Source organism: Dendrobates tinctorius, unplaced genomic scaffold (genome assembly GCF_039654945.1).
Source record: "Dendrobates tinctorius isolate UK_male_01 unplaced genomic scaffold, ASM3965494v1 ptg000098l, whole genome shotgun sequence".
Classification (NCBI taxonomy): domain Eukaryota; kingdom Metazoa; phylum Chordata; class Amphibia; order Anura; family Dendrobatidae; genus Dendrobates; species Dendrobates tinctorius.
This window is the reverse complement of record NW_027361766.1, coordinates 3,162,344-3,655,748: the sequence shown is the minus strand read 5'-3', so window position 1 is coordinate 3,655,748 and position 493,405 is coordinate 3,162,344. Positions and strand designations below refer to the sequence as shown.

The window sequence follows — 493,405 nt, the reverse complement described above, 5'->3', positions numbered from 1 at the left end:
TTTATGTCTTTTTACATCAATTAAGGAATTTCCTTTTAAAACCGTGTGGGGGCATCACAACACAGAACTAGACCCCAATCAGAGGACCATAAAACATCCGGACTCCTTATCTATGAACTGGTCCAATGTTTGTATTTATGTTTCTCCCTCTCCCATATTGATAGTTCTGCTTCACGTCACTTGTCTTATCTATTGCATTTTTTCTAGGCTGTATTGTGCATAAATATGTGACTTCAGATTTTGTATTAGTCTAGCCTGATGAAGAGACCTGAATAGTCTCGAAAGCTTGCAATGTGTTACCATCTTTTCAGTTAGCCATTAAAAGGTATCAACTACTGAGGACTCTCAATCCTGAATATTTTTCTATCTACTGGCTAACATGGTACAAAGATATACATCTTTCCTGTATCAGGATCCATGGAAGCGTTCCAGAGTTATTACCTCATAAAGGAACAGTGGTCAGAATTGTAAAAATTGGCCCGGTCATGAACATGCAAACCACCCTTGGAGGTAAAGGGTTAAGGGACTCTGAAAGAGAATCAAAGGGATCCAATGGCTGGATATCCTTAAGGACCAAAATGTCCAGGAAGGATGGAAAATCTTGAAAAATGAGATTCTCAAAGCACAATCATTAACATTTCCAAAAGGAGGGAACAATACGAAGCATTTAAGGAAACCAGGATGGATGAACACAGATTTTAAGCACATGCTAAAAAGGAAGAAAAAAATGTTTATCAAATGGAAAGAAGGAGGCATATCTAAAGAAGAATATAATACTGTCTGCAGTCCTGCAGGGCACGAATCAGATTATCTAAAGCGGACAATGAATTAAGGCTTGCAAGAGACGTCAAAAGCAATAAAAAAGGATTTTGGGGATATGTCAAAAGTAAAATAAAAGTCAAAGATGCTATAGGATTTTTACAGGATGAAAAAATGATGAAATGGTAAGACAGGATGTTGAGAAGGCTGAACTTTTAAATTCCTAATTTGCATCTGTTTTCTCTCAGAAAGGAAATTTAACATCAACTCATCTTCACTGTCCTAATAAAGGAATAGAAGAATTCAGGATATCGATAAGCAGAAAGATAGTGAGGAAACACTTCGCTAACACAGATGAATTCAAGTCTCCAGGTCCAGATGAAGTACATCCCAGAGTACTTTAGGAGATAGCAGAAGATATTTTTGAACCACTCTCCATAATCTTTGAAAATTTTTGGAGAACAGGAGAAGTCCCAGAAGACTGGAGAAGAGCAAATGTTGTTCCTATCTTCAAAAAGGGAAGAAGGTGGACCCAGGGAACAATAGGCCGGTGAGTCTGACTTTTATATCAGGAAAGATCTTTGAACAAATTATTAAACATTCATGTACGTACCTGGATAAGAATGAAGTGATTAACCAGAGTCAGCTTGGGTTTCTAACTAATAAGTCATGTCAAACTAACTTAATTTCCTTCTATGACAGAATCACTGACTGGGTGGATCAGGGAAATGCTGTAGATATGGTATATCTTGACTTCAGCAAAGCATTTGACAAAGTATCTCACACCATCCTAATTGAAAAAATGACTAAGTATGGAATGGACAAGGCAACTGTTAGGTTAATTCATAACTGGCTTAGTGATCGGACCCAAAGAGTGGCCGTTAATCATCCATTTGGAAGAATGCCTCAAGTGGGGTGCCACAGGGTTCTGTCCTGGGCCTTGTATTGTTCATCATCTTTATCAATTATTTAGATGAAGGAATTGAGGGTACACTGATTAAATTTGCTGATGACACAAAGCTAGGAGGGATAGCTAATACTAGAGAAGAGAGAGGATTCAAAAAGATATAAATAAACTGGAGCAGTGAGCAGCATTTAGTAGAATGGCTTTTAACAGGGAAAAATGCCAAGTGCTACATCTGGACAATAAAATAAAAAAAGCATATACAGAATGGGAGGAATAGGGCTAAGCAACGGCACACATGAAAAAGACTTGGGTATACTAATATATCATAAACTGAACATGAGTCAACAGTGTGTTGCAGCAGCAAAAAAGGCAAATGCAATTCTGGGATGTATTAACAGAAGCATACAGTCTAGATCATGTCGAGTCATTATTGCCCTCTACTCCTCTTTGGTCAGACCTCATCTGAAATACTGTCCAGTTTTGGGCATCACATTTTAAATAAGACATCAACAAACTGGAGCAAGTTCAGAGAAGAGCGACCAGAAAGGTGACTGGTCTGCAAACCATGTCATATGAGGAACGGTTACAGGATTTGGGAATGTTTAGCTTGCAAAAAAGACGACTGAGAGGAGACTTAATAGCTGCCTACAAATATCTCAAGGGCTGTCACATTGTAGAAGGATCTTCTCATTTGCACAAGAAAAGACTAGAAGCAATGGGTAGAAACTGAATGGGAGGAGACACAGATCAATGAGTAGAACAGGCTGCCACGAGAGGTAGTGAGTTCTCCTTCCATGGAAGTCTTCAAACAGAGGCTGGACAGACATCTCTCTTGGATGATTTACTGATTCCTGCTTTGAGCAGGGGATTGGATTAGATGATCCAGGAGGTCCCTTCCAAATCTACCATTCTATGATTCTATTCATCTGGGGCTTGATTTTGCTTCTCCCGATGATGTAGCCTAATTGCCTGGCCTCTTTCTTCCCTATGTCACACTTCTTGGGATTTATGGTGAATCTCGCTTTCCTCAGTGCATCGAGGATGGCCTGTACCTTGGGCAGGTGTGAACTCGAGTCAGTGCTAAAGATGACAATGTTACCAAGTAGGCTGCGGCATATTTCTTATGTTGAGCCAAGATTCGATCCATCACCCTCTAGAAGATAGCTGGGGCCCCCTGTAGTCTGAAGGGCATCCTGTTGTACCTGTTGTACTGGGACAACCATCCAGGATCGAGAAGACAGTCTTCTCCTTGGCGCTCTGGGACATGGGGATCTGCCAGTACCCCTTCAACTTGTCGATTTGTATTGCGGGTCCCAGTCGCTCAATGAGTTCATTCATGCGGTACATAGGGTACGTGTCCAAATGGGACACCTCATTGAGCTTGCAGTAGTCATTACAAAACCGCCGATCGCCATTGGCTTCGGTACGAGGACGATGGGACTTGACCAGCCACTTCTTGATTCCTCTATCACCCCGAGGTCCAGCATTCTCTTCACCTCCTTTGAGATTATCTTCAGTTGTGCTTCAGGGATTCTGTATGATTTGAGGTTTACCCTTACATGCGGCTCCGTTAGCACATCATCTTCCATGACCTATGTGCGTCCTGGCAACTCCGAGAACAGGTCATGGTTCTGCTGCAGCAGTTCTTGACATTGTCGCTTCTGGGTCGGCATTAGAACCTCAATAATCATGACCTCCTCGATCTTGGCTTCAGGATGGGCCCCCAAGCAAGGAGCTTCCAGCGGGTAACAGTCCCACCAAGGTTTGAGTAGGTTCACATGGTATACCTTGTAATTCACGTTCCTGAGATTTTCCACTATCTCATATGGGCCTTGCCACTTCGCCAAGAATTTGCTCTCTACCGTAGGGATAAATACTAGCAAGCTGTCCCCGGGCTGGAATTGCCTTAGCCTCACTGAACAGTTGCATTCCCTCACTTGGGCCTCCTGTACCTGGAGAAGATGTTCCCATACGATGGATATTACTTGTGCCATCCTTTCTTGCAGCTGCGCGACCTGCTTAATGACACTCTGGTGCGGCATGACCTTGGCTTCCCAGGTTTTCTTGGCGATGTCCAGTAACCCTCGTGGAGGTCGGTTGTACAGGAGCTCAAATGGAGAGAAGCTGTGGAGGCCTGTGGGACTTATCTAACAGAAAAAAGCAAGAATGGGAGCAGATAGTCCCAGTCCCGACCATTCTTCTCATGACCCTCTTGAGCATGGCCTTCAAGGTCTTGTTGAAGCGCTCCACCAGCCCATCGGTCTACGGATGGTAAACGGAGGTTCGTAGCTGGGCGATCTGAAGGACTCTTCACAGCTCCCACATCACTTTGCTCATAAATGGGGTCCCTGATTTGTCAAAATCTCCTTGGGCAAACTGGTCCTGGCAAAGATTTGGACAAGCTCCTGTGCGATACACTTAGCTGAAGCGTTCCTCAGTGACACTGCTTCCGGGCACTGAGTCTCGTAACCAATAACCACTAAGATATACTGATTGCCGCATGCTAATTTAAAGAGGGGACCTACCAGGTCCATAGCAATCCTCTCAAAGGGAATTTCTATCTCAGGTAAGGGAACTAAGGGGCTTCGGAAGTGAGAAGTAGGAGCAGTTATCAGACAGGTAGGGCAAAACCTACAATAATTCAGGATTTCTCGGAAACAGCCTGGCCAATGGAACCTCTAACACTCTCTCCTGAGCTTTCTTCACCCCCAGATGTCCACTCATAATATGCGAATGGGCCATGTCTAAAACCCTCCACCAGTAGGGTCCTGTATCTAACAACTGCTCTACTATCTCTCCTTCCCTCGGTTTGGTCACCCGATATAATAACTCGCTATTGTAGGGGTTTTACTCACTAGGGTGCCACAGGAGGAAAACAGTAGGCTTTTTCCTTTAAAAGTTCACGTGGGACTATTGCTTCATAAACCCAGAAGCAATAACAGAAAACAAACAGCCTTTAGATCAGGCAAACACAATACATAATGTCCATAGCAGGGCTCTGCTCTGCCAGACCTGTGGGCACACAGGGTGGGGTAGTGTCCAGTATTCAGGATCGGTCTGGAGCCAAACACACACAGGAGGCCTTCTCCGTCCCAACATACAAACCATGTGCCAAACAGCCTCCATTATATAGGCTAATAACCACCCCCACTTGTGAGGCATGTGGGTAGCTAGACCCACCCATCTCTCCGAGCTACCCACAACCCAGTCACAGGTGCAGCCAACGAACCTTTTAGTGCTTTCATGCACTAGAGAAAATACTCCAGGTTACGTCACAGAGACAAGCCATCTCTGCGACACATGCCTCCCATCAACTATGTGACCATTAGCCACACTACACCATGTACTGCAAAATAAGGGAAGCTGGTGTCGGCCCCCCAGCTCTTGAGCAACCCCGTTATATACAGACACATTCTCAAACGCCCTCTTCAATGTAAGATTGTGAAGTTGAGCAGTCCCAAAGTTCTAAATTAGGGAAGTTGGCCTCCTTTGTGACCATCTCATCCTTCTCTCTAGTGAGGACGCAACAACAGCCTTAGGTGACCCTTCAGCAGGATTTAACACCCCCCGTTTGTGGGTCTAGCCACCCTCCTTGCTGAGCCCACCCCCTTTTGGGTATCCCAGTACAGGGAAGTCTGGTCTCCCGAGGGATTTCTCCACAACCTGGTATCTCTCAACCAGGCTGACCAAATCGTCTGAATTCTGGGGGACACCCTGGGCAACCTATGTCTGTATTGACCTTGGGAGGGAGTGAACGAACCTGTCCATTACCACATGCTCAACCATTTGGGCTGGAGTGGAAGTCTCTGGCTGTAACCACTTTTGAACCAGATGCAACAGATCAAACATCTGGGAGTGTGATGGTTGTTGCCAGCATATGCCCAGCAATGGACTTGCTAAGCCTTTACAGACATTCTCACTCCCAGGTGTGCCAGAATTTCCATTTTTAATTTGCCACACTCTTTGGCATCCTGGAGGGCTAGGTCATAATACGCCTTTTGGGGTTCACCAGTCTAATAGGGGGCCAGCACCTCTGTCCACTGCTCTGGCGGTAGCCTGTCATGCTCTGCCACCTGCTTTAACACAGTCAAAAAGGCTACAACATAATTCCCGGGGGTTATTTTCTGTGTGGCTCGTCTTACCATTTTTCGGACGTGTACATCATCACCTGGAGACGGAGAGGAGACCACCTGCCTTACACGCACCACCTATGCGAGGAGCTCCATTTGCAGCATTACCTCCTCCTGCTGCTGTCGCTGCTGCTGTTGTTGAACCTGCTGTGCTAACAGCTTATTCGTCTTCTGATGTGCCAAATTCTGTTGTTGACTGGCGGGCTGGTGTTGTTGCTGTGCCTGGACGAAACGCTTCACAAGCACCTCCATGCTGCCAGACGTCTCGCTCTGAATGGCGGATTTCACCCAGGACGTGCAGTTTATCCTCAGCCTCTATGCATGTTCCTGGATTTCTGCCCACACTCAAAACACCACGTTTGAGGGGTTGACAAACTCAGCTGCTTTCCCAGGTAGACACAGGAACTGTTCTGGCAGAAGATCACCTGCTGGTTTATTGTGGATAGCATAAACCTTGGCAGGGTTCAGCAAAATTAGCAGAGCCTTGCTGGTATAGCAGCTAAACAAACAAATCACAGTCCATAAATGAGTCCTTTTCTTGCAGGGTTCACCTGCAGTTAACCCGCATAGTCCTTAGCTCCTCCGGGAGCTATGTGAGAGTTCCTGCTCTCCCAAGACATGACACCCACTGATTCTCATGGCCAGGTATTTAACTCCCCATGTTATGATAACATGACCTTGTCATCACACAGGTCCTGTCAGGACTCTTCAGGTGGAGATACGGTGGACCTCCTCCCACCCGCTCTATGAAGGTCCACTAAAACCAACCCATAATAAACTTAGCCCTCTCAACACATAGCGGGCTGGAGGAATAATAATAATAATAATAATAATCTTTATTTTTATATAGCGCTAACATATTCCGCAGCGCTTTACAGTTTGCACACATTTTCATCACTGTCCCTGATGGGGCTCACAATCTAAATTCCCTATCAGTATGTCTTTGGAGTGTGGGAGGAAACCGGAGTACCCGGAGGAAACCCACGCAAACACGGGGAGAACATACAAACTCCTTGCAGATGTTGTCCTTGGTGGGATTCGAACCCAGGACCCCAGCGCTGCAAGGCTGCAGCGCTAACCACTGAGCCACCGTGCTGCCAGAATACTATTCTGGTTTTACATCACTGACGCTAATATGCGCAGTGACACATATCTCCCTTCATACACTGTGCCAGTGACCCGGTCACACTATTTAATGAGTTTAATGTGTTGAAGTGAAGCTGTTATGTAGGACATTCTGTCTGCTGTGGTTTAGGTTAACGCGACTGTATTGTCGGTCTGAGTGATGTTCGTGAAAAAACTGACATCACTTGGAGCAATATTATTCAATCATGCCATTCAGTTGACCGTTTTTTTCACAGACTGAATCTGCACTTGAAAGACATCGCAGCATGCACTAGCTTTTTCCATATATCAGATCAGACTCGCCTATGTCTATGGGTTTGCAAAAAAAAAAAATTGGATCCCATACGGATTTCTGATTTTTACAGATTGAACTGTAATTTTGTCTTGTAGATTCTGCTAATGTATAAAACGGATGCCTTACAGATGACAATTGAGATGAAAATGATCCATTTTTCAGGATGAAAAACTGACATACACTCGTGTGAATCAAGTCTAAGAGAGCTCCACAGATTGATATGGTATTGAGAAAAAATATTGAGTGGGAGATGTGAATATTTGACAATCAGTTGTGGATTAGGGCATGGTCAGAGATAGCTGTCAATCACTGATTTGCTCCGCACACTGGACTCAAAATGAGCAGGAATTCAAGTGAATAACACACTGGTAAGCCCCCATTTAGATGTCTGCTATTTTTCTTGCACAAATAAAAAAATGAGACTGATTCCTGTCAGTGTGCTGGATCCGGTTTTTATCCAGTTTTGGTCAGTGTGTCCATTTTATCCTTCAGTGTTTTTTTTTTTTTTAGATGAGAAAAATTTATAAAACAACAAAACTGCTACTAAAATCTTGAAAATTCTCAGTCAGTAAAAGACAGACAGAGCACGGATGTCACGCCTGTGATGTCAATTGAATGGGTGCGTTTTGTCTGCAAATTGGGCCTTAATATGACCTGTCTCCAATTTTTTTATGCGGACCATAGATTATAACTAGAGTTGAGCGAAACGGGTCGAACAATTTCAAAAGTCGCCGACTTTTGGCAAAGTCGGGTTTCATGAAACGAAACCCGACCCTAGGATGAGGTCGGCGACTTACGTGCCAAAGTCGCGTTTTAAAAGTTTGTTTAGCGCTCTTTTTCAGCCAATCAGGATCCACGGACACTGTGGGCAACGTGATGACATAGGCAGGGGTCACCACCATCTTTCAGAAGGGCATGCAAGTGATTGGCTTGCTTTGGTGGGCGTCACAGGGGTTATAAAAGGGCGTGCACGCCGACCGCCATCTTACTTCTGCCGATCTTAGCATAGGGAGAGGTTGCTGATTCTGTAGGGAGAGCGTTAGGCAGGGAAGAAGAAAAAAAACCTGCTTCTGCTGCTAGCGATTTTGCCTGTGCAACACACCAGTCACTGTGTGTGCAGTGCAAGGGGAGGCTATATTGTGGTGGATCAGCGGTGTTGGTTGTTAGGCTGCCTTCTAAGGCTTCCTGACAGCTGCATTGCTGTTTCCCCACTGCTCTGCAAACTGCTTTTTCAAAAGCAATCCCAGTTTTTTTTGTCCTGCTGAGGTACTGAGCGTGCATTTATTCACACCATACAGCGGTGTACGCTCCTCACACAGTACCGTGTAACTGCTGCTATCACAGCCACAGTGAAGCTATCTGTGTGTCACTGTGGAAGGATAAGTGGAGGACTTGTTCCGTTCTTACAGACCTACACTCTAGGGAGATTCCTATTCTGCCCAATTCTACAATTCACTTTTTTCACGCCTGTGACATAGCGCTCTGATATTCAGTGGGCCTCACACAAAAGGAAAGTGTCCAGTGTCCACAAGTGTCTGCAGAAATTCAAAATCTCCCTTATCCTGTAGTCACTTTTTTCACACCTGTGCCATCGAGCCTGTGACATAGCGCTCTGATATTCAGTGGGCCTCACACAATCCAAAAGTGTCCAGTGTCCACAAGTGTCTGCAGAAATTCAAAATCTCCCTTATCCTGTAGTCACTTTTTTCACACCTGCTGCATCGAGCCTGTGACATAGCGCTCTGATATTCAGTGGGCCTCACACAATCCAAGTGTCCAGTGTCCACAAGTGTCTGCAGAAATTCAAAATCTCCCTTATCCTGTAGTCACTTTTTTCACACCTGTGCCATCGAGCCTGTGACATAGCGCTCTGATATTCAGTGGGCCTCACACAATCCAAAAGTGTCCAGTGTCCACAAGTGTCTGCAGAAATTCAAAATCTCCCTTATCCAGTAGTCACTTTTTTCACACCTGCTGCATCGAGCCTGTGACATAGCGCTCTGATATTCAGTGGGCCTCACACAATCCAAGTGTCCAGTGTCCACAAGTGTCTGCAAAAATTCAAAATCTCCCTTATCCTGTAGTCACTTTTTTCACACCTGTGCCATCGAGCCTGTGACATAGCGCTCTGATATTCAGTGGGCCTCACACAATCCAAAAGTGTCCAGTGTCCACAAGTGTCTGCAGAAATTCAAAATCTCCCTTATCCTGTAGTCACTTTTTTCACACCTGCTGCATAGAGCCTGTGACATAGCGCTCTGATATTCAGTGGGCCTCACACAATCCAAGTGTCCAGTGTCCACAAGTGTCTGCAGAAATTCAAAATCTCCCTTATCCTGTAGTCACTTTTTTCACACCTGTGCCATCGAGCCTGTGACATAGCGCTCTGATATTCAGTGGGCCTCACACAATCCAAGTGTCCAGTGTCCACAAGTGTCTGCAGAAAATCTAAATCTCCCTTATCCTGTAGTCACTTTTTTCACACCTGTGCCATCGAGCCTGTGACATAGCGCTCTGAAATTCAGTGGGCCTCACACAATCCAAGTGTCCAGTGTCCACAAGTGTCTGCAGAAATTCAAAATCTCCCTTATCCTGTAGTCACTTTTTTCACACCTGTGCCATCGAGCCTGTGACATAGCGCTCTGATATTCAGTGGGCCTCACACAATCCAAGTGTCCAGTGTCCACAAGTGTCTGCACAAAATCTAAATCTCCCCTGTCCTATAGACACCTTGTACCTTGTGTTACATTACTATATAGTTTGTTGGATTTTGTCTACATTTCTACCAAAAATGAGGAAGGCTGGTGGAAGAGGCCATGGAATTGGGCGGGGGTTGGCAGCTGGTAATGATGGTGTTGGTGGTGGATCTGATGGTAGTGGCAAAAGCAAAATAGGACCGAATGCAGGAGGTGTTGAGCCTGCGTCATCGTCTGGCTCCATAAGGCTTCGAAGGCTTAGTTTTCTAGGAGTTGGCAAACCGCTTTTAACGCCAGAGCATCAGGAAAAAGTTTTGTCTTACATTGCTGACTCAGCCTCCAGCTCTATCGCCTCCTCTTCTGAAGTTGTAAAAAGTAAAAGCACTGAGTCGTCATTGGAGGCTCATGTTCATGAACCACACCTTTCCTTGTGTCCTTCACCCCAACCAAGATTGAAGGATTACGCAGGCCATACTACTGATTACTCCATGGAGCTGTTTTCACATACCATGCCTGGATTATCAAGTCAAATGGTGAATTACCCAGGCCAAGATGAATCTGACATGGAGTGCACTGATGCACAGCCGCTGATGGATGATTCTGCTGGTACATTCACTCAGAGCACTACATTGTCCTCGCAGTGTACAGAGCCAGATTCTGACCCTGATGAGACTCAGGTGCCCCTTCCCGCACACTATACCACCATACACGGTGACACAGAGGAAGGTGCACATGACATTGAAGAGGAGGTGATGGATGACCCAGTTGTTGACCCAGATTGGCATCCATTGGGGGAAGAGGGTGCTGCTTCCAATAGCTCAGATGAGGAGCATCCACAGCAGACATCGACATCGCAACAGCTGTTATCTAGCAGGCCCGGAGCACTCCAAAGACAGGTTCCAAAAATCAAAAGAGTTGCTGGACAACTTGTCCAGAGGGTCAAAACATCACAGCGTGCTAGGCCGCAAAATGTCTGCCAAAGTAGGAAGAGTGCAGTGTGGCACTTTTTTTAACAAAATCCTCATGATCAGGCCAAGGTTATCTGTAAGAAGTGCGCAAAGACCTTTAGCCGAGGGAAAAATCTGAAAAATTTGAATACCAGTTGCATGCTTAGACATTTAACCAGCATGCACTTGCAAGCGTGGACACAACACCAAACCTCAAGTGCCACATGTGCAACTGATCACAAAGAAGGTAGTCAGCAACGCTGCATTGTTTCCCCCACTGTAAGCCCACCGGTTAGCACAGCAGCAAATGTTGAGGTGTCGTTGCAAGGCCACAGCAGTCAGGGAATCCCACTGTTATATCAACGAAATACTGAATCTAGGCCATCAGAAAGAACACCAACTCCATCACCATCATCAACCCTCTCTCAGTCCGCCCTGTCCACCGCTACTTCCACCATATGCAGCTCTCAAGTCCAGCTCACCCTCCCAGACACTATGAGTAGGTCAAGAAAGTACTCAGTCTCTCATCCGCGTACACTGGGTTTGAACGCCCACATTGCCAAACTAATCTCATTTGAGATGATGCCCTATCGGTTGGTGGAAAGCGCAGCTTTCCGCGAACTCATGGCCTATGCAGTACCACGCTATGACCTACCCAGTCGCCACTTCTTCTCTCGCAAAGCCATCCCAGCCCTCCACCATCATGTGAAAGACCGCATTGTCCATGCACTCAAGCAGTCAGTGAGTGGAAAGGTGCACCTCACAACTGATGCATGGTCCAGTCGGCATGGCCAGGACCGTTACGTGTCCATCACTGCACACTGGGTTAATGTGGATGCAGGGTCCACAGGGGACAGCGGTGGTGGGACAGTGCTGCCTAGCCCACGGTATAGGAAACAGTTGGCTGTAGGAGTTCCACCCTCCTCCTCCTCCTCCAGAAGCGAAAGCTCGTCCACAGAGCGCAGTCGTACGAGCACTCCATCTGCAGCTGCCACTGTTGCACACGAGGTGTCCCCCTATCGAGCAGCTAGTGGAAAGCGTCAGCAGGCTGTGTTGCAGATGATGTGTTTGGGCGACAGACACACCGCCGAGGTGCTGGCTGAGTACTTGAAGCGACAAACTGAGTCATTGCTGGGCAGTGTACATCTTGAGGCAGGTAAGGTAGTTAGTGATAACGGCCGTAATTTTGTGGTAGCCATAGCCCTTTCAAAACTCAGCCACATACCTTGCTTGGCTCACACCTTGAACCTGGTGGTGCAGTGCTTCCTCAAAAATTATCCGGAGTTAACAGCCCTGCTCCAGAAGGTGCGAAGACTGTGCGCGCACATCCGCCGGTCGCCTGTACACTCCGTTCGTATGCAGAAGCTGCAGCGATTGCTCCACCTTCCCAACCACCGCCTCATTATCGACATTGCAACAAGGTGGAACTCCACCCTGCACATGGTGGAGCGGCTGTGCGAGCAGAGGCAGGCCATAATGCATTTGTGGGAGGATACACGGCCAGGCACTTTGAGAGCAGACATGGAGTTGACAGGTGTGCAGTGGTCGAAGCTGAAAGACCTCTGTAAAGTCCTTCAGTGTTTTGAGGAATGCACACGGCTGGTAAGAGCAGACGACGCCATCCTAAGCATGAGCATCCCACTTATGCGTCTGCTCATGCAAACTTTGATGCACCTTAAGGAGCAGGCGTCTGCAGCCAATGTTGACGAGGAGGAAGAGGTGGAGGGAATCGTTGATGACATTCAGCCATTGTCTGCTCAGGGACCTCTCCTGGACGAGTTGGAGGAAGAAGAGGAGGAGGAGGATGATGATGGGGATGATTACTTAGGGGAGGAGGATGCATCTCGTGGGGCAAGTGAAAATGTTGGCGTGGCAAGGTCTGGTACAGGGTTTGTGCGTGACTGGAGGGATGTGGATTTGCCAGAAAGTGCTCCTCCAACCAGCACTCGCAGTGCATCATTGACCCCGGGAACATTGGCCCACATGTCAGATTATGCCTTGCGGATCCTAAAAAGGGACCCCCGCATTGCCAAAATGATGATCGATGACGACTACTGGTTGGCCAGCATCCTGGATCCACGCTATAAAGGCAAATTACAAAACATCATTCCACAGGAGAACCTTGACCTAATATTGGCTAATAAACAAGCAACTCTGGTAAATCGATTGCTTGAGGCATTCCCAGCACACAGCAGCGGTGATGGTTCTCACACGAGCCGTACGGGCCGGGGGCAGCTTGGCAGAGGTGTTCATGGTGCACACAGCAGAAGTGGCGTTGGAGACAGGGGTTTCATGACAATGTTGTGGACTGATTTTTCAAGTACCGCTCACACAACTGGTAATACAGCATCGATGGAAAGTGACAGGAGACAGCAGTTGTCAACTATAGTTACAAACTACTTTTCCTCCCATATCGATGTTCTCCCACACAGGTCATTCCCCTTTGACTATTGGGCCGCTAAACTGGACACCTGGCCTGAATTGGCACAATATGCCTTACAGGAGCTCGCTTGCCCAGCTGCAAGTGTGCTATCGGAAAGAGTCTTCAGTGCAGCTGGATCAATTCTGACAGAAAAAAGGACCCGTCTGTCAACCCAAAATGTGGATGATCTAACCTTCATTAAAATGAACCATGCATGGGTTTCCAAGGATTTTGTCCCACCTTCCCCTGATGACACATATGGTGTCAGAAAAATGGCTTGCTTTGGTCCACCTTTTCCTGGGACTTGACCTATTTCGCCTTTTGCATCAGCTGAATGTCCAACATCAACATATGCCACTTTCTAAAACTCCCTAACTGTGCTGCCTCCCCCCCATGGCCGGAGTCACCACCTAGCGCACGACACCGTGCGAGTGCCGTTGGCCTGGACAGGTGGGTAGGCCGACTCTTGGGCGCGGGCACTGGCATAGGGTCCCTCATAGTGCAATCAAGTGTCTCTGACGGTGGTGGTGCACACCCGCCGTCAGACACACCGCTGTACTATGAGGGGCCCAGTGCCAGTACCGACGCCCACGAGTGGGCCCCCCTTGCTTGGGCAGGGCCCCAGCATTTGCAATCTTTACCTCTCCCTGCTCCTCCGCTGTGTAGTCTGGGCCGTCAAATCCATACTGTGCCTGACACCGTCTGAGCCTGCCTCCTGATGTATAGACATATCTTTTGAATGTGTACGCTATCCATACATGTTATCCGGGGATACGGTACCCTTTCTCACCTTTGTGCAATCACGTGCAAGCCATACTGGGCCTAACACCGTCTGAGCCTGCCTCCTGATGTATAGACATATCTTTTGAATGTGTACGCTATCCATACATGTTATCCGGGGATACGGTACCCTTTCTCACCTTTGTGCAATCACTTGCAAGCCATACGGGGCCTAACACAGTCTGAGCCTGCCTCCTGATGTATAGACATATCTTTTGAATGTGTACGCTATCCATACATGTTATCCGGGGATACGGTACCCTTTCTCACCTTTGTGCAATCACTTGCAAGCCATACTGGGCCTAACACCGTCTGAGCCTGCCTCCTGATGTATAGACATATCTTTTGAATGTGTACGCTATCCATACATGTTATCCGGGGATACGGTACCCTTTCTCACCTTTGTGCAATCACTTGCAAGCCATACTGGGCCTAACACCGTCTGAGCCTGCCTCCTGATGTATAGACATATCTTTTGAATGTGTACGCTATCCATACATGTTATCTGGGGATACGGTACCCTTTCTCACCTTTGTGCAATCACTTGCAAGCCATACTGGGCCTAACACCATCTGAGCCTGCCTCCTGATGTATAGACATATCTTTTGAATGTGTACGCTATCCATACATGTTATCCGGGGATACGGTACCCTTTCTCACCTTTGTGCAATCACGTGTAATCCATACTGGGCGTGAGAACGGCTGGCGAGCTGTTAAGCAAGCTACAGCACCTGTGGTTTGCACACGTAAGTTTTTCATTTTTTCAGGAATGACGGTTAGGCCTAATTCCGGAACTGAGGTTGACCTGCACTTACTGGGAAATCATCGTTCGCGAGTAATAATTGTAATCAGTGATCCCCATCACTAACGTTGTTCAGCGGGTTATCTGCACCTGTAAGCGACAAACGCTGGCCTTTTCAGTGTAGCGCACATGCAGCCACGGACATGTAAGGGCATGACACACCAGTTATTGGCCAATCTCATGTGCCAGAGCCTCACGTGTCCCTCTAGTAAGCCGGACTCGGACCGCGGGGCATGACGGAGTCTCGTTCGTTAACGGAATTAAGCTTGCAATGTGTGCATCTGTTCTGTAGCTGGCATGGTTGAGGTTGCCCGTGTTGAGTCAAATTACGCCGTAGGCTCCACTCCTGGTGGTGCCCTTCTGGACATTCCTTTAAAGTTCAGCTTTGCAACCATACTGCCCACGTAAAACAAACACTTTGCCTTCATGAACGCTGTTTGGAGGGTCATGACTCGTGGGAATAACGCCGCCCAATCAGTTAACCTGCTTGAGAGATCCTTCGTTGCTCCCAAGCATGACATCACACTCCCTAGGAGGAAGGCAATGCCACTGTGGCGACCGTACTCCTGGGGGCGACACAAGTGCACTGATGCCCAGCCACTGCTCGATGAATCTGCTGGAACATTGACCCAGACCACTACATTCCCCTCGCACGCTACACGGCCTGAATCTGACCCTGATGAAACTCAGGTTACCCTTCCCATATACAGTTCCATCTTACACGGTGACAAAGAGGAAGCTGCAGATGAAAGTGCAGGTTCGGCCCACCCGCCATCAGACACACCACCGTACTATCAGGGGCCCTGTGCCAGTGCCGTCGCCAACGAGTGGGCCCCCCCTGCTTGCTCAGGATCACAGCACTTGCAAGGTTGAAATACTGTGCAGTGAGATGGAAGATGGGGACGACGAGGAGTCCAGACTAGTACAGGGATTCCCTAGCGAGGAGACTTATTTGATTGTTTTCAATGTTGGGACAGCAATTTTTGGGGAGCACTATACTCTGGAGAATGATAGATGGGGCCCACCATACACTGGAACATTCCAAAGGTGGACATCAGACACTGGAGCAGCATTTACAGGGCCCATTATACACTAGAGCATTAGAAATGGGGCCCATTATGCAGAGGCGTATCTAGGCTTTCTGGCACCCGGGGCAAGAATTTGGTTCGGCGCCCCCCCCCCCCAAAAAAAAAAGTCCATATGTGACTTGCACACTTAGCCATGTACCCACGAGCTGCTCTCCCTAATGCTCTCAATGTTCAGTAAAAAACTGAAAGCAGGAAGAGAAGCTCGATGTCACAGGACCATAACTATGAAAATCGCATATGAGTGAAGTGTCCATGTGATGACTACGGCAACCTGCAGAGCTGAATCCTGACATTGCAGCTTCTGAATTCTCACAACTAATGCACTGCACACATTTAGGATTCTCCCTTGCCGGTATACAGTCATGTCAGCACAAGTATGTGATTTGTATACTTCTGGCCACATTCCGACTAGACGTGCCCGGCCTCGCTCTGTTCATTTTCATTGAGTGAGGCCACACATGTCTAGTCAGCATGTGACCGTATGTATGTAAATTACCGGCACGAGAGAATCCTGACAGTGTTCAGTGAGCACTGTGAGAATTCAGAAGTCTGCAGTCACATAGAATGTCTGCAGACTCAGCACAAACCTGGACAACCCCTGTAATGCTCCTAACAAATAAAAACATGAGAATTAGTCAGTATCACTAATAATATTTACATCCAGGTACCTTATAGATGACGTCGTCTCTGCAGTCATTCTCCTTTTCTTCTTCTTGTCCAGACCCCATGATGAGTTTTCTCATCCACATCTCGTCTCAGCAGACTTCCATCTTCTCCGGTCTTCTGCAGCAAATCTTCACACAATGCCCTTAAAGATAGAAGTGTCATTATAATGCTCCTAAATAAAAATGTCTGCAATATACTGTCTCCTCACACTATTCCCCTCCCTCCTCATACTGTCTCCTCTATCATCCTCCTGTTCACCATACTGTCCCCTCACTCTCTATACTGTCTGCTCACACATATCCTCGACTCCCCATACTGTGTCTGCACACATCCCATCACCCTCACTCCCCATACTGTGCCCACATAAATTCATCCATTCGCACCCCTTACTGTCTGCACCCATCCCCCATACTGCTTCCTCATATATGCCCTCATACATACTCTTCATTTTGTGTCCTCAAATCTCCCCACACACGTTAAATACCATCCCCACTCCAAATCCACCACACACATTAAGTACCCCCCATCCCCACTCCAAATCCCCCCACACATTAAGTACCCCCCATCCCCACTCCAAATCCCCCCACACATTAAGTATCCCCCATCCCCACTCAATAATCCCTTGTCCCTACTCCCAAATCCCCCCACACATTAAGTATCCCCCATCCCCACTCCCAAATCCCAATCCCCCCACACATTATGTACCCCCACTCATTAACCCCATCCCCACTAATTAACCCCATCTCCACTCATTAAACCCCATACATTAACCCCCCTACACATTAACCCCCCCACTTATTAACCCCCATCCCCACATTAACCCCCATCGCCACTCATTAACCCCCACACTCATTAACGCCCCACTCATTAACCCCCACACATTAACCCCCCACACACATTAACCCCATCCCCACATTAACCCCCACACTTTAACCCCCATCTCTACTCATTAACCCCCATCCCCACATTAACCCCCATCTCCACTCATTAACCCCCCACTCATTAACCCCCATCTTCACTCATTAACCCCCCCACTCATTAACCCCCATCTCCACATTAACCCCCATCCCCACATTAACCCCCATCTCCACTCAATAACCCCCCACTCATTAACCCCCATCCCCACATTAACCCCCATCTCCACTCATTAACCCCCCACTCATTAACCCCCATCTTCACTCATTAACCCCCCCACTCATTAACCCCCATCTCCACATTAACTCCCTCACTTTAACCCCATCCCCACATTAACCCCCATCTCCACTCAATAACCCCCCACACTTTAACCCCCACTCATTAACCACCCCGACTCATTAACCCCCATCCCCACTCAATAACCCCCCACTCATTAACACCCCCCCATCTCCCATCTTCGGTGGTTCTTCAGCTCCACAGAGGAGCACACTTACCACCAGCGTTTGCTCTGGGCGCCGGGGAGTGACGTCAGCAGCGTGATCACATGACATGATCACACTGCTGACGTCGCTCTGACCCGGCGGTCAGAGCTAATTGTACAGGCGTCTGTATAGACGCCAGTACAATTGCTGCCTGGGAGCCGGCGCGGCCTCCTTCTCTGCGCCGGCTGTCAGCTTGACAGCCGTCACAGAGAACAGCCGGCTCACAGGATGGGGGGCGGCAGAGCGCAGCCGCCGGGGGGGAGACACTGCGGACCGCTGCATTAGGTGGCCCAGACTGCGCCCCCCTGCTGGCTGCGCCCGGGGCAACTGCCCCGACTGCCCCCCCCTGGATACGCCACTGCCATTATGTTTGGAGCATTATTTGGGCCCATCACATAAGACAGTGGAGCTTCATCCATGGGGACCCAACATATACTGTAGCATTATGTGGAGCTCATCATATACTGTTTCAAACATTATATGGGACCAATGATTCTGTATGGAGAAATAGATGGGCCTCGTCATGAGATGTAAAAAGTGAAGTATTTTTCATTGTACTATACCACTATTTCTCTGCCGTATCGGAGCATGATGAGTTGTGGTATGTGTTAAAGGGGCGCTCTTTCGCCCAGGGCACATGAAAACCTGGAGCCAGCCCTACCCCCCCACAACTTTAGCCAAATAACCCCCATTTTTCAGTGCGTAACTTGTATTATGAAGTTAATTAAGGTTGACCAGCTTAAGTAAGAAGAATTGATGCTTTTGGCATTCAAATGAGCACTGTAGGTGTGTTTCCTGTCCTCCTCTCACTGCCGACTTTTATTCCCCATTGACTTACATTGGGTTTCGTGTTTCGGGACGACCCCAACTTTTCCCTATAATCGGCCGATCTTGCTCGACCCGACTTTTGGAAAAGTCGGGTTTCACGAAACGAAACTCGACCATAAAAAACCAAAAGTCGCTTAACTCTAATTATAACATTTCAATTTGCTGTTATTGGAAAAACTTGGTAAAAAGCATCGCACATGTGAATAAGCCTTAATACGGAATCATAGAACAGTTTGGTTTCCCTGCTTACCGCAGACTGCCTGCAGACAAGCAGCATGACAGCATGATCAAAGTGACAGGTACCCCAAGGTCCTTTTTAAATTGCACCCGAATGTGCCTGATCTAGACACTTGTCTTTAGTAAGAGATGAAGTATTACAAGAATATTTAATTCTTGGATTTCTATGATGATGGACAGGAATGGCTAACTGTATACATGCAAGCAGCTGGAAATGCGCACTTATATGTCGCGTTTATTTGCATTACTGGATCATCATTTTCTTAGAAACGACAGCGGAGAGGTCTGCCCTAAAACAGTAATGAGAATTTGTATGGCTGTTGCAAGCTCATTTACGCTCGCTCGCTGTAAGTGTGTGTTTAACATTGTTAAACAGGGAAATGAGATGCCGCTTGATATGGCTTTTTTAATTTGTGTAGTTTGATACACAGATATTGTGCATCATTATGTGACTCATTAATTTAATTAAGTCATAAAAAGCCAAGTGAATGGCTCTTCAATTGTAAAAAATTAAAAAAAAAAACCTGCAGGCGTTTTATGCTTCCACTACAACAAGCATCACAGAGCGTTTGGTGAATGCAGACGAGCCCTAACCCTTCCCTTGCCACAAAATATACAATTCATACAAGTCTATTGAGAGTAACAATTTGACCATGTCTGGCCGCCCAGTCCTTACAGTCTGTCAGGCGTCAGTGAAAATTAGACCAAAGTGTGCACATTGACCTATATTCACTTCAGAGGAGATATCACCTTACTCCGGCTGTGCTAATGGATTGAAGACTCCTCAGTGTTATAAAATTAAGGTTTTTATTCATCCAACGGGTTTCGATCCCGGACTGGTGCCTATTTCAAGGTAAAAAACCTAATGTCCTCAATTTTTGTTGGACCCTGAAAAAAAGCACCAGTCCAGAGTCAAAACTAGTGTTGAGCATTCCGATACCGCAAGTATCGGGTATCGGCCAATACTTGCTGTATCGGAATTCCGATACCGACTTCCGATATTTTTTCAATATCGGAATTCGGCATCGGAATCGGAAGTTCAAAGTTGATTGACAGCCTGACGTCATCATGATGCGCGGTGTGTGCGCATCATGATGCGCCGTCATTTGGGGCCTTCCGGGGGTCTCTGCCGGCCTGCCGGGGGGCTGTGTGGACTGCCCGGGGTCTGTACCGGCCTGCCGGGGGGCTGTGCCGGCCTGCCGGGGGGCTGTGCACCCTGTGGGGGTCTGTACCAGCCTGCCGGGGGCTGTGCCGGCCTGCCGGTGGTCTGTGCACCCTGTGGGGGTCTGTACCGGCCTGGCGGGGGGCTGTGCCGGCCTGCCGGGGGGCTGTGCTGATGTCCGGGGGTCTGTGCAAGCATCGTCCGATGGGACTACAAGTCCCATCTGGCGATGCCTGCTACCATGACAGTGATTGACACATTAGCCAATGATGGGACAGTAGTAGTCCCATCATCCGGCTAATGTGTTAAATGTTAAAAAAAAAAAAAAATACTACATACATACTACATGCATGCTACATACATACTACATGCTACATACATACTACATGCTACATACATACTACATATTTACTACATACATACTACATATATACTACATACATGCTACATACATACTGCATGCTACATACATACCACATACATACTACATACATACATACTACATGCTACATACATACTACATATATACTACATGCATGCTACATACATACTACATGCTACATACATACCACATACATACTACATACATGCTACATACATACTACATATATACTACATACATACTACATACATACTACATACATGCTACATACATACTACATACATACTACATGCTACATACATACTACATATATACTACATGCATGCTACATACACACTACATGCTACATACATACCACATACATACTACATACATGCTACATACATACTACATATATACTACATGCATGCTACATACATACTACATGCTACATACATACCACATACATACTACATACATACTACATACATACTACATGCTACATACATACTACATATATACTACATGCATGCTACATACATACTACATGCTACATACATACCACATACATACTACATACATGCTACATACATACTACATATATACTACATGCATGCTACATACATACTACATGCATGCTACATACATACTACATATATACTACATGCATGCTACATACATACTACATATATACTACATGCATGCTACATACATACTACATGCTACATACATACCACATATATACTACATACATACAATACATTCATACAATACATACATAGACATACAGTACATATAACATAGAGTAACATACTTACCAATACTTGTCACATTGTTCCCCGAAGCCATTGTCTTTTCCGGAATAAATATTAACATAACAAACCATAAAAATACTCACCCACGATCCGAAGCAGTCCACGAGTGTGTCCCACGACGATCTTGGGTAGAGAACTGCAGCATCAGATGATGCTGCCGTTCTCTACGGGCTGCAGGAATCCAATGACGGAAGGTAGGTATCCTTCCGCACTGTATTCCTCCGCCACTTAAAAAAAAAAAGTCCCTAGTCTCACTTTATGCCATTGCTGCGTGGGAATTTCCCACACAGCAATGGCATAAAGTGAGACTAGGGACTTTTTTTTTTTTTTTAAGTGGCGGAGGAATACAGTGCGGAAGGATACCTACCTTCCGTCATTGGATTCCTGCAGCCCGTAGAGAACGGCAGCATCAGCTGATGCTGCAGTTCTCTACCCAAGATCGTCGTGGGACACACTCGTGGACTGCATCGGATCGTGGGTGAGTATTTTTGTGGTTTGTTATGTTAATATTTATTCCGGAAAAGACAATGGCTTCGGGGAACAATGTGACAAGTATTGGTAAGTATGTTACTCTATGTTATATGTACTGTATGTCTATGTATGTATTGTATGAATGTATTGTATGTATGTAGTATATATGTGGTATGTATGTAGCATGTAGTATGTATGTAGTATGTATGTAGCATGCATGTAGCATGCAGTATGTATGTAGCATGCATGTAGTATATATGTAGTATGTATGTGGTATGTATGTAGCATGTAGTATGTATGTAGCATGCATGTAGTATGTATGTAGTATGTATGTAGCATGCATGTAGTATATATGTAGTATGTATGTAGCATGTAGTATGCATGTAGTATATATGTAGTATGTATGTAGTATGTAGCATGCATGTAGTATATATGTAGTATGTATGTAGCATGTAGTATGTATGTAGCATGCATGTAGTATATATGTAGTATGTATGTAGCATGTAGTATGTATGTAGCATGCATGTAGTATATATGTAGTATGTAGCATGTAGTATGTATGTAGCATGCATGTAGTATGTATGTAGCATGCATGTAGTATGTATGTGGTATGTATGTAGCATGTAGTATGTATGTAGCATGCATGTAGTATATATGTGTTATGTATGTAGCATGTAGCATGCATGTAGTATGTATGTAGTATGTATGTAGTATGTATGTGGTATGTATGTAGCATGTATGTAGTATATGTGGTATGTATGTAGCATGTAGTATGTATGTAGCATGCAGTATGTATGTAGCATGCATGTAGTATATATGTAGTATGTATGTAGTATATATGTAGTATGTATGTTGCATGTAGTATTTATGTAGTATGAATGTAGCATGTATGTAGTATGCATGTTGTATGTATGTAGCATGCATGTAGTATATATGTAGTATGTATGTAGTATTTATGTAGTATGAATGTAGCATGTATGTAGTATGAATGTAGCATGTATGTAGTATGCATGTTGTATGTATGTAGCATGTATGTAGCATGTAATTTTTTTTTTTATTTTTTTTTTTTTTACATTCAACACATTAGCCGGATGATGGGACTACTACTGTCCCATCATTGGCTAATGTGTCAATCACTGTCATGGTAGCAGGCATCGCCAGATGGGACTTGTAGTCCCATCGGACGATGCCTGCACAGACCCCCGAAGCCTGCACAGACCACCGGCAGGCCGGCACAGCCCCCCGGCAGACCGGCACAGCCCCCCGGAGCCTGCACAGACCACCGGCAGGCCGGCACAGCCCCCCGGAGCCTGCACAGACCACCGGCAGGCCGGCACAGCCCCCCGGCAGGCCGGCACAGCCCACCGGAGCCTGCACAGACCACCGGCAGGCCGGCACAGCCCCCCGGCAGGCCGGCGCAGACCACCGGAGCCTGCAGAGACCCCCTGGCAGGCCGGCACAGCCCCCCGAAAGGCCCGTACAGACCCCAGAGAGGCTGTACAAGGCAAAAACAGGGTTTTTCTTATTCCGATACCGGAAGTCCCATAGACTTGAATGGGACTTCCGGTATCGGAATCGGCGATACCGATACTTTTTTTAAAGATCGGCCGATCCATTCCGATCCGATACTTTGAAGTATCGGACGGTATCGCTCAACTCTAGTCAAAACGTGTTGGTTGAATAATAACCTTAATTTTATACCATCAAAGATTCTTCATTCCTGCAAGTGCAGCCCAGGTACCGTGATATAGTCACGCAAGTGGATTGCTTTCTGGAATATTTTCTCCTCCAGCCACGGGGCTGCAGCCGCGGATTCTAAGACTCCTATAAGTGTTATGTCCCTGTAAACAAGTTACTTGGATGCAACAGCGCCGACAATGAGACAGTGCTACCGAGGCATGCTTAGCATGTCATTCTCCGCAATTAGAAATGATACTTCTTGGATATCGGTCAGACGCCTCTCACACAGCCAAACCAGATCTCACACTTTGCACTGACGAGGGGCAGTACCCCGAAACACAGTGTCTGCAAATTGAGATTCTGGCTTGACTTTTATCCTAAGTCATGTAACATGGCTGGTTAAAGGATCGACATTGACTTTTAGGATCGCTACTTCCAATAGGTGGCACTAGAGTTCTAGTCCTCTTCCTCTCTGAAGAGACAATGTGCATAAAGTGCTACTTAACTAACACTATTTGAGTACACAGAAAGGAAATCTATCAGTGTATATATACAGGTAATCTATCAGTGTATATATACAGGTGCTTCTCGCAAAATTAGAATATCAAAAAGTTAATTTCAGTTCTTCAATACAAAAAGTGAAACTCATATTAGAGAGTCATCACAGACAGAGTGATCTATTTCAAGTGTTTATTTCTGTTAATGCTGATGATTATGGCTTACAGCCAATGAAAACCCAAAAGTCATTATCTCAGTAAATTAGAATACTTTATAACACCAGCTTTAAAAATGATTTTAACCCCTTTGAGGCGGAATCTGTTTTCATCTTCCTGACCAGGCCAATTTTTACAATTCTTTTCCAAAAATTTTATTTTTGACTTGAACAGGGAAAGAAGTTGGAAATGGAGGGGGAGGGGAGGGGAGGGTAGGACAAGGAAGGGGAAGGAAGGCGGAATATAGGATAAAAACATACAAAAACAGTAAACAGTGAGCAAACATGTGGTACCATTGAGCATAATGGTTTGTATAAAGCCAACAGAAAAATGTAAAACACAGCTAAGTTGTAACTTATTGGATAGACGATGGGAATGTGTGATCCCATCTTGACCATTTATTGTGGAATTTTTTAAATTGGTCATGTGCAAGAGCAAATTTGAGCTCATATGTTCTGTGTTGAACCAGTAGAGATATGATGTCTTCTATCTTTGGGAGGAAATGTCCCCTCCAGTGGTATGCTATCGAGTTCTTAATAATTAAACAAATGTGTAGGACTAAAGGTTTCAAGGAAGAGTCTATGCAATCTGAGTTTAACGAATGTAATGCTAAATGGGGGGAGAGTATAAAAGGTTTACCTAGTAGTTTCCCAATAATCTTGGATGCTTGATGCCAAAGCAATTTGGTTATTGGACAGTCCCAGAATATGTGGAAGAGGTCACCTCTGTTGCCACAGTTTCTCCAACACAATGGAGAGTTGGATGTCCCAAAGTGTGCCATTCTAACCGGGGTGTAATACCACCTAGATACCACCTTAAAATGGGTCTCCAGAAGTGGCATAGATAGTGTTGAGTTATATGATAATGGAAAGCTTCTTCCCATTCGTCCAGGGAGTAGACCTAGCATCCTTCTCCCATCTTAGCATAAAGGCGCTTTTTTGGGGGGTTGACGTTTGATTGAAACATTCATAGATAAATTTATGACTCCAGAAGATTTTGTGATCTATATTACTAAGGATTTTGACAGTCGTCTCAGTAAAAATTGGTTTAAGTTTGAGGAATGCCGACATGTTATCTTTTAAGATTTGATATTCAAGGAAAATTGTTGATGACCAATTGCGTTTATTTTTTACATTTGCAAATTTTAAGAATTTGTTTCCATCATAAATGTCCCCTAGAGTGTTGACTCCTAGTTCTTTCCAGATACAATTAAGGTGGTGACCCATGATAGCAGATATTAATACAAGAGATAATTTTTTGAGGATGTTTATTTTATAAGTCCCTCTTTTAGGGGTGGACAATTTTTTCCAGGCCAGGCCATCGCCTGGAAGATAGGATGGGTTGTCGAGCTTGGGAATTTGCGGGTGATAACTTTATACAGTGGGGAAAAAAAGTATTTAGTCAGTCAGCAATAGTGCAAGTTCCACCACTTAAAAAGATGAGAGGCGTCTGCAATTTACATCATAGGTAGACCTCAACTATGGGAGACAAACTGAGAAAAAAAAATCCAGAAAATCACATTGTCTGTTTTTTTTTTCATTTTATTTGCATATTATGGTGGAAAATAAGTATTTGGTCAGAAACAAGCAATCAAGATTTCTGGCTCTCACAGACCTGTAACTTCTTCTTTAAGAGTCTCCTCTTTCCTCCACTCATTACCTGTAGTAATGGCACCTGTTTAAACTTGTTATCAGTATAAAAAGACACCTGTGCACACCCTCAAACAGTCTGACTCCAAACTCCACTATGGTGAAGACCAAAGAGCTGTGAAATGACACCAGAAACAAAATTGTAGCCCTGCACCAGGCTGGGAAGACTGAATCTGCAATAGCCAACCAGCTTGGAGTGAAGAAATCAACTGTGGGAGCAATAATTAGAAAATGGAAGACATACAAGACCACTGATAATCTCCCTCGATCAGGTGCTCCACGCAAAATCCCACCCCGTGGGGTCAGAATGATCACAAGAACGGTGAACAAAAATCCCAGAACCACGCGGGGGGACCTAGTGAATGAACTGCAGAGAGCTGGGACCAATGTAACAAGGCCTACCATAAGTAACACACTACGCCACCATGGACTCAGATCCTGCAGTGCCAGACGTGTCCCACTGCTTAAGCCTGTACATGTCCGGGCCCGTCTGAAGTTTGCTAGAGAGCATTTGGATGATCCAGAGGAGTTTTGGGAGAATGTCCTTTGGTCTGATGAAACCAAACTGGAACTGTTTGGTAGAAACACAACTTGTCTTGTTTGGAGGAAAAAGAATACTGAGTTGCATCCATCAAACACCATACCTACTGTAAAGCATGGTGGTGGAAACATCATGCTTTGGGGCTGTTTTACTGCAAAGGGGCCAGGACGACTGATCCGGGTACATGAAAGAATGAATGGGGCCATGTATCGTGAGATTTTGAGTGCAAACCTCCTTCCATCAGCAAGGGCATTGAAGATGAAACGTGGCTGGGTCTTTCAACATGACAATAATCCAAAGCACACCGCCAGGGCAACGAAGGAGTGGCTTCGTAAGAAGCATTTCAAGGTCCTGGAGTGGCCTAGCCAGTCTCCAGATCTCAACCCTATAGAAAACCTTTGGAGGGAGTTGAAAGTCCGTGTTGCCAAGCGAAAAGCCAAAAACATCACTGCTCTAGAGGAGATCTGCATGGAGGAATGGGCCAACATACCAACAACAGTGTGTGGCAACCTTGTGAAGACTTACAGAAAACTTTTGACCTCTGTCATTGCCAACAAAGGATATATCACAAAGTATTGAGATGAAATTTTGTTTCTGACCAAATACTTATTTTCCACCATAATATGCAAATAAAATGAAAAAAAACCAGACAATGTGATTTTCTGGATTTTTTTTTCTCAGTTTGTCTCCCATAGTTGAGGTCTACCTATGATGTAAATTACAGACGCCTCTCATCTTTTTAAGTGGTGGAACTTGCACTATTGCTGACTGACTAAATACTTTTTTTCCCCACTGTATATAATGTTTTTTAGTTTAATGCCTTTATTTATTTTATTTTCCAGATCCAGCCAAGCTGGTGGGTCCGAAGTAGACAGCCAATAGAAACTGCTTTTTATTTATAAAGTGTGATAATGGGCAGAAAGATTTGGTATTCCCATACCACCATTATTCTTTTTATTATATAAATTTGAAGATGCTGACCTCGGTTTTTTACCACTCCATATAAATGAGTTTATCAAGGATTGCAGATTCGTGAGGTAGGAGGTCGAGATTGGTAGAGGAATACACCTTAAGACGTAGATTATTTTTGGTAGTATATAGGTTTTGACCGTGAAGTTCTTGCCCCACCAAGACAAGTCCTTGTCGCCATATATAATACAGTCCTTTTTAATTACTTCTGTTAAGTTTGTTAAATTAGCTTTGATTAAGTCTGGTATGTTATAATTTAATTTAATTCCCAAGTATGTAATATCATTTGTGGACCAGTTGAGGGATGACATGCTTTTTATAGAGTTTATCTGATGATTATTTAAATTAAAGGGTAAAATGCTCGACTTGTTTTCATTTATTTTGAAATTTGATAGAATGGAAAAAATATTCAGTTCCTTAAAAGCTTCGGGAGTGGATGACGTCGGATCCGTAAGGGTAAGTATAATGTCATCTGCAAATAGGTTTAATTTATGATGTCTATTGGGGGTGACTAGTCCTTTGATATTTTGATTCTGCCTAAAATGCTCTGCTAGTGGTTCGAGGGCCAAATTAAATAGTATGGGGGATAAGTGACAACCCTGTCTAGTCCCATTTGAAATTCTAAAGCCTTTGGATAAATGGTTATTGGAAAAGACTCTTGCAGTGGGGTTAGTGTAAAGGGCCAAGATAGTGTTTATTAAATTTTGATTTAGACCGAATTTATACAAGGTATGTTTTAGAAAGGACCAGTCAAGGCGGTCAAAAGCCTTTTCTGCGTCTATGGATATAAATACTGCCGGTGTTTTGGCTTGGTTGATTAGTTTGATAGAATTGATTATCCTTCTGGTTGCATCACACGTCTGACAGCCCTTTACAAAGCCCATTTGGTCATTTTTTATTAGTGAAGGTAAGATTATACTCAGCCTGTTGGCCAGAATTTTTGAGTACAACTTTGTGTCCGTGTTCATTAACGATATGGGTCTATAATTTGTAATATTGCTTGGATCGCCCTTCGGCTTAGGGATTAGGGAAATCGTTGCCTCTAGCATTTCAGGGGGGAAGCTTTCTTTTTTTGATACCCAGTTAAATAAGTCAGAGAGGTGTGGGGACAGTAGTTCTTGAAACGTTTTATAATATGAATTGCCAAATCCGTCAGGTCCTGGGGATTTAATCAAAGCCAACTTTCTGATGGTGTCTTGTACTTCTTGCGAAGTAAATGGGGATGTCATAAAGTCTAGGTCGTCTGGAGTCATGGTAGGTAATTTTATTGATGACAAGTAGTTTTCGACCTCTTTAGTAATTGTTGGTGGGGGTAGAGAGTTTTTTGCAATATTATATAATTTTGAATAGTGTTCAGCAAATTCTTCCACAATATCTTGTGGGTGGGAGAGGATAGTGCCGTTTGAGGTAATTATTTTATTTAATCCATTATGGATTCTTTTTTTCCTCAGTCTGTTTGTCATATATCTAGTGGGTCTGTTTAATGCTGCGTAATGTTTGTATTTTGATGCTTTGATCGCTTCTTCATACGGTGAGTATATTAAAGCTTTTAGATCTTTCCTTAATTTGAGCAGTTCCATTTGGACATGGATTAATGGTTTACTAGCATTTGTTTGTATTTTTTCTTTATTATTTATTTCTGTTTGAATCAGTTTTATTTTGGCATTGTTTTCCTTTTTTATTTTTGCTGCTATTTCGATGAGTATGCCCCGCAACACAGCCTTGTGGGCACACCATCTGATGGCTGGGTTGGTCGACACTGAATCATTCTCGTTGAAATAGTCTTTAATGGCTTTTTCGATTTTAATTTTGTTGGTTGGGTTAAATAGTATGTTAGTATTACATTTCCATAAGCGGATGTTCTTATGGGGAGGGCCTGTTAGAAAGTCTCCTATTACCGGAGAATGATCAGAGAGACTCCGGTTTCCAATACTTACTTTTTGAAACTTTGGGAGGGAGAAAACGTCTGTTACCAGAAGATCTATCCTCGACGCTGTTTGGTGAACATCTGAGTAATGGCTGTATTCCCTGGAAGTGGTGTTAAGGCACCTAAAAACATCAAACAACTCATTCCTAAATAACCATTGGTTCAGATTTTCAGTGCAATCTCTGGTCTTAGAAGAAGAATCTATGGAGCTGTCTGGGACAGAGTTGAAATCTCCCATCATCAGTAATTCTCCCTATCTGACTTTGTTGACTTTTCTTATTAGTTTATTTAGGAAGCTTGTTTTACGGTTTGGAGCATATATATTGGTTAGTGTATATATCTGTCCATTAATTTTACCGATTAGTATGTGAAACCTTCCATTTGTATCTGTGTGTTCTTCCAAAAACTCGAATGATACCATATCTTTGATAAGTGTGATCACCCCTGCCTTCTTCTTTACATTATTTGATTCAAAAGTGTGTGGAAATTTTGGGATGAGAGAAGTAGGGGTGATTACCCTGCAAAAATTTGGTTTCCTGAACACAGATTATGTCTAGGCGTAATTTCTCAATTTCTTTCCAGATAGAAAACCGTTTACCAGGGCTATTCCACGAACATTATAAGTTGATATTTTTATGCTCATTGTAAATATTAGCAGATGAATAACCAATATAACAGTATAACAACAAATCTAACTTTGCTAACTAAGCAACAAGTGTGTGTCTGCGTGAACTCAGGTATTAAAAGAACTCTCATATAGAGCTCACCACGTAGTATCTCGCTCAATAGCGAGTTACCAGAATGTAATGGAGGGAAAGAAATGTGGTTTGGGAAACCATGAATAGAATCCCTTTGCATTATTTTAAACCATCCTAACTACATTTAGAGTAGAAAAACTTAACCAGGTTATACTTTACTCTATGATTTATGTCCTTTTAAAGATTTAATGAACTCGGTCCCATCGTCCACAGAGAATAGCAGTATGGTTCTCCCTTTATGGCGAACTAGGAGTTTCAGGGGGAAACCCCAATTGTATGGGATACCTTCTTCTCTGAGGGTCGCAGTTATGTTGTTAAACGACCTCCTCGCATCAAGAGTATCCTTGGAGAGATCTGCGAACACTTTTAGACCTCTATATGGTTCCGGAAAAGTCTTTTCTTTTTTTAGGTACTGCAGTATCTTCTCCTTTGTGTTGTAAAAATGTATTCTTAAGATAGTGTCCCTTGGTAGGTCAGCAGAGACTCTTGTCGGTTTAGGGATCCTGTGGGCTCTATCAATGATTAATTCCGAGTCCGTAAGCGTAGGTATTGCCTTCCGAAATATATCTTTGATGTGAGTTGGGAGTGCTTCTTGGGTAATGTCCTCCGATATACCCCTGATCTTGATATTATTCCTGCGGCTTCTATTTTCCTGGTCCGCCAGTTTGATTTTGAGCTTTTGGATTTCAGATGATAGATATCTGATATCTTCGTTTGAGTTTTTTGCGCTGTTTTCTAATTTGTAAAGTCTTTCTTCATGTTCGTCTATTTTTTTATGAATTTCCCTTTTGAATTTATTGTAGTTTGCTTCCAAAGTGCTTTTTATTTCTTCCAGGTTTGCTTGTAAGTCCTTCCTGACTTCTGCAGAGATCCGTCTTATCATCGTCTCCATACAGGCTTCTGAAATTCCTGACGCTGAAATTGAGTCCGATTTTGTTGCCCCAAGTGGTGGGAAATTTTCTTCGTAGTTAGGTCCCATTTTCCCTTTCTTTGTTACAGTCTTTTCAGGGCTTAGATTGGGTGAGATGTCTGTATATTCCTCCTCTTCTTCCGAAGATTCGACTAATGTATTATATCTTTCACTCGTATCACCAGGGTTTCTCCTTTTGTCATTGCGGGAGGTATCCATTTCACCGGATGTTATTTCAACTTTTGAAGATCTGGTGTTAGCTTTGTCATAGTGGTCCGAAAGACGATTATCCATCCTATTCGGTGACCTAGACCTGGATTTCTCTGGAGTGGTGAATTTAACGTGTTCCGTTTTGAAGTAACTTTGAGAGCATGTTTTTCCAGTATCGTGAATGAAGGGTTTATTTAAGTCTTGAGGGAGTTTCCCTTTGGTCTTGATGATGCTCATTTTATATATGAGTAGGCTCTTTAACAATAATAAAAGTTTAATTCCCAGCGTCACAATTATAATGATGTTTCCAGGAATAAGACTGCAAATTTGGGGTCCTTATTTACTTGGCGTCGCGACTGCGACCCTGCAACAGTACAAATATGAGCTGCTCTTATTTATTTGGTTAAATGACGTGGAAGTGCAATAAGGACTGCGCTTGCTTCTGGTAGAGTAAAGGGTTCTTTATTCAGCCAACGCGTTTCCTGAGCCTGCTGGCTCACTTCATCAGGGCATGAAGTGAGCCAGCAGGCTCAGGAAACGCGTTGGCTGAATAAAGAACCCTTTACTCTACCAGAAGCAAGCGCAGTCCTTATTGCACTTCCACGTCATTTCTGCAATTCTGTCCTAGGACCCTGTGCAGACTTGCTGCTGCTTCTTAAGCGTTCATGGGTGTTGTGACTTTCTCACAACCCCAATAGGTGAGCACCTTCCTTACTGTTACACAATTTTAATTGTTTTATACGGATTTCACACAGTGGATGCGCCCTGTATCTCTCCTTTTATCTTATTTATTTGGTGTCGCAAATGTGATCACGTGTCACTCCGATTGGGGTTGCAGCCGCGATCTCGCGACAAAGTTCCCAACAGTGACGCCGTTTGGGGTCGCAGTTGTGATGTTGCGGCAAAGGTCCCAGTAGCGACTCCGTTTGGGGTCGCAAAAGATCCCAGTCGCGACTCCTTTAGGGTCGCAGTTGTGATCCCCGCGGGCGGAAGTTCGTGACAGTGTTATTAAGGTGTTTTTAATGGTCTGAAGCTGGCGGTTTTCACGGCGGGGACCAGGGGCAGCCGTCTCTAGTAAAATAAAATGTTAAGAAGGGGTCTACGGGTCGGGTCTCTGTGAAGCTTCAGGGGGAGAGAGTGCTGCAGCACTGCTTACCACTACTGATGACTGTAAAGTAGATGCTCCTCAGTATGATTTAGATAGTCCTGGGTCCTTGTCCTGATTTGGGAAGGTTGTGGGTTCCCGTCCTTGAGGCTATAAGGCTTGCTGTGTGGTAGAAGCAGGCCTCTGGAGATGATTGAAAATTGAGCAGGCAGGCTGCAGAGCCCCAGGTGCAGAGCAGGCCTCAAGGGCTATGTCCTCTTCAGATGGGCCGATTTTCTTTGTTCTGGTGTCAAAACGCTTCTTTCAATGTTAGGAAACGTATTCTGGTGGTTGTATATCCGGATGGTTTGAAGAAGTTGAGATAATAGTCGAATTGAAGGATTCCTCACAGGAGCTCCCACTTCCTGCTTCTCACATCAGAGAGCTCCAGGCCACGCCCTCCAATTTTTACAATTCTAACCACTAACTTTATGAGGTAATAACTGTGGAACGCTTCAATGGATACTGGTGATTCTGAGTTTGTTTTCTCATGACATATTGTACTTTATAACTCGAACTAACCCTAAAGGATTGGGGGAGAAAAGGGAAAACAAAAGCCGAGCACGATCTAAGTGTAGTGAAAGCTGTTTCTAGATTACACACTTATAGTTACACTCACCAGACATAGGCGAAACGAGGCATAAAAAGGGATCCCACAGAAATCCCAAGGAGGCGGACTGCAGCTCGACCGGCTGGGCTCACGGAAAGCTTCAGACGACTGTGGTAAAAGCAACCAGTAATCAAAGAAACATCCAGATAATTGTCGGCGCTTCCGTCACAAGATTCTCGTGAATACCAAATATAATCATTTATTTTGAAAATGCAGAATAAAACAACACGTTTCAACTCCCAAATCATGGCGTCTTCTTCAGATTATTAAAAAAGATAATATTTTGCATTTTGCTGCACTTGTTTGCGCGTGCAATGTTACAATGACAGAGCCCCTGAGGTGCCAGAACATCTGAACCCCCCATAAGTGACCCCCATTTTACCAATTAAACCTCTCAATGAATTTGTCTAACGGTGCAGTGATTATATTGACACCACAGGTGGGTCACAAACTTTTATACCATTGGGCAGTGAAGAAAAAATAATTTACATTTTTACCACCAAGATTGTGTGATAGACCAAAGTTTTACATTTTCACACTGGGAAATGGGTAAAAAATAGCATTTGCCAAAATATCAGCTAATACTCCACATTTTTTAATATGTTTTTTGCACTTTTTATTCAGGGTGCTGTTGGGGCCATTTGGTCTTGTAAACTGCGGTATCTGTTCACATGGCGTGCATTTTGATAGCGCTGGGCAGCCCGCCTGAGCTAATAGAAGGGTGTCACTTCTAGGCTGGCCTCGATGCTGTGCATGGTGTGGTGTGACAGGTGATCGCGTGGTTAATGGGAGATATGTCACATGGAGGGATGCTCCCTGCGATGCAACCCGCCGGAGTATTTTGCCTATAGTGTACATGAGCACTAAAGATTTAGTGCACTGGGTGCGGACTGTACTCCGTTTTGCCTGAAGATATGTGTATGTTCAGGACCTGTGGTGAAGTCCTGACCATGTGACCAGCTCATGTGATCCATACCTCACCTATGGGTGTGGTTACAGGGCTATGTAATTAAGGTGTTTTGCACATGTGAGGGAGACTGTGAGGGAGTCTGGCAGAGTGTGGACAGACTTCCATGTGTCCAGGTGGGACACTACAGAAAGTGATCTGGGTTCCAAGTAAGGAGAAGCCTTCCTGTGTCTGCGGCTGCAGATAGAGCGCTGCTCTGGACATTGCCCTGGCCTGTGTGCACAGGATCTGAGGGAACACAGCCCAGCTAAGGACTGTTTAAAATTTCACAGGGTTTATTACTCCATAAACCAGAGACAGCACATAAAGGAACGTGCCTCATGTTTGTCTCCCGCTGCACCTAAGCGAGTCGAATCCTTACAATGGCCATAGTGTGAACAGCGCTGCATACAAGTTTTCTTTATTGTGCATTAACATACCAGGCAACCGCCCCCTCCATGTATTGGTAGGCAGTGGCGGATTAATTGGACCATGGGCCCGGGGCTGTTCATAAAACCTGGGCCCCTGTACCCCCCTTCCCAGGAAAACATTTTCTGTCCAAATTTTGTGGCTCTTCTCACAAAAACACTGCATATGCTGATTTTTAGGTATACAAATTGTAACATTTATTAGACCATAAAAACAAAGAAAAATTACTTTATTCTCACAAGAAATTGTATTGTATGGTCAAACAATATAAATAATTGTTACGTGCACACGCTACGGATTAGGTGCGGATTCATCCGCGCGGATTTTGTAAAAATCCGCCCCCCTTCCGGATGTCAAAAACCACTGCGGAACCGCAGCAAAATCCGCAGTGTGTGCACACAGCCTTACACAGGCTGCCTGCCTGCGGCTGCCTGGCTGCTGTGTGTGTGAGTGTGACTTAAGTTGTGAGTGACACTGAGAGGAAGGAAGCTGCCCGCAGGGAGAGCTCAGCAGCTGACTGAGCATGGAGGCAGCCGCATAATGCATTGGAGGGAGCAGCCAGGGAGGCTGGGGAGAGGCAGAGCATGGAGGCAGCCGAATAATGCATTGGAGCCGGGAGCAGCCAGGGAGGCTGGGGAGAGGCAGAGCATGGAGGCAGCCGCAATTATGCGGCTGCCTCCATGCTCTGCCAGGTCTGCCTCTCCCCAGCCTCCCTGGTTGCTCCCGGCTCCAATGCATTATGCGGCTGCCAGCATGCTCTGCCTCTCTCCCCAGCCTCCCTGGCTGCTCCCTCCAATGCATTATGCGGCTGCCTCCATGCTCTGCCTCTCCCCAGCCTCCCTGGCTGCTCCCGGCTCCAATGCATTATGCGGCTGCCTCCATGCTCTGCCTCTCCCCAGCCTCCCTGGCTGCTCCCGGCTCCAATGCATTATGCGGCTGCCTCCATGCTCTGCCTCTCCCCAGCCTCCCTGGCTGCTCCCTCCAATGCATTATGCGGCATAATGCATTGGAGGGAGCAGCCAGGGAGGCTGGGGAGAGGCAGAGCATGGAGGCAGCCGCATAAATTGCATAATGCATTGGATTGGAGTGAGCAGCCAGGGAGGCTGGGGAGAGGCAGAGCATCCTCCTCCCAAATGGTGACGGTGAGTGACCCACCTGCGCTAGCCGCTGCCAAAATCTCCTGGGCTGAGCCTGATATACTCTCTCTCGCCAGCCGCCTCCACGCTTCTCTCCCGAGTCCCGGCCACAGCACAGAGAGAGGAGGAACTTCTGCTCCTGCCGTGCTGCGCCGCTCCCACACACGTGCGTGCCGCCTGGGACTGCCTGCCCCCCTTCCAAGTTCCTACGCCACTGGGCGGCGGCGGGCGGCTCACACAGATGCGATGCCGACCGACCGGATTGGCCCCTGCCCTGGGCCCCCAAAAAACCTTGGGCCCGGGGCGACCGCCCCATCCGCCCCTATTAAGATCCGCCATTGTTGGTAGGCTGTGAGCGGTTGTTTCATCGGTATTCTTGCACCTGTGTTCCCATCTTAATTATATGGGTCCACTGCATCCTGATAGTGCATGTGTCTGGAGGCCTGGACGGGTAAACCTTTCTGCTCTTTTGCTGTTTTCTATTATTGGAGGATTTTTAAGTCCTCTTTCTGTGCTATTTCAGTGTTAGGATTTATTGCTAGGTACCCGTAAATGTGGAGACCTTTGGCGCAGGTTACGGGCTCACGTATTTTGGCCAAAATATCAGGTAATACTCCACATTTTTTAATGTGTTTTTTGCACTTTTTATTCAGGGTGCAGTTGGGCCCATTTGGTCTTGTAAACTGTGGTGTCTGTTCACATGGCATGCATTTTGATAGCGCTGGGCAGCCCGCCTGAGTGTCACGTCGCAGCCAGACTCAGGGCCTGCTGTTCCGGCGTCGGCCACTAGGAGGCGCCGGACTGACACGTCACTGCCAGACTCAGGGCCTGCAGTTCCGGTCTCGGCCACTCGGGGGCGCCGGACCGTCACGTCGCCGTCGGACTCAGGGATGGCTGTTCCTGCCTCAGCCACTGGGAGGCGCCGTGGTTCGCTCCAGGGTGAGGGTGGTGGCAGAGAGGGGGCTCCTGCGCAGGCATCTGGTGGGCGCAGGCTCCGCCCCTCTGTCAGTCATGTAGGGCTTACTGCATGTCCATCTGGCCTGGTCCGGGGGGCGGTCCTGGTTACATCATCGGGCCGGGAACCTGTGAGGGAGAACCTGATCCCTCAAATACCTGGGGACTGGTCTTGCAAGCCGCCGGATATATTCTTGGTTCCCCTGCTTGTTACTGTGTGAATTGCTATAGTGTATACTCTGACCTCAGCCTGGATTCTTGACCATTCTATTGCCTGCCGTTTTTGTACCTCCGCCTCTCTTCCGACTTTTTGACGCTGACCTTTGCTTGGATTCCTGACTCTCCTTCTGCCTGCTGATTCTGTACCTCGCTGCCCTCCTGGTTTTACGGACCCTGGCCTGGACTTTTGACTCTCCTTCTGTCTGCTGATTTCGTGCCTCTGCTGCGCCCTGGTCTCAGACTCCTGCATCCTGACCTTGATTACGGGTTTTAGTTTTGACCCCTTGGTGGCTGTCCTGCTCTGGTCCACTGCTAATCTAGACAGCTACCTCCTGGGCCTTGCTACAATTCCAGATCCCTGTATAGGGGTTAAGGGTCTCGGGGTTACTCGGGGTGCTGTCCCCACTGCAGCCCAGATTCGCAGACGGCCGTCACATTATATCCGGCCCAAAAAACTGCTTTTTGTGTATATTTCCATCATATATAAAAGCAGTCTCCTGATTTTTTTTTTTCCCTGAGCTGATTACCTGGCCTACACCTGCTCCAGTGCACAGCCTGAAGGAATACTCCCATCTTCCTATACCATCAAGCTGCAGCCTGAAGGCTTCAAGGGAAATGCTGAGCGTCAGAAATCCACATTCCTGGGACGTCGGCCTCTGGGCAGCTCTGGTCGTGCTGTCCCAGAGGCTCAGGTATTGCCCGCAAATGCGGCTAAACTTTTGTTACCCGTTTCTCTCTTATTTTCAAAGAAATCTTTGTGCGTGAAGGCCTATGTGGATTGTGGTTCTGCAGGCAACTTCACAGATTTTTTGCTTGCAAGGAAACTTGGTGTACCTTTACTAAGACTTAAAGCCCCTATTCAAACCACGGCGATTAATGGTACATCCATTATCCAGGGTGGAGTGGAATTTGTTACTACAGAGATTGTTATGTCAGTGGGGGCATTACACACAGAACATATGTCATTTTTTGTTATTTCCAATTTATCACATGCAGTTGTTTTAGGTATGCCATGGTTGCGCCAGCATAATCCTATTATTGACTGGCACCAAGGGGATATCGTGCGCTGGAGTCCACAGTGTCAGAATCACTGTATGTCGCTGTCAGTGAACCAAATTAAAATTCAAACACCCTTTATACCATACGCATTCAGGGACTATGAGGACGTCTTTTCCATAGTGGAGTCTGAGAAATTACCGCCTCATAGAGAGCATGACTGTCCTATAGACTTGGTCCCAAGTGCTCGTCTCCCTAAGGGGAGAATATTCAACCTCTCTGGTCCTGAGCGTGTAGCCATGAAGGACTACATAGCGGACAGCTTGCAAAAAGGTTTTATTAGACCCTCCACTTCACCTGTAGGGGCTGGGTTTTTCTTTGTAGGAAAAAAAAGATGGTGGACTCAGACCGTGTATTGATTATCGTGAGCTGAACGCGATTACTGTAAAAAATCAGTATCCGCTTCCACTCATCCCTGATCTGTTTAATCAGCTACTAGGAGCCCGTTGGTTCACTAAGCTTGATCTCCGGGGAGCTTACAATCTGGTTCGCATAAGAAATGGGGATGAGTGGAAAACAGCCTTTAACACACCTCTTGGTCATTTTGAGTATCTTGTGATGCCGTTTGGGTTGAGTAACGCGCCCGCCGTGTTCCAACACTTTGTGAATGATATATTCAGGGATATTTGTGGGGTATATGTAGTGGTTTATTTGGATGACATCCTGATTTACTCCGCTGATGTTCTTACACACGTACAACATGTCCGTTCTGTACTCCAGAGACTTAGAGAACATTCTCTATACGCCAAGTTGGAGAAATGTGTTTTTATGGCTGAGGAGGTACAATTTTTGGGGTACATGATTTCTGCTAAGGGGTTTCGCATGGATCCTGCCAAAATCCGACCCATTAGAGAATGGGTACAACCTAAAACTCTAAAAGCGCTGCAGCGATTCTTGGGATTTACTAATTACTACCGTAAATTCATCAAAGGCTTCTCTGAGATCGCCAAACCGCTCACGGATCTGACCCGGAAGGGGGCTGACGTGGTTAATTGGAAGCCAGAGGCACTTCAGGCATTTTCTGTTTTAAAGGAGTGTTTTTCTGCCAACCCAATATTAATTCAGCCTGATCTAGATCGCCCCTTTGTGGTAGAGGTTGATGCCTCTGAGGTTGGGGTAGGTGCAGTGCTTTCCCAAGGCACTGCCTCTCTCACTCAACTCCGTCCATGTGCCTTCTTTTCCCGAAAATTCTCCCCTACTGAGAAAAATTATGATATAGGGAATCGGGAATTGTTGGCCATAAAGTGGGCCTTCGAAGAATGGCGCCACTTTCTCGAAGATGCTAAACACAAGGTTACCGTGATCACAGATCACAAGAACCTGACCTACTTGGAGTCAGCTAAAAGACTGAATCCTAGGCAGGCCAGGTGGGCCTTATTCTTCTCAAGGTTTAACTTTGTGATCACGTTTCGTTCAGGGACAAAAAATGTAAGGGCTGATGCCCTCTCTCGAAGTTTCTGCCCCTCACAGGCTGAGGACTCGGAACCAGTCCCAATACTGGCCAATGGGATCGTCGTGTCGGCCGTGTCTCTGGACCTTCTGGAGGAGATCCGTAGATCCTCAGAACCAGTCCCGGACACGTCGCCCCCCCCAGAAATTGTTCGTTCCGGCCCCGTTGCGTCTACAAGTTATGAAAGAGTCGCATGACTCTGTCCTGGCAGGCCATCCTGGTGTTAATAATACCGCCAGACTAGTGACCAGGAACTTTTGGTGGTCGACGGTGGTTAAGGACTGCAAGGATTACGTACTGGCTTGCGAAACTTGTGCTCGTGCTAAGTCCCCCCATAATCGGCCTACCGGCTGGCTCCAGTCCTTGCCTGCCCCAGAGAGTCCATGGACCCACATCTCCATGGACTTCATTACTGACCTGCCACCCTCAGAAGGGAAGACATGTATCTGGGTGGTGGTAGACAGGTTCAGTAAGCAGTGCCATTTTGTTCCCCTGTCTGGACTACCTAATGCAGAAACGCTGAGTAAATTGTTCGGCATTCATGTAATACGACTGCATGGCGCCCCGGTGAATATCGTGTCCGACCGAGGAACCCAGTTTGTTTCTAAATTCTGGAGGGCGTTCTGCAAACGGATTGGCGTTGAATTATCCTTCTCCTCCGCTTACCACCCTGAGGCCTCTTTCACACATCAGGTTTTCGCCGTCAGGCACGATCCGGCGCTTTTGACAGAAACCGGATCCGGCGAAATGCAATGCCGGATCCGGTTTCCCCCCCATTGACTTGCATTTGCGCCGGATCGCGCCGGATGGCCATGCGTTTCATCCGGTTTTCGCCGGATCCGGCAATGTGTCGCGATCCGGCGTCTGGAAAAAACGGCTACTGTAACGTTTTTTGTCTCCGGTGAAAAAGCCGGACACGCCGGATCCGGCGCGTCCGGCTTTTTCACACAATGAAAGCCTATGAGCGCCGCAATGCGCCGGATCCGGTTTTTTGGTCTGAGCATGCTCAGTAGCTCTGCCCACAAGACATATATAAAAGCAAGACAGTGGGACCCACAGCCACACCCAACATGCCACCCAAGAAAGCAACCAAGCGAAGCAGGAGAAGGCAGGAGACCACTGCAGCACCATCAGCACCACCACCACCCCAAATGGAGCAGCAAATGGAACATGCTGAGGAGGGGAGGCCAGCAGCAGATGAGAGACGGTAATTATCAAATCCCCCATTCCTCCAAACTAGGGCTATTGAATATCAAGATATTCATTGGCCCTTTGTTTCTCTTTATTCAACAGCCGCCCAATAGATGCAGCAGCAGCAGCAGCAATGGCAGCAGCTGGAACACCACCCACAGGCATGGAGTGTGGCCACCAGGAGGACAGCACATCATCTTCTGGGAGCCCTCCCTCGCATCGTCAGCGTTTGACGGTAAGTTTTTATTTCCAAAATCCATCTTCTCTGTAATATATGTCTATTCATTGCCTTTTATTTCAAAACAGGATTCACAAGATGAAGAGGAGCTCCCAGAAGAAGAAGGAAGGGGTGGACAGACACCTGGAGTGGGCTCACAATTGGTAAGTTTTTTGCATCAAACGCAGAAACACAACATCACACTACACACAACACATAGAAAACAATGTTCTGCAGACCACACACAGCAAACAAATGCCTACATCCAAAGACATAACATTTTTTGTTTTCTTCTCTAGTCTTCCCAATCTGGTGCTCGGCCAAGAGGTCCTCGCAGTGCCTCCCAGGGTCATCGGCGACAGCAACGCGGCGGTCACCAGCGTGTAAGTATAAATATTTTTGCTTTGTTTTTTTGCACTTTTTATTTCATTTCTTATGTGGAGGCTAATTATGTTATTTTTGTCTTTTTCTTTAACAGCCTTCACAGCGTGCTCCCGACTCTGACGGTGAGGATGGAGGACTCGATGTGGACCACCTCATCGATCTCGTCCGAGAAAGGGAGCCGCTCTGGAATATGGCTGACCGCCGCCACGCTGACCTTATCGTTACCCGACGACTCTGGGAGGAAATCTGTTCGCTCCTTGTGGGCCGCTGGGAGGACCTCGATGTTCGGGCCCAGATTACAGAGCGTAAGTATATACAGTACCGGTTGCTTGATGTAAACCAGTGTTTCCCGAACTCCAGTCCTCGTGGTCCCCACGGATCATGTGTTCAGGATTTCTATTTACTATGGAAATCCTGAAAACATGACCCCTGGGGACCATGAGGACTGGAGTTTGGGAAACACTGATGTTGTATACTAACCACTCCTTTCTCGTTTCAGGGAACAGAATTGTGAATCGGTGGCGGTCTGTGAGGGATCGTTTCAAGAAGGAGTTCAATAAAGAGATGCGGGCCCCGAGTGGATCTGGAGGACGCAGGAGCAAGTACAAGTACGCAGAAGCCCTGTCGTTCCTCCGGGAAACAATGGTCACCAGAAGGTAAATATTACACACCACATGTGAAAACAAATGTTAGATGTAAATTTTTTTTTCAGCCAGGGCCATACCATGTCAGTATTTTAATTGTTTTTTTTTCTCTTTATTCCACAGCACGGTGAGCAGCACTCGGGAGCCTGCACGATTGGACCCTTCTGAGGCGATCCCTGAGGAGACCGGCACCGAGGGACACTTCGACCGCCCCGGTACATCTGCACCTTCCCAGCCTTCCCACACATTCGACCCATCTGTCCCATCCACCAGCACAGGAGCATCGTGGCCGCCTACATTACATGAATCTGCTGGTGAGGAGATCGCTTTCCCTTTACCCCACCCTTCTGCCCCGCCACCTCTAGTACACCTGCGGGTACTGGGCGGCAGCGGCAGCGGCAGAGGGGTCAGGAAAAGACTTATGCGCCAGAGTTCTTGCATCTGAATGCATCTTTCCAGAACTGTCTAAAAGTCTTGTCAAATCTCCGCAGGCTATCAGCAGATCAACTCCAGCATTCTGGATGTGGGGACATCCATACATCATGTTAAAAGCATGCCAGAGAGTTTCAGATACAACTCTGCCTGGCTGAGATCATACAGCCATACATGCTGCCCATGGATTGGACAGCATGGGTCAAATGTCAGGTTCACATTCGTGAATCGGTCCAAATATGTACTTAGCCTTAACCCCACGCTTTTTTGTAAACTCTGCAGACCTTTCAGGGTATAAAAAGAGTTTAAATCTCATAATAAATTTGACGTGCACCCTGTGTTCTCCACATTTTTTTCACATTTTTTAAAGTTCAGTAATTTGCCAGTATGCTCATCACTCATTAGGATAAGCAATGGATGTGTAGCATTGCAGAAAAAGGTGGAACATTTCTATTGTGCAGTAAGAACATTATAATAGGAGTACAGATCGTGAATATTGCAGACACTTCAGAACATATCCTGTGTTAACACAAGAGGTCCTCTTATCACTGGCGAGCCTGCTGTGAAGGACAGTTCATCGAATCTAGCTTTTCTTCTCAATGAATGTTTATATCCACTAATGCTAAATGAATGTCACAGATCAAGTAAGCTGTTGAATTATGTAATGTAATTTTAGATACACTTCTCATGACCTACCTCTCCACAGGTGATTTTTAGCTGAAGTAAGAACATATTGTGCTCATTTGCATCCTTATTCCCATTAGCAGATAATACTTAGAGTATCCTTGTGTTTGCATTGCTATCGGATTGGCAGACATTTTTACATGATTAATAAGAAACATTCGAATGAACACACCTTTGGACAATTATCTTCTCATGTAAATTGGCTTTAGGTCCCCTTCACACGTCCGTATAAAAGCGGTACCGGAATAAGCAGTACCGGTGCCATCAGTGTTTTTCTGGTATGGCAAAAGAAAAAGAAATTACAAAACTTCTCCTATACTTTGCAATGGAAAACACGTACAGAACATGGATGGCACACCGATACCATCCATGTTCTGTACATGTTTTACACAGACTTGTATTGGCCCTATTCATCCGTGCTGACAGTAAAAATGGATATATGCCCAGCAGCATAGGTTATGATGGGTACATGTGTAACCTGTAAAAAAAAAAAAATATGCCGACACGAACATGTGAAATGGTGCCTTAAATCAGAGGTGTTCAGCCCAGCGGTGGGGGGGGGGGGGCAAAACATCAGAGCGGGCCCCTATCCAGATAACCCTGATAGTCGGCATAGGGGAACCTCGGGAGATGATAATGCTGTTACTGAAAATCACTATTCAAAAATTGACACTGATATCACCACTATATAATGACCATATACTGGTAGATACTGTATAAGTCCTGCAAAACGTACAAGTGGTTACAGAACCGTTAACGATAGTGACTTTTAGCTGACATCCTTTTTGATGGAGTCGTTCACTTTTCCCATTTTTTCCAAAACACTATAACATCTTCCAGCCACAATATATCTGCAGTTTACAACAAAGACACATTACTGCTCCTCTTAGTATCCCACATAGCAATGCCCACCACTGCGCCCCTTACAAAATATAATGCCTCCTTTGTACCATCTAATTGGTAAAATTGCACCCTAGAAAATATTAATGCCCTGTACAAATGCCCAAGGAAACTGTGGCCACATTTTGTTCCCTAGAAAGTAATAATGCCCCTAGTGTGCCCATCTGACAGTTATAATATCCTATAACATAAGTGCTCACGTAGCATTTAATAAGGTCTCCCGAGTCCGCCCATAAATAGTTCCCATTTAGACATTATGTTGACCCCCACAGCTCCATTTTACATATCATGTTTTCATGTGCTTGAGTCAAAGAATCCAATTTGGCTGCAGCTGCACACGAGTTCACACCCCTGTGCTAATTGGTGGGAACCAAGCTTCAAAGAGCTCGTCCCTGAATTTTTAATTACAGAAAAACATTGCATTGCCTTTTATGGCCTGGGGGAACACAAGGGTGGGGGCACATTCGAGGAATGGATGAAGATGTCCTGAAACTCTAATCCAAAATAGATTCTCCATCGTCCCTCACAAGTATGATGGGCCCACAGGTACCCCATACATCGCATGATGAGATGCAAGTAGTCCCACACTGTATGATGCACCCTGGTTGCCCTCAATACTGCTTGATGGTCCCAAGTAGCCCCATACTGTATGATAGACCCCCACAGTGCAAGATAACCCCAAGCAGCCCCCCACACTACATGATAGCCCCCCGCATCCCCCACAATGTTTGGTTGCTTGCAGTATCCCACATACACTATATGATGGACTCAAATAGCCCCTCAAAATGCATGATGGACCCTAGTAACACCCACACAATACATGATAGCCCTCCACACTGCATGATGACCCACAGTAGCCCACACGGTATTATGGCCCCCGGTAGCTCTACTCACACTTAATCATGGACCCCAGTAGCTCCTACGCACAATGGGCCCCATACTGTATGGTGGACCAATATCAAATAAAAAAAGGGGAGAAGCCAGTGCTGCTTATGGTCAGAACGCAATGCATAAAGTGCATATGCACATATTGATTTCTAACTGCATTTCAAAATGAAACATTTAGCAAAAAATTGATCAGTTATTTGAGCCACCCCGCCACGGCATTCTCATATGGGGCAGTCCTACTCTACGTTTTTTATATGCGCTGTGCCATTACAGACTCCTAAATGTATTAAAAGCAAGACCATATTAAATGCAAACTGTACCTGAAGCGTTTCAGTTTTATTGTGCACCTGTGTCTGGGCCTGTATCACCCTTCATCTGCGGTGAAGGTACACCACGCTTCAGGTACAGTTTGCATTTAATGTGGTCTTGCGTTTAATACAAGATGCACAATAAGGAGGCACTTGAAGAAAAATGGGTTCCATGGTCGAGTCATCAGAAGAAAGCCATTACTGCGCAAATGCCACAAAGTATCTCGCCTACAATACGCAAAACAGCACAGAGACAAGCCTCAAAACTTCTGGAACAAGGTAATTTGAAGTGATGAGACCAAAACTGAACTTTTTGGCCACAACCATAAATGTTACATTTGGAGAGAGGTCAACAAGGCATATGATGAAAGGAACACCATTTGTACTGTAAAGCATGGAAGTAGATCGCTGATGTTTTGGGGATGTGTGAGCTGCAAAGGCACAGGAAACTTGGTCAATGTTGAAGGAAAGATGAATGCAGCACATCAGCAAATACTGGTGGCAAATTTGCACTCATCAGCCCGGAAGCTGCGCATGGGACGTACTTGGACATTCCAACATGACAGTGATCCAAAACACAAGGCCAAGTCGACCTGTCATTGGCTACAGCAGAACAAAGTGAAGGTTCTGGAGTGGCCATCTAAGTCTCCTGACCTCAATATCATTTAGCTTTTCTGGGGAGATCTCAAGCACACTGTTCATGCTAGACAGCCAAGGAATTTACAGGAACTGGAGGCTTTTTGTCAAGAAGAGTGGACAGCTTTACCATCTAAAAAAAAGTCTTAGTTACTCACCGGTTAACGGTATTTTTCAGAGTCCATGACAGCACCACCTGAGAGAGGGGATCCGCCCTTTAGGAACAGGAAACCTACAGATACAAAAAGGGTGGCACCTCTCCCACGCATCAGTTGGATTACAGAGCACAAGAGGACTTCCAAGGTTAATGCATGATTTATGTACAGTATTCTTTACAATTATAACTTTTATCACCAGTGAGCATATACAAGAAAAAAGACGTGCACACCCCAATTAAACTATAAGGGAGGGAATATACGGGTGCTGTCATGGACTCCGAAAAATACCGTTAACCGGTGAGTAACTAAGACTTTATTCGGTCGTCCATGACAGCACCACCTGAGAGATTTACAGAGAGTAATATCAGCTTTAGGGAGGGACTACAGCCTGCAGCACCTTTATACCAAAAGAGAGGTCTGTGGAAGCACCCAGGTCTAGCCTATAATGACTATAAAAGGTGCTCGGAGAGGACCAAGTGGCCGCCTTACATATCTGGTCGATGGAGACTTCTGATCTTTCGGCCCATGAGGTTGCCATTGCCCTGGTGGAATGCGCCCTCAGCTTTCCGGGTGGCGACCTGCCCTTTGATGTGTATGCTATTGCAATCGCCTCTCTAATCCATCTGGCTAGTGTATTTTCTTTCTTCCAGGGATCGGTGACTGACAGATATTCTATGAGGCCTCTCCTGAGATCCAGGGTGTGTAGTTTCCTTTCTTTTTCGTTAGTTGGATTAGGGAGGAAGGATGGCAGAACTATCTCCTGTGTCCTATGGAAACTAGAAACTACCTTTGGCAAGTACGCTGGATCAGGTCTAAGTATTACCCTATCCTCTTTAAACTGTAAATAAGGAGGACACCTAGATAAGGCCTGAATATCGCTTATTCTGCGAGCTGATGTTAGAGCTACCAGGAAGGCTACCTTGAGGGACAGGTTTTTTAGGGAAGCCGACGAGATAGGTTCGAATGGAGTCTCTGTCATAGCAGTGAGGACTAGGTTCAAGTCCCACGGCATAAACCTATCCTTCATTATTGGCCTGGATCTACCTGCTGCCTTAATGAATCTGCTTATCCAATAATTACCAGCAATGTTACAGCTAAACAGAGCCCCCAAGGCTGACACTTGTACTTTAAGGGTACTGGTAGAGAGTCCCATGTCTAGACCTTTTTGTAGGAACTCTAATATCTGCATTATAGGTGCTGAATCCCCAGCGATTACTTCTGAGTTTTGAAGGAATTTTTTCCAAATTCTAACGTAAATTTTTGTGGTAATGATTTTCCTACTCTTAAGTAGGGTGTTAATTAGGTCTGCGGAGAAACCCTTCTCTTCTAATAATGACCGTTCAAACTCCACGCCGTCAGATGAAGGCCAGCCACCTGAGGATGGAAGACTGGGCCCTGGGACAGGAGATCCGGGATGTCCGGCAGAACCCAAGGATCGGACACCGACATGGTCCTGAGGCATGAGAACCATGCTCTCCTGGGCCAAAATGGAGCGATGACTATAACCCTCGCTCTGTCTTTCCTGATTTTCCTCATCACCAGGGGTAGAAGAGATAGGGGAGGGAAGGCGTAGGCTAGTTTGAAGTCCCAGTTTATCAGGAAGGCATCTACCGCCAGAGGATTTTCTCTGGGATTCAGGGAGCAGAATTGTTTCAATTGCGTGTTGTCTCTGGTGGCGAATAGGTCTACCTCTGGATATCCCCACTTTTGAACAATCAGATTGAATATGGAGGTGTTTAAAGACCATTCCCCTTGCTTTAGCCGATTGCGGCTTAAAAAGTCTGCCGTGATGTTGTCTTTTCCTTTTATATGCAATGCTGTTAAAGATAGGAAGTATTGTTCTGCTAGATGGAACAACCGCTCTGCTACAAACATCAGGGGTCTGGAACGGGTCCCGCCTTGGTGATTGATGTATGCCACGGTGACCCGATTGTCGGAGAACACTCGCACGTGATGGCCCTGTAGGTACACAAGGAGCTTTTTAGCCGCCTTTTCTACCGCTGTCAATTCTTTTAGGTTAGATGACATTCTTAACTGATGATGTTGCCATTGGTCCTGGACTAAAATTTCACCCATATGAGCTCCCCAACCGTAAGGACTAGCATCCGTGGTGACTATGCGGGTTACGTTATACTCCCAGGGCACCCCTTTTGATAAGTTATCTTTGTCTAACCACCGCTCTAGGGACTCCCTTGTGTTACGGGATAAGGTTAGCTGACCCTCCAAGTAACCTCCAAGGACTTTTTGATGTAATAAGACCTCGCTCTGTAGTTTCCTTGCATGAAACTGGGCCCACTGGACTGCCGGGATACAGGCTGAAAGAGAGCCTAGAAGGGACATGGCTTTTCTGAGGGACATGGTGGGGTTATTGGAGGCGTTCAGGATCTGATAATGGAGGCGAACAAGCTTGTCCGGAGGCAGACGGCATTCCTGTTTTTCAGAATCCAGGGTTAGGCCCAAAAATTGTTGGACTTTCATTGGCTGCAACCGGGACTTTTTGACGTTCAGCAACCATCCTAACCGTTCTGGGGCAGACATTGCCTTTTGTAGCTGTTGTAAACAATGGTTCGCCGTTTTACCTACAATAAGAAAATCGTCCAGGTAGGGAATCACCAGAATGTTCGATTCACGTAGATGGGCCATGACCTCCGCTATCACCTTAGTAAACACTCGGGGAGCGACTGCCACTCCAAAAGGGAGGGCCGCATATTGGAAATGTCGAATTGACCCATCCAACTGAACCGCCACTCTGAGGAACCGCTGATGGCCTGCATGGATGGGTATATGGTAGTATGCGTCTTTTAGATCTAACACCACCATGAAGCAGTTTTGGAACAGCAATTTTATTGCAGACTTAATCGTTTCCATTTTAAAGGGACGTATGACCAAAAACTTGTTGAGGGCCTTAAGGTTAATTATTGTCCTAAAGGAGCTGTCCGGTTTGCGGACCAGGAACAGAGGGGAGTAGAATCCCTTCCCCCATTCTTCCTCTGGAACCTCTATCAGGACTTTCTTAGCGCACAGGTTATGAACCTCGGCTTCCAGGGCAGCTTGTTCTGCAGCAGACGACCTGAGTGGGGTGATTTTAAATTGATCAAGGGGAACCCTAGAAAACTCTAGTCGTAGTCCCACGGCTATTATCCCCAATATCCAGCTGCTATTGGAGATCAGAGACCAGGATGGGTAGAAGGCAGCTAGTCATTGGGGCGGCTTTTTCGTATCCCGAGCTGGACCTTCCTGGCGCCCTCCCCCAAACATGAATCCTGTACCTTTCCTTTTTTTGTCATCCCATCTGCCCTGATCTCTGGACGGCCTTCTCCGGAAAAACCCTTTCCTGGCAAAGGGACGTCTGTAAGAGGGGTTCGGGAGACTGGGAAATTTCTTTTTGTCATCTCCAGCTTTCTCCAACAATTCGTCCAAGACGGGGCCGAATAGGTACTCCCCCTCGCAGGGAATGGAACAGAGACGGGACCGGGCTTGAATATCTCCTGGCCAGCATTTTAACCAGAGCGCTCTTCGCGCTGCATTAGACAGACCTGCGGCTTTAGCCGCCATTCTTGCAGAGTCTGCAGAAGCATCGGCTAAAAACGCCGCGGCATTTTGAATGATGGGCAAATTTTTCCGAATAGATGATCTTGAAGCTCCATCTCTTAGTTCGGAATCTAGCTGATCTAGCCAGACCATCATAGATCTGGCTGTACAGGTGGCAGCTACCGCTGGTCTTAACGCGCCTGCTGACATCTCCCATGTCCCTTTAAGGAAAGAATCCGCTTTTTTATCTAACGGATCTTTCAGGGAGGCCATATCGTCAAACGGTATGGCGGATTTTTTAGATGCTTTGGCTACTGCTGCATCTAGTTTTGGGGCTTTATCCCATCTGTTTACTACCGGGTTATCAAAGGGGTATCTCCGCTTAAAGGCTGGTGGCATGGAGCCCCTTTTCTCCGGTCTCTTCCATTCTCTATCAATTAGGCTCTGAACCTTTTCGTTCAATGGAAAAGCTTTACGTTTTTTGGGGTCCAACCCCCCGAACATTATGTCCTGTGCTGAGAATTCCCGTTTTTTTTCCGCTACCCCCATGGTGGACCGTATAGCTTTCACTAATCTGTCCATCTGGTCTAAGGGGAAGCAGAACCGGCTAGAGTCTTCATCCGAGGAAGACGACGAGGAGTCCGAGGAATTGTCCCCCTTCCCAGGGGCGACTGAGGCCTCCGAGCCTGAACCACTAGCCTCTCTTCTCCTAGAAGGTTCTCTTTGAGGTAAAGCTTTCATTTCTGCCCTGATCATGTCTCTCAGGTTTGAAGTGAAGTAAGGTGTCTCTTCCGCTACCTGCATAAACGGGGGAGAGTATAAGGGCCTGACAATCTACCCCTGGACTCCCTGTCCTTAATAACTCCTACCGTCTGCCGTATGCATGGCTGGCATAACTTTTTAGGGTGGCCATCTGGTAGGGGGGAACTACAGAGGGCACATTCCCTGTGTTTCTGTTTTCCCGTAACCTTCTTCCCCTGAAAAAGAACATAAGGGAACACTGCATCAGGGTACATTCACGGAGATCTCTTACCCATGCAGATGAGGCAGGTACCGGATCACGGAGGGAGGCAGGGGGGTCCTTTCTGGAGGAACTTTTGCGGCTCTGGTCGCTAGTTCGTCTCTGTTTCTTCTGCTGGCTACTCGTATTGGCCTGTTTCTGCGGCCGCTCCTGCGCCTCGTCCTGCTGGACTAAGGGGGCTTCCGACGTATCCATTGCTGGGGCCTTCAGAAGCACCCCAGCGGCGTCCCCATCTGCCTTATATGGCCTCCTGTCCGGGTCAGCAGGCAACCTGCCATAGCACCACCCACCCGGCTTTGCGTTCCCTCCCCCATGCTCCGGCCCCCCTTGCGCCGGGTCGCCGCGCGACCCCCGGACCGGCATGCACCCGCGGCGCGCGCCGGAGGTCGGCCGGCACCCGACTTCCGGTATCAGCGCTAACGCTCCGCCCCTTCCGCCGCGTCACTTCCGCCGCTCACAGAGCCCTGCGGGAGCGCGCGCGAAGGAGCCGCGCAGCCCTGCCCGGAGTGCCAGCCCCCCCCGCGCCCGCCGCCATGAGCCCGGCCAGGGGACAGCACCGACCGGAAGGACCGGGCCTGGGGAAGCGCACCGGGGCATACATACCAGGTGCTGGCTTTGGAGACGGCATCCACCGGACCCCTGCTCCACCTGCTTCGTCCACTGCCATGGTGACCTACCCGGCCCCACCGTGGCGCTTCCAGGGACCCCGCACTGACTGAGGTAGGAGACCCCCTCGCTACCTGGGTCGGTCAGCCGGCCTGGGTATTCAATGAAGATTCCATGACGGACGATCTGTAGAGAGTCCTGTCCTCTAGGAACAGGAAACCAACTGATGCGTGGGAGAGGTGCCACCCTTTTTGTATCTGTAGGTTTCCTGTTCCTAAAGGGCGGATCCCCTCTCTCAGGTGGTGCTGTCATGGACGACCGAATAAAAATAAAGAACCTCATCCAAAACTACCACAAAAGACTTCAAGCTGTCATTGATGTTAGAGGTGGCAATACACGGTATTAAGAAATGGAGTATGTACACTTTTGATCACGGTCATTTGGATGTTTTGGGTTGTTATTATGATTTTAAAAGAGAAAACACAGTAGTCTGACAATAAATGGCTTCACCCAACCACTAACCATGAGTGGAGAAAAAGTTTTGGTGTTATTCATATTCTCTGAAAAAAGGCCAAGAAAGCAAAAATTCTGCCGGGGTATGTAAACTTTTGAGCACAACTGTATGAGGTTTATTATACTGTGTGGAACATTATATGGGGTCCATTATACTGTATGGAGCATTATATGGGGCTTATTATTCTGTATGAAGCACTATGTGGTGCACATAATACTGTATGGAGAAATATATGGGGCTCAGTATTCTGTATGGAGCACTATGTGGTGCCCATAATACTGTATGGAGCAATATATGGGGCTCATTCTGTATGGAGCACTCTGTGGTTCTCATAATACTGTATGGAGGACTATACTGTCCGGTTTCTGAGCTATTGTAGAATTTACAATAGATATCACTCATATAGTGTAAGTATTAAGTGAAATCATTGGCATTGTACTATACCTATAGTTCTCTGCTGTATCTGTGCATTATGAATCAGGATGTGTGTTAAAGGGACCTACTGAGACTATTTCACCCGGGGACCATGAAAAACTGGAGTCGCCCCTGGAGAGAGGAATTTGCTGTCGGTGGGGATGAATTTGCTGTGTGTGGGAGTGTATTTACTGTGTGGGGGTGTATATTCTGCATGTGGGGGTGTACTTACTGTGTGTGTGGTGTTATGTGTGTGTTGAGGGGTATTTACTGTGCGTGTGTATTTATGGTGTGTGTGGGGGTGTATTTTCTAATTTTATGTGTGTGTGGGTGTATTTACTGTGTGTGGGAGTGGGGGAGATTTGAGGACACAAGTTTGGTGAGCAAACAAAGGGACAGGTGCAGACAATATGGGGAGTGGGAGAAGTTTGAAGACACAATATGAGGAGGAAGGGGTGAGATGGGGATGGGTGCAGATACAATATGATGAGTGGCATTATGGGTGCAGACATAGTATGAGGAACGAGGGGAAAATGTATGCAGACATAGTATGGGGAGTGAGGATGATGGGATGGGTGCGGATACAGTATGGCATGGGTCTCAAACTGCATTCCTCGAGGGTTGCAAACCATGCGTGCTTTTGAGATTTCCTTAGTATTGCAAAAGGTACTGTAATCATTATCTGTGCAGGTGATTAAATTATCACCTGTGCAATACAAGGAAATCTTGAAAACATGACCTGTTTGCAGCCCTTGAGGAATGCAGTTTGAGACCTCTGCAGTATGGGGAGTCGGAGGTATGCGTGAGGGGGCAGTATGGAAAGTGAGAGAGTAAATGTATGAGGAGAAAGGAGAAACACGTGAGGAGACTATTGAGGGGAATAGTGCAAGGAAAAAGTGTGAGTGGGCACAGAATAGAGACTGAGTAGTGTGGAAGGTAGCATGGGAGAGCAGCATAAGGGCACAGCCAAGAGAGGGCCGTATACCAAGGAGGCTAGTGTGGTGAGGGGGCATAGTAAAGAGACTGGGCCCTATAGGGGGGACCCAGTGTAAGAGGACAGTGTGAAGAGGGGGCCCAGTATGGAAAGGAGAAGAATGTGAAGAGCATGTACTATAAAAGGGACAGTGTGGGGGGCATATTTTGTGTGGGAAATATAGTGAGGGGGCAATTATTCAGGGGCTCAGCATAGGGTAGATTTTTTTTTTTTTATTTCAGAGCATTATAATGACACTTATCTTTAAGGGTATCGTGTTGGGATGTGTGCACAAGATCGGAGAAGATGGAAGTCTGCAGAGATGAGCTGTAGATGACAAAACTCATCATGGGGTCTGGACAAGATGAAGAAAAGAAAGAGTGACTCCAGAGACAATGTCATCTATCAGGTATGTGGATGTAAAGGTTTTTTTTTTTTTGTGATACTAACCAATTCTCATATTTGTATTTACAGGTGCTTCTCACAAAATTAACCCCTTAATGACAGCCAATACGTCCTTTAAATGACCTGAGATATATTAAGAGAATAGCCTCTCTATACAGGTGACAAACCAGCAGCTGTCGTCTGTGCACTATAGCTGACAACTTGCTGCATCAGCCACGATCAGTGTTGTCATTGTCCATATATCTTTAACCCCTTAGATGCTGCTGTTAATAATGACTATATCATATAAATGTTTAAAAGAGTGTGGCTTCTCCCTCTTTATCCCCATCGACACCCTGAGATCATGATTGTGTGGTCCTGATATGTCATGGCAATTCATGAGCAAATAATGGTAGAGTCTGCCGGCTCTAGCGGCCTGTTCAGAAGTCAGTGACATTTAGGCTGTGTGCACACGCTGCGGATTCCGCTGCGTTTCCGCAGCGGTTTTGGCCGCTGCGGACACGCAGCAGTTTTAGCTGCGGTGTACAGTACCATTCATTTGAATGGGAAAAAAAAAACGCTGTGCCGACGCTGCGGAAAAAACCGCGCGGATTTGCTGCGGTTTTGAATCCGCAGAAAGAATTGCATGTCAATTCTTTCTGCAGAAACCGCTGCGGGTTCCTATCTCCACCATTGTGGAGATAGTGAATCCGCAGGACCAAACCGCAGGCAAAACCGCAGATAATCCGCAGGTGTTTGGACCTGCGGATTATCTGCGGTTTTTGCAAAATCCGTGCGGATTAATCCGCAGCGGATTCCGCAGCGTGTGCACGTACCCTTAGGTGGTATAAACAAACTTTTTCATTCCTATCATGCCTCTTTGTATTAATTCCTGAACAGCACCTGAAGCTTCCTGACAGCAGTTTTCAATATTGCATCGCTTTTGTGGGTTTTCCAATATATAGGGCCCCTAAAGTCACTTCAAACCTGGATAGGTCCCTAAAAAAAAAAATCTTGTAAATTTCCATGAAAAAATGAAAAATTGCTGCTACATTTTTAAACCTCCTAAAATGCTAACAAAATAAAATAGCATTTTACAAATGGTGCTGATGTAAAGCAGACATGTGGGAAATGTTATTTGTTAATGTTTTTGTGTAGTATGACTATATGGATTAAATGGATAATCATTCAAAGTTTGAAAATTGCTAATTTTTTTACATTTTTGGCAAATTTCTGATATTTTTATAAATAAACACAAAACATATCAACCTAAATTTACCATTATCATAGAGTATAATGTGTCACGAAAAAACACTCAAAATAACTGGAATTTGTAGAAGTGTTCCAGAGTTATCACCACACAAAGGGACACTGGTCAGAATTTAAAAAATTGGCTCTGTCACTAAGGGGTTAAATAATAAAAAAGTTAATTTATTTCAGTTCTTCAATACAAAAAGTGAAACTCATTATATAGAGTCATTACAAACAGTGATCTATTTCAAGTGTTAATTTCTGTTAATGTCAAAAGTCATTATTTTAGTAAATTAGATTAACCCCTTAACCCCCAAGGGTGGTTTGCACGTTCATGACGGGACAATTTTTACAATTCTGACCACTGTCCCTTTATGAGGTAATAACTCTGAAACGCTTCCATGGATCCCGGTAATTCTGACATTGTTTTCTCGTGACATATTGTACTTCATGTTAGTGGTAAAATTTAATTCAAATAACTTGCGTTTATTTGTGAAAAAAACAGAAATTTGGTGAAAATTTTGAAAATTTTGCAATTTTCCAACTTTGAATTTTTATGCCCTTAAATCACAGTGAAATGGCACACAAAAAACTTAATAAGTAACATTTAACATATGTTTACTTTATATCAGCACAATTTTGGAACCAAAATTTGTTTTGTTAGGAAGTTATAAAGGCTAAAAGTTAACCAGCGATTTCTCATTTTTACAACATCATTTTATTTTTACAGACCACATCACATTTGAAGTCACTTTGAAGGGTCTAAATGATAGAAAATACCCAAAAGTGACACCATTCTAAAAACTGCACCCCTCAAGGTGCTCAAAACCACATTCAAGAAGTTTATTAACCCTTCAGGTGCTTCACAGGAATTTGTTGAATGTTTAAAAAAAAATGAACATTTAACTATTTTTCACAAAAAAATTACTTCAGGTCCAATTTTTTTTATTTTACCAAGGGTAACAGGAGTAATTGGACTGCAAAAGTTATTGGGCAATTTCTCCTGAGTACGCTGATACCTGTGTGTGGGGGGGGAACCACTGTTTCGGCGCATGACAGAGCTCAGAAGAGAAGGAGCGCCGTTTGACTTTTTCAATGCAAAATTGGCTGGAATTCAGATCGGACGCTATGTCACCTTTGGAGAGCCCCTAACGTGCCTAAACAGTGGAAACTCCTCACAAGTGACCCCATTTTGGAAACTAGACCCCCCAAGGAACTTATCTATATATGTGGTGAGAACTTTGAACTCACAAGGGCTTCACAGAAGTTTTTAACGTACAGCCATACAATTAAAAAATCATATTTTTTCCACAAAAATGATCTCTTCACCCCCAATTTTTATTCCTAAGTGTTTAAAAAGGTCCTTTAGTTTGTTTCAGTAGGCTCCACAATCAAGAGGAAGACTGCTGACTTGACAGATATCCAGAAACGGGGACCTAAAAGTTATTGTGCAATTTGTCCTGAGTACGCTGATACCCCATATGTGGGTGTAAACGACTATTTGTGCGCATGGCAGAGCTCGGAAGGGAAGCAGCACCATTTGACTTTTTTGGCTGGAATTGAGATCGGACATCATGTTGCGTTTGGAAAGCCCCTGATGTGCCAACACAGTAGAAACCCCCCACAAATGACACCATTTTGGAAACTAGACTCCCCAAGGAACTTATCTAGATGTGTGGTGAGAACTTTGAACCCGCAAGGGCTTCACAGAAGCTTATAATGTACAGCTGTACAATTAAAAAATCATATTTTTTCCACAAAAATGATCTTTTCACCCCCAATCTTTATTTTCCCAAGGGAAACAGGACCCTAAAAGTTATTGTACAATTTGTCCTGAGTACAGTGATACCTCACATGTGGGGGTTACCACTATTTGGGCGCATGGCCGAGCTCGGAAGGGAAGCAGCGCCATTGAATTTTTTGACTGGAATTGGGATTGGACGCCATGCCGCGTTTGGAAAGCCCCTGATGTGCATAAACAGTGGAAACCCCCCACAAATGACACCATTTTGGAAAGTACACCCCCCAAGGAACTTATCTAGATGTGTGGTGAGCATTTTGAACCCCCAAGGGCTTCACAGAAGTTTATAACGCCCGGGCGTGAAAATAAAAAAAACATTTTTTCCACAAACATGCTCTTTTAGTCCCCAATTTTTTTTTATTTTCCCAAGGGTAACAGGAGAAAATGGACCCCAAAAGTTGTTGTCCAATTTGTCCTGAGTACATTGATACCCCATATGTGGGAGAAAACTACTGTATGGGCACATGTCGGGGCTCGGAAGGGAAGTAGTGACGTTTTAGAATGCAAACTTTGATGGAATGGTCTGCGGGTGTCCTGTCGCATTTGGAGAGCCTCTGATGTGCCAAAACTGTTGAAACTCCCCACAAGTGACCCCATTTTGGAAACTAGACCCCCCCACGGAACTTATCTAGATGTGTGGTGAGCACTTTGAACCCCCAAGTGCTTAACAGAAGTTTATAACGCCCAGGCGTGAAAATAAAAATCATTTTTTTTCCACAAAAATGATGTTTTTGCCCTCAATTTTTTATTTTCCTAAGGGTAACAGGAGAAATTGGACCCCAAAAGTTGTTTTGCAATTTGTCCTGAGTAGGCTGATACCCTATATGTGGGGGTAAAACACTGTTTGGGCGCATAGCAGAGCTTGGAAGGGAAGGAACACCATTTGACTTTTTCATCGCAGAATTGTCTGGAATTAAGATCAGACGCCATGTTGCATTTGGAGAGCACCTGAAGTGCCCAAACAGAGGAACCCCCCCAATTATAACTCCAACCCTAACCCCAACACACCCTTAACCTTAATCTCAGCCCTAACCCTAGCAGGAAAATGGAAATAAATACATTTTTTAATTTTATTATTTTTCCCTAACTAAGGGGGTGATAACGGGGGGTTTGATTTACTATTTATAGCGGGTTTTTATTTTCGGCTGTCGCACGCTAAAAGACGCTTTTTATTGTAAAAATAGTTTTTGCATCACCACATTTTGAGAGCTATAATTTTTCCATGTTTTGACCCACCGAGTCATGTGAGGTCTTATTTTTTGAGAGACGAGTTGGCGTTTTTATTGGTACCATTTTCGGGCACGTGACTTTTTTGATCGCTTTTTATTCTGATTTTTGGGACGCAGAATGAACAAAGGAAAGACTAGAAGCAATGGAATGAAACTGAATGGGAGGAGACACAGATTAGATATTAGAAAAAACTTTTTGACAGTTAGAGTGATCAATGAGTGGAACAGGCTGCCACGAGAATTGGTGAGTTCTCCTTCAATGGAAATCTTCAAACAGAGGCTGGACAGACATCTGACTGGGATGATTTAGCGAATCCTGCTTTGAGCAGGGGGTTGGACCAGATGGCCCAGGAGGTCCCTTCCAACTCTACGATTCTATGATTCTATGAAAACCAGCATTTCAAGAATTTCTTTTGGGGGGTGCGTTTATACCGTTCCGCGTGCGGCAAAATTGATAAGGCGGTTTTATTCTTCGTGTCAGTAAAATTACAGCGATACCTCATTTATGTCTTTTTTTATGTTTGGCGTTTTTATGCAATAAAAACAGTTTTATATAAAAAATTATTTTTGCATCGCTTTATTCTGCGAACTATAACTTTTTTATTTTTTCCACTGATGATGCTGTGTGGCAGCTCGTTTTTTGCTGGACAAGATGACGTTTTCATCAATGCCATGGTTATTTATATCAGTCTTTTTGATCGCGCGTTATTGCACTTTTTGTTCGGCGGTATGATAATAAAGCATTATTTTTTGCTTTGTTTTTTAGTTTTATTTTTTAAGGGGTTCGCTAAAGGGGTTAACTAATGGGACAGTTTTATAGGGCGGGTCAATACGGAAGAGGCGATACTAAATATGTGTACTTTTATTATTTTGTTTTTATTTCCAAAAAATGAATTTATTAGGGAATTTTTTTTAATTTATTTAGCAATTTTTTTATAAATTATTTTTACACTTTTTTTTTTAAACTTTATTACAATGTCCCAGGGGGGACATAACTGTCACATCACAGATCGCTGTGACAGATCAGCTATCTTTCACACGGAGTGCTGCAGGCTTCCTCATGCCGGCGCTTTGCAGGCATGAGGAAGCCGCCTCCCTGCAGGCCCCCGAAGGTCCCCGCCGCCATTTTGGATCTAGGGACCTGTAGGGAAGGAGGCCCCCGCAGCAGCGCTGCACATTGCGCTGCTGCGGGGGTCTCAGGGAAGCACGGAGGGAGCCCCCTCCAGATGCTTCCCTAAACCCCTGGTACACTGCGATCATGTTTGATCGCAGTGTGCCAGGGGTTAATGTGTCGGGGGGCGGTCTGTGACCGCCCCTGACACAGTGCCGGGTGTCGGCTGTGATAATCAGCTGATATCCGGCCGCTGATCGCTATGACGTACTATCCCGTCCATGGGCATAGGGGCCCGGGTCCCATGGACGCGATAGTACGTCAGATCGCAGAAAGGGGTTAACAAAAAACACCTGCAAAGGCTTCCTAAGCGTTTAAAAATTTCCTTTAGTTTGTTTCAGTAGGCTCCACAATCATGAGGAAGACTGCTGACTTGAGAGATATCCAGAAAGCAGTCATTGACACACTCCACAAGGAGGGTAAGCCACAAAAGGTCATTGCTAAAGATACTGACTGTTCACAGACGGCTGTATATAAGCATATTAATGGAAAGTTGAGTGGAAGGAAAAAGTGTGGTAGAAAAAGGTGCACAAGCAACCGGGATAACCGCAGCCTTGAAAGCGTTGTTAAGAAAACGTGTTTCAAAAATTTGGGGGAGATTCACAAGGAGAGGATTACTGCTGGAGTCATTGCTTCATAAGCTACCACACATAGACGTATCCAGGACATGGGCTACAAGTGTCGCATTCCTTGTGTCAAGCCACTCATGACCAATAGACAACGCGAAAAAAAGAAGTGGACTGTTGCTCAGTAATCCAAGGTGTTGTTTTCAGATGAAAGTAAATTTTGCATTTCATTTGGAAATCAAGGTCCCAGAGTCTGGAGGAAGAGTGGAGAGGCACACAATCCAAGCTGCTTGAGGTCTAGTGTGAAGTGTCCACAATCAGTGATGGTTTGGGGAGCCATGTCATCTGCTGGTGTAGGTCCACTGTGTTTCATCAAGGCCAAAGTCAGCGCAGCCATTTACCAGGAAATTTTTAGAGCACTTCATGCTTAACTCTGCTGACAAGCTTTTTGGAGATGGACATTTCATTCTCCAGCAGGACTTGGCTGCTGTCCACATTGCCAAAAGTACCAATACCTGGATTAATAACAGTATCACCGTGCTTGATTGGCCAGCAAACCTGACCTTAATCCCATAGAGAAATTATGGGGTATTGTCAAGAGGAAGATGAGAGACACCAGACCCAACAATGCAGACGAGCTGAAGACTGCTAGCAAAGCAACCTGGGCTTCCATAACACCTCAGCAGTGCCACAGGCTGATCGCCTGCATGCCACACAATAATTGATGCAAAAGGAGCCCCGACCATGTATTGAGTGCATTTACTGAACAAACATTTCAGTAGGCCAACATTTCGGATTTTAAAATCATCATTTTTCAAGCTGGTGTTGTAAAGTATTCTAATTTACTGAGATCACAACTTTTGGTTTTCATTGGCTGTAAGCCATAATCATCAACATTATCGGAAATAGGCACTTGAAATAGATCACTCTGTTTATAATGACAATATAATATACGAGTTTCTTTTTGTATTGAAGAACTTTTTGCTAATATTCTAATTTTGTGAGAAGCATCTGTATGACAGTAGCATTAAAGGGGTTGTCTAAGTTTCTGATGAGTCTGCAGTATTTCTATGTGACTGCAGACTTGAATTCTCACAATATGTACTGCACGCTGTCAGCATGAACGGGGGCCCCTGCAGGACAGCTAATAATGAGGGCAATCTGGCTCTGGCCAAGGGGGGGGGCCCTGGCCAGATTGCCCTAATGTGCGGCAGGCAGGGAGAGATCCCTGCAGCTCCACTGCCTACAAGAGAAGATGGCAGCGGAGCTGCAGGGATCCATCCTGCTTCCTGCCCACGCTTCCTGTCTCTGACAGAGCACGGCTGGATGACATCATTATTCAGCGCGGCTGTGCCAGAGAGCGGAAGCTGCCAGGACAGTGATGCTTCAGCTGCGGGAGAACGTGCAGAGAGGTGAGAGATTCTGTGTGTGTTTTGTTGTATGTGTGTTGTGTGTAGAGATGATTGGTGGTGGTGTGGTGTATGTGCGTTCATGCGTCGCGCTGCAGGGGAATGTGCAGAGAGGTGAATGGTGCTGTGTGTGTGTGTAGGTGGAGGAGAGGGCAATGATGGGGTAATGGGGAGAAGGCAATGATGGCGTGATTGAGAGGGCAATGATGCGGATGGTGTGGGAGGAGGAAATGTTGGAAGTGGTGGAATAGGCAAGGATGGGAATGGTGTGGGAGGAGGAAATGATGCACTTGGTGGAATGGGCAATGATGGGGATGGGGGAGAAGGCAGTGATGATGTGGGGGAGAAGGCAATGAAGGTGGTAGTGGAAAAGACAATGATGGGAGCTGTGAGGAAGGCAAAGATGGAGGTGGTGGAGGAGAATGCAATGATGGAGGTGGTGGAATGGGCAATGATAGGGTGGTGGCGGATAAAGCAATGATGGTGTCAGGATCCTGTCAGCGCCGGCATGCAGCCTCCACTGAGCAGGGACTCACTCGCACTGTAGGGGGGACCGGGGTCAGGTACAGCCGGAAAGTACAGATACACAGGACCTGTGGATGCTGAAGTTTAGCAAGCAGTCACAGGACCTACGGTCATGTGACTGCAAGGGGGCGGGGCTTAGGGTCCTGCTTTCAGATATGGCAGGACACTATACAGAAATACTCAGAGTCAGGCAAAACAGAGGTCATACATAGAGATATCAGTAAAGCACCAGGGATGAGACAGAACGGATAGTCAGGGCCAAGCAGAAGTCAAAACCAAACAGACATAGAAGGTACCAAGCAGAATTCAAAGCAATATCCAGAGAACAGACCGAGTTGTGCACAGAGAATCAAGCATCCAGAACACAGCACAAGACAAACTCAGGGGTCACCACACAATGCCAAGGGCGAAAGTATAACTGACAGGGATGGGAGCGTCCTGAGGCTATAAGAAGCCTCTCCCAGAACCAGGAAGAGGCCACAATCATAGCCCCAGGTGTGCAGGTAAGCCTGCACCGGGATCACAACCTTTAACCCCAGAAATGCCAGACATCAGCACTGGTTCCAGACATTAACCCCACGTGTGCGAGTCAAACCCGCACTGAGATCATGACAGATGGAGGTGGTGGGGGAGGAGGAAATGATGGAATGGGCAATGATGGGGATGATAGGGATGAGGAAATGATTGAGGTGGTGGAAAGGGCAATGATGGAGGTGGGGAGAGGACAATAATGGGATGCGGGGGAGGAGGACAATGAGGGGTGTGGGGGATTGGGATGGGAGGAAGGGGGACTTATAATGGATTTAGGAACAGGTGGAGGAAGACATATTTATCACTTATGTCTAACACAGTCCCTTAGTATATAGTGTACGTACTTATTATGTCTAACAGTCCTTTAGTATATAGTGTATGTACTTATTATGTATAACACAGTCCCTTAGTATATAGTGTACTATACTTAGTATATAGTGTTATACTAATTCTGTATAACACCTTCCTTAGTTATATAGTTTCTTCTTTTATTATGTATAACACTGTCCCTTATTACGTACCATCCTCTAGTCATATACGGTGCCGTCCCTTATTATATAGCTTCCTCTGCTGTTATGTACAGTGCTGTCACTTACATAGTGTATTCTTGTTAATTTTGTTATTCAGAGCCCCCAAAAGAATACAAGTTGCATGCTTGTGCAAGGGAGAATCCTAAAAGTCTATGGAAGAAAAACAGTTTATTCAGCTCACCCTTAGGCTGGGTTCACATTGCGTTAAGGGGGTGCGTTTAACACATCTGTTACATAGCGGCATTAACCCCTTAATGACAGCCAATACGTCTTTGTACTGACCTGAGATATAAGAGAATATCATCCCCATACAGGTGACAATCCAGCAGCTGTCCACTATAGCTGACAACTTACTGTATGACAAACGATCAGTGTTGGCACCGTCCAGATGTGTTTAACCCCTTAGTTGCTGCTGTCAAAAGTGACTACATCGGAAAAATGGTTAAAAGATTGTGGGGGCTTCCCCTTTAATCTAATTGACACACTTAGATTATGATTGTGTGGTCCTGATGTTTGCCATAGCAGTTCATGGACAAATAGCGGCCTTAGAGTCTCACGGATATAGTAGTCAGTTCAGAAGTCAGCGACATTTAGGTGGTAAACAAACACTTTTTTATTCTTGCTATACCACGTTGCATTAATTCCTGAAAAATCACCTGAAGGGTTAATAAACTATCCGACAGAAGTTTTCAATATGTCAGGGGGTGCTGTTTTTAAAATGGTATCACTTTTTGGGGTTTTCCAATATATAGCACCCCTAAAGTCACTTCAAACCTGGATAGGTCCCTCAAAAAAATAAATTTTGTAACTTTCCTTGAAAAAATTACTGCTACATTTTTAAACCTCCTAAAAGCGTAACAAAATAAATTAGCGTTTTAAAAATGGTGCTGATGTAAGGCAGACATGTGGGAAATGTTACTTATTAATGTTTTTGTGTAGTATGACTATCTGGATTAAACGGATAATCATTCAAAGTATGAAAATTGCAATTTTTTTTTTACATTTTTTGTCACGTTTCTGATATTTTTTTATAAACACAAAACCTATCAACCTAAATTTACCATTATCATAAATTATAATGATGTGTTCGAAACGCGTTCAGTTCTCCCTCTTGTCAATTCTATATTACACAGGGAAAAATGGAGTACGAGTCCAATATCATAAAAATTGACAAAATTTATTAAACATGTAGTACTGACAATTACATAAATGACAAAAAATGTGAAGGATCAGATAATAACTGCTGCTTGTTAGTCCTAAGAATTAACAGAATAAAGTGCTTAGTGCTTGTAATGGATATGGGCCATATTTGAGGGATATAAAGTAAAGAGAGATCCTAACAGGTGCGCATCCTGAAAAAAAATCCCACTATCCCAAGCCACAGTGCTTACCCATATTAAACTCTGCCAAGGACAACAAGCAGCGCCCTCAAATATGGCCCATATCCATTACACGTACTAAGCACTTTATTCTGTTAATTCTTAGGACTAACAAGCAGCAGTTATTATCTGATCCTTCACATTTTTTGACATTTATGTAATTGTCAGTACTACATGTTTAATAAATTTTGTCAATTTTTATGATATTGGACTCGTACTCCATTTTTCCCTGTGTAATATGTTATGCTGGAGTGTCCATTCCTTATTGAGTCGGCACTACATAGTGGGCGACTCTATTGGGATATATACTTGGTTCCGTATGGTTTTGTTTTATACTCTTGTCAATTCTAGCAGAGTATGTCACAGCAGCTATGCTATATTTTAATGGATACAAATGAATTATTTTGATTTTACCTGTTGAAGCTGGATCTCTTCTTTCTCTACAAGCAATTCTAAAAGTGTGCAGTGCATGCGCTGTGAGAATTCAGAAGCCAGCAGCCACCTATGGTGACCGCAGAATTCCATCTCAAACCTGGACGCACCCATTAATTATACAATTAAGCCTTGTAGCCAATCCTAACAGTGTGTAATATTCTCACTGTCAGGATTCAGTTCTGCATGCAGGTTCCAGCCACTTCACTCATGTGATTTTCATATTTAGTCACGTGACAACAAGCTTTTCTTCCTGTTTCTTTGTTTTTCACTGAACATTGAATTAGGGCAAGCAGGTTGTTGGCACATGAGTAAATGTGCACACCGCATATGTGCTTGGGGGTTGGGCACCAAACTGAATTTTTGCTCCGAGTGCCAGAAAACTTTCACATAGTTTGCTGTCCCTGCAGCTCCCGCCCCACACACAGACACAGTATAATGCCTTCAGAAGACTGTTACAATGTCTGCTACGGTCGCTGCACACATAGGCAGAGATCTGTCAATCCAGGGTAGCGGGCAGGGACAAGCTGGGGACATGTCTATCTGACCAGTCTCCTGTGTGGTCTGGTCCCTGGTGGCTTTTAAAGTATTGCATGCTCATCTCAAACAACTGCAGTGTTTCAGAGTCAAACATACCTGGCTGACATCGAATAGCCCATGCTTGATACATGCTGCCCGTGGATTGGGCAGCATGTATCACCTGTCTTGTTCACTTTAACCTTTTATGAGCTCACAAATCATTCAGCTTATTTTAATATGTTTACCTTCCCCAAAATGGAAAGTTATTAAACACACATGCATAGTAAAACAACTTCTGAGTTCCTATGTGAACCATTAGTGGTCATCGTCATTCCTTGTCTGGCCTTTGAATCCTTTCTATCAGCTCCGTTACCTCATGTCCAAAGGTCAAAGAGCACTGCAGTACTTTGCTATGCACTCAAAAGGGCAGATAAGTACGCCTGCACAGGAGCGTGGTGCCGAGGGGACTGTGTGGATGATGCAGCGATGCGTCATCCACACAAAGCAAGCAGGAGGGTGGCGATCATAAGATGGGAGGTCCTGGACCAAGAAGAGCGACACCCCTCCGACTGTCCCGCCATGCAGGTGAGTATAATAAAAGTTATTTTTATTCTCTTATGGGTCGGGTTGAGGGCAGATAAACAGCATTAATAGAATGCTATATAGCAGCCCTGAAAGGTGGTGGCCGTATCTTATAGCAGCCAAAACTGGTGACAGGTTCCCGTTAAATCTCTGTGATATCGCCTTATAAGTTTTCTGTGGAGAAAAATGTGTATTTAGCTCACCCACTTGGAGGAAATGCAGGGAACATTATCCAAGAAATGTGAGAATTATTAAAATGTTCAGATCCATACAAACATTAAAAGGAACCACTGCATTCGGGCCTTTCTGGCATTTAGTCATAGCCTTCTTGATGATGCTACATAAGAACCGACTTTAAAAGTCCAAAATGTGTGTCCTAACTAATGGCTTTATTGATTTAACAAGCATGAACAGGTGCGGTAGGGGAGGAAACAAATGACCAGAGAAAATGGGCACACCACAAGGGGCAAGATAGAATAAAATGGTATATAAATAGCAGCAAAATTCAGATGTCATGTAATAAATAGCAAAAAAAAAAAAAAAAAGCCTATGTGCAAAGTAGCAATCATAAAGCCTGAAAGTCTCAGTATACTATGTAGGTAAGTGTTTGCTGAAAAACCATATAGAGCTACGTACAGGTAAATAATATACGTAAAGGGTAAGTTGATGAGGATGGAATAAAGTGCATATGCAGTAGAATCGCCGTGCAGAATCTACTAAGAGGTAAGCAGTAATGCTCGGTCTAAATTAGATCAGAGCACAAAGGCAATGAAGGTTATACAAAAGTCTTGCCTAGCAATTAATGGCTACAGTGGCATTCTATAAAAAGTGTTATTACAAGTATATTTCAATCCTCATAAACATGGTGTATTACCTGATATGCTGCATATTGTCCCTTGGATGCGCCCACCCTGATGGCGTCTGCCTTCGTCAGGGGCTGGCGTCATCCATAGGGGAAGAGGTATATAGAGGAACACCCAATGATAGCGGGAGTGGGTGTGGCGCGCATCTGCATTGAGGGTTGCCAGACGACGCACAACAGCCCCACGTAACCACCAATGCCGCGGTCAGCTGACGCGGCGCCCGTGGGATACCAGGAAAGAAGGCGGAGCCACCTGAAATGCAATGGAGGCGTGCATTCCACCATCCCACTGTACTTGTGGGCAATGACGTGTGGATCACATGGGTAAGGTCCTGGAAGGGAAAACGAGGGGGAAGAAGGTCCTGCAGCGCTCGTAATATGCGACGGTGATAGAAAGGAAATGTCCACATCCAAAGTGCAAAAAGATGCAAGGAACTCACCGTCCCATTATATGTCCTTTTATTGTGGATTACATGTACAAAGCAGGAGAGCTCTCAGTGGAGCCGCACTGGAAGACGGCTGTTTCGCGCAATACTGCGCTTCTACGGACCTGACACCAGCACAAAAGGTCACAAGCTACACTAAAATATTGAAAAATGTGCACCAAAAATGTAAGCCTGTATGCATGAAATCACTCTGGAACTTTTTAAAAAGTCAGCTTAAAACATCTGGGCATACCAAACTCCAACCGTGTTGATAAATGAACATAAAAAAAAATAAACAGGCAAACACATAAAAGGTACTTTTAAAAAACGCAAATTGAGAGAAATGAACAGGGTGAAAGACACTAAAAACTACACAGAAAAAAGCATAAATGCAGTAATGGAGTGCAAATTCTCAGGCAAATCCACAAAAAATATTAATGGAAAGTTCTGTATGTAACAGATGTGGATTTTGCTGCAGATAAATACTGAGAAGTTTGTACTTAGCCTAAGGGTGACCCGTCTCCTTTTCTGTTAGCGATCAGAAATGATTCCACCTGTGTCTGCTATATAAATATTCTGTAATTTGGCTAAACTTACATTTTATTTGTTTCATCACTCAGTGAGCCAGGATCCAGCTATGTAATGAGCTGCGTTCTATCCCTGCTGTCTTTTTCTGACAGATGTAACCCTATGTCAATCATCAGTGGGTGGACAGTCAGAGCTTCCATATACTAGAAATATAAGCATTGGGATACACCTTAATCACGGACGTTAGATTTTTCATTCTTTCGCTCCCATTGTATAAAATCTGGCACTTAGCAATGTAGTCGGCCTTTACTAACATTTGTGAAAGGAGTCGTCACCCCCAATTATAACATGCAATACATTTAACTTGTAACGTATGCTGTTCTATGTAGTTATGTGCAGATACCTTATATCATGTTCCATTTATAATGAACTTGTATGTCTATAATCTGGATTTAGAGAAGTTCACAAAATAAAATTAAAAATTTAAAGTGACATTTAAATTTTTTTTAATAATATATAAATAGAACTCATTAAAATACACAACTGTCACGGGTTTACTGTGACAGAGGAGCCAGAAAACCGCAGCGTCTAATTTTTCCAACTTCATATTAAATGGTGTAAATTTGTTTTAGCAGTTCAGGGGTTAATTTGCTCTGTTGCAAGCTCCTGGTAGCTTTCCTGTGTTGAGGCTGTCAGCTGAGCACTGTTAGCCACTCCCATCTCCTATATAATCTGGACCCTGGCTAGCACTCATTGTCAGAGCGAGCTTATGCTGCATGGCTGGAGGTTGTTGTTAGAGAGGGCGTTTGGTGGATTTATCTATGACTGTCGCTAGGTTTTGAGTGTGTGATAATTCTCCTTCTTCTACTTTGGTTTAACCCTATCCTTCACACCCCGGTGTTTAAGTGTGTTGGTGACTTGGTGTGGTTGTCCTCATGGAACATTAAGTTGAAGGTTCCCTCTTTGAAACTTGGTCCCTGGTTCGTCGATTCCTATAAGATTGTGACCGTCATCAATCCCATACCATTCTCCATAATGTCTTAAATCGATCTCTGCTCAAAAAATCCATTGCGTCCTCTGTACCATCACCACTACCACCATCTCCGGTCATCGTGGATGGGAATTTCAAATAACCAAGATCGTTGATTCTCACTTAGTTTGTTGGTCGCTTCAGTATCTGGTACACTGAAAGAGATACGGTCCTGAAGAGAGAATGTGGTTACCAGCATCTGACGTCCAATGCGGCTAGATTGATTTGGTATTATCATGTGGCACCCCCTGATAAACCCGGTTCTGAGGTTCCTCGCAGAAGGGGGGGGGGGGGACTGTCATGGGTTTACTGCGACAGAGAGGAGCCAGGAGACGTAACCTTTTCCTGCATTGATTAGAAGCACTTCATTTTCATATTAAATGGTGTAAATTTCTTTTAGCAGTGCTGGGGTTAATCTGCTCAGTGGAGAGCTGCTGGAAGTCTTCCTGCATTAAGACTCTCAGCTGTGCACTGTTAGCCACTCCCATATAAACAGGGCCCTGGCTGGCACTCATTGTCAGAGTTGCTTATGCTGCATGGCTGGTGGTTGTTTTTGGAGAAGGCGTTTGGTGGATTTATCTGTGACTGTTGCTAGGTTTTTGGGTGTGTGATAATTCCCTTTCTTTTCCTGCTTTGGTTCAACCTCATCCTCCACTCCCTGGTGTTTACCTTTGTTGTTTATATGTGTATATTTGTATGATTGGTATTTTCCTTTATCCCTGTTCATATTACTTTGTTAGTCTAGTTGGTGTATTACGGTACACTACTACTTCCCTCTTTTCTGGGTGGGGGAAGGGTACAGACTGAGGACGGCTTCAGGATCTAAGGCAAGATACGTGGCTCCAGCCTCTTCACCATCAGAAGTATTCCGGCGAACAGGGTGAGCTATGGCGACCCCAGCATTATGAACAGGGAAGAAGCCGCTGGTCCTGGGTCACCCAACAGAGTCGTGACAGCAACTTTGTAATATATCTTAGAGGAATCTGGTACTTTCTCCTGACACCTTCACTTCCAGTTTATGGGTAAAAGCTGTATTCAGTAAAGAAAGGTTTTCCATTACTGACAGGTGATGCTTTTAAAATTCTATTGAGAGGGAAGGGCAGAGGAGCTAGAGACAGATGTTTTGCTGCAAGTTCTACTGGAAGGACACTTAAAATTCTATGGAGAACTGTATGAGATCCAAATGCATTTCCTATCTCAGTAATGGTAAAATGTGTGTTTCACAGAAGACAGATTTTACCTGTGAATTGAGAATTTTGAGAATGACTGATCAATCCAGGAGGAGGAAGAAGCAGATTTCTCTGATAACATATATTACAAAGTTTCTTATTTGCATGTGCACTATGGTTAATGAACAAAAAAAAAGTGAATGACCTAAAAAAAAAAAAAGGATTAAATAGTAACAAAATCTCAGGTCCCAGCTGAACTGAGCTCAGGCACCACAAAAGTGCTCATCGACTTCCAGCCATCCCCCCTTCTCCTTTTTGCTTCAGTTCACACCAAGTTATAGACAAAGAGAAGCAGAATTTATCTGGAACATGATTTAGTTTCATAAGATATTCTAAATGGAAACAGAAGTGACCCTTGACCATAATGGGTCCATGTTGTTTCGTTCATGACCCTTATTCTTATTTCAGTAAAGATGAGCTGTAATGCTAAATACAGTCCAGAAATAGCATTAAAAATATAATTCTATCATCAGAGACCCAGTTGATCTGCAGCAGATAAACCAGTGATTTTTATAAAACCTACAGCAAGCAGCCCAGTAAGTGACACATCACTGGAATCGGGGTCTCTGCCCCTACATCATGCTGCTCTCCGCTGGAGAAGCGTAAACCGAAGCGTAAACCTGGTGACAGATTTCTGTGGAGCCTGATTGTCATCTTTAAAGGGAATGTAATTGAAAAACACTGGTGCAGCCATAATCTTTGTTTTCACTAAGGCAAGAAAAACAAAGGCTGTAATTAGTTTCTTCCTATATCTGGATACGTTCTGACTGAGCTGTTGCTTAAGACGAATTGCACAATTAATTCTTGTCTGAACTGTATATTATATCCCATTTATAAGAAATAGAAAGGCACAATGGGGGCTCAATATAATCTTTGGTTAACCTGCTTAAGTTTTTAATAACAAAAGACAAAGCAATTCAGTGTATTCAGTTTAATGCAAAATAGTTCTTAATTCTGGAGGATGCTGAACACATACAATATAGAATGCATTATTGGAAAATAAAACAAAATTATACAGCAATTTCGTTTTCTTATTTTACAGTGCAAGAACTGAAGGCCATTGTTCTCATATATATATCCATATAAAAAATAATAACTGCTTTACAGATCTATTCTATACTTTGGAAAGATAAATGTATATATATATATATTTATAGGTGCTGTACAGTATATAAACATTTACAACCAGTAAATCTATTCTTGATTCCCTTAATATTTCAAGGCAACTTTACTTATATATTTAAAAATACCAGTTCCTTCGAGAAAGATTTACCTTTTTGAAGAGTATCACAGTATGTTATTGAGGACAGAGCAAATCACAGTCATAAAACTGGGTGCAGTCAATCTGGACGATCCCTTTAATTGATGACGGAAAACCATTGCCAATGAAAGGATCACAATAGAGCAACAATCACCAGAACCCAGTTATGTAATGTCAACTGAAAGAAATACTATCCCAGAGCCGGTTTTTTATGAAGCCTACAACAAAATAGACTCTTGGCCAGAAATTAGAAACGCTTGTCACTCGGATAGGAGTATATAATGCTACATCATGATTTATTGTATAGGAACATGTGTGTATACTCTGCTTTACGAAACTATATTTGTAGCGTTTCTGTACCCCAACATTAATCTTTTTTTTTTTTTGAAGTGTCCCATTTATTGGAAATAAAGCTTAAAGAGTATCCATCGATTAAAAAAAATATTCATAGCAGATATGTCTGATCTTGTGGGTAAGAGTAGACGGGCATTTGATGGTGTGATGGAACCAACTGCACTTCATAATAAGAGTAACCGTTGTTTTCATTGTTATTGCTTAAATCAATAGTACATAACAAAAAGAAGCAGCTTTGTAATATATTAACTGGGAAATTGGCTTCTTTCTCCTTTTGGATTGATTTTTCACTCTCAATTCTGGGGTAAAATCTGTTAAGCCATTCATGACCGCCGACTTATATTTATGTCATTGACTGTGTCCCTGCGTTTGATGCGGGCTACGGCAGAGCAAGCATCCTTCTCCCGCACTTGATGGCTGGCTTGTGCACACATTGCAGATTTGGTGCGTTTTTGCCATACAGATTTGTTAGCAAAACCTGAAGCAATCCTGATGCTAGCAAGGTGAATGAGAAGCCTGAAGTGTAATGCACACAGTGAGTATTTGTGACTTGCAGATTTGGTGCAGAAAATATTCTGCAGCATGTCACTTCTCTGTGAGTTTTTCACCATTAACTTCACTCTAATTAGTCAAAAAAACGCAGGCAAAAACGCATCAAAAACGCACGTTTTTCCTGCCAAGATATGCCGAAAAGGTGCAGAAACTTCTGCATCTATTTACTCAATGTGTGCACATAGGCTAACAGCCAAGATCCACCGGCCGCTGTTATGTTAAATGCCACTGTTAGTTACTGACAGTGGCAGTCAAAATGCGCAAGCTGGAAGCATATCACAAGTCCTTACCATCTGCGCCCGTCACGGGACTGCAGGGCACCGATTGGTTGTTGTGACAGCTGGGGGTCTGCGAAAACCCCTGTGCCTGGCATTGTGATACTCCTGTGAACGTCGGCTCGTGGCCGGCGCTCATAGGGGATTGTGATTTTTTTCTATACATAACAAAGCCGAAGCCCTGCTATGTACAGCACTTGGGATCGTAGTTTCAAGTCTCATAAGGGGATTATAGTTATGGGTCTCGGAGAATAGGGACAAACGCAAAAACTTATTTTTCTTACAAATTTTGGGGTTTTTTTTTCCACCACAAATAAAAAATAAACTAGCCATGTTTGGTATCTGCACACTTGTAATGAACCGGGGAATCATATTGGCAGGTCTGTTTTACCACTGGTGAACATGGCAAATAAAAAAAAGAATTGTGGAATTGCACGTTTATTTGCAATTTCACCACATTTGGATTTCTTTTCCCATTTTCAGTAAATGATATGCTAATATCAATGGTGTCGTTCAAAAGTACATCTCATCCCACAAAAAACAAGCCCTCATACTACGACTATGTTGATGGAAATATAAAAAAACTATGACTCTTGGAAACGGGAAAGGAAAAAAAGAAAAACAAAAAATTGCTCGGGGGTGAAGATGATAAATCTGTATTTAGCGACATCAGAAATGCCCATAACTGAAACAGGACATGACAGTTGATGCTTTCAAAAGTCTATGGAGGGAGCTATCGGCCGACACTGACATTCTACTGCAAGTTCTCCTGAAATGATAGTTACAGTTCTCCACAGAAGTTTATAAGCACCAACTACCATCAACTATCTCAGTAATGGGAAAATGTGCATTCAATGAAGACTGATTTTAGCCACGAATTGAGAATTGTTAAATGAAAGATAAGTCTAGAAGAAAGAAGCGCATTTTGCTAATAATTGCTGTTAAATTACAAAGTTTCTTATTTTCATATATACTATTCACTTATAAGTTATATTAAGGCCCTTTCATACTGCAGTTGGTCTAATCAAAGCTTACATCTGGACCCTCCCCCACGCAAAACTGGAATTGGGCGTATGCACTTATGTCAACATGCGCTCTGTCGTGCATCATTTTTGGGCGTATACGCCCTACTAGGGGCGGACACTCAGACACAGTTTACTACATCTGGGTGTCCATTTCTAGAAGGCGTATACGCCTTCAACGACAGAGCGACATTATAGTCTATGGTTCCATCGGTGCACAGGCGCAAGTTCTGTTTTGCGGGGAGTCCATACGAAATCCATGACAGGACCAACGAACAAGTGACCTGTGAAAGAGTCCTTACAACGCTGCTTATTTTCACATCTCCCACTATGAAATATGATTGAAATATAGGTTATTCTAGGAATCCGTCAGATGTTTTCTCGCTTCTACTCTCCCTTCAACTCATGCTGTCTACTAAGGGAAAACCTGCAGTTGTACCATCCTCCCCGACTATTTCCTAATATTATAGTTTTACATTTAGAGGAATTTTTAGTAATAGAACAGTGTTAAAAACACAATGGAATAAACTGGTTTATGGTTAACACACTGGCGCCAGTCCACTTAAAGAGAGGAAAAAGGTCCAATATTCCCAGATGCAGCTGGTGGAAAACAGGCTCTGTGCCGATGCCTGTTAAAAGAAGCTAGAGCTGATAAATAAAGAGATACGCCGCGCTATACTGGGAAATGTAAAAAATCCGGTTACCGGTTACTCACTTGATAATATGTGAAGGATCTCGTGGTTAGAGATGTATAGCCGTATCCGAGATTATTCACACACACACACAGATGTATGTAACCCAGTTTGGATACAAAAGCTGCTTGATAGATAATATAGGGTTAAATAGGGATAAGCCTCTTTGTATAGTTATAGAAAGATGGGCTGGACTTATATTACTCACTTTAGTATGCCAAAACAATGTAAGATCCTGCTGTAAATACAGCCGTTGCTGAGGCGGCAGATTTGGAGTGCTTGCACTTTAAAATTCTAATGCAAGAGTATAGTGATTAAAATAAACTTGAAATGAAACAGAAAAAAAAAGAGGCGTATATAAACGCTTGGATGGCAGATGGATACTGAACTTACTGCAGACTAAATTAAAACAGGCAGGGTCAAAATGGTTGTCCCAAATGTAAAGCTGCTAGTATCACAGGCACTGCGAAACGCGCGTCGGGGCTGGCACATCCCGGGGACCTTAGCAGCACAAGAGGTACAGCACTTAGCGTTTATTTTGACACTTGTATTTTGCCTCTGGTATATATTTTTTTACACTCACAGCGTGGGAGCACAGCTTTTGTGTAGTTCTCCTATTGCACTGCACTTTATATGTTATTGCTGCATTATATTTTGAATTTGCACTTTATTGAATCTAGTCTGAGTATGTTTTACATATGTGATTATATATTTATGTAGTGTTTAAGCATGGTCACTTTATTTATTTTTGTACTCCTTGAATTATGCTAATATTTTCGGACAAATTATTAAATGATTTTGTCCGCGGTAGTGCCAATTCCATGGCATTGGCCTCTCCCCCCTTTTATTGTATTTATATTTTATTTATGATAATTATCAATAAATAAATTTACTGGACATCTTTTCGGTCTTTTTCGTTGTTCTATTTCCCAGTATAGCGCGGTGTATCTCTTTATTTATCAGCGTTAAAAACACATTAAGGCCGGTTTCACATTAGCGCTTTTTAAGCGCACGCACGGCCGGGGGTAGCTCCGCCCCCGAGCCGGCTCTCTGCCCGGCGTGCCCGCCCCTTGCTTGTAGCGCCGCCTACTAGCGGACAGCGGCGCCTGCGATCGGCGCACCCTATCTTTAGCATAGGGTGCGCAGATCGTGCGCAGGCCGTGCGCTAGTTGCGCTTTGACCTGCGCTGCGCACTTTTGACGGTGCGCCGTGCGCGCCAAAATCCGAAAAGTTTGATTTTGGCGCGCACGTCGCACCGTCAAAAGTGCGCAGCGCAGGTCAAAGCGCAACTAGCGCACGGCCTGCGCACGATCTGCGCACCCTATGCTGAAGATAGGGTGCGCCGATCGCAGGCGCCGCTGTCCGCTAGTAGGCAGCGCTACAAGCAAGGGGCGGGCACGCCGGGCAGAGAGCCGGCTCGGGGGCGGAGCTACCCCCGGCCGTGCGTGCGCTTAAAAAGCGCTAATGTGAAACCGGCCTTACAGAGATCGCAGGAAAAAGAAAGTATTGGCTGATGGAAGGTAATGAATATAATAAGAGCTCCTATAAAAGATATATTATATAATATAGTTTGGTATTGCTCATTTACATAAATATAATTTACCAGATACAAACTTTTCAATATACTTTTTGGTAATTACTGTTTGGAAGAGACCCACCAGAATGACACACTAATTTACCAGTAGTGATGGAATGAGTAGTAAATTTACCCTTTTCTATTTCCCGGACACCATTTTTGTCCCTTATCATGGCCACAGTCGTACTCAGAATCCCCAATGCAGACTGTACTTGGATAGTCTCAGACACTCCCACAGCTCTCAGATTGGCCAGGACCACTCACGTGATCAACGCTGCCCATCACAAGAACAGGGTGACTGCCTTGGACTACGAAGGCACAGTTTGCATCGAGGATTCTAGAACCACTGTGGCCACGTTGAAAGAAGAACATCTTGGGAATAAAAAGGAGAACATTGGCTAAAATTTACTAAGCACTCTCTCGATAATGCTGAATTTTAATGTTGGCCTACAGGGTGTCTTTAATGATTTTTGCACACCTGAAATAGGTTTTGAACCTGTGTTTAGATTACAGAGAATCGCTTTAGTACTTAACCAGGACAGGGTTTCAGCCTCCTCCAATGTATGTTCCCATTTACTGAGAGTAAGCCTGGATCAAAAACTAAAGAACGAGGCTGATAAGCCAGGTACATAGCTTTTCATCATGGTTTGGTTAAGCTTTATTTACATGAAACCGGACATCCCTTTGACATCTGGAAACTTCCAAATGTCCCCACAGAAATACAGTATGGAGGCCATTTAAGGCAATGCAATAGTACAGAGGACAATGGTGATTTTGCACAAAAAAAATTTGGAGAAAAGTTGCCATAACTCCTGTAACTGAAAGGATGATATATGAAATGGAGTTTTTTCTCACTTATAAATTATTTGAGGCTATCACTGACCTTGTAGGCAACATACAACTTTATACTTGTACAACATATCTGGTCTACACTACGGGGTCTACAAAATTGTTGCACACTAAAGAAAAACAGGGGCACAACTTGGGTTACCCTGTGGTGCAATAATCTAAAACCATAGCACCAAAGCTAACCTGAAACTATGGGGTGGAATGAAATAGTAATGTTACGTAAAACTGAACTCTTGTGAAAGTAATTCTGCTTTATTATACTGCAGGGGAAAATAAATGTCAGATCACAAACACACCATATGTACCGTATGTAGCTGCACTCACAACAGTCACAGCATTTCAGTGTTCGGTCACCTGTAGTGTCTAAGCTGCCACGTAAAAATACAATATGTCCGCCCCGTGTTTCTACAATGCTATAGTTCTTAGATTCGGCAGCATACAAAACATTTTAATTTCATCCCAATCACACTTTGCTTTTCATAAACTTATAACACACTTTCCTCTCGCCAACCAGAATCCATTTACACAAAAAAAAAATCATGATTTTGAAGACTGATAAAATCCATGCTGCTCTGTTACCTGCATATATTATTTGTCTTGCACCTTCCCTAAATCACACACATTATAGTAAGACTCTGTTAGGCAGATAGATGCAAAATGTAATCCTTCATCTTCCAAATCTGAAGACACACATATACATTTTAAGCGCTTTTTAAAAGTAAAAAATTAGTGGCCACAGATGCCACACTTGTTCTTTACATAAATTTCTTTTCCACGTTTTCATGACGGGTCTTCAAATGTGTGAAGTAGGATAAAGCAACTTATGAAACCTCTTGTAGATATTTCAAGTGTAACTATATGTCATGCTGACAAATGTTCTGCCTTTTTTGTCTGGAACTAACCTGTATGTTGTTCTGTTACTGTTTGGAAACATGCATCATGCTAATTGGGTATTTGAGCCGAGGTTTTTTTTTTTAACTTATGTAAGAAACGAGGAGTTAAGCTTAAGACTTCACACAGACGTATAAGAGGAGGAGATAAACTGAGCGGGTAGATACATTGGCACAAGTACTGGAGTTATGATCACACTGGCGCAAAGTTAAATACTCATTGTTCTAGATCTGTACAACACTGTTCTCAACTTTATATAGCAGCATAAAGTCTAAAAAGTGCATCAAGACACCTTCATAAAGTTGTGTGGATCTCAAGCTCCTGAAAGACCACTCATTGCAGACAAAACCCAAAATGCCTTCCATGCTGTTTATGTTCCTAAAACACATTTGCTGCTCTTGCTGGGGCATGGACTTGGTGTTCATATATTCAAGGTGTTGGCATCTGTGGCTTTATTTGCACTGGGCACTTTCCATGGTCCTGGAGCAATGTGCGTTTTTTTCCCTCCTGTCCTCGAAACTCCTTCATCTTTGGTTTTCTCTGAAGTACCAGCTGCAGGCTTTTTGGGTTGTGACTCATGAGGAGTGGAAAGCTCTCCATATTGGTTATCCTCTGTTTGTTTAGAAATGAAATTTGTGTCTTGTATTTCTTGTTTAACAGTGGAGGCACGTTTTTCCTTTTTAGTAAGTTCCATCTCCTGCTTTTTTTTCTCAGACTCTGTGATATTTCTAGGAGATCTTTCCTCGTTATTTTTACTTCTGTGTTCTGGAGACCTTTTGTCATTCACACCAAAACTTGTCCTTTCCTCTTGTCTGGACTTCTCTGGTTTGTCATCTGTCTTTTTGCTGTTTATTGATTGCACTGGTTTACTAAATTGATCATCTTTATGACCGTTTGATTTATCGTGCTTTTTGGGTTTTTCTTCTCTGTCCTCTTTTTGTTGCTTCTCCACCCCTCTATCCTCCCTCCGCTGCTTCTCCTCTCTATTCTCTTTCCTTTGCTTCTCTTCCCTATTCTCTTTCCTTTGCTTCTCCTCTCTATCCTCTTTCCGATGCTTCTCCTCCCTGTCCTGTTTTCTGTGCTTTTCATCTCTCTCACCTTTGATGATTTTGTCAACCCTCTCTCTTTCATCTCTGTCTTGTCTCAAGTGTTTTTCACCCATTTTTCTAGGTTGCTCATCCTTTCCCTCTTTCCTTGATTGCCCAAATCTTTCATGTGTCTTTAAAATTTCTTCTCTGTCTTCCCTAATTGATGCTTTTTCTCTCTTTTCTTTTGTCTGATCTACACCCTCAACCTTGGTATTATGTTTTGTAGGTCTATTCTCTTGTGTAGGCAACTTGTCTTCTCTTTCAATGCCAATTCTTTCTTGTTCCTCCTTTTTATAAGCCTTCTTAGGACTGGCAGATCTTCCCCTATGTTTTCTACTACTATCTTTTTTGTGTGTCACAGAGTCAATAGCACCTTCTAGGTTCTTAGAATAGGATTTTCTGGGGCTCAGTGACCGTTCTCTGATTTCTTTTTGTGTTCTTTTAGAATCAGTCTGTCTAGACCCCTGCAGTTTATCGGGTTGCTCCTTAGATATTTTGCCATCATTTTTTCTTGGACTCAAAGATCGTCCACTCTTTGTTCCAATATCTTTTTCAGCATCCAGCAGTTTCTTTTTAGTAGGGTTCTTAGGGCTCAAAGACCTCTCTCTAGACTCATTTTTCCCTTGAAAAGGAGATGACTGCTTTTCTTGCTTCAATGCCTTATTTTCTTGAAGTTCACCACCAGGCAACACCGAGCTGTCTTTAGGCTGCTGTATATCATTTGGCTCAACAATATTCTCCATTTCCTGAACTTCAAAACAATCCCCATCAAGTGCTGGTAAAGCAAAAACTCCAGGAATGGGATCCACGTTTGACGTTGATGAAATTGCAGAGAGGTCATCATATAGTACATTTGTAGATGGGGGATAAATGTTTTCCAAATCATCTGAAAAGAAAAAAAAAAAAAACAAGATGCCAATAATGTATTTAGAAATAAGATGGCTCTATGGGTATTCTATTGCTCCACTCAAGCGATGAAACAGGGACATGAAATGGCTTACATATTATGCAGGAAATTATTCATGAACATTCTGGTTACTAAACAAAAACATGCATTCATGTACGGAAAACCCCATGACAATGATCCAAAATGTGACACCAAGTGAAGCAAATGAAGTCTAATGTGATATCCAATACATGGCACGACTATACACTACTGAACAACAATTACCCATGCCACGCAGCCATATGTGCGGCACTTAAAACTGACTTAACAAATGTGGCGGAAATAATCAAGCATATCTTATGTTAGGCTCTAGTTCATGCAGTGTATGAGGATGTTATTACATAATAGCCAAATGTCTGGTCCCGTAATGCTACATATTACCTGCCGAGACCAGAGTGCATGTCACCCTAATGCATGCAAGTATGGAGCATTTATATTATTAACTAAGTGACTGAGATGCTAAAATGATGGGAGGTCATCAATATATGGTGCAACCATGACCTTAAATGTACTCTCATGGGTATTCAGTAGACATGCATGTGTTCTCAGATAAAGTATGCTTTCATAATATAAATGAAAATCCAATTTTTTCCTTTTCTAAAACCATTAAACAACAATACATTGTAATCCTGAATATCCATTTCTCACTGATATATGAAGAACAACATAATGCAAAGCTTGCTACAAGCAATTTATAACCTATTATTTCTTTCAAAGCCGCGTACCCCTGGGGAGTCCACTAAATGCGACTGGTTAATCAGTGCGTGCACATGCATTTCAATAAGCTGCATTTACCGCAGACAATAGATGCCGAGGAGACAGAGAAAGAGGAATATAACTGAATCACAAGACATGCACATTTACCAAGTCTTTAAGGGAAAGACCAAGAAAAGCACGAGAAAGCCTTATTGCTGATCAGGTTTCACGTAGGAGCAGAGGCTGGAAGGAGTCAAACCTGAGGAGAAGGAAAACAAGCCTGGAACTCAATACCGACATCACCAAAGCATAGCTGCCAAAGTGTACACCAGACCATCATTAGCAATGTGTGATAGGTACAAAGTGCTTGCACTCAGTTTAGATCATCATCTGTGGTCACATCCGCCAACACATTAATGGATGATCATTTTTGCTACTGCTTTGGTATTTAGAAGCTGCCATCAACAGCCAAAAAGGATAAAAAGGAAACAGGATTTATAGAATGTTAGTATAACAATAATCACCATATAAGAGCATTTCTTCTCATTTGTAGAAGGCTTCAAGATATAAAAGCAAATAAAAAAAAAAGAAAAGGCAAATACAGGAAGAGGACAACTGACAATGGACCTTAAAACAGCCAAAAGCCTTCTCAGGGCAAGTGGAATGACTTATACAGAGACTTATACCTACGAGAAATTAGCTGTTGGTCAGCCAATCTTTGTTCGTTTCTTGATTTATGGTGAATGCATCACTATTAAAAACTGAACACTGCCTGGTCCTAGCAGAATAGCAATGCTATGGATATTATACAACCCGCACTTGAATAGTACATTGAGGCTTAAGGGTCCCGTTACACATAGCGACGCTCCAGCGATCCTGACGATACGACCTGGTAAGGATCGCTGGTACGTCGCTACATGGTCGCTAGCAAGCTGCCAAACAGGCAGATCTACTCAACGACGCAGCAATGATACGGCGAACCGTATAACGACCTCGGTGGTTGTTGGGACCTTGTCACACAGCAGCTATTGTGACGACTCAGACCTCGATAGGCGTGCTTCAGCGTTACCTTTTCCACGCCCCTCTGCTCCAATTGGTGGCCACTACTGCGCTATCACTAAGCGGTTTGCTTCAGCGTCCCCTTCTGAGTCGCTAGTGCGCCATTTATTCGTGGATCCACAGTCACTGACACAGGGACACGCGATTATTATAACTGTACATGTTAAACGTTATGATTGCATATAATTGATGGCTGACCTATAAAAGGAAACGCTACAAAGATCCTAATTTGAGACCAACAATCGGAGCTGAGGGGGCATTGAAAAGACAAAGCAAAATCACGCCTGCGTCCCTGAGCTCTGAGTCGCCAACAAGGTCGCTCGTTGTTGTTATGGCGTCAAACACAGCGATGCATGCTGGCCAGCGGGACACCAACGATCAAAAAATGGCCTAGGACATTCGAGCACGATCAGCGATATCGCAGCGGGGGGACCAGTCGCCGCTATGTGTCACACGTAGCGAGATAGCTGGCGAGGTCGCTGTTGCGTCACAAAACCTGTGACATTTCAGCGATCTCGCTAACGATCTTGCTATGTGTGAAGTACCCCTTAGACTCCCCATACAAGTTAGATGTTTATTTATTTTACTTATTTTTTTTATTTTATTTGCAGTAGTCAAAGTGGGAGATGATGAGGGTTTTTGCAGATTTTTGGTTGAGGAATGTATAGATCCGGGAAATATTTTTGAGCTGAAGTTGGCAGGAAGTGAAAAGGGTTTGGATATGTGGTTTGAATGAGAGATCAGTGTCAAGAATTACCCAGAGGCAGCGAGCTTGTGGGACTGGGGAAAGTGGGCAGCCATTTACTTTAATGGATAGGTCTGTTGGGGGGAGTCGAGTGAGATAGGGGAAAGATGATGAATTCTGTTTTGTCCATGTTGAGTTTTAGAAACCTAGCGAAGAAGGAGGATTAAATAGCAGATAGACATTGTGGGATTTTGGCTAGTAGGAAGGTGATATCTGGTCCAGAGAGGTAGATCAGTGTGTCATCAGTATAGAGTTGATACTGGAAGCCGTGAGATGTTGGCTGAACCTGATGATTTTGGCGGCATGGACCGACCAGATGATAGGTATGGGAGTGTGATAAATAGCTTTATACAGATCTGAGGCTGGATGCACTGGATCACTGCCTGCAACCCCCGCTGTGTAACTGACTAGTTGCTGTCAATGATAGATACCCAGATGTGTCCTTGTATGCCTACATAGGTGTTAAATGCAAATTACATCAATGACTTCTCCTTGTGTAGCTGCTCCGTCTGTACTCCACAGGCAGCACACGGTAAAACTATATTTTAAGTTTTTTTGAATTATAATTCTAGTTTTACAAAATCCAAGGATATATCCATAATTGGGGAGCCTATTGGCATCTATGGGTAAAATTGCAAACGTTTTTTAGCTGGCAACCCACAGAAACGCAATATATCCCCGAATAATAGAGCTATCATAATCATGCGTGGTACGTATAAGAATGCTTGAAAGATGTTTGGTAAGCTGATGGAGGTATTGCTTCTCTAGTCGGTTTCTGGGGAAAAATATGACCCACAGCAGAAATGAGGGCTAAAAGTGGATTAGAATCAAATCTAATCAGTGGAGGGATGAGTGAGGGGTCTGATGAGACCCTTTACAACATGTTATCTAAGGAATATCCATGTCACACCCCAGGAGAAGTAACGGCTATTGCAGATCTGTCCACATTTCCAGCGGTGTTCTCCTCCTCTCATGGATCCAAGTCATAAGAAGTATCTGTATTTTATGCTATTTATCTTTTTAGTTTTTTGCCTTTATGTCCCTCTTTTTGTTATTTGACCATTAGTAACCTTTTTTTTAGCACTGTACTTTTCAAATATTAACTCTAAAATGTATGTTTGCCCCTCATTGCTCTAAAGTATCCATGATCTTGGAAAATGAGAAGAACTTGGTTGTGTTACATTGTAGCCAGAGCGCAAGTATTGAGCAGTTCTGGAGCCTGGAGAAAGCTGGATGTGCATGTGTACCAGTGTGGTGTGTTGCCTAATGCAGCTGTCCAGCTGACCTGGTAAAACATTAAGTGGTGGCGGCGTAAAGTGTGTCGTGGATGTGGGGACAGCCTGTGGGGAAAGCTTAGCTCATTGTTGGCCTATTATGATAGGTGAGTGGACAAGTGAATGGGAAGTGGACTCCTCATTTATAGTCATATCGGAGGCATGTACATTGTGAGCGAGTTGTGTTTGTGAGAAATTGGTTGCAAGTGGTGGGTTCATAAGAGGGAACCTCCTGACTGCCCAAAAATCATCTGTCAGAGGAGAGTCAGTAGGCTCCCACACATATTAGTTGAAATATTAACCCCCAATCCTTTGTTTTCAGGAGAGATATATCTCAGACGTGTCTAGCAGGGTCTTTCTCCTCCTCCATTAAGAACACATGGATACTCAAAGTAATGCCGAGTACACATGTTTATGGGAGAGTCTTGCGTGATATCTGCCATCTGAATGTACATTCTAGAGCATGGCAAGCTTTAACTTGGCCATAATTGTAATGATTATCATTAAAGGGATTGTCTAATGGAGGTAAATTCTGCCCTCATGCCTTAAGGCAGGGTTCCCCAACTCCAATCCTCAAGGCCCACCATCAGGTCACGTTTTCAGGATTTCCCTTGTATTGTACAGGTGATGCAATTATCTCCTGAGCAATGCAAGGGAAATCCTGAAAACGTGACCTGTTGGTGGGCCTTGAGGACTGGAGTTGGGGAACCCTGCCTTAAGGTATGTTCACATAAAGTTTTTTGAGGATCCTCTTCAAAAACTCGAAACTCCACCACCAGCCAGGAAATGCAAAGTTGGCAGCTTGCTCAGGAGGCTGAGAGTTGGATACATGGTCATCAGTTGATCTCTGTGCTTTTATTTTATGAGGATTAATGATTCCTACATGTTACTATAGAGAGGCTTCAAAATTATCCTTGGTCATTTATGGTTGCATGCACAATATCAAACTAGGTTAATAATATGACAAGGGGGTCGCAGAAATATTTTTTTGTGTATCAATCCTTTTCCTAATGAGTGGAAACATGAATCATTGATAAATCCTGACTAGTCTTTAAATCTGTATAGAGTGGGAGTTGGTCTTCTCAACTCCTAGCATTAGGAAGAGTTGAAAGCACTTTCGTGGAGCACAGGTAATTTGCCAACAAAACATGAATACACCAAAAGAATAATGGAATGGCTCAGGAAAATTGTGCTTGAAGTGATTACAGTGCATTGGTCACTTTGCTAGTGTAGAAAGTCAATACGATTGTGTTGAAAGTGACCTTAAACAAGCACTTCCATCAAAATGGTCTATCCTCTTAATATACTGCAATCACATCATATAGCACTGGGTACTTACAGTTGCAGATTGTGCCCCTCTACTCAGCTAATTCTTCTCTTTTTCATTAGGTCTAGGACATCACATGATTAAAAACTGACTAGCTGAATCCTTCTAAGCTCTATGTACAGTGGCTTGCAAAAGTATTAACACTCTTAACTTTTTACCTATTTTGTTACATTACAACCTGTGTTTAAATATTTTTGTAATCTGATTTGTGTGTGATGCATCAGCACTAAATAGTCTAAATTGGTGAAGTGAGAAAAATATTAGCATAAATTAAATTTATGGGATAAAAAAACAAAACAAAACATTGACCTTCATAAGTCACATGTGTAGAGGAAGGAAGTCCATCTGTGTGCAATCTAAGTGACACATGGTCTGTCAGTATATGCACACCTTATCTGAAAGACCACAGGGGCTGCAACACTTAAGCAAGAGGCACCACTAACCAATCACCACCATGAAGACCAAGGAAATCTCCAAACAAGTCAGGGACAAAGTTGTTGAGAAGTACATTTCCGGGTTGGGTTATAAAAAAATATCCCAATCTCTGGTGATAACCCCCAAGCTCCATCAAATCCATTATTATTAAATGGAAAGAACATAATGAGAGAGGGTCACCAACCAAAACTCTAAGCCCAGGCAAGGAGGGCATTAATCATAGAGGCAGAACAGAGAACCAGGGTAACCCTGAAGGAGCTGCAGAGTTCCCAAGCAGAGACTGGACTATCTGTACATATTACCACAATAAGCCGTACACTCCAGAGGTGGCCTTCATGAAAGACAGAGCCAAAAAAAAAGCCTTTACTTACATAGAAAAAATGTAAGGCTTTTAAGTTTGCTAAAAGACATGTGGGAGAGACTCCTCAAATGTATGGAGGTAGGTGCTGTGGTCAGATAAGAAATTGAACTTTTTTGGCCACCAAAGTTGAACGCTATGTCTGATGCCAAACCAACACAGCTCATCATCTCAAGAACACCATTCCCAAAGTGAAACATGGTCTTGGCAGCTTAGTGCTGTGGGGTGTTTTTTTGGCAGCAGGAACAGGGAAAATGGTCCAAGTCAAGCAGAAGAGAGATGGTGCGAAATACAGGGATATTCTTGAGAAAAGCCTGTTTCAGTCTGTCCTGTCAGAGATTTGAGACTGCGACAGAAGTGCACCTTCCAACAAGACAATGACCCAAAGCATACTGCTAAAGTAACACTCGGGTGGTTTAAGGGGAAACATGTAAATATTTTGGAGTGGCCTAGTCAAAGCCCAGACCTTAATCCAACTGAGAATCTGTGGTCAGACTTGAAAATTGGTGTTCACCAAAACATCTAACCTGAAGGAGCTAGAGCAGTTTTGCCTTGAGGAATGGGTTAACTTGTAGCTGTAATTGCCACAAAAGGAGGTTCTACCACAGTTCTGACTTTAATAGTTATGCACACTGAAGTTTTTAGTTATTTTGTCCTATTTGTTATTTGCTTCACAATGAAAAGAAAACCAAAATGTTCAGAGTTGTAGGCATGTTCTTTATGCGAACTGATGCAAACCCTTAAAAAAAAAAGTGAAATTCCAGACAGTGAAATAGCAAAAAACAAACAAAAATACCAAGGGGGTGAACTTTCGCAAGCCACTGTATAAAAGGAAGTGAATTTTCCCTGTATGAGTTATAAGTCACTGCAAAAGTCCCTGGCAGGTGGAGGAGGGAGCAGCTGGGTTAGGAGGTGAACGATAAATGCAAGGACAAGAGACTTCCTTTTTATACACAGAGCAGAGAAAATAGAAGAATTAGTTGGGCAGAAAGGCAAAATGAGAAATTGTAAGTACACAGTGATATATAATATGAATACAATATATTAAGAGGATAAAAACATTGATCGGAGTGATTATTTAAAGAGAATCTGTCATGAGGTTTTTTCCACCCAACCTGAGAGCAGCACAGTGAAGAGACAAAGACCCTGATTCCAACAATGTGCCACTTATTGGCGACAGAGTAATTTTGACAAAATCACTGTTTTTATCAGCATGAGACTATCAGAGGACTAGTAAACCGGCTGCCAGGACGTCCTCCATATTCATGAGCTCTTTATAACCCCACCCCCACCATTGATTGACATCTGTAAAAAAGCAGAAAGCTGCCAATCAGTGGTGGTGGTGGGATTATACAGAACTCAGCATTTAGATAACTGGTAGATCTGCAGGAGAGAAAATAGCGATTTTATCAAAATGACAGCAAGCAGCTCAGTAAGTGACATATCACTGGATTCAGTGTCTCGGCCCCTACATCAGGCTCCTCTCAGATGGGGTATAGGAAACCTGGTGACAGATTGCCTTTAAAGTGTTCTTGCCAGCGTATACAGCAGTGAGTCACCACAGTATACACTCTAACACGAACTCTATAAGATCCGTCAGGTTCTACACTTGAACATGGATCATTAAAGTGTGCTGAATTCTTAAGTTTGATGAAAAGTTCAACCTGCTTGAAAGGCTACCATAACAGTCACTAGTGGTAATTATTGAATCTAAACGAAAAAGCATAGCTGGTGTTTTTTATTCTTCTTTTCTTTAGCTAGCTTTAAAAACTCTACGATAGCATTGTGCTAGAAGACGCAATTTGCGTGCATGTTCCGGAAATTAAATTATTGTTACAATTAAAGCTCACTTTTGTATTTCATTATTTTTTTCATCACCTTTACCAAAACTGTATATATTATTTTACAACAAAACATGTTGACCATAGCAGAATAATTATCTTAGGCATCTGTGGTTTATCAACTAATGTCCATCTTCGTTGATTTCTCTAAGTTTCCACAGGAAAAACATGTCAATCAAATTAAAAAGAAGGGTTACCATTTTTCCTGAAGAATAATAACAATAATTATAACTTAAATGATATTAAATTCAAATAAATCCATCTTCTTTCCCATTAATGTTTATTAATGGATATGAAAAAAAATACTAAAAAAAAAATCATTAAAAAAAAGGATTGAAATTTTTTTTAAAAAAAATACAAGCAAAATATAAGGACTTCTCACCATGATCTGGAATAAGTCCTGTTCCAGGTCTTAATAAGAGAAGAACTTTGGTCCCACCAGCTTGGATTAGCTCAATGGCTCGTGTGTGAGTGATGCCTTGGGTTGGTTCTCCATTAATTTCCACTATTTGATCTCCAACCTGACAAAAAAAAACCAAACATTATTTATATTAGGAGGGCAACAATATAATAGTTACTATCAATGTCTACTGATACTTGCAAGTCATCTGTCATTGACAGGTGTCACCAGCAGACGTGGCATCACCGGCCCTTGCGCAACTCCTGATGCAGAAGTGAGCAGACTGGTTTGACCTTGACCACAATGCAAGACAATGAAGGCATGTTCCTTGCTCGTGTTTCTTCTGATAATGAGTAGTGATGAGCGAGTATACTCGTTGCTCGGGTGTCCTCCGAGTATTACATGTGTACATGTGAGGAATGTTTGTTTGTTAGGGAATCCCCACATGTATTCAAGCTGTCTAGAAGCCACAAACTAAATCTCTGAGCACGTCAAAATACTCGAAGGACAGCCGAGCATGCTCGGGGAAACCAGAGCAAAGAGTATACTCACTCATCACTAATAATGAGTAAAGGTGCTGGACATCAGCACCCCTTAGAAATGTGAAACCAATATAACAATTTGCCATTTAGAAGATTTTAGAGATTTTGTAATAATAGAAAAAGGACCACAAATAAAAAAAAAAAAAAAGAGAATAAACTAATCAATGGTCAAGGATGTTGATAGTCAATGTGTGCTAAATGTTACTACTTATAGTCCATTCCATCTTAAAAGTTGGACATTAGAGTACATAACCAATTGTTTTACTTATCCTACGGCCTTTAAGTCGCCAATTTTTCCTTCACAATTTAAGCTCCTGCTCTGCCCACTCGAGTCAATAGTAAATCCCGTGGGTGGTGCGTGTTTCACAACAAGGTCTCTTCTACGGTTTGCTTTTGTCTTACAATTAATGTTGCATTAATAATCTGCCCTTTGAAACAAGTAACTAAAACCACTGATATTAACAATCTGTAAAGGTGAAGACACAATGCTCGAGGAGACGGTCAGTGCTTGCTGAAACATTTGCTTCACTCGAAGAGATCTACACTTCAACGTTCTCACCCTTCCTTTGTGTTAACTGCTTTTTTGGCCTTGAAGCAAGGATGGAAGTGGCAGTAATAATTTTAGCATTACACTATTTTGGGAAAATCCATAAAACCTGAGTGTAAATTAAAGCCTGGACTTTGCAGACAGTGCACACCCGTTAGCGGAGATCCGTGCCTGCAGATTGCTGACCTCTGTGATTTCTCATCGGCCAGTTCTGTCAGATTCCTTTTACTTTTCTTACTGACAGTGAGGGCCTAAGGCTTCAATAAAAGTAATAAGAAAAAAAAAAAAAAAAGATTTAACTGGTGTGTCTGCTGAACTGTCGACGGAAAAGCAGGAACGCAGCCCACAGAGCAAGCACAGGGTGAAATAGTCTGCATGCCGAATAATTCTCCCATATCATATGAAAATGTATCCATGGAAAGACCATCATCAGTTAAATAGGGTCTGAACACGAGGCGGACAGTTAGCGTACAATGATGTCCTTTAATTTACAGATTTCTTTTTAGTTTCTTGTAGTGTCCTAAATTCTGGAAGAGGCGGTCGTGTTTCCACATACGGTGGAATAATATAGATTTATCTCTGAAATTAGAGTCTACAAAATTTTGCATTTGTGTTAAAATAGCAAGGCATCTTCATCTATTGCATATTGGAGATTCCCGACCCAATATAATTGCTATAGATCTGTGGATCAAAAGTATCCATGAGATGTCACAAAGTGCGCAACTGTGTAAGAGTGGAGCCAACATTTGGCAAATTCTGAAACAAAATTCAAATGAAATGATTACTGTAAATGGATTAAGCCATGTAAAGTCTCTGGAGGTCTCCTGGATTTCAGTGTTCCCCAACGCAAATATAACCCAAACTACAGTGGGGAAAATAAGTGTTTGACACACTGCCGTTTTTGCAATTTTTCCCACCTACTAATTTTTTATTGTAGGTACACTTCATCTGTGAGAGACAGAATCTTAAAAAAAAAAAAACCTCCAGAAAATCAAATTGTTTAATTTTTACATAATTAATTTGCATTTTATTACATGAAAAATATTTGACACAATAGAAAAACAGAACTTACTATTTGGTACAGAAACCTTTGTTTGAATTACAGAGGTCAGACATTTCCTGTAGTTCTTGACCATGTTTGCACACACTGCTCTCCAGGACCTTGAAATGCTTCTTATGGAGCCACTCCTTTGTTGCTCTGTGTGTTTCGTGTTATTGTCATACTGGAAGAACCAGCCACGACCCATCTTCAATGCTCTTACTGAAGGAAGGAGGTTGCTTGTCAAAATCTTGCGATACGTGTCCCCATCCATCCTCTTTTGAACCCCATCCTCTCGTCCTGTACTCTTTGCAGAAAAGCACCCCCAAAGTATGATGTTTCTCCAGCATGCTTCACGGTTGGGACGGTGTTCTTGGGGTTGTACGCACCCTTCTTCCTCCTCCAAACACGGCAAGTAGAGTCGATACCAAATAAGCTCCATATTGTTCTCATCTGACCTTCTCCCAATGTCTCCTCTGGATCATAAAACTGGTCACTGGTGAACTTCAAATGGGCCTGGACATATGCTGGTGTGAGCAGGGGGACCTTGCATGTTCTGCAGGATTTTAATCCATGACGGCGCAGTGTGTTACTAATGGTAATGTTTAAGACTGAGGTCTCAGCTCTCTTCAGGTCATTGAACAGGTCCTCCCTTGTAGTTCTGGGCATATTCCTGACCTTTCTCTGAATCATCCTTACCCCATGAGATGAGATCTTGCACGGAGCCCCAGAGAGAGGAAGCTTGAGAGTCATCTTGTGTTTCTGCCGTTTTCTAATAATTGTCTCAACAAACTGCTTTCCTGTTGTCTTTTTAGTCCATCCAAGCCTTGTGCAGGTCAATAATTTTGCCCCAGACAGCTCTTTGGTGTTGGCCATGATGGAGAGGTTGGTGTGTGATTGAGTGTGTGGACAGGTGTCTTTTATACAGGTAACAAGTTCAAACAGGTGCCATTAATAAAGGTAATGAGTGCAGAGTAGCAGGGCTTCTAAAATAAAAACTAACAGATATTGTAGAGCCAGAATTTTTGCTGGTTGGTAGGGGATCAAATACGTATTTCACGCAATAAAATGCAATTTAATTAATTAAAAATCATACAATGTTATTTTCTGTTTTTTATTTTTAGATTCTGTCTCTCACAGATGAAGTGTACCTACGATAAAAAGAACAGATCTTTCCATTCTTTGTAGGTGGGAAAACTTGCAAAATCAGCAGTGTATCAAATACTAATTTTGCCCACTGTTTGTAATGAGGGACAAACTTTGAAATGAACTTACAGAAGACATTAACATCCACAGTGACAAGACAATGGTTTAAAGAGCTACATACATGAATGCGACCATCTTTGATCGCAGGTCCATCTTCTGCAAGTCGGAGAATGAAAAGCCCCATGTTGTATTCTTTTCCACCTCGTAGGCTAAAACCGAAGCCTCTTGGTCCTCTCTCCAACTCCACAGGGTAGCAACCAGCGCTCTGCACATTAATGCAAACATTTAGAATATATGTGACATATATTGTTATGCAAATCGACACATTTGTATGGGAACAGAGAGACAAAAATTTTACTGTGGCATTTTCCTTATTTTTAATATCTCTATAATAAATTATTACATTATGGCCACAATGTACATCTAAGTGTGCTTTTTTTTTTCTATAACCTCCCTCTACAAACTAAAACAATATAAGTATATCTTAAAACATTCCTGGAACATGAAGACTCTTAACCCCTTAATGACAGAGTCAATTTGGTACTTAATGACCAAGCCAATTTTTACAATTCTGACCACTGTCACTTCATGAGGCTATATAGCTTTGGAACAATTCAATGGATCCCACTGATTCGGAGATTGTTTTTTCGTGACATATTGTACTTCATGTCAGTGTTAAAATTTCTGTGATATAACTTGCGTTTATTTATAAAACAAAATGGAAATTTGGCAAACATTTTGGAATTTTAAAACTTAATTTTTGTACACTTAACAGACATCGTTAATAAATAACATCTCCCACATGTCTACTTTACATCAGCACAATTTTGGAAGCATTTTTTTTTGTTAGGACGTTAGAAGGGTTAAAAGTTGACCAGCGATTTCTAATTTTCCAACAAAATTTACAAAACCACTATTTTAGGGACTACTTCATATTTGAAGTGAGTTTGGGGGGGTCAATATAACAGAAAATGCTCAAAAGTGACAATTCTAAAAACCGCACCCCTCAATGTGCGCAAAACCACATTCAAGACGTTTATTAACCATTCAGGTGCAGAACTAAAGCAATGTGGAAGGAAAAAAATGAATATTTTACTTTTTTTCACAAAATTTTTTTTTACTTTGGAACCAATTTTTTTTTTTCACAAGGGTATCAGGAGAAAATGGACCACAACATTTGTTGTGCAATTTCTCCTGAGTAGGCAGATACCCCATAAGCGGGGGTAAACCACTGTTTGGGTGCATGGCAGGGAGGGAGCACCATTTGACTTTTTGAATGCAAAATTGGCAGGAATCAATGGTGGCGCCATGTCATGTTTGGAGACCCCCTGATGTACCTAAACAGTGGAACCCCCCAATTCTAACTCCAACCCAAACCCCAACACACCCCTAACCCTAATCCCAACCCTATCCATAACCCTAACCACACACCTAACCCTAGTCCCAACCCTAAATGTAATCCCAACCATAACCCTAACTTTAGCCCAACCCTAACCTTAACCCCAAGTTTATTAGAAAAAAACACGGCACTCGATGACTGAGAGGGAGGTGCACAAGTAGGATATCCTATCCACTATAGATTATAGTAAAGACTTGGCACTCAAAAGGGAAAATTGAATTTGACAGTTCCTTTATTGTACAAAGCCTCCACTTCAAAAATTCTTGAACGTTTTTGGTCGTACAATCGACCATCAGAAAAGGAAATTCACAGTTGATTTAACTGAAAGGAGCTGTAATGGAAAATTCCATATATCATTAGAGAGACAGCTGGCCTGTGTGGTAATATTCAGCACAGAATATCTGGTCCAAAAGTCTGGAATAAGAGGCGTCTGGTAAGCAGCGGGAGTGTGTACAGCTGCTGTAGGAGCGTCTCCTACAGCAGCTGTACACACGCCCGCCCGGACACAGCGCTATTCCCCTGCACTCACGTGCCTTTCTAACCAGCGCGTCCTCCTCCCGTGGCAGACAAACCTGGGCAGGACATACTTCCTCAAACAGTACCAGTCCCATATCAGGGACACAAGCCTGCTATGCACAACATGTGGCATATCCTCTAATTAAATCTCAGCTCCATTTATGGACCTATAGATCACTTTACCAGGACCTTTGTCAGTCCCAATTCTGAAATCCAGTGTTCCTCTACTTAAAACAAGGTTATTACCTTCAGTATCCGCTGCTTACCAGACACCTCTTATTCCAGACTTTTAGACCAGATATTCAGTACTGAATATTATCACGCAGGCCAGCTGTCTCTCTAATGATATATGGAATTTTCCATTACAGCTCCTTTCAGTTAAATCAACTGTGAATTTCCTTTTCTGATGAAGGTCGATTGTACGACCAAAAACGTTCAAGAATTTTTGAACTGGATGCTTTGTACAATAAAGGAACTGTCAAATTCAATTTTCCCTTTTGAGTGCCAAGTCTTTACTTTAACCCTAAGTTTAGCCCAAATCACTTTAGCCCAACGCTAACACTAATGGAAAAATGGAAATAAATATTTTTATTTTATTATTTTTTCCTAACTAAGAGGGTGATAAAGGAGGGTTTGATTTACAATTTTTTAATTTTGATCACTGTGATAGGGTCTATCACAGTGATCAAAATAAACCAATAGGAAAAATTCCTATTGTTGCCGGGTGTCGGCCGGCAGATCTCCCACTTCCTCCCAGAAGATGATACCGGGGCCCAGGGGACTTCACGGAGGGTTACAGGGACACCAGAGGTACCGGGGTAGGATCGGAGGGACCCCATTTCTCTCTCCTCTGATCTGCGATCACATCAGAGGAGAGAGAACTTAAAAGGAAAATCAGACCTTTTTTTTTTTGCAGTTGTCGTTATACCATTAATAACGGTGGTCACAACACTGAGGTTGGTAAAAACCAATTCAAATTGTGTTCTCTGAGGTCTCCGCTACCCCTGGTAGCCGAGACCCAGGAGAAATTCCGACTCTGGGGGCCGCTATACAATTACTTCTCAGTGCCCATAAAAAGCGGCGCTGAAACATAAGTACCCTTAATTGTTGCTGTTAAAAGGCGTGTCGGTGGTCGTTAAGGGGTTAACTGGAAGCGATCATGAGAAAATTAACTATTGATTAAATCAGGTTTGTGTATAAGAAAATGCCACAATTTTTTTTTCTTTTCCTCATATCACAACATATATTAAAAATTAAAAAACAGAAATGCAGCAATTTTCACACTAGCCACAGGGGCTTTTTTAGACTATAACTTCCTATAGGTTTCAGGAAACAACACATGTACATAGACAACGGTCAGATTCTAACCCTATTTTTTGTATTGAAGTGTCTAATAAGTGTGTGCAAAGGTCATTGTGAAGGAAGAGGGAGCATGGTCAATAGCGATATTATCTATTGTAATTGATGGATCCTATAATATTAGAGGTGCAGCCTGTCTTTGTAATCCTGCCTCTGCTGATAAGAAAAATCCTGTAAACCCTTCCTAGAAAGTACAGGAAGTCTAAATCTAAAAAAAAAGCTTAGTGGCTAGCAAGAAAACTGCATTATTACGATTTTATTATTTTGAATTATTTTAAGATCATAATATGAAGAAAAAAATTGACAAATTAAATAAAAACAAAAACAAACATGTAACACAAAAACCTGATTTAATATAATATGTCATTTTGTGATAACTTTTCTTTAATACATTAGATTTACAAGGAATGACAAGCACTATTATTACTATTAGATGCCTTTAGGCATGTTTTTCTTTTTAATTTCACTGTGGTATAAAAGGAAATGTTTCATTAGCCATTCCCAATATATACAATTCTCCAAAACCTCACAAAACGGCATTAATGTTGACACCCCCAGCAATCGTGAGATAAGGTTAACTTCATCACTTCTAGGAATGGTAGAACGGAGACAAAACATATATTGGACTTCACATTTCTCAGTAACATAATTCTCAGCACTCAGACTGGTAGGGGAATATGCCCTAGGGCGACATTTACTCTGCACATTAGCTCTGTCAGCTGCTTTTTCAGGGCTGTAAGTACTCATCTATAGGCCATATTATTACATTACTGTCCTGTAGAAAGAGATGAGCCCTACATTAAGGGGCACAGTAAAATAGGCAGCGAAAGTGGTCTTTGTTTCACTACCATAACCTTCCACTAGGGCGGCTACAGATACAGTGTAACAATGTATCAGTGTAGGTAAGAGAATCAGTCAGTCTGAGTTGTCCTGTGGCCGAACCTAGCCAGAGGACTACCCCGATATGTGCACCATGCAGTCATTACATCTCTGCTCATCTCTCCTGCATACATTTCAGACACAAGATCAATGAACCTAAAAAGCCTGAACTGCCAGCTTCGGATACATTCCCATCAAATTCCATCACATGTAAATCTCCCATCTTTAACAATCCCTTTCTTTCTAGAGACAAGTACGATATCTTACCTGTGAGTGCCGGCTTCCAGAGGGCAGGGTGTGTGCTGCATCAGCCCATAGGAACCTGTACGGAGCAGAGAGATCTCCCTTACTGCCCTCTGTGTCCAATGTATTTCTGTAAAATAAGGATATAATCAGGACACATGAGGGGCAGAGGCACAGATACATCAGTTACTCTACAGGATGTACTTACTTATCCTTACCATAATGTCAGCTTTGTTTTGTTCCCCCCTCCCCATTTTATCCCTTTAATGACAAATGCATCATATCTACTGAAGATGTACTGTATATGTACATAGACCGACTGACGGATACATTTTAATATTATAATTAACATTCACTAAAAACGCAATAAGTATTAAAACAATTTATATTTACAGTTTAGATACCCCGGCAGAATTTTTGCTTTCTTGGCCTTTTTTCACAGAATATCAAAGATAACGCAAAAAATTTTTTCCACTCATGGGTTGGGTGAAGCTATTTATTGTCAAACTACTGTGTTTTCTCTTTTTAAATCTTAATGACAACCCAAAACATTCAAATGAAACTGATCAAAAGTTTATATACCCCATTTCTTAAAACTATGTATTGCCCCCTCTAACATCAATGACAGCTTGAAGTCTTTTGTGGTAGTTGTGGATGAGGTTCTTTATTTTCTCAGATGATAAAGCTGCCTACTCTTCTTGGCAAAAAGCCAGCAGTTCCTGTAAATCCATGGGCTGTCCAGCATGAATTGCGCGCTTGGACATCTCCCGAGCGTCCCTCAATGATATTGAGGTCAGAAGACTGAGATAGTCACTCCAGAACCTTCACTTTGTCCTGCTGCAGCCAATGACAGGTCGACTTGTGTTTTGGAACGTTGCCATGATGCAATGTCCAAGTACGTCCCATGCGCAGCTTCCGAGCTGAGGATTGCAAATTTGCCTCCAGTATTTGCTGATAACGTGCTGCATTCACCTTTCTTTCAACTTTGATCAAGTTTCCTGTGCCTTTGTAGCTCTCACATCCCCAAAACATCAGCGATCCACCTCCATGCTTTACAGTAGGAATGGTGTTCCTTTCATTATAGGCCTTGTTGACTTCTCTCCAAATGCAACGTTTATGGTTGTGGCCAAAAGTTAAATTATGGTCCCATCACTCCAAATTATCTTGTTCAAGAAATTTTGAGGCTTGCTGTTTTGCATATTGTAGGCGAGATACTTTGTGGCATTTGCGCAGTAATGGCTTTATTCTGGTGACTCGACCATGCAGCTCATTTTTCTTCAATGCCTCCTTATTGTCCATCTTGAAACAGCCAGTTTCAGAGAGTCCTGTATTTCAGCTGATATTATTTGTGGATTTTCCTTTGCATCCCGAATAATTTTCATGGCAATTATGGACAAAATTTTTGTTGGTCTACTTGACCGTGGTTTTGTTTTTAAAGAGCCCCTGATTTTCCATTTGTTAATCACAGTCTGAATGCTGCTGACTGATAACATCAATTCCTTGGATATCTTTTTGTATCCCTTTCCTGTTTTATACAGTTCAACTACGTTTTCCCGTAGATCCGTTGACTATTCTTTTGCTTTCCCTATGACTCACAATCACGTCAGTGGCTGGATGAAAGATGCAAGAGCCTGTCTGGATCCGAGAAACTCTCTCAGCTTTTAAGCACACACTGAGCAAACAGGTCACAAGCAAAATGGTCAAACCCATTTGTGTCAACTTCTGTGCATGTTATTAGGCCAAAATCACCAGGGTATGTAAACTTTTGATCAGGGTCATTTGGATATTTTGGTTTGTCATTATGATTTAAAGAGAAAACACTGTAGTTTGATAATAAATGGCTTCACCCAACCACTAACCATGAGTGGAGAAAATGTTTTGGTGTCATCATTCATATTTTCTGAAAAAAAAAGCCAAGAAAACAAAAATTCTGATGGGGTATGTAAACTTTTGCGCACAAATGTACAGACTGTATAAGACAGATATCCAAATACAAGATATTAATAATCTAATTATATAGCGCCAACATATTCCCATACATGTACATTTTTCATATTTTGCTGCCATATTATTAGCTGGATAACAACCTCAGTATTACTTCCATTTTTCTCCACTTATTACCAACATGCCATTTATATCAGTATCAGTGTGTATTTTTCTACCTGTCCAGCGTTCCATAATTCGGTGCTTGACCCATGGCTCGATGCTGTGGAGCTGGGCTCTGTCTTGCAGAGTTGGACCCTGATGGGGGACCTTTGTGTTCTGACAAAAGAAATATAACTTTAGTAAGTGCATAAACTGTAGTGTTCGTCTTTTATTATATTATTATTACAGTCTTCCCAAATGGGCTGCAATTGAATTGTTGTCATTTAAAGGCGAAAAAGAGGTCTCCCATGTGGATAAAAATGAACTATTAAGACTTTTTTTTGCAGGGATGCTTGCAGCTTCTTAGGAGATGTCATAGCTGGGGAAATCTGTTTAGTTGGCCTCAATCTATAACCCATTAACTACAGTCAAACAACACAAATACATTAAAGAATAATAGATTTCTCCATTTTTTCAATATCTAACATCAAAACCAGCCTTTTCTTTTATGTTTTTATTTGGCATCTCTTCATCCCTTTGGGAGACTGTATACTTAGGAATGCGAAAAGGTAAAGAGATGAATCGTATGAAAGAACTAATAAAATATTAAACTTCATAGAAATGATAGGCAGAATAAAATGAGCAGCAACATCCATGATGATAATATACTACTGAGGATTGCTTGTTTTTAAATAGGGTACATAGATATTTGTCAAAATGCAGGGAGTTCCAAACCAAAATCCATAGAAGTGTATGTGCACCCGTTAAATATTTGTTGCAGACATTTCTCCATCAAAAACACGATTCTTGGCTGTAAAAAATGGTGCAGAAAAATAAACGTGTTTTGCGACAGTTTTTCCCAGTCAGAATGGTGAAAAATACGGCAAAAACACTGAAAGAACTGACGTGCTGCAGATATGAACTTGCTTCAAATCTGCAAGGAAAAATAAGAACCGTGCGTATGAGAATTCAGAAGTCTCATTCACTTTGTGGGGACAGTTTGGACCCATACACATGAACGTTGCCACTGCTCCACAATTTGTCAGGTTAGTGGAACTTTACTACACAGTCACGTGACCAAAACTTGGGATTAAATTTTAGACTCCTACAGATGGGACTCATTATTCCACTACAAATTCTGTTGAAATTGTGACAGATTTCACCCTATGGTTGATACCGGCCGTGCAAATCAGCAGAGGAATAAAAAAATCTGCTGCCATGTAGTCCTCCATATCCATTAGGTTTATATACCAATACCCCCACCAACGATTTATAACTTTCTGCCTATGCACAGTGTATACAAAAAGCGGTCGATCAGTGGTGTGAATGGGGATATACAGAGCTCAACAATCCAAGAACTGGCAGATCTGCAACAGATATTACAGTGATTTTATCAAAACTGCAGCAAGCAGAGAAGTGATACATTGCTGGAAAGAGGGTCTCTGACACTGCATCATGCGCTCTCAAATGGCAGAATGGGAAGCCTCTCCTCTGGGTAATTGAACCCTGGTCTCCAATTCCTTGACGGGGTGGCACCTTACTTTCTTAGAGGAAGTCCTCTTTAGTTTAGTGGTGAGTATCCACACCTGTTGAGCGGGAGACCTGGGTTCATTTCGTGATTGGGAGACTTCTTACTTTCTTAGAGAAAGTCCTTGTTAGTATCGTGGTCAGTATCCCCACCTGTCAAGCAAGGATACCGGGGTTCGATTCTCAGAGGGGCAGGATTCTTACTTTCTTAGAGCAAGTCCTCATATGTATAGTGGTGAGTGCCCTCACTTATCACGCCGGAGATCGAGGTTCAATTCCCTGATGGGGAGGCTTCTTAGTTTCTTAGGGCTCTCACACATGTCTGTGTCTCCGGTATGTGTGGTGACAGTTATCACACATAGCGGAGACACTTACACATGCAGTGTGTTTACATAGACCGTGTCTCCATGGGTAAAACATGCTGACTTGTCCATTTTTTTACCATCAGCACGGGCCACAAAACATTTCGCACATAGATGACACACAGGGATGTTATCTGTGTGAAATGTCCCGGGGCCTGAGAAGCAGTGGTACAGTAAACATTGTTCCACGGCGCCGGGTGCTGAAGACGGCTCTCATCATTCTTCTCTGTTCTGCCTGTGAGCAGAGGAGAATGATGAGAGCTGTATTCAAATAAGAACAATCATAACAGGCTATTACTCCTATCAGCCTACATCTGCTGCCAATAACAGTACAGCAGGAGCAGCTGATGGTAGTATTCCGCACACGCTGCCTGCACTATAAATAAATAAATGAATGAAAAATACGGCATGGGTTCCCCTGTATTTTCTATAACCAGCCAGGCAAATTTCAGAGCTGGGGGCTGCAACCTGCTGGTCACTGAGTCTGCTTTCCTAGCAGGGCTGAACTGCAGTGACCTCAGCACTGTGGGAAAAACTCAGTGATGAGGTCACCATAGTACAGATCAGTGAGTTCACAGCAGATCACCGTGAGAATTTCTCCAAGATGCTGATTTGAGGAAAACCTGAAAATTTATTTATTAGCATTTCTAATCCTCCTCTCTAGCCCTGCAACAGGAAGTCACAAGAAAATTAAGTGAAAAAGCATTGTACAAACAAATTCCAAAGCCCCTTCGTAAAACACGTACAGGTATGCAGCCACTGATTACTGCACTGACATCTGTTTTCGGATATCACATGCATATAAGAAAGGGCAGCACAAAATGTAGGACACTACATTAGATTTGACTGGATAGTAGGGAGTTAATCAGCAAGTCACAGTAGCCTTTAACTAACATAGCTATACCATGTCTTGGCCACCTTCCACGCATCTATGCCCTGTTCAGGCTGTGCACCAGCTGTGTGCGGAGATAACTAAAGGAGCTGAAAGGCTAAGAAATGCAGCCAAGAAGCAAGGAAAGCAATGAAATGTTTAGCTGCAGAGTGATGCTCTTCTCCAATTCTCTAAAAGCTCCTCATTGGAACTCTCTATGGTTTAGCTGGATGAGATAAGAGCCAATAAGCAAGACAATACATGTCCTCATGACTTAGAAGCTTATCCACATCCGCAGTAGGAATCCAAAAGAAATGTCTACCTTTAATAGAAATCAGAGAACGCACAGATCCTGACACTCACTCCGATCTCCCATCAAGGTCACAACTGCAATGCTACATGTGCTGGACACCAGTCGGGGGCTGGTACTCTTTTTCAGGTATGTTCAGCTCTCGTCAGAGAAGAATCTCATCTAACGTCTCTTAACATTTTAGAAAAGAATATCTTGTAGAACGACGGCACTTTCTCCCACTTCAGGAGAGGCCACAGAACATATCATGTCCATCAGTTTTATCAATTCCTCTGCATGGCATTTTATTAGATACATCTGCAGCAAAATATTAAGACTAAATAGGATATAATTGATATTAATTTAAAGCGATCTGTCCTACAGAAAGGTTTCCTTCAGAATCAAATACGTCCTGAACCAGATGGTCTCTGTCCTTAGGACAGGCACAAGCTCTCCCATGAATCTTCATTTTTCCTTAAATATGTGTATATGTGAATGAAGTATACAGTTGTGGCCAAAAGTATTGACACCCCTGCAATTCTGTCAGATAATACTCAGTTTCTTCCTGAAAATGATTGCAAACACAAATTCTTTGGTATTATCTTCATTTAATTTGTCTTAAATGAAAAAAACACAAAAGAGAACGAAGCAAAAAGCAAAACATTGATCATTTCACACAAAACTCCAAAAATGGGCCAGACAAAAGTATTGGCACCCTCAGCCTAATACTTGGTTGCACAACCTTTAGCCAAAATAACTGCGACCAACCGCTTCCAGCAACCATCAATGAGTTTCTTACAATGCTCTGCGGGAATTTTAGACCTTTCTTCTTTGGCAAACTGCTCCAGGTCCCTGATATTTGAAGGGTGCCTTCTCCAAACTGCCATTTTTAGATCTCTCCACAGGTGTTCTATGGGATTCAGGTCTGGACTCATTGCTGGCCACCTTAGAAGTCTCCAGTGCTTTCTCTCAAACCATTTTCTAGTGCTTTTTGAAGTGTGTTTTGGGTCATTGTCCTGCTGGAAGACCCATGACCTCTGAGGGAGACCCAGCTTTCTCACACTGGGCCCTACATTATGCTGCAAAATTTGTTCGTAGTCTTCAGACTTCATAATGCCATGCACACGGTCAAACAGTCCAGTGTCAGAGGCAGCAAAGCAACCCCAAAACATCAAGGAACCTCCGCCATGTTTGACTGTAGGGACCGTGTTCTTTTCTTTGAATGCCTTTTTTTCCTCCTGTAAACTCTATGTTGATGCCTTTGCCCAAAAAGCTCTACTTTTGTCTTATCTGACCAGAGAACATTCTTCCAAAACATTTTAGGCTTTTTCAGGTAAGTTTTGGCAAACTCCAGCCTGACTTTTTTATGTCTCGGGGTAAGTGGGGTCTTCCTGGGTCTCCTACCATACAGTCCCTTTTCATTCAGACGCCGACGGATAGTACGGGTTGACACTGTTGTACCCTTGGACTGCAGGGCAGCTTGAACTTGTTTGGATGTTAGTCGAGGTTCTTTATCCAACATCCGCACAATCTTGCGTTGAAATCTCTTGTCAAGTTTTCTTTTCCGACCACATCTAGGGAGGTTAGCCACAGTGCCATGGGCTTTAAACTTCTTGATGACACTGCGCACGGTAGACACAGGAACATTCAGGTCTTTGGAGATGGACTTGTAGCCTTGAGATTGCTCATGCTTCCTCACAATTTGGTTTCTCAAGTCCTCAGACAGTTTTTCGGTCTTCTTTCTTTTCTCCATGCTCAATGTGGTACACACAAGGACACAGGACAGAGGTTGACTCAACTTTAATCCATGTCAACTGGCTGCAAGTGTGATTTAGTTATTGCCAACACCTGTTAGGTGCCACAGGTAAGTTACAGGTGCTGTTAATTACACAAATTAGAGAAGCATCACATGATTTTTCGAACAGTGCCAATACTTTTGTCCACCCTCTTTTTTTTGTTTGGTGTGGAATTATATCCAATTTGGCTTTAGGACAATTCTTTTTGTGTTTTTTCATTTAAGACAAATTAAATGAAGATAATAATAACAAAGAATTTGTGTTTGCAATCATTTTCAGGAAGAAACTGAGTATTATCTGACAGAATTGCAGGGGAGTCAATACTTTTGGCCACAACTGTAGTGTAAGTGTTTTAATAAACTCTCCTGCCTCTGCTCTCCGCTGTCCCGTTCCTCTTCTCAGTCACATCACCACAATTCAGGCTATTCCGCTCACTCTGTGTGTGTGATCCCGAAGTCTCATTTACAATGAAAGTCTATAGAGCCTCATCCTGACGCTCCACAGGCTTACACTGTAAAATCACCGCCGGGTCATGCATAGCGCAGCGTGACCTGAAGAGTCTGCACAGAGGGGACGTCACAGAGAAGAGGAAGCTGGACACTGGAGAAGGCCGCGGTAGGTGACTATATTAATGCACTCACACGCTACACCATGCACAAACACACATTTAATGAAAAAATATTCATTCTTTAAAGTTGCTATGTTTGCTGTGGAATACATAGATACTAAGTCAATTTAATTATTTCTTTAGGATCCTCTTTAAGAAATGAAGTCATAAGAAAATTAACTATTCTTTAAATCAGGCTTTTGTGTCACACCTTTTTTTTTTAATTTTTGAGACTTTAAATAAAGATCATTATAAAATATTTAAAGGAAAAGGAATCTTGCAATTTTCACACTGGTCACTTGGGGTTTTTTAGACTCAAATTTTCTTTCTTTTCAGGAAGAGTTTTCAGCAAGGCTTCTTATCATAGGCAGGATTACAATGACAGGTAACACCCCTATACACAGCTGTGTCACAGATGACCCTGTATTCTCCTTCCTTCATAATGACTTTGGCATAGGCTCATTAGATAAGTGTACTTCAACACAAAAGGTAAGATCGGAGTCTGTTCACTATGGCTATGTACATGTGTTGCTTCTTGAAACAAGAGAAAATTAGAGACTAAAAAAGTCCCAGCAAGTGAGAAAATGGCAAGATTAATTTAGGTTTTTTCTTAACAAAGGTAGCAATGTGAAAAAACACTGCCAAAAAAAAAACAAAAACAAAAAACAAAAAAAAAATACATTAAGCACTGTAGTGCAGCAGTAGCACCCTGTGCAATGATGAGGTGGTGATCCAGCAAAGTTCAAAGCAAAACGTCGCTTTAATTTTCAACTAAAAAAAAAAAAAAACAGCACAAGATATCCTCCGGTTCAAAACATATCCTCTTGATTACAGTCATTACACACGCCAGTCCTCCTCTTGAGACCAGTTGCTGTGGGCGACTGCAACACCGTATTAATGTTCTAATCACAGCTTTACACAGTACATGATATCCTCCGAATTACAGCTGGGAACCATATCCTCCAGTTTACAGTGACGAAACACGCCAGTCCTCCTTCGGAAACAGGACAGTCTACCTCCGGTTCAGTGTCGGGCAGAAGACAGTCCACATCCGAGACCAGTTGTTGTGGGCAACTGCGCCGCTGTGTAAGCTGTGGGTGCCAGGTTATTCAGCTGCCTTGACTGTTTGGCTCTGATGGCCCATGTTGCCTTCTGCTCTGTACTCCTCCAAACACCAAACTGACACTGAACCCTGAATCTGACACACCCAAACCCTATACTGCAGGGTTTTTAACTAGCTTCTATGGCATTCAGCCACGTGGAAACCCAGGGTCCGGAATGAAACAGACTGCAACACTACCATCTGCAGTCTGTTTCAAAACACCAAAAATCCAGAGCAGGTTTTCCCTAAATCTGCCTTGGACAACTAGCATGTCCAAGACCTATACTCTTGTTTGCATTGTTACCACCGATACGCCTGCGACTGCAATGCACTCCCATTGCCTCAATACGCCTCCGTGAGCATCCTGGGGGGAGGAACATACAGTGACCCTCACATGTAACACTAGTCACGGTCTCCCAGCACAAATACCAAAATTAAAGAATAGGTTTAAGTAGAAGAGTAGAACCACAACTGTTTTCTTCCACAAACAGTACCATATCTATCCCGGTCTAGTACTGCAGCTCACAAATTGTGGACAGATGTGCCATTGCTTTTGGATGAAAGCAACAATGTATATCTAATCCTGAACATCCTCTAAGGCTGTGTGCACACGCTGCGGATTAGGTGCGGATTCATCCGCGCGGATTTTGTAAAATCCGCAGGTCAAAATACCTGTGGTTTTACCTGCGGATTGCTCTGCGGTTTTGCCCTGCGGTTTTTCATCTCCTCAATGGAGGAGATGGCAAACCGCAGGAGAATCCGCAGAAAGAATTGACATGTCAATTCTTTCTGCGGATTGAAAACCGCAGATAATCCGCGCGGAAAATTCCGCACCGTCTGCATTGCGGTTTTTGATTCCCATAGGGAATCATGGTACTGTACACCGCAGCGGCCAAAACCGCTGCGGAACCGTAGCAAAATCCGCAGCGTGTGCACACAGCCTTAAAGATTAAGGCTATGTGCCCACGCTAGCGTTTTTAAACGCTCAGGAAAAGGATCCCCTTTCCCAGAAAACACGCGTCTTTTTCCGCGCGTTTCTTGCGCGTTTTTTGACGCGTTTTTTGACACGCGATTTCTGGGAACATTGGGGATGGCTAAAAATGCTGAGCAATGCGGGAATTAATGAGCATGCTGCGTTTTTAGCGGCTAAGCGATTCCTGAGCGGTTAAAAACGCATGCATTGGCACAAAAAGCCAAAAACGCATGCTAATTAATTTGATGCATCTTTTAAGCATTTCTGCAGCGTCTGATCCGGCACAAACGCTGTGGAAACGCTTAACAAAACGCATCGTGGGCACACAGCCTAAAGGGTACCCGTCGCTCGGTTCATGCTGCCTACACCAGACATAGCATGAATCAGGCATTGGTTGCACCTTTGCAGCCAGGTATGTTTTCTCTAAAACACTTCAGTTGTTTTCAGAATTTTTCAAACCCACCTTCCAAAAGAGAAAAATATATTTTATTTTTCCATCAACTAAGTTTAATGAGGGCTTGGTTTTTGTGGGATGAGTTGCATTTTTTTGTGTCTCCGATTTGAAGTAAATATATTGCACTGCATTTTGAGATGGCAAAATAAAAGAAAAAGCCCACAGAAATTCAGCTTTTTTTGTCTTTTGTCTTGACCACCATTTAAATTTGTATCATAAATCAATAGTACACACGAAAATAAGAAACTTTGTCCTATATCTTATCAGAGAAAATCGCTTATTTCTCCTCCTGGACTGATCTTTCATTCTCAAAATTCTCAATTTAATGGTAAAATCTGTCTTCAGTGAAAGTAGATTTCCTAGATTTCCCCATTACTGAGATGGAATATGACAGTTGTTGATCCTAGAGTTATATGGAGAACTGTAATTGTCATTTTAGGGGAACCTGCAACAAAATGTCATGTGTCTGCCTCTAGAAAATCCCCCTCCCCTTTCCATAAAAGTTTAAAAGCACCAACTGTCATCTCCGTATTGGGAAAACCTGTCTTCACTGAGCACAGATTTTACCCATGAACCGAGGAGAAAGAAGCAGATTTCTATGACATATTATATTAAGACATATTATAAAGTTCCTTATTTTCATATATAATATTGATTTATGGGATATAAATAAAAATCACAGTAACACTTTAAAGTATTTGATAATTTTTACATTTAAGGTTCAAAATGCAGCCATACTATTTAGGTCTCCTTTTTTCCTGCATTCTTGTTTTTAATTTTATATATTGTAATTTTTTAAACACTTTTTAGTCCTACTAGTGATTTGACCACATTTGAGCTTGATTGCTCACATAATACACTGCATTATCTATCTACCGTATTTTTCAGATTATAAGACGTACTTTTTTCCCCAAACATTTGGGGGGACAATGGGGGTGCATCTTATAATGCGGATATAACTTACCAGCCACTGTGGAGCAAGGTCCCAGGGTCGCTGCAGGCCGCAGGCTGGGATGAGGGGGTGTTCGGATGTGCGGCCCGCTGCTGCTGGCGTTCGGTGCTGCGAGGGCTTTGCCGACATTTTGTGAAAGGCCAGAGCCCCCCAGAGTTGCATGGTTTCCTATAGGGTGGACTCTGGAAAAATGGCTGCCGGGGGCGACGCATGTGCAGATGGAGATCTCTGCACCAAAATCTCGGGAGATGAGATCTCAGCACTGAAATCTGGAATCTCAGTCCACCCCCATAGGAAACCATGCAACTGCGGGGGCTCTGGCCTTTCACAAAATGTCGGCAGAGCCCAGGCAGCACCGAACACCCACAGCGGCACGCCACACATTCGAACACCCAGTCATCCGAGCCTGCGGCCTGCAGCAACGCTCCACTCTTGCCTCCTCCAGCAGCGACCCTGGGACCCCTCTTCACTGCAGCCACCACCCCCAGTAAGCAATAAGACGCATGGATTATAAGAAGCAGCACCATTAAAAAAAAAAAAAAAGGTTTTTTTTTCCTATTTTTCGCCTCAAAATTTGGGATGCGTCTTATAGTAACATAGTAACATAGTTATTAAGGTTGAAGGAAGACTTTAAGTCCATCTAATTCAACCCATATCCTATCCTAACATGTTGATCCAGAGGAAGGCAAAAAAAAAACCCATGTGGCAAACAGTAAGCTTCACATTGGGGAAAAAAATTCCTTCCACATACGGCAATCAGCCTAGCTCCCTGTATCAACGTAATATCAAGGAAACTAGTGTATATACCCTGTAATATTATACTTTTCAAGAAAGGCATCCAGACCCTTCTTAAATTTTAGTAGGGAATCACTCATTACAACATCATATGGCAGAGAGTTCCATAGTCTCACTGCTCTTACAGTAAAGAATCCGCGTCTGTGAGTATGCTTAAACCTTTTTTCCTCAAGACGTAGAGGATGCCCCCTTGTCCCCGTCACAGGTCTAAGAGTAAAAAGATCATTAGAAAGGTCTTTGTGTTGACCTCGCATATATTTATACATTGTAATAAGATCACCCCTAAGCCTTCGATTTTCCAAACTTAACCCCAAGTGTAATAACCTGTCTTGGTATTGCAGACCCCCTAGTTCCCTACTAAACTCTGTCGCTCTTCTCTGCACCCGCTCCAGTTCAGCTACTTCTTTCTTATACACCGGAGACCAGAACTGTACACAGTATTCTAAGTGTGGTCACACTAGTGACTTATATAGAGGTAAAATTATGTTCTCCTCATGAGCATCTATGCCTCTTTTAATGCATCCCATTATTTTATTTGCCTTTGCAGCAGCTGCCTGACACTGGCCGCTAAATGTGAGTTTGTCGTCCACCCATACACCCAGGTCCTTTTAAGTGACAGTTTTGCCCAGTGTTTTGCAATTAAGCACATAATTATACATCTTAATTGTTCTACCCAAGTGCATGACCTTACAGTTATCCCCATTAAAGCTCATTTGCCATTTATCAGCCCAAGCTTCTAGTTTACATAAATCCTCCTGTAATATAAAATTGTCCTCCTCTGCATTGATTACCCTGCAGAGTTTAGTGTCATCTGCAAATATTGAAATTTTACTCTCTATGTCCCCTACAAGGTCATTAATAAAAATGTTAAAAAGAAGTGGGCCCAAAACTGACCCCTGTGGTACCCCACTGCTAACCGTGACCCAGTCCAAGTGTGCTCCATTAATAACCACCCTTTGTTTCCTATCCCTGAGCCAGCTCTTAACCCGCTTACACATATTTTCCTCTATCCCCATTGTTCTCATTTTATGTAACAACCTTTTGTGTGGCACCGTATCAAAAGCTTTTGAAAAGTCCATGTACACCACGTCCAATGCATTCCCTTGGTCCAGTCTGGAACTTGCCTCTTCATAAAAGCTTATCAGATTAGTCTGACAGGAACGGTCCCGGTGCGTCTTAGAATCTGCAAAGTACGGTATCTATCTCATATCTATCGATCTCATATCTAGCTATCCATCTATCGTGGCATGTAACAGTTTGGGCACCTCTAGTCAAAATTACTCTCATTGTGAACAGATAAGCAAGTTGAAGGCCTAAAAGGCCTTAATTTAAAGATGACACATTTCTGTTGTATTTTAGGCACAATATATATATTTTCAACTTTTACATTTTAAAAATAACAAAAAGGAAAATGGGCCAATGCAAAAGTTTGGGGAACCTGCATGGTTAGTACCTAGAATCACCCCCTTTTGCTAGTATTATGGCTTGTAAATGCTTTTTGTAAGCAGCCAAGAGTCATTCAATTCTTGTTTGAGGGATTTTCATTTATTCGTTATGAAAAATTCTTCCAGTTTCATTGAAATTTCATTGAATCCATTCTTCCCTCTACAGTACCTGTGAAATGATCCTCGACCCATTGGCTGCAACACAACCACAACGAATGATTGATCCACGCCCATGCTTAACGGTTGTCGAAATGTTCTTTTCGGGAAATTCTTTTCCCTTTTTTCTTCACACATACCTTTAATCATTGTGGCCAAAGTGTTCTATTTTATAGTCATTGGCCCACAGGACTTATTTCCAAAGTGCATCAGACTTGTTTAGATGTTCTTCTGCATACTTCTGAATTTGAATTTTATGGTGAGGATGCAGGAGAGGTTTTCTTCTGATGACTCTTGCATTAAAGGCCATATTTGTGCAGGTTTCTCTGAACAGTAGAACAATGTACCACAAATCCAGAATCTACTTAATTTTCCCGAAGGTCTTTTACAGTCAAGTGGGGGGTTCTGATTTGCCTCTCTTGCAATCCTACCAGCAGCTCTCACTGAAATTCTGCTTGGTCTTCCAGGCCTTATCTTGACCTCCACTGTTCCTGTTAATAGCCATATCTTATTTACATTTCAAACGGAGGAAAGGGAAACTTGATAACCCTTTGCTTTCTTCTTATAGTCCTTCTCCTGCTTTGTGGGCCTCCACCATTTTCAGAGTGAAAGGCAGCTGCTTAGAAGAACCCATGGCTGCGTTTTTTTTAGCACAAGGTTAGAGGAGGCTGGAGTTTTATAAAGCTGTGAAATTTGCATCACCTGGCCTTTCCCAATGATGATCGTGAACAAAACATAACCCTAACAGGCTAATTAAGGTCTGAAACCTTGGTCAAAGTTTTCCGAGCAGACAAATCTCCAACGTTGCCCAAACTTTTGCATCAGCCCACATTCCTTTTTGTAATTTTTAAAAAAATGTAAAAAAATAAAAGACTTTTTTGCCTAAAATACAGAGGAAATGTCATCTTTAACTTTAGGCCTTTTAGAGATCAATTAATCTTCAACTTGTATAACTGTTGATAATAACAGTAATTTTGACCAGGGGTGCCCAACCTTTTAAATGCCTATCTATCTATCTATCGATATCCATAGCCCTGGGTTGTAAGGAGTCTCTGAAATTAATCAGCACTTACCAAATTTCAATGACACATTTTTTGCGTTGAAACAAATTATGGACCTGAAAATCCATGACTTTTATTGAAAATTGATAAATACAAAAGAGAAAGAATTCAAAATCTTACTAAATATTTAAGAACAGGTAAATTGGGCCTTTGACGTTTTTGAGCATAAAACATAAGACTGAAAGTAATATTTGCACTGTAATGAGAATGTCCCCTTATGCTAATCCATCTGCTTGCTGGATTAAGGTACTTATTACTTGGAAATGGGCAAAGCCATCTATCTGGCAGCGGCATTATAATGCTTCTAATTAAAACGTGGAACCACAGTCTTGAATAAATTGCAGAAGAAGGCATGAGCAGATGTAGGCTTTATTTCTGTAACTACAGAATAGACAGCAAACAAACAGCATTAGAACATCATGTGATTTATGGCGTCACAGCTCGGATTCTGGACAGATTTCAACTGATGGCAAATAAATATTCTCTGCTGACCGGATACAAAAGCCCCCGATGACCTACTTTACTACTGCACTGTGTCAGGTTTTCGCCAGATTATCAGCTATATATTAATAGCCAAGCTGGATTGTTAAAGTGCTCTTGTCACCTTCGTACTCTAAAGGAAGTCATTTTAACAGGAGGTGACCTATCAGTTCAAAAGGATTGCAAAAATGTGACTCGGGATTAATAGATAGTATTCGCTTATACTGTGCAATCTCTAAGGGGAAAAAATATGCAATTAATTTTGGTGTTTTATTAAAGTAACACAGAAAAAAAATTACAAAATAAAACTTCACAGCAACTTAAAGGGAAGCTATCCTACGGAAAAAAATATCATTTGTTTAATTGCTTGGTTCAGGTTTTTGTGTTAATGTTTTTTTCAACTTTTTCCATATCACAACCTGTAGTAAAAAAAAAAAAAAAAAAAAATAGCTTGCAGTTTTCACACTGGCCACTGGGGCTTTCTTTAGACTAGCTTCTTGGTAAGTCAGGAAATACACACATACATTAGATACAACGAACAGACAAGGACCCTATATCGTGTATTGAAGCAACTAATGAGCGTGTGCAAAGGTGAGTTTGAAGGGGAACAAGGTCAGCTGTGACACCACTTATTCTGAATGGTGGACCCTGTATTATCAGCTATGTATAAAGAGATTACCTGGCATTACAAGCCTGTCTGTGATAAGGAGCCTTGCTGAAAACTTTTCCAAAAGGAACGGAAAAATTGTAGGAGCACTGTTTTTTTTTTTAAAAGGTACAAAAAACAAACAAACAGAAACAAAATAAAAATATACATGTAAAACAGAAACTGGATTTAAACAATAGGTTATTGTCTGAAGATAGCTTCCTTTTAATGGAGCCTTTTCCTCGAAAGTGCAGCCATTTCTGCGGCAGCTCACAGCACACCGGAAGGAAGTCATTATTGGCTGCCATGTTACAAGTCCGGCGTAGCGTCTATCCGTTCGTGATTTCTACAAGCCTGCTAGCACACATGACACTTGCCTTGCCGCCCCTTCCCAAGCTCTTTACTACATTGCTTTACCCTGCTTGACTGCTAATTAATTATAAGACTTTATTATCTAGAAGGTTTCCTCCACACTGTAATAATTCCCTGTTTGGATATTAAAGGCCTCTCACTCTTTTTAATTGACTAATAGGAACCGGATAGGATTGTCTGCCATGTTATAGATACAGTAGAGCTGTAGTTTATTCACCCTTTCAACATACCTGCTAATTCACATCACGCTTATTTCTAGTTTCCCTCCCCTCTCACACTGCATAGCCAGACTGACTACTTGTATCAGCGCTAATGCTGCAGTGATCACAGGACTTTAATAACGTTTTTTGGGGTTTTAATTGGCTGTAAGCCGTAATCAACATTAACAGAAATAAACACTAGAAATAGATCATTCTGTTTCTAAAGACTCCATATAATATACGAGTTTCACTTTTTGTATTGAAGAACTGAAATTAACTTTTTGATGACATTCTAATTTTGTGAGAAGCACCTGTATCATTTAAGTTTACTGGGTGCAGTAGTTATGACAGAGTCACAGTTTTCGCTGTTGCAGACTTAGCACCCACACTGCTGATTAGCAGCTTTCTATGTACATTGTATCATGAGAGCTCGTATTCAGTGCTGGGGGGAGGGTTGGACTAGGATGCACAAGGATAGTTGTATTGAGGGTGGTGTTGGACTTGGATGCACAAGGATAGTTGTCCTGAGGGTGGTGTTGGACTAGGATGCACACGGCAAGTTGTCCTGAGGGTGGTGTTGGACTAGGGTGCACAAGGCAAGTTGTCCTGAGGGTGTGTTGGACTAGGGTGCACAAGGCAAGTTGTCCTGAGGGTGGTGTTGAACTAGGATGCACAAGGCAAGCTGTCCTGGGGGTGGTGTTGGACTAGGATGCACAAGACCAGTTGTCCTGAGGGTGGTGTTGGACTAGGATGCACAAGGCAAGCTGTCCTGGGGGTGGTGTTGGACTAGGATGCACAAGACCAGTTGTCCTGAGGGTGGTGTTGGACTAGGATGCACAAGGCAAGTTGTCCTGAGGGTGGTGTTGGACTAGGATGCACAAGGCAAGTTGTCCTGAGGGTGGGGTTGGACTAGGGTGCACAAGGCAAGTTGTCCTGGGGGTGGGGTTGGACTAGGATGCACAAGGCAAGTTGTCCTGAGGGTGGGATTGGACTAGGATGCACAAGGCAAGTTGTCCTGAGGGTGGGGTTGGACTAGAATGCACAAGGTCAGTTGTCCTGAGGGTGGGGTTGGACTAGGATGCACAAGGCAAGTTGTCCTGAGTGTGGTGTTGGATTAGGATGCACAATGCCAGTTGTCCTGTGGGTGGGGTTGAACTAGGATGCACAAGGCCAACAGTCCTATGTTGATAATCTCCTGCTGATAAAACACCATCTAATAAGTGATACATCCCTGTAATCAGGCTCTGTTCTCCTGCATCGTGGTACGCTCAGGTTACATGGCAAAAACCTGCTGACTAATTCCCTTTAAGCATAGGCAAAATGTGAAAGCAAGGCAGGGTTATTGAACCTTTAAACACAATAAGACTTACCTTCTTCTGCAATCACCGTGAGGGTTACTGTATTCCCAGCGTCTTTTATTAGTTGTACTATGTTATCGTGTGACAACTCCACAATCGACTGGCCATTAACAGCGGAGATCCTGTCTCCCACTTTAAGCTTTCTGCAGCGGTCAGCAGGGCTACCTTCTATCACCCGTCCAATCTTGTGAGGAATGACTGCAATGAGAATTAGGATACCCAGATAGTCATGTAATCTGCTTGTCCATAATTATAAATGGCAAAAAACAAAACTCTTGGGCATCATTCACACGCTGACCTCGGAGTTGGCTTGGGTTGCATGGTGTGCACATAAGGTAGGTTGCTATATTTACTGGATTGAAGAGAAATGCTAATTTGATAGTGTCTGACCAATGGGACACCCACAAATCCTTATGATAAGGGTCAGTGGCGCAAAATATACTTATTATGGCACTTGTGTAAGTTAAAGACTTGCCAGCAATCACTGTGCCCCAAACTCAAGACAAACATAACATTTCATAAAGTCGCAGATTATTATTTATATATGACCAAGTAGTGCTTACAGTTAGGTCCATATGTATTTGGACAGAGACCTTTTTCTAATTTTGGTTCTAGACATGAATGAATTTTAAACAAAACAATTCAGATGCAGTTGAAGTTCAGACTTTCAGCTTTCATTTGAGGGTATCCACATTAAACTTGGATGAAGGGTTTAGGAGTTTCAGCTCCTTAACATGTGCCACCCTGTTTTTAAAGGGACCAAAAGTAATTGAACAGATTAAATAATTGTAAATAAAATGTCCATTTCTAGTACTTGGTTGAAAACCCTTTGTTGGCAATGACTGCCTGAAGTCTTGAACTCATGGACATCACCAGACGCTGTGTTTCCTCCTTTTTGATGCTCTGCCAGGCCTTCACTGCGGTGGTTTTTCAGTTGCTGTTTTTGGGCCTTTCTGTCTGAAGTTTAGTCTTTAACAAGTGAAATGCATGCTCAATTGGGTTGAGATCAGGTGACTGACTTGGCCATTCAAGAATATTCCACTTCTTTGCTTTCATAAACTCCTGGGTTGCTTTGGCTTTATGTTTTGGGTCATTGTCCATATGTAGTATGAAACGACGACCGATCAGTTTGGCTGCATTTGGCTGGATCTGAGCACACAGTATGGCTCTGAATACCTCAGAATTCATTCGGCTGCTTCTGTCCTGTGTCACATCATCAATAAACACTAGTGACGCAGTGCCACTGGCTGCCATGCATGCCCAAGCCATCACACTGCGTCCGCCGTGTTTTACAGATGATGTGGTATGCTTTGGATCATGAGCTGTACCACGCCTTTGCCATACTTTTCTCTTTCCATCATTCTGGTAGAGGTTGTTCTTGGTTTCATATTTCATATGTCCAAAGAATATTCTTCCAGAACTGTGCTAGCTTTTTTAGATGTTTTTTAGCAAAGTCCAGTCTAGCCTTTTGATTCTTGATGCTTATGAGTGGCTTGCACCGTGCCGTGAACCCTCTGTATTTACTTTCATGCAGTCTTCTCTTTATGGTAGATTTGGATATTGATACGCCTACCTCCTGGAGAGTGTTGTTCACTTGGTTGGCTGTTGTGAAGGGTTTTCTCTTCACCATGGAGATTATTCTGCGATCATCCACCACTGTTGTCTTCCATGGGCGCCCAGGTCTTTTTGCATTGATGAGTTCACCATTGCTTTCTTTCTTTCTCAGGATGTACCAAACTGTAGATTTTGCCACTCCTAAGGTTGTAGCAATTTCTCGGATGGGTTTTTTCTGTTTTTGCAGCTTAAGGATGGCTTGTTTCACCTGCATGGAGAGCTTCTTTGACCGCTTGTTTCCTTCACAGCAAAACCTTCCAAATGCAAGCACCACACCTCAAATCAACTCCAGGCCTTTTATCTGCTTAATTGAGAATGACACAATGAAGGGATTGCCCACACCTGTCCATGAAATAGCCTTGGAATCAATTGTCCAATTACTTTTGGTCCCTTTAAAAACAGGGTGGCACATGTTAAGGAGCTGAAACTCCTAAACCCTTCATCCAATTTTAATGTGGATACCCTCAAATGAAAGCTGAAAGTCTGAACTTCAACTGCATCTGAATTGTTTTGTTTAAAATTCATTGTGGTAATGTCTAGAACCAAAATTAGAAAAATGTTGTGTCTGTCCAAATATACATGGACCTAACTGTACATATAAAAAATTCACCCATAAAAATAGGTCGCGGTAAGAGGAATGAACCTTTACAAAACATTAATATTCAGGCAAATTTCTGTACTGTGAGCTAATTGACTCGTGTTACTGTGTGCCTGGGTGCCATGCTCAGCGCTGCGCGGTATTGTTAATACGCACAACATCTGCTTGACTACATTAAATATATACCACGCTAAAGGATAAGACATAGCAGCACAGGACAGATGGATTTTCAGCAGGGAGACAACATCAACACTAATAATATTTACCCAGGATTTTCAATATTGTGATGGCAAACGAACAGGAGAAGAATTAATACCCAGTCGCGAAAAAACACACAAAAAAAAATTAAAAACCATATTAGAAAAAATAAATTAATGGAATAATTAACAACTGTACTATCGTTATTAAAAAAAATTGCCATGCTTATGAGGGTAGGCACTTAGGGAGATGATAGCTGCCTGCGGTAATGCAAGCAGCACAGTTGCCCGATTAAAGCATATCCAGAAATCTGAAGCCACACAGCCAAATCTAAAGAGGTTCCAGAGATGGTGAACGGAGGTGAAACTTTCTAATACTGCTGTCCAAAATCTCCCGAAATACAGACTATTAACCATACACTAGAGCACACAAAAAGAAATCCAATAAACAGAAGCTTCTGCTGTGAAACGTAGGGATCAAAATGTCTTTTATTTAGTAATCTGGGGGCACCATTGCACCAAAGGTAAAAGAAAAGAAGTCTCCAGTGGTACCAAAAAGGGGATACTGTGTATAAATGATATCTAATCCTACACATTATTGCAAATTGCATTTAGAACAGGTCATGTATTACAGTCAGGCTCGGACTGGTCCACAGGAGAATCCACCAGTGGGCCCCCATATGCAGGAGTGGGCCACCAGCCTTTTATCAGAGCAGTACCTGGCACAATACACTTGATTCACTATATACAGACAAAGGCAACATCTTATTTAACAATTAACACACTTTATTAACATAGAAATTTGTGAATGAGAATAAAGTCATATTTGCATGGAGCTGAAAAGTGGGGACCCTTGAGTTGAGGTTAGTGGTGGGTCCTTGGCACCCCAGTTTGACAATGATTACAATAGATGACACACTAATGTCAGGGTCCTCACAATGGTAACAGGTGAGAAACTAATTTATATAAAAACTCTCTCACCTCCTGGAGGGGGTTTATTTTTGGAGGTCAGGATAACAAATCCAAAGCCTTCATTTTCCTTCCGCTGTAAGACAACATCGTAAGCTTCTGCAGGCGGTTTGGGGACACCAGTCACTTCAATTCGGTTTAGCCTTGGAGAGCCGTTCAGGGCAGGAGTAGGGTTTTGTGTGTCCTCCTCTTCTTGTGGTTTATCTGTAAAAATGAACATATATCTCATGAATGCTTGCAAAACCACAGGCAAACAAGCCTCCTTACATTGGCACACCAGGACCAGTATGTCACGCTCCACAAGGAGAACCGTTACCCCATAGACCCCAGTCCAGAGCTTTTCACCTAGCTAAATCAGATCTCATACTTTGCACCTACGAGGGGAAAAACCCCAAAACATGTCAGCAAATTGAGATTCTGATTTGGCTTTTATAATATATAATAGCCTTTATATACGGTACCAGCCAACACAGTATCAATGGACATAGCGTGATCTAGGGCTGCGGAGTCGGTAAGTGAAACTTCTGACTCCGACTCCTCAATTTCCATGACATTGACTACACCAAAATGGGCTCCGATTCCAACTCCTTGACTCCGACTCCACAGCCCTGCCAAGGTAAGCCAAACCTCCGACTCTGGACTCCTCAATTTCCACGACACCCATTCCATTAAAATGGGCTCCGACTGACTCCACAGCCCTGGAGTGATCATTAGTAAATCTTTCTGAGCACATAGACTGTCATTGTTGTCGACAGCATCTGTCCTGTTCACACAATATGCTGCCGAGAACAATGATCACCTGCTCTGACTGCACAAATACCAGAAAACAAGCGATTATAAGAACCCTTATTCACGATAATTTGCTGGTGTAAGTCCAACCTTTACTGTATCCTCCTTCCATGGGGTCAATCAGTGCTGCAGCTGACCGCACCCTAAAAATCATAGCAGTCCCAGCAATCAGTGCTGAGTACATTCCTGCCATGCCTCGATAAGTCCATGAGACATTGGAAGCCCTATCTGACCTGATTACGCTAAATGTTCACTGATTCTGGCACAGGAAATATAACTATGGGCCATAATGCGATCGGACAATGCTTCGGCTTTGAGTCAATGAATGGGATACAGAATGTGCCATGTGTTGCATTATTCCCAATTGTGCCCTTCCCGGCAAATTACATAAAGATGTACAAATGTTTAGCGCTCATTCTATTGGAGAGGAACGAGGGCGTATACGTTACAGAATGCACCTTCCAAGCCTCTTTGATCCTTATGTAAGTGGAGTTTTTGCTCCCGTCTATATATTATCCTCTACCTTTTCCTCCTTTGATCTGCCGTCATTTCTGTGACAGGTCGGTATATACACAACATGGCACATTAGCTCATACTCACAGTAAAACTTCATCTTGACCTAGGCTTTACATGAGCGGGATGATTATTCTTATGTGACTACCATTATATAAGACAATATCCTTTGAAGTGATAATTATTATGGAGTTAGAAAAAGAAAATCCATAGCCTGCCATGAATAGTTGGACAGAGAACATCTAACCAATATACTAAATAAATGATAAAAGTTTTCTGGAAGGCTTTCGTTTCCTTTATTTCCGAGATTCATTTCTAATTGTGTCGGACACAATTTATTACTTACTGGCATTCGCTCAGAAATTAATTTACATTGAAGGGGTTATGTGCTGCTCTGTCGGTCTACTACTTTATTTTTTTTATAACTCAATGATAATTTGCACTGCAAAAAATATTGTATGATAATAGTAGTCACATAAGAATAATAATAATGTCAGACAGTAAAATATGTAAAACATTTTTTAAGTGGATTAAGAGTAATAAACAGGCTTATTCACCTTCCAGTGCCCCTGCGGATCCAGCACCGGCTGCTCTGGAAGCTGCCCCATTTGGGAGTCTCAGCCTGTGATAGGCTGCAATTGGTCAGATGACTAGAAGGGCGTGTGCAGGCTGCAGCGGTGCTGTGATTTCTAAACGACTGGGAGCTAGTGCAGACTTCTGGAATGGGCTTCCCTACATCCGCAGGAAGGCGAATATGCCATTGATTATTATTTTTAACCTTATAATTGCACTCAGTGGTTCGCATTACTGCTTTGAAGCGTTCGGGTCCTGGGCTCAAATCCCACCAAAGACAACAACTGGAAAGTTTGTATGGGTTTCCATCGGGTACTCTGGTTTCCTCCCACTCTCATTAAACATACTGATAGGGAATTTAGACTGTGAGCTTCTGTGGAGACCACAGTGATGTTTGTAAAGTGCTGTGGAATTAAAGAGGTTGTCCACTACTTTAACACTGATGACATTTGCTCCATCTACTCATAGTGGATGTGGCTGGGTACCGCACATCCGACCCCTATTAAAATCAATAAGGGGCAGCTGTACAGCACTCAGTCGCTGCCACTATCAGGAGATGGAGCAGCTCCGTAACTGAGTACTTCTGGCATTTGCAGGCACTGAGAACAGCATCCCCACTGATCAAACATTGCTAACCTATCTGTAATGGCAGGTCATCAATGTTGAAGTAGTGGACAACCTCTTTAACGGCACTATATAACAAACATACTAAATATTAGTAATAATTTTTACTGTTGAAGAACCCATTTAATATCTAGGGATGCATTCAAAATTCTGTAACCTTCAGAGCAAAAATCTGCATAGACCTTGTTCTCTGGTAAGAGGTATATATTAATCCTGGCACTGTACAATAATCTGAAAAGATAAGAACGGGACAGAACCTAATGATTTCTGTGTAAATGTAATATGTATGGGGGCCTCAAGGTGGGTACTCCACGTCTGCTACCAGCAATGACACCAGGTTGATGCCCTGGGTAATATGGCTGACGAAGGCTTCCTTCCCAGATAATGTGTTATATGCAGCTTGGCGGAGCACTTCTTTATCTTAATCTCATCTATTACATAATTAATGGAAACCAAAACAGTCCAGATAGTGTTGTGGGTTGGTTGTGTTCGGCCATTTCTGGGTCAGGCGGTTTGGGGGATTTTTCAGTACAAATGTACTTACTGAATGTAATTGGATAGAACGTAGTTCCATTTTTTGTGCTGATAACCTGGAGATTCACATTCTCTAATAAACAATAGGAGAATTTCTTTGCTGGAACTTTCCATTTGTTTATGGCAGATAATTACATTGACGTTTTCGAAAATGCTCCGTCTTTTGCAAAGTAGCGCGGATGACACCTTTAAGCCTCCACTGGGAAAAAATAATTTCCCACCGGCAGACACGCGGCTCAGAATATGAAGGTTGGAAAACTCGCAACATTGATTTAATCTAAGAAGCAGTAGAACGTATATGCCGGCCAGGAATGATCCCTTTATTGAGCAGATCTCTAAAGGCTTACTGCTGGGAGCAAAGCAAAAAGGTCAAGATGAGAACGGTGTGCAGAACGGAGGAGCGTTAGTCATCGTGAGGTCAATGAAACGCAAGAATGAAGAAAAGGACATTGGAATTTGTAGGGGGACATGCAAAGGCAGGCAACACTCAACGCTGGAATCATCCAACTATGTCAATGGTGGAGGTTCTTTCTGCACGTGAGAACCAACAGTTCATTTTCACATATAGTGAAACACCGATCAGCTATAACATTCAAACCAATGGTTACAATGGCTCCTGTAAGGTCACACAAGCAAGCTAATGAGCAGTCAGTTCTTGAGGTTGATTTGTTGGGGAAAAAAAGGAAAAAACGGGCAAATCACATCTGGACCAGAGCATCTTCCAAATGCAAGTGGTTAGTACCTACTAAGTAGTCAAAGTAATGGGAGGTGGCCACCTGGTTTGGTCATTTTCTATGGCAATGTGTGGATGCATGTGGGTTGCATAGTCCGGGAAGAGTTGGCACCAGGGTGCACTATAGGAAGGCAAGCTGGTGGAGGCAGTGGGCAATGCTTAGCTGAGAAAGCTTGGGTTTTGGCATGACTGTGAATGTCACTTTCACACATACCACCCACTAAAACATTCTTAGAGGGTACTCATGGGCATGACCCCAAACAAGAATATTACACATAAAAAGAAATGTGATGCAAAATATGTAATTAGGAGGCCATGTAAAATAATTGGGAAAATAAGGCTAAATCAAAAAATAATGTTATGTCAAACAAACACAGGGAAAAATGGTCTGTAAGGATAGGTCATTAATGTTAAAGTAGTGGACAACCTCTTTAACGGCACTATATAAGCAAACATAACAAATTTTATCAATAATTGTAAACAGATTTTTTTTTTTTACTAGTGTCGAACAAGCCATTTAACATCCAGGGATGCATTCAAAATTCTGTAACTTTATTCATTGAAATATACAGGACGTTAGACATAACAGTAGAAGAATGGCGACATTCCATCAGGAGGAGGGAAACAGCCGTAATAGATTTAGTTTTTTCCATTCATTTAAATCCTGCTCTTGCAATATTTAGGAGTCCAGTAGGCGGTACTATTCTAGTGGTTGACATCCTTTCCTATATGACCATGTATAGAAATAGCTGCCAATAACCTAATAGGACCGCCTACTGGACTCCTAAACACAAAAAGGAGCAGGATAGAAATAAAATTCTAGTTGGACGGAACATTTTCTAATAAATCTATACACAAGTCTGCTCCACTACTTTAAAAGTGGCTAATCACAGATATGCATATGAAACATGACAGGAACAATCAGGTTTTTGCCACCTAATATCAGAGCAGTAATGTGTCACTTGCTGGGTTGTTTAGTATAGATGTGATCAAATCATTGTTTTATCAGCAGGAGATTATCACTAGAGGACTAGGAAACCTGCTGCGATGTAGTCCTTCATATTCATGAGGTCTGCATAAACCCGCCCCCACCACCGATTGGCTGCTTTTTTTGCACACTGTGGATAGGCAGATATCTGCCTATCGGTGGTGGGGGTGGGGTTATACAGTGTTCAGCATTCAGAGAACTGGTAATTCTGTAGCAGGTAAAACAGCGATTTTAACAAAATGAAACCAAGTAGCCCAGTAAGTGAGACATCACTGGAATCGGGTATCTGTCCCTACATAATGATGTTCTCAAATGGGGTAACCAAAACATGGAGATAGATTCCCTTTAAGCAGTGATAATGCTAGGTAAGCCAATGAAAAGAAATTGTAGAATCAGAAGTCTACTAAAGTCCCACCCGGAGTAAGTTTGTCTTGTTTAGGTGTTGTGAACAAAATTATGGAACCCTGGGCCCTTCTTTACCTCTTAAACCTTTACCTACCTGTAAAGAATATCTGCCTTCTCACTGTTAGCAGGACATGACCATTTCGAGCGGCAGTGGTCATTAAATCTAAGACCTGCTTGTGGGATTTTCCCTTCACTGGTACTCCATCGATACAGATTAGTTCATCAGCAGCACGGAGGCGACCATCTTTCTCTGCAGCGCCTAGGGGAATAATCGCCCCGATGTAAATCTGCAATAAAAGAAAACGTTTTAGAAGTGAATTTATGAGATTTGTTGTCAGTTTTGCTTGTGGCGGCGTTGTTTTTACTTGTTATTTGACCTTTGATCATTTTAGCGCATCTTTACACATAACAGGCCTGTCTAGAGCAGTTTCTCCTATTTTTCCAGCATCTGCCTAGTGGTGTGAGAATTGCCACCTTCGGTCGTAACTCTCAGATCTGGCTTAGACCTATTTGTGTTAGTAGTCACGCCCGTTTTCCCATCCATATTTCAAAGTATACAGACTGACAAAAGAATAATAAAGTTACAAGTTTTTGGGCAAAAACAATGAGCAAAATTTGTGAATTTGTTATTCACTGGAAAGCGGCAAAAAAAAATTCAAAGTGCACTGAAACGTGAAAAAAAGCGCAATTTCTCATTTGTGTTTTTTTTAAATTTTACCACGTTCACTATATGTTAAAAATTACCAGACAATAGGACTCTCCAGGTCAGTACAGTTCTGCGGATACCAAACCTGAATAGTTTTTTTTTCCTTTATTTAAGTGGCGAAAAAAACCCAAACATTTGTAAAAAAAAAAAAAATTAAATAAAGTAAAATTTTTCCTGTGTCCCAATTTTCTGAGACCCGTAAAACTGACATTTTTACAAATACCATTTTGGGGTAGCTGTGAATATGAACTTTTTTTTTCCAGTTTTTACTATATTTAATAGTACTTGAAGCTACAATCATGTAAGATCGACAGCGGCATTTAAAACATGTTAACAGCCACAGACAGCTCTATTCCACCCATGGCTGTTAAAGGCAGATGATGGCTGAATAACACTGGTCAACAGCATTTTTGGTGCCAAAGATATTTCATCGAATTTAGGGTATTTTTGGGGTGCTGATTCTGAATATGTCATCAGTTTTGCCAGATTGGCTCAAGTTTTTGAGATTTTTGGTATCTTATTTATAGCACTTGTTGGTAAATGCGACGCATCATCTCATTAATTTCTTTGGATTAGTACTTGAACTGAGCAGTTCTCAATATAGTTTTGTGTTAATTAGTGTTCTAAAAGTTTGTTCATAGCTTGATTTTTGCACTAACTTTATGTTGTTGTCTGTTTTCCAGTGAAAAGCATGAACTCATCAAGAAGAAGTTGTCTTAACGATCCAGACTCATTCTGTTACATTTGTGGTGAATACACACTGCCAAAACATAGAAGAAACATAACAGACTTCGTAAAAAAAGTGTATTTTGCCTATTTTGGGGTTATGCTTGGGGACCAAGACAAGTTTTGGGCACCACACATAGTGTGCAAAGCATGTATCGAATTATTACGAAAATGGAGCAAAGGACAAAGAAAAAGCTTCAAATTTGGTGTTCCAATGGTGTGGAGAGAGCCAAAAAATCATCATGATGACTGTTATTTATGGTAAACACAGGTACAGGCACATCTTCACAATGAGGGACAGGCCTTCTTGCAGATTCCATGTTACTCCCATTTTCGTTTCTTATGCTTATTGAATCCTTGCACTTGCACTGCACAGAAATAACAGTCATCATGATGATTTTTTGGCTCTCTCCACACCATTGGAACACCAAATTTGAAGCTTTTTCTTTGTCCTTTGCTCCATTTTCGTAATAATTCGATACATGCTTTGCACACTATGTGTGGTGCCCAAAACTTGTCTTGGTCCCCAAGCATAACCCCAAAATAGGCAAAATACACTTTTTTTACGAAGTCTGTTATGTTTCTTCTATGTTTTGGCAGTGTATATTCACCACAAATGTAACAGAATGAGTCTGGATCGTTAAGACAACTTCTTCATGATGAGTTCATGCTTTTCACTGGAAAACAGACAACAACATAAAGTTAGTGCAAAAATCAAGCTATGAACAAACTTTTAGAACACTAATTAACACAAAACTATATTGAGAACTGCTCAGTTCAAGTACTAATCCAAAGAAATTAATGAGATGATGCGTCGCATTTACCAACAAGTGCTATAAATAAGATACCAAAAATCTCAAAAACTTGAGCCAATCTGGCAAAACTGATGACATATTCAGAATCAGCACCCCAAAAATACCCCAAATTCATTAAAATATTTTGGACACCAGAAAAAAAAATTTTTTTCGTTGACCTGTGTAATTCAGCCATCATCTTCCAAGAAAGAAGCAGGCTCGCCTTTCAAGCCCGCATCAAAGTCAGGGTATGTTCCCACAGTCAGTATTAGGCCGCTTTCACACTTCAGGCTTTCGGTATCCGGCATGGGGCGGCAAAAAACCGGACTACCGGATCCGGCCGCATACGCAGACACCGGATCCTTCTTTCTGCCGGATATATTCCTGGCAGAGGTGGTTTCCGGGCATGCGCAGTGCGAAAAACCGGTCCGGCGTTGGGAAAAAACGTTGCATGCAACATTTTTTCCAGACGCCGGACCGGCTATTTTCTCCGGATCCGGAAAAAAACGGATGCGCCGCATTGTCATCCGGCGCAATGCAGCAGCAATGAAACAGCACGGGGAAAAAGCCGGATCTGGTCGTAACAGACGCCGGATCCGACAGTCCGGTTTTTCACCGCACCATGCCGGATACCGAAAGCCTGACGTGTGAAAGCGGCCTTAGGCAGCACTTTGGACATAGCACATGTCCACTGCGTCCAAAGCGCTGCCGGCTTTAGAACGCAGGTGAATCCGCATGTGTTCATTGAACCGTGCCGAATCACCGCTTCCAATACATTGTACTGGTGAAATTCCTCTTGCGGAGGCTCACGTCTCCGCAAGATAAATAGACATGCTGCGGTCTGGAAAGATGCGCTGCATATCTGTCTCCACAGGGAAGCCGCGGGCGCCGATGCATGCATAGTGGGCATGGGATTTCTTGAAATCCCCTCCACTATGCTGTAATATCTGGCCGCTGCGATTTACACAGCGTCAAACCCGCAGCGTTTACTGTCCGTGGGAACATACCCACAGGGATCTGACATATGAAGTAACTGTATGCCACATGTCCGGAAGGTGTTAAAGGGAATCTGTCAGTAGGATTTTGCTATGTAATCTCACAGTACTGTATGGACAGAGACACTAATTTCAGCAATGTAACACTTCGTTTACTGGGTGCAGCAGTTGTGATAGAATCACAGCTTTCTCAGCTGCAGATCTAGCAGTGCCCTGTATATTAACCTCTGTGTAACACTGCCCACACCACTAATTGGCAGCTTTCAGCTTATCAGTGGTGGGGGCATGGTTGGACAAGAAGGTCAGTTGTCCTGTACCGATAATCTCCTGCTGATAAAACACTGATTGTATTGAAACTCCAACACACAGCCCAGTACGTGTTACATCACTGTAATCAAGGACTCTGAACCTACATCAGATTACACAGCAAAAACCTAGTGACAGATTACCTTTAAGGGAATCTGGTTATCAGAAAATGACTTATTATTTAAACCAGTTAGTTCTATTTTTAAAAAAAAATTTTGGAAAACATTTTTTATATAACAATATAATTTTTTTTTTTTTTTTTTAAATATAATTTTGCAATTTTCACACTGGTTACAGGGGCCATCTTCCTGTCATTTCAGGATGAGTTTTCAGCAAACTCATTTTCATCACAGGCAGGATTACAGTGAAACGCACAGCTGATAAAGGATTCAGTACTCTAACTTGGTGATGGTACTCCATTACTCCTGCAACCTTGACAATGACTTCTGCACACGCTCAATAGATGCTTAAGTGCAAAGAATGAGTCTCTATTGCTGCTAATATGTGTGTTATGTATGTATGTATTTCTAGAAACAATTGGAAGATTTCCTAATTTTAATTTTTTTAGTACAGACTGTGAAATGCAAAAGCAAAACATTGCCGAATTAAAAGAAAAAAAAATACATTTAACACAAAAAACGTAAATTAAACCATAGGTAATTTTCTGACGACACATTCCCTTTAAGATCAATAAGTACATGCCTGGTGACAAAGCAGCAAATTAGCAATAACACAGAAAATGAAGGCCTCCAATTTCAGTGTAATTATCTGTTCTATGCCTTAGCAGTTGTTTTAGGAGCCTTATATGCAGACTGACACGATGGCCTTGCACAGTACACATTCACCATTATTGCCGATGCCAGCAATCGCCGGTTACCAGAGCTGCTACAATAGCAAAGTCCTAAAAGAGTCCAAGCAAGGTCAGATCCTTTTAGCAGCTGTGTTCCGCATCTATATTGTAACGGCGTGCCCTTTGTAACAAACACATTTACATTGATTTCTCAGCATTTCATCAACTCAAAAATGACAGCGGTAGGCAGTGTAGGCCTTGTTGCTGTGGTTTCCTGTCGTCTTCAATTATATTAAATTATTGGGCATGCATAGGAGAAAACTGAGCCATAACACAGCATGAAGACACTGCAGGTACCTGGAATCACTGGCAGAAGAACACAGGGCCTTTTAATTATTTATCTCTGTACTTGACTTCATTCCTAACAAACTGGGTCTGACATTTCATGTTGCTTCCAAATAGAATAAAGCATTGCAAATCATTTATTACATAGCAATCATATGTCTAATAGATATATAATGCTAAATCCATATACAGTGGGGAAAAAAAAAGTATTTAGTCAGCCACGAGTTGTGCAAGCTCTCCCACTTAAAAAGAAGAGAGAGGCCTGCAATTGACATCATAGGTAGACCACAACTATAAGAGTCAAAATGAGAAAACAAATACAGAAAATCACCTTGTCTGATTTGGCAAGATTTATTTTGTAAATTATTGTGGAAAATAAGTATTTGGTCACCTAAAAACATGCAAGATTTCTGGAACTCACAGACCTGTAACCTTCTTTAAGAGGCTCCTCTGTCCTCCATTATTACCTGTAGTAATGGCACCTGTTTGAACTTGTTATCTATATAAAAGACACCTGTCCACAACCTCAAACAAACAGTCACACTCCAAACTTCACTATAGTGAAGACCAAAGAGCTCTCGAAGGACACCAGAAACAAACAGTGAGCAAAAATTCCAGAACCACATGGGGGGACAAAGAGACTGACCTGCATAGAGTTGGGACCACCGTAATAAAGGATACCATCAGTAACACACTATGCCGCTAGGGACTCATCCTGAAGTGCAAGACATGTCCCCCTGCTTAAGCCAGTACATGTTCGGGCCCGTCTGAAGTTTGCTAGAGAGCATATGGATTATCCAGAATAGTATTGTGAGAATGTGATATGGTCTGCTGAAACCAAAGTAGAACTGTTTGGTAGAGACAGAATGCTGAGTTGCATCCAAAGAACACCATAAATACTGTGAAACATGGGGGTGGCAACATCATGCTTTGGGGCTGTTTCTCTGCAAAGGGACCAGGACGACTGCTCCGTGTACATGAAAAAAATGAATGGGGCCATGTATTGTGAGATTGAGTGCTAACCTCCTTTCATCCTCAAGGGCATTGAAGATGAAACGTGGATGGGTGTTTCAGCATGATAATGATCCCAAGCACACCACCAGGGCAATGAAGAAGTGGCTTCGTAAGAAGCATATGAAGGTCCTGGAGTGGCCTAGCCAGTCTCCAGATCTCAACCCCATAGGAAACCTGTGGATGGATTTGAAAATTCGTGATGCCCAGCGACAGGCCCAAAACATCACTGCTCTAGAAGAGATCTGCATGGGAGGAATGGGCCAACATACCACCAACAGTGTGTGAAGACTTACAGAAAACAAAGGATATATAACAAAGGATATATAACAAAATATTGAGATGAACGTTTGTTAATGACCAAATACCTATTTCCATCATAATTTGCTAAATAAACATTGCCAAATCAGACAAGGTGATTTTCTGGATTTATTTTCTCATTTTGACTCTCATAGTTGTGGTCTACCTATGATGTCAATTACAGGCCTCTCTCATCTTTTTAAGTTGCAGAACTTGCACCATTGGTGGCTGACTAAATACTTTTTTCCCCACTATATACACAGGTTATCAGGCCACCACCAGGGCAAACCATGAGGCACTGTAGTAAGAAGCTATCCATAAACCTTAGATCGTTGTATGCTTAGTGCTGGTTTCCCTGACAGTTATTTTTCCCTGCCCCCTACCAAACACAATAAAGGATGAGCAATTTTATGCTTGCATATGGGAGAGAGAGTAAGCTAGTGCCAGACATCATTAGCAGCTGCTGACCTCCTGTGAGAACAAAAGGATGGGGCATGCTGAAATCCAACATGCCTGAGTGTCCCAAAACCACAGAACAAATGTCAATCTTCCAATTATAGTTTCTCTGTCAGCTTCACCTCTGGCTTTGGCATTCAAACACTGACGTGTGAATGAGCCCGTAAACTTTTCCTCCGATTGTTCCACTCCCGATTTTGGGTTAAAAATACTGATGAAAAAAACTGACCAAATACTGATGTGTGAATGTGGCCTTACAAAAGAAGATTTTCTGTAAACCTACTGTATACACCAATCTGGTCAGTTTACTCTGCTGTACAATACACTGCCCACTGATTGTCAAGCATTTCCAAGCAGACCGATTCTCTTTAACTGGTTAGTGTTTATTACCAGTGACACACAGGTTGGAGTCTCATCATGACCCATATTACAACAATGTCACTCAAATAATGTTATTAGAACAGATGAAGTGCAGGCTCAGAGTATCAAACACCAGTGGACTGATCAGAAGACGCAAGCTGCAAGACTTGCATTATATTGTAAAATTGCATTATGAGATAAAATGTACTCTGTAGCCATTGCACCAATTCCATTTTCTTTGAGGTCAAAGAGCAATTTCTTATATAGAAATAACTAGGAGTTACCGTACAGATTTATACCCAATTCATAAGAAGAAAAACACATACAAAAGATTGGTTGCACTTCCAATGTAAGAAACACAAAAGCCTAGACAAGACAAATAAAAATATTTAGAATTACGCACACTGGGTCATAACCACTTTCCTAAGTCAAAAATTGGCAATGGGATACAACCCATATGACCGGCATGATAACCACAAGAGCTCTGTAAATGTGGTGGATATCTGAGATAAGTATGAATAGACAATACCTCTACAGCAGGGGTGGGGAAACTTTTTTCTGCCAAGGGCCATTTCAATATTTATAACTTAATACGGGGGGCCGTTCAAAATCATCAACTTGAAATTTATCCCGCTATATATGGTTAAACAATTAACTAGCCCCCTAATGTGACAGCAGGATCTGCTTCTCTTTGGTGAGACGAATGATGTTAGGTGATAATGATGATGCGTCTCACAACTGCTTTTCCAGGATTGCATCGGTCTTCAGAGCAGTTGACTTTTTGCGAAGAACTCGCAGCAGTAAGTTCTAAACACAAATATATACACTGCTCAAAAAAATAAAGGCAACACTAAAATACCACATCCTAGATATCACTGAATGATATCAGTTGCAAATCTTTATTCATTACATAGTGGCATTAATTGAGAACAATAAAACATTGATCAATTCTATGTAAATCAAAATTAATATCCCATGGAGGCCTGGATTTGGAATGATACTCAAAATCAAAGTGGAAAATCAAATTACAGGCTGATCTAATTTCAGTAGAAATGCTTGAAGACAAGGAAATGATGCTCAGTATTGTGTGTGGCCTCCACGTGCCTGTATGAACTCCCTACAATGCCTGGGCATATGCTCCTGATGAGGCAGCGGATGGTCTCCTGAGGGATCTCCTCCCAGACCTGAACTAAAGCATCCGCCAACTCCTGGACAGTCTGTGGTGCAACATGACGTTGGTGGATGGAGTGACACATGATGTCCCAGATGTGCTCAATCGGATTCAGGCCTGGGGAACGGGTGGACCAGTCCATAGCTTCAATGCCTTCATTTTGCAGGAACTGCTGACACACTCCAGCCACATGAGGTCTGGCATTGTCCTGCATTAGGCGGAACCCAGGGCCAACCGCACGAGCATATGGTCTCATAAGGGGTCTGAGGATCTCATCTCGGTACCTAATGGCAGTCAGGCTACCTCTGGCGAGCACATGGAGGGCTGTACGACCCTCCAAAGAAATGCCACTCCACACCATTACTGACCCACTGCCAAACTGGTTCTACTGAAGGATGTTGCAGGCAGCAGATCACTCTCCATGGCGTCTCCAGACTCTGTTACATCTGTCACATGAAAGCAAGTTCACACTGAGCACATCTGTGAAGAGCACAGGGTGCCAATGGCGAATTTGCTAATCCTAGTGATCTGTGGCAAATGCCAAGCGTCCTGCATGGTGTTGGGCTGTGAGCACAACCCCCATCTGTGGACGCCGGGCACTCAGACCATCCTCATGGAGTCAGTTTCTAGCTGTTTGTGTAGACACATGCACATTTGTGGTCTGCTGGAGGTCATTTTGCAGGGCTCTAGCAGTGCTCCTCCTGTTCCTCCTTCCACAAAGGCAGAGGTAAGCGGTCCTGCTGCTGGGTTTTTGCCCTCCTACGGCCCCCTCCACGTCTTCTGGTGTACTGGCCTGTCTGCTGGTAGCGCCTCCAGCCTCTCGACACTACGCTGACAGACACAGCAAACCTTCTTGCCATAGCTCGCATTGATGTGCCAACCTGGATGAGCTGCACTATTGAGCCACTTGTGTGGGTTGTAGAGTTTGTCTCATGCTACCATGTGTGAAAGCACAACCACATTCAAAAGTGACCAAAACATCAGCCAGAAAGCATTGGTACTGAGATGTGGTCCCCACCTGCAAAACCACTCCATTATTAAGTGTGTCTTGATAATTGCCAATAACGGTGGCTCAGTGGATAGCACTGCAGCCTTGCAGTGCTGGGGTCCTGGGTTCAAATCCTCCCCATGTTTGTTTGGGTTTCCTACGGGTACTCCGGTTTCCTCCCACATTCCAAAGACATACTGATAGGGAATTTAGATGGTGAGCCCCATCGGGGACAGCAATGATAATGTGTGCAAACTGTAAAGCGCTGCGGAATAGGTTAGCACTATATAAAAATAAAGATTATTATTATTAATAATTTCCATCTGTTGTCCATTCCATTTGCACAACAGCATGTTAAATTGATTGTCAATCAGTGTTGCTTCCTAAGTGGACAGTTTGATTTACTTGGAGTTAAGCCCCTGTCACACACAAGTTTTGTGAAGCACCAGCGAGATCGCTGTGAGTGACATCTATCAGCGACCGGCCCCCCTGCCGGGTATCGCTGATCGTTCTTGAAAACTCTGGACTTTTTTTGGGTCGTTGGTCTCCCGCTGGCCAGCACGCATCGCTGCGTGTGGCAGGCGGGAGAGCAACAACCAGCGAGCAGGAGCTGGTAACCAAGGTAAACAGTGGGTTTCTAAGTGCTGCGCGGCGCTTAGAAACTCGCTGTTTACCTTGGTTACCAGCTCCCTGCATCATCGTGCTGGTAACTAAGGTACACAGCGACGCGCCCGCTCGTTGTTCCTGGTGCTGATCGCTGGTGAAGCTGCCTGTTTGGCAGCTCACCAGCGATCATGTAGCGACACACCAGCGATCCTGACAAGTTCATATCGTAGTCGGGATCACTGGTGAGTCGCTATGTGTGACGGGGCCCTTAGATTCTGTTGTTTAAGTGTTCCCTTTATTTTTTTGAGCAGTGTATTACAATGCAGGTCTCCTGTGAAATTCATCACTGCTCATGTTAAATTTCTAACTCAAGCAGTGGGGGGGCCTGAAGTACATATTGTACACCACAAAGGAGACACCGAGACTGCTCTATATACATCACATAGAAGAAACGGGTTGGGGCATATACATCACAGGAGACGCTGGGGCATATACATCAAAGTAGACGCTGGGGCACAAACAATCATAGGAGATGCTGGGGCATATATATCACATGAGATGCTGGGGCATATATATCACATGAGATGCTGGGGCATATATATCACATGAGATGCTGGGGCATATATATCACAGGAGACACTGGGGCATATACATAATAGGAGACGCTGGGGCATATACAGTGGGGAAAAAGTATTTAGTCAGCCACCAATTGTGCAAGTTCTCCCACTTAAAAAGATGAGAGAGGCCTGTAATTACATCATAGGTAGACCACAACTATGAGAGTCAAAATGAGAAAATAAATTCAGAAAATCACCTTGTCTGATTTGGCAATGTTTATTTAGCAAATTATGGTGGAAATAAGTATTTGGTCATTAACAAACGTTAATCTCAATATTTTTTAGATATCCTTTTTTGGCAATGACAGAGGTCAGACGTTTTCTGTAAATCTTTCATTGCATGCACCGCAGTATTCAGTAGTGAACGCTGCATGTGTGTGCTGGCAGTGTCAGGAGCTATTAAAGGGCCAGCGTGTTGCCAGTCGCCAGCCCGAGCACTGCGGTACCCAAGAATCTGCCAAAGAGCTGGAGAAAAAGAAGAAAGGTGTAATGCACAAGTACACACAGTAATTAATGGACTATAAAAAGGCTATATAAAAGAAAATAAGCAATAACTACAATATATGCAAATAAGTGCCATGTGCAGTCACCCAGGTAAATTGGCTCATAGAAAAATCATTCTATGGGAGTGAGGACCACCTCTGAGCAAGCCATCTCTTGAGGCGAAACGTGTGGGTCCTCCTTCCTTCCTATATTGAATACTGCTTGACATCACTTTAGGGGTATACTTGTTAATGTTTTTCCACTTTTTTTGAATTGCATTTGTCTTCCATGTACCTTGGTTAGTAATCTGTCAATATAAAGGTGGTGCCTGCTCCATTGTTACATTTTGGTATCAGATCTATACTTGATATTCTTAAGCATACCCAAAAATCATCTCATTCATGTTCTTGGATGCATGGTTCACAATCGCAGAGGTTTGGAAGTCCCCTTTGATCAGCCTTGAATGGGTAAAACTCAAAAGTCTCATGGCCAATGGTCAATGAGAAATTATCTAGCAGAAGGCTCTTTTGTTAGATACCGACAACTTTGATTCAATATTCAGATAATAGGAGTCAATTTTGATAATCGAGCTGATTGGGATCAATGAATATCTTCTCCCCCCGTGAGGGTCACTCTCTATCTGTTCTTCTATTAACTGTATTCTCATCCACTCATTCTTTTCTTTCTCTCCTGCTTCTCCCTTCCCCTCCCCTAAATTTATTCACCCCCTCTTTTTAAGTGGAAGTGGAAATTGTTATGGGTGCTCTCACTGAACAGGCAATTTAGTCGTAAACGTCCAGCTTTCTACACTATTGACCTTGCATTTCCACCTACATAATTCTGCAACCGACGATCCACAAGTGGAAGATAGACTTAAATACTCAGTATATTGAAGTACCAGAAAAACTAATGACATTTCTTAAATCTCATTTACACGCTGCTTTATTTCAACCGTCAATGCGTTTTTCCATGTCAATTCTTTCATTTTTGCAGCGTTTTTCATCCATTCAATTAAATGAAAAATAAATCCAACTAAAACGTATCAAAAACACGCATATCTTATGAATCTTTCCTGCCATAACAGTTTTTGCAACAGAAAATGTACTACAATTACAGCAAGTGAACATAACCTTATATTTCTCCCATTAAAGGGAATCTGTCAGCAGGTTTTTGCTAAGTAATCTAACAGCATATTTAGGGGTTAAAACAGATTTCAGCAATGTCTCTCTCATCAAGTGCTGAGGTTTTGTTTGCTTGCAATGATTGCTTTGGCACCAGGAGCTTATCATTGCTGATCTATCAAGTGCTAATCGTGGGCGGAGTTAGCTTCCTCAGCTCTGCTGCTTTGCTAAATCTAAAAACTCTGAGTGAGATCGGCTGCACCCAGTTATGCAAGTGATACATCATTGGAATCAGGCTCTCTGCCCCTACATTATGTTGCTCTGAGATGTGGTAGCAAAAACCTGCTGAAGATTTCCTTTAAGCGCCATTTTGTTATTATTCTTCATACACTTTGTGAGCTCCTGACTTGTCTATTACTTTCATAATACATTTCAATTAAAATTTTAAAATAGAAATAGTGAGATGTTAACCTGCAGCTAGTGGTAGTCATGAAATCATCAAGTCATCATGATAGTTCTGTTCTATGTCACTGGATATAGTGTCCAAGCAATGACTGGCAGTAAAGTGATAGTGTGGAACACGGTCGAAATATTGGTGACCTTATAAGAATATATGGTGCTTAATAATGTACGACTTTCCTTAAAAATGGAAACATTAAGTGGTGTGAGGTGTACAATACTGAAAAGGAAACCGTTCTCACCGCCTGGTCTGGGCCATCTCCTCCAAGGACCCGGAATCCAAAACCAGATTCTTGCTTACGAAGAAACACATCCAAGTCCTTTGTATTGGGAGCTATGTATAGAAAATAAAAAAAAAATTAAAAAAAACTTTTTAGGCATCACTTAGCAAGAAACAAAAGAACAATATAATATCATCAGAAGTTGAACTCTTCACTGAGAGTTAAAATATAAAGCTACACTACAGCTGGTCGTCCACAGTCACATTGGCCTGTGACATCATATGCACTGGGATCCAAGGGGTAACGGTTCTCCTTGAGGAAAAAGACAAGCCAGGCCTTGCATGTCAGAGTGAGGAGACTTATATGCCATTCATGCTCCTCTGGGAATTTAGATGTTATATGTACTGTAATGAGGATTTCAGCGCCACAGCAGAAAAAGTTACTACAAATCTCTTGGAATAAATGACTTATCTCAAACAAAGATGTTAATAATGAGAATTACAAGTAAGTAGTTCTTCTTTCACTGCATATAATAGAAACCAGTTTTGGCTCTATCATTTACATTTTTTTTCTAATATCTATATTTTGAAACTACACTAAGTCACAACATTCATTTAAGAACAAAATTCACTTATCCTAGTGCAAAATCCACGTCTTATCAAAGTAGAATATTTTAATATAAATATATTATTTTATTAAGCGGAATTTTATTGAAGTCTTCTGAGAATATTTGCTGCAGAAATTGGCCACTGATGATGATTTGAAATCCACAGCATATGAAATAAACCGTCTTATTTTCACTGTGGACTTGGCGTATTGCATTGCAAAAAGTGAAATCCGTGCGATATATTTTTGCAACTAAATCCAAAGCAATACTCACACAACTTGTATAGGCAGCCAAGACCGGTTGTATCCTTAAATATAGTCAGTGCAGAGCATGCATTTGGGTTAAAAAAAAAAAAAAAAAAAAATCACTTTTTACAATTTAGTTTCAATAAAAATTTTGCACCGTTTGATTGTATGGGATCTTTGTTTCACTGGAAATTCAAATCAGTGCCCAGAGGCGCCCAGAAAAAGACATCTAAACGATCTAGAAAACTGTCAGAATGAGCTCACTGGTGGTTTGTCAGTTAACTCATTCTGCAGCCAGTAAAGAGCATTACACAGAGGCTGTAGAAAAGTAAACAGTGCAACATTTTTTAATGAAACCCAACTGCAAAAATGATTTTCAGCCACAAATGCATGCATTTAATAAATACAGCAACAATATCATATATATAAAAACCACAAATGAAGCGGAAACTGGGATAAGATAGATTGGATTCTTAGTTGTCTAATATTTTGATATTCAGAAAATAAGGTGTGTCTGGTAACGGCACATGTCGCTCTCTGGACAGATTGGATTATGGTTACTTTAGGACTCTGGAGTGAGCTACGCGAGTTGCCATGCGATTGGCCCTTGAAGATGTTAGAAGGTCTTTCTGTTCTATAACAAATCAGGAAAAAAAAAAAACTGTTTGGACCCAATAAACTGCTGGGGTCTTGTGGAAAATTCTGTTTTTCTTACGAATACTTAGGTCCCATGTAAGAATAAGAAAACATCTGGGAAAATGTTTAATAATGTGCTCAGCAGATGACGGACTTGAGAGCAAGACAACCAAACAGCAAACTTTCCAGAAGTAGGGGGACCACACGTGGGATTACTGCTCAGACGGCTGTGTCACCGAAAGTCCATCACCAGGTCATGTGTTCTAAGGAACACATCCAAGAAACAACAGCTACTCTAGTGAGTAACAATCACGATCAGAGGTGCAGGGGTGCTTAACATAATTCGGCGGGCCTTCAGAAAAACTAGGCTTTTCAAGGTGTATAAAAAATACCGAGTCAACTACAAACTAGAAAGAACATTTTTTCAAATATCTATTCATTATCAAAAGCCATATGAATCAGTTGTATCGCAAAGTTGCCCCTTCACTTGGTGGCCAATTCTCTCCGGTGACCGGCGGGGTGAAAGGAAACGGCCCTTAACCAACTGTAGATAAACGGCCTATCCTTAGAATAGGTCTTTTTTTTTTTTTAACCCCCTGCCGAAGTGGTCAATTTCCATTTTTTTCAGTTTTCGTTTTTTCTGGAATTGCAGGGACAAAAAAACGTAATTTTGGTGCTCGTGATTTTTTTCTGTTTACGGAGTTTAACGATCGAGTTAATTATTTTTATAGTTTGTTAGATTGGACTTTTCTGAATGCAGCGATACCGTGTATACTTTTTTAATATCTATTTTTATTGGGGAAAAAGGGAGGCTAGTCTGAACTTACAGTGTTTTTATTCATTTTTTACTTTTGACTGTTCTGGATTGTCTCCTTAGGGGACTTGAATCTGCGATCATCTTAATTGCTTGTGCTATAGACAGCGATGTACTGCGGATGTCATGAAGGGGTGGAGACATATTAAATAGACACTACATATTCAACCATTCCAAAACCCATAAAACCATGTACAGATCCAACTCAATGCATTTGGTGATAAAATACTCACGCTTATCTTCAAATATATTTTTGGACTTCTTATAGACCTCAGAAGGGTCAAGCTTTGGGGAATTGGATCGAGCGAGATTTGGTGGAAAGGGCAAAGGCTGCGGTAAAGCTTCGGTTGCGCCAATTGCCTCAAGGCTCCCCGTCAGCTCCTGCTTATCAGTTTTCTGGAAAAGGAAAATAAGTGAGTGACTTTCACATCAATCAGTCAATCATTTGATCCCCATATGGACGGCAAACTACACAGAATCTGGGCTTAAAAAGAGTAATCCTGTTCTTACTATTATGTATAAATGAAATACTCCTCCAAGTGCTGCTATCCATGTCAGATGGTTAGCCTTTGTACAGTCAATGACCAAAAATTTTGGGAGTGACACAAATTTTGGGTTTTTACAAAGTCTGTTATTTCACGGTTTTATACATTTTACTTCAATGTTTCCATGGTTACTAAAGCACAATTATAAGCATTTCACAAGTTTTAAACTTTTACAGAGAAATACATCAATTTTATGCAACGACTCAACATTATAGTGTTAACCCTTATTTTTCAAGACTTCTGTAAGTTGCCATGGCAGCGGACACCAGCTTCTGGCCAAATCCTGACTGATGACAACCTATTCTTGTCTATCAGTGTTTGGAGTATATCACAATTAATGTGTTTATGTTTGTCCATCTGCTTTTTGAGTATTAACCTGATGTTCCCAATGAGATGGAGATCTGTGGAGCTTTCTGGCCTCGGATAAAAATGTCAATGTTTTGTTCAACAAACATGGTCTCCATGGAAAAAGCAGCATGGTTCATCACCAACTTGCTCCTGGATCATTAGAAGTTGCTCTTAGAGGATGCTTAGACCCCATTCTTTATTCATGGCAGTGTTCTTCTTAGGCAAAATTGTGAGTGACCCCAATCTCTTGGATGAAAAACAACCTCACACAGGACTTTTTTTTTACCCGGACAATCATTCTTACAACAGATGTCCCAAACAGTATGAAGAGGACTTCATTATTGTTGCCCTTCTTGTCACCAGACCAGCATCAAAAACCCTTACGGACACCTGTCTGCTACCATTCTAGAGCAAGCTCTGCACTAATATTGAATCAATCACATAGCAGAATGCTATTTAGAGATGGTCCTGGAACATGAATTTTTTGGTGACCTAAAGCTTTTTTTCACAGCAATTAAACCTCTTTCTTTGACATTATTGAAGATCTGACAAACAGTTAAGGAATTACATTTAGAGTTAAAGGGTTTGTCCAAACTTTGGCGAACTGAAAGAAGCAACTTGGCGAGCGATGATTGATAGAATGACCAAGAGTCGTACTCGACTGAGCGTATAAGAGGGAGCACAAAGAACCATGAAATTGTGTTCACTGCCACAGAGACATTTCTTTGGCATTTTAAGAGCAATACAAAGCTCAGATTATATTTGTGCGATGCATGGCTTTTATAGGGTGAGATATTCATTGACAAAATATAGATGCAACACATAAAAGCCCAGAAACAAATGATTCTCGAGCTATTGAAATGTACACAGCGGTTTATCTGAGAAAAACAAATAATTCCAAGGCTACAACAGAGCGATGCATTCTCTTCTTTACAATATCCCTTCTGAATGATTAGGATTCATTCAATTACAAAAGATATTTAAAAGACAAACTGTGTAATTTACTCACCACTTTTGTTACTTTGGTAGGTGAAGGCGGAGCTGAAAATAAAATTAGACACATTAAATACAAGACAGATCATTGCAAACATACATTGGAAAACAAACTTAAACAGTAACACTTAACAGATTTTTTAAATGTACCGTATGTACTTTAGTTACCTGCAAATCAGTGGGGTCCAGGCCCTTAGACCCTCATCAATCTCCCAAAACAGCTGAAAAGTACGCACCATGGGAGGCTTGAAAACACACGCTCCTGCAGCAAGCGCTCATAGAGGAGAGAAAGACTATGGCTCCCCCGACTCATTGAACCTTTAACGCCAGAAAATTGTTGTAAAATGTAAAAAAAAAAAAAAAGTTGCTACATTTTCGTGCACTACGGCATTGCGCAGTAAATTTGCCGCTTTTTGCGTTTTCACGCCAGTTCAAAGCAGCTCTGTCAAAATGGGCAGAGCTGGGAGGAGACGGGGAGTGACTGGGCGGAGCTACACTCACCCGTCAGTTTCAGCAAAAGTGGAAACGTTATTATGCTAGAAATGTTACTCTGTTCACTGACTAGAGTAGAATTTCTGGGGAGGTGCTCGGAGGCACATGCAACTGGCAGGATGTTCTCAATTATGTGGCGGGCACCAGGGTTGTGAAGTCAGTAAGCCAATCCTCTGACTCCAACTCCTCAATTTCCATGACACCGACTCCACCAAAATGGGCTCTGGCTCCGACTCCACAGCCCTGGCTGGCACCTCAATTAATTTGGCGCACTGTACTCCAGTGAGCCCCTATGACTTTCTATTGAATACTCCATTCTATGAGTGCACTCGGGCGGTGGCGGAGTACTCGAGCCTCTCATGCTACACTCATTTCAGCTGTAATTGGAGTGAACACTCTCAGGACACGGACCCCTATTGATCTGCAATGAAAAGTGCATACAAAATGATAATTATTAGTTACTCTAACACTATTGGAACCTTTCAAAATGTTCAATATACCAAATGCATTCTCTATGGAAATATCTACGTTGGCCAGTGAGGCAGATTTACTGATCCTGTGTAGTATTTGGGCAGCATCTGCAACAAACTTACACTGGACAATCGTAAATTCTGACAAATTCATCACTGTGGCTCAGTTTACGCCATTTCTTGGATGGCTGAGTTTGCGCCTAAATTTTGGCACAATTTAATACACAGAATGACTTTTTATGCCATTTTTCCACTAAACCATATTAATCGAGGTTCAAAGTGTCTCAATCACAGAATTAAAAGTCTAAAAACTAAACAGACATTCTGCACTAAACTTTTTTGAGACTTTTTCACAAATACCAATTCAGATGGCAAAAAAGCAGTCTGAAAAACAGGTAACGAGAACAAATCTATAAATAAGAAAAACTCATGCATCAACAACAAGAGCTGCAAATGTGGTGATAAAAATTCTTACGCACATGCACGGGGCTGTGGAGTCGGTAAGCCAAACCTCCGACTCACTCTCCAATTTCCCTGTTCCCCAAGTATGGTGATTTCTTATTTTTTTTTAATCCATCATACAGTTCAGTTCCAGAGGTGGTCTTTATATTTAGAGCTGCTTTTTTTTGGTAGTCACCAAGGTCGCATTTGTCACAAGATAATCATGTAAAACAGCCTAAAGACACGCCCCAGAGGATCCTGTGAGCAAACATTAAAAAAAGCACTAGACAAAAAGGCCCATATCTCTGGAACTATATAGCGGATCTAAACAACTTGTTCAGGGGAGCAGCGGTAATAAAATAAGAGCAAAACTGGCCACTACTAAAGCTTGACCACATGACAAAGTCTTATCCCGGCTTCTAGTTTTATATTTCTTTTTTCTTTTGCAAATGCGAAGTCAATTAAGTAAATGAATGTAACACATGAATGAGCCTTGATAAGGCCACTCGGATTCAATCACTGGGAATAAAGCAGCTTTTAAAAGGCCAAAGACTGGGCCATTAAAGCAGACATAGAGACGCATCTTTAACTGGCAGCTATCAGGAACCACATTATGTGCACATATAAGCTAATTAGGATGGAATAGAAATGGAGTCAATGCAATTGCCTTTAACTGTGTCCATGCTGAAACGGCAGGAATCTATCGGTAGAGCCCATCTAATGGACAGCGGGAAGCATTCTCTTATCGGTAGTGTCAGGGAAGATGACACTCTTCTATTCTGAGTGCTGACTCCCTCAGTATATGCAAGAGAGCAGAATTAAAAGATGGTTGTCATTTAGCTTGTCATGGACAGATTGCCATAGCGGTCAGGCTCTAGTCTACCGCTTTTATCTGAACCACATTCTATCTAACAAGCCATCCGGTCTAGTAAAAACCCAAACAATATCAAATTATAGATTGGATACTTGATTTTAGCGTGTAGATCAATCTGAATGATTTTACAGACAAGGACGATGCTTTGCCCAAGGATTAAATACTAGAATATCCAACATCGTATGCCACATACTGTAAGATAAATCCCCGACAGCGCCTGTGTTTCTTACAACAGTGAAATCCTATTATATAAGTACTAATTTACTGAGGTTAGTTCCCATCTGGGGTTCTCCCTCCAGGTACGGTACTTTGGAGTTTTGAATTTTTTTTTTTTTAAATTCTTTTAAGTGCCAGCACAAAGCAAAACAAAGTCAGCCAGACATGATTAATCAATATGGATCTGCCGTCTCGCTCTGAATGACAGCGCTCATGTGCAGTTACATAACTACCGGTGTGTTCCAATGTCCTTGTGTGACATCAGTGTTTGATGGGAGATATTTCTCATCTGTAAAGTGAGATTTTTATTTTTCAATCATTTTTACCACTGGCACCACACAACGTAATTTGGCGTTGGTCTTTCATTTTAAGGGGCACTCCAGGATGTTATTATTAATGACCTACGTCAACTGCTCATCAGTGTTTGAGGAGAGATGATTCTGATATCTGGCATCTCCATTCTGTTGGCCAGTGGGGCTTAAAGATTATTTAAAAAATAACAAGATATCCATATTTTTTGTATAGGGAATAACTTGCTGATCATTGGTGGCCAGACTGCTGGGACCCCGAGGAATGTTGAAAACCGAGCTCTTGAATTCCAAGAATGGGGCTTCGCAGTGCGGAGTACTGAAGAATGCTCAGCCTCATGGTCTAAGGGACTGTCAGAGAAAATGGAATACAACGCTCAGCTATTTCCGGCAGGCCCATAGATGATGCATGGAGCAGAAGTCACACATGCACACCTTCCCTTTATTCAAGTCAGGGGTCCCATTGGTCCATCCAGGAACAGGGGTGAGGATAGGTACACATTGCGTTTAGGCCCACTGTCGGGCGCACACGTGCATGAAATTTGCCACAGTATGGATGCAAAAGCATCGGTCCACGATAAGGTTCTACTGGAAAAAAACAACCATATAACGCATGGTATCAGTCTCTTTGAAGTGACCCTCTTCTTCAATGTATATTTAGCATTTTGCGATTTCATGTTGTGCTCAAAGTAAAGCTTTAAGGGTAAAATATAGGATCTATTTCTTCACTAGTTTGTGTCATTGCTATATGAATGCATTAATCTAAACATTATATAAATCTAGAAGAAAAAGTCATTGAAAGTCACAGACTCAATTCACAATTACGATATAAAGTACAACTGACCTCCTCTTAACACCAGTAATGGCACCTCTGCCCCGACTGGAAATTGCTTCAGGACTTCAACAACCTGTATGTGAGTTAGGTTTTGCACATTCTGATGATAGATTTCTTTTATTACGTCTCCTTTCTGAAGTCCCGGACACCACTGGCTATCCAAGATCATTTTCACCTTTTGACCCATTGCACTGTCGGCAATAGCAAATCCAAAACCCTTGGGGCCTTTCAATAAAGGAACAGTTACAAGTTCTGGCTGCGTGTTCACAGTTGACGCCACAGATGTCCTTTGATCTTGTATCTCAAGTGAAGGGCCATTCAACCTTCCATTGACTAACACATGGCCTGGTTTTCCATTTTGGTCCAGCAAGACGACTCCAGATTTTAAGTCTTGACTTCCCAGGTTTTCTCCTTGAGTTGTCATCTGCCCATTGATCATCGGTGGTGGATTGGTGACAATATCGTTCACAGGATCATCACTATCTTCAGGAAGAGGGTATCCCCGGCAAAGGGTCATATTCACGTACTGATTTATGGGGATCAGCTGGAACATCTGGACGACTTCTGCATGCGTGTGACCAAGGACGCACGTCCCATTTATGTCGACAATCACATCACCTGGCAAAACAAGCAGATTTATGGACTCTAATAAAACCAACCCTTAAACCGGTCATAGCAATTCATCTTTATTTCATTGCTGTATTAGAACATGAAGACCATGTCTGCACGTCATCTCAATTTCACATATGAATTTTTTACCCTAATCCTTTGAGAACCCAATGTGAATGGAGGTAACCTAACTCTGATAAGTTTTCTTAAAAAGGAACAAACTCAGGTATCGGGTATATTCTCATATAATGCCATCACTCGTTGCGGTGAGAAACCCCTATAAGCATTCAAAGGTGGCTGTCACATACATATGAAAATATGGCTTGAGAAATCCATGTACAACCTCATTCACATGTATGCACCCTAAAAATTGTGGTCGGTAAAGGGCCCTCCAACACCCAACACAATTATCAAGGCCCAGGTCTGAACTTTTTGGCAAAATCAGCTAAATAAATGTGCAGTTTTTGTAATAGATAAAATATGTCTTTCAATGGGAAATAGACTTCCCTATTACATTTCAATAATTGCTGGAAGTCTTACAAAATTTTCACTAGTTCACAACCGGGCCATTCACTCCTGTTCCTCACCAGGCACACTTTCAGGATTTGTCTTACATATGCTTTAAAGAACTGCACACATTTTTCTCATTTGGATATTCAAGCAATTTTTGCATTTTTTTCATAATTGGGGCTTTGTTTTTATGTCACAGATATACGTTCTATTTGCTTTGCTGGTATCAGGCGATATCTGTGTGAAAACAAGTGAAATGATGGTCTGTCTTTCCCTTGTCTTGAGACCACAAAAGACCCACTAATATACATTTAAAAACTGGTCCCTATTCTGATACAATTATATTTTTATATTTCGGATACGTCTTCATTTATTTAACTTTATGTGGTGTAAAGGTGCGTAGTAACGGCGATTTGGATTAACAGGTTTTTTTTAATTTGGTTATTTTTTACCTGCTATATTTTATTTCTTTTTTATTTGACACATTGCGCCCACCATCAAAAAGTCAGAGAGGGTAATAAACCATGTGTGCCTTCTCTCTGTCAGAGACAACGGGATCCCCGATTCTGCAGCTGTACGATTGTGTGGAGCTGCGCTACTAATCAGTGACGTTTTACAACGGCAGTGCTGAGTAAAAGACGGACCACCAAGATAATTAAAGTCTATGGATGGTCCAGAAGTTGTTAAAAGGAATTGATCACCACGTTTTTGCAACATTATATATCGGAGACATTGATTCCAGTGATGTGTCACTTACTGGTCTGCTTGGTGCAGTTTTGATAAAATCAATGTTTTCCCTGCTGCTGATCTAGCTGCTGTCAAATGCTGAACACTGCATAACTTTGCCCACACCACTGATTGGCAACTTTCTCTGTACACTGTACATTGGCACAAGGATACTAAGCAGTGGGAGGGATGTGGTTACACACTGCAGGACTGCACGGCACCAGACAACTGAACGAGTCCTCTAGTGATAATTTCCTGCAGAGCAAGCAATGTTTTTACATCACAGAGACAGAAAGTGACACATCACTGGAATCAGGCTGTCTGCCCCAACATCATGCTGCTCGCAGATTAAATAGCAAAAACCTAGTGACAAATTTCCTTTAGAGAGCAACTTCAATAATATATATATATATATATATACATACACACACATACACATATATATATATATATATATATATATATATATATATATACACACACACACACACACACACATATACATACACACACATTTACATATATACACACACTAATTATCTATCTGTCTATATATATAAAATTTTGTCCAGTATGGAAAGTTATGAGTTTTTGCAAATATTTTTATAAACTGATCCATCTTCATGCCTGAATAAAATGCTTGACCACTGCCTCCAAAACCCTGCTCTTCCCCAGTCTATTTGCTTGTCTTTAGCTAGCAGCGTTTGGGGGCCACGTTCATGCAATATATATATATTTTTTTTACAGAAATAAAGACAAATCTCTTAATGAGGTTATTTGGAGAATGTCATAACTTTCCGTGCTGGACAAAACTATTAAAAAGAAAAAAAAAAAAGTTTAGTTGCTCTTTTAGTAAAACCATTTGGTTCAGGATTTAGTGAACTTTAACGGAAAAATAAAGTACACCAGATTGTGACTTTAAAACACTTTCATGCTATACTACACTATATGTGAACCCTGAACTTGTACAGAACCCGGAGTGTCCTGCCTGATATGTATCTGTGCGTTCACAGACAGAGCACAGCTTGGAATTCAGTGTTCCATAAAACTAAGTTCTCTCTAAATGTCGATCTCTTTTTACCATTTGAAACATTTTTACACCAAAACTCAGTCCTCTGCTGATTGCAGAGAAGTCCATTAATTCATTACAGTTAATACGAGCGGCAAATGGATTTTGGGAGGACATTATTTCAGGCTCTTGATGGCTGTGTAGGCTTCCACGCAGATGCCGTTCATTTGCCGAGCTGCAGTCAATACTTTAATCCACTCGCTGCAAGTATTTATGGGAGGAAATATATGGCTTTAGATAAAGTATTGGTTGAGAAGTATGGGAAGTACAATTCTAAGAAAAAGTTCACAAATCATAGTCAACTCGTGTATTACGGCACAGTTTGTGGACTTTCTATTGCGGTTTTTTATTCATTTTGCACAGGATAGGGCAACAGCTGAGCTCCGTGATGGTGTTGGGGGGCCGATGACAGCTGGTGCGTACAGGTACCTACACACGTTCTATTTAAATGGCGCTGTCAGAGATTGTCAGTGGCATTTAAATAGTCAAAAACCACAGCCGAAACTCGGCAGCAAACCGGCTGTTAGAGACAGATGCCGGCCATATAATATAGCCGGTATCTGCCACTTATGGAGAGAGCTCAGATCCTGAGCCTCTTCCACACATGCAGAGACATGAATACAATCTTTTTGCAAAAAGTTGATAATTACTGAATAGGCATTTTCAATTAAAGGGTTTATCCACCTTTGAAGACTGTTTTTTTCGTACTTGTATGTATTTTTGGTTAAAGTCATTTTTGTAATTGGATTTCATTGAAACAATTGCACTGTTTGCCATCTATAGCCCTGTGTTGCACTGAGTATTGCTGACTGTAGAATGGGTTAACCGAGAAGTTGACAGTGAGCTCATTGTGACAGCCCAATTTATCAGCTTCTCTGAGCTGATTTATGACCACACACCACACCAAAGTTAATCCTACAGAAAAATCTACGTTGTTTATGAAACCGAATAGCAAAAATTATTTGTAACCCAAAATACATGAAGATACGGTAAGTAAACTAAAGAAATAAATATGTTCTCCAGAGGTTGTCAACCCATTTAAAGGGAATCTCTCAGTAGGATCAATCCTCCTAAGGAGTCTATATGAGCATGTAAGTCATAGGAAACTGAAAAACATGATATCTTGATATCTGTAATCCAACTTCTTATTCAAATGAAATCTATGTTTTTCTGTTATGTAAATGAGCTGTTAAGATCTATGGGCCACACATATATCTCCCTGAGAATCTGCCTCCAGAGATTATCTTACACAAAAAGCGGCATTACCAGTGAGAGACACGTAAGCACAAAACAGCAGAACTGAACTACGTCTCATTACAAACTCGTTCGCAGCTGCAGCTCTCACAGCTCTGCTCTACTGGAACACTGGATGCCTGCAGTGACAAAGAAGCTGAGAGAAACCTGCAGATTTGTCAGTTATAATCACACACAGCTCTGCAGTGAGAGCAGAAGAGCAGACTGTCAGTCAAGATATAGCAAACTTGTAACTTCCACTTTCCGAGAAAATAAGCTCTGGAGGCAGATTCTCAAGATCAGTGTCTGGCCCATACATCTTAGCAGCTGATTTACATATTAAGAAACATGTGGATTTCTCTGAAATAAGACATCAGATCGCAGATATCAAGGTATCATTTTTATCAGCTACCTATCACCTACATGCCCATATAGATGGTTTAGGAAGGTTGATCCTACCGATAGATGCCCTTTAATCACTGACTGACATTCATTGTTTGGACTGCGCCATAATGAGAAGAAGCACGCTACACTGATATAGGTAACAGCAACACCCAATTGTCAATTTATTCATTCACTACCAGGAAGAATAACAGAGAAGTAGCAGAACCCAAAATTCTAATAAATCTTGCTCCAGAACTGTTAATTCATAGGGACTACGAGTCATATCCCGATGGCTGACAGATCCTCCTTAAAATTACGTTATGTTGAACTTGGATTTTACAAAGAGTATGGTGTCCATGTTATATTCCATATTTACAGAAACGCTTTATTCCCCTATCGGTTAACAGGGCTATAATCCGTCCCCTCCATAAGATGTATACTCAGCAATAGCTCTGGTTCAGCTATAGTTAGCTGCATCCATTATGGTGAATCATTGATCAGATAAGTTGTATAGATGGCCATAATGGGACGTTTGCCCTAAATAATGAATAATAACAGATTGATAAAATGTCAGGCTCGCGGCAGAAAAATAGAATTGCTGCAGGAGCAAGGACGTATTTTGCTGCTTCTTTGAGTGGATACAGCAGGTTTATGTGTCGTACCTGGAGCAATTTTGCCATCTTGTGCAGCTGGGCCGTCTTTCAAGACATTTTTGACCTGAAGAAACTCATCTGGTCTGTCCCCTCCAATGATTGTAAAGCCGAACCCCATGGAGCTCTTCTTAAGGGATGTACGCAGTATTGCTCCCTTTAAAAGGGCTGGATCCCTGGTGAATGGAGACTTGTCTGGTTCTGAAGTGGGTAGAAAACAAAACGATCAATAGATCTGCAAATATAATATTCCTACGTTTCTAACTACGAAGGAAAAACATACTGTACCTGGAATTAATGCCCCCTCGGATGGTGGCAAGCTCAGCTGGCCAAGCTGTTTCCTTCTTTTAGCTTCTAGGACTGGATTCTCAAACTGAGTTTTCTGATTAATGTGACTAAAAAACAAACAAAAAAGCACATGATATAACCAGCCAAGACCAATCAGACAACTAACATGACGCGTTTATATAAGAGAAGGAAAAAGCGTCACTTTAATAAAAAAAAATTACTTTAAAAAAAATGTTATTTTCAAAAATATGTCCAAATAACTTTTTTAATTGATTAAAGTCTGAACAATGATTTTGATTGTTTTGACACTGGCCTAAAGCACTTCCACAAAAAAAAAAAAAAATCTTTAAAAGAGTAAACGTTTTGATTTTTATTTCATAAATCAATAGTACACATGGAAGTAAGCAACTTTGTAATATATCGTATCAGAAAAATCTGCTTCTTTTTCAGCCAGGATCATTCATTCTCAAAATTCTCAATTCACCGGTAATATCTGTATTCAGTGATGTCAGATTATTCTATCACTAAAATAGGAGATGGCAGTTGCTGCTTAGGCTGGTTTCACATTAGCGCTTTTGTGCGCAGCGCATCGTGCGCATGCGCACTGTGCACCTATGTTTAACATGACGTGCACATGGTCTTGCGCACACTTGCGTTTTCGTGCGCATGCTTTTTTTGTCTTTCGCGCCAGATGCAACATGTTGCATTTTTTGGTCCGCCCTGTCTCGTCAAAAAAACGCATGCGCACGCTTGCGCACGGAATGCGCAAAAACAACACATTGAAGTCTATGAGGTTTTTGACGCATCAGCGTACGTATGACGCTAAAAAAATGCGAGTTTGTTTTGCGTTTTACATTGCGTTTTTTATGCGCCCGATGCGCTGCGCAAAAAAACGCTAATGTGAAACTAGCCTTAGAAGATTCTATGCAGATTGGAGGGGGGAGGAGCTCGGACTCCCCTCTTCCTCACCATCAACTCCTGTACAGCAACAGCAAATATGGAGTTCTGTTTTTTGTTTTTTTTTAAATAATTTACATTTCACCATTTATGTTTAAGAAAAGAGAGGCGGATTTAAACTTTTTTTTCACTTTCTACTTTATTTTATATATTATTCAAAAATTTTTTTTTAATGTTTAGTACATTTTCAATTCATTCCCTCAGGAGACTAGAACCTGTGATCTCTTAATCACCTATGCAATACAATAGGCAGGGCTTCATAGGAGATGTCACATGGCAGATATGGAGGCCTTCAGAAGCCATAGCAACCAGTCAGCGCCTCGCAATCAAAATGTGCAGGTTTCTAATGGCTTACCCAAGTGATAACCACCATCTTTATGCCTTTAAATGCTACTTGCATGCTTAATAATGGCATTTAAGAAGTTAAAAATCTAACTGGAGCCAGCTTCAGGTGCTGGCTCTGTAATACCGCCGGTATCCGTGCTGTATAGAGCAGGCTCAGCGCCTTAATCTGCTCCCTACACCAATAGTGCTCCAATCTAAGGGCAGTCTAAAATAGGGACAAAAAACACATTTGCACCTTTTATGGTCTAGATTTTAGAGTTTTTCATTTGTGCATTCTTCTTTGAATTTGGGCTTTTTTTTTTTTTTTTTCAAAAATTAATTTCATGTGTGTTCACTTTAATATTCCCCAAGTGAGTACGAGTATGCAGATAAAAAAAAAGTATACTTTATTATTTATTAAAGTAGTGGAAAAAAAAAAATAAATCAGAAATTTGTATGAAAAAAAGTTTTTTTTTTGTGTTTGTCACCATTTTAACGAGACCTGAAACAGTCTAATTTTTCAGGATCAGGGGCTTGCGGAGGGGTTATGTTTTGCGGCTTTAGCTGACGTTTTTATTGATACAATTTTGGGGTAGATACAATGCGACTAAAAAAACCCCTAATTCTATATTTTTTATGGATCGAACATTTCTGAACGCACTGATATCTCAAATGTGTATTTTTTTAATTGTTTTATTTTTTATGGGGCAAAAGGGGGGTGATTTGAACGGGTTTTTCTTTTTACAACTTTTTTTTCACTTTTTACTTTAGTCCTCTTAGGAAACTTGAAGCTGCAATCGTCCGATCGTCTGTGCAAAAATCACAATCTATGACAGGAAATTCATAATGACAGGCATGGGGGTTTTCTGCAGACCCTTGGCTGTCATGACAGCCCATCGGCACCCTGTGATCACGGGTGCAAAAGGGCGGAACTTGTGACGCACTTCCAACCAGCATGTGTTAAATGTTGCGGTCAGTGATTGATAGTGGCCTTTAACTTGTTAACAGCCGTAGGTGGATCTCAGATCCAGCCGCAGCTGTTAGAGGCACTTGATGGCTGATTAAATCAGCCACCAAGTGCTGGGAAAGATGTGGGCTCAGGGCCAGAGTCCGCATCAAAGGCAGCGGCACAATCGATAACACACACACACACACACATATTATATATATATATATATACACACACACATACATATACACACGTCATCCTTCATGAAGAGGTTAAAAAATGCCAAGTTTTTGCGCAAATGTGCTCCATTCTACCCCCTGAACTGCTTTTAGGCACTTTACTTTTTTTTTTTTTTGCACAAATATTGCAACATTTTAGTGGAACATACATTTTGCTCTAAAAAGTTGCAAAAAAATGTCAAGGGTTTCAGAGCAGACCCACCTGAAATCCCCAATACATTATGTGCGCACACCATTAAGGTATGAAACAGTCTGGAACAGACTTTCAGCTGTGGATTTTCCCCAGATCCGCAGCATATCAACATAATAAGTGAACAAAAAATTTGCAGAATTTTAGAACTCAGATTTCATCCTCTGCATTTGCTCGACTTAGTTTGGCTTTATTTACATGCGGTTTTTGTGGCTGTATCGTGACAATCGTGGTAAATAGAGATCACATTAATCCTACACTAAAGCTGCATTAACATTGTAAAATACTTGTGAAGGACTGTTTTTTTTAAAAAAAAATCGTTTCACAATAATCTTTCAGTGTAATCAGCTGCCGATCACTTTTGAACAAGCAAAACATGTGTTCATCAGGTAGAATGTTCTTATGTGCAGCACAAAAGATCATCTTTCTCAGCAGCGCATTGTCCCGTGTACTTACACTGCTGAGAACAATGGCAGCCTATGTGCACTATTGCAGATCGCTGCGTGCGTCATTTATTTTGATCTGCCTATTTAAACAGGCAATTGAACGACTGCCGATTTGTATAGGGTTACTGATGGGCCGTCATATTGTTGCACTGGTTGGTTCATGTAAATGGACCCTTAAACTACATTAATCCATCTGTGTGAGTTATCATCCGAGAGAAACAACAGATTATATCTTGGGTATCATCCTAGTTGCATCAATGCTTTTTTATCATTCGTTTTTCTTTTTCTTCCACAGAAACAGGCAGACCGAACATTTTTTATCCAATGACTCCTAATGTATGAGTTAAAAATGGATGACACTCAGACAGAGTTCTGCAGTAAAAAGCATCTGTGTTTCATCCATTTATTTGCATCTCCATAGACATTAATGGCCTAGTCTGATCTGCAAAACAATGAGAGCATTACCTGCTCAGTCTCACGGACCAGTTTTTAAAGCAGATGTGTGCAGGGATCAATGATGCTCTACGAGTCAGTGTGGTGTCTGAGAAAAAAATGGACCACACTAGAAAGTAACCCAATGGCAACAAAAACAAATCCTAGTCCTGTTCCCTTTTCTCTCAGACGGCACATTGATCCATAGAGTGATACGTCCTAGTGCTGTCCGCTGTTTTTGCTCAGACGGCACTGATTCATAGAGTGACACGTCCTAGTGCTGTCCGCTGTTTTTGCTCAGACGACACACTGATCTATAGAGTGACACGTCCTAGTGCTGTCCGCTGTTTTTGCTCAGACGGCACACTGATCTATAGAGTGACACGTCCTAGTGCTGTCCGCTGTTTTTGCTCAGACAGCACACTGATTCATAGTGACACGTCCTAGTGCTGTCCACTGTTTTTGCTCAGACGGCACACTGATTCATAGAGTGACACGTCCTAATGCTGTCCGCTGTTTTTGCTCAGACAGCACACTGATTCATAGAGTGACACGTCCTAGTGCTCTCCGCTGTTTTTGCTCAGACGGCACACTGATTCATAGAGTGACACGTCCTAGTGCTGTCCGCTGCTTTTGCTCAGACGGCACACTGATCTATAGAGTGACACGTCCTAGTGCTGTCCGCTGTTTTTGCTCAGACGGCACACTGATTTATAATGACAAGTCCTAGTGCGGTTTGCTTTTTTTTTTCTCAGATGGCACATTGCTCCATAGAGTGACAAGTACTAGTGCTATCCGCTTTTTGTTTCAAACATCACATTGCTCCATATAGTAACAATGTCTTAGTGCCGTTTGCTTTTTTTTTTACTCAGACGGCACATTGATCCCTAGAGTGGCACGTCCTAGTGCTGTCCCCTTTTTTTGCTCAGACGGCACAATGATCTATAGAGTGACATGTCCTAGTGAGGTTCGCTTTTTTGTTCATACAGCGCACTGATCCATAGATGTAAGTCCGCAAGGACAGGGTCCTCTCCCCTCTGTACCAGTCTGTCATCGTAAATTTGTTTACGGATAACGATGTCTATAACTTTGTACTGTATGTAACCCCCTTCTCATGTACAGCACTATGGAATTAATGGCGCTATATAAATAAATAAATAATAAATAATAATAGCTAATTGCTCTAAACACACAAACGTTTTTAAAACGTATCTGAGAGACTCAGGGCATGTTCTTTTCTTATCATTTTGGGTATCTAACTCCATCATTAAAGTTTTGTTGTGATCTGGTATAAAAAAAGATGACACACGGAATACATATTGTGTACTTTACTGTTCCAGTGATGGAAAAAATTGTCATCCAATTAGCTGGTCCACACCGTGGAATAGAAACATTAACTTTAACATAGAAATGATCATGTTAGACAAATAAAAGTTGCTAATAGTCTACACATTTTAAGAAACATGGGAGACAAAAAAGCATTAATAGTTACAATTGTTTCCCAATTACGGCGGTGTTTTATCAGATGCGCCACCAAGAACTGGGAATTAATGTAGCGAGCGCAGTTGCTCAGTTTCAGTGCGATGCTCACAGACTCTTTCTTCACAAAGCTGTCACCATGACTCGCACTCTCAAATTAAGTAGTCTCCCCAGATATTTCTACCAGGGAATTACCAGTGCAATTACACATTTAGCAATTCTTGACTAATGTTCTACCCTTAATGAGTATGGAGAACATTAACTCCTTGATGAACACGTCAACTAAGCTCTTCTGTCTTATTCAAAAAAAAAAGAAAGAACCGTATTTAGAATTTGTGCTTTATGAAAATGTTAAGCATTCTCATTAAATGTTCTTCCAGTAAAGCAAATACCATGGCATGTAACAGTTTGGGCACCCCTGGTCAAAATTACTGTTATATATAGTTATAGTCTTTTTTACATTGTAAAAATTACAAAAAGGAAAATGGGCCAATGCAAAAATTTGGGCACTGTTGGAGATTTTTGTGCTCAGATACCTTTGACCAAGGTTTCGAACCTCAATTATTAGCCTGTTGCGGTTATGACTTGTTCACTATTATCGTTGGGAAACGTGAATCATCTGGCCTTTCCTAGCTTTATAAAAACCCAGCCTCCTCTAATCTTGTGCCAAAAAACAGCAGCCATTAGGTTCTTCTAAGCAGCTGCCTAGCACTCTGAAAATGGAAATGGTGGAGGCAAATCAGAAGTCCCGCTTGACTGCAAAAGACCTAGAGAAAAATTTAGCAGACTCTGGAATTGTAGTACATTGTTCTACTGTGAAGAAACACCTGCACAAATATGGCCTGCATGATAGAGCCATCAGAAGAAAACCTCTCCTGCATTCTCATCATAACATTCAGATTCAAGTGTGTGCAATAGAACATCTAAACAAGTCTGATGCATTTTGCAAACAAGTCATGTGGACCGAAGAGGTTAACATAGAACTCTTTGGACACGATGAAAGGCATGTGTGGAGGCAAAAGGGCAATGGCAGGAAAAGAACATCTTGCAAACCATAAAGCATGGGGTAGATCAACTATGCTTTGGGGTTGAGTTGCAATCAATGGCACGGGGAACATTTCACGAGTAGAGAGAAGAAAGGATTCAATGAAATTTCAACAAATTCTTGATGCTAACATAACACCAGCTGTAAAAAAATTTTGCTGAAATTGAAGAGGATGGAATCTACAAATGGAAAATGATCCTAAACACACACCAAAATTCACTATAGACTACCTCAAAAGGCACAAGCTGAAGGTTTTACAATGGCCATCACAGTCCCCTGATCTGAACATCATTGAAAACCTGTGACTAGACCTCAAAATAGCTGTGCATGCAAGTTGACCCTGGAATTTCACAGAACTGGAAGATTTTTCCTATGAAGAATGGATAAAAATCCCTCAAACAAAAAATGAAATACTCTTGGCTGGTTACAAAAAGCATTTACAAGCTGTGCTACTTTCAAAAGGTTGGTGTTAACAATAACAGTAATTTTGACCAGGGGGTGCCAAAACTTTTCCATGCTACAGTACATATATTCTTTAGTTCTCGTAAGAGAAATTGATTATTTTCTACTTACTCCACACCACTTAACATCTTCCCCTCCCACCCCTATCAGCTGGCTGCCTAACGTTATACCTCATGTCTCAGGACATCCAGCGTTTATACCCTCTAGCATGAAGGGAAACTGATGTAGAAATTAATAGCATTGATTGGCATGGAATCTTTCCCAGAGATCAGGTACATCAGTTTTTTTGCTTGATTGGTCTATGGAAGTAGGACCAACACACAATGTTCACAACTTTGCATCTGTTGTGTTTGGCTCAGGCTTGAAAACTCTGGCCGAAAACAACAGATATACAGAAACCAAGCCTTAGGCAGCTTGCTGTACCAGGAAACTTTCCCACTACTCTATAGGAATTGGGAAATTGGTCACGATAAGCCCCAACTAAGCTAAATCCTACCCGTCAGTCATTCCCCAGCCAACGAGGAAAAGGATTTAGAAGGAAAGAAGACAATGCCTGTGGAAGTTCTTACTAAAGGCGGATTTACCATATTACAGAGCTGTAATTTTAGGACTTTCAAATAATAGTCATATCATCATTTAAAAGTCACTTTTAAAAAAAGAAAAAAATGTTAACAAGTAGAATAGCTATATTATAAATAAAAGTTAAATGAAAAACTGAAGCAAAAGTTACAAAACATCAGAGCCGTGATGCCAATAGTAGGGTGCACTCACAGGCTGGCAGCAATCATATGCTAGTTGCTACTTAAAGGGAATCTGTCACCTATTTTTTCGTATATAAGCTGCAGCCACCGCCATCAGGGGCTTATCTACAGCATTATAGAATGCTGTAGATAAGCCCCCCCGATGTAACCTGAAAGATAAGAAAAACGAGTTATGTTATACTCACCCGGGGGTCCGGTCCGATGGGTGTCGCGCGGTCCGGCGCCTCCCATCTTCTAGCAATGACATCCTCCTCCTTACTTCTGCCGCGCTCCTGCACAGGCGTACTTATCTGCCCTGTTGAGGGCAGAGTAAAGTGCTGCAGTGCGCAGGCGCTGGGCCTCTTTGACCTTTCCCGAAGCCTGCGCACTGCAGTACTTTGCTCTGTCCTCAACAGGGCAGAGAAGTACGCCTGCACCGGAGCCGCGACAAGCAGCAAGGAAAATGACGACATTGCATGAAGATGGGAGACGCCGAACCCGGACCTGCGACACCCATCGGACCGGACTGCCCCCCGGGTGAGTACAATCTAACTCATTTTTCTTATCTTTCAGGTTACATCAGGGGCTTATCTACAGCTTTCTAGAGTGCTGTAGATAAGCCCCTGATGGCGGTGGCCGCAGCTCATATACGAAAAAATAGGTGACAGATTCCCTTTAACAAAACAGGGACTAGACTGACACTGAGCAGATGAGAAGTGTTTGTTTTTTTGCTTCATAACATTTGCTGCTATTTTTTTTCTTTCTTTAAGATGTTGGATATTCCTGCTAACACGATGACTGTGTGAAGGAAAACAAAAGGTTTTCAGTTCTATGTAAGAAAATGAAACTTTTCTCGCATAAAGATGTGTTACCAACTCAATTGACACTGAACTTTAAACCAAATAAATAGTAAACAAAAGGTACAATTTAAAGGGAACCTGTCAGCAGGATTGTGCTCAATAACCTACAGACACTGTCAGCAAGTAGTCCAGTAAGTGACACATCATTGGAAATAGGGTCTCTGTCTCTACATTATGCTGCTCTCAGATTAGGTAGTATAAACTTGGTGACAGATTCTCTTTAAACCGCTCATACACGTTAGCTGCCAAACTAACATCCTATCTCATCCAGATCTCTCACAGACACAAACCCGCATTGCTGAACGTTCCTGTGTCTCTTATGAGAGAGCCACTGACACACCCTTATCAACCCTAACATCATCTTTCAGTGAAACCCACACACATTAGACAGTTGGCTGAACCCGGTGATATGGACAGGTTGGCCGATATTAGGGTCTAATGTGTATGGAGGACTTAACTGCAGATTTTACTAAAATAAGCTACACATAAACATCTCATGTATACGGTTAGGTTTACTTCAACTTAAAGGCTCCAATACATCCCTAGACTAAAGTTGGCTGAACCCACCTACACTGTCAAGTTCAGCTGACAGTCCAATGTGTATGTATGATTTCTGACATGGTTAGCTGGAGGTAAGCTGACCAGAGGGGTTTGGCTGCGGCTCTCACATACAGAAGACTGGTATGCTTGGCAGAATCTGGAAAGATAGCTGCTGGCAGAAGTATGCTATCTAAGGAGTATGGGGCATCCTATAGGGCTCCACACACCATAAATAGCAGCTATCTCTCCCGATTCCTCGCTATGTAGGAGAGTTCGCTCTGCCGAGGCCTTCTGCTCAGACTCTTCTGGTGGCTGCTTGAAATTGAACCTGCTGCTGGAGGAGAGGTGGTGGCCCCCATATACAGACTGCTGGCCTGAAGACTTTTTGAATATTTCCAGATAGAAAGTATCTGACCATACACACAATATTTATCTGAAAACTATTGCCAGATCCAGTAAAATTTGCTGACGTTTGCCAACAATCTGGTGTAGTAATCACAGCAGAGGCTACTAAAGGTGCCTATACACGCCAAATGATGGTCATTGCTGTAGATTTCTGCTGACCACTTACGTATGATGGTGTCCTGACTTTTCGTTAATCCCAGATTTCAACATATAGGATCCTTTGCTATCAAGGGAGATAGACTGCCACTATAAGGCTATGTTCCCACGGTCAGTAAACGCTGTGGGTCTGACGCTGTGTACATCCACAGCGTCCAGATGTTACAGCATAGTGGATGGGATTTCATAAAATACTGTCTCCACTATACGTTCAGCGACGCAGGTGGCAGACCTGTGTAAATGGACCTGCGGCGCGTCTTTATAGACTGCAGCGTGTCTATTTGTGATGCGGAGCCGCTCAGTCCCCACAGCATAAATTTTCCATAGACTACCATTAGATGCGGTAAAACTGCATCTAATTATTAGTCACATGCGTAATAACAGTGAAAATGCAGCTTACCACACGTGTACTAATTTAATGTCTTACCTTGTGACACCACTGGCAGTTTGTGTCCACTGCAGCTCTCGTGATGACTGAGCTGACTGCGAGAACTGCCGTGCATGTGACCGCCGGGGTTATCTCCGGTCACTAGGCAAGTTCTCATGGTCAGCTGACCGTGAGGACTGCAGCGCAGGTGACCACTGGAGTTATCTCCGGTGGTCATCTACAAGCTCTGCTGTGTCTGGAAGTCAGGCTGAGCCAGGCATCCAGATGTAGAAGGGCTGCAGTTGGCGCGGGACACTCGTTATTTAGGACTACGTCGGACAGGAAGTATTTATGTTGGTTTATTATTATTTTTTTTTTCCCCCAGGAGATCGAGGGCGTCGCATGGATTAGGTGTATAATAAAAAGGGAAAACTGTGTTGTGTTTTATTTCAATAAAATACTTTATTCCAGCTGTGTCTTTATTTAACATATAACAACTATAGGATTAGTAATGGATAGGTGTCTTTCTAGACGCCTCTCCATTACTAATCCATGGGCTTGATGTCACCGGACAATACACAGGCGATATCAACCTCACAAATATTACCCCACTTGCCACCGCTACAGGGCAAGTGGGAAGAGCTGGGTTAAGTGCCACAATTCGATGCGCCAATTGTGGGGCTGCTGCGGGCTGTGATTTTTAGGCTGGTGAGGGACAAAATCCATAGGTCTCGCCAGTCTGAGAATAAAAGTAAATCGATGTCTGCTTTTTACTTGGCCGGTTAACAAAAATAGGGGGACCCCACGCTATTTTTTTTTTCGAGGGGATCCCACTATTTTTGCTAACCATCCAAGGTAATCAGACTGATATTGCTGGTATTATCAGGCTGGTAAGGTTCATGGATATTGGATCCTTACCAGCCTGACATACCAGTCCCAGTAGTCTGCTTCACTCTGGCTGGTTAACAAATAAAGGGGGACCCCACGCTATTTTTTAAAAAAAAAATGTTTATTTTTTAAAAAAAAGGAAAGGACATTACATATTACTGTCCTCTCTCTGCTTTCAGAAACTTCCTGTGTCAAGTACTTCCAGATGTGACACAAGATTCAACATATGTAAATTAGTACATGTGCGTAGTAAGCGAAGTTTCCGCAGTTAATAAGCATGTGATTAATAATTAGATGCAGTTTTACCGCATCTAATGATAGTCTATGGGAAATTTACGTTGCGGGGACTGAGCATCTCCGCATCGCAAATAGACATGCTGCGGTCTGGATAGACGCGCCGAAGGTCTGTTCACGCAGGTTTGCCACCTGCGTCTTTGAACACATAGTGGATATGGGGATTTCTTGAAATCCCGTCCACTGGACGCTGTGTATGTATGCAGCATCCAACCCGCAGTGTTTACTGACTGTGTGCACATACCCGATGCTGGAGAGCATTTTTTTTATTTTTTCTGCTTCAAGAAAACGAATATATATTTGCAAACAGGAAATCACTTTTTTCCTTCCCAGAAGCCAACTTTCAATTAGCTTTATTTCAAGTGACAAAAAAACTTATGTAATGAAAATACGCATGCAAAAAACTCATCAAAAATGCAGGTGACCTGCCAGTGACCTCAGATACAGATTTCACCTGCGTCAAATCCTGAGCCATTCCTGACCGTGGAAATATACCCTGTCTGACAGTGGCTTGTACCCATCTCCCTATTGGGACCACAAGAACACCACACCCAGCCAATCCAAGTATGCATATACTGTATATGGGGACAGTCAGAAAGAATACTTGCCTATGGCAGCTGTCTAAGGTGTACGGCCGGGTTAATGGGTCAGCCTGGGATTTTACAAAATTATTCTAAAAGCAAAATGTATGATAAATACCTACACAATAAAAACATTAAAAAAAAAACAAAACAAACCCACGTGTCAAAACACTTCTTTACATCTGGTAGTCCCTACAGGTCGTTTTGCTTTGCTGTAGTGATGACATGCCATATATTCAGGTGACCACTGCAGCCAATCACTGGCCTCAGCTATATTGCATCCATGTATGGCACAACACCAGCGATTGGCTGTTACGGTTGAGTTCCAATGGATTACTGGATCATCGGTGCAGAACAGTTGGTGGATTGAACAGACACACTGCATAATGGTTATTGTTTTTTCCATTGCTTGCTGTTGGGATCTAAAACAAGTAGGATCTGCGGAAAAGTATCTCATGTAATTCATCATTTTCTTGAACTAATTGAAGTATTTAAATACATTCGATCTATCCAGATTCTCGATAATTTACTATGAAAGAAGTAGAATAACGCTTGCGGTGAAATGTTCCTGAATCCTTCACCTTACATACAGAAATGTAAGAGTGTTATCGGCACCACCACATAAAAAACGTATTTCATCAATAAGTCATAACGAGGGACAACGGCAATTCCGGAGCCTAATTTACTCCTGCAGACTTCTCCGGAGTCAGATCTTGTGTGAGGTCAGTAACAAAGAGCATATCATTATTTGTTCTCTGTGCAATATATTCTGCACATTTAATTTCTGTCTCAGGTGTCTGAGAAACAGCAGGAAACTCCAGCTCCGCACTGCGCTCTCTGCTCCGAGAAGCTCCGCTCACAGGTAGTTAAATATTCATACCCAGGATACAAAGACAACCTGTTCACACACCCTATCCAATTCAGTATTAGTCCGACAACCACGCCGCAGGCGGCAAGTATTACAGTGCCCAATTTACAGCTATTTGCTGCAATTTCATGTGCCCGCCGCTCCATCTATCTGCAATTATAGGGGATTTAGACTGTGTGTAAATAAAATGGCTCAGTCATGAAATGAAAAAAGCAGTAAAGTCTTGTGCACACAAGCAGATTTGGATTCAGTTATCAATATGCCCCCTATTTCAGTAGGGCCATGTATACATTGGGCCCATTACACTGGAAAGTTTTACATATTATGCAGAGTCAGCAAAATAAATAAGTTGCGTGCTGGAACCATATAATCGGGAATACCGTGAATGTGTGAGGGTGGGAGAGTTTCATCCAGAAAAATGGGACGATTTTTTTCTCACTTGTCATCTGTGTGCTGTCTGTATACAATCTGTTTTTTTTTACAGCAGCTATTAATTACTTCCAAGACCATTTACAATTTCCCATGCTACAGAACTGTAATGCAGCCGTAATAATCAGGTACTACCGTGGCTCTGTATGGCATCCAATTTTATTTTTTTGCACATTCATAACTTTGAATGGGAGTCTCATCCTATTCACAGAAGAAACGAGTGCATGCTCTATATGTATATAAATACATACATACATATATATACACACACATACTGTATACATAGCTATCTATCTATATATGGCTCATCTATGCTTTCCAAAGGAATAACAGCTTCTGTGCATGAGGCCTAATTTTGTTAGATTGCACCTTATACCACTCTCCATAAAGAGACCCTAACAAAAGATCCATGCTGCCTAAATCACGGACCACACAAATCAGGCGAGCACATCGGTTTAAATGGAGCTAGGAATGGGGAAACTAGTCGTCCTAGCAGGTTCCCTCTGACTACTCTCCACCAGTCAGGCTTGGATTTATTGATCGTGTGAGGCAGTGACCCCTGTTAGAGCTAAGGGGCACTGTGTGTTCTTCCCAGGATACACAAAGATGCGTATTGAGGCTATGGGAATGCATTGCAGTCACAGGCGTAGCTGGAATTGCAATGGTGAAACAGTGATCGACAGGTAGGGGTCGCTGTGTAGTCTCCCCAAGATATGCATAGAGGCGTATAAAGGCCATAGGGGTGCATGGCGTAGCGTAGCTGTGGCTGCACTGCAGACTGATAATAAAAGTGTTAGTCTTGGACATGTTAGTTTCCAAGGCAGAGCTAGGGAAAACCTGCTCTGGATGCTGTGTTTGAAACAGACTGCAGGATGACTGTTGCAGTCTGTTCCATTCAGGACCCAAGTTTTCCAAGTGGCTTAAAGCCACAGGTTTCTGTGATAAAATCCCTGCAGGAAAGGGTTAGTGAAGTCTGAGTGGGTCAGGGTGGGTCTGAGGAGTCTCAGGTGTGTCAGGGCCAGAGTAACGCCTGTCAACCAACAGTGTACACAGTGGTGCTGCCGTCCATGGTGACAGGTATCGGATGTGGATGTCTTGTGCCTGGAGGTGAATCGGAGGTAGACACTTCCTGTGCCTGAAGAAAAACTAGTGTGTGTAACAGCTGCAAACAGATGGATATGGTGCCCGTCTGCGATACGGAGGATATCAAGTACATTGTACAGCTGAGTGTGTGAGTAAAGACACTAAAGTAAGGTGTGAAGGTGCTAAGCCGACGCTGCAGTGCAAATCCTCTGGGACAGATGGTATAAGGCAGCAGAGATGTAATAGCTCCCCACAGGTAGAGCTGTAGTCCCAGGGCAGTAATAGTAGGAGTTGAGGTAGATGGTGTAGTGTTAGGCACAGAGAGGTAGCAGTGCTGAGTGGGCTGGCGAAGGAAGAAGGCAATGACAGAGCTGAGTGCAGTGTCGATAATTTACTCACAGTTCAGTTGCATGCAGATGCCCACTTGGTGCTGCGTCTTTCAGGCCAGGAGTCCAGCAAACTTCCCAGACGGATAGAGTACACTTTTCCAGCACTCCCCTCAATATGTACCTTTCCTGGCCATCTCACTGTGTTGCTTTTCCCGCCTTCTCCTACGCAACACCTCACAGTCAGTGTCCCATGCTAGCAGCAGCGGATCCTGTCGGATAACGTGCACAATTTGTTTCCTTGATCCTACTCCTTGCTGCCTTTCCAGCGAGATAACTGTGGATAGTGGCTGTGGCCCCTAAAGTGACCACAGCTATCGGCTTTGCTAGTTAAGTCCTTAGTTCCACTCCACTAGGCTAAGGGGCCAAGTCCCTTCTGCGACCTAATTCCTCCACCTGATGGCTATCAGCGTGGAACGAGCCCCACGGGTGGCCTCTGCCTACCCCTTGCCTCTAGAATCCCTTCCCTCTTCCAGGGAACCTTCCTTCCGTACACCCCAGCAGCTCCTCCAGCATAGGAGCTGCTGGACCACACGTCCGTTCACTTCCTCCCCCTAAGGAGAATCTCCCTCACTTTCCCTTCTGCTCTCCCGCTCAGCCTACAAGCTCCGCCCACCTCCCAGCACCCATTCCTATCCAAACAGGGCAAGTCAATCCCTGTCTGGCCATAGTGTAAGTGTGATGTGAGTGTCAGAGTACTTGTCAGGTGTTCTGAGTGTGGTTGGGTGTCTCTCCCTTACCTGGGAAGTGGGATACCACACCTCTGGGTGAGGTGCAGTACCTCTGTGGCGACTGAACTCTCAGGGGCGCCACACTATCAACGAGTGTGAATTGAACACTGATAATATACACTGAAGTTATATGCAATAGTGTGGATTGGAACCTTTTTGTGTGAAGATAACACATTATAGAGACTTTTATGTTTGAACTTTGTGGGTCACTGCCTCATCACTGCGTACGGTGATACCGCTGCACTACAATAGGTCTTTCAATATTCATGTACAGCATGAGAAAGGGCAATTCAGCCAAAGCAGGCAGAGGTAAAGCTTGTAAGAACTGGTCCAGATAACTTGTCTTCCCATTCTCGAATCATGTTTTAAACTATGCTTTCTCTGTAATGCCACAGGCATTCTATAGCTAAACATGGATGCCATAATGAGGGAACAAGTCCCTGTCTCATGCTACCTGTGGTTCAAACCTGGAAGTATTTTGCTGTGTTCCGGGGCCTAGTTAACCGGCTCATGCGCAGTAACGCTTTTCGGCTTTGCCCGCAGGTGGGCAAAGCATACTACGCATGCGCGAGCCAAGAATGCTTAGCGCACGCGCGAAAGATGGCGGACACCTACTCCTATTCATGAAAAAACTGCGGACGGCGGCCAAGGATGGGGAGGCAATAAAGATCCGAAACACCACCCATCGGACCAGACAGACCTCATTTAAACAGCCCGCCAAAACCAGGTGACAGATTCCCTTTAAGCTCTCTGGATTCTGCCACATATTTCCATTTTGTGCTGCATCACTCCACTGCAGAGATATTCACGCTTGCTACTTTTGGAGAGCAACAGGTGAAATCTCTGCTTGCAGTCCAACAGGGTGTTTCTTCAGATTCCTCTCTAGGAACGTGGCCTCCACCCGTGTAATGAACAACACAGCAGCTGATTTAGCAGTCTCCAACACTGGAGCTGTGATTGGCTGTGTCTAAGAAAGAGGGGTGAAAGCATATGCCCCCCCCCAGTGAAAACTCTTAAGAAACGCACTACAAGCAGAGATTTCACCTATTTCTCTCCAAAAGCAATAAAAGTGAATATCTCCAAAATGGAGCGACATAGCAACTAAGGGAAAAAAGATAAAGAATCAGGGGATCTAAGGGATTTTATCAAGTTATTTAATTATTTTTTTTTGAGCAAGTGACAGGTTCTCTTTATGTTTGTATGATCTTCCTGTATTCCTTTCCGCTTTTACCAAACAAAAAATATGCTTATAAGTTACCGTAATTGGCTTACTATGAAATTGGCCAGAGATAGGGAAATTAGATTGTAAATACTGGCTGATATGATTGGCGACAATGTCTGTACAGTTTAGCAGAATATTCTGCCAGTAGAGAAGCAACAACAAATACATAAGTCTGAGTTGTACCAAATATACATTTATCAATTGTTCACATATTTGGCTTCATTCAGAACAGTGGGAAAACAGAAGAAAATGCAATCTTTAAAAAAAAATAAAAAAGCTAAAATGAAAAACGCGCATCAATTAACCCTTGAACCTCCATTTACCATGTTTGAAGCATTGGCTGTGCAAGGCGTCTCAAAATAAAGACAACTAAAGTAAACAGTATATTATATGGGCTGCTTTGCCTAATTTCCCTTTAATAGTTTAGACTTCATGACAATTATGTAAATCACATTGTAAGTCTGTGATACCAGAGCGCTCCTTGAAGTGTTCATAATTAAACAACATGTGGTACCATTGCTAAGCCGAGATAATTTAAATACAAAGTGATAGGAAATTAGACGGCTGAGTATGGAAAGTGATACCACTTAATGGACCCTGCTGAATATGTAGCTTTCAAATGTGATGAAACTTTACCATTCCGTCAAGTTGCGAAAAAATACCCAAAAAACCCCACACGTATAAATCACTGTTGTGCCGTAGCCATATACACGGTCAATATCTTACGTAATCACTGGAATAAAAAAAAAAATGTTAAGTTGCCATGTGTGACAATTTCGACAAAAATAAAGGGGCATAAAAATTTTAACAACTAAAAAAACGTTCAGCAGAATAAAGAAGTGTCATACCCTGAACAATACAGAAAATATGCTTAGATTAAAAAAAGAGGTCCAAAATCAGTCATTAATGGAGAACACAGACGAATCAGACATTTTATTTCAATGCTGGATTTTAGAATTACCGAGGGTCTCTAGTACTAATGACGACCTGATACAAATCAATTCTGATTGTTTGCCAAAGTTAAAACTTGTGCTCATTTTTTTCTCCTTACAGTAAAAAAAAAAAAAAAAAAAAAAGTTTGAAAAATTAACAAAAAGATCAAACCAATTGTGCGTGCAAGACCTAGAAAACTATAAGAAAGTAAAAAAGCAAAACATGGAAACTAGCAGTTATAAAGGAACGTGGACACATTGCTTTTTTCTGCATTTCTCCTGTGGAAGACTGAGCCTTTATGGTCCCAGAAAAATGAATGAGATTTCTGAAATGTTGTGCCCATGTTTGCAGCGTGGCAAGTCCATCAGCAATTTTGGAGTTTTTCACACATTCTAATGAATAAAAGGCATTATAAAAGCATGAAAAAGTGAGTTTTTTTTATTTAGCATTTTTCCTACCAAGAGACACGTTTTTGATGCAAAAATGTCTACAACAAATACTTAATGTGTACACATACCCTAACTGAGCTTATACTTCCCAAACCACAGCACATTAATCATTCATGTCCTTTCGAATCCCTTCATTAACCTTGGTGGACAGATGGCTTTTTTCTCAACTGTACTATGTAACTTTTAAGATGGCAGTACACACTTGATGGCTGTAGGCCTAACCATGCTCTGACTGAACGAATGGTTGACAGCCATCTTAGCCGACTCTCCCACAGAGAACTCATTTACCGTTTTCTCAATGTAATCAACAGTTGGAAATTGGAAATGTGCGATCGCTATTTCTCCGACCATCAGTCTGCCGGTGTCGCCATACACATTAGACCAACGGAAGAATCCAAGCTGATATCGATGGGTTAAGCCGACATTAGGCCAATGTGTATGGGGGCTTTTTTTTCTACTCCTTATGGGTCTTATACTTATGGGTTTGTGTAAATTCTGAGTTTTGCAGAGTCATTACTGCTCCTCCAAATAATTCTGATTAAATATGGAAGTTCCATGAGAACAATAGCAATGGCAGACTCCATCAGATTATTATTATTATTTATTACTAGCGGAAGAGTCAGGTGTTGCCCGGGCATAGTAACTAACTGTGGTTAGTTATAACAAATTATAATTATCCTCCATCCCATAGTCCAGTGACCATATACCCATCATACACATCCACCATCCCATAGTCCCGTGCCCATATACCCATCATACATATCCTCCATTCCATAGTCCCATGCCCATATACCCATTATACATATTCTCCATCCCATAATACCGTGCCCATAAACCCATCACACATATCCTCCATCTCATAATCCTGTGCCCACTTACCCATCAAACACATCTTCCATCCCATAGTACCATGCACATATACCCATCACACATATCCTCCATCCCATAGTCCCGTGCCCATATACCCATCATACATATCCTCCATCCCATAGTCCCGTGCCCATACACCCATCATACATATTCTCCATCCCATAGTCCCGTGCCAATATACCCATCATACATATCCTCCAACCCATAGTCCCGTGCCCATATACCCATCATACATATCCTCCATCCCACAGTCCCGTGCCCATATACCCATCATACATATCCTCCATCCCATAGTCCAGTGCCCATATACCATCATACATTTCCTCCAACCCATAGTCCCGTGCCCATACACCCATCACACATTCTCCATCCCATAGTCCCGTGCCCATATACCCATCATACATATCCTCCAACCCATAGTCCCGTGCCCATATAACCATCATACATATCCTCCATCCCACAGTCCAGTGCCCATATACCATCATACATTTCCTCCAACCCATAGTCCCGTGCCCATACACCCATCATACATATCATCCATCCCATAGTACAGTGCCCATCATACATTCTCCATCCCATAGTCCCGAGCTGGGTGGCACTGAGCAGGGAGTTCCTGGAGATGTGCTGTTATGTAACCTGGCAGAGCGGCTGTGTGTGGCCGCTGATGATGCGATTTTCTACGCCGGTAGCAATAGAGCACGGCAGTAATAGATGAGGGGGTGATTCATTTCTGTCATGTGCTCTCTGCTCCTTTCTGGGGGGGGGGCAGACAATGGCTGGGAGCTTATGTTCCTGGGGATGCTAGATTTCTCCCACCCGGTCAGTGTCTGCTGAGGTGTTGTGGAGTGGGAAAACTATTGTTCATAGCAACCAATCACATCTCAGCTTCTTTTCAACAGCTCTGGTGAAATGAAAGCGGCTTAGTGATTGGGTCGGGCTACGTGGAGTGGGCGTGGCTGATACATACACTCATTTTTATATATATAGATTATAGCGCCATTTATTCCATGGCGCTTTACATGTGGGATAAGGCATTCTCTCGAAAAAAGTACCATTTCTATAGAATAATTCCTCCATAATATGGTGCTGTACTGAAACTCCATAAAGAAGTACAGCCAGATCTGTAATATGGCCTAATGATATTATATATATATATATATATATATATATATTAAAAAAAAAAAAAAAAAAAAAAGCAATGATTTTTTCCAGGCACCCAAAAACAACTTCTTCAAAAGCAATGGTTATGAGAATGATACAGATTTAACAAAATACTATTTATTTATTATGCTTTTCTTATATAGCGCTATCATTTACAGATTTTATCATCACTGTCCCCAATGGGGCTCACAATCTAATTTCCCCATTAGTATGCTTTTGGAATGTGAGAGGAAACTGGAGAACCCGAAGAACATACAAACTCCTTCCAGACCTTGTCATTGGTGGGATTAGAACCCAGGACCACATGCTGCCCTCTAAACATTATGGCTTGGAACAGTCAGCAACTGTAAAATACAATCTTACAAAGTATTTGGGAACATGAGACAGCAATAGAAATAATTTCATTCATAAACCCTTGTAATACAGTTTGTATTTTAGAATGAATCCAGCCTCTTCATGTACTAGACGCAATACGCTCCACTGCATAAAATGACAAATCAGTTGTAGGAGTACATCATTATAAAGGCATCGTAAACAATAAGACATTTATGGATACTAGTAGAATTAATTTTGTGGTTCATTTCCTGAAAAGTTCAAAGTTACAATAGTGTTTGATCTCCACTAAATGAGTGATCTCGAGGAGCGCATCTTCTGACAGGTCAGTCACATCAATGTGAGCATGTACCTGCCACTGTCATTGGTAAGGTTTTGACAAATCGAAATGTGCTTTTTAAAAAACAAAAAAAAAAAAGCAAAACAAAGCAAAAACTAAAAATAGACATTTCACAGAAAAATAATCTTCTTTAAATAGGGAACATCACTGTCACAAGTGACAATCCCTACTGTGCCTGTACCAACTGTGCAGGCATTGTATCAGACTTTCAGAACTAGGCTAATCTTGGTGATTAACCTAAATCGGGACAGATCACTTGATTTAGCCACCAGGATTTATGCAACTATCAGATTAAATAGTCATTTCATGCATATGTCAACAAGTTATACTGCAAATATGTCGGAGAAAGTTTTTATAGATATTTTATGGTGGTGCAGACACGATTGCCTAGAGAGGACTCACCCCTCCTCAGGTCACTACTCTGGCCTGTGTGTTATAGCTGTAGCGGTGATGTGGTTTGGCTGTAGCACATCACACTGCATCCAATCACTAAGATCATGGCTTGCGCCATGTACATCAGCAGAGTCACTGAGCACAGTGATTGGCTGCAGCGGTGATGATGTCCCTGCTAAAGCCAAAACACAGTGAAGGAAGCAGTGGCAGAGAGACAGCATTGGACTGGAGGAGGGTTTGCTTGATAGTTTACAGATACGCAATCGTATGGGCACTGCTTTTATGAAAATTGAAACCCCTGTACTACATAGAAATAGAAAGTGGGCTATAATACATCAATCTGTATAATAACAAAATCTGTGCTGTAAAAAAAATCCTTCCAGCTGTCTTATTTCTCCTATTTTGCATAGTTGTCAAACTGAAATGTTTCAGATCTTTAAGTAGCACATAATAGAATATTCTAAAGAGATTCCCATACAGAAGCCAATGTCACTGGAAAAATATATCTTCATACCGTGTTAGCCAGTAGATAGAAAAAATATTAAAATTTGAGAGTCCTCAGTGATTGATACCTTTTAATGGCTAACTTAACAGTTGGTAACAAATTGCAAGCTTTCCAGACTATTCAGGTGTACTCTTAAGAGACCTGAGACATGATTGAAGAGACCTGAGTAGTCTCGAAAGATTGCAATTTGTTACCAACTATTCAGTTAGCCATTAAAAGGTATCAACCACTGAGGACTCTCACATTTTAATATTTTTCAAACAAAGTCATTGAAATCTTGAGAGGGATAGAAAGCTGTGACTAAGGTCCTGGGACTCCAGTGAAACCATTATCCAGATATAGAGAAACTTATAATAGTGATGAAAATTCTCAGGAGAGGACGATTCACCAAAATTTTAGAGCTCATCCAGGAGGTCTCAAAAGAACCCTGAAGAACATCTAAAAAACTGCAGGCAACACATGCCTCATTTAAGGTCGGTGTACAAAAATCCATAAGTGGAAAGATACTGGGCAAAAACAGAATCCATGGGAGAACTGCAAAGCACAAATCACTGCCAACCAAAAAGAACAAAAATGCTTATCTAACATTTCTCAAAATAAAAAAAAAAAGTTTAGCTGACCCAGAGTCAAAAGTGGAATTTGTAGAAGACATAGGTAAGGCTAGTTTCACACTTGCTTTTTTTTGCAGCGCGTTTTTCCCGCAAAAAAACGCATTGAAAAAACGCATACAAAAGCATACAACTGCTGTGTTTTTTTCAAGCATTTTTATGAGCATGCATGAAAAAAACGCAGCGTTTTTATGCGTTTGTATGCGTTTTTAGTGCGTTTTTACCGCGTTTGCGTTTTTTTCCAACATTAGGTGGCCCCTCACACTAACCCAAACCATGACTTTACTAACCCTAACCCTGACCCTAACCCTAACCCTGACCCTAACCCTTAACCAAATCATACTTAACCCTAACCCAAACCCTAACTAACCCTAACCCTGACCCTAACCCTAACCCTAACCCTGACCCTAACCCTGACCCTAACCCTTAACCAAACCATACTTAACCCTAATCCTGACCCTAACCCTGACCCTAACCCTTAACAAAACCATACTTAACCCTAACCCTGACCCTAACCCTGACCCTAACCCTAACCCTTAACCAAACCATACTTAACCCTAATCCTGACCCTAACCCTTAACAAAACCATACTTAACCCTAACCCTGACCCTAACCCTGACCCTAACCCTTAACCAAACCATACTTAACCCTAATCCTGACCCTAACCCTGACCCTAACCCTTAACCAAACCATACTTAACCCTAACCCTGACCCAAACCCCAACCCTAACCCTGACCCTGACCCTAACCCCCCTTAACTAACCCTAACTCTAACCCAAACCCCTAAATTCCATGGTTAAAAAAAAAAACACATATGCAAAAAAACGCATACATGAGCATGCCAGTGCGCACATATGCGCATCCATAGGCTATAATGGCCATTTTTAGCGCAAAACGTGCGCATATGTGCGCATGCGCTTTTTTGCAGGGCCAAAAAATGCAACATGCTGCGTCTGGAAAATACCAACGCACACCCCAAAAAAACGCAGCGCATGAAAATCGCATACATGCGCTTACAAGCGCGCAGGTATGCGCACCCATGTTAAATATAGGGGAAAAAACGCATGCGCACATATGCGTTTTTTTCCAGCGCTAAAAAACGCAAATGTGAAACCAGCCTAAGGCTACTTCTTGCATTAAGCAGACACCACATTTTACCATAAGAACACCATATTACATGGTGGTGGTAGAGTGAAGATCAAGCGAAAGACGATAAATCAAAGCGCAAAAGCAAGTAAAACGAAAAAAAGTTATTCTTTTTAGATGCCAAGTAAATGTCCTGACCTGTATCCCATTGAAATGCTGTGGCAAGACCTTTAACAAGACAGAAGTTTTCATGCTTAAAACCCCCCAATGTACACAAATGAATATAATTCTACAAAGAGGAACACAGCAATGTAAAAGATTCATCGCAGGTGGCTTCTCTGACAGCATCTGTTACCGCCCAGGTTGGAACAGCCAGTATAGTTTGGCCATTTATTTTTCACATTGGGGATATAGGTATTGAGTAAATCTTTATCCTCGACAAAAGGCATGATCATTTTACGGTTACTCATGTTGTCTTTATTAGAGTTGAGCGATACCGTCCGATACTTCAAAGTATCGGATCGGAATGGATCGGCCGATCTTAAAAAAAAGTATCGGTATCGCCGATTCCGATACCGGAAGTCCCATTCAAGTCTATGGGACTTCCGGTATCGGAATAAGAAAAATCCTGTTTTTCCCTTGTACAGCCTCTCTGGGGTCTGTACGGGCCTTTCGGGGGGCTGTGCCGGCCTGCCAGGGGGTCTGTGCAGGCTCCGGTGGTCTGTGCCGGCCTGCCGGGGGGCTGTGCCGGCCTGCCGGGGGGGCTGTGCAGGCTCCGGTGGGCTGTGCCGGCCTGCCGGGGGGCTGTGCACCCTGTGGGGGTCTGTACCGGCCTGCCGGGGGGCTGTGCCGGCCTGCCGGTGGTCTGTGCACCCTGTGGGGGTCTGTACCGGCCTGCCGGGGGGCTGTGCCGGCCTGCCGGGGGGCTGTGCCGGCCTGCCGGGGGGCTGTGCCGGCCTGCCGGGGGGCTGTGCCGGCCTGCCGGGGGGCTGTGCTGATGTCCGGGGGTCTGTGCAAGCATCGTCCGATGGGACTACAAGTCCCATCTGGCGATGCCTGCTACCATGACAGTGATTGACACATTAGCCAATGATGGGACAGTAGTAGTCCCATCATCCGGCTAATGTGTTAAATGTTTAAAAAAAAAAAAAAAATACTACATACATACTACATGCATGCTACATACATACTACATGCTACATACATACTACATACATACCACATACATACATACTACATACATACTACATGCATGCTACATACATACTACATGCTACATACATACTACATACATTCTACATGCTACATACATACTACATATATACTACATGCATGCTACATACATACTACATGCTACATACATACTACATATATACTACATACATACTACATGCATGCTACATACATACTACATGCTACATACTACATATATACTACATGCATGCTACATACATACTACATGCTACATACATACTACATACATACTACATACATACTACATGCTACATACATACTACATATATACTACATGCATGCTACATACATACTACATGCTACATACATACTACATATATACTACATGCATGCTACATACATACTACATGCTACATACATACTACATATATACTACATACATGCTACATGCATGCTACATACATACTACATGCTACATACATACTACATGCTACATACATACTACATGCTACATACATACTACATATATACTACATGCATGCTACATACATACTACATGCTAGCTACATACTACATGCTAGCTACATACTACATATATACTACATGCATGCTACATACATACTACATACATACTACATGCTACATACATACCACATATATACTACATACATACTACATACAATACATACATAGACATACAGTACATATAACAGAGTAACATACTTACCAATACTTGTCACATTGTTCCCCGAAGCCATTGTCTTTTACGGAATAAATATTAACATAACAAACCACAAAAATACTCACCCACGATCCGAAGCAGTCCACGAGTGTGTCCCACGACGATCTTGGGTAGAGAACTGCAGCATCAGCTGTTGCTGCCGTTCTCTACGGGCTGCAGGAATCCAATGACGGAAGGTAGGTATCCTTCCGCACTGTATTCCTCCGCCACTTAAAAAAAAAAAGTCCCTAGTCTCACTTTATGCCATTGCTGCGTGGGAATTTCCCAAGCTGTACAAGATCGTCGTGGGACACACTCGTGGACTGCTTCGGATCGTGGGTGAGTATTTTTGTGGTTTGTTATGTTAATATTTATTCCGTAAAAGACAATGGCTTCGGGGAACAATGTGACAAGTATTGGTAAGTATGTTACTCTATGTTATATGTACTGTATGTCTATGTATGTATTGTATGAATGTATTGTATGTAGTATGTATGTATGTAGTATATATGTGGTATGTATGTAGCATGTAGTATGTATGTAGTATGTATGTAGCATGCAGTATGTATGTAGCATGCATGTAGTATATATGTAGTATGTATGTAGCATGTAGTATGTATGTAGCATGCATGTAGTATATATGTAGTATGTATGTAGCATGCATGTAGTATGTATGTAGCATGCATGTAGTATGTATGTAGTATGTATGTAGTATATATGTAGTATGTATGTAGCATGTAAGTAGTATATATGTAGTATGTATGTAGCATGTAGCATGTATGTAGCATGCATGTAGTATATATGTAGTATGTATGTAGCATGTAGTATGTATGTAGCATGCATGTAGTATGTATGTAGTATGTATGTAGTATATATGTAGTATGTATGTAGCATGTAGTATGTATGTAGCATGCATGTAGTATATATGTAGTATGTATGTAGCATGCATGCAGTATGTATGTAGTATGTATGTAGTATATGTAGTATGTATGTAGCATGTAGCATGCATGTAGTATATATGTAGTATGTATGTAGCATGCATGTAGTATGTATGTAGTATGTATGTAGCATGTAGTATGTATGTAGCATGCATGTAGTATATATGTAGTATGTATGTAGTATGTATGTAGTATGTATGTAGTATGTATGTAGTATGTATGTAGTATGTATGTAGCATGTAGTATGTATGTAGCATGCATGTAGTATGTATGTAGTATGTATGTAGTATATATGTAGTATGTATGTAGCATGTATGTAGCATGCATGTAGTATATATGTAGTATGTATGTAGCATGTAGTATGTATGTAGCATGCATGTAGTATGTATGTAGCATGTATGTAGTATATATGTAGTATGTATGTAGCATGTAGTATGTATGTAGCATGCATGTAGTATATATGTAGTATGTATGTAGCATGTAGTATGTATGTAGCATGCATGTAGTATGTATGTAGTATGTATGTAGTATATATGTAGTATGTATGTAGCATGTAGTATGTATGTAGCATGCATGTAGTATATATGTAGTATGTATGTAGCATGCATGTAGTATATATGTAGTATGTATGTAGCATGTAGTATGTATGTAGCATGCATGTAGCATGCATGTAGTATGTATGTAGTATATATGTAGTATGTATGTAGCATGTAGTATGTATGTAGCATGCATGTAGTATATATGTAGTATGTATGTAGCATGTAGTATGTATGTAGCATGCATGTAGTATGTATGTAGTATGTATGTAGTATATATGTAGTATGTAGCATGTATGTATGTAGCATGCATGTAGTATATACGTAGTATGTATGTAGCATGTAGTATGTATGTAGCATGCATGTAGTATGTATGTAGTATGTATGTAGCATGTAGTATGTATGTAGCATGCATGTAGTATATATGTAGTATGTATGTAGTATGTATGTAGTATGTATGTAGTATATATGTGTTATGTATGTAGTATGTATGTAGTATATATGTGGTATGTATGTAGCATGTAGTATGTATGTAGTATGTATGTAGTATGTATGTAGCATGTAGTATGTATGTAGCATGCATGTAGTATGTATGTAGTATTTTTTATTTTTTATTTTTTTACATTCAACACATTAGCCGGATGATGGGACTACTACTGTCCCATCATTGGCTAATGTGTCAATCACTGTCATGGTAGCAGGCATCGCCAGATGGGACTTGTAGTCCCATCGGACGATGCTTGCACAGACCCCCGGACATCAGCACAGCCCCCCGGCAGGCCGGTACAGACCCCCACAGGGTGCACAGACCACCGGCAGGCCGGCACAGCCCCCCGGCAGGCCGGTACAGACCCCCACAGGGTGCACAGACCACCGGCAGGCCGGCACAGACCCCGGGCAGTCCACACAGCCCCCCGGCAGGCCGGCACAGCCCCCCGGAAGGCCCGAAATTACGGCGCATCATGATGCGCACACACCGCGCATCATGATGACGTCAGGCTGTCAATCAACTTTGAACTTCCGATTCCGATACCGACTTCCGATATTGAAAAAATATCGGAAGTCGGTATCGGAATTCCGATACAGCAAGTATCGGCCGATACCCGATACTTGCGGTATCGGAATGCTCAACACTAGTCTTTATACTAAAATTAACTGGATGATTTACATGTGAAAAACTAACCAAATTAGAACAAACTAGGAGAGGGTCAAATACATTTTCACATTTTTTTCCACTACTTAATGTCTTAAAATCAAATCTAATGTCCGCTGAACCTGCCGATCTCCACAGATTCTACCGACTGTCCACTGTGTATGAAGGTGCCGACCGACTGATGATTGGGGAGAGGTTAATCATGCAGGTCAGGATTTTGGACTGCTCATCACACATTGTTCTCCAGGAGTGGTCCTGTGTATAAGAGTTGTTTGAGAACAATTGATCAAAGCTTCGTTTTGGCGGCATCCATTTTATATACATGGCCAGTTTTAGTTTCTTTATTAGCCTTTAGTTAAACTCTTTCCTTTTTACATGTCATGGTTGTCCCTAACCACCACCTCAGCGCCACAGCTGCCAATTTGAGATACCTTAGGGGGATGGTGTCTAGGAATCCTCTGCAGCAAAGTCCAGATTCATCATAGGAGTTAAAGAGCGAAAACCAAGGAATCCTTAAAATGCTCAAGTATAGTCGGCTCCAATTGGGTTAAGGCCACTGACACTACTGACCAATACGTGGACCATAATTATACACATTCAAGAAGGGTTTTTGAAACCTAGAAAAGTCCTTTACAACATACAACAAATAAGGACTATACAGGTTGACCTATTATGGACCTGTGGTTCAGCATTCTTAAAAATACTACTGCGGTAGCAATCACTAGTTTATAACATACAAATGACATGCATTTCATTGACTTCTTCCAGGAGCAACTCAAAAAAAGTTACAGAACTTAAAAGAAAACTTATGACTACAGGAAAACATTGTACACTAAGCGGCCATGTCAATAACACTGGCGTAGCACACAATCATGTTATGCCAGTGTTGCTAAAAAAGAAAGGCCAAATTAATTAAGAGGCACATGCCACATAATGAATTTACTGTTCTAGTAAGTGGTGCGTGCGTCTCCATGTGCTGTGTCAGAAATAGACTGGAGTAGCATTTTTGGCCTACAAAGCGCCGTCATTTTTTGATACGTCAGATGGGCAGGTGTGACCATGTCCCATCAGCCGCCCTAGCTCTGCCTATTTAGGTGAAAAGGAGTCAAACTAAGAAAAAATGCCAAAAGTTGCCAACATTTTTTGTGACTTTTCCAAGCATTTAGACCAGTTTTGCCATTTTCTGTATAATTACTAAAGGTCAATAAATGTGGATTAAGGCAAAATATTATTTTTGAACAATTTAATGACTTAAGGCCAACATACACAAGATAAAAGTTGGCTGGAATGGCCAATTTGGACCACAACAACTGTTTTGTTGAAGCAAACAATTGTTATCATTGAAAACATTGGTCGAGCATGCAAGCCTGCATTATTGGCCCAAACTCTCAACATGGCCAATGTGGTATAAGGCGTTTTTCTTTTTGATAATTATTCATTGGTGATTTTTGTATCATGTATATGGGGATGTAGAGTATTTTCTTGCAGGAGACCTGTAACTAGCATTATCTGTAAAAGATGATAATCATCCACCATGTTTTCGAGAAGAAACAGTGGATACTTGAGGTTGAAAGGGAATCTGTCACCCCTTTTTTGAGATATCATATAATGATATCATTCAATTGTGTGTCACATAAGGATTCTCTTAGTACTTTTGCTTCCCCCTGACCCCGCACCTTTCATGCATAAATACCTTTTTTATATCGGTTCAGATGTATGTAAACTGCCGCTGTCCGGTCCGATGGGCGGGGCTTATTCACCATCTCCCCCCCATCCCTGTCTTGCTCTATGCATTTTTTCTTGTGTAGAGCAAGACAGGGAGGGGGGAGCAGGTGAATAAGCCCCGCCCTTCGGACCGGACCGCGGCAGTTTACATACATCTGAACCGATATAAAAAAAGGTATTTATGCATGAAAGGTGCGGGGTCAGGGGGAAGCAAAAGTACTAAGAGAATCCTTATGTGACACACAATTGAATGATATTATTATATGATATCTCAAAAAAGGGGTGACAGATTCCCTTTAAACACAACACCTTTTTCCCCCTTTCTTGCCACTTTCCTTACCATATGATACCCATTCTGTATTAAAAAAAAATAAAAAAAAATATAGGATTCCTAAATAGCTCTGGATACTTTAGTCGAAGATGGAGCTAGTTGTGCATGTAACAGACAGGTCCCCCGGCTGCCAGAAACCTTTCCAAGCAAACTGGTATTTGTGTTGCTGAAGTAGAATAGGCAGAATGCTGGAAGCCGGCCCTAGCTCCAATGGACAGTGGCATATGAGTGGGTGTTTATATGAACACAAGACACCAGGAGATAATCAGGAATGACAAACTGCTCCCTCCCTTCCGCATTGGACCAAAAATATACACGGCCAAAAAGAAAAGTTCACATGACATCTTAGTTCTGTTTATTGCAGGTGAAATGTCCTCTGCATCAAATTGCTCTAGGGGGATGTAGATAATGTTGCCATGGCAACAGAGCTTTTCTGGGGGGAAAAAGCGGAGGCTAGTAATCCCCTCAGTTTTGCTGAAGGCCACTGGGATAGGCAATGGGTTAAATGCCGTAGGCACCCTCTAAATGGCTGCATAATACGGGCGCATTTTAGAATATTAATAATCTTCATCCAATATGGAAGCAACTCCCCACACAAACCAAAACGCTGTTAGGAAAATAAATGCACACATGCATAATTTAGTTGTATAGTGCCATCAACGTACGCAATGTTCCTCAAGGTTGAGGTAGAGTACAAATAAGGGCTTAAGTGCAGGATCCAAGGACTGATGGAAGCAGCAATTAACAGCAAGGAGAATAACAATGCGTCCCAACAAAGAACTTGCAGCCTGACCGGATTATTGGAAGACGTACAGACACGCGAGGAGCTAGAATTCAAAATCTTTAATTAGATCTCAGTCTGTTCACAGCAAAAAAAAGCCCACAAATCTCAGGATACCTGACCGCTTCATACACGAAAATTAAAAGTCGAGCTCTTGATCATCAGAGAATAGATTTCACTGGAAGGAGGGCTTGTATTACAAGTGATGCCATCTAAATGACCAATAATTGTAATAATCCCATTACAAGCATGACACTGCTCGTCCTGAGCTTCTGCTTCATGCTAGAAGCTGTGGTGTAACTTGAAACTTGTGGGCCTTAATGAAAATTTCTTCAATGGGGCCCCCCAATTAACACAGGTCCCTAATAATAATAATAATAATAGTATTTTCATATCGGGCAAAGGGACCTTTGAGGCCCCTTAGTCTCCATGGCCCGAGTGGTACTGCAACCCCCGCACCCATTATAGTTATGCGCCTGGCTAGGAGTACTAGCGTAGAATGAAATTGGTGCATTCAGGTGAGAGAAATCAAAGCTGGTGAAGGAACCTGTCATGATGAACATCGAGCCTAAGCTACAGGTAGAATGCTATAAAGCAGGATTTGTTCAGTAGATTGATATATAGATTGTGGCAAAAGTTTTAATATAACTTGTAATTTGTTCATATAAATTTAAGAGTCCAGTGGGTGGTGTTATCAGTGATTGACAGTACTCACTATATGGATAAGACCGCCCACTGGACTCCTAAACTCATAACGGGAAAGGACTTAAAATGAATAAATTACAAATTATTCTAAAACTTTTTCCACATACTTCGTATCAATCTACTCAGCTCCTTGAGCGCTATATAAATGTAACTAAGTGGAACGTGGCGGGCATTAACACCCCCCTCAAATGTAAAAAAGTTTTAATACACATTAAACGATTTATGCCAGATGTGATCATTCTTCAAGAGACACATTGGAGGGCTGACAAGCCAGGTAAATTATCAGCACCTTGGATGGGCGATTGTTATGCTGCCTCGCATTCTTCATCATCACGCGGAGTAGCCATCCTTATTAAAAAGGGCCTGCCATGTTCCATCTAAGGCCTGTTTCACACTTCCGTTTTTGTGTCCGCCAAACGGATCCGTTTCCGTTTTTTTGACGGAAACTGATGCAAACGGATCCGTTTTTTTAAAAACGGATCCGTTTTTTTGACGGATCCGCGGTAACCGTAATGGAAGTCTATGGGACAAAAAAAACGGATCCTGCAAAAAATGGCGGATCCGTTTTTTTACGGAAAACAACGGATTTTGACGGATTTGAAAAAACGGAAGTGTGAAACAGGCCTAAGACTCTTAGCGACAGTCAGGGTAGATATCTGATTCTGAAAGTGGAAATAGCTAGTAAAATATATTTTTTGGTCAATCTCTATGCCCCCAATCAAAACCAACAATACTTTCACACATCAATTTTCCAGATTCTTTTAGGACCTGGGCATAACCATCTAATAGTAGGAGGAGATTTTAATCTAGTACAATGTCCTGCCCTAGACCGTTACTCACCCTCCCCACAGACCCCAGTAGCCACCGCTTCTCTCCTACACTTTATGGAATAGCTCTCACTGTGACCCGTGGAGAGTGATGGACTCTGCAGCTAGAGAATACACGTCACTCCCTTACGCACCAGTCCTTCTCCCGTATTGACTACATCCTCACCTCCACACATTTACCCAACATCATGATTCTCGCATCCACCCAATACTGATCTCAGATCATGCTCCTATTTCATTATCCCTGACTTTAACAGGTCCAAGCCCCCAGACAAGAGATTTCCATCCTACCTGGCAGTCAGATGATTTCAAAACCTTTCTTAAATCACACTGGAACGACTTCCTGGATGACAACGTCATCCATACTGACAATGTACCTCTACTCTGGGCTACTTCTAAGGCTGTCATGAGAAGCCATATCATCGTTTATCTGTCATATAGAAGAAAAACACAGAAAGAAATTTGACGCCTTGCATGCCTCCCTCGTTCAGACTTAGACAACACTTGCCCTGTCCCCATCCCCTGATGCACAGCAAGCTTATTCCATGGCCAAACATCTTCTAGACTCTTTTATACACTCCCAATCACACTGGAAAATCCAATTAACCCAAAATAAATGTTATCGCTGGGGAAATAAGATAGGCAAAATGCTAGCTACCTTAACTAAAAGCAAACTACCCTACAAACTAGTTATTAAACTACAGAACCCCATAACAAGCTTGCAGACGACTAACTGTGAAGAGACAACAGAAATTTTTAGTGACTACTATGAGAACCTATACAGAGCCTTCCCTGCCAATCTCCCCACAAATAACTCTTTTTTGAACCGTATTAATCTACGATCTCTGACCACTGAACAACAAATGATGTTAAACTCAAAGATAACAGAGGACGAAGTGAGACAAGCTATAGCAGACGCATCTAACGCTAAGATCCCAGGCCCTGATGGTCTCTGCTGAATATTAGAAGATTCTCTCCACTGACTTAGTGCCCATTTTGACTAACCTTTTTAACAAAGCTTTTCTTCAAAGAGCTTCTATCGACCAATTTACGCACTCCCGCACATAGTTATCCCTAAATCCTATAGAGACCCACAATCTTACTTCCCAGTCTCACTCCTCAACCATGATTATAAACTCCTGTCAAAGATCCTAGCAAACCATCTACAAACGTTGCTGCCTGGCCTTCTATGTGAGGCTCAGACAGGCTTTACCCAGGGTCGGAGTAGTGTGGCAAATATACGCATGGCGGTCGCAGCCACGGTCTTGGCCAAAGATGCTTCAAAACCAACTGCAATGCTGAGGAGTCTGGATGCCGAAAAGGTATTTGTTAAAGTGGCTTGGCCTTTCTTATATGAAGTCCTGGGCAGGGGAAATTTTGACCCGAGGTTCCTACAGTATGTCCAATAGCTTCATACAAATGCAAATACTTGTGTGACGGTTAACAGATATACTGCACCAACAATAGATCTCTTTTGGGGAGTCAAACAGGGATGCCCTATGTCACCCCTCCTATTCAACCTCTCTATAGACCCCATACTATGCCATCTATTGCAGACCCCTATTTTTAGGGGGCTTGCGATGGGCTCCAGAGAATTAAAGGTTGTGACATTTTCAGATGATATTCTGCTGGTAGTACCTAACCCCAAACAGGTTCTGCACTCCCTTATACGAGAGTTGGAGGATGTAGGAGGCTTATTGGGCTATAATATTAACTGGGATAAAACAGAAGTGATGATACTACGTGGTCCCTCCAGATCTTTAGGGGTATCGAGGTTCCCATGTCCGTTTACTACTGGCTCATTAAAATAATTGGGAATACAGGTGACAAGACACCCAGTCAAATTATATAAAACCAATATTAATTCATATCTCAAAAACTTAGAATCCACCTTAGCCAAATGGAAGGATTTTAGCTTGTCATACCTAGGCAGAGACAATTTAATTAAAATGACAGAATTTCCACATCTTCTCTACCTCTTCCACACTCTCCCAATCTATTTAGCTCCTAAAGAAGAGAAGCGAATCAATTATTTGTACCGCTCATTTGTACGGGAGGGAAAAAAGACCCGTACAGCCTTAAAATTACTTCAACAGCTTAAGGGAAATGGGGGGTAAACTTCCCTAATATCAGACACTTTAACCTAACATCCCTATTCCGGGTGGTGGTGGACTGGTTGGGAGGGACTACCTGTTATGCCCAATATGACTTGGCGTGCTGTCTCAACCCGGTGCTAGCTTTCCCTCCCCTCTTACACCTCTCTTATACTGAACTGGCAGCTGAAGTAATAGTTAGCGCACTCCTGATGGCTACATGGAAGGCATGGCAGAAAATACGCCCGACAATTCCGGCTCTCTCCCTGGGTGTCCCCTCCTTCTTCCACTGGTTGGCAACCCTCACTTTCAAAATGGACATTCTCACCCCATCTTCTATCAATGGCACTCTCAGGATATAACATCTATTAAACACCTAGTCCACCTCGAGGAATGCCGAATATACTCAATCAAGCCTACAAATTCCTTCCTTCAGCTTGTTTCCTAGAAATTAAACTGAAAATCTGTCACAGATCCTACCTTACTCCGCAAAAAGGTCATAGAATGGGGCTATACACAACCTCCAAGTGTTTCAAATGCCACTCCAAAGAGGCCAACTTGTTCCATTAACTGCGGGCATGCCCGTTCATCAGACCATTTTGGGTCAGAGTATGACAATTCACCATCACATTTCTAACAAACTTTGCTCCTGATGAACCTCTATGGGCCATTTTTGGATATTTAACACCAGATACATACACCTGCTCTCCAGGGGCCCATAAACTACGTTTGGTGGTGGCAACAGGTACTAAGGCCATTCTACAGACATGGATCCACGACCAAGTCTTTCAAGATCTTTCTAGAAAAACTGTTGTTTCTGCTTCAGATGGATTGGATTGAGGCCTCCTTGCATAAAGAGGGAAAGGTGCAATCCTTTTTTGAAACTTGGGAGAGTTTCTTCTCTCTGCTTCCACAATGCATCCAAGATTACAATAAAACCTGTTTTCAGCCAACAGTCTGGTATCAAGAGCAGCTACTATTAGGAGAAAAACCTGTATAGTGATATCTCTGGGAGAACCGCTGCATGGAGACACTTCTGGGTGTTGGGGGTCTACTTCGGTGTTGTTGGGTCCTGAGTTTAAAATCAAACACCCATGCTGGGTGTCCGATATGTAAAAAATGTACCTGTTTCTGACATACTTTCTTCTCCCCTCCCCTTTCCCAGTTTTTTTTTTTTGTGTACCCTCCTTTAAACCAATACAATTTCTGGAATAGATATGTTGACATATATGCCTCAAGTAATGTTTGCATTGATGTCAGTAAGGAAAAATTTTTCTATTCAATTAAAACAAGGTTTAAAAAAAAAATGTAACTAAGACGAGAATGTCGAATTCAGTCAGTTTCCTTTAAAACATTTCTAGCTATTTCTTCTATTTTTCTTCCAACACATTTTACTCTTCTAAGGTAAATCAGCATCTCAAGACGTTTTGAATAACTATAAAGCTATCCATGACTTCTTCATGCAAGAAATCATTAAGTCTTCTGATTCATAGCACAAAGAGCAAAGTCAAGTAAAGCTGGCGGTATACATTAGTCGTATGTCGGAGATACAAACACGTTTGATGGATCAGCCAACAATCTAATATCTGCACCAGCTGCCAGACCCTAATGGGCATTCATTCTCAAACAGATCAGTCAGAATTGTTTTTTTTTTTTTAAATCCAATTCTCTAGTTTATCATAGTTGATGGCATATTCCCTTCTTTTAGAAATAAGATGCAAGTTCAGCAAAGACATATGTTTACAGTATGTCGTAAGGAAAACTGGTGAGCAAAACGGAAGTTAAACAAAAACATTTTTTGGTCTACGGCCCTCATTAGAATATGGAAATGCAGCTTGATGCTACTTTTACATGGGCTGATAAATGGGATTGAGCGTACATAAGAACACTTGTTCCCGACTATAAGGTAGTCTAAACAGATTGGCAATCATCCAAGGCAAAACGATCGTAGGGTGAGATGATTTTTTTTAGCTGGCTAACACGCTGTTCTCAGCAGCACAAGTACTGGGTAAACAAGATGTGCGCTGCCGAGAACAAGGATATTCTATGAGAACAGAACGATTTTATTAGCGATCATTCTGTGCTTTTGGCAGTATGGTTGGTCAACCTCACTAAACAGTTGATTTAGACGTTAACATGATTGTTCTCTGCGCGTAGAGTCCTTGGGAGCACAATGTGCTGCCAAGAAGAATGAATTAAGTTTAAAAATCATTTCAACTGTAGAATGAGTGATTTGCTACTTCATCGGATGAGTATCAGTCTGTTTACACTCACCAATTATTCAGAGAGTCGCGTTCCTTGGAGGGCTCGTTCCTGATAATCGACCAGTGTAAATGCTCCCCAAATCCATCTGCTCTTCCTACTTTATGGTCACATCTTTTCTTTTGTCTGCTGACTCCATCATCATTCTAGCAAACATATTTCTAGTCATAACTAACAAAACAGTCTGGGGCCTGGGGATTTATCTATGAGTGGCCATAAATTCACAAAAAGATGAAGGTGAAGAAAGAAGTGCTATAAATAAAGCATTCATACAACTGTAAAGCCAATGAGCAGCGACAGGCTTGGACTGGCCCACAGGAGAGTATCCGTCAGTGGGCCCCTGTGCAAGATTGGGCCACCACCCGCTTATATGAGCGGTACTTTGCACAAATGTACTTGAATAACTATATACAAATGAAGCCAGCATCTTGTTCATCTAACAATCTACCCAGTTGATGCTTATATAAATTTGTGATGGACGATGATGTCACATTTTTATATAGCTGATAAGTGAGGCCCTGGAGTTGATTACTTTTGGGCTCTTGGCTCCCCAGTCCGACACTGAGCAATGATATAATAAAACCAAACTAACATATACAAGCTACAGTATACACTGCAAAACCAACACTACCCATAGTACCAGTGATGATTTATTCTGTACATTACCTACAAGGACCTTGCATTTTCTCAGATTATCAATAACACAGACGCTAAAAGTACAGCTCTGCTCCGGTTCACGGTCGGTAATTATAGCACTTTGTATGAGGTTTTTGTCATCCTCCCACCACCAAGGTTCTTTGTAATCTTGTAAGAATTGTTAGTAGAACGCACACAGTGTGAAATCACGTCTTTACTCTCTGTGTGTCCTCAAACCAAACTGCAAAATATCTGGAGACTATTGGTTAGGAACAAGTTAAAATTGGGTAGGACCAGCATCTCCCAGGTGCAACCATTCACTCACGGTACACTTGTTTTATATGCTGAAGCACTGGTTAGCTTTTCCGTGGTTAACGCCATCATCCTCCCCATAGATTATATTGTCAGCTAGTCTGCAGTTATCTTGGTTCTTACGCTGTTATGATTGCAAGCTGCCAACAAAGCTCCGGAGGGGAACAAGGGCTTTTGCTAAGCTGTCATAAACACACACGTAACAAAAGCCAGTACTCATTCAGTTAGACAACTCACTCCCTGCGCACGCAGCCCTCAAAGCACCCAGCCTCGCCTTACCCACAAATCCGACTGGATCAAAGTGCAGGGAGACCTGTGGTACGCTTTCCAACTTAAAGTCCGACAGCGAGCCAGACCAAGATGTTCCTTCTGACTTAATATTGTATCAGTAACAGAATCCGAAGAGCCACGAGTGAGTATTCATTACCATAATATTATAGGACAGAGAATCCAACCGACATATTAGGAGAACTGAAACAGATGAGTATTAATATTTGCAGTTGATGATTTTTATTAAGAATATTTATTAAAAATAAGGCTCCCTACCGAGATAGTTGAAAACCTGAAAGGGGTTCTCAAGGAATAGAAAAAAAGAAAATGTCATTATAAATTCATTCCTAAACACCATTAATTAGCAAATCACAACGGTTTTGTGCAGAGAGGTAATCACTAGAGAATTAATCCATATGGCCACTCTTCTTAAAATTCTAGGGTAGGTTTCTATCACTGTGACAGGACAAATGTGAGCATCAGCAGTAGCGAGCTACACCCTCTCCCATCATGGGTGGGAAGATGAACTTTCTGTCAATATTATAATCTAATACTGGAAATACCAGGGGAGGGTGATGTAAGAAGAGGCTGCTCACACTGCTGTCCACCCTGTGTTTTTGATCTAATACAGGAGATACAAGGAATGGCGAAGTAAGTAGCGGCTGCTCAATCTGATGATGTCATTCGTGTATGTTTAACTGAAACAATGAGACGTTTCACAAAAAAAAAAAAAGTCAGGGCCCGTGGTTTTGTTGCGTATTTTTTTCTTGCGTAGGCTTGTCATAAAACCTAAAGGATGAGTTCCCAATGGCAGCAAAGTGACTAAAATTCCTGAAATCTTCATGCACACGTCGCTTATTTTTGACTTACACCAAAAACACATGATAAACGCATAGAAAAACAAGCTTATTTTAAGCAGTGTTATTCCTGCCAAGACATTCAGAAATTTCTGCACCGCATAATGTGTGACCATACTCAGACAGCTGCCAGGGATTGAGCCGGAGGAAGGCTAGTCAGACAGGCGGACCCTGGCGGATTCTCCCAGCCAGCTGCCCTTATTGTATGGGCAAACAGCAGTTTGATTATATGGGTACAGGGTAACGTCATTAGTTGGACACAGATTATTATTAGGATGCACAATATTATAACATAAAAAAGAGCATGGACACATCAAAAAAATCCTACACTGATCTTATAACCCCGCTGGGCAAAAATACACTACATTACTGAAGATTTATCATTAGTACATTGACAGAAAAAAATGTGGTAATAGTATAATATTACAGTATATAGGCACAATATAGTAATATTATATGGGGACAGTAACAATGTATGGACACAATATAGTATTGTTATTTAAGCATATTATGGTAAAATTAAATGGCTGAGGTATACTATAGCTTTTCGACGTGCTATAGTCATACATGGACACAGTATAATATTAGAAGGGCACAATATAGTATTATATGAGCAGAGTATAGTGTTACATAGGCACAATAGAGTACTGTTATTGGGCACAGTATAGCATTATATAGTTATAGTATACAGTTTAGTATTATTACATTGGTAAAGTATAATATTGCAATTTGGTCACAGTACAGTATTATTTGGTCTCAGTATCTTATATATAACGGTGACGATGGATGCGTCCTTCTGTCTGGAGCCGGGATGGGTGGCACCTGCACAGTGAGGCCGGAGTCAGGGCACGCACACACCAAACTACGGCAACATTTTATTGAAGACACTGTGTATGTGAATTCGCAGTGTCTTCAACAAAATGATGCCGGATATTGCGGGATGCGCACGCGTTTACTCTGGAACCATTTTATTGACAAATTCTACTACAACGTTAACCTAGCAGTGAGCATGCACCGGCCATCACCATTATGCCAATGGCCGATGCGTGCGCACTCCTTTGTTGACGTTCTAGTACATTACTTCAACAAAATGACACTGGAGTAAGCACATTAACCACTGTATTAACGTACCAATAAAAATGCTCGCCTCCTGGGCGTGCAATGTGTTAAATAACTTGTATCAATATATGGGCTCAATACAGTACCTTTGTTTGGTCACAGTATAGTAATTATATATTGTATCATATATTACAGTACAGTTTTGTTATTTGGTCACATTTAGAGCATTGTTATTTAGACAATGTAGTGTTATATCGGCACAATATAATTTTATATGAGCACAGTATAGCATTGTTATACTGACACAGTATAGTATTGTTATTTGGGAACACCACATTATCAAAGTAAAATGATCATATAATTGCAGAATACTATTGTTATATGGACATAAAAAGGTATTATGATATTTGCCAAGTATAGAATTACTATAGGAGTATTGCACTTTTACGTTGGCATGATGTAGCAGTATTACGGTAGTACCGTGGTACTTGCTTACTGGAGATAACAGCTTTCATACTGTAAACTGCACTAGTAAAGTTAAAACTGAAGTGTAATTGATTTCTATGGTGAAAAGGCCACCATATAGACAATTACTGTTCAATAGGAGATAGAAGTTCAATTCAATGTTTTTTAGAATAATCCATTAAATCTCTGTTCCAACCTCCTATTTTTGTATACAAGCATGTGCATATTATCATCCCGATTCCCGCTTCTTCCTACCCAGAGGACACAGCTAAACCTGAATTTATAAAGGGAACAGGCTGTGACCTTTAAATATGCCACAACTGTCTCTTAATTTCAGAGCACTGCAATAAAGACAAAGCCTAAGGTAAAACTAATGCTAATGGACTCTCAAAGTGCATTAACAGAAAATCCCACTTAATGTTTGCCTGGAACGATTTAGAACTTCACTCGGTTCAGTACGGAGAGATTTTTACATTTAGATTTCAGCTTAATGCTATCTGACGGAGTGAAAGAGTTAATGCAAGGCCACACTATGCAATGGCTAAATGGCATTACAAATGATAAATGAACAGACCGAGTGGCATATAAGTCGATAGCTTCATTAGTTAATATAGTGAGATACTGTAAAGGGTTGCTGCCCTCCTCCCTTGTCAAAGTAAAGGCTCAGCACTGCTGAATATACAGCAAATTAGAAGCTGCTGTTCATTAGTTCCAAACACTCCACTAATTCCTTGTCTTTTGACCCCGCTATATTTTCTTGGTATATCATATTTGGAAGACTTGATATCTACAGTGACTTTAACGTGCAAGCCGTAACATCTCAAGATCATGAGATAGTGATGGACCACCTTCTAGTGACAGCCGACTACTACACGGTACTCCACAAGACCACCACGTACGTCACTGGGCAGAGAGTGCATGTGTTTTAAATGTTAGGGTTGAGTAATCATATTCTGGGCTCATAATTACTGTAACATGTCCAGATTCTACACGGAATTTAGATTGATTTATGTTATTAACTTATTTTACTTAGAATTTAATGCCATTCATTCCACAGTGCTTTACAGACATCACCATCACTGACCTCATTGGGGCTCACAATCTAAAGTTTCCTATCAATATGTCTGGAGTGTGGGAGGAAACCGGAGAACCCGTAGGAGACCCGCAGACACGGGGAGAACATGCAAACTGCCTACAGATGTTGTCCTTGGTGGGATTTGACCCCAGGACCCCCCCAACCCTGTTAATCAATGAGCCACCATGCTCATTCTTCCACAAACCATTGAAGTAATGGATATGGAATCTTCCACTATGATAGTAATTTCTTACATTGCAATGCAGGTACCTTGTACAATACCTTGTATTGTATTAGAAGCTACAAAAGCTATTAGAATGCTGGAAAATATTAAAACAAGCAATTCACATCTTGCAGATCCTTCCTGTCTTCCCGGTGTTCCTCAGGATCTCTAAACTACCTGCTCTATCCGGATATGTGACCCACACAGCCAGTGATTGGCAGTAGTGTTCAACTGGGCCCAGCAGGAAGTACAAAGACCAGCAAGGGTCCTAAAAAGAGGTGGAACAGGATTTATAGAGGATCAATAAGGTGAGTATTAAAGAAGTTGTCCACTACTTGGACAATGTTTTGTCATACCCCTCGCTTGGCCCCCATAAAATAAAAAAAAAACTTATAGTCACCTCCTGTGCTGGCGCTCACTCTCCCAGGGCACCTGTTTTTTTATGGTGACATGCGACATCAGAGCTGGTGTCACTGTCCCCACCTCCTGTCGAATTAAGCATGAAGAGTAAGCCCGAGAACAGCTGCAGCCCGGACTTCCTACTCATGTTCGATTTGTCCGAAGGCGGGGACACGGAAGCCAGCTGATTGGGAGCCGGCATCATGTGTCACAACAACTACACGGGAGCCCCGTGAGCGAGTGCAGACACCATGGGAACTGCACTGGCACGGGAGGGGAGTATAACCTTTATTATTTTATGGTGGCCAGACATTTTGATCAAGAAGGGGTTGTCCTAGTAGTGGACAACCCCTTTATTTTTCAGAATATATAAAAGACTATAGCTTACTTTCACATGTAACATATATTTACGAAGATCATATTAATAGGGTCATAAACTCAAGACCTTCATTGCTTTCCACAACTTTATCATCACTTTTGATTTTCGATAATAGAAAATGTTACAAGAAGCTTTGGAAATAATTGGTGATTAGCGCAGAATATATTTTTACTTTTAAAAGGTAAAACAAACCTTTCAGGCACTCAGCTGCGAGCTACATTTCATACTGGGAATCAGTGGTGCTCCAAGCTTACGGAGTTCATCTATGTAATCCCTTTTTACGTCACTGTAAATCCTTGGCTGCAGTGGCCACAAATCCAGCTTCTTTGATTTTCATTTGTGGTTACTGTGCTGCTAATTTTGCTATTCAGGTTATTTTCCCATGTTGAGAATATACTAGACAATCTCATAAATTCTAAAAAATGACTGTGACTCCAAATTTCCATTCAGTTTTTATGTGGCCCACATGCTCCACTCCACGTTCCATAGGTGATCATATGGAAATCCACAACCTCTGTACAATGCTGCAATATATGTTTGTGCTACATAAGTAATGATGGAAAAACAAATAAATAATTGACTTTAAATCTAGGACAAACTACAGCAAGTCTTTATTTCTACATTAAACAATTATAAATTAATTTTAAAAAATAATACGAAAATTATTAACATGTGCACAGTCAATTGAAAGGTTTACGCAAATAGGAGGCAAAATAAATATTAGACTGACTTACTCAACATAGTACGTCCCGTATTGTGGGTCCTCTATCTTCTCCCAGCCATATGGAAGCTCTGCAAAACCAATAAGAAGACTGATGTAGCACATACTGTAGTGTAACAGATACTACAACCCGGAGTGCACATTTAGGGACATTCATTGCCCAATTACTCATGAAAAAAATAACAGCTGTCTGCAGAAACTTCAAGGAGAATTCTGCCAGCTGACACCCTTCAATCATCCGAAAAAACAGGATAGTGACAATAATATCAATTCAGTCTATGTAGAGTTCCTCCTGCAGAGAAGCAATGGAAATTAGGCATCCATCGTAGCAGGAAGAAGGAGCCAATTAAGTTCATCTTAAAGAAAAACCGTTGTTTTCATTTTTATTTTATAAATCATTAATACGCATAAAAATAAGAAACTTTGTAATATAGGTTATCAGAGAAATTGGCTTTTTTTTCTCCTCCTGGATCGATAATTCACTCTCACTTAGTTGATAAAATCTGTATACAGTGAAGACCGTTGTTCAAATTACTGAGAAAGGAGGTGACCGTTGGTGCTCAGAAGATTTTTAGGGTCTGTGCACACGTTGCGGATTCTGCTGCGTTGTACAGTAGCATTGTAATCAATGCAAAACAAAAAACGCTGTGCACATGCTGCGGATTTTTCAGCGTGGATTTGCTGCGGTTTTAAATCCGCAGCATGTCAACTCTTTGTGCGGAATCCGCAGCAGTTTTACACCTACTCCATTGTCCAGGTGTCAAACCGCAGGGGAAAACCGCCGGCTAATCCGCAGGTAAAACGCAGGGTTTTTTTACCTGCGGATTTAGGCAAATCCGCAGCAGAATCCGCAACGTGTGCACACACCCTTAGAGAGAAAAGAATGTACTCTGTTCAATACATCTATATGCAGACGACTTTATTTCTATTTCTATATATACATAACGCATCCGTCTAAAGGAATATCTGGCTTCAGAGATGTTCCCAAAATAAAACTACTCATTTAATGTCTCCGTCATTTTAATTTAGTAAATCAACAGAACACAAGAAAAAAAAGCAACTTTGTAATGTATCTTGCCAGAGAAAAATGATAATTACTTACCGGTAATTTGATTTTCCAGAGCCATGACAGCACCGCACATGAGAGATGGTATCCGCCCCCCAGGAACAGGAAACCTGTAGCAGAGATAAAAGTAGGGGGCTGCGCCTCTCTCCTCAGTTTGTTTCAGAGTATGCAAGGTAACCGCCTTATTAGTTGACATGTATTGTTTACGTCACTCTTATCACCTTCTTTTGATATATTATCTATTATATATTTCTATATATATATTTTCCCCAAATATACATATATTTGTGCACCACACAACGATCACCAAGATAGGGCGGGAACAATGCAGTGCTGTCATGGCTCTGGAAAATCAAATTACCGGTAAGTAATTATCATTTTTTCCCTTCCCCATGACAGCACCGCACATGAGAGGAAAGATAGCAGAGACCCCTAGGGTGGGACAACAGCAGATAACACTTCTCCCCAAAGGCAAGATTTGAGAGCCCTAGGTCTAGCCTATAGTGTTGGAAGAAAGTGGATGGTGAAGACCATACTGCTGCTTTGCAAATCTGTTCCACAGATGCATTTGCCCTTTCGGCCCAGGATGTGGCTATGGCCCGAGCCGTTACACCCAGTGGGGGAGTCTGACCTGAGGAAGAGTAAGACAGTGAAATAGCTATAAGTAGCCATCGTGCAATGGTTGATTTTGAAGCCTTTTTTCCCCTGTTTGTCCCCTGGAAGGAGACAAAAAGGGACCGAAGACTATCGCCATAATTTCGAGACCTCTATATATTGGAGTAGGCAATGTCTGACATCCAAGCAATGAAAGGTTTGCTCTCCCTGGGATTTTGGGTTGGCATAAAACGAAGGCAAAATTATTTCCTGGTCCCTGTGAATTTTGGAATTGACCTCCGGGAGGAAGGCTGGGTCAGTTATGATTACTCTGACATCCAGAAAGGTAGCGTATGGGGGATTTACAGAGGTAGCTTGCAGCTCACAGACACGTCGAGCTCAAGTCAGGGCACCAGGAGTACTGTTTTCAACGTTAATGCCTTTACCGAAGTGGAAGTAATAGGCTCAAAAGGAGGAGGAGATGTTAGGGCATTTAATACTAAATTTAGATCCCAGGGAGCTACCTTAGTCAGTAATTTGAGGGTCTGGTTGTGAAGGAGGCTCAAATAAACCTATAGACCCAAGGGTAATCGGCAAGTTTTTGGTCAAACGACGCACCCAGGGCAGATGCTTTCACTTTTAGGGTGCTGGTGGACAACCCTCTTTCTAGCCCTTTTTGGAGGAATTCCAGGATCTCTTATTTGAACTTCCTGGCTCGTTTTGGATAACTGTCAACCTGAGAACTCCAGGAACCTTTCCCAAATTTTTTGGTACTTGATTGAGGTTACTTTTTTCCTGCTAGCGAGCAGGGTGGTCACCAAGGGCCTGAGGATCCCTTTGCTACAAGGTGTCCCCTCTTAAGTTCCATGCGGTGAGATGGAGTCTGTGCACTTGAGGATGTAGTACTGGGCCATGGTGAAGTAGATTCGGGATATCTGGGAGGATCGATGGGTCCAAGATAGACATGCGCCTGAGTCATGTGACCTATGCCCTTTTTGGCCAGAAGAGCGCGATAAGGATTACTCGTGCCTTGTCTTCTCGAATCTTTTCCAGGAATATTGGAATTAATGGAATCGGGGGAAATGCATAAGCTAGGCGAAATTCCCAGCGGTGTAGCAGTGCATCCACCCCTTCTGGGTGTTCTCTTGGGTTTAGAGAGTAGAACCTGTTTACTTTCCGATTCCTTCTTGTGGCAACCAGATTCACTTCTGGTGTGCCACAGACGGCACAGACTCTCCCAAATATCTCCAGATTTAGGGACCACTCCCCCTGGTGTAATACATGCCGGCTTAAGAAGTCAGCCAAAAGATTGTCTGTCCCTTTCAAATGTGTCCCCGTCAGGGACAGAAGACTGTTTTCTGCAGACATGAATAATTTTTTTGGCTTCTGCCATAAGAAATGTTGATCGTGTACCCCCTTGTCGGTTTATGTAGGCTATGGCCGTACTGTTGTCGGATAAAATTTCAACATGTTTGCCTTGGATTTCTTTTTCCTGAAGAAGCGCCCCCTTTACAGCTGCCAGTTATTTTAAACTGGAGGTTGCGGTCTTTATTGAAGGGTTCCCATTGGCCCTGTAGAATCCGGTCCGCTAGGTGTGCTCCCCAACCTAACGGACTTGTGTCCGTGGTTAGCACCACCGGATTCTGAACAGACCAGGCTACTGCCCTGCTTAAGTTTTTGGCGCTCAGACACCATTTTAACGAGTTGTGAACTTGTGGCGACAAGACTATCTCCCGCTTCAAATTGCAAGGGTATTTTCCCTGTTCGGTCAAGATCTGCCACTGTAATTTAATTTTTTTTTTTTTTTTGGGTGGCTTTGCGATCACCGGACTGCCGGGATTATCGCTGTTTAAGAAACCTAGAAGCGACATCGCTCCTCATACCGATATGGCCTGACCAGGTTGTATTTGTTGTACTTTTGATGAACGGTCCGACTCCTCCTCTCTGGGAGGACACGTTGTTTGACTGAATATAACTGAATTCAGAGGAATTCTTGTCTGGTCCGGACCAACCTGGATTTTTTTTTTTTTTTTTTTTATTTAGGTTTACCATCCAGCCTAACCTGGTTAATATCTCCAATACTTTTGTGACTGCCTCTCCACAATTCTCTTGTTGTTCCCCACGACGAGGACATCGTCCAAATAGGGTATTAGCAGTATGTTTCCTTTTCTCACACGGAACATCATCTCTGAGATGATCTTTGTGAATATGCGAAGGGCCCATGACACCCCGAAGGGAAGGCATTGATATTGAAGGTGAGTGGGGACCTGAGCAATCTCCACTCCCCCTTAGGTATTGCAGATGTTCTCTTTTAAATGCATGACCCTGGACCTGTGAACGCTGGCTGGTCTCCAATTCGGGTCCCAGCCCAGGCTCAAGCTGCTTAGCGGCTGCCACCTGACAAATGCACTCACGCTCAGCTTAGAATGGCCGGTGGCCCATATTGGCACATGGTAGTAAGCATTGGTTAGATCCACTACTGCCCTGTAGCAGCCCGGGCCAAGTAACGTTACCACTTTTAGGGTGCTCGCCGATTTTAAAGTTTCCATTTTGAAGCTATCCGTACGGATAACGGCTCAATGCTCTCATGTTGAATATTGTTCTCAATGGACTGTCTGGCTTTGGCGTGAGGAACAGGGTGCGGTAGAATCCATTTCCTATTTGGTGGTGTGGTACTTTTATTAGTACTTACTTTTGTATGAGGAGCTAAACCTCCTCTATCATGGCCTGGTTCTTTTTGTCACATGTGTCATTTTTATTCACTACGGCGGGGGGCTGCGCAGACCTCCTGATAATGGCTTGGTTATTCAATTTGAGGCAGGTAATGCCACCCCTGGTGTCGAAGTCTTTCCCCCACCGAAATTTGGAGCCTAGAGAAGGTGGGTGGTGGGAATCTTTTTTTTTTTTTTTTCCGCTTTTCCCAAAAATTTGTCTGACACCTTCCTGAAGAGGTATTGTCCCTCGCACGGGACTGCACGGCGCTTGACCTTTGACTGGAAATCTGCAGCCCAATTTTTTTCCATAGTGCTCTGCAACCCGAATTTGAAGGGGCGCATGCACATTGGATGGAGTCACATCGGACGGAGTCAACCGTGGAATCTGCCAGGAATCGTGCCGCTTTCTGTAGGGAAGGTATTGCTTCTAGCAGCCTTTCCCTTGGGCATTTGCTTATCGAGTTCCTCTAATCACTTTGCCATAGCATGTGCTGTGCAAGTGGTGGGTAACCCCGGTTTAAATGACCATACTGGTACCCTCTCAAGCAGATTTTTAGAAAAGCATCAGCTTTATTTTTCCAGGGATCTTTTATGGCACCCATGTCTTCAAATGGCAGGGCTATACCTCTGGAGGTACTGGCGATGGCAGCATCCAGTGTAGGAGCTGTTTTTTTTTTCTCCAATTTTCACATACTTCTTTATCAAACGGGTATTTACTTTTAAGTGTTTGTGGCAGAAGTGGGATCTTAACCCACGCCTCCAGGAGAGACTGCACCCTGAATGCAGCGCCTTAGAACGCTCGGCCATCCCGACCGTGGGAAGGGAACCTTGCGTTCCTTCCTTTCTAAATTACTAAACATGAAATCCTGTACTGTCTGCGGCTCCCTAGGCATTTCAATCCCCATGGTAAACCTGACAGCTTGCCGATATCTTTGGACAGAAATAAAGGTGATCTTCCTCGTCTGAGGAGTCCAGGTCTGAGTCATCAGAGGGCTACTCTCCCAGCTGTTCCTCTGAGTCCTCCCGTTTGAATCTCTGTAGGGGGTGGGGTTGAGGTAGGTTTGGCAGAGCAGAGCGCAGTGTGCTGCTTTGTTTTTTTCCCCATCCCGGATAATAGTTTTTATATTCTGCAGTAGGGATGGTGATTTTTTTTTTTTACATGACCCGTGACATGTCAATTTCCAGCTAGTCTCCCATTCTGGTCCGGGCCCAGTCTCAAGCTGCTTAGCAGCCGCCCAGCTTTAAGCTGCTTAGCAGCTGACACCTGATGAGAGCATTCATGCTAGGGAACACATGACAGAGGGCATCATTACTCACACATTTTTTGCCTTACAAAGGCACTCACCCATACCCCCTGGGTACTACGGAAGCCTCCGGGTCTTCCTCTGTTGTTCGCACTTCAGCTGCGGGGTCCGCCATGCTTTACCAGCTGCTGCCGCCTGCGCCTTGTTTCATTATAATGGGGGAGCGGTGTGCGCGCTCCTGGATCAACTCCCTCCCGGAAGTGTCCAGTACACCGGCTACCCCCGGCGTGTAACGTCACTTCCAGTGCGACCGGAAGCCATCCCCTATTCAGTTGATGCCAGCGTTGTGATGGGCACGCCTCCTCTCGGCCCAGCCTCCAGACAGGAGCGGCCACCGGGGGGAATGCGCGCGGCACTGACAGCCCCCCCTTGGCTGGGATTACAGGCGCGCGCCACCGCGCCCAGCTGCCTTTCCCCCCATACAGACCTCGGCCTCCAGACCGGACTTCATCAGAGGGGGATCCCCCTGAAGGTATGAGACCTGCCACAGGCACCTGCAGGAACAGGAAACCAAACTGAGGAGAGAGGCGCCGCCCCCTTCTTTTATCTCTGCTACAGGTTTCCTGTTCATGGGGGCGGATACCATCTCTCATGTGCGGTGCTGTCATGGGGAAGGGAAAATCTGCTTCTCTCTCCTCCTGGATGGATCTTTCACTCCCAGTTCATGGGTAAAGTCCGTAGTCAGTGAAGACAGATTATCTCATTACAGAGATAGGAGATGACAGTTGGTGATTTTAAAGTTCTATGGAGAAGGGAGGAGCTAGACAGACAGACATTCTGCTGCAAGCTCTCCTGAAAAGACCGTGAACTATGAGCAGAAACTGCCATCTCCTATCTCAGTAATGGGGAAAGTCTGTATTCACCAAAGACAGATTTCATCTGAATTGAGAATTCTGAGTACAAATGAGTCCAGGAGGGGAAAGAAGCAAATTCATCTTAAATGATATATTAGAATGTTACTTATTTTCATGTGTACTATTAATGTATAAATAATTAATTGAAACAAAAGTAACTCTTTAAAACTTAACCGGAGTTTAAGAATTTTTTTTTTCATAATCAATAGTGTGAAAGTAATGAACTTTATAATATGCAATGTGCTTATTTTTTCCTCCTGGACTGACCTTTCAATCTTGAAATTCTCAATTAATAGGTAAAATTAGTCTGAAGTGAATACATATTTTTCGCATTACTTACCATATTTTTCAGACTAGAAGACGCACTTTTTCCCCAAAAAAATTGGGGGGAAAATGGGGGATGCGTCTTATAGCTCAAATGTAGCTTACTGGGGGAGAAAGGTTATGGCGGTGGTAGAGCAGGCAGGGTACCTTCTTCAGAAGCCCAGTGGAGGCAGAAGAGGTGCAAATGCTATGGCCCCGAGGTCAGCCGTGAGACACAGAGTCCATTACTTTCTCTACGGCCATCTTCCTGAAGCTGTGGGGTGCCTGCACAGACTGGGATTTCGGCTCAACACTTCTGCAGCCGCCGGCTACCTCAAGAAGGGACCATGCTGCCACCCCTCCAGGTAAGATACCTTATATTCGGACCGTAGGATGGACCCCCAGCTTATAAAAAAAAAACAAAAAAAAAAAACCTTTTTTTTCCCTATTTTCCTCCCCAAAATTTGAGGTGCGTCTTATAGTCTGAGAAATATGGCAGATTAGAGATGGGGAGTTGGTGCTCAAAGTTCTCAAAGTTTCAGGATAACATGCAGCAGAATGTCTGTCTGCCTCTAGATCCTCCCTCCCCCATAGAATTTTAAAAGCTCCAACTGTTATCACTTATCTCAGTAATGGGCATCTATCTTCACTTGAAAACAGATTTTACCCATTAATTGAGAGTGAAATAGGAGTCCAGGAGGAGAAAGAAGCATATAAGTCGAATAGGGAATAGTTGCTTATTTTCATGAGTACTATTTACGTATGAAATAAAAATTAAACCGACGGTTACTCTTTAACAAAGTTGTTCTGTAATATGAAGTGTGGTGTAGTAACCACTGTGTCCGCTAGGGGGCGCTGTATGGATGTGCCAGGAGAGTGGATGAATGGCGAAATACGGAATGACCGTTATGTATCTCAAGGTGAGTGGCCTTGAGATGGAGATTTAGGTGTGTGTTAATCAGCAGTGATACTGCTGAGGTGCTGGTTCAATGTGTCAGGAACTAGTTACCTACAAACCCACCCAGGGGGTGTGTTTAAGAACCCTATTGTAAAAGACTATGTGAGTGTGTGAAGGACCTGTGATGAGGTTATAGTCATGTGACCTGTTGGGCGTGGCTACGGACCATATAAGGTGGCCAGGGTAGGTCACATGTGGTGAATGCTGGGACCTGGTTGGTCCAGTGTGGAAGGTCCCGCTGAAATGGAGATTCCTGCCTGACAGCACGTGTGAAGTGGCTGTGAGTAATGGCGACGTGTGCCTGTTAGTTCCCTGGAGGGAATGGATGCATGCAGCATGGAGGAACAGATGAGAGAGAACCCTGACGGGTGAGATAACTTTGAGGCTGAAGAGCCTGAGTACTGGACATTGAGTAACCTGTGTGACCACAGGCTTAACAGAGGGAAGCTCTGTAATGGACGCTATGCTGGTGATATGAACTTTATGTTATTGGTCACGGTTTATGCTGCACAATAAACCGCATGGAGTTATGGTTTTTATGGAAAACCAGTGCCGGATCTGCTTTTTTGTGGCTGCTGAGCGAGATTCCCCTACTTAGATGACAGCGCTGCCTCACAATTGTTGGAGAAAGCTATGGGCATTGTTGCAGCCTTGTTGCTGGGAGCAACGGAAGAGGACTGCAAAGTCGGTTGCTAAGGGCAACGCTGAGCCAGGAAGGCTGACGGTTGGGGAAGCCACTGCCTGGCTGTGGTTCTGGAACCGTGGGGCGGCCTAGTGAGTAAGGCACTGTCCGGATCGGTGAGCCCAGTGCGGCCGCTTCTCCAGGAGAAAGAGACTTATAGGATACCTCTGCGGTAGAGGAGTCTGAGAACCTACGCGGCCAGCAGGTGACGGTTGTGAAAACCGTGTTGTACTGACCGGGGTCAGCGAGAAAGAGACTGGTGATTGATAGGGTGCCTCTGTGGAGAAGAGGTATCCGAGGACCTGTGGGGCCGACACAGGTAACGGACAGGTGTTCGTGTTGTACTGACCTGGGTCAGTGGGAAAGACTGTGTACCTAGAGGGTTCAGTGAGCAAGGTCCTGGAGGGTCAATGTTGGGAGGTTCTGGGAGAAGAATCGGATCCCTGGAGCACGTGGTATGACCTTGGACCTGGTGAGGCATAAGTGTTGGGCAATCTCAGGCAGAGACGGATGTCCTGAATAGCACCCGCTAAGGCTGGTTTCACATTTGCGTTTTTTAGCGCTGGAAAAAAACGCATACCTGCGCATGCGTTTTTTCCCCTATATTTAACATGGGTGCGCATACCTGCGCGCTGGTAAGCGCATGTATGCGATTTTCATGCGCCGCGTTTTTTTGGGGTGTGCGTTTGTATTTTCCAGACGCAGCATGTTGCATTTTTTGGCCCTGCAAAAAAGCGCATGCGCACATATGCGCACGTTTTGCGCTAAAAATGGCCATTATAGCCTATGGATGCGCATACATGCGCACTGGCATGCTCATGTATGCGTTTTTTTGCACATGCGTTTTTTTTTGTTAACCATGGAATTTAGGGGTTTGGGTTAGAGTTAGGGTTAGTTAAGGGGGTTTAGGGTTAGGGTTAGGGTCAGGGTTAGGGTTGGGGTTAGGGTCAGGGTTAAGTATGGTTTGGTTAAGGGTCAGGGTTAGGGTTGGGGTTAGGGTTAAGTATGGTTTGGTTAAGGGTTAGGGTCAGGGTCAGGGTTAAGTATGGTTTGGTTAAGGGTCAGGGTCAGGGTTAGGGTTGGGGTTAGGGTCAGGGTTAAGTATGGTTTGGTTAAGGGTCAGGGTTAGGGTTGGGGTTAGGGTCAGGGTTAAGTATGGTTTGGTTAAGGGTCAGGGTCAGGGTTAGGGTTGGGGTTAGGGTCAGGGTTAAGTATGGTTTGGTTAAGGGTCAGGGTCAGGGTTAGGGTTGGGGTTAGGGTCAGGGTTAGGGTTAAGTATGGTTTGGTTAAGGGTCAGGGTTAGGGTTGGGGTTAGGGTCAGGGTTAGGGTTAAGTATGGTTTGGTTAAGGGTCAGGGTCAGGGTTAGGGTTGGGGTTAGGGTCAGGGTTAGGGTTAAGTATGGTTTGGTTAAGGGTTAGGGTCAGGGTTAGGGTTAAGTATGGTTTGGTTAAGGGTTAGGGTCAGGGTTTAGGGTTTGGGTTAGGGTTAAGTATGGTTTGGTTAAGGGTTAGGGTCAGGGTAAGGGTTAGGGTCAGGGTTAAGTATGGTTTGGTTAAGGGTTAGGGTCAGGGTTAGTTAGGGTTTGGGTTAGGGTTAAGTATGGTTTGGTTAAGGGTTAGGGTCAGGGTTAGGGTTAGTTAGGGTTTAGGGTTTGGGTTAGGGTTAAGTATGGTTTGGTTAAGGGTTAGGGTCAGGGTTAGGGTTAGGGTTAGTAAAGTCATGGTCTGGGTTAGTGTGAGGGGCCACCTAATGTTGGAAAAAAACGCAAACGCGGTAAAAACGCACTAAAAACGCATACAAACGCATAAAAACGCTGCGTTTTTTTCATGCATGCTCATAAAAATGCTTGAAAAAAAACGCAGCAGTTGTATGCTTTTTTATGCGTTTTTTTGCGGGAAAAACGCGCTGCAAAAAAAAGCAAGTGTGAAACTAGCCTTAGCCCCTGGACCTGGTGAGGCCGGTGTGTTGGGAAACCCTGGGAGGAGAGCAGCTCCGTGAATAGCACCCGGTGCGCCCTGTGTGTTGGACGGTCTCAGGCGGAGACGGAGGTACGTCCTGAATAGCACACAGAAAGGACACGTGAGTTTTTGTGGTGTTTTTTTTTCTTCTTTTCTCAACTCAGCCTGCAGTGGCTCAGTGGGAGTCAAGAAGGTGACAAGCGGCTTCCGGTAAGTCGGCGGGGTTACGAGGGGGACAAGCGGCTTCCGGTGGATCGGCGGGTCCACGAAGACAGCGCCAGAAGGAACTGGTGTGGTGTCGATCGGTGACAGCAGGAGCTGTGGTGGTGCCAGCAAGGACTTGTGTGGTATCGTTAAAAGAGACAAACTGTGTTGTGTGAACTGTGGTCTGAGAAGACCAGTATAACGGACATGGGGAAATCCCAAAAGGGGGCGGTGGCCCAAAAGTGGGTGGAGTCCCGGAAGGGGGCGGTGACCCAAAGTGGGGTGGTAGCCCAAAAAGAAGTGGAGTCCCAGAGGGGGGCGGTGACCCAAATCGGGTTGGTAATCCAAAAAGGGGTGGCGTCCCGAGAGGGGGCAGTGACCCAAATTGGGGTGGTTCAGGAAATGGCAGCACTGGTTGCCTCAGTGGGTATGTCTGGGGAACCGCAGTGTGTCTGTATGAGTTTTGAGGAGTGCGGCATGTATTTTCCGGATAATGACGGGCCACAGGTGTGTACCATGATGCTGCACCGGGAAGGAGTCTCCGGTAGACTGGACTCAGAGTCAGGTGACTGACAGGAACGCCTCTTGTTTTATCTCTGACCGAGAAAAACGCCAGGGTTCACTGTAAACACGGGGTCACGGTGAACTATGCCGTAGACAGTGTAGTGTTTGAGGGGATTAAAGGTGGTGAGTGCCAAGGGGGCGGGATACCACGAGACTTAGTCTACGCCTTGGAGAGGGGCCGGGACTTTGTTTTGTTTGATGACGTATGGTCGGACGATGGAGACGTTTCAACTGTGGGGCCAGCAGGCACTGAGACAGTGACGGCTCCTGACATGGACAGGTCAGAGGTAGAACTGACCAGAAGAAGTACATCTGCCCAACTTACGGACCTGACGTCTCGTGATATGACGGATGGTGGGCTGGGAGATGAGACGACTGGGGGAAAAACACGGTTAGTGGGTAACTGGAAGGATTACTCAACAGGCTGGGGTGACTCAGACTATAGGGGTGACTGTGGCTCTGAGAGAGAAAGAGAGCACAGAATGGAAGGGCTAGAGAAGGAAGTCTCTGAGCTCAGAGGTCACCTGTCAACGTGGCAAAACGTGAACAAGACGCTTACGGAAGAAGTGGAAGAACTTGTCAAACGGGAAAGAGTCCTGAGACAAATGGCGAGCACAGGGTTAAGGAGCTCGAGAAAGAGGTCTTAGAGCTCAAAGAAACTGTAAGTGGTCTTCTGCGGGAGAAGAACTTGGACAGTGATGAACAGCAGCCGGGTCCGACTGGTGGTGGAACGGAGCTGCAGGTGCCCGTCTTAGCAGACGGTCGTGAAGAGATGAGATCTCGTGAGGTTGAGGAGCTGAGAACTGAAGAAGACAGTCACCCGGTAGGGTCAACTGTTGTGAGGGAAGCGTCCGTGGTAAAGCCATAGCCTCCTGGTCTAGAAGAGAGCCAGGCCACGACCTTCGAGTTTGTGATTGATGTGCCAGAAGACATGCAAGAAGCCTGTGCTGAGGAAGGTGTGCATGAGGCTTTCAAAGAGGTGGTCAAAGCATGTAAGGTGCACTGGGTGCCTGAGACTCGGCAGTTGGTGATAAATATCAGCCAGGGAAGACACAGCAAAGCGGGTGGCTGTCCTGAAAAACATGCATCTGCAATGTCTTCACACCAAACAGCTGGTTAGGCAGAGTAATGTGAAGGCTGCTCGACGCCTAGAGTTAGCAGGGGAGGATATGAATCGAAAGGGTTTGCGGAAAGATGTGGTTTCGGTACCCAAAGCTCTGATTGGGAGAATCATTGGAAGATCCGGGATGGTAATGCAAAACCATGTGAATATCTCCGGTGTGGTGAGGGTGAGGATCCCTCCTGATGATGAAGACCAGATATCCAGTGAAGTGGGTAGGATTCCCATCATGGTGGTTGGCTCCGTGGAGAGCCTGAGAGACTTTCGGATGCTCGTGGAGTATCGAGTGGGGTACCTGCAAGAAATTGAGCAGTTGAGGCTGGACCGCCGGCGAAGAAGTACAAAATACCAGGTTGGTGCCGCCTTCATCCCAAGATGTAAGGACCCGAAGGGTTCCGCCAAGAAGTGACAGGGCAGATGGCCGAAGAAGGTTAGCAAGTGGCAGTTCAACGGGCCGTACGACGTTGAGAGACCGTAGTTCCTGTGAGACCCTGAATGAGTCAGACTCAGGCCAGGCAGTAGGCCCGATTAAGAATGATGACCGTACCAACCGGGGAAGATGGTCGGAGAACGGAACAAACAGGGAGAGGAACGTGGTGACCAAACAGTGTCTGATGACGCAGACAGACTAACTGGAGGGCCAAAGATCAGGGCCGATATTGTTACCGCTGGTGGCCGGGGAGGCCTAACGTAGAGATGAGGCCATATGACAGAGGGAGACGGTTCTCTCGACCTGTGGGGCAAGGTGTAGTGAGTGCCAGGTCGAGAGACCCTGGTGTAATGTTGTGTGTTCAACCCCACAAGTTTGAACAGAGGGGGGAGGTATGTGGTGTAGTTACCACTGTGTCCGCTAGGGGGCGCTGTATGGATGTCCCAAGAGAGTGGATGAATGGCGAAATACGGAATGACCGTTATGTATCTCAAGGTGAGTGGCCTTGAGATGGAGATTTAGGTGTGTGTTAATCAGCAGTGATAATGCTGAGGTGCTGGTTCAATGTGTCAGGAACTAGTTACCTACAAACCCACCCAGGGGGTGTGTTTAAGAACCCTATTGTAAAAGACTATGTGAGTGTGTGAAGGACCTGTGATGAGGTCATAGTCATGTGACCCGGTGGGCGTGGCTATGGACCATAAAAGGTGGCCAGGGTAGGTCATATGTGGTGAATGCTGGGACCTGGTTGGTCCAGTGTGGAAGGTCCCGCTGAGATGGAGCTTTTTGCCTGACAGCATGTGTGAAGTGGCTGTGAGTAATGGCGATGTGTGCCTGTTAGTTCCCTGGAGGGAATGGATGCATGCAGCATGGAGGAACAGCCGTGAGAGAACCCTGACGGGTGAGATAACTTTGAGGCTGAAGAGCCTGAGTACTGGACATTGAGTAACCTGTGTGACCACAGGCTTAATAGAGGGAAGCTCTGTAATGGACGCTATGCTGGTGATATGAACTTTATGTTATTGGTCACGGTTTATGCTGCACAATAAACCGCATGGAGTTATGGTTTTATGGCAAACCCGTGCCGGATCTGCTTTTTTGTGGCTGCTGAGCGAGTATCCCCTACTTAGATGACAGCGCTACCTCACAGAAGATATATTTGGATGAAAGCGGTGATAAGTCGGCTCTTTATAAAAGAGTAAATTTATGTACAGCTGTGGCCAAAAGTATTGACACCCCTGCAATTCTGTCAGATAATACTCAGTTTCTTCCTGAAAATGATTGCAAACACAAATTCTTTGGTATTATTATCTTCATTTAATTTGTCTTAAAAGAAAAAACACAAAAGAGAATGAAGCAAAAAGCAAAACATTGATCATTTCACACAAAACTCCAAAAATGGGCCAGACAAAAGTATTGGCACCCTCAGCCTAATACTTGGCTGCACAACCTTTAGCCAAAATAACTGCGACCAACCGCTTCCGGTAACCATCAATGAGTTTCTTACAGTGCTCTGCTGGAATTATAGACCATTCTTCTTTGGCAAACTGCTCCAGGTCCCTGATATTTGAAGGGTGCTTTCTCCAAACTGCCATTTTTAGATCTCTCCACAGGTGTTCTATGGGATTCAGGTCTGGACTCATTGCTGGCCACCTTAGACGTCTCCAGTGCTTTCTCTCAAACCATTTTCTAGTGCTTTTTGAAGTGTGTTTTGGGTCATTGTCCTGCTGGAAGACCCATGACCTCTGAGGGAGACCCAGCTTTCTCACACTGGGCCCTACATTATGCTGCAAAATTTGTTGGTAGTCTTCAGACTTCATAATGCCATGCACACGGTCAAGCAGTCCAGTGCCAGAGGCAGCAAAGCAACCCCAAAACATCAGGGAACCTCTGCCATGTTTGACTGTAGGGATGCCTCTTTTTTTATCGGTCGTCCATGACAGCACCACCTGAGAGAGGGGATCCGCCCTTCAGGAACAGGAAACCTACAGATACAAAAGGGCGGCACCTCTCCCACGCATCAGTTGGTTTCCTGTTCCTAGAGGACGGGACTTCCTTCAGATCGTCCATCATGGAGTCGCCGAGGGATTCCCAGGCCGGCTGACCGACCCAGGTAGCGAGGGGGTCTCCTGCCTCGGTCAAGCTCGGGTCCCTGGAAGCGCCACGGTGGGGCCGGGTAGGTCGCCACGACGGTGGTAAGAGCAGGTGGAGCCAAGGGTCCGGTGGACAGCCGCCTCCATAATGCCGGCACCAGGAGGTATGTATGTCCCGGGCCCCTCCTGGTGCGCTCTCCCCGTGGTCCGTTCTCTCTTCCTGTCCGGCCCTCTGCGCGCTCCCTGCAGGCCTCAGACGGGCGGCGGAAGTGACACGGCGGAGGGGCGGGGCCGGTGACGCCGAAACCGGGAGTCGGGTGCCGGCCGGTTTCCAGCGTGCGCCGCGTGTGCACGGCGGTACTTGGCGGTGCGCGGTGCCCGGGGCGGGGATGACCGGGAGCATGCAGGGGGGGGAGGTCATGGGGGGGTCCCAGGTGGGAGGTGCCGCACCAGAACCCTGCTGACCCGGACAAGGAGGCCTTAAAAGGCAGGAGGTGACGCTGCTGGGGTGCTTCTGAAGGCCCAGCAATGGATACGACAGAAGCCCCCATAGAGCAGCTGGACGAGGTGCAGGAGTACCCACAGAGACAGGCCACAGTGAAACCGCATGCGAGTGGCCAGCAGAAGAAGAAACGGACGGGCGAACAAAGCAACAGAAGTTCCTCCAGGCTAAAGGACCCTCCTGCCTCCCTCCGTGATCCAGTACCTGCCTCCTCTGCATGGGTAAGAGATCTCCGTGAATGTACCCTGATGCAGTGTTCCCTTATGTTTTTTTCGCAGGGGAGGAAAGCTGCGGGAAAACAGAAGCACAGGGAATGTGCTCTCTGTAGTTGCCCCTTGCCGGACGGCCACCCTAAAAAGTTGTGTCAGCCATGCGTGAGACAAACGGTAGGGGTGGAAGGGGACGTTGGCCCAGGGGTAGATTGACAGGCCCTTACACTCTCCCCCGTCCATACAGGTAGCGGAAGAAACGCCGGACTTCACCACAAGCCTGAGGGAGATAATCAGGACAGAGATAAAGGCCCTATCTAAAAAGGATTCTTCTAGGGGAAGAGAATTTAGTCTCTCAGGTTCAGAGTCCTCGACCGCCCTAAAGATCGATGACTCCTCAGATTCCCCGGCCTCCACTTCGTCTTCTTCGGAGGAAGACTCGAGTCGATTCTGCTTCCCCTTAGACCAGATGGATAAGCTAGTTAAAGCAATAAGGTCCACCATGGGGGTAGCAGACACAAAGCCGGAACTTTCATCTCAGGACGTGATGTTCGGGGGTCTAGATCCCAGGAAGCGGAAGGCCTTTCCATTAAATGATAAGGTCCAGAGCCTAATAGATAGGGAATGGAAGAGACCTGAAAAAAGGGGATCCTTACCTACTGCCTTCAAGCGGAGGAACCCGTTTGACGACCCAGTGGTAAACAGATGGGATAAGGCCCCTAAGCTGGACGCGGCAGTAGCCAAAGCCTCCAAAAAATCCTCCATACCCTTCGACGACATGGCCTCCTTAAAAGACCCGATAGATAAGAAAGTGGATTCTTTTTTGAAGGGAACATGGGAGATGTCAGCAGGTGATCTAAGACCAGCGATAACTGCCACATGTACGGCCAAATCCATGATGGTCTGGCTAGACCAATTGGATTCCCAACTAAAGGACGGAGTCTCAAGAGCATCTATCCGGAAAACGCTGCCAATCATCCAAAGTGCGGCAGCTTTTTTGGCTGATGCTTCAGCGGACTCTGCGAGGATGGCAGCTAGAACTGCGAGTTTATCTAACGCAGCTCGAAGGGCCCTTTAGTTAAAATGCTGGCCGGGAGATATCCAGGCCAGATCACGACTCTGCTCCATTCCATGTGAGGGTGAATATCTGTTTGGCCCCGTCTTGGATGAACTTTTAGAGAAAGCCGGGGATGATAAAAAGAAGTTCCCCAGTCTACCGAATCCTTCTTACAGACGTCCCTTTACCAGGAAAGGCTATTTCCGTAGAAGGCCGTCCAGAGATCAGGGCAGATGGGATGACAAAAGAAGGAGAGGTACAGGTTTCATGTTCGGAGGAGGGGAGCGCCAAGAAGGTCCAGCACGTGACACTAAAAAACCGCCCCAATGACTAGTTGCTCCGGTAGGGGGGAGACTAGCTGCCTTCTACCCAGCCTGGTCCATGATTTCCAATAGTAAATGGATACTGGGGGTGATAGCTGCGGGTCTACGCCTATAATTTGCCCGGGTTACCCAAGATCGATTTAAGGTCACCCCGCTCAGGTCTTCCACATCAGAACAAGCTGCCCTGGAGGCCGAGGTGCATGATCTTTGCCGCAAGAGGGTCCTAACGGTGGTCCCAGAGGGAGAAAAGGGGAAAGGGTTTTACTCCCCCCTGTTCCTGGTCCGTAAACCAGATGGGTCCTTTAGGACTATAATAAATCTTAAATCCCTCAACGAATTCCTGGTCATACGCCCGTTTAAGATGGAGACAATTAAATCAACAATAAAATTGCTGTTTCAAAACTGTTTTATGGTGGCGTTAGATTTAAAGGACGTTTACTACCATATTCCCATTCATGCAGCTCATCAGCGGTTTCTCAGAGTGGCGGTTCAGCTGGATGGGTCAGTCCAACATTTCCAATATGCGGCCCTCCCCTTTGGGGTGGCAGTCGCTCCCCGTGTGTTTACCAAAGTAGTAGCGGAAGTTATGGCCCATCTACGTGAATCAGACATTCTTGTGATCCCCTACTTAGATGACTTCCTGATCGTAGGGAAAACGGCAAAACATTGTTTGCAACAGCTACAAAGGGCAATGTCTGCCCTAGAGGGGTTAGGATGGCTGCTTAACATTAAAAAGTCTCGGTTACAGCTGGTGACAGTCCAACAATTCTTGGGCCTGATCCTAGATTCTGAGAAACAGGAATGCCGTCTGCCCCCGGAGAAGCTTGTTCGCCTACACTATCAGGTCCTGAACGCTTGCAATAACCGCACCATGTCCCTCAGGAAAGCCATGTCCCTTCTGGGTTCCCTTTCGGCCTGTATCCCGGCAGTCCAGTGGGCCCAGTTTCATTCAAGAACACTACAGGGCGAGGTCTTAAGGCATCAAAGAATCCTTGAGGGTTACTTAGAGGGCAAGCTAACCTTGTCCCGAAACACAAGGGAGTCCCTAGAGTGGTGGCTAGACAAGGATAATTTATCCAAAGGGGTCCCCTGGGAGTATGACATATCCCGCATAATCACCACAGATGCTAGCCCTACCGGTTGGGGGGCTCATATGGGCGAGATCCTAGTCCAGGGCCTATGGGAGCATCATCAGATAGAAATGTCATCTAACCTGAAAGAGTTGACAGCAGTAGAGCAGGCAGCTAAGGAGCTACTTGTGTATCTACAGGGCCATCATGTGCGAGTGTTCTCCGACAATCAGGTCACCGTGGCTTATATCAACCACCAAGGCGGGACTCGTTCCAAACCCCTGATGAATGTGGCAGAACGGTTGTTCCGGCTAGCAGAGCAGCATTTTTAATCTTTAACAGCTCTACATATAAAAGGGAAGGAAAATATCAGAGCAGATTTCCTAAGCCGCAATCCACTAAAACAAGGAGAATGGTCCCTAAGCACCTCCATCTTCGACCTGATTGTACAAAAATGGGGACAACCAGAGGTAGACCTCTTCGCTACCAGGGAAAACAGAAAATTAAAACAATTTTGCTCCCTAAATCCCAGAGAGAACCCCCTAGCGGTAGATGCCTTTCTGATAAAGTGGGACTTCAGACTAGCATACGCCTTCCCTCCCATATCGCTACTACCCCTGGTGATGAAGAAAATCAGGAGAGACAGAGCAAGGATGATAGTTATCGCTCCATTTTGGCCCAGGAGGGCTTGGTTTTCGTGCCTCAGGACCATGTCGGTGTCCGACCCTTGGGTCCATCCGGACATCCCGGATCTCCTATCCCAGGGCCCAGTGTTCCATCCTCAGGTGGCTGGCCTACATCTGACGACGTGGAGTTTGAACGGACACTGCTGAGAGAAAAAGGCTTCTCCCCAGACCTGATTAACACCCTACTTAAAAGTAGAAAAGTCATCACTACCAAAATCTATGTCAGAATTTGGAGAAAATTCCTGCTGAACTCTGGAGTGGTCGCTGTCGGTTCGGCACCTGTAAACCAAATCTTAGACTGGATCAGTAGATTCATTAAGGCAGCAGGTAGATCCAGGCCAATAGCGAAAGATAGATTCATGCCGTGGAACTTGAACCTAGTCCTCACGGCTATGACAGAAGCCCCATTCGAACCTATCTCACCAGCTTCCATAAAAAACCTGTCCCTCAAAGTAGCCTTCCTGGTAGCTCTAACCTCAGCTCGTAGGGTAAGCGACATCCAGGCATTATCTAGACGTCCTCCTTATATACAGTTCAAGGACGATAGGGTAATACTCAGACCTGATCCGGCGTATTTACCTAAGGTAGTTTCCAGCTTTCATAGGACACAGGAGATACTCCTTCCATCTTTCCTCCCTAATCCAGCTAATGAGAAGGAAGAGAAACTTCACACCTTGGATGTTAGGAAATGCCTCATAGAATATATGGCAGTTACCAATCCCTGGAAAAAAGATAATGCCCTGTTTGTCTCCCATCAAGGCCCTAGGAAAGGTTGTAGAGCGTCAAAAAATACACTAGCCAGGTGGATTAGAGAAGCGATCTCAATAGCATACACCTCAAAAGGCAGGTCGCCACCACGGAAGCTGAGGGCGCATTCCACCAGAGCCATAGCGACCTCGTGGGCCGAGAGATCACAAGTTTCCATTGACCAGATATGTAAGGCGACTACTTGGTCCTCTCCGAGCACCTTTTATAGTCATTATAGGCTAGACTTGGGTACTTCCACAGACCTCTCCTTTGGTATAAGGGTGCTGCAGGCTGTAGTCCCTCCCTAAATAGTTTTACTCTCTGTAATTCTCTCAGGTGCTGCTGTCATGGACGACCGATAAAGTCTTAGTTACTCACCGGTTAACGGTGTTTTTCGGAGTCCATGACAGCACCCGTATATTCCCTCCCTTTAGTTTGGGTGTGCACTTCTTCCTCTTGTATGTACACTGGTAAGGAATAGTTGTGTAAAAGTATTGTATATAAATTATGCTATCAACAATTGTGGTCCTCTTGTGCTCTGTAATCCAACTGATGCGTGGGAGAGGTGCCGCCCTTTTGTATCTGTAGGTTTCCTGTTCCTGAAGGGCGGATCCCCTCTCTCAGGTGGTGCTGTCATGGACTCCGAAAAACACCGTTAACCGGTGAGTAACTAAGACTTTCTCCTGTAAACTCTATGTTGATGCCTTTGCCCAAAAAGCTCTACTTTTGTCTCATCTGACCAGAGAACATTCTTCCAAAACGTTTTAGGCTTTTTCAGGTAAGTTTTGGCAAACTCCAGCCTGGTTTTTTTATGTCTCGGGGTAAGAAGTGGGGTCTTCCTGGGTCTCCTACCATACAGTCCCTTTTCATTCAGACGCCGACGGATAGTACGGGTTGACACTGTTGTACCCTCGGACTGCAGTGCAGCTTGAACTTGTTTGGATGTTAGTTGAGGTTCTTTATCCAACATCTGCACAATCTTGCGTTGAAATCTATTGTCAATTTTTCTTTTCCATCCACATCTAGGGAGGTTAGCCACAGTGCCATGGGCTTTAAACTTCTTGATGACACTGCGCACGGTAGACACAGGAACATTCAGGTCTTTGGAGATGGACTTGTGACCTTGAGATTGCTCATGCTTCCTCACAATTTGGTTTCTTAAGTCCTCAGACAGTTCTTTGGTCTTTCTTTTCTCCATGCTCAATGTGGTACACACAAGGACACAGGACAGAAGTTGAGTCAACTTTAATCCATGTCAACTGGCTGCAAGTGTGATTTAGTTATTGCCAACACCTGTTAGGTGCCACAGGTAAGTTACAGGTGCTGTTAATTACACAATAATAATAATAATAATAATAATAATAATAAATTTTATTTTTATAGCGCCGACATATTCCGCAGCACTTTACATTTCAGAGGGGATTTGTACAGACAATAGACATTACAGCATAACAATAATCACATACAGTAGATTATAACAAATACCAAGAGGAAAGAGGGTCCTGCTCGCAAGCTTACAGTCTATGAGGAAAGAGGTAGACACGAGAGGTGGGTGGTAACAGTTGCCCTGATTGTATGGACCAGCCATAATGTTAAGTGTGTAACAGTACAGACACAGAGGGCTAATGGATGCATAAAGCATGTGGGAACATGATGCAGGAAATCTGGTTATGGTAAAACTTTTGGCTGTGCCACACAGGGATAGATTAGGTTAAAGTGTTGAGGCGATAGGCCAGTCTGAATAAATGCGTTTTCAGGACACGCTTAAAATTGTGGGGATTGGGGACTAATCGTATTGACCTGGGAAGTGCATTCCAAAGAATTGGCGCGGCACGTGTAAAGTTTTGGAGACGGGAGTGGGAGGTTCTGACTATTGAGGATACTAACCTCAGGTCATCAGCAGAACGGAGGGCGCGGGTAGGGTGGTATACTGAAACAAGGGAGGAGATGTAGGGTGGTGCTGAGCCATGGAGGGCTTTGTGGGTGAGGGTAATAAGTTTATACTGAATTCTGGAGTGGATGGGTAGCCAGTGTAATGACTGGCACAAGGTAGAGGCATCAGTGTAACGATTGGTGAGGAATATGATCCTGGCTGCAGCATTCAAGACAGATTGGAGAGGGGAGAGTTTGGTAAGAGGGAGACCGATTAGAAGAGAGTTACAATAGTCGAGACGAGAATGAATAAGAGAAACAGTAAGAGTTTTTGCAGATTCAAAAGTAAGAAAAGGTCGAATTCTAGAAATGTTTTTGAGGTGCAGATGACAAGAGCGAGCCAGTGATCGAATGTGGGGGGCAAAGGAAAGCTCGGAATCAAGTATGACCCCAAGACAGCGGGCCTGTTGCTGGGGACACAAATTAGAGAAGCATCACATGATTTTTCGAACAGTGCCAATACTTTTGTCCACCCTCTTTTTGTGTTTTTTCATTTAAGACAAATTAAATGAAGATAAAAATACCAAAGAATTTGTGTTTGCAATCATTTTCAGGAAGAAACTGAGTATTATCTGACAGAATTGCAGGGGTGTCAATACTTTTGGCCACAACTGTAGGATACATTAGAGGGCGGTCCTCTCTGTGATCATAAGTGACTCTAAGAGGAATAAACAGCTTGTTTGTTGCGGATCGCACTGCCAGCTAACAAGCAGCGTTCAGAGCGTTAGAAAGACTGCTACTAATTATTAAATACAGATAAGCAGAATGTGACACGTAGCCTGCTGGCGTAGCACACTGAATCATCATGTTGTACAGAGCTTTGAAGATTCAGCTCTCTCAATGCCTTGGGTCGTCGTTACTTAAATGTACATGATGTTCTCGCACAGCTGGGCGGGAATACTAATTCTGGTTGGGAAATTACTTCGGCTTTGACTAGCAGTGGGTTGTACAGCTGCGTTCTCACCTGACATGGTTTGTGCATGTAAATGGGTCCATTCCAAAGGGATGCAAATTTCAATTAACTATTGATGGACGATTATTAAATTCAAAGCGACAAAGGTAATTGAGGTGAAATGTGACATCATCGGACTAACTATACATAATTTCATCCTTGTAAGTTGTATGTGACGCAACGATCCAGATAGTGTGCGCGTACATGGGATCCAGCTGTTCCAAAGTGAACTTGCAAACTATTTGCAGATATCTGGATCTTGGGACTTGCACGGAACACATGATCAGAAGTTGCTACGTCATTTTTGAATATGGTTTAAAGAAGCCCTCCTCCTCCCATCAAAGTTTTTATCCTCTTAATATAATGCATACATACATACTGTTGAGAATTATTTTTCAAACTTCTTCCTGCTAAGTCCTGGTTTTGGGTGCTTCAGAAATAGTGTATAATACTGTGATCCTGCCCTCTTGAACGGGTATTCCCATCTCCAAGATCCTATCCCAATATGCAGTAGATGTAATAATAATAATATTATTAGCAAATACCTCCAATTAGACATGTCATTTGACAGCGTGGGAACCGCAGCTGTCTGACCGGCAGTGATATTTTACCACCGATCAGAAGCGGTGTTTGCCACGCTGTCATTCAAGCAAATGGGGTATGGGGGTTCGGCTCCAGGTACTGTTCTGGTAACCAAACCCGAACTTATTGTAACTGTTCGGCTGAACCTGAACATCCGGGTGTCCGACCATCTCTAGTCATAACCATGAATACCTAAAGTATTTAATCTAAGCCTTAAATAATAAGGAAATTTCATTATTCTTTACAATGAGAACATTATACCAAAATTCAACAGCAATAATTAATTGGTATTACCTCCATCATCACAGTCTTCAGGAGCTTTGGCTTTCTTGCATAGCCTGGGATCCAACCATGTTGTGGTCTTTGTGTTATGACTGATAAGAAAAATATATAAAATTCAAGATAATATTCTAGAATTTTAAACAATTATACTAAAAGTACTGCTATGGGGACAATGCCCTAAAGCAGCACAAAGGAATTCCCTTCCTCTGAAACAGGACACCATGTGCTTTAGTACAGACATGAACTTACTCAATGAAGTAGATCATTCCTGCATCAGTGTAGGCCATTTCCCAGTTCTTTGGAAGGGGCTCCAAGTTTTCACCTTGAGTTAAGTAATTCCTGAAGTCCATTGTACTGTTTGTCTGGTTGTAGCTTGGGACCGTTTTTCCCCAATCTGTAGCATCAGGTCTTTCTCGTTCTAAAATAATTACATGAACATTACATGAATAGGGAGACACCATCTAAGGGTCAGTTTAGGTTAAGTGGGGCACTGAATGACCAACGATAAGCAACACGTTTACACAGACTGCACTTCTGATGTGCACTGAATGACGTGTAATAGTTCAGTGTTCATAGGCTGCCTTTGTTCTCGGCAGCACGAGTCCTGTTTACACGGGATGATACACTACTGACAGCAATCTTTTGTGCAGGACACAAGATCATTTAACCTGACATTTATTCATTAATTTAAAGGGTGACTGGCAGCCAGTTTAGACTGCAAGATTATCACAAAACCTTAAAGTGGTTGTTCCCTTTCAGTAAACTAATGTCCTGAGCTGCAGATTATTATAAAAAAATAAAAAAAATGTACTGTCCTCACCTTCCCTGGGTCCACTGGCAAATCTTGGGATCGGTTTGGGATCAGCTGAATCTCGGACAGCAAGTCAACAGCCAATTAGTGTGCTCAAAGGCTCTGAAGCGGGTGATCCGTCTACAATGACAGAGCAGCTGAGCTCACTGATTGGCTGCATCGTTGTCGTCATGATTTTAGCGCTGCAACCAATACCAAACACCAGGAGTAGTGGTGGAGTAGATTTGGGGAAGATAAATCCAGCGTACTTTGTTCCTTTATAATAACCTGCGGCCAGAGACATTCGTTTACGGAAAGGGAAGAACCCGTTTAGTCTCAACAATTACTTTGTTTTCACAATGCAAAGAAGCCTCTAGAAAAGACTGTGAAAAAGTTGCAATATGGCACCAAAAACAATTAAAAAATTCAAATTTTAATTATAACTTCATCAAAAATACAAGAAATAGAGACAGGAGATCCAAGACATGCGACATCTTACACATTTTGGACAGTAAGGCTAAGTGCCCACGTTGCAGAAATGCTGTGGAAATTTCCGCAACATTTCCACACTCCCACTGCGGGTAAAACGCATACGAATTTGCATGCACTTTTCCCACAGAAAACAAGCGTTTTGGAAGCGTTTTTCGCTTGCGCATGCCAAGCATCGCTTGGAAATGTGATTGACAGGATGGTCACACTTGTCAAGCATAGTGCTTGACAAGTGTGACCAACTTTTTACTATTGATGCTGCCTATGCAGCATCAATAGTAAAAGATAAAATGTAAAAAATAAAAAAAAATATTGTTATTCTCACCTTCTGACGGCCCCCGATCTGCTCTGCGGCGCTCCCGTCATCTTTCGGTCCCAGTAATGCTTTGCGCGAAGGACCTGAGATGACGTCACGCTCGCGAGATGTCATCAGCGTTCATTCGCGCAAAGCATTACTGGGACAGGAAGATGCTGGGAGCGTGGTGAGAGGCGGGAAGGACTTCAGGGGCCGCCGGAGGATGAGTATATCACTATTTTTTATTTTTATTCTATTTTTTTTTTTACAGGATTATGGTACCCAGGGCCTAGAGGAGTGTCTCCTCTCCTCCAGGCCCTGGGTACCATCCGCACATGATCTGCTTACTTTGCGCATGGTGGGGATAGCCATATGCGGAAAGTAAGCGGATCATTGCATTCCTACGGGTGCGGAATCACCGCGATTCCGCAAAAAGAATGGGTATGCTGCATATTTTCCGCGATAAGATTCCGCCGTGGAAAAATAGCCAGCATTAGCACAGCATGTGCAAAATGCCATTGGATGCTTTTTTTTTTTTTTGCGTTTTCGCGGCAAAATCGCGCGATAAAAAACGCTGCAAAAGACAGCTACGTGTGCACACAACCTAATGTCCTTACTCGTAGGCATAATGTGCAAGAGATCTTGGCAAATAAATACTTGTTCAATATTCCAAAACAAACGAAGTGAGCTGATGTATTTTTTCTTTATATTCTACAAAAGACCAGCTCTTTGAGAAGATCACTTTCTTATCCAGACCAGGTTTTGTGTGACAGATTTTTAATAAGACCACACACGTCAATCCAATTTTGGATGGTCATCTCAAAGAGGTTTCAAGTCTTTTTTGACGATGCTATCATTTTATATTGTTTTGCTTCAAAACACATTTTTCATACTAGAATATTCATCACACTAGATTATTACATTATTAAGCTACTTTACATTACATATAATTATCATTTACTAAAAATTCTCTCTGTGTAGATCTCAAGGATCTTCACTCTGTTGTAAGTTGGTCTCACCTGCACTTCCGCTACTGCCATTCACGGCCTCCCTTTCCTCATCCTCCTCTTCCTCCGGGAGTGAAGAGTCAGTACGCTGCATTTTACTGACCGAAGTAGTTCTTTTCCGAGTAGTCTCGGTATCAAAGTCTCCATCAAAAAGGACCCCATCCACTGAATCAGGCTGGAAAGGACTAGGCTCAGCGGGAGGCTTTGGAGTACCATAAAAATTGCCTATAGTGACACAAGGTGAATTGAAATGACGCATGATGATATGAAATAACACTTAACAATACAAAAAAAAATGAAAAATAGACAAACGAAACACTATATTAAAAAAAAAAAAAATCTAGGCTTCTAGTTTTAATTTAAACTTAAATCCATCTTTGGACCTTATAGTAAAATAGTGCTACATCTTTTTGACCCATAGGTTAGTACCCAACTAGGTCAACATGAGTGCAAGTTTTCCCTCATTTCCATTGCCACCTTTCAAATTGTTACTTATAGACTGCCCATTTACATAAAAACAATTGTCTGACTAATCAAAACGCCCCAAGACGAAGTATACATAGGAGAATAGATTGCCATTATTAAAAGAGTGTCATCCATCACGTCTCATGCTATAAGTCCAATTCGTAGATGCTTGTTTCTGCACATAATTATATTCTTTAGGCCTCGACCAGGCACCAGTGCTGCACATACGTATTATATCTGTGTTTTTTAAGGATAAAACACATACCCATTGGTCTATGGCAGGGTTTCCCAACTCCAGTCCTCAAGGCACACCAACAGATCATGTTTTCAGGATTTCCTTTGTATTGCACAGGTGAAGCAATTATCACCTGAGCAATACTAAGGAAATCCTGAAAACATGATCTGTTGGTGTGCCTTGAGGAGTGGAGTTGGGAAACCCTGCTCTATGGGACACTTCACATGGCCATTTTGTTCTGGTATCACACACGAAAAGTACCAATACAAGTCTATGAATCATCCGTGAAAAACACGTAAAGCATACAGGTGGCATCCGTGTGATGTCCTTATTTAACATTGAAAAGGATAAGAGAAGCTTTGTAACTTGAACATTAGTGATGAGCGAGTAGCATTGTTGCTCGGGTTTCCCCGTGCATGCTCGCGTGTCCTCCGAGTATTTTGGCGTGCTCGAAGATTTAGTTTTCCTTGTCTCAGCTGCATGATTTGCGACTTGGAGACAGGCTGAATACATGTGGGAATTCCCTAACAAACAGGCATTCCACACATGTATTCAGGCTGTCTATCAGTCGCAAATCATGTAGCTGAGGCGATGAAAACTAAATCTCCGAGCACGCCAAAATACTCGGGAGACCACCCGAGCAACGAGTATACTCGCTCATCAAAATACTAATGACATACTGACCAAACACTGATGACACCCATACCGTTTTTCTTTGTTGTTGTGTACGTGAAAAATAGACTTACTGTAAGAGAACCAACACAATTGCATCACATTTGTTACACTAACATTCATCTGCTTTACATCCAGCCAAAGAAAAATATCTAATCATACTGCAGCTTTTTCTAGGAAACATAACAAAATGGTGCTGTGTGTTGTAATTATCTCTCTCTACCTGTTGCAGATAGAAACATGCGATCCTATTTCCAAAATCCCATTTCTGCATGTGTGCATCGGTAATGAGCTCAGCTTTGCCCATTCGCAATGGAAAAGTACAAACGCGTTTGCCCATAATTCCTAAATGTATTAAAATGAGCAAATGTGCATCTGAAGGCGAAGTAGGGCAGCAGCCATTACGATGGAGCCTCAATAAACACAAGCATTATGAGCATTAGGACACAAGAAAGAGGTCTGGGATGATGACCCATTTCAAAAGTTTCTTCTCAGATTTGAAAACCTATCTTTTATCTTCTTCTTGAGTTTGAGTTCCTAAGAAAACTTCTTAGCCACTGTAGATTCACGCACTTTGGCAGCCGGTAGAGTACACACAAGAATTCAATTCCGGTGTCCAAACAGTGAGGGGTTAAAGCTTAATGAATGATCACAGCTCTCAAATAAAAACAGCATTTTCTTGGTACAAATGTGTGACAAAATAGACAACATAGTTGACATAGCAGATACGGGTGCACCCGTTTAGAATAAATTCCAAAATCTCCCCCACTGGTAGAGACTGACTAACACAACAAGGTCCTTGTCACCTCCCACACACATATAAGTCTGAGTCTGTTCAGCACCTGGAAAGCCTGGAAAGAAGATATGGGTGCGGTCCTTCCCACCCAAGCTCTTTCGGTCGCTCTTAAAACCAAGACCTAAAATCCAGTCCCATTACAATCCTCTCAGCAACCTACCTCATCTTTGTACCTTACATCACCTAGACTAGCCACCTCGGTGACACAACTCCCTTCCATGACTTTACCTCTTGCTTTCCATTAGCACCAATGTGAATATGATTCCTTATCTGTACACCACTCTTGAATATGCTGGCACTATATAGTTGTAAATAGTAGAAACAAAGACAAGTACACATTATGTTAGGGAGCTTAATGCATCAATGCAGAGACAAACGCAACTTAGGGCAGATTTGCCATTTTTCTTATCTGCAAGGATAAAGGTTGCTCGTAAATTCCACTCTGACTGCAATAATGCAAAGTTGACTTGATCTAACCATACCTTACTGTACCAATCCACCGAGACCTATCAAATAAAAGGTAAGCTGACACTTGTGACCTCCTTTAATGTAGATGCAATATTAGCAACAAATGTGACCAATTTGATGACATTCATATAAGCATTGTCACTTATGGCTAGGATGCTTTTCAAACAAAGATGGAATTGTGAGAGCAAATGGTCATCCATCTGGATTCAGGTTATAAGATAGTCAAACCTGTTGATTTGTGCAGATCCCACTCAATTTTTAATTGATGACTGTTGTTGGGTGATACCAAGATTGACCACATTGGATTCTAACATGTTTAACTCTTGTTCCAGAAAGAATAACGGTGACTTATTCCCCTCTTCACAATTGTGCATGTATAATTAGGGAGTTGAGAGAAATAGCTGACTAAAACTAAATGGACACCTACATCCATTTACTAAATCCATTAACATTAGGCTGCATTCACACATCCATGCGTTGCGGTCTGTGGTTCACGGACCAGCTGCAGGTATCCTGACCCGAAACAGACAGTCTCATAGGCACATATGAGGCTGTAAAGTTCGGGTGAAGAAACCTGCTGTCAGTCTGTGCATTGCAGTTCGTACGCTGACTGTGACAAAGATATGTGACAAGGTGATAGATTGAACTAAAATGATCATCTGTTGCGTTAAACATAACAACGAACTTCGCTTTAGTTGACTGAAGAATGACCATGATCGTCTGGATCCCCCTAGTAAAAGATGTCACATAAGCGTTTAAACAGGATAGGAATCATGAATTAAAGGGAACTTGTCACCCCCCTAGGCGTTTTTAACTAAAAGAGCCACCTTGTGCAGCACTAATGCTGCATTCTGTCAAGGTGGCTCTTTTAGTTGGGGTCCCTTCCACTGCTGAAAGAATCGTTTTTATAATTTGTCACTCATACCTCTAGTTTGTCCGGGGGACAGGTCTTTCCCCCCGAACACAGACGCCTCACAGCCATCAGTCATTTCCTCCATTCTTCTGGGCGCTGCCTCCTCAGCGTTCAGTTATTTACCCGGCGCCTGCACAGTAAACTTGTTTCTTGGGCATGCGCAGTTAGCGCTGGCCGTCCACTGACATCACATGATGTCTTCCTTCTCGCGCCTGCATGGACGCGCGGCCCGAGATCCCGCCCCGCAGTGTGAATAAATCAGAAGCGACTGCGGGGCGGGATCTCGGGCCGCGCGTCCACGCAGGCGCAAGGAGGAAGACATCATGTGATGTCAGTGGACGGGCAGCGCTAACTGCGCGTGCCCAAGAAACAAGATTACAGCGCAGGCGCCGGGTAAATAACTGAACGCCGAGGAGGCGGCAGTGACAGGTTCCCTTTAAATGGATGAATAGCAACTGGTACAGCGTAACAGACTTATCCACCATATTTTTGTGCTTAAAACATATAACTCTTGTGTGTAGTGGATCAACCCCAAAGTAAGCACAAAAATATTGACCATGATATATTATCAATTTTTATTGTTAGCATACAAAAGACACAAGTGACAAAAATACAATTAAAAACGCCATACAAAATTAGCCATGAATGACACTCCAAAAAAACAGGTTCTAAGGTAGGAACCTGATATGTGCCCCCTCCAATATGCTTGGGCAGAGACCTATGAAATTGATTTACATGAGAATATAAGTACAAACATGAAAAAGACCTATATAAGCCATGTATTGGATAGAATAATGAACATGACAAAGCATTAGAAACACCAAGCGTTTATAATGTGTATGCCAAAATAACCCTGATGGCGAGAAGATCACAAAGTGACCCTAAATATAAAAACCCCTATTATGAAAATAATATTAAATAATAAAGGTGTGGACCCAACATATGGTTTGCAGTTCCCAAAATGATCTGTCTAGGAAAACCTTGAGGCATGTGTGTAGCATGGGGAACAAGAATAACCTGAATAGCGATTCACCACAGATAACCATGAAGCATTACCGCTACGACACAACACATAAATTACAGTTCCCAAAGTGAACTATCTGAAAAATGATGCATAGAACACAGGCGATGCTTATAGCATGAGGAACAAAATAATAACCCTGATGGCAAATAGCTATAAAAAATCATGAATGCGGAAGCCCTGATACATGGAAAGATAATATACTAATGACGGTATACAATCCATGTGTGGTTACAATTTTCCAATATACGTTCTATAAATGATCCATAAACATGTGGTGCCGCTAAAGAAACAAATAAGGTCCCCTATAGTGCAATACCATGTGCAAGGTTGAAATTATGACACACAGGAAAGCACTAAGGCCTCAAAAGTGAACTGAAATGTCTCTACAATCAGAGACATGCCAGTGCACAAAATGCCTGAAAATAAACCCAAAAGGGTGAAGCAAAAAGGTCTAATAGTAGGTCAGATACCCGCAAGATCTAAAGACTGGAGGGGGGATGTGACCCCACGCGTATCGCCACCTCTAGCGTGGCTTCCTCAAGGGCAATGGAGGTAAGTCATAGTCACAAATGATGTTCCTTATATATGCTAAAAAATCACAATGAACAACTTACAGATGATAGACCAGTACGGCGAGACTGGAGACGGCGTCCAGAAGTGACCAGTGCACAGGCGCTAAGGCTGGTTTCACATTTGCGTTTTTTAGCGCTGGAAAAAAACGCATACCTGCGCATGCGTTTTTTCCCCTATATTTAACATGGGTGCGCATACCTGCGCGCTGGTAAGCGCACGTATGCGATTTTCATGCGCTGCGTTTTTTGGGGTGTGCGTTTGTATTTTCCAGACGCAGCATGTTGCATTTTTTGGCCCTGCAAAAAAGCGCATGCGCACGTATTGCGCTAAAATTGGCCATTATAGCCTATGGATGCGCATATGTGCGCACTGGCATGCTCATGTATGCGTTTTTTTGCACATGCGTTTTTTTTTTTACCATTAGTTTAGACAATGGAATTTAGGGGTTTGGGTAAAGTTAGGGTTAGTTAAGGGGGTTTAGGGTTAGGGTTAGGGTCAGGGTTAGGGTCAGGGTTAAGTATGGTTTGGTTAAGGGTTAGGGTCAGGGTTAGGGTTAGTTAGGGTTTGGGTTAGGGTTAAGTATGGTTTGATTAAGGGTTAGGGTCAGGGTTAGGGTTAGGGTTAAGGTCAGGGTTAGGGTTAGTTAGGGTTTAGGGTTTGGGTTAGGGTTAAGTATGGTTTGGTTAAGGGTTAGGGTCAGGGTTAGGGTCAGGGTTAGTTAGGGTTTAGGGTTTGGGTTAGGGTTAAGTATGGTTTGGTTAAGGGTTAGGGTCAGGGTTAGGGTTAGTTAGGGTTTGGGTTAGGGTTAAGTATGGTTTGATTAAGGGTTAGGGTCAGGGTTAGGGTTAGGGTTAAGGTCAGGGTTAGGGTCAGGGTTAAGGTCAGGGTTAGGGTTAGTTAGGGTTTAGGGTTTGGGTTAGGGTTAAGTATGGTTTGGTTAAGGGTTAGGGTCAGGGTTAGGGTTAAGGGTTAGGGTCAGGGTTAGGGTTAGTAAAGTCATGGTTTGGGTTAGTGTGAGGGGCCACCTAATGTTGGAAAAAAACGCAAACGCGGTAAAAACGCACTAAAAACGCATACAAACGCTTAAAAACGCTGCGTTTTTTTCATGCATGCTCATAAAAATGCTTGAAAAAAACGCAGCAGTTGTATGCTTATGTATGCGTTTTTTCAATGCGTTTTTTTGCGGGAAAAACGCGCTGCAAAAAAAAGCAAGTGTGAAACTAGCCTAAGATGAAATCAAAACCGAAACCTGGAAATCGGAAGGCGACGCAGGCGCAGTCCAAATGTGTGCCGAATTCATTTGGATGTGTGAACCGCTGCGTCATGCGCATATGCTATATATATATATATATATATATATATATATATATATATATATATTTTCTTTATTATTTTCTTTATTTATATTCCCAATCTTATTTTGGACATCACCTTATGCATAATTTTTCTTTCTATAATGGTTTCTCAATGCAGACTACTATCATTATCCTCATAATGCATGAGCATTATTTAATTTTCCTCTATTATGCATTGCAGGTCACATGTCATTGTGACCAGTTTTGTTAGGTTTTCATTTATTTATTCATTTATTTAGCATACACTGGATGTTGCAATATTCTTTTTCTGTTATTATATATAGATTTTTGTTTTCTTACATATGCGCATGTTTGTATGTCTGTCTGATTCCCATATGTCACTACGTTTTCGCCGTATTCTATTCTCAGGCCCTGGCCATGATTGGGCATTGGGCGCCTGTGCATCTGCTCCCCCCGCACATAGCTCTTTGGCCGCAGAATCATTTGCGGTCTCCTCTCTTCTGTTCACGCTTGCGCAGTCGTGCCTGTTCGGCACACATTTGGACTGCGCCTGCGTCGCCTTCCGATTTCCAGGTTTCGGTTTTGATTTCATCTTAGCGCCTGTGCACTGGTCACTTCCGGACGCCATCTCCAGTCTCGCCGTACTGGTCTATCATCTGTAAATTGTTCATTGTCATTTTTTAGCATATGAGGAACATCATTTGTGACTATGACTTACCTCCATTGCCCTTGAGGAAGCCACGCTAGAGGTGGCGATACGCGTGGGGGTCACATCCCCCCTTCAGTCTTTAGATCTTGCGGGTATCTGACCTACTATTAGACCTTTTTGCTTCACCTTTTGGGTTTATTTTCAGGCATTTTGTGCACTGGCATGTCTCTGATTGTAGAGACATTTCAGTTCACTTTTGAGGCCTTAGTGCTTTCCTGTGTGTCATAATTTCAACCTTGCACATGGTATTGCACTATAGGGGACCTTATTTGCTTCTTTAGCGGCACCACATGTTTATGGATCATTTATAGAACGTATATTGGAAAATTGTAACCACACATGGATTGTATACCGTCATTAGTATATTATCTTTCCATGTATCAGGGCTTCCGCATTCATGATTTTTTTATAGCTATTTGCCATCAGGGTTATTATTTTGTTCCTCATGCTATAAGCATCGCCTGTGTTCTATGCATCATTTTTCAGATAGTTCACTTTGGGAACTGTAATTTATGTGTTGTGTCGTAGCGGTAATGCTTCATGGTTATCTGTGGTGAATCGCTATTCAGGTTATTCTTGTTCCCCATGCTACACACATGCCTCAAGGTTTTCCTAGACAGATCATTTTGGGAACTGCAAACCATATGTTGGGTCCACACCTTTATTATTTAATATTATTTTCATAATAAGGGTTTTTTATATTTAGGGTCACTTTGTGATCTTCTTGCCATCAGGGTTATTTTGGTATACACATTATAAACGCTTGGTGTTTCTAATGCTTTGTCATGTTCATTATTCTATCCAATACATGGCTTATATAGGTCTTTTTCATGTTTGTACTTATATTCTCATGTAAATCAATTTCATAGGTCTCTGCCCAAGCATATTGGAGGGGACACATTATCAGGTTCCTACCTTAGAACCTGTTTTTTTGGAGTGTCATTCATGGCTAATTCTGTATGGCCTTTTTAATTGCTTTTAGTTGTATTTTTGTCACTTGTGTTTTTTGTATGCTAACAATAAAAATTGATAATATATCATGGTCAATATTTTTGTGCTTACTTTGGGGTTGATCGCATTCACTATACACACTTCTTTTCTTCCTTCTGGCCTGTTTCTCTAGGTGTGTGGACTGCAGTCCCCCATAGATTATTTGTAGTGCCCTCAAGTTTTTTTCACACTTTTTTTTTAAAACATATAACTCTGTCCTTCATCTTACCTCAGTATACAGAAATCCAAAACAACTGAAGCTTTTCACTTCCTGGACAGTCCTAAAATGCAGGACCCAATTACAAATCTTAGCACTCTTCAAACCCTTAAAAAGCATGGATTCCCCTACTCTGAACTTAATTTTCCACCTGTGAACCAGTCATAAAAAAATGAAGTTACCAGGTTCCTCACTTTTTCTTGTACTGCTACCTCTACTGGTGGTGACTCCATTCCTTCAAAGCTCCTTAAGTCCCTCTCCCCAGCTGTCACCACTTGCCTAACTAAAATATTTCATTTTTTCTGTTTTTTTTTCTTCTTCTTTCAAACATACCATTGTCGCCCTATTTGTAAAAAACATCCATTGACCACAACTGCTCTGCTAATTACAGACTGGTCACTCCATCATCTCATGAGTTCCTTCTACCTGAAACTGAATCTTTCCAAAAATGAAAGTTCTGTGTTTCTACCCACTGCTAACCTATCTAAGGCCATGAGCACACATTGAGTATTTGGTGAGTTTTTTACCCCAGTGTTTGTAAGCCAAAACCAGGAGTGGAACGGTCAGAGGAAAAGCATAATAGAAACATTTGCACCACTTCTGCATTTTTCACCAACTCCTGGTTTTGGATTACAAATACAGAGGAAAAAAAACTCACCAAATACTGAATGTGTGCATGTGGCCTTAGCCTGAAATTGGCGTTTTCGTGTTTTATACTGCTATAACTCCCAAGCAGCGTGCCCACTGTCTTACGGTTAGGTTTTTTCACTCAGGTTTTTCCTTTATTCCATATATTCAATCACTCACTTGCTCAAGTCACATGAGCCTTACCTTAACCTTAAATAAATCTCTAGTATCTACACTTTTCATACTTATGAAACTGGAAAAATTCAGTCACTTATTTATTCTCTTATTCACTACTGCAACTTACTACTTACCATATCCATGTAATGCTCTCCCTAATCTCTTCCCTCTCCAATCTATACTGAACACAGCAAACAGACTTCTATTTCTGTCCAGCCGCTACACTGATGCCTCCCATCCTGTACCAATCATTGCACTGGTTGCCCATCTACTATAGAATACAAAATCAACTCCTCACACTCACACACTGATCTCCTCCCTCATCTCAACTCGACTCGTACTTTCCGTTCTGCTAATGATTTAAGATTATCATCCTCTATATTTGAGCCACCATTCTAGTTTCAAAGGCTTTTCTGGATGTACTAGTTTTCTGGAATATACTACCCCAAACAATAAAATTAATTTTTATTGTCTACAGTTTTACGTGAGCCCTTAAAACATCTCACTTTAGGGAGGCCTATCACATCACCTCACTAATCTAAATGTTCTCAGTTCTCCAGTCATACATTTTTCCTCACAATCTGGTCCTTTCTATAATTTCCCACCACACACTCCATGCACTTAGTGGTATTTTGCATCTGGACATATACAAATACTGGCTGGTAACCGGTTCACACAACATTAAATGAATACCAGTAATTATTAAAATGATGGCTGGACCATACACTACAACCATGTTTTACCTTTTATGTCACCACTATTTCCTAAGATTCCAAGTTCTTACTAACAGTACCTTCACTATTTTTAGTTGAAATGTAGTATTGTGTAACTCTACAATGTGTGATATGGTTTGTACAGGTCCCCACTGATTTGTAAAGTGCTGTGGAATATGTTGGTACTATAAAAATAAAATCATTATTTATCAAACCAGATGTGATAACCTTTTCTCCTCCCCTTCATCAGTGAGCCTTGAACATCCATGACTGATTTACTGGTTGTCCATCCATGGACAACTTATGGTATCAACCACTTAATACCAGTAAGACCCTACAAGACATTTAATTTTAGCGATTCTCTGACTCAAGTCACTAAGCCACCACAAATTGGATCTTGTTAAGTTTTGTCAAATCCTTACACTTGGCCATTCTTCCCATTTCCTAACCAAGAGTGATGTGTTCTAGCAACACACGTCTAGTAAAAGCATGTTATAGTTTGTTCCCCCCAGATAGATTTCCTTTTAGCTTAGGATTTTGCTAGGTAAGTGGATGATGCCAAGCTTACTGAGCAAAAGAACAGTGCTTTACATGCTCAAAAAGCTATACTGCAATCGCTTGAATACCCAACGTACAGAATAAAAGAATGAAAGATAATGGGAGTAGTACGTTACAAAGGATGTGAGAGACCTTTCTGTAGAACTCATCCTTGAAGCCAAGCTTCTTCATTGCTGCACCTTCCTTGGTATAGAATGCAACATAAAAAATGTCTGTTATCCGGACCCTTCTACCCAGGCACATCTTAAATAATATACTACAATGAGCCAATCTTCTCAGCCTTTAAGGAATGTCAGAATTGCACTACAATCCACGTCACAGAAAAGACTATTTAGTAAGTGTGAGCCATGTAATTAAAAGTTTTCAGAAATAGTGAAAACAACAAGTACCGTAACTTTTGCCAATTGTAAGTTTAGAAAGAAATAAACTCAATCTGCACTCAATGTACAGATATAAAGGCTTTCATAGGGTTTTGAAGCTATAAAAAAAAAAAAAAAAATCACATGATGTGGTCACTTCAAATAACAATTAAAAAAATATGAAGAGTAAAATTGATTATAATGTTACCCCTACTGCAGGGCCTAAAGGAGATTCAAAGAGCACCGAAGAGGGAAGTTCTGGGCCCTTCACCGCCACCTCCAGACCTGGCCCGCCACCTCCAGTCCTGACATTGCATAACAACGCATCCGTTTTAGCCAGATTATTCTTTTAATATCCCATTTTGAGTTTCATCAGTGATATACTGGATATGATCAGTAGATTTACATAATATGGTAATGATTTGCTCTGGCACATTTGGAAAGACTCTGTTTTCTGCTGCTCTCAGTTAATAAATCAATCAATGAAATGTATTCCAATAAATGAGTATCTGGAAGTCTTGATCTGGGACAGATTATGAGGGCAATGTGGGTTTCTTAACCAGGTCTCAAGGCCAGACTGCCCTCATCATAATATTTTTTGCGCCACCATCGGTGGTGCTTATCAACCGCATGGAGTGTTGCCGTAGCTCCGCTGCCGCCGATAGTCAAAGCGTAAATTACATTATAATGAATTGGGGATGGGGGTGAGCGAGAGGACATGATATGGGGAGTTTATAAATATAAAGAACTGGAGATTAGGGGTAAGCAAGAGGACATGACATGCGAAGAAAATAAATATAATGAATTGGGGAAGGGGGTTGAGCGAGTGGACATGACACGGGGAGTATATAAATATTATGAATTGTGGATGTGGGGTGACAGAGTGCACATGACAAGGGGAGTATATAAATATAATGAATTGGGGGTGGACATGCAATTATAAGTAACTGGTGATGTATGGGGTCAGAGGAGCAGGCTGGGTGGCAACTTGATGGTTTGCTGTGCTATATCTAGTCTCCTGACTGAATCTGAATACAAGCCTCTCTCACGTAGTCTGCAGGAGAGGCTTGTAGAGGATTCCATTACTCTCCGTGCCTGACCGGCACAGTCCCAGAGCAGCTGGAAGAGCGGTCCCCACAGTTCAATGACTGAACCCCGGCAGAGCAGTGATCGGTGAGTCACACTCCAAAAATAACTTGTCAGTGCTAGTAGCGGCAGAGATGCTGTAATTAGTAGTAGGATGGCTCACAAGAGGTCTCAGTGTCTAATAGCAGGAGACAAAAAAAAAAAATTTTTTATGGCAGTGTTTTTGGACGCAAAATATTTTCGCTGCATCAAAAATGCTAGTAAATCCGTATGTGTTCAGTGAACCATGCACAGTGGGCATGGGATTTCAATAAATCCCATCCACTGTGCTCGTATCCTAGAAAGCAGCGATTTTGATGCAGCGCAGGCAGGCTCGGACTGGGCCACAGGGTAACAGGGGAATCTCCCGGTGGGCCCCTGTGCAGATCTGGGCCCCCAACCCCACTATATGGATAGTACTAGGCATAATTAACTTGATTTACTCTGTACAGAAAAAAACAGCATCTCATCATTCATTAACCAAGCTACCTAGATTATTATTATTTAGCGATATAGGTACATTTGTGAAAGAGGGTAGTGTAATATTTGTATGCAGATGAAATTGGGCCCCCACAGTCAATATTACTGGTGGGCCCTTGGCACCCTTGTCCGACACTGAGCGCAGGTGAGCTGCATCCAAAATGCTGCTCTTCCTGATCATGGGCACATACCCGTAGCCAGTTGAAAAATGACTGAATGTTCTGAGAGGGCGAAACAAAATAATATCATTGCAGTTATGATACCTTTTAATGGCTAACAAAACTCCTCTTCATCGGCTGTAGTTTGTTTTACAAAATAAAACAAAACCTAGCTTTACTCCCCCCTTACAGGGTCCAGCACCGAGTCTCCACATGTGCTCCCAGTGTCTGTTATTGTCAGCAGCGCTTACACCTTGTCAACAGCACTGTGGCTAATCGATGCCTCCAAGTGGCCTGTGGCATCAATTCGAGTAAAACCACCAAGTTCACTGATTGGCTGCAGCGTTGTCTATGTGATGTCAGCGCTGCAGACAATAACAGATGTTGGGAGCTCAGCACTGGACGCAGGTAAGGTGGAAGTTGAGCACATTTTGTTTTAAGACAGGGATTTCCTGAAATTGGAAAACCTCTGCATGAGTGTGCATGACAGTATGTAAGATGACAGTACGAGGTATCTTTTGGGCACAGTTTGGCTTTATTATTTATGCTCTGTTTTCCCCCTGCCCTATCTGAGAACAGAGAGAAAAGCAGAGCTCTTTGATATAAAGGAGGATTTAATATTACAGTCTGACAACTATTACTGAATCAGTTTGTGCACAGAGAAGGTTGTCAAGCACTCTGAGCCAGATATCAGGGCTTTTTGGGGTTGTTGTGAGGGATGGAGGGGTTGGAGGGGCTCCATCTGCCTCAACCATCTAAGGCCTGTTTCACATTTCAGTTTTTTGACGTAAAAATCCGCCAGCGTGTGAAAAAACGGATCCGTTTTGCCACAAACGGATGACACAGGATCCGTTTTTAGCTGATAGTTCATGAAATTTAAAGTGACACAACTCTGGAAAAGGAGGAGGGGGAGAGAGGGCATGCTCAGTATAAAAAGGCGGATCTGTTGGCGGATTCCGTCAAATAACTGTTGCCAACGGATCCGCCGCCCATAGGAGTCCATTATAACGCACTGCGGACAGCGACGGATCCGTTGCTATCCGCTTTTTCGATGCACACAAAAAAGTTTCATTGTCCATCCACTCAAGACAGCGGACGCCAAAATTATGACGGATCCGTCGAAAAACGGATGCAATGGATGACCATCCGTCAAAATCGGCTGCAATGCAAGTCAATGGGAAAAAAACGCATCCGCAAAAAAAAAAAATGGCGGATCCGTTTTTTTTTTTTTTTTTTTTTTTTTGCAAAACGACGGATTTTGACTGACGTCAAAAAACTGAAGTGTGAAACAGGCCTAAGGTACCAAAATGCATGTTCTGGAGCGGGAAGGCATAATACTGCTGGGGTGTATAGAAGAGAGTGTGAGTACGGTAATTATTTTACTACATAGGGGGTCTTATGATGGTGCATATGATTGTTCTGCGGTGCTCAATATACTGATAGGAGTATAATGTCCCTCAGTCACATATACCCCTAGCAATGTACACACAGCGAGCATAATAAGTCTTGAACACGTCACCAATTTTCTAAATAAATATATTTCTAAAGGTGCTGCTGCCCTTAATCCACCCTCGCTCCTTATGCCTTACATTATCTACCAGAGAAGTCAACTACATCAAATTTCTTAGAGGATCCTGAATAGTGATGGGGAACGTGCTAGGATATGGGGTTATCTGAGCATGCTTGGGCCCTAACCGAGTGACTTCAGGGTGCTCGAAAAACATGTTTGAATCCCCCCGGCTGCATGTCTCGTGGCTATTAGACAGCCGCAACACATGCAGGGATTGCCTAACAAACAGGCAATCCAAGCATGCGTTGCGGCTGTAGAACAGATGCGCGACACATAGTCGCGGGGACTCGAATATATGTTTCGAGCACGCCGAAGTCACTCGTTTAGGCCAAAGCATGCTCGGATAATGTAATATCCTAGCACTAATACTGAACAGGTATTCTGAAATCCTACGTCAGGTTGCCATAAGTCATCCTAGGGGGCCATGTGCACACATGGAGCATTTGGTTGGTATTTTACCTCAGTATTTGCAAGCCAAAACCAGGAATGGAAAACCACACAGCTGGCATAAGCCTGTGGTTGAATGATGTCACAGACCTGGTGGCAGTGTATTAATTTTAGTTTGGTATATCAGGGGTTAATCTGACTGGGAGCTTAGCAACTGTTAAGCCCCCGTTACACACTGCGATATCGCTAGCAATATCGCTGTAAAGTCACCGATTTTGTGACGTAGCAGCGATATTGCTAGCGATATCGCTGCATGTGATACTTACCTCCGACCGGCTCCCCCGCTGGTTATCGCTGATCGCGCGAGAAGCTCCTGGACCATTCCTCGTCGTCCACTTCCTGCGGCGCTTCCTGCTGTGACGACGAGCGGAGCCGGGCGGGAGGACGCAGGATCGCCTAGTGTGACAGGTAAGTAGCGATCCCTGTCCCCTGCGATGTCGCTGGTGAGATCTGCCTGTGTGGTGGCTCACTAGCGGCCACCCAGCGATTCACCAGCGATCCTGACCGCGTCATATCGCTGGTCGGGATCGCTGGTCGGGATCGCTGGTGAGTCGCTAGGTGTAACGGTACCCTTAAATGAGTTTGGGTTGTTTCATTGGTTCTTTTCTCTCCTCAGAGCAGGTCTGTTATGATTGGGCCAGAGAAAGGGCGCCAAAACGTAAGCTATAAATAGACCTACATTCCTGTCAGGACTGTTGACCAGCTGAAGAATTCTTTAAAGTTCCCGCTTTCCCTCCCTGATTTTTATGGATTTTATTATTTTATACTGTCGAGGTCCTTTATTAGTGAGAATAAGTGGCTTATCTAAGGTGGACAAGTTTCTGGTTTGTTGCTGGTTGCAGGTAAAATCGCCCAGTGATCTGGGCGGATTGGTTCTGGTATTTTATTAAATTGATTGTTTAATGATTATTTATCTCATTTATGGATTTATGAAATAAAACTCATACTAATATTTTCAGGTAATCTCAGCCAATTTTGAAACCACAGCAGTTGTCGTGTGTCTTATTTCATGTAATAGGTCTTGTGTCATCATGGGTGATAAATCCAGAAGTGGTGTCCTGTGTCTATTATACTTTTCATCTGACTGTTTCAGTCCTGGTTTTGGCTTACAAATACTGAGGTAAAAACCTCACCAAATACTTAACGTGTCCTTTATGTCCAAGTTTGGACCCAAAGAAGGAATTGAGCAGAAATTTGGCTCAATAAAAGAAATAAAATGTCCTAGCTTTAATTCCTTAGCTGTACAAGTATACACGGGATTTCAAAGATTGGAAAAGGGGATTACCGTATGACAATGGCACAAGGGCATACTATAAGCTTTTGATTTTCTACATATTTAAAGGGCATAAAAAACCCGTTCTATTAAGTACATTTACGTTAGGATTTTTAATAAATCTTTACAAGTGATTAAAGGAGATTTCTATTTTAATTGTCTTACATTTTTTTTGTTTTCCCTTGAACAAAAAAAAAAAAAAATGCACAGAAACCCAAAAGAAAGCAAAGGAGGAGACCGGCAGCACCGGAACGTTGGTGCTGGAACGGCATCTGTATTTATCATTATGCATAGGAAACCAGTGGATTAAAAACTGGATATAAATACATACAATCCTTTCTTTTACTATATCGCATGTAAATGCAATAATAAAAAACAACTTCACTTTTTGCCTATAGCGCACAAGAACATTCAAACCAATCCGGATATTGTTATTTACATATCAATATATGGCAAAATGTGCAGCTTAAGTGGTTTTCCCGGGGAAAAAAAAGTCACCTTTTTCATCAGTCTTTCACTATATTAATTTTCCAGCAGTTACAAACATAATGAAAAAATCTAATTTAAAAAACAAACCAAAAAAACACAACAAAAAATATAGTGGTATTGCAATAAAAATGAGCAGTAAGCGAATGCAATCCAAGACTTGGCACCAAGAACAGGACATTATCTCAGTGGAAATTAGGTAACTGCAAATGTGCACATAGATTTTAGGAGACTTGGGGGGGGGGGGGGATCAATTTAGGAACCTTGGATACTGTAATTTTGTCTCTTCTGCAATTTAAAATCAACCGGTAAACAAAATCATACACTTCATTTCTTTCAATGTTTAAAATTAGAAATATTTGGCAAGACCCCGACACAAGGTACAACATGATTCCTGAAGTGTTTTCCTTATATTTTTCTAATCTTGCACAACCCTTTAACTCTAAATACGGTAATAAAATTGATATTAGAAGCATCACACATTCTCTTTAAAGGGGAGCAGTCAGGTGAAATAAATGCTATAAACTTGCAAATATTGGGTACATCTGCAGGTTAGCAGCCTTCTGGACTTACCCAGCACGTGTCCTTAGCCCCCCCCCCCGCTGCCAGGAGGAAACTAACTTTATTCCTCCTGGCAGTGTTTGGGTGTCAGTCACGGGGGCGGCGCCAACGCAGTTTCAGTAACATCTCTGTATATCGAGAATTGGGGCTGCAACTGCAACCCCCCTGGCACTGACTGACACCTCACTCAACATTACGGATGGCTATCAGTCAGTGGCAGAGGTGAGGTTAAAACCGCCAATCTCTATAACACAGAACAGTGAACCGCACCGGGAAGGTAAATCGAGCATGGAGGCATCATTGGGGTGTTGATATGTGCAAAAAAGGGGCAGGTTAAAAAAGGAATTATATTGGCACAATATAATATTACATATATATATAAAAACACACATGGTCAAAATTATTGGTACCCCTCGTTTTATAACAGAAAAACCCACAATGGTCACAGAAATAACTTGAATCTGGCAAAAGTAATTATAACTAAAAAATCGATGATAAAAAACAAGTGAAAGTCAGACATTTCTTTTCAGCCATGCTTCCACAGAATTTTAAAAAAAATAAAAAACTCATGAAATAAGCCTGGACAGAAATGATGGTACTCCTGAAAATAATGTGACAAAAGGGAAATGTTAAATCAAGGTGTGTCCACTAATTAGCATCACATTTGTCTACAATCTTGGAATCAGTGAGTGGGCCTGTATAGAGGGCTATAGATACTCACTGTGCTGTTTGGTGACATGGTGTGTATCACTCAACATGGACCAGAGGAAGCGAAGGAAAGAGTTGTCTCAGGAGATTAGAAAGAAAATTATAGAGAAACATGTTAAAGGTAAAAGTTATAAGACCATCTCCAAGCAGCTTGATGTTCCTGTGACTACAGTTGCACATTATTCAGAAATTTAAGCTCCATGGGACTGTAGTCAACATCCCTGGATGTGGCCATAGGAGGAAAATTGATGACAAATCAAAGAGACAGATAATACAAATGGTAACAAATAGCACAGAAAAACTTCTCAACAGATTAAAGGTGAACTTCAAGCTCAAGGAACATCAGTGTCAGATCGCACCATCCGTCATTGTATGAGCCAAAGTGGACTTCATGGGAGATGACCAAGGCGGACACCATTGTTGAAAAGAAATCATAAAAAAGCCAGACTGGAATTTGCCAAGCTACATTTTGACAAGCCACAAAGCTTCTGGGAGAATGTCCTATGGACAGACGAGACAAAAATTGAACTTTTTGGCAAGGCACATCAGCGGACTTCCTGTTCCGGCGCCTCCATGTGCAGACATGTGAATGAGCTCCCGCTGTCCGCTGCAAATACTCTGCATTTACACAGAGCCTTGACTCACAAAAGGTACTGGGATAATCGTGAGACCATCCGGAACCGTCCGCAACATGGATCGGTTTGTCACGAGAGGTGCAGGGAAGGAGCAGGGGAAGGAGCAGGGGGAGGAGGAGGTCGGAGGAGGCCTGCAGAGTGGGAGCACAGTAATGGCGACGGAGACACAGGCACAAACAGGGCAAGCACATGAGGAGATAGAACGGGAGGAGGAAGCCCCAGAGAAAGAAGGAAATTTCAGCCAGGGGGAGACCGTGGAGGCAAGAAGCACATTGGAAACACAGCTACATGCTCATGGCTCATTAAATTTTAAACAGCTAGCAAAAAAAATGGCATCATACCTTGCTGAAGACTTTAAGCTGGCAGTGGCTGACATGATCCAATCTACCACTAAAGAGCTGCAAAGCAAGATGACTCATCAAGAGCAGAAACTGCAGGAAGCTGAACAGAGAATTTCTGAGGCGGAGGACAAAGTTATTCAGCTAGAAAAACAAGTCAGTGACTTAAAGAAACAAGCCTCCTAACACTGTGGATAAACTAGAGGATCTGGAGAACAGGTCCCGCAGAAGCAATCTGAAAATGATAGGCCTCCCAGAGACAACACACAGCAGCTAAATGATATCTATGAGGTGGAATTGCCAAAAGCACTGGGACTGTCAAATAACTGCAGAGTGGAGCGTGCACACAGGATAGGCCCCCCAGAGAGGCCTCTGAGACTGAGAGGGGCAGGAATAAACAAAATAACAAGGAAGCACAGAGACCACGCCAGGCAGTGGCAAAGTACTTGAACTTTAAAGATAAGGAAGAAATACACAGGGCTTATAAAGCAAGAAGGCGACCACTGATAATTCAGGGACATAAAGTCCTTTTATTTGGAGACTATTCAGCAGAGGTGACACGGAGAAGAAGGGCATTCAGCGAAGCATGCAGTCTGTGGTTTAAATGCAACATCAGATTCCAGCTAAACTACCCAGCAACGCTGCGTTTTAGGACAAGAGATGGTGTGATGAGGTCATTTACAGATCCCAAGGAGGCCATGAAAATTATGTCCCAACAGCAACCTTCATCTGGCCAACAATCACCTGAAAATACCAGCCCGCCGACAGAGGAGAGAGGAGACGGGGAGATGCTGAGGACGAGAGGGGGAGACCCTATCCGTATAGCCTGAGGTCGGATTTGCATTTGGAAGGAGAAAATGAAAGAGAGACAATGGCTAAGGAACAAAGAACCCCAATGACAAGGGCGTTCAGGAAGAACCAAGACAGAATACTAAATGATCTAATGCTTATGAGATTGTGTCAAGATATATACTGGGGTCAGCATAAGTGAAAAGTATGACTGGAATACCTCACATGATAAGATGAAAGGGAGAAATTTTTGTGGTCCAGGTTGAGCTACAGAAAGGCTACTTACACTCCCAATCACCTAAAATAGGAAGACGTACAGTAATAAGGGATATCATCTGTGAACCACATGGTGGTGTACAAAACTTACAAATTTACAGGCATATTCACCCGACCGGGTCAATATTGGACGGAACTATACAGGTTCAAGGAAGACTATGGGACAGCTCGTGGAGAGATCCCCCTTTCTCCTATTTCTTTTTTTTTTTTTCCATTTCTTTCCCCTCTTATTTCTTTTCACAGGTTCTGTTGGACCGAATGGAGAATTTGGGGTGCTGATTTAATTGGTCTGCAAGCTGATCATACTGGCTGACGGCGAATTTGTGACTTCCAGGTTTACGGACATTGTGAGGTTTTCACAACAAAAAGACATACAGTATATAAAGTTGGGATAATGATGACCAGATGTGATGTATATGGAAGACAAGATCTTCATTGAATGTTGATGGGAGTATTTTGTGTTAAATTAAGATATATTCCAGGGGGAAAGTATCATACAAATGCTAGGTTCACATTGGGAGATATTGCTTGGGGAAGATGAAGGGGGTGGGAGTAAAGTATTTTTATACCTCTCTGACATCAAAAAGGAGAGATGGAGAAGGACTTTAAGATAATATGGTTGTGAATATTAAGATGTTAGGAAACTGAAATGATAAATTAAGGGAAATAGATGTTGATCTAAGATTTCGGAGTTTCAAAGTTAAATGAGGGTCAGGGCTCAGATAGAGAATGGATATAAAATAGGTACATGATAAATATAGGATAATAGGCGGGCGGGAAATTGTTTCTCTTTTGGTTTGGATAATGGCGGAAAAAAGAGGAGTCAACAAAGAGGTTGATATATGGAGAGAGGGTGAGATGAGAAGGGGGGGGGGGGAGGGAGAGAGGGAAGTTAAAGTTCATGAGCCCACTGCTATTATACTAATTAATTTATTACTGACTGAGATGACACTGACAGGTAGTCCATACCTAAGAGGGAGAAGCGTCACACGTCCTCGCAGAAGAGCCCATTTTGCAATTAAAAATGGTTAGATTAATAACATGGAATATAAAAGGGTTGCGGTCACCACATAAAAGAATGATGATACTTCCTCACCTGAAAATATTGAAAGCAGATATAGCCTTGCTTCAAGAGACACATTTGGGTAAAGAAGACTTTTTTAGAATGAAGAAATTATGGGTGGGAGAAGTTTATGGTTCTAGCTCGGTAGACAGAAAAGCAGGAGTCCTAATACTTATACATAAAGCATTGGCACACAGAGTTTCATACGTAGAAATGGACCAGGAGGGTAGGGTCAGCCGTTTGAAATTAGAGATAAATAATGAAAGTATTACCCTGTACAATATATATGCCCCGAACATAAATCAAAAGAAATTTTTTATGTCCTTACAGAACAAAATACTGGCTGATAGTGGTAACAACATAATCATAGGAGGAGATTGTAATGAGCTGCTTAAGGAGGAAGAGGACAGAAAAGGGAGCTTAATAAGATTTAATCCAGGAGAAGGGAAGAGATATAGGGGGGAAAAAAGGTTATTTGGAAGATATGATATCGAATCGGCAGCTGAAAGATGCGTGGAGAACGTCACACCCTATGGATCGGGAATTTTCACATTACTCTCATGCACACAAGACATGGTCGAGAATAGACATGTTCTTTGTGGCAGATAAGATACTACACAAGACGTGTGATGTCAATATTGAGGACATGGTGATATCTGATCATAGTCCTATACCTCTAGACTTAGCTAACGCACATCAGAAAGGGACGGACTATCTATGGCGATTTCCAGGAAACATGACAAAAGAGCAAGATTTTGTGAAACGGATGGGGGACTGGTGGACAGAGTTTGCAATGTATAATGAGAAGCACAAACCTAAAGGCCCTTTTACATTTAGCGATGCACCAGCGATCCGACCCGGTCAGGATTGCTGGTGCATCGCTAAATGATCGCTAGTGAGCTTCCACACAGGAAGATCTCACAGCAATGCAGCAGCGATACAGCGGACGATATTCATCTTTCACACACAGCGATCCTGGCGTCCTCCCGCCCGCCTCCACGCGTCGCTCATCGTCACAGCAGGAAGCCCAGTAGGAAGCAGACGACGAGAAATGGAGCCGCCCGATCTCGCGCGATCAGCGATGGACAGCGGGGGAGCCGGTCGGAGGTAAGTATCACACATAGCGATATCGCTATGTCGTCACAAAATCAGTGACGTTTTAGCGATATTGCTAGCGATATCGCTATGTGTAAAACCCCCTTAACCCTAGATTATATTGGGAAACAGCAAAGGTGGAGATAAGGGGAAACATCATGGCTTACATGCAGAGAATAAAAAAACAAAAGAGCAGTACAGAGCAGCAAGCAGCGAAGTTAGGAGCACCTATACAAAATATAATAACTCACTACTGGATAAGGATCAAGATAATTGGATGCGGGCCAAAAAAAATTTTGAAGAATGGGCGGAAAAAAGAGAGCAATTATATAGAAATCACTGGGAGGTAGAATTAAATAGGTATGGTGACAAAGCAGGGAGAATACTGGCTAATTTGGCTAGGGGAAGATATGTGGGTACATCTATAATGGCAATTAGAGATAAAAAAGGACAACGACTGACTAATCCCAAAGATATAAACAGAGTGCTGGGCAAATTCTATGCTAGGTTATATAAGGATGAGGATCATCAAGATGTAGCGGGGGAGACATGGCTGGGTAGAGTTGATATCCCTAAACTGACAGAGGAGGAATTACAGGATTTAAATGGTTGCATCACGGAGGAAGAAATTAGTATGGCAATAAAAGGACTGGGGGCCAATAAGGCTCCAGGGCCCGATGGATTTAATGGTTCATTTTATAAGGCGCGGAGTGAGAAAATAGTTCCCACGCTTAAAGATTTATATAATCATATTTTGCAAGGGGAAGCTGTGTCAGAAGGGATGAATATGGCCTACATAAAGCTCCCGAAGGGAGGGATGGATTTGGAAGACCCTTCAGGATATAGACCTATATCATTAATAAATCAAGATGTTAAACTTCTCTCAAAAATAATGGCAGACAGGCTGGCTAGGATACTGCCTAGATTGATATCAAAGCAAACAAACAGGTTTTGTGAAGGGAAGATCAGCCGTTACTAATATAAAGGGCATGTCACACTAAGAGATATCGCTAGCAATATCGCTATAACTAGTGACGTTATAGCGATATTGCTAGCGTTATCGCTGTGTCTGATACTTACCTCCGACCGGCTCCCCCGCTGGTTATCGCTGATCGCACGAGAACATCCTGGGCCATTTCTCGTCGTCAGCTTCCTGCTGGGCTTCCTGCGCGACGCGTGGAGCCGGGCGGGAGGACGCAGGATCGCCTGGTGTGACAGGTAAGTAGCGACCCCCGTCCCCAGCGATGTCGCTGGTGAGATCTGCCTGTGTGGCAGCTCACTAGCGACCACTTAGCGATGTACCAGCGATCCTGACCGCGTCATACCGCTGGTCGGGATTGCTGGTACATCGCTAAGTGTGACAGTACCCTAAGGAAAGCCTTTGAGGATCCAGCTATGGTCACACTGGGCGCAGAAAAAGCGTTCCATAATGTGAGGTGGCCATGGTTGGGTCAAGCGTTAGATAAAAAAAATCTGGTAGGTCCGTTTAGACAATTTTTGGCGGTAGTATATCAGAATCCCAAAGCAAGGGTATACATGCCGGGGATTCTCTCAGATGCCTTTGAGCTAAAAAAGGGAACGAGGCAGGGGTGCCCGATGTCTCCCTTACTGTTTAATTTGGCGATAGAACCTATGTCGAGATATTTAAGTGATTGCAGTTCCTACAAAGGGATAAAGGTGGGAAATGAGACAGTCAAAAATGCCCTATTTGCAGATGACATAATTCTGTTCATGAACAACCCAGAGGAAGATCTCTCTATGTTGCTGCTTGAAATTGAAAAGTTTGGAAAATTCTTGGGCTTTGGTTTAAATAAGTCTAAATGTGAGATTCTGTTCATGAGGAGTGAGGTAAAACGTGGCCAGGAGAGTAATATAATGGGTATCCCGAAAGCGACAACATCTATAAAGTACTTGGGAATTTATTTGGGGAGAACGCCGAAACAGATTTATGATCTCAGTTATAAGCCTATCATAGACAAAATAGAGAAGGAGTTGGAGAGGTGGGGAAATCTACCCCTCTCGCTGCTGGGTCGCTGCCACCTAATCAAGATGACAAGCTTTGCGAGATTACTGTACCCAATGCAAACTATCCCAATGTTAATTCGTCAAGCGGATGTTCTCAGATTAAACAGGGCCTTTTCTAGATTCATCTCGAGGGGTAAAAGAGCGAGATTGGCTATAAGAACTCTAATGCACACAAAGGAGGGAGGGGGAGTGGGATTGCCAGATATTAGGGGATATAATCTATCGTGTTTAATGAGGAATGTAATAGACTGGATTAAAAAAAAAAACGGGCGATATACTGACTACAAATTGGAAACGGAATTTTGTGGTTTGTGGGACCTGACGGCACTGCTACATACGCCGCTGTCACACATACCGCCAAACATTAAATATTCGGTAATATGTAAAGATACCATTGCCACATGGAAGGCAGTAAGAAAAAAACTAAAAATCTTGTGGAGAGTGTCGAAACACCTGAATCCTTGGGCATTTCCTGCCTTTAGATTAGAGAGAAAATAAATTATACACAGAGTGGTTGGGGAAAGGTATACAGGAGTTAGGGGACTTACTACATCCACAAGAAGGCCGCTGGTTGACGGGATTGGAAGTGATAGACAAATTTGAGCTGCCGAGATTTCATTTGATGTTATATAGTCAATTAAAGCATTATGTATTAGACCTCCTTCAGGATGTGAGGAAGGAAATCAATTCAGAAATATGGGAGGACTTGGTTACCAAAGACATTGGAGAAATATCTATCACCTCAATATATGGGATGCTGAGGGATAAATTACGCCCTTCAGGGAAGGGCAAAATATTTTGCAAATGAAAAAAACATATACATGATGAAGAACTTGAACATAAGATTCTGCGGGGCTGGGAATTGGTAGGAAAGCAAGCATATCATCAATGAACAATGGAGAGATCGTCAGTTCAGAATAATGCATAAAACAATATGTGGCTTCAATATACCTCCGACTCCGCAGAATCCTGATAGGCAGATAAGTTGCCCAAAATGTACAATGCCCAAAACAGACACAGAACATGGATTGTGGTCATGTCCCAGGACACAAGAACTCTGGTTAAAAGTCTAGGATATGTATCTGAAGATATGTGGGATATGGGTAGATCCATGGTGTTGGCTTGTTTCACTTTACGACGGGTAAAACAAGAGGGGGACAGGTACATGACTTGTTTCACACCATTGCAATGGTGACAAAACATCTAATTCAGCAACACTGGCTAGCTAAAACACACCCAGGGATAAAAGAGATCAAGGAAGGTTTAACATCGGTCTTATTTTTGGAAAAAAGAGAAACAGGAAGAAATAAAGATAAAATGACAAAAATTTTTTTAAAAAAAATGGAGAGTGTTTATAGAAACGTCACTGACCACCAGAGAAATTCAAGACTTAATGAGTGCCTTTGTGGATTCGGATTGGTATCTATTAGAGGATTTGAGTGGTAATCTGGGTAAACTGAAATGTGTTATATGAGCTATATGGAGGATAAAGGGGGCTTTACACATAGCAATATCGCTAAAGCATCACCGATTTTGTGACGCAGCAGTGATATTGCTAGCGATATCGCTACGTGTGATACCGGCTCCCCCGCTGGCTATCGCTGATCGCGCGAGATCGGCCTGGTCCATTTCTCGTCGTCGGCTTCCTGCTGGCGCCGACGAGCGAGCCATGGACGCGGGCGGGAGGACGTCTTCATCGCCGCATCTGAAAGTTAAGAGCGACCCCCGACAGCTGCTGCATCGCTAGTGAGATCTGCCTGTTTGGCAGCTCACTAGCGACCATTTAGCGATGCACCAACGATCCTTCCTGACCGGGTCATATCATGGTCGGGATTGCTGGTGCATCACTAAATGTAAAGGGGCCTTAAGGTGGAGCTGGAGATAAGGTGTCTGATTTCAGTCAATGTAATCTATGAAAATGTGGACGTAAGGGGGTTTGATAATTTTATATTTGTTAAGTTTATTTTTGCTTCTATTCAGGCTTAGGTGATAAGCATGTTTAAATATGTTCTTTGTAACAATTCAATGCAATGTTTATAACCTGTAATATGCAACTTCATTACAAAATCAATAAAAATGATGTTTCAAAAAAAAAAAAAAAAAAAAAAAAAAAAAAAGCACATCAGCTCTATGTTCACAGACAGAAAAATGCATATCAAGAAAAGAACACTGTCCCAACTGTGAAACATGTAGGAGACTCTTATGTTCTGGGGCTGCTTTGCTGCATCTGACACAGGGTGTCTAGAATCTGTGCAGGTTACAATGAAATCTTAAGACTATCAAGGGATTCTAGAGAGAAATGTGCTGCCCAGTGTCAGAAAGCTTGGTCTCAGTCGCAGGTCATGGGTCTTGCAACAGGATAATGACCCAAAACACACAGCTAAAAACACCCAAGAATGGCTAAGAGGAAAACATTGGACTATTCTGAAGTGGCCTTCTATGAGTCCTAAATCCTATTGAGCATCTTTGGAAAGAGCTGAAACATGCCGTCTAGAAAAGACAAACTTCAAACAAGAGACAACTGGAGCAGTTTGCTCTTGAGGAGTGGGCCAAAATACCTGTCAAGAGGTGCAGAAGTCTCATTAATAGTTACAGGAATTGTTTGATTGTAGTGATTGCCTCAAAAGGTTGTGCAACAAAAAATCAAGTTAAAGGTACCATCATTTCTGTCCAGGCCTATTTCATGAGTTTTATTTTTTTTTTTTTTAAGTTCTGTGGAATCATGGTTGAAAAGCAATGTCTGACTTTCATTTGTTCATTTTCATAGATTTTTGATTATTACTTCTGTCAGATTGAAGTTAGTTTTGTGACCATTGTGGGTTCTTCTGTCAATAATCGAGGGGTACCAACATATATATATATATATATATATATATATATATATATATATACACATACATACATACATATACACACACACACCTTCAATAAATGTACACTGTGCTCCAAATTATTATGCAAAAAATATTTCCTCATATTTTCTCTAAATTACCTATATGAATTGCAGTCATTGTTATTTTCCAGTCATCTACTATTCTAGTATAATTGCAATGTTTTTCAACAAACTGCCTATGAAAACAGTATATTTTTTAAAATAATAAACACTCAAAATGCATGTTCCAAATTATTATGCACAGCGGAGTTTTCAACCTTTTTATTTTTATTTTGAACAAAAAAATGGTCAGTTGGGAAATTATAAGCATTATCAGCTTATTACAAAATTAATTCAAACAGTTTTCAAGTCAAAACTTTATTCTAGGTGATGTTACATTTGCACATAGGACCCCTTGTTCGAAAGACGATTCTGAACTCTCTCGTCCATTGAATTTGTCAGTTTTTGGATGGTTTGTGCTTCAATTGTCTTGCATGTGGACAGAATACCCTCCCAGAGCTGTTGCTTAGATGTGAACTGCCTCCCGCCATCATAGACAATCCTTTTGATGATGCTCCAGAGGTTCTCAATGGGGTTGAGGTCAGGGGAAGATGGTGGCCACACCATAAGTTTGTCCTCCCATAGCAGCCAGAGATGCAGATGTGTTATTTGCAGCATGAGACGGTGCATTATCATGCATGAAAATGATCTTGCTGCGAAAAGCACGGTTCTTCCTCTTGAACCATGGCAGTGAGTGGTGTTTTAGAAACTCCACATAGATTATGGAGTTCATCTTTACCCCTTCAGGGATCCTAAAGGGGCCGACAATCTCTCTCCCCATGATTTCAGCCCAAAACATTACTCCTCCTTGTTGGCACCTTAGCCGTGTTTTCATGGGGTGTCCATCAACCAGCCATCCTCCACTCCATCTATCTGGACCATCGAGCGTTGCACGGCACTCATCGGTTAACAAAACAGTTTGGAAGTCAGTCTTCATGTATCGTTTGGCCCACTGGAGCCGTTTCTGCTTGTGTGCAGTGGATAGAGGTGGTCGACAGGATGGCTTACGCACAGCTGCAAACCTCTGAAGGACCCTGCATCTTGTTGTTCGGGGGACGTTGGAGGCACCAGCAGCTTCAAAAATTTGTCTGCTGCTATGACAAGGCATTTTTGCAACTGCTCTTTTAACCTGACGCAATTGCCTGTTGGAAAGAGTCCTCAATTTTTCCTTATCAGCACGCACACGTGTGTGCTGGGAATCAGCTACATACTTCTTGATTGTGCGATGATCACGATGAAGTGTCTTGGCAATGTTGACTGTAGTCATGCCTTGACCTAAATACTCCACAATTTGTTGCTTCTCAGCAGCCGACACATCCTTTTTTTTTCTTTCCCAGTTTGGCAAAAAAAATGTAGGCTGCTTAATAATGTGGAACAGCCATCTTAAGTAGTCTTGCCTTTATTTGGACACACCTGCCAAACTAATTTGCACAGGTATCTGCAATTGCTTTCAGTGATATAAAGAGCCCTGACACACATCACCATCAATGAGTTTAAATGACAAAAAAATTCTAACCTTATCACTCCTAAACTCTTTCTGCATAATAATTTGGAACACAGTTTACATTATTGGATGCAAGTTTTTAGATATTAAGTGTTAAATCTTTCTTTTTAGTGCGGAGGTTCGTTCTGCAATAACCTGTTTAACATACAGAAAAATCACTCCAAATCTCAACAGCGCACATCTGAACTAGGCCATACTAATACCCTGGGAATTTAGCAATGATCACGCGGTTTGTCTTCTCCAGTTCACTGCAATATTGGAGAAAAATAATGCATCCAGCGTCTCCAGCTTGTGCGGCTCTCAACAAATCTATTAGTTGTGCGGTGGATGGGAAAGCAATGATTGCAGAGCAAATCCCTCAAACTTCTGACCTTATCTAAACGCCCACACAAGATTTCAGTTTACCCGGACAAATAGCTCTAAACATTACCAGAACAAACCCCGTTGTCTCCGCTGATTCCCCTCCCTTCTGTTGAAAGTCTCCTTTGTCGATTACAAAACCACACAAAAACACTACACTTAACAGGAGCAAATCCAATTGCTATTGCCTCTCCCGTCTAATTCATTCCTCCGGCTGGATCTACAATGAGTATCCCTTTTATCTTGTTCACTCGCAACAGGTCATGGCTGATTACTTCATGGGTAAAGTGGATGTGACTCATAATTACATTTCTGACCTCTCAGCATCATCTCGGCTACTTCTAAATCCTCTTCAATCACCTTTGAGCTACAGCTTGAGATGCAGATGGGTCACAGGGCCTCTAATCCGATCCATTGTTCCTTGTCCTATACAAGCTATTATTTATCCCCCTGGGGCCACATGCCCATAATTTTCTAAATTGTACAGACAGCTGTTCTTTAAGAGGCAGCTCAATCCAAGGCACATGCCCACGCCTTAGTTTACCTGTGCACCTTCGATCCGATGTTCTCCATGAAATATACACATGTGAATTCTACAATGTCCTACAATGCTCTATATCGAGTTCTCATGATCATTAAATAGGAGGGTTTAGATAATGCGGTGGCATGAAAAAGTTTAGGCACCCTTGGTCATAATTACTGTAAACAGTTAAGCAAGTTGAAGATGAAATATTATCTAAGGATGCATGCCCATGATCAGGCACTGCTGCGGGTTTGATGTTGCGTATTTATGCAGCCACATACCTGCAGCGTCCAGATGTTGCAGCATAATGGAAGGGATATCTAGAAATCCCACGTCCACTATGCTGTACAGATGCCCGCGGATCACCCTCAGAGACTGTGGCGCGTGACTCCAGACCGCAGCATTCCAATTTCACTTGTGGAGACGCTAGTTGGACGGTTCAGTGAACACATGTGGATTTACCTGCGTTCAACAGACGGCAGAGCTTTGGACGCAGCGAATAGTTGCCATAGTTGTGCAGGTGTCTCCGAATAGTAGAACAAAGTACCAAAACTGCAGAGTCTGCTAAATCAAGGTTTTTTTGCATTCATGCGGGGGGGGGGGGCTGATTTACCTCTCTAGAAATCCTAAGAGCAGCTCTTACTGAAATTTTACTTGATCTTCCAGACTTTATCTTGACCTCCACTGTTCCTGTTAACTGCCATTTCTTAATTACATTTCTAACTAAGGCGAGAGCAACTAACACTTTATCTTCTTCTCCTGCTTTGTGGGCATCTTCCATTTTAATTTTCAGACTGCTAGACAGCTGCTTAGAATAACCTGCTGGCTGCTGTTTTTTGCCACAAGGTTAGAGGAGGCTGAATTTTTATAAAGTTGGGAAATTTGCATCATCTTGCCTTTCCTAACAATGATAGTGAACAGGCCATGACTAACAGGCTAGTTAATGTCTGAAACCTTGAACAAAGTTATCTGAGCACACAAATCTCAAAGGGTGCCCAAACTTCTCCATTGGCCCATTTTCCTTTTTGTAATTTTAAAATGGAAAAGATGAAAATACATAATTATATATATTTTTGTCTAAAATACAAAGGAAATGTGTCATCTTTAGCTTTAGGCCTTTTAGAGATCATTTCATCTTCAACTTGCTTAACTGTTCACAATAACTGTAATTTTGACCAAATGTGTTTAGACTTTTACAAATAAATACCAAACTACCGTGCTCACAACAATGTGTAGCCAGCTGTGATTAATGACAAATGCACAACATGCCAAAAAGGGTACAAAACAGGGTACTCACTATTGTGCGTGCTGTGCCCTGTTTATGCTCCGTTCCAATGGATGGAATATGCAGGCTGCCCGCTGCTGACTGTGGCGCGCTACTCAGGAGGGTTGTTTCTACCACTTGCAAACGGAAGGATGCTCCCTGCAGTTAACTTAGCCTGCACATTCCATCCATTGGCCTCTACGGAGGAACGGAGCATAAACAGGGCACAGCACGCACACTAGTGAGTACCCGGTTTTGTAGCCTTTTTGGCATATTGTGCATTTGTCATTAATCACAGCAAGCTACAGATTGTTGTCAGCGAGGTAGTTTGGTATTTATTTGTTTTGCGCTTTTTGGCAGAGATCACACTGTGTCTGCCAGTTTCTACCAGCAGCTTTCAACTCAGATCAGCGCCGGTGTGTTATTTTTAATTCATTTGTGTTTAGACTTTTGCATGCCAGGTATATCCTGTTCATGTGATAGCCACATATATGCACGGTTCAAAGCCTTTATAATCACTCCAGCAACTCTAATGAGTATAAAAAGTAGGTAAATTTCAGCTTCCTAAAAATTCTAAACTTTATTTCGAAAGCTTAGAAACGGAATCCATGTCACAATCAAATGGCAACGAGTTTTGAACATGTTCTGGCAATTTTTTGTTTGAGCTGAAGTGAGTTCGAAACTCATTGCCTTTTGATTATGACGTGAATCCATTTTTAATCTTTTTAAATTAAGTTTAGAATTTTTAAGTAGCTAGAATTTACCCCCTTTTTCCTGGATTATCACATTTGGTCATAATGGCATCCCCTGCTCCTGCATGCCACGAGTTGGTTTCATTAAACTCTTTTCCCAATTGAACTCTAATGGATGCCCATAGTGTGGCCAGAACAGATTTTCAAAATTACCAATCTGTTTCACAATGACCTACGCCCCCCCCCCCAATATTTGGGGAGATTCCTGTTGTGCAGCACTGACAGAAGACAGCCCTTGTGCAAGAATAGCATATGGATTGCTTGCAGTCCAACAGACCATCATAATGGACAATTCTATCTGCTTTGGAGGTGGAAGTCCACTTTGCCCCTTGGGCATCTGTGAAGGTACACAGGTTGCACCACTAATTTGACTGCCCTCAGGCTCAATGTTTGTAGTCATTAGACTAAATAGATCTTAGCAGTTTATTTTCTCAAAGTCTGAACAAGGCAATATTATGTGTCAATGCAAAATACCATGAGTAAATATAAAGATTCAAGGACGCATCAAAAGCATTATTCCCATTTTTGGTAAATGATCAACTATCACTAGGATAAGTCAACACTTTAGGATCGCTGTTGGTCTTACCTTCCTGAAACTAAGAATGAAGGGGCTGCCACGCTAAGTCTTCTTCAATTTTATTTCCCTGGTGGCCTGGAACACCTCTAAGCGGTAAACTCAAGGTAGTCCTTTTAGCTTCAATGGCGCTACACGGAAGTAAGGGACAAACTGAAGAGGGACACAGGGCTGCAGCCCTTCATTCTCTGGATAATGGAGCCAGAGCTTGTACATAAAGTGATAATAAAAGAGTTTCTACTAAGTTAGCAAGGCAGATTATCTATAAAATATCTATACTGGCAGTTAGAAAACTACAAAATAAACAGGCAGCAAATTTACATCATTACAAGCTAGAAATAAAAAAATGACAAAATGTAGATCAAAATAATAATTATAGTAAATATAAGACAATCCACACAAGAAAATACATGATCTACTCTCTAAAAAAAAAAAAAACAAGTAGTAGCAAAATCCTGCCTACAAAGTGGGAAAATTAGCTGGGAATTCCCATAATCACAATGGCAGTCAATTAGTAGTAAAGTAGATACCTGTAGACATAATGAAGCAAGCTGACAGGGAGCACCTAAGCAGACACAACGCGCGTTCCGCCTCTTCATCACAAGAATCTCAGCAAGTCATCACTATCCAAAACTAGAATTAGCACCTTGTCCGAGAACAGGGCCCAGACATTACCCTCTGTAATGAAGAGTTGGCTGAACGTGCTACTCTTCTATTCACTGTCAGAGATATCCAAGTGCAGTGCTCACCTATCTACAGCAGATTTATAGACCACGAATCAAGTGGTAGCCACTGCTCCATCCAACAGGGCATATCTTAGAAATATGCAATAAATTACTGAGGAATGCCTCTAAACTTAACCTGTCACAAAAAGGTGACTCTTGAAGACAATGGACATACAGTTACATGGCATGAAAAGGTCTGCATTGGCAATTTGGCATACACTTACCATCATAGGTTCCACTCTCCAGCAGCACCCCGCTATCTTCTAAGACTTTAAACTGATCCACAGTGATAAAATTATAATCAACACCAGGGACTTCTCCATCTCTTGGCGACCGAGTTGTACCTTAAGTGAGAAGGCAAAAAAACAAACATACCGATCACGTTATGGATCACTAATGACTGGCCTGGACTATTCAACAGCAAGATAAAACAAAAATAAAACTTCACATAAAGAATTGTGTCCAGAGGGACGATGAAAATCAGGGGCCAAGATGAAAAACCAAATACGAAAAAGTTCAAGAAATCCTCATTTGATAGAGCTCTTTTCTGTGAAACTAGGGCAATGAATAATGTAGTAAGAGGGAATATAAAAACAGACACGTTTTTGCAAAGTCTTGGAGGAATGGCAAAGTCTGAAGGGGAACAGAATTCATTTTCAATGTTACTAAGCTAGCACTGTAGCCATGTCATTGGGTGGGCAGGGAATTGTAGAGCCCTTAGCAGGCATAAAGCAGTACAAGGCTAACGTGGTATGTTCCAGCTGGATACAAGATGACCAAATTCTGATACTAAAATGTCAGAATTGTATGACTACTACGCAGGCCTGTGGAGTCATAGTTAAAGTCGAGGAGTCGGAGCTCATTTTTGTGGAGTCGGTGTCATGGAAAGTGAGTCGTCAGAGGTGTGGCTTACCCATTTCACAAGCCCTAGCAGGGCTGTGGAGTCGGATTCCATTTTGTTGGAGTCAGAGTCGTGGAAATTGAAGAGTCAGAGGTTTGGCTTACCGACGCCACAGCCCTGCTAATACGGATAGGTACTACAATCTAAGAGGCCCTACTGTGGCTCTGTATGCCATGATTTCACATGAAGATATAACAGAACTAGGCCACGAGATATAACAGGAAGAATACCACTACCACAAACTATACAATGTAAAAAAGTCTGATGTAGTAGGAGATGAATTTTATAATCTATGTAATGGGCAATAATGCACTTCAAATGCCCTCTTAATCTTAAAAAATAAAGAAATAAGAAATACAAAACCATTAATTCTCCTACCACTCCGCAGCTTTCTGTACTGTTCCATCATTCCCATGACTGGTGTTGCCAAAAACTAGCATCGGTGGTGACATTTGTGTAAGGCTACTTTCACACATCAGTTTTTTGCCGTCAGGCAGGATCCGTCTTTTTTTAGAAAAAACGGATCCGGCATAAATTTTGGAGAACTGTAGAAACGGATCCGTTTTTTTGCTGGATCCGTCTCTGTTCCTGGCGGCTGGCCAATTGGATCTGAGCATGCGCAGACTTAAAAAAACCGGATCCGGTTGCTGGATCCGTCTTTTTCTGGATCCGGCGCATTCCGGCGCCCATAGACTTTCATTGTAGCAAAAAGCTGGAAGCGCCGGATCCGGCGCTTCCGGCTTTTTCGCCGGAGACAAAAAACGTTACAGTAGACGTTTTTTCAAGACGCCGGAATGAGACAAGTTGCCGGATCCGGCAAAAAACGGATGAAACGCAATGCCATCCGGCGCGATCCGGCGCTAATGCAAGTCAATGGGGAAAAAACGGATCCGGCATTGCATTTTGCCGGATCCGTTTTTTCCAAAAAAAAGCCGGATCGCGTCTGAAGGCAAAAAACTGATGTGTGAAAGAGGCCTAAGAGTTACCACCCACCTTTCGTGTCTACCTCTAAGACTTTACACGCGCCGCGCCAATTCTTTGGAATGTACTTCCCAGGTCAATACGATTAGTCCCCAATCCCCACAATTTTAAGCGTGCCCTGAAAACGCATTTATTCAGACTGGCCTATCGCCTCAACACATTAACCTAATCTATCCCTGTGTGGCACAGCCAAAAGTTTTACCATAACCAGATTTCCCGCATCATGTTCCCACATGCTTTATGCATCCATTAGCCCTCTGTGTCTGTACTGTTGCACACTTAACATTATGGCTGGTCCATACAATCAGGGCAATTGTTACCACCCACCTTTCGTGTCTACCTCTTTCCTCATAGACTGTAAGCTTGCGAGCAGGGCCCTCTTTCCTCTTGGTATTTGTTATAATCTACTGTATGTGATTATTGTTATGCTGTAATGTCTATTGTCTGTACAAATCCCCTCTGAAATGTAAAGTGCTGCGGAATATGTCGGCGCTATAAAAATAAAATTTATTATTATTTTATTATTTAAGAGTATGGCAGGGACAAAGATGCTCTTCATCCCTTCCTAATAAAACAGGTATGCATTCCGTAGCAATGAGAATAATGCTGTAGAATGGTTATATATTTTGATAACGGTTTTATTGTGTATGATTCATGTTTATTACTCAAATGACAATATAATAAGATGGTAACATTAGGACACAGATATAAGGATAAGAGAGTGATAGATATAGTTAGGATTGGGAAGTGCAATGGATGGCAATGTAGGATCAGGAAGTATACAATAAGGTAATAGTTAATACAAATAGGAACAGCCCGACTTAGGAAGGGGGACGGGTCATATAAAGGCAAGTATTTCCTGGTTTAGAGTTGGAGATCGTGTTGATTGAGGAATATAAGATGTTGATTGAGGAATATAAGATTTATTGAAGTAGTGGTTCAGGGCCAGAGGGCTGAAGATGGATGCTAAGAGAGAAGAGGGAAAACGCAGCATGAAAACGGACGTGACATATTTCGGTGATTCATCCTGTAATGTCAGGGACCAATGGCCTGAAAAAGGCATGGAGGAGCCAGCCTCGCTTTTGTTCCCAAAGGGGAAAACGGACAGGGATCCACAGACAGGAATCGGGACGGGATTCTTGGAAACTGCAGTGCCTGGCAGAACATCCCAGGGGCAAGGAATGTCAGCAAAAGAAGGGATAGCGCAGGCTGAAGGAACGGTTACCAAACTAACATACTGTGCTGTATCCGTGACTAAGACTGATCTGCTGAGTAAAATTAAATTGATGAAAATGGATCAAGAGTCTGTGATAGACTGTGTGGTTGCATCTAGATTGTGTAAAAAATGAATCTTTAGGACCAAAGGTGAGTGTTATCCACTTTACACAAACTACACAACAGACACTATTTGCTTGTAGGGTACCAGGGTGTGGGAGAACAGCTGCCCCTCCCCCCCAACTACCGCCCTGTTCACCTTACATTTGCACATATGGCACGTGACCACTGAAGCCAGAGATTTGCTGCAACAGTCACATTAACAGTGGACAGGATGTAATCACTTCCTGTATTGGCAAGGACCACCAGAGCCACAACCCTAGGAAATTTAAGAGAGTAAAGTTTACTTCTTATTTATATTTCATAGTTAATGGGAATCTGTTAGCAGATTATTGCTAATTAATCTGAGAGCAGTATGATGTAGTGGCCGAGAGCTTGATTCCAGGGATGTATCACTTATTAGGCTGTGTGCTGTGGTTTCAATACAATCAGTGTTTTATCAGCAATGGATTATCACTGAAGGACTAGGTGTCCTGTGCAAGTCAGTCAGGCTAATCTATTAAATACCAGTAATTGGCATTTTGCTGACAATGCACAGGATGCTATCAATCAGTGGTGGTTATACACAACTCCTGATTCTGACCACTGCTACATCAATCAGTAGAGAAAACAGAGATTCTATCAAAAATGCACCAAGCAGACCAGTAAGTCCCTGGAATCAAAGTCTCTGCCCCTACATCATGCTGCTCTCAGATTCCATAGGAAAAACACGCGGACACATTCGGTTTAATTTACCCTTTGCCCAATTTTCAAAAATGCACGGAGATAAAATATTTTGCTGCAGTTTATTTACAATTTTAATAGTGTTTTGCTATAATAAATGGCCATTCACCATTTATCTGGCATTGTAGATGGATCTTAAAGTCATAGTTAAAGCACAGAAAGTCTCATAACTATCAGTCTGTTAGGTTTATCTGGAAGTGACTAATGTGACCAACACAAAAAACACAACTCATAGAAAGTTCTTGTGTACAGCACTTGATAGGGTAGGAATGGCAGTTCTGGAGCTCAAAATGCTGCTCTAAGGCTGTGTGCACATGATGCAGATTTGCAGCGGATCCGCAGCGGATTTTACCGCGCAGAAACGTTGCATATCCGCATTGTGATGTACAGTAGCCTTAAAATCAATGGAAAAAAAAAACCGCTGTGCAGATGCTGCGGATTTTTCCGCGCGGTCTTCCTGCGGTACAAAATCCGCAGCATGTTACTTTTTTTGTGCGGTTTTTCATCTCCCCTGTCACCAAATCCGCAGGGGGAAAACCGCAGTGGAAAACCGCACAAAAAACGCAATAAAACCGCAGGAAAAATGGAAGAAATCCGCAGGAAAAATGCAGGTCATTTGACCTGCGGATTTCTTCCATTCTGCGTGGAAAAATCCGCAGGGCTAAAAAGTCCGTCTGCACTCAGCCTAATGGTGACTGACTATAGTTGCAACTTTTTATCCAAAGAGCCTTGTCTGTGTGCGCCTCCCCCCCTTCCTCTCTATATACTTATGCATCTAAAGCCTCATTCACATGAATTCTATGGGTCTTTTTGGGTTAATCCCACCCATTCTTGGTGGTCAAGGGTGCCCCAAATTTGCAGGGACAGTTTCTGGAAAAAAAAAAAAAAAATATTGAAAAATTGGGAACGTGTCAGCAAATTGAGACCACTGGGCATCTATAAACTGGTGTAATGAAATACTATGGAAAAAAGCCACACTGCATATAAAATATGTATTACCATGCTGATTTTACAGTGAAATTTTCATGACAAAATCTGAATTAAAGCCCTGGCACAAAAAAAATGAAAAGCCATATTATGCTCTCAAATCTGCAGTGTTTCTTACCGACTGCACGTGAGGGAGGTTCTCTAATCTCCAGGAAATTTATAACAAATACGGTACATCACATGTTAACATGGTCTCAGCAGAAGATATCAGAAAAAGTATCTATTGCTTAAATAAGTTTTTTGTGTTACTTGTATTTTTTTTTCAATTGGCAATGTTTTTTTTTTTTTTTTTTTAAATAAAGAAAAAATAGCAATTTTCACAGTGGCCACAAGGGCTGCTTCAGACTCGTATTTCCTGTCCTTTCAGTATCAGTTTAGGGCACACATGTCAAACTCTGGCCCACAGGGTGATTGCGGTATAGTTGGCCCCCAACGCCAGCACCGCCCTTCCACCCCCGCCCAGCATCACACTCTCAACTGTATCTGCATCCTGGATGTGGGGGGCGATATGGAGGACTATGTGGTGGGGCATTATATTGTAGCTTGGAAAATGTGGGACCATTACACTATGTGGGGGCCATTATTCTATATGGAGGACTATGTGAGAGCATTATGCTGTATGGAGGACTATGTGAGGGCATTATGCTATATGGAGGACTATTCGAGGCCCATTATTCTCTATCAAAAGACTATGTGGGGCCCAATATTCTGTGTGGAGGACTATGCGGGGCCCATTATACTGTATGGAGGAGTATGAGGGGTCCATTATACTGTATGGAGGTCTATGTGGGGCCCAATCTACTGTGTGGAGGGCTATGTGGAGATCACAGGTGGGGCATCATACAGTGTTGGGGTCACCATTTTTGCTGCGAGGGGTACAGTAGGGTCATCATACAATACGTGTTGAGGGTACTGTGGGGTTACCATACTGTGGTTGGGAGGCACTATTGTTGGCATCAGACTTTATTACATGTATTTATTAATTCAAGGTTTTTTTATCCTTTTATTACATATTTAAATTAGGCCATTGGGACATACGCTTTTCACTTCTCTTACATGACATATTATAACATTCCAATACGTCCATTTGTGATTGTATTTAGTTTATCTAAGATCTATTATTTAAAATGTACTTTGCTCGTGGGACAACCTCTAACTTTGTGTCTATATGAAAAGGTTCATCATTATATTTGATAAGGAAAAACTTCCTCCATTGTAGACATGTTTTTAATAATTGTCAAAGTTAGCCTACGACTTTGTCCAATATTCTAATTTTGGCCCTCTGCGTATTTGAGTTTGACATCCCTGCTTTAGAGCAAATCTCAGTAGAGGTAGGATTATAATTAACTATATACACAGCTGATAGCACAGGATCCATTAATCACAATAGGCAATGCCACAGGTGACTCTGATCCTCATTTCTATATAATGACCTTTGAACATGCTGACTAGATGCTTCAATACAAAACCTAAGGTCAGAGTCTGCTCATTGAGGCTATGTACATGGGTTGTTTCCTAAAACAAACAGATTTCGTCTAAAAAAAAAGGTAATCAATGTGAAAATTGCAAGATATCTATTTTTCGATTTTTAAAACAGATTGTGACATGGGGTATATAAATAAAACAATTTAAAAAAAAAACCAACAGAAACCTGATTTAAATAATTAATGATCTTACAATAATTACCCTTTAAAGCAGAAGAGTACCTCTGTGGAATCTCATTAACAATAAAGTTACCAGAGTTTATGGAAAAGAAAACAAACAACCTGACATCTCGGTAAAATAAAATTACAATAAAAGGAACACATTACATTGTGTTTCAACCCTATATACTGCTATAAAAGTGACTGACTGTACAGAGTACAATTAACAGTACTGTTCAAAGCATTATCTTGGGAGAAGGTATAAAAGGATAATGATTCTATAGATGATACGAAGAACTGGTGTAACCTACTTTGCCGCTTGCAAAAAAAAAAAAATAAATAATATAATAAAAAATTGTTTTTTTTTTTTTGCTACTGAAACAATCACATAAAAGAGCTGAACAGACGATGAGGCTGAACACACAGTCACACCTGTTTGAATAAAATGTGTCCCCCATACATAATTCCAAGTCATTCAGACTATAAACGCCCTCTCATTGCTCGTATTTGTCTCATCGGCCTCTTATCAAAATTGGTTTTGGCCATAATTATCTGTTACAAATCTCCGCGACTGACCCTTCAACACGATACAAACTGTGGTTTTAGCGTAAAAAGCTTCTCTAATTGGCCTCCCCTGGATTTATTTTGCAAAAGAGTAGCCACGCTTGTTAAAAAGCAGGCATAAAAGGATTTTGTGTGTGTCTAAATGGGCTTCTAATAAGACGAGGCAGACAGCAGATGTCTTGACCAGAGACTGGTTTTTAACAGAATAATGTGTCCCATCCCCGTTGACGAGTGGTCTCCAACCTTGTATTGGTTTTTGGGAAGTGTAATGACTTGGCTACAGAGCAGAAAGGGATTGGGGTTTTTTTTTTTATTTACATTTTATAGAAAATTAGAGGCCAAAACAAGGTTCAAAAAGTCCAAAATGAGGTCTTCAAAGTCCGAAAAACCTTCAAAATCTCTCACCCTTCAAAACTGACACAAATGTATGTTGAATCTGCATGTTCTATTCATTGGATCTATTATTAATCCTACATAAAAGTACAAAGAAAACTGTGCCGGTGCCAAGGTATTAAGACATAACGCAAAGCGGGACAAAACCTAGATAGTCCATGGATCTCATGATTTACTGATACCCCCTACATCTTCAGGTGACTTGCCCAGTGCATATATGGCCTTTAGCCATCAGTGGAAACTATTGCTACTATGTTCTCTGTTTGACAGGAATCAAAAACTGCAAAAAAAACAAAAAACCTCTTGCTCATCATTGAACCACATCTGGAAACAAAATCACCATCAGCAGCTCAATCTGGGAAAGTAATTGCCACTTCTAGCGTGTACAACCAGTTGCCTGCATGGCGCACAGCTTTCCTAGGAGTCACTGCTAGGCAGGGATATCACTCTATAATGATCGCTTCACTGGAAATGTCCATCAGATCCACTGATCCTGAAGTAGTCCAACTGGCTCTTAAAATCTATAGTCATTACAATGGAAGAATCATAGAATGTTACAGTTGGAAGGGACCTCAAGGGTCATCATGTCCAACCTCCTGCTCGATGCAGAATTCACTAGAACATCTCAGACAGATGTCTGTCCAGCCTCTGTTTGAAGGCTTCCATTGAAGGAGAACTCACCACCTCTCGTGAAAGCCTGTTCCACTCATTGATCACCCTTCACTGTCAAAAAGTTTTTTCTTTTTTTTCTAATATCTAGTCTGTATCTTCTCCCTATCAGTTTCATTCCATTGCTTCTCGGGTTTCCATGTGCAAATGAGAATAAGGATGATCAATGTTATTAAAGCAAGCACATGCCTTAAATGGGTTGTGTCAAGATCTTATAGGGGTAAAATTGCAAAGTGCATGGGGAAAAAAATGAACTTTGCAATTTGCCTCTTATTAAATATCTTCCTCATTCTCAAGAACAGAGGAATTTCACATTTTACAGTTTACAGCTCGTTGCCATGGTTCCAGGCCATTCTACAGTCTCAGAGTGGCCTGATAACTTGGTGAGGAGCAAAGTCGCCTGGAGGCGCTATTGCTTTCAACCTGCTTGTATACGGCTGCAGCAGGCCGGGTCGCAGGATCCGAGCAGTGTAAGGGTGTGTGCACACGTTGCGGATTTGTCAGTGCGGATTTGCCTAAATTCGCAGGTCAAAAGACTTGCGGATTAGCCTGCGGTTTTCCCCTGTGGTTTGACACCTGATCATGGAGCAGGTGCCAAACTGCTGCGGAATCCGGGTGGTTGGATCAGGATTCACATGGGCACCAGTTCGAGGCAGTGATAATCTCCTGCCGATAAAATACTAATTGTATTGAAAAACAGCACACAGCCTAGTAAGTGACATATGCCTGAAATCAGTGTCTCAGACTGTACCTCGTGCTGCGCTCAGATTACACAATAACGCAATGTAACACTGTTCCGTCACAGTAGCTCATTTAAGTTTACTGATGGATGCGGAGCATGAGAAAACTACAAATGTGCACAAATCAAGACAACTAGGACACATTAATAAAAAAAATCTTAAATGAGACAGTAACATCACAATATTGTCTACACACAAATATCCTAACGTGAAAAACAACAAACCAAAAGTCAGGAACAAAAACGTGAGCCTGTCGGTATGTGTTAGAATTGCTGTCATTTAGGAGAATGATTCCTGCAGGACACATAAATTTTGCTACTTTACTGCAGTCATGAAAAGAACGGCCATTTTTCACACTGGCTAAAAGTGAATATATTAACAGTGCAATATTTATGCTGCCAGCGTGAGAAGATGAAATCAGAAGGGATAGGGAGAAATGTTATAATTGATGAAACTTGCCTTGGGGATCAATAGAGAGAGGCAGTGAATCTAACCCGTAAAAGAATCACTTGGGCTGTAAAATATACTGAGCTGTTGAGTACACTGTTTAGGCAAACGCCTCCTGCAAGGACAAAGATACATCCAAATATCTCAAATCTGGTCTTATCAATCAGAAAACAATAAGGTTTCATGTGAATGTAATTAGGGGATATTTCCAAAATCACATATTGTCCTCTAGTCATAGAATGGAGGTTAAAAAGGGTTGTCCAGTCCAAACAGAAAAGACTGCAGTCACTCTGTGTGACTGCAGACTTATGAATCCCCCTAATGTACGCACTGTACACTGCAGGGATTTGCAAGTTTCTGACCAGGGACCAGAACGTATTGACATGCCCACTGTACGACTGTGTGAGGGACGACTGAGATGTCTCTCCACTCCTGAAATGTGCCCCCACCCTTGGGATTCCACAGGATCATTGTTTGCCTTTAATTCAACTCCAGGAACAAGCCCTTTGACTAGCAATTCGCACAAGGGTGTGAGATTCTTTTGTCTAACTCAAGCACCACAGGTCACAGCAAGGCTCTGAGATATGGAATGTGGAAAATGACCTATAATAACAGAAAGCAATATCTCGGAGCCCAGCCGAGTACATTTTCGGAACTGGCATTTCTACCCCCAAACGCCTGTGCTCGGCAGCCACCTGTAGACCTCTGTGTTATGGAGTTATGAAGCATAGCTACCAGGGCTTACATACGGTAGGCATATTTGGTCTCCCTGCACAGATAAAATCAAGCAGAATCCAGTGGCACCACTGCCGTTCCATTCAAAGCTTCAGGCAGAAAGTTATGTGCCTCCACGGTTGTGGACAGAAAATCATACTCTCAGATATGGGAGGAGACAGGCTGCACAAGCCCAGGAGTGGGTAGAGAGTGTGGGAGGGAGCTCCTCATTTTGAGCTTAGATTTCTACTGGCAGGAGGACCATTAGCTGACTCAGCCAGAGGAATTACATAACTAAGATTTGGACCTGTGATCACATGCTACATAACACAGTAATTGCAACCTATCTATACCCTATCCTTGTACTACACTCTTGAGTGTATACCTGTATATTGTTCTGTAAACATATGCCTGTAAATTTCTGGTGCGCCTTTCGGCGATTAAATATAAAATTAATCTCGTTTCTGCTCTTTTATCTCAGTACAGGAATCCCCACGTCCGCATGCTCCGTTGGACAATTATACGCTACTAGGGTTGGTTTCTGACCTGATATAAGCCTGCTGACGCACGGGGCTTATTTCGAATGAGGAACTGATGGCAGCAGACCGTACTGTTTTAGTGAGGAACTCTGGCAGTGAGGACCGGGAGGTTTATATATATATCCCCAGCCTGGACTGGTAGTGTATATCCCCCCTCACAGGGAGCGCCTCAATTAATCGTAACTATAAGGGAAGCCTTTCCGGTGAATATTTGCCCTTGGTGCAGTTCCCTGATTGACCTGGGGCAAGTGGTGGCGCCAGAGAGCAGATCCCTGCTGGGTCCTTCTCTCCCCTCCCCTGAGGTGAGCGAAGTCGACACTCCCTTCCCCTGTGCGATCTATCACAGGCTGCATCACTAGACAGGGCACGGCCACGCTACATACAAATATATGGAATGATGCCACGGCCACTGGACGGGCTCTGGCCGGGAGTATCTATAACTCATACATACAATCCTCCAGTCCCGGCTTAGAAATCGGCCAATGGGGGATTCAAAAGTCTGCAGTCACACAGAGTGACTGCAGACTTATTGATTTGGACCTGACAACCCCTTTACATTTTTGATCACTGACTCGGATCACCGCAATCCCGATATCAGGAACCCCTGAGAAAAGGGGTCTTTGCAAGCTTGTCTTGTAGGAAGCAAACATACACAAGCTCAACCTTCGCTCCATTAATTTTATATAGGAATACCAGAGGAAGCAGAGCACAATGTTTGGCTATTTCCAACAATCCCATAGACGATAAACGGAGACTAAGTCCAGCATGCACACCTCCGCTCCATGCAAGATGGGGCTACAGAGCCTGGCCTTTGGGGTTCCAAAACCCCAATTGTCAGGATCACTGGGACCCACAACAATCAGCAACTTATCCATTTAATCTATGGATGGTAGAGTTAGTGTAAAGTTATTCGCATGTCCCTTTCCATTGGCCAAGGCAAGTAGTCTGTGGCCGCTGGAGGGGAGAGGGTGTACCGCTTCTTCCTGGCACTTCTTTGGATTATAGACATCCTGACGTGATATCCCTCCACGTGTCATGACGCAACAACGATGTTACACCGGACCGGCTAATCAAAAGGCGGTATTCCCTCTCTTGTCCAGTGGCCACAAACCACAGGTTCTATTGGTCACAACAGTAGTCAGTGGCCAGTCGACAAGAAAGGGAATACTGCCTCTCAATTGCATCCATTCGCGGTTTGCACCAGTTCTATTGGATTGGGAATAACTTGTGATTTGGAAAATAGCTCGTTAAGCACAACATGGGGCAGGTTGTGCCAGAATTGTGTGCACCAAGCTAATGTGGTGATTTCTATATTTCTCCCAGGAGATTCGAAAAGCATAGTATTGTTTTTATATTCAGTACTCTGCACTGATGGTCCTGTGATTTACGCCATTCTCACATTACAGAGGTGATAAATTAGCCAAACACAGACTCCAATATGTATGACACGTGACCACTACAGCGGACACGCATGGGTATAAGCCATCATATAGCCAGTACTTTATACAAAGGGTGGCAGGGGCCTATAGTACTACCAGCACTGGAAAAGTGAAGTATGTAAAACTAAGTTAGTTTTTTTTTTGTTTTTTTTTCAATTTTACACCATAACCACCCTTTAGAAAAATCTGAAAATTAATTAAGAAATTTCAGAATAGGAATGAGATATTACCTGACCATTACCTGTAAAGCAGGATTTCAGCTCCAAACTTTTTATATGGACTTGTAGCTCATTAAAGACAAGTCCAGCAATACCTTTTCCATGGCCAGTCCTTTCCTCCACTATGGAGAAATCAGCGTTTGCAATGATATGCTAATGAGGCTGTACATCTGACGCCTCCGTCACTCTAGCTCTATTTCCCGAATGTTTGTCGGCTTCATCACCTTAAGTCACACAGCATGGAGACTGTAAGTCAAGCAGGAGGAGGCAGCGTTCGGTGAGGAATAGAGCTGGAGTGACAGAGGCTTACGATCTACAGCCTTGCTTGCTGGTCAATTCAAACTTAACGGATGAACATAATGTAAAGAGAAGGGAGCTGCAATCCCATAAAACTGTGCCGTCCGGAAAAAGCGGTAACATATAGTGCAGAAAAACCTTTTCGGCACAACAGGTAAACTGGAGATATATAATGTGTTTATTGCAGACACATACTTGGCATGAACAACAGAAGCAACACTACTACTGCAACGCTGGCTTCCCTCAGGCTCTTGGCCACCATGTGAGACAGATCTCACTTTCTCTGCTTTCTCTGGACAGATAACCATGAACAAGCCCGGAGTAGGCTGAAACGTTGGTTCTGTTGTTCATGCCAAGTGTGTGTCTGCAACAAACACATAATACTGCTCAGGCAAAAATTAAGAGACCACTTTCAAATGTTCAGTTTGTCTGATTTTTCTCTTTATAGATACATTTTAGAGTAAAATGTAAATTGCTCTTTTATTCTATAAACTTCTGACATGCCTCCAGATTTCCAAGCAATAAAATTTGGGGTTTTTTTCTGAAAAGGAGAAACTGTCAAAATAAAAAACCCCCCAGTGTTTTCAGACCTCAAATAATGCAAAGAAAACAAGTACATAATCATTTAGAAATAACCATACTAATGTTTTAACTCAGGAAGAGTTCAGAAATCAATATTTTGTGGAATGACCATGTTTTTTAAAACCAGCTTTCATGTGTCTTGGCATGTTTAACACCAGTCTTTCACACTGCTTCTGGCGCAAAAAATTAAGCAGTTCTTCTTTGCTTGATGGCTTGTGACAAACCCCATCCTCCTCTTGATTACATTCCAGAGGATTGGTCTCTTAATTTTTGCCAGAGCTGTACATCTCCAGTTTACCTGTTGTGCCAAAAAGTTTTTCTACACTAATATGTAACGGAGTAACAGACTGGCCAGTAAAGGTATTACTGGACTTGTCTTTCATTGAGCTACATACACAAATTGTCTCTTCAGAGAGGAAGAGGACTATAACTCTAGTGCCATCTATTGGAAGTAGCAATCCTAAAATTCAATATAGAATCTCCTATGAGCCTTGTCACATGACTTAGGATAATAGCCAAGCCAGAATCTCAATTTGCAGACATTGTGTTACGCGGTACTGCCCCTCGTCAGTGCAAAGTGTGAGATATGGTTTGGCTGTGTGAGAGGCGTCTGACCGGGATCTAAGTAGCATTTCTCCTTGTGGAGAGTGACATGTTAAAGTTGGGGGGGGGGGTGAAATCATTTTATATAATACTAGCTGAAGAGCCCGGTCATAGTAACTAACTGTCCTCGGTTTTAACAAATTATAATGATTATATCTATTCTTTTGGACTCCTATATAAACAGTATTATATATATATATATATATATATATATATATATATATATATATATATATATATATCGCGTATATACTCGAATATAAGTCGAGATTTTCAGCCCCCTTTTTGGGCTGATAAAGACCCCCCTCGACTCATATTCGGCTCACGGTTCAAACTTACCTGGTCCCCGTCGTCTCCGCGTTCCCCGGTATGTGTCTGCGGTCCCCTGCAGCCTGTCAGTGTCTCGGCGGCATTACAAGTCGATGTGCGCCACTCTCTCCCAGCGCGCCGCTCTCTCCCGTCCTCCGGCAGTGACGTGCAGGGGCGCGATGACGTGGATAGCACGCACCCTCTGCCTGAGTCACTGAAGAGCCGGTAACGCACAGGAGCAGCTGTCAGCAACGGAGGTGAGTATATAGTGTTTTTTTTTTTTAAATTCCAGCAGGGGCAGCAGCAACATGATAGGATTACGGTACCGGTAATCCTATCACTTGGCCAATAAATCATGCACTGTGCAGCATTTATGGGGGAATACCTGTTGTGCAGCATTACGGTATTTGGGCCACCATTACTCACTGTGCAGCATTTATGGGGGCATATGTTCTGCAGCATTACGGTAATTTTACTTTTATTCTTATCTTTTTTATTTTTGAAATTTATCAGTATCTTCGGCAATTCCCACCCTAGACTTATACTCGAGTCAATAAGTTTTCCCAGGTTTTTGAGGCAAAATTAGGGGGGTCGACTTATACTCGGATCGACTTATACTCGAGTAAGTACGGTATATATATATATATATATATATATATATATATATATATATACACACACACTATATATATATATATATATATATATATATATTATATATCTATATCTCTCCATCTCTCTCATCTCATACACACAGTATATATATATATATATATATATATATATATATATATATACACACACACAGTTGTGGCCAAAAGTATTGACACCCCTGCAATTTTGTCAGATAATATTCAGTTTCTTTCTGAAAATTATTGCAAACACAAATTCTTTGTCATTATTATCTTCATTTAATTTGTCTTAAATGAAAAAAACACAAAAAGAATTGTCCTAAAGCCAAATTGGATATAATTCCACACCAAACATAAAAAAGAGGGAGGACAAAAGTATTGGCACTGTTCGAAAAATCATGTGATGCTTCTCTAATTTGTGTAATTAACAGCACCTGTAACTTACCTGTGGCACCTAACAGGTGTTGGCAATAACTAAATCACACTTGCAGCCAGTTGACATGGATTAAAGTTGACTCAACCTCTGTCCTGTGTCCTTGTGTGTACCACATTGAGCATGGAGAAAAGAAAGAAGACCAAAGTACTGTCTGAGGACTTGAGAAACCAAATTGTGAGGAAGCATGAGCAATCTCAAGGCTACAAGTCTATCTCCAAAGACCTGAATGTTCCTGTGTCTACCGTGCGCAGTGTCATCAAGAAGTTTAAAGCCCATGGCACTGTGGCTAACCTCCCTAGATGTGGACGGAAAAGAAAAATTGACAAGAGATTTCAACGCAAGATTGTGCGGATGTTGGATAAAGAACCTCGACTAACATCTAAACAAGTTCAAGCTGCCCTGCAGTCCAAGGGTACAACAGTGTCAACCCGTACTATCCGTCGGCGTCTGAATGAAAAGGGACTGTATGGTAGGAGACCCAGGAAGACCCCACTTCTTACCCCGAGACATAAAAAAGCCAGGCTGGAGTTTGCCAAAACTTACCTGAAAAAGCCTAAAACGTTTTGGAAGAATGTTCTCTGGTCAGATGAGACAAAAGTAGAGCTTTTTGGGCAAAGGCATCAACATAGAGTTTACAGGAGAAAAAAAGAGGCATTCAAAGAAAAAAACACAGTCCCTACAGTCAATCATGGCGGAGGTTCCCTGATGTTTTGGGGTTGCTTTGCTGCCTCTGGCACTGGACTGCTTGACCATGTGCATGGCATTATGAAGTCTGAAGACTACCAACAAATTTTGCAGCATAATGTAGGGCCAAGTGTGAGAAAGCTGGGTCTCCCTCAGAGATCATGGGTCTTCCAGCAGGACAATGACCCAAAACACACTTCAAAAAGCACTAGAAAATGGTTTGAGAGAAAGCACTGGAGACTTCTAAGGTGGCCAGCAATGAGTCCAGACCTGAATCCCATAGAACACCTGTGGAGAGATCTAAAAATGGCAGTTTGGAGAAGGCACCCTTCAAATATCAGGGACCTGGAGCAGTTTGCCAAAGAAGAATGGTCTAAAATTCCAGCAGAGCATTGTAAGAAACTCATTGATGGTTACCGGAAGCGGTTGGTCGCAGTTATTTTGGCTAAAGGTTGTGCAACCAAGTATTAGGCTGAGGGTGCCAATACTTTTGTCTGGCCCATTTTTGGAGTTTTGTGTGAAATGATCAATGTTTTGCTTTTTGCTTCATTCTCTTTTGTGTTTTTTCATTTAAGACAAATTAAATGAAGATAATAATACCAAAGAATTTGTGTTTGCAATCATTTTCAGGAAGAAACTGAGTATTATCTGACAAAATTGCAGGGGTGTCAATACTTTTGGCCACAATTGTATACACATACATAAACACACAGATATATATCTATGTGTATAGCCCCGCCCACTCCGCACAGCCACACTTACTCTAATATCCCACATCATCTCGAGCCACCGGACTACTACCCCAAATATCCCACATCATCTCGTTAGAGCCAACGGACTACTACCCCTAATATCCCACATCATCCCGTCAGCCAGAGCCACTGGACTACTACCCCTAATATCCCACATCATCCTGTCAGCCAGAGCCACTGGACTATCCCTAATATCCCACATCATCCCGTCAGCCAGAGCCACTTGACTATTACCACTAATATATTTCCACAATTTAGGCCTGAAAAAAATGGCACTTCCCAACAAATATATATACCAAACAGATCATGGAAGCATATTGCCATAAAATACACATTGCTTTATTGACATACATACAAAAGACATAGACAATTGTAAAAAGAGATGGATGTCCAAATAGATATCATGGGTACATATGTCTCCATAGAGTATTAAAAATACACCAAGGGGTACGAATCATATATCAAAAAGTCATAATATAGTACATCTGGCACAAAAACATATACCCCATGTAAAATATACTGCAACAAATACCAACATGTGTGTCACCAGCATGGAGATATACAAGTAAATAAATTATAGGCAGAGAGGATGTAATACCCTGCATTGGCAGTAATGCTAGGCCAAGATGCTCTAATAGCATACACAACAACGTGTTTTAAAAGTTAAAATTGGCCAAAGCAATAAATATGAAATAACTGTAGAAAAACTCTCTGCAATCTACATAAACATATCACAAAATTCAATCTGTATAACAAAATAGATTATAAGCAGAGAGTATATAGTACAATGCATTAGCACTAAATGTTAAGCCATAATAGTCTAATGACACAAAAAGTGTCTAGCAGTGTGTGCTCAAGTTGAGTGCTGCCAAAGAAATACAGATAGAGATCCACATTGGTGCTCACATGGCTACAGTGCCCCTGTTCTGAGTGTATGACAACAATCCCTGAGAAGTAAGAGACGAACATATGACCTGTGATACCGCGGTCCCCGACGCGCGTTTCGCCTTAGCTTCGTCCTGGGAGGTAAGTGAATGAGGCTACAAGGTACATATAGACATATATAGTGGCATAATTGCATGAAATCTCTTACATGTGTGAGATCGCATAGCACATTGTCCCTCCGTTGTAGCATTCAGCGTACCGTGCACACTCTGCGTGGACACGTTCGCTGGACGGGCTAAGACCGCCTCTCTGCCCTGACACGCCGGGCGAAGGAGTGGCTTGCCCGTCCGCGACGTCATCCTGCAGCGTGGCGCGTTGCCTTGGTAGCGTGTCCTCCCTGGCCTGGCTCTGCCGCCTCCACATCATGACGTGTGGCCGGGAGGCGCACACCGTGATGACGTCACACGCCGGGCGCTATGCGATCTCACACATGTAAGAGATTTCATGTAATTATGCCACTATATATGTCTATATGTACCTTGTAGCCTCATTCACTTACCTCCCAGGACGAAGCTAAGGAGAAACGCGCGTCGGGGACCGCGGTATCACAGGTCATATGTTCGTCTCTTACTTCTCAGGGGTTGTTGTCATACACTCAGAACAGGGGCACTGTAGCCATGTGAGCACCAATGTGGATCTCTATGTGTATTTCTTTGGCAGCACTCAACTTTGAGCACACACTGCTAGACACTTTTTGTGTCATTAGACTATTATGGCTTAACATTTAGTGCTAATGCATTGTACTATATATTATAATCTATTTTGTTATACAGATTGCATTTTGTGATATGTTTATGTAGATTGCAGAGAGTTTTTCTACAGTTATTTCATATTTATTGCTTTGGCCAATTTTAACTCTTAAAACACGTTGTTGTATATGCTATTAGAGCATCTTGGCCAAGCATTACTGCCAATGCAGGGTATTACATCCTCTCTGCCTATAATTTATTTACTTATATATCTCCATGCTGGTGACACACATGTTGGTATTTGTTGCAGTATATTTTACATGGGGTATATGTTTTTGTGCCTCCTATACCAGATGTACTATATTATGACTTTTTGATATATGATTCGTACCCCTTGGTGTATTTTTAATACTCTATGGAGACATATGTACCCGTGATATCTATTTGGACATCCATCTCTTTTTACAATTGTCTGTGTCTTTTGTATGTATTTCAATAAAGCAATGTGTATTTTATGGCAATATGCTTCCATGATCTGTTTGGTATATACTACCACTAATATCCCACATCATCCCATCAGAGCCACCGGACTACTACCACTAATATTGCACATCATCCCATCAGCCAGAGCCACAAGACTACTACCCCTAATATCCCGCATTATCCAGTCAGCCAGAGCCACCGGACTACTCCCCCTAAAATCCCACATCAACCTGTCAGCCAGAGCCACCGGACTACTACCCCTAATATCCCACATCATCCCGTCAGCCTGGGGTCAGAACCAGAGGGCTGAGTGGAACGGTCCTAACTGCCATACCGGGGATCCCTTTAAGAGAGGCCTGTCATCAGAACCAGAGCGCTGAGTGGATTTGCCCTGACTTCCATACCAATGATCCCTTTCATAGAAGCCTGGGGTGAGAATCAGAGCACTGAGGGATTTGCCCTAACTTCCGTACAGGAGATCCCTTTAAGAGAGCCTGGGATCAGAACCAGAGCGCTGTTTGAATTTGCCCTGACTTGCATACCAATGATCCCTTTAATAGAACCCTGGGGTCAGAATCAAAGCGCTGAGGGATTTGCCCTAACTTCCGTACAGGAGATCCCTTTAAGAGAGCCTGGGGTCAGTACCAGAGCATTTGAAGGCAATTGCCCTGACTTCCATACCAGGGATCCCTTTAAGAGAGGCATGGGGTCAGAACGAAAGGACTGGATGGATTTGCCCTGCCTTACATACCGGAGATCCCTTTAAGAAAGGCCTGGGGTCAGTACCAAAACACTGAGTGGATTTGCCCTCACTTGCATACAAATGATCCCTTTAAGAGACCCTGGGGTCAGAACCACAGACATGAGTGGAACAGTCCTAACTTCCATACCGGGGATCCCCTTAAGAGAGGCCTGGGGTCAAAACCAAAGCGCTGGATGGATTTGCCCTGACTTCCATACCGGAGACCCCTTTAAGGGGGAAGATGTGCCTATGGGATGGAGGATGTGTGATGTGTATATGGGCATGGGAGGGGGGGGGGGATTCATTTCTGTCATGTGCTCTGTGCTCCTTTCTGGGGGGCAAACAATGGCTGGGAGCTTATGTTCCCGGGGATGCTAGATTTCTCCCACCATGTCAGTGTCTGCTGAGGTGTTGTCAAGTGGGAAAACTTGCTCATAGTAACCAATCACAGCTCAGCTTCTTTCAACCAGCTCTGGTGAAATGAGAGATGCTTAGTGATTGGTTGCAAGGAAAACTGTTGCTCATAGCAACCAATCACAGCTCAGCTTCTTTTGAACAGCTCTGGTGAAATGAAAGATGCTTTGTGATTGGTTAGTGATACACACACACATACATACAGTATTATATATAGAGATATGTATATATTAGATATTTATTATAAGGGGCTTTGCGTGTGGAGGGAGTGTGGCTATGTGAAGTGGGTGGGGTTATGTGGAGTTGGCGTGGCTGATATATATATATATATTTATTATTTATATTACAGCTTTAACATGCTTAGATAAATAATTGAACCGACACGATAGATGGTGGGCAAACCTTTCTATGATGAACCACACCACAGTCAATAGATGCAAAACGACCAGGATTTTCCAACAACCGTTTGTAGGTTTTCTACTCTTTGTAGCTGCCATTCTATCTCTGGATTACAAACTTGTTTCTTTTGTTTATTTCCCGTAAATGACTGGGTTTTAATTTTGGTCTTTTTGACCTTGTGGGAATGGCATCAGGTGATTGCGCACTTGCAGCACTGGCTGAACTTTACAAGCTTCTCTGTGCCATCCACATAAAGGCATGCAAAGCCATTACACTAATGGAAGTGAGTCATTCAAAAACATCCTGAAATGTGTCACTGTTTGAAGAATCTGATCATGTACTAACTCTATGTGAGAAAATCAGCTTAAGCACTGTTGAAAGGGAACATTAGAGGTAATCAGGAAATGTCATTCACACTTGTACTGATTTCTAGATTATGTTATGAAGTATGGACTTGATACCAGTTCTTTTCCCCCCCTGGATATATTTTAAAGGTACAAGGCAAAAATTAGTCAAGAAAATGAAATAATGCAGAAGTTGTGCTTAAATGATGAGTGGGAAGGTGAGCTATTCAAATAACTGTAGGGTTAAAGAAATATCGTAATTAAAAAAATGCTTGTTTCTATTTGAATTATTAATCAGTAATGCAAATCTATGTTTTTCATGTAAGGTAGGAGCTATAACGAGCACTGCACACAGAACTGATTGCAATGTACATGCTTCCCACTAATGAGGTTCTTTTATTTCCAAAGAATAAAAAAAAATCACAGTTACAGGGTAATGATAAAATAGAAGCTGCCCCTGAAAAATGAAGAAACGTAAATTCTTGTTTAATCCTTCCATGAAAGTAGTTCTCGTCTCAGGTCACTGAAGCCTCCACAGGGAATCGAACACTGTACCACCCACAAACTAGAATCTGAAAAGCTCAAAAACAAGTATTTTCATGGATCTATGGTCCTTATTAGGACAATCCAGTCGAGGTATGGGGTCTTAGAGGCAATGCTCTATGGGGGAAAAAAGAAAGTTGTCTTAAAAGTGCCAAATGTTGGTAACTATGCCCAAAATTCCATCAAGGAAAATAAGAATAAGACTGCTAAAGAAATAAAAAAGAGTGAAAACCAGCATCTTATAATGTAAGTGTGGCCTTAAGGGGTTTGTCTCTTCAATACAATCCATGTCCATATGTCATTATAAAGCAGACATAATAAAGGAGTTTTGCTGCTCAGGACAATTCAGGGGGTGAAATAAGTACTGAACATATCACCAATTTTCTAAGTCAATATATTTCTAAAGGTTCTGTTGATATGAAATTCTCACCAGATGTCGGTAACAACCCATCCATTAAGTTATGTGGAAGAATGACAAATGGAAAAAGTATTGAACACATGCAGAGGTGCAAAAAGCCATGGAAAGTTATGACACTGAAATCTATAGAAAGCAATCCTTCCACTTACTGATAAATAATATCAGCTGGTTCAACTGATGGCCTATAAAAAGGTTTCACACAACAAACATCTCATGATGCGTAAAACCATTGAGCTGTCTCAAGACCTTCACAACCTTAAGCCCCCGTTACACACTGCGATATCGCTAGTAATATCGCTGTAAAGTCACTGATTTTGTGACGTTGCAGCGATATTGCTAGCGATATCGCTGCATGTGATAGTTACCTCCGTCCGGCTCCCCCACTGGTCGCGCGAGAAGGTCCTGGATCATTTCTCGTCGGGCGCTTCCTGCTGGGCTTCCTGTGTCGCCGACGAGCGACGCGTGGACACGGGCGGGAGGACGTCAGGATCGCCGTGTCTGACAGGTGACGACCCCCGAACTCTGCTATGTCGCTGGTGAGATCTGCCTGTGTGGCAGCTCACTAGCGACCACTTAGCGATGCACCAGCGATCCTGACCACGTCAAATCACTGGTGCATCGCTAAGTGTAACGGTACCCTTAGGCTGGTTTCACATTTGCGTTTTTTTGCGCTGTAAAAAAACGCATACGTGCGCATGCGTTTTTTCCCCTATATTTAACATGGGTGCGCATACCTGCGCGCTGGTAAGCGCATGTATGCGATTTTCATGCGCTGCGTTTTTTTGGGGTGTGCGTTGGTATTTTCCAGACGCAGCATGTTGCATTTTTTGGCCCTGGAAAAAAGCGCATGCGCACGTTTTGCGCTAAAAATGGCCATTATAGCCTATGGATGCGCATACGTGCGCACTGGCATGCGCATGTAAGCGTTTTTTTAGCGCTGCGTTTTTTTGGTGGTGTCCACTTGTTGTCCTAGTTATAATCTTCTAAAGTAAAAAAAAAAAAGTCTATATAAAGGAGGTGCCTGCCAAAACTCTGCCACTACTACACTGACAGATTGAAGAGCAGACAGTCAACCAAGAACCCATTATATCAGCGAAGAATGTGAGTATATTACATTATATGCCTGTCCTTTTAAATTATGTATGTACTAATGATTTTTATTATTTTTACATGCAGTATGTCTTCAGAATCCGAGTATTCCCCATCGCGGCAGGAATTGGCGCAAGCAGACCGTGAGGTGATTATTTTAGTGCATCTGGTAAGTATATCTGCTGCTTCTCCAAATCTCTTACGTTTTTTTCAACTTTTTTAAGACATCGTCATCATCATCTTCTGCGGACGGGACTAGTGAGGGCGAAGAGCAGGAGCAGCGAAGCCAAGTCCCGGTGGTGATACGGAATGTAAGTATCAAATGATTTGTAATGTTCTTTATTTTTTATCTTCTATTTTTACTCTTTTTTATGTTTATTTTTTTGTAACTTTTTATTCAATTTAAATTGGATTATTCTAATGAATGTGTTTTGTCTAGGTTCCACAACGGGATGAAGATGTCTACCTGGATAATGAGCAGCTCATCAGCCTGGTCCAGGAGCGTTCGCCGTTGTGGGACAGCCGTGACCGGCTGCACAAGGACATTGTGGTGACCCGGCGGCTATGGAATGAGGTGGCCGCAGCGTTGATGGATGGCTGGGACAGCGCCACAGCATCCTCCAAAAAGGCGTTTAGTGAGTATTTCCCTGCTCTGTATTGTGCCGCAGTGACTGTTGTCCTTGACGGCACTGTTGGGTTTCGTGCTAGGCGTATTCTAGCAGGAAACCCAACAGTGTCATCGGGGTCTACAGTGACTGCTTTGAGTATTGTATTGCTACATTGTGCCGCAGTGACTGTTGTCCTTGACGGCACTGTTGGGTTTCGTGCTAGGCGTATTCTAGCAGGAAACCCAACAGTGTCATCAGGGGTCTACAGTGACTGCTTTGAGTATTGTATTGCTACATTGTGCCGCAGTGACTGTTGTCCTTGACGGCACTGTTGGGTTTCGTGCTAGGTGTATTCTAGCAGGAAACCCAACAGTGTCATCGGGGTCTACAGTGACTGCTTTGAGTATTGTATTGCTACATTGTGCCGCAGTGACTGTTGTCCTTGACGGCACTGTTGGGTTTCGTGCTAGGCGTATTCTAGCAGGAAACCCAACAGTGTCATCGGGGGTCTACAGTGACTGCTTTGAGTATTGTATTGCTACATTGTGCCGCAGTGACTGTTGTCCTTGACGGCACTGTTGGGTTTCGTGCTAGGTGTATTCTAGCAGGAAACCCAACAGTGTCATCGGGGTCTACAGTGACTGCTTTGAGTATTGTATTGCTACATTGTGCCGCAGTGACTGTTGTCCTTGACGGCACTGTTGGGTTTCGTGCTAGGTGTATTCTAGCAGGAAACCCAACAGTGTCATCGGGGTCTACAGTGACTGCTTTGAGTATTGTATTGCTACATTGTGCCGCAGTGACTGTTGTCCTTGACGGCACTGTTGGGTTTCGTGCTAGGTGTATTCTAGCAGGAAACCCAACAGTGTCATCGGGGTCTACAGTGACTGCTTTGAGTATTGTATTGCTACATTGTGCCGCAGTGACTGTTGTCCTTGACGGCACTGTTGGGTTTCGTGCTAGGTGTATTCTAGCAGGAAACCCAACAGTGTCATCGGGGTCTACAGTGACTGCTTTGAGTATTGTATTGCTACATTGTGCCGCAGTGACTGTTGTCCTTGACGGCACTGTTGGGTTTCGTGCTAGGTGTATTCTAGCAGGAAACCCAACAGTGTCATCGGGGTCTACAGTGACTGCTTTGAGTATTGTATTGCTACATTGTGCCGCAGTGACTGTTGTCCTTGACGGCACTGTTGGGTTTCGTGCTAGGTGTATTCTAGCAGGAAACCCAACAGTGTCATCGGGGTCTACAGTGACTGCTTTGAGTATTGTATTGCTACATTGTGCCGCAGTGACTGTTGTCCTTGACGGCACTGTTTTTTTTTTTTATCAACAGTGGACAAAGTCCGAACACGTTGGCGTTCGATCAAGGACCGCTTCAACAGTGATGTTCGTGCTGAGGGCCAGGTTCGCAGTGGATCTGTGTCAAGGACCAGAACTAGATACCGTCACTATAATGCGTTGCAGTTCCTAAGACCGGTCCTTGCCACGAGATCATAAGTATTATAAATTTAGGGTTTTTATTTTTATTAATCTGTGTTTTTCTAATCCACAGCTGATGCTTCTTGTAAAGGCATGGTAGTAATGATTTTCCTTTCTTCCACAGCACCTGGAGCAGCACCCTGCAACCTGGCCCTGGAGCGGTCCTTCCTCGGACGTCCTCTGACCCGTCCCAGCCATCCGACAGCCAGGAAGCACCTTGCAGGTCAACCACACACACAGCTGGTGACCAGGAAGCTGGGCCATCAGGTGTTCCCCTATCCCAGGTCTCTGCCACTGGTTATGCGGGCACTACCCGCCAGCGGCAGAGGGCCTTGGACAGGAATGTCTTGCCCGAGTTTATGCATTTGAGCGAGACATTTAATTCCAGCCTCAAGTCACTGTCCGACAGAGTTGAAAGCAGTTTTGCACTAATGGAACGTGGTTTTAACCACTTTGAACACCGCTTCAATTCTGTAGAACAGCGCCTTGACCGTCTGGAGGCCGACCTCAACAGACCAGCACACCATTTTTTTAGTAAGATTGAAAAGGGCATGGCGGAACACCTTAGTCCTGATCAACAGCTGAATGTGCTGCAGGCCTGCAACAATGCTTTCTTGCAGGCTATGCAGCATAATCGGTACGGTCAGCAGTCAGTGGTGTCCTTTCCACCTGTGCCACCATTGACTCGCTTCACCTCACTACCGACTTGTGCTGCATACCACTGCACGGACACCTCTATTCAAAGCCAGGACACCCACCGTTACACCACCACAAGTCTGAGTGCAGCTGGTCACTTCACCGACACCACCATGGCAAGCGCTGCTCCTGTCTGGAGCACCACCGCCACTCCCATGCATGCGTGGAGCTCAGCCACCACTAGGCAAACATGGAACAGCCCTGCCGCTACAACAACATGTAGTAGCCCTGCCACCACCACTCTGCAAACCTGGACCATCACTGCCGCCACCAGTCCTCCTGCAAGGACGAGCACTGACAACGAAGAGCAGCAGCAGCAGCCACCTCAGCAGCAGCAGCCACCTCAGCAGCAGCAGCCACCTCAGCAGCAGCAGCAGCCACCTCAGCAGCAGCAACCACCTCAGCAGCAGCAGCCACCACCTCAGCAGCAGCAACCACATGAGGCAGCAGCCGCCACCTCAGCAGCAGCCGCCACCTCAGCAGCAGCCGCCACCTCAGCAGCAGCAGCCGCCACCTCAGCAGCAGCAGCCGCCACCTCAGCAGCAGCAGCAGCCATACCAGCAGACGGGGGACCTACATTCAATATTTGCCCCTAGTTCAAGGCGAAATCTATCAAGGCGGGCATTGGGCAAAAGTCGGTCCAGGCACACAAGCCTACGGCGACATGCCATTACAACTAATGTACCTGAACAGATTTCCTCTCCTCCAAGTGTTCCTAGTTTAATTCCCTTAACTGGACTACCTTCCCCCACAAGTTTTGTTGCCCCTTCCCCTCAAACACCGTCTTCAACTGCAAGTGTTGCATATTCCCTGCACACCCCCAAATTGAAACCATCTGCCCCCAAACGACGGAAAAAATAATTTTTTGGTTTATTTTTGTGATAAAAAATAAATTTACATTTGTGGTTCACCATTACTAAGTTTCATTAATGTTGTTTGCGCCGCTCACACACACTGATGGGTAAATACATGTTAAAAACCAACCCAAGGCCTAGTATAGTCATATGTGAAATAACACGGACTAGTATAGTCATACCAAGGCCTAGTGTAATAACTCGAGTTTTACCAACTTGGATCTGGTTTCATGAAAAACAAACTGTTGAAACTTGTCTTAAAAATAAGTTTCTTTCTAGTTTCACCAGTTTGTTTTTTGTGAAACAAGATGCTAGTTGTTAAAAATCGAGTTATTACAGTATGCCTTGGCATGACTATACTAGGCCGTGGTATTTCACATATTACTATACTACTAGCCCCAAGGCCTACTATACTCATATTTGAAATAACACGACCTAGTATAGTCATTACAAGGCCTAGTGTAATAACTCTAGTTTCACCAACTAGAATCTGGTTGTTTTTCGTGAAACAAGATCCTAGTTGGCAAAAATCGAGTAGGCCTTGTTATGACTATACTAGGCCGTGGTATTTCACATATGACTATACTAGTAGGCCCAAGGCCTACTATACTCATATTTGAAATACCAAGGCCTAGTATAGTCATTCCAAGGCCTAGTGTAATAACTTGTAAGTTGGAATGGAGCAGATTACATTCATCCACTCAATGCTGACTTGTATTCCCCATGGACTTTCATTGGGGTTGGGTTTTGAGGGTTGTGTTTTGAGAAAATCACATACTTTGTTCAACTAGTTGCACAATTTTCTCTTTGAAAAAAAATGGTTTCCTGATTCATGGCCTGCAGCTTTGCTCGTTCCAATATATTTCACGCAGACTAGCAATGCTGCATTTTAACTCATATGTGTATTTACCTGCCCAGGTGTGTGAACATCAAAAAATTCAGTTATACATGGGAAGTTTTTTATTTAATTGGAGTTTAAAAAATATAGTGCACTCAGTAATGGTATCAAATAAGGTTTTTTATTACCATAAACAAACAAAAACATTACACCATTTCATCTTGCCAGTGCACCCGTCCTACATCAGAAATAAAGTAGGCCGCAAATTGGTCCCTCATTTGGCCAACTTCAACGGATGACCTGAGAGTGTGCTGAGTGAATTCAGGCAATGGGTTAGGAGCATCATCGTCCAGTTCAAAGGTCGGGTGCTCTTTAGCCATCACAAAGTTATGTAGAACCACACAGGCCTTCACCACCTCATCGACTGTTTCAAGTTTAAGATTAATGGCCGTGCCCAGAATTCGCCATCTGGAAACAAGAATCCCAAAAGCACACTCGACAGTTCTTCTGGCCCTGGTCAGCCTGTAATTAAATATTTTTTTGGTGTGGTCCAAGTCCCGGCTGGAGTAGGGTTTCAGTAAGTTTCCGCACATTTGAAAAGCCTCATCGCCAACCATTACAAAGGGCAGTGGCGGAGCTTCGGTGTGAGGAAGAGGCCGTGGCATAGGGAAATTAAATTGGTTGCCATTTTGCGCAAAAAAACGCATTAAAAAAACGCATACAAATGCATACAAACGCTGCGTTTTTTTCCTGCATGCGCATAAAAATGCTTGAAAAAAACGCAGCGTTTGTATGCATTTGTATGCGTTTTTTTAATGCGTTTTTTTGCGGGAAAAACGCGCTGCAAAAAAAAGCAAGTGTGAAACTAGCCTTACTGTTGCAAAGCATAATGATGTCATTGGTTACAGAATTTCTAAACTACTGAAGGTTCCAGTGAGCACTGTCGGGGCCATAACTGGAAATGGATAGAACATTTCACCATAAACCAGCCAGGACCAGGTGCTCCCCTAAAGATTTCAGAAAGAGGAGTGAAAATCATTATCGTAAGAGTTGCCCAAGAGCCAAAGACCACCTGTGGAGAGCTACAGAAAGAGCTTGAACCCCGCAGGTATAATTGCTTCAAAGAAAACAATAAGTAATGCACTCAACCTCCATGGCCTGTATGCATGCTCACCACGCAAGACTCCATTGCTGAACAATGAGCATGTTCAAATGCGTTTAAAGTTTGTTCAATAACATTTAGACAAGCTTGTGAAATACTGGGAGAATATAGTCTGGTCTGATGAGACCAAAACTTGACTCTTTAGATGCCATAACACACACCATGGTTGAAGGCCAAACCACTGCATATCACCCATAACACCATGGTGTGTGGCCGTTTTCCAGCTTACGGCATTGGCAAACTTCACATAATTGAAGGAAGGATAAATGGACAAATGTATTTGATAAAAATCTGCTGCTCTCTACCAGGGTGATGAAGATAAAACGACGGTGGACATTTCAGCAAAACAATAATCCCAAACAAATAGCCAGGGAAAGTCTCAATTGGTTTCAGAGAAAGAAAATAAAGCTGCTATAACGGCCCAGCCAATCACCTGACCTGAATCCAATAGAAAATATATGGAAGGAACTAAAGGTCAGAATTCACAGAAGGAGCCTACGAGACCTTCAGGATTTGAAGAGTGTCTGTGTGGAAGAATGGGCTAAAATCACACCTGAGCAGCGCATGTGACTAGTTTCTCCATACAGGAGGCGTCTTGAAGCTGTCATCACCAACAAAGGCTTTTGTGGGACGTATTAATTAAATTTCAGTAAGTGTGTTCAATACGTTTCCCTGTGTCATTTGTCATTATTATACATGACTTAATTTATGAACATCTATAGTTTGATTTCTTTGACATTATGGATTGAAAGGGTTATTACTAACATCTGGTGAGAATTTCATGTCAATAGCTCCTTTAGAAATATATTTACTTAGAAAACTGGTGACTTGTTAAATACTTATTTCACCAGTTGTATTATGGGCTTGGGTTGTCTTCGGGTTCTTTCACATGACCGTATTTTCAGTCCAAGTGTTGTCAGTAGAAAAAAAAAAATGGACCACACTTGGACCAATGTTATTCAATGAGGTAGTGCAGATGAGTGATTTTTATTAATTAATTTTTTTTTAACTGTGCAAATCTGCATGTGGGGGAAAAAAAAATAATAAATTGCAGCATGAGCGAGTTTCCTCCGTAATTCGGAAGAGACTCAGCTATTCCAGTCTATGGGTGTGTAAAATAAAAAATTGGATGCGATACGGAGCCACAGTCAAGCATCAGATTCAGATTTTTAGGGATGTATTTCATTTCTGTAGCATAGGAAACTGTGAATGGTCTTCTAAGTGATTAATAGCTGCTGTAAAAAATGGATTGTACACGGACAGCACACGGATGACAAGTGAGAAAAAAGCCGTGCCACTTTTCTGTATGAAACTTTTATATGCTTGTGTGAACCTACCGTTCAGGAAGCAACCCCATAAATGCCCATTAGGCAGAAACGCCCAAGCAATTACACCAACCAGACCTGCAGCAGTCACACAACTATTACAGAGGTGCTGGCGAGTAGAACAAGGGATTTGGGATTCCGTACTTCAGTTTGGCCAATTACAGCCAGTTAAAGGAAAGGTTGGGATAAAAATTGGTGAATGGGTGACTTAGCACCTATACAAATCCCTTTACTTTATAAATCTGTCCTACAGTTGTGCAGAAAACACTCTTTATTCACATATCCTAATTAGGGTGCATGATGCACCACTGGCACGGACGAGCAGCTCAATGCACCTCTCTGCCCCCTGAATATAGATACCTCCCCCTCTGGTGATTGACAGCGCTGGCTTGCCCATAATGATCGCTGTCTCAGGAGAAAGCTCACTCACCGTCACGAAGTTCCAGGATCGGAGAATGTGGGCAGCCTCTGAGGGCTCAGGTCCTGGCTCACTGCAGTGTCCGCAGCAAGGAGAGAAAGCAGTGTGTCCACATACTCCAATTCAGGAACTCACGCAGTGAGTGATTGGTGGCACCAGAGAGACACAGATTTGATGTTTTGGGCAAAGAACACTTTCAATCACCAGAAAGGGAGGCAGACATATCTATGGTTTGGAACAGACCCCTCTTAAAGAAACACTTTGATCAAAGTCTTTCTTCTCTTAATATATTGTAGTCATCAAATTATATAGCACTGTGTACTTAGAATTGCTTATTCTGAATTTCTACCCAGATAACGCTTCTCTTTTCTCTGCTCTATGTAGAAACAGGAAGTCTCCATTCCCTGCATGAATCATTCCCCTCTTCAACTCCAGACCCAGCTGCTGCCTCCTCCCCCTGAGGAGGACTTTTGCAGTGATTCATGACTTGTGCAGGGAAAATTGACCACCTGTTCCTATATAGAGCTTACAAGGATTCAGCTAGTCAGTTTTTTAATCATGTGATGTCATAGACCTAATGGAAAAGAGAAGAATTAGCTGGGTATAAAGGCAAAATGCTATAAAACATGATAACTGCATTATCTTAATAGGACACAAACTTTGATAGGAGTGATTCTTTACAAAAATTGACACACAGTATTTGGTAGATCTGTTGCGCTACTGGAAATCTAAGCTCCTGTCCCACAGTTTTGTGACTAATAAGGGCTGGGGACTGATACATATGGTGTTTAGGCTGAATGTACACAGGAATGTAGCAGTACAGTAATGGAGGGGTCCAGGAGGCTTGGTTTCCAGATTGCAAATTTTGAAGAATGTAAGAAACGAACCGACAGGAGGAAAATCCAAGATCGTCAAGTGCGTTATGTCGGACCCAATGCTACATATTGCCTTTTGGCACGAACACGGATATAGCTGACACATGTAGCTGAACGTGTTCCTACATGATTTCTCTTCATTTGTCTAAGCTCTTCATCTGATGGATGCTCACTGCACTCAAAACACGGCACAAGGGTAAGGCTTTATTTGAAAGGCAGATGGGAAGGAGTGCAGACTGTTTAGACAGTGTGAGGTAGCGCTGTCATTCAAGGGGATACTCGCTCAGCAGCCACAAAATCAGATCCAGCACAGGTTTCCATAAAGACATAACAGACCATGTGGTTTATTCAGCAGCATAAACCCATAACAGCAACATAAAGTTCACTTAACAGCATAGCGTCCGTGACAGAGTTCAGCTCTGTTACTCTGTAGTCATACAGGTTAAACATGCACAGGCTTTCTAGCCTCTGTTATCTCACCCACGTCAGGGTCACTCATGGTTCCTTTAGCATACTGCAGACGTCCATTCCCTCCAGGGAATTAGCAGGCACGTGAAGTCATTGCACACAGCGTTCACTTGCTGTCAGAAGGCAGCCCCCACCTCTCTCTCAGACAGGGCCTTCCACACTGGACCAACCAGGTCCCAGCATTCACCCCATGTGACCTACCCTGGCCACATTATATGGTCCATAGCCACGCCCACCGGGTCACATGACGCTGACCTCATCACAGGTCCTTCAAGCACTTACACACTCTTTACAACAGTGTTCTTTAAACACACCCCCTGGGTGGGTTTGTAGGTAACCAGGTCCGCCCATCTCTCTAGTTACCTGGAGACTTCTTCCTGACACATTGAAGCAACACCTCAGCAATGTCATTGCTGATCCACACACATACATAAGTCTCCATCTCAAGGCCACCCACCTTGAGATACATAACGGTCCTTCCATATTCTGCCACTCATCCTCTCTCTTGGGACCTCCACACAGCGCCCCCTAGCGGACACAGTGGTCATTACACCACATACCTCCCCCCTCTGTTCTAACTTGTGGGGTTGAACACACAACCTTACATCAGGCTCTCGAGACCGGGCAAGAACTGTCTCGTATCATACGGCCTCATCTCTACGTTAGGCCTCCCCCGCCCCCAGCGGTCAGAATATCAGCTCTGATCTTTGGTCCTCCAGTTACAGTCTGTCTGTGTCATCAGACACTATCTAGTCACCACATTCCTCTCCCTGTTTGTTCCGTTCCCCGACCAGCTCCCCCAGTTGGTACGGTCATCAGTCTTAGTTGGGCCTACTGTCTGGCCTGAGTCTGACCCATTCAGCGTCTCACAGGAACCAATGTCTCTCAGCCTCGTACGGCCCGTCGAACTGCCACTTTCTGACATTCTTTGGCCACTTGCCATGTCACTACTTGGAGGAACCCTTCGGGTCCTTACATGTTGGGTTGGAGGCGGCTGCCACCTAGTATTCCGTACTTCTTTATTAATTTGCCGGCAGTCCAGCCTCAACTGCTCAATCTCTTGCAGGTACCCCACTCGATACTCCAAGAGCATCCGAAAGTCTCTCAGGCTTTCCCCGGAGCCAACCACCATGACGGGAATCCTACCTTCTTCACTGGATACCTGGTCTTCATCATCAGGAGGGATCCTCATCCTCACCACACCGGAGATATTCACAAGGTCTTGCATTACCTTCCCAGATCTTCCAATGATTCTCCCAATCAGAGCTTTGGCTACCGTAACCACCTCTTTCTGCAAACCCAGCCGATCCATAGCCTCCCTTGCCAAGTCTAGGCGTCGAACAGCCTTCACATTACTCCGCCTGATCAGCTGTTTGGCGTGGAGACATTGCAGATGCATCTCCTTCAGGACAGCTACTCGGTTTGATGTATCTTCTCTGGCTGATACTATCACCAACTGCCGAGTCTCAGGTGCCCAGCGCACCTTCCACACTTTGACCGCCTCTTTGAAAGCCTCATGCACACCTTCCTCAGCACAGGCTTCTTGCATGTGTTCTGGTACATCAATCACAGACTGGAAGGTTGTGGTCTTGCTCTCTTCCTGGACCGAAGGCTCTAGCTTTACCACGGACACTTCCATCACTATCGTTGACCCGACCGGGTGACTGTCTTCTTCAGTTCTTAACTCACCAACTACACACGATTTGATCACTTCATGACCCTTTGCCACGATGGCTACTGGCAGTTCTGTCTTATTATCACTCGCGCTCACCCGCGGTAAGTCTTCGTCCAACTTCTCCAGCAGAAGACTTTTTACTACTCCTCTGAGTTCCTCCATCTCTTCCTTGAGGTTCTTGTTCACACTTTGCAAGGTGGACAGGTGACCTCTGAGCTCCAAGGCTTCATTCTCGAGCCCCTCCACCCTGTGCTCGGCCAGTTGTCTCAGGACTCTTTCTTGTTCGAGATGTCCTTCCACTGTCTCCTTTATCAGCTTTATCTCACGATCCTGTTCTCTTTTGGCCAGCATGTGTCTCACCACTACCTCTTTGATTATATTGTCAAAGGGTACCACTGGGTCAGTCCCACCAGTCGAGTGAACCGTCCCGTTACCGTTTAACCGTGTCAGGTCCATAAGTTGGGCAGATGTACTACTTCTTCCGGTCAGTTCTACCTCTGACCTGTCCACGTCAGGAGCCGTCACTGTCTCAGTGTCTGCTGGCCCCACAGTCGAAACGTCTCCATTGTCCGACTATACATCATCAAACAAAACAAAGTCCCAGCCCCTCTCCAAGGCATAGACTAAGTCCCGTGGTATCCCGCCCCCTTGGCACTCACCACTTTCGGTCCCCTTGAACATTACTCTGTCTACTGCATAGTTCACCGTGACCCCATGTTTACAGCGAACCCTGGCGTTTTTCTCGGTCAGAGATAAAACGAGAGGAGTTCCTGTCAGAGTCACCTGACTGAGTCAAGTCAACCCGAGACTCCTTCCTGGTGCAGCATCACGGTACACACCTGTGGCCCGTCATTATCCGGAAAATACATGCCGCACTCCTCAAAACTCATACAGACACAATGCGGTTCCCCAGACATACCCACTGAGGCAACCAGTGCTGCCATTTCCTGAACCACCCCAATTTGGGTCACCGCCCCCTCCCGGGACTCCACCCCTTTTTGGGTTACCACCCCAATTTGGGTCACCGCCCCCTTCTGGGACTCCACTTCTTTTTGGGTTACCACCCCAATTTGGGTCACCGCCCCCTTCTGGGACTCCACCCCCTTTTGGGCTACCACCCCGATTTGGGCCACCGCCCCCTTTCAGGATCTCCCCATGTCTGTTATACCGGTCTTCTCAGACCACCGTTCACACAACACAGTTTATGTCTTTTAACGATACCACACAAGTCCTTGCTGGCACCACCACAGCTCCTGCTGTCACCGATCACCTACACCACCGGCTGCTGTTCACACACAGCGGCTGGTGTCCTCTTCGCAACCCCGCCGAATTACAGGGAGCCGCTTGTTCCCTTCGTAACCCCGCCGAGTTACAGGAAGCCGTTTGTCACCTTCTTGACTCTCCCACTTGAGTCACCGCAGGCTGAGTTGAGAAAAGAAAAAAAAAAACAACACAAAAAAACTCACGTGTCCTTTCTGTGTGCTATTCAGGACGTTCCATCTCCTCTCCTGAGACCGTCCAACACACAGGGTGCACCGGGTGCTATTCAGGGAGCCGACCCTCCTCCCAGGGTTTCCCAACAAACCAGCCACACCAGATCCAGGGGCTTAACGGGTGCTCTTCAGAACATCCGTCTCCGCCTGAGACTGCCCAACACTCACGCTTCACCAGGTCCAAGGTCATACCACATGCTCCAGGGATCCGATTCTTCTCCCAGAACCTCCCAACACTGACCCTCCAGGACCTTGCTCACTGAACCCTCCAGGTACACAGTCTTTCACACTGACCCAGGTCAGTACAACACGAACACCTGTCCGTTACCTGTGTCGGCCCCACAGGTCCTCGGATACCTCTTCTCCACAGAGGCACCCCATCAATCACCAGTCTCTTTCTCACTGACCCCGGTCAGTACAACACGGTTATCACGACCGTCACCTGCAGGCCACGCAGGTTCTCGGACCCCTCTACCGCAAAGGTATCCTATAAGTCTCTTTCTCCTGGGGAAACGGCCGCACTGGGCTCACCGATCTGGACAGTGCCTTACTCACTAGGCCGCTCCACGGTTCCAGAACCACAGCCGGGCAGTGACTACCCCAACCGTCAGCCTTCCTGGCTCAGCGTTGCCCTTAGCAACCGACTTTGTAGTCCTCTTCCGTTGCTCCCAGTAACAAGGCTACAATAATGCCCATAGCTTTCTCCACCAATTGTAAGGTAGCGCTGTCATTCAATTAGGGGATACTCGCTCAGCAGCCACAAAATCAGATCCAGCACAGGTTTCCATAAAGACATAACAGTCCATGTGGTTTATTCAGCAGCATAAACCCATAACAGCAACATAAAGTTCACTAAGGCTACTTTCACACATCCGGTGTGTGGGGTCCGGCGGCGTGCGGCGAAAAGCCGGGCCGCCGGATCCGGCCTGCAGCTGTGACACCGGATGTGTGTGCGGCGAGACGATACGGCTCGGACATTATTAAAGGAGCCGCAGGACGAGGTGGACAGAGGCAGCCAATGAGACAGCTGCTGAAAGGGAGGTGAGGGGAGGAGAGGATAGGGGAGGGGAGGGGAGGGGGGTGGAGAGAGAGAGACATGGGGGGTTAACACTTAGTGTCCAGGCAAGAGAATCTCTCTCTCTTGCCGGGCACTTGTGGGGTTAACCCCACAGAGAGAGATCTCTCACCCAGACACTGTGAGTGTTAACCCCACAAGTGCCCGGCGAGAGAGATCTCTCACAAGTGTCCGGGTGACAGAGAGAGATCTCTCTCTCTCTCGCCGGGCACTTGTGGGGTTAACATTCACAGAGTCCGGGCATGCGCTGTGGAAAAAGCCGGTCCGGCGCTGCAAAAAAACGTTACATGGAACGTTTTTTCCAGACGCCGGACAGGCTGTTTTTGCCGGATCAGGCAAAAACCGGATACGCCGCATAGGTATCCGGCGCGATGCGGCAATAATGAAACTGAATGGGGGAAAAACCGGATCCGGTGGCAACCGGCGCCGGATCCGGTTTTTACACTTTTCGCCGCATCGCGCCTGATGCTGAAAACCGGATGTGTGAAAGAGGCCTTACTGTAACAGCATAGCGTCCGTGACAGAGTTCAGCTCTGTTAGTCATACAGGTTAAACATGCACAGGCTTTCTAGCCTCAGTTATCTCACCCACGTCAGGGTCACTCATGGTTCCTTTAGTATACTGCAGACGTCCATTCCCTCCAGGGAATTAGCAGGCACGTGAAGTCATTGCACACAGCGTTCACTTGCTGTCAGAAGGCAGCCCCCATCTCTCTCTCAGACAGGGCTTTTCACACTGGACCAACCAGGTCCCAGCATTCACCCCATGTGACCTACCGTGGCCACATTATAATGGTCCATAGCCACGCCCACCGGGTCACATGACTCTGACCTCATCACAGGTCCTTCAAGCATTTACACACTCTTTACAAGAGTGTTTTTTAAACACACCCCCTGGGTGGGTTTGTAGGTAACCAGGTCCGCCCATCTCTCTAGTTACCTGGAGACTTCTCCCTGACACATTGAAGCAACACCTCAGCAATGTCATTGCTGATCCAAACACATACATAAGTCTCCATCTCAAGGCCACCCACCTTGAGATACATAACGGTCCTTCCATATTCTGCCACTCATCCTCTCTTGGGACCTCCACACAGCGCCCCCTAGTGGACAGAGTGGTCAATACACCACAACAGATATGACATACAATAAACAGCAGTAATCACCATAAACGGCTATTGAAGAAACATGACATAAAAATGTAATGGCTTCCAAATGTACAACAAATCCTCTTGAAATAAGTGCCCACATATCTCAAGGTAGAGGAACGTCTGCGGAAAGACTGGAGAAGAACCCATTAATATTTGATCCAAAGTATGTCTGAGCTTCTTGTAAGACATAAGGATGGTTAGGTACGTAAGTGCAGTTGCCAACAAGGAGGGTCCAAAAAGGGATAGCAGGATTGTAGTATCGCAAGATTGTCAAATGCTACACTGAAGAAACAGGAGGAAAAGTTTAATATGAAGTTGAGGTGTAGATGAACTGATATTTTGGAAAGAACATTCAATTAAAAACACTCATGATTGCAATCAATGGTAACCACATCACCATATCCCTACTCTAAAGGCCACCAGGCACATTAATCCCTAAACCCCTAGGTCATTTTCCTCCCCTTCTTCCAAGAACCATATTTTTTTTTATTTTTTTTTTCAACAAAGTCGTATGAGGGCTTTTTTTTTGAGGGATGAGTGGTATTCTTCAATGACACAATTGATTTTACCATACCGTGTACTGGAAAAAGGGGAAAAAAATCCAAATGCGGTGAAATTCTACAATAGTTTTTCTTTACCATGTTCACAATATAGTAAAACTGACCTGGCAATATGATTCCCCAGGTCCGTAAAAGTATGCAGATACCAAACATGTATGATTTATTTTTGATTATGTGGTTAACAAAATTGAGAAAGCTGTATAAAAAAAAAAAAAAATTGCTTGTGTCGCCATTTTCCGAGACTCGTAATGGTTTTCCTTTTCAGGATATGGGGCTGTGTAAGGCCTCAATTTGTGCGCCGAGCTGACATTTTTACCGATACCATTTTGGGGTACATACAATGTTTTGATCACATCTTTCTATACTAATGCACAAAGCATGGGCAACAAACAAGGAGAATTGGAACTACTAACACAGGAAAAGAAATATGATGTCATTGGAATCACTGAAACTTGGTGGGACAATACACATGATTGGAATACAAGACTAGAAGGATACAACTTATTTGCAAGAAACAGATTTGATAAGCGAGGAGGGGGTGTCGCATTGTATGTTAGAAACGCGTATATCTGCACAGAGATTGAAGCTTCAGAGACTGGGAGTTCTGTGGAAACTGTTTGGGTAAGAATACAAGGACAGAACAATGGAAAGGACACCATTGTAGGCATTTACTACAGGCCGCCTGTGCAAGCTGAAGATATGGATGAACTCTTTATGCATCAAATGGCCAAGTTCTCCAAAAAATATGACATAGTTGTCATGGGAGATTTCAACTATCCAGACATTTGTTGGGAATCTCTCTCAGGCAAAACTAACAGGTCAAGGAAATTCTTATCCTCTGTTGCTGACAACTTTATCTTCCAAAAGGTAAGGGAGAAAACAAGGGGAACTGCTACCTTGGATCTAATCCTTATAAACAGGGAGGAAATGGTTGAGGAGGTAAAAGTGGCTGGGACCCTAGGAGGTAGCGACCATGCTATTTTAGAATTTTGGATAACTAGAGGCGGAAGACCTGTGAAGACTCAGACATCAAGGTTAGATTTCAGAAAGGCAGATTTTAAAGGATTCAGAAAGAGAATTGGAGGGATCCAATGGCTGGATATCCTTAAAGACAAAAATGTCCAGGAAGGATGGGAAATCTTGAAAAATGAAATTCTCAAAGCACAGTTGTTAACAATTCCGAAAAGAGGGAAGAATAGGAAGCATTTAAGGAAACCAGGATGGATGAACACAGAACTTAAGCACATGCTAAAAAGGAAGAAAAAAATGTTTATAAAATGGAAAGAGGGAGGCATATCTAAAGAAGAATATAATGCTGTCTGCAGAACCTGCAGGGCACAAATCAGATTATCTAAAGCTGAAAATGAATTGAGGCTTGCAAGAGATGTCAAAAGCAATAATAAAGGATTTTGGGGATATGTCAAAAGTAAAAGAAAAGTCAAAGATGCTATAGGATTTTTACAGGATGAAAATGATGAAATGGTAAGACAGGATGTTGAGAAGGCTGAACTTTTAAATTCCTATTTTGCATCTGTTTTCTCTCAGAAAGGAAATGTAACATCAACTGTTATTCACTGTCCTATTAAGGGAATAGAAGAATCCAGGATATCTATAAACAGAAAGATAGTGAGGAAACACTTAGCTAACCTAAATGAATTCAAGTCTCCAGGTCCAGATGAATTACACCCCAGAGTACTGAAGGAGATAGCAGAAGAAATTTTCGAACCCCTCTCCATAATCTTTGAAAATTCTTGGAGAACAGGAGAAGTGCCAGAAGACTGGAGAAGAGCAAATGTTGTTCCTATCTTCAAAAAGGGGAAGAAGGTGGACCCAGGCAACTATAGGCCGGTGAGTCTGACTTCTATACCAGGAAAGATCTTTGAACAAATTATTAAACAACATGTATGTCAATACCTGGATAAGAATGAAGTGATTAAACAGAGTCAGCATGGGTTTGTAACTAATAAGTCATGTCAGACTAACTTAATTTCCTTCTATGATGGTATCACTGATTGGGTGGATCAAGGAAATGCTGTAGATATAGTATATCTTGACTTCAGCAAAGCATTTGACAAAGTCTCTCATACAATCCTTATTGAAAAAATGACTAAGTATGGAATGGACAAGGCAACTGTTAGGTGGATTCATAACTGGCTTAGTGATCGGACACAAAGAGTGGTCGTAAATGGCTGCACATCCAGTTGGAAGAATGTCTCAAGTGGGGTACCACAGGGCTCTGTCCTGGGCCCTGTATTGTTCAACATCTTTATCAACGATTTAGATGAAGGAATTGAGGGTAAACTGATTAAATTTGCTGATGACACAAAGCTAGGAGGGATAGCTAATACTAGAGAAGAGAGAGAGAGGATTCAAAAAGATTTAAATAAACTGGAGAAGTGGGCAGCAACTAACAGAATGGTTTTTAACAGGGAGAAATGCAAAGTACTACATCTGGGCAATAAAAATGAAAAAAGCATATATAGAATGGGAGGAATAGGGCTAAGTGACAGCACATGTGAAAAAGACTTGGGTATACTAATAGATAACAGACTGTATATGAGTCAACAGTGTGATGCAGCAGCAAAAAAGGCAAATGCAATTCTAGGATGTATTAACAGAAGCATACAGTCTAGATCACGTGAAGTCATTATTTCCCTCTACTCCTCTTTGGTCAGACCTCATCTGGAATATTGTGTCCAGTTTTGGGCACATTTTAAAAAAGACATCAACAAACTGGAGCAAGTTCAGAAAAGAGCGACCAGAATGGTGACCGGTCTGCAAACCCTGTCTTATGAGGAAAGGTTGCAGGATTTGGGAATGTTTAGTTTGCAAAAGAGAAGACTGAGAGGAGACTTAATAGCTGTCTACAAATATCTAAAGGGCTGTCACATTGTAGAAGGATCAACTTTATTTTCATTTGCACAAGGAAAGACTAGAAGCAATGGGATGAAACTGAATGGGAGGAGACACAGATTAGATATTAGAAAAAACTTTTTGACAGTTAGAGTGATCAATGAGTGGAACAGGCTGCCACGAGAAGTGGTGAGTTCTCCTTCAATGGAAGTCTTCAAACAGAGGCTGGACAGACATGACTGGGATGATTTAGCGAATCCTGCTTTGAGCAGGGGGTTGGACCAGATGGCCCAGGAGGTCCCTTCCAACTCTACGATTCTATGATTCTATGATTATTGCAATGTTGCGGCGGCCATAAACAAACAATTCTGGAGTTTCCATTTTTTCTCATTATGTTGTTTACTGATCTGATTAATTAATTGTATATTTTGATAGACCGGACATTTCTGAGCGCAGCAATAACCAATTATCATAATTACAGGCATATGGGGTAATTAGCAGACCCCTGGCTGTCATGACAGCCCATCAGAGCCCCGCGATCACGTGACAGGCGTGCAGATTGCCGGGATGAATGATGCACTTCAGGTCGGTGTCTGTTAAATCTTGCTGCCTGTGATTGACAGTGTGATTTAACTGGTTAATAGCAGCGGGCCAAGTACCGCTCAACCTGTGACTATTAGAGGCATGTGATGACTGATAACGATGGTGGAATAATTCTTATGCTTTTTTTGTTGTACTAAAAGTTGGGTTACTTTTGTAGAACTCTACACATAATTTTTGGACACTGTGTAATCATTTCCATTATTTGCTCATAGTTTCAGCTGGTACTCACAGGGTATCGTTCTTAGGTACAGGTTATCTCTTATCACTTGCTGTAGCTTATGGTCTATGGATCCCTTCTGGAACTGTAGGCTCAGATAGTGACGAAGATCTTTATTAATAACTTTACCTGTAAAAAAAGAAAAGAAACCTTGTTAAAATTTCTACATCCCCTTTACTTGTTTCCACCAAGAGTAATTTGATGAACAGTGCCCTGGTCTTCTGTATAGTCCGGTCATCCATGGCAGCCTGCCTTCACTTCTGCGCTTGGCATGCTCAGCTTGGCATCCTGGGTGGCTCTGGGGTTTAATAGGGTCTCTGGCACCTTACAAGTCCTGGTGACTAGGCCACACAAGAAGTCAAGACGTAGCATGACCTAGAAAGCGTAAGAGGTGTCCAAGATGTGGGGTACATCAGCAGTGAAGACCAGCTTCTACGGAGGCCCGGACTGGACATCAAACCAGGACAGCATGAATCAAATTGCCCAACTCTGATGAACAGCACAAAACAATTATAGACACTTGAATGAATATTTCCATTAAAGGGAATCTGTCACCCCTTTTTTGAGATATCATATAATGATATCATTCAATTGTGTGTCACATAAGGATTCTCTTAGTACTTTTGCTTCCCCCTGACCCCGCACCTTTCATGCATAAATATTTTTTTTATATCGGTTCAGATGTATGTAAACTGCAGTGGCCTGGTCCGATGGGCGGGGCTTATTCAACTGCTCCCCCTCCCTGTCTTGCTCTACACATTTCTTCCTGTGTAGAGCAAGACAGGGAGGGGGAGCAGTTGAATAAGCGCCACCCATCGGACCGGACCACGGCAGTTTACATACATCTGAACCGATATAAAAAAGGTATTTATGCATGAAAGGTGCGGGGTCAGGGGGAAGCAAAAGTACTAAGAGAATCCTTATGTGACACACAATTGAATGATATCATTATATGATATCTCAAAAAAGGGGTGACAGATTCCCTTTAAGTTGTCTAGGATTAGAAAACAGATTCATCTCTCTTCCCCCAAGCAAATGCAGTTCCTTCTCATTTAAGTTGAGGGGGCTGAATCGTGTTACCAGGGGCAGAAGTGGCATCCTTTATGTGATTAAAGAATCCATTTTTAATCCTGGATGCCTCCTACTTCTACATTTCTAGCTGTGCCTGAGGAAAGTTAAGGCCTTAACGATATGTGCGGTTATCGTTCAATTGAAAAAAAAATAGGTCTTGCTTCTCAGTGGACTAGGTAGACATTTGAAGTCAATAAATGGTTTTATTTCAAGCAGTTTACTAATGCCTGGTTGGGCTTGATTTCTTATCTCGAAGATTAAAGCAGTCGTCACACACAGCGATCTCACCAGCGAAATCGGTGTGTGTGCCGGGTATCACTGATAGTCCTGGAAAGGCCAGGACATTTTTTTGATCTCTGGTCTCCCGCTGGCCAGCACGCATCACTGCGTGTGGCAGGTGGGAGACCAGCGATCAGCGAGCTGGTAACCAAGGTAAACATCGGGTTTCTAAGCACCGCGCTGGTAACTAAGGTACACAGTGGGTAACTAAGCGACGTGCGTCGCTTGTTACCCGCATGTCGCTGTCCTGACCGCTGGTGAAGCTGCCTGTTTGGCAGCTCACCAGCGACCATGTAGTGACACACCAGCGATCCTAACAGGTTCACATCGTTGTCGGGATCGCTGGTGAGTCGCTATGTGTGACGGGGGCATAAGAAAAGCTTATAGTGAGTAAACTCGACAGAAGCAAACTCCCCTCTCTCCATGAAGAACACATGTAGCAGAGCATGCATGTTTATAGGGGGAGAAGCCGGCAGAAGAAAGAACTGTTGGAAAAACAAGTCTTAGACTTGAGAGAGCACAGGGGAAATTTAAAAAGTAATCAGGATTAGGATTTTACCACCTGAGAGTGGCATAACGTAGGACCAAAGCTCCCAATTCCAGCGAGGTGTCACTTACTGGACTGCTTTCTGTAGTTTTGATAAAATCACAGTTTTATCAGCAGGAGATTATCACTAGAGGACTAGTGAACCAGCTGTCATGTAGTCCTCATATTCATGAGCTCTGTATAACCTCGCCCCAGCACTGATTGGTAGCTTTCTGTGTACACCGTATGTTGGCAGAAAGCTGCTAATTAGTGGTGTGGGTTAGGGTTATTTAGAGCTCAAAATTCAGCTAACTGCTCGATCGGCAGGACGTAAGACAGTAATTACAGCAAACAAATCAGTGATACAATGCGGGAATCACGGTCTCTGCCCCTACATTATGCTGCTCTCAGATGAGGGAACCAAAATCTGGTGACATATTCCCATTAAATCTTACTTGTAATTCTAATTTATAATTTCATTTTACACATGATTTCTTCAATTTTTCATTCATATAAGTTTAGATGATCTTAAAAGGGAAGCTATCATTAAGAATGACCTATGGAATAAATACGGTTTGTGTGTAAACTGCATTTTTTTAAATTTTGGACAATTTAATTTTATTTTTTAACGTAACAAATTTAATAAAGAAAAATGACTAATCTTTCAATTTTCACACTGGCCACTGGGGCATTTTAAACTCATACTTCTTGTTTCAGGAAACAACACATGACACGTGCATTGCCACAATGGTCAAACGCCAACCTTATGTTTTATATTGAAGTGTCTAAGGAGACTGTGGAAAGGTCATTGTGAAGGGAGAAGGAGCATGGCCAGCTGTGACATCGCCTACTGTCAATGATGGATCCTGCGTGATCACCTGTATATAGAGGTGCTGCCTGTAATCCTAACCCTAGTAATAAGAAAACTCGAAAAAATTGTTCCTGAAAAAAACAAGACGTTTGAGCCTAATAAAGCCCCTGTGGACACAGAAAGTTGCATTATTACTATTTTTGCTTTAATAATGACTGTAATATAAAACATTTCCTTTTTTAAACACAAGCAACACAGAAACTTTATTCAAACAATAGGCCATTTTCTGATAACAGCTTCCCATTAAACACGACCTTTAATTGTTGGCTTGTTTGCAGGATCTTATCCCTATGCCCTCTCCAATACATAACAAAATGCACTGAGGCAGGGAGATGGTCCTTTCCGAATATCGCCAAAAGGAGGAAAACAGCTGTTCTATATAATAAAATCAGAGCAAATCTCGTTAACAATCCAGACACTCCAGATAGAAATGGAACCGCAGTATTGCACGTTACTTACTCACTGACGGTTTTTAAGCTAATTTAGTCATTTTCATGTTTCCTTTATATGTGCGCTGCCCTGCTTCGCTCTATAGAGATTTAATGTAAGAACTTCCTTTTGTGCAAGATAAAGCCTCAAAAGATTTGTAGTGAATACATCTCAGCCCAAGCATTGTATATGGACCTATTTCTGGAATGCATGCCTCCCAATGGGCTCCATTTGTCAGATCACGTCAAGCTAGTGAACATTTGACAAACTTCCTGATAGCTGAATCACTGCCATGTCTTTTGATTGTGGTCATGAATCAAAACCTGAAGAGCATAGTGAGAAACCTATTTTATTCTGGAAGATGTCAGCCAAATATAGAAACTGTGCAGAGTTTGCAAACCTTTTTACATAACTCGGTAGAAAGATATACGCTTAATGACTTCCCAACGTGCGCCATTGACCTGCACTGTTCCATCAGTCAGTGCCTAATTGCTAAAAGATATATGGTTAAGAATTTAATGAAGATTAAGCTGTGTTAATTACAAAAAAAAGTCTCTGCATTTCTTTAAGATTTTCCTTTCCTCCTTATATTGAATTCTACCAATAAATAGGAGCAAAAGGGTGACTCAGTGCTTCTATATGGTGCCTGGAGTCCAGTATTGAAATCCGACCAAGGGCAACTGTAAGGCGTCAGATTCCTGCGTCGGCTCTGCAGGAATCCAGACCCTTACATTCTGCGGTCTCTTGCTGTTTATCTACTGCAGAGGAGATTGCCTTGCAGCAAATCTCTCCAGAGGCTAAGTCCTTCAGTCCATCTTCTGAGCATGCTCATGAGACGATCTTCCATTGGAGATCGGGAGTCATGTGCTCAGGTCCTGCTTCAGATCTTATTGGTCCAGCTCGGAGATCTGGAGGCTTCCGGAAGTTCCCAGCTGCTATAAAAGGCACGCATGGCTGTTCCACCATGCATTAGTATAGTCATACTTGCTGCTGTGTGAATGAGGATGGATGCATGATTCTGGTGAATGACTCATTTGAAACCCCTACCCTCTGATATTACGTTTGTGGTTAGGGATTGAATTTAGTTCCAGCACCAGAGCGCCTCTGCTTCATCATCCACAGTTGCTAGCGTCCAACATTGCGCTTGCGTAGTAGCATTGTCGTGTAGCGGCAGTGTCACACGCCTCGCTGCAGTTGCAGCACTCCTTGGCATCCGCAGTTGCGACGTTGCACACACGGTAGGTCTAGAGGGATGCAGTCCCGCTGTCCTTGGCTCTGCTCCTGTGACCTGATACCATGTGTGCAACTATCCTGAGCACTGTGACTTTAACAGGCTCAGCCCTATTGTATTTGTCTTGTGTTTGGCGTCTCTGTGACTCAACAGAGATTGCTCTGCGCACCTGGGTGAAGTTTAACCCCGTGCGCACCTCCGCCATTTTGCTCCTGCCACCACTTAGCAGCAGTTATGTCACCTACTGCACGGTGGACCCCGAGCGGCGAACGCACTTTCCTTTTGCTTCTCAACCTGTTCCACACCGTTTCCACCCTCAATAACTGCATGCTGGAGCAGAATTTGAGGATGTAGAACTCCATTTCCACGTAGAGACAATATTTCAAGTATTCAAGGTTTCCATTAGGTCTCTCATCTTCCAGAAACTGCCAAGACTTTCCAGGAAGAGTTGATAGTTGGTGTGAAACGATTTTGTACGACTCATCAAATAAGTCGGTAATCTGTTGCCACTCATCAGGAGCCCTAAGAACCACCACTTACCTGAAGGTATCTGTGACTCTTCTTTTGATTAGCCAGCCTGGCATGACATCATTCATGGACATATAATGGTGCTCCAGGCCGGTTGATCAAAAGAAGATGGATGTCGTCAGATAAGAAGCAGTTCTCATGGCTTGCATCCTGCGACCATAGATTAATGATGTAGCCGATAGCGTGAATTGACTCTCAGGACCCGGTCCCGGTCTAGCTGACATGTAGAAAAAGGGTTTTATGAAGTCACTAATTACATTTAACATGGAATGAGACAAAGTTACTAATTGACTAAGAGAAGGATAAGCAATCATCATCTTTCTGAATTTTTACTGATGCCACTGCAACAATGTATACATCAGACAGACTCCAGGGTCGTGGCCTGCGACAGACTCCAGGGTCGTGGCCTGCGACAGACTCCAGGGTCGTGGCCTGCGACAGACTCCAGGGTCGTGGCCTGCGACAGACTCCAGGGTCGTGGCCTGCGACAGACTCCAGGGTCGTGGCCTGCGACAGACTCCAGGGTCGTGGCCTGCGACAGACTCCAGGGTCGTGGCCTGCGACAGACTCCAGGGTCGTGGCCTGCGACAGACTCCAGGGTCGTGGCCTGCGACAGACTCCAGGGTCGTGGCCTGCGACAGACTCCAGGGTCGTGGCCTGCGACAGACTCCAGGGTCGTGGCCTGCGACAGACTCCAGGGTCGTGGCCTGCGACAAAAATTGCAGAAAACTGCACAAAATTCTGTCGTACATCAGTAACACAAAATCATCAGACTCTTGATGCATAACACAGGACATCTTGATAGTAGACAGCTATCATTTCCCATTACATACATTCACTGATCATTGATGGTTTAACTGTAAGTACTCTCTCTCTCTTTTATTTTTTATTATAGCCCACAATACCCTTTGGGATAAAATTATTCATAGTAACATAGTTATTAAGGTTGAAGGAAGACTTAGTCCATCTAGTTCAACCCATATCCTATCCTAACTTGCCCTAACATGTTGATCCAGAGGAAGGCAAAAAAAAACCCCATGTGGCAAACAGTAAGCTTCACATTGGGGAAAAAAATTCCTTCCCGACTCCACATACGGCAATCAGACTAGCTCCCTGGATCAACGCAATATTAAGGAAACTAGTGTATATACCCTGTAATATTATACTTTTCAAGAAAGGCATCCAGTCCCTTCTTAAATTTTAGTAGGGAATCACTCATTACAACATCATATGGCAGAGAGTTCCATAGTCTCACTGCTCTTACAGTAAAGAATCCACGTCTGTGAGTATGCTTAAACCTTCTTTCCTCCAGACGTAGAGGATGCCCCCTTGTCCCCGTCACAGGTCTAAGAGTAAAAAGATCATTAGAAAGGTCTTTGTATTGTCCCCACATATATTTATACATTGTAATAAGATCACCCCTAAGCCTTCAATTTTCCAAACTAAATAACCCCAAGTGTAATAACCTGTCTTGGTACTGCAGACCCCTAGTTCCCTAATAACCTTGGTCGCTCTTCTCTGCACCCGCTCCAGTTCAGGACTATGTCTTTCTTATACACCGGAGACCAGAACTGTACAAAGTATTCTAAGTGTGGTCGCACTAGTGACTTATATAGAGGTAAAATTATGCTCTCCTCATGAGCATCTATGCCTCTTTTAATGCATCCCATTATTTTATTTGCCTTTGCAGCAGCTGCCTGACACTGGCCGCTAAATGTGAGTTTGTCGTCCACCCATACACCCAGGTCTTTTTCAGTGACCGTTTTGCCCAGTGTTTTACAATTAAGCACATAATTATACATCTTGTTCGTTCTACCCAAGTGCTTGACCTTACATTTATCCCCATAAAAGCTCATTTGCCATTTATCAGCCCAAGCTTCTAGTTTACATAAATCCTCCTGTAATATAAAATTGTCCTCCCCTGTATTGATTACCCTGCAGAGTTTAGTGTCATCTGCAAATATTGAAATTCTCCTCTCTATGACCCCTACAAGGTCATTAATAAATATGTTAAAAAGAAGCGGGCCCAAAACTGACCCCTGTGGTACTCCACTGCTAACCATGACCCAGTCCGAGTGTGCTCCATTAATAACCACCCTTTGTTTCCTATCCCTGAGCCAGCTCTTAACCCACCTACACATATTTTCCCCTATCCCCATTGTTCTCATTTTATGTATCAACCTTTTGTGTGGCACCGTATCAAAAGCTTTTGAAAAGTCCATGTACACCACGTCCACTGCATTCCCTTGGTCCAGTCCGGAACTTACCTCTTCATAAAAGCTTATCAGATTAGTCTGACAAGAACGGTCCCTTGAAAACCCATGTTGATATTGGGTCATGAGGTTATTCTTCTCCAGATACTCCAGTATAGTATCTCTTAGAAAACCCTCCAGGATTTTACCCACAGTTGAGGTTAAACTTAATGGCCTATAATTCCCAAGTTCAGTTTTTGTCCCCTTTTTGAATATTGGCACCACATTTGCTATATGCCAGTCCTGTGGTACAGACCCTGTTATTATGGAATCTTTAAAGATTAAAAATAATGGACTATCTATAACTGTACTTAATTCCTGCAGTACTCGGGGGTGTATCCCATCCGGGCCCGGGGATTTGTCAATTTTAGTGATTTTTAGACGCCGCCGTACTTCCTGCTGGGTTAAAGGAAAGGTGCCACAATTTTATATAATTTGCAAAAAAAAAAGTAACAAAACATGTTGTTAAAGCAAATGTTGTACTAACTAGGATTTATGGTTTGTTTGTAATAATGTTGTAATGTAGCCACTGGGCGCTGCCATCTTGATTTGCAGATCTGTGGAGGAATCATACAGTCTGCAAATATGGCCGTCCCTGGACATAGGAGACTGCGGTCGGCTCCCGACCCCACCATGCAGCCTCATTAGCAGTGAACTGGGCACGCCCCTGTGGGCTGCACCATTCACTGCTGTAGGTGTGGCTGGGCGCCATTTTACTGTAGCCCAGTGCTATCTGCTGAGCTCCACTTTCTGCACCGTGCTTTCTGCTCAGCTCCACTGTCCTCCTGCTCTGTCTCCGCCTCCTCACTCACACACAGCCCCAGTGATCTCCGGTAATCTGACACCTTTGCTTTTATGAGAGCTTTTATGGCTGTCTGAGGAGGACAGTGACATATATAGCCCATAGTCTAGTGTATAATTGGGGGGGGGGGTCTGGAAGTTTCACCAGTGTGGGCATATCTGTAATACGGTCTCCTGTGATACTGCCTACTGAGCCGTGTATCTAATCCTCTCCTGTGTGATACTGCCTGCTGAGCCGTGTATCTAATCCTCTCCTGTGTGATACTGACTGCTGAACCGTGTATCTAATCCTCTCCTGTGTGATACTGACTGCTGAGCCGTGTATCTAATCCTCTCCTGTGTGCTACTGACTGCTGAACCGTGTATCTAATCCTCTCCTGTGTGATACTGACTGCTGAGCCGTGTATCTAATCCTCTCTTGTGTGATACTGACTGCTGAACCGTGTATCTAATCCTCTCTTGTGTGATACTGTCTGCTGAGCCGTGTATCTAATCCTCTCGTGTGATACTGACTGCTGAACCGTGTATCTAATCCTCTCGTGTGATACTGACTGCTGAACCGTGTATCTAATCCTCTCCTGTGTGACACTGACTGCTGAGCCGTGTATCTAATCCTCTCCTGTGTGATACTGTCTGCTGAGACGTGTATCTAATTCTCTGCCGTGTGATACTGCTCTCCTGAAATACTCTGTGCTGCTGTCACCCTGCTGGTTTTATGTGTGATCTATATGGCGGCATTGTGTGTGAAGTATATGGCGGTATTATTTGTGATCTGGTAAAAGGGGACCCATTCTAGGGTGGTTCTGGCTGAGCACCTGCACACGGGTCAGGGGTAATAGGTGCAGTCAGGGGAGGGCTGGTGAGGCAGCTGAAGAGAGGGGTCTCATTTTTATCGTTACTGTATGGCTACATTTCCCCCCCAGCCTGCTTCCCAGCGTCACCCCGGACTGCGCCTGTCGCCTCGCTTTCACACATCGCCAGGACAGGATCTGAGGAGGGGAATGGGGTCTTTGCATGCAAAGTCTGGATCAGAACAGGCCATCAATCAGCAGAAATGTTTCCTGGATTTCTGTGCTGCTGTCTCCCTGCTCCTCCCCCATATATCTCTGTGTGCCCCCCATAGACCAGCACACTGCTCTCCTGAAATACTCTGTGCTGCTGTCACCCTGCTCCCTCCACCATATATCTCTCTCTGTGCCCCCCATAGACCAGCACACTGCTCTTCTGAAATACTCTGTGCTGCTGTCACCCTGCTCCCAGAATCCTTGCTGCCTGCCATCCTCGGTGACCGAAGACCCCATTCCTCTCCTCAGATCCTGTCCTGGCGATGTGTGAAAGCGAGGCGACAGGGGCCTGATATATGGAGGGAGCATGGTGACAGCAGCACAAAGTATTTCAGGAGAGCAGTGTGCTGGTCTATGGGGGGCACCCTGTTCGGTGCCAGGGATTGTACATAGAGCGTTGTGTTTTATACACCTGGATGGACCGTCTTCTTGTCTGCTCCACAGAAATCCAGGAAACATTTCTGCTGATTGATGGCCTGTTCTGATCCAGACTTTACATGAAAAAACAGTAAGTATAACTTTGCAGGCCCCCTCAAAATGGCTGCTCACTGTGTTCCTAGATGTCATCCTCTCTTTTCCCTTAGCAAGCACCCAGTAGGGGAGGAGAGGAGTGACACCACACCCATGTCAGCAGATTCCGCCCATACAGTGTCCATTTTAGGGCATGATCATATATCAAAGTCAAACATCATGGACACTGTATGCCCATAATTACTGCAGGACAGTAATGTTAGCTAGTTGTACACTAGGTTTTTGTGCCAAATTTCAGTATCTGCTCCCCCTAGTGTTAACAAGTGGAAATGCCAAACTTTTTAAAATTATTTTTCATATTTTACAAAATTAAAAACAAATAACATTTTTTAAGAAAATGTAAACATTAATTCTTTACATTTTTTCAATTGCTGAAAATTTTTTTTTGGGATGGCACCTTCCCTTTAAGCAGGTGACATTTAATGGAGAATTTGTATCCCTGATCATGTTATCCGTCATGGGATTTTCTTGTGTAAATACTGTTGAAAAAAAGTCATTTAGCATATTGGCTTTTTCCTCATCCACCATTTCACCCAGACTATTTTTAAGGGGGCCAACACTATCATTTTTTAGCTTCTTACTATTTATGTAAAGAATATTTTGGGATTATTTTTACTTTCTCTGGCAATGAGTCTCTCTGTCTCAAACTTTACTGTCTTGATTTGCTTTTTACAGAATTTATTTATTTTTCTGGATTTATTTAATGCCTCATCACTACCTATTTGCTTTAATTCTCTAAATGCTTTCTTTTTGTCCCTTATTGCGCCCCTTACAGCTCTATTTAGCCATAGTGGTTTCTTCCTATTTCTCCCATGTTTATTCCCATACGGTATATATTGTGCACAGGTCCTATTCAGGATGCTAATAAACGTCTCCCATTTTCTTTGTGTATTTTTATGTCTCAGGATATCGTCCCAGTTAATTGCACCAAGATCATCTCTCATCCGTTGGAAATTTGCTTTCCTGAAGTTTAGTGTCCTTGTAACCCCTCTACTACACATCTTATTAAAGGATACATGAAAACTTATTAATTTGTGATCACTATTATCCAAGTGACCCTCAACCCTTACATTTGATATGCGGTCTGGCCTGTTGGTTAATATTAGCTCCAGCATTTTTTTTTTACATGGTCAAGACAGTAAACTGAGATCTATGAACATGAAATAGACACAATAACAATCCAACTAAATTAGTAAAACAGGGAGCATCACTATGAAGCATACAGTCATACTATGGTTAATATTATACATCCAAAATCTCAGTGAGCGCTATTACAATGCTTTGACCCCACTCGGCAAGAAAGTAGGCCAGCAGATGCTTAGGTAAATTGTCTGTAATAGCTTTCTATGACACAGTGAGGTCATTGTTCAGCCACAGAATTGGCGTGTTAACATGTTTATTTAAAACGTGGCAAGGATGTAATTTTCTGATGAATGTTTCTTGTCGGACATCCATGCTTAACAAGAGGCTGGCGAAGAAGCCATACCTAATGATCTGCCTTTGAAGAGGCAACGATCAGAAATTTATTGGAACATTTGCCCACAAAAAAACACTGATTTAGAAATATTCGAGAGACAGGACAGAGCAAAAAAAGAAAACATCAATTGTAAGCTTATGATCAATCAACAAAACACTCATAGCGTTTAATAAAAATGTCTCCCCTATCCTTAAAGAGGAATCTGTCAGCATGTTTTAGATATGTAATCTGAGGGCAGCAAAATGTAGGGGTTAATAACCTGATTCCAGTAATGTGTCATTTACTTGGCTTTGTACAGTGTTTAGTCAGCAGGAGATTATCACTACAGGACTAGACGTCTTGTGCCTCCTAGTCAACTGCTATGCAACCCCACCCCCACCACTGATTACCAGCTGTCAATATACAGTGTACACAGTTAGCTGCCTATCAGTGGAGCGGGCGAGTTTATACAAAGCTACAGACCAGCGAGAGGCACATCACTGGAATCAGCGTCTCAGTCCATACATCATGCAGTTCTAAAGTGAGGTAGAAGAAACCTGGAGACAGATTCCTATTAATATTGTTTAGTGGAAGCTATGGGAATGGATGCACAAGGTGAAATGTCATGTAGTTTCAGCTACAACCCGACTCAGAAGGCTCCAGTCTACAATTGTTCTAAAACCCCAACATTCTGACTTTATTCTGAAATTTAATCTGCAATAATTGAAACATAAGCTGCCCACACACAAGATAAAATTTGGTTGAAATCGACAATCTTGGCTATGTGAATGATTGTTCGCGATGGTTGACTGCAGATTTTCGCCTGCCGAAAACATGATCTGTCAGGATGGAAAATTTTGTGTGCACTTGGTAAAAAAAAAAAAAAAAAAAATAGATGTGTATGTTAATCTGGCATGTTGATGGTTAAACCATTTGTACAAACGGTGTGAGACACTTGATTGGCCACTTTCTAGTTGATCTGCACAGCCATAGATTAGGGATTAGGTATAGGCTAGGATCACACGACCGTATATCCTCTCATCCGAGAAAATTGGTCTTATGATGCCAATTACAGTCTGATGAGTGCTTTATAAGAGTGTAAGCATAGTGTGAGCCAATACTCTCAAATAAAAAAAAATGGATGTCTCCATCTTTTCCATTGTGCCAGTCCGCGGATGTCATCCGAGTGCAGAGGGATGATTTCCAGGTACTCATTGACTTGCATGGCCGAGTGTGATCAGGATATTGGATCAAACTAGGGCAAACTGTGATGTTTTTCCTCTAACCAGCTCTGGCCAAGGAAAAAAATCAGACATAGGCACTGCCCCATAGAACAACATTGGTCCGAGTGTGATCATAAGTTTTATCGGATTGCAATTGGACCAATAACACCATAGCTATGGAGTCGGAGTTGTGGAGTCGGTGTCCATTTTGGTGGAGTGGGTATAAAATGGCCCAACTCCTAAAATATGCAATAAAATGGGTTCAGTGCAGGATGTGTTGGAAACGTTTTCATAAGAATTTGGAAAGTTATGAAATGTCCGATAAATCTCTGTTCTGTTCCTGATCCGAGGATCTCGGCTTTTAGCAGAGATGAATCTGTGCTGCACTTTACGTACATGCTCAGTTGTGACCAGTGCTGTGGGGTTGGAGTAGTAGTTGAAGTCGAAAGTCAGTGAAATTGAGGAGTCCGAGTCGGTGGTCTACATGAACCCTTAGAGTGAGGGTTGTTAAACTGGTGAATTTGGGTTACGAGTAACATATAGGGTCAGGCTAGTTCTCCTAAATTTCAGGTACAATCATCTCCGCAGATCTCTACTAAATTGAGACCAGGGGTGTCTGGGTAAGCATTGTAGCAGGGGCTACAGGGATCAATGAGGGAAAGTATAACCGTACTTCTATTCGTGTAGAAAAGTCTGAACACTTTAAAAAAAAAAAAAATAATAATATTCCCTACTAAACCCTAACATGGACACTAAATCCAAGTGATGTTTTGTAAAATGAGCCCTTCATAGCAATCACTAAACTGCATACAAGTCTGAAAGACGTTTGGAAATCTTTTAACGAGTAGTGATCATGGGGACTTGTTATGGCTTCCGGTCATTAATTTTATTGATAAACCCTGTGGTAACGGCTCCCCAGCCTAATGTGGCCGCTTACAGGAAACAATAAATTGCTTTCAACAGGAAAAGGATAAAAGTTTGTCAGTTTAGTGTCCCGTTAATAATTTAATTAGGCAAAAGTGCTCTACAATGAGCATAAAAACAATATCCGCACTATTAATAACCACCAACATCGTAAATGTGAATGTTCGGCCCTTCCGTCAATCTGAGAATCCCCAATACTCTCCCAGGAGATAAATGGGACCCCACTGAACATTTTGCCGCTTCCATTAAGTGCTGGATACTGTCATTTGTATTCATTTGGGTTGACGTCTTCTACCATTCGAAAAATAAACAGCTTTACATAGAAAGAGCTTAATACAGCAAAAAAAAAAAAGATGAAAAGACTATTCTGATCTGAACTCTCTTAAGATTGCTCCTATGACAATAACAAATGCCTTAAAAAAAAAAAAAAAAAGAAATTGAATGCAAGAGCGTGAGCGTCCACATAGCTATGTGGGACACGTTATGTCCTTTGTTAAAACTGAGAAGATGACACAAAACGCTTTATCTCAAGAGATTCTCCGAGTTATTAAAGTGCCTTCACTTGGACAGTGTTGAAACGAAACAGAAGACGACAGCTTTACAAGAACCACCAACAGCAACCAAGACATCACTGTAATTGGCTTCCAAGTTGGATTTATTCAGCTCTCGAGAGAAAAAAACAAACAAATTAACTTTAGCGTGCCCAGAGAACAGATTTACGAAGGTCTGCTGGTAGTGGTATCATCAAGCAAAATGGTGGCTGCGGACAATAAATGTGAGACGAAGATAATCACCAACTGGCTGGCACTTTACAATATGGTCTCACTACAGCAATGGTTTTTAATAGGACACAGTGACAATTCCAATATGACTCCAAGATACAGGGCAGGGCCCAAGGGGGATTCAAGGAACAAGAGAATTCAGAGATCATAGAAAATCCTTTCCAGGACCATTGAGATTACACCATCGGACTGTGTGTCCAAGACACAGTGTGTGTACTCTGATGAAGGTCCTTGCTAACCGAAACATCAAACTGTACTGTGACACTGTAAATAAAATCACTATTTTCATTAACACCTGAGTGCCAAGTTTCTCTACATCACAATTTGGTTTGGGACCCTACTTGTGCACTTTGTCTTGGAGTGCCGCTAATTTCTAGTGTCAGAGCAGGGAATAGCAGTCATCTGATAACAAGTAAGTGATAGGCATGCGCCTGGCCAAAATCCAATTAGATTGTTTCTGGCCCCGATTGATACACAATATACTACTAGTATTCAGAGAGGCCTCACCCAGTCGGAATGTTGCTGGGAGTGAAGAATCATCACAGTGCGCGCCAGGATTCACAGGTGTGTAGTCACACATAGTGACTGCAGATTTGTAGTTTTAGACCGGACAACCCCTTTACTTATTGTACTTTCAGGAAGGCTAAATTGACCTTTGTACATGCACATTAGGTACTTCAATACAAAAGATAAGGTCAGAGTCTGTTCATTGTGACTCGTGCACACGCGTTGTTTCCTGAAACAATTAGGAAGTTAAAATCTTAAAGAAAAAAAACCCACAGTGGCCAATATGAAAACTGCAATCTAAAACAAATTGTGAAATGAAAATAAAAAAATAAAAATAAAATGCAATTAACATAAAAACAGAATTTAAACTTACCGGTAGATGCTTTTATTTAGTTAAATGGATCCCTGAGCTTAGAGACATTTATATTAATAACATGAATGTTAGGAAAACACCAAACTTCTTATTCTTCGGTAATCTAAAGAATACAAAACTGTAGGTCACAGTCTGGGCTCTAGAGAAATATTTGCCTGAGGGAGGTAATGCAACTGAGGAGAGTTGTCAAAAAATATTATCCAAAATGGATGTTTTTATTTATTTATCTTTTAAAAAACCTCTCTTTAAAAAGGGGATATGTAAAATTGTGAAGTATGGGACTCCTTTCCTTCTGGCATATATTCCTTATCCAGCAACAATGAAGAATTGGAGCAGCTAGCGGGGCAGAGCCGAAGAGCGCGGTGAGAGATTCACAGGGGATGACACAGCGGTTCTTCAGACATGTCCTGCTTTAACATCGCAGCTCTTCGAAGTGCATCAGCTCTTCACATGGATGGAGACCTCAGAGGCCAAAGTGCTAATAATTTCCACATTTAATGCTATATAGCTACTTTATTTTATAGTATTAAATAGAAATCCCTCAATTTATACAGCCAAAGGCAAATCTAGTGCTGGTGATGATGAGAAACCTGGAATACTCGCTGCTGATGATGATGAGAAACCTGGAATACTCACCACATTACGGAAACATCTTGGGTTTTTCATCTCTTCTATATTTATCAGCTTGGAAAGTTAATGAGGAAAAATCCTATTCTTCTAGAAGATGAGGTTGCCCTGATGAAATACATAACTTCAATTTTCAGGAATCGCTGAACCCTGCTTAATGGGCTTTCTGGGAAAATGACAGGGGCACAATAGATAGCTTTGTGGCGTTCTGTCAGATGGATGAAGTGGAGACACAATGCCTGGGCTATTTGTGGGCTGCAGGGCCACTGCGGAGCTGCTGATATGACAGATTTGCTAATGACATCTGACAGGAGTGTCACAAAGCAATGATTGTGAAAGACCTCACTGTAAAATAAGATTGCTATAAAAATATTTTCTTTAGTTCGGTTCAAAAATCAAAGAGACAATTATGCTATTGTCTGCTATAGTGTGAACCAGACCTTTCATATTTACATGGCGGTATGATAATGAACAGGTCTATGCCACCTCCGGATGTAAATCCCCATAATATTCAGATACCTCAGGAACGTTCCTGGAGAGATAATCCCTATGTTATGTTATGTGTGCCGTTTTACCAATCTATATGGTAGATGGAAAATTATACTTTCATCCACATATTGTCATCAGGATCAAAATCATTACTGTATCTGTAGTGAACTGCCTAACCATAAGGGGAGGCCATCATCATGTTCCCCAGGTCCAATTGGATCTCTTGCTGTGACCCCACTGTAATCCACATCCTAAACCTATGCTTTAAGGGGCTGTGCAATGAAAACAAATTATCACCTATTCCGAGGAGAAATGATAACTTGCTGATCGGGTGGGTGTCTCATCAGTGGGACACACACAGATTAGTAGAATTGGAAATGTTTTTCCACGAACTCTTCTCTTTGCAAAATGGAGCAGCAGGTCAGATCTCATACCTCCACTTCATTCATTCTCTTCAGGGGAGCCAGAGAAAGCCGAGCACAGCGGTTGGCACTAACAGGAGTGGCGGTTGAGCAGGCATACCACCGTTCTACGAAGGGTTGTAGAGATGGAGTCGGTGTCAATTTTGGTGGAGTTTGAGTCGGTATAAAACGGACTAACTTCGACAATACATAATAAATTGGTTCAGTAGTTCAGTGCAGGATGTGCTGAAAATGTTTTTAGAAGAATTTGTGAAAGTTATGAAATGTCTTATAAATGTCTGTGCTGTTCATGATCTAAGGATCTCGGCTTTTAGTGGAGATGAATCTGTGCTGCACTTTACGTATATGCTCAGTAGGGAGGCAGGGCTGTGGGGTCGGAGTCGGGGAATCTGAATCGGAAGTCAGGGAAATTGGGTACTCCAAGGTTTGGCTTACAGACTCCACAACCCTGGTTCCAAGGGATTGAGGATTCGAAATTCCACTTATCGGTGCAGTTTTAATGGGCCAGACCCCCACTGATCAGCAAGTTATCACCAATCTTATTGACAGTTTTCACCAGACAACCCCTTTAGTTCACAGACTAAGAAAACTGTAAAATATCCTTTAATTTATCGGAGCTGAATGCAAATACCTACCTACCTAGTACGGACCTTCCTTTATCCATCCTGCAGTGTAGAAAATCCCACCCCCTTGCCTTGACAGGGGAATATGACATCTCTTACGCCATCCACAACCAGCAGCATGGTCCTGTTCACACTGCATTGCCCCAACACATTCATTCAGAGGCTTTCCCCCAAATCCCCCTAAAAACAAAAATCAGGCGGCACCCCTGATGGGACCAAAGAATGAAAAGACACAAATAAAGTTCAAGCAAAATCCATTTGCATTTTTTTCTGGAATTTTGTCATTTTAGCTGGGCCAAGAAATGTGGTCTGCTACATTTTTGTGCTGGTCTAAAAATAAGGACACCTTCAGAAAAAACTACAAATGGAGTTCATTTGAACCGTGTCATTGCAGTCTCTGGTCTGACGAGGGTACACCTGAATAACGTTTTCATCACCGATTCAGATGGATCCCCAGGACCTACTGCAGAAAGGCAGTTTAAACAGGGCTTTAGTGTCACGATTGCCCAGACATGTGCGTAGGCGAGTCTCCTTACAGCCTTTAGGATAGTGCGAAATGTGCACGTGCCAAGCTTCACATGAATGGAGCCAACGCGGGATTCCCTCCAAGGTGTGTATGATGCAAGGGTGTTTACAGCAGGAGGAGTATTTAGAACAGGGAACCTCTTAAGGTTATGGTGTCAGTGAATAAATGTACAAATCTTTGGAGAGTTTCCTAGTATACTTCTTGCATCACTATCTCAAGATCTTTGCTTGCTGCCTTTTAATAACAATTTTCAAATGAAAAATCCCAAGAACACAAATTAAAGCAGCAAGGAAAAAAAAAAAACACTTAAAAAAAGTCAGTATATTCAAGATATCGTATATTGATTTTTTTCAAAAACATAATGTTGAGTCTAAAATTAGCAGTACAACAGTACATAAGAACCTTCATAGATGTCCCAAAAAAAACCCAATATGTTAAGAGCCAGAGGCAATTTTCTTGGAATAATAGCTACTTTGCTCTTAGAATCAGTCCAGCCATGATACCCTTTCTAACCTACTCCTTCTACATAAGCCTATGGTGCATTAAACCCTTTATTAAAGGCATTATAAAGCTTGCAGACATCAATAGAGACACATTTGTGAAATTTGTAATCATTGTACATACGTAACCATGGAAGAGATGAAAAGGTCTTAGACACAGCCGATGAATACTCCGATATATAGAACAACCCATGTTGACGTAAAATGTACTTTTAGTTCAGGTATATTGGAGACAATGCCTCCCATTCACCAAGGATACAGCTGTGGCCAAAAGTATTGACACCCCTGCAATTCTGTCGGATAATACTCAGTTTCTTCCTGAAAATGATTGCAAACACAAATTCTTTGGTATTATCTTCATTTAATTTGTCTTAAATGAAAAAACACAAAAGAGAATGAAGCAAAAAGCTAAACATTGATCATTTCACACAAAACTCCAAAAATGGGCCAGACAAAAGTATTGGCACCCTCAGCCTAATACTTGGTTGCACAACCTTTAGCCAAAATAACTGCGACCAACCGCTTCCGGTAACCATCAATGAGTTTCTTACAATGCTCTGCTGGAATTTTAGACCATTCTTCTTTGGCAAACTGCTCCAGGTCCCTGATATTTGAAGGGTGCCTTTTCCAAACTGCCATTTTTAGATCTCTCCACAGGTGTTCTATGGGATTCAGGTCTGGACTCATTGCTGGCCACCTTAGAAGTCTCCAGTGCTTTCTCTCAAACCATTTTCTAGTGCTTTTTGAAGTGTGTTTTGGGTCATTGTCCTGCTGGAAGACCCATGACCTCTGAGGGAGACCCAGCTTTCTCACACTGGGCCCTACATTATGCTGCAAAATTTGTTGGTAGTCTTCAGACTTCATAATGCCATGCACACGGTCAAGCAGTCCAGTGCCAGAGGCAGCAAAGCAACCCCAAAACATCAGGGAACCTCTGCCATGTTTGACTGTAGGGACCGTGTTCTTTTCTTTGAATGCCTATTTTTTCCTGTAAACTCTATGTTGATGCCTTTACCCAAAAAGCTCTACTTTTGTCTCATCTGACCAGAGAACATTCTTCCAAAACATTTTAGGCTTTTTCAGGTAAGTTTTGGCAAACTCCAGCCTGGCTTTTTTATGTCTCGGGGTAAGAAGTGGGGTCTTCCTGGGTCTCCTACCATACAGTCCCTTTTCATTCAGATGCCGACGGATAGTACGGGTTGACACTGTTGTACCCTCGGAATGCAGGGCAGCTTGAACTTGTTTGGATGTTAGTCGAGGTTCTTTATCCAACATCCGCACAATCTTGCGTTGAAATCTCTTGTCAATTTTTCTTTTCCGTCCACATCTAGGGAGGTTAGCCACAGTGCCATGGGCTTTAATCTTCTTGATGACACTGCGCACGGTAGACACAGGAATATTCAGGTCTTTGGAGATGGACTTGTAGCCTTGAGATTGCTCATGCTTCCTCACAATTTGGTTTCTCAAGTCCTCAGACAGTTCTTTGGTCTTTTCTTTTCTCCACGCTCAATGTGGTACACACAAGGACACAGGACAGAGGTTGAGTCAACTTTAATCCATGTCAACTGGCTGCAAGTGTGATTTAGTTATTGCCAACACCTGTTAGGTGCCACAGGTAAGTTACAGGTGCTGTTAATTACACAAATTAGAGAAGCATCACATGATTTTTCGAACAGTGCCAATACTTTTGTCCACCCTCTTTTTATTTATGTTTGGCGTGGAATTATATCCAATTTGGCTTTAGGACAATTCTTTTTGTGTTTTTTCATTTAAGACAAATTAAATGAAGATAATAATACCAAAGAATTTGTGTTTGCAATCATTTTCAGGAAGAAACTGAGTATTATCTGACAGAACTGCAGGGGTGTCAATATTTTTGGCCACAACTGTATGCCAGTTTGGGCGGTAATCTTGGCCAACAAAAAGTTGCAACTTTTTCCATCACTCAGAAAATTTGAGCATAATCAAGAAAAAGAGGTTTCTGGTCTCCAAAGGCATTTAAAAAATAAAAATAAAAAATATCAAGCCCTAAAATTGTGAAAATCTTGGCACAAACCAAAGCACACGTTTAATTTTCTGACTACTTTTGAGTCACAAATACACCATAATTAATTGAATGGAGAGTGCTTTTATACAAATTTGTAATAAAACCACTGGTATTTCCAATTAAATAAGCCAGTTTTAGTAAATGTGTGACAAAGTTTCTACGCGTTGGAATTTTTGCATTCTATGTTCCTCCTTTTCTAACCACAGATTTTCATAGGAACAAATATCAAAGTAGATCTATTTATATTTTAATTGCAATTGGAGACTAAAACGGCCTGGCAGCGTTACAAAACATATATTGTTCTGAAGTCATCTCCAAGATAAATACTTCGGCAGGAAACATGGATTTGTTTATCACTATAGAATGTCTGTTGCTTTATTTTATGTACTGTACACATGCAAATATTTTTCTCTATATAGCCAAAAAAGGAGAATAAACCAATGGCAGCTGTCAGTGGGAATCCATTTACTTTTACAGAGGTGGGATTCCCAAGTAAGAAAAAAAAAAATGAAGAAAACCAAAAAGGAGGTCCAAGATCACCTCACTCTGGGATATAGGCTGCATCATCAGACAAAAGGTATGAACAAGAGTGGCACGATTAATCGATTAATAGCGAAAAATAAAATCAAACCATTATTTTCCCAATCATTGACAACCCCCTTTACACTTTCAATGCCATCACTAGGGATGAACAATCACTTTGCATAACCCCGGTCCGAGTGAGTGGACACAGGTTGTGGATAAGAGCTGCGCAAATTTTTTTACCTTTCCGGTTTCCTCAGTACAGCATTTGTTTCGCCGGCCTGGAGTGACTTCATCTGAGTGCGATGATCTGCACAGACGAACCCATGAGATCAGGAAATTTGTACAGACCCCGTCTATGGCCAGAATGCACAGACCTAGACTGTGGCTGTGCAAAGCATTCCGCTGATCTCGAGTCACCACATATTGGCGAGACAGTCTAATGTGTATTGGGGCCTCCTGATTCTCGCCATGTCAGATTTCAGACTACTGATCCTTATGTTCTCTAAGAGGTAAGGCATCTCCAGAGACAACTAGCCCTGCCTCTCTTATAGAGAACACAGGAGCACTCGGCAGATCAAGTGACCCTGTGCATGAAAGAGTCAGGTGAAATAGATGCCAGCGTTTGGCAGCTATCTAGTGTCGGACAGGGGTGCCAAGGGCCCACCAGTAATAAACTCCAGGGCTCCAGTTGTCAGCTATATGCAAATGTGACATTATCCTCAATCACAAATTTATAGAAGAATGAACTGTGTATAGATTGTTAGATAAACAAGATGCTGCCTTTGTACATAGAGATTCAAGTACCGTATATTGTGCCAAGTACTGCTCAAATGAAAGGGTGGTGGCCCACTCCTGCATTGGGGCCCACCGGAGAATTCTCCTGTGGGCCAGTCGAAGCCTGCAGCTATCTATTTATTGGGAACCCCTCAAGGAGCCATGAGTGTAAAGCCAGGTCCCTATTGTTGGTCAAAGGTTATGATGGTTTTAACGAGGAGAAATGAAGTATAGACTGTGGTAGTATTCTTGCCTCTGAAGAACACTTTGGCTCAATGCACGTACTTGCACTTGTAGCAAGAGGGCACCAAACTGTCAGCAGAAGAAAAATAGGATTCTCAATCTGAAGTGAATACACATTCCAAGTCCAAATAGGTGATAAATGGAGAAATTGCTCCTCTATAACATCACAACTCTAATTGTTATATTAGGGCATTTCATTGCCACAGTGCTTCAGCACCATAGGTCTATACCACATGGTGTTTCCAAGACAGATGTTGCTCAAGACAAGAATGAATACCACATATTGTAGCACTTGCTGGCAGGAGAAATATATAGTAATCTAAAATCAGAAATGCTTCACTATATCACTTGTAAGAACAATTTATGAGGCCTGGAACAAATGGCTGTTGTACTTGGGCAGCATGCAAAGTGCCTGGTACCGAGGATGTCTGGCATCACTCAGTTTTCTTTTCAGAATTGAAGACAGCAGGTACTTAACCAGACAAGGCCTTCTTAATATAGTGCTGGGATCAGTAGTGTTGCCATATGTCAGTAAGTCACGGGGTAAATATGGATCTAAAAAAAGCTATATGCATATGGGGATTTTTAGCAAAGTAGTTGAAAGAAAAAATAATTTTTTCCCCCAAAAAATTTCGGACTCAAACACAGGAAAGATATAGGAGCTGGCAGGTACTACCGGTGAGAGTCTATGTAGAGGGCATGGAAAAGGAGCAAGAGGCAAAGCGCCTCCCTCCTCTTCCATCTAAATAAATTCTTACCATCTCCTAGCTCAATAATGCAACAATCTGTCTTCACTGGATACAGATTTTCACCCTACATTTAGAGTTTTGAGAATGATCAGTTCAGACGAAAAAATAAGCAGATTTCTCGGATAAGCTCTAATACAAAGTTGCTTGTTTTCATGTGTATTATTGACTTATGGAATAAAAATTAAAACGCCGGTTATTCTTTAGAGAAAAGTTATTGATACCAGGCAGGAAAAACTGAAGTAAATGTATATGACAGACCGCTTCCTTCAAAATGTATATTCAGTGGTGGAAATACTAGAAATCAGTCTCATTTGTGATGTTTGAAAAGGAACCTACCGTAATTAATGGTTATTAATAAACCCTCATAGAAGGATGAAAAGCACCCGAAAAATATAAAGGATTCTATCTAAATTCTGAAAAAGAAGACAACAAATGTAGACTTTTTACTCTACCGTGGAAAAAGGCGTATTCACTATTACCATCTGTTTAAGAATGAAAATGTGGAGAAATAGTGGCCAGGCGAAATAGAAAAAGAGGTTTCCAAGTGTAAGCTCACCTTGCCGAGTTCAAACAAGCTCATCTGTACTGGGGATACGGAAATTAGTTGTAGGTTGTATTACTTGTCACCGGGGTCAGGGGAAGATTTATTCAGAGTGACAACTCAAAGGTCTCAGTTCAAATACACTGAAGATTTGTTGAAAGGAGGACTGTGAAGTTGAGAAAATTCGGCAATATAATTCAATCTATACCTCAGCCTGCAGCAAATAGCATGATTTAATATACTCCTCCAGAAGATTGCTTTAGTTCCTCCGATGACTTTCCAAAGCCAGCTTCAGCATTGCTGCATAGGATATATCGAGCATACAGTCATTATGTGTGTTTTCCAAAAAAGGAACCTGGCTATCCAGTGTTTCATAATAGCCCATCAATCTTCCCCATTTAAATTACGGTAACTAAATCAATAATAAACCATATAATTACGAAAGGTAATAAAGATTATATTCTGGGAGAGGCCCGAATTCCTTGAGTGCCCAAATATCTCCCATTCCCATTGCAGACCGATTATTATTTAGTAACTACACCTTTAATTCTGTTATGTAATTAAGGCTGGACTCATATAGGATGTACAACGTGTTAAATTTGGTCAAGGAGTTTTCCAACATTTTATTTTAAACAGCAAGCGTTATCTAAAAAAAAATACTATACTCCTCTCATTTCCTTTGGCAGTCCAGCACCAAAGCTCCCGCAGGTCACACATTTTGTTTAAGAGCAGCTGGCATGTGAACACCGCAACCAATTAGCTGCCTCAGTGGTCATATTCTATACTACCGATATCATGACTCCCATGGCCGAGACATGATTCTAGTAGTACAGCACATTAACAATACTATAACTTACAGGCTAGGAGCAAATATATTAATAGTTAACAATAGTCTATTTCACGCAGTAACAGACTTTGTTTTCACTCCCTAGTTGTCCTTACCACTTCTCGTTGGGACCCTTGAGAAAGCCTGATGAGGGGAAACTAGTCTAGTTACGGTCAATGGATGTTCTATCTGATGGGCTGGTTTTAAATGTTATACTTACAGGAAATACAGTTAAGTGTGGGGAAGTAAATTTTGATCAGGATTCTAAGCGGCTCATTCCTTTCTGTATCTTTTGTATGTCCTGTACGGTCTTTTTATAATCCATCACCATTCCAAATAAGGCTACAATAATGTTTTGCAGCGGTGAGAACTGATGTGTTTCGAACCCAAGGAGTCTTGTATAAATGGATAGGAGAAAGCATGTATCATATGATGGTGCCGAGAAGGAATAAGAAGGATAAAGAAGCCTGGTAAAAAGCAGTGGGAGATGGACTAGGGTTAGCTACTGATTAATATACGGTACTTGCCAACACTAGCTCCGAGCCTATATGTTATAGTCTTGTTCAGTTTGTTTTGTACCATCATGTCGAGTGTAGTAGGGTATTTTTTTAGTTAAATTATATCTTGCGGGGTCCATCGATTGGTTACAGCTGTCGGATGCTCACTGCTTTAGAGACACCACTCCAGCGTTTATTTCCAAGCTGGAGTGGTGACACGAATTTACATTCCCTGACCCTACTATTATACTTACCAGCTGTCATCTTGAGCTCTACCGGTCCTGCACAGTAATCTAGTCAAAGACATTGGTAACAAGCTCTCAATGTCGGTCTATGAGAGCCTCACTCTAGTTCTCAAACTTACACTGAGTTGTGACTAAGGATGAGCGAGTAGCTTCGGATAAGAGCTTCTCCAAATAGCTGCATCAGGAACCCAGATACCTGGAGTGCTCCCAATAATCAGGTGTTTGGCACCGCAGTTGCATGTGCCGTGGCTGTGTGACAGTCACAACTCAGGCATGGAGAGCCCAACAAACAGGCTCTCCATGCATGCGTTGCGACTGTCACACAGCCACGGAGCCGAACAGCTGATCATCGGGAGCGCTCCAGGTATCCGGGTTCCAGATGCAGCTTTAAGCGCTATAGCTATTTGGATAAGCTCTTATCCGAAGCTATTCAATCAACCCTAGTTGTGACTTCTGGCTCGCTCATCTAACAATGGAACGATGAGGCAGGTTACAAAACGCAGAAAATGACCGGATAGGCACTGCGAACAGAAGGCGACTGGCAAGTATGAGACTGGGGGCAGGGAACTTGCAAGGGTGACACCACTCCAGTGCTACCATTGAAAAAATTTGCTGGAGTGGTGCTTTAAACACCAGGAAGACTACCGACGGGCCAGTGTTGGATCTGCAGGGGTAATAAGAGAATATGTCCATAAAACGACAACATGTGGTGGAGTACTCCACATTTCAACTTACCGTACGTAATGATTTTGTGAAATTAAGTACAAGGAGGCGTAGAAACCTATAAACACAACTTTTCTGGTTAAATACTTTTCCCTTCCATTGCTTTCGAGACGAGGCTTTTTTATTTTTATTTTATTTTGCAAATAGAGAAAAAAATACTTGAGAAAACAAGTGACAAAGCGCTCCCCACAGGCCTGAGACAGACGGGGAAATAATGCAGGCAGGGCAGTTGATGTGCCATTAAGAAGGAAACAGGACAGTGTACAGCTGAGAAGACATAGAGAAACTCTGGGGAGATAATTAGGCCGGTATAATGTGGTCAGCTTTTCATCAGGATCCAACATTAACCACTGCAGACACTAACACCGATGTGTGCCTTATTAGAACACTTGTGCACCAGTACAAATCAGACAAATAGCAAGAATCTGTCATACCTGACCATTAAATATGTATTACAGAAGATGCAATAGAAACTTTGACAAACAAGATTAGGGTGTCTGTCTAAATGTGTTCCGATTTTCTATTACACCTTATGTTCAAATTTGGACCCAAAGGTAAGATCTCAGGGAAACTGGAAACTGAGGCAGTAGTTACTTACCAACTGTGGCCCAATAGGAATTCTTTATGAAACCAAAGAAAGCAGGTTGTACTGTATAGAAATCTCTGTACATGCAGCACATCCATACAGGTAAATATGCTTGCCCAACTTAGGCCCTGGAGCAGATTTAGCTGTAGCCTCAAATTCTGGCTCTGGGACCAAATGTTAATTTAATAATTATTACAAAATTAAGACAAAAGGGTGTATAATGGCACCGCACTATTTCTACAGGGCTATACCTCCATGCACCAAGAGACTGGAGGCTAAACTGTACCTTCCCATGCCTCAAATTCACTTGAATAAGGTGTAACCCCTATGAAGGGTCATACATATCAGATCGAGGTTAATGGTTAAGCAACCGTCTACAGGGTGGGCCATTTATATGGATACGTCTAAGTAAAATGGGAATGGTTGGTGAAATCAACTTCCTGTTTGCGGCACATTAGTATATGGGAGGGGGAAACTTTTCAAGGTGGGTGGTGACCATGGTGGCCATTTTGAAGTCGGCCATTTTGGATCCAACTTTATTTTTTACAATGGGAAGAGGGTCAAACTTATTGAGAATTTCACAAGAAAAACAATGGTGTGATTGGTTTTAACGTAACTTTATTCTTTCATGAGATATTTACGGTACAAGTTTCTCTTTGTTTGCAGCCATTGACATGTTGCAGAGGTTAACACGTGAGGAGCGGATAGAAAATATGTTGATGTCTGGTGAACGCAGTACCCAGGTCATTGCAGCAGATTTCAATGCACGACACCCTACGCAAGAAAACTGTCACCATTCCCATTTTATTTAGGTGTATCCATATAAATGGCCCACCCAAAAGTAGTTTGCCTCATCACTGAACATAATGTTCTGTGGAAACTGAGGGTCCTGTTCCAATTTTTGCTTTGCCCATTCTGCAAATTCAGCGCGCTTATCTGTCACCAACCATTCCCATTTTATTTAGTTAGGTGTATCCATATAAATGGCCCACCCTGTATATTAGCCATTACCATTGTACAAAACAAGAGGCGAAGGATGAGTGCTCCCTTTCTGGGAATGTTCTATAGAAGAATGATGCTTTGTGAAATAAAGGTATTTTGTCAGACTTTAGGCCAAAAACAACTTTTATTCAGGCAAGGATTCCTTGTCATCAGTCAGCTTAATGGTAAATTTTGACGAATATACTGAATATTCATTACGGTTACGCCTTTTTCATCAACTTTAGTTTACTGTGAATGGGCAACTTAAGTCCTATTGTAGATACAACCAGCAGTTTCTGGGATTCAGTTTACGGCCAGCGAGAACAGGAGAAATATAAAATCTTGTGATTTCCAACAATCTTCAAGGTTTAAAGGAGTGTTGGTTTATTTTATACCCTTCATGAATATAGGCGGCTCATAACAGAATAGTAAGTAGCGTTACTCAAAGCAACATAAGTAAAAGTCCACCCAGCTAAATCACACCCCTGTGTTCTGGACAGCTCTCTTGAGGGCTAGCACACCCTGAGAGATCCGATGAGCCAGAACACATCAACCCCTTTTCTTACTCTAACAGACTTTAATATGCAGCCTTAAAAGTATAAAGTAATGACACTGAACGATCATGTTCAGTGCCAAGTACATTTTCATCTGCAATCAACCCATAAACAAAGCACAGGATAAATCCAGGCAAATTCATAAATATTCAGCAACGTAGGTCTAATGCTTTATTCTTTCAATAAAAACCGCGTGATACGGATTTAATCATTAAGAGGTAATTCTTACACTAAGGGGATTTAATGTACAATTCTAGACTTGATAATAAATACACCTTGGAAAGATGTAATTTATACTATAGATGCAATCAAGAAATACCTGTCTTACTAGAACTTAGCCTTTTTTGTTCTGTATCCATTTTTCTTTGAAAAATATTTGACAGAGTAACACATTAAGTGCACACATACACAAACATCCACAGGAAAAAAAATAAAAAACAATGTAGATTTATGTTTACAGATTCTTCTTATTTCATGTGGAAAATGTCCATTGGATATGCAGAGCAGTTTAGAAACTATGCATTGTTTGTCATAGGGTTGCTTCACTACTTTTCTATTGATGACTTGATCCTGGGGGTAGGTCATCAATATCAGATCAGTGGGGTGATAAGCACTCGGCACCCCCTACTGATCGGTTATTCTTGGTTCCGATGGCGGATGACTGTTCGCATATGAGGAAATGAACAGCACAGCTCTATTGAATGTATAGCGGCTGTAGCCAGTTCATTCAAATAGGGGCGGATGTGACTGTAGAGTTGTGGCAATGTGTAATGCGCACACTGTTCTGATTCCCCGGTGAGTATAAAAAAAGGGGGAGACAGAAGCGCACAATAGGGTCTTATCCAATGATATAAACGTTTCACAGATATGGATCCACTCACCTGGTTCAGTTGTGTGGAACACAACAACCATAAGCACAAATGGGTAGGATCCGATGAACTGCAGCAATCAGCCGGTCACTAGAATTGCATACATAGGAAGGAGAGAAGTCCGGCTTTCAGGATCGCGCTGTTCCAATCCAAAGTTCAAAAGAAAGTTATAATCACTGCTTGGTCCTTGGATTAACTCCTTGTGAACTTTGGACTGGAACAGCGCGATCCTGAAAGCCGGACTTCTCTCCTTCCCCGGTGAGTAGGCGGTCTCGAGACCACATGTATGCAACGTGCATAATTATGGTCATGTGCTGACTACAGTCTAGTCAGTACGTGGCTGCAACTATTTAGATCACATACATGTGGTGTAGTGACTACCTGCTCACGTGGAGAATCACGACAGTGTGCATAGTGACTGTAAAATCCATTTAATGTGCAGTATTAACCCCTTAATGACCGCCAATACATCTTTTTACTGGCCTGAGATATAAGAACAGCATCCTCATACAGGTGACAATCCAGCAGCTGTCGGCTGTACACTATAGCTGACAACTTGCTGCATTAGCCACAATCAGTGCTGGCACCGTCCATATCTGTTTAACCCCTAATGCTAGGTTCACATTTGCAGATGGCCGAGCTGTGGAGGGCTGCAGACTTCCTCCATGAAGCTCGGTCCTCTGCCGCACCTCCTCCGGTCAGCTCCGCCTACGTCTGCATGCGGCCTGCTTACCTATCTTTAACATTGGGTACACAGGTCATGCGGATGTATGCGGATGCCTCCGCATGTGTCGTTTTGACACTGCAGCGACCGCATCAAATTCCAACATTTTGCATTTGATGTGTTCCTGCATCGTCAAAACGACGCATGCGGAGGCATCCGCATACATCTGCACGATCTGTGTACCCAATGATAAAGATAGGTACGCAGGCCGCATGCAGACGTAGGTGGAGCTGACCGGAGGAGGTCCGGCAGTGGATGGAGCTTCACGGAGGAAGTCCGCAGCTTGGCCATCTGCAAATGTGAACCGAGCCTTAAATGATGCTGTCATATTGACTACATCATATAAATGGTTAAGAGAGTGTGGGGGCTTCCGATTTAATCTCATCAGCACCCTGAGATCATGATTGTGTGGTCCTGATGTTTGCAATGACAATTCATGGCTAAATAGCGACCTTAGAGTCTCTCGGCTATAGCGGCCTGTTAAGAAGTTAGCGACATTTAGGTGGTAAAAAAAACACTTTCATTCCTATCATGCCAATTTGCATTAATTCTTGAAAATCACCTGAAGGGTAAATAAGCTACCTGACAGCACTTTTCAATATGTCCAGGGATGCTGTTTTTAAAATGGTCTCACTTTGGTGTTTCTATATATTGGAAAACCTCCAAAAGTCACTTCAAACCTGGATAGGCCCTTTAAAAAAATACATTTTGCAAATTTCCTTTACAATTTGAAAAATTACTGCTACATTTTTAAACCTCCTAAAAGGCTTACCAAAATAAAATAACGTTTTACACATGATGCTGATGTAAAGCAGACATGTATGAAATGTTATTTTTTAATGTTTTTCTGTGGTATGACTGTCTAGATTGGGATAATCATTCAAAGTTTGAAAGCTGCAAATTTGTTTACATTTGTCAAATTTTGGATATTTTTTATGTTTTGTGTTTATATCAACCTAAATTTACCATTATCATAAACTATAATGTGCCACGAAGAAACAATCTGAAGACCACTTGGATTTGTTGAAGCGTTCCAGAGTTATTACCACATAAAATGGCATTGGTCAGATTTCAAAAATTTGGCCCCGTCACTAAGGGGCTAACACCACTCGGGTCACCTCTCCCTAGGGCCTTTTTCCAAGCTTCAGAGAATCTTCAATACGGAGAACGCCCGGGTCCCATTAGACATAAAATGTATTTTCTCTGCACATAATTCCCTTATTACCAATTAGCACCTTGCTGCCCTACCTACATGAGTCACTGGAGAATTTAGTTCAGTTATATCACACACTTGAAAAAAATCTACTGATTGGTAAACTATCCAAGGCGGCCATCCCTAAATACTGTCATCACAATTGCTTTTATGTTCCAATCTCAAGGGCCTGTCACACTAAGCGATATCGCTAGCAATATCGATTTAATGTCACTGGTTTTTGTGACGTTATAGCTATATTGCTAGCGATATCGCTATGTCTGATACTTACCTCCGACCGCTCCCCCGCTGGTTATCGCTAATCGCGTGAGAACGTCCTGGACCGTTTCTCGTTGTCAGCTTCCTGCTGGGCTTCCTGTGGTGCCGACGAGCGACGTGTGGACGCGGGCGGGACGTCGGGATCGCCTCATCTGACAGGTAACGACCGCTACGTCACTGGATCTGCCTGTGTGGCAGCTCACTAGCAACCACTTAGCGATGCACCAGCGATCCTGACCGCGTCATATCGCTGGTGCATCGCTAAGTGTGACAGTACCTTAAAAGTGGCGATCATGCCTCAAGCAAGAAAACTCGGGGATGTCGCAAAGCTTTCCGGGCAGCTGTGAGTTTCAACATGATTACGGTAGTTCAAATATGGCATGAAAACTAGAGAAGAGCCGGGTCAGTGCTCCCTGACCTTGGACAGGAACTGCATAAATTCCCTTATCCTCGGAGATCCTAAGCTCGGCTTACAATTAGCAGGGCTTGCGAGCTGTCACCATACATCACAAATGGTGTCAAGAACGGCGAATCAAAAGTTGCGTTGGGGAATCCGGAAGCTCAGAAAATTTGAGCAGCTCCTGTTGAAGACCAATGAACATGGACCTGGACAGTTGACCGGCATTGTGCAAAGCGATCCACTCGTCTGCTACTAACTTTCCAAATAGGCAGGAGTTTCAGCAGGGGCTTTTTGGACTAAACTTTTTGAAGAAAAAGGAAAAACAAAAGGAGGGGGGTGTCCCTGACTGCAAAGGTAAGAGCACCAAAAATTGAGCACAATGGCGGGATTTAGACACGCATGCACTATAGAGGAGAGGATAGAGATCAGTTGCTTTGAACTTGTTCTTAGATACGCACACATTCAATTTTTAATTAAACGCTAACATTTCTGTGTTTTGGAAAAGGATTTCCATGTTGTAGATAATGCTGGCGTACACTAAGTCTCCACGGTTTTCTGCTTCTTCTAATTGTATTTTTAGTGCTAAAATCTCCAGCTCGCGAATGATCTGGACCTTACAGTTATAATGAGGGAACAGACTTTACATGGAAATGGCGCTTGTGTACACCAATCAAACTCCTTGTTTTGCATTACTTTACGCGATCTGCACCGCTCGCTATGCTAAGCCAATACTATCTCATGATGTTTTCCCTTTTTATGCCATGGAGTTTGACAGACAGGTACAAGAATTTGATTCTCAGAGGCCAAGAAGCTAAAGAGAATGAGGGCTTTGTCTTTGCCTTTTAGAATGTAAATTATTTGATTGTACAGTAAACATGAACAAGGTGGAAATTTTGCATCCAAAAAAATGTGCACAGGAATTTGGGAGGTAAATTCAATATTTTATATATAACAGTGCCACACATTTTGCAGTCAATCTACCTGAAAATTCATAATTACAAGCAGATTTTTTTTCGCCAATTATGCAGCTCATATAACTATACATTAATAACAGCCAAACTACATGATTTCTACAAGCATATTTCCACAACATGTTCTGATTTTGCCGAATTCCTTTTCCATGACTTGCGAATGATGTTATAGGAATGGCGTCCACATATACTGTAAATTCCACCATTTATGGCCATGGTCCTACGCTCAACTTCTTCCACTTAGCGCTGTGTAACCCCACTACATCTGAAAGGAGTTTGTATGTTCTCCCTGTGTTTGTGTGGGTTTCCTCTGGGTTCTCCGGTTTCCTCCCAAAAACACACTGATAGGGGAATTGCTACTGAGAGTCCCAATGGGGACCGTAATGATGATATCTGGAAAGTGCTGCATAATATGATGGCGCTATAAAAGTAACATAAAAAATAATAAATTATTAGTCTTGCTACGTGCTTGGCCAAGTCATATAGTACAAACCTATTTACACTTCTAGACCCATATTCTTGGATCTCTAAGGAAAATGGTGCCGTGCCATGCTATTAACGTAATAAGGTGTCCCTGTCCAACCCCAATATCTAAGGGTGCATTCACACATCTATGTGTCACTGACTGTCCACACATCTCCCGACCCGAACTCTGTAACCTCATAGGCATATACACAGACTACAAGAGATCAGCGGGTAGTTCATGTGTCGCAGTCTGCACGTGAAAACACGGATGTTTGAATCTGGCCTTAAATTTCAATAATGACTACATTTTTCAAATGCCTATGGTGAATACAAGGAAACTTGTTACAGTTTGTGTGAAGACACCTTCCCACTTTAATTTCTTAACTCGTCATCTTTTAGGGATGTCCTACTAGAAGGAAGCAGATCTTCCACCCCCAATCAACCTTTATGCACCCCCAATGCAGGGAGCCATCATCAGACGAGACATCCACCCTTACGCACATAAGGAGATGTGTGAGCTCCATAGTCTATGAGTATCATGGTACCAAATTTTGTAGGTATCATGTTATTGGTTCTCTTATACACAGCATGCCCAGGTCCATAATTCCGACAATACTGAAAATGCAAATTTCATTTTTCACAGAATAAATTTATGTGAGCTTTCCATTTACCAATAAGGAACCAGATTAAATATGGCTGGTTTTATAATTACTATGTTTATACAGCGGTTCAATGCAAACATCTAATCACCGTGTCTTTACCATCACACGTTCACTGTAGCACTAATCCCATATACTCTGTTTAATCAACCATATGCTTTGCTTTCACACTTGTAGGGTTTCCAGTCTAATCTTTCATTTGTTTTTAATTATAACAAATTTAAATTAGAGCCAAGTGGAGCATTACCAGGATCCTACCCAGATCTGCGGGGAAACTGACGAGACAATTCTGTATGAAAAAGCAACGTGTTGTATAAAATGTATATATATTATATTGGCTATCCGGACTCATTCTACACCCACACTAGTTGTTCTAGGTCATATTCAGCCGGGTATAAATCCCTACTGACTCATTACAAAAAGGTGACCAACCGGAGTCCCACAGCCTGCACCCTGCAATTCACAAGGAATTTAGTAGTCCAACTAGAGGGCCAATACTATTTTAGACTGTTCCTATTAGCAATTTATTAAATGGGGTTGTCCACTACTAGAACAACTTCTTGTTCAAAATGTTTTGCCCCCAAAAAATAATAAAGCCTATACTCACCTCCTGTGCCAGTGCCGTTCCTGTGGTGTCGGCACTTGATCTCTTGAACTTCCTCTTAATGCTCAATTCGACAGGAGGCAGGGACAGGGAAGCCGGCGCTGATTGGGTACCGGTGTCATGTGTCACAACATCCGCATGGGGGCCCAGGAAGAACGTATGCCAACACTGCAGAAATGGCGCTGGCACGGGAGGCGAGTATAAGCTTTATTATCTTATGGGGGCCAAGCAAAAGGGTATGACAAGAAGTTGTCCAAGTAGTGGACAATTTCTTTAAGGAACTGCTATTTCTGCCATATGAATTATTTATCTAAAAGACTTGTAAGCCAAAGAGTACTATAAATGGCTAGTAAAGGTATGACTTCAGCTATTCAGATGATGTGAGGACATTTTTTTCACGAATGAATGGAGAAAATGGACAAACAATACTGGTCAACATGACCGATAAACTATAAAAAAAAGATGGTAACCACAGTAAAATAATGCTCTCTGATCATATGAAGTAGATTAACCCTTCAACAATGACCGCCTAAAGTAAAATAATACCAAAAATATAAGTTTGTATGTCAATGAAAGTAGCCTTTTTTGGTCTGAAGTCTGCCTTAATAGAAATCCATCCAGAAGTGATCTGTTTCATCCTAAAAATATATCAGACCCATGTCATCTGTGTAAAGGGAAAAGAAGGAACGAGGGATGCAGTGACGGGACGCAGGCAACAGAGCAAGGGTAAACCGGTTTATTTACAGGGGAATACTCCATGCAGGGAGATAAAAGGTGGAACAGTATAAATGGCAATAGGATTTGCAAGGTGAAGTACAATGGTACAATTCGGCAGTTCAGTAGCAAACGTATAAGGAAGTCGCAAAACTGCAGCTCCTGCTGCAAACTCTATGGCACCCACAACGGCTAACGCAATGTCCTTTATTGGGGTTCAATAGAACAACAATACCACCCGTCTTCTAGTGACAGTGGTCGGTTTCCGGTACCTTCCACTGCCCCTAGTCCATATACCATGGTGGCTGAACAACGAAGAAAGCCACGGTACTGTCTAAGCCCGACATGACTCCTGCACTACTCGTCTCTGTCTTTAAAGCGAACCCAAAGTGGCTGACGGCAATACAAGTCAGAATATTGTACAAGTCCTAGGTGGCTCGGCAGGGCCTTAATGGCACAGTCAGGGTGCTGGCGTCTGTCCAGTTCCCGGTCACACTTATGGGGCATGTGTGTAATACTCACGGCCACGGAGCGTTCTGTGCTTCACTTCCTGACAGTCACCGGACTCACGCTGGACATCTTTCTCTCTGGTCCCCGCTATTGGCGGCAGGCGATGACAGGCACTAGCTGGCACGCTGCTAGTGCTCTCAGGGCATGGCACTTCTCTCAGTTTGCTGCACGGCTAGCTCAGCTCTACTCGGTGTGCACGGCTCAGCTCTGTGTATACGGCTCAGCTCTGAACAGCTCTGCAGCAGCAGCGGCCCCTCTCTCCAGAGTGCTGCTGGGCACACTTGGCTCTGTAGGTGACGGGGCCCTCTCTATGCAATCCGTCGCAGCGTCGGTACTCCATGCAGGGGACAAGGGAAGCAGAGCGCGCCACTCACTGTTCTGCACGCTGCTCTACCCAGGCGCCAAACTGCTCTGCTTTGCGCGCTTTCTCCTTTTATCTCCCTGCTGCTGCGCGCCCTTTTCTGGCTAACTCAGGCTTCCCCCAGACAGCAGGGGAAGGTCTGTTCCACTCAGGCTTCCCCCCCTGGGAACAAAGGATGCAGTCTTTCTAGTTCAGGACCCGGCAATACATCTGCATGCACTCAAAACTGTGCAGTCGGTAAAACTCCGATACGGACTCCTGTGTTTTACACGCACCTTCATAACTGGCCAATTATTAGTAAAATCAAATTATCTGTAGTAAAAATATACATATTTTTTTTAATAGGGGCCTTAAACTGAGAAAAACAAAAAACATAACTATACTATTAACAATTGTAAACTTGTCAAGATTTCTAAAGAAGGTAGAAAATTAACCAATATTCACGACTAATAGTATTTTTTTTTAATCTGGAGTTGGCACATTTTCATCAGATCCACCCAAAATTCCACCGCCCTGCATGCATCCTAAGGATAATGGACCATATACAAGTGAATTATTACCCCCTAACATTTTTTTATTAACGAAACTTTCAGTTCACTAGACTAATATAGAGCAGCAAACAAAAACTACTTTACAGGCAGTCATCCAGTTCTGATCGCTGCTTTTTCCCACTTCTGCTCTGTCAAGGTTATGAATTATCGAGCCACGTTTTATTGCAAGGAAAATAGGAATTCATAAATCTGAAATAAACGATTTATATACTTTACATTAACCTGTCTCTGCCGATTAGAAATTGTGAAAAAAAAAAAAAGAAGAGAGTACTACCTTAGAATCCAACCGGTTTCTATTATATGTTAGTCACAGAGTAACACTGGGGGGTTAATAGAGGTAGCAGAGACTGGCGCAGACTGCTTCCCTTGAAACGTTGGACTTCTCGTGAAGATCAGCCTACACATTACATAAAAGTGGCCGTTACTTAACAAGCAGAGCTGCCCCGCGTCACCCAGCTGCGCAGCAGATCTGGCACTCCGGAGAGTGGTGACAGGAACAGAGGGTGTTAGGAGTGGGATTAGCGGGCTGACAGCTCTCCTTCAATCCCCAGTAAAGTATACATTATTTAAACGTGCGCTGAGCAGGCATGAAAGACTTGTCAATGCTTATGTTCCTTGTGGAGCTGGGAAGACAACACAATTATGCGCAGCGCTCCACAGGTCTGACTTCACAATGTGTCGTAAACGGTGAGAACAGGAACACAATGCAGATTGGAAGATTAGGATTATCAATAATGCCAAACTACGATGCATAACAAAACCTGGCACATGTGCATGATGAAACAGCAAACCAGTCAGCGAGCCACAGTGCAATGTCGGGCAGCTAAAATCATACTATTTGATGGAGTCAAGCCCAAGTTGGAGATGACTTTGGACGTCGGTTGTGCTGCACGTTCCCCCCAGAGGAGAGGCCAATTTACTGCTCGTATGATCCATCAATATTAAAATTCTCATTCGAAAGTTCACAATTTGCTGTATTTCAGGATTTCAACTGGCCACCAAACTACTGATCGGTACCTCCTACCAGGCAAGCGATCCCTAGACGTGTAAATTACACACGCTTAATATTTTATATGCTTAAAGGGAATCAGTCAGTAGGTTTTTGCTACCCCTGAGAGCAGCATAAAGTATAAAAAGAGACCCTGAATCCAGTTTACTGGGTGCAGCAGTTGTGACAGAGATTTTAGATGTAGCAGCTCACACCACAGCACTCTGTGTACAGTAAGCTGCTAATCATTGCTGGGGGCGGAGTCAGACTAGGACGTGGGCAACTAGTCCAGGCACTGATAATCTGATAAAATACTAATAGTATTGAAACAGCAGCACACAACTTAATAAGTGACATATCACTGATTTCAGTGTCTCAGCCCCCCCATCTCATGCTGCCCTCACATTACATAGCAAAAAAACCTGCTCACAAACTGCTTTTAAAATACAGGGTGGACCATTTATATGGATACACCTAAATAAAATGGGAATGGTTGGTGATATTAACTTCCTGTTTGTGGCACATTAGTATATGGGAGGAGGAAAACTTTTCAAGATGGGTGGTGACCATGACGGCCATTTTGAAGTCAGCTATTTTGGATGCAACTTAATAAATGGACCACCCAAGTGTATCCATATAAATGGCCCACCCTGTACATTTATATTCATAGAAAATATATAGCAGCATGCGCCTCAGATAACACAGAATATATATTTTGGACAGCCACAGATCATCCATAAGAGTCAGTGATAAGCGGTCATAAAGGAGCACTTAGGAAGCAACCCAGGGGCAGACAAGGATGTCAGATCTCCACCGCAGCTCCAGCCGAAAACCTCCAATTTAGGATAGGAGCAATGAGAAAATGGAAAACGGTCTTAGGAGTGCAGGAAGGAGACTCAGACAAGAAATGGGTTTAAACCAAGATGTGTCTCGATGGAGGATCCGTCTTCATGACATCCACCTGATGAAGACGGATCCTCCGTCGAAACACGTTGTGGTTTAAACCCATCTCTTGTCTGAGTCTCTTTCCTGCGCTCCTAAGACCGTTTTCCATTTTCTCACAGATCATCCATAACACATAGCTTGTCCATTAGGCTGCTTCTACACTGCACTATGCCTTTCACTGAAAGCAGAGTCCGGGAGAGCTTCCAATCTACATTTCATTTTTTTAAAAAAAAAAACAACACAAACTTCCAAAATAAAAGTTTATGATACAAGTGCCTACTGCACTATTCCATACAGGTAAATGTTGGATTTAGTCTCCTACGTAAGTAATTGCCATCTAGAGGAGGTGAGAGCGGCAGCAGCTCTCCTTTCTTCAAGATGCCTTGATTTGTCCGAAGAAGGGGAGAGTAAAGCCAGCGCTGATTGGCTGTAGGGATCACATGACTACAGTAGAGCTAGTGCCGCCACCGCCGGAACAACGCCGGCACCAGAGCGGAGTATAGGTGTCATTTTACTGAGGGGAACATTATTCAGAAAGGGTTGTTCAGGGACTGGACAATCCCTTTAAATTCCTCTACTAAATTCCTCTTCTTCTACTGCAGTGAGAAATGTCATAAATAAGTGACAATATGTGACACAGTAATAAGGCCAACAACACCAAACTCCTTGCATTTTACAACGTGATATCCAGAAGTAAAGCTAATGGAAATGATAAAGGCACTTGGGGCACACAGATATGAAAAATTGATCCAGGAAGGTTAGCGGGTTTCTCGTGCTCTTCCATGCAGGAACTGCACGCAGCTTTTAAAACAAATTCTGGCAGCAAACCCCCTTTAAGAGTCCAAAATTCACCGTTACAAAAGCCAGGCCAGATCTGACATACAACAGCTGCTGTCAGACTAAAGCTGCATTTATGACTTGTCAGAAGCCAGAGGAACAAAGGTGGCTGGCTGATGCACACCCGCTTCTGCTAGCTCATCTGCCAATGTTGTGGAAACAGGTCAGTCACACAGCATTCTTATGGTGAACGCAAAGAAGAAAGTTCAGTGTTGTATAATGTACTTTAGTAAGGTCACCTTCTGAAGAATGCCACGGTGCTTTGCTACAGCATGCATTGGAAAGTCTCCAGAATCCGCAGCGCCTCAGCATTAAAGAGATACTATCGGTTCCTACTATGATACATGATGTTAAACTATTCAGGCTTTAAAATGCTTAATATTGTGACATCCTTGCAGTCCTGTCTGATTTTTTCACGAACAGTGTCAGCCCTTATTGAACAGTGTCAGCCCTTATTGAACAGTGCTGGAGTGTGAAAAGACACATGGGAAGAGGCATTCAATCGGCAATGTATGCAATACGTTTCCAGGAGGAATAACAGAGGGAAGATGCGACACAGAATATATATAGATATAGATTTCATCTGGAATGCTTTTATTAAAATGGACATGTCAGAAGCGTTTCAATTATTAAATTTCAGTTACCTCACCATTATATAAAAATATCAGTTTATGTTACGATCAGAATCTGTACTAACAGATGGAAAGAATCAGATCAGCATGTAGACATTGAAAAGGGGTTGTTTTTTATGTCACTAGTAAAATTAAGAAAAGAAAAAAAGCACACTTATCGCAGAGACCAAAAAGCTACTCCTCCATGGTGAGCTCATGACTTTATTTATGCCACATGAGCACTGCAGCCCACCAACAATCACAGCCTTCGCAGTTCCATTATGTGGAAATCTAAAGGCTGCAGCCCATCAGCGTGTGATGATAGGCTGCAGCGCTGACGTCTCATAAATAATGTTCCGAAACACATTAGGAACATTGAAAATGGGTTGGTCCAAACAATTTGGAGAACTAACCACAGATCTTCTGGAGGACATAGGCACGCGCAAATCCTTCTGTCTCTTCATGTAATCTCCAACAGCCTCAAACCCCAAACAAAGTCAATGTCATCAGGAACTAGGAGTAAAGAAGAACAAGAAGTCCTGATACGGCCCCATAGAGCCCTGATCTGAGAACTGACTGTGTTCAAGTATACATCCACAGAAAATCAGTGGTTAATTCTCCAAAATGCTTGGTACAACGTCTCTGCCGATTTCCTATGAAAGTTGTTTGCAGGTGTATCACAGCAGATATTGATTTGGTTTAGATTTCTCTCTTGTTCACTTTGCAATTTGTAAAAATAAACTATTAACTCTTCTATTTTTGAAAGAAGTCTTACTTTACAGCATTTATCCATAGTAATGTGTGTTTTGCAAGATAGATACTGTATATATATATATATATATATATATATATATATATATATATATATATATATACACACACATACATATATATATATACCTACATCTATTTATATAATTGCCTTGTAATGTTTTAATTTCCTGTTCTGTCCAGATGTCACCGTATCCCAGATTCCAAGCGGAGGAAGTTCACTGACTGCCATATTGGGACACCCAAGTGATGAGTGTCTCAATATGGAAACTGCTGCTGGTACCAACCTATTGCGCTGTACCACCAGCGGAACACCATCGCACTGCGCCTGCGCGAATTCCGCGCAGGCGCAGTGAATCATTCGGCTGATCCCGGCGACAGATGCGCAACGTGTCTACAGGCAGAGGAAGCCGGTCACATTAATTGGGTATTCACAAGAATGAAAGATCATTTTAAGAATTGTCTGTGTCTGACCGTGTACGGAGAATACCACAGAGGATCACAGAGGATTCATTTAGTTAGGTAAAATATTTCCCTGACTGTTTTTAAACAATATTTTACCTCATAAAATGTATCCTCTGCGATCTCCTGCTGTAATGTCAGTATTGTCTTTTGCTTCCTCCCCTGCCCAGGAGCTGTGGTATGTTCTGTACACGGTCAGACAAAGACAATTTTTAAAATGAACTTTCGTTCGTGGGAAAACCCCTTTAAATAGAAATTCCTCCTGACATGCTGTGCACTGACTGTTTAGTGATGGGGTACACAGATCAAACAAGAGATGACATCAGAGGAGATGACATCAGAGGAGAAGACAGCAGATGGGGAGAGAGAAAGCGCACAGGGGTGAGAGAGACCGAGCACAGGGGGGAGACAGCTCAAACGGGACAGCACATGAGGGGAGAATACAGCACAGGCAGGAGAGAGACAGCAGACAAGGGGGATAGCACATGGGGTAGACAGGTCAAAGAAAAGAGCACAGACGGGAGAAGTCAGCACATAGGGAAAGAGAGAGTGGATAAGTGGGTGAGCACATGGGAGGGGGATAGATTCGCAATGCTGCAAAGCTCGCCCCCATCATGACATTACCGCCCTCCCGATGCAATAGCATCGGGCCTCCATCTAGCATATGCATATACACACACACACATTATATTATATATATATATATATATATATATATATATATACACATACACACACACACACACAAATATGCTGTGTGTACATGTAGTGGTTGATATGGAATCAAATACTTATTTCTCACTGCAAAATTAACCTACCCTTAAAATTATAGACTGTTCATGTCTTTTTCGGTGGGCAAACTTACAAAATCAGCAAGAGATCAAATCATTTTAGTTTTTTTGTAACAGAAAATTCTAAATATAAAATAAAAAAATACATTTAACATTACCACAATGTAAAGAATAGGTGATTTTCTGGTGACGCATGATCTTTAAAGCCTTTTTCAGTACTCTAGGTGCACAACAAGTCCGGGAATCCTCAGTAATGGGAGAACAATCAGGCCGGCCACCTCCGCCGTATCATCATGAGAGAGCAGAAGCAGAGTTATTTAGTGAATATGAGAACACATCACAGGAATATAAAGTGAAGGAGAAAACTAACAATTTAATGCACTGCTGAGCAAAGAGAAATACCACACCACAATCATATGAGCAGATCTGCATGCTAATGGGGTGCAAACCTTACTTCAAATGCACCACCAATACACTGAATGCCAAAAACGCACCAACTAAATTATTACTGTATCTCAATGGATAGTGAAATGTTAAATGCCCTTACTACGCAGCTACGCGCCACAACCCAAACGAGCACAACAGTGCATGCAAAGGTTACCAAGCCCATAATCGCTCTTATAAAACCGCCCTTTGCAACCTTTTCACCCTTTTTTTCCCATATGTTCAATGACTATTATTATGCATTTTATGGATGAATAAAAATACATTAACAATAAAAAGCAGTACTTGCAATTTGCTATCTAGTCTATTACCTGACCAGATTGCAATAACTATAAAAAGAAAATAAGGCTTGTAATTGACTGTATGGAAAAGGCGCGAGTCTTTAATTGGAAGGCATAAACGGTAAGGGTCTGCAAATTGTAGAGATTAACGGGATTTAAATGATCAGTAACTGAATAGTAACCTATATCGCCTTAATTCCTAGACTTCATTTTCTAGCTACAAATCCTCAATTGTACATGACATTTACCGTAATTGCATTTAGTTTTAGTTAAGTGGTCTATGTACTTTTAGGCAACAGAATAATGTGCAGAATAGGAAAGCTGTAAATTAATTCAGCCAAAAATTATGTTGCCTCATCGCTGGAAAACTATACCAAAAGGTCGGCCAATATGTGCATCCCTTCCGTCGCAGTCCACTGCCTATTGTCAAGAGTCAATCCATCTCTAGCAGTAGAAGCGCCGCGACAGATTGCAGGAAGGGGCGCAGGTCTGGGTCTTTCCCAGTGGTGGATACAGAATTGGGCCCCTGTGCAAGAACAATATATATATGGGCCCTTTGTGCTTTATGATGAGCTTTTGGGCTGCAATTTCACCTACTTTGGCCCCCTTACCTCTTGGGCCCCTGTGCAGCTGCACAGGCTGCACCAATGATATGACTGCCTCTGGTCTCACCTATTAAAGGGACTATCCACTGCTCATACAACCTCTTCTCAATTACTAAATTCCCCCCATATAAAATAAAAAACGGCCTGAACTTGCCTCTGCTGACAGCAATGTCACCAGCCAGAAATCCCAGGGTATTAGCAGTCTGTAACCAATCAGAGGCCATTGATGGGCCGCTTCACGCTCATTTCCTTCAGACACAACTGACAATCGGTGGGGATCAGAGACTAGCCACAGCTCTCACTTCTTCCGGGTGTCTGTTTTGTCTGAAGGAAGTAAGAATGAAGCAAATGACCGATTGGATAAAGGGTTCACATGACTCAATGTCACACGAGCCCAAGGGAAGAACCAACAACGTCATTGCTGGAGCAAAAATAGCACCGGAGGTGAATACAAGCAATTTTTAATTTAAATTGAGGAATATAGGAAATGAGAAGGGGGTGTTCGAGTAGTGGATAACCCCTTTCAAAATTTAATTTTTATTGAAAGGTTACATTTTCAATTACAAAAAAAATAAATAAATAACTAGGACAATGTCAGCATCAATATAACAGAGTATAACTATAATGTCCAATAATACATCAAGTTATAAGAAAAAGGAGGGAAGGGAACATTTTAAGCAATCAGTACTACAATTATGAAGTTACTAAAGTCCAATGGATACCATACATAGCGCAACCAGGCACGAACCAAAGCGGAGCACAATCCAGACAGAGGAGAGGCATCGGGGAAAAGGGTGGGTCACATCAGTCTGATGGAAGACGGTAGGTATCGGATTCCTGGAGTGCAAACCAGTCTCTCCAAGTCTCACAGTATCTATCACAGTCAGTGGGGGACTAGGCAATCAAATGTTCCATCCTATTTAAAAGGGCTATTTCACAGAACCACTCCTCCAGAGAAGGTGAAGAAGTACTTTTCCAGTGACAATGAATGATATTCTTATGTGGACAACCCCTTTAAACTACAAAAAGGCAAAATAGAGACTGGCTTTCAATTTGGCTAAGGGAAGCTCTGTCAGAAACAATGCATATTGAACATATTAGAATTGGAACCCATCACTCAATTCATGCTGTCCAAACCACATGCAGCATAAATGAGAGCCTGGGTGCACGACTGCAGCTAGGTATGTTATTCTCCAAAACGCTAGTGTTAGAAGAAAAGAAGTGCCGCCCCATGGGCATCTCTAGATTAGTCTAGTCTCTGACCGGATTTTTCTATCCATATCTGCACTGAAAGTCTCCATCATTAGAGAAGATAGTTAGAAGTGCAACCCCAGGAACAGTGCCGGATTAGGCTAGTATCTGACTGTATCTTCTATTCATACGTTCTCTGAATTGGTCCAGCGTCAGAAGAGCGTTAGAAGTGCCGCCCCGGGGGCAGTGCCGGTCTAGTTTAGTCTCTGACCGTATCTTCTATTCATGCATTCTCTGAATTGCTCCAGGGTTAGAAGAGCGTTAGAAGTGCCCCCCGGGGGCAGTGCCGGTCTAGTTTAGTCTCTGACCGTATCTTCTATTCATGCATTCTCTGAATTGCTCCAGGGTTAGAAGAGCGTTAGAAGTGCCGCCCCGGGGGTAGTGCCGGACTACTCTAGTCTCTCACCATATCTTCTCTTAATGCGTTCTCTGAACTGCTCCAGTGTTAGAAAAGCATCAGAAGTGCCGCCCCGGGGGCAGTGCCGGACTAGTCTAGTCTTTGACCGTATCTTCGATTCATAGATTTTCTGAATTGCTCCAGCATTAGAAGAGAGTTAGAAGTGTTGTCCCAGGGGCAGCATCGGACTAGTCTAGTCTTTGACCGTATCTTCGATTCATAGATTTTCTGAATTGCTCCAGCATTAGAAGAGAGTTAGAAGTGTTGTCCCAGGGGCAGCATCGGACTAGTCTAGTCTTTGACCGTATCTTCGATTCATAGATTTTCTGAATTGCTCCAGCATTAGAAGAGAGTTAGAAGTGTTGTCCCAGGGGCAGCATCGGACTAGTCTAGTCTTTGAATATGGTCCCTGACCAGATTTTCTATCTAGATCTTCTGTGAAATGCAAGAGCAGCATGAATAGACTACAAATTCCCTTTCATTTGTCTTTGGGGATGAGGGTAGAAAGACAATGCTCTTCTACAGGTTTTGTGTGAAAAGACTGGAAAGAGTTGAAATTCATCCTACTTTTAAAGGACAAATATCATAAACAAAAGCAGGAAACCAATTCGTATAGAGCAACTGTCAACGATTAGAAAAAGAAAACCCACTTAATACTGTCTGATACTGCAGTATACCTCATTCTATTGGAGCGGATGTTTAAATCTTAAACCCAGCCGAGTGGTGCCATTTTTGGGAAAACAATGTGGACATTTCTGTGATCCAAATTTACACAATATAACTATGGTTAGCTTCCTAAATGGAGGAATAAAAGTCCAAATGCTGGTGGCTGTAGACCCATAAGTAATGATAATACTATAAATGTCAGCTATTTAATAGTATTTTCCAGAATTTACAAATGGAAAAACAGCACATATTGTGACATACTTTTGGTATCGATGTTGCCCCATTCTAATCTGACTCTTCCTCGGTTTTTGTTTTACATTACATTAACATGGGTGGAAATGCACGATGACAAATGCATGACGTCACAGGGATTGTATACAGATAATGAAAAGATTGAGCGGAAGGGGAACAGAATTAATTTGGGATTTCTAGCAGTGCCCCTTCAATTACCTTATTTTCCATTTCAATGAACACTTATCAGCGGGATACAGAAGCTAACACTAAAGAAGACAGAGAAAGGATTCAGAAGGATCTAGATAAGCTGGAACAATGGGCATTGACTAATACAGTAGAACAGTATTTAACAGAGAGAAATGTAAGATTCTACATCTGGGCAAGAAAAACAAAAATTACATCTACAGAAAGGGAGGAATAGAACCAAGCAACGGCACGTGTGAAAAAGACTTGTGTATACTAATTAATAGATCACAGACTGCACATGAATCAACAGTATGATGCAGCAGCAAAAAAGGTAAACAGTTCTAGGATGTATTAAGAGAAGCACAGAGTCTGGATCACGGGAAGTAATTATGGCCTTCTACTCCTCCCTGGTCAGGCCCTCATCTGGGATACTGTGTCCAGTTCTGGGCACCTCATTTTATAAAAGACAATGAAAAACTGGAGCAAGTTCAGAGAAGAGATACAAGGATGGTGAGCAGACTGCAAACTATGTGCTACGAGGAATGGTTAATGGATCTGGGAATGTTTATCTTGCTAAAAAGAAGCCTAAGAGGAGACTTAACAGCTGTCTACAAATATCTGAAGTGATGTCACAGTGTAGAGGGATCATTCTTATTATTTGCACATGGAAACACGAGAAACAATGGAATGAAACTGAAACACGAGAAACAATGGAATGAAACTGAAAGGGAGAAGATACAGATTAGATATTAGAAAAATCTTTTTGACAGCGAGGATGATCAATGAGTGGAACAAGTTGCCACGAGAGGTGACGAGTTATCCTTCAATGGAAGTCTTCAGAGACTGGACAGACATCTGTCTGAGATGGTTTAGTGAATTCTTCATTGAGTAGGGGGTTGGAAACGAGGACCCTGGAAGTCCCTTCCAACTACTTTCTATGATTCAAGAACAGGTTCTAAAAGCGGTTATTTGGTACTTTTCTTACTCCCAAAGGGACTAAGATACTTGTTAACTACCAGCCTATTGTGACTGGCACTGATCTCTGCTGGAAATTCTCCTGCTTTATTTGAACCTACATCAACTCAACACAGAAACTCTTCCTCTGCTCTGTCGACGGGGAATCACTGCCGACGTTATGCTGACGGACAGCCGGCTCCCCACAGTTCAGTAGCGGGAAGCCAGTTATCAATCAGCATGACACTGGCAGAGCAGAGCGGAAGAGAAGCTGCTCTGTTGATGGGACATCACCGAACGCCAGCAGGAATGGTCCGTGACCACTCTGAGCCACCAGTGGTTGGCACCGGGCAGAACAAGAAGGTAGCAATCACTTGCCTGTAACATCTTAGCTACATAGAGAAAAATGAGGAAAGTCCTGGACAATCCCTTTAAATGTTTGATGCATAAGCCCCACTGATCACGATTACTACAGTGGTCCCAAGTGCTGTGTCCTACTCCCTTGCACAATCATAATGGAGAGGACTTGTATGGCATACTGGTCAAGCATGTGAACAGGTGCTAAACGATCTGGTGAAAACCCCTTTAATAATGCAAATTTTTTTCAATGGGAGGAGTCAAGATCATTTTTCTTTAAGAACATATTGAAATGCTTTGTGTTGTAAAAATGATATTACCCATGATTGGGCTATCCTATGCAAGCCTCAATGAGCGCCAGTGCTTAACAATCCCTGCAATCTTGGAATAGAGAACTCAAGTTTTATTAAGTTGCAGATAAGCGTTCAATCGACATTTCAGCACAAAGAACACCGCTCAATCTGAAAGATTGCTTCTCGGAGCTGGAACACGGATTGATTGCCTGTTTGCAGGTTAATACAATTTGAGTGATTTAGTGCAATATTTCAATGAATGCTCCATTTCAATCCCCCAATTCAATATGCAGATATATTCACTGTCAAGAAGCAGCAGCTACATTCCCTTTACCTTTTCGGTTTACGGTGACATTTCCAGATCTAAATTTCTGATCCATTCTCCCAACCCATCATGATCTGTTTCTGAATTATGGTGGTTGTTACGAGAGAAAAAAATATTATCTCTCCTATATCTGTGGCAGATATAGAAGGTGGGGGAACCTATACCCGAGCTACGAATTAAAGGGACTGCCAAGGTTAAATAAAAAGTCTACAGTCAGTGAATGTGACTACAGACTGAGAAATCTTGACAGTGTGCAATGCGCACATTGTTACGGTTCCCCGGTATTCCCTGTGCAGGTGGTAGGTGATGTGCCCACATGTATGTGATTTGTAAATTTGTAGTCACGTGCCAACTAGTTTCACCTGACTTTTCTCAATAGAAGAAAATTAAGAGAACCTGAGGAGTCTAGTAGCCACAAGACTGCAAGTGTGGAAATCGCCTCCACAAGGTCACGTAACAGCCACACACGCTCGGGAAATAGAAATAGTAAGACCATCGCATACTGTCACAATTCGACAGTCACATAAAATGGACTTCAGACTTTTCATTCTGGCCTAGACCACTGCTTTAAACCCATTACTTGGTATTATTTGAGTCACATTTTGTGTATCTGTCCAAAACCTTTGAATTAGCAAAACTGTCAAGGAAAAATACATTTTTAAAAAAAAAAAAAACTTGAAAAATCGTACAAATCTTATAGAGAATAAGGTGAATGGACTAAAGCAACTAAGAAGGAGCAAATTACTCCTAAAAATGATAGAAACAATAACGATGAAATCAGGGCCCTTGTTTTCTTATTTCTCACTGGTTATGACACCTGTCATTAGTGAATGAAAACTTTTAGTGTTTACCGTACATTTCGAGCCTCTAAATCCTGTCACTGGGACTACACTAATACTGAGCACGGCCACTAGGTAAACAGGGTGGCGTATATAAAGAGATCGCAGCAACTGCATGACCACAGCAGCCAATTTGGTAGGTGGGCTGCGTCAGACCCCCACGGATCTGACATTGATGGCCTATCCTAAAGACGGCTTGACAGTCCATACATGCAGTGCGATTTTAGGATCAGACGCAGGTCTCCTGACTCGAAATCAACAGCCTCCTATATGCCTGTGAAGTGGTTTGCAGCATTTGTGTCAGGAGACCTGTGCCAGTCCGTAAAACACAATCTGTAAATTGATATGAAAAGCTGTATGAAAGAAAAGCCATGAAGCTCGCGACCTTGAAACACTGTCAGTTGAGACACTGATTTCAGGGATGTGTCACTTAGTAGGCTGTGTGCTGCTGTTTCAATACAGTGAGTATTCTATCAGCAGGAGATTATCACTGCTGGACTAAGCTGGCTCACCGATATATCTTGGTCCAATCACGCCTCCAGCACTGATGAGCAGCTCACTGTCAATAGACAATGTACACAAATAGCTGTGGTGTGGGCGGGGTTAGCTTTCTGAGCTCTGCTATATATTACATCTAAAAACTCTGCCTGTATCACAACTACTGCACCCACTAAACTACATGATACATTGCTGGAATCAGGGTCTCTTTCTCTACATTATGAGGTAGCAAACCTGGTAACACTCTAACTCGCCGCTAACATAGGTGCAACGTGTGTTACTCTTATCAGGCATATTGCGAAAATGACTGATTCTGTGTGCAGTTCTGTGCCCTGCACAAAGGTGCAAAAGCCTCCTGCTATTTACATGCACTAGGCAGGTCAATTAAATGGAAAATGGCCATGGGTTCTCCATACACGGCCATCTGGCCATTTTATTTTTTACCATAGCAGTCCAAAGCTGAAGTTTTTTCTGCACATATTCCGCATCCCGAAACCAGATAGAGATATGATGGCCTCTCTGGGTTATATCTGATACCACAGTCCTCAAAATGGTCCCTCAAGACTTGAGAACGTCATTGAAGACATTCTCATAATGAGCAAGCAGAGCAACTGGCAACATTTTAGATATTCTTCAAACGCCTGAATGGCATTGTAACGTATCTACATCGTTTTTTGCCCAAGAGTAAAATGATACAAAAGGATCCATGATATTTGCATAAAAAAGCTCTTCTTCAAATACGCCTTCAACTTCGCTGCTGACGGGAAAGAATGGAATGACTCTAGAAAGCCTTCAGGTACTTCCTCTGAGCAGTCCGCGCACAGGAAGAAGGGTTTTTAGTTAAATATGCTAATTCATTCAAATGACTTTTACTCATCAATACCTAATCTATTTCATCATTACAGACTGCCGCAGGCCTGTTCAAGTCTAATCAATATCACACTTAACCGAGCATTGGAAAAACAATCTCCTGACATATGGAAACTAATTTTTGTTAACATAATATCTAAAAGCGGTCTAAAAAATAGTTGGTTGAAAAGTCAAAACTCAGTATGGTGATCTGACTGTGGTTGATTTTTGGTTGTGCCGTGAAGAGTAATCATCATCGGCGTTGGCCCATTCCACACAAATCAAAGTAGTAGGGGCATGGCTTAGATTTTTCCAAGGTGCTGCCCATTCCTCTGCGACTTATTTTGGAAAAGAAGAGAATGGGTCGGCGATCTGGCAGATGGCAGCAGTTTGGAGGGCAGCAGGTATGGTGACTATATACGAGTAACGTATGGTCACTGTCATACCTGTCCAGTCCAGAATGGACCTCATGTATTTGAGAAGTAGCTCCTTACAAATTGTCCATACTGACCACTCAGCTTTGAAGCACATTGTTGATCTGCCGGACACTGTTAGAAGGGGCTGCCACCAACTGGACAACAAACATTTTTTTCAATCAAGACCCCAAATATAAAGTAAATATAAAGTAAAACTAAAAATTCACATCCCGCCATGACACTGTTCCAGCAATGTAAGGGCCACTATTCCCGAAGTCATGTGACAATATTGTGTCAGCTGCCGCCTTTACTAATTCGTAAAAGCGGACATCTGTCTTTGATGGGGTATTGATGAGCTGCAGCCAAACAGTGGCTGCTTATTGGCTACATCTGACACATGACAACAATGTTAGGTCACTGTCCTGGACCAGCAGTGCCGATGTGAGAGGCGAGTATCCACTAATTTTATTTTTAATAGGTTCCTGAATTATGGCAGGTAACCTGTGACCAAGAAAATTAAATCCAATAAGCAAGCAAGCTGCAAAACAGGGGAAGTGGAGTAGATTGATATATAATTTTGTATAACCTGTGTTTTATTCATTTAATCCTCTGCTTTTTCTGGGATTTTCGATCCAGTGGGTGGTCCGATCAGTGATTGACCACTACATCGGTATGAATACTTATACATAGAGAGCGATCAGTCACGGATTGAGATTTTCGGTCCAGTGGTCGGTCCTATCAGTTACTGATAGCTGTCAATCACTGATCAGACCGCCCACTGGGCCGAAAATCTTAAAAAGCAGAGGATTAAATGATTAAAACACAGGTTGTACTGAGACTTTCCTCTCAAAACTATATAATCAAACTATTCTGCTTACCCTGCTCTATAACATGGTGCCTGCAGAATAGAGTGCATTTTCATGGTGACAGGTTCCCTTTACGAAGGTGTTATCCAGTAGTTTGCAAACCTCTTTAATACGGCTTAAGTTGTTTTTTTGTTTTGTTTTGTTTTTTTGTCTGCATTAGTTTTCTGCAAGATGCAATAATTGAGAAAAATATATCAAAATAAAGGTACACTACAGAATAAAATTCACACAAAATCTGTATGCCACACTCCGGTCTGTGAATTAACCTTCAAACTGCTTGGAAATGCACTTCTGTGTGAAACAATAGCAATGCTGACATTGTACCAGAGCACAATATCACATTCCAAATAGTTGTCCAGAAGGCAAAAAAAAAAGGCACAATCAGCCAAACGAAACCTTTCAAAAGACAAAACACAAAATGTTCTCGGGCCCTAATGTATCATGGAACAAAAGAGACGGAGGGAAACTAGTAGTTAGCCATATAGCTACTGAATAGGAGCCGATCTGCTTTGCTTGACAATGGCCACTACACCGTGCGTGGAGCAGTGCTGTTCAATGTCTACATGCAGCGTGTCCGGGAGCTGAAAACAGCTGACCGGTGGAGGTGCTGACAGCTGGCCCCACACCACTCTGATATTGATCACCTCCAGATAGATCATCAATAGCAAAAGGCAAGACAACCCCATTTACAGTCATATACACTGCAGAGCTGTACAGTTTCACATTTACTATGGACCTATAGTTCCACGTGCCATCACGCAGTATATTATGGAGGTTTTGTCTCCATGGAACAGGTCACAATTTTTCTAAGAATTAGGCTACCTTCACACAAGGCGCTTCTGGTGAATTTTTGATGTTGACGATTTTCTACAACCATTAAGTAAAATGGGATACTTGCATTTTTTTTTTTTTTTTAGAAAATATGCAACGTAAGAAAAACGCACCAAAAACTCATCGTAGGAACGTAGCCTCAGAGACAAGAAAAACCCCCTTGTATGAAATCAGAGACACACAAAATTACAACCTTAGTATTGGCTTTGAGCAACTCAGCTTATAGAGAGAGATACAAGATATTCGAGATATACTACAGATTTTTATTCCTAGGTATGTCAAAATAGGTATGTAAAATAGAAATGTAGGAAAGAGTAACAAAGTTAGAAATTTCATATGTACCTATATTACAATAACTCAACAAACAACACACTCAAGACAAAACCACAGCTTACAAAAACATAAAAAAGCTAGTCAGAAAAAGATACAAAAGTAGATTGTTTAAAGCCTAAAGCAATAAAAGAGGCCACGATTATGTTAGTCATTAGCCAACTGCTGTGGGAAAAAGGCTTATATGTGCTCGCTTCAGATCAAACACCAAGACTCCTCTATTCCCACAATTACAATGAAGGTGGAGAGCTCCTTTCAACTTCAAACACACTAAATAAAAATAAGAAAATAACGATTGTTGTGTCATGGTCTTGATCTTCTATATGCCAAAACGACAATACCTTCCTATCATCTTACAGCAGTTCTCTAATAGATGTGGTACAATTTTCACTCCAGCCGTGGTTTGCAATATGAAAATGTAGGCTAGCAATGATGGTATCTACTTGGCTTTGGCATATATCCCACCATATCCCACTACTTGGCACCAGGACGGGCTACAGTATTATTACAATATTCAGGTTTTTGGATCTTCGTACCATTTGCGAATACAAACACCATGGCAGCACATTGAATGGAAAGTTAGACAGGTTAAATAATTCCACTTAAATTAAAGTTCTCGTTGTCAACCAGAAAAATGGCTGCTTAACAAGAAAATAAAAAGCAACGAACAGAAATTCAACAGTCGTGAATTTGTAGAAGCAATTCCCGCAAATTTGCCATGTTCCAGTTTAAAAAGTGGGCTTTGTATCAATCCCACCCAGGAACAGATCCCGGCAGCTGTGTGAAATTATTACTATTGCTAAGAAACAAAGGGATAAGGAGTAGTGATGAGCCAAAGTGCTCGGTTATCTGAGCATCCTCAGGTGCTATAACCAAGTGTCTTCGGCGAGCTCGAAAAATATGTTTGAGTTCCGGCTGCTGTATATCACGTGGCTGTTCGACAGCAGCAACACTTGCAGGGATGGTTAGGCAATGAGCTCTGGTTCATGCTGCCTGTGGTTTGGGCAGCATGAATCGACTGACAGATTCGCCTTAAATTAGTTTTTGAATCTTTTAGGAGCACACCACTCCCCTGCTTTCTATTTGCTGAAGGCCGTTGTTGCGCTTCTGAAGACTGACAGCTCGGCCCAGCAGCATGATAATGCAGCGAGTCCAAACTGTACACTTTCTCATGCTGTGGGCTAGAACAGCGATCTGGATAGCTTCAAGGCAGTGCTTGCAAGATCTAAAGCAAAAAGCTCGTCAGCGCTCACTTCTTGCCTTGGAAACCGGCCCACCACTGACAGACGGCAGAAGAAGCTGGTAGCCTGGATAATTGACCAGTAAACTGTATGTTGTTCTTTAGTATAGAGAGATTTTTTAAGAAAAGGTAAATTGTAAAGTTGCTTGTTTTTACAATTTTACCTATTTAAGAAGAGGAGACAACTGGGTTATTCATCCAGAATACGGCACCTATAGATCTGTTGGGCAATACTGTCAGAAGCATAACCGGAGTTTATCATTAGCACCAACTACTTGCTTGTGCTGTGCTCATCCGCTTTCTGGCTTTGGATTAGAGCAGGTCATGCATACGGTGATATTGAGCACTTGCGAGGGCCCCTTGGAGGAATGCAGCAGTACTCAGAACAGTAGTGAAAAATGACAACGGCTCAAAAATGCAATTTCAGCTACAGGAGACAGAAAAAAGCAATGCTTTAGGAGCATCCTCACATACAGGTTTCCATGCATCATATACATTACCAGTCTGGCCCTGCTTCTCTACTTATAAAGACCTAGTTTCAGGCTTCACAGGGTGCACAAAGGCAAAAAAAATACTTTATGCGAGACAAGACGCTTTACAGAACAAGGCTTAACATCCCAGGAAGCATTCAGAGAAGTTCATCGAGCTAATAAGTGATCGCCGGCAGCAGTGCCCTCTTGGAATCGGTGGCATTGATAATGGCCATGAGCAATAGACAGCACCAAAGGCGACGTGCCAGCCATTCATATAAATCAGCAGAATTATCTAATAATAAATACAAATTACAGTAGTAGAACTGAACGAGCATAACACAACATTGCGCTTTATATATGGAATAGCAAAGCCTTCTATAGCTACATCGAACAGCTCTGTGGGCAGATTTTATCCCTATGTACGAACGCTGCTTATATATAACTGAAAGACAGAAAACTAAAATCTACAAGGAGCTATTAAACTGTGGGAGTCAGGAGGCAATTCACTTACTGCAGGGTAATTACTGTGTGCCAGTGAATTTTTCAATACAGTTATATTGTAACTAAATGCAGGCAAACAAACAAACTCCAGAAGGCGTCAACTACCGTGACCTTACCGCAAGTGCTCAATCGAATCTTAGAAATGGAGTTTTATGGTTCACGATAAGTCAAAGTCATGACAAAAATAATTAAAATGAGATGTTCAGTGGCGTGGAACAGTAATGGATCCCAATGCTTCAGGCTATGTTCACATTGCATTTTAGCCTACGGTCAGGGGGCTTACGTCTGAAGCCCTACATAACATGGTTCGGACATATGCGCTGATGGGGCCATTTACGATGGAGACAGAGTCACTGTGTGCTGGCGGACATTTTTGGTCATATCAGGCAACTTGAGGTAGACTTCAAGATGTGGCCGAACTCGCCTCAAATAGGTGTATAGAGCCGAAATGATGTCAGACAAAAAGTGACTGTCTGCATCACTACATTCAATGGCCATACGGCCGAATGCAATTTATCAGGGCTTCAGACGTAAGCCCAATGGAGCCACTGACTGTTGGCTAAAACGTTATGTGAAATGTGAACATATCTTTAGATCGGTGTTCAGCCAACAGCTATCCTTCCCAACTCCCCCATACACAGGAAAGCTCGGCTCGGAGAGCTGCGGTCACACTCCTCTGATAGAAGGTCATCTCACATGGAGTAAAAGGAATTTAGCAAGTTGGATTCTTCATCAACTCAAGATTAGCTGTAGGTTGAGAGTCAGGAGGCTCTCCTACAGATTAGATGGGCGGACTATCCCGATAAAGTCAGCAGGTTCGGAAAATTTCCTCTAATGTGTATGGTGGTCTTTAATCAAAAGGCTTCTACATAATTTGCAAATACATAATTTTGTAGATTTAATAAACTATATATCTGAAAGCCACTTGGCAGACCATTTTAAAACTACATTTTCTGAATTTTGCAATTATTCCATTTATACAAAAGATGTTTTTCTATTTTGGAGGACATATGAACCTTGTGTTAGAATGGTCTGAAGAATACTAGTAGGGCAATGAATTCTGATACTAAGATTACATGCGATTCCCTGCAATCTGTCGAGGAATTCGGCAGCAACTCTTAAGTTTTTTTTGTATCGCCAGCAATGGTGAAATACAGAATCACACATTGCACACTGAAATAACTGGCAGATTAGTCATCAAGACAGATCAACCTTGTTGTAGTTCTTCTATCTGGCTCATAACTAGTAGTGCTTGACCAAGGATCTCTCGTTACGACCTAAGAATTTTCAAGTCAGGTAGCTGAAAATGTTTTTCTTTATTGTTATCTACCACAAAACGTGCTGATAAGACTGCCTTATTAACAGCATGATGACATACCGGTAATTGTTTTAGCAAACCAATGCAATATACAGTATTCCAAGGGTTTCTGAAAACTGATTTATGCATAAAGACGAGAGACTCCCTGTCAAATACCGAGGTGATTTTTTACTTAAGTCAGTGACTGACATGATCATGACACTCCAGACATCTGGAAAAAAAAAAAGGTTCAAAAGATGCTGGGAATCCAATTTATTTCTCAAGATGAGGTCATGTAACTAGTGAGGTGTGAATTAGGAGCAAGTAACAGCATCACAAATTATTGGGCATATTACAAGTTATTTGAAATAAGGACAAACTGAAGAATGTTCTTGTGTCAATGATGAAAACATACCGTAGATAACTTTTCAAACCACTAGTTAGGAGATCTGCAGTACACGTGCACTGTACAATTAAGAGGTACATGAACTAGAAGAAAAAAAGTGACTGTGCAGACGTTAGCAGACATTCGTCCATGTATATGTAGGGAGGAGGACCCCCGCAGAGTGTCCGGACTGGAACCAAGGGGACCGCCATCTGAGTTCCTAAGGAAACAGTACCCAGGGAGCAGAGAAGGAGAGTGGACTGCTGAGAGTGACAGGACAGCAAGGGGAGGGGCGAGTATAAAAGGGACAGGGAGCAAACAAGGGAGTCAGTTGGTGATACGTCAGACACGGAGCAGGTGGCGGAGGGGGCGTGATCGAACGAGGACGACACCGACAGCTCAGAGAGGAGACCAGCAGCAGAGGGTAGATACGCAGTGGTCCTCAGGAGAGAGGGGCCGGGGTTACCGACGGGACTGCCTCTTCACCCCAAGCTTGGGTCACGATCTGCCCCCGGTCGTCCTCTGCCGTTACCGCTGAGCCCGAACCCGCTGTGGCCTGTTCGCTGCCCCTCCCGGCCACTGCCGTCCCACTTCAGCCCGCGGTTGCGGCCTGCCTGCTGCCACCCGCAGACGCTGCCATGTCACTTCAGCCCGTAGTTGTGGCCTGTATATCAGCGCTCACAGCCGCCTTTACCCCGCTGCAATCGGCAGTTGGGGCCTGTTCCTCGTCAATAGACACTCTGCACACAGCCTCAGGCTGTGCGCGTGGCCAGTAAACCGCCACTCTTAAAGACTGCGACACAACCCTGCTTGAGTACAAGAGTCCCATTGAACTCGCTAACAAGCACAACCCCGCTGTTACTACAGGGGGTTACTTCATCGCAAGACTCCATCAGGGCCTCTTGTGCCCCAACTCCTCCTGGGCGCTGGGGCGCCTGAAGACTACTCCAAATCTTCAGCGTGTGGGCCCAGCAGCTCCGTCGCCAAAGCAGCCTCACCAAAGACGCCAAAGCAGCCTCATCAAAGACGTCAAAGCAGCTTCATCCGCAATGCAGCTCCAACAGAGATGCAGAAGGACGTCAGAACGGATAAGTGACATTATGAAGTATAAGGACCCGTAGACGGCCATACCGCAGCCCCATAGTCACCGGCCTTGGCCGGGTTAGTCGTGATCTTTTCAAATAGTGTTTGGTTGTACTGAATCCCTGCGAGGACAACTTTGTTATTCCTTTTTGGTTGCTTAGTATAGCCCTAGCGGCTTCAATTTATAAAAGTTTGCGTTCCAAAGTTCAACCAGTCTCGCGTCTTGTCCCTGCATCCTGCGAACCCGCTGTTACCTCGTATACACGGCATCTTTTTCAAGGGTTCAGCTCCGAGATCCACCTGAAAAAGCACTAAGTGCTCAAAAACATTCATGTCTACGTAGAAAAACATTTTTCTGCTCACATGTTCAGTCTTTTGAGCGTCTTTTAATCATTTAAAATATACAAAAATTCCAAGCGGCTTAAAAAAGTGACCAGTCCATTCTTCAGGCATTTTCCACTCTAAAGACGCTATATACATTAAAATATAAATCAATGGGAAGTCTCAAAGATGGTCAGAAGATGTTAAGTCACTTTATATGACTTATGTCAGCGTCTTTGCTGGGAAAAAAGCTATTTTTTTCTCCATTGCTGAAAAGAATTGGAAAAAAAGTGGCCCCAAAAATTCGGTAAAAACGCCGCTGGTCAAAAACATCTATCAAACGTTCAGAAAACAACAATGCGAAAACTATGAAAAAACACACTTCATGAAATACAAATGCCAGGGTTTCCTGAAGTTGCTACCTCTTGAAAGACTGGGTGCATCTGACCGAATGGAAAAGATGCTGCCTGCAGATACCCTTATTAGTGTGCAAATTATGGCTTACTGTGTTAAAATAGTATGCAGCTTCTATACAAGCTATTGAAAGGCCCTCAAAAAGTCAATTTGTAGAGAAGAGACCAAAACTTAATCTCATTTTCCAAGTGGTAGGTGATACTAGAAAAAATTTATATTTTTTTTTATATTACAAAAGTTTTGAGAGCGACTCAACTTTTGTTTTCCACACAGTTTGCTGCTTGTGTTTTTAGAGCTTTTAATCAGATGCCTCTATGGCTACTGAGGTACAATTAGGCATTTCAGAAGATTTTAAACTTTTGACAAATACATCAAGTTCATGCAAAGACTCGATATTTACAGTGTTCTCGGCCAAATCCTGACTCATAGAATCATAGAATCATAGAATCATAGAATCGTAGAGTTGGAAGGGACCTCCTGGGCCATCTGGTCCAACCCCCTGCTCAAAGCAGGATTCGCTAAATCATCCCAGTCAGATGTCTATCCAGCCTCTGTTTGAAGACTTCCATTGAAGGAGAACTCACCACTTCTCGTGGCAGCCTGTTCCACTCATTGATCACTCTAACTGTCAAAAAGTTTTTTCTAATATCTAATCTGTGTCTCCTCCCATTCAGTTTCATCCCATTGCTTCTAGTCTTTCCTTGTGCAAATGAGAATAAAGTTGATCCTTCTACAATGTGACAGCCCTTTAGATATTTGTAGACAGCTATTAAGTCTCCTCTCAGTCTTCTCTTTTGCAAACTAAACATTCCCAAATCCTGCAACCTTTCCTCATAAGACAGGGTTTGCAGACCGGTCACCATTCTGGTCGCTCTTTTCTGAACTTGCTCCAGTTTGTTGATGTCTTTTTTAAAATGTGGTGCCCAAAACTGGACACAATATTCCAGATGAGGTCTGACCAAAGAGGAGTAGAGGGAAATAATGACTTCACGTGATCTAGACTGTATGCTTCTGTTAATACATCCTAGAATTGCATTTGCCTTTTTTGCTGCTGCATCACACTGTTGACTCATATTCAGTCTGTGATCTATTAGTATACCCAAGTCTTTTTCACATGTGCTGTCACTTAGCCCTATTCCTCCCATTCTATATATGCTTTTTCCATTTTTATTGCCCAGATGTAGTACTTTGCATTTCTCCCTGTTAAAAACCATTCTGTTAGTTGCTGCCCACTTCTCCAGTTTATTTAAATCTTTTTGAATCCTCTCTCTCTCTTCTCTAGTATTAGCTATCCCTCCTAGCTTTGTGTCATCAGCAAATTTAATCAGTTTACCCTCAATTCCTTCATCTAAATCGTTGATAAAGATGTTGAACAATACAGGGCCCAGGACAGAGCCCTGTGGTACCCCACTTGAGACATTCTTCCAACTGGATGTGCAGCCATTTACGACCACTCTTTGGGTCCGATCACTAAGCCAGTTATGAATCCACCTAACAGTTGCCTTGTCCATTCCATACTTAATCATTTTTTCAATAAGGATTGTATGAGAGACTTTGTCAAATGCTTTGCTGAAGTCAAGATATACTATATCTACAGCATTTCCTTGATCCACCCAATCAGTGATACCGTCATAGAAGGAAATTAAGTTAGTCTGACATGACTTATTAGTTACAAACCCATGCTGACTCTGCTTAATCACTTCATTCTTATCCAGGTATTGACATACATGTTGTTTAATAATTTGTTCAAAGATCTTTCCTGGTATAGAAGTCAGACTCACCGGCCTATAGTTACCTGGGTCCACCTTCTTCCCCTTTTTGAAGATAGGAACAACATTTGCTCTTCTCCAGTCTTCTGGCACTTCTCCTGTTCTCCAAGAATTTTCAAAGATTATAGAGAGGGGTTCAAAAATTTCTTCTGCTATCTCCTTCAGTACTCTGGGGTGTAATTCATCTGGACCTGGAGACTTGAATTCATTTAGGCTAGCTAAGTGTTTCCTCACTATCTTTCTGTTTATAGATATCCTGGATTCTTCTATTCCCTTAATAGGACAGTGAATAACAGTTGATGTTACATTTCCTTTCTGAGAGAAAACAGATGCAAAATAGGAATTTAAAAGTTCAGCCTTCTCAACATCCTGTCTTACCATTTCATCATTTTCATCCTGTAAAAATCCTATAGCATCTTTGACTTTTCTTTTACTTTTGACATATCCCCAAAATCCTTTATTATTGCTTTTGACATCTCTTGCAAGCCTCAATTCATTTTCAGCTTTAGCTAATCTGATTTGTGCCCTGCAGGTTCTGCAGACAGCATTATATTCTTCTTTAGATATGCCTCCCTCTTTCCATTTTATAAACATTTTTTTCTTCCTTTTTAGCATGTGCTTAAGTTCTGTGTTCATCCATCCTGGTTTCCTTAACTGCTTCCTATTCTTCCCTCTTTTCGGAATTGTTAACCACTGTGCTTTGAGAATTTCATTTTTCAAGATTTCCCATCCTTCCTGGACATTTTTGTCGTTAAGGATATCCAGCCATTGGATCCCTCCAATTCTCTTTCTGAATCCCTTAAAATCTGCCTTTCTGAAATCTAACCTTGACGTCTGAGTCTTCACAGGTCTTCCGCCTCTAGTTATCCAAAATTCTAAAATAGCATGGTCACTACCTCCTAGGGTCCCAGCCACTTTTACCTCCTCAACCATTTCCTCCCTGTTTATAAGGATTAGATCCAAGGTAGCAGTTCCCCTTGTTTTCTCCCTTACCTTTTGGAAGATAAAGTTGTCAGCAAGAGAGGATAAGAATTTCCTTGACCTGTTAGTTTTGCCTGAGAGAGATTCCCAACAAATGTCTGGATAGTTGAAATCTCCCATGACAACTATGTCATATTTTTTGGAGAACTTGGCCATTTGATGCATAAAGAGTTCATCCATAGCTTCAGCTTGCACAGGCGGCCTGTAGTAAATGCCTACAATGGTGTCCTTTCCATTGTTCTGTCCTTGTATTCTTACCCAAACAGTTTCCACAGAACTCCCAGTCTCTGAAGCTTCAATCTCTGTGCAGATATACGCGTTTCTAACATACAATGCGACACCCCCTCCTCGTTTATCAAGTCTGTTTCTTGCAAATAAGTTGTATCCTTCTAGTCTTGTATTCCAATCATGTGTATTGTCCCACCAAGTTTCAGTGATTCCAATGACATCATATTTCTTTTCCTGTGTTAGTAGTTCCAATTCTCCTTGTTTGTTGCCCATGCTTTGTGCATTAGTATAGAAACATTTTAGTTTGTGATTGGTTTCTCTTTCTCCAATATTTTGACTGATGACAAACCATTCTTGCCTAATATATGCGTGGAGTTTATCACAATTTTTTTTGTTTTTGTCACGACCCACAAAGGTCAGTCCAGTAGACGGCACAACAAGCACCAGCAACGGGATGGAAAAAGGGCCAGGAAGGCTCTAACAGTAGGGAAATAAGGGATGGGGCACCTCCTAACACAGCCTGTGCCTATCCCTAAGCTCCCCAAACGCCCTATGTGGGTCCTTCCCACCGCCGTCACATGCCTAGTCCCTAGCTATCTCCTCACTAAACCCTGGCTAGTGCACTGGCCTGCAAGGACCCTAGCTCACCACTGCAGATGGTGTAAATACATGGCATAGTGACAAGCACGAGACAGATAAGGAAAAGGGGAACAAGAAACCTAGCTCTAGCCACCGCTGCCAAGCTTCACACAGCAGAGGACACAAAATCAGGAGACCAAACTCCACCGACGTAGCAGATAAACCGCTGGCACCAGAGAGGTCCAAGCTGTTAGGTTGGTCTACATAGAATAACTCTATTACCAACAGTCAGCTGATGTGTCATGTGAATATTTAAAGGATGGTGAGAGTGATCACCAACAACATCAGCTGACCTAGCAACAAGGCAGCATCCAGCAAGGAAACAGACATTAACACTTGCTGGCATGAAAGCAAAAAATGTTTAAATTAAAGCAGAACCAGAGCTGTCACGAATCCAAAAATGAATTGTGACAGTTTTGTTGTCCACACACTTTTTGAGGACTGACCACAGGTTCTCAATGGGATTGAGATCTGAATGAGTTTCCTGGCCTCCATGGATTTAAGACTGAAAACTTCAATGCTTTGCTCACTGAGCCACTTAGTTATCAACTTTGCATTGTGACATGGTCTCCATCATGTTGGAAAAAAACAGTGTTCATCGCTAAATTACTCCTGGGTCGCAGCTCTTGTAGGACGCTTAGACACCATTCTTTATTCATGGCATTGTTCTTAGGCAAAACTGAGAGAGTCCACTCCCTGGATTAAAAGGCAACCCCATGAACGGTCCCAAGATGCGTTACTGTTGGCATGGCACAAGACTCATGGTACTGCTCACAGTTTGCTCTACAAATAATCATTCTTCCAGATGTTCCAAACAGTTTGAAGGTGGCATCAGAGAACATAACTTTGCAGGAAGTACAGAGATTATAGTTCAGAGGCAAAGTTATTTCCTCTGATGAAGTTCCCTTCAGACTGCTGGAGACATTTGTGTCAGTCTCAAAGCTTTTGACAATGAATGTACACACTCAAGTCTCAACATGGAAGGAGAAGGTGAAAAAATCCAATGGCAGAAGTGCACCTTTACAGTTTCTCCACAGCTTCCATCCTAAGTATGTTTCTGAATTTTAATCAAGAGCTGATATGCAGCCCAGTGACAAGCCAAGATGCCTTTCAGCAGAATTCTTGGTTGGAATCAAATCACGACCAATGCCATTTTTGACACAGCACAGCAAAATACGAGGCGACTTTAGAATAAACAGGAAATTAAACAAAAAAATATTAGCATTGGAAAAAAAAGTAGATTTTCTTTTTGGAAAAAAAAAAATTACAGCATCATTTAAAAATTAAAAGTTTAACATTTGCCAAATCTCTGGCTATTGAAAGCCGAAATTAATTTTTCTCCAAAAAGAATGAGAACTGTTTCCTCAGCATTGAACCCAAGAAGCCATTAATCAGTCACTCATTCTCAGTTCGTTGTTCTTACATAATTCGCTTGCTTGATTTATCTGACCATCATGTAGCAGCTCTACACAAAAACAATAGGGAGCCATCATGAAAAAAAAGGATTTACAAAATACAAAATATTAGTCTAATGAAATACACAGAAACAAACACATATGAATACAGATAACCTATTTGTCCACAGAGATGTAGAATACAAGTTTCTTTAATCTATTTCCCTAGCTGCTCTAGTTTCTGTTCTAATTTCATCTCCCTGAAACATTCATAATGAATGAACAGCTCGCATCTCTCCTGCCTTGCTGGCTATTATAGTGCCTGGAAACGACTGGTAAGCTTCATTACACAGTGAGACTTTATGCTATATAATGGATAATAATGCTGCATCCTGCATATGGCACCGGGAGAGAACCTCATTAATAGATATCTGGTCTAAACCAGACTACACTGTGTTCCAAATTATGTAAAATGAGTTTAGGAGCGATAAGGTTAGAATTTTTTTGTCATTTAAACTCATTGATGGTGATGTGTGTCAGGGCTCTTTATATCACTGAAAGCAATTGCAGATACCTGTGCAAATTAGTTTGGCAGGTGTGTCCAAATAAAGGCAAGACTACATAAGAAGGCTGTTCCTCATTATTAAGCAGCCTACATTTTTTGCCAAAATGGGAAAGAAAAAGGATGTGTCGGCTGCTGAGAAGCAACAAATTGGGGAGTATTTAGGTCAAGGCATGACTACAATCAACATTGCCAAGACACTTCATCGTGATCATCGCACAATCAAGAAGTATGTAGCGGATTCCCAGCACACACGTGTGCATGCTGATAAGGAAAAATTGAGGACTCTTTCCAACAGGCAATTGCGTCAGGTTAAAAGAGCAGCTGCAAAAATGCCTTGTCGTAGCAGCAGACAAGTTTTTGAAGCTGCTGGTGCCTCCAACGTCCCCCGAACAACAAGATGCAGGGTCCTTCAGAGGTTTGCAGCTGTGTGTAAGCCATCCTGTCGACCACCTCTATCCACTGCACACAAGCAGAAACGGCTCCAGTGGGCCAAACGATACATGAAGACTGACTTCCAAACTGTTTTGTTCACCGATGAGTGCCGTGCAACGCTCGATGGTCCAGATGGATGGAGTGGAGGATGGCTGGTTAATGGACACCCCATGAAAACACGGCTAAGGCGCCAACAAGGAGGAGGTGGAGTAATGTTTTGGGCTGGAATCATGGGGAGAGATTGTCGGCCCCTTTCGGATCCCTGAAGGGGTAAAGATGAACTCCATAATCTATGTGGAGTTTCTAAAACAGCACTTCCTGCCATGGTTCAAGAGGAAGAACCATGCTTTCCGCAGCATGATAATGCACCGTCTCATGCTGCAAATAACACATCTGCATCTCTGGCTGCTATGGGAGGACAAACTTAGGGTGTGGCCACCATCTTCCCCTGACCTCAACCCCATTGAGAACCTCTGGAGCATCATCAAAAGGAGTGTCTATGATGGCGGGAGGCAGTTCACATCTAAGTAACAGCTCTGGGAGGGTATTCTGTCCACATGCAAAACAATTGAAGCACAAACCATCCAAAAACTGACAAATTCAATGGACGAGAGAGTTCAGAATCGTCTTTCGAACAAGGGGTCCTATGTGCAAATGTAAGTAACATCACCTAGAATAAAGTTTTGACTTGAATACTGTTTGATTTTGTTTTGTAATAAGCTGATAATGCTTATAATTTCACAATTGACCATTTTTTTGTTAAAAATAAAAAGGTTGAAAACTCTGCTGTGCATAATAATTTGGAACATGCATTTTGAGTGTTTATTATTTTTAAAAAAATACTGTTTTCATAGACAGTTTGTTCAAAAACATTGCAATTATACTAGAATAGTAGATGACTGGAAAATAACAATGACTGCAATTCATATAGGTAATTTAGAGAAAATGAGGAAATATTTTTTGCATAATAATTTGGAACACAGTGTAATTTATTTCGGTCGACAACACTATACAAGTGATATTACACTACATACATGTTTATCATTTACCACAAGCCATTATGAAAAATGACAAGCAATATGAGGTTTACCACAAGCCATTATAAAAAATGACAAGCAATATGGGGTCTTGTGTTTTTTTAAGCTTCTACAATATTTTGAGTTTTATATATGTTAGTATTTAATTATTAACTTCTAGGGGTGGCTACTTTATAGATAAAAATTGAAAAAGGCAGTAGAGTACAGGCAGTGCTGCAAAATATATACGTACCTTTAGATCAAACCCCTAATGGGTGTGACCATTAAAGCTCCACCCCAGCTGTGGCAATAAAGGCCCATCCCAACAGAGGCAAAAAAGGGCCCATCCCACGAGTGGCAAAAAAGGCGCAACCCAACAGTGGCAAAAAAAGCCCATCCCAACAGTGGCAATAAAGGCCCATCCCACCAGTGGCAATAAAGGCCCATCCCACCAGTGGCAATAAAGGCCCATCCCACCAGTGGCAATAAAGGCCCATCCCACCAGTGGCAATAAAGGCCCATCCCACCAGTGACAAAAAAAAAATGGCCCATCCCACCAGTGGCAAAAAAAAAGGCCCATCCCACCAGTGGCAAAAAAAAGGGTCCATCCCACCAGTGGCAAAAAAAGGGTCCATCCCACCAGTGGCAAAAAAAGGGTCCATCCCACCAGTGGCAAAAAAGGCCTATCCCACCAGTGGCAAAAAAGGCCCATCCCACCAGTGGCAAAAAAAGGCCCATCCCACCAGTGGCAAAAAAAAGGCCCATCCCAACAGTGGCAAAGAAAGGCCCATCCCAACAATTGGCAACATATAAGTCACTCTGTTGCCAGTATCAACCAATACAATGGATGTGCTCTGATTTAGAGGACACGGTCATGTAATTTACGAATCTTATCTTTCATTGTGTTGACACGGAGATCATTCATTGTTTACAGTGAATACAGACCCGTTTGATCGCCTTTATTGTCACAGTAGGGGGGTTGTGATACTTTTGGGGGCAAGGTAAAAAATACAAATAAAAATGAAAAAACATCCTGTAATTTAATTCTCACATAATTCATTATGGATCTAAACTAGGCTATATGTCTATAGTACCTATGTCAAATCCATATTTTGGGTTTTTAACAAAAATTAAATGTAATGCTTAAAAAGTAACTTGGCTCAGTCAATTTGATTGTACGAACAATAAGCAGGTAAAAAACACTATAATTTAACCAGCCTAGAGCTCCGCAATACAGTGACCTTCACAAGGTCATATAAGAGTCCTCTAAATATGAAGGTCCTTAATGGAAGCCGCTAATGTTCCCTTCACGTGGAATCTATTATGAGTGGTAGATTATAATGGAGGACCTAGGAAAGAAGACTTAAGAGCAGTACTAAATATGCACTCCGGATTGAGCAGCAAATATGTCTCGGATCTTTGAAAGAACAGAGAAAATGTGATTGCTTAAAGCATCTTTTCTGGCTCGTGTTCAAAGGAACACTTCAGTATAAATCATAACACTGAGACACCATCATAAATACTTCGCAAACTCATTAGAGTTTCTGAAATTAGCCTTCTAAATGACTTTATGACATATTCATTCAATTTTCGATATTTTTTTTCCCTATTTCACAAAGTCACGCAGAGAAGATTTGTACCATCAGACTGGGAAGAAACGCATTTTCAGCCATACTTTATTTAAAAGGATTTAGGTTGGCATTATTTAAGAACCACGCTGTTAAAATCATCATTCTGTAGAAAATGGAAGGTCTTGAAATAGGTCATGTGCTTGAGTGCCTTTTTAAGCAAAAATGGTCCCGAGTATAGTTCTGCATGTACAAGAATAAATATATTGCAAACATAAAGAATTTCAGTAGTAGACATTTATGTAACAATTCTTCCGTGTAGGAATATATCCTTAAATACTTCCTTCTCCCAAATCTTCTTAAAACCTCAGCTGCTTTACATATCCATACAACTAGGGGCAAAGCTGAACTTCTTCACATCTAAGATTTCTTTTTTTTCCCATATGAATCTGATGGACCATGGTACTCTCTACTGTCAGACACCATGTTACACTTAAGACATTGACATCTCCAACATTCGGTGCACATGGGGTCTCAGAGCACAGAGTTCGAAGAGACTCTGAACGCAGTGGAGCCTTAGGCCTGTTTCACACTTCAGTTTTTGTCCATCAGTCAAGATCCGCCGTTTTGCAAAAAAACCGCATCCGCCATTTTGCTTGGCGGATCCGTTTTTTTTCCCCATTGAGTTGCATTACCGGCGGATCTTGACGGATGGCCATCCGTTGGATCCGTTTTTTTGCGGATCCGCCAAAATTTTGACGTCCGCTGACATGCCCGAACGGAGCATGTAACGTTTTTTCGGGCGGCAGGATCCGCACTTCACACTGCGCATGCCCCAAAAGACTTCACTCAGCCGCAAATTTAACCCTAAAGTCTGTTCTAGCGGCTGGAAAAAAAAATCTCTCCTCTCCCCGGGCTACGGTTCCTTTAAAATTCTTCATTCCTCGGATCCGTCAAAAAAACGGTCCGGTGGCATCCGTTCACCAACGGATCCGCTTTCCGCCATTTTGGCGGATTTTAACTGACACAAAAAACTGAAGTGTGAAAGAGGCCTTAGGCCTCTTTCACACTTCAGTTTTTTTGCATCAGTTCAAATCCGCCAAAAAGTCAGACAAGCGGATCCGTTGTCAACTGATGTGAACGGATGGCACTGGATCCGTTTTTAGACAGATCCTGAAAATGAGGAAATTTAAAGGAATCGCTGGCTGAGGAGAGAGAGAGAGAGAGAGAGAGAGAATTTTTTTGTTTTGTCTGGCACCCAGAAAGAAATTCGGGTTAAATCAGTGTCTGGAGGATCCGCCAGAGAAAAAAACCTTGCAAGCTCCGTTTTGAAATCTTTGAGGATGGTGACGGACAGCAACTTTTGGCGGATCCTCAAAAAAAACGGATGCAACGGACAGCAATCCGTCATAATCCGCCATTAATGCAAGTCAATGGGGAAAAAAACGGATCCTCAAAAGAAAATTGAGGATCCGTTTTTTTCAAAACCTAGCGGATTGTGACTGATTGTAAAAAACGGAAGTGTGAAAGAGGCCTTAGACGTAGATGTAATTTGGTGAAATGGGGGAAAAAAAAAGAATCTTATGACCAAAGAATAAGTGCTGTCATGCAGCCAGTATTTAGAAAATGGAATGCGTAAAGGGGGAATAATTGTGGCTACCATAGACGAAGCAGGAGGATGTCAGTACCATTTAGAAATTAGGAATGTAAAGGGTTAGTCTTTACATTAAAGAGGTTGTCCATTACTTTTTAATTGATGACCTTTTGTTAGGATAACCTATCGTTATGATCTTCGCTGAGCTGCTCCTTCTTCTGATGGTGGCCGCTGAAGGGTACTATACACCCACCTCATATTGATGTGAACAGGAGGCAGATGTGCAGTACCAAGCTTGGGCCACTATCATAAGACTGCCAGCTCCACAAGCCAATACTTCTGGCTGGAAGCCACCACCAACAATGATAACAGCTGATAGGCGAGAACGCCAGGTGTCGGACCCTGGCCAATCAGACATTGATGACCTATCAATGAAGAAGTACTGCATGTTCTCCTACAGTTGTAAGTCTTCCTCACAGATGTTACAGTTTTCCTAGTCTCAAAAAGGCACTTGATGGGGGAATATTGGAGGGAAGGGTGGGAAGATATACATCCAGACGTGTGCTACAACCTTCTCCAGCCGAATAGCAGCTTTCCCATGTTTTTTTTTTCCATTGGAAGACCTGAAGGACATGTTTCTCCATCAATTGCCATTTTGAGAATATGAGAGCGGTGCAGAGCTATCTATTGATCACTCGAAAATTTGGAAGTGTTTAGAGAGCAGATTTGAAATAAAATACCATTTCTACTGAATAACTTAATTGAGCTTTGATCCGCTACTTATAACCAGGTCTTGACTAGAGAACATACGTCCTCTGAGAACATGAAATAATTGGTTCTCGGGGACCTGTCACATTGTAGCAGCTAGAAGACTTGAGGGTTTATTTAATAAGCTTGCAGTGTAAGCCGCCCAATCCATAACACGTACTGTAAGGGGAACTTGCAGCTATTTCCACAGTTCATAATCCTCTTCTTTTAATAAAGCTATAACTCAAATAATTAAGGACCTTAAAGGAATATTGAACCAAAAACTTATGCAATAATACAGATGATAGTCATCAAACCACATATAGTAATGATTCTCTAATTCAAGGACATTCAAATATGAACACCACACATGGATCTGGAACGGGAGTCAGCAACTTTTTTTTTTTTTTTTTTTACAACATGCTGTTTTAACAAAATATTAGGAATAAAAATACTCAGTATTCTTTACAGCCAAAATAACCAAAGAAAGTAGATCTGACCCACTAAGCCAGGGGGAGCACCATGGCCAAGCACTTCCACAGTCAACAATGTAGCTTTGGGGGGCTACCTCCATTAGCTGTCCGCTACCATGCCAACATCCAAGCTGAAGTCCTATCGCCAACACTGGATGATCTAGGGTTAGAGCGTAGAGGGCATGGGAAGGAAAAACATTCCACAAATATAAATTCTAGCTTCCAATATGAGTAAAAGAGATATTCTCTACTTAAAGAAGCACTCCCATCAAAATGTTTATTCTCCTAATGTATTACAATCATATTATATAGCACTGTGTACTTACAATTGCTCATTTTGTCCTTCTACCCAGCTAATTCTTCTCCTTTCCATTAGGTCTATGACATCATGTGATTAAAACCTGACTAGCTGAATCCTTCTAAGCTCTATGTAGACACAGGAGGTCAATTTTCCTTGCATGACTTGTGAAGCACTGCAAAAGTCCCCGGCGGTGAAGAGGTCAGTCCAGTTGAAGAGGGGAATACTAAATGCAGGGACAGGAGACTTCCTGTTTCACATAGAGCATAGAAAAAATAACTGGGTAGAAAGAAGGCAGTGTTATATAATATGATGACTGCAATATATTAAGCGGAAAAACTTTGATGTGAGCGCTTCTTTTAAAAACAAAAAATTATTGAGGGCAGGGTGGTGTAAAATTACCAATAGGGAATACTAACTAATACCGATAGAAAAGTTAAATAGTTTAATAGGTAATCTAAAAAGCAAAACAAAAAAAAACCCTCACTATTACTGCCTTCTGAATAGGAGTCATTTCTCTGCTTCTTACTTCTGCTAAATAGGTAAAAAAGAAGAAATCTTTTTTACTGCTTGTATGAAATATAAAGGGTGCAGCCTATCAGCTGATAGGATGCAGCAGTCATGTGGCACCCCTCCTTGCCAAATGTTGATGCTAGGAGACTACTGGGGGATACAGTACCGAGTGCGGAAGATTGTCATCTCTCCACAAGGTGAGTATAATTATTTTTTTTGTGTGTTTTTTTTTTTTTTTTTTACATTTGATGTTCGACCACTCTGGACACCCCAAGTATTACTTTTAAAGCAGGGGACAACCCTTTTAACTTTTATCACCATTTTAATAAAACCATAGTACAATCTGCCAATGCTGAAAACACGCTTTTCTGATGGTCAAAATCTTTTAACAGTTCAATCTGTGTAAAGTGGAAAAAAAGGAATATACAATAAAGCAAGGAATACAGTTAAATGTAAAAAAAAGCTCCAAATATTTCAGAATAATATTATTCTTTAAAAAAAAAAATAAATAAAAAAAAAATTATTTATATATATATATATATATATATATATATATATATATATATATATATATCTGACAGTAAAACTCGGAGATGGGGAAAAAGAAAGGACATTTTCCGGATTCAATTTCTGCGCAATAAGTATAACAGGAACGGCAATGAAAAGCGATACACGTGTATCAAAGGCAATGCCTCAATCTAATCAAACAATCTGGAGGTCTAGAATTCAATAAATTCCTATACAATGAACCGATAGGCTTAATACGCAGCGGCAAACAGCTGAACCCCGCTAGCAAAGAGCAGATCGGTACAAGAGCCCGCACATGAAATGTAATTATGTGGTGTCAGCTACGGATACAAAGTAACATCATATCTGTCTTCAATTTCGCACAGTGCAGGCGGACGATCAGGCTTAACGTACCACGTCAACCGCTACAGTTATCCCATTCGCGCCATATATTGTGCCATGTTTTGGCACAAGGAAAAACAGAGATAACGCTGCTATTCAAACATTTACGACAGTCGCCTGTGACCTTGAACAAGTCACCTTGGTTCATACATAATAAATGGAAAATAGACAAACAACCACCAGTTAATTCAAGGTAATGGAAGAGGCAGGAATGGCAAAAAAAGAGAAATTACTTCTTCCATCATTACTTCTGTCCCACATATCATCTATGATACATACTGTGCTGAGAAATGTATTCAGAGGGGCCAGAAGCACAGTTGAACGGTGAGGGGAGGTTAGCTATTGGATTTTCGGTTCATAAAAGTTAAGGTATTAAATAGAATTGGTCTGCAGGGTTTTGCAGTCTGATACCAGCATGAAGTTAGGACACAGACCCCAATTCTAGTGTTTGGTATGTTACTGGGGCGCTTGCTGTAGTTTTGATAAAACACTACTCTACTAGCTTCAGTTCTAACGGTCTTTTTAATATTGAGCTTCTGCTATGTAATCCTCCATATTAATGAGCTTTAATTGATAGTTCTCTGCCTACACACATGGGCATGGGTGAGGTTAAACTGAGCTTACATTTGAGAGGACGGCAGATAAATTAGTGATTTTATCAAAACTACAGCAAGAAGCTTGGTAAGTGATACACTGCTGGAATAAGGGTATCTGATTGGGAAGATTGTGACCAAATTTATGCTTCCCAAAGTCTCTGTAAGGAAAGGAAGGAATATTAGAATGGGACTATGACCAGTCAGGAAGCACACCACCTATAGGGTGCCGTAGTGTAGGGTCATGTATGGAAGGAACTGTTCAGAAATACAATACATACAAATATATGCAGTTTATATGAACAAATGTGACCACAACGTAATCCACATGCAACTAAGATTTTGTGCTGCTTCTTGTTCCCCAAACTGATGTTATAAAAGCTATGTTTTGGTTTGAACAGATACATACCATATACAGTGCTGCAAGTGATCAACTTGCATAGGCATAGGTTAGTATAGGAACATCATAGGTCGCCTCCCACCCTTCGACTTCGGCGCTGATCCAGCATTTTTACTGGCACATAGCCGATTTGATCAGCTGTCATGTGCACCTAACAGCCACAGGTGGAATTGCAATCCACATGCGGTTAACGGTGGCTTAGTGGTTAGCACTGCAGCCTTGCAGCGCTGGGGTCCTGGGTTCAAATCCCACCAAGGACAACATCTGCAAAGAGTTTGTATGTTCTCCCCTTGTTTGTATGGGTTTCCTCCGGGTTCTCCAGTTTCCTCCCACATTCCAAAGTTAAGTAATTTAGATTGTGAGCCCAAATGGGGACAGTGATGATAATGTGTGCAAAAACTGTAAAGCGCTGCGGAATATGTTAGCGCTATATAAAAATAAAGATTATTATTTAACAAGCACTAATGGGAAGTGCGTCACATGCCCTGCTCATCAGCCTCCCTTCCACATGATCGCGGAGCGCCGATGGGTTGGCATGACAGCCCGGGGTCTGCAGAAGACCTTTGTGCATGTCACTGCAGATCTCCTATGGATGCCTGCCCGTGGACGGTGCTCATAGCAAGTGAGCACTTCTCTGCTCCACATAGAAGGGCTGAAGTCCTGCTATGTGTAGCACAGGTGATCAGAAAATCACAGCTTCAAGTCTCCTAAGGACATTAGTGAAACAATAAAAAACTATATTTAAAAAAATAAACAAAAATATAAAAAGTTCAAATCAAAATTAATAAAAAATACACATATTTGGTATCTACAACCTACAGAGAATGGAGCATATAGCCCTGCACAATGAGTGTCCTCACATGGCCATATTGTCTGTAAAATAAAACAGTTATGGCTTTGGGAAGAAGGGGAGCAAAAATGGAAAATCCCAAGGTCACGAAGGGGTTAAAGAAACTGATGAAATTGTGCCCCAGTACATCAATATCATGCACCTGTTACACACAGCAGAAAATATATGCACTAGTTATCAGTAGTTATAACAGTATGGCAATCATTACACTATGCAGACATGTATGCTGGATGCATGTGAGCATACAAATAAGTAAAGTGCTGATAGTGCTAAGAGAAACCCATAGAGAAAGGAGGTGGGGGCGGGCAGCTAATACCTATAAAAAAAAAAAACTGTTTGCCCCCTTCCTGATTTCCTATTCTTTTGAATGCGTGTCAGACTTAAATGTTTCAGATCACCAAACAAATTTAAATATTGGACAAAAATAACACAAGTAATCACAAAATGCAGGTTTTAAATGAATGTCTTTATTATTAAGGGAAAAGAAATCCAAACCTACAGGGTGATGTGTGAAAAAGTGATTGACCCACCCTTAGTAGCAACAACTGCAAACAAGTGTTTGTGATTACTGTCAATGAGTCTTTCACAACGCTCTGGAGGAATTTTTGCCCACTCATCTTGGCAGAATTGTTGTAATTCAGACACATTGGAGAGTTTTCACGCATGAACCAACTTTTTAAGGTCTTGCCCCAGCATCTCAAATCAGATTGAGGTCAGGACTTTGACTAGGCCATTCCAAAGTCTCAATTTTGTTTTCGGGCATTTTGTGTTTACTTGGTCTAACATTTAAATTTGTTTGGTGATCTGAAACATTTAAAGGGAACCTGTCACCCCCCAGGGCGTTTTTCAGTTAAAGAGCCACCTTCAGCAGCACTAAGGCTGCATTCTGTGAAGGTGGCTCTTCTTTTTCTGACCCCAAGTAATGCCACAACATTAACTTTTATAATTAGCTCCTCATACCTGTAATGTGTCCCACAGGTATATTGTGTCCCCCTCTATCAGCCGCCTACCATCCGTCAATCATGCCTGTCCGGTGCCTTGGCACCGCCCACCATCTGTCCATCATGATGCCCCGTGCGTCGCTGCCTCCTCTTGATTTGAATCCCGGCGCCTGCGCTGTAATAAGTGACATCAGGCTACTGCGCAAGCGCATTGTGGAGGCCCCAGATCCTGCCCCGCAGTGTGTTATGATGTATTCACACTGCGGGGCTGGGGCCTCCGCAACACGCAGGCGCAATAGCCTGATGTCGGTTCTCAATGCAAATTGAGATTCTGATTTGGCTGTTATCTAAGTCATATTACAAGACTCGTTAAAGCGTTGATTGTGACTTGTAGGATCGCTACTACCAACAGGTGGCGCTATAGAGTTCAAGTCCTCTTTTTCTCTGAAGAGGCAATTTGCTAATTATTTTCCCAGAGGAGCATTGCACATTGAATAAGCCTCCTTACCTTGACAAGCCAGAGCTGGCATGTCACTCTCCACAAGAAGAAATCTTATCCTTTAGACCTCAAAACTAAATTGTAAAATGGTAAATGGTGCAAACTACAGCGAATATATAAAAATCACTCCCTTTTTCTAGGTGGCTTTCAAAACTAGCAAAGAAAGTGTTTAAGGGAGAAAATTTGCAATATGATTTTTGGTCATTTTGTACAGTATTAGATCTCCCCTATAACAAAGTACAATATATACAGTGCTGTGCAAAAAAGTTTTATGCAGCTGTGGGAAAAAATGCTACAAAGAAAGAATGCTTTCAAAAACAGAAGTGCTAATCAATCACTTTTTATCAATGGGCAACATGAAAAATGAATGAACAAAAGAGAAATGTAAATCAAGTAATTATTTGGTGTGACCATTCGGTCTTCAAAATCGCATCAAAGAACTAATTCTAGTCCAGTTGTGCAGTTTTGGAAGGAACTTAGCAGGAAGGTTGAAATCAGGCCTAACTTTTGAAAGCACTTTATATACCTACTAGATGATGGCCCGATTCTAACGCATCGGCTATTCTGGAATATGTATGAAGCTTATTTATGAAGATTTAAGAATAATGCAATGAATACACAGGATTTTCCAGGCAAAATATATACATTATCATTAAATATTATTGCTCATAGAACTTAATACAACTGAATGAAATTATTAAACAGATTATCAAAATATATAAACCATTACATGAATATCTGAGGGTTAAAGTCCGCACCAATATCGCTGATTGGTCGCCGGGCGCGATCAATCAGAAAAGTGTGGTTCAAATCCCGCAGCAATTCGCGGGCAGACTGCATCTGTCGCTGATTGGTCGCAGCTGGCCGGCCGCGACTAATCCGGCTAGTGCCAGTCATCTCCCGGCTGCATCGCCGCTGACTTCCGTGCGGCAGATGACCAGCGGCAACCGTCGGGAGATCAGCGGCTAGTGCCCCAGATCTCCCAACGGTAGGGGTGGGGTGCGTCGTTCGAATTTGGCGCCAATTCGCGGCCAGACTGCGCCTGTCGTTGATTAGTCGCGGCCGGGCGCGACCAATCAGCAACGCGGGATTTACAAACAGACAGAATTAGACGATTATACAGTAGATTGTTACACATACGACTAGTTAAACTTTTTTGCCTAAAAAATGCTGCACTGCTATGCTAATGACAACATGATCACTTACTGTTCTACATGATAGATGAGAGCCAAGGTTTTGTAGGCCAATACCTACAGTTGTGGGCAAAAGTATTGACACCCCTGCAATTCTGTCAGATAATACTCAGTTTCTTCCTGAAAATGATTGCAAACACAAATTCTTTGGTATTATTATCTTCATTTAATTTGTCTTAAATGAAAAAACACAAAAAGAATTGTCCTAAAGCCAAATTGGATATAATTCCACACCAAACATAAAAAAGAGGGTGGACAAAAGTATTGGCACTGTTCGAAAAATCATGTGATGCTTCTCTAATTTGTGCAATTAACAGCACCTGTAACTTACCTGTGGCACCTAACAGGTGTTGGCGAAAACTAAATCACACTTGCAGCCAGTTGACATGGATTAAAGTTGAGTCAACCTCTGTCCTGTGTCCTTGTGTGTACCACATTGAGCACGGAGAAAAGAAAGAAGACCAAAGAACGGTCTGAGGACTTAAGAAACCAAATTGTGAGGAAGCATGAGCAATCTCAAGGCTACAAGTCCATCTTCAAAGACCTGAATGTTCCTGTGTCTACCGTGCACAGTGTCATCAAGAAGTTTAAAGCCCATGGCACTGTGGCTAACCTCCCTAGATGTGGACGGAAAAGAAAAATTGACAAGAGATTTCAACGCAAGATTGTGCGGATGTTGGATAAAGAACCTCGACTAGCATCCAAACAAGTTCAAGCTGCCCTGCAGTCCGAGGGTACAACAGTGTCAACCCGTACTATCCGTCGGCGTCTGAATGAAAAGGGACTGTATGGTAGGAGACCCAGGAAGACCCCACTTCTTACCCCAAGACATAAAAAAGCCAGGCTGGAGTTTGCCAAAACTTCCCTGAAAAAGCCTAAAACGTTTTGGAAGAATGTTCTCTGGTCAGATGAGACAAAAGTAGAGCTTTTTGGGCAAAGGCATCAACATAGAGTTTACAGGAGAAAAAAGAGGCATTCACAGAAAAGAACACGGTCCCTACAGTCAAACATGGTGGAGGTTCCCTGATGTTTTGGGGTTGCTTTGCTGCCTCTGGCACTGGACTGTTTGACCGTGTGCATGGCATTATGAAGTCAGAAGACTACCAACAAATTTTGCAGCATAATGTAGGGCCCAGTATGAGAAAGCTGGGTCTCCCTCAGAGGTCATGGGTCTTCCAGCAGGACAATGACCCAAAACACACTTCAAAAAGCTCTAGAAAATGGTTTGAGAGAAAGCACTGGAGATTTCTAAGGTGGCCAGCAATGACTCCATACCTGAATCCCATAGAACACCTGTGCAGAGATCTAAAAATGGCAGTTTGGAGAAGGCACCCTTCAAATATCAGGGACCTGGAGCAGTTTGCCAAAGAAGAATGGTCTAAAATTCCAGCAGAGCATTGTAAGAAACTCATTGATGGTTACCGGAAGCGGTTGGTCACAGTTATTTTGGCTAAAGGTTGTGCAACCAAGTATTAGGCTGAGGGTGCCAATACTTTTGTCTGGCCCATTTTTGGAGTTTTGTGTGAAATGATCAAGGTTTTTGTTTTTTTGCTTCATTCTCTTTTGTGTTTTTTTCATGTAAGACAAATTAAATGAAGATAATACCAAAGAATTTGTGTTTGCAATCATTTTCAGGAAGAAACTGAGTATTATCTGACAGAATTGCAGGGGTGTCAATACTTTTGGCCACAACTGTACATATGCATAGGTCAAAGTACAGAGCTAATAAACACAATCCAATAGCCTAAAGAAAGAAAATGCATAAAAAGATAAAATAAAAGTGAAAACAGGTCAAAATATACCAAAAACTGCCCTAAAATTCTTTTTATTCTGTCTTTTTAATTCTACACCCATTTATCAACTGCCAGAGAATATCTGTTCCTTTATCCTTTTAGTCATATAAAATCGGTAAAAATAAAGCATATTTTGGTATAACGCATGTCATTCATTACAGGTTTTAAATACAGCCCTTTATTACAATTTGCACATCCTACCCATCTATTGTATGCTAGAACAAGAGGCCAAGTGAATGGCATTCTGCTTGATGTAGTGCTCAAGGACATTGCTTCATGTTCTTCTCAGATATGCCAGATACAAACTGCAGCTTTCTCAAAAGGAATTTTTTTCCTAAGGCACATATAACACTCTAAACCATTTTTAACACCACTATGTCACTAAATTATTAATACTGAGGCCTCATTATGTTATAAGAGGCCGCCCAGCCCATATGACCATATGTGTACCAGTACATCAGGTTGTATAGATCAGAACGCTCCTACAGTCTAAATGTTCAGGAACTCATAAAAGAGCTTAAGACTGGCCAAAGTCAAGGCCCTGATGGCTTCACATCCCAGTTTTATAAAGGTACTAAAGCTCATTCTTAAGTCCTGTACACTCTAAGGCCTCTCAGGCCATCATGGATGGCCCATTTTATTCCCGACCAATCCTCTTCTTTCTTCTTTATTTTTTTTTATATAGCGCTAACATATTCCGCAGTGCTTTCCAGTTTGCACACATTATCATCGCTGTCCCCGATGGGGCTCACAATCTAAATTCCCTATCAGTATGTCTTTGGAATGTGGGAGGAAACCGGAGAACCCGGAGGAAACCCACGCAAACACGGGGAGAACATACAAACTCCTTGCAGATGTTGTCCTTGGTGGGATTCGAACCCAGGACTCCAGCGCTGCAAGGCTGCAGTGCTAACCAATGACTATTAGCACTTCTATGTGATTTCAAAACCAGAACCTGGTGGCAGCAAGAGAACAGCTTGCCCTGATTCCATCTCTAAATGGAGTCTGTGGATTCTTTTCCGGAAATACCCTTGGTTTCATGACCCTTAGTTAGCTCAGTGGAGCACCTGATCTGGGTCCAGGACTTCCTCCTTTTGCCTCAAGTCACGGACCTACAACCACCCATGTTTGGCTGCTGTTTCAGTGCTCACCTAGATGCATCCTAGCTCTTCGTCCCCCTACATATGTGCTCAGTCTGACTATAGTCCCTGATGGAACTTACTTTTATTTTCCTTTCTCCTTTCTGGTTAAGATTTTTCTTCCCCTCTCCCAGCTACATTTGTCCTACCAAGTTTGAAACGTTTGTAGACAGAGAACTTGTATTGTCGCCTTGTGTTACCTATTCACATATTTACCTTAGTGGGTAATTCATGCTCTCTTATGTTTTCTACATGCAAACTAGTTTCTATGTTACCTGCTTATTTGTCTAACAGTTCAACATGTGATGTTAAAAAATATTCAGAAAAATAACTAACAAAAAACTCCGGCATATAAAGTTTTTCCTCTGTTATTCTTGCTAAAAACAGGTACATACATTGACACGACGGCCTTACCAATAGCTTGTGTTTCTACACAGACTGGACACTATCCTGTCAGTGCTGGCCGTGATAACAGTATATAAGCATACAGATTTGACAAAGGGAATTGTAGCAATCAGCTGCCAATTTACGCTCTAATTTTCAGAAAGAACAAGAGAAAAAGAAAAAGGTGATATAAAAGAATTCCCCAAAATTAAAGTAATTGTAATTTTATTTGATAGTATTATCATTTAACAGGTATAAATATTTGATAGGAGTTACAAAGATAATTAAAAAAATATAAAATTTTTAAAGCAACGCGTTTCGGGGAAACAGGATATCCTTTATCAAGCCTAAAGAGACCATCATGACTGATAGAGTTGTCAAATAAAATTAAAAAAAAATCTTATCTTTTTTCCCCCATTTACTCCTTAGTGGGATATTTTGTATCCCCGTTTTTTCCTGTGTTAACCAGCTCTCCAGGCAAAGTTTGTAACTGCTTCTTGAGGATTTAGGGAATCACGGCTGCCTTCCAATCTACCGTATGTTGAAAATTTACAAATGTCCTTACATCAAATAAGTGAACACTTCCTACTTTTTTTCCACCCATTTTACACTTCTCACAGTGCCGATTTAAATTTACATTTTATCTATTTTTTTTAGTACCGCATTTCGTCTAGATGGACAAAATAGAGAAACAGAACAAAATGTGGTAAGAAAAGACGCTGTAAGTATTTACTAAAACAGACAAGTCAGGAGGACTGATGGTTCCTTTTAAAGGTGCTGTCCTGCTAAGCAGGGGTGGGGAACCTCAGGCCCCAGGGCCATTTACGGCCCTTAATGACCTTTAATCCGGCCCCCGGGCAGATTCTCAGGGACTGCAGTGCTTTGGCAGGGAGTTGTATTTTGACTGCCACCAGCTCATTAATTTCTTCTTGCTCTGTGAGCATACACACGCAGTGCTCACTGCTCAACACTGAAGGGTATGCAAGGAAAGATTACGTCCTGACACCAGTGCCAGAGTCAGGATGTACTTTGTGGGCGGAGTTTGTACAGCCCGCGAAGGATGGTATTGGGCGGAGTTTGTACGCCCCGCGAAGGATGGTATAAATATCCAAATGGCCCTTGGCAGAAAAAAAGATTCCACACCCCTGTGCTAAAGAAAACCTAATAAAAAGGAAAAAGGGATCCAGCATCTGAATCTTCAATAAAAACATGTTTTATTACAAAAATGGATTTAAAAAGTTACAATTCCAAAGTAGACTATGTCTAGCAAACGCGTTTCAGACAGGTGTCATTGGCAATGACAAAGGACACAGTTCTGAAACGCGTTTGCGAGACATAATTGACTTTGGAATTGTGACTTTTAATACATTTTTGTAATAGGGAGTGTTTCTGTTCAAGATCCGGATGCTGGATCCTTTTTTCCTTTTCTGCATTGACTCTTCAAATCTGGGTGAGCTGAGCTTTTTTTTTTTAAATGTTGACTAACGAGAACCCCTTTCAGAATGAAGCCCCTCAAACACTGCAAGGGAAATGTAGCAATAGTTCTCGGCAATACGAATGAGTGGCAGTTCTTGTAATAGAAAAACGGTTCAAGTCCATAAGAAAGGAGCAGCTCTCATACATTTGTCGCTCATTTTTCTGCAATTAGGAAATAATATAAATATTCGAATAAGTCCATGAACTCATAACTTTCAATTTATCTGTACAATAAGAAACATTTCCTGACTGAAGTCTTTTTTTTAGAAAAATAGTTTGATACTCTTTCATGGGATTAATTTATCAGTAAACCTCTGGTTGAGAAATATTTATGTAACGTTCTGGGAAAATAATGCCCTACTAATTAATTTGCTTAGCCTACAGTCCCCTTAGAAAAATAAAAAGGCCAGCCGTAAAGAGCTAAGTAATGAAGACACTATGCCACTAACTTGTTTTTTTATATATCTAACCACAGGCCGACCAGTGAACCAAAAATCAACCATCCAATTAGAAAAACATGCGAAAACTCAGATAACGGAGATTTTTGTAGTTGTGATCACGTATTATTCCAAAAGAAAACCAACACGAGAAAAGAGGAAAACCCATACCTTCTGAAGTTACAATTGAAAAAGTTGTAATATTATGGTTTGCCTCTTTTTTTATTTAGTGGGGTACGTATACAGACAAAACCCCTGAACATGAAAAGTATGAAAACCCTTAGGGTACGTGCACACGCTGCGGAATCCGCTGCGGATTAATCCGCACGGATTTTGCAAAAACCGCAGATAATCCGCAGGTCCAAAGACCTGCGGATTATCTGCGGTTTTGCCTGCGGTTTGGTCCTGCGGATTCACTATCTCCACAATGGTGGAGATAGGAACCCGCAGCGGTTTCCGCAGAAAGAATTGACATGCAATTCTTTCTGCGGATTCAAAACCGCAGCAAATCCGCGCGGTTTTTTCCGCAGCGTCGGCACAGCGTTTTTTTTTTTCCCATTCAAATGAATGGTACTGTACACCGCAGCTAAAACTGCTGCGTGTCCGCAGCGGCCAAAACCGCTGCGGAAACGCAGCGGAATCCGCAGCGTGTGCACACAGCCTTAGAGAAGAAATTTCACCAGTTTTAGCATGTCAATTTAGTCACATCATTAATTAGTGGCCGCAGAGCGGAAAATATTTTGTTATTTTTATTTACTTTTCTTATCTCTGTTGTGGAGAGAGTCGCTTGTAGAGATTAGATACTAATTTATTCAATACCCAATGGGGCGCTAGCACAAATTTTTCTTTGGGGGAAGAAAAAAAAAAAGAACACAACCCAGAAAAAATAAGATATATATAAAAAAAGCTATCAGACATGTATAACAGGAAAGCCTGCCCTTCTGTGTTTAACAGAGCAGAGCTATAAATCATTACAAACACATCTGGCAGATTTCATCTCACAGCAGTCAGTGTGTGTGTGTGTGTGTGTGTGGGGGGGGGGGGTTACAGCAGAGCAGTGTCATTACAAACATCTTGTGCAGATTTAACCTCTCAGCACTTCTCAGCTCTGCTGTGATCACACCCTCCCCACACTGACTGCCTTGTGATGAGAGCTGCTAGAGTTGTTTGCAAGAACACTTAGCTCAGCTGTACTTTAAGCAGGTGGAACAGAGATCGGTGAAGGGAACAGGCTAGTGATGAGTGAGTGGGCTCGTTACACAAGTTTTCTGAGCATGCTCGGGTGTTCTCCGAGTATCTTGGGCGTGCTCGGAGATTATGTTTGAGTCCCTGCAGCTGCATGATTTGCAGCTGCTAGGCAGCCTGAACACATATGGGGATTGGCCGTTTGTTAGGGAATCCCCATATGTATTCAGGCTGTCTAGCAGCCGCAAATCATGCAGCTGCGGGGACTCAAACAATCTCCGAGCATGCTCAAGATACTAGGAGAACACCGGATCATGCTTGAAAAACTTGAGTAATGAGCACACTCGCTCATCACTAGAGCAGGCATGTGTGTCATTAAATGTTTCCCAGAAAAGGCCTATTATAAGCTTTTCTGGGGGAGTATTCTTTTTTTCCCCCTGCATGACATCTCCTGCTTACAATTCGTCATCATCATGCAGGGAAAAAAGTAGCCAATTATAGTGAAGAATCTCTAACAACATGCCCTTGGGCTTAGCACGATTAAGAATCTAAACTTTACCAGACAGTAAAATACTTTTTATTCAGCCACAATTCCATGATGTGGCCAATTTAACATGCCAAGACTGGTGACAGGTCCCCTTTAATGCAGCAAAATTACAGAGCCTCTTCAAGTGTCAATGCCGAAACTCTCTCATGCACGTGTCCATCCTTGCTTATTTCTAACCCAGACATATCCCGATATGTATAGCTTTTTGGGTGGCAAAACATTGTACTGAATTAGTTTAAAGGGTTGTTCTGAAGACTCCTGCAGGAGCACACTGCTCCCCAGATTCCTACTTGCCAGAAGACAGCGCCCTCCTGTTTCAGAGCAACACTTACAATCTCGCACGACTGGCCACGACTGCCAAACTGCAATGGTGGATAGTAACGTAGGCAATAAGCAGTAAGCAAAATTAAAACACTACTCCATTCCTATGAGAGAGGATTTTTAGTAACAAGTAAATTGAAAAGTTAATTATCTTTACAAGCACTATGCAGTTTTAGCCATTAAAGAACAAATAATCCTAATTACAAACTGTATATGAAATTCAAAGAAAGTTAAGCTGAGGGAACCATTAAGAGTTCCTTACAAGAAATTAATGCTTTTTCTCTTTTTCTAATTGCAGCGAGGACCACTAGATTGCAAAATTGGCTGCAGTGGGGGTTTTCTAAATGGGGAGCCAGAACAATTTATCTACAGGTTAGGACAATCTAAAAAAAAAGCAGATATGTTCCATCAACAAGGTAAGTTATGGCTGTTTTATAGCAGTAAATCACCGATCACCCAATAAACACCCTCTTTCGGGGGTATGAAGAACGTCTTGTACAGTTTCCCTAAATTCTATTTCTCATAAGATTGGAAAGCTACGGTAGATCAACGAGCCCCATGTATCTCCAAAGCCAAAGTGGCGATCATATGGGGATGAGAAAATACCTGACAAATAATTGTGAACTGCACAGAGGATATCCGTGAATAAGCTTAACAATCCAGAGCGGCGTTACCTGGAAAAGCGCAGTCTACCTACATGCTGCACGCTGAATGGCTCAGCCGGATAGAGAATACTGAATACGAAGCCATCATCAATTTAACTAAAGTACAACTGTAAACACCATCATGCTTCATTAAAACTAAATTATATGTGACTACACCTACCTTGAAGCAGCATCTACAGATACCAAGCAATGCCTATTGTGCAAATTGGTTTCTGCTAACAAATACAGAAAGGTGCCAAGAGTAATAAGTTAATGTCAAACCTAAATTATTTCCCATTTCTTAAGCAAAATAAAAAGATGAACTAGCTCAGACGCAGACTGGAATATCGGACTTAAATTGGCAAAGATCCTAGAATACTTAAGGAAGAGTGGCCTGTCCACAAGCCCCAAATGCAAGTCTAGGGGTCACCTTGAACTTTGTAGCTAAATGAAACAAATAGAGGCTGGATGGAGCCATCTTTAAAGAGAATCTGTGGGCATGCTTTGCTATATAATCTGAACACAGCAGGCAATCAAGGCCAAAACACAGGTTTCAAACATGTGTTACTTATCAGGCTGTGTGCGGTTTACTTACACAGAAAGTTTGATCACCTGGTGATTATCATTGCTCTGACTAGCTGGCAGGTGCTTAATAGACAGACTCTGACGCCTCCTCTGATTAGCAGCTCACTGTCAATAGACCCAATAAACTAAGCGATACATCGTTGGATTCAATTTCAAGGGTCTTTTTCCTTCATTATGATGTTCGCAGATGAGGTAGCAAAATCCTGGTGATACCCTTTAAGTCTTAAAAAGTGAACTCAACCTCATAAAATGCAGGGAGATAAACAATTTTAGGATGCTTAAGCCCTGAAAAGAAATGTTCATTTTTCAGGGCATGGTTAATCTTATAGTATCACCTGACAGCTAAAAGACCAATTACTAAATGGGTCCTCTAAAGAAGATCCGGTCATAATGCTTCAGATTTTTAACCCAAAACTGGTTAAAAAAAAACCATACTAGCATAACGAAACTATAATAAACTTTGATAAAGTTCCAAAAAACAGATATTAACCTATAAATAGCATGAAATTTTATGAAAATGAAAAATAACCGAAAAAAATATATTTAACCAAAATAAATGATTTTGTTAATTACAATACACACAAATACCAGAAAAAAATAGATTAAAATACCCCACAAAACCAGAAAAAAAAATGAACTATGCATGATACTTCCAGAAAGAAAGCTTGAATATTTGATGTCCTAATGACAATATAAATGATCTGCAGTTTACGAGGATGTTACAGTGAAACTGCAGATTGGGGCCTCGATATTACTGACTCCTTGAGGCAAAAACGGATATGGCTTCACAAAATGATGTAAGGCTACGTAAGGATACGTTTATTTGTGAACCATTCCATTGTAGATTTTGCTTTATGTTTGGGATCACTGTCTTGTTGGAAGACAAATCTCCGTCCCAGTCTCAGGTCTTTTGCAGACTCCAACAGGTTTACTTCAAGAATGGTCCTGTATTTGGCTCCATCCATCTTCCCATCAATTTTAACCATCTTCCCTGTCCCTGCTGAAGAAAAGGAGCCCCAAACCATGATGCTGCCACCACCATGTTTGACAGTGGGATGGTGTGTTCAGGGCGATGAGCTGTGTGCCTTTACGCCAAACATATCCTTTGGCATTGTTGCCAAAAAGTTCAGTTTTGGTTTCATCTGACCAGAGCACCTTCTTCCACATATTTGGTGTGTCTCCGATGTGACAATTTTTATGGATATGTGACACTTTTTACGGATATCTTTGAGAAATTGGTTTCTTCTTGCCACACTTCCATAAAGGCCAGATTTGTGCAGTGTACGATTGATTGTTGTCCTATGGACAGACTGTCCCACCTCAGCTGTAGATCTCTGCAGTTCATCCAGAGTGATCATGGGCCTCTTGGATGCATCTCTGATCAGCCTTCTCCTTGTTTGAGATGAAAGTTTAGAGGGGCGGCTGGGTCTTGGTAGATTTGCAGTGGTATGATACTCCTTCCATTTCAATATGATCGCTTGCACAGTGTTCCTTGGGATGTTTAAAGTTTTGGAAATCATATTGTATCCAAATCCGGCTTTAAACTTCTCCAAAACAGTATCACGGACCTGCCTGTTGTGTTCCTTAGTCTTCATGATGCTCTCTGTGCTTCAAACAGAACATTGAGACTATCACAGAGCAGGTGCATTTATACAAAGACTTGATTACACACAGGTGGATTATATTTATCATCATTAGTCATTTAGGACAGCATTGGATCATTCAAAGATTCACAATGAACTCCTGGAGTGAGTTTGCTGCACTGAAAGTAAAGAGGCCGAATAATATTGCACGCCCCACTTTTCAGTTTTTGAATTTCCACAAAAATTTAAAACAACCAATAAATTTTGTTTAACTTCACAACTGTGTCCCACTTGTTGATTCTTCACCAAAAATTTAGTTGGCATCTTTATGTTTGAAGCATGACTGTCCATACCTTATAAAACCTGCCCTCTTTTTTCCCGACACAAAGAAAGCACTGTAAACCACCCTTCCAAAAAACACAACTTTATGAAAGATTAACCAGTTATAACAACTTCTTCTTCTTTTAAACACCCATCGTTGGAGGGGTAAGGTCGCAGCTCTCCATGTTAACCATCGGAAAATTGTGGGGATGTGCCACCGGACTCCCGGCACATGTTACCCAGTCTTACTATTCCGCCAACGCTGCGACTTTCAACCAGCATATCAAGAGCCAACCCAAACTATACACTAAAATAACAAAAACAAAAGGGAGGGAGGGTGGGCCACTCTCGATCCCAGCAGTCAGAGGCGGAGACACCTCAGGCAGCACAATTTATATCCCTTTCAAGGGAGGGCCCGAACCGGAAGGAAACCTTATTGACCAATGAACATCCTTCCCATGAAGGCAAGTGAAAAGAAAACCTATTAACCCTTTCTAGGCGTCCCAGAGGAAAAAAGAGCAGGTAGACAATATTATACCATAGAATTGCTAGTCAGTCAGGGGCCCCCAGCAGATAAAGCCGCGCTCCCTCAGATATGTGGGAAAAGGTTGAAAACTTCCAGGGGGGCGAATACTTTCATAAGGCAATGTAGCTTAGCGGGCTCTAATGGGGTATGCCAAAAAAGTACTCTAAAACCATAATAAACAGTCGATAAGAATAAATATAAAGAACGGATCAGAAAAAAAAAAAGTTTTCAAAGTGACTTAACTTGCGCTCTCTAAACTACACGGCTAATTTTCTCCGTAAAACAATTACACAGTGCTCATTACTCAAACAGATAAACACAATTAGAAGTTATGCGCAGATTCGTCAAGGAGAAAAGAAAATAATTAATGTTTCACAGAAAATAAAGAAAAATTGTTGTTGGGAGGCTAATTAAGCCCCAGTAGGAAGGGCAATATTGGTTGTAATTAATTTATCATTATACAGATAGTTTCCATTATAAATTACAAAATAAAAAAAGCGCGTAATCAAATCCTAATAGTTTTCTATCAGCCAGCAACAAATTGTGGGAGACCGGTAATGTGGCGGCAATGATGGTGGAAAGATTTGCAAAATATTCAGGATTTTTGGCATAAAAGAGAAAAACAAAGCTAGCTTGACCCTTTACTTAGGTTGTATACAAGGAGCCTGAGTGACACTCCAAGCCAGATTACTTTAAGGAAAAATGATAACAAGCGAATTTCATTAACCCTTGGTTTGTAATACAGTGTTGACAAGATTCCCATAGTCCCTATTTAACTAAATTAGGTTGCAACTTTCCCATGTGTTCAGGGCCATAGTAGCCCAAAATTAAGACAAAATTACAGAGTTTTTGCAGACATTTTTACATTACCAATCGGGAAACAAATTTTTTTAACTTCCTTCAAGGAAAGCCTTGCAGAAAAAAAAAAAAAGTACAATTACTAATGAAGCTGCAAGTCGTGGCTGGAATGAGCTCTGCAGGAGCTGGAAGAAGTAAGATGAGAGAAAGAAAGATAAGTCTCTGGAGGAATAATGTCAGATAATGAAGAATGATGCACATAGGCAGTGCCAAACAAAAGCAAGATTATCAATACACCTTAGCTTGTTTAGAATTACATTTCAAGAGGAAATCGGAAAAATGGTGTCAAAGGACAACTAACACCTATAGGATCGGACCCAAATCTGGTTTACAAAATGCACAGGGCTTGGTTTTAACATGGAACTGTACTTTTAACAAGCTTTGCATAAATCAATAGTACAAGCGAATAGAAGAAACTTTGTAATATATCTTATAGGAGAAATTAGCTTCTTTCCCTATTTATTAGAAACTTCTTACTCCGTCTCTGCCTATTGAACTTGCCACCCACTCTCAAAAAAAAAAAAAAATAATAAGCCTAGAGGGGTTATCCACTACTTCTTAAACTAAATGTTCGACCTTGATAAAGTAATAAAAGTCTATACTCCCCTCTCCAGTGCCGGCGCAGCTCCCACAGTGTCGGCACTTGATCTCCCCGGGACTGTGAAGCGGTTTTGTGACTGATTGGGCGCCGATGTTACTGTCCCCGCCTTCTGTCAAACTGAACATGAAGAGGAAGCTGGAGATCAACTGCAGCCCGTATTCCCTCTTCATGTTTGCTTTGTCTGAAGGTGGAGACAGTGATGTGTCATTCCACTGCATCACAGCCCTGGGACCACAAGTGCAGACACCGCTGAATGGCACTGGCATGGGAGGGGGATATAGATTTTATTGGGACTGAACATTTAGTTGAAGAAGGGGTTGCCCTAGTAGTGGACAACGCCTTTAAATCAGTCTGGGTCAGACAGGATGGGCTGCAGACTCAGTCTGGTGCCAATCAAAATAGATAATTATACTGGATGAGGGGTGAGCAGCAGGTATAGGAAACAGGCAGAGGGAAAGGTAGAAAGAACATGGTGAACTTTTTGAGAAGTCTTACCTCACTGCCCATGCTGACTCACACCCAGTGAACTCAGCACTGCTGTAGCGCTATGGCTAGCACCCTTGCATGGTGTCCCCTTCTCTCTCTCTATGCAGGGACGCCAGCTTACTCATTGCCTTGGCCCCGCGGCGTGGTTCTCCGGCATGCTCCGGTTTTTTCCTGGTGTGCGTGCGCCTCTGCTCTTAAAAGGGCATAGCACATATCGTAAATGCCCGTAGCTTGTTGCCGACAGGCATTTACTATAATTGGTACACCTGGAAGATGGCACCCAGACAATTTCTGGGAGTCATCCTGTATATAGGACTCCCTCTACCTTAGGGAATCGTCAAGCAATCAGTCAATAGGTAGTTGGTGTTCTACCAGTGAAGTTATTAGGTCCCCTGGTCCTGCTGTGGCCAGTGTCCTGAACACGAATCCCTGGTCTCAGTGAGGCCAGTGTCCTGAACTCCGAATCCTTGGTCCCCCATGTGGCCAGTGTCCTGAACCTGGATCCCTTGTCCTGGTGTGGCCAGTCCTGAATCCGGATCCCTGGTCCTGATGCTGCCAGAGCCTGAACGTTGTCCCCTGGTCCCTAGAATGGCCAGTCGTGACCCCAAAGTCCCCTGGTCCCAGTGTAGACAAAGACTGAATTTTGTACCCCCGGTCCATGTGTGGCCAATCACTGACCCAGTTTCCTAGACCTGTGTGTCTGAACATAGCCCTAGTCCGTGTCAGAGTACCTGACCCCTGGGGTCAGCAGCTGCTGTACCAGGATCTGTCTAGGAGTGGTACCTGGCCCAGACTGTCTCCACCATCAGGAGCTCCAGTGAACACCTGATAGCTGCTTAGCTATGCCTCTTCCTAGCCAGACCCCATCTTGTGGCAGTGGGTCCACAAATCCACGTGCTGCACTGTTGGGCGTAACAACTGCTGTATAATATCCTCCCTTCATGCTGCTATTACTTGTTTCTGCATGCTAAAAAGTTAATTAAGAGCAGAAATCCCTTTGTGTGTGCTGAGGGGTGTATACGAGAGAACACATCTAGTCTTCTCACCACAACTACAAGTGGGTCACAGTTTAGGGAGAAAGCATGTGGGATATAAAAGTCATATAATCACAAGAAATGGTTTTATTGCTCATATACACACGGCAGCTTATTCTGAAAAGTTACAAAAAGTACAGTTACCGTTTAAATGGTCACGATGCCCTAGTCTCGGGTGGTGGATCTGTCTTGGGAGGTCTATTGGAGGGTCATCAAATGATCCCCATTCTTTTGTGATGTATTTACAGTAAAACCCGCACTAGCTGAACCAATAATTCCCTGATTTAAAATAAATCTTAATAAATTAGCAAAATCCAAAATAAGTCAGACCGTAAAATTATATTACCGTATATTACATCAAGATGAGCAAACAGACAGAAGAAAGAGCTAAGGCAAACGTTGGAGCACTGTACATCCTATAGAAGAAGGGAAGCTCTGGATGTCGAGAGAAGCTTGAAATATCGTAATTGGGTGGCATCAAACTGATATCATTTGCTTGCATTTATGCACAGATGCGCATCAGGCCACCTACGAAGTCAGTGATCAGTGTGGTATGATAACCAATTGAATCTGACAGAAACAAATCCAGAAAGGCATTACTCTTACAGTACATACATTCATAAAGAACATCACGGGAGAACCATGCAAATTTTACTAATGGAAAAACCAACCCATCAAAAGGCAATAGCTGATTCAAATTGGCAGCAGCTTTGTTTCTATGGCTGAGAAAGAAAATGTTCTATTTCCGTAATCCCTAGATTCCTAATGTATATGTGTGAAGATGAGAGAGAGAATGTGAGTGATGGCACACATAGCGAAGGGGAGGCCAAGGCAGCTGGGGAGAAGAAGAGAATGTTCGGAAGGATGGATTAGGAAATGATGAGCAATACAGGACTGTAATAGTATTCTATATCTCCTAGTAAAGTATCAAGTAATGCACAGTGCACAGGAAATGTGATATAAACCATAAAAAATAAACATAATATAATATAAACAGAAATAAAAGCAATAAATAAGGATGAAAAACAACATTGGTCAGATCATAAAAAAAAATAAAGCTAGGGATGCAAGAAAGGGAAGCTAATAAAAGTAGGAAAAAAAAATCTGCCTTGAAAATCTGGGTCATCAAAACAAAATTACAATCCCATGGTAACTCTTAGTACAAACAGTGGAGGGGTCAGGTAGCCTTTCACAAATCAATCTGTATTGAAACTAGTCAGTCACCTGAAAAAAGCCGGACAGCAGAGATAACCACACACAAGAGGCAACATAATAAAAGGGAGGTCTGACTGTCATGCTGCGGTCCACAATCAGTCACACCAAGATTTCCCAATTGTCACGGGAGAAAAACTCAAATCAAAAGCGCACACAAAGTAATAGAACACGAACACAGAAAGTAGAGTTAGATGGTCGCCCTGCTTCAAAACAAAGGGAGCAGAGAGAGGTTTCACCATCTGATCTGTGGGAGATTTATCAATGTATTTCTGCCAGTTCTCTTTCCAAAGGTATTTTTTGTAACTAAAACTTAAACTTCCATTTAAAGACAATTGACAACCACCAATTGACAACAACTATCCTATTAGGGACATCTGCTTCTTTCTCCACTTATGAGCCACTTATTCCCCTCCCCTTGCATCCTGAACTCATCATCCACTTAGAAATACAGCTACAATCCAAGCAGCTCAAGAAATGATGGACTCCCAGCTCACTGAAGACTACAGCTGCCGATTAAAGTCTATGGAGAGGGGAGAGAAGAGCGGAGAGAAATAATAATAATAAATTTTATTTCTATAACGCCGACATATTTTGCAGCATTTTACATTATAGAGGGAACTTGTACAGACAATAGACATTACAGCATAACAATAATCACATAGATCATAGCAGATACCAAGAGGAGTGAGGGCCCTGCTCGCAAGCTTACAATCTATGAGGGAAAAAGGGGAGACACGAAAGGTGGGTGGTAACAGTTGCCCTGATTGTATGGACCAGCCATAATGTTAAGTGTGTAACAGTACAGATGGCAGAGGGCTAATGGATGCATAAAGCATGTGGGAACATAATGCGGGGAACCTGGTTATGGTAAAAACTTTTGGCTGTGCCACCCAGGGATAGATTAGGTTAATGTGTTGAGGCGGTAGGCCAGTCTGAATAAATGAGTTTTCAGGGCACGCTTAAAATTGTGGGGATTGGGGACTAATCGTATTGACCTGGGAAGTGCATTCCAAAGAACTGGTGCAGCACGTGTATAGTCTTGGAGACGGGAGTAGGAGGTTCTGATTATTGAGGATGCTAACCTCAGGTCATCAGCAATAGGCACAAACACACAACTCATGCTTCTACTTTCTTGTATTCATCCCAAACCAAGGCTTGAATTGTAGCTACACTACTCAATATCGCGGTATAATGTCCTCCATGCAGTTGCTACTTCAAAACATGATACATTAGAGACAGGAGAGCAAACATCTCCCCGTCTGTGTGCTGTTAAAGCAAGACATCGTATCAGCTAGTTTCCGCACACAAGCTAAGAGACAACTGATTTAAATTACATTATGTGTAGCGCGCATATAAATTAATTGGTCATATAGTCTGTCCAAATCAAAACATACTTACCTGTTCAATCCTCCGAAGTTCCAGAAATAAGGCTCGGAAGGTTCTTGTCAGTCTTTGTTCATAGACTATTCACATCTACATTAAGGTTTTAGGCACAAATCTGCCAAAAATGCCGGACAAAGTAGCATAGCATGAGCTACATTGTCTCATAAAATGATGACCACCAAGACAGAAACTTGACAGGCCTAAAAGTATAGATAATAGGGTAGCCAGGCATGTTGCCATCAGACATTTGCTGGTTCTGGCACTGCCTATTTTATTTTCTGCTCCTATAATAAAAGAGGAATGGAAATAAAGAAACAGATGTGAACACAGTCTTACAGAATATACGGAATTGTACAACATTGCTGGTAAGAAAAACACACTATGTTCAGTTAAGTAACTTGAGACTGAAAAAATAAATTTCCAATTTGAATTTACTGAATAACAACTAATGAAAATCAGACACTGCTTTTAAAATCTGGTTCAAACAGATTTTTTTTTTTTTTTTAACAACCAATGAAACTGGCCTGGACAAAATGATGTTTCCTTTAACTTAATATTTTGTTGCACAACCTTTTGAGGCAATCATTGCAAACAAATGATTTCTCCAATTCCTAGTGAGACTTCTGCACCTGTCCCCAGGAATTTTGGCCAACTCATTGTAAGCAAACTGCTCCAGATATCTCAGGTTTGAAGGTGCCTTCTCCAGACTTCATGTTTCAGTTCCTGCCGCAGATGTTCAACAGGATTTAGATCAGGGCTCTTAGAATGTCACTTCAGAATAGTCCAATGCTTTGTGCTTAGACATTCTTGGATGTTTTTAGCTGTGTGTTTTCAGTCAATATTCTGTTGGAGGACTCATGACCCGCAACTCAATCCAAGTTTTCTGACACTGTGCGGTGGCACATTTGGTTCCATAATGTCTAAATAATCTGAGATTTTATTGTACCCTGCACAGATTTAGGACACAATGTGCAAGATTTAGTAAAGCAGGACAAAACATAACTGAGCCTCCCTAATGTTTCACAGTAGGTGCAATGTTCTTTTCTTTGTGTGCCTCATTTTTGCATCTGTAAACATAGAGCTGATGTAAGTTGCCAAAAAGCTCCAGTTTTGCCTTATCTGTGGAAAGGAGATTCTCCCAGAAGCTTTGTGGCTTGTCAATTTGCATTTTGACAAACTCCAGTCCTGCTTTGTAATGATTTGCTTCCATCAGTGGTTTTCTTCTCGGTTGTCTTGCATGAAATCCACTCTGGCTAATATAGCGATGGATGGTGAGATCTGACACTGATGTACTTTGGCTTTGGCGTTCAACTCTAATTTCTTTGGAGGTTGTTCTGGCATCTTTGGTTACCAGTCTTACTATCCGGCTCTTCAATCAGTCATCAGTTTTCTTCTTGTGGCCATGTCCAGGCAGGTTGGCTACAGACTCATAGACCTTAAACTTCTGGATAACGTTTGCGTTTAGAGATGTTCTTATACACCTTAAACATCTTTGTCTATAATTTTATTTTTAGTCTTCCGAGACAACTCTCTCCTAAGGGTACGTTCCCTTGGTCAGTAAATGGCAGCGCTTTGGACGCAGCATACTTCCGCTGTATCCAAAGCGCTGTCGGCTTTTGAACGCAGGTGATTCCGCATGTGTTCATTGATCCGTGCAGAATCACCACGTCCTATACATTGCACTGGTGATATTTATCTTGCGGAGAATATGCGTCTCCGCAAGACAAATAGACATGCTGCAGTCTGGAAAGACGCGCCACATGTGCGTGTACGCAGGGAAGCCGCGGATGATGGTGTACGCATAGTGGAGATGGGATTTCTTGAAATCACATCCACTATGCTGTAACATCTAGCTGCTGCAAGTTGGACTCTGCGGATGTACAGAGCTTCCAACCCGCAGCGTTTACTGACCGTGGGAACATACCCTTAGCTTTCTTAGGTCCATGTTCAGTGAAGTACACACCATGATATCAAACAGCACAGTGACTACTTTTCACCATTTAAATAGGCAGACAGCCTAATTAGTTTGTACAGGAAAGATGTATATCTTTGTACCGTGTTAGCCAGTAGATAGAAAAATATTCAGAATTGAGAGTCCTCAGTGGTTGATACCTTTTAATGGCTAACTGAAAAGATGGTAACACATTGCAAGCTTTCGAGACTACTCAGGTCTCTTCATTAGGCATTGACTAATACAAAATCTGAAGAATCACATATTTATACACAACATAGCACAGAAAAAATGCAATAGATTAGACAAGTGACGCGAAGCAGAACTATCATTGTGGGAGAGGGAGAAACATATATATTGGAACAGTTCATAGATAAGGAGTCTGCATGTATTATTGTCCTCTGATTGGGGTCTCCTAATGTGTTGTGATGCCCCCACAAGGTCTTAGGAGCAAATACCTTAATTGATGTAAAAAGACATAAATCCATGAGACACATTCATTCCAGCATTGAAAGTGTCAAAGGTCATCATGAGCTTGAAATCCCAGACTCTTCTCTCTCTCTCTGGGATGTGAAGTTACTTTTCAATTCCAGTAACTTCATATCCATGGTGTTATGATCAGACATACAAAAATGTTTTGCCACAGGTAGATCCATTCTTTTTTCTCTTATTGTGTGACGATGAGCATTCATCCTTGTTCTAAGCTTTTGCCCTGTCTCCCCCACATACAGACCCCCAGTTGGACATTTAGTACAAATAATTAAGTACACCACATTAGATGTGATGCAGCTGAAAGTACCTGGTATCTTGTAGTCCTCATGTGAATTGGGGATCTTTATCTTGTCCGTGGTCATTATAAATGGACAGGTTTTACATTTTTTCTGGTTGCAAGGAAAGGTTCCTGCAGCTGTTGGAGAGGACAGGGAGCTTCTGACAACGATGCTTCTTAGATTTGGGGGCTGCCTAAAGCACAGTAGTGGGGGGTCTGGAAAAATGGATTGTAATCGGGCATCTTTTTGTAGTAAAGGTTGTAATTTCTGTGCAGCTCCCCTTAGGACTTCCAGATTTGGGTTGTAGGTGACTACTAGAGGCACCCGGTTATTTTCTTCTTTAGCTTTGTAATGTAGCAGCTGATTCCTTGACATTCTGGTGGCTCTTGTAATTTGGTTTTCAATTGTTCTTGGATGGTAGCCGATTCAAAAAGGTCTTTTTGTGGCGACCAAGGTGTTCATCTCTATCCATGGGGTTGGAACATATATGAATTTGCTCCTAAGACCTTGTGGGAGCATCACAATACATTAGGAGACCCCAATCAGAGGACAATAAAACATCCAGACTCCTTATCTATGAACTGGTCCAATATTTATATTTCTCCCTCTCCCACAATGATAGTTCTGCTTCGCGTCACTTGTCTTATCTATTGCATTTTTTCTGTGCTGAGTTGTGTATAAATATGTGATTCTTCAGATTTTGTATTGGTCAAAGCCTGATGAAGAGACCTCGGTAGTCTCGAAAGCTTGCAATGTGTTACCATCTTTTCAGTTAGCCATTAAAAGGTATCAACCACTGAGGACTCTCAATTCTGAATATTTTTCTAATTAGTTTGTAGAGACCTCTGATGCTAAATACAGGACACACATTAGTTTGAAAATAATCCGAGCATAAGTACATGTCAATCTTTTCTAGGGTTCCCATCATTTTTACACAGGAAATTTTCATTAGTTTGCTTTTCAAAATTTTTATGTTGAACCACAATTCTAAAGCAATGTCTTATTTTCATTATTTAATAGTCCGTAAATTTCAAGTAAAAGTTACTTTCATCAGTTAATATTTTTGTTACCATTGTAGGTTTTTCTTACTTTAACAGAAGGGAACCAACAAATTTCTCTTCCTCTGCATATGTATTCTTTTAATGCTCGACATGCTGCCACACCACTAGGAACAATGTTGAGAATCTAGAGTATGCAGAACATTGCTTTGGGGTTTTTTAGTCTACTACTTTATCTTGCATGGTGCGTAACCATAAAGCTAAAAATCTCCAAGTGAATCCTCAGTAAAACTAATCTTAAGAGTCGCGTCTACACTCTGCTGCATATAATCTGTTTGTAGGTTATTAGCAGGTGCTAGAGTCAGCGGGCAAAACGTCATTTTTAATCAAGTAACAGCTTACAGATATAAACTCTACGTACACAGTGTTCCATCGTATTTTCTACCGAGGTCAAGATTCTATAATTAAAATATCGGTGCAACAGTCGCCAGCTGCCTATAACAATCAAATGATCAAAATGTGAATTTCTTACGGTCAAAACAACTACGCGCGAGGCTATTTTCCTAGAAAAGCGTGTTCAATACTACGTGTAGTAGAAAAGTAAAAAATCAATAAATAAATCAGGATTTAAAGGGTCTACATTATCTGTATTTTAACAAATGTGTTGTAGACATGATTTGGGGGCACTTAATAAAGTATTACTTATTACAACAGCCTTCCTCACAGCCTGCATAGCTCTCTTCTGCTAACCCCTTCACAATTTTTTTTTTTTTTTAAACACAAAAAAGGTCGTATCTTACCCCGCAGATAATGGCTGATTTAATCAGCTGTCATCTGCCTCTAAAAGCCGGGGGTGGAGCTGTTAAACGCTAAATCTCTGACAGCGGCACTTAACACCTGCCGGCAGGCAACATGTCATTCCAATGGGTGGCTATAACAGCTGAAGGTCCGCTTAAAGGGAATCTGTCACCTCATTTTTGGCCTATAAGATGCGGCCACCGCTGTCAGGGGCTTATCTACAGCATTCTGTAATGCTGTAGATAAGCCCCCAATATAACCTGAAAGATAAGAAAAACGAGTTAGATTATACTCACCCCAGGGTCCGGTCCGATGGGTGTTGCGATCCGGCGCCTCCCATCTTCTAGCGATGACGTCCTCCTTCTTACTTCTGCCGTGGCTCCTGCGCAGGTGTACTTTATCTGCCCTGTTGGAGGGTAAAGTATTGCAGTGCGCAGGCGCCGGGAAAGGTCAGAAAGGTCCGGCGCCTGCGCACTGCAGTACTTTACTCTGCCCTCAAAAGGGCAGATAAAGTACAACTGCGCAGGAACTGCGGCAGAATTAAGCAGGACGACGTCATCGCTAGAAGATGGGAGGTGCCGGACCGGACCGCGACACCCATCGTACCGTGCCCCCTGGTGAGTATAATCTAACTCGTTTTTCTTATCTTTCAGGTTACATCGGGGGCTTATCTACAGCATTACAGAGTTTAACCGGCATTCATAGGAGATTGTGATTTCCACTATACATAGCAGTGCTAGTGGTAATAAAGTAATTAGTAAAATAAAAAGATTTTAATATGAAAAAATAAACAAAAAGTTCAAATCACCCCGTTTTACCCCATTTAAAAAATTAAATAAAAATATACATATTTGGTACCGCTCCGATCATAAAAATCCAACCTATCACAATATAAAATAAATTAATCTCATAGGTAAACTGCACACTAAAAAGAAAAAAAAAAACCGCCAGAATTGTTTTTTTTGACTGCGGTAAAAATGCAATAAGAAGCGATCAAAACATTGCATCTATCCCAAAATGGTAACAGTAAAAACGTCAGGTCAGGGTGCAAAAAACAAGATCTCACACAGCCCTACACCCCAAAAAGGCATTACAGGTCTTAGAAAATCCCAACAAAAGCAAAATAATTTTTTTTTTTTAAATATTCATCTACAAATTTCCAAGTATAATAATAATAAATTTTATTTCTATAGCACCGACATATTCCGCAGCACTTTACATTTCAGAGGGGATTTGTACAGACAATAGACATTACAGCATAACAATAATCACATAGATTTAAACAGATACCAAGAGGAATGAGGGCCCTGCTCGCAGGGCTGTGGAGTCGGTAAACCACAGTTGCGACTCCGACTCCTGGATTTTATCAGGCTCCGACTCCTTCATAAATGGACAATTCATAACAAATTTACTGTTGTAAAATATTAAACATCGTGCTTATTCAGTTTCTCACCATCATATAAGTAATCAGACCACTTAGAGCAAAAACTACATTTATTAGAATACAATTAGAATATAGCAAATAACTTTTATAAACTTTTATAAACTGTAAGTAAATATGCAATAAACACTTTTATGCAGTTAATAAGAAGAAATCTATAAATTTGTCCTCAGAAAAAGTATTGCCTCTGTCAGATCCTCCTTCATGGATGCCCTCAAATCTGATCTAATTATTTTGAGAGCAGAGAACAACCTCTCTACACTAACTTGTGTTGGTGGCAAAGCAGTAACCACTCGGGCAACATCTCTGACAATGTCAGGATACAGAGGAATCGCTTGTTGCACTGTTATTTTTGATGAACGGTCAAATTTCTCAATTTCTTTTAGTGCACATGAAAAATTCTGCTGAAATGTACTGGCTGTGTTCCTTGATGGGGATGACTCTTCTATGCGGGAACGCTTTGCACGGTCCTTGTGATCCAAATATTTTTCGAAATTAAATTCTTCATCAGTTGATGATGAGGGTGAAGATGTGGCAGGACGACCAAATTCTTCTTGTTCCTCCTGACTGTTCTGCAACCCTTTCATCCTTACTGCTATTTCAAACAGAGCTTCTTTTCCTTTACTTAGCTGTTGATCATCTAGAAGAATCCAATGCATTGGGTCTACATAAACAGCTGCCAAAAGAATGTTATTTTGTAATAGTAGCTCCTCTTTCCGTTTCATTGATGTAGCAATGCCACTTGCAATTAACCCTCCTCTTTGGGACAGGCGAAACATCAGGTTCTTCCACTCCTTTAAGAAAATACCTGGAGTTAAGTCCTCTGCTTGTAATTTTTTAGTCACTGTAAATGGGTGCTCTAGCAATTTTTCCAGCTCAGTCACCTGATTCCACTGACTTTCATTTAGCGTCAGTTGAGGGTTAGCCATGTCTACAAGAAAGGTTTTCAGTTCAACCAAGCGCTGAATCATTAAGTAAGTACTGCCCCATCGTGTGGCTTGATCAATAATTGCCCGTTTTCCAGCACGTCTCTTCAAAATTGAGTCAACTTTAGGGGTTCTGGCAACAGTAGCCAATTTTCTCACCTTGCCAATCAGTGCAGCAGCATGTCCTTCTTGCAGACTGTCTTATAGCCAGCTGTAGCGTATGCACAACACAGCGCATGTGATGAATGAAAGAACATATTGACACAGTTTCAACAAGATCATCTAAACTATCATGTTGCTGTTCATCTGAAGCAACTTCAGTTTGCTCCTCAGTTACAATACTGTGTTCCTCTATTTCAAACATTTCTGTGTCTGTGGACCCAGAATGTTCTTCTAGCTGCTGGTCACCATCATTACTCTCATTCATTAGCTTAATAGTACTTATCATATTTGAAGCATTGTCAGTTACGACAGAAAGAACTTGCTCTTTTTTAAGTTCATAGTCTTGCAGAACCTTTTCCACCAAGACCTGGAGAAACTCACTGGTGTGATGAGCTTTGGTGTCTTTTACTGCCAATGTTTTGGTAACTATTTCATTTTTGTCACAAACAAATCGGACATTGATGGCAAAATAGTTCACTCTGTGACGTGTGCAGGCATCCATTTTAAGAAACAGAAAGCGTCCCTTGAGAGTTTTTTTAAGTTCTTCCTTTTGTTTAAAAGCTTCTTCGATTACTAATTTTCTAATACTCTCTCTCTCCAGAGAAACACCAAGCTTGCGGGCCATTTCCCCATTCAGACACATAAAAGCTGGTCGTGAAAATAATGACATAGGCACACTATCCTTTACAACAAGCTCTATGATCTGTTTTTTAAATGTATCTACTGTCATAGTCACAGTAACTTTGTCACTGACAAAATATCTTGCAACTGATGGCTGCAAAGTTCTCTGCTCCTTTGTTTGGCTGGAAGAGCTGGGCACTGGTTCATTGGTTTGGATGCAGTCTTTCTCATCCACTGCTTTCAGTACTTCTGGATGAAAGCGCTGTAAATGTCTCTTTAGATTAGAAACTCTGGTAGGAGCATTTTTATCTTTGCCTGAATATGCACTCATCTTGGCTTCACAGCATTTGTTTTCGTATGGATCATTTGTCATACACTGACAGACATAATGTTTTCTATCTTGAGTGATGGTGAAATGTTCAAATACAGCTGATTTAATGTGATGCTTCTTTGACATTCTCAGGTTTTTAATTCTGCATTCACAATCCAAATGACAATTGTTTTTCCTAAAAACAATTGTACAAAATTATTGCCAGGTCGTACAACTGATATAATGGTCAGTAATACTGTTATTATTCCTCATGTACTCACAGTTAACTGATGCAAAGTTTGTTGAATTGATAATACTTCTTACAGTCTTCCTCTTCTGAGTAGCAGGCAGCTGTGAGATACATGGAAGACGCACACCTAGTATGATCTAGTCTAGAGGAGGAGCTTTACTACTAAGAATTTGCAACACATTTTCACTTTCAGTTTCATACATTGTAAGTAGGGGGGTTGGGGCAGCATGAGGTTAACCAAGTATAAGATTAGATAAGGGCAGTGGAGAACAGTGACACACAAGAAGTAAGAAATGTCTCTATCTCCAGCAGAACTGCTTATCACTGTTGTTCATAGTTTGATAGAACATATATATTTGAGTAACATTTATAAAATTCATATGAAAGTTCAATTATGAAATATTAATACATTTTTTTTAAAGCTGGAGTCGGAGTCGGTACATTTCTACCGACTCCGACTCAAACCAAAACTAACTCCGACTCCGTCTCCGACTCCACAGCCCTGCCTGCTCGCAAGCTTACAGTCTATGAGGAAGGAGGTAGACACGAAAGGTGGGTGGTAACAATTGCCCTGATTGTATGGACCAGCCATAATGTTAAGTGTGTAACAGAACAGACGCAGAGGGCTAATGGATGCATAAAGCATGTGGGAACATGATGCGGGGAACCTGGTTATGGTAAAACTTTTGGCTGTGCCACACAGTGATAGATTAGGTTAATGTGTTGAGGCGATAGGCCGGTCTGAATAAATGCGTTTTCATGCGTTTTCAGGGCACGTTTAAAATTGTGGGGATTGGGGACTAATCATATTGACCTGGGAAGTGCATTCCAAAGAATTGGCACAGCACGTGTAAAGTCTTGGAGACGGGAGTGGGAGGTTCTGATTATTGAGGATGCTAACCTCAGGTCATCAGCAGAACGGAGGGCGCGGGTAGGGTGGTATACTGAAACAAGGGAGGAGATGTAGGGTGGTGCTGAGCCATGGAGGGCTTTGTGGGTGAGGGTAATAAGTCTATACTGAATTCTGGAGTGGATGGGTAGCCAGTGTAATGACTGGCACAAGGTAGAGGCATCGGTGTAACGACTGGTGAAGAATATGATCCTGGCTGCAGCATTCAAAACAGATTGGAGAGGGGAGAGTTTGGTAAGAGGGAGACCGATTAGAAGAGTTAGGCTAAGTGCACACGTACCGGAACTCTCGCGGAAATTACCGCGAGAATTCCGGAATTCCAGTCCGCGGGAAAATCGCATTTTAAATTCCCGCGATTTTCCCGCGGAAAAACTAGCATTTTGCAAGCGTATTTAGCTTGCAAAATGCTAGCGTTCTCCAAGCGATCTGTAGCATCGCTTGGAGAACTGATTGACAGGTTGGTCACACTCGTCAAACATAGTGTTTGACAAGTGACCAACTTTTTACTACTGAGGCTGCCTATGCGGCATCAATAGTAAAAGATAGAATGTAAAAAAAAATAAAAAATGGTGTTATTCTTACCCTCCGACGTCCCGCGCAGCCGTTCCCAGTAATCCTTTGCGAAAATGCCCGCGATGATGTCCGTTCTCGCGGGATAGCGTCATCTCGCGGTTATTCGCGATAACGTCGCGCGAATGACCGCGAGACTTCGCGATCCCGCGAGAACGGACGCCATCGCGGGCATTTTCGCCAAGGACTACTGGGAACGAGAGCGTTTAGAGAAGCAGGAGGACTGCGCGGGACGTCGGAGGGTGAGACTAACAATATTTTTTATTTTTAAATTCTATTTTTTACAGGGATATGGTACCCAAAGCCCAGAGGACAGTCTCCTCTCCTCTGGAGCGTGGGTACCATCCGCAAATGTTATGCTTACTTTCCGCATGGTGGGCACAGCCACATGCGGAAAGTAAGCGGAACAATGCATTCCTATGGGTGTGGGATCGCCGCGATTCCGCAAATTAATGAGCATGCTGCGGTTTTTACCGTGAAGCGATTCCGCCGCGGTAAAAACCGCAGCATTAGTACAGCATTGCGGAATCCCATAGGAATGCATGGGATGCTTATTTTTCGCGTTTTCGCGGCAAAATCGCGCGGTTAAAACCGCCGCGGAAACGCGAAAAAAACGCCACGTGTGAACTCAGCCTTACAATAGTCAAGACGAGAATGAATAAGAGAAACAGTAAGAGTTTATGCAGAGTCAAAAGTAAGAAAAGGTCGAATTCTAGAAATGTTTTTGAGGTGCAGATGACAAGAGCGAGCCAGTGATCGAATGTGGGGGGCAAAGGAAAGCTCAGAATCAAGTATGACCCCAAGACAGCGGGCATGTTGCTGGGGAGTAATAGTGGAACCACACACAGAAATGGCAATGTCGGGTATAGGTACATTAGTAGAGGGAGGAAACACAAGGAGTTCAGTCTTTGACAGGTTCAGTTTCAGATATAGTGAGGACATGATGTTAGACACAGCATTTAGACAATCGCCGGTGTTTTCTAGAAAGGCTGGCGTGATGTCAGGAGAAGAAGCGTATAATTGGGTGTCATCAGCATAGAGATGGTACTGGAAACCAAATCTACTGATTGTTTGACCAATAGGGGGTAGTGTAAAAGGAGAAGAGGAGGGGGCCTAGAACCGATCCTCGAGGAACCCCAAAAGTAAGGGGAAGGTGAGAGGAGGAACCGGCAAAAGATACAGTAAAGGAGCGGTCAGAGAGATAGGAGGAGAACCAGGAGAGAACGGTGTCCTTGAGGCCAATGGAACGGAGCATAGTGAGGAACTGATGATCCACAGTGTCGAATGCTGCAGAGAGATCCAAGAGAATTAGCATGGAGTAATGACCATTTGATTTAGCTGTTAGCAGATCATTAGAGACTTTAGTGAGGGCAGTTTCAGTAGAGTGTAAAGAGCAGAAACTGGATTGGAGAGGGTCGAGAAGAGAGTTATCAGAGAGATAGCGGATAAGACGGGAGTGGACCAGGCGTTCCAGGAGTTTAGAGATGAAGGGAAGATTAGAGACAGGTCTATAGTTAGCGGCACAGTTTTGGTCGAGGGATGGTTTTTTAAGTAGTGGATGTATGATGGCATGCTTAAATGAGGAGGGAAAGATACCCGAAGAGAGAGAGGGGTTAAATATTTTAGTTAGGTGAGGGGTGATAGGGGAAAGGGACTGGAGGAGATGAGACAGAAATAGGTAACTGATGCAAGTGGTTGGGTGAGAAGATGCAAGGAGCCTGCTTACTTCTTCTGTGACTGGTTCAAAATCAGAGAGTGAACTAGATGCAGTGGGGGAGGGAGGACAGTGCATGGTATGAGGTGATTGGGAGATAATTTCTTGTCGAATCTGGTCAATTTTTTCTTTGAAATAATTGGCCAGATCGTCAGCTCGGAGCTCCGTGGTTGGGGCCTGTACTCTTGGGTTGAGTAGAGAATGAAAAGTGTCAAAGAGACGTTTCGGGTTATTGGACAGTGAGGTGATGAGGGTGTTGAAATAGGTTTGTTTGGAGAGGTGAAGGGCAGTGTTGTATGTTCTAAGCATAAACTTATGTTTTTTTTCCCACCACTTAACCCCTTCACAACCGATGACGTATATTTATCATAGACCGTGTCCCCGACGTCGAGCCCACATCTTTCCCCGCAAATATCCACCTGCAGCTGTTAACCAGTTAAATGGTGCTGTCAATTACTGACAGCGGCATTTAATACGCAGAGGCCGTAAGAAGGTCGCAAACCCTGCTCATCGGGACCAGTCACGTAATCGTGGGATGATCATAGGTTTTCATGATGGCCACGGGTCTGCAGAAAACCCCCGCGCTGGTCATTACGACGCTCCTGTGAACGCCGGCTCATTGACAGCGTTCATAGGAAATCGTGATTTTTGTTATACATAGCAGGGCTCAAGCCATGCTACTCATAGCACAGGCGACCGAATGATCCCTGCTTCAAGTCACCTTAGGGGACTATTAAATAAAGTAAAAAAAATTTTTTTTAAATGTATTAAAAGAATAAAAAAGAAAGAAGTTCATATCATCCCCCTTTTGCCCCATTAAAAATAAATACACATTTGGTATTGCTGTGTTCAGAAATGTCCGATCTATCAAAATATAAAGTAAATCTGATAAACGGCATTACAAGAAAAAAAAATTGAAATGCCAGAATTACGTTTTGTTTTTTTTGGGTCGCCACAACTTTGCAATAAAATGCAGTAATAGGTGACCAAAACATCATATCTACCCCAAAAATGGTATCCATAAAAACATTCTCGGGGAGCAAAAAATAAGCCATCACCGCGCCCCAGATCCCAAAAAATGGAGGCGCTATGGGTCTCAGAAAATAGCGACAAATGCAAAACTTTTTCCAAACAAATCTTTGAAAAAAATTTTACCAATTAACCTCTTTCTGACATCGGAAGTAATAGTACGCAGATGTTGGAATCCTTCCCTTTGATGTAGGCTCTGGCGCTGAGCCCACATCTTTCCTGGCACGTCAGCTGTTTTGAACAGCTGACATGTGCCTCAAACGGCCGCAGGTGGAATTGCGATCCACCCCCAGCTGTTAAACCATTAAATGCCGTTGTCAATCTGACAGCGGCATTTAGCATACGCTTCCGGTAAGCACGCCAGAAATCCCGCCCATCGATGACCCTGTCATGTGATCGCGGGTCACCAATTGGTTGGCACAGAGGTATCCTGCAGATCTCTATGGTTGTCACTGCCAGATTGCTATGAGCGCCACCCGGTGGTTGGTGCTCATAGCAAGTGAGCATTTCTACTACATACAGGCGATCTGATCACCGCCTGTATGTAGCAGAGCCGAGCAAAGTACTGCAGCTTCTAGTCTACCATGGAGACTATTGAAGCATGCCAAAAGTAAAAAAAAAAAAATTTTTTAAATTATTAAAAAGATTAAAAAAAAAATCAAAGCTCAAATCACCCCCATTCAAAATAAAACAATTAAAATAAAATCAAACGTACACATATTTGGTATTGACGTGTTCAGAATCGCCATCTATCAATACAAAAAAGAATTAACCCGATCGTTAAACGGCGTAATGAGAAAAAAAAGTCAAAAACGCCAGAATTAAGATTTTTTTTGAGCGCCGCAACATTGCATTAAAATGCAATAACGGGCGATCAAAAGATTGTATCTGTATCAAAATGGTATAATTAAAAACGTCAACTCGGCACGCAAAAAATAAGCACTCACCTAACTCGAAATCATGAAAAATTGAGACACTACGGGTCTCGGAAAATGGCGCAATTTTTTTTTTTAAACAAACTTAGGAATTTTTTTTCACCACTTAGATAAAAAAGAACCTAGACATATTTGGTGTCTATGAACTCGTAATGACCTGGAGAATCATAATGGCAGGTCAGTTATAGCAGTTAATGAAAATGGTAAAAACTCAAAAAACAATTGTGGGATTTCACTTCTTTTGCAATCTCATCGCACTTGGAATTTTTTTCCTGTTTTTCAGCACACAGTATGCTAAAACCAATTGTGCCATTCAAAAGTACAACTCATCCTGCAAAAAACAAGCCCTCACATGGCCATTTTGACCAACAAATAAAAAAGTTATGGCTCTGGGAAGAAGGGGAGCAAAAAATGAAAAAGCAAAAACAAAAATACCTCTGGCAGTTAAGGGTTTAAAATTGGTAGACTTTAACCCCTTCATGACCCAGCCTATTTTGACCTTAATGACCTGGCCATTTTTTGCAATTCTGACCAGTGTCCCTTTATGAGGTAATAACTCTGGAACGCTTCAACGCATCCTAGCGATTCTGAGCTTGTTTTTTCGTGACATATTGGGCTTCATGTTAGTGGTAAATTTAGGTCGATAATTTTTGCGTTTATTTGTGAAAAAATCAGAAATTTGGTGAAAATTTTGAAAATTTCGCAATTTTCAAATTTTGAATTTTTATTCTGTTAAACTAGAGAGTTATGTGACAAAATAGTTACTAAATAACATTTTCCACATGTCTACTTTACATCAGCACAATTTTGGAAGCAAAATATTTTTTTGTTAGGAAGTTATAAGGGTTAAAAGTTGACCAGTGATTTCTCATTTTTACAACAAAATTTGCAAAACCATTTTTTTAGGGACCACCTCACATTTGAAGTCACTTTGAGGGGTCTATATGGCAGAAAATACCCAAAAGTGACACCATTCTAAAAACTGAACCCCTCAAGCTACTCAAAACCACATTCAAGAAGATTATTAACCCTTCAGGTGTTTCACAGCAGCTAAAGCAATGTGGAAGGAAAAAATGGACATTTTAATTTTTCCAACACAAATTTTCTTTCAGCATCAATTTTTTCATTTTCACATGGGCAACAGGATAAAATGGATCCTAAAATTTGTTGGGCAATTTCCCCTGAGTACACTGATACCTCATATGTGGTCATAAACCACTGTTTGGGTGCACGGCAGGGCCCGGAAGGGAAGGAGCGCCATTTGACTTTTTGAATGGAAAATTAGCTCCAATCGTTATCGGACACCATGTCGCGTTTGGAGAGCCCCTGTGTGCCTAAACATTGGAGCTCCCCCACAAGTGATACCATTTTGGAAACTAGACCCCTTAAGGAACTTATCTAGATGTGTAGTGAGCACTTTGAACCCCCAAGTGCTTCACAAAAGTTTATAACAGAGCAGTGACAATAAAAAAATCATTTTTTTTCCTCAAAAATGATTTTTTAGCATGCTATTTTTTATTTCCACAAGGGTAACAGGAGAAATTGGACCACAAAAGTTGTTGTCCAGATTGTCCTGAGTACGCTGGTACCCCATACGTGGGGGGGGGGCACTGTTTGGGTGCACGGTAGGGCGCAGAAGGGAATGAGCGCCATTTGACTTTTTGAAATGAAAATTAGCTCCAATCGTTAGCGGACACCATGTCGTGTTTGGAGAGCCCCTGCGTGCCGAAACTTTGGAGCTCCCCCACAAATGACCCCATTTTGGAAACTAGACCCCCTAAGGAACTTATCTAGTTGCATAGTGAGCACTTTGAACCCCCAGGTGATTCACAGAAGTTTATAATGCAGAGCGGTGAAAATAAAAAATCCTTTTTTTTCCTAAAAAAAATTTTTTTAGTTGGCAATTTTTTATTTTCACAAGGGTACTAGGATAAATAGGACCACAAAAGTTGTTGTCCAGTTTGTCCTGAGTACGCTGGTACCCCATATGTGGGGGGGAACCACTGTTTTGGGCACACGTTGGGGCTCAGCAGGGAAGTAGTGACATTTTGAAATGCTGACTTTGATGGACTGGTCTGCGGGCGTCATGTTACATTTGCTGAGCCCCTGTGTGCCTAAACAGTAGGAACCCCCCACAAGTGACCCCATTTTGGAAACTAGACCCCCCAAGCAACTTATATAGATGTGTGGTGAGCACCTTGAACCCCCAAGTGCTTCACAGAAGTTTATAACGCAGAGCCGTGAAAAAAAAAAATCTTTTATTCCCTCAAAAAAAATGATTTTTAGCACGCAATTTTTTTTTTCACAAGGGTAACAGGATAAATTGGACCCCAAAAGTTGTTGTCCAGTTTGTCCTGAGTACGCTGATACCCTATATATGGGGGATGACCACTGTATGGGCACACGTCAGGGCTCGAAAGGGAAGTAGTGACGTTTTGGTATGCAGACTTTGATGGAATGGTCTGCGGGTATCATGTTACATTTGCAGAGCCCTTGATGTACCTAAACTGTGGAAACCCCCCACAAGTGACCCCATTTTGGAAACTAGACCCCATAAGGAACTTGCCTAGATGTGTGGTGAGCACCTTGAACCCCGAAGTGCTTCACAGAAGATTGTAATGCAGAGCCATGAAAATAAAAAAAAATTTTTCCTCAAAAAATGATTTTTTAGCTCGCAATTTTTTATTTTCACAAGGGTAACAGGAGAAATTGGACCCCAAAAGTTGTTGTCCAGTTTGTCCTGAGTACGCTGATACCCCATATGTGGGGAGGGACCACTGTTTGGGCACACGTCGGGGCTCGGAAGGGAAGTAGTGACGTTTTGAAATACCGACTTGATCGAATGGTCTGCGGGCATCATGTTACGTTTGCAGAGCCTCTCATGTGCCTAAACAGTGGAAACCCCCCCACAAGTGACCCCATTTTGGAAACTAGACCCCCCCAAGGAATTTATCTAGATGTGTGGTGAGCAGCACTTTGAACCCCCAAATGCTTCACAGAAGTTTATAACGCAGAACCGTGAAAATAAAAAATCTTTTTTTTCCTCAAAAAATGATTTTTTTAGCCCGCAATTTTTTATTTTCACAATGGTAACAGGAGAAATTGGACCCCAAAAGTTGTTGTCCAGTTTGTCCTGAGTACGCTGGTACCCAATATGTGGGGAGGGACCGTTGTTTGGGCACACGTCAGGGCTCGGAATGGAAGTAGTGACGTTTTGAAATGCAAACTTTGATGGAATAGTCTGCGGTCGTCATTACGTTTGCAGAGCCCCTGATGTGCCTAAACAGTGGAAACCCCCCACAAGTGCCCCATTTTGGAAACTAGACCTTCCAAGGAACTTATGTAGATGTACGGTGAGCACTTTCAACCCCCAAGTGCTTCACAGAAGTTTATAATGCAGAGACGGGAAAATGAAAAAAACATTTTTTTTCCACAAAAATAATTTTTTAGCCCCCAATTTTTTTTATTTTCCCAAGGGTAATAGGAGAAATTAGTCCCCAAAAGTTGTTGTGCAATTTTTCCTGAGTACGCTGATACCCCATATGTGGGGGTAAACCACTGTTTGGGCACACGTCGGGGCTTGGAAGGGAGGGATCACCGTTTGACTTTTTGAACGCAAAATCGGCTGGAATCAATGGTTGCACCATGTCGCGTTTGGAGACCCCCTGATGTGCCTAAACAGTGGAAACCCCACAATTCTAACTTCAACCCTAACCCCAACACATCCCTAACCACAGTCCTAACCCCAACACATCCCTGACCCCAATCCCAACCCTATCCATAACCCTAACCCCAACACTAACCCTAACCCTAACCACAAGCCTAACCCTAATTCTAACCCTAACCCTAATTCCAACCCTAACTCCAACCCTAACCCTAATTCCAACCCTAACCCTAATTCCAACCCTAACCCTAATTCCAACCCTAACCCAAATTCCAACCCTAACCCAAATTCCAACCCTAACCCCCTTTCCAACCCTAACCCTCTTTCCAACCCTAACCCTCTTTCCAACCCTAACCCAAATTCCAACCCTAACCCAAATTCCAACCCTAACCCAAATTCCAACCCTAACCCAAATTCCAACCCTAACCCAAATTCCAACCCTAACCCAAATTCCAACCCTAACCCTCTTTCCAACCCTAACCATCTTTCCAACCCTAACCCTCTTTCCAACCCTAACCCTCTTTCCAACCCTAACCCTCTTTCCAACCCTAACCCTCTTTCCAACCCTAACCCTCACCCTCTTTCCAACCCTAACCCTAACCCTAATGGGAAAAAAAATAAAAATATTTTCTTTATTTTATTAGTTATGCCTACCTATGGGGGTGATAATCGGGGGGTTCATTTACTTTTTATATCATTTTGATCACTGTGAGAGTGATCAAAATGAAATAATGGAATCTGCAGCCGGCAGATTCGGGCGGGCGCCTTTTTCTAAGATGACGGCGCCCATGAACCGGACCCGCCGGACAACGGGAGCGACGGGGGGGGGCTTAGAAGGTGCCGGGGGCGGTGAGAGTGGGTGAGGGGGGGGATCGGAAGCTGGCGGGGAGCGGAGGGAATGGGAGGGGGGGGCAGATGATGACAGCGGCGGCAGATAGCCGCTGTCTTTCAGTGGCGGGGGGGCGATCGCCGGTGGGGGGGTGTCGAATCGGTGTCTCCAGCCATGTCCGATGCTACTGCAGCATCAGCCATGGCTGGATTGAAGTATTTCATCAATTTTCATTGATGAAATATTACTATCGCTCTGATTGGCTGTTTCACTTTTAACAGCCAATCAGAGCGATCGTAGCCACGTGGGGGCGAAGCCACGCCCCCTGTGATGAATTACAAAGCCCCCTGTATCTGCGGGTCAGGTGACCTTTCATTCACCCCGGTCACCCGACCCCGCAGGGGGGCTTTGAATTCATGACACAGGGTATGCGTCATAGGTCGGATTGGCACCGACTTTCATGATGCATACGCTGTGTCACAGGTCGGGAACCGGTTAATCAATACATCTTGTAATAATAATAATAAATTCCACAACTAGATTTTAAAAAAGTAAATAGAGAAAGGCACCGCGCTCACAGGACGATTCAAAGATAACGTAAAAGTGAACGTCCTGCCTTTCACACATAAGCCCGATACTCAAAGCATGCAAGAGATACAAATCTACCACAGCAAGATACACTGATGAACGGTAAAGGACTTATACAAACTTACCCTAGCTCTGCTGAATGAAGGTGCTGTGCTGATCACAGTGAATGATCCACAGAAATGCTGGATAAGCAGGTGAGAAGCTGGGAGGATGAAGTGAATGAGCTGGCTGACTGGGGTGCAAGTAAAGAAGAGAGCTGGGCAGAGCCAGGATAGCTCCGGCCGGTAGCGTCCTGGATGCACAGCTGAGGGGGGCCGACACTGTCCTGCACTGACAGCGTGTGACGTCACAGGCTAAGGCTACGGAGCCTAGCTGGGGCCAAAAACCTACGCGTTTCAAAGCAAAACGTGCTTCTTCATCAGGGTTACTGCCCACCCAGTATAGATGTCATATATAGTGTGTATATGTTCAAACACCTGTTTAACTCTTGGATTGAACACTAACCTCCACCCTCCCAGTAGAAGGCTAATTAATTACTAAAATATCATACATTTAAAAAGAGAAAAGAATAGCCATAGCGTATACCTCACAAAAATGGGTTGTAATATTGAGAATAAGGAATGTTAAAAACTATAACTTTATTATGCTGATAAATTTTTTAACATTTTAATATGAATAAAATTGAATACAAATATAAATATAAAGAAAAACTATGCGCGTAAAAATAAAATATAGAATCATAGAATCGTAGAGTTGGAAGGGACCTCCTGGGTCATCTGGTCCAACCCCCCGCTCAAAGCAGGATTCGCTAAATCATCCCAGTCAGATGTCTGTCCAGCCTCTGCTTGAAGACTTCCATTGAAGGAGAACTCACCACTTCTCGTGGCAGCCTGTTCCACTCATTGATCACTCTGTCAAAAAGTTTTTTCTAATATCTAATCTGTGTCTCCTCCCATTCAGTTTCATCCCATTGCTTCTAGTCTTTCCTTGTGCAAATGAGAATAAAGTTGATCCTTCTACAATCTGACAGCCCTTTCGATATTTGTAGACAGCTATTAAGTCTCCTCTCAGTCTTCTCTTTTGCAAACTAAACAATCACAAATCCTGCAACCTTTCCTCATAAGACAGGGTTTGCAGACCGGTCACCATTCTGGTCGCTCTTTTCTGAACTTGCTCCAGTTTGTTGATGTCTTGTTTAAAATGTGGTGCCCAAAACTGGACACAATATTCAAGATGAGGTCTGACCAAAGAGGAGTAGAGGGAAATAATGACTTCACGTGATCTAGACTGTATGCTTCTGTTAATACATCCTAGAATTGCATTTGCCTTTTTTGCTGCTGCATCACACTGTTGACTCATTCAGTCTGTGATCTATTAGTATACCCAAGTCTTTTTCACATGTACTGTCACTTAGCCCTATTCCTCCCATTTTGTATATGCTTTTTTCATTTTTATTGCCCAGATGTAGTACTTTGCATTTCTCCCTGTTAAAAACCATTCTGTTAGTTGCTGCCCACTTCTCCAGTTTATTTATATCTTTTTGAATCCTCTCTCTCTCTTCTCTAGTATTAGCTATCCCTCCTAGCTTTGTGTCATCAGCAAATTTAATCAGTTTACCCTCAATTCCTTCATCTAAATCGTTGATAAAGATGTTGAACAATACAGGGCCCAGGACAGAGCCCTGTGGTACCCCACTTGAGACATTCTTCCAACTGGATGTGCAGCCATTTACGACCACTCTTTGGGTCCGATCACTAAGCCAGTTATGAATCCACCTAACCGTTGCCTTGTCCATTCCATACTTAGTCATTTTTTCTATAAGGATTGTATGAGAGACTTTGTCAAATGCTTTGCTGAAGTCAAGATATACTATATCTACAGCATTTCCTTGATCCACCCAATCAGTGATTCCGTCATAGAAGGAAATTAAGTTAGTCTGACATGACTTATTAGTTACAAACCCATGCTGACTCTGTTTAATCACTTCATTCTTATCCAGGTACTGACATACATGTTGTTTAATAATTTGTTCAAAGATCTTACCTGGTATAGAAGTCAGACTCACCGGCCCATAGTTGCCTGGATCCACCTTCTTCCCCTTTTTGAAGATAGGAACAACATTTGCTCTTTTCCAGTCTTCTAGCACTTCTCCTGTTCTCCAAGAATTTTCAAAGATTATGGAGAGGGGTTCAAAAATTTCTTCTGCTATCTCCTTCAGTACTCTGGGGTGTAATTCATCTGGACCTGGAGACTTGAATTCATTTAGGTTAGCTAAGTGTTTCCTCACTATCTTTCTGTTTATAGATATCCTGGATTCTTCTATTCCCTTAATAGGACAGTGAAGAACAGTTGATGTTACATTTCCTTTCTGAGAGAAAAAAGATGCAAAATAGGAATTTAAAAGTTCAGCCTTCTCAACATCCTGTCTTACCATTTCATCATTTTCATCCTGTAAAAATCCTATAGCATCTTTGACTTTTCTTTTACTTTTGACATATCCCCAAAATCCTTTATTATTGCTTTTGACATCTCTTGCAAGCCTCAATTCATTTTCAGCTTTAGTTAATCTGATTTGTGCCCTGCAGGTTCTGCAGACAGCATTATATTCTCCTTTAGATATGCCTCCCTCTTTCCATTTTATAAACTTTTTTTTCTTCCTTTTTAGCATGTGCTTAAGTTCTGTGTTCATCCATCCTGGTTTCCTTAAATGTTTCCTATTCTTCCCTCTTTTCGGAATTGTTAACAACTGTTCTTTGAGAATTTCATTTTTCAAGATTTCCCATCCCTCCTGGACATTTTTGTCTTTAAGGATATCCAGCCATTGGATCCCTCCAATTCTCTTTCTGAATCCCTTAAAATCTGCCTTTCTGAAATCTAACCTTGACGTCTACTACCTACCTACTACCTACTGCGAATACTCGTACAAAAAGCAGATATCGAAAATATGAATATAGAGAATATGGTAGGGGAAGGCAAATGCATCTATCTTAAAAAAAAAAAAAATGTAAAAAAGTAATTATAAAACCACAATGTATATATGGCTAATAAAATTAGTCATAAACAGCCTCTATGTATGCATTTCACAATACTAATATTGGTTATAAACGTTCTTCTATTGCATACCAAATATTAGTATAACTAGTGAGGATAATGATTAAAATTACTTGTATATAAATACTGTGAGAATCATGTGGGAATAGTGGATGAGGGCAGGTATATCTCGCCCAGATTTCTTTCCTATGTGGCCTAGTCTGGTCAGTATCGCACCTGCTTACTAATGAATAATGGGAGGTGGATATAAAAGGATGCCAGGTGGTTGTGTGAGTGTCTCAGCCTGGGAACACAGAGAGCCTGTCTGTGTGAGACACACACGTGAGTGGAAGCAGTGCCCACTGCAACTGTGGTTTGGCTGGACGGGAGAAGCCCGCCAGTTGGTAGTTAGGTGGTACCTTGTTTAGTTAGTGCCGGACAGGCAAGGATTTGTTTTATGTTTTATTTCTTTTTGCATTGCTTTCACCATTAATAAACCTGACCCAGTGTCAGTTATACCCGAATCCCAGCTCTGCGCCTGAGTTTCATGCTGAACGCACGTGACCTTTGACCCCAGCAAAGGCGATCCCGGAGTGTTTTATCACATTGTGGTGGAGAACGCGGGCATCACGTTGCAAGCATGAGCATGGAGGACGTGGTGAAAGCGCTGGTACAGTCCACCGCCGTCCAGCAAGAAGCTAATCGGGTGATGATGGCCCAGCTGAAGGAGTTGGTGGACATGACATCTACCGATCGTTCGCTTCTCCAGCAGGTGGCGCAGCGCCTGGCAAGCCTACATGAGGTTAACCTGGAAGCCGAGTCGAGTGTGATTCACGTGAGTCGGTACTGGCAGAAGATGACGTCGAGGCATACCTGACCACGTTTGAACGGACGGCGGTGCGAGAAAAATGGCCGAAGGCACGATGGGCCGGCCTGATTGCCCCGTTTCTTTCCGGTGAGGCCCAAAAGGCTTATTATGACTTAGAGGCTGAAGCTGCGCAGGACTTTGACAAACTGAAAGCCGAGATCTTGGCCCGACTGGGAGTGACGACCGCTGTCCGTGCACAGAGAGTGCATCAATGGACTTATCAGCCGGATAAACCACCGCGGTCACAGATGTTCGACCTGATCCACGTGACGAAGAAGTGGCTACAACCCGAGGTGCTGACAGCGCCAGAGATAATCCAGAGAGTCGTCATGGACAAGTACCTGAGAGCTCTACCGCCAGCCCTGAGGAAGTGGGTAAGCCATGGAAATCCTACGACGGCAGATCAACTGGTGGATCTGGTTGAACGTTACTCCGTGGCGGAAGGACTCCGAGACGACGCTACCCCACCTCATTCTTCATCGTCTCCACGTGGAACCGGTAAGACTGTTCCAGGGAGTAGGGGAGATGGAAAAATCCCTAAGACAGTGGGGGAGGAAAACGGGACTGCCCGCACTGCGAGGCCGAGAGTAACGAACTATGGTCTAAGCAAGGGGCCCGTTAGGTGTTTCTGCTGCCAAGAGATGGGACACATTGTTGCAAACTGTCCGCTCACTACTGAACCCATGCAGTGCGACGTCACAGACTCTAAAAACCGCATGTCTATGGTTGCACGGGTAGTGAGTGTGAATGCTGGTCAAAAGGAGGTGGAAAAACACTTGTGTGATTTAACTGTTGATGGAAAAAATGTGGTGGCATTGTTAGACTCGGGAAGTGTGGTGACTCTGGTGAAGGCCAGTCTGGTGTCAGCCCCGACTGGACCATCAGACAAATTTTCTGTAACATGTGTGCATGGAGACACCTGTTCGTACCTCACCACGGTCATATGCATTACTACTTCCTATGGGTCTGTGCAACATAAAGTGGGACTCGTCCCGGCGTAATTGCATGATGTTATCCTGTGCCGGGATTTTCCCCACTTCTGGCAATTGTGGGAGAATCAGTTGATACCCCAGGGTAATAATGTACATGATTCTTCTCCCCGGGCGTGTGTGGGTCCCAAACCCCTGGAAGAGGTCTCCCCAGAAGACTCGGGGGAAGAATCTGCTGGAAATGACCTACAGTTCCCGTTTTCAGTCATGGCGGGTGATACGGAGGAGACCGGGGAAGAGGAGGCCGCCGACAGCCATCCACCTCCCCGTTTGCCGGATTTAGAAGTTCAGAAAGATGACTTCCAAAGCGAGCAAATAAAGGATCCTACCCTTTCTCAGGCTAGGACAAATGTAAAAGTGATAAATGGGGTACCCGTAGAACCTGGCTCTAGGCTGGCATATCCTTACATGGTTCTGGAGAATGATTTACTCTATCAGATAGAGAAAAAGGGTGAAGACCCGATGCAACTATTAGTCGTGCCAAAACCCTACCGGCGGCAGGTGCTGGACCTGGCCCACGGACATGTGATGGGAGGTCACCTGGGTGTCCAGAAAACCACCGAAAGGATATTACACTGTTTTGTTTGGCCAGGCATGCATCACGATGTTCGTGTATATTGTGAGTCTTGTCCTGACTGCCAAGCCTCTGCACCTAAGCCCCGGTTCTGTAGCCCTTTGGTACCCCTACCTATTATTGAAGTCCCCTTTGAGAGGATTGGGATGGATTTAGTTGGGCCCCTTCCACGGTCTGCACGTGGACACCAACATATCCTGGTCATCTTGGATTATGCCACTCGTTACCCGGAGGCCATACCTTTGCGTAACACGGCCACCAAGACGATTGCCAAGGAACTGGTGCATGTGTTTAGTCGGGTCGGTATACCAAAACAGATACTCACCGACCAGGGGACCCCCTTTATGTCCAGGGTAATGAAGGAGCTCTGCCGATTGTTACAAATCGAACCGTTACGCACATCCGTGTATCACCCTCAAACAGACGGGTTGGTCGAACGGTTCAATAAAACTCTGAAGCAGATGCTGAGAAAGGCGATAGACAAGGATGGGAAGAACTGGGACTATTTACTTCCGTATTTGCTTTTTGCCATCAGGGAAGTGCCCCAGTCTTCCACTGGGTTCTCGCCTTTCGAGTTATTGTACGTCCGACGTCCTCGCGGACTGTTAGACGTTGCAAAAGAAACCTGGAAGGGTCAGGTCACTCCGTTTAAAACGGTGATAGATCACGTCACACAAATGCAGGACCGTATTGCGGCTGTTATGCCTATCGTCAAAGAACACATGATGCAGGCTCAAGGAGCCCAAAAAAGAATCTATGATAGGGGCGCCAAGATCCGTACGTTTGCACCCGGAGATAGGGTGTTGATCCTGGTCCCCACGGTGGACAGTAAGTTCCTGGCAAAGTGGCAGGGCCCCTTTGAGATTAAGGAAAGAGTTGGTGAAGTAAACTACAAAGTATACCAGGCAGGTAAACGGAAACCTGAACAGATTTATCATGTAAATCTGATAAAACCCTGGAAAGATCGGTCTGCCTTGTCAGCGGAGCTGGCCCGTCCCGTCTGCTCGCATACCGTACCAGAGGTACGGGTTGCAGAGACTCTCTCGGAGCGGCAAAAGACTGAGGTCAGGCAGTTTCTACTTCACAACCAAGAGTTTTTCTCAGAAAAACCCGGGCAGACTACGCTAATGAAACATGACATCATAATGGAACCTGGTGTCACTGTTCACGTGAAACCCTACAGAATTCCGGAAGCGCGCCGTGAAGCCGTTTCCCGAGAAGTGAAGGCAATGTTAGAGTTAGGTGTCATTGAGGAATCGCACAGTGCTTGGTCCAGCCCGATTGTGTTAATTCCTAAACCGGACGGCACAATCCGGTTCTGCAATGACTTCAGGAAACTGAATGCGGTCTCAAAATTTGATGCCTATCCTATGCCCCAGGTCGACGAGTTAATAGATCGGTTAGGAAAAACCCGGTATATTATGACCCTAGACATAACAAAGGGGTATTGGTAGATCCCTTTGGCGGAGGCTGCCAGAGAAAAGACGGCATTTGCTACGCCGGAAGGTCTATTTCAGTATGTGTATATGCCGTTTGGACTGCACGGAGCACCGGCGACCTTCCAGAGACTGATGGATCGAGTCCTGAGGCCGATAATAGGCAGTACGCTTCGGCCTATTTGGATGACATTGTCATTTAGAGCTTGGACTGGGAGACTCATCTCCAGAAAGTACAAGCTGTGATTGACGACCTGTGGGAGGCAGGTCTAACCGCGAACCCCAAGAAATGTCATATCGGGCTAGAAGAAGCCCGGTATTTGGGGTATGTAATTGGGAGGGGTGTTGTTAAACCCCAGGTTGATAAGATTCAGGCGGTTCAGGACTGGCCACAACCTGTCAACAAGAAGCAGGTGCAAGCCTTCCTGGGGATCGCCGGCTATTATCGCCGGTTCATACCCAATATTGCAGCCATCGCTACCCTCCTGACGGATCTTACAAAAGGGAATGACTCCGTCATGATTAAATGGAGTTTAGCGGCTGAAGAAGCCTTCCATAGCCTAAAACGGGCGCTTTGCTCTCAGCCCGTACTGGTGACTCCGGACTTCCGCAGCGAGTTTGTGGTACAAACGGATGCCTCTGATACCGGTATCGGGGCCGTACTCTCACAAGTGAGGGACGGAGTGGAACACCCAGTCCTCTATCTCAGCAGGAAGCTGAATAAACACGAGCAAAGGTATGCAGTCATAGAAAAAGAGTGCCTCGCCATTAAGTGGGCTCTAGAGGCCCTCAAATATTACCTGGTGGGCCGAAAGTTCAGGCTGATCACTGACCATGCCCCTCTCAAGTGGATGCACTTGAACAAGGAACGGAATAGCCGGGTGACCCGGTGGTTCCTTGCCCTGCAGGCCTACACTTTTACGGTGGAGCACCGCCCAGGGGTACAGATGGGGAATGCAGATGCCCTGTCCCGAGTGCACTGTTTGGCGGGTGTCATTGCTCGACCGGAGTGGTCTGAGCAGAGGGGGGGGATATGTGAGAATCATGTGGGAATAGTGGATGAGGGCAGGTATATCTCGCCCAGATTCCTTTCCTATGTGGCCTAGTCTTGTCAGTATCGCATCTGCTTACTAATGAATAATGGGAGGTGGATATAAAAGGATGCCAGGTGGTTGTGAGTGTGTCTCAGCCTGGGAACACAGAGAGCCTGTCTGTGTGAGACACACACATGAGTGGAAGCAGTGCCCACTGCAACTGTGGTTTGGCTGGACGGGAGAAGCCCGCCAGTTGGTAGTTAGGTGGTACCTTGTTTAGTTAGTGCCGGACAGGCAAGGATTTGTTTTATGTTTTATTTCTTTATGCATTGCTTTCACCATTAATAAACCTGACCCAGTGTCAGTTATACCCGAATCCCAGCTCTGCGCCTGAGTTTCATGCTGAACGCACGTGACCTTTGACCCCAGCAAATGCGATCCCGGAGTGTTTTATCACATACCCCTTATAGATCAAGTAAAAATCCAGTTTGAATATTAATAAAAATAGAATAAATGTGGAAGAACTGGTTAAAAATAGTTAATAGGTACACGAAACCTCTAATGCAAGCATCCATATGTATTCATTTGTCTACAATCATATTAGAAGGCATATAATTCCAGTTCATGATTCAGGCCTTTTGGGGCCAAACTGTCCAAGGAGAATATCCAATAGGACTCTGCTCTAGACATTGCCTTGAGGAAATCACCCCCTCTCTGGTTATGATGGACCACCTGAATGCCGCAAAAGTGAACGCCTTTCCAAGATTGGCTATGTTTGCCTTTAAAATGGCGTGAGAGAGGGTGTCCTATAAAGCCTTTACGAATGTTAGAAAAGTGTTCTTTGATGCGATCCATCAAATGACGTTTGGTGCGGCCCACATACAATTTGTTACATGGGCACCTAATGCAATATATAACCCCCCTCGAAAAACAGGATATGTTCTCTGTGATATTAAACTCCATCGTACCACTGGAGTTAGAAAAGGTCAATTGGCGTATCTTTTTAAAAGAGGTGTTCATACACCCAAAACACCCTCCACATGGTAAAAAGCCTGTATTGCTTTGATTGAGGGCCTTCCAGGGACCTAAAGGACCCCTGAAAGCCATCTTTGTAGTTGGGGCCACAAGGTTCCCTAACGTTTGTGACTTCCTATATACAAATCTAGGGTTGCTAGGGAGGAATTCCCCAATCACTTTATCCTTCTGAAGGATTGGCCAATGTTTGCGTATAATGTTGGCAAACTTTTTGTAACCCATGTTAAACTGAGTAATGATTGGGAGTTTTGAAATCTGTTCCTGTATACTAGAGCCTGGAAGGTCATTTAATTGCGTGTTGCTGATCAAGTTTTCTCTAGAAATAGAGGCAACGTCTTGCCGAGCCTGTTCAAGTAGGGCACTAGGGTACCCCTTATCCAAAAATTGTTGAGTTACATGATCAGCTTCAGTATTAAAATAATCCATTTCAGAACAGTTACGCCTAATCCTCATGTATTGCCCTTTTGGTATATTTGTGAGCCAGACCGGAAGGTGGCAACTTGTGATATGGATAAAACTATTTGAGTCAACCTCCTTCCGGTGGCATCTGGTATTCAGTTGGTTGTTTTCCACATAAATATTCAAATCTAAGAAAGTCACACTACTTGTACTAATATTTGGAGTAAACTCAAGGCCTTAAGAGTTGTCATTAAGGCTAACAATAAAAGTGTTTAACTCAATTTCAGAGCCTTCCCATATAAACAAAATGTCGTCAATAAAGCGACGTCACATAATTAAGCCTGGACGTAATTGTCCAAAAGGCTGAATATGCGACTCCTCCCACTTGGCAACATATAAAATTGGCATAGCTTGGGGCAAATCACGTCCCCATAGCTGTACCCCAAGTCTGAAGATAAAAATTACCCTCATAAACAAAATAATTGTGCTGCAGAATTAATTTAATGCACTCCACAATGAACTGAATTTGTGGTTAACTCAATAGTGAAGCTGATCATTTAACTCAACAATTTTTGGATAAGGGGTACCCTAGTGCCGTACTTGAACAGACTCGGCAAGACGTTGCCTCTATTTCTAGAGAAAACTTGATCAGCAACACGCAATTAAATGACCTTCCAGGCTCTAGTATACAGGAACAGATTTCAAAACTACCAATCATTACTCAGTTTAACATGGGTTACAATAAGTTTGGCAACATTATACGCAAACATTGGCCAATCCTTCAGAAGGATAAAGTGATTGGGGAATTCCTCCCAGTAGCAACCCTAGATTTGTATATAGGAAGTCACAAACGTTAGGGAATCTTGTGGCCCCAATTACAAAGATGGCTTTCAGGGGCCCTTTAGGTCCCTGGAAGGCCCTCAATCAAGGCAATACGGGCTTTTTACCATGTGGAGGGTGTTTTGGGTGTATGAACACCTCTTTTAAAAAGATACGCCAATTGACCTTTTCTAACTCCAGTGGCACGATGGAGTTTAATATCACAGAGAACATATCCTGTTTTTCCAGGGGGGTTATATATTGCATTAGGTGCCCATGTAACAAATTGTATGTGGGCCGCACCAAACGTCGTTTGATGGATCGCATCAAAGAACACTTTTCTAACATTCGTAAAGGCTGTTTATGACTAATTTTATTAGCCATATATACATTATGTGGTTTTATAAATATTTTTTTTTTAAAATTTTTAAGATAGATGCATTTGCCTTCCCCTACCATATTCTCTATATTCATATTTTCAATATCTGCTTTTTGTAGGAGTATTCGCAGTAGGTGGAACATATTTTATTGTTACGCGCATAGTTTTTCTTTATATTTGCTCTTTTGTTTACTTGCACCCCAGTCAGCCAGCTCATTCACTTCATCCTCCCAGCTTCTCACCTGCTTATCCAGCATTTCTGTGGATCATTCATGGTGATCAGCACAGCACCTTCATTCAGCAGAGCTAGGGTAAGTTTGTATAAGTCCTTTACCGTTCATCAGTGTATCTTGCTGTGGTAGATTTGTATCTCCTGCATGCTTTGAGTATGGGGCTTATGTGTGAAAGGAAGGACGTTCACTTTTACGTTATCTTTGAATCGTCCTGTGAGCACGGTGCCTTTCTCTATTTACTTAACCCTTTTTTGGCAGAACAAGCACAGCTTCTGTCTAGGCACCAGCAGCCCTCCCTTTCTATTGGTAGCGCCGGTGTATATCTGTATAATAGATTTAAAAAAAGAAAAAAAATGTTCCTCTGCTGAGATAATCATATAAATGTGCCCCTGCTGTGTACTGTGTAATGGCTGTGTCTGACCGTGTAGGGACATGGTCTGATCCTACCACAGCTCCTGGGCAGGGGAGAAAAAGAGTGTACAGACATTACAGCAGGGGATCGCAGCTGATTATTTTTGTGAGGTAAAACATTCCCCTGCCTGTTTTTAAACAATGTTTTACCTCAAAGAATCATTTGCGATCGCATACTGTAATGTCTGTATACTTGTTTATCTCTCTCCTTACCCAGGAGCTGTGATATGATCAGACCTTGTTCCTGTACGGTTAGACACAGCCATTACACAGTACACGGCAGGGACACATTTATAAGATTATCTCAGTACAGGAACATTTTTTCAAAACACATCCAATTGTGGAACTTATGATCAATATTTAGAATGTGAGCCCCGATGGGGACAGTGATGATCATATCTGTAAAGCGCTGTGGAAATTACCTGCGCTATATGAGTAAGGATAATAAATCCAAGATCTATTGATTAAAATTAATTTTTGTTGGTGGGAAACCCCCTTTAATTTATTGTCAGACAATTCCTATTTTTCTATTATTTTCATTACAGTTTTTGCTAAAAACAGAGCAGGACAGGGGACTTGTTTCGATACCCCATACAGTACAAGGCCCCTGACACCGCTTGGCTGAAGAACACAAGAGATATTCTTTGTACTGACAGCTTTTAAATGCACCTTCACAGGTTTAATGCGCCTTTATCTAACATCTGGCTCCAAAAAGATCTAAGTGCCCCTTTGACGACAAGGTCGTTATCTTAACTTTCAACGCAAAGCAATCAAGTCTATTTTATTATTCATGCCCGACTGCATTATCTCTTGCTAGTTTGCATTACCTGGAAGCAATAATTTACAAAAATGACATGTTTTCCTTCCTTTGGCATTTCTTGCAATCACTGAACAGCATGAAGCTTGGACAGTGACGACTCCATCTATTCACAATATATGAAAAAAAACCCACTGCATATTCAAAGACAGTGTATGAGTGTTTCATGTTCTGCAAGCTTAGGGTTGGCACAAGTTTCCACTGCTAATATAACAAAGCCAGTTGGGTTCACCAACAACATTATGGACAACGCAGACTTACACAATAGGAAGGAATCTAAAAAGCCATCACATAATCTATAACTGAAGTGCTTCTATTTATAACAGACCTGAGGCTTAATTATGAGGGTTCACCATCATACATACATCGATCAGCCAGAACATTAAATCCACCTGCCTAATATTGTGTAGATCCTTCCCATGCCAAAGCAGTTCTGACCGGCATAGCATGGATATGCAAAGAGCTCCTGGGTTATCTGTCACCAAGACCTTAGAAGCCCTGGTAAGTTACGAGATCGGAAGGTCACCATGGATTGGACATGATTTTATTCCCGCACATTCCACATATGATCAATAAGAGACCTAGGGAATTTGGAGGCCAATTTACCTCGTGATGTTGTTCACAGCATTAGTGAATAACTTTTTTGCCTTGTGGCACGCTGCCTTACCTTGCCTAATGAGGCAACTGCTCTCAGGGAAAACCTTTGCTAAAGACGGATTTGTTTGGTTTTGAGTAGGTAGAACACGTTAGGCCAATATCAACATGGATTCCAGGACCTAAGGTTTCCCAGCAAAACACTGCCAAGAGCAACACAAGTTCTCGGATTGCCTTCTTTCCATAGTGCGTGTTGTTGAAACGCACCAAACTGCGTGTATCATGTAAAATAAAATGTATGTGATTCATCAGACCATGCCACCTTCCATGGCACAGTTATTATAGGTGCTCTGCATGATAGGCAACAGCAATTCAGAGCACAGTAGCTCTGCTGTGGGATAGCCCCAGACAGAGTAGCTCTTAAGCGTTGGTCAGGACTCGGTTACCAATTCACCAGTTGGCTTTAACCAATTTTAGTGATAGCCGAAACGCCCAGCAAGATCAGATGTCTACTTAAGATGTCTAGCTATCACAAATCCGCCTTTATCAAGGTGCTCAGGTCCTTATAATTGGCCATTTTTTTCCTGCTTCCAACACATCAGCTTCCGTTGACAGCTTATATAATCCAGCTATTGACAGATGTCATTGTAACAAGATCATCAATGTTTTTCACATCACCTTCAGTGGTTTGTGTGTTATGGCTTATTTGTGCCGGTATACAACAAAGAAAATATCTAAAAGAGAAATTACATACAAAACATACACAATATAATCCACCGCTAAATGTTTACTGGGTAATTATACTGTTAGGCAGTCACCTAACAATCTACAGTCATGGCAATTCATCGTTCTAACATTGCAGATATGGTAGACCAATCCACCTGTCTACAAAACCAAAATCCCTGATGTGAGCTCCTGGTGCCAAATTAATTAGAGAATATACATTGTAGCATCCCAACTCATCCCTCCACTAGGCCCTCTGTGCCCTTATATCATGCCTACGGTAATAATTCTTCATCTCTGCACTAATAATTACGAGAATAATCAACTATTCTTTATTTAATTTTTTGAGAATCTTACAGATCTACAATTTTATGGACCCAATGGAGCATATCTATTAAAATTAGTTCTTAAAAAGCACAAACCCTTGACTAGACCGTCTTAAAATGCGATATCAAAGTGCTCCATACTGTTCGATAAACCTAACTTTTATGGATTCCTTTGTGCCAGAAATCTGCAACTATAATTTTGAAGGATTTGCAGCGCATTGTGTGACGCATTACACCACACCCCTTTTCTGATACGCATTTTCAACTTAGACTCCTGGCATATATTACACCAGAATTCTGGGAGAAGAGGGTTGCACTGACAATCCAACACAATGGGCAGCGCTTTGAACACATTTTATAAGTGGTCATAAACTTGTAAGGAATAAAGTTACTGTAAAACCAAGCACACCATTGTCTCACCATCATAATCACAGATACGCATGTGACTTCCACACCGTCCCATGGCCCCAACACGCCTCCGTGCGTACATACAGCGCCCTCTAGCTGCAACAGGGGTCACTGCCTCACAATGCATAAATATGAATGTCTGGGCCCAGAATAAAAGTTAAGGCCCATTATATTTAGCGATGCACCAGCGATCCTAACCACAATATGACCCGGTGAGGATCGCTGGTGCATCGCTAAATGGTCGCTAGTGAGCTGCCAAACAGGCAGATCTCACTAGCGATGCAGCAGTGGTCGGCGGTCTTTACTCACCTGTCAGAAGCGGCGAGGGTGACGTCTTCCGCCCACGTCCATGGAGTCACTCGTCGGCCCCAGCAGGAAGCCGACGATGAGAAATGGACCAGGCCGATCTCGCGCGATCAGCGATAGCCAGCGGGGGAGCCGGTCGGATGCGAGCGTCACATGTAGCGATATCGCTATGTGTAACAGGCTCTTTAGGCTTTACTAATTGTCCTATCCTTGGCTGCATACTATACTTTATAGATGGACTCCTTGCTTCTGCCACAAAGTCAATGATAACTGCACAACATTTACTCCTAGAAGAAAGAGGTTTCATCATAGACCAGTATTCTTTACAGTAAATGCAGTGAGATTATAGATTTTTTACCAAACATTGATGTAATGGCTGTTTCAGTAAGAGACTACATGGCTTTCTTCTTATAATTTTACAAGCGATGAGAAATAGAATTTTGGAAATGGGTCATACAACCATTGAGGAATTATAATAATTATTATGGGGAGTTGGGAAATAATTTTTCCCCTAATACAAGACAATCAGCCTTCAACACTGTAGTATCATAATCAGGATTTAATGGGCATGTGTCTTTTTAATTTATTATTGAATTTCGAGATCTTATAAGCTATAGCTGGCACAGCATTCAGCACACTTTTTTATTTTTCACACTTTGGGCCATGTTCCCTATTTATAGCCCTTTTTATTCTGCTCTAAAACTGGTCACATTACTGCTATTGATAAAACGAATGACCAGTGTCTGCCATTTCCATCAGGGGTGTACTGAGAAGAGACGCACGCACTCCACGCATTCACCCAGGAGCCTTTTGGTGTAATCTGTTCACGGAACAAGTTCTCAATGCAGCGCACACTACAAACCGGATCAACAGAAAAACTCTAAAGAGAAACAGATGTTTTGTGACTACAGTGCCCAGCTGTGTACTAACCGAATGAATCTCATGCCAATTACTTAACAATTCCTTGGCACTGGGATTTATCTGTAGAACAGAAAGCAGTGCCATAGGGAGATGCGCGCAGCAAAGAAAAGATGGAAACTCGTTTTCCACATTTAAGATATTGGCAGGAAGGAGATAAGCATCTGTGGTCAGAATACATTGATTATGTTCCTTCAGCAAGGCTTGCCACCCCATTGTGTAGTCGTAGATTTCTGTAAACCACGCACTGCAGGAAATGCTACTAAGCAAGTTAAACTCCATGTAAGCCTCTGTTCACACCCGTGTCCCTCAATTCTGCAGTTCTGCTTCATCACAGGCGCAAGACAGCAAAATTGACAACAGTGCTGGATTGAATGCCGGAAACGCAGACCCCAATGTTAATATTCATACTTACTTGCCTGTGTAGCTTGGGAAAGAAGAAATATTGCAGGCCCTCCAAAGGCAGGACATATGATGGAAATCAGTACTAATGATCGGATTCATGAGAGCGCTAATGAATGCGAGGAACCAAAGGTCAACTCCATGCAATCATATCCTATTTTTATGTATGGCATTGGGTCGTCTGTTGCCAAAAATACTTTTAAAAAGGGGACTGGGCAGAAAGGATCTCTCACTCAAGGAGAGGACCCCAACCATGACATCAATATGGTATAATGCGGCATATGAGCAGTTGTGGTGATGTTTTATACGTCCTCTGTTAAAAGGTCTCAAAGCGAAATTTTATCTAAATCCATATTTGATGGCATAATCTAAGATACATTCTAATGCTTGCTTTAAAAATTCCCTACCGTTCCCCAACTACAGTCCGTTAGTCCATTTTTTTTTTTTTTACTTCCTGTCTGATGAAGTTTTGCTTGACAGCCACCAGTGCATGCTGGGATTCTCAAACAAAAGCGTCATCAGAGCAAGGGGCAGAGGCTATGGTCACGGTCACAGCCTCTGCCTCCTACCTGAAATGAAGCATCAGTGACACGCGTTTCAGGGTTGGAGCTGGTCCCGGCACTGAGCACTGTACGAGGTGCACAGTGACAGCGCCCACTCTTGTCGGCTGAGATCTGCAGTAATGAGCCGGAAACACAGCAAGACCCGCAGGGCAGGAGATCAGCGCCGCCCCCGCAGATGACGTCACTGGACTTTACCGGGTTTAGTAAACCTGGCTACAGTACTATAATATCAGCAGCCGCATGCAGCTGAAGAATCCACATGACATAATGTGACATGAGTGCCGGGAAACAAAACGCTAGCATCGCTGGATTGTTCAAGATTTAGGAGAGTATGTATGTATGTAAAATTAAAGAATGGAGGCAGCACACAACAAAGAAATGTGGCAAAAAACTGGTTTATCAATACATAATATCAGTGGCAACTTTATGGTTCTGAGATATGAACCTGTCTCAAGCTTGATTTACTATTAGTTTTCAGCAAACATAAAGACCTGTCATCAGGTCAGAAGTAGCCAGTTTTTGCTCTCATTTTATGACCCCCTTTTTTTCAATCCACCATTCACTTCCAAAGAGATGGGCCTTTTCATTTAGCGCAGCTTTTCACGGTCTTTACCAAGGGGGCATTGCACACAGGGCAATAATGCAGCGCAGTCTAAGGGCACAACCCTCAAATCAGAAAAAGTAGCATTAAATAAAAAGCCCATCGCTCTGAAACTTATGGCAGATTTAAAAAAAAAAAAAAAAAAAAATATGAATACTCAGTGTAGTAGGGAGAATACAATACTATAAAAAAAAGTCACTTGACATTTAAAAATCATGTCACCCGACGAATGAGTATTCCCAATAATTGTGCTGTGTAGGTGGACCCCAACAACAGGGCAACGACGGTATATTCCGATTTTAATTTAAACAAGTTCTAGGCTTAGCGATCCTTTAATAAACACAACTAGGAATGAGAGAATCGATAAGCTGCAAACTGAATTTGAGTCAAATTTTTATGAGAATTTGCTATTCCATCTACTACCATTTTACAAACCACAGTAGGTTGGGCGCATACAAATTTTTGCCCGGACAGACGGGCTTCGGAATACTTCCCTGCAGCTAGCACCAGGGCTGTGGAGTCAGAGATGGTGTCCATTTTGGTGGAGATGGAGTCATAGTCGGTATAAAATGGACAGACTCAGACTCCTAAAATTTATAATAAACTGGGTTCAGTAGTTCAGTGGTGTAAATGTTTTCATAAGAATTTAGAAAAGTTATGAAATGTCCTATGAATTAAATTGTCTGTTCAATCCTGATCTAAGGATCTCGGCTTTTAGTTGAGATGAATCTGTGCTGCACTTTATGTACATGCTCAGTAGTGACCAGTGCTGTGGAGTCGTAGCTGAGATGAATCTGTGTTGCACTTTATGCACATGCTCAGTAGTGACCAGTGCAGTGGAGTCGTAGCTGAGATGAATCTGTGTTGCACTTTATGCACATGCTCAGTAGTGACCAGTGCTGTGGAGTCGTAGCTGAGATGAATCTGTGCTGCACATGCTCAGTAGTGACTAGTGCTGTGGAGTCGTAGCTGAGATGAATCTGTGTTGCACTTTATGCACATGCTCAGTAGTGACCAGTGCAGTGGAGTCATAGCTGAGATGAATCTGTGCTGCACATTATGCACATGCTCAGTAGTGACCAGTGCTGTGGAGTCGTAGCTGAGAGGAATCTGTGCTGCACTTTATGTACATGCTCAGTGGTGACCAGTGCAGTGGAGTCGTAGCTGAGATGAATCTGTGCTGCACAATATGCACATGCTCAGTAGTGACCAGTGCTGTGGAGTCGTAGCTGAGAGGAATCTGTGCTGCACTTTATGTACATGCTCAGTAGTGACCAGTGCTGTGGAGTCGTAGTGGAGATGAATCTGTGCTGCACTTTGTGCACATGCACAGTAGTGACCAGTGCTGTGGAGTCGTAGCTGAGAGGAATCTGTGCTGCACTTTATGTACATGCTCAGTAGTGACCAGTGCTGTGGAGTCGTAGCCGAGAGGAATCTGTGCTGCACTTTATGTACATGCTCAGTAGTGACCAGTGCTGTGGAGTCGTAGTGGAGATGAATCTGTGCTGCACTTTGTGCACATGCACAGTAGTGACCAGTGCTGTGGAGTCGTAGCTGAGAGGAATCTGTGCTGCACTTTATGTACATGCTCAGTAGTGAGGCAGGGCTGTGGAGTCGTAGTGGAGATGAATCTGTGCTGCACTTTATGTACATGCTCAGTAGTGAGGCAGGGCTGTGGAGTAGGAGTCTAAGTTGTGGAGTCTGAATCGGGAGACAGGGAAATTGAGGAGTCGGAAGTTTGCATCACAGTATAGCACAGAAAATCAAGTAGGACCATCATGGCCAGTATAAAAGCCGAGGCAGAAGATACAGTGACCATTTTGTGGTGAATCTGGATAGTGAGAGCACGTCACAGCCCACAGAAAAACCATAGCGATAGGGAGAAAAAGCCAAAAAACAACAGTAAATTCTAGTTACCAATATCCACTGAAGGGGATGTCACTTTAACACCACTAATGCTGTGTTTGCGTTAAAGAGTTGAAATGAGTTGAATACAGTTTTAAGATACTTATACACGTCTTCAGGGAAATTGAAGTACTCTGAGATTCATCACAAAAAATTTTGTAAAGATCTGGCAAAATGGAATTTAAAAAAAGATTCATTCATCTTTAACACATACAGAAAAATTGTTAGCTAAAGCTGCACTTGCGCACATGGATGCATAGCTTTATTTCTATAGCACGAATAAAAGCTACCGTATATTACCCTGAGCCAATGCCTAATGCTTCTGTGCATCTACATTCGGGTTCTATAAAACAGGGCACAAAGAGAAGCAATATGAAGTCACTCTTCTAAACAGAAGAGTGGTATTTTTCAAGATAACAGGACTAAGGCAAGAAGAGTGAAAGGACAATGGTATGCCCAAGGCTTTATCGGAGGACTATGCCAGGCAGTGCTGCTGAACAGGTCTAACTGTAAAGGCCAAAGCCATAAAAAGACCACAATATAGCAACTTTAAACAGGACAATAATAAAGGAACCTGCATTCCGTAGCTCACAAAGCACAAGTGTTATATAATGGACTGATCCTCTAGGAAAGGTCAAACATTAATGTGTCATTTGACACATTTTGTCTGAAAAGAGATAGCTCTGGTATTTTCACACATCAGTCGAGGTCTAGAGGAAGGAACGAAAAAAAGGTGCTCCTCAGAAGTAACATAAGAAATCCATTAGAGGGGTCAAGCACACTGAGCTGTTGTGTACCCCACTCTCAATGCATAGGCAGAAAAGGCGAGGAGTAAATCTAAAACTACACTTTCAATTGCTATCACTTAAAAATTCTCTAGAGACAAAATACATGAAACCACACCATGTGCATATGGGACCAGTAGGAACGTTTCAACAATTTCTAGGTGATGCACTCAAAGCTTCCAATAAAAATCAGTGTTCAAGGTTTAAAAAAAAGAAAAAAAAAAAAAAAAAAATTCACCTCGTAGAACCAAGTATATCTATTAAAGGATTCGAGAGTGCTCAAGTGTCAACCCATGAACGTGTTGCGGCTGTCGAACAGCCGCGAGACATGCAGCTGTGGAGACTCAAACATTTTTCGACAACGCCGAAGACACTCGGTGAGCAGCCGAACATGCTCAGATAACGCCTTATGCAAGCACATTCGCTCATCACTAATAATGATCCTAAACACACATCAAAATCCACAATAGACTATATCAAAAGGCACAAAATGAAGGTGAAACTACAGCCCTCACAGCCCCTGATCTAAACAGCATTGAAAATCTGTGGCTGGACCTCAAAATAGCAGTGCATGCAAGACGACCCAGGAATCTCACCGAACTGGAAGAATTTTCCAAGGAAGAATGGATGAAAATGCCTGAAACAAGAATTAAGAGACTCTCTGCTGGCTACAAAAAGCATTTACAAGATGTGATACTTTCACAAAGAGGGTGCTACTAGGTAATAACCATGCATGTTGTCTAAACTTTTGCATTGGCCCATTTTCCGTTTTCTATTTTTTAGAATGTAAAATACGACAATATATTTACTTTTGCCTAAAATACAAAGGAAATGTGTCATCTTTAACTTTAGGCCGTTTAAAGATCATTTCATCTTCACCTTGCTTAACTGTTCACAATCATAGTAATTTTGACCAGGGGTGCTAAAACTTTTACATGCCACTGTATATAGCACTGGGTACTTACAATTACAAATTATGAATTTTTGCCAAGCTAATTCTTCTCTTTTCTCTGCTCTATGTAGAAATGGGAAGTCTGTTGTCCCTGCATTTATCTTTCCTCTCTGCAACCCCTGACCCAGCTGTTCCCTCCTCCCCAGGGACTTTTGCGGTGACTCATGAGTCATGCAGGGAAAATTGACCTTCTGTTTCTACATAGAGCTTAGAAGGATTCAGCCAGTCTGTTTTTAATCACGAGGTCATAGACCTAATGGAAAAGAGAAGAATTACATGGGTAGAAGGACAAAATGAGCAATTGTGAGGGCACAGCTATATAATATGATGACTGCAATATAATAGGATTACCACCTTGATGGGAGTGTTTTTTAATGCCTAGAAACAGGATTAGGTCTTATCTTCAAGGATCAGTGAAGCCCACCCTAAAGCAACTTGTGTTTATCAAGTTTTTAAACTAGAAGTACGGTAAGTGTCCTGAAGACACTAAGGCATTAATAGCACAAAATTATACAGTATAAAAAAGTTTACTAATCAAGAAAATGAACACAAAAAATATGACGTACCATGAGACACGTTTTTACCACCACCATCATAACAGATACTAGCGCCATATAGTGTTTTTAATATGCTAATTGGATGTGACTACTCCACAATGCCAATGCAGACACTGGAGGATCTGCACTTGGATCATTTCCTCATCACTTGGTTTAGAAACCTCATGTACCTAAGGTTCTCATAGGAGAAACAGACATCTTGAAGCTTTCGCCAGTGTAATAAGGTTTGTTTCATATTTAGATTCCTCTTGTCAAACCAGATTAGGAAAAGACATCAATATTATGAGGTCACATGGTATCCCATATGTCAGATCATTTGCGACAAACTGTATTTTAGCGTTAGTAAATAATTACTGGGTAACAACTGCATTGTGTTTTAACAGCGCAGAACATGTGGTCCCAAGCAAAGTGCATCAGAAAACTACTCAGTCATCATAAATAATGTAACGGCCATCATATAAAGCGAGAATATTCATTACCAGATACTCATACTGTCCAACAAACATTGTTATAGAGGACGGGTCAAAAGTGGACAGTTTTGCTCTCTTTTTATTTCTGCTGATCCTCTGAGCATTATGGTTTTTTTTTATTTTAATCCGCCATATGGTTTTAGAGATATGGACCTTTTTATTTAGTGCTACTTTATATGGTCTTCACCCAAGGGGCGTTCTTCCCAGTGTAATTAGGAAGATCAGACTAAAGACACGCCCACGAGGAATCCTGTGTGCCACATCCCAAACAATCCTGTGAGCCACGCCCCCAGGGAATACCTGTGTGCCACGCCCCCAGGGAATACCTGTGTGCCACGCCCCCAGGGAAAACCTGTGTGCCACGCCCCCAGGGAAAACCTGTGTGCCACGCCCCCAGGGAAAACCTGTGTGCCACGCCCCCAGGGAAAACCTGTGTGCCACGCCCCCAGGGAAAACCTGTGTGCCACGCCCCCAGGGAAAACCTGTGTGCCACGCCCCCAGGGAAAACCTGTGTGCCACACCCCCAGGGAAAACCTGTGTGCCACGCCCCCAGGGAAAACCTGTGTGCCACGCCCCCAGGGAAAACCTGTGTGCCACGCCCCCAGGGAAAACCTGTGTGCCACGCCCCCAGGGAAAACCTGTGTGCCACGCCCCCAGGGAAAACCTGTGTGCCACGCCCCCAGGGAAAACCTGTGTGCCACGCCCCCAGGGAAAACCTGTGTGCCACGCCCCCAGGGAAAACCTGTGTGCCACGCCCCCAGGGAAAACCTGTGTGCCACGCCCCCAGGGAAAACCTGTGTGCCACGCCCCCAGGGAAAACCTGTGTGCCACGCCCCCAGGGAAAACCTGTGTGCCACGCCCCCAGGGAATGACTAGAAAATATAGCACTAAATAAAGGCCTATATTTATGGAACTGAATGGCAAGTTAACCCCTTAAAGACCACAGCTTTTTCCAATTTTGCGCTTTCATTTTTTTTTTTTTTCGTCAATATGGCCATGTGAGGGCTTATTTTTTGCGGGAAGAGTTGTACTTTTGAACCACATCATTGGTTTTAGCATGTCATCAAAGTGGAGGTACTGCCATTGGATGTACTATTCCATCTAATGTCAGCAAGGAGTTAAAAAAAAACCAAAAAAAAACAAAAAAACCAACAACTGAGTACTCAGGGAGAATAAAAGAAAAAGAGCAAAACCTGGCCACTTTTGACTCATAGGTCCTCTTTAAAGGGAATAAGTCAGCAGGTTTTTGCTGTTTAATTGGAGAGCAGCAAATATAGGGCACAAGACCCTGAATCCAGAGAGGTCTCAGTTATCAGACTGTGTGCTGTAGTGTTGATAAAATCAATGATACATCACTGGAAAAAGGTTTTCTTGCTTTATGTTATTCCACAATTATAAAGCAAACACCTGGTGACAGATCCCCTTTTAAAGGCACGGTCTCCTAGCAAGCACTAGCAAAGGTCCAATTCACAGGGGGTCTCATTACTAGGGCCTAAAATGAAGTGATAATGGCACGTTCGAGGTCATCTCCTGACAGATCTACTTGGCTTTTCCTGGTACCATTCCTGGTGGACATTATATTCTTCAGGTCTGTAATGGGAATTTCTCTTTAATTACAGTTTATTACGTTATTTCAACGTTGAATAGGTAAGGACATCATAGAACATTCATTAACAGCCTTCTTCTAGGTGGCAGGAATTTTTAAACACCATATTTTTAACATATTTTAGGACCACCAAGTTTTTCTCTGCTCCCAAAAAGAGCATATTTTATGAGACCCAACACAATCTGCTGCTCTCGGTTTACACTCATCTGCCAGCTGCAGTTGCTCAACAAGATTCCAGGTTTTAATCATTAACCACTTTTTTGTCATAAGATTATGGCAGAAAACGAAGGTTAATAAAGATTTTAACTGGATTTCACAGTTGCAAGAAAAGCCGATTATTGTAGAATTAAATAATCTGCAACTTTCTAATATTTTCAAGACCATCGTTTACAGTCAGCAGTTGAAGGCATATTTCATTATGTTCAGAGAGTGAAAACTATGTACGGTATACCCCTAGTCAGGCTCTCCACAAAATTTTATTTATTTGTTTTACTTCCAGTTTAAAAAGGTATGTTCACACTGAGTTTTTTTGAAGAGTTTAAAAAACATGTTTTTTTGAAGTAGAACGCCCTATAGGAAAACTCCAGTTTAGGGACATTCTTTGAAGGACTTTATTTTTTCCTGAAGCTGTTTAGAAGAGTTATGGAAGAACTCGTCCATAACTCTTCTAAACAGCTTCAGGAATAAAGTCCTCAAAAATACTTCCCTAAACTGGAGTTTTCCTATAGGGGGTTCTGCTTCAAAAAAACAAACAAACATGTTTTTTAAACTCTTCAAAAAAACTCAGTGTGAACATACCTATGAAGTCTTTTGATTGGACAGTGCCTAGTTTGGAGAGATTTCCTCCAGGATCCTCTTAACGGGTATGTGCACACGAGGTCTATCTCCAAAATGTCCTCAAAAACGTAGAGGTTCTGGTTAGTTTCTGCTCTAGAAACTCTGCAAAAACACATAGTGTGCACATACCCCAAAGAAGGAACATGTGCTTTCTTAGGTCCACCAGGCATCTTTCAAAAGTTCATAAAAGGATTTTTTTTTAGCTTTTTTTTTTCCCTGAAGAACAAAAAAGTGGAATTTCCATTAGAGAATGTTCACACTACATCTTTATCTGGTGGTCAAAAATGGACATTTTTCAAACAGAAGAAACTTCTTGAATCTCTCCTTTTCTCGGACGTTTTGTGAAATTAAAGGGTCTATTTTTTTTCTTTTTTAGAATTTTCTTGATTATTTCCTGAGTGTTTTGAGTTCTCTAGTGGATTTTTTCCCAGATTTTTTTTAAATACATTTATCCAATGGAGAAAAAAAAATTAGCATTTTTGCGTTAGAAATCCTTACAAAACATACACAAAAATAACACTGGGTGTTTTTGAAGCTTTCCCATTCATGTCAATGAAAATGACTGAAGAAAGTACATATTAACCACTCGATGTCCTTTCAAAGCTTGAAGTCTTTAATAGAAGGTCAACAGCATGAACACATGAATAGAAAGTCATTACATAGAAATAAATAAGTCCATTCCTTTGAGCGCTTTGGCAGTGGTTTCCACGAAAAATAGTGGAAAAAGACCCAGTGCCAACACAAGAGAAAAAAACTGCAAAATTGGAAAAGAGATGAAATCTTCCTGGGAAAAAAAAAAAAAAGTTTCATTTATATAATGTACAGTAATTAAAATGCAGTTGAACAATCTAAAAATCTTCAGCAAAATCCACACGCCTTAGATAAAAGTGAAAAAACACATCCAATTCTACGTGTTGCTTTCATGGGATAGACAGCAACAAGCAGCACATGAGCTTTGCTCTTTGCATCTGACATCCACAGCATGCATCTCCTGACATGGCCTTCAGGCACAGCAGTGATCATGAATACGAGATGGCTCTTGGTCATTGCACTTTAATCTGCCATATAACGGACTCAAGTAGGAACGAAAGTCTTAGTTACTCACCGGTTAACGGTAATTTTCGGAGTCCATGACAGCACCACCTGAGAGAGGGATCCGCCCTTCCTAGGAACAGGAAAAACCTACAGATACAAAAGGGCGGCACCTCTCCCACGCATCAGTTGGATTACAGAGCATACAAGAGGACCTCCAAGGTTAATGCATGATTATATGTACAACAATATCAATACTTAAATTTTTATCACCCGTGGATATGTACAAAGGGAAGACGTGCACACCCAATTTGACTAAGGGAAGGGAATCTATGGGTGCTGTCATGGACTCCGAAAAATACCGTTAACCAGTGAGTAACTAAGACTTTATTCGGTCGTCCATGACAGCACCACCTGAGAGAATTACAGAGAGTAATCACTACTTTAGGGGGGGGACTACAGCCTGCAGAACCCTGATAACGAAGGAGAGGTCTGCAGAAGCACCCAAGTCTAGCCTATAATGACTATAAAAAGTGCTCGGAGAGGACCAAGTGGCCGCCTTACAAATCTGGTCGATGGAGACTTCCGATCTCTCGGCCCACGAGGTCGCCACGGCTCTGGTGGAATGCGCCTTCAATTTCTCCGGAGCTACTCTACCTTTTGAGGTGTAAGCTAGCGAGATTGCTTCTCTAATCCATCTGGCTAGTGTACTTTTGGACACCCTAAGACCTTTCCTAGGGCCTTGGTAGGAGACAAAGAGGGCATTGTCCTTCTTCCAGGGATCGGTAGCCGCTAGGTACTCCAAGAGGCATCTTCTAACATCTAAAGTGTGTAGCTTCTCCTCTTTCTCATTAATTGGTTTAGGGAGGAAGGATGGAAGGACTATTTCCTGCGACCTATGAAAGCTGGAGGCTACTTTTGGTAAATACGCTGGGTCAGGTCTAAGTATTACCCTATCCTCTTTTACCTGACGAAAAGGTGGGCGCCTAGACAATGCCTGAATGTCGCTTACCCTACGGGCTGACGTTATGGCTATCAGGAAAGCTATCTTGAGGGACAGGCTCCTAATAGAGGCTGACGAGATGGGTTCAAATGGCGCTTCTGTCATAGCTGTGAGGACTAGGTTCAAATTCCATGGCGTGAGTCTATTTTTTACTATTGGTCTGGATCTACTCGCTGCTTTGGTAAACCTATTAACCCAGTAATTAGCCGCGATATTGCAGCTAAAGAGGGCCCCTAAGGCGGATACCTGTACTTTAAGGGTACTGGTGGAGAGACCCAGGTCCAGCCCTTTTTGTAAAAATTCCAAGATCTGGCCTATAGGGACGGAATCATCAGTATTTATATTTGAGCTTTGGAGGAATCTTTTCCAAATTCTGACGTAAATCTTAGTTGTCACCACTTTCCTACTTTTTAGTAGAGTGTCAATTAGGTCTGGGGAGAAGCCTTTACTTTCTAGCAATGACCGCTCAAATTCCACGCCATGAGATGAAGGCCAGCCACCTGAGGGTGGAAGACCGGGCCCTGGGACAGAAGGTCCGGGATGTCCGGGAGAACCCAAGGATCGTCTACCGACATGATCCTGAGGTTCGAGAACCATGCTCTTCTGGGCCAGAACGGGGCGATGACTATGACCCTTGCCCTGTCCTTCCCGATCTTCCTCAACACCAGAGGAAGTAGAGATAGGGGAGGAAAGGCGTAGGCTAGCCTGAAGTCCCATTTTAACAGTAGCGCATCTACTGCCAGAGGAGTCTCCCTGGGATTCAGGGAACAAAACTGTCTCGTTTTCGAGTTCTCCTTAGTGGCGAATAGATCCACCTCTGGCTGACCCCATCTCTGCACGATCTGAACGAAGATGGAGGTGTTTAAGGCCCACTCTCCTTGTTTTAACAGGTTGCGGCTCAGGAAATCTGCTGCGACGTTCTCTTTTCCTCTTATGTGAAGAGCCGTGAGAGATAAAAAATGCCGCTCTGCTAGCTGGAACAACTGTCCTGCCACATTCATCAGAGTTTTGGATCGAGTTCCGCCTTGGTGGTTGATATAGGCCACGGCCACTCGATTGTCCGAGAGAACTCGTACGTGATGGCCCTGTAGATACATAAGGAGCTCTTTAGCTGCGTGTACTACCGCTGTCAATTCTTTCAAATTAGAGGACATTTGTATCTGATCCCGTTCCCATAGGCCCTGGACCAGAATTTCCTCCATATGCGCCCCCCAACCGGAAGGACTTGCATCCGTGGTGACCAAGCGGGTAATGTTATACTCCCAAGGGACCCCTCTAGACAAGTTATTTCTTTCTAGCCACCACTCCAGGGACTCTATTGTTACTGGATAAGGTCAGTCGACCTTCTAAGTTACCCCCAAGAATTCTCTGATACCATAAAACTTCGCCCTGTAGAGTTCTCGTATGAACTTGGGCCCACTGGACCGCGGGAATGCAGGACGAAAGGGAACCCAACAGGGACATGGCTTTCCTGAGGGACATGGAGGGGTTGTTGGAAGCGTTAAGGACCCGGCAATGCAGGTGCAGCAGCTTCTCTGGGGGCAGACGGCATTCCTGCTTTTTAGAATCTAAGGTTAGGCCTAAAAATTGTTGAATTTTTAATGGCTGCAAACGGGATTTTTTGATATTAAGTAGCCATCCCAACCGCTCTAGAGCCACCGTTGTTTTCTGTAATTGTTCTAAACACTGCTCGGCTGAACTGCCTATTATAAGGAGGTCATCTAGATAGGGAACGACTAGAATGTTTAGCTCGCGCAGATGGGCCATCACTTCTGCCATCACTTTGGTGAATACTCGGGGCGCAACTGCTACCCCGAAGGGTAAGGCCGCATACTGGAAGTGCTGGATTGACCCCTTCAACTGAACCGCCAGTCTAAGGAAAGGTTGGTGTGCTAGACATATAGGTATATGGTAGTAAGCGTCTTTCAGATCTAGGACCACCATGAAGCAGTTTTTTTTATTGCGGTGTTGTTTCCATTTTAAACGGACGTACAACCAGGAATTTATTGAGGGCTTTGAGGTTAAATATAGCCCTAAATTAGTCGTCCGGTTTACGGACCAAGAACAGGGGGGAATAGAAGCCTTTCCCCCTCTCTTCCTCTGGAACTCTCGTCAGGACTTTTTTGTCCAGTAGCTCGAGGACCTCGGTCTCCAGGGCAGCTTGTTCTAGCGGGGAAGATTTGAGCGGAGTTACCCTGAACCGATCTTGGGGGACGCAGGAGAACTCTAGGTGCAGTCCTGTAGCTATCACCCCCAGTATCCAGCTGCTATTTGAGATTCTGGCCCAGGCTGGGTAGAAGGCAGATAATCTTCCTCCTACCGGAGCCACTAGTCATTGGGGCGGCTTCTTATTATCCCGTGATGGACCTTCTTGGCGCCCCCCTCCTCCGAACATGAAGCCCGTACCTCTGGTTTTCTTGTTGTCCCATCTGTTCTGATCTTTGGCCTGCCTCCTGCGGGAATACCCTTTCCTAGAAAAGGGACGTCTCCAGGATGTATTCGGCAGACTTGGAAATTTCTTTTTCTCATCCCCGGCTTTCTCTAACAGTTCGTCTAGGACGGGGCCGAATAAGTATTCACCCTCACAGGGAATAGAACAGAGACGGGACCTGGCTTGGATATCTCCCGGCCAGCATTTTAACCAGAGGGCTCTCCGGGCCGAATTTGACAAACTTGCAGACCTGGCCGCCATTCTTACTGAGTCTGCCGAGGCATCTGCCAGAAAGGCAGCAGCATTCTGGATAATTGGAAGAGACTTACGGATGGAAGCTCGCGAGGTTCCATCCTTCAGCTGGGAGTCCAATTGATCCAGCCAAACCATCATGGATCTGGCTGCGCACGTGGCTGCTATTGCTGGCCTTAGGGCGCCTGCTGACATCTCCCATTTGCGCTTTAGAAAGGAATCTGCCTTTTTATCTAGGGGGTCTTTAAGGGAGGCCATATCGTCGAAGGGTATAGATGACTTTTTGGAGGCCTTAGCTACCGCTGCATCCAGCTTGGGGGCCTTATCCCATCGACTTACTACTGGGTCCTCAACGGGGTATCTTCGCTTGAAAGCAGGCGGCATAGAACCCCTTTTTTCCGTTTTTTTCCACTCCCTGTCTATCAGGCTTTGGACTCTTTCGTTTAATGGAAAGGACCTTTGCTTTCTAGACCCCCGAACATAATGTCCTGGGCAGACAGTTCTGTCTTTTTTTCTTCTACCCCCATGGTTGACCTTATGGTTTTAATTAATTTATCCATTTGGTCCAAGGGAAAACAGAACCGGCTGGAATCCTCTTCGGAAGAAGAAGAGGAGGCCGAGGACTCTGAGGAGATATCTTCCCTCCTAGGGCCGACTGAAGATTCTGAGCCTGAAACACTAGCCCGTCTTCTCTTAGAAGAATCTTCTTTTGATAGGGCTTTTATTTCAGTCCTGCCTCAGGTCTGTAGCGAAGCTTGGAGCTTCTTCCGCTACCTGCATAAATAGGGAAGAGTGTAAGAGTCTGATACTCCACTCATGTTCTACCCCTCATCTCCGTCCCTACCGTCTGTCTCACGCAAGACTGACACAATCTCTTAGGGTGGCCATCTTGTAAGGGGCAACTACAGAGGGCACATTCCTTGTGCTTCTGCTTCCCTGTGGCCTTCTTCCCCTGAGAATCAAAAAAACATAAGGGGACGCTGCATCAGGGTACATTCTCGCAGATCTCTTACCCTTGCAGATGAGGATAGGTACCGGATAATGGGGGGCTGCAGGAGGATCCTTTGGCCTAGAGGAACTACTGTGGCTCCCACTCGAACGTCCCTCCTTCTGCCTCTTAGGCTGGTCACTGGGGTGCTTTGCCACGGGCTGCACCTCTTGTGGATCCATGGGGGCTTCTGTTGTGTCCATCGCTGGGCCTCCAGAAGCACCTCAGCAGCAACGCCTTCTGTCTTAAGAAGGCTTCCCCTCCGGATCAGCAGGAGCTCCGTCCGGTGTTCGGGCCCCCCATTGGACCGCTCCCCGCGATCCTTCCCCTCCCCTCCAGGCCTGCCCGGCCCTCTCAGGCGGCGGGCGCGCATCGGCGCGTGTCCTCCACAACCGGAAGTCGACCGGCATCCGACTTCCGGTTTCGGCGCTAGGCTCCGCCCCCTCCGCCTCGTCACTTCCGCCGCGCGACAGAGGCCGCGGGGACGCGCGGCAAGGGGCTAGCACTGCGCCGCCGGCTCGGAACCGCCGCTCCCTTTGTGGGACACCGCCGGCGGCGCCCGCCCGAACGGACCGCACCGCCCCGGGGGAAGGAGACACAGGGGGACACCGCTTACCTCACCGGCCCATGGAGAAGGCGCCCACCTCAATTAGGTCTGGGGCTGTCTCCGCCTGCTCTTACCACTGCCATGGAAATCCTACCCGGACCCACCGTGGCGCATCCAGGGCCCCCAGCGAGACCGAGGTAGGAGAACCCCCCGCTACCTGAGTCGGTCCGCTGGGCTGGGAATTCGGTTATCCATGACGGACGATCTGTAGGGAGTTCTGTCCTTCTTAGGAACAGGAAACCAACTGATGCGTGGGAGAGGTGCCGCCCTTTTGTATCTGTAGGTTTTTCCTGTTCCTAGGAAGGGCGGATCCCTCTCTCAGGTGGTGCTGTCATGGACGACCGAATAATACAATATATTTTACACGAATAAATGATTTACCTTCTTCAAACCTAAACCTTTAAGGTACCGTCACACTTAGTGATGCACCACCGATCCCGACAACGATATGACCCGGTCAGGATCACTGGTGCATCGCAAAGTGGTCGCTAGTGAGCTGCCACACAGGCAGATCTCACCAGCAACATAGCAGGGGTCGCTACTTACCTGTCAGAAGAGGTAATGAAGACGTCCTCCCGCCTGCGTCCACGCGTCACTCGTCTCCACAGCAGAAAGCCCAGCAGGAATCTGACGACGAGAAACGGCCCAGACCGTTCTCGCGCGATCAGCGATAATCAGCGGGGGAGCCGGTCGGAGTAAGTATCATACACAGCGATATCGCTAGCGATATCGCTGCTGCGTCACAAAACCAGTGACGTTATAGCGATATTGCTAGCGATATCGCTTAGTGTGACGGGGCCTTTAGAACTGGTGTCAAAGATAACTGGACCGAGTATATTCATTATCTGAAGCTAAAGGCGTGACACACTAGGACAGAAAAACGAGTGGTAGATGATCGTGAGCCAACTAAGAAGACAGAGTATAATGAAAAATATGGATATTTGTGTGAGTGCATAGGTCACGTTACATCATCATGGTCATCAATGGGGCCCGACAAGTCTACTGCTTCTAAAATACAAATACTGGATCTCTAATTACATCAGGAAAATAACCACAAATCCTAGGCTACTAAATATTGGTTCCAATAAAAAAAAAAAATTTTATAGAATTTAAGGGGAACTTGTCAGCAACCCACTTAAAAAAGAACTGCATTTATTCGCAGTAATAGTGGTAATTTGAAGCTAAATACCATTGTGAACACTTTTGGCAGAAGAGCGGCTGCAGGAAGAAAATGAAGTTATAATCTCCCTGCAGCTGCTCCCTTCCAGTTATTGGGGAGGAGCCTGCGCTGTAATCACTCCCCTACTCAGCACACTATGGATTTAATCTGCCTCATTCTAGTCTATGGCCCAATCAGGGTTCCTGCTGAATACTGCTTTTCTTGACTTCAGACACAAACCTCAGATGGGGCAAGAAAAGGATGCACAGGTGTACTTTGAAAGCAGCTTTTGACAAGGCTGGTGTGCCAACAGAATCCAATAAATCACTAGGACAACCCCTTCTCATTCCACACGTGTGGCCCCATTAAGATAAAAACATCTATACTCACCTCCTGCCAGTGCCGTTCCAGTGGTGTTGGCACTCTCGTGTCACGAGGTTGTTATGACACATGAGCCCGCACCCAATCAGCGCTGGCATCACTGTCCCTGTCTTCAGACGTACTGAACATCAACATGATGTCAGGGATGCAGCTGCTCTCCGATTTCCTTTTGATATTCGATTTGTTCAAAGGTGGGAATAATGATACCGGCGCTGATTGGGTGCAGGGCTTCCATACCAAAACAACCTCACGTGAACCCTGGTAATGCAAGTGCCGACACAGCTGGAACGGCGCCAGCAAGGGAGGAGAGTATAGATGTTTTTATTTTAACGGAGCCAAACATGAGGAATGAGAAGGGGTCATCCAAGTATTGGACAAAAACTTTAATGTTTCACATGTCTGACATTCACCATCCAAATACAGTCCACAAGGTACAGGCCAGCCAAGGGTCTTCTGACCAGAAGAACTCAAGAGCCTCACATAGGCTTATTGAGATACGGTCAGGAGACAACGAACCGGTCCAGACATTGCATTCTGTACTCAAACCGAGAATGTTGGATATGTGAAATCGCTCTAAGGAAGTCCAAACTGGAGGTACTCTTTATAAGAGCTGTATATATCAGCACAGCCCCTGTCTTTATGCCCACATTAGGGTACATAACCATCGTATGGTCTGACCTTCCAATAGGACCCCCTAAAATCAGGAGGGTTTGATGCAACTATAAATTTTAAATAGGCATCATATCAGTCGCTGCAAAAAGGATCTCTGTTGTACGTGGGAGCTTCATGCCCAAAAGGAAAAAAGTGTCTTTTCCAGATGGGATAAGCTTTTTAATGTCAATAGACAAGAATTATAGATATATGTACACTATGCAATATTTACAACAAAATGGATGATCATCTGAATTATTGGAGCTGTGTTATAGATAGATCCTTTATGGCCAATTTATTCCTAGCATTGCTCAATTACATCAGTTACCGAGGGGACTGCAGCCCGAAAACCATAAAGAACAGACCTCAGACTCCTCCTGGAAGCTGCATTTTCCAATTCATGTGCATTTCCCAGCCAGTTCAGTGCACTCATTGCTTGGCATTACACAATACAAAATGAGGTCAGCTCATCAGCTTTCACTCCTACAGTAATCGTCTGATGATGTCTTAAGATAAGTTACTGAAATGCAGAGAAAGAATTGTGTGTCCTTCCATATCTACCCAAGTCCACTGTCAGTTATCCAGCGACAACACATCCCTGATGCTGGAGATAGCCTTTTATACAGCATAGATTATGCAACCTTCTACCCATCAGATGGCTCCAGTGACCGGCATGAATCATCCGGAAGTATAGAGCGTTACGTGGCCACTGAGGAACTATATGGGCTTCCATGACCACATTTCTATCATTAATAACCTTGGTGGAAAATTGGGCACTCAGTCATATGGACCTGCCCAGGTGCATATATCGGAAAAGGAGCCAATAAGACAGAAAAAACCTTTTCAATGGAATTTATTTAACATTTACATTGGGAGTATGGGAATAAACTGTTAAGTGTATTTTAAATAGATTTTTTTAGACATCCATTACGTTAACCTGAAATTGCGGACCATCTCAAAAATATGATGATCTGTTGTCTTAGTACAGGTGACAACAGTCCCTTGAATGAATTCTTGGAATGTGTCTATTATAGGAACTACTTTTATTCCCCATAAATTTTACGAATCTGCATTGTGCTGCTACCCCTGTATAGGAAACCATTTCCAGATGAACGCTAACACTAACCATCTCTATCGGTTGCATCTATGCACATTGGAATCCCAACTCTCAGTTTTCGATTTTTTTTCAAAATCTCCCAGGCGGAATAACAGGAGAGTCTCTTTTCTAAGAAACAGGGTTCTAGAATTATTTTTTTTTTTTTTAACATAGACAAATCAGAACAGTTGGCAGGTCCTCTTTAAAGGAAACCTGCCAATTGACTTGGTGCAGCCCTAAACTGCCAGCAGCATGAATCGGAGGCCTGGCTAAACAATTGCCAGACAAAATTTACTTTAAAAGATCTGTCGAGTACCCATAGGCCCAACCAAGCCTAGTCTAGCTCGGCCCCTGGAGGTCTCTTCCCAGCATTGCTAGAGGTGATTGGAAGGTCTCTCCCTAGGCGCAAACACACGGAAGAGACCAGTCAATCACCTACTGTAGCACAGACGGAAGGCATCCAGGGGTGGCACCAGACTTGTCTCACCTCCAGATATGGTCCCAGACAGGTCTTTAAAGTACGGCATATTGTCTCTGAAACACCGGAGCGTTTCACAGTACAGTATACCTGACTGTAATCATGAGCGCAGTTTTGAGCTGCAAGAATCGAGTGACAGGTTTTTCGGTTTCACTGTAATAGAGTGGCAGAAATATTTTTGACACTATAATGGTCTTACCATGATGACATGGGTTCACAGCTATGTGACCCATAAAATCAATCTGATTTTTGCTCCTTTGTTTCAATAAGGAATTTTTTGGGCAGATACAAGCAGCAATCCCACATCTCTAAAGTAATGAAAGTATAACATTTTGACTTTCTTTAGAGCACCAGTTTGTTGGCAGACTTACTTACAATTATCTTAAAACAAAGGCTTCTAGGGTCAATGACAGGAGACACGATTCAGCGCATGCAATTATTCACAGAATAAATGCTATTACTACATTTTAAAACAAATGATTCTGAACTAAGAAAATGTTCGAAGTGATTTCTAGAAAATAAAATTAAAAGGACTCCAGCAAAGGAAAATATGGAAAATAAAATCAGCAAATACAGGGGCACAGGGATAAAACATTTCACACCCATCACTTCATTATTGGGTGTTCCCATTTTTTAAATCGGATGAAGGATTTTGTGTTCTTTTTAAAGGGGCTGTCTCTTATTAGACAGGCTAGTTTCACCCAGTCAAATTTCTCAATCTGACAGACCACAATGTCCGGACCCGAACGGCACAACGCTATACAGTACAGACCAAAAGTTTGGACACACCTTCTCATTCAAAGACTCTCATAACTATTGTAGATTCCCTCTGAAGGCATCAAAACTATGAATTAACACATGTGGAATTATATAATTAACAAAAAAGTGTGAAACAACTGAAAATATGTCTTATATTCTAGGTTCTTCAAAGTAGCCACCTTTTATTTTAATAATAATAAATTTTATTTCTATAGCGCCGACATATTCCGCAGCACTTTACATTTCAGAGGGGATTTGTACAGGCAATAGACATTACAGCATAACAATAATCACATAGATCATAACAAATACCAAGAGGAATGAGGGCCCTGCTCGCAAGCTTACAGTCTATGAGGAAAGAGGAAGACACGAAAGGTGGGTGGTAACAGTAGCCCTGATTGTATGGACCAGCCATAATGTTAAGTGTGTAACAGTACAGACACAGAGGGCTAATGGATGCATAATGCAAGTGGGAACATGATGCGGGGAACCTGGTTATGGTAAAACTTTTGGCTGTGCCACACAGGGATAGATTAGATTAATGTATTGAGGCAATAGGCAAGTCTGAATAAATGTGTTTTCAGGGCACGCCTTAAAATTGTGGGGATTGGGGACTAATCGTATTGACCTGGGAAGTGCATTCCAAAGAATTGGCACAGCACGTGTAAAGTCTTGGAGACGGGAGTGGGAGGTTCTGATTATTAAGGATGCTAACCTCAGGTCAACAGCAGAGCGGAGGGCGCGGGTAGGGTGGTATACTGAAACAAGAGAGGAGAGGTAGGGTGGTGCTGAGCCATGGAGGGCTTTGTGGGAGAGGGTAATAAGTTTATACTGAATTCTGGAGTGGATGGGTAGCCAGTGTAATGACTGGCACAAGGTAGAGGCATCGGTGTAACGATTGGTGAGGAATATGATCCTGGCTGCAGCTTTCAAGACAGATTGGAGAGGGGAGAGTTTGGTAAGAGGAAGACCGATTAGAAGAGAGTTACAATAGTCGAGACGAGACTGAATAAGAGAAACAGTAAGAGTTTTTGCAGAGTCAAAAGTAAGAAAAGGTCGAATTCTAGAAATGTTTTTGAGGTGCAGATGACAAGAGCGAGCCAGTGATCGAATGTGGGGGGCAAAGGAAAGCTCAGAATCAAGTAGGACCCCAAGACAGCGGGCATGTTGCTGGGGAGTAACAGTGGAACCACACACAGAAATGGCAATGTCGGGTATAGGTACATTAGTAGAGGGAGGAAACACAAGGAGTTCAGTCTTTGAAAGGTTCAGTTTCAGATATAGTGAGGACATGATGTTAGACACAGCATTTAGACAATCGCCGGTGTTTTCTAGAAAGGCTGGCGTGATGTTAGGAGAAGAAGCGTATAATTGGGTGTCATCAGCATAGAGATGATACTGGAAACCAAATCTACTGATTGCTTGACCAATAGGGGCAGTGTACAAGGAGAAGAGGAGGGGGCCTAGAACTGATCCTTGAGGAACCCCAACAGTAAGGGAAAGGTGAGAGGAGGAGAAGCCAGCAAAAGATACAGTAAAGGAGCGGTCAGAGAGATAGGAGGAGAACCAGGAGAGAACGGTGTCCTTGAGGCTAATGGAACGGAGCATAGTGAGGAGGACCTGATGATCCACAGTGTTGAATGCTGCAGAGAGATACAAGAGAATTAGCATGGAGTAATGACCATTTGATTTGGCTGTTAGTAGATCATTAGAGACTTTATTGAGGGCAGTTTCAATAGAGTGTAAAGAGCGGAAACCGGATTGGAGAGGGTCGAGAAGAGAATTATCAGAGAGATAGCGGATCAGACGGGAGTGGACCAGGCGTTCCAGGAGTTTAGAGATGAAGGGAAGATTAGAAACAGGTCTATAGTTAGCGGCACAGTTTTGGTTGAGGGATGGCTTTTTAAGTAGTGGATGTATGATGACATGCTTCAATGAGGAGGGAAAGATACCAGAAGAGAGAGAGGTTAAATATTTTAGTTAGGTGAGGGGTGACAGCAGGGGAAAGGGACTGGAGGAGATGTGACAGAAATGGGTCACTGGTGCAAGTGGTTGGGCGAGAAGATGCAAGGAGCCTGCTTACTACTTCTTCTGTGACTGGTTCAAAATCAGAGAGTGAGCTAGATGCAGTGGGGGAGGGAGGACAGTGCATGGTATGAGGTGATTGGGAGATAATTTCCTGTCGAATATGGTCAATTTTTTCTTTGAAGTAATTGGCCAGATCGTCAGCTCGGAGCTCCGTGGTTGGGGCCTGTACTCTTGGGTTGAGTAGAGAATGAAAAGTGTCAAAGAGACGTTTCGGGTTATTGGAGAGTGAGGTGATGAGGGTGTTGAAATAGGTTTGTTTGGAGAGGTGAAGGGAAGTGTTGTATGTTCTAAGCATAAACTTATAATGCATGAAATCTTCGTGTAGATTGGATTTTCTCCACAGACGTTCGGCGCACATGGAGCACCGCTGCAGGAAACGTGTTTGCAGGGTGTGCCAGGGTTGTCGCCGTCTGTGTTGTGGTGTTCTATTTATAGGGGGTGCAAATTCATCCAGGGCACTTTGAAGTGTTTCATTGTAATGCTTCAATGCAGAATCAGGACATGAGAGGGAGGAGATAGGTGCCAATGAAGACTGCAAGTTCTTCATAAGTTTCTGGGTGTTAATGGCCTGTATGTTTCTATAAATATGGACAGTGGGAGTGACCTGAGCAGCCTGGCAGTTCTTGATAGAGAATGAAAGAAGATTGTGGTCAGAGAGCGGGAGAGGGGAGTTTGTAAAATCATCCACTGTACAAAGCCGAGAGAAGACCAAGTTGAGGGAGTTTCCGTCTTCATGCGTTGGAGAATTAGTAAGCTGCGAAAGGCCAAACGACGAGGTTAGAGATAAAAGGTGAGTAGCAGATGGTGAGAGGGGAAGAGCAATGGGGATGATGAAATCTCCCATGATGAGGGTAGGGTTCTCACAGGAGAGAAAATGTGGAAGCCAAGTGGCAAAATGATCCAGGAACTGATGGGAGGGGCCGGGAGGACGATACAACACCGCCACTCGCATGGAGAAGGGGGTGTAGAGTCTGACGGCATGGACCTCAAAAGAAGGGAAGACTAGTGAGGGTAGTTGAGGGATAACCTGAAAGGTACATTTTGGTGATAGAAGCAGACCAACGCCTCCACCTGCTCTATTGTCTGATCTTGGGGTATGAGAGAAATGTAGTCCCCCGTATGAAAGAGCAGCAGCAGCGGTAGTGTCTGACTGCTGGATCCAGGTTTCAGTAAGAGACAGGAGGTTAAGAGAATTAGAAAGGAAAAAGTCATGAGTGAAGAAGAGTTTGTTACACACTGAGCAAGAATTCCAAAGTGCACAATTAAGAGAGACAGATTTGCACACTCTTGATGAGCTTCAAGAGGTAGTCATCGGAAATGGTTTTCACTTCACAGGTGTGCCCTGTCAGGTTTAATAAGTGGGATGGATTTTTTGCCTTATAAATGGGGTTGGGACCATCAGTTGTGTTGTGCAGAAGTCTGGTGGATACACAGCTGATAGTCCTACTGAATAGACTGTTAGAATTTGTATTATGGCAAGAAAAAGCAGCAAAGTAAAGAAAAATGAGTGGCCATCATTATTTTAAGAAATGAAGGTCAGTCAGTCCGAAAAATTGGGAAAACTTTGAAAGTGTCCTCAAGTGCAGTGGCAAAAACCATCAAGCGCTACAAAGAAACTGGCTCACATGAGGACCGCCCCAGGAAAGGAAGACCAAGAGTCACCTCTGCTGTGGAGGATAAGTTCATCCAAGTCACCAGCCTCAGAAATCGCAGGTTAACAGCAGCTCAGATTACAGACCAGGTCAATGCCACACTGAGTTCTAGCAGCAGACACATCTCTACAGCAACTTTAAGAGGAGACTTTGTGCAGCAGGCTTTCATGGTAAAAAAGCTGCTAGGAAACCACTGCTAAGGTCAGGCAACAAGCAGAAGAGACTTGTTTGGGCTAAAGAACACAAGGAATGGTCATTAAGACCAGTGGAAATCTGTGCTTTGGTCTGATGAGTCCAAATTTGAGATCTTTGGTTCCAACTACCGTGTCTTTGTGCGACGCAGAAAAGGTGAAGGGATGGACTCTACATGCGTGGTTCCCACCGTGAAGCATGGAGGAGGTGGTGTGGGGGTGCTTTGCGGCTGACACTGTTGGGGATTTATTCAAAATTGAAGGCATACTGAACCAGCATGACTACCACAGCATCTTGCAGCGGCATGTTATTCCATCCGGTTTGCCTTTAGTTGGACCATCATTTATTTTTCAAAAGGACAATGACCCCAAACACACCTCCAGGCTGTGTAAGGGCTATTTGACCAAGAAGGAGAGTGATGGGGTGCTACGCCAGATGACCTGGCATCCACAGTCACCAGACCTGAACCCAATTGAGATGGCTTGGGGTGAGCTGGACCACAGAGTGAAGGCAAAAGGGCCAACAAGTGCTAAGCATCTCTGGGAACTCCTTTCAAGACTGTTGGAAGACCATTTCCGGTGACTACCTCTTGAAGCTCATCAAGAGAATGCCAAGAGTGTGCAAAGCAGTAATCAAAGCAAAAGGTGGCTACTTTGAAGAACCTAGAATATAAGACATATTTTCAGTTGTTTCACACTTTTTTGTTAATTATATAATTCTACATGTGTTAATTCATAGTGTTGATGCCTTCAGAGGGAATTTACAATTTTCATAGTCATGAAAATAAAGAAAGCGCTTTGAATGAGGTGTGTCCAAACTTTTGGTCTGTGCTGTATACGATATGAGGCTGCTGCTCTTTGGTAAGATGACCCTTTGCTCATCCAGTAAGCACAGTCTTTTCATGGACTGTAAGAGTTGGATGTTTAAAAAAACAAAATAAAAAAAACTTTAGAAGAATCTCTTGACAATACTAAATTTCCCAAATAGGATATATGAAAATGGGTTTTACAGTATTTCAGGACAACCGCATATAGAGCACTTTGTTCTGATGTTTACGGTATATTGTATATCCAATTTCATAGAGACTTTTGGGGGATTAATATAGGATGCATTACAATTCCATAAAACGGTGCGACACATAGTGTCCCCCTATGAATACAGCTCAGTGGTCATAAAACGAAGGTTACATTTATACAACCGTGACTAAGGCTGGTTTTACACTTACCGTACTTTTGCGGGCCGATTTTGTGGCCCCAATAGATTTCTATGGGGCAGCAAAATCAGACCGCAAAAAATCCATGGTGTGCCGTACGGCCGTGAGGGTCATTTTTGAGGCCGTGATAAAAGATCGAGCTTGCTCGATCTTTTATGCGGTGTGCGGACACGGCCCCAATTTTAAATCTATGGGGCCGAAAAAACAAACGGAAGGTCATTTTTGTGGAACGCCATTTTTTTTTCCCAATACTATTTCCATAGTATTGGGAGAAAAAAAACGGTGATCTGCAAACTTTTTTGCGGCCCGTAATTGCAGTACACCACAAAAAATGCGGCGATACGGCCTGCAAAAACGGGCCGCAATAATGGACCGCAAAAATGCGGTAAGTGTAAAAGTAGCCTAAAACGGATCTAAAACTCCCAGAAAAAGACAGAATTTCACGGCCGGCTGCTACAATTCTTTAGCCTCTGATGGCAAAATGTCCATACAATGATTTAAAGTCTTAAAAAATTATTTGGAAATTCTTGGAGAATTTCTTTGTGGTTGGCATATTTGGTTTTTCTAATCATGTCCCATTACAATAATCCACACAAAGTTTGCTATTCTTGGGGTTTTTTTTTTTATATTAGAAACATGAAAAAAAAATTAGTGTTTTTAAATGGCCAGAAGTACGGTAATAAAAAAAAAATGAAACTTGAAAGTCCAATAACTACGGTATGTTCAAATTAGATAATCCGGTCTTGATCTAAAATATTTTCCTTAAATCTTAGGTGGCCTAGTAAATGTTGTGTTATTCTAAGCAGAAAATTGTTCTTCCAAAGCTGAAAATTTGGGTTTGTCAATATAGGACGAAAATCAAATTCTAAACCTTGCACCGCTGTGATGTGTGTCAGACGTGTCGTCAAATAACGGAGATATCTTGTTAAATTTGATGACTGCCATTTCATGCCACGACTAGGACACGTGCAGGAGTCGGCACACAGGCTGCTGTTTTTCTGCCACTTAATTACCATTCCTGTTAAACCATCAAACACTCAGGAGTGCGACTGACTGAACAGATGTGATCTGCTTATTTGGAGCACAGTGATGAATACTGATGAGAAGACATTCAGTCTATGACTGCAAGAACTGCCGGAGCTGGTTACCTTGTGACCAAGCAGGATCAGATCTTAGATCTTCCAATGGTATCAAATCTCACATTTGGCATCAAGTGGCCCTCACACAGACGATTCATAAAAAGGTCTCTCTACTTTCATTCTACAAAAATTAGAATAGGTGCAGTTATTTTTAGGTCTTTTAGTAACAAGTCCTCTCCTCGAAAAATGCCTGAAAATCACTCTAATAAGGCTTTTTTAAAACACTTTCTATTCTAAAATGACTTGTTGGTCATGTGCCCAACTTTTTGAAAACTTTTCTTCTGTTGCTTCAGGTTTTGAAAAGCATCTTGAGAAAAGTGGATATCATTTCTATGAAGTGTCTCCTAATGGCATCTTCTCGAACTAAGCACCGTTCAATCAAAAGGATGCAAAAAAAACAAAAAACGCCTAGGGGAAAAAAAAAAAAAAACTCTCCAAAAACAATTGAAAAACTCCTCAAAGATACTCTAGAAAGCCAAAAAAAAACCTTCTAAAAATTTTTTTTTAAAAAATTATGACTAGTGATGAGCGGAGTATACTCGTTGCTCGGGTGTCCTCCGAGTGTTTTGGCGTACTTGGAGATTTAGTGTTTGTCGCCGCAGCTGCATGATTAACGGCTGCTAGACAGCCTGAATATATGTTGGAATTCTCTAACAAACAGGCAACCCCCACATGTATTGAGGCTGTCCAGCAGCCGTAAATTATGCAACTGCGTCGACAAACAATCTCTGAGTATGCAAAAATACTCGGAGGACACCCGAGCAACACGTATACTCGCTTATCACTAATTATGACCAATACCAAACAACTCACATAGTGCACATACCCTTATGCGCAAATGATTCAACTCAACGACATTACAACACCTGCACAAATTAAAGGGGTTGTTAAGCCATTCTAATGTCGGAGAAGCTCATGTTCTTTCTCACTCTCGTCAGCCCCCATTAATCTCTACTTCATGATCTCTTCTTGACACCCAGGAAATGTCCACTCAGCGAATCGCTGATCACAGCGGAGCCCCTCCTCAGCCTGTGATTGGCTGAGATTAATTTCCTCTTAAAGGAACGAGAAAACAAACTATAAGGGGACAAAAAAGGAAAAACGTCTTCAGAAAAGGAGCAGTGGGGACAAGTATCCGTTTTTATACTCTACTCTGAGCCTATTTCAATAAAAAAAAAAAAAATGATAAGTTGGACAACTCCTTTAAGCCGGTTTCATTAAAGGGGTATTCCCATCTCCAAATCCTATCCCAATATCTAGAAAGTGTAATAATAATATTAGAAAATTTCTCCAATTAGAAACTTAGTATAGTTTTCCTACTTCACTACATCAAGTACCTCATGTGCAGAGCATTACAGTAGCTAAGGTATACATGCTTACGACCACTATCCGCTAACTAACTCGCTGTATGAGAGGTCGTAATCACGGATATCTAAGCTACTGCAATGCCCTGCACATGAGATAAGAGACACTGGGTTAATCAGGAGAACTATACTACATTTCTAATTGGAGGTATTTGATATTATTATTCCACCTACTATACATTAGGATAGGATCTTGGAGATGGTAACACCCTTTAAAGCTGTACCTCCTGCCAGAAAAAGGGCAACACCAGATTACTTCTTTCCTATGCCAACAATAAGGAGAAAATTTAGTATTCTGGGAAAGGTAAGGGTATAAGGCATGGATGCTTCTCTTGCCCTGGTATCCATAAATACCTAACAATATAGTATTTCACAGTTTCTACGTTGACTGTTTTTCTCTCGCATCCAGAGGTTTCACTTGACACTCCTGGATTTAGCGAATATACAGGTTTAAAAAATAAAATGCATCTCACAAAGAAATAACCAGTGTAACGACATTGATTGATATGATCCAAAGTGGATTTATTTTCCGCTAAACACACACGGTTTCCCTAAGAGGTGTGCGCTGAAATCTGTGACAAGCCTTTTTAAGAGCCACAAAAGCTTGATTTCTTCACAGTACATTCCCTTATTCTACCCATTGATTTGTTTTCTTCTCTTCATTCTTTCCAAATGAAAATTAAATCAATAGACAACTGAAAATTCTTCCAGCAAACAATATGACACTGCCATAATAACTAATGGAGGGATAGATGGGAGTAGTAATAATAATAGCAAGCACAACAACATGAATACTTTATAATCACCAGTAACCGCAAATACCCATCCTTTAAAAAAAAACAAAAAAAACCCTTTGTCCTAAAGAAAAAAAGCATGGAATTTTTTCCAATACCAGAAATAGGTAAGGAGACGACTGACAAATGGATGAAGAGGCTTTTGTGCATCATTTGTAATTTTTTTTTTGTGGCCCACAGACACAGGCTATTGGTGGGACTATTAGCTATATTATGACATTCTTGGCGTTTTGCCGTTTGTTACATGCACTTGTCAAATCTGCCTTGTTTAGAACTAAGGTGGGGTTCACATCACATTTTGGCCACATGTTCATTGCTTCGTCTGGGCTCCCAGCTCTACCACTAAGAATGGAAACCGGATGTGTCCGCATTGGAGCCATAGACCTTAAATGATGACATGGGCTTCATAACAGACAACTTGGATTCCGTTTTAAAAGGGAACTTGCAATGTAAAAAAAAAAAAAAAAAAAATAGATATTAACCTTTATATAGGGGTTAATCTGCAGGTTAATATAGCGTTTTGAATCTGCTCGGCGTGTGCACTGAAAGCCCCAAGCTACCAGGGGAAATTAACTTTTTTTTTTTTTACTCCCGGCAGCCTCTGGCTTTCAATAGTATAGGTAATGGGGTGCTCACCACAATAAAGTAGGTGCTCAGGGGTAAAGAGTAAATACTAGTAGAAAAAATAACCCCGGCACACTCATATAAATTTCAAGGGATAAATGCACATAGCTGCTAATAATTTTTATTCAGAATTTTAGCGGACCAAAAAATGATAAATACAGATAAAATTATCCAACGTTTCGGCTCGCAGGCCTTTATCAAGGAATTATCTGCAATAACACATTTTTCAGATACATGCAAATATTCTTATGCAAACAAAAAAAATAATAAAGAAAAAAATAAGTAAATAAAAGGTCCATATAGTACATTCCAGTGTCATAATCAAATACATTATACACGCTATAGCACACAACAGAGTTATCAAATGCAGTGCAATGTTGTGATTTAAGAAATGCTTTCACAAGAGAGAGTATATATATATCCGCCCAAACATATAAGTATATAGTAAAACAGAAATGATGCAGAATGTATTCAATACCTGTAAATAGATAGAAGACAAACGGGTCCTAAATGCTGACTGGATCTATGTTCAATAGTGACCCATAAGAGTCACCTACTATAAAGCAAAAAAACATAGAAAAAAAAATGTATATACACGTGCCATAAAAGACTAGACAAAAAGGGATCAAAGATTGTCTCCCAGAAGCAACGTAACTATTACGTGAGTACATATCCTGACCGCCAGGGGAAAGTGCGGTAACGTGGTGCGCTGTGGACGCCCCGTGAGCCGTCCGTCCCTTAAATACATGCATGATCGAAATACTTCCGGGTGTACTGCGCAGGCGCCTTCCCAAGCTGTCAGCGACAGACGGAAAGGGACAAAGAAAGAGAGGGCGGTATTACCCACTATGAACCGCGCATGCGCCGTTCACAGACGGCACAAGCAGCCAGAGGAAGTGAAGAAAGAAAACCTTTTTCTCCAAGACGTGCAAGGACGTGACAAAAAGTGTTGGGACAAAACCAACTTTTGGCACCAAAGCGCTGTGACCGGATCTCAGGAAATGGTTATTAAGTTATCTGGAAGAAAAAAAGGACAATCTTTTATGAAGAACTAATCAGCACATAGAGTATATCAAACAGAAAAATACATGCACGTAATAATGAGGATACCTATTGATACATATTAATACATACTAATAAAGAGGAGAGAGGAACAATATTAATCCTTAGCAATAAACAATAATCATAACCCCTAGGAGGTAATCAATGATATTTTTATTATTATTAATAGGAGACCTCAGACTCTCTATTAAGTCCTAATGGTGTTAATGTTTGAAGCGTGTAAATCCAAAAGGATTCACGCTCCTTCAGTCTCTTTAACCTATCGCCAACCCTTTCTTATCATGTGGCCATTCGGTTGCCCAGTTGAGGTACCAGGTTATTGATCAGGTTCAAATGTCAAGAAGGGGTGGCGATAGGTTAAAGAGATTGAAGGAGCGCGAATCCTTTTGGATTTACACGCTTCAAACATTAACACCATTAGGACTTAATAGAGAGTCTGAGGTCTCCTATTAATAATAATAAAAATATCATTGATTACCTCCTAGGGGTTATGATTATTGTTTATTGCTAAGGATTAATATTGTTCCTCTCTCCTCTTTATTACGTGCATGTATTTCTCTGTTTGATATACTCTATGTGCTGATTAGTTCTTCATAAAAGATTGTCATTTTTTTCTTCCAGATAACTTAATAACCGTTTCCTGAGATCCGGTCACAGCGCTTTGGTGCCAAAAGTCGGTTTTGTCCCAACACTTTTTGTCACGTCCTTGCATGTCTTGGAGAAAAAGGTTTTCTTTCTTCACTTCCTCTGGCTGCTTGTGCCATCTGTGAACGGCGCATGCGCGGTTCATAGTGGGTAATACCGCCCTCTCTTTCTTTGTCCCTTTTTCGTCTGTCGCTGACAGCTTGGGAAGGCGCCTGCGCAGTACACAGCGGGGAACGCCGCTCTCCACCCGGAAGTATTACGATCATGCATGTATTTAAGGGACGGACGGCTCACGGGGCGTCCACAGCGCACCACGTTACCGCACTTTCCCCTGACGGTCAGGATATGTACTCACGTAATAGTTACGTTGCTTCTGGGAGACAATCTTTGATCCCTTTTTGTCTAGTCTTTTATGGCACGTGTATATACATTTTTTCTATGTTTTTTTGCTTTATAGTAGGTGAATCTTATGGGTCACTATTGAACATAGATCCAGTCAGCATTTAGGACCCGTTTGTCTTCTATCTATTTACAGGTATTGAATACATTCTGCATCATTTCTGTTTTACTATATACTTATATGTTTGGGCGGATATATATACTCTCTCTTGTGAAAGCATTTCTTAAATAACAACATTGCACTGCATTTGATAACTCTGTTGTGTGCTATAGCGTGTATAATGTATTTGATTATGACACTGGAATGTACTATATGGATCTTTTATTTACTTATTTTTTTCTTTATTATTTTTTTTTTGTTTGCATAAGAATATTTGCATGTATCTGAAAAATTTGTTTATTATTGCAGATAATTCCTTGATAAAGGCCTGCGAGCCGAAATGTTGGATAATTTTATGTTTTTATCATTTTTTGGTCCACTAAAATTCTGAATAAAAATTATTAGCAGCTATGTGCATTTATCCCTTGAAATTTATATGAATGTGCCGGGGTTATTTTTTCTACTAGCCTCTGGCTTTCAGTTACAGTGGCGGCGCCGGCGCACTTTCAGTCATCGTTCAGTAGATAGTTACAGCCACCGCTCACTGTGCCCTAGCACTGACTGACAGCCGGCTCTAATGCCATTTATGCTTTTTTTCGGAGCCGTATTCATATATAAATAGTGATGAGCGAGTATAATCGCTGCTCTGGTTTTCCCGAGCATGCTCGGGTGTCCTCCGAGTATTTTGGTGTGCTCGGAGATTTAGTTTCTGTCAATGCAGCTGCACAGCTTGAATACATGTGAGGACTGCCTGTTTGTTAGACAATTCCCACATGTATTCAGGATGTCCAGCAGCCGCAAATCATGCAACTGAGGTGACGAAAACTAAATTTCCGAGCACACCTAAATACTCGGAGGACACCCAAGCAACAAGTATACTTGCTCATCACTCTATAAAGCCGGAAACAACAGTGTACATAACACATAGCCTATATACTGCATACATAATAGTTATACTTCCACACCAAATACGCTTGAAAATACCTCAACTACAGTCTGAAGATATGTTGGGGAAAAGTCTGAATTCAGCTTTTCGGAGGTTCAGAGAGAACTCCGAACCGAGTCACCACTGTGTGGCCAAAACACAACATGAATCTGGAAAATCACAGAAAATACACTTTGGGGTGAAGTGTTATAGAAAAGCTAATACTGTAATAACTGAATTACGGTATCATTCATAAGTAAACAAACAGATACTGAGCTCCAATATAATCTTCATCAACTGGAAGAGCGGCCATCACTTTTGTCCACATGGGTTCAACATTGGGTGGGCCTAAATACTCCCCTAGTCAAAACCTACCCTAGTGTGTGTGTGTTTGTCTAGGAACGTGGAAAAGTAAAAAAAATGGCGATACCAGATTACAAAGTTTTTAGGCTCACCCAACGCTGAACCCATTTGGACACAAACAATGGCATCTGCATTTGGTAAAAGTTATATTCGGTCAGTATCTGTTCCTTTTTACTTAAGACTTAAAAACAAAACTTAACTTTTCATTATACTTTTTTGGTTACCTCAGATTGTGCCTTCTGTGATTTTCTTGATCTGTTGTCTGGACCCACGACCTGAATTATTGGGGGATAAGGGGGCAGATTTGTTTGCAATGTGAATCCGGCATAAGAACTTGATCAAAGCCAGCAGAAACTTCTTTATCTGCAGATCATGCAGGAAAAAAAACACAACTTAATCTCCCTGGCAAGCATCCAAAGATGTCATAAAATTGCAAATCCAGATTTACCTCTGCCCACGCATTGGCCTGGAAGGTTAAAGGCTTCCGCAAACTTACAAAGGCTTAATATAGCAACAGAGTAAAGTTAACTTGCTGCAGAAAATGTGCCGTAGATTACTATTGTGTGTGATTTATACATGAAAGTTTTCTCCCGGCTATATAGGGAAGCAACATAACAGAAAGGCAAAGAAGCGTTACATTGTTACCGTCCTCTATGGAGTGCCATCATTACCATCCTCTATGTAGCGCCATCGTTACCATCCTCTATATAGCGCCATCGTTACCATCCTCTATGTAGTGCCATCGTTACCATCCTCTATGTAGTGCCATCGTTACCATCCTCTATATAGCGCCATCGTTACCATCCTCTATGTAGCGCCATCGTTACCATCCTCTATATAGCGCCATCGTTACCATCCTCTATGTAGTGCCATCGTTACCATCCTCTATGTAGTGCCATCGTTACCATCCTCTATGTAGTGCCATCGTTACCATCCTCTATGTAGTGCCATCGTTACCATCCTCTATGTAGTGCCATCGTTACCATCCTCTATGTAGTGCCATCGTTACCATCCTCTATGTAGTGCCATCGTTACCATCCTCTATATAGCGCCATCGTTACCATCCTCTATATAGCGCCATCGTTACCATCCTCTATGTAGCGCCATCATTACCATCCTCTATATAGCGCCATCGTTACCATCATCTACGTAATTCCATCGTTACCATCCTCTATATAGTGCCATCGTTACCATCATCTATGTAGTGCCATCGTTACCATCATCTACGTAATTCCATCGTTACCATCATCTACGTAATTCCATCGTTACCATCATCTATGTAGTGTCATTGTTACCATCATCTACGTAATTCCATCGTTACCATCCTCTATATAGTGCCATCGTTACCATCATCTATGTAGTGCCATCGTTACCATCATCTACGTAATTCCATTATTTCCATCATCTATGTAATTCCATCGTTACCATCTTCTATGTAGTGCCATTGTTACCATCATCTATGTAGTGCCATTGTTACCATCATAGAATCATAGAATTGTAGAGTTGGAAGGGACCTCCTGGGCCATCTGGTCCAACCCCCTGCTCAAAGCCGGATTTGCTAAATCATCCCAGTCAGATGTCTGTCCAGCCTCTGCTTGAAGACTTCCATTGAAGGAGAACTCACCACTTCTCGTGGCAGCTTGTTCCACTCATTGATCACTCTGTCAAAAAGTTTTTTCTAATATCTAATCTGTGTCTCCTCCCATTCAGTTTCATCCCATTGCTTCTAGTCTTTCCTTGCGCAAATGAGAATAAAGTTGATCCTTCTACAATGTGACAGCCCTTTAGATATTTGTAGACAGCTATTAAGTCTCCTCTCAGTCTTCTCTTTTGCAAACTTAACAACCCCAAATCCTGCAACCTTTCCTCATAAGACAGGGTTTGCAGACCGGTCACCATTCTGGTTGCCCTTTTCTGAACTTGCTCCAGTTTGTTGATGTCTTTTTTAAAATGTGGTGCCCAAAACTGGACACAATATTCCAGATGAGGTCTGACCAAAGAGGAGTAGAGGGAAATAATGACTTCACGTGATCTAGACTGTATGCTTCTGTTAATACATCCTAGAATTGCATTTGCCTTTTTTGCTGCTGCATCACACTGTTGACTCATATTCAGTCTGTGATCTATTAGTATACCCAAGTCTTTTTCACATGTGCTTAGGCCTATTCCTCCCATTCTGTATATGCTCTTTTCATTTTTATTGCCCAGATGTAGTACTTTGCATTTTTCCCTGTTAAAAACCATTCTGTTAGTTGCTGCCCACTTCTCCAGTTTATTTATATCTTTTTGAATCCTCTCTCTTCTCTAGTATTAGCTATCCCTCCTAGCTTTGTGTCATCAGCAAATTTAATCGGTTTACCCTCAATTCCTTCATCTAAATCGTTGATAAAGATGTTGAACAATACAGGGCCCAGGACAGAGCCCTGTGGTACCCCACTTGAGACATTCTTCCAACTGGATGTGCAGCCATTTACGACCACTCTTTGGGTCCGATCACTAAGCCAGTTATGAATCCACCTAACAGTTGCCTTGTCCATTCCATACTTAGTCATTTTAGTCATTTTTAATCATCTATGAATTTCCATCTATGTAGTGCCATTGTTACCATCTACAGTCATATGTAAAAGTTTGGGCACCCCTATTAATGTTAACCTTTTTTCTTTATAACAATTTTGGTTTTTGCAACAGCTATTTCAGTTTCATATATCTAATAACTGATGGACTCAGTTATATTTCTGGATTCAAATGAGGTTTATTGTACTAACAGAAAATGTGCAATCTGCATTTAAACAAAATTTGACCGGTGCAAAAGTATGGGCACCCTTATCATTTTCTTGATTTGAACACTCCTAACTATTTTTTACTGACTTTCTGAAGCACTAAATTGGTTTTGTAACCTCATTGAGCTTTGAACTTCATAGCCAGGTGTATCAAATCATGAGAAAAGGTATTTAAGGTGGCCACTTGCAAGTAGTTCTCCTATTTGATTCTCCTATGAAGAGTGGCATCATGGGCTCCTCAAAACAACTCTCAAATGATCTGAAAACCAAGATTATTCAACATAGCTTTTCAGGGGGAAGGATACAAAAAGTTGTCTCAGAGATTTAACCAGTCAGTTTCCACTGTGAGGAATATAGTAAGGAAATGGAAGAACACAGGTACAGTTCTTGTTAAGCCCAGAAGTGGCAGGCCAAGAAAAATATCAGAAAGGCAGAGAAGAAGAATGGTGAGAACAGTCAAGGACAATCCACAGACCACCTCCAAAGGCCTGCAGCATCATCTTGCTGCAGATGGTGTCACTGTGCATCGGTCAACAATACAGCGCACTTTGCACAAGGAGAAGCTGTATGGGAGAGTGATGCGAAAGAAGCCGTTTCTGCAAGCACGCCACAAACAGAGTCGCCTGAGGTATGCAAAAGCACATTTGGACAAGCCAGTTACATTTTGGAAGAAGGTCCTGTGAACTGATGAAACAAAGATTGAGTTGTTTGGTCATACAAAAAGGCATTATGCATGCGATGTATTGTTGACCGATGCACAGTGACACCATCTGCAGCAAGATGATGCTGCAGGTCTTTGGAGGTGGTCTGTGGATTGTCCTTGACTGTTCTCACCATTCTTCTTCTCTGCCTTTCTGATATTTTTCTTGGCCTGCCACTTCTGGGCTTAACAAGAACTGTACCTGTGTTCTTCCATTTCCTTACTATATTCCTCACAGTGGAAACTGACTGGTTAAATCTCTGAGACAACTTTTTGTATCCTTCCCCTGAAAAGCTATGTTGAATAATCTTTGTTTTCAGATCATTTGAGAGTTGTTTTGAGGAGCCCATGATGCCACTCTTCATAGGAGAATCAAATAGGAGAACTACTTGCAAGTGGCCACTTTAAATACCTTTTCTCATGATTTGATACACCTGGCTATGAAGTTCAAAGCTCAATGAGGTTACAAAACCAATTTAGTGCTTCAGGAAGTCAGTAAAAAGTAGTTAGGAGTGTGCAAATCTAGAAAATGATAAGGGTGCCCATACATTTGCACCGGTCAAATTTTGTTTAAATGCAGATTGCACATTTTCTGTTAGTACAATAAACCTCATTTGAATCCAGAAATATAACTGAGTCCATCAGTTATTAGATATATGAAACTGAAATACCTGTTGCAAAAACCAAAATTGTTATAAAGAAAAAAGGTTAACATTAATAGGGGTGCCCAAACTTTTACATATGACTGTATGCAGTAATTACTAAAAATAACGTGAAAACATTAAGTACTGGAAATACTTTATTCTTCATTCTTCCAGACCAAATTGGGATACAAATAATTCTGCTGATCCCCCACAGAGAGAGAAAGAATGCATCCTATTTGAGCTGTCTTAAAGGGATATTACCGTTCTAGTAGAAAAAAAACGGATCGTAAGTAATATATATTTCTTGTGGACATTTTTCAGTATTTTCAATATCTCTGCCTGCTAGATCTCTGCCAGCTTACTGAGCCTCTGCAGTCCGTTCCACGTGCATTAATAAGTAGCAGAAGTAACACTCCATGTACATTAGAAGTAATATGGGGGGGGTGGGATTTTCAATTATTAATAAATACCCAAGAGGGAAACAGAGGAACAATGGCACAAATTCGGGATCGTTATTTTACGGGATGTCAGGAGTGGTGACAGCTCTTTAGCTATGACGGGCTCCAACAGGGGGTTGTCATCCAAACGCCTAATCAAATCTGTCCCGCAGGTGTTTGATAAGACTAGGTGACCCCGTGGGAGGTTTATTAACAAAACCATGTTGTCAGGTAGTTTTCTTAAAAACGGCTATAACCAAGAAAGAGCTGAACATCGTCCTTCATCATATGACAAGACAACAACTCATGGCTCATACACATGGCCAAGTCTGTACGTCAGGGCAGGGATTCCCTATGGGTCCACATCTCCTGCTGTATGGTGCGTCCATGGGGAGCTTTATTATAGCATTGCTTCTAGTAGAGCTTACCTCCGGAGAATAGATCTCAGGTTCTCATAGAAATAATAAAAGCTACACATGTCATGTACGTTTCATAAATGGTTTTATAATAATGGTAGGTTAATCCACTACTCACTCATTCATCTTACATCCTAATAAACATGTCATATAAATCTGACCACTTATCAGCAATTACAATTTCAACAGCTGTAGTTTTACTAAGCAGATTACACCTGCTGCTTTATTTTACTCATCCACAAAAGCGGTAACTGCCTGTAACCATCATCTCCAACGATGACATGTCCACGACCAACATACACAAAACGCGCCTTAGTTTCAGAAGGTTCCCGTCAACTACTACTACGTACATGAGAAGACACATGTGAGCTGAGAAAGAAAATTTATATTGGGAAAAAAATTCCAGTATTGCCTGTAACTACAATTTAAATATTGTATTTCAATGTGTAACCCAAAGATGGCAATTAATGCCCAATCAATGGGGTCCCGGATATCATACCCCCAATAAACAGCAGAACAAAGCGGTAACAGAATACTATTGAACAGGCACCATTTTCGTACATTACTTTTTCTTTACTTTCTTAAGCCGATAGCTGAACTGAATAAATCAATAGAAAAAGATTTATATAAAAATTATATATATACACATTCCGATATGACAAAGAAAAGGGTTAGTTATAGCATATAAATGAGGCAACTGAGCAACAGGACAAAATATTGTTATGTACCTGCCCTTGAAAAAGTGTTCAGACATTTGCTAAGTAGGAAAGCCTGAAAATATCAAGAATATAAATACGGTAGATGATGGAGCCATTGGGACAAGGATAGTACTAGTGGACAGTTGTAGTAGTCAACAATAGTGAGGATTAATATAGAAAACATTGGACAAGTAAAAACATACTAAAGGTAAAATATATGGAATAAGGAATAATAATATAATACGTTTCAACTATAAAAGAAACCTGTTGACACAAATATCGCGACAGAAGAACAGAGGAAGTGGATGATGTGATGAATCTCAATGCTCTTCTACCACAAATGCTAAGATTTTAGAATTTCAATTTGTGCTGCCTTGATCTTGTGTTCAGTCCAGTCCAGTTCTCTGGTAGCCGGTCTTCATTTATGTGCTCGGCATTTTCGGGCCCATAATTCCTGGGCATTTGAGGCCTAGTAAGCATCAAGGGCAACCAGGACGCTGGGCAAAAGATGTTGGGTGCAGAAGTGAATTCCGGTTGGCATGGAGGACCAAACTGGATGCCAGACCAGGGTAGAGCAAATCAAATAGCTGATTTATACTCATATGTGGTTAGTCGCTCAATGGTCATCACATCAAATCGGGAAAACTCCTTTTTTGTGGATGCCGACTCTTCTATATACTCCATGAAAGGTTGGTATTTTTAACGGATGACAGAAAAAAAAAAGTCTACACACTTTTTAACCATATAATATACAGTTTTATTGATGTTAGAGTACATTACACGGATAAATATCTTAAAGTCTTATTGTGAATCAGTTTTTTGCTAAGCGTAATCCCGCACAAATTCACATGAATTAAAATAAATCTAGGACGACACAATGTGCTGTCACACGTAAATGACCTGTACTTACATCAACAAAAGACTCCCACTTTATAATCACAGAAGACAATTACTGGAGATAAAAGGCACAGACAATCCAGCCCAACCTGCTGGTATTCAGTGTACACGGGTAGACTGTGATATAACAGCCCAGAAACCTGTCAGGGCAGTTCAGTGAGCGATCCTGTCACCGAAACGCTGATCCCACAGGGCAACACCAGAGCGAGTTTCACTTTACTCACCTCTTATGCTTTTTTATGAGGCCAATCAAACAACAAGTAACCATACTAATCCGGTGAAATCACGGCTAAGGTATTCAGATTTGGCAGAGATACAGGAGAAATATTTATTTGAAGTTTTAGTCACAAATATGAAGAAACTGTAGTGACAAATATAAGTTATGAAGGTGCAAGGGTAGACAGATCATTGGTGCAGCTGCACAAGGGACCAAGTGATAAGGGGGCTCACTTCCACCTTTACAACAGCAGGCATAGGGGACCAAGTGTTAAGGGGGCTCACTTCCACCTTTACAACAGCAAGCAGAGGGGACCAAGTGATAAGGGGGCTCACTTCCACCTTTACAACAGCAAGCAGAGGGGACCAAGTGATAAGGGGGCTCACTTCCACCTTTACAACAGCAGGAATAGGGGACCAAGTGATAAGGGGGCTCACTTCCACCTTTACAGCAGCAAGCCACTGCTTGATAAGTCTCCTTCCTGTGGTCCCACAAGGAAGGAGGACATCTCGTGGTGCTCGGTGCTGAACACAACCACATGAGATGTCCTCCTTCCTGTGGCTCCACAAGACGACTGTTTGAGAAAGATTCTTGGGAATCAAAACACCACCTTCGGTTGAAATCCAGGAACACCCATGTATATTTGCACATGCTTGTAGTATTTTAAGAAAAATATTTCACCTTATCAAGAAACAAGTGTGCAGCAAATATTTCTTCTATGCAGTTATACAAGGAAAGCTGTCAATCAGGACAGGACAGCCCACCAGACCAAAAATCCCAGGAAGAGAAGGTGTGAATTAGGAAAACAGGTTATATTGAGGCTTTTATTACAAAACTATAAATCAATCTGTTGAGTTCTCCCTTGTCCATAATATGCTGTCCGCACACTGGATTGCATTTTCATGGTGACATAGTTACATCATATGGGTCTCCCGATTTCTGCATCAACCCTATGTAACGCATTACGGGAAATGTTGTGATCATCACCAGTAAAGAGTTTTCCAAAAGAGATGTTTTTTAGCATGCACAAATCAAACTAAGCAGCATTAAAAATAATAAAACGTACATCATTTTTCAGCATAGAATTTGTAGAAAAAAAAAAAGCATAAAGTGACCTTAGTAAAAATATAAAAGAAAGTCAAGGCCTCCGAGGTAAGCAAAGGTGATCTCACAGCGCTATACATTCCTTCTATTATGTATTTTGCATTTCAACAAAACCCAAAGTTGCATTGTAATTAGGTACAATAGCTTATTTTATGAATGCAAATGAGTGTTTTAAGAAAAGCCATCAGCAAATTTCATTTGTAGAAAGCTTTAGACCTGATGATCGGCTTTTAGTAAACTATTACCTAATGGATACGAGAAAAGCACCAGCATGACAGCTATTGTGGCCAAATGTAAGAACTCCATTCTTATGATTCAATGCCTAAATGCTTAAGTGCCAAAGTTTCCAAATTGTCTGTCTAATATATTTTAGACAAAAATACCTCACAGCTCCAAGCAACAGAGCAACTTCACATTTTTTAACTGAATTGCTGAGCTGTAATGCAATCCAATGGCGAGGTCAGAAACCATCAAAATACCAAAGTCATGTTTAGGCCTCTTTCACACTTCCGTTTTTTACAATCAGTCACAATCCGCCAGGTTTTGAAAAAAAACGGATCCTCAAAATTTTTTTGAGGATCCGTTTTTTCCCCATTGACTTGCATTAATGGCGGATTGTGACGGATTGCTGTCCGTTGCATCCGTTTTTTGTGAGGATCCGCCAAAAGTTGCTGTCCGTCACCATCCTCAAAAATTTCAAAACGGAGCTTGTAACGTTTTTTTCTCTGGCGGATCCTGCAAACACTGATTTAACCCGAATTTCTTTCTGGGTGCCGGACAAAAAAAAAAAAAAAAAAAAAACTATTCTCTCTCTCTCTCTCTCTCTCTCTTCTTCCCGGCCAGCGATTCCTTTAAATTTCTTCATTTTCAGGATCCGTCTGAAAACGGATCCTGTGCCATCCGTTCACATCAGTTGAGAACGGATCCGCTTGTCCGCCTTTTTGGCGGATTATAACTGATGCAAAAAACTGAAGTGTGAAAGAGGCCTTAGCAACGTCCGAAGAGGCAAACACCCTCTGCTATATAAAAGGGTGATTATTGTGGTGTTTACAGATTTTACATTTTAGTTTAATATATATCAACATTAACAAAAATAAAACACATGACAGAGATCACTCTGTGGCTTACAGCCAATGAAAACTCAAAAGTCATTATCTCAGTAACTTAGAATAAATTATAAAATCAGCTTGAAAAATTATTTTAAAATCAGAAATGTTGGCCTACTGAAATGTATGTTCAGTAAATGCACTCAATACTTGGTCGGAGCTCCTTTGGCATCAATCACTGCATCAATGTGGCGTGGCATGAAGGCGATCAGCCTGTGGCACTGCTGAGGTGTTATGGAAGCAGCCCAGGTTGCTTTGATAGAAGCCTTCAGCTCGTCTGAATTGTTGGGTCTGGTGTCTCTCATCTTCCTCTTGACAATACCCTATAGATTCTCTATGGGGTTAAGGTCAGGTGAGTTTTCTGGCCAATCAAGCACAGTGATACTGTTGTTTTTAAACCGGGTATTGGTACTTTTCACTGTGTGGACAGGTGCCAAGTCCTGCTGGAGAATGACATTTCCATTTCAAAAAGCTTGTCAGCAGAGGGAAGCATGAAGTGCTCTAAAATTTCCTGGTAGACGGCTGCGCTGACTTTGGTCTTGATGAAACACAGTGGACCTACACCAGCAGATGACATGGCTCCCCAAACCATCACTGATTGTGGGAACGTCACACTAGACCTCAAGCAGCTTGGATTGTGGCCTCTCCACTCTTCCTTCAAACTCTGGGAACTTGATTTTCAAATGAAATGCAAAATTTACTTTAATCTGAAACCAACACCTTGGACCACTGAGCAACAGTACAGTTCTTTTCTCCTTGACCCAGGGAAGACGCTTCTGGCATTGTCTATTGGTCATGAGTGGCCTGACACAAGGAATGTGACACTTGTAGCCCATGTCTTGGGCACGTCTGTGTGTGGTGGTTCTTGAAGCAATGACTCGAGCAGCAGTCGACTCCTTGTCAAGCTCCCCAAAATTTTTGTATGGCCTTTTCTTAATCCTTTTAAGGCTGCGGTTATCCCAGTTTCTTGTGCATCTTTTTCTACCACACTTTTTCCCTCCGCTCAACTTTCCATTAATATGCTTGGATAGAGCACTCTGTGAACAGTCAGCTTCTGTAGCAATGACCCTTTGTGGCTTACCCTTCTTGTGGAGTGTGTCACTAACTGCCTTCTGGACATTTGTCATGTCAGCAGTCTTGGACATGATTGTGGAGCCTACTGAAACAGACTACGGGACCTTTTTAAACGCTTAGGAAGCCTTTGCAGGTGTTTTTTGTTATTTATTCTAATTTACTGAGATAATGACTTTTGGGTTTCCATCGGCTGTAAGCCATAATCATCAACATTAACAGAAATAAACACTTGAAATAAATGACACTGTTTGTAACGACTCTATATAATATGAGTTTCACATTTTGCATTGGAAAAACTGAAATAAATACACTTTTTGATGATATTCTAATTTTGTATATATACACACATTAGGGGATTGGTCTTTATTCCTGTAAAGAATATTGAATGAAAGTAGCCTCCAAACCCTTCTATCCCTCCCCCCATGCATTTCTCTGCCTTCAGCTGCACTGATATCAGAACATACTCATTTGGAGTACAGATCATCACATGTACGCACACACTTTCTTAAGCTAAATTCACATGAGAATTTGAAAAATTATCCAATTTTACAATTTTAAGACTAATGTCTGCCACACTTGCTGATACATACAGGTTCAGCAGTCACTATAATGCGCATGATGTCGATCAGACTTGTCAGTTTTCGGACAGCTGATCATTTTGTCCTCCTGGAGATGTCCATCAGAGTCTTGCTCATAGAGAACACATGATCACTAAGAGATTTTATAGGTAACCATATAGCCCAACAGTGGGTTAATGGAAAAAACAAATAAACCCCTTGCAGATTATGTCCTTTGTCGGATATGAACAAAGGACTTCAGTGTCCACTTGGCCACCGTACTGCCCATCTTATATATAACCTATAACTCAACTTTTCACTTTGGTAACAAAGATAGCTCTGAAACCTTGCAGCACTTGTTTTTATGTTCTCTCCGTGCTTGCGTGGGTTTCCCCTGTGTACTCAAGATTTCCTACCATATTCAAAAGACATACTGATAGGGAATTAAGATTGTGAGCCCCAATGGGGACAGTGATGATCATGTCTGTACTGTGCTGTGAAATTAATAGTGCTATGGGCAGCATGGTGGCTCAGAGGTTAGCACTGTTTTGCAGCGCTGTGGTCCTGGGTTCAAACCCAACCAAAGACAACATCAGAAATGAGTTTGTATGGTCTTTCCAGGTTTATGAGTGTTTTCTCTCGAGTTCTCCAGTTTCCTCCCACAATTCAAAGACATAATGATAGAGAATTTAGATAGTGGACCTCAATGGGTACAGAAATGTTGAGGTCTGTCGAATTAATGGCGCTATATAAGGGAATAAAATAATGTGAGGGACAAAAAATGTGACACAAGTGGTGTCCAGCACAGGCTTCACTATGTGTCTGCTGATGGGGACCCTTTTAGGCATTTTGAGGCTGCCTTTACATTTTCTAGCTGCATAAACTCATACCTAAAAATAAAGCTCATGTTAGCTTAACCAAGAATGAGTTTCCATGTATAAACCACAAATTCAGCTGGAAAAAAAGGTATGGAAATAATGAGAAAATGCATGCTTTGCGGTGTCGTGGTGTCCCACTGCTGTATACGTCACAATTCCAGAAAGCTTAAATAACCTTAGAAGAAGTGGCATGATGTATTACTACAACTAGATAGCAGCCATTAATGAACCTCAGAGAAAACCACTCGCTTGTATGTCATTCCCAGTGGCCAACGAGTTCATATTACTGCAGCTTCAAGCAATGGATCAATGATCCATGAGTCATGAGAGCCATGATGCTATTAGCTGCAAATATATTAGTCCGCATATACCGTATATATTTCGGTAAACTATGATGGTGGTGGGTCTCTGCGAGTACAAATCACTTAGAGAGTAACCATTTTATTAATTTTTATTTCAGAAATATCAATAGTACACATGAAAATAAGCAGCTTTGTAATATATCTTATAAGAGAAATCTGCTTCTTTCTAGATGTATTATTAATTAAATAAAAATTACAACGGTTACTCTTTAAATATGAGCCACTACAGACAAATGAAACGATACCATGAAGCACTGCAGTGACATGTGAAGCCATATTCTGGGCTAGCAATGGCCATTATTAAATAATACATATCCAGATCTGCTTAAAGGGAATCAGTCAGTAGGATCAACCCTCCTAAGGCTAATTTCACACTTGCTTTTTTTTGCAGCGCGTTTTTCCCGCAAAAAAACGCATTGAAAAAACGCATACAAACGCATACAACTGCTGCGTTTTTTTCAAGCATTTTTATGAGCATGCATGAAAAAAACGCAGCGTTTTTATGCGTTTGTATGCGTTTTTAGTGCGTTTTTACCGCGTTTGCGTTTTTTTCCAACATTAGGTGGCCCCTCACACTAACCCAAACCATGACTTTACTAACCCTAACCTAACCCTGACCCTAAACCTGACCCTAACCCTGACCCTGACCCTTAACCAAACCATACTAACCCTAACCCTGACCCTAACCCTAACCCTTAACCAAACCATACTAACCCTAACCCCTAGCTAACCCTAACCCCCCTTAACTAACCCTAACTCTAACCCAAACCCCTAAATTCCATTGTCCAACTAATGGTAAAAAAAAAAACACATGCGCAAAAAAACGCATACATAAGCATGCCAATGCGCACATATGCGCACCCATAGACTTATAATGGGTGTCTTGCTGTAAAAAAACGCATTGCGTGCGCATGCGTTTTTTTGAGGCAAGTCGGACGCCCAAAAAATGCAACAGGATGCATTTTGTGCGCCTGAGCGCATACCGCAAAAAAACGCATGCGCGGAAAAAAGCATACAAACGCATGTGTATGCGCACATAAGCGCATCCCATGCAAAGTATAGGAAAAAAAAACGCATGCGTTTTTTTGCGCTAAAATACCGTGAAAAAAAACGCAAGTGTGAAACCAGCCTAAGCCGTCTAGATGGGCATATAGCTCATAGGAAGCCGAATAAAAGGTTATCTTTAAATCTGTGATCTGATGTCGCGTTTCAGAGAAGTTCAAATTTTCCTTATATGTAAATGAGCTGTTATGATCTATGGGCTGGACATAGTTCTTCCTGAGAACCTGCCCACAAACCTTATTTTAAATGAAAGGGGGGGGTTACCAGTGTGAGACATGTAATGGCTGACCGTCTTCTCTCCTGATCTACTGAAAGATTCCCTTTGAAGTAAATGTTTAGTTGTGGGTTTAAAATGTATGCAGGTCAAAACCTATGGCTACCGCTGCACAAATGTGGCACAAGCATGAAACAAGACTGTAGCTTGGCTTCATTGTCTATAGAGGTTAAATGTGGATTAAAATCCACCACAAATCTTGTCAAGTCGATACTCTACGCCTTCCCCATGCTTACACTACACCTTTTTATGTTAGACGGCAGACAATTTATATTTTTATTATAATTTTAGCCTGGGTGACCCAATTTCACCACTAACCTAGGTCTGTGTTCTAACACAATCAAGGGACATTTTTGCACTTCTTTGGCTGGATTCACAAAAGCTGCACTGCAGATCAAAAGTTACATATAATTGAGCGTACCTGGGAGACAACCTGACATGTTGCGGATTGCAAACACGCACCACAGACCAGTTTACCCAGCATATAAAATCTAAGCACATTGGACATGAGATTTCTATAAATCCCGTCCACTCTGCTGGAACTGCAAGTAGTTGTTGCCTTTTACGCAGCGCCATAAACTCACCCAAACCTCTTAGAGAGTAAGGTTATGTGCCCACTACGAGTACAGTGGAGTGAATCACCGGCACTGACTGTGCAAACACCGCGATGTTAGTGTGTCCTAAGCCAAAGGCTAGCACGCGCTGCCAACAGCCCAGAACTGTCCTGCACACATTTACAGACCAGACTTCCATTTGTGGAATCTCTGTCCTGAGCCACCGCCAGTTTGAAGCAAAGCACACAATTTCATTATTTTTCCGCTCTTCGGAGATACTTAAATAGATCCTATTTCAGTCAAGTCCTCCGCTGTCTTTCATCGTGTTGTTTTTGCTTCTTGGCAGCATCTAAGCGGTGCTTGAAAGCCAACGTTATTACATATAGTACTTTACAAAGTATAGTCATTTCTATTCTCTTACCCGGCCCACCTATAATGCTTTGATGCTGAAGTCAAAATGGGTTCAAAGGCTACAAGGTCAAAGCCTATGGCTAGTGCCACAGGGCAACTTGTGACTATGACAATACATGTATAAGCCTAGCCAGAGATGCCTTTAGCCACCTACTCTAAGCACCATCCATCCTTGTTGCCGAGATTGCAGACGATCTTGCTAACACAATACACAATAAATACATTATTAAATAATCTTAGACCTGATGAGGCTGGTGTACTTACTATGATAATCATGTTAGTATTGCTATCTAATCCTTTCTGAAAGTTTAAACTCAAAATCCGCCCATCTGGCATGATTGACAAGTTCCCCAGTATCTTCTGAACCTTTGCCTACCTAACTTGATTGACAGCTCTCCAGTTTCCTTCTCCCCTGCCTCTGAAACCTCAAACTGCTCAGTGCAAGCGGCAGCTGTCAGTCAGGTGTCGGGGGCTGAATACACTTGGACCTTCACTCTTTAGCTGTGGTCATAAAAGGCTTAATTTTAAAATCAGGAACATCCAACACTTCTGTTAAGGATATAAATAGTAAGCATCCTAACCTTATCAGGTCCAATGCATGAAATTTAAATTGTGAAATCTAGCAGCAGATTTGCTCTAATATTAAGGTTCACTTAGCAGATATGCACATCGTAAAACACCTATAACCTGCCACTGCCATAACATTATGTAGGAGGACCACCTTTGTGCTGAACATGCAATAATAATGGTACGAGCACGATCCGATGTTTAGTCAGATCCCGTATATACGTCTCATGAGCCCTCTGTGACGAAATATCCCAAAGCTACAGGTGCTTCTCACAAAATTAGAATATCAAACAGTTAATTAATTACAGTTCTTCAATACAAAACGTGAATCTCATATTACATAGAGTCATTACAAACAGAGTGATCTATTTCACGTGTTTATTTCTGTTACTGTTGATGACACCAGCCCTTGGAAATCAATGTCCCAGAGTCTGGAGGAAGAGTGGAGAGGCCACAATCCAAGCTGCTTGCGGTCTAGTGTGAAGTTTCCACAATCAGTGATGGTTTGGGGAGCCATGTCATCTACTGGTGTAGGTCCACTGTGTTTTATCTAGACCAAAGTCAGCGCAGTCATTTACCTGGAAATTTTAGAACACGTCATGCTTCCCTCTGCCCACAAGCTCTTTGGAGATGGAAATTTCTTTCTCCAGCAGGACTTGGCACCTGTCCACACAGCCAAAAGTACCAATACCTGGTTTATAAACAACAGTATCACTGTGTTTGATCGGCCAGCAAACTCGCCTGACCTTAACCCCATAGAGAATCTATGGAGTATTGTCAAGAGGAAGATGAGAGACACCAGACCCAATAATGCAGAGGAGCTGAAGGCTTCTATCAAAGCAACCTGGTCTTCCATAACACCTCAGCAGTGCCACAGGCTGATCGCCTCCATGCCACGCCTCATTGATGCAGTAATTGATGCAAAAGGAGCCCCGACCAAGTATTGAGTGCATTTATTGAACATACATTTCAGTAAGCCAACATCTCGGTTTTTAAATTAATTTTTCAAACTGGTGTTATAAAGTATTCTAATTTACCGAGATAATGACTTTAGGGTTTTCATTGGCTGTAAGCCATAATCATCAACATTAACAGAAATAAACACTTGAAATAGATCACTCTGTGTGTAATGACTCTATATGAGTTTCACTTTTTGTATTGAAGAACTGAAATAAAGTCACTTTTTGATGATATTCTAATTTTGTGAGATGTACCTGTATATAATAGGAAATAAATACTTAAGAAAACCACTATTCCTTCATTGGACATGTTAATAATTTGCCAAGGGGATAGACTGATAAATTGATTAAAGCACAATGCCCTCCTTAATTTGGAATTTAAAGGGTGAATCACTGGGCTCACTGAATAACTGCCCTCCCAATTCTTTACTTTTCAAAAACGTCTACCTCACTAAACCATTATGTTTATGGTGCCCTTTAAAAGATAAACTGGCCAATCCCTTTATGACCCTGAAGCACTGCTCCAGCATAAGAAATGACATTTAGATGTGTCTGGAAATGCATTGGGGTGTGCTGATGCACTTCTAGCTTCTCAGCCTCATTGCATTGCACTCCACTGGCTGATTGACCGGTCAATGGCTGAGTACCAGAACAAACCACCTGTCAATCATCCAGGGGAGGGTGGTGCAAGGTAGAACATACAGTGTGAGGCTGACAAGCTAGACGTGCACCGTCACACCCCAAGGGGAGGGTCGCGCAAGGTAGAAAATACAGTGTGAGGCTTAGAAGCTAGACGTGCACGGTCACACACCAAGGGGAGGGTCGCGCAAGGTAGAGAATACAGTGTGGGGCTGAGAAGCTAGACGTGTACTGTCACACCCCAAGTGGAGGGTCACGCAAGGTAGAGAATACAGTGTGGGGCTGAGAAGCTAGACGTGCACCGCCACAACCCAATGCATTTCCAGATGTCTTCCAAACACGATTTACGCTGCTGGACCACTGCTTAAGGGTCATAAAGGGATCGATCCACTGGCTTATCTTTTGAAGGGCTAAACAGTTATATAAATTTTTTGGGGGTTTAAAGTTTCTGATGGGTTCCCTTAAGTATCTTTTTGGTAACACATCTGAATAGTAATTTGTGCAGACAAATAAAGGAACAAGGAATTGTCAATGGGAATATTCCAAAAACCATTCTATATAATGACTCGATCTGCTGCCTGCTCTGTACAGCAGATGGGGTCATTGCCTCCCCACAACGTTCTTGTGAGTCTTTCTACCAAAATAACAGTTCAATGTAATCCCCAAGGTGAAAGGAAGTTACAATATTCAGGCTGCTTCAACGCATTAATCTACTACACTTGGATTACTTCGCCATCGTTCTCTTTCTTAAGCAAGTGAGAACTGCCTACGGCGAAACCGTAGGGGTGTTTCATGTGACCCTTCAATAGCTGAAATCAAAAGTTGTTTGACTGTTGGAAGCAGAAACAAAGAACAGTTCACCTTCACAGCAAAGTGACTAGAAGCTCCTCTCGTAGACAGCGTGCAGGTCTTCTGTTTAAGGCTGACAGCCACCAGAAAATAAATGCACCGCAACAGGTTTTACCTTCCATAAAAGGCTGATATCTATCTGAAGTGGCATATGTGGGGTTTGATGACAGGAAACAAAAAGTTTCAAGGTAAAGTTGTCAAGACTTCATAAATGTACGGTAATCACCCTTCTAAATGCCAAATCCTCAATCTATTCGCGCAGTACAGTACTGAACCTATTAACGGAGGGAACTAATAACAGCGGAAAAGGGAAATGAAAAATGTCAGCTTTCCTGTAGACCATGAAGTGGTCTATAACCAGCCTGATACATACAGTGAGCAGACCACCATAAAGAGCCAACAAGGCTGATGCTCCCACTTACTCGGGCTGCCCTGCTCTAGTGTCACACTGGGAATCACTCGGGTAGCTCTGCCGAAACGTCTATGCTCAGAATAGGCCATCAAGTTTACCAAAGAACTAGAACATTTCTTGGTTGACTTTTCAAGGCTTCCTCTCTGCAAGGTCAGCATACAAAGAGTGAACGTCAGTAATCAAGGGGCAGCCATAGTTGAATAGTTTTTCAGATAGTGCCTTAGCAAATCTAGAAGAAGCATTCTCACAGACAGGGTGGGGATCTTTAAAAAAAAAAAACCTGCAAGAAGTTTTCTAGTTCTTTTCTAATAAATCATCCATGTTCATCAGTATTATTAGACTGGTGGGGAGTCCAAGTGTAGGCACCCATGCCATTCAGTATTCTGAATAGACCGTAACGTTCCAGTGAGCATTAAGTCCCCTTAATAAAGTCAACAGCAGTTTGAAGAGGTGACGGCACCCCAAATAGCACCAAGTCTCCATCATTTACACAGTTACACCATGTAGCACATGCCGTATCTCTAATATCAACCGTGCTTGGTACTACGGCTCAGGCCCATTGGTTCTGGTAACAATGAAGGGTACACGGAGCATGAATAAGCAACGTGACCCCTTCAAACAACTGATAAGTAATGGGGCCGAGTCAGACCACAAGTGAACAAATATTGATAGTCAATCCTAATGAAAAGCAATCAATTTTAAGGAAAAGGAAACATCCTTTAAATAGTTGTCATACTGTAAAGACTTTTTTTGATGAAATATAATTTAAATTAAAAAATATTTTCTCTGAAACTCCAAGATCTCCACTTGCTGACAGTGGATAGAAAAAAATCTTGTTCATATTCATAGCTTGGAAATACATTAAAATGAACCTGACAGCTGCTACAGGCTTTCAGCCAGGTATTTTTGACCACGGTGCACCTTAAAAGCCAGACAGGAGACTAGTCGGATAGGTGGATCCCTGCTGTCTTTTCGAGATCTGCTGCCCTTGAGTAATGGGTCTCTACCTGCATGTGTCCATAGGGAAGCACCTGTTATTCCAGGGCAGAGGGTGGGGAGAAGCAGCCACGGCCACGCCTGTTTGACTAGTCTCCCATGCAGCTCAGTCCCTGTCGGCTTTTAATGTATGTTTTTATTTTGAAACGCTACAGCATTTCAGAATCAAACATATATGGCTGAGATCGTACCGCCACAGTCTGATACATGCTGCTCGTGATTCATGTTCACTTTAACATCTAAAGTTTCTCTCAACTGAGCCCTTACAAGCACTGAATCCAGTCAATGCAGTTCACTACTACACAACAAGCTATCAAGAATTGTAGCCAATTTGTTAATTTCAGTCACCAAGGGCAGGTGCTGAATAGCATATTTGTCATGGTTGTGGACAGGGTTCCTTCCTTGTCCTCTCAGGGTTAATTTTGTATGGCCTCCTTTTGGTTTGGGGAGGGCTATATTTACCCGTCTTCGTCTGGGGATCCTTGTCCGTGATACATCTGTCTTGGCTGTGTGCCTGTATACAGTTTAGTCCGATTGCTTTCTCGTGTATGACCCGGTCTGTTTCCTTGTTCTCTGCATTGCCTTGTGACTCTGTGCTTATTGTCTGTTTATGGCTCTAACCTTCGGCTTGGTACTCTAACGTCCCTCCTTGTCTGCCCAGTTTGTACTGCACCTCTATCTTCGGCTCCCCGACCTTTTTACTACGTCTCGACCACTCTTACATCTCACCCTTTTGGCACTTCATCGACCTCCCGGCTTGACCTCGGCACGTTCAGACTACGCTCCAGCTTCGCCGGTCACCGCCGCTACTCGGCGTGTGGCCCCACCTCCATCCACTCCCCCGGAGGTCACGTGCTTCAGATCCTACGCTCCGGCAGGTAAGCTCACCGCAGCGCTCCTTACTCTCTCTGTCCTTCTTAACACGTGCAAAGACTCCTGTTGCAAGTTTGCAGCAGGGCTCTTGACAATATTTTAGGTCTGAGTACGATCCGAATTAACATTGGACCAATATTAGTCTATGGGGTCGTGCACACGTCCGATTTTCTACTTGGACAGGGCCTGTCCAAAGGGGAAGAAAATAGCGGCGTGGAAAACATCGGACTGCACCTTGGATGACAGTCCGATCTCCACAGACTGACTGAAAGGAGAAGATGGAGACATTTTTTTCTCCATCTTCTGATCATCCGAGAGAATCCTAAGGGAGTGTCATTTGCATAATTGGCCAGATTCTCTCGGATCAGAGAACCTATGGCCATCTGCATCTGCCCCTATACAGCGCCATCATATTCCACAGCGCTATTGGGCCTCACAATCTAGATTCCCCATCAGTATGTCTTTGGAGTGTGGGACGAAACCGGAGAACCTGGAGGAAATCCACACAAACATGTGGGTTGCAGATTCTGTCCATGGGTGGAAATTGACCCCAAGAACCCAGCACTGCAAGGATAGTGCTAACCACTGAGTCGCCATTGCTTAGCTCACGTTCGACTGTAGCACTCTCAGCCTCTGAAAAAAATAGGAAAATTTTCCACCGTAAATCCAGATTTGACAGAAAACATAAAAGTTACTTTCCGCTGGGGAGTGGAAACTATTTAATAACTAATAATGAAATGGGCTATAGACTGAGACATCAGTCTTTCTGCAGCCGGCAAATGGGATCCCTGACGCCGTATCGAGATGAGCTCACTTACGGGAACTAGAGCGTTTATCTCCGCAGCGAGACCGCGCTAGAAATCCCGCTTTAGAAGTATGCATCTGTATTCTTGGTTGTCGTTCGTTTCAATTTCTTCATACTTCCAGATACAGCCATCTGCTTAGCCCATGTATCACATGCCTGGTATTATAGCTTCAATCACTCAGGCATGCCAGCATGAAACTCATGAATAATATTTCTAGTCAGCAATTAAAATGTTAAGCGTCAGATTTGTTTGACGGCTCTACTGATCTGTGACGGTTCCCTCAAATCGGAGTTTCTAGATAGAAATGTTATTCTATGCGATGCTGATAGCCTCCCAACACACACCCGAATCCAAGACGTTCTGGAAACGTTATTGCTGTCAAATGGAACAGAGTTAGAAATGAGATGAGCATCGAGAAAGCATTCGGGGCAGGTTTCTGGATTTTATTGCACCGCTGGCGGCTCAGGTGGATCCTTTCTAGATTACTAAAGATCTGTGGCTGAAATACGGTTTTGTAAGGCAGCCAATAACCTTGACCTGATAAAAGGTAAAGCCAGCGGCAAGGAAATAACCATTTACAAATGACAGTATTTTATTTTTAAAGTTCAGCTGGGAAAAGTCACTGTCTGCCATGTTGTCTGGTTTAGAGTTGTCCACTAAGTCCGGCAACAAAAATGCACCAAATGAGTAAGATCTATGATGGACACGGTAATGCTGCCGAGGATTGAGAGTGATTGGGCATTTAAGGAACACTAAACGGAAAGAAATAAAGCAAAAAAAACCTGAGGGCACTACAAAATAAATGATGGGATCACAGACCACACACTTAAGGGTATAACAATGATCTAAGAAGAAAAGAAGCATGTACAGCGAGTAAGGAAAATATCAATCCAATTTTATCTGAACAAGATAGACACACAAAACAATTAAAAAAGCCAAACGGCTACAATCCTACAACAGAAAGCCCATGTAAGGACTGACTGTCCTCCTCAACTGTGTTTGCAGGGAATAAGACGAAAAATGAGTAAAACCTGCACAGGGAGAGCAAGCGAATAAGAGAATTCTACAAAGGCTAAATAAATGTAAACCTACAAATACCAAAAATCACAATCTAAATTCCCTATCAGTATGTCTTTGGAATGTGGGAGGAATCCGGAGTACCCGGAGGAAACCCACGCAAACACAGGGAGAACATACAAACTCCTTGCAGATGTTGTCCTTGGTGGGATTCGAACCCAGGACTCCAGCACTGCAAGACTGCAGTGCTATCCACTGAGCCACCGTGCTGCCCATATATAATCAATATATATATATTGATTATATATAGAATCTGGACCGTGAAGAAGGCGGGTTCTACCGCTGAAACGCGTAGTCCTATCTGCACGACTTTCCTGCGTTATTGCTGTTTTGAACTGCTTGGACCATTGCATTTTAATGGATTTATGAATAAAAAGAAAAAAATTTTTAACAGCATCCTGGATTGCTCACGTTATAGCTGGACTTTGCTTTGTCGTTGTTCACATTTGTATGGATGGACTCCTACATCCAGATCCAGGCACAACGGAGTTAACCAGGTCAGCTGAGGTTCCAGGTGGTTCACAGGAGTGAGCTGGTCTACATTGTTGGATATACATATATATGTATATTTTCCATTATTGCGGCATCAGCACGGCCCACCAGTGCGCACCGCAATAATGGAAGAGAGCGCGTCACATGACGCTCCCTCTCCCATCATTACCCTCTTCCTCTGACACACAGCGGATGCGCGATGACGTCACTTCATCACGTCTCCGCTGTGTGCCGGTCTGACTGCAGCACAGCTTCTGACATCAGAGCAAAGCCGCTGCCAAAATCAGCGTGGGAGCAAGAGCGAGGAGAAGAGGCGAGTATAGTTTTTTTTTTTATTTATATAGTGAGTTCTGGTTGCATGGTTATGATACCCCGTATGGGGGGGCGGCAGCATGATACCCGTATGAGGGGGCAGCATGATATACCCCGCATGAGGAGGGGGCAGCATGGTACCCCATATAAGGGAGGGCAGCATGATACCCTATGAGGTGGCCTGCATTATATTCTGAAGGGGCTACGTTATATTCTTTGGGGGGGCTGTATTATACCATATGAAGGGGGCTACATTATAAAGAAAGAAAGAACAGAGAGAAAGAGAGGAAAGAAAGAACAGAGAGAAAGAGAGGAAAGAAAGAACAGAGAGAAAGAGAGGAAAGAAAGAACAGAGAGAAAGAGAGGAAAGAAAGAACAGAGAGAAAGAGAGGAAAGAAAGAACAGAGAGAAAGAGAGGAAAGAAAGAACAGAGAGAAAGAGAGGAAAGAAAGAACAGAGAGAAAGAGAGGAAAGAAAGAACAGAGAGAAAGAGAGGAAAGAAAGAACAGAGAGAAAGAGAGGAAAGAAAGAACAGAGAGAGAGAGAGGAAAGAAAGAACAGAGAGAGAGAGAGGAAAGAAAGAACAGAGAGAGAAAGAGAGGAAAGAAAGAACAGAGAGAGAGAGAGGAAAGAAAGAACAGAGAGAGAGAGAGGAAAGAAAGAACAGAGAGAGAGAGAGGAAAGAAAGAACAGAGAGAGAGAGAGGAAAGAAAGAACAGAGAGAGAGAGAGGAAAGAAAGAACAGAGAGAGAGAGAGGAAAGAAAGAACAGAGAGAGAGAGAGGAAAGAAAGAACAGAGAGAGAGAGAGGAAAGAAAGAACAGAGAGAGAGAATGAAAGAACAGAGAGAGAGAGAATGAAAGAACAGAGAGAGAGAGAATGAAAGAACAGAGAGAGAGAATGAAAGAACAGAGAGAGAGAATGAAAGAACAGAGAGAGAGAAAGAAAGAACAGAGAGAAAGAAAGAACAGAGAGAGAAAGAAAGAACAGAGAGAGAAAGAAAGAACAGAGAGAGAAAGAACAGAGAGAAAGAAAGAACAGAGAGAGAAAGAAAGAACAGAGAGAGAAAGAAAGAACAGAGAGAGAAAGAAAGAACAGAGAGAGAAAGAAAGAACAGAGAGAGAGAAAGAACAGAGAGAGAGAAAGAACAGAGAGAGAGAAAGAACAGAGAGAGAGAAAGAACAGAGAGAAAGATTAGAGAGAAAGATTAGAGAAAGATTAGAGAGAAAGATAGAAAGATTAGAGAGAGAGAAAGAAAGAGGGGAAAGAAAAAAAGAACAGAGAGAAAGAAAGAACAGAGAGAAAGAAAGAACAGAGAGAAAGAAAGAACAGAGAGAAAGAAAGAACAGAGAGAAAGAAAGAACAGAGAGAGAGAAAGAAAGAACAGAGAGAGAGAAAGAAAGAACAGAGAGAGAGAAAGAAAGAACAGAGAGAGAGAAAGAAAGAACAGAGAGAGAGAAAGAAAGAACAGAGAGAGAGAAAGAAAGAACAGAGAGAGAGAAAGAAAGAACAGAGAGAGAGAAAGAGAGAGAAAGATTAGAGAGAAAGATTAGAGAGAAAGATTAGAGAGAAAGATTAGAGAGAAAGATTAGAGAGAAAGATTAGAGAGAAAGATTAGAGAGAAAGATTAGAGAGAAAGATTAGAGAGAAAGAAAGAAAGATTAGAGAGAGAGAGAAAGGAAGAGGGGAAAGAAAAAAAGAACAGAGAGAAAGAAAGAACAGAGAGAAAGAGAGGAAAGAAAGAACAGAGAGAGAGAGAGGAAAGAAAGAACAGAGAGAGAGAGAGGAAAGAAAGAACAGAGAGAGAGAGAGGAAAGAAAGAACAGAGAGAGAGAGAGGAAAGAAAGAACAGAGAGAGAGAATGAAAGAACAGAGAGAGAGAGAGAATGAAAGAACAGAGAGAGAGAGAATGAAAGAACAGAGAGAGAGAGAATGAAAGAACAGAGAGAGAGAGAATGAAAGAACAGAGAGAGAGAAAGAACAGAGAGAAAGAAAGAACAGAGAGAAAGAAAGAACAGAGAGAAAGAAAGAACAGAGAGAGAAAGAAAGAACAGAGAGAGAAAGAAAGAACAGAGAGAAAGAAAGAACAGAGAGAGAAAGAAAGAACAGAGAGAGAAAGAAAGAACAGAGAGAGAAAGAAAGAACAGAGAGAGAAAGAAAGAAAAGAGAGAAAGAAAGAACAGAGAGAGAAAGAAAGAACAGAGAGAAAGAAAGAACAGAGAGAGAGAAAGAACAGAGAGAGAGAAAGAACAGAGAGAGAGAAAGAACAGAGAGAGAGAAAGAACAGAGAGAAAGATTAGAGAGAAAGATTAGAGAAAGATTAGAGAGAAAGATAGAAAGATTAGAGAGAGAGAGAAAGAAAGAGGGGAAAGAAAAAAAGAACAGAGAGAAAGAAAGAACAGAGAGAAAGAAAGAACAGAGAGAAAGAGAGGAAAGAAAGAACAGAGAGAAAGAGAGGAAAGAAAGAACAGAGAGAAAGAGAGGAAAGAAAGAACAGAGAGAAAGAGAGGAAAGAAAGAACAGAGAGAAAGAGAGGAAAGAAAGAACAGAGAGAAAGAGAGGAAAGAAAGAACAGAGAGAAAGAGAGGAAAGAAAGAACAGAGAGAAAGAGAGGAAAGAAAGAACAGAGAGAAAGAGAGGAAAGAAAGAACAGAGAGAAAGAGAGGAAAGAAAGAACAGAGAGAAAGAGAGGAAAGAAAGAACAGAGAGAAAGAGAGGAAAGAAAGAACAGAGAGAAAGAGAGGAAAGAAAGAACAGAGAGAAAGAGAGGAAAGAAAGAACAGAGAGAAAGAGAGGAAAGAAAGAACAGAGAGAAAGAGAGGAAAGAAAGAACAGAGAGAAAGAGAGGAAAGAAAGAACAGAGAGAAAGAGAGGAAAGAAAGAACAGAGAGAAAGAGAGGAAAGAAAGAACAGAGAGAAAGAGAGGAAAGAAAGAACAGAGAGAAAGAGAGGAAAGAAAGAACAGAGAGAAAGAGAGGAAAGAAAGAACAGAGAGAAAGAGAGGAAAGAAAGAACAGAGAGAAAGAGAGGAAAGAAAGAACAGAGAGAAAGAGAGGAAAGAAAGAACAGAGAGAGAGAGAGGAAAGAAAGAACAGAGAGAGAGAGAGGAAAGAAAGAACAGAGAGAGAGAGAGGAAAGAAAGAACAGAGAGAGAGAGAGGAAAGAAAGAACAGAGAGAGAGAATGAAAGAACAGAGAGAGAGAATGAAAGAACAGAGAGAGAGAGAATGAAAGAACAGAGAGAGAGAGAATGAAAGAACAGAGAGAGAGAGAATGAAAGAACAGAGAGAGAGAGAGAGAATGAAAGAACAGAGAGAGAGAGAATGAAAGAACAGAGAGAGAGAAAGAAAGAACAGAGAGAAAGAAAGAACAGAGAGAGAAAGAAAGAACAGAGAGAGAAAGAAAGAACAGAGAGAGAAAGAAAGAACAGAGAAAGAAAGAACAGAGAGAGAAAGAAAGAACAGAGAGAAAGAAAGAACAGAGAGAGAAAGAAAGAACAGAGAGAGAAAGAAAGAACAGAGAGAGAAAGAAAGAACAGAGAGAGAAAGAAAGAACAGAGAGAGAAAGAAAGAACAGAGAGAGAAAGAAAGAACAGAGAGAAAGAAAGAACAGAGAGAGAGAAAGAACAGAGAGAGAGAAAGAACAGAGAGAGAGAAAGAACAGAGAGAGAGAAAGAACAGAGAGAAAGATTAGAGAGAAAGATTAGAGAAAGATTAGAGAGAAAGATAGAAAGATTAGAGAGAGAAAGAAAGAGGGGAAAGAAAGAAAGAACAGAGAGAAAGAAAGAACAGAGAGAAAGAAAGAACAGAGAGAAAGAAAGAACAGAGAGAAAGAAAGAACAGAGAGAGAGAAAGAAAGAACAGAGAGAGAGAAAGAAAGAAAGAACAGAGAGAGAGAAAGAGAGAGAAAGATTAGAGAGAAAGATTAGAGAGAAAGATTAGAGAGAAAGATTAGAGAGAAAGATTAGAGAGAAAGATTAGAGAGAAAGATTAGAGAGAAAGATTAGAGAGAAAGATTAGAGAGAAAGAAAGAAAGATTAGAGAGAGAGAGAAAGGAAGAGGGGAAAGAAAAAAAGAACAGAGAGAAAGAAAGAACAGAGAGAAAGAGAGGAAAGAAAGAACAGAGAGAGGAAAGAAAGAACAGAGAGAGGAAAGAAAGAACAGAGAGAGAGAGGAAAGAAAGAACAGAGAGAGAGAGGAAAGAAAGAACAGAGAGAGAGAGAGGAAAGAAAGAACAGAGAGAGAGAATGAAAGAACAGAGAGAGAGAGAATGAAAGAACAGAGAGAGAGAGAATGAAAGAACAGAGAGAGAGAGAATGAAAGAACAGAGAGAGAGAGAATGAAAGAACAGAGAGAGAGAGAATGAAAGAACAGAGAGAGAGAGAATGAAAGAACAGAGAGAGAGAGAATGAAAGAACAGAGAGAGAGAGAATGAAAGAACAGAGAGAGAAAGAAAGAACAGAGAGAAAGAAAGAACAGAGAGAGAAAGAAAGAACAGAGAGAGAAAGAAAGAACAGAGAGAGAAAGAAAGAACAGAGAGAGAAAGAAAGAACAGAGAGAGAAAGAAAGAACAGAGAGAGAAAGAAAGAACAGAGAGAGAAAGAAAGAACAGAGAGAGAAAGAAAGAACAGAGAGAAAGAAAGAACAGAGAGAGAGAAAGAACAGAGAGAGAGAAAGAACAGAGAGAGAGAAAGAACAGAGAGAGAGAAAGAACAGAGAGAAAGATTAGAGAGAAAGATTAGAGAAAGATTAGAGAGAAAGATAGAAAGATTAGAGAGAGAGAGAAAGAAAGAGGGGAAAGAAAAAAAGAACAGAGAGAAAGAAAGAACAGAGAGAAAGAAAGAACAGAGAGAAAGAAAGAACAGAGAGAAAGAAAGAACAGAGAGAAAGAAAGAACAGAGAGAAAGAAAGAACAGAGAGAGAGAAAGAACAGAGAGAGAGAAAGAAAGAACAGAGAGAGAGAAAGAAAGAACAGAGAGAGAGAAAGAGAGAGAAAGATTAGAGAGAAAGATTAGAGAGAAAGATTAGAGAGAAAGATTAGAGAGAAAGATTAGAGAGAAAGAAAGAAAGATTAGAGAGAGAGAGAAAGGAAGAGGGGAAAGAAAAAAAGAACAGAGAGAAAGAAAGAACAGAGAGAAAGAAAGAACAGAGAGAAAGAAAGAACAGAGAGAAAGAAAGAACAGAGAGAAAGAAAGAACAGAGAGAAAGAAAGAACAGAGAGAAAGAAAGAACAGAGAGAAAGAAAGAACAGAGAGAAAGAAAGAACAGAGAGAGAGAAAGAAAGAACAGAGAGAGAGAGAGAAAAAGAGAGAGAAAGAAAGATTCTATAAAGATACTATAGCAGCCCGGCTCCCATTGTAGTGCCAACCTGAGCCTCCCAATGCAGGACATATCATGATCCGCTCACATGGCCGACATCCCCGAGTCCAAGGCGATCCCCGCTGTCTGCGCTGTCGGAGGACACGGTGATGGATCTGAAGCAATCCTTGAAGTGCCTCCATGGTTCCGTCACAATCTCCTCCCGAACGTACCTCATTTCCGGTCAGGTTCCAGCACGTCACTTCCGGTGGAACGTCACGTGCGAATTTTAAAGTGCTCCTCGGGGCTCTGCCATGTACTCCTGTGTCCGCGGGAAAAGTAAGCGACCGGGGCAGACTCTCTCAAAATCGATAATGAAAATAACTTGGCACTCAACTTCTAGTATTCAATGCGACTAGTGGTGGAAACCACGTCTGGATCCCTACACACCAGCGCCTAAATAGGACCTGCTGTACTGACAGACCCATGTAAAAGAAAGTGCTCATCGCTATAACAAGCCAGCTGTACTACTTTCTACACTCTTGCATATAACAGGATTTTGGCTTTCCATAGGCATATCATACAGATAACTCCATTATAAGTAAAGATTTTTTTGCCTAAACAGTGAATTGGATATCTCTTTATATGAGACTATTACATAGAACCTCACCTTAATAGTGAGCTGGATGGCTCACCATCACAGTCCTCACAAAAGGAAGACACATCTTTTACTACACTACCGCCTTACCTAATTATCTTAAGCAGTCGGACTGACGAAGGCCAGGTTGTTGGCCAAAACGTTTTTGCAGACTGCCTAAATAAAATTCTTCTCCAATCTCATGAATACTAGAAGTTGAGTGCCAAGTTATTTTCATTATCACTTCTTGGTTTGGGTAACTTACTTGTGCACCCTGCAGCAGTGCCACACTATACTTCACACATCTCTATAAATCGAGACGGTTGGGAGGTATGAATGCTCCCCACCATACACCTTGTAAAGGCATAGCTCCGCACACCTCATACACATACGGCTCCGCTCCGTACACCTCTCGCACACACGCGGCTCCGCCCACTTTGTACACACGTGGCTCCACTCCGCCCACCTCGTACACACACGGCTCTGCTCCGCCCACCTCGTACACACGCAGTTCCGCTCCGCACACCTCGTACACATGCGGCTCCGCTCCGCACACCTCGTACACACGCGGCTCTGCTACATGCACCCTGTAAAACCCTCCTTACCCCACACATAAACTTCTCCTAATCCAGCGCACCATGACAACCAGCACACTAGCACAGCAGAGTCCTGCATAGTGCATACAGTCAGTGAGGCCCCTGATCATGGGACCTCGACTCCTCCCCTCCTGTGACCTCATCACAGGTCCTGTGGCCGAGAAGAGAACATAGTGGCAGAGAGAGGATCGATTCTCCCTGCCCTGCCGCATATACAGTTTACAGTAGCGTAAATCCGGGTGGGCCCCCTCAGAGCGCGGGGCCACCGCTGCCCCCCGGGTAGCTACGCTACTGCAAGGGACACACGATCTGTGGAAACACACTGACGTGCACAGACTTATTTGAATGGGTCTACGTGTGTAGGTGTCTCTCAGCTGTCATGCGCAATCGCCACAAATATACAGCAGTCATAAAACCGGCACACATCCAGGATTGTAATTTACACCACTTTTTTGGCAAAAATTATGGCACCACACATTTATTATGGTTTACTTAAATAGCGCCATCATATTCCAGAGCACTTTACGGATATTGCCATCATTGTCCCCATTGGAGCTCACAATTTAAATTCCCTATCAGTGTGTGTTTGTAGTGTGGGAGGAAATCTGAGAATCTGGAGGAAACCCACGCAAACATGAGGAGAACATACAAACGCCTTGCAGATGTTGTCCTTGGTGGGATTTGAATCCAGGGCCCCAGTGCTGTAAAGCTGCAGTGCTAATCACTGATCCACCATGGTACCCATACCATCACAACTGAGCTCCATATACTTTTGAAAAAGTTGGTGAAGCTGGCCAGGACTGGGGTAAAAGCGCCAAAAACTGCAAGTTGCACAAACATTTATTTCTTGTGGATTTAAACATTCATTTCTAGATTTAGTAGTTCTTTTAGTGAGCTGATGTGACGATCACATATCGGTTAAAGATTTTCCCAAAGCTGGTCTGTAGTCAAAAAGGTTGTGATATGCATTTGAGGGTGAATCTACCAACACTGATGACTAATAAAAGGAATCTGTCAGCAGGTTTTTATTATGTAATATGAGAGTATTATGATGTTGGGGTGGAGACCCAGATTTCAATGATGTGTCACTTACTGGGCTGCTTGTCGTTTCAGTAAAATCAGTGTTTTCTCAGCAGGAGATTACTACTAGAGGACTAGATGTCTCTGCCACATCGCCCTCCTGCTGTGTGTAGCCACACCCTCACCAGTGATTGGCAGCTTTTAGTGTACATTGAGCATAGGCAGAAAGCTACCAATCAGTGGTGTGGGTTATACAGAACTCAGCAGAGAACTAGTAGATCAAACTGATTTTATCAAAATGATAGCATGCAACCCAGTAAGTAACACATAACTAATCAGGGTCTCTGTCCCTACAATATGCTGCTATCAGCTAACAGAGCAAAAAAGTAGCAGATTTACTTTAATTGGTGATGCGATCTATATATTTTTTTTATACCCGTCACTCATCTTGCAGTGATACATCATGCATGTAAACGGAAAAAAAAACCCATTGTAAATGCTATCCACCACTTTCATCATTCTTTGGAAAAGGACAAATGAACAGTACAATGTCTGCTAGTGGCTCTTGGAGCGCAGCATTCCCACTGCTTTAACCCTTCACTGATATCTTATAGATTTTCTTGTCTAGTGAGCCTGTGTATTAAGTGAAACAAAAAAAAAAAATATGTGGGGCTAATAAAACTTCAATACAGGATAAAACACATTTAAAAAAGAAAAGAAAAAAAAAAGCCTGCAATGGGAAGATTATGGGTTCTGTTGACAGTGCGCACAGATCCGCACACCAGGAATGCAATGTGACAAGCAGGTTTATGAGGCTGATGCATTATTAGAATTTGTTTTGACTGCACATACGGGAAGGCGGGGAGGGAGCGATGAGCACAGGGCTCCCTGCTGATCGTCCCCGACGCTGGCGAGAACGAACGCTAGGAAATCGCCAAAAGAGGTCGCTGGAAAGAGCTGAAATGGTCAATGCAGCACAATGACATCTGCCATATAAAACAGCGCTCGTTATTTTTTAAGGGAACCTGTCAGGTCCCCAACCGCTAATATAGCAGCAAGCACAGGGATTTCTGGATTCTGACATTGTATCATTCATAAACGCTGCAGTGCTTTAACAAAGATTAATCCTGCAGCACTGCATATACTAGTGAGGCAGGACTAGTCCGGGCGGTGGCGCTTCTTCTCTTCCCTCATGACTTAATGGACAACCTGCATACAGTCTCTTATGGTAGCACCATTATAAGGCTGCCAATTACGCCCTAGGAAGCTAGTAAGACATGGGCAGGACTAATATGGGGAAGAGATGTCCTGCCGGATCACACTTGCTTCATTCATCTATGCAACACCGCAGGATTAAAGAGAGTCTGCCATGTAATCTGAGAGCAGCATAATGTAGAGTCTGAGACCCTGATTCTAGCAATGTGTGAAATAACGGGTAGTTTTGATAAAATTGAAGCTTTATTAGGAGATTCTCAATAGAGGACTAGTTAATAGTGATGAGTGGCACAAGTGCTTGTTACTCGAGTTTGCACCAAGTATTGCGGGTGCTCGAGTGACATCTTCGGGTCCCCATGGCTACATGTGTCCCAGCTGTTAGACACCCGGGGATTGCCTGACAACCATGGGCAATCCCTGCGTCTTTTGTGGCGGTCTAACATCTGCGAAGCATGCGGGTGCAGGGAATTAAACATGTCACCCGAGCACCCGCGATACTTGGTGCATACTTAAGCACTTGAACTCATCACTACTACTGAACCTGCTGTTGTGTAGTCCTTTATACTTATGAGCTGTGTATAAACCCGCTGCCTCTGATTGGCAGCTTACTGCGTGCACTGTGCATAGGCAAAAAGCAGCCAGTGGTGTAGGCGGGGTTACACAGAGCTCAGCATTCTGAGAACTAGTATAAATTCACAGCACACTTGTATTGAATTTACTGTCTGTACATTTCCCCGCTTAATTGTAAAGTGCTGCGGAATATGTTGGCGCTATATAAATAAAAATTATTATTATTACAGCAGATAAAATGGTGATTTTATTAAAACTGTAGCCCAGTAAGTGATAAATCACTGGAATCAGGATCTTTGCCCTACAACATGCAGCTGTCAGATGGGGCAGCAAAAACCTGGGGACAGATTCCCCTTGAACGTACTTTTTCAAACACTGAAGCGTAGGTTACATAAAACACTACCAGAATACAGAATTCCCATGCATACTGCTAGCATAGTGGCTCAGTACAGTCAGGTGACATGATGGACTTGTCACCAGGGTTATTGGCCATATTATGGAATAGTGGCTGCAGAGATGAATAAAGCCTTTCTCATCTCTGTTGAGGAGATATCATTAACTTTAACCCAACTTTACACGCCAAGTCCAAGAAGACTTTTCCAGAGATTCTTCACTGGGCATACACTTATCCCCCCCCGAATGACGTTTACCAATTATAAGCAGGTGTAATGCAAAGGAAATTAAAAAAAATACGCCCCCAGACGAAGAACATGCTTTCTCCTGTATCCTTTCTGCACCTACTGTACAGCAAATTTGCTAAACATCTTCAGGTTTCATCACTCAGCAGATAATGTAGGGGGAGGGGTGCAGGCAGCTTTACTGAGAGGAGAGATGCCGAAGTGCATATAATCACACTCAGTTCTGTTCTCCCCCCTCCAGCCACATTGACTGCCCTGAGATAATGGCTGTGCTACCTCCCCCACACATACCTGCCTTGAAATAAAGCTACAAGAGGTATGAAATCACACTTTGCTCTGCTCCATAATACACAATAAGTGCACAGATCAGTGCTAAGAGCAGGGCTGTCTATGATTACAGCTCACAGGAGATGGGGGCGTGTTCTTTTCACCCCTACAAGATGCCACCTGCTCATAATTGATCAACATCATACAGGGGAAGAAGTACACGACCCAAGAAAAGAAAAACCCTCTTGGATTTATCCTAAATTATTGGCCAAAATTTATTCCCTAATATCTCTACAACGGAGAGGAGAAATTAAAAAATAAATACTAGGTTTTATTCTGCTCTGTAGCCACTATTCCATGATGGGGGTCAGCTTACCATGCTAATACTGGTGAAAGGTCCTCTTTAAATGAAAGATCAAGTCAATCATAAATGTACTAATACAGAAAATAATGAACAAGAACTATCCTAATGCCTCCTTTTCATTCAGAAATTAGTGGGATTAGATAACCACAAGACTTTCCACAGTAGCTCATTGCACAGAATGTTTCAGATCCTCATAAGGGATTGATACATTACACATTTGGTATGATTCAATCACATATTAGATATTTTACTGTTTAGGCCATGCTTTAAACTAGTACAATACACTGTCATGGGCAAAACATTACTAATCACAGGGAATAAAAACATTTCAATATACGGTACCTTCCCTCACAGGGAGCTTATAGCAATATCAGGAGTGTATTATCTTTTCTTATCTGTCCCAAGTTGGAAGATTGATAAAACACATGATGTTCATTAGATTTTATTTAATTCCTTTGCTAGTCTAAAATTAAAAAAGACTAAACAGCTATTTACAGGACTCCTGTATGAGAAGAACCAACTTCTACCTAAGACCCTGGATCCTTTGTGAATGGGTAGCAATAAAGATTTAGGTCAGTCTTTAAACTTCAAAAAGGTATAGAACAAAAAAGACAAAATAAAAGATAAACAAATCTATCACTAAAGCATTGATGACACTATAGGAAGGAATTTATTGTCTTTTTGTTGCAGACATCAGCACAATAGACCTAACTGTTTGTAGACTGCTGGTGGGGAGATGACAATCAGGGTCGTGTAATAAGGTCATGTAATACTCTTTCCATGAGTTAATTGGAGCCTCTAAGAAAGTCTGTTCAAACAAACCGCTTTGTTGTCCGGGTAATGGGCTTCTGACAAAGGTGGACATATGTCTTCACAGTGCCTGGTGGAGTCAAAGGAAGGATTCCCTGTGGTCCAGTTAGGGTGCATTCACACTGGCTGACTGTTAAAATGACCAAAGGTCGACTACATGAAAACTGATCGCAGTCAGTGTATATTCACACATTGCGTTTTTTGTAGTTTTTTTCTGCACCAAAAACCAGCGTGGTGTCAGGATGCATATCCAGTTGAAGTTGCGCTGGCTGCAGTGAAAGCCCAGATACCAGGAGGAAATTAACGTTATTTCTCCCGGCAGCCCCCGGCTTTCAGTCATAGAGGTGCAGCTGCCTTCAGTTACCATAGTGAGCGGCACTGTCTGACAGGCCACATTGCAGTGTACCAGTGCAGAGCAGACTGTCAGTCAGAGCCGGGGTGTGGTTACAGCCTTCACTCAATTTGTACCGAGCGGTGACTATAGCCAACGGCGCCTCTATGACTGAAAGCTGGCGGCTGTCAGGGGAATAAAGTTCATTTCATCCTGGTAGCCGGGCTTTCAGTGTGGCGGCCGCACAACTTTTGAATGTTATTAACCTGCAGATTAACCCCATATCTACAATTTGGGACATGACAGGTTGCCTTTAAGACAGAGTCCATCATCTGTCCAAAGTTACATGGAGAAAACTTGACATAGAATCTCTGGTCATTGTTTCACTTACACAATGAACACTAACCAGAGAGCTAGTCATTTCTCAATATGACGATTGCCATGGGGAACGTACACAATACAGCACTATATACAGCGGACACCCTCTATTTAAGGACAGAAGTGTCCGTGCAAGAGCTACACCTCCAGATGTCACAAGCTGAACATGACCCATTTTACTCCGTTAACCAAGATATTATTATATACAGTATGAAAACATTTCAGGCCTGATTCACACTTGCGCTTTGGGCTTTGATTTAAAAAAAAATTCTGGGAGGGAAGATAGGAATAGCCAGATAGCGGCTTGGGCCTTGCATACATGCACACGTGTGTCTGTCTGTGTGTAGTAGTAAAGTAACCAATTTCAGGGGAGCTTGGCCAAGTCTGCCTCTACCTTCCCCCTCCACCCTCCATAAACTTCTATGAGCAACAACTCATCTCATATGCCTCAGCAATGTGAGAACCTGCACTCACTGAAGACAGATTCTACCTGTGAATTAAAAGAAAAAAAAAAAAAAAAACAATCCGGGAGGTAAAAGAAATAAAATTTTCTGATAAGACCTTCTGTAATATCGCTCATCTCCACTTATACTACTGATTTATGAAAAATAAAATGATGGCTACTTTTTAAACAGAATCTGTCACCAGGTTTCTGCTGCCTAATCTGAGAGCAGCATAATGTAGAGACAGACATCTCGATTACAGTAATATGTCACTTACTGAGCTGTTAGCTGTAGTTTTGATAAAATCAATGTATTATCAGCAGATTATCACTATAGGACTAGTGAACCTGCTGTCATGTAGTCCAGCCACACCCCCACCAGAGATTGGACGCTGTCTATGAAGTACACAGAAAGCTGCCAATCAGTGGTGTGGGTGGGGTTATACAGAGCTCAGCATTCAGAGAACTGGTAGATCTCCAACTGATAATACTGTGATTTTATCAAAACTGAAGAAAGAAGCCCAGTAAGTGACACATCATTGTAATCAGGGCCTCTGCCCCTACATCATGCTGCTCTCAGATGGATTAGCAAAAACTTTGAGACAGATTTATTTAACCTTGTAACCTTTGCAAGCAGTTGCTGCACACAAGTAGATACATATGGGTGTGGAAGGATTATGGTTGGCATCTTTACCATCTGGAAACAAAGTTTCGCTTTGATTTTGCTTTAATTCATCTTCTCCCATGCGATTGATTTCCTATCCAGCCGCCTGCACTGAACACTACACAGTACACTGCTGCCGCTATCTGCTACTTCATTCAGAATTGCCGGCGTTGTGTTTCAGACGCACTGCAGACATCAGGAGCTGGATATCACGAGGTGGTATTCTGACCCAAGAAATGGGTATAACCAGTAAATCAGTCATCCAAACCGAAAAGAAACAGAACTCAAAAGAGTCCCAAGCGCGGCATATATACCATGGTCAAGAAACTCCTCAGGTCCTGCAGCTTCAGAAACCCAAAACCTGTGGGAATTCACCATCCTGTATTATCTCAGTGACAAAAATGTAGCCCAGCTGCATCTGCTTTCCAGAGACAGCAGGGCTCACGTAGCCATGTATATGTACGGGGAGGACTGGAACAAGCAAACGGCAAGATGTGACGTTCCATGGTCCGCGAGATCCGTTACACCAAGTTCACACCATGAGTATTTCATGAGGTTTTTTTATCTGCTGGGTAGGGGATTCCTGAAATCTCACACTAGCGTTTATTCGACGCAGCGCACGGCGCCGCTAAGCCCCGCCACCTGCCGGCTCCCTGCCCGCCCTATCCGGTCATCGCCGCCTACTATCGCACATGGACGCTTGCGATCTGCTCACCCTATCTTTAGCATAGCGTGCGCAGATCATGCGCTGGCCGTGCGCTAGGATTTTGGCGTGCGCTGCGCACTTTTGAAGGTGCGCCTGTGCGCGCCGAACGCAGCATGTTGCATTTCGGCGCACCTTCAAAAGTGCGCAGCGCACGCCAAAATCCTACTAGCGCACGGCCAGCGCACGATCTGCGCACCCTATGCTAAAGATAGAGTGTGCAGATCGCAAGCGTCCATGTGCGATAGTAGGCGGCGATGACCGGATGGGGCAGGCAGGGAGCCGGCAGGGGGCGGGGCTTAGCGGTGCCGTGCGCTTCGTGGAATAAACGCTAGTGTGAAACTAGCCTCATGTAGCTTATTTTTCCCCTGCATATTTGAAGTAGAATTAAATCCGCGGCATGTCAATTCTTTCTGCAGGGTTTTACTCATTCTAAAGAATGGGGGTTAAATGCATTAAAAAAATGCATGGGGAAAAAAAAATTAGTTTTTCCTGCCAATACATCAGTTTTTCGCACAGATTTGTAGATTTTGGGGCTGCAAAATACTGAACATGTACACATACCAAAAAAAAAAAAAAAAACATGAGTTTTTGTTGGCATTTTCCGAGCTAAAACACAAGTAAAACCTACACGTAACTTGAACATAACAAAGCACTATGAAAACCAATTGCCAAAAAAGGTAAAGAAAACATGATAAACCGAAGAGACAAAAACACAATAAAAAAAAACTAAAAAAATGCAATGAAAACAGCAAGTAACCTATCGTAATTTAGTAAACTAGTGCACATTCAAAACCTCCCCTAATATCGGGAATAAGTGAGAAGGTAGCTTTAGTGGTGTCCGTCATACCCCAGACCTGGCATGACGTTGTGCTGGCGGGGTATATAACCTTTCACATTAGAACAGTGTTCAGGAGCTCCATCATGGGATCAACATGTGACAATGACCGACTGAAGAAATGGCTGATCCAAAGCATAGAAAAAAGGCAATTACATGGGGCTGCTGGAACGTCTACCCTCAGGATGTCATGGCTACATCACAAATCAGGCAAAGGGTCAGAATACCTGACCCCCAACTATTCCCGCTAAAATAAACAATGTACTGGGCACAGGGCCCAAGCATCCCTAGGAAGAAAGGACAACCATTTGTCAGGAGAAGGGGAGTGAAGACAAGGTTCCTGTGTAAAGGTCAGAGATTAGTGCAGGAGAAACCTGCCAGCAGAAGACAAGTTGTGTCAGGGTAAGGGTGCAGCAAACCAAGGGATTGTGCCAGTGCTCAGCTTTCTTGGTGTCCTGCGCAAAAATTTTGATAAGTTCTCCAGAAACATTTAGGTGTGGTTGTTACTATATTGCTTGTTACCCATTTATCCTAGAAAACTAGGAAACTAAAAATTGACTCAGAAGTTAAAGGGAATTTTTCAGCAGGTTTTTGCTATGTAATCTGATGTAGGGCTTAAAACACAGATTTGAGCGATGCGTCACTTAATCAGGCCGTGAGTTGTTGCTTACTTACAATGAAGATTTTATCACCTGGACATTATCACTGCTGGACTAGGTCTCACTTGTCCGACCACGCCCCCTCCTGTGATAAGCAGCTCACTGTCAATAGACAACATACATAGAAGGCTGTGCTGTGGGTAGGGCATGCTACAGCCAAGAACTCTGTGTCACAAAAATACATTGCTGGAATTAGGGTCTCTTTCCCTACATTATGCTGCTCTCAGATGAAGTAGCACAAACCTTATGACAACTTCCCTTTAAGTGAAAAAAAAAAAAAAAAAGAAATAAAGTCTTTCCATCCTTTATACATACTATTCCTTTTAAGTCCACTTGTTTTACAGTCAGCCTCCAGCCTCAATTATCTAGCCTTTAGATGGATGTTCCCGTGATATGCATTTATCACCTCTTTAATAATATATTTAAGATGATTTAATAATACTTAAATTTAATTTATCAATGCTACAGGTTCTCATTTACATTCCATTAATATTGGCTGAACCTGCCAACTATCTCAGGCCTCATTCAGATGTCATTTTTCTTACACGCAAAAGTCCAGACCAATTTTCATCCGTGTTTAGGATCCGAGTCTCATCAGCACTTCAGTTTTTCCATCATAGTTTCATCAGTGATATTTTCGTGTATTAAAAAAAAAAAAAAAATTCAAAAAAAAAAAAAAAATGGTAAAGCTTCCCAGCCTATTAAAATCGCAGAAAAACACACACGTGAACTAGCCCATTCATCTACACTGGTCAGTGTGTACTCCGTGCGCTAAACATTTTTTTTTTACACAGAACAAGAATCAAAGATACTGCGGTATCACGGGTACAGCTGCCTCCCGACAGAGGAGGAAGGATAGGGCATGTTAAATTACAATGCCCAATCCTTCTGTCCCATGATATAAAAGCCGCCTCCAAAAAGGTCTCACAGCAACTTATATCCTTTTCCCCATACAAATCACATGCATGCTCGGTGGACCTGAGCACGCTTGTATATGAGGGGTTTGGAAGGTATAGTCTTTGGTTCACTTGATGTGTCATGTTTTAAACTAAATGTTTTGGATACTTCCTGGCACTTGGCTTTAACAAAACATAAATTAATACAGTAATGTGCAGCTTACATGCACTTGCGCAGCGGAAACTCATATTTTTTTATACCTGCGGAATTTCCGCATCTAATGCAATACCGCGCCGGAGGACAGTTTACGCCGAGTAAAAACAAAGCGCAGTGGGCAGGAGATTTCTATAATTGCCATCCACTTGCTGGAGCTGTAAGAGGCTGATAGAGTGAAAATAGGTTTTGTCAAAAACTCACCAAAAAAGCTTCATTGGCACACCGCCTTATAGAGTACAGTAACCTGTCAGCCAGTCCATTCTTACAGTGCAGCAACCAGGTTGCGATGGGTGTCACCACCTGAAGAAGCTCTGCTCCACGGACATGTCGAGCTCTACCCGCCACCCTTTCTCCCTGAAGAAGCTCTGCTCCACGGACAAGTCGAGCTCTACCCGCCACCCTTTCTCCCTGAAGAAGCTCTGCTCCACGGACACGTCGAGCTCTACCCGCCACCCTTTCTCCCTGAAGAAGCTCTGCTCCACGGACACGTCGAGCTCTACCCGCCACCCTTTCTCCCTGAAGAAGCTCTGCTCCACGGACACGTCGAGCTCTACCCGCCACCCTTTCTCCCTGAAGAAGCTCTGCTCCACGGACACGTCGAGCTCTACCCGCCACCCTTTCTCCCTGAAGAAGCTCTGCTCCACGGACACGTCGAGCTCTACCCGCCACCCTTTCTCCCTGAAGAAGCTCTGCTCCACGGACACGTCGAGCTCTACCCGCCACCCTTTCTCCCTGAAGAAGCTCTGCTCCACGGACATGTCGAGCTCTACCCGCCACCCTTTCTCCCTGAAGAAGCTCTGCTCCACGGACATGTCGAGCTCTACCCGCCACCCTTTCTCCCTGAAGAAGCTCTGCTCCACGGACATGTCGAGCTCTACCCGCCACCCTTTCTCCCTGAAGAAGCTCTGCTCCACGGACATGTCGAGCTCTACCCGCCACCCTTTCTCCCTGAAGAAGCTCTGCTCCACGGACATGTCGAGCTCTACCCGCCACCCTTTCTCCCTGAAGAAGCTCTGCTCCACGGACATGTCGAGCTCTACCCGCCACCCTTTCTCCCTGAAGAAGCTCTGCTCCACGGACATGTCGAGCTCTACCCGCCACCCTTTCTCCCTGAAGAAGCTCTGCTCCACGGACATGTCGAGCTCTACCCGCCACCCTTTCTCCCTGAAGAAGCTCTGCTCCACGGACATGTCGAGCTCTACCCGCCACCCTTTCTCCCTGAAGAAGCTCTGCTCCACGGACATGTCGAGCTCTACCCGCCACCCTTTCTCCCTGAAGAAGCTCTGCTCCACGGACATGTCGAGCTCTACCCGCCACCCTTTCTCCCTGAAGAAGCTCTGCTCCACGGACATGTCGAGCTCTACCCGCCACCCTTTCTCCCTGAAGAAGCTCTGCTCCACGGACATGTCGAGCTCTACCCGCCACCCTTTCTCCCTGAAGAAGCTCTGCTCCACGGACATGTCGAGCTCTACCCGCCACCCTTTCTCCCTGAAGAAGCTCTGTTTCACGGACATGTCGAGCTCTACCCGCCACCCTTTCTCCCTGAAGAAGCTCTGCTCCACGGACATGTCGAGCTCTACCCGCCACCCTTTCTCCCTGAAGAAGCTCTGTTTCACGGACATGTCGAGCTCTACCCGCCACCCTTTCTCCCTGAAGAAGCTCTGTTTCACGGACATGTCGAGCTCTACCCGCCACCCTTTCTCCCTGAAGAAGCTCTGTTTCACGGACATGTCGAGCTCTACCCGCCACCCTTTCTCCCTGAAGAAGCTCTGTTTCACGGACATGTCGAGCTCTACCCGCCACCCTTTCTCCCTGAAGAAGCTCTGTTTCACGGACATGTCGAGCTCTACCCGCCACCCTTTCTCCCTGAAGAAGCTCTGTTTCACGGACATGTCGAGCTCTACCCGCCACCCTTTCTCCCTGAAGAAGCTCTGTTTCACGGACATGTCGAGCTCTACCCGCCACCCTTTCTCCCTGAAGAAGCTCTGTTTCACGGACATGTCGAGCTCTACCCGCCACCCTTTCTCCCTGAAGAAGCTTTGTTTCACGGACATGTCGAGCTCTACCCGCCACCCTTTCTCCCTGAAGAAGCTTTGTTTCACGGACATGGTGAGCTCTACCCGCCACCCTTTCTCCCTGAAGAAGCTTTGTTTCACGGACATGTCGAGCTCTACCCGCCACCCTTTCTCCCTGAAGAAGCTTTGTTTCACGGACATGTCGAGCTCTACCCGCCACCCTTTCTCCCTGAAGCAGCTTTGTTTCACGGACATGTCGAGCTCTACCCGCCACCCTTTCTCCCTGAAGAAGCTTTGTTTCACGGACATGTCGAGCTCTACCCGCCACCCTTTCTCCCTGAAGAAGCTTTGTTTCACGGACATGTCGAGCTCTACCCGCCACCCTTTCTCCCTGAAGAAGCTTTGTTTCACGGACATGTCGAGCTCTACCCGCCACCCTTTCTCCCTGAAGAAGCTTTGTTTCACGGACATGTCGAGCTCTACCCGCCACCCTTTCTCCCTGAAGAAGCTTTGTTTCACGGACATGTCGAGCTCTACCCGCCACCCTTTCTCCCTGAAGAAGCTTTGTTTCACGGACATGGTGAGCTCTACCCGCCACCCTTTCTCCCTGAAGAAGCTTTGTTTCACTGACATGGTGAGCTCTACCCGCCACCCTTTCTCCCTTAAGAAGCTTTGTTTCACTGACATGGTGAGCTCTACCCGCCACCCTTTCTCCCTGAAGAAGCTTTATTCCATGGAGATGGTGAGCTCTACCCGCCACCCTCTCTCCCTGAAGGTTTACTAGAGGTCGTATTGAGAGGTAGATTGCGTTTCGGTAAAGAAACCTGATAAACCCGATAGTAGAAGAGGACTTCAGTGGATGGATTTTATTTTGGAACAAATGTTTTTAATTCATAAAATAAGGGTAGTGAGCAGCAGTTTGAAACTAGAAAAAGTGTCATTACAACCATCAGGCTTCTTGATACAGGAGCTGACAAGGTCCTTCCACTACAGTAAGATGTCGGGAGAAGCTTCTGAGGCAATGTGTACAAGTGGGACACTACTAGGTAATAAAGGCCTAGTGTGAAATCCTCCGCACACTCGGACATCCCTCTAGAAATCAGGGCGTTACAGGACAGATCACTGTCTACACTAAATGTTATCTTCCCTGGTATTCTGCAGACATGGCCAGCTATACATATGTACATATGCTCCCTGATACTGCCAGATTTCACAACAACACACATACGTCACACCGGCAGATCTAGTACAACCCGACCAACGAGTTCTGGGGCCAACACAGGAATGCGAAGAGCTCTCGTCTGACAGTCAGGGGCAAAGGTCATATAGCGCCAAAAATATGACATGGATTTACAAAACCCCCTTTATAGGTGACACTATACTGGGAGCCTTATCTACGTATCTGATTAGACTGCCTGAATTCTGCCCTGGATTTTAGGTGCAGAACTTCTCACGATGTGGAGCCTCCAATACCGAGGAGTGGGAGCCATTTCTTCTCACTCTCCTTCTGGTGGAGAGGAGGCTGTCCTACTACACATCAGTATGCCAAGAAGAACGTCACACATGATGATATCTCCACACGAGCATGGAGAGCTAGAAGTGTCAGGCACTGGTTACAGATTGGGCCTGAATGTCTAGCAGCTGATGCTTAGGAGATAAGGAGGACAAACATTTATTTCAACGGGGTTTGAAAAATATCCCGATGACGAAAATTATAAGACAGGAACATTGTTATTTACCAAGCTTTTCCTTTAGAATCAGTAAATGGGACAACTTTCCAGGAGACCCCGGAAATTGAAGCATTGCTTCCGATTATGGTCAGGTCTCATTTATGGTTAAATTCATCTTTGTATGACTATATCCCCCACAATTACCTGCCCATAAGATTATAGGGTTTTGTATAATACTGGGCATCTTCATTTTGCTGCTCATAATGTCAGAACTACCAGACTAAGTGTTGGTGGTAAAAGCTGGCATCAGGCATACGTCTTTAGAGTCTCAACTAGAAGGAATTACTTGTGGTTGTCACCCAGAACGATAGTACAAGGACCTGGAATGCCAGGTTTCATGGTTTGATGACAGGAAATTACTATAATCCAATGTTGACTTCAGTAGTTCCAAACTAAGGGACTGAAAAGTTCAACAAATGAACCACCAGGCAAAACAGGTTCTTCCGTCCTGTGAGCGGTATAAAGAGTTAAAAAGATTAATAACCACCAAATAGGACTGTAATAGGGACACCCTAAACGGCAGCCACCAGATTATAGAAATCTAGGAGTAGTGGGGAAATGGTTTACGTGCTCCTTTCTGGAGACCTGTAGAGGTTTAACTCATGGATGATGCTCGAAAAGAAATATATGTCTGAAGACTACAAAGAGACTTTGGCCTTCAAGCTGAGGCTAGACGGTGGCACTGTCCACAACGTTTGTCACGTGGCCAAAGCCGCTAGGTGTCGCTGCTACATCACAGCGCAAAACAAGCGAATGGGGTCAAATTGCAACCCAGAAGGTACTGCCACCACAACAGGCAAGTCACCATAAATCCCACCCGATCGGATTTGTGTGTGACTTGCTTGTTGCAGCACCCTCCAATGACCTCAAGACCCCATTACCTTGCGTTGCGATGTGGCAAGTCATGAAACAACTACGTCGCCACGTAGCCCAAGCCGTAAGTTTTATCCATCGTGACTTATATATAGATTCCATTATGGAATATCAGCAATTTAATCATGAACTTCAGAGCGGACGCTACTGTGGAATGAACAGGTTTACACCCCTCAATAAATCACCAGGGTAAGTCTCCCACGCACAGGAAAGTCACTGGTGGGACTACAGATCTATGACTATTTCACGGAGTAACAGCTGCACTCTGAAATGCTGTCATATATAGCGCTATAATACGCACACATTGAAGATATGACATTGGAACTGCATTACTGCTACAGAAACACGTTACACATAAAGGTGCGCCTTGTCACTGCTGGTGGGCTCTCACGAGTTGGCGCTAATTCATTTTTCACACGCTTTCTAGGGCAGCAACGCCGTCCCGACATCACGCTTTCAACGTCTGCACACTATAGCGCTTCAGAGTGCAGCCGTTTTCTCTCCGCTGTGTAGACTTGGTCGTCTCAGCTTGTACCTGATCACACTTGGCTTGTTCTGTTTGGAGGTGCCGGTCATTTGACAGAGCAGACAGAATTAGAAGACGTCGCTTCCAATATGGAATCGCTGACAGCTACGTCTCCGTGGAAGAATAAATGTGGTTAAATAATTGTTACTGACCCGAAAAGTGGAAAACAGTGAGCATTCGTATCAGCCAGAAACATAAGCCGCCCAGAACGCCGGCCCTGGGCTCGGTGCCCGCACACTACCTCAGCCTCCAGAAGAAGCCGCACAAGGCACTTACCAGGCTTGACGGTCTTCAGACGGATGGGTTCCCTGAAGTGTCTGATCACTGCCAGGGTGTCACGGTGTGTAAGGCCGCTGACGGGCGTCCCGTTCACTTCCAGCAGTACATCCCCTTGGCCGGGTACCTTGCCCGCAATGTAGCTCGCAGCATCCTCTCGGAGGCGGCCCAGGTAGGGGAACTCTCCGAGCTCAGCGCCCCCGCGGACCTCCAGGAGGGCAGTGGGGTCTCCCCCCAGCCCCGAGAACCCGCACTCCTGCACTTTGCTCAGCCAGTGCTTCTTTTTCTTCAGCGTTTTGGACATGGTGCCGCATGCGGGAGACGGGCGCTAATCCCCCCACTCAACAGTTGGGATAACAGTGCCAGCTGCGCCCCAAGAAAGACTACAACATGGAGACGGGGAAACGAAGAAAATCTGATGTGCACAGACGCCAAAGGGATACCTGCCTACTGAACAGCTGGCATCAGCATGTGCCCGAGCCCAGCCACAACTGGCACCACAGCTGCGCCCATCCGCCAGGAGCGCTGCACAGTGTGCACAGGGCACTATCCCAGGGAAACCGCTGGATGACAGCACAAGAGAAAGGATGCAGGAAAAGAGAGAAATTATATATATATAATGGCTGGGGGGAAACAGCACATTAACCCTTACATGCCCAGCAGCGAGCCACCAGATCACCGACTCTTAACCCATTAATGGCCACCACACCAGGAACTTTCCCTGTGATGGGGGGGACACAGGTGGGGGAGACCCCGGCCCAGCCCGTCCTCCTCCGCAGCACAGCTCTGCTAGCGGGGGGCTCTCAGCTGACAAGCTGGAAAGTTCTGCAGGAGAAGTTCGCCTGGGACGGGGCGCAGAGGGGGTGTGCCAGGAAGCAGCCTGTCACTGGGGTCCGTGCACATGGAAGCTGTCCCTGTTGAATGCGGGGGAGGAGCGGGAACCTCTCTCACATAAGCGGGTGTCACCCTCCGCTGCTGGTCCAGCTGTATCCCACCGCTCCACGTCCGGATGCTGCCTCGGCGGAGACTAACAAGGGACTGCGAGCTAGAGAGGGTGCGCAACTCAGCGCGGGCTACACCACGCCCATATTCCACCGTAGCCCCGCCTTTCTGTAAACACCGTCCGTGCAAAGCTTCAGAGACCACGCCCACATTCCACCATATGGCACGCCCACTTCAGATAGACGCCCTCTTCAGCGTGACGTTAACGTCTTCAAGTTTTTCGAGGGTTGTAAACGTCGCCGGAGGAGGCGTGGTTACCGTCTGACACCGCCCTCCTCCAAGAAGCGAACCAGTAGCTGAGCGCTGTTGTGCAGCTGGCCACTCTGCTCCGCCTCCTTGGGGATCCTGCGGTTGCCTAGCAGATGTACTCCTGTAGGGGGCGCGGCGAGTGGCCGCTGTGCACAGTGCACTGAGGCCACGCTACGGACGGCGGTGGCGCTTTCCTCGGCGCAGTGTGAGCGCTTATTGCGGCGACCTCGGCACTGGCCTGCACACGGCAGCTGGACGTGCAAGAGACTGCGCCAGGCGCCCCCTGCTGCCAGCCTGAGGGATGTGCTGGGTGCCAAACACTTGGGGAAGGTTAACCCTCGCCTGACCAGGTCGGGAAGCAGAAAGCAAACCCCAACCTGGATCATGACAGTTACATCACAGAGAGCAGCCATCTCGGTGACACGTCTCCCATCAACTACGCGGCCATTAGCGTCCTTACCAATACTTGTTTTTTTAATATTATCACTTTTTGAGTTTTTATGTTTTGGGGTGTATTTAAATTCTAGAATTAGAGGTTTTTAAAGAATACCAATTTATATATTTTTTATTAGTGTATAATCGGTGAATATACAGTATTTACAATGTCTATGCAATAATATACGCTGTTTACATTTATTAATTTGGTGGACAGGCTGAGACGGAGACAGTGGGCAGGCTGAGATAGTGGGAAAGATGGGACGGAGACAGTGGGCAGGCTGAGATAGTGGGCAGGATGGGACGGAGACAGTGGGCAGGATGAGACTGAGGCGGTGGGCAGGATGGGACGGAGACAGTGGGCAGGATGAGACGGAGGAAGTGGGCAGGCTGAGATAGTGGGCAGGATGGGACGGAGACAGTTGGCAGGCTGAGACTGAGGCGGTGGGCAGGATGGGACGGAGACAGTGGGCAGGATGAGACGGAGACAGTGGGCAGGCTGAGATAGTGGGCAGGATGGGACGGAGACAGTGGGCAGGCTGAGACCGAGGCGGTGGGCAGGATGAGACGGAGGAAGTGGGCAGGCTGAGATAGTGGGCAGGATGGGACGGAGACAGTGGGCAGGCTGAGACTGAGGCGGTGGGCAGGATGGGACGGAGACAGTGGGCAGGCTGAGACTGAGGCGGTGGGCAGGATGGGACGGAGACAGTGGGCAGGCTGAGACCGAGGCGGTGGGCAGGATGAGACGGAGGAAGTGGGCAGGCTGAGATAGTGGGCAGGATGGGACGGAGACACTGGGCAGGCTGAGACTGAGGCGGTGGGCAGGATGGGACGGAGACAGTGGGCAGGCTGAGACTGAGGCTGTGGGCAGGATGGGACGGAGACAGTGGGCAGGCTGAGACCGAGGCGGTGGGCAGGATGAGACGGAGGAAGTGGGCAGGATGAGATAGTGGGCAGGATGGGACGGAGACAGTAGGCAGACTGAGACGGAGGAAGTGGGCAGGCTGAGATAGTGGGCAGGATGGGACGGAGACAGTGGGCAGGCTGAGACCGAGGCGGTGGGCAGGATGAGACAGAGGAAGTGGGCAGGCTGAGATAGTGGGCAGGATGGGACGGAGACAGTGGGCAGACTGAGGCGGTGGGCAGGATGAGACGGAGGAAGTGAGCAGGCTGAGATAGTGGGCAGGATGGGACGGAGACAGTGGGCAGATTGAGGCGGTGGGCAGGATGAGACGGAGGAAGTGGGCAGGCTGAGATAGTGGGCAGGATGGAACGGAGACAGTGGGCAGGCTGAGATAGTGGGCAGGATGGGACGGAGGAAGTGGGCAGGCTGAGATAGTGGGCAGGATGGGATGGAGACAGTGGGCAGGCTGAGACCGAGACGGTGGGCAGGATGAGACGGAGGAAGTGGGCAGGCTGAGATAGTGGGCAGGATGGGACGGAGACGGTGGGCAGGCTGAGACTGAGGCGGTGGGCAGGATGAGACGGAGGAAGTGGGCAGGATGAGACGGAGGAAGTGGGCAGGCTAAGTTAGTGGGCAGGATGGGACGGAGACGGTGGGCAGGCTGAGACCGAGGCGGTGGACAGGATGAGACGGAGGAAGTGGGCAGGATGAGACGGAGGAAGTGGGCAGGCTGAGATAGTGGGCAGGATGGGACGGAGACAGTGGGCAGGCTGAGATAGTGGTCAGGATGGGACGGAGATAGTGGGCAGGCTGAGACTGAGGCGGTGGGCAGGATGAGACGGAGGAAGTGGGCAGGCTAAGATAGTGGGCAGGATGGGACGGAGACAGTGGGCAGGCTGAGATAGTGGGCAGGATGGGACAGAGACAGTGGGCAGACTGAGACGGAGGAAGTGGGCAGGCTGAGATAGTGGGCAGGATGGGACGGAGACAGTGGGCAGGCTGAGACCGAGGCGGTGGGCAGGATGAGACAGAGGAAGTGGGCAGGCTGAGATAGTGGGCAGGATGGGACGGAGACAGTGGGCAGACTGAGGCGGTGGGCAGGATGAGACGGAGGAAGTGAGCAGGCTGAGATAGTGGGCAGGATGGGACGGAGACAGTGGGCAGATTGAGGCGGTGGGCAGGATGAGACGGAGGAAGTGGGCAGGCTGAGATAGTGGGCAGGATGGAACGGAGACAGTGGGCAGGCTGAGATAGTGGGCAGGATGGGACGGAGGAAGTGGGCAGGCTGAGATAGTGGGCAGGATGGGATGGAGACAGTGGGCAGGCTGAGACCGAGGCGGTGGGCAGGATGAGACGGAGGAAGTGGGCAGGCTGAGATAGTGGGCAGGATGGGACGGAAACGGTGGGCAGGCTGAGACTGAGGCGGTGGGCAGGATGAGACGGAGGAAGTGGTTA

At 42.8% G+C, this 493,405-nt stretch overlaps 1 protein-coding gene across 3 annotated transcripts; it reads right to left on the bottom strand.

The window, feature by feature from the left end:
- Positions 1-76,081: 76,081 nt before the first annotated feature.
- Positions 76,082-490,421, bottom strand: MAGI3 (membrane associated guanylate kinase, WW and PDZ domain containing 3). 3 transcript variants are annotated; one of them, XM_073587058.1, is made up of 22 exons: positions 489,361-490,421; positions 287,934-288,050; positions 247,140-247,259; positions 214,453-214,665; positions 212,109-212,277; positions 211,872-211,951; positions 188,686-188,743; positions 146,261-146,367; positions 145,985-146,173; positions 140,801-141,409; positions 137,172-137,203; positions 135,503-135,665; positions 132,989-133,080; positions 120,607-120,799; positions 115,366-115,557; positions 111,988-112,173; positions 96,607-96,706; positions 94,469-94,574; positions 90,170-90,313; positions 86,697-86,835; positions 79,444-79,534; positions 78,393-78,519 (listed from the first exon to the last, which is right to left on the bottom strand). In XM_073587058.1, exons 1-21 carry the CDS (start codon positions 489,662-489,664, stop codon positions 79,485-79,487), a joined length of 3,363 nt encoding a protein of 1,120 aa, XP_073443159.1. In that variant the 5' UTR covers positions 489,665-490,421; the 3' UTR covers positions 78,393-78,519; positions 79,444-79,484. The 3 variants fall into 3 exon arrangements, with proteins under 3 accessions (XP_073443157.1, XP_073443158.1, XP_073443159.1); XM_073587056.1 differs by lacking the exon at positions 79,444-79,534 and having other exon boundaries at positions 76,082-78,519; positions 489,361-490,413; XM_073587057.1 differs by lacking the exons at positions 79,444-79,534; positions 140,801-141,409 and having other exon boundaries at positions 76,082-78,519; positions 489,361-490,411.
- Between the last annotated feature and the right edge of the window lie 2,984 nt (positions 490,422-493,405).

Bases quoted from the DNA above. Each gene is read 5' to 3' on its own strand.
- MAGI3 (XM_073587056.1), bottom strand. From the start codon at position 489,664: ATGTCCAAAACGCTGAAGAAAAAGAAGCACTGGCTGAGCAAAGTGCAG. The intron at 146,174-146,260 runs GTACAGTATGTT...TACCCACTTCAG, and splicing joins CGAGGGGGCATTAATTCCAG to AACCAGACAAGTCTCCATTC. The intron at 141,410-145,984 runs GTACGACACATA...TTGTTTTGCCAG, and splicing joins AGATGGCAAAATTGCTCCAG to GTGATGTGATTGTCGACATA.